This window comes from Pseudopodoces humilis, chromosome 9, assembly GCF_049639895.1.
Source record: "Pseudopodoces humilis isolate 2021_Gansu_Grassland_sample_001 chromosome 9, ASM4963989v1, whole genome shotgun sequence".
Taxonomy (NCBI): Eukaryota; Metazoa; Chordata; class Aves; order Passeriformes; family Paridae; genus Pseudopodoces; species Pseudopodoces humilis.
The window spans coordinates 28,818,220-29,336,210 of NC_142208.1; the positions used below are offsets into that span (position 1 = coordinate 28,818,220).

General features: G+C 36.8%; 1 protein-coding gene across 3 annotated transcripts; it reads left to right on the top strand.

The window, feature by feature from the left end:
- Window positions 1-38,298: 38,298 nt before the first annotated feature.
- On the top strand, window positions 38,299-468,152 carry ATRNL1 (attractin like 1). Of its 3 annotated transcripts, XM_005520769.3 has the most exons (29): window positions 38,299-39,206; window positions 77,432-77,515; window positions 79,473-79,586; window positions 80,062-80,190; window positions 83,263-83,471; window positions 93,182-93,356; window positions 94,473-94,560; window positions 105,397-105,652; window positions 111,628-111,811; window positions 115,733-115,887; window positions 124,889-124,973; window positions 126,593-126,801; window positions 128,975-129,093; window positions 134,541-134,673; window positions 135,907-136,088; window positions 144,623-144,836; window positions 145,512-145,700; window positions 150,301-150,519; window positions 154,993-155,130; window positions 172,288-172,381; window positions 198,786-198,838; window positions 219,283-219,377; window positions 220,013-220,091; window positions 221,278-221,435; window positions 256,665-256,726; window positions 271,374-271,452; window positions 357,983-358,090; window positions 419,258-419,372; window positions 466,943-468,152. In XM_005520769.3, the coding sequence occupies exons 1-29, from the start codon at window positions 38,923-38,925 to the stop codon at window positions 467,065-467,067; spliced, it is 4,134 nt and encodes a 1,377-aa protein (XP_005520826.1). In that variant the 5' UTR covers window positions 38,299-38,922; the 3' UTR covers window positions 467,068-468,152. The 3 variants fall into 3 exon arrangements, with proteins under 3 accessions (XP_005520826.1, XP_087915680.1, XP_087915681.1); XM_088059554.1 differs by lacking the exon at window positions 357,983-358,090; XM_088059555.1 differs by lacking the exons at window positions 419,258-419,372; window positions 466,943-468,152 and adding an exon at window positions 384,573-386,194.
- Window positions 468,153-517,991: the final 49,839 nt, after the last annotated feature.

Here is a 517,991-nt window from a genome sequence, read left to right on the forward strand (position 1 = left end):
GCTTTTTCTCGTTCTTATTGTGGTTTGGTTTATTCTTGGTTGTTTGCTTAGTTATGGCTGGCTCTTTTTCTTGGCACTTTAAAGGTATTTATACACAGAGCACTCTAAGGAGGCCTCATAGCCAAAATATTTGACATTACAAAGGGTGAGAGCTAAAATTCTTAGAGCTCAGCTTGGAGTTACATTAATGAAATCCACAGCTGATCATTTCTAAGGTCACATTGTGCAGGTTTATTTCTCTCTTCGTAGCCCGTGAGCAGTCTAGTTACAGACTACTGCTTTTATTTGGAAGGAAAAAAAATAAAAATAATTCCACACAGTTTCTTTGGAACTTTCATCTTTAAAAATATTTAATATTTATGCTATCAAACTGAAAGCTTCCTTAAGGTAATGACAACTGAAACAATTCAAAATACTCCTGCAAGAAGTGAGCTGTCAGCCTGGCGGTGTCACTTCCTGCCCATCCCCCTGCTCCTCTCTTGACTTATCTGCCTTGGAGCTTTTATCTCATATGAATCTCTCTCCTGCCTGTAAGGTTGTATATAATACTTTCTTTATGAAACAAAAGTTATTTGTAGGGAGGGTTTGGTGGGTTTTTTGCTAAAAAAATATCATTTATCTGAGCCACTCCACTGTTATGGTGTCAGCCTCAGAAGCAACATTTTTCCTTTATAATCATGTCCACTTAGATACACAGTAATGCATGTCCTTTCATTATTGTAATTATTTATGAGATATTACAGTATAGGAGGCTCAAACCTTGAGAAAAACCAAATTGTTGCTTTAATTAGTTTAATTAGTTACATCATTTCAGTGTGGTAAGATCCATAATAAGGGAAACTCAGTCTCAGAGTGTTCTGTTCCAGAATCAACAGCTTTTATAAATAAGTTTAAAGCTAAAGTAGATATTCATGCATCTACTGTCATTAACAGGGGTTTTTAATGCCTAAGTTATGAAATGGGTGTCACCTAAAGTAGTTTTTTAGTAGAGACTGATATCAGAGAAGGTACCTGCAGTTGGGAACTGTACCTGCAGAATTCTTTTTTTTCTCTTCAGATATTAAATATGTTGTCTGAGTTTGAGCAGTCAATTTATTTAGGTTGAATCTGGTGGTTTTATGCTGATTTATTTATCTACACTTAATGTTAACTGATGTAATGGACAGATTTATCATTGCTTTACACAAGTAGATAAACAAGTAGATACAGATACATACAATGAAAAGAACCACTAATGGATTAACACAATGTTTCATAATGAAAAATTATACACAAAACCCTGGATGCCCTGAAAGAAAATATTTAAGGCAAGAGATCAAAATAGTCCTTGGCTCTGCCAGGGTGTCCAGGTGCCAACAAGGCCAGCTTCACAGTAGCTGGGACAAAAGAGCACTGCAAACCAAGGTACAATGCGATCATTTCTAATGTTTGAATGAACCAGAGAAACTCTAGTTGGGCCTTAACTTCTGAGTGCTTCTTTTTTTCTTTTTGTTTTTTAGAATTTCAATCCTTTATTTGATAATCATGCCCAACTTCAGTGTGTTCCACAGAAACTGTTGACAAGACAGTGGAGTGAATACAAAGGCAGCTTGCAGTGTGTTTATAAATTCTGGGCACTAAGTGATGCTTCAGCTCCTGGAGCAGCGTTGCCAGTGGGGAGAGGTAAAGAGGTGTCTTCTATTTAAGAGTTTAAACCAATAGGCAGAGAAAGAGAGGAGATCTGAGGCCAGACAGCATGCCAGTCCTCTTCCCTTTATCAGCCTGCCCATCCCTCATCTCTAAAAGTTCACACTGAAGAACAAGCAAGGACTGAAGAGCCTTGATTTGTTTTGTAGCTGAGCAGTGTGCATGCAGGCAGGTGCTCAGGGGGGACCCTGAGAGTTTGGTCAGCCACAGGGAGGTGGTTCCACACAGGGGGCTGCAAATCTGAGAGCAGAATGAGATCTTGTTTCTTCAGTGACACGGGTGTACCTATTAACTCATAATAAAGAAAAAGAAAGAAAAGCTGAACCGATTCTACTCTGCAAAGAGAAAATGAAATGTAGATTATAAAATCTCGGAATCCTGCTGCTTCTGGGAAACCTAACATTTTGCCCAGTTCTACCATCATAAACTGCAACCTAAAGCAGGTACCTTTCCCAAACAGAGTACCTTTCCTTTTTTTTTCCTATAAATATTCACCAGTTAAGCCTCTTGTTGTTTTAAGGAAAAAGTGTTATTTTATTCTGTGTGGCTTTTATAGAACATAGTACTTAAAGTAGATTAAATCCAAATTTCCCTCTTTTTGTTATTTTAATGTTTTGTCAGGAAATGTTAATGCTCCTGTGCCACTGCTTCATGGTTTTTTCTGTTTCTACAGAGGTCAGAAAGAGCTACATTTCCTTCCATTTTTAGAACTTGCTTTTGCATCCCCTGTGTATTATATCAAATTATTGCATATAATTTTCATTCTTTTTTTTTGGCTTGTGCTCTTCCTGAAAGCAATGTTCTGTGCTGCACGTTGCTCTGTAATCTTCTTAAGTCATCATTTCACTTGCACTGTAAATAGAAATCCATTTGTGTAATTAATGATTTTGTTATTATAGGAACATTTTTTTTTCTTTAATTTAATTTCTCTTGTGCATAGCTGTCAAACATGCTATCTTTAGCCTAGAACTATCCAGCAGAGTGTGCTTAGGAGCCTGTTTCTGTTGGAGAAAAAGCTGAGGCTTTCAGCTACATTTTTGACCTGATGATTGTGAGGAAGACTGTTCTCAAAGTGGAAATCAAACAGCTGAGCAGCAGCATTTGTCCAAGTCAACATCTCTGAGGGAGCATGAACCTCCCAGACCCATTATTCCAATTCAGGAGTTCATCCCCAAATCTCATGCATAGATCAGCAATCTGTTAAGTCTCTTCTTACAAGTAGGGAAGTGCAAGATGCAAAGCTCGTGAGTGAGGGCAAGAAGTGCAGAGGGCATCAGTGACTGGCTCTTGGAAGAGAAAGGGAAGACATGGAAGAGACTGCAGAAAAGCAAAAGGTAATAATAGCAGATTTAAAAAGAAAAAATTAATTATGCTCAATGGGAGAATGCAGGAGTGGAAAACTCATGCCCCCAGGATGTGCTCAAAATTAAGCGAGTACCTCTGAATTCAGAGCTGTTTATGTTTGACTTTCACTCTTGTGTCAATCTTCTCCTGACAAGAGTGGATTTTGCTGCTGGCAAATGAGCCTGAAGCACCATCAGTTCTCATCGTGGCACATGGACTTTCTCCAAACATGGGATCTTTGTCTTTGGAAGAATAACTCTGCTGCTTAATAAGTGGAAACATGCACAGTCTACTTCAAGCTTTTTTCTGCTTTAGCCATATCTAAAGCAATCTAGAATATCCCTAAACTGAGGTGGGAAAAGATGAAAGTAATTCCAGCTTTACTCTAAAACTGTTCACTTTATAATAGGCTTTATTTCCAGCAAAATGGAAAAACTCTCCTTACTCCTTTTTAAATAGAAAAGTGGTTTCAGGAAATGCAATTTTTTGAATTCTCTGCTTGCTGTCAGGAAAACATATCTGTGGTTTTCTCTTGTGTTGGTCCCAGAACTGATTGAAATGCATGCATTTGTCAGTGCATTGATATTTAATTTCTTTAGAGTCCCCATATCTGAATTTGATATTTTGTATTAAAAAGGAATTACTCCCAACCCTTCATTATTATGAAAAACCAGAAACCGAGAGATGTCAGACACTGAGGTAACCATATTCTTTTATGACCCTGTCTTGCCCTTTATAAAAGCCAGCTTAAGTTGGTTAGAAATGCCTGTGATTGCTCATCTTTTCTAGTCATTGCTTCCTGCATACACATAGCAGAAGAAAAGTCTTGTGCCAAAGAAGATTAATGAAAATCTACATTACACTTCATTCAAAGCATCTGCCTGCTTTGGAAGTCATGCACTGGCACACATACTAATTAGAGCAGAACAAAATGTGCCTTTTTAAAATTCTTTTGGGGAAGAAATTGAAAACCAAGAAGCTATTTTCTTCCTAATTTTTTTAAATGGTCACACCAGCTGTGCACATTAAGTATCTCATATGCAATGTGTGTTTTGTAACTGAGATTTCTGCAGGGGTTAAATTAATAATTCTGCTTTCTCAGAAAAAGCACAACATAACAATCATCCTTGAAGAGGGAGAAATCTGCTTTTCTGATTTCTTAGAAAAGCGAAAATGATCACTAAAAATATATCTGCACCTTGAAAGAATGGCCTGATGCTCTGTGCACAGTGCTATGCACTGGCTGCTGACTAAAGGGGAAAACAGATGGTGTACAGTGACTAATTCTTACAGTGGGAATAAAGCACAGGTAATAGCATGCCTGTTAACAGAGAGAGCTGTTGAGGAATTTGCTGGAACTGTGGAATGAAGTGTGCAGTAATAAATGCTCATGCTGAAGAGATTTTCCTGCCTCGTGGCTGTGAAGGAACGGGCGAGGAGGAAAATCGATCCGTGAGAAAGCGAAGTTGTTCTCCAAGTGCAGGTGTTGAGCTGGGACAAACACTCCATGTCCCTTTGTGTGCCTGTTGGCTGCCTGTTTCTCTCAGTGTCAGGAGATAACCAGCCTGTTCCTGGCCATGGCTTTGCCCTCAGCCCAGGAAAATCCCTTTGCTGTAGGAACCAGGACCCAGGAGGTGCAGGTGAGTTGTTGCCATGGAGCATCACAGTCCACAAGGGGAAGTCAAAAGAGTTCCTTGGGATTTAGAAGATCACTCAGTTGTGCTGTCAGTTATGAGTCACCAAGATGTGATAGAGAAGGGGTGATTCACCCTAAACCAGGACAACAGCTTAACATTCAGGAAAAGATTTCAGAATTGACTACCAAATGTATATATTAAAAAAAACAACAAAAGGAACAAGCAGCCATTACCCCCCAAAATAATCCACAAAAACAAACCCACAAAAAAACCCATCAAACCCCCACCAAACCAACAAAAAAGTAGCATAAATGCACTTCCAGGTATCTACTCCCAGAAGATGGATGTGCTTGGAAGAAAGAAAACTTTACACATCTCTTCATCTAGCTTGCTACATGACAGAATAACATCCTTCAGTCTGTCAAGTTTTTGCCATCAAAAGGCCATGAAATTCAAAGAAATGTGTTCTTTATACATTATTCAGTGTAGCTTTCCAGTTGCATACTTTGTAAATAGTATTTTTAGGGGCTTTGAAATGATGAGAAGACAGGGGATGGCCAGTTTTCATTAGATTACTTTACAATTTTCAGCAGAACACAAAATAATTCTCTATAGAAAATGGGATAGTTCATGAGGAACACAATCACCCATTTTTCCTAAATGGGCTACAGAAAAAGACCCTTCTGTCAGTGAAATGTAGTTCAAGTGAAAAATCAGAGTACATTAGCTATGTGGCTCCAATTTTGTATGTAAATTGCCTTCCCACACCCTCTCAGTATTAGTGCTTTGGTGACAAGCAAAGAATGTAATTCTGTTTTGAGCTTTTTATCTGATGATAAGTCTCTGTTCTCACTGCTCCCTAACTTGTCACCACTGTGGTGAGATCAATTGCATCTTAAGTGCTTCAAGCCATAAGATATTTAGCATATATTCGTTAAAATTCTGTATTTTCTCCCATTAATATTTTTAAAGGAACTCCCTATGCTTTTGGGTTCCCCTTGGTGTTAAAGCTAATTTTCAAGGATTTGTTTCAAGAAATTGTTCAGAATATTTCCTTAACATTAATTTCTTTTGTCAAGGGGAGATTGTTGCTTTTCTTTGATTCTATTGAGCTTGAGTGCTCAAGGAGACATCCAGCAGACAGTTACACTTCAGTAAATTGGCCTGCAAGACTTTACATTGAAAAACTGGGATTGATTCCACCTCAAAAAATTCTAGGCATAGATATATGTCTTCAGCTTACTAAGCCTGGGCCCAGAAAATCAAAACCTGAGAGCTTGGAGTGCCCATTTTAGTGAAGTCAAGTCAGAGGAATGTTAATATTAGGCCATGATAGCCATGAAGGAACTGTGGGGAAGAGGAGTAAATGCCAGGGAATGTCAGAAAGCACTGGAGGCAGAACAGATCCCAACACTGGCTCGAGTGCTGATATGCAGCCACTTGCCCCAGGTACACTCTGGGTGGAAATGAGACATTTTTTAATGATTAGAAGACTTTGGCTTTGCAGATGGATTTGTAATGTCAGTGGCAGGAGGAAGCTGCCCCAGCAGACTCAGACTGGCTGGTACTCGATGGACCTTGGGGATGTTGGGTCCTTTCTCCTGCAGGTGCTGGCAGCCTGGGCTGAGGCTCAGCAGCCCTGCCCAGTCCTCACCCTCTGGAAGCTTTGGGTCTCATGTAACAGTCAAAATCAAAGCTTTGTGCTGGGGGAGGCAGGCCCTGAATGTTGGTAATGTGGTGTTTACAGAGTTCAGGTTCTGTCACAAACTGTCTGCTGTCTTGTGGAATAAAGGAGGAAAGAAGGGGAAAAAAATAAATTGTTTTTAAATAACTGCCAACACAAGGGTTTTAAAATTATGCTAAAGTAATTTATAGCTTCCTGCATCATATCTTCATTTCCTCAGCTGCCATTTCCCTCCAATACAAATAAGCTATCCCAGTAACCCTGCTGGTAACCAGCACTGTGGTGATACGTGATCAAAATATATTTAAGTCTAAGAAGAGAAACACCTGACTGACACATGTTCAGCTGTAAATTCAGTGTTTCTTTTAATGGTGCTCAAGCTTTGAAAGAAAGAAGCTGCTCTGAAGGGGAGGCTTGACAACAGCATCTTTGACTGCTGCATTGCTTGGCTGGGCTTGCAGGCAGCCATTCTTTCAGGATAAAAAATTAGATTTTATAGTGTATAGAGATACTTTTAAGGCTCTTTAGGGTGGAATTAGCCTCCCCCTCTTTTCCCCCAAATGTTGTCCTGTCATGAGACACAATGAAGTTTATGAACAAACAAGTACAGCATCAAAATGAAAACCAGTGCAAGGTCCAAAGAGTTGGAACGAGGCAGGAATTCCTTGGGTCAGACAAGAGGTGTGTGAGTGTAAGCAGGGGCTGCTTTATCACAGTGGTCTGCTTATATTCTGGGAATGGGCTGACAAAGGGTCTTCCTTCAGACCTGGAAAGCAGCGTCCTATCACAGGTACACCCTCAGAGCCAGAGTAGCAGGGCTTTGAACACTGATATTATCTTCTATATTAAACTCTCACACTACAGTGGAGAAAGGGACACAAGCAATACCACAAAAGTGGCTGATAGTAAGTGAGCAGCAAAAGCATTTAGTGGAACTAAGCCTGGCATGGACTGTAGATAATGCTAATAATGTGTATTAGGTTGTGCTCTTATCTCTGTCCTCTTTTTATTTTGATTGTTATAAACAAATTCCTAAAATTCTTATCACTTCATTGTCTCTTACACTGAGTATGTTATTAAGATGATCTCATACACTATTTATTCTTCCTGAGGTATTGAGATGCTTTGTTATACTGTTGAATCCCAGTTTTGAGATGATGGAGATATAAAAAAAAAAAAAAAATCTTTTTAAAAGGTTAAAAGGGAGGTTTGTTGTTGTGTTTTGTTATTGTTGTTTGTTTATTTGTTTGTTATTTACTTCTCCCTTTCACTTCCTTGTGGTTCCTGGAATGGGAACAGGCAGATGCCAAGTCCTAGGTAGTACTGGACATATTTCTCAATGTTTTAACTTGCATATCAAAAAACCTTGGGGCAACTGAGGTTTGGATCCCAAAGATTCCTTAGCATTGCCTAGGAGGAGCCACACACTTGATTTTAGAACACCCTGAATGTGCTGCAACAGCTCAGAAACAAATGCGTTAGCTAAAACCTGCTCCAATGTGTCAGGAAAAGAGAGATTGGAATTAGGCAGATCTGAAGAATTTAGGCCTGTAAACCTGCAGGAGGCTTCTTAGGATAACAAGTAAATCCAGATTTAAATATTTAAACTTCTAAGTATCAGAAAATGAATGTGTATATTTGAAGCCCTGTAAATCTGTTTATCAGCCTGTGTGTAAGGTGAGGCCAGGTGGGTTGTACCACCTGATTTACTCTGCACTTTAGCTGCAGTAGTTCACTTCTGTCAAAATCAGTGGCTGAACTTTACAAAAGTGTTTATTTACTTGTTTCATTTACTGATGCAAATTCATATAAAATATGAAATAAAAATTCTCCTTGCTGGAAAGGCAATCTGGGAGACCACAAAGGGTGCTCTCAGTTGCTGCATATTTAAGAAATGCTTGAAAAAGAAAAGTCTGTGGGATTTATTAAAGTATATGGTTTTATCTGTGAAATAACAGGAATATGTCAAGTTTGCTTGCTTAGGAAAGGCTGGGAACATAACAGTGGAAGCATTACCAGAGATGTGTCTCTGTGTTCCATATATAAATTGTATTTGGAGACAAGCAGCTCTGAGAGATCTCTTCTCTGGAAACACCATGTTTGGATGAATCACTGCTTTTTCTGGTGTCCTTTTGTGCATGCTGTGGACTTAAATAAAAATGAGCTGATCTGGCTTTGGCTAAGGGCAGAAGAGTGGTCATAAATATAATTCTACTCCAGAGATGGACAGTGCCCTACAGCTTCAAGTTTGGCCTCAAACTCTCACATTTCTTAGTTTGTAATGTGGAAGCAGGCAGCACAGGCCTAATTTATTATTTATTGGTTTGTTCTTGGGGTTTTGTTTTTTGTTTTGTTTTGTTTTTCATAATGGTCTTAATGCTACTGTAATGCTTAAAACAGAGAGAGAATTTGTTACCTCATAGTGCAGTCAAACAAATGCAATGACTGGGAAAGCCTAGTCCCTTCTGATTTAATAAAATGATGCTATATCTGGAACAAGGTAAAATTACTTCCTATTTATCCCCACCCCTGCTGAGACTAAAATTAACCTAGAGAGGTGCTTAAAGGCACCCACTAAGCCTTCATATTAATTAAACAGCTTTATAACATTTACTTTCCAGGAAAGCACCTTTTCTTTTATTTTCATTATTTCTTTTATTTGACACGGTATAAATGATACGTTCTGATAACTCTTATGTCACTAGTGATTTTCAGCATTTTTTGGGAAGCAGCTCCCACACTGTTCTTGGCTATATATATGTATATATATATCTCTTTTCATGAAAGTGGTGCTGGCAAAACATCCCCTGCCATCACAGGCACTGACAGCTGAGGCAGCCTAGAAATGCCAATTAATTTGGCCATTACAAATTCTATGCTAAATTTTGTCTCCTCTTTAGGGGTGTTGCAGGGATACAGTGGAAGAGGGGAAGAGGCTGGCAGAGGGAGGACATGACAAGGCACATGATAATTCAAGCATGGAAAAAGCATCCAACTAAACATAGGGATAAAATACACTGAAGATGATCGGTGGCATTTAATGTTGATTCTGTGCTTATATTTTAGTTTCTTTCAGTGTGACATTGTCTGAAGATCTCACAGATACCAAGGAGTACAGTCTTCCTGGAGCCTGAGTGGTAGAGAGGCACCAGAGGAGCAGGGAATAATAACCAGGTCTCCTGCTTCACAGTCCCATATTTACATTAACATTTTTTTTCTTCTTCTATTCGTATGTCACAGTGACATTGGTGCTGCTCTAAATGCATGAGAAAAAAATGAGATTTGTGACTGGAAGGTAAAGCTCAGCAGAAGATTGTACCAACATGGATAGGATGGATAAGGATCTGCACAGGTACAGAAACATTTTCAGGGATCTGGTTCCCCCTTTTTTCCATCCGAATTTAAATGGAATAGGCAAAACCTGGTTGTGTAAAGCTTTCAGTTTACTTTCTCTCTTTTTATATAGACCTGAAAATCACTGTTTTTCTTCCTTGATAAAGATGCTATAAATACTCATGTTTCCAGACATTTTGTTTCCTTTTCGTTTCCTTTGAGGCATTTCAGTAACACCCATGGCTGTGGATGTGCCTTTCACAGAAGCCTGAGGGGTGCACACACCTGTTCCTTGCATGGCCACATATTTCCTTATCTTTTCCTTTTCCTGCTTTTCTTCTCCCAAGTAAGCAAAAAGTAATTTAGTTTTATTTTATTTATTTTAAATTTATTGTTTACAACTGGCCCATTATTTATTACACTCGGTTCTTAAATCTATCAGAATTTTTTCTGAAAGTCTAATTTGCCTAAAGGCTGGACCCTATACTCACATTCCCTCAGCCAGTGCAAAGGCAGTGATAGATGTACTCTGTCACAGGGTGTGGTTGGGCAGGATCCAGGGAAGATTCCAGGTCAGCTGCAGAACCCCAGGACTGGGCAGTGAGGAGGAGCTGGCTGTCCATCCACCTGGGCTCACTCCAAGGGGCCATTCTGGGCCAGTATGTGATTGCAAGGGGGAAGCTTTATTGAAACCTGTAATCCTCAGGTGATTGCTGGTGCCAGCACAAGGAATCCCTTTCAGAATCAATGCTCTGCATTCCTAGAGGTAGCACAACCATCTGTGTATTCTTGGAATTTGGTCTCTGGAGCATGGCTGAAGCCTTCTGCATACAGGAAATAACAAGTCTGATTTAGGTGAGGAACCAGCAGAAACAGCCATTACTGATAAGGAGGTATTGCAAGCAAAGCCCAGGATCCTATGCCAGTTGGCATGCTGAATTATTGACCAGATTTTCATCAAAAGGACTTGGATCATTTTGAAAAGTGATGCAGGAACATGTACCCGAGTTGAGATATCTAATGATGTAAAGTTTTGTATTAAATAACTATTCAGCTGCAGTTACTGAGTCAGTCCTGCCCACCTTAAGCTCCTTTCCCAAGCTTGGAGCATTGTAAACATGGTGAAAAACACCACCTTCCTCTGTGTACCTTAAAAAAAATAAATTATTAGCTTTTTAGAAATGATGAACAGTTGAATTCACAGTAATTGTCTGTTACATCATAACTTGCATTTACGGATTCCCACCGTGATACAAAAGCTGAAAGTATTTTTCCTTCAGCTGGTTAATGTATTCAGAGTCTTTTAACTATGGCTGAAAGTGATGAAAACATGTCATCTTTTTGACATGTGTTCTCAACCAGGAACTCTTTACTTGTCTTTTGCAAGTACAATAGACTGTCTATAATAATACCTTAGCTCTAGCTGGGGTATTTTTGAAGCAGATGCTCATGTTAGTCATCAATTCTTGCACATATTAATATGCCTCAGATGCACCAGTATCTCACTGAAGGCAGTGGGGGTTTTTCCTGCATAGCTACATTCTGACATGAATTGGGGCTGCTTTATCCAGCCCCTTGTGTCGAAATCTGTGCCCAAGGCAGAATGTGAAATATTTCCAGAGAATGGAGCAGAAGGAAATTGAAATATTTATCTAAAGCATGTTTGTTGGTGGCAATCATGGTGCATTTGGGAATGGCTTTCGTATGAACTCCACTTTCCCTGGGCTGTGAAATTTGTTCTGGAGATTTAGTATATTTTTACCTTTTTATTTTTTTCTTAATGGAAAGAAACAACAACTTTTTAAAAAAAGTCTGGATGTGGCACTCGGTGCCATGGTCTAGTTCAGGTAGGGCTGGGTTGGACTCAATGATCTTGAAGGTCCCTTCCAACCCAGTGATTCTGTGACTTCTCAGATACTGCCATTTTGTGTATGATTTCAAACCCTCACATCACAATTTTATGGCTGTTCAGAAGTTCAGCTGGAGCACTGATAGATTTTAGAAATTACGACTTGTTTGGGGCACTGTATTGGCACTGAGAATGAGCAGAATATAAAGACAAATAGCAACAGAGGAATGCATGTACAGTAGCATGCAAAGTGTTCAATGCACAGAAGAAAACCACTTTTGGAAGACCATGTCTTTGAGGTTTGACAGCACCCACTTGTGCTCCTGTGGGCTGCCCCATCCTTTCCAGATTCTGCTGGAAAACAGCTGCCCTGTGACCCTGTTCTTCCAGCACTGCCCAGCAGCATCGTCAGAGCTGAGCTCCCTGGGCCATGGCAGCACAATCCTCCATCCAGTTTGGGCACAACACCTGTGTGCCCATTTGAAATGCCCTGGGTAGGTGAATTCTGAGATGGTGTTAGTGAAGTGCTGGCAATTGCCTAGAAAGAAAAGCTATTGCTGCAGTAAAGACAACTGCTTTTGAAGCAATTTTCTGGCCCACGCAGCTTCAGGTCAGTTTTGGTTATGGGCGGTCAAAGCTTAGCCTGTGTATTTTCAATTATTTGCTGAAAATAGTTCTGCATATGACGTCCTTGGAAGGGAATTAGTTTGGTTGCTGGATAGTAAAATGATTATTTCAGGTATTGTCACTTTATCCTTCTCCTGTCAGCACAGATTTACATATCTACAGAAAGAGCAGGGGAGAATTATGATTTCTAGAAACGTTTGCCTTCTAGCTGAAGCTGCAGTGAAATGATTAAATTCATCTTAAAATAGGGTTTTTCAGAAAGTAAGCTGACAGAATGGAGAGGGTTCACTACAGGGCTATGAAAATGATTCAAGGTTTGGAAAGCCTGCCACGTATTTAGAGGCTTAATTAGCTCACTCTTCTTTAAAAGAAAATTACCATGTGATCTGATCAGCCTACAAATACTTATTTTGTCATTCCTAGTGACAGCTCCTTTCTCTTTCTCACAAAAGCATAAAAATATCCAGCCAAACTACTCATGGCTTGAAAATAAGAAACAATATTTCTAATTAGATAGATAAACAGATAACTGTCCAACAGCAGAATGGATACTTGAAATCTTTGATTCAACACCATTGACTTCCTAGAAGGATGAAATTAGCTCCAACACAGCCTGATAAGGGCTAAAGGACACTCACCACCAAGGACATCCAAAAGATCAGTCTGAAGGAGGAGGTGAGATGACAACAATTACTTCTGCCCTTGTAATCTGTGACTGTGTGTAAGGGAGATGGATAGGTAGCAGAGAACAGAGCTTATTTGGAATAGATGCTATTTTACAGCCTACTAAAGACTTCAAGGCCAAAGTGAATACCATAATAATGGCAATTAAGGTAGAGCTGGCTATCTTTCCAGGTTAGGCTTTTGAGTTAATCATGCAAAGGTCATTACTAATGTCATTCAAGCACAGCAGACATGTAAAGCCACCTCTAAACCACCTCTGATTAAAATGAGTTGCAAATCTTATCTTTCTAACTAGTCAGTTAAAAGTCAATTATTTTTGTCAGCTGTACAGTTGTTCTCTTTTCTTTTTTTTAAGGAATGTCTGCTTCGGAATATAAGGCCCATTCCTACAGATCTAAAATATTTTACTGGAGTTTCAGGCATACAAACAGAATTTACTTGTAATTGTGTCAATTAAAAAATATGGTATTGCAGTAGGCAGGAAGACAGAGAGAAATAATCTTGGAAATCTGTTGCATAGAATGGGTAGATTGAATATGAAGTATAGCATAAAATGTGATTGTTTAAAAAGGAGGAAAATTATGCTTCTGTTTTGAAATACAAATCCTGCAATCTTGTTCATAGATTTGCTATCCACTATTCCAAGCAGCTTGCAAAATTCTTGATGCAAATAAATATTTTTTTCATCCCATGTGGAGAAGATATTCCTATTCAGATGCACGGAAAGAGTTTTAATTATTAAACCTTTCCTCTCTTAGAATGTACTCCCATTGCATAACGTTCTGTCCCTCAGTGGCCTTTTTCCTTCATGTTTTCTCCATAATTAGGAAGAAGGCACTGTTTGAGTCCGTGCTGGCAGAGCAGGACCTGTGTTGTCAGGGCTCGAGTCCTCTGCAAGGATCAGTCTCTGCTGTGCCTCTGCAAGGAACTCGCTGCCAATTATTTGCAGGGAAGAGCCACCTCACAGTAAACATCTCTCTCTTAGTGGTGACAGGCTTAGTTAGGAGGGTGAAATAATAAATCCTACAGAAACAGGGAGCTGACCAAATTATTGAAGGAGAAATCACTCCTACCAGGTGCTAAGAACTTTGGTGACAACACAAAAACCTCCAAGCCCCAGAATAAAAGTATTCTGCATTTTCAGAGCATTTCATGACATCAGGATGCAGAACAGATGTTTCTTAATTCTTCTAATGGTCCTGTGAAGCAGGTCAGCATTATCTCAGCTTTACAGACAGGCAAGGAGTACAGAGAGGTTGAATGATTTGTCTCGGTCCAGGGTATGAATCACTGTCAGAACCAGGAATAGGATTCAGCAGCGCTTGGGAGTACATGCACATGCTGAAACCACTCAACCACACTGTACCCATCACAAGAAATGGAAATTAATTTTTAATATTCCTGTTTCTAAAGTGAGATTTTGGATTTCAGAAAAATTAAATATTTATTTCATTATGTATGACTTCATAAGCCTGTAATTTATACCAGATAGATTTATTTGCTTTATTTCCCCATGATAATTAGATAATCCTTGTTGATCTAATGGGTTTGTGATTTTTAGTGATGTATCCATTTGCCCAAAGAAACAGCATTACTTGCTTCTTATGTACTTAAGAACAGACTTAAATGATATGCACATAAAATCTTATGGAGCTACAATATTAAAATGAAGGGGTTTTCCTTCTCCTAAATGCAGGTTAAATATACTAAATTAATTTGCAACCACTTCAGTTTTCTAAGCAAATTTAATCCTCTGATATTTATCAGGCTGGCAGCATCTCAGTCTTCTATGTACTTAAAATATTGAGTATTTAAACTGCTGATATGTTGCAGTGATACCAGCAAAGAGTTTCCAAACATTAATTAGTTTGTCTTTAGCAGGAAAAAACCCAGCCAGTGCCTCTAGCTGGATGGTGATTCAGCCCTGTGTGCAGGACAGTGACTGACACTGGGAGAGAGGAAATTCCAGACTAAGACAACTGCAAAGGAGAGGTTTTCCCTTAATCCCAGCTATCTGCTTTTGTTTCAGAACCTCCTCAATTACCTTACTGCTGTTACTATGCTACTGAAGTCTCTGCAGCCATGGTAGCACCATCAATGTTAAATCCAAAATTCTAGTCCTTTGCCCTGGCCAGCCTTGAAATTAATTTCTTTCCGTCACCTTTTTCTTAATTTTTTTTTTAAATCAAAAATATCCTTTCCCAGAGGCACAAGGCTCCTACTTTCCCTGTGCAGAAATTAGTCTCAATCTCCTTGCCCAACAAGTCAAAGACTTCTCCTATTTCACAGGCCAGTCTTGAATCCTTACCATTTTTTTCCTGTGTGAAAACCATATTAAACTACATCTTCTTTGTATAACTAGTATATAGGAAACTGTGGAAACTATGGCATTGAACATAGAAAACCTAAAGAGTATCCTGACCTTTTCCACAAATGAAGATTGCATTTTCAGCTAAAATGTAAAAAAAGACCAAGCATTATCATATTTTTCATTCCAGCATTATTATGTTCATGATAAATTTGGGGAATCCTGTGGGTGTATTCAGCCAGAAAGTCAAAAGTAGGGCCTTGAAGAGTATTTTTGAATAAATGTGTCCTTTAAAGGTTAAGTATGAAGGAGAGCATGTAACATTTTTGTTCAATTACACTAATGTTTTAAAGGCAGCATTACTGTCAAACCAAATAACATCTTAAGAAAAGACAAGGATTGAGGGAGGATGAAAGAGTGACCCAGAGGAATCTCTCTATAAATGTAGGAAAAAAAGACAACAGCAGAAAGAGTGAATGGAATAAATTGTGAATGGATATATTGGTTGTGATCCTGCTTTTTCTTTCTTCTTCTTTCTCTGTCATTCCCAAATTAGACTTCAGCCATCTGGGTGCACATGCCCTGCTCGCCAAATTTCTGCTTAGCCTCGCAAGGATCAGAACTAATTACCCAAGCAAGAGATTCTCATCTGTTCCCCTCCCTTGACCTCTCTTTGGTGCTCTGTTCCTCTCCAGACAGCCTGTGCACCCACAGAAGCCAGAATTTGGCCAGCGCTGGCAAAGGGATAAGAATTTAAAAGGGAGAAAAGAAATGCAGATGGCTGAGAACCACCTGTCAAGGCTTCCCAGGGTGCAGACAGATTAGTGATGCTATTTTGGTTGCAGTGGATGCAACACTCTCTTCCCCACACACTTGATGGAGACAAGTTTCTACTCCAGGGTGAGTGGTGAGAAATGTGGTTCCCCTTTTCTTTCACCTACGCCCTGGCACACAGGTGAGACACATTTAAAGCCAAAATGGGGCAATCAAGCTGTTTATGAAAGTCAGTATTTGCTCCATTTCACATGAACTTTCTCTTATGTTGGATATAATTTTTTTCCTTTGTCTTGTACTATGTATTAAGAGCCCTCCTATTGTGGCTGGTTTGACAGCCCTATCTTTCTTGTTTATAATACAATTTGACTGACAATAAGTCTGGGAACTGTGATTTGAACTCCTCATTGTGACTGGCCTGACAATAATCTCTTTCTCATTTATAGTGCCATTTGATTGACAATAAGTCAGGGGATTGGCAGCTGGTTAAGTTTTTTTTTTCCCCTGAACGTATATTTCTGGCTAAGACAAGACATCTTTTCCTAAATAGTTTGACAGATAATTTGTGCAAAATTCTAAAAGGGTGATATTCCTCAGCAATCTTATTAAAATAATGTTTTTCTTTGGCTTTGTACCAATTTAACTTTTAAGATGATAGTTTTCCTTCTTTCTCCTGTGCCAGTTGTGTGTCTATTTTTCATCACCATTATTAAAGCATTATAAAATTGCAGTTTATATGTTAGCAACTGTAACATGTGCTCTTGACAATTTTTCTTCTTAACAAGTAGAAAAGCTATTATCTGCTTTGCCAAATCAATGTAGATGTGCTACAGCTGGGTGTTTTGGGGAACTCTTTTCAGTGGTTCTGTTTGTGTATTGTTAATTCCAGGATATTCCAGTCACTTCCAGGATATATTCCTTATTTTTCTGGAGAAGGAATTCTGGCACTCGCTGTGCTGTTGATAGGTATCATCTCTAAAGAAATACTTTCTCTGACACTTGGCATGGCTCTGCCTTCCACTGGCTTTGAGTGAGCCTCAAAGCCAAAACCAGCACAGTTTGTGGTGATGTAATAACAAACAGTAGTTTGCAGTGACCTTCTTCAGAGCTTGGCTGGGAATCAATGCCAAAATGGCCCATGAAACACACCCTGGGCAGTAGAATAACAACCTGTCAGGCTGCCTAATGCGCCCGTGCCCTCCCTGCTAAGTCCGAAGGCAAGTGCGAGTGTGGATTAAAAACATCCTAAAGAGCATTTTTATTTAGAAAACAAAAAGAAGCCCCAAACCCACAAACACACATTTGCACATTACTGCTGCTGTGCAGTTTCAGTCTGATCATTAGGGGCTCTCAATTGGATATCCTTCATGAGAGCAGCCACTGTGGAGGGGGGTGGAAGGGCAAGGGAGAAGGGTTCATGGGCAGGAAATCAATAGCAGTGCAATTCCCAGGATGAGGCAGCAGATCCTGCAGCCACTTGTAAGTCCATTATTCACACCAGTTCCAGTGTCCATGGTTATAAAGAGAATATTTTTAATACCCCTGTAGCCTTACACAAGATAGATTTAATACAGCTACAGAGAAGGACTAGTTTATATTTTCTGCAGAGCACCCATGAATTTTTTAACTGGAGGGATATGATCTCTGAATAGTTTAAATGTCCCACTTTCACATGCAAATATTTTGTATAAAAATACTGGGGAGATTTTCTCTAGTCACTGAGTAAATATTCTGCTCAGAAATAGTTTCAAAATTCTTCATAAGGAGTCCAGTCAGCTACATTATTTAAATGTGCTTGAGGGACTGAACAAGCAAAAGCATAAATTGCACTTGAGCTACTAAAGAACAAAAAGTAGAATAGGTATGTTTGTGTCTGTGCTTCTTACTAAAGGATGAAAGTGTAAAGAAAAGCTTTAAATTGGTACTGGAAAAACATTATATTTTAGAATTCTGCAGCAAAAATATTCAGTAGAACAAGAAGCCTAAAATGAGAGCTAAAGGCACTAGGCCAGAGAATTGAAATGTAGAGTTTGCTCATGGTGGAGAGAAAAATATTTATTTCTTGTTTTCTATTACAAATAAATTTCTTTCTCATGCTGTAATCTCTTGCTGCTGTTTATCTCAACCTGTGACTTTACTTATTCCCTCTTCTCTTCTAAAAATCATGAAGCTGGTGGTGCATTTAATCAGCCTCTTTCCTAGATGGTGCCAAACAAGGGAGCATATTCCCATGAAACACTTGAGCTGGTGAATTCCCCCAGTTAAATACCACCATTTTAAACAAGGGAGATTAACACAATAAAAAAAAAAAAAATCAAAGGGAACAGAATTATATTTCAAAGCCACTCCAGGCTAACGTAGCACAGCGCTGAGCTCTGTGCTCACACAGAGAGCTGCTGGCCTCAGGCAGGCTAAATAAAACGTGTTTTACATCTGGATCAGAGTTAGAAAAATCTTAATATTGCTATCCTTGCTTGTTTTTCTTCCCCTGAACAAGTGGTGAGGAATACAGCAGCCACTGTTGCTGCAGTATGGCTTTCATAAAACAGAATGGCTGTGTTTTCTCACTCCACTTATGCCACTATTTGGCAATCAGGTAGGGATATTCACTGTAATTTTTTTAAATTAGCTGCTGGGGGGGCTGTTTGGGGTGCAGTAGGGCCAGCTGTGAGGTAGAAGCAGACAGTTATTCACCTTCCCAGATCCATTTAAAGTGGTTCCTACTCCACATGTAGGAGTTGAAACAGCTCTTTGTATGAGGTAGAAAACAGAGGCATCTCTGAACTCTTTTTTTCGTTCTGGGGGTGCCCTAAGCTATGCTTCCAGTAGTTGCTAAATTTTTAAAATGTTGTTAATTATGGATCCTCCCATTAAAAAGCAGAAAAATGGACCATTTTGTCCTCTGATGAACTATAATGGAAGACTTTAGTGCAGGAAAGAAAGATACAGGACCAAAATTGGAAGCTCTTAATTTTTGAATTATGAACTCTTTCCCAGATGACTGTACAAAAAAGGAAAAGGAAAATAACAGTTGTGGTTAGAGAGCAGAAGAAGAACATGGAAACCAGCTTCCCTGTTCAATGGGCTATTCCTAGGGAGTACTGCTTAAAGTAAGTATGCAAAGACATCAGCAAAATATGCTATATTTATTGTCTTCTCTCTGAGAAACTGCCAAACAGCTTCCTCTGATTTATTATAATTATTAACTTTTAGCTATTAAAGAGTATCACAGGTAAGAGTTATTTGTGGTTTTCCCCAATATTTTCAATTAGCATGTCCAAGTTACATGTCCATAGTTTTAAATGACAAGGAAATTCTTCTCTGTGTGAAAACCTTTCCTATCCTCCTTGTGTTACCTCAAATACACGTTCCTGCCTGCTTGTATTTTATCTCATATCATGCAGCCCAGACAGTGCAATACTTGGAAGACAGGTTTGTGGGTTTTTTTTTAATTGGTCACTACCACTTTTTGTACTAATTTTTCACTTTTAAGGGGGAAAAGAATGCAGCTAGGCAGAAGAGACAATTTTCACTATTTCCACCACTACTGGTAAAACACACTCGCAGTACATGATTGAGAAAATTGACTTTCAGCTCTGATAGGTTATAAATAGAAGGCATTGTCATTGTCTAGCAGTTCTCCTGCAAAGGAGAGTTAACTGAGTAGATTAATAAAATATTGGCATTAAAAAACCATTTTCAGTTAAATTTTAAAGTAGCTAATGAAATATTTCTCTGGCAGCCCTGTCAGTTTATGCTCCTGCTTGTTTTTTTTTGTGTTTGGTTGGTTTGGGTTTTTTTAAGTTAAAAAAAACCTTACCCCAAGCCCCAAATGCCTGAACTTGATGAGAGTGAGAGTGTCCTGTGCTTAGAGTTACAGATTTATTGAATGCTTTGGGTTGGAAGGGACCTTTAAATCAGACTCCAGCTGGTTCTTGGGGTTCAGTTCAGACGTGGTGTGGGGACAGTCACAGAGATGGGCATGGGAGATGGTTTGTCCAAACTGGCTCTGTTGTGGCTGCTGCACTGCCCTTCTGTGAATAAAGAGCAGAATGTAAAAATGGTCTGGGAGTTTGTTAATGCCCTTAATGAGGTACTGGCTTTATTTTATAAAAAGTACAGTCTGAGCCATATAAGGTCTGGTATTTCAGGAACAGATAATTTAAAATCTATGAGTAATTTACCACTCTAAAATCAGCCAAAACATCTCTGTTTGGATTTTAATTCTTCTCCAGCTAAGGGATGACAGCAATGAAGATTAAAGCTTTTTTTATTTCTCTTTATGATCTCAGCAAAGTGCAGATTTGAAGCACAGAAAAAGGTTGACCTTCATATTAACCTGAATTTCTTTTCCTGTTTCTTCTTGAACATATTTTATTCTCTTTATGCACAGTGGGGCTCTTTTTTCATGTGCTCTGCTGTTGAACAAAATGCCAAAAAGATGGAGTATGCACTTTTACATCAAAGAAATGATGAGACCGTGAAAACTCATTTCCCTTGTGACTTCTTAAATTGTTACTAAGGAATTGAATGTGTCTGTTTGAAACAATGTGCCCCTTTAAATTCTGTTTTCTTATTTGTCTTAAAACAGAAAACCAGAAAAACAGAAACAGTTTTCATTTAGATCGTGATCCAAAGGCCACTGAAGTTAAGAAAAGATTCTTAGTTACTGCAGCGAGTGGTAGGTCACATTTTTCAAGTATTTCACTATGTAAAACCCAGAACAGTTTTAGAAAGAATTGCTTATAGAGAGAGGAAAAAATTGCCTGGTGTATTTTGTTTATTCAGCTAGTTAAAAGTCTTACCTTCAGATGGGCAAGAACTAAGTGAATTCCCTTCTTACTGCACAGAATGGATTTGACAAGGACAAGAAAGGTCACGCTGTAGTTAAATTCAGAGAGCCAAACCAGGGAAAATATTGATTTACTTCAGTTTTTCTCATACATAAAGGTGATGTGAGGTAGAAGCAAACCCAGTAACAAAATTCACAACATAAACTCTGTTGGAGGAAAACCTTTTCCAGTGCTACACTATAGTTTTGGATAATCCCTCACTGCTGGGATGAATGATTTGTCACTGCTACAGTCCAGGAAGCTGCTAGAAATGCTCTTGATTGGAGTAAAAGGCATTGTAAAGCAATTAAGTTCTGACTATTAATAAAGCTCCCACAGGATTCATTAATTTTTAAAAGTAGACAAAGACTGCATTTAGTAGCTGTGGCACTGTGGCTATACTGAAATAGGGAAATATGCTGCACCATGTCCATGCTGCTGTAAATATTCCTTATAAGTTTCCAGAAAAAGGTTGTGAATTTCTAATTTAGAAAAGCATTTAAGCATATGATGAAATTTCTTTCATTTTGGCTGGATATAAATTAAACAAACAGCTAAGCCCTTTGCTTAATAAGGAGCAATTTGAATATCTGCTTATAGCCCAGGTTCAGATTTCATTGAAGTTTCCATTCCTCTGAATTGGAGCCATAATCCCCTGAATTGTTAGGGTATTTTCTGGATCTAGAATCCAAAAAATTTCACTTTTCTCCCAGACACAAAGCAGCCTTTTTAAAGATACCCGTAGTGCATTTCCACGTTGCTTTCCAAAGCTCCAGTCTTGTGCTCTCTTTAATTTACAGTTTATTTCTCACTCCCAAGACATGTAGTAATTTAAGCAGGTGATTTTACAGCTCCTCAAAACAGTGATTGCTTACTCTACTGGTTCAAAAGAAATGCAGTTCTGGAGAAGTTATAAACGTTCTCTGTGCAGGTCTCTACATCTGGAGGTGCTGAGCCACTCACACCCTCCCTCTTCCCCTTTCTGCACTCCTGTCACACTCACTCCCAGTTTCTGGTTGGTCAGACTCTATTTTATGCCTAGAAAGCATCACTCCCTGCTATGATCCCATGCTGGGATAGCACAACAATGGAAAAACACTGCTACCAGGAAAATGTGTTTAACTGTTTTCAAAATGCTGGAGCGAGCCAACAGTCTGTATCAAAGCCTTTGCAAAGGCATCAAGCCAGTTTCTCAGATTCCATTGTTTATAATCTCACTTGGGTTATTTCCCAACAACTTGGAAAATGTGTGACTGGTTTTGTATCTGAAAAGAGTTTGTCCAGTGCCAAAGTGAGAATATGGGTATTTACAAAACAAGGCTATCTAGCATGACGGGCAGTATTTAGGACTGATTAACTGAGTGGTTCTAGCAATTCTGCTACTGAAGATACAGCAACTATATTCTGAATTACATGGGGGCAGTGATCTGGGTTGTGGTTTGTTGGGTTTATTTTGTTCTTTTTCCTGGTAAGATAGTTCTGAGCCAAGTGGTTGAGCCAGGTTTTGTTCCAGATTACTGGTTCTGAATTTGTTAATGCAGCAGATGAAGGAATACGGGTTCAGAGAATCATGAAGAGGTAAGTGGGCAAATTTGCTCAGTGCTGCTGATTGCAGAGCTCCCTGTGCTTAGCATTTATTATCTGGTAGGTAGAGAGAAAAAGCCTAAATGTACAGGTAATTTGTTAAAAAGCCTTTCTCGTAAACTGCAATGAAAGTGGATATTTCATACTATTACTTAAAAGTCAGAATATTGTAACTTTGGTTTTGAATCCAAAGAAAGCAGGTACCCATTTTCAACACTGTTAGGTACTGCAGCCTTGATTCCAAAGGATGGAAGGTCACTGGCTTCAGGGTTCTTGGAAGCAGAAGAAAAGTAGTTTGGAAGGAAAAAATGAAACCATCAGAAGATCCAGTGTTCATTTTAAAACCAGTAGGTTGCATTTAAAATCCTACCTTGGTAGTTTTCTTTGGCCATTAGGAGCAAGTATATATCTAACAAGTTTATACCTTTAAAGCTAAGAAAAATTGACAGCTCCCACCTGTTGAAAACCTGCTATTCCAACAGATGAACTCTCCAGACTTCCAGGAGTAATTTCATTACAGGGGTTCTGCTGATATGCTTTTTTCTTTTAAAATAATGATGGTTTCCACCTGGTGAAATATTTGGCATCTTTTGGAATGTGTATTAACATAATAACATAACCACTGCATTGGGTTTGCTACCCACTTTGCGTCATCACTAATTTTTTTGGGTAAAATATTTTAGTAAATGTGGAGTGAGGTTTTTTTTTCAGGCTAAAAAATTACTTTAAAGAAGAGGGAAAAGATGAAATTGCTGCAGTGAGGTTGGTAAAAATTGTTCTGCTATTTACAAAGTGCACCAGTACCTTTTGATTAAAACTAAAAGTGAAAAATCCAACTCTAGCTTGAGAGTCTTAGAGACAAAATTCCTTTAGTGAGACAGAGAATGAAAAGAGACTCAGGTAGCACCTGTGAACTCCTGCAGAGTCTCAAAAATGTGCTGCTCTGGAAGAGGTGTTTCTAGCAGTGTAAGGCCATTTATCTGCAAACATTCCTTCCACCCACCTACTTAACTTAGCTGTTGTCTTTTGCTTCCACCTGGTCTAGTGGAAAGTGTCCCTGCCCATGGCAGGGGGTTTGGAACTTTTGGGATGATTTTTAAGGTCCCTCCCTGCCCTAAGAATTCCATGACTTCCTTTGGGACCTTCAATAGCATTTATTGTTTCCACATCTACTTAGCCATGCAGCTGAGAACAAGACCAATCCTTACTTTGCACAATGTTCACTAAAAAATAAAGGAGTTATTAGAGTCACTATATCCTGAATATCTTCACAAGAGGAGTATTTTCAAGAACTTTCCAAGATGACATCCTAAAAAATGCAACATCAGAGAGAACTGCAAGGTATTTGCATAGAAATGATCACAGTATTCCAAGGTGGCCTAATTTTTGTCTGTGTTTTAGGATGTTTATGAAAATTCCAGGGCTGATTACTATATTCATTTCATGAAAATAGTAGAAATGTACTGAGTCAGTGCATTAATCTCTTCAACCAGTCATAAGAAAATATTTTTCTCATTTATCCAATGGTAAAAATTATATTGCTCAATTTCTTAATCTTTAGTGCATGTAATAACACAGAAAAAGCACTGCAAAATGATTTCTGTCAAGGAAATTCCAGTCCACAGTAAAGCAGTGCACTTTGAAATAATGAAAAACATCTTTTGGGGCTATTCACAAAAGTAATACTTAGTGTGTTGATAAATGTTAAACTCTAAATAATGTTAGTTATGTGCTAGTAAATTATGCACACATATAAAAAGAGAGCATGCTCAGCAGCTGAGGAAGTTGTTATGACACTTAGGACATGTTATAACTCGAAAAGAATCTTTACCATGGTTGCATTTACCAGTGAAGAAATTTGAAAAAAAAAAAAAAAAAAGGACAAAGAAAAAGGAAAAGGAAAGTTAAATAATAATTAAATTTTGCCTTAGAATCTATTCCTTTTCAGAACAAAAGAATAACTGTCAAAGCAGGTTTTGGAACAGAGTTGTGAGAGATGTTAGAGACCAGTCAGAGGTCTAGAAAATATGATCTCTAAAGAAAGACTGTGAACTGGGACTCTTTTAGATTAAAAAAGAGAAAGCCAGGGCTAGGTGACCTCCCTTTCAGCTTCATATTTCTATGGAAATAAAAGGATCTGAAGGAGGGTCACTACATCCAAAGACATAATCCTATCTTTCAGGAAATAAAAATTGCTTCTGTATAAAAGTTGAACTATCACCTAACCTACAGACTTACATGAAGAAATAAGGGGAAATTAGTATCCTTTTACTCTCAGAACAAGCAGGAAAGCAACGTGCATGGGATGGCAAGATTTTGTTTATATTCAGGGGAATGGGGTTTTGATGAAGTTCTGGCTAGAATGATCTTTGTTGTTTTGCTGATATTTATTATAGAAATATTTAGCTAACAGATCAGATGATAGTTGGAAGTTTGTGGTATTAAAACAATAAATAAATAACTGTTTTTAAACTATTGGTGGTAGATGAGTTTACAAATATCATCACAAAGAGCACCTGGCCACCTCAACAGCTCCTGACAACTCAACTTTCTAGCAAGACTGCTCATCAATTATACACATGAAGTGTATTCCATCTGGCCATATACTTTTCACTGGGATAACAACTGGTGTTTTCATTTATGAAAATAATCTTTATAACTGGGAGAGGATTCTTAAAACCCATCAGATGAAAACCAGAGGAAAGTGAGCTCATTCAAACCTGGCATAAACAAATTGGGAAATTCTCTGCTCACTGTTCTCCAAACAGTCTGTGGTAACATTCAGGGGTCATTCTTTTGCTTTGCTTGCAGGAATGCACAGAGGTGCCTTGGCTTTTTGGGTGGCAGGGGGTTTTTCATACATGATGTTGTGAAAACAGGTAGGCAGAAGAGGGGGAGGATGAGTAGAAGAAAGGGTGTGTTGTAAAGGCTGTTTTAAGTTTTGAAATTAAGTGCAGATAAATGGAATTCTCTGACTTGCCCATATAGAAAACCAGTGGTAGAATTGAGCCTAGTACTCCAATCTCCTGTTTAGTGTTTATTCTCTGCCATGGTTTCTCAAAATCAATCCTGTTTATCTTCCTTGATTGTGTGTATATATTTAGGTTTCTACTGTGCTTTCCTTCTGTCCAGTGCAATGAAGAGATAACAGTAAAGGAGGTTTTAAATAGATGTTTTTTTCAGATTGTGTTTGCTTTTAGTTTATTCTTTTGAATCCAGCAGGAACAGTGAACATGTGAGATTGTTATTATTTTCAGTTTTTTAGATGAAGAAGCATTCCAAATCTTACTGGTTCTATTTCTGAGAGATTCTAGCAATGTGCTTCGTCCTCTGGACAGTTGCTGCAAAGAGGTGTATAAATCTGAGACATTTGTTCTTGTAATTTTTTTCCATTTTATTCTTGAGATTCTGCCTGGGAAGGCGTTGTTTTAAAAATTCATTATTATTTGATTGCAAGTTGGATGTCAGCCAACTAAATTTTTGAATTTGAAAGAAAATGCAGCATCAGCTTCTTTGGAACTATAATGGAATGAAACCCTCCAAGCACTCATTAAAAGGGCTTCTGACGTCTAGCAAAATTAGATGAGGTGTAAATCACTGAACTACCATATGTGGTTTGAGATGGAATATTTAATTCTGTAGAATCCAAACCCAAGGCTAAAGAGAAATTTAACTACACCAGCATAATATTTTGATGATGGAAGAAATAATACCATTTTAGATGTTTTATATTTGAAGTTCAATTAAAAAAATGTTTATTAAGGGAGTCTCCATTGATATCAACATTGTTATCTGGCATATAGGCAAATGCTTGAGGAATAGTACAGTAATGACTTTTCTCCACTGAAGAGTTTCTGATGGCTGTAAAAACATTACTGGAAAATTTTGATTGTAGAAGCATGATCATAATAATTATTTCTTCATTTAGCTTCCTCCAGGTAATTCTGTGCCCTTTGATGTAGCTCATATCAGGGTAAGTTAGCTATTGCTCCTCAGTCACTGAAGAATTGAGCTGGTTCCATTGTGGAGGTAGAAGGGATCAGGAGCTATGGAACAGTTTTGCCTTCAATCTAGCTTATATTCAAAATGCAGCTGAAAGGTGATAGCTTTTCCCCAATAACTATAACATTAATATTATAAGTAAATATTTCTATTAATGTTCTATCCATTAACCCTTGTTGGGACTGGGGCGTGTGTTAATGCCGTGCAAGTTTCAAAGGAAAAGTGCCTGGCCTGAAGTCTTTGTAAACAGACAGAAGGAAAGGGATGTGGGTGCATCACCTGAATAAATAAATACACAGAAGAGTGGGTCTCACTTTTTTACACATGAAGCAAGTTTGATTCTGATCTCTCATGACTTTATTTGAACTATGGTTTTGTGAGATTATATAGGGGTTTTATAAGTTTTTGTATTAATTTGTCAGGCTGTGACTCAGCCTTTAACTGCACTTTTGAGAATAAAGGTTAGACAGTGTTGTTTTATCATTATTATTCTCTAAATGCCTTTATGAAAGCAGACAAGAATTTATTTTGCATGAGGCAAAAGTGTGACTGCCCCAATATGAAAATGAGTTTAAATAGAAAAACACATTTGTTTTCTTGTTTATACTGCACATGAGAATGGAATACGTCTGTACAGAAATGTACTTCCTTGTGATGGGATGGATGAATAGACTTTGATTCCTCAAAGAGAACTATTTCTTTGTCTCTTCAATCCAGACAAGGTGAGACTTACAAATTATATTTTAGGGGGAATCACTTTGAAGGCAAGGGAGAAATCATGTGAGAAAACTGTCATTTGAGGAAATCTTGTGCATAGTTTCAAATTTCTTAAGAATAAAGACATTCTTCAGAAAAGGAATGAGCTTTGCAAGATTCAGGATGTGCAGCTCTGTGCTGAGGGAAGAGATTTGGTTCCTTCACATTGTTCTCTGGAGTGGGGAATTGGAGCAGTGGGAGTGTGTTGGGATCAAAGGATGGTTGGTAATTTATTTTGTGTCCTTTTCTACAGCTACTTTGATATCCAGTATAAGCTGAAATGAATAATGTTCATTTCTTGAGGAAAATATGGTGCATTTGAGAACCAGTGTTCAAATGAGCAATAATCCAGTCTGGCTTCCTTTGTGTTATCCAAAGCCAGCAGCGTCTTCAGCTTCAGAGATAAGGGTAGGAAGACTGCTTAATTTCAAAGGTTTTCACTTTTATCTTAGTCTTGGAAATCTGAATACTTTAATGGGTTTAGGTTTTTAATTTAATTCCAGGTTGCTCATAATTTCACCTTTCAGCTGGGCTGTAGAGATAATTCAATCATATTTCCCTTGACAAGCCATCTGAATTACACTTATATTTCTCTGCAGATGTGAAAATCAGCTGCCATAATAGAAAGTGTGACAGACTTTTGCCTTCCCGCCCCCTTTCTCCCTTAATTTAGGGACTGTTCTGGTCTTGTTTCATCATGCAGATATCCTCTGACACAGGCATGTGAGAGGAGACAGCCCTTGTATAATATGCAGTGTGGTGGTTTTTGCACAGACACAATGTCAAAAGTTTTGGAAGTAAAGCCAGAGAGCAGTCATTAGGCAAAGAAAACCGTCAAATTTGTGAAACAAGGACTTTTTTGAGATTTGGAGAGTGTAGGCTCTGTTTTTGCCCAGAGTTCAAGTAATGTACTCATCTGTTTACATACTTTTTCCCTTCCATAATTCTTTTGCAAAAAGTCTCCTAACTTTTCCAGGGCTACCCCCTTGCTCTCCACTACATAATCAGATCTTAACTTCTGATGCAAATACATGGACATGGAGGAGGATTCTCTACTCCGATTCTTGATCCCAAATTGGTGATCAAGAAAGAAAAAAAAGTGAAGTAGTAATTTCTTAAATGAATGTTCTTACTGTTAAACTTTACAAATTAATTTTGATTGTGAAATGTCTTCTCTTGGAGGTACCAAGAGAAAAGCTCAAGCTTTTCACAGGTTTGGCTGAATGCTTGCTAAAGACAATGTCACATTGCCATGCTCAGATGAGGTCTGTCTTTTCAATGTTCATCTTCTTTTTGAGGTCACTAAACATGAAGAAGTTTTTTATCTCCCAAATGGATTTCATCACCTCTGTTTTTATGCTGCCTCTGGAGGTGGAGACAGCACCAGCTGTCCAGCAGCTACATGAGGCTTTGCTGGATTTAGAATTCCTCAGGTGTGAATTGCTACTACCATTCCACAGAGAGGTTTGTGCATTCTCTCCTTTAGGAAGCTGACTGTACTGTCAGTATTTTCTTCTAGTTAAGAGGCAATGAGCCATCAAAGGCAAATAAAATAGTTTTCCCTTGAGGCCCTGGCTGAAATTCCTGTGTTTATTCTCTTTAATTCTAGACCATACAAGTTTGTGAAAGCTACCCTTTACATGATGCACTGTTGTTCTGCAGGTATAATTTTCTGACATTCCTCACAGAGATATGAGCATTATTTTTTCTCCAAAATACTCACAGGAATACTATCAGTTATTTATAAAATTGGCATTCATTTTATATTTGGCAGGTGTTCATAGCCAGCCTTGGTAATCAAAGAACCTTTTTATTCGAGGCATTATTGGTGCCTTGCCGAAGACAGTCCCTTTCAGCAAGGGAAACAATACCTGGATATTTCTACTTCATAAAGGCAGAGTCTGCAATAAGGTGTGTATGTAGGTGAAGTAAGGTGAACTAAAAAACAACAAAAATCCCAGAACAATTAAAAATTTTAAAAGTCTGCTACTTGTGTGAGTGTTGTGTGCACATTCATGTTCATCATCATTAGGATGAAACTTTATATTATGCCTTAAATTATAGTGGCTTTTCAGACAGTAAATTACATAGACAAAGTTTATTACAAAAAATATCTGTCAGTGTAATTAGACATTTGAATTAATTAAATGGATGGAAAGCAACTCAGACCAAATTAGGATTTTTCTCATCTTATTTTTTTGATAAATGACAAAGCAACCGTCCATAGGCTAGAAAATTAAGGGAAAGGCACAAAATACAGATATTTATATTGCAGTGTAAAAGAGCATTGTGAAGTAAGAATATTTTGCATTGAAGTTTTTTTTTTCCACAAGATTTTATTAAACCTTCTTTTTCTCAGGCTTTTTTATAGCCTGAAGCTGTTTGTCTTCATGGCATAAAACCACAATTTGTTGTTAGAGATATAACCCATCCTCAGTATTACTTTTCAGTGTGTGGCTCTCTTGATACTTATGCACAGGTAATAACTTTTTTTTAGGAGTGATGAAGCCACAGAAATTCTCTGTGAGACACAGTCGGAAATCGTATTTCATAACCTTGTTTTGAACATCGTTTTAATATTTAATATGACCACGTGTGACTCTGACAGATATACACTGTGATACATGGGATTAATTTCAGTGGGCCAGAATCACGTCTCATCCTGTAATGGCAGTGGACAGTTAAAGTCAGCATGACTGGGAAAGGCACCTGAGGAAATGAAACTCTACAATCTTTGCTTTGAGTTGTGAAATTCCTTTTAGAGGAATTCAAGAGCTACAGATCAGTATGAGATAGAGAATTTGGAGAGGCAAATGGGTCAAAAACGATTGACAAGGCATTGTAATGTGGCATAATTCTTGTGGAAAACAGCAGTCTTCTGATACAAGGCAATGTAGAAGTTACTATTATTTCCAGCACAGATCTGTCCCAATTGAACTGAATATGAATATCATCATGCCACTTGTGGCTCATTCTGTGCTGCAGCATTTTTGCATTTCATTCTGGCTTGCTTGTGCTATTTCTTTATACTTGCCATTATATATGTGTATTTTTCTATATTTTATGGTTTTCTTTTAGATTTTCAGATTGTTAAAGAATTCTTGATGCAATCATCTTAATTTTTGATGTACTTCTAATCTTTTCTCCATGTTAGAATAATTTGCTGTCCTGTCTTTATCTCTTACATTATTTTTTTCCTTATCACTGCTAGATACTTGTATTTCCCTGAGCTATTTGAAATCCATTACTCTTATTTTGTTAGTTGCAGTTCAAAGGAAGAATGGAAGACTTACCACTTTCATTATCTTCTTCTCTTGAATTAACTTCCACATTAAGACTTTCAACCACTTCCTCCTAAATAATTAGAATTAAATCTAAAACATCTACTTTCTGTGTAATTTCCTCCACTTTGTGAAATAAAAAAGCAGTCCCTAGCACATCTGAAGAACTGGACAGACAACTATGTCCTGCCTTAATTTCTTTTTCAAAGAGAGCCTCAGATATCTGTATTCTCATCCTACTGGGGAATGCATTCCCATTCCTATGAGTCCTGAGCTTTAGGTCCTTCCAGTTTCTTCCCCTTGGATATCTCCAGTAGCTTTGATATTGAAAGAGCCTTCTGATCAGAAAAAACCTTTGGTTTCAACCTGTCATTACATGCACTTTGTCTCTCCTATTTTTCAGCTGGTGTTGGACAGATATTTCCATCAGTGTCCAGAGTGCAAGTTCTTCGAGGAGCAGCTGGGGCTATTTAGCCTGGAGAAAAGGAGGCTCAAGGATGACCTTGTCACTCTCTGCAGCTCCCTGGCAGGAGGCTGGAGCCATATGGGGGTTCAGCCTCTTCTCCCAAGCAACCAGTGACAGAAGACAAAGCCTTACACTGCACCAGGTTGGCATGGGAAGAGTTTCATTACATGAAAGGTGATTAGACATTGGAATGGGCTGCTCAGAGAGGTGGAGTCACCAGCCCTGGAGGGGTTTAAGGAAAGACTGGACATGGCCATGGTCTGGGTCACAAGATGGTGTTGGGTCATAGGTTGGACTCGAAGATCTCTGAGGTTTTTCCACCCAAACTGATTCTGTGTTTCTGCTTGTGGATCTGTACTGCAGGTGTTTTTTGGCTCATTTTGCATTCTCCCTTTCTTGGAACCTTTTAAGTTCTCTCACTCTCTCCTGCCCTCCTTGGCTTTGGTCACACAGATTCTAAATCTATAACCTGAAAAGAGCAGGGAGAAAAGCCTGCAGGCTTTTTTCTCTGGAACCTTTTCAAAGTGGTCCAAAGCTTTGCTCGTGAGGAACAACTTGCCAGGCTGGTGAGGTGGTTTCCCTCTAGCAGTTAGTCCCAGGGAGAGCTACCCTCATGTCCACCTGTGCAGCCAGACCTGCCCATGGCACATCCTGAGCCTTTATCCCTGGCTGAGGGCATGGATCAGGTCAGCATCTCAACCCACAGCTTCTTCAGCCTCCCCCCTGCAGCACCACTAGTGCCCAGGTACACAAACAGGAGGTACCACACGCCTCTCTGCGCTCGTCTGTGGCAATAAACCTTGTTACTTCAGGGAAATAATGTAATTCTTAATAATTATTATTTCTACCATTATCTGAAGCTATGGAAATTAATGTCTTCAGCTAATTAAATAACTGCTTGTGTGCTTGACAAAGTGTTATATTTATGCAAGAGAGTAATTTCTTCACATTACTGAAAATAGTTGCATTGAATGAATACAATATGCCAGTTAGATTCTTGGCATATGAAGTCTATTTCAACATTAATACTGAGGGAAAATTTAATCTACTCAATTCTTTTTATGACATCTAGAAGACAAGACAGGGATCAATGCATGCGTAGCCTCTCATTTTTGCCAATTTTATGCAAATCAAATGGCAAAAAATGAGCATAATTTTGTTCCATTATTCCATTATGCCTACTACAATTATTGTTTCACTATCCTGGTTGCAGACTATTTGATGCACTTGTTTTTCCATTTTTTGCAAGTATCACTTTCCAAATTCTAATAGTACAACTGTTTAAGTATTGACTGAAAAAAAAAAAATAGACTTTTTTTAAAATACACAAAAGAAAAAAACCAGGAAAATTAAGTAGGGTCCAAAAGTAGCAACTGGAAAGGAGAAGGTAATTTCAGGAAAAGCAAATAATTTCATTGCAGTATTAAAAAACATATTGTAAAATCAAGTATTAAAGTATTAGAAGGTTGCCAAAGTAGCCATTATTAAAAGCTGGGTTTTTTAAAAAAAGAGGAGCAAGAAAACTACATGAGATTATTTTGAAGTAGAATCACTAAGACTAGGCAGCATTACTCTAAAGGAGATGAACTGAGATATTAAGATGAAAATTGAATTAATCAAAATAGTGATTACACTGCTGATTTAACAGTTACCCAACATTTTACTTTTTGGCTTGGTTGGTTTTTTTGGCTTTTGGTTTTTTTTGGTTTTTTTTTTCAAAAGAGATGAAATTTGTCAGCCTGACAACATGGAAAGAGAAGTCACACTTAAATAGCCTTGGAAGAAATTGGTATATGACTTACAAAGCTCCTGGGTAAAGTATAATGTGATGAGTAAGAACCAGTAAGCCACCAATAATAAATGCACTCTTTCTAAGCCTTGCAAAGAAAAAATAGTGGATAGGAAAAAATGGAGCAGACAGTTTATTTTTATTTTCAAAATCTTTTAGTAAGGCACTTTTTATTTATTTATTTATTTTTTTTTAATATCATTCAGCAAACTAGCCAGAAAAATGTGGAAACCTCTGCTAAATTCTGAAGAAAGGTTGTCCAGGTCAATGGAATTTCATTATCTTCCAATATTTTTTTCAGTATTTTATTGAATCTATGAATAAAAAGAACAAATACAGAAATAAAGGCTACGGTGGTATGAATCCCAAAGATCATGTCCTAATTTAGAAAAGAATGAGAGAAAATAACTCAAAGTAAATGCTTTCTCAGCTAGAAAAAGTCTAATAGTGGTGTCCCTCTGGGATCATTAAAGGGTATTGGATAAATTCAGTACGCCTCCTAATGATGTGTAAGAAAGGTTGAACTGTGAGATGGAGCTTTGCTGACAAGGAAAAAATGCCCTAGCTTAGTCAAGATTAACCAAGATTGTGAAAAACTCCAGAAGGAATAGCGGGGAAAATAAAAGGCAGCAGAATGAATGCAGAAAAAAACTCTGCAGAAGCGACATTTGCAGTGGGAAATGTCAGTGTAAGATGCATCAAGGTTTCAGCATGGCATACAATTACACATCTCTTCAGTAGATACTTCTAAAAACTTTGTATTTTAAAAAATAAGAGGTTCACATTAAGAGTCAGGATCAATGTCGGCATATTGGTTCTGTCATAGATGGAAATGCTATCAGATTATCTATTTAGATTTTAGCTTGTGTGCAGAAAGAATATAGAAAAATATAACACTATTTTATTACCTGGCTTGGTAGATTTTTATTTGAAAGCAGGAAGTTGTTTCAAGCAACAATGCTATTATCAGTGCTGATAGAACTTGGTGTGGTCTGGTCTCTGTTTTTCTGAAGGATCTTTCACCTTTAAATGGACCTGATGCCAAATTGTAATTTATCCTGTTATTCTTCATCCACAGTCTACAATTTAAAAATAAGAGTGCAAAAAATATCATTACTTTTTTTTCTTCGTGAAAAAAATCTGCAGAGGAATAAACATTCCAATAAAAGTCTGGCTCTTTCTTTGCAGGATAGATTTTACACCTCAGCTCATGCATATGCATAAAAAATACAGATTTGACTCTAAATTTTTCTCCACTTAAAAAATGGGGAAAAAAAATTGGAAAAAATAACATAAGCATTAATTTCCTCCTCTGTTGTTTTGTGGATGTTCCTGAGTTTGGTAACTTCCTACAGCACTTACAGTCTTTATTGTATGGGAGTTTACTTCTTGTAGATGATGGTAACAAATGTGACTAGTGTAGCAAAATACACACATGGGTGTTAGGAAAGGTAAGATTTTTCTATCAAGGTTTCACTTTAGAAGAGTGCCAGTGAATTTTCTGTGAATTTGATTTCTTTCTAAGTTTAGAAAAAAATAACTAGGCAAGGGAAGTCTTATATTTCTTTCTAAATATTGAAAAAATGAGTAGGCAAGGGGAGGCTTATACTTTTAATCTTATAAAATTGATACCTCCCAGGAGTTGACTTCCCAGATAAGACAATAGGAACAGAAAATTGTAACATGCATTATTCTGTAAGCACTGGAATCCGATAAGTAGAGACAAATTTCTTTTACCTCAGGAAAGAGACTGATGGTTTCCATTATATCAGAATTATTTTTTTTTTTTTTTTGGAGTGGCTCAGGTGGCTCAGTCTTTCTCAATGAAAAATTCACATGGGATTTATGAAAAAAAAAGCCTTTTGCTGTATTCTATACAAAGTGTTGGGTGCATACTTGGAAAGCAAAGGGGAAGGCTGCACTCGGGTTCCCTGTCGGGCTCAGAAGGAATCCTGTTCACTGGGAAGGCCGTGATGTGTTAAGCTGGAGCAGCTCTTGAAGCTATCAAATCACTCTGCAGCCATTACCTCCTCCACAGCTGTCTCCACGCCAGTTTCACCAATGTGTCATAAGGCCAAGGCAGCTCTATATATCCCTGTCCAGAAGCAGTGCAGAGCCTGGCCCTTTCTACTTAATGAGCCCAGTAATATCTGTCCCAAGGAGAAAGGAAAGGGCATAGGAAGCATTTGTTTCTCTTAATATCCTTGCAAAGAGGTCAAGCCCAATGGCACTCTTTTTTCTCCCTCTGCTCTTCAGCCACTTACATTGTTCTCAACAGAACTGCAAAACCACTGCACTGGATACTGTAAATAGTACCAAGCATCCTTAAGTGAGGGGGATGTCTGCAGCAAGGCTTCATTGATCTCAGCCTGTAGGAGAGGGCCAGCAGAGCAGGGAGGGTGCCTCTGTGTATGCATGGGGAGTAGGGAGGAGAGGATGGTCTCTGCTTTATTCTTGTCCTCAGAGTTTTGTAGAGATTCTGAGCAGCTGGAGAACTCTGTGTTTGGGGGCTGTTTTGCTTTATCTGTTCCGCTCTCTCACAACAGTACCCACAGAGACCTTTAAATACACTGTTTTACCAAATGAATGTGACTGTATCAGCATTTTCCTCCTTATATACAGGGGCTTAAGTTTTGATAGTAATAGCCTAAAAGCATTTACATTTTGTACTTACTCTATTTATTTTGCTTTCCTAGAACAATGGATATATTCTTGGATAGCTTTGTTCAATTAGCCTTCTACATCACTAGTTTGTAATCGCATTGTTTTTAATCAGTAACTTAAAACTTTTGATAACTTATTCAAATGCTTTTAAGTTCTAAATCTACCCAAGATGGTTCAGTACATTAGTTCTTTAAAAGTGTAAATGATTTCTGTGTCAAGAACTGAAAGGATGAAAGGTGTAAAATGTTACACTTGCAAGAAAAGTGGAACTTAAGGATATGCATGTAAAGATGAAAGGATTGACAGATCTGACTTCTCTCAGCCAGATTTGTTAACTTCATCTGACACCAAAAAAATGCCATCAACTCAGCACAGAAGAGAACCAATATTGGCATCTGTACATCATTCCTTTCCTAGTTATGAAATTTCTACTGCATTGCTGTGGCATACGGCAGCCAAAAGTTTTGCTTTCCTTCATTTTCATAGTGTGTTAGTTCTTAGCCAAGAATCAGTGGTGCAATGTTTCTTCCTTGATGCTTTAAATCTAGAAGCCTTTCCTGTTGTGTTTAGATTTTTATTTATGATTGTTTATGCAGTAAAAGTACTATCATGCTATTCTCTGTACCCCTTACAACCACCCTAGTCCTTTCCTGTTGGCCTATTTGGGTTGTTTAGTTTGGTTTTGCTTTTGTGCTTTTGAATAGAACTCTTGCCTGGTAAAGGATTGTTGAAATCTTAGCTTTGCTGTGAACAGTGATTTCAAAAGTTTTGAATGTTAATTTCGAACATTTTAAAAAACTTGTCTGATTTCTGTAGATCTGAAACAAAATCTTGCTTCAGTCTGAGAAAAAGATGTCTCAGATGACTTTATAACTTTTTTAGTTTGCTTAAAGGAATTGAGAAAGCGGAGAATGAAGTTATCTCCTTGTCATGGTAAGCAAAACTATTTCTTAAAGTGTTTCTGTATTAAAAAGTATTCTTGAACTGATTTTGTGTCTTGGTCTGTGATCTCCTTTTAACTGCATTTCTGGTCCCATAATAGTATTTAACAGAGGACAGTTGTTCAGCAGCCTTAATCACATGTAATATTGAACAATTAGCAGACTGTTCACAAAGGCTTCAGCCTCGGCTTTTTATCATAAAATATAAAGCAGTAACACAATTTCCCTTTCCTCTCTTTGCATGAACTCACCAATTCATTACCAAACACATACAGATGTCTAATAGCTAAGAAACATGTCTGATGCAGGACAATGAAATGATCTATCTCAGCTCTGCTAGGAAGACAATGTACTCCTGGACTGAGAGCAACTTGTGGACCTCCCTAAATCCTGTGGAATTAAACCGGGAAAATCACTTTTCATCTCTGTTTTCCCCACATACTCAGTGGAGATATTCCCTCCACCAAGACTGTAAACACCTTAAAGTGCAGACTCTTCTCTGTGATGTTTGTACTTTGTGTTTGACTTTTGACATCCTGATCTCGGTTGAACTTTTTTTTTTTTTTTTTTCACACAAAGCTCGAATGGATGCTGCTGGATGTTACTGCGTCCCTTACAGGAGTACTGATGGACTTTGGAAATCTGGGTGAACGTTTAATGGTGTGCTTGGGAAAACACACCATTGGTTTGGTTACAACACATTTGGTTAAGCCAAATACCAAACAAATTCCTATGGGCTTCAAGGGTAAAAACCTTAAGAATCTGGGGAGGGGTCGATTTGAATCTAATTCCAGACTAATGGAGCCACTTTGGACCTATCTATTTAGAGATGGTAGCAGGAAATGAAATTAAGTACCCTTTCTTCATCTGCTTGGAACAGAGACATCATGTCACAAAGTCCCAATTTCAGTGTTAGGAAAAAGTTTCTGAGGGTTTGACTGATCATGAAATGAAAGCAGGTTACAGTAGAGTAGGCTGTGGAAGGAACACTTGAAAAAAAAGAAGGACATTTTAGGCAACTTTAACACTAGGATTACTTTTGTTCTGCTCTGTTTACAAAGGCAGCAACTTTGCGACTTCTCATCATGCTGTAAGCAGGAGGCAACGTTTTGATTTGAACCTTAAAGCTGGAGGATGGTGTTGGGAAGGAAGATGTGTGCTAATTCCTTTACAAACAATTCGATGGGTGAAGGTATGGGTGTCTTTGACTTAACCTCTTTTGGAATGGGTCTTAATGCTTCTATTAACTTTTGGCAGCAGGTTTGTTGCAGAGCCTAGACAGCTTGGCTCCTGAAGCAGACAAGGGTCTGCACATGCCTGATTTTCTGACCTTTGGGTTAAAATGACAGGTTGAAGGGCAGATATGGGTTAGACGGTTCGGGAAGGCTGTACCTTCCTACTACGTCAGGCGATGGGGAAAGGAAAAGGGCGACATGCGGCCGGGAGTTTAGGATAAAAGGAGGCTGCGCCCTCTGAAACCTCTGGAGAGAAAACCCTGCGGGTGTGTGCCCCAGTGGCCTCTCTTCCTTTACTCGAATAAAGTTGCAGGACTCCTCTGTCTCCTTTATGGACACTGCCTTTTCACAGCGTGATTTTCCGTACAGAGTAAACCTTAGGAAGGTGAGGTTCCCTAAACAAACCGTGACATCTCTTATGCTACCAGCCGGGAGGAGTTCAAGGCAAACCGCCTCTGAACTTCGCAGGAGCTGAGGCGAACAGAGGAACCAAGGCAGCAGAGCGGGGAGCACCCGAGCCTCAGCCCGCTCTGCCTGGGGGTGCGGGGCCGCTCCCCGCCACGGAGCACGGCACGGGGCGGGCTCGTCTGGGGGTCCGGGCGGCGGGGGCTGCATTCCCGCTGCCGCCGCATTCCCGCTGCCGCTCCGGCTCCCCCGACTCCTGTTCTGGAAGCGTGGGCGGGAGAGGCGTTCGGGGGGGCGGTCACCCCGCCGGACCCCCCTCCCAGCGAGGGACGGATCCACGCGGGCCGAGGGGCGGGAGGCGGCTCCGAGCGGCGGTGACAATTAGCCTTTAAAAATGGCTGCTTGGAAGCTGTCAGCTGGGACGCGGAGGGGCTGCTAACCCTCCTCTCGCTGCCTCCCGCCTCCCTTCCCCGCAGGGCTAATAACGGAGCGGGGATAAGAGCTCTCCAGCCCTTTCCCCGCCCCGCCGGAGCGCGATGCCGTAGCGGCTCCGGGCCCGGCCGCCCTCACTTTCCCAGCTGGCTGCCTGGCGAGGGGACGGCGGCCCCCGCCTCCCGCGCTCCTCCTCGCCGCCGCTGCGTGTGTGCCGCGGGCACTGGGATACAAAGGAGAAGGGGGAGCCGCGGGATACATGCTCCAGGGAGGCGTGTGCGCGGCCGTGGGGGCATATCTGGCGAGGAGAAAACACAAGGTCAAGAGGCGCCTCTCCTCCTCCATGGAAGAAGACGGGAGCGATGAGCCCTGAGGAGGACGACGAGGAGAAGGGGCGGATGGCTACGGGCTGCCGCTGCCGGGCTTCCCCTCGGGAGTGACGGGGCGCGAAGGGCTGAAGGGGCCGGAGGAGGCAGCGCTGGGGTCGGGAGGGAGGAGAGGAAGGCGAGGAGGAAGCGGGGGGTTTGAATCTTCCCTGGCTGGATTATCTCCCCTCAGGGGAATCTGCTATCGCCGGCCGCGCCTCGGCCCGCGGCCCCCGCGGCCAAGATGGACCTGGGCAGCGGCGGCCGGAGAGCGGGAGCTGCCCCCGCGGGCCCGGCCGCCTGGAGACCTTTCCCCTCCGCTTGCTGCTGCTGCTTCGCCTCGCTCCTGGATGTGAACAGCTGGCTGCTCTTCTACGGCTTCCTCTACCTGGCCCTCTATGCCCAGGTGTCCCAGTCCAAGTCCTGCGACAAAATCTCCTGCTTCTCGGGTCATTGTGTCAACTCCACCTGCGTCTGCGACCAGGGCTGGGTGGGAGACCAGTGCCAACACTGCCAGGGCAGGTTCAAGTAAGTCTCTGCTTATTGCGATTTTTTTCTTCTTCTCATCCTTATATCCTTTTCCTCTCACTTTTACTTCTTTTTTGTTTTTTTTTTGTTTTTTTTTTTTCTTTTGTTTTGATCGTGCCTGCTATGATTTTGTTCGTGTGTGGTGGAAGTATTTGGCAGAAGTTATGGACGAAATAGGCTCCTGCAGGTCTTAAGAGCACTGGACACAGCTCCGGCTGACTTATCGCTGAAAATAGGCTGCTCCACTTCATGGGAGCTGAGAGACGGGGAGAAATCGGCCTAAAGCTGTGTCGCTGCTGTCCCTTCTGGAAGTGTCATGGAAATGACATGTGCACTTCATGGGGCTGCCCAGGGAGCAAAAATTAGTGGTGGATTTTAATGACTTCTTCCTTCGGAAGAGTGAAAGGTTTAGCTCCTTCCAGCTTTCCTTTCTTTCAATTGCTTGAGCTAAATGGGCATCAGTCAGTTTCATTCAGGACAACACGAGTGCAACTGAGTGAAATGTACATCTCTGGTGACAAGGTTTGCAGAAGAGAGTGGGACATATAAAACATTAACATATTTCTGCAAAGGAACGGGTACTCATTCAAGGTCTAACTACCTTCTCATTCGTAAAAGTCAGTGTGATACAGAGTCATTGATCAATGAGAAGGAAGCACACCCTGACACTTGCTTTTCTATATGGAGTGGGAAAGAAGACTTAATTTATAGGGCTGTCACTTTCCTTCCGCCCCCTTTGGTATCAGTGTAAAGACTGGCTGTGAAGAACACTGGTTGCTGTTATTTCGCTATATAATCTTAGACAGGTCATCTCATTTCATTCCCTGTAAAACGTCCCTTATGAGCAGGAGCTCCATTTATTAAGTATGTTGACATACATAACTGGAAAGTGTTCTAATATCTAACTAATAGCAATGCATTGGTGAGACTATGTCTTAGAGAAGTTGAAGTTTTTTTTTTCTTTGGAAACTACTTTTTATAGGTTAACTATCAATAACTGTCTGTTTTAAAATTGTGCTTAAATTCAGTTTTCTCTCTGGATCACTGAAATTAGGATGTATAATTTACATCTCGTTTAAACGTTTAATACGAGGTCATTCATTCCTAAATAAACAAAAAGTAAATCCAGTAACTTCTTAGCCTGGGAAGTTAAGGAGTAGTTGAAGTCAGTGTTGGCTGAAGTGATGTACACAGTGCAGAGAAAGAGCCAATTCACTGATATTTGGTGGATATTGCAGTAGTAAGATTATAACCTAGCTATAAGCTAATACAAGGTAAATATAATACATACTTTTTTGACTATGAACTTGATAATAAGGTTTTAAAGTTGGCCGTTTGTTGTTGCCTGTGTGTATTCCATGTTTGGGGTTTGTCCTGCTGTGGAACAATGGGCTAATTTCAGAGAGTGATGAGAGGAGGCCCAGGTGAATGTTTGTGTATGTGGATCTGCAGAGTTATTATTTCCTGGCTCTAAAGAGATTACTTGTATCCTTTGTCTTGGTGCCACTCATAACAGACCCTAATAGTGGCAGGACCAAAGCAAATGGTAATTTATTCAATTTCAAAGCTTGTTGTGAATGAGTATACTCTCTGAGTTGTTACTGGGCCGTTATCCCGTCCTTAAAGGTATTATCTTGCTTATCTTTCAAAACATCTAGGTTTCTTTAGCTCGGTTGTGTTTGTCAAGTGAGGAAGCACAGTGGTTACATTTTCCCTTCTGGTAGAAAGTTAATAATCCATCCCCACCTAGAGGAAGTTCTGTCTGAATGTTGGAAGGGCTCCTCTTCTGAGCCGAGCTAACACAGTCTTTAACTGAAGTACTGTTAGGGGTTTTGGTGAAATAGATTTTTCATTAACTCCTCTATGTTTTTTCATGCTTAGCTTTAGAAATGGCAGTGACTCTTACATTATGATTTTTCTCACTGGACTAAGTGTTGGAGACCTATTTTTTACTGACGACACTTTTCATAGCAGTGTCTTTGACAGCTCATCCTTAATCTTTATTCGTGGAAGCAAAGTGTACTCTGCACTGAAAATAAGCATTCCAAGATTTAAAGCTTTTCAAGCCTTGTGAACTGGGGATGGAGTGAAATATGTTAACCGTGTCTCACACTTTTGCAAGCAGCAGCTCGGAGCCGGTTGTATTTTGAATCCTGAAAATTCAGATGGGTGTGGAATGGGTAATGAGCTCCATGTATTTCCACCTGAAGAGCTGGAAAAGGAATGTTACTCTGCCTGATGGCTGGGTGACTGAACACCTTCCCGATCTCTGAGGCAACTCTTGGTTTCTCTTATTCCCGCGGAACATTTTGTTTCCATTTGGCTGCGAAGTTTCCTTTGTGCTTTACCCTTAAGTAGCCAGGGCTGGACTTTCGCAGCAGTGGTTTGACAAGTTCTGTCTGTTGTACATAATTTCTGCAGCAGTGGCCTCTGCCAGTGAGGATTATGGTGAGGATCGTTAGAGCTGCATTAGCTGCCAGTTCGGAGATTGTCGATACGATCTACAGAAATGTTAATAGAACCTTGGGTATTACTCTAAACATTTACAGGGTTTCCAAGTCGCAGCTGTTTGAAGTGCCTGCGTGTGTCCCTGTTACCCAAGATTTAAATTGAACTTTTAATGACCTAAGTTGGACATGTGTGAAACCTGTCACTACAGTATTTGAAAAAAAAAAACCCAGATTTTCAAGGGTAGGCTTAAAACACTTGAAAAGAAAAGGTTCTTTCTTTATTTTAATGTAAGTGTGGTATGGTTGTTTTTGCTCTGGGAATGAGGGACTTGCAAGTACCAGGCACATTGTGGTAGGAGGAGAAATACTCTGCCCGAGGGTGTCTTGGGACCATTAATTCTTGGGTAAGAGATGTGTAGTAGTATTTTTGGCTTTGTTTTATTTCTCTTCTAAACTGAGAAACAGTAACATAGCAGAGAGACATCAAAAATAATTGATCAGTCTTTGTAAGCAGGTGTCAAAATTAATTGACAATACTATGGTAACCTTGCCTTTTCCCTGTAGGAGAACAACTAAGTAAACTGCTTTGCAAATGTTCCTCTGCACAAATGAAATAAAGGTGGAGGGGGGTAAATAGGCAAAGAGACTCTCTAGCACCATTTTGCCATTTTGTTTCCCTTATTTACCAAGTTTTGAATTTACTCTTGTTATTGTGAATCCTGTGGTAGAGCATATAAAAATGCAGATGTTGCTATTCTTACTGCATTGCATTCACAATCATGTCAGTCACTTCTTAGAAAGATTTAGGCCTCATGCCTGCCTGGTGGTAAATTATTTTACTCTCTGTCCATACTGAATATCTGAATGCAGCTCTGACTTTCTGACTTACTTTCAACCTTTTTTTTTCCTTCCATCCCTTCACCTCTACTCTGAAATAATGCAAAGCCTTTTTAAAATCAAAATTAAAAAGGGAAATTTTGTCATAAAAAGAGAATGGAAAGAAATTTTGCCAGCTGAAAGATAAGAAAGCCAGTGGGTGAGCAGGTTCTATTTTTATAGCAGGGAGCTTCAAGCAGCACAGCTCCCAAGATATAAACTAAACCACAAGCATTAAAGGACAGCATACAGTTTTGTTTTGCTAGGTTGATTTATTAAAGAAGTGATGCTTTTAATGCTACATCTGCCATTCTTTCTTCCCCTCTTCTATGCCTTTGAGTTTGTTGGTCAGTTGCACTTTGCATGATGATAGGAGTTTGGGCAGAAGGGAGAGGGGAGGGCTGCCTAAATCAGTTATGGTATGAGACTCCAGGGAATTCAGGGACACAAACATTATGAATGGCCCAACTGCAGTAAAAACTGCTGTCACAGCTTCTTTGTAGTTAAATGTCAAAGTCAATAGTCTTGAGATACAGCAGTGCAGGAAAACAGGTTTCATTAGTTTTGCTACTTATAGAATGATTTCTTAGAAGAAAAAAAAAAAAATTCCTCCAGGTTGGAGCAAAAAGTTTTCCTTTTTCCAAAACGTGCTCTGCTTTGCCCTCGTTTGTGGAAGAGCATTTGAGAAAACTTTGTGCATGGAATTTATCTTCCTCTAAAGTTTTTGAGTACCTGAATGACTGGAAATACCCACTGTAATATGCTGCCTTTGAAAAATGAGGTTGTGTTTTCAGATGTTTATAGTTATTTATTTGATAGCCATGAGTGTGATGTGTAATGAAGCAGAACAGGACAGGTGAGCACCTTTGAGGACCTACACTTGAGTTAATCTGCTTTACCTAGTCGTGGATATGCAGTTGTTATGGAGAGAGTAAGAGCAAATGGATTTGTTTGATTATTAAACCTTGCCTCCAGATGTTCTTATTGTACTTCTAAATTACCTCCTGCATGCTCTCCTTAATTTCTAGAGCTCCTATAAAAGATTCTGCATTCTTCAAGGGCAAAACAATTTCCATGTGCAAGTACATTCACAGCTGAATGTTTGAAGAAAATCAAATTTTGTTATTCCAGGCAAAATCTTTATTTCTGTCTAAAACTCTGAATTCTGCTGTCTGCAGAATGACTCATGCAAGGAAAGTGTCCTTAAATTGCAGATTGTAAATGAATGATAATGTTGTGTAAGGAGAGATCTTAAGAAAAGTTCGCTTTAGCTGCAACCAGTTGAAGTTCAGAGTGCTGTGAAAGGGGGTGACTTTATCTTTCACACCTCTCTTTGATTGCATCTTGCTGGTTCTTATGTAAGCATTAATATTCCTGCTGAGAGTTGAACAGTATCAACAGGAACAGATCTCCCCACCTCCCAGCCAGTTTTTTTTAAGCTGGCTCAGTTTCCTCAAGTTACTTCACTTGCATAAGGCTTCTGCTGATCCAAAGGAGTTGGCAGCATCAGCAGGTGTAGATAGGGAAAAAAAATGTTACTTTTAGAATTGGTCCAGACTTAGTTTTCCAGAACTTTAATGTAAAACAACATTACCATTAAAATGCAGCTTCTGTTTCACAGGGTGAAATCCCTGAGTCATGCTATAAGTAGCAAAACTCATTGTCATCAGAGTGGCCTGTATCTGATCCAAGAAATAATTACTCTTATTGACATCAGTGCAACTGAGTGTGAGATTTTGCACCTGCAAATTGCCTTTTTACAACTCAGCATGTGAATGGTAATAAAACTAAACTTCTGGAAAAGCATCAGTGATTATGATTTTAGTGCTATCAAATGTGGTCTTTATTTAAGTTATTTTAGTTACAGTGCTCTGAAAAACTATTTTAATGTGATTTATTTTCTCTGTATTAAAATTTTAAAATACAGTTATGGCTTGTATTATAAAGATATTTTGAATTTCTAAAGAACAAATTTTTTTTGTAAATCTTGTTTTAAATGTAGAAACACGAGCCATAAAATCATATTAAATGCCTCCTAAGCTAAGCAATCTGCACTGAAAAGTGTTTTTTGAAAGGAAAGCAGTCTTTTTGCAAACTTAAAGAATTAATTTTATTGTAATGTATTTTTTGACTGCTTAATACTTGCTACATTAAATCTTTTATAGATTGGAAATGACCCTTAAAATCAGAGTCCAGCCACTGTCCTAACACTACCAATTTCATCAGTAACCATTGCAGTGATTTTTAAGGGTTTTATGGAGAAGACCAGAAATTAACTCTGATTACTTATTACCACTTGCCTTTTGCAGGCTGTAGGGTAACTCTGAATTAATTCCTGTATGAGTTGAACACATTCTGTAGAAAGCATCTGTACATGTCTGAAAACACTTCCACTGACTCAAAGCCCCTTACAGACTTTCAAATTCCATTCATTGGTTAGTTATCCTCACCATGTTCTATAACCAGGAGAACAAATGCAGAAACTTCTAATAGACAGATCTAATCTACCTTATTTTTTGCCTCTTAGTTACCCTTTTTTTATGTTTTGAGTCAGGCCCTCATTGTAAAACCTTTAGAAGTTGATGTCTTTGTTCCTTGTTGAGGTGGAGATATGGTCACCTTTTCCTCATTGAGATTGGAAAAGTTCCTTGAGTTGTCTCAACATAAACCAAAATTTTTCCTCCTTGACTACTCTCTTGGTTTACAGCCTATTACAAACACTATTTTATCAGTGTTTGTGAGCTGTGAGTGCCAGAACTAGATGCTTTTAGTAATAGTCCTGCTGATGGAATGTAGATGCAGAATAGCTTCTCCCCTGCTGCCTGGGGTCCTGCTGTGCAGTTGCAGGCAGTGCTTCTCAGCTTAGTGCTCTGCTGACATCTCAGACCATGATTTTCTACCTCTAAATCCTCTTGGAGTTGCTGCATCCTCACTACTGAGGCCCTGCTTTTCTCAAACTAGTCTGTGAACTGAACACTTCCTCCCCTGGTTGGAGTGACAGGTGGTTGTGGGGCTACAAACGTTTGGGTTTGGGATGGAGCAAGGCCCTTTTAAAAACACCCCTCTCCCCCCAAAGCAGTAGATAATTAACAAGGTACAGTGTCCCTTCTTTTGCGTAAATCTGAGACTGTCCATAGGAGTCAATCTGAAGGGGGCTGGTGGATTCTGAAGCCTGGTTTGTTTGCAGGGCTGGTGGATTCTGGAGCCTGGTTTGTTTGCAGGGCTGGTGGATTCTGGAGCCTGGTTTGTTTGCAGGGCTGGTGGATTCTGAAGCCTGGTTTGTTTGCAGGCTAAGCAGTTTGTTACTTATGCAAAGAAGTGTGGGAACAGATGGTTGATGACCCTGCCAACCCATCAGACAGCATCAAAGGCTGGTTGCCATTGCTATGGGTGTTTAAAAAGCTCAGTTATATCAATGCATGCTTAAGTTCATCCATAAATGATACATAAATAGCTGTACAGGTTATATCATTTAATACTTAGTATGTTTGAAGTTTAATTTGGCAAATAAATACACTGTGTTTCTCTTAGTTCCTTTAATCAAGGGGAAGGCATGAGGATCATATTTTGGAAGGCATTATCATAGTTCATGTCATGTTTTTAAAGTGCTTACGCACAGTTTTTGAGACCTCAGTCTATCACACTGTCCTAGAAATTGATTTAATTGTATCAAAATGTAGGTGGAAAAGGTAAGAGGTAAATATGAGATGTTACAGGAATACCCTTGGGATATTCCTACACATCCTAACAAATGCTGGTGGAAAAAACACCTCGTTTTGAAGCATCACTACATAAACAACAAAAATGCATTGGAAAACTCCTGCAGTACTGAAGAATAATTATCTGTCAGTGTCTATGAAATTTGTTATTAGCTGTATAGGCTTGGCTTAGAAAACATGCTTCAAAGTTCATGTAAGGAGAAATAAATGATGATGATGATACCTGAAAACGTGAGCACTCCAGTGAATTGCAGCTGCTAACAGTAATAAAATAAAACCAGTAAACTGTAAGCAAAGTAGATGCTTTAATGTGAGGTGAGTGAGCAGTGGGAATTTTCAAACCAGTTTTATAGGTTGTCCTTTAAATATTAAAAACCGAATGAGTGGACAAGCTGGTGCATTGATTTCAGAGCTCCACGAGGACCAAGACCTTAGCGAGAAATGATGGATCTAAGCTCAACACAGTTTGTTACTTAGTGTCCATTCCCAAGGTGCAAGACCTGCATTTGACTTTGAAGTTTGCTCAGTTCTTTAGACTTCTCAAAAATAATTTAGCCACCAGCTATAGAATGTTCCAGGGTAAGCATCTTAAACTCTGTTAATGCAATATAATTAAAGAAAAAATAAATAAAAAATTCCATGACACAATCTCTTCCAAAATTTAAAGCTTATGTTACTCATCTGTAAGAAATGGATTCTAGGATGTTTGAATCAGTGTTTTTATATTTCTTTGCTAAGGATGAAAATGGGCTGCTATCATCTCTGATGGCAAAATACCTACTCTGCTTATCCTAGTGGTATTTAAAATCAAGCTTGCTGTAGAATATTTCCAAGTTTTAAGCAGCACATATCTGATAAGCTTGAATTGGGCAGGGAGTTTTGAATCCAGGGTATTCTAGGATTGCCTGGCATGAGAACAAGTACTGAATTACTTAAAGATTGGATGCAGACACATAAAATGATCACACTCGATGTCTACATTTCCTTATGGATTTTTTCCATAATTTATGTGCTCTGGTGCTTCATCTGTAAAAAGGAAATAACACTTACTGTAAGCTAAAGGACTTGTAATAAACTAGATAAAATTTTAGAGATTGCATTTGTTCCTAGAATGTGATAAATACGAGGGCACGAAGCACTCCGGGACAGCTGAGTATCTCAATTAGGTGAGTAAAAATCACTTCCTCATTAGGTCAGATGAAGAAAAACCATGCAGTCTGTGTTATTGCAGAATAATATTCTCATATTATAGACTCACTGGAAAAAATTGTACATTGGCTGTCACTGATAAGATTTGGTTTCAGAAGTAAGACCCCCAAAGACCTAACCCCCAACCCTAGATTAAATATTACAAACAAAATACTAGGAAATGCTGCAGTACCTAATGGGTATTTTGTGGAGTTACTGCTTTACTTGTAGGAATACAGTGTTCTATATTAGTCATTGCATTACTATGCCAGTATCAAAGAATCACACATTCCTAATTTGTAGGTTGATGGCATTGATGTTATTATAAGTTGAGAATCTGAATTCAGTCTTTAAATGTAGATTTCTATTATAAACATGCATTTTATATGCATAAATTTTTGTTTGTTTCCATGTGTTTGAGTTTTCAGCCACTTCTCTGTTTTCTTTAAGGTTGATAACTTGCCTTCTGTGAAGAAATGGTTCATGTTGTAAATGTTGTGTAACTACTGGGATGCAGGAGATGGGACTGCAGAATGAACAGCAGTGCCACAGAAGGACCAGATTTTAGCTATGTCTGTTACCAGTTGTGGCAGTATAACATGAGCAGCAGTGATTTTGGTGAAAAGGCTGGGAGAAGAACTGGGATTAATAATGTCTTTAAATCTTCTGGTGAGCTTTGCAGAAACTTTGTTCAAGTTGTAAGCAAACCATGAGGCACTGTAGAACAAGAAGACAAATGGGCTTCATTGATTGCCACCCACAATCCTAGGACAAGGATAAATTAGTCAGAAAAATATCTTTCTAGTCATGCTGCAGTTTAAAATACTTTCCTTCTTATAATGGATAGAGGTGGCTAAAATATGGTGATCTTAATTTTCTTGTTAATTACTCTCAGCTTTCAAAACTCAAGAAGACTTGGATACATTCTGACTTCTATAAAGAATTATTTTGATAATTTCAGTTTTATTAGTAAAACTGAAATGCTCATTAATTCAGCTGTAGGGTAATTTGCACCCTTAATGGTTCTTTTTTATCTATAGAGTAAGAGTGTGTTTATGTAAATGTATGTATTTCCCACAAGGAAAACCCAAACACAGCTCACAGTCATCTTTGTGTGTGCAAGCCCAGTTGATGAAGATGCTTTGGAGGACTCCTATTAATCAAACCTTGATGTGCTACATTCAGGGTGTCCCAAAGCAGGTGTGGGGAGAGGGAAATGAGCAGTGAACGTTTCATGGGAAGCATCCCAGGGCTGCTGTAATGGAGCTGGGTGCTTTTCTCATTATCAGCAGATCTGTTTTGTTTGTGTCATGAGTCTTCTCCAGTAGGTAACTGAAACCAAAACCTTGGACGGGAGCTGGAAGGTAATCCTGAAAAATGGAAAATACTGCTTTTGAAAACACATGGATTTGCACTTGTGTACAAAGCTGTACTATCATATCAAGACAATTTTGTTAGAAAATATTTTTGCAGATGTTTTCAAGAACCTAATGCTGATGCAAGTATTAATATCAGAATATGTGTATTTAAAATCCACACCCTGTTCCCCCTCACCACCCTGGTGGTTTGAGTTCTGTAGCACTTTGTAGGAGCAAGCATCTATTTTAAATTAAAAATGGCACAATTTTTCTAGAATTCTTAACTTCTAAAGTGCTTGTACTATTTTAGCTTTTGCAGGGCTAAAACCCCCAATGTGTATCCAGGTAAGGAAGGACTTTCACCCATCTGTATCATACTCCACCTGGATATCTTATTTAAGCACTGGGTAGCTGCTTGTCACACTGGCCTTGGAAAACAGACACTTATTTTTTGAGCTGTTTTACTTGTAGGGAACCTCAAGTTGTGTGCTTGTCTATGGTAAAATAAGTGGCTGAATTTAAAGGGAAGCTTGGGAATAAATAAAATTTTCTGTAGGTCTGTATCAGTCCTCATTTTGGGAAGACTGAACTGTCTATAATTTGTATTTTTTTTTTTTCCCCCTGCAAATACACAATATAGTTTGAAGTTCTTTGTTTTCTGAGAGACTCCTACTGTGTAGCATAATTGGATACAAGACAGAATATTAAGTTTATTTTTCCTATATATATTCATAACTGAGGAGTTTCGTGATGGTATTTTTACATTGTCTGTTTCAAACACATACTGTAGGTCATTCAGTAAGTTTATAGGGGGGCCTCTGTGAGTGCAGGTATAAATACCAATATAGGTTAGAGGTTGATGGATACTTACAGAATTGATCATGAAAAGGTGGACCAGGACATGAAAGATGGAATGAGTTTATAACTGATCTCTGGTTTGTATTTTTTTAAAGTGGGTGGAGACAGGGAACAAGAAAGCCACAGCTTAGGATATTAACTTGACAAAAGGTGTTCATAAATAGCAATGTTGCTGGATTATTTTGTTTTCATTTTTATCTACATCCTTGAAGTGTACTTACTGTATCTGGGCTTTGTAGGCATTCAGAAATCTGTTCTCTAACACAAAACTCTGAAGTGCCAGACAGCTGAATGTATGCAGAATATTCCTTTAAAGTTAGATTTGGGTTTTCCAATTTAGATTGGCTGCATTTCTAAGCAGCAATTGGACTGAAAAGCCGAGCCAGTGCATGTTAGCTTTTCTTAGAATGATGAAAGCTTGCAGTGCTACACTGAAATGGAATTTGAGAACATCTGTCTCTGAATTTTTACTTTGAGTTGCCGTGAGAGTTTTGAGGTCATGCTCAATAAAGATCTTAAAAAGTCTTACCTGTTATTAATACAACCCCTGGTGGTTGATCAGTTCTTTTTCACACATCACCTGTAGCTCGTCATTCCCTATTTTTAATCATCCTGATAAATGTGTCCTTTTATTTCCATCTGCTAATGAAAACCAAAGCAGATGAAGCACAACCTTAGTCCTCACTTTTAAGTATACAGCAATTAATCTGGTTTTCTGTGATGATCCAGGAGAGCCCTGTGCAACGTGTGATCTTCTAGTTTGTGCTGTAACTTTGCAATCTACAACTTTCCCTGTTGCCTTTATGTAATTCACTGGTTGTGGATATAAATTACTGTGCTTCAAGGCTGGGAGAACGACAAAAATAAATATGCTCATTTTGGTGACTATGAGCATAGTCACACTTTAATTCTAATGGAAGAAATATTCTTCTTTGTTCTCATAATTATGCCACTGCAGGCCTAGATTTCAGTGTATCTTATCTCTTAGTCTGGGGCTACTTAAAGGCATAACTGTTAAAATACAACTACAGTATTTGATGAAAGACGTTTTCAGGCATCCCGTGTTTAGAATCTACAGTTTTTTAAGTAGCAGCAACTTTTGGGGTTTTCATCTCTATTAAATTCTCTATTTATTAATTTTTGTTTGTTTTTAACAGACCAGAAGTACTGAGGAGGCTGGCTGAGTTGATGTCACACTATAAGATAGGCTAATTCAGGAAGTATATGTATTCTGGTAACGTAGTTTAAATTATAGGATGCCTTTATTTTGTGTGTTTCTGCTTTTAAGAATTACTTTGATCACTCTTGTTGAATTCTGTCTTTGCATGTTACATTCTTTTTGGTAGGATGTATCTGCTTTGTAGTTAAGGTTCTTCTGGTCTAAAAGATCTTGTCATTGCTTCCACAGGAAAGTAGAAAATGCTGTAAAAAATCTGTATGGAAATGCCTGGGAGCATGCAAACCATGGCTCTGAAAGGAATTGTGACCTGAGGTTTAGCTGGTTTGTGTGTGGGGCTGCTGCAGTGCAGGAAAAGCTGCATTTTCTGATGAACACAGACATAACACGGTTCTTTTTGTGCACGTGCTCAACAGCAAAAGATGGTGATATAGTTCAGGGCATCTCTACACATGATTTCAGTGATAACTTGGGTTACAGACTGCATAAATCTGACCTAGTTCTTGCTGTGGACCTTAAAGATCTCGTTCCACCCCCACTTCCATGGGCAGAGATACTTCCCACTAGACCAGGTTACTCAGAGCTCTATCCAGCCTGGTCCTTAACACAGGATGGGCAGTCCACAACTTCTCTTGGCAACAATTGTCTGTGCTTAAGACTATCAGAAGGATATTTGTTTTCCCTAATGTGGAAATGTACTTAGTCTCAGTTTGCCTGTGTAGTTCTTCAGCTCTTCCATAGTTTTGTGTGCATGTGTGAGTTTTGACTCTTAAATTATTCACTCAAGCAGCAAAGAGAAAATGGCATAGTTATGTGTATGATGTCTGGAGATCAGAAATACTGTGTATGTGCTCATCTGATTAATCATGTTGAGGTTTTGGGAGGGAGAAATAGACTTCTTCAGAAAGTAATTTTCAGGAGCTGTGTGGATAATGAGCTTGGTTTAGAGGTTCCACATGCTTGCTAAAGTATTTTCTTGAGGCAGGATTTGAAAGACTTTCTGAGGGGGTCACTCTATGCAAAGTGAGGAGTGTTGTGGAAACACCTCAAATTTGAGGATGTACCACAAAATAAAATCTGGGGCTTCTAATTGATTCAGGATGGGAAAACATCTCTTGGTTTTGCAGAGATGTTAACTTTTATGAAGGCATACACAAGCATGGACTTAGCAGTAGTTGTAGGATAAAAAATTATTATAAATATTTTATTCATTACTTAATTATTAATAAGCTAGTTAATAATATTCTATAAAGAAGTAAAGTGACATTAAATTTATATTTCTCTATTAAATTAATATTTATGGTGCAAGAAGGAATTATAAGGCTGTTCATAATTTTGCACTTGAAAGTAGACTTCAGGCCTGACTTTCAATTGCTGTAATCTTAAATGGTTATATTTAATCTGTTTAGGATTTGTTCTTTAATATGAAGGAAAACTTCAGGAGGCTGATAAAATAAAATGGATAATCAGACTCCTAAAAATTGTGTGTATGACAATAGTGCATCCCTCATGTAAAGGTAGTGAAATGTTTGTTATCCTGCAGTTTTTTTAATATATGATGTGTGTGGGTGTACATATGTATATATATTGACTTATGTTTTAGAATGTTGAGTTACTTTACCTATTGTGCTTGATTTCAGTTTCTTTTAAAATTACAGCAAACAGAGTTAAAAAAATTCCCAGTGAAAGAATGTCACCAAGGATACCAGGGAAGAATGATGTTGATATCAGTGCTTGTGATACTTTGTGCCATATGCTTTTGGAGTTTGCGTGGCTGGATGCAATCAATCCTTTTAGAGAGGTCTTGAAATGATATAAAGAAGACTAAGTTGATGAAATAATCTCAGAATAAGTCAATGAAATTATTTTCACCTAATAAACTGTTGGGGATAGTATTTTTTGTTCTGGTACTTGTAGAATCAAGCTGTTAAGGTGTTGTCTCATGCTCAGAATGTCTTTATATTACAAACAGTTCTCCTCTGATTGAATTTCATTATGTTAGTATGGCACTCAGTGGTTATTTTCTCTTCTATCTGCTTTTAGTTAGGGTTGTGGTTTCACATACTTTGCTTGAGTTATAGATGTCTAAGGCCATGTTCTCCTTAAGCATGTTTTATCCATGTGAAGAAAGGGAAATGCTAGCTTTTGTTCAAGAATTCCCAATCCTCTTTTAAAATATTTTTAGCTTATCCTTGTCAGAGGATTCTTGAGAAAAAGAAGAGATATTATAATGACATCTCTGGGAGCCTTACTGTGTTTAGATGCAGAAGATAAATCAGAATACTGTGGAATGGGAACTTTAAAAGCAAAACATTAACTGGCCTGCAGTGTGACTGTTATTTTGGAGTAGTTTGGTTTTGAGTTTCTGCTAAAGAGCACAGAGAAATTGGTTAGGATGATTGTTTTTTGATGTAGAGCGATATGCTGAGAGGTAGGAGGAAAAAATTTGTTAAGTGTGGGGTTTTTTTTTTTTGTACAAGTAGTAAAAAATCTGGATATTTGAATCTGTAGCTGTTTAAGCCTGTTTCCATTGCTTCATCAAACTAATGCAGCATCTTATTAATTCTTTCCGTTTTCAATAAAAACCCCCAGTGTCTGCATTACTCAGTAGTGGTGTATTTGTCAGGAGTGTCTGAAGTTATTGGTGTCATGGGAGATACTTATTTCTCAGCCAGTATTTTCTGTTATTGGTACTAGACATACTTGATGTTGTAGGAATCGAGCGACAGTCTTTGTAAGTGTTCAGAAATGTTTTCAAAGTGCATTTTTTTCTGATTTAGGACCATGTCTGAAGCAGATTTCTGTTGCTTGTGTTGTGTGTACTGAATTTGCATGATTGTATGAGTAGAAAGGTCTTTTGTATTTGGTAATTTGGCAAATGCATCTGACCAAAAAGCATCAGCTGTTAAAGCCTCAAATCAGGAAGCTTTTAATTATAAGTAGAGGGGCATTTCTGATTGGAATGTGTGGTCACTGAACAACTTGCAAGGATTTCAAGTTTGTCTGTGTTGTGAAAACCAACAGCAATTCAAACAAGGCCAAAAGGGTAAAAAAGTGATGTTTATGAAGACCAACAGATTTGGTCAGCTTTCCTTTCTTATCTATAATTTTACACTTTGAATTCTGCTGTCTGTATTGTTGAACTGCCATCTTTAGCAGAAGGAGCCACTCAAGGGTTCTCATTCTGTTTGGAAGAGCACCATTGAGGGGGGTTGCTCTGTCCAGCTCAAAGGTTGAGGAAATGTCTTAGCAAGAGTCCTGTGGCTCTACACCAGCCAGCCTTTCAGAGTGATGGACTTTCCCTATCTGTGCCTCAGAAGAAGCTGTAGTTTGTTATTCTGGACCAAAAGCTTCAGGCAGGGTTTTCATGTGCTGGTTGTGTTTTGTTCTCATACACAACTGTGTTATTCTTTAAGCACTGCACAGACCAAGTTGCAGTGGCCTGCACTCACTTGTGAGTCTGCATTAAATTCTGTTGCAAAATAATGACCATCAAATTGATTTTTTTCTTTTTTGAAAGCTTTGGAGTGAGTATTTAGTGATTGTCCCTATTTAAAAGCTGCCCTGTGATAGGGAGTTTGAGAATTTAATTTCTATGAGAAATGCTCTAGAGGTTTTCTTACTGCATTTACAATAAATTTTATGCTCTCTTTTCCTGTATCTTTTTACTGCTCTATAAATCAGCAGAGAGGTTATGAATTTGCTTCATATTGCTGTGTTGCACATTTGTTGATGAAACAGCTTATTAGATCATAAATAGATGTAATTGCATAATCTAATGGGAGAGGGGAGGTGGATTGAAGAAGGGGAGAAAACATAAATAGCACTAGAAATTAACAGATAGGAAAGACAAAGTTTTCTTACTAAGCTATAAAAGCAATTGAGTACTTATGAAATGCAGAGCCAAATAATTATTTTGTTTACATTTTAACCTAAATAATAATTGTAAATGGCAATTTATAGATAAGGAAAAAAATGTATAAATTAAAGAAGACCTGGTAGTGCCCTTCATAGCATAGCTAAAACTTTATTGATCTAAAAAGGTCATCTTCTGTCTCAACTGCTGCAGTTTTGTGTTTTGAGCTGTGTCTTCCCCAGTGTTTGTGTGTGCAGAAATAAAATGCTTTGCTTTATGATTTAGATTTTTGTGAATCACTTGTGAATCTCATATAAGGACTCCTGCTCACCTCAGTTCTCTCCTTAATGTGAGGAAAAGAAACTGTGCAATAACACTTGAGCTCTATTTTAATTTCAGTTCCTCACAATTTAGGAGACTGAGAGTGTTCTTTAGATTATTTCTAACCTCTGATCCTGGAGCTAAGAGTTGTGTGTGTGTGTGTGCTGTATTTTTTTTTTTTTTAAATGAATGGAGTTCTGTGATAGTGGAATGTGCTCACTCTGGGTATGCTTTTGCAGGTATGAATCACCACACTACTGATGATGGTCTTTCACCACCAGTGCACTGGTATTTGAGCAAAACTATATATTTAATTAATGATGGAATTATTATTAGTAGTAAGTTTAACATAAAATTAATTATTTAAATTATTAATAGGAAAAATAAGTAGGATTTGTAAAATATGCTTCTAACTTATAGTGCTCCAGTTATCATCAAAGTTGTGGTAATTTCATTTTAATACTTTCTTCTCTAGATGAGTGTTGCAGTTGTCTGAAACTGCTAAACATTACAACGCTGAACAATGAGGTAAAGAGCTCTGCTCCTTATGGAGGAGGAAGCAGGGAGTTCTAATTAACAACAACAAGAACAAAAAAACCAAAAACAAAAAAAAAGAGAAAACTACCAGCACTGACAGTCAGCATTAAATACTAGAGCTGTGAAATTTGAATGAACATAATGTTTTATTATTTCTGTTATGGTTCAGCCTTCCTAGGACTTTATTTGGCCTTGCATTAGAAATTGCAAATAGTAATTTTTGTTGCATCTCTTGTTAGATAAATTAAAATTGAGTCCCCTGGTCTGTTAATTTATAGTTGTCATTTCTACAGTATTGTAATTTCCTGTTATCTAAATGTGAGCTTTTAAAATTGATATGAGCTTTTGCCTCAACTTCTGAATTTTTATTTTAACAGGAAACTTACTGATGATGTTCCTGAAGTATTGTAAATTTTTTTTCTATTTATTTTTTTTCTGGTTTTTTTTTCCATTTCGAGTGCTTTGATTTTTTTTTTTTTTCTAAGGACTTGCCTGCTTTCTCAACATTCTGGCAAATTGGGATTAATTAAGAAGGCGGGCAAGTTGGGATTAATTAAGAAGGCATGCTTGTAAAGCAGCAGGGATTTGTATGAGTTAAAGGTGAAGTCTTGCATATTAAAGCAAAAATTTTCCAAACCAGATAGGCCTGTATATACATGTGAGTGTATGTATCTACTTTTATATCTATGTATATAAAAATTTACTTTTAAAAATAGAATTATTCTTAAAATAGAATTATCCAGAGTCTGCATGAAGGTATAGAGGCTCGGTGCTGGTGGTTCTTTTACTTGAAGCAGCTACAGGATTACTGCAAACCTTCCCTTATCTGGGGATAGTGCCTCTAATCACTGTGCAGCTGAATGACAGTGGGAATGAGGAGGAGGAAGAGTTTCATCTTCTCCTTACGGGCTCATATTTTAATATAAAATCACTGCCAGAGCATTCCTGTGAGCTGTGCTCCCAGATTGCCTATCAGGATCTCTGAGGAGTTAGCTGGGTAGATTCATATGTCTGCAGAGACGTGACATCCAGCTTCATCCAAGCAATCACAGCCTTTTATGAAAGCCTGAAAGTGAGACTGCTGAAGAGTTCACAAGCTGCAATGTGGAAGAAAAATCAGGTTCATGTGAAGAATAGCTACCTCAGGACTGGACAGCAAAACTGAGCATTTTGATTTGCAATTTAGGTTTGAATACTGCTTTTACCCTTCTTCAGTCTGCAAGTTTCCATCATCTTCATTTCCCTCCAGATTTTTGTCTGATGTTACCAGACACAGGGATTGAAATTGCTGGCTGGTGACATCTCTGCAGAGGGTTAATCTCATTCCTATTTTTCCCTTTTCTGTTCTCCAGCCCTTGAAGGATTACCACCCTGGTCCACGTACACTATTTGAGAGGCAAAAGCATCAGTTGTTGATCTAAGAACTGTGGGAAAACATCAGATAATGCTTCTGGTTTTTTAATCATCATGTTCAAAGAAATTCTTGGCTACCTGTATGTGGGGTTCTCCATCATTATTCTCAGGGACATTTTTGTATGGGGGGGATATTTTACATTTGAAAAATAAATAAATAAAGGACAAAACACCAGCACAAACCCCTACAATCACCTCTGGCAGAACAATTTGAAACTTGAGCAGTTATCTCTTAGAAGCAGGCCTTTGTGTACATGATTTAGAGAATATTTATTAAAGTCTTTATGCCATACTCCCAAACTCTGGGGAGAGAAATGGCAGTATTATGTAATGAAAAATGCTATAAATGTATTCGAGCTTCTTGAATCTCACATTTGGGCACTGAAATGGGCTGCCCAGGGAGGTGGTGGAGTCATGGTCCCTGGAGGTGTTTATGGATGTGGCCCTCAGTGCCATGGTCTGGTGGACACGGTGGTGTTTGTCACAGGTTGGACTTGATGATCTCTGAGGTGCTTCTCATTGATACTGTGATTCTGTGAATTCTGACTGCCTGAATTTAGACTGTCACTGAATTTGTTCATGCAGTCTCCTTTATACATTTTTGTGTGCACAGCCACTTAGCCAGAAGAGCTGTTTTCTCCCCATTTCTTTTTTTTTTTGTCCTCTTTTTATGTAGAGTCATATTTTAACCTCAAATTTCATTATGCTGGGATAAGCAAGTGTCTTCTTATTAGACTCTTATTTCTTCTAGTCATTCAAATAGCATTCTCTGTTCCAGTTTAATCTTTCTTTTCTGTTTCCTGGATGTGGCTTTGCCTGGCTCTTGTGCTGTGATATTGTTTCTGCCTGCCTGCTTCTGGAATTCCCACATCTGGATCACTGCCTGATCTCTGGAAATCCCACACTGTAGGATCATTTTTCAAAAAGAAATGTGGCATAGAATCATTCTGTTGCTGTTTTAATTATCTCCCTTCTCCAGTGGACTGCTTAAAGTTATTCCCCTTGTTTCTAAGTGCATGACTTTTCAGACTAAATGACTAAATTTGCTGTGTTCTTAGTGCAGCATCACCATCACCTAGTTCTCTGCATGGGAGATATTAATCTCTAATAATATGAACAATTCCATGCCATCAATGAAATGCCCTAGCACATTTGTGCCATCATTGTTAGGTTTATTTTTAAGGCCAGTTTTTGACTGCCTTCATTATCCAGTGTTAATTCCCATATAGGGTTAAATTTTCTTCTTGTGCACAACCTGTTGGTTCCATTTCTATCCATTGTTACTTCCATTATGGTTCTCATATTAACTTGGTTTCCAGCTCTAAATGCACAGCTTATTATTGAGCCCTCTTATAGTGGTAATTTTCTTTATAGTTGCTTTATCAAAGATAGTGTGTGATATTAATAAATTTATGATGCATTTTATTATTCTTTCCCCTCACATCCATATTTTTAGATTAAACTATGAATATAGAATAATGAAAAGCTAGACTAATAGGTTCTATTAATTCTTTCCTTTTTTTGCATTAAATTTAGGTACAATATTTGCTGGAATATGACAAATGCTATAATTTAATAGATTTAATAAAGTGCCTGCCGCTTAACTTGCAAGTTAATGTATTGGTTCTTTTGTTTCCTTGGGCTTTTGTGTAGAGATTCTTGTCTCTGTTCTGGCAGGACAATAAGTTCTTCAAATTTTTTACTACTAAAAATGTAATATTATCCAACTCAATACACTTTGTTCCATGAGCTTCCTTGCTTTTGCAAGGTAATGCTTTACATCATCATCTTGAGTCAAAATCACTGAGCATTTTCTTTGTTTTGCACTGCTGTTTCTATTGCCTCACATTTCCTGATGTTTTTGCCATTTGTTTGACAAGTTTGTAGCCATATAAGCTAGTATATACTATGTAAGCTAGTATATATGACTACTATACGTAGTCATACAAGCATGTGATCTAACAAATTTCCTTAGCCCAGAACACTATTTTTTAAAAAAGATTTGAACCGGAACTTGTTGTTCAAGTACAATTAATGTTATACATTACAGCTCAGGTGTTTTGATTTTGTGGTTGATTGCCTTGTCATGTATGAATTTCTTACAAAGCTAAAGTGAAATTAGAATAGAAGGTAATGCTGACCAGCTTGCATATTATATTCACATTAACTCAGTTTGTTTTTTAAGATGTAATTAGATATTAAGTAATTTAAGACTTATTTAGAATTCTTGGTCACTTTAACCTCACTTAGAGGTTGGGCAATATTTTAATCCTGGCTTGAATTTCTACCTCAAAGTAACTTTCATGCTTTAAGGTAAATAGCAGAAGATTCATCCCCATTTCTTCACAAATTTCCACTATGTAGAAAATAAACTTAATTCTGCTGAATACAACTAGAATGCACTTGTTCTGTATTCCGTATTTACCTTCCATCAATTAACTTAATTATTAATTGCATTAAAAAACCCTATGAAATCCTTCAGTTTATGTGAATACTGACTGTCACTCAGAGCACATTCCAACTGACAATAACAAAGAAATAACTACTTCTAGTAAGTTTATGATCCCATGGCATGTATTTTATAAAGTAGTTTGTGAAGATGAATTATTTCTTTGCTTGTCTAGTTATTAAAGGCAGCAATTTAATCAGTGACTGATGTCCATATCAAATTACTTCTGGAGTGATAATGAGTATGTACAGCTGCTTTGATTTTTCTAGTATGTCCATACGGATACTCAAATTGATACCAGGACATAATACATGTATAGAATAGTCTTCCATCCTCTCTGTTCTCTTTTCTCTGCAGTAAAAAAGTATTCAGTGATGAAAAATTTAAATGAAAACATCTAAGACTTTAGGCTCATGTATCCTGGCTTAAGGTGTGCTAATTAGTTACTCTTGGTATCCAGGGTAATTATTCTATTTGCCCAGTATGAAAAGCTTTGGTGCTCTTCTGTGCTCAAGTAATGTTCTTATTGCTAAATACTTAACACACCTAGTACATCTGATTTAGCATCTCTGGTTGATATGGTGTCAAAATAAGCATTTTTCCTGTAATTGTATGGGGGAGGAAAGATTTATAATGAATTACAGGACTTGCAGCAAATCCTTCCCTGAGCACCAGCAGTGTTAATGTGGGAGAAGGTATTAAATCCTGTATGTATCCAATAGTCCTGCTCACAGGTACCTGATTTTTATGAACATCCCTCTCTTGAAAATATATGAGGGAAACAAAAATAAACTTTCATAATCCTTCCATATCCCAAGTTTCTTTAATGGTAAGTTTAATGGCTTTTCAAGAGTGATTCTTCTGTGTTCACTCACAACTAATTTAAAAAAACCAAAAAAACAGATATGCTTTGTAATCCAAAGAAAATGGAAGTTTTTATATCAGTGTACAGCTGAAATACAAACTAACTTATCACTTCTTTTGTGTTTTTCTGATGGTTTCAATCTTTATTTCTTGTCAAAAGCAAAGAGCTACAACATTACTGCAGAAATAACCCTTCATCCAGGCTTGTAAGGAGAAAATAAATGAGCTTTGGAGAGTTTTTAAAATTTACCGTTGAGGTATTTTGCATGCTTATTAACTGTGATTTAACTGTTTAAATTAGTTAAATTTTTATTTAACTGTTAAAATTAGTGGGTTTGTGGCCTTTTTTTTGGTGAGACTAAGTTGTATGTCACTTAGAGCTGTGCTTAGCAGGCAGCATTATGGACGATGATAGTGATGACTCATGTTTGGCTCAGCAGCAATGTCACTAAGAGTCCTAAGATGTCTGTCATTCTGATAGCTTTGTCTCATTTTAAAAGGGAAACCCCCAAGTAATACAGAGAAGACTAGGAGATTGTTATTATATTGTTTGTCTCCATGTGAAAGTTGACTTACTTCTGCTGAGTGCTTGAGCATGGGAAAAGCTGTTCCTGATAAGTGTGAAGTAAGTACAGAAACTAAAATTTTGAGCCCTGACAACATTTTGAATAGAGCATGATCTGAAAACAGCTGAATTAATTCTCATCAAATCTCTGTAGCTAAAGTATCTCTCCATGATCAGTTCATTGAAGTGTTAGCAGGACTGCTCATCTTTTTCCTGAGATGAGAGGGCTGGGCTGACTGTACCACATTGCTTTAATTAAGGAAAGTGACTTCCCTTTCTGGATCATTTTGGGGCCCATTTGTCTGATTATATAATTTTTTGTTTGTTTGTTTTGCTTGCAACAAGCTTCCCATGCAGAATTCCCTGTTAGAAATACCAGTTTTGTGTAGAGAATGCACAATATCCGTGTTAAATATTGCCATGTTAACTTGGATCAACAGCACCTGCAGAGCTCTGCAGGCTGTAAGTGATCTGTGCCATAACTGCTTGTCACAGCCCCAAAAAGGCAATACTTGAAGATTTCTGTAACCTTACTATATAGTTGAGTTAATTTTATAATTATTTTAGTCCTAACATTTTTTAGGAAGGCTTTGGTTTTGAAATGAGAAAAGCAAATACAGACATATGGTTGTGTGAGTCAACAGGTACTAGATGCTGTATTTGGCACCTCTTTCTGTGTTGATTCCTGCAGATCTTGGAGATGGGAACTTGTTGACCTCTATCTGTGCAACTGGGACATTCAGTGTTGACCTAAATTATAGCATTCATCTTCTATTAAGATTTTTATTATTTAATCTGTCTTTGATGTTCTTTAAAAAGAAGTCTTCAGGGTGTGGTTTGTATTTTATTCTTTTTTTTTATTCTGCCTTCACTGTTGTGTGGGTTCATTGAATGTTTTTTCTCTCTTGACTTTGATGGTACCAGTCTTTCTTAACTTGGGACTCTCAACTACTGTAACTGCTCCTCTGGTACCTAGTTGACTTCTTTTGCTTACTAAGGAGTAGAAAAACTTTTGAAACAACAACTCTTTATCCTTTTCAGCTGTCATTCTCAACTTGATTGCTAGTCTGCAAACTGTCTATTGCTTCTGATTTTAAAATGAATTCTTCTATTTTATTTCTTCACTTTTATTTCTTTAAATAATCTTGTTAATTCACTTTCTGAGACAATAAAACATTTTAAAAGGCTCTGGGACCCTAAAAGTCCAACAATTCACTAGGGTATTCAGCATTTCTTGCAGCTCTCTTAGATGTTATTAACATGGAGTCTTAGTATACTGTTTTCCCTGTAAATTAATCCAACTCTTGCATCTTTAAGGCTAAAAAAATATTTTTTATTGTTGTATGAGTCCACAGTTCAAGTGGCAAAAATCTGCAGACATAGGAAAAACTAGTCATTCAGATATTCTTTGTAAAAAAAGTCTTCTAGGGGCATCCTTTGTGGTGAATGCTGAGGAGATGGCTCCCTGATGAGTGATTACCATATCTCACCGACTGACTCAATTCATGTATAAGTTTTATTTTAAAATCAATGAGTGGAATACAACTCTATTCAATCTTATTCATAAGAGACATAGCTGTGCCTTCTGGTCTGGTCTATCACTAGGGACTGCTTAAAACTGTTAAATTCTTTTCATGCAGATACTTGTGCAAGGTAACCTTAGACCTAACAATATGTAGCCATCCTATTTTCTGATAGAATAGCAGGTGGCTACTCAGAGCTTCCATATGACTTATTCATATGTCCCAGTATTTGCTTGTGTCAAGACATTAAAGAGAGTTCTTTCCTGTTTTGAAACAGGTGGATGTCACTGACCTCATTTGGGATGTTGCCTTATCTAGTGTATGCAACAAATGTATCAATCTTTTATGCAGTGTGATGCTGGAAATCCAGAAAGATGAGTAGCACAGATCTGAATGGCTGTGCACAATAAAATTAAGAAGCAAAAAAAAAAAGGCAAAAAAAAAGAAAAAAGCTCAAATCTATCAGAATTACCTGGAAGGCTTACCAAAGGCATGTTTCCTTCCCTCCCCTGGCATGTATTGTCTGCTTGGTAGCTTAAGTTCACTTCTGGAGATGGATGCTTTCTCTCTTAAATATCTTTATTTGCAATTTAGCTACCCACTTAAGGGACAAGTCATTCAGCTTAATTTCCTCCAGTTTTCCCAGTTGTTACGTAAAGGATCCTCCTTCACTCTCCTGGCATGTGCAAAGTTAGTTTTGTGTTTACTCCACTCTTCTCTAATGAGTGATGAAAGCACTAATGAGCAGAATATGTGAAATTACAGCTTAAAAAGGTTGAAAGCCTTCCAAAGGGTTTCTGAAGCTGGGCTTTTCCCTGTCTTTCCTGTAATACCCAGTCCCTGTTATGTATCCCTGTTATGTACAAGAGGCAACTCTTGCAGATTTACACCAAAGCAACTTGGGCAAGGACTGTGTCCATTTTTATGCTTAGTAAAATTTTTAGATCCCATCAAGTTTTTGTAGTAGTACAGGGTATGTATTGAAATTCAAGAAATATGGGTAAATATTTCCTTAAAGCTCATTTATCAACTGAAAGCTTTTTAAAGCAGCCCTGTCAGTTTAAATTCCCTAAAAGTATCATATGTAAAATGATATACATGTGCTCTATAATCCTATCTTTAGTAAATGGATTTGCAGCCTAAGAACTTCTATGAATTGGAACACTCCGATCCTTGGGCTTATTCAAGAAAAAGCATTTTAAAATGTAAAGGGATTAAAAATTGTACTCCTAGTGATTTTGTAAGCAAAGATTTAGCTTATTTTTGAACCAAATGCAAAGGCTGACATTAGGCTGGCGGTTTCCAGTCTCAGGCTGAAGAAACCATCTCAGTCCTGTATATTCAGATAACTTTTAGAGCTGGTGTTTAAAAAGTAGCTATTTTATTAAGATAGATATTTTAGGGTGAGAAGGTGAGACAAAAATCACCCTGAACTGGAGTGTCTTGGTCAGGAGATGGATCCTGGTGATTGTCACTCCAGATGTGACTCCAAGCTCCCCAAGCTGGTGAGTGCTTGTTGATGGGAGGGTGCAGCCTCTGCTGTGCTGGCTACTTACAGCTGGCCAGGGCAGTGTGTTCACATTCCAGCTCCTGCCTGGCTTCCATTTTGGGCAGAAAACTCAAGGGAAAAGGGGCTCTGCTTCATTTTTGGTTAGCTGGGAGGTAGAGATGGTGCAAAACATCTTGTACAGATGTACCTCTGTACAAGAGTGTGCCGTGTTCTGCCTCTGTGGCTATTGGTGTTTCATACAGCCTGATCTGTATCTGGCACCTGTTTTGGGAGGGAATACATATGGTAAAGTATAGATGCAGGTGTGGATTTTATGAACAGCTGACAACAATGAGCCAATTCACAGATCAAAGTAAAACTCTTTCCACAAGTATATAATTCATGTATTTTATTTGGCTTAATTTATATAATCACTGGAACTAAGGTACCGCATGTTTTGATGAACGTGATTTTCCCTTTCAATTCTTCCCCTAAATGATTTATCAAAATAGCTATATTTATAAATCCTAAATCTTAAATTAAATCTTAAATTTTTCTCTTAAAGCAATGACTGAAGATTCCTAATTGTCTGGTTTGAAATGGTGTAAAATATGTAATTCTCTTCTCTTTGGAATTTCTATATTTTTTTTCTTTTTTTTTTTCTTTGAGAGCATATATCCAAAGAGTTGTGTTCTAGTTTATTTGCAATTTTAAATAAAAGCTAAATTTGGTCATGATTCTACAAGCTCTTTGACTCTTTTTAGGCTGATGGTAACCCTCAGCTTCCTTAGTGAAAAGCAAGCCCTGCTAGAATTAGTTTGAATTTTGCTTTAACTGTACTAGGTTCCAGTTTAATCACCTACTAAGAGTCCTGGGCACAATGCTGTCCTCAGAAAGCTGAGGTCAGGAGTGATTGAAGCTCAGATTAATGATTTAAGAGGACCTTCTGGCAACTAATCAAAGGCCAAAAAATGTTTGTTTTGACTGTGGGATGAAAGTTTAGAGATGTATCTAGAAGTATGTCCTGAAAACAGCTTTGATTCATTTTACAGCTGAATATACCAGACTATTAGCCTTTCTGCTCTTGAAGCTTACACCCCTCCTCCCTCAGCTCTTAATCTCTTCTGTTTTTAAGTATTGCTGAACAGATGCTTATGCAGGATAAGATCTAACAAAAGAGTATCAACAACCAGAAACTCTGTTAGAAACCGAGGTTCAGCTGTGGTCTTAGGTAAGGCAGATTTTTCCTGCAACAGAGAATGTTCTTTTGTCCATAACTTGCTCTTGTTTTGATTTCTGCCATCTTTGATTCTGGTAATACCTTGTTGTAGAAATAGTCACATGTTAGAAGAAGACTATTTATTGCAAAAGCGTTGAAAGCTTTTAAGGTCAGTGGAAAGTTTAAGGAAATTTGTTTCCTTTTCTGTGACTTGTTGCTGGTATTAAGCTGTTAATGTTGCAGGAATTTATCTCTAAAAACATTTTCTTTAAAAGAGAAATTATTTTTGTATTAATAAGTATAGAATCTGTTTTGATCATCCAACATTGATACGATGGAAACTTTAGAGCCATATGTTGTCTGAAGTAGCATAAATGCCAAATTCTATCTGCAAATCGAGAACTGAATAAAAGTAGTACTTAGACTTACGTTATTGGGTGGGGTTTCTTTTGATCTGGATTCTAAACCAGTTTTGAAATTCTTGATGAAAGCTGCTTTCAGACCATGTCAATAGCAGAGTCTCTCAAGGAATATTTGATGAGTTTTCTCCAATAAAAGTTAAGAATTTTTAAGAACCAGTTTGTGTGGTTTTCTAGGACTTAGAAGGAGAATTTGTTTTTTAGTTTCCATATCTCCTCACTTATTTTTACCTGTAGTAAAACTTTATGAAAAGCAAAACCAAGTATCCAAAACATTTAAAAACAAACAAGCAAAAATGGTTTGTTATGACTGAATTATTGATGATAGAAAAGGTTCTGCTTATGTCAATGCATGCCTGTTATTTGGAATAGTAGGCTGGAAAGGTACTCAAGGAACCATGCAGTAGAGCAGATAAGGTCATATAGGCAAAGAAAGTAAATTTTCTTTAAACAGGATTAGTTTTAATTGGCATCCTTGCAATAATCTTCCTTCAGCTGAGTAATATCCTTTCAGATGTCTGTCTCTTCCATATGTGAACTTCTTTCTGGATTTGCTATGTTTTCCATTTTTCTTTAAGCTGATCAAATAAGGCAATAATTACTCTCTATTTGTTGTATCTTTCAAAGGTCTTTTTGTAGGAATTCTACCATTGCCAGGAAATTTACTCTGCATTGACTGTTAGATGGCTTGCTGAATGAGGTGACCAGAGCCATTTAGATTTCTGGCTTGATACATTCCAAAAAACCAACTAAATTATAGTTGAAGCAGTGAAATACTGACAGGAATACTCGATGGCATGTTTGTAAACTGACATATTAAATAACAGAAGTATTTTTTGAATGCTTCTGTATTTGTCTATAGTTGCCAAGAGCTGGGAAGGTTTGTCCCACAGCATGGCCCGTGGAGGATATACTGCTCGTGCTCCTTTGGTATATGATTCATGGAACCTGAGAAGGAGCAGCACCCAACCAATCCATCCTTCTCACTCTTCCTGTCCATGCAGATGTGTTTAAACAATTCCCTGCTCTAGTACATTTGGCTACCTGAATCATCTCTTTTTCTCTAAACCTTAGGGCCACTGCTTTTTCCTGACCCTATTCCAGAGTGATTGGTTGCCTTCTCATTTCTTTTCCTCTACTTGTTTCCAACAGCCTCATTTACTGACTTTAGAATTCAGTGTATGGCCTTGTTGAATTCTGCTGGCTTTTGAGCACTATGCTGTGTACTGGTGTAATTTCTGTTTATACTGTCTTGGTGAGGAGTGTGTCCTTGTTTCCAATCCATTCTGCTTTATGTTTGACCTGAGTGGAAATAGATCAGCAGCAGCTTTGAGAACTTCCCCTAACAGAGGTTAGATCATCAGCCTCTGAGAGTCTGTTATCCTGGGAGCAATCATATGAATTCCTGCCCATCACTGATGGTCCTCTCACTGACAAGGCAGTCTGGCTGTGTGTCCTGCATGCTTTGCTCTGTCCTCGTAAGGATGGTGTGAAACAGGCCCATGGGGGCTCTGGGCTGGTAGGTGTGTGTTGCTGTTTATTCTGTTAGAGTGGGGCATTCCAAGCCATGTTTCCTGAATTGTATTCTCCTGGAGGGCAACAGTCCCGTGATAAATTTTCCTGTGTTCTGTTTCCCCATTCTTGAATTTCGCTAGAATTGCTAAAAACTTTTGTTTGTCATTTTAAACATGATGTCAATATTTATTTCATTCTGGTTTTGTATGAAGTACAGAACAAATTACAGGCCATAGATATCCTCCCACTGCCCCCCAGAAACCCCAAAACCATAAAACCAACCCAAGCAAGCAGAGGCACCCTCAAAGCCCTCTACCAATATATGGAATAGTTGATTCTGGGAAATTTGGAGCTGTCATAGTTAAAACTAAAAATATCCTAGTCTCTCTTTCTTATACCTCTTCATCCACTTCTAGAGGGAGTGTTGGAAGTTGCTAGCAGTGTTGTGACATACCCATAAATTATAAAGTCAAGCATAAAATGAGTGGAATGACACCTGCCATATGAGTAAAATGTATTCTGAAATGATGCTATTTTATGAATAGTAAAAATCTTTCATATCCCCAAACAAAAATGCTTTGTAATACCTTAGAGACATGAATGCCATTATTCCATTTCTTTACAACAAACAGAGGGATGTGCTTTGTATTTAAGGCAAATGTGTAATGCCCTGATAATTACTACAGCCAGAGAAGTTGAAAGTAAGTGATTATCTATATAATTATCTGAAAGACAGTACTTGAAATCTACTCAGTAACAGCCATTTGAATTTATTAATCAATTAAGTTTTAAAGGAACTATTATCTCTTCTTATCTCAACATTTGTACTGAGGTTGTGTTCAGAGACTGGGAACCTCTTATGAAGCTGTGTGTGTGCTGATGGAAAAGGGCAGAGAAGAAGAAAGAGTTGCTGGTTTGATTTTTATTGTTTTTAAAATATATATATATACACACATAAAAATGGATTTTAAAAAGTCTTGAGAAGTCTTATATTGGGATGCTATGAGAAAATTATACTTTTTTTTTTTTCCTTTGGAAGATATTTGCGTGTCAAATTTTACTGCAATTTTGTATTTTCAAAACTAATATAGCTTTTGGGAGCTGGTGCTTGCAGCCTTCTGGTATGGGGTAGTTTCCTGCCATGAGAATTCTGTGCTTAGCAGACATGAAATCTGATGGTTAGATACTAACCATCACTCTAAATGATTGAAAGGCAGAAATAGGTGCCTCTCGGTGAGCATGGAAACTTGATTTAAATAGTCAAGGAGAAATTTAGGAATTGGTGGCACACTGGATTTAGAGCATTTGCCTGTTACCTCAGGAAGCTTAAGTTAAAACCCTCAACTAGGTCACAAGTGAAAATGAGCTTTATGGTGATGTACAGTGAAAAATTGGCACAGTGCATTACCTTGTTGCCAAGTACCTCAGCCTGCCTGTAGGCTTTTTGCTCCACATTTTAAAATGCTGTAGCATGTTTGATTAATTATAGAAGTCTTATAAAACACATACATGTTTATGGCTCATTATATAAATATGTACATACATATGTTTAAAGTATATATACAAATGCATAAAAATTCATAAATAACTTTATCCTTCACTCATGTTAATCCATGTGATTAGATCCATACCTGTAGCCAATCTTACTTTAATGTAGAAACTACTGAGGTTGAATTCTATTTAAAGGTAAGGGAAGTAGGTGGAACAAGAGACTCCTTTGGCTTAACTGTGAGCTTCTGAGTCTGCTGAAATGAGAGCTGTAGCAGAGATGGAAAAGCAGAGAAATACCTGGTGAAGACTACAAGGGTGTGCAGAGATGCAGTCAGGAAAGCAGAAGCTCAGCTTAAATTGAAATTGACTGGAGGTATCAAAAGCTACAGAAAAATGTTCTTCAGATATGTAAACAGGCAGAAACAGAACACAGCATTTCCTGTGGTTAAACAGGAGAGGTGAATTAGTCACCAACAATGTGGAAAGACAGAGGTTCTCAGCACTTGGTTCACACCTCTCTCTGCTGGCACTGTTGAGCCCCAGGCCCTGGGAACAAAAAATCCAGGTTGATGCAAACAGAGACCCAATGTCAGGGAAGGAGTTGTTATGGGAACTATCACAGGAGCTTGACCCCTACAAATCAATAGGCCCTGATAAAATCCACCAGAGGCTGGTCAGAAAGCTGCTTCATGTTGTAAGGCTGCTCTCTGTAATCTTTGACACTGGGGGACGTTCCAGAAGCCTGGAAGAAAGCTCATGGCAACTCCATCTATAAAGAGGGCTGAAAGGAGGGTCCAGGAAATTATAGGGCCATCAATCTTTTGTTTTTGGGAAAGTTATGGAATTAATTCCCCGTGGGCTATCACAAATCAGATGAAGAACATGAGTGGGAAATGTCAGCAGAGATTCACCAAGGTCAAAATGTGCTTGAAGCACCTGATTGCTGTCTACAACAAAGTAACCTGCTTGTTGATGTGGGGTGAGACATCTACCTGAACTTCTCCGAGGCTTTGGATATGGTTCCCACACCCTCCTGATACAGAAATGGATGTGTTGGGGTCTAGACAAGGGATCTGTGCAGTGGGTGGAGAACTCTCTGCCTGGTCCTCTTGTAAACAGCTCCAGTCATGAGTGGGATCAATACTGGGCCCAACAAGTGGTGCTCTAAAAGATGGGATGAAGTGTTCCCTTAAAGAGTTTAGAGATGTTAACAGAATAATACATACAGAATATACACTTAACCATGTTACTTTAGAAAATGGAGGCTGCCTTGTGGAAAATAAAGCCTAGGAAAAAAATGAACTCTTGAATTTAAAGAAACCTAAAGTATAACTTTTTTTTTTGTTTGTTTTCAACAAGAGGCATAACAAGGATAATGTGTTACTCCTAGTGATCTTACAGTAACATAGGGGTGATCTTAAAGTAACACAATCTGTGAACATACAGAACTTTTCTAAAATAATAACAGTGTTAATGTGGTAGGAAAAAGTAAGTAATAGGATCACCTCAGTCTGGTGGAATGTGTTTTTTTGTGGTTTTGGTGGTTTTTTTTTTGTTTGTTTTTTTTGGGGGGGTGTTTTTCCTTTTGAATGAATTTCTTCATTAGCTTGGCAACATTTGGCCATAAAAATAACTCTTGGCTGAAGCAAATATTGTAAAATGTTAGAGCAATGTGGTGTCTCCTTGTTTCCTGGCAGATTCTTTTCTAATTCCTGTTTGCTTCTAATAGTAACTATCTGCATACATGAGAAAACTTTGGGATTACTGTTAATATTCTTCTGAATCAAGACTGAATTGTCAGAACGTTGAATATTTCAAACCTGTTTCTTTGAAAAAATGAGTAACTGTGACAGGAAACTGAGTGAAAGAAGTTCAGTCAGTGAATTGGGTAGATGGTCTGCCACTTACTCAGAACAGGAATTATTTTTATACAGCTTTTGACCTTTGGGATTTTATATCTGGAGTAGTGTTTACAGCCATACTTAGATGAGATGGTGATATGGAGTATTATGTTTTGTGTTTGTATCAAATGCCTGCTTGATTTTCTGTCAATTCTTAATTTTAAGCATGATGCGAGGCATATTTATAGGCAGAATTTTGGATGCCATCTATGAACTAGGCTGAACATTTCTAATAGAATATATGCTTGTCTCATATGATTTTGTCCAACCATGATATTAAAATAAGAAATATGAAATGTCTGTAGTGTTCCAGATAAGAGAGGTGAAGCTACATTTCTTTCACTTCATTTCTTTTCACTAAGTTTTTTCCAGCTCAGTGGAGGATATTGTGCTATTTGCAGTATCTTTTAAAGGGCACTGATCTCTAAGTTGAGTTGGAGGACCACTGCCACCTGGAAAATATTGGCAAGATTTGGACTGTTAATTGGTGTAGTGGTTCTGTAGAAAACATGGATTTTGCTGTTGAATTCTGTAGAGTGATTAAACTCCACTCAATTTTATAGGAAGTTCTCATAAATATTATGTGTAAATCCATCTGTGTAAAACTAAGTAGCATAAAAACTTCCTTTGTTGTTGACTTGTGAATGTTTGGGGGTGATATAGTTCTTAGTAGTGGAGTAGGTCTTTGCTTAGATTAAGGCAATCAACATTTGGATTGGTTTTTAAAGATAGTTATGACTTATACTCACATACTTTAAGGAACGTATATGCAAATAATATGAAGAAATAGCTGAAGACAAAAGTCAGGATGGCTTTTTTCAAGATCCATTCTATGTAGCTATACTTTCAGTAGTATTATTTTCTCTCTTTCTGTATGAAGCTTTTAAATGAAAATGCTCCAATCATTCGTGCAGTGGGAGAGATTACTGTGCCTGTTATTCACCTTATCTCTTGGACTCTATTCATCTATAATTCTGTGAATAATTTTTGTCAAAAAGGCTTGAAATGGATCACTCTGACATGTGCTTTTACTGGAAACTAAAGGGGAAAATTTCTTTACATGAAGGAAAAGTAGAAGGGTCTTTATACATCAGTACTTTCCTTTGGACTTAATATTTAGAACCATGAAGAGGAAGAAAACTTTGCTTTAGTGCCTCAGTGCTGGTGTCTGGCAACTGCTTAGTTTTAACCAACAAAAAATGGTGCCATGTTGTAATTTCTTGAACAACTTGCCTTATAGTATATAAAATTAATGCAACTGTCATGATGGAGACCATGGGTGCATGGGAGTTATAATTTTTGCTAGTACTGCCTTTGTGCTAGTGTTATGTTAGTGCTTTGTAATGTGAATGAATAATGAATATGAATACTCAGAAACTGTTGATGCAGTTGAGTAATAGAAAAAGGGCTGTTATAAAAAATGCAGGAGTCTTTTTTTTTGAAGGCCTTTATCATAAATGTATACAAATAGATTTTTTCCTTTTCTTGTGGAATTCATTGCTATTTAAGTAGGATTCCTCACTATACAGTGTGACCAGAAGTTACCATCTCTTAAGTAAATGCTTATATCAGAGAAAGAAAAAAAGATTTTCCTACTGAGCAAGTGATTATAAATGAAATTTTCCATGCAGCAATTTCCAGCTGATGTGAGCTGCATTGATCCCATATAATACTGCCTGATACTGGCAGAATTGGATTTGAATTTCTACACTTGAGCAGGCGTGATTAACCTCAGTAAGATGAACTAGAGTAATACTATTTAGTTCTTCCTGTGAAGGAAGTTGGCAATCTTGGGGGAATTACTGGTTGTACACAAATCAGCATAAATGCAGTTCTTCTACTACTTGCATTCAGGAGAGCTGGCCACATTATGTATGTTAAATAATTTCCGGTTGCTGTGCTGGTCAGACTACAGCTGGAGAAGTAGGTACCATTTTGAGGTGCAGATGACTTGGAAAAGTTCTAGAAGAAGGAAGTGTAGAAAATGACTCATGAGGATTGCTAGATTCAGTTGCTTTGTTTAGAAAAGGATGAAGGGAGATGATTGTAAAGGATGAGCAGAAAAAAAGGAAGAATGTTACCTGATTTTCAGATCTGCATTCAGGAAATATGTGAAAGTAAGAAAAAAAAGTGAATTAGACATTTGGAAATACTTTCTAATAATAAGTCATTACTGAAATAGATTGCCTAAGAAGATGGTAGACTTCTGTTGTTGGAATTATTAAGATGAGAGTAGACAAATAACTGTAAAAAAGATTTCAGTGTAGCTGCGGCATGTTGTGACTGAAATGGCAATTTAAGGAGTTTTTGGTAAAAAAAAGAGTCAAGTAGCACTTTGTGAGGAGGTAGAAGAAAATTCTTGAGTAGTTAATGTAGTATTTTCACATTTTATTTTAAAATAGAATAAATATTACATTTAAGATTATAATACTACTCTTATCTTCTCATCTGGTTTGTTTACCAGGTCTTTGTAAAACTGTGCCAATATTTCAAGTCACTTTGTAGATTCCCTCGAAGTCACACATTCAGATATCCTATTCTAAACGACCTGTCCTGGTCTGTATTCTGTTAATTTATATAATGTGCAGCCTAAGCAAGAGAACAGATTCAATTTCTGTAAGTGAAAATACATTGCATAAGATGTCATATAAGTTCAGACTTTGAAAACTATTATTTTAAAACTATAATTCTATGCAGAATCCTTTCAGTTTTTTTGGGGACTATTGCAAAAAAAGTGCTATAGAACAACAACCTTTTTCAGAAACAAAACACCTGCCAGAATAAACGTTAAATTAATGTTTTTCACCGTTTATATCCCAGATAATTTCGTTTGTTTTTTTTTTTAATGCAAGTATTAAGCTTCTTGAAATACAGGATATATCCTCATGGGGAAAAATTGTTTATGCATTCTAATCTTGACTTTACTTTTCTAGGATTTTTGGATTGTTTTGGAGCATGGTTTTGTTTAAAATAATTTAGGAAGATGAACTCAGAATGAACTGAATTAATCACTAGGGTTTGCACTTTGCAACAGGAACTGCTGCTTTGTCAATGAAAAAACGGAAACCCATTTAAGAGCCCGCCTGTGATTACTTGGCATGTGAGAAGTTGTCGTGAATGTCATTTGTGTTTCTAAATATAATTTCTTCTATTACTGCAAAGCAGTATGTAACAAGTAGAGGAGTGTGATTGGCATATGCAAATATTTCCTTAATGTATTAAATATTTATTCCTCTTGATAAGTCACTGAAGAAAAATTAGAGCTAGAGCATGTTCAGTATATCCTGTTTTCATATGTGAAAAAAAAAATAACCAACACCAAGTTACACAATAAATGTAAAACCACAGGAAAATCAAATGCAAATTCTTTGAATTTTTGTCAGGCGCTAGTCAATGCTTTATGCCTGGAAAGGAAAAATCTGCCTCTGTGGGTTTTTCAGAACATACTATTTTTTCAGATATTCTTTTGAAAAAAATACTGGAATAGCTTCTTGATCTGTCACTCAACATTGTGGTATGAGAAATGGCCTCTTGATCACTTCTGCATTTCGTTCTCGCTGATTCAGGCTTGTGCTGTCAGGTGGTCTGAATTTTTTTCCCCATCTTTATTAATATATTCAGCTGATCTCAGATCTGTGCAGTCTCTTTCCCTGCTGTAAATGTTAGGCACAAGGTCTCGGCTAGAAAGGTTGCTAGTACTTCTATTTATGAAGAACTTGATCTTGAAACTTTGAAGTGCAGTTATTGATTTTTATTTCTTTTCAATAAAACATTTTCATAAAAGATGAAAAGAAAATGGAGCAAAATTTTTCAGCAATGGAGAGAATAGCTCTTGACTGACACACTAGCACTGATACTGAGATGGATCCGTGAAGAAAATACTGTATATTCAGATACATCTGAAGTAGGAATTGCAAAGCAATCCAGAATTTCTTAAAATTATCAGTAGAAGTGTGACACTAAGTAATAAAGACATAAATGAATTTCTTCATTACTTTTTATTTAATAGTGAATATTTGTAATATTATGAATGTAGCATATGCTTTGTTTCTCCTAAAGAACTGATACAAATCAGACCTCTGTCCATCTACCAGCACTTTTGTGGATCTTCGTGTTCTGCTGATGACAGAAAATAGCCAATGACTTTTCTGGTTTAAATTAGTGGCCCTCTCTGAAAGATTTGGTGGTATTATTTTTTGCAGGAAGATACAGGAGAGATGACAAGACTGCATTTTTCACATATCTATAAATATTACAGCAGGAAAGGCCATTTTAATAACCTGATCTGACGTCTTATGTATTGCAGGGTGTAGATTTCATCTGACTACTCCTTCACTTTGCAGCAATAATTTCTGACTGAACTAGAATGTACTTTTTTTTCTTGAAATGCATCAGTCTTGGTTTAAAGTCTCTGTGGTGGTAAATATTGCCACGGTACATTTGAACTCAGCTGTATTTACCATTATTTTATAGCAGTGGTAAATATTCCAGGTGAATGTAGATATCCCTTTATTGCATGTTTTGGCTGCCCTTTGTTGGCTCTAGCCCTTGCATTTCTGGTGTATGTGTCTGCTAGGTTGTAGAGACACCTGTACAGGTGTGTCCCTGTGTAGTGTCACTCATCTTTCATGGAATCTGTTGCTGACTGATTGTCTTGGTGAGTGACTGATCTGTCACTGGTGTTTCTGAATGCCTTTAGACATGCAGCATCCTGACGTCTTTCTGTCATTTGGTAGATCTGTTTTACATTATGCTGAGATGGGAAATGTTCTCTTGGCATGCACCTCTTTGATTATAACCCTGCCAACTATGAAAAAATATTGTAGAAAATAGTATGAAAGCTGATGTGCAATTTCAAATGACAGGACAGAGCATCAGATACTCCCCTGAGTGTTCTGTTGGAGTCTGGGTGCAATAAACCCGTGGTGCCTGGGCAGGCCACACAAATTGTTCTGGCTTCCTCTCATCATTGGGGCTTTCTCAGTGGGGTGCAGTGCAGGCACCTCCGTGACTGAGTGCAGAGTCAGGATGACTCACCTGGATTGTGGTTATTTGACAGAATCACTGTTAGTCACAGAGGAAAACTGGTGATGAATACCTGGCTTTATATGAAAGAGAATATTGCCCTTGATTGGGCAAGGGATTGCCTGAAAGTGGTACTGCTTATCTTTGTGAATTATGGGATTTGGTAACACTTGGAAAGAAAAATAATACAGAAAAGTTCTTGGTATGACTCAAGAAACTTAAAGTAATTTCCATCTGTCTTGTTATGTATTTATTTTAAATAGAACTAGCCCTTATCTTACCATTTTCTACAAACATTATTGCAAAGTAATCTCATGTTCTTATTTATTTACTTTTTTTTTTTTCAACAAAGTGAAATGGCTGTTTCAAAGGCTATCTACTCTTCCAAAAGAAACTACTTATCAAAAAATTATCATCTTAGGAGACAAGGGAAATTGTTTGTACTTTACTGGTACCAAAGGGCTGATCTAATAAAAACAACTCTTGTAAGTCACCTCCATTGCACTATACAACTTCTAAGAGGGCAATGATCGTGACTGCAAATGAGTACTTTTAAGATTTCACACTTCTTCCAGGAAAATATATCTTCTTTGGATTCCTAAATAAGACTTTTCTTCTTTATATAAATCATAGGACAGCACTGAAATGATTTTGATTGCATGTATTACTGCCTTTTATTAATAAAAAACAACCACACAAAACAGACAAACAAAGCTTTTCTTTAGTGATGCCTATTCTTAATGATTCTCTTTCAACAATATAGTGAAAGAAATGAGCTTTTCTGAGGATGTATTTATATTTATTTGTTATTAAAGAGTGGAATGGTCTGTTTCCCCAGTGGAGTAGGGGCAGTGGAGATGTGTGTTAAGGCCTGAACATAATCATAAAGGATGCAGAAAATAGAATGGATTAGTGAAGATACAAAATGCTGAAGGTACCAGGCTCTTTCAGAAAGCTTTTATGTTAATAGATTATTGAATTTCATCTTCTGTTTTATTACTGCATAGATTAATACAAAGTAATATATATGAATGGATAGAAAAGGTTCCCTTTCTACACAAAGGGAATTTCTATACGTGATGAATATTGAGCTATTATCACTCAAAAAAATGTTACAGCAGATATTTCTGTTTCAAATGTCAGAATAGTAGTTATTGAAAGAGCAAATAAAACCTTAAATGGAAATAGAGAATAAAATGGAAATACTGTTGCTGCTGTACAGATTCATGGTTCACTTGCATCTTGAATACTATGCTGATCTCTCTTGCATCTCAGCAGGCTCTAGGAGAATACATAAGATTTATTAAAAGCAGTGAGCAAGGATTTCTCAGGTTGGAAAAGGGGCATAGGTGGGAAAGAAGGGAAATAAAACGCAGATCATTACATTTTGAGTGGTATAAAGCAGGAACTCAAAGGCACAGCTGTGGACTGGAAGTGTCCCTGAGCTGCAAGTCATTGAAAGTGGTGTAATGCTGTGTGGAAAATCTGCAGGGATTTACTCCTTCCTGGATAATCACTGGAGACCACTGTGCAGAGACAGGGTAGTGACTAGGAATAACAGAGCAGCAGGCTGACAGATGTGCTTATTCAAAGTTGTATCTTCATTTGTCCTGATCTAGGAGAGTTTTCATATGGCTGGTGTTGTCTAATTTCACAAGTAAGTTATAAGGCAATGGCAAAGCAAATAAGCAAAGCAAACCAAAATGCTCTTAAACAACCCCCCCCTTACATTGGCTTGGATCCATTTCGTGTGAAGGATAATTTAAATTATTTGGTACTGAACTAGAAAAAATACAAGTGAATGCCTGGGGGAAGAAAGCAAATCAATGATATAGAACAATCAGAATTCAAGTTTTTATGAGCACAAATAGCGTGATGAGAAATATGAAGAGAGACTTGACTGTTTTACCCTACCCCCAATTTTCTTTCCATCAAGAAAGATTCTATTGGCATGTTGATGATTCATTTACTGTTGTCTCTGGTTTATTACAGCCCTATTTTTCCTTTTGTAGGTTAACAGAACCTTCTGGATATTTAACAGATGGACCTATAAATTATAAATATAAAACTAAATGCACATGGTTAATTGAAGGATAGTAAGTATCTATTTTCATAGCTTAAATTTTCTGAACAGTTTGGTACTGTGTGTTCTAGAGATCAAAAGAACTCCTCACATAGAGACTGCATGAGGATACAATATGAACAGTTTTGTGTTTCGTTAGTTTGTTTTGGTTTTGTTTGAATTAAAAAAAAAAATGGTATTAGGATTTACAGGATTGCTTAGAGTTGGCCAAATTCCATTCCCACTCAAATTGCTGGCAAAAATTAGGCTGACATCGGTATTTGGCCAGTGCTGCAGGTCCTCAAAACCCACTGATAAATTTGTTGTGTATTTGAGTACCTTTAGATAAGTTCCAAAAGCAGTTACAGAATCCCTTTATTTAACTCATTACCTGACTTACCTTATTTAACTCATATTAGTGATAAATTAGGAATAGCCTCAAGTACAGAATGCTTATTCAGTTATGTTTCTCAAAAGTTACTGCTTCTATAAAGTGTTTTCTTTTGCATTCTACATTTGCTCATGTACTTAATTTTGAAATAGTTTTATGCCTACAGTTTAGATACCTCATGCCTGTTGCTAATTTTTCAGTTTATGCAGTACAGAAACGTACAGACATGTCTGAAGAAATAATGAGAGACATAAATTAGTGTGACTAAGTGTTGATGGCACAAATTGGTTACATTTCAGGAGGATTCCCCCCACCTCCCAGGATATGGGTCAGGATTTTGTTGACTCTAGTTCACACTTCTGCTAACATTCTAGAAGAAAATTAGCTCCTTCTGTATTTCCATGTTGCCATAATCTTAATTTACCTTGGATATCTGCTGTACTGCTGCAGTTCAGAAATGATGGGTCTGATCTAACTTTGGTCTGCATACATGCAGACAGTAATTTAAACAAAGCAGCAGTGAAATTACAGTGTTTGTAAAATCATTTAAATTTAATCTTTATTATCTAGAAGACCAGGCTATAGCTGAATATGTGTCTGAACTAGCTAGACTTGTCTTTTTACTCAGGCAGGCTAGCTGAGGAAAATTTGCACTGCACTAAAGTGGAAACATGCCTTTGCACTGTAGTCAAACTCTGCTTTGAAGCTGTTCCCCACTCCACTCCTCCTGTTCTCAGGAGATGGCAGAGTGGGCAGCTGGAGGAATCGATGTGCTGCACAGTCTGGGGAGGAGTAAAACAACCAGTGCCAAATGTCAGCCACAAGGAAGTCACATATGTGTATAATACTCTGTCTTAAAAAAATGAACAAAGAGCTCTTTCCAAAGGATCTGCCACAAAACCCCATGTTTTCCAAACTGACAAATTGCACTCAAGCCTGTCAGTGGTGAGGAGAACTACAAGAAAAGAATCATTATGTTTCATGGAAAAAATAAATATATATATATATAAGTAAAAATGTCTGGTAATCCTGAGATATGTGAAAATTCCCCTTTCAGAAAATTTACAGGTCTGTTTGGACCTCAGCCAAAGTCTGGTGACATTTCCCATGTGTTGGGAGAAGGGGGGAGGCAGGCACTTGCACTGATACTGGTTTCAATTTTAGATTTCTGTTTTAAGATTTTTATTTTCAGTAATTAGTGTAATACTGGAAAGATGATGTGCAGGTGATTTTTATCTTGAAAGATTCATTAAAGTTCATACCCCTGACATTGTAAAGTAAATTTAGTGTATTAAAATGAGATATTTTAATTGCTCTAAATTTGTTGTTCTGAACACGATAAAATCTGGTGAATCTAAGCCTCTTATTAACTTTAGGGATTATTAGCTATGGACTGAATATGTTATTTTTAAATTTTCTAAGATAAGGGGAAATATTTGCTTGCTCTGGCTTTTGTTATTTAACACATTGAAATATTTACTTACTACTCAAAAAAATGTTTTAACAGAGGTATATTGGCATGATCAATTCTATGTGAGTTCTTGATCTTATGATCTCAGTAATTCTGTAAATAATGTGTTACATCAATGCTCTTTTTCAGCCCAAATGCGATACTAAGATTAAGATTTAATCACTTTGCCACAGAATGTAGTTGGGACCATATGTATGTATATGATGGAGATTCAATATATGCACCTTTAATAGCTGTATTTAGGTGAGTGTATTTATTAATCTTTCTGTCCATGTAGTCATGTATGAACATTTTCAGTTATTGGGGAAAAAAGTAGCATTAGAGGCTTTAATGTTAACTAGATTGCTTTCTTATCTTAATATTATTGGGAACGTGTATGTAAAATTGTATTGGAATGCATTCCAAAATGTTACAGTTTTGGTTAGATAATCATAGCAGAAATCCATTATTTGACTACTTTCTGCTGACATTGTATGGAATGTTAATGCTTGTACACAGGCACTTTCCTGGAAGCCCCAACTTACCTTGCAGGCACATGGACAAGTTTTATATACCTTGTATACCTTTTTCTTTAAAAAAAAAAAGTTTTAAAATTATATTTATGACTCATCTTGTTTGTATAGTTAACCAGAAGAATATAGAACTCCCTCTTTCCTATTTTTTTCCCCTAAATGTGTCAAAGATTGCTTAAAAACATTTTTTTCCTTCTGTTTTCCAGTGGTCTAATAGTCCCTGAAGTGCGTGGAAATGAAACTGTTCCTGAAGTGGTTACTACATCTGGCTATGCATTGCTACACTTTTTTAGTGATGCTGCATATAACCTGACAGGTTTTAACATTTTTTATTCGTAAGTATTTTCATACTAAATGATTACCTTTGTTTTTTTCAATAGTGTAAGAGTCCTACTCAGTGGTGAGTGTCTAAAACCAGGAGGCTGGGCTTGTTATAAATTATGAAGGTGTGAGTTAGGGGAAAAAACTGCCTAGAGACAGAGTGTGGTTTTTTTGAGTGAAGTCACATGGCCATTCCCAGAGTATGCTTTTCCTGTGCCATATGGAACTAGAATGTATCCCCTCCAGTGTTTATCCAACACATATAGTTGTCATATGGACTAGAAGGGAGATTATATCTGCTGTCATATAAATTCCCTTCTCTTGAACTGGGATCATCTGTTGCTTGATTTTTCTTGCTGAATATACTATGGCTTTTGAAACCTTTCAAGCAATTCCACTTGGAATTTTTGTGCCAGCCACAAAGATTTTATTAAATTTCTTTTCCTCTTCTTGGGTATTTTCCCTCCCATTTCCATCTCAGTCTACTCTCTGCCTTCGTAGATCTTATCTGCACTATGTCTTTTGGTTTCTGTGATGGCAAAGTCTAATCTGATATGACCATGATTGCTTTTGTCCAGCCTTCTTTCCTGTGTCAGCAGCTCTGAAGATGCATCCAGCAGACCTGAGCCTTTTCCTTTTTATATGCACCATTTGTTTGCAACTTCTGTCTCACTTGGGATGTGCATGTGACACCTGCAACATCTCTTCATATTGCATACCTTGGTTCAAGAGGGAATTGCTTGCTCCTGTTGGACCTGTTCCTTCATGTGACAGTTTTTCCATGATTGAAGATATGTCTGTTCCTTTCTCTCAATCCCTGCAAATTCTGAAATAGCAGCTGTGGGATGTGGTGGCCAGCCCTGCATTTCTTGTGTTGAAATCCATGTAATATTTTTGTCATGTTCTTTATTAGTTAAAAATTCCTATTTGGGTTTCTGACCATAGCTTTGCTCTTGGCACAGTACTTTGTGCTTGGTACATTTACAGTACTTTTTCTTGGTACATTGTCTGTGGGAAGATTAGTGTTGTAATTTGCAGCAGATTGCCCACCTTTGACCAGATAATAAATAGCTATTCACAGTTTGGGAAATCTCACTATATATATTGCATTGGAAATGGCAGCCTAGAATTCTCAGTATTCTTAATTTTTGTCAGTTGACATCAGTAAAATGCAATCACCTGGCAGAGTTTCTATTGTAATTAGTTACATTTTTCAGTTATCCCTGAAGCTTTTATTACACTTTTTTAATTTGTCTTGGGAGCAAATGGCAATAAGATTTGGCATTCTTAAGAAATGAGTGTATGTGCATTCTTTCATTATTTTGTAATGTGTTGCATGCTGCATATCATTACCTAATCTTTTTTTGTAGATTTAAAATAAATGAAAAAACTTGCCAGTTTTTAATTCCATTACATATGTAACTCATGAAGAACTCTGTTCTTTTGTGTCTTTTATTGCAATGGATACTTTTAAAACATTTTTTTAATAAAACAACAGTAACATCTTAAAGCAGTACCTACAATTAATTTTTATGACTGCATTGACTTTGCTTCTGTCACTGGTCCATTGCACTCTGCTTCTGTTATCCTCTTCCATAATTTTTGACTTCATCTTGATGGACCACTTGTGTTCCTTTATTTTGGGGAAGACAGAAACACAGAATGTATGACTGAAGTTCAAGCAACTCCAGAACAGTTTGAGTAAATTTTCTGTTCCTTGGAGTCAGGCAACTTTCTTCCAATTCTGTGGATCCAGTTTTCTCATTTTGTTTGAATCCTTAATGAACCAGTTGGAGTGGGAAATGGTCTACTTTCCAGCTAATATCTCCTGATGGAAAACTTAACTTCACCCTCCTGCAGAACACTCCCAATGAGGTTGAGGGAGAGGTTCCTCACAGCTGTAGCATACAGCTGTTAATGTGTTACCAGGTAAAACTCTCAGGAGATTTGGAATGATGGTCAGATGTGGAATTTTTTATTTTAGCAGTGTAACAGAATCAGTCCTTTGAGAAGTGAGTCTCTAGAAGACAAAAACACGTCTCCTCACTGTCCTACCACAGCTACATCTTGCCAAAGGCCAGCCTTGAAAAATTCTTTGCTAACTTTTAACAGCTCTTTTTTCATTCAGTTAGAGCTTCATTCAGTAAGGAAGCCTGTGAACAGTATTCATCTCTCACATCTGCAGGGAGTGGTCTGTATTATCATCAGAGGTTTGTAGTAACGCTTTATTCTGAGTTTGCTCTGAGTCATCAAAAAAAGTTTCAAATCCTATTTGGACTTCTTCAGGCACGTACTCCCTGAGTTCATGGAAACTCTTGGACCCACATACTTCCATGTCCTCCATCTTCCCTCATTTCAAGGAGTTGCCTGCATTTCTGGAACCATTTTACTTAATTTTGCACTCCAGTTGCCTGTGATCTCAGTGTTTGGTAGGGTGTATCACAGAAATGCTAACTCTCAAAACAGTCACAAAGTTCTTCCAGCCTAGGCTCTCCTGTTTTTACATCATGGACTGCAGAGTTAAGGTGGCTCTTTTATTAAGGATTCAAAGCATGAAGTGCTACCTGTAAGTAGTTTCAGGATATTAGCCATCATGTATTTTTCCTTATTTGTTTTTCCCTCTTTGTTAGGCATACTGTTTACTGTATGGACCAAAGCTACTCAGGGGAACCCTTTAAGTGTATGCCTCTGGTGGAGAGTTTAAGCTCAATTACTTCCAGTGTGGTTGTTTCTAGAAATAACAAACATTTGAATGGACTGAGTGCTTATACTGGAATCCAGGAGAAAAATAGGTAGTGATCTGTCCAGGCAGGGCCTGTCCTTCTGCTTAATGTCAGTATTTGTTGCAGTGCAAGGTGTTCGTGATCCTGAGTGCATCACAGACTTTGTATGTAAGATTGGATCAACACCTTTTGACCTCGTTTGTCTGTAAAATCATCATTAAACTTGTGTTTTATCGGTACATAGAAATTTTTCATGGTAAAACATACTTTATCTAACAAATACTGCTGAGTGCTGTCAGATGAAACCATTGTCATCAGCTCATGTGTCATCATTTCCCTTATCTATGTATTTTTTTTTTTCAGAATTAACTCTTGCCCTAATAACTGCTCAGAGCATGGCAAGTGCACAACCAGTGTGTCTGTACCAAGCCGGGTATACTGTGAGTGTGACAAGTACTGGAAGGGAGAGGCCTGTGACATTCCCTACTGCAAAGCCAACTGTGGGAGTCCGGATCACGGCTACTGTGACCTGACAGGAGAGAAGCTCTGTGTTTGCAATGACAGCTGGCAAGGTAAGGCTTGCTTTTTTTAGTGTCTAGGTAATTTGATTTCCTCCCTTGCCCTCCTTATATGTCACATCATTGCATCATATTTTTAATGTTTCCTGAAGTAAAGTATCCACTGTTTGCTTTTTGTTGGGTATTACTTGTAGCAGCTTCTCAATGAAAAAGGAACTTTGTTATAATGGTACAAGGGTGTCTGTGGGGGCTAATGGGTGTACTGTAAGCATGTGTTGTAATTTTACTCCCAGTACTATAAATCATTGTTTTTCATTACAGATAAATTATTTAATATCCTAGATGTTTAATTCACTTACTATAATTATGCTAGATGCTTGTGGAATTTTTTTAATCGTTTACCACTTCTGTTACAAGTCTCAATTGGCTTAGCTTGCTATGCTTAGAAATTGCCATTCTCTTAACAGAAATATTAAAATCCCTCTGGATTACTTAGCTGATATGCCCTCTTCCCATGACTTTCTGCCTCTGTTCTGTTTTACTGCTGTTTCTTTTGGCATGTCAAAGGAAATGACTTTTTAACTCCTATTAGCTGTCACACCTATTACTCCACAGTCATGATGAGATCTAATACATTTCACTTCTTAATAATTAATGAGTTGTTCATTCAAAGGCAGTCAGTGCACCCACATAAGGGAAGTGGTTTAGCAATATAATCATTGAATGGGAATAGTGTAGACTTATTACTGACTCCTTTAAAATCTTCCAGGACTGTAGTGCACAAAAAGATCCTGAAGGCTTAATCTCTATCCAGAAGTTGTCAGTATTTACAGCAAAAGAAGCCCTTTTATTTGTGCATGGATCCCTTTGCACTTGCTGAGTGCAAAATGAGGAAATGTCACAAATCTTTGGAAGTGCTTTTTAGGCTCTACCTTCAGATACAGTGTTATGAACGTAATTAGAACTTTTAAGCACAAAATAAAATTCAAAATCTGACTACTGCTGCCAGTACCTTCCTTTCACTTAGCATTTCTGTAAATACTAGCTCCTCACTCTTTCCTACAGATCATGTAAAGATAATTTGCTTCATTGTTCCTTAGATTTTCACTGAATATACATAGATCTAATTTTTTTTTTAATTCTGTCATAGTTGAGCATTGATTTATTTATATTTATTTATATTTCTTGGTTTATTTATACCTGCATTCTCTAGTTTCTACACTGACACCATCTTTTCTGCAGATTATTTGCAATGCTGGAATCATAAATTTTTCTCATGCTGCCTGACAAATTTTTCTTGTGTTTGGTGATTCAGACCAAGTGGCTGAAGGGTCTTGGTTTGTATGCTTTAGGAGAGAATTTCATGTTTCATTTTTTATTACTATTTTCTTTTTATCTTCTTTTGAGTAACTTTAATGCCTGTATTATAAAAAAATAAAAATTATTGAAGTTCATTGATTTGGATGTATAATAACTAGAACCCCTGATTCAGAATAGAAATCCCAGAATTTATTTTACTGCATGGAGTTTTTATTTTGCAATGGTGACATCTTGTGGTTATTTTTGAAGGAGCAGCTCTGAAGAACATGAGACATTTGTGCAAAACAAGTATTCTGAGGAAGGAGAATCCTTTTGGGTAGTCTTTGGGAAAACTTGGAATAAACTTCTTTGAGTAAAAAGTAGGATCCTCTGATTATTAGATGTGTCTTGTGGAATTTAATACAAGCTTCTTGTAGATACTTGTAACTGGCTGCTGGTTGTACAAATACAGAATAAATCTTTGATAAAAACTTTTAGACTTTGAAGACAAATAATTGACACAATTTTTATTTTTAACAGACATTGCTTTTAACAAAACATGCACTAGTTAAAAGCATTGTTTTTCTAAAAATCGTGGTATTTTTAATAATGCTAGTAATCTTAAATATTTCTGAGGTGGCTGGTGTAAGAACAATGTATTTACAGAAAGTCTGGTTTATTTAAAATATTCACCCAACATAAGGGAGGCTGAACTTTTCCCAAAGGAGTATTTTCATGATGAGTTCTGGACCATATTACACTGTTCCTTTTGGCTAGTCGTGATGTTCTCTAACAGAATGTGTCAATGCCTGCTGATAAAATGCTGTGGATATAATTCAGGGAGGAAAAAAATATGCCTTAAAACTATTGACTTGCTCTCCCTTTCTTTACTAGGCACGTGTAAAAGAGAAATGGGGACATGGCTGAGACCAAAGTGGTGGCTCTTGCACAATCTGACCTATTTAAGAATTTTACAGGAAGATGCTTTTGCTGAATATTTGCAGCTAGAAGATTCTCTTTGATACCAGGAACACCATGTCTTGGATTGTTTCAGGCTATAAAGGAGCAGAGAGATTTCCAAACAGTTTAAAACTTCTGTGACAGGTGAAAAAAATTCAGGATGACTGGAAGAAACAGTTCCACATTTTTAAGAGGGTTAAGTGGACTGTCTTTGAAAATTCTGAAAGCATTGCTGACTCCTGGGTGTAGACAGGGGGAAAAAAAGGAGTTGAAGGCTCTCTTGAAGCTAAGAGAAACTTTACTTTGATACTTTGATCATTGAACATCAGCACTGGAAGAAAAAGGGGAATCTGTTAGAGAGGAATTACAGGGTGTGTTTAAATTAGACTTTAAGAGGATCAGTAGGGTACCTTCAAAACAAATGTGATCCTTCATGTTTATTGTGTTTTGGATTGCGTTGTGAGATGGTTTGGGAACAAAGGAAGTGCATTCCTTTTATAAGGAATTACACCAAAAATGGGCTCTAGGGTTGCACATAATGCACACCAGCCCCAAACAGACTGTTTAATCCAAAGTTAAAACTCCAATAAAATTTCTGGAACATGTATGGTTCCCCCTACAGAGCTGCTCCTAGCAGATAGAAATGTAGCACAAGACCAGATTCTGAAATTAAACTAATTAACTTTGAAATAAGTCCATTAGCAATTCAGGCAGCTTGAATTTTATAACATCTCTCTAGGGAAAAATGAGCCTTTCTGTAAGGAGAAGAGTCAACAATGAAAGTATAAAAGGAGCTATGACTACTGTGGTGTAAAATCAGTGTTTTGCTTGATTGGTACTATGGCATTTATTCTAACAACATCTTGAGTATGGCCAGAACAACTCTGCCAGTGCCTATCTCAGGTTATCCTGGAAGGACTCACTGGATTTGGGTTTGTTCCCAGTTTTCAGTGGAAGGCTTTGATGCCAAACTCTCTTGTTTGGCCTGCCTTATTCCCCAGTGCTGAGATTTAGTAAAGCTGTGCTTCTGCAGTGCTGGTTTATTGAAACTGCTGGGGAAGGTTTGAGATGGGGGCTCAGGCAGCAGCAGGTGAAATGCAGCACTGGGAAGAGCTTGTGCCAAATACTTGGAGGTCTGAAATCTGAGATTTTGGCCTGTTGTGCCTGGATGTTCTTGAACAGATAGCACACAAGTCTGTGTCTTCAGAGATGAGGACCTGTGATGTAACATTTGCTTTGGACAGAGCTGTTTTTGGAAGTGTCCTGGGTTGATTATGATGTTAAATTGTATCCCCATTCGTCCACCTAACCCAGACACAGGTTTTGTATTCTTAAAATTCCATCTCAGAGTAAAAGTGAGTGGAAAAGAAGCACCGAGTCTGTTATCAGAGACTGTACTTGCTCCCCCCGCATCGGGAGTTTTGACTACAGCACAGACAAACAAGATACAGATCGCCTTGGCTTTCCAACTAGCCGGAGCAGAGAGGTCTTCCTGGACTGTTTTCTTTCCCTTTTTTGAAACGAATCGAACCTGCTCTGGACTGGGGACTCGGGGGAGCACCGGGAGCTTGCACCCGTGGACTACCAGGAGCCCAGCCTGGGCAGCGGCATTTTCCAGCGCCAGAGGGACTGATAACAGAGCGAACACCTACAGGAAAGAAACCCTCTGAAGTTTGTCATCTCTTCTGAAGGGCGAGAGGTTTTGTAATGTGATATCATTCATTTTTGTGCTGGGTAGTGCTGTGCCTGTGAAATAAACAGGTTTTTTCCACTTCTCTCAGAGAAATCTCTTCCCGAACTGGTTGGGGGGTGGGAAAAAAGGGCCACGTGGGTTTGCTTCCCGGGGGGAGCCCCACTGGAGATTTTCTCCCAAATTTTGCCCTAAACCAGGACAGGAAGGAAAAAGAAAATAGAAGCAGGTTTCTTATAATTATTCTGCCCTGTGATAATGCCCTCTTTGTATCAATTTTGCTTTTCAGGTCATCTCCTGGACAAGTATCAGTTCAGAAAGGAGAAACTGCAGTTTTACAGTCTGGGAAATGTCCTTTTAAATATATGTGGATTTATACTGCATATACATATAAAGACACATATCCAAGGAATCTTTTTGTCCCCCAGTTTTAAGTTAAATTCCTATTTCTGTGCTCCATATTTGTAGTTTTTCTTTTTAAATGTTGATCATATACATGAGAGTTGTCTATGAAAAGTTTACATCTATAGAATAGATAGGAAGGAAATGTCTTGTAATGAATGGTTATTTCATATGTACTGGATATGTTCTTCAGATTTATCTTCAGCTGAAATTTAACCATTTGACAAGCTTCCTTGGAGGACTGTGCAATTTATAAACAGAATATAGCTGTCAGAATTAGAAATTTAGTGTGTGAAAATTGTGTGAGAAATATCAAGTGTCCTTACTGCAAGAGAGAGAACATCACAGGTAAATGAAGAGGCAGCTCCAGTTTTAAATACCTTTATAGTGTCACTTGACAATTAGTGAAAGTGAGTTAAGCAGAATTTATTTGATTTGTTTCTCTAAATGGCTGCATTAAAGGGGTTGATAATGCTCTCTATGTCTAATTAGAATGAAATTTAGGAAGGGAGTCCCCTGCTATTTGTGAGTTTTAATGAAAAATGTAATCCATTTAGAATAAATCTATGACCTAAATATTTATTTAAAAAGCATACACTTAAATGCAGTAAAATAGAACTTGATTAAAATAATGATCCCAAGCAATACTCTGTCCTCAACACAAGAAGTAGATAGTGCTGATCTCCCTGATAAGGTAAGATGCTAAATTTACTTTATTATCTGTAGCAGCTTCATTGAAGATTAGGAAGAAAGTGATTTATGCCGCTCAAAACTGTTAGCTTAATTTCAGCACTGTGTAGAGTTCTAGACCATAACATTAGGAAAGAAATAATGAAACATATATTGTGATTAATAACAAAAGAACTGAAATCTGAATTTATCACTGTAGTTTATACAAAGCTAGTCTGTAAGAAAATTGACGTGAAAATGTAGTATATTTTATCTGAACCTCAGCTTTTGATGACAGGAAATCATTGAAACTGAAGAGTGCAGTGCATACATAAGGAAACAGTAAGGGGAACTCAGCTGCTTCAGCGTGAAATGTGAGTGGGTGTGCTGAACATGTATGGAAAGGTATCAGTGCTCCTTAAAGGCTCATTTTGGGACTGATATTGTTACATCATTTTTGTAATCTACCTATAAGGCTGCTAATGAAATCCGGTAATACAAAGGTGGAAGGTACTTTAAATATGAAGGAGAACTAGAATATCCTGCAAAGAAAGTCTGCAAGTAATATGTGGGATTTAATTACTTCAGTATAAATTGTAAATTAATATGTTTAGAGACCAAGAGTGTTAAGAATTTATTTTATAGTCTAGGATTAAAATGTGGGAAGTGGCATGGGAGAAAACTTGCTTGTCTTATCTCAATTAGAACATGAAATTAACATTAATAATTTTACATACTCTGGAAACTCCAAAGTGCCAAGTGCACCGGTAGGATGATCAGTCAGAGAAATTTCATTTAAATATATGAAAATATTAGTAGTATGCTTCATGTTTTGTTAATACAGTTTCAGGAATACAAATAGGAGCAGACTCAGAGGGAGAACCATTAGGATGGACAGGGCTATAGAAGGCACTAACAGAGCATGGTTTGTTTAAACAAGAAAAATCAAGGCTGGGAGGGAAGAGTGTTGCTCTTTATAAACATTTGTGGAGTGTATAGACAGACCAGGTCTTTAACTACTGTTAGTGATAGCAACACTGGTAGAAGAAAAATTGGGATAAACTGGTCATCAATACATCATTTGTGAATTGGAAGGAATTAGAGTTTCCTCTAAGTTTTCTGGAAGTTGCTAGCAGAGATACTGGAGCTTGGTACCTTGCTGCCATTAGGATGGAGTCTCAGAATCTCTAGCCCAGTGGGTATTGACAGCTCCAGCTGATCTGAAAGTCCCTGCTTCTTTTAGAGAGTGAGAAGCAAAACCTGTTTTTGTTTAAGATGACAAATCTTGTGTGATGTCTGCCAGAGACTGTACTTGTTCTCAGCCATGGAAGACTAGGAAAGCTTTCCCTGCTTCCAGCAGACAATGCTGTGACACCTGGACTTATCTTCTGTGCCAGCCTTGCTGCTCTCAAGTGTGGGATCTGGAGCTGAGCAGTTCAAGGGTGCTGTGGAGCAGTGCCCCCACTCATGGCATGCCCTGCAGCCCTTCTGGCTCCCCTGCTCAGACCAGTCCTGCACATCTCCCGTGGCCTGATGGCCCTTGGATGATCCACTCCTCCTGCCTGAGTAGACCAAGGGGCCTAGTAACAGCACCCAGGGGCATTTCAAGAACAGCATCAGCTCGTGTGCATCAGGATTTGTGTTATTCCTGGAGCCCTGAGTCCTGGCACAGCTTGCTGCCCTGCTGCTTCAGCTGGACACCTCACCAGGATCTCTCTGTCTGGCATTGGGTCTCATTTTCAGCAAGACTGTTTGCAGGATGGGAGAAATAATTGCATCTAGTAGGGATATTGCAGAGCTGTGCAGGGGCAGTGTAGGGATACGTGGATAAACCTACGTTAGAATGCCTAGAACGAATGACTGAGCCATTCCAGCACAACTGGTCTGACTCTAGGACTGGTTTCAACCACTGAGCTGTGATGGTTGAAAAATTATATTAAAGTGTTAATTCTCAACTCAAATGATCAGACAAACAAAACCAGAATAAACAAAAAGTACTTATAAAGTCGCTTTGATTAGATTGTATGAAGAGCACTGTGAAATTTCTATTCAACACATCAGTACTTCTGGTTTTTTTCCTCCTGTGCTCCCAAAGGAAAAGATTTAGTTTGAAGACGGTAGATGATGTTTAGTCATTTAGCTGGAAATTGATCTTATGACTTAAACTACTGGAACAGATTGTTACTTTGGCTTTTCATGAAACTCCTCAATAAATAGAAATTAGATTCTTTCTTTTGTGTGGTGGGGATAAATCGCTTTTTTAAACCTACAGAATTTTTTCCTACCTTAGAGAATAAGGTAATTGACTTCCAGTTCAGGTTTATAAAGTTGTTTGCAGTTTTAAAAGCATTTTCCCCCCCTCCAGTGGATTGACTGACACATTAGGAAGATAAGAAAGCAGCTCAGGTTTAAATGAATGGAGAAAAATCATATTTGCATAAAACATAACAAAACATATTTTTCATTATCTTTCTTCTGCAGCTGTAGTGCTCTTTGTTGCACAGAAGGCACACATTTAGTGAATGTGATGTTTCTGAAGAGAATATGTGTTTTTGCTGAATAATAGTGTATGTATTCAAGTAGGAAAATCTAGAAATGATATTTGTAAGTCCTACATTTACCTTGTTTTTATAAAGCAATAGCCATACAAAATAATTTGCTTTTTAAGTGATGTTTTGGTAGAGGCCAATACTATTTTATTGTTTTGCATTTTTGCAGCTATGTATTCCATTTCTGTCCCGATTGATAAGTAACGTGGTCAGTCCTTGCCCGTGGCAGTGGGGTTGGAGCTAAATGATCTTTAAGGCTCTTTCCAGCCCCAAACTCCCAATGACTCCACGGCACAGCGATAATTCTGCTCTCCCTCTCACCTTTCCTGTCGTTCAGTTCTGACGAAGCACTGAGGCTGGAAGAGGGCTGTCTGCGACATTCTTTCCATCACCGATCTGTCTAAGACTTCTGCATTCTTAACTTAGTATGAGGCGGTTTTCTCGGGTTCATTTTATTGCAGTCGGTGCCGCAGGAATTCTGGCTTTGCTCGCCGCTCGCCACCAGGGGTCACTGCTGGCCGCGACATCGCGGTGTCCGGCGGCTCGGGGTGACAACCGGCTTCTGCTGGCCTGCAGGCACTGTTTCCATCATTTGAAGCTCTTCCCTGATCAAAGAATACCTAATCAGTTGTTTATTTTATAGCCTTTTTATATTCAAATTGTTTCCTCCAGTGATTTACCAAAATTATGATTTTGCTGAGGTTACAAATCTATTACAGTATCAATTATTAATGCTTAAGAAATAATATACTGAATTGTTCATACTCTTATTAGACCTCATTCAAATACCATTAATCTTTTCTGAGTAGAAGGTATAATGAACTATGGGAATTGAGTGTCTCCATCGTTTAGTGAATGGAGGTAATTTGGATACAAGTGGACATCATTCTTCTGTAGTGTACTAGGAAAAGTTAACATCTGGTTCTGTACACTTTGGATGCCTGGTTGTTGTGTATAGGAAGTAAATGTAACAAGTTGCCCCAAAAATTATAATAAGCACTGGAAAAACATAATCTCCCTGCACTCCCATTTCCCCAAGATAATATTTTAAAATTATTGTAAATTTGATGTACATTACTTATTTAGCTTATTTAGTAGACTTCAGCATCCCTCTCTTCTAAAATAATGTCTGGTCTCTCCTTGACACATGTAAATCTTTGCATCTGGAGCACTCTTTGGCCGGGGAGTATCCTTGCCAAAAGAGATCTGATACTTTTTATATGAAGAACTGTCTCTTCTTGTTTGCCTTGAACATGGCTTCTTCAAGCTGCATTTCAAAAAACTCAGCTCTTTATATTCAGAGACTGTGGACTCTTCAGATGCATCCTCTTTGTTACTTATTTTATAATTTATAGACATTTATAATTCACTTCCAAATTTTGTTTTTTCCAAGTGAAAAAGTCAGTAGTTCAAAGGAAATCAGTGATTTCTGTAACTGGAACATCCTTATTACTCTCCTGCAAACAGTCTTCAGCACCAATCTCTTCTTTTTCAGTAGGACACAGTTTTCTAAGGTTACACAAGATTTATGCAGTGGGATAACAGTATTCTTGATTCTGACATGATTCTTTATTTTGACCATTGCTGAGTGGTGATGTAATATTTTCATGAGCTATCCTGAGATGATCCTAAAATGTACCTTACTTAGTTTTCAATTTAACTATGTTGAATTTTGTGTATTGTTTTATTTGTGTTTTCCTCTTGAAAAGTGATGCAGAATGGCATTTGCAAAAGGCAAATTTTTACTTCTAAGATTTGGTATAGTATAATGCATATTGTAACTTAATTTACTGTAATATTATTTGCTTTGATATACACTTATTCTGGTTCAAATACAGTATAGCTTTTCTCCAAAGGTAACATACAGTGCTAAAAGTTTTAGACCTAAATGATAGGTCATTTAAAAATCTGATGCTTTGTGCCTGTCTTTCAATTTGTGACTTACAGTCTGTCTTCTGAGAAGAATGTGGAAATGCATTGTTATTATTTGAGCTAATCTAATGCTTTCAATTAGATTGACATCCCATGTTGTCAATTTTTTCATTGAGCATCTGTTAAACATAAAAGTGTACACCATATTTTATCAGAATGAGCAATCCTGACATCTGTAATTAAGCCTCCCCTGTTTCTGCTTTATTGGCTTTAACATCCCCGTCTAACAGATTGTACAAATTGCACATTTGTTTACAAAACAGGTCCAGATTGTTCTTTGAATGTCCCCTCCACGGAGTCTTACTGGATTCTGCCCAATGTGAAGCCCTTCAGCCCATCTGTGGGCCGTGCTTCCCACAAGGCTGTCCTGCATGGGAAGTTCATGTGGGTGATTGGTGGATACACCTTCAACTACAGCTCATTCCAGATGGTGTTGAAGTGAGTGATTTCTCCTTTGTCATGTCCTTTCTGATGGGGCTTAGGGAAAACAGATCCTACCAGGGAGGGAGCTTCTAATTTAGCTGAAAGGTTTATATCCCTTTCAGATTCTTTATTAATGGTCTTATTTTATGCCTGTAATTTTCTTATGATTATAGAAAGTGAAAATATGGGCAACATCAAACTGTGGGTGATATTTATATGTACTTCAGTTTGGTGAAAAACTGCAAAACATAAAGAGCTTTGTGGTGATAAAACAGTGAAAGAAATTCACTGCTGATACTTTCACACAGTATGTTTTGAATTTCATGTGCATTATCGATGTTAATTTATGGTTACAAGACATTTGTATTTAGTGCTTGCACTTTGCCTGCTGGTGCCATGCTAGTAGGGTCAGGAAGGTCATCTGTATTCCACTTTTTCATACTTAAGGCAGTTTGTATGTGTGTGTATTTGACCACCTACTGAAAACAAAGTTGAAGCAGCTGTAAACAGGACCCAGGTGATTTGGATGGGAACTTCATACGTAGAGGCCCTAAATGTGGCAAATGCAAGTGTTTGTATATATTTATTAGCATATTATTAGCATTTACTTCTCTTGCTGTTGTCTACCTGTTGCTTTCTTCCACACATTTGCAATCATCCAAAACAAATCCCATAATCATTTAGATTTTTCTTTTCTACCTTTGTCATTTATTTTTTACCTCTCTTATCTAATGCTGTGTATTAATTTATTAATTAAAATATAGGAGAAATTAAAATCAACCATACAGTGAAGAGGGTGCCCAACAGTAAATCTTCAGAGTAGTGCAAAAGCATTGGGGCATGAGCAGTTTGGTGGGGTGTGTTTTTTACATGACTGATAACAGAACAAGTCTTGTAATTTTTGTTAGTTACTCCCATTTTCTGAGATTGTTGATGGGTCCCTTACAGAGCTGCTCCTGTGCTGCTTGAGGAGTATTTAGTGCACTGTCAGAAGTCAGTGCACTGTTGTTCAAAGGATCGTGTTGCCCCACTAACAAATGGCCATGTCAGTTAGAGTTAGTTTGAACACACAAGCCCTTCTGTTTTCTCTACCGGTTGAAAATGTGGGTTTTTTTTCTATTTCTCTTCTAGCTACAATTTGGAAAGCAGTATATGGAATGTAGTGCCTGTATCCAAAGGGCCACTCCAGAGATATGGACACACTCTTGCTTTGTATCAGGTTTGGACTCTTCAGTGTTCTGTGTAGTAATTTATATGTGTGTGCTGTTAGTGATCTTAAAATGAGTCACTGTGAACAGAGACTTTTGAGGATAATTAAATTTCTAAATATTTTGTATTAATGTTTTTAAGTGACATTATTGCACGGTTTTTGGAACAGAGACTGTGCAATACTTCTCAATCACTTTGGCGACCATTAATCTTCCGAGCTAAACCTGCCAATAAAAGGCAGAGGTGTGTGTGTGAGATATAATGGGGCTTGTGGGCAGTGCTTTTGCTCACCAGGCACCATCCCCAGGGGCTGAACCCCACAGGCAGAGCCAACTGCTGGCAGCAGGGTCCTTTGGCAACACCACTGCCAGGCATGGGGACTGCTCAGGGAATCCAGGAGCACAAGGAGACAGGACTGGAGAGAGGGCTCCAACATAGCCTGAGGGGGCTGTCAGGGAGACAGAGGGTGACAGACTTGGTAAATGTGACAGAGAAATATGGAATTGGTGTCACAAATTTTCATTTGTTTGCATAAGGCACCCCCAGCAGGGTAGGACAAACAGGATTGTATCCAGTCAGACCAAAGTGTTCATCTCACCTGATAACACCTCTTGAATAATGGGTAACAGTGAATGCCTAGGGAAGAGTATAAGAAAAATGACAGGAACTTACAGAAGCTTCCTCAGAATACTGTCCTACTTTGCAGCTGGGATTTCATAAAATAGGATAGTACTTTTGTGGAAAAATTATGAATCCCTGTTGTTTGTTTATTTATTTATTTTCAATTTTTGGACCACGTATTTATTTTAAAATTGACATCATCCTGTCCATAAGAATTCCAGAATATTTTTTTAAGAAATAAAACCTTTTCAGAAACTGGTACTAGCTGGTTTAATTTTGATAGTCCCTACTTCTTACTCTCCATTTATTTCCTCATACTACTCATGATTTTCTGTAAGGCCATCTCACTCTCTACCATTTCTTTTTCATACTGAAAATTCCTTGTGTTTATAATAATCTTCTATAAGGAAGATATTTCATACCTTGAATAATGTTATATCATGGCCTTTAGCTCTTCTAATTCTGTTATATCCTTTAGAGAAAGGAGGAATCACAGTCTTTAGTGTGACTTCTTACCTCAGACATAGATGTTGTAGGGAATTCAGGGTCTAATTTATTTCCTAATAATTATTTAGGGTACTTTAGCTTTTTGAAAATGTGCTATTGTTTTTGAACTGGTAGTTTTACAGAACTGTCAGTTACATCCTCAGGGTCTCATTCTAGACAATTCAAAACCCATCCCCCCCATATGTTTAGATTTTAAATTGGTTTTTCGTGTAAGGTGTCTTTTCATCCTTATGCACATTAGCATTTATTTCCTCTTTAGTTTTTTTTCTTGCATTGCACATGCAGTATTAGGAGATTCTTCTGCAATTATTTGCATTTGACCATTGTCTCAGCTATTTTAAATAACATAGTATAGTCAAAAAGTATTGCTGTTTTTCCACTTATCCCATGCCAGCTTGTTTTTTAACATATTGAAGAAGCAAATCCCAGTTGTGCACTGTGGGACACCAGTAATGACCTTTATTCACTTAAGAAGTGACTATTTTTTACCCCAAACTTTACTTTATAGACTTAATTAGCCTTGTCTTGTTTCCTTTCCTTGTTCCAGAACATCTTAGCTCCTTTAGGGCACAAGGAATATTATCAAGCATCTTTTGGAAATTTCAGGTACATGTATCATCTGGACCTTTGATTTCTTCAGAAAAAGCCAATGCTGTATTTATTTGCAAGATGTAACTTAATTTTTTCAAAAATTCATAGAATTTTTCTTCATCTGTTTGTCTGTTTCACTTGCTGAATTCTGTCCTTTCTGCCCCTCCCTTACCAGTCCTTTGGGATGGACACATTTTTAAGCAGGAATTTATATACTACAGACAGGGGTTAGCTCTTTAATTTCTTCAGAGCTCATTCCAGGGACCTTATTTTGCCAGGTTAGGTGGTTTTTTTCCTACTGCAACTTTCTGTTTTTAGTTTTTCGTTATAGAAATACCTGTAAAGTCTACCATGAAGAATTCATGTTGGAAAGTTAACCTCATTTTATTGCTATGGCTTTCACTACTTAGAATACTCCTTCAGTCTGTTTGCAACACAAAGTATCTAAAAGTAAAGTGTATTGCTAATGCATTTGAAAAGTGATATCTTAGTACTTCATATATAAATTTTGAAGGCATCTCATTAAGGTGTTTCATTGCTTGCCTTGGTGTGGGTCTCTGTTTTAATCTGGTGGAGTTTCTGAACTTTGTTTTGAACTCTACTTTTTTCTTCTGGGTTTCCATTATCCTTCTGTTAAGTTAAATGTTTATTTATTTTGTTATTTGTAATGGAAATTTTTGTTTTCTTTTTCAAATAGGAAGCTTTCTTGTGATCTGAGCAAAAAATGTCTTATGAAGTCTTAGAATTCATTTTTTCACATTTTTCATATTTATATTTTAAAGATCTTACCCCTTTAGTTGTACATTTTAGTTCTTTTTACGTTTGGTCTTCTTTTATATAGTGAGTGCTTCCTCTAAGTTAAGAGGAATTGAAGGCATGGGCTGATATTTTGGTTTTGTCTTGTTTTTGTGGCATCTGTTGTTTTCACAGTGATGTTGAATCTATGTGTGGCGTGGTCAATATGGTAGAGGCGTTTTCACCAGTAATATAACTAGGTTTTGTGTATGCCCTAACATGAACTCAAAGAACTTGCTTTTCTTCCTGTCAGTTCCCTGATTCATTAATGTCTTATCTGTTCTTTGAAAGGTCGGATCTTTTTGACCATTGACTTTGATTATTACAGTTCTTGTAGAATGTGGACTTTTTTAGTCAAGAAACATTTGAGTAATGTATCATTTAGCAGTTCAGAATAAAGGCTTAAAATATAATGTAACCTTTTTATTTGACAGTGCTAATATTTTCTTGAGACATTCCAAACTAAAGGGTAACTGTTTTAGAAGCCCTTTCACCTGCAAATATTAAAATATGATTGCTCTGTGTTAATTCAGACGTCTCTTTGGATCTCAGTGAGGAAGTGCAACTCATGTTAATAATAATGAAAGCTGCAAGCGAAGGTATAGAGAAGAAGCTGTGGCTGTTGTTGCAGACATATGCTAATTAACAATTAGGATTCACTGATAATGAACCTATGTGAAATAATTAACTACTATGCTGCTTGTACTAGTGATTATGTCAAATGTCAGAAGTTACCCGGGCCAAAAGGAGCTCATCATGCAAGTCAAAGAAATTTCAAGGGGAAAAAGTATGCCCTTCTGGAATAAGTTCTTACATTAACTTGATAGGATAAAGTTCTGATGTTTTTCCTTTTAGATCTTCAGTCTCTTTAAAAAAAACAGAAAAAATAATTTAGAGTGAAGAGCAGTAGAACATAATACCTAGAGATGGCAGCTTTGAGCTGTGTTTTCAGCTCTGTACCAGTAATTGTGTAATGTTTCCTTTATGGTTTGGAAAAAAATATCCACAGAGAATAAATTAGATTAAGTTTTTGACTTGAGCTCCTGAGATTTCAAAGCCTAGTGCTAGGCTGGAGGGAGAGCACAGAGCCAGCGTTTCCTGATTGTGGTGCAAGGTAAATTGCAACTGTGTGATTGACTTTGTGGAGAATGAAGCAAGTTACTGAGCCCATTTCCCTCAGAAAGCTTCTTTGGTAAAAACTGAAGTACTGCTCTTTATTATGAAGGAACAAAGATCTGAGGACTCCCACTGGTGTATAGTTATAACAAATCCTCAAGACTTTTTATACATTTATAGAGGAGAAAGCATAAAAGATCTCTTGCTTTTAGACCAACTAAATTGTTAAATAATGTTCAGGCTGGTTATTGGAAAGGTCCTGTTTGGAAGTGGTTCTACTGCACCTCAGAAATTGAATGTAGTTTCTGGCACCTTGCTACTGAAAATATCAACATACATTGAAATAATTTATATAAGAAATAGGCTTATAAAGAGACTGGGGAAAATGTCTTGTGAGGTTTTTAGAGTAGGTACATACAGCTTTGATAAACACGACTGGGTAGGGAGTTAAATTCCAAAATACTATTCCCTGGAATTAAGGAGAAAGGGAATTGCCTGCAAGGTGTATATGTGGTCACTGCTGGGACTTTAATCAGTTAGTTTTTGATAGTATCACCAAAATTGGTTGAATTTGGCCTTGTAATTGAACTGGTGGTGCTGGTCCCAGGACAGTGGAAGGATGGCTGGGCTTTGAGGTTTGTTTCCTTTGAGTCTGGTGATAGACATGAAACAGGCAAGCTGATGTAGTAGTAACCATAAAGTACACAGACCATTTTATATATAGTCAAATTTAATTTAACTCATTTGAGTTTTATGTATGTTACTTCCACTTTTAAAACTTTATTAAGAAAGGGTAATTGTTTTGATTCTTTTTACAAATTAATTGGTATTGATGTTGACTCTGTATATATCTTCTATTATTTTTATTAGTCTCATCAAAAGCTAGTGTTAACAAAGCAAAAAAGAGTAAAAACTTTTCCTACTTTATTATGAGCAAGATAAAATCTTTCACCAGTTGGTTTATTGTTATACTTTTAATGCCTATTTGTGTTGGCTATTGTAGTACAATTTGAATAGCACTGGAAATATAAAAGTATTTTCTAACTATTCTATTAAGTAGCTATTGGTAGGTTGTACCAGCAATTTCTGTACTTTTATTGTTCTGTGACTTTGAATTATGTCTTATGCACAACTTGCTCTCTTATTCCGATTTGCAGACCTCAGAAGTGTGAGAAGTAGGTGAGATGAGCTGCCCTACACTTCTTGCATGTAGTCTTGAGAAAAGCCTATGAAGTGGCCCTCATTTGTCAAGAGATTGGTTCTCTATGTAGAAGTGTCATATTTTTCATTCCTTGTTTCAGTGTTATATTCCAATTGGTTTGAAAGTGAAGCCCTAGTAAGATCACCTTAATTAATACCTTTAAATAAACACAGCAACCACTGGAAAACTGCAAATAATGGAGAAACAAAGTGACAGCACTCTTGATTAGGTTGATCTCCTGATCAATGTGGTGCAGTATTGTCTTGACCCTGAATTTGGTCCTGTTGGGAACATAAAATAAAATGTTCCTCTCCTGTAACTTAGTCAGGTTCTTATTCAGAGAGTATATAGTCCCACAACAAACTAAGAATTAATAAATCAGGCTTCAGGAGGAAGAATTAATTGAAGACTGCTTTCCAGTCTGTCAGACCTGCTCTAATGGGAAGATTACTGGATCAAGTAGAAATGTAACTAATTTTTAATTTTGGTATAACACATAAAATATTCTTGGTACTGTTAACCATATTAAAGGAAATAACAGTTTGTGGAAAGGAAGAGGAAGTATTAGACAGTCCTTAAGCAGGTGGTACATGTTGAATGCAAAACAGGCTTGTGCTGGATAAATTATTGCCAGATAACATTTTATGAGAATTGTATTTTGCTTGGGGAAAAAAAAAATGATAATTTCTTTAATGGTGTACCGATTTGACTAAACTTTTAGAAATTTCGGGTAGAAGTACATTGAACAAAAATCCTAATAAATGTTATATAATTTCAATACCAAGGCATGGATAACAGTCTGGGGGAGAAAATATATTGATGATCTTGTTTCTAGAAAATAGAGAATGACTCTTCATGTAGTTTGTGAGTAGCATTTCTTTGGCCAATTCTTCAGGAACAGTTTAGATTTATATAAGAATTAAGGCAGAAAACTCATTTCTGAGAGAAAAACTTTTCTGTGTAGCCATGATATAGTTAAGAAATACAAAATGAAAATTGTGTGGTTATTTTAATGTGATTAACTTTCTTCCAATTCATTAGAAATGGATTATAAATGATGCCTTTGTTGCATTTTTTTAACACATTTTTTAGTGGTGTCTACCAGATAAGATTCTTTTGGAATGCAGGCAGGATTTGCATAAGAGTATGTCATTCCAAGGTACAGCCTGAGCAGCTAAGTATTGTTCCTTTAGGAAAAAGAAAAATTGTGAAGTCTGAGGAATAAAAATATGATAAGTTTTAGAAGTCTTGAATTACTGCACTTATATGAAATATAAAATCAACATTAGCACTGAGATAAGGTGTAGGGAAGAGAACATGGCCAAGGTCAATGGAACAAATGATTTTGGCTGTTAGTTCAGGGTTCAATGTGAAGTGTCTACAGGTGTTACTCTGCTCTGGTGTACAGTCTATTGATTGGGACTTAAGGGGCAAGTGAGTGCTCCTGGTCTTTTGGTGATCTTTTAAAATATCCTCCTTGATCTCTTTCATTTTCCCACACTGCAAAATGTGTCAAGGTTGCTTGAGCAATCTCTTCCTGTGTTGACCATTCTCAATGAGAAAAGAGAAATATTTATTCTTATATTTAAATTTAATTTCTTCTAATCCAAATTGTGTGCATCGTGTCTGGTTTATTTGCTGGATTACCTTGGGAAGAGTCTGGTTCCCTCTTTTAACCTCTCCCACCAGGCATTTAATTTTATTTGAATTAATTGGCTATTTAAAAAACATTGTCTCCAAAGATGATGATGGTATCAATAAGATGAAGAAATTAAGAGGAATGTTATGGCTGTAAATTGTATTGATTCTTCTGACATTCAGATTGTGACAGTTTACTTTTTATCCAATATTTGAGTTATTCCATTGGTCTTATTTTGTCCAGTCAAAAATGTGCATCTCATTCATTACTCTATAAGAGAAATCTTAGATCAAATGAATTTTTTCTTCTCTTGAGAAATGTGATTTAACTATTTTGTTCAAATCCTGGCTTTGGTCTTATCATTCCTGTCTTTTGCTGTCATCCCTGCCTCCTCCCTGACCAATATGCACACTCAAATATTTACAGTTCATATACCTTTTGTCGTCTTTTTTTGTCACTATGGTCCATCAAAATTTTCCACTGAAGTAGGTTTTTCAGGGAAAAAAACGTGATTTGAGAAAATGGAAACATTTATTGGAAAGGTTTGGTTCCACTGAAGCAAGCAGGAGCTGCACTGGCTGTTTTGTTGGCTTGGACCTGAACAGCTGCCAAGAAACCAGCTGATGTGATCTGTAGGGTGGGAATGTCATGATTGAGTGAGCTGTCGACCTGCTCTGTCTACAGGAAGAAATTTCTCATTTTTCTGGAATTCCCTACTGAGCAGGAACTCTCAAGTTCAATAAACAAATTACTTTTCTATACTTTAATTTGCATAAAGTAATAGTTATAGGAAATTTTGGTTTAAAAACCACAAGGTCTTTCAAGGTTCCCGTAACTTCTTAGAGAATGTTACTCATATGATGTAATATATCTAACGTGGCCAAGGTTAATTTACTGAGTAAATGCTTAACTTTTCTATCTCACACTGTAATTGAAGGTGTTGGTTTTGATACCTGATATCAGAACTTTAAAATACAAACGTGTTGGAGGCCTTGTATTTTCATGGTGTTTATCTACCTGTTTTATCTCCATGAAAAAATCTGCTTCTTGTCCTTTTCTCTCCTCTAGACTGAGTACAGTTTTTAAGATCTTTAATTTGGGCCAGATTCTTCACACTTTTCTTGCACTAATTTCACAAAGACTCTCAATTTTATATTTTTTCTTTCCTTTTCAAAAAATATATTATTTTACTTAGCAGTCCTGCTTGGTGTGCTATCTTATAAACAAATATCTACTATGCTTAATTCAGGTAAAGATCAGCAGTGTTTGTGAACTAGCATACTTTAAACTCTGTATCTTATGTGTTGTGTCTTCCAGAAAGCCTCAGCTTCAGCATATACCTTAATTTATATTTAGTATATAAGCAATTTATAAAGGTAATATAAAATTGATAAAGGGATTCCTTCTTTTCTGTTAAAATTTTTATGCTGCATAGGAATGTTTGCACTCGTATCGTTCCTACAATCCATTCCTGTAATGGCTTTCCAAATAAATGTCTATCTTCACATGCTTAGGAGGTTGGGTCTTGCCCTGTATGTGTGTAACTTTTTTTAAATTCCAGTTCTGTATTTCTTCCACTGACTTTGGTCTCAACTTGTTTTTCTCTGCGTTCAGCTGATCATCACTTACTTTTAAAGCATTTTTCACCAGTGCTAGGAGCTTCTTAATCTCAGAAATACCCCTTAGCAAATCTTAGTTAAATCCAGTTTTGTGGCTGATAAAGCAGTTGTCATGACCTTCTTGTCTTTTTCTCTGTGAATATTTTTGTGTACAGGATCTCTGTGTTACTTAAAAGATTGCTCCTCACAGAAGCACTCTTTTTATCTGAACTTGGAATCATTTAAGTAGAACTGTGAGGAGGACTTTGCTATTGTCAGCTGTCTGAGAAATCATTTCAAAGTTCATGCAGCTCTTTAGGTCACCTTTCTTTTTTCAAAGTGTCTTTCCTCAGTGTCAGAATTTTTTTTTCTTTCCAATAGTGTTGTACAGCCCCTGCAGCTCCCTAATTAGCTCTCTCTTTATGCCATAGTCAGTTATCAGCATTTAATAATAAATAAATAATTCACAATTTTAGCGATGTTGATTTGACTTTGGACATCTATGTGGTATTGTAAGGAATAAACCATATAGGATCCTTTCAAGAAGAATATTTGTTCAAGCCATTCCTTTTGGGTTAGTGCACATTCTTCTTCAGTTTTTGTGGGTCTTTACCAAGCTCTTTGAAATGTTTTATCTCCTAGGAAAAGAATGGGTTCAGATACATATCTCTCTAATCCTACTACAAATTCCTTCTGTGAACATCTTTTGTTCAAACACCACCAGTAGCACAGAGTATCCCTGCATAGGAATAATTTAAATTCCACATTGAGAAATGTTCACCTGCCTCAAATTAAATAAGTAGTTGAAAATTTTACAGAAGTTTCAAGTGTACTCTTGAAGAGATATTGGACAGTTTGGTCAGTCATTTGCTGACTAATCTCACTGGGTAATGAGGAGTCTTTCCTTACCGTTCTGGACTCTGTTCCTTACCATCAACCACAGCCTAAAGCCTTTGTTTTATTGGACTGAAAAGACTTGTCATTCACCCGTATTTGCAATGCCTGCTCATTCATAAAGAGTCAAGAGTTCATCTTTCTTGATGTGTACGATGATAATAACCTGAAATTTACATATCTATGTTTACAAATCCATCAAGTCCTTTTACAATGTCTGAAATTTCTGCATGATCGATGCAGAAACTTCTTTGGTAGTTTCCATATCTTCCAGACTCTTTTTCTGCATATTTCATGCCAAGTCAAACTTTGCCAAATGTACCAAACCTGCAGCTTATTTTTTTTTTTAAATTTAAACCTGGTAAGGCTGAGTTTAGGGTAAGCCCCAGAGTATCAATTGCAGAATCCTGACGACAACTGTCAGCTGTACAGCATGAAATGGGATGCAGAGTGTGTGGGGTGGTTATGTCCTAGCATAACTTCAGCAAAGACTGAGTATCAATCTCAGAACCAAAGGAAGTTTTTTCCATCCAGTATAAACTGTCCTTGAGCAAGTCTGGGAAGCCAACAATCTGGAATTTGTTCTGTGACTTTGCATACCTTGGCTTGCAAATCCAGATGAAGCAAAATTCCGTAGGATTTGCTTTCAGTCAATATTTAAGTAAATCACTCATTACTTAGCAGAACAGATGGCTCTGCTGTTTGAGGTGTGTGGTTTGTGATGGCTGGAATATCTGTTTTGCATTCCTTAAAAAGAACTCAAAGTACTCCCCTATGGGACTTGATTTTAGTAAATGTGCTCAAGAGGAGACAGCCGCATCCTGGGCCACATCAAAAGCGACACGACCAGCAGATTGAGGGAGGTGATTCTGCCCCTCTGCTCTGCTCTCATGGAGCCTTGTGTCCAGCTCTGGGACACCCAGCATATGAAGCACTGTTGGAGCAAGTCCTTAGGAAGGGCCACTGAGGCGATCAGATGTCTGAAGCACCTCTCCAAGAGGACAGGCTGGAAGAGTTGGGGTTGTTCAGCCTGGAGAAGGCTGTGGTGGCACCTTATAGAACCTTCCTGAACCTAAAGGGGCTCCAAGGGAGCTGGAGGATGATGTTTTACAAGGGCATGGAGTTCTAGGACAAGGGGAGATAGCTTAAATCTGTGTGAGGGTGTGGGGCCCTGGCACAGGGTACCAAGAGAAGTGGTGGCTGCCCCATCTGTGGAAGTGTCCAAGGTGAGGTTGGACAGCCTGGGAGAGTGGAAGATTGCTAGGAGCAACTGGGGATAGTGGAAGGTGCCCTGCCCATGGTAGTGGGGGTGGAAGATGATGATCTTTCAGGCACCTTCTAACCCAGATTATTCTATATACACATTGTCCCTTTTCTTTGGGTTCTGGTGACTGGATTTTCTCAGAACTTAAATTACTTTGCTCATAGGAGAGAATGTGATCTCTTATGCACGTGCTGAATGAAATCCCCGTAGACTGAGTGTGTGGAAAATCACATTTTAATTCTGTGAACTCTTTCTTAAGAAAACAATATCCTTTCTGTTTGGCTTTTTTAAAAATAGAATGCTGCAGTATGGATTATAGGAGCCATGTAATTAAAGGTTTTCTGGTTGAAATAATCTCTTTGAGATTCATTTTGGTGTCATTTTCATGGCTAGGTTTATTTTTCAGAGAAATAGACTCCTTATCATTGTTGGTGTAGTTTAAGTATCATTGTCTGGGATTAGCGTCTGATATTGAGCTGGTTAATGTAAGATTAAGTATGAAGATTTAAGTCAGATTGCTCAGTTATGAAATATTGCTCAGCAGAGGAGTATGCAGTTCAAATATTACCTTTCTGTAATCCATTATTTGTTTTCTCCTCTCCCCCTTCCCATTTTTACAGGAAGACATCTACATGTATGGAGGCAAAATTGAAACAAATTATGGCAATGTCACTGATGAACTGTGGGTTTTCAACATACCCAGTCAAACATGGAGTACCAGAATTCCTGCAGTCCTTGTCCATGGACAGCAATATGCTGTGGAAGGTCATTCAGCACACATAGTAGAGCTGGACAGCAGAGATGTGGTTATGATTGTAATTTTTGGCTATTCTTCCATATATGGTTACACAAGCATTGTGCAAGAATACTACATCAGTAAGTCACTTTCAAATCATTTTGATCATGTACTGATAGAAAAAGTGCTTTTTTTTTAAAGTGAAAAAAGATGATTTTTATTTTTTCAGAGAGAAAAATGTGTGTTTTCCAAAATAAATAAAGCCTTGCCTTTTATTCCTTCAAATTATGTACATAAGAGTTCTTGTCAAGTAATTGTGTTTCATGTGAATTTGGAGCACAGTGACTTTTTCCATTTTTGTACATGGTTGTGGTACCCTAAAGGGGGTAAAAATTGAAACCAGAAATTCCTCACCATGGTAATTGTGATGAAACATAGGTTTTAACACAGACTTGCTGGTTTTACCACACAATAGAAGAGCAAAGCCAACAATAATTTAGTTATTTTAAAGATTCTTTTGGTGTATTATTTTCATTCTGTTGTATGCTTTTTAAATGTAATAACTTAGTTCATCATTATATATTGGCTTCTCTCTTAAAGATATACATGTTGCTGTTAGAGGTAATAATTGAAAATGAACTCGAATTTTCTGTAAATAACCTACCATATCTGCCTGGGTTTCCCCTTGTGAACTGCAAGCTGTTCGTAGGGGTGATTTTAAATGCTAAAATTAAATAAACCAAGAGAAATCTTTTTATAATGTTCATGGTACAGCTAAGATGCTATTTCAGTGGAATAATATTGAAAATCTACACCTGATAAATTCTTAGGAATATTAATATGCCTACTAATTAAATTTATGGTCTTCTACTTCTGTTAAACTCGACAGGAAAAAAATAATTAATCTAAGTCTCTCAGTTATTTATGCAATTTTAGAAGGTGTAATACAAAATTTCAAAGTAATAACTACATGCTAAAGGGTAATAATTGTTTTTAATTGTTCCATTTAGCTTCTTTTTTTCCATGTATGCATATTTATAGAAACACTGTTTAAACAGGTTTATAGATTGGGGAAATCCCTTCAAAACTCAGATGGTTCTTATGCTCTCTGGCATTATCTCTCATGGCAGTGTCAAAATTATATAACAGTGTTGAAAAAGGATAAAAGTGAGTGGCAGTAAGAGGAAGAGCACCATAATGTGCTTTATTCACACTGAAAAAATTCCAATTTAACTGCATAAAATCTACTATAAAACTCTGGTCTTAGAGTGGTGTTTCACCACAGTATTCTAAGATTTGTTAAGCATTAAAGGCCATTTTTTGGAAAAACTTACTTCCATAAAGTTGTTTTTTTGACCTAGCAAAAATGATTTTTTTTTTTTTTCTGTGAAGGAAACAATATGTTCTAGCTTTCTTCATGCTTGTTCACCATAATGTCTGTTGGAAAACTTTAAATTATTTGCGTCTTCTCTTGGAACTTTAAATTATTTGCTTCTTCATATGCTGCTAATTTAATATGGAGTAGAAGTACCAATTTTATTCTCACCTATTATTGTTAGTTTAATTAGGAAGAAGGGAACATGATTTGTAGAGTAAAATTTTCTGCCTGGCTGATTTTATTGATGGCCTTATGGTTGAAATGGACAGCCTGTTCCTGTTTTAATTTTTTTTTTTTTGTGTTACAGCTAAGTTTGTGGAGGATTAATAAAACAGTGTATTTAAGCACATATAACATACAGAAATAAAGAAAAAACCTCAAACCTTCCCTACCATGGTGATAAGCTTGGAGTAAGAGAAGGCAGTTCTCTGTCAGTTACGCGTCAATTATTCTCAAGTTTTAATGTCTCCTTTTTGAGAGTATATTTTTGTCATGTTCTAGTGAGACATTTAGTTTATTAGAGAAAATGTGCTTCACTTGCATCAAATACAAAGGAAACTTGTACTAGCATAGGGCATTACTGTGGAAACCCATTGACTTCAGCAAGTCTCCTTATCTGATGAAGGATTCCTGGGGCTCGATGCGCTTTGCAGAACATAGTGTACATGAACCATTGCTGCCACAGACAATTCTCATGTTTCATTTCACCTCTCTGCATTTCCCTCCTTTCCCTCCCCTCGAAGTTATATGAATTTTGTGGTAAATTTTCCTGAATTCTGTGTTGGCCATGGCATTTATCTACAGTTTTGCAGCTGTAAGAACACATTTTTAACCATAAAGTTGAATTAAGAATGACCATTTCTTGGGAGGACTTTAGCAGTTCAGGATCCAAACTTAAAAGAAATAGGAAGTGGGAATTATTCCTGTGAACTCACCTGAATATGAAAGGAAACCTCATAAAAATAAGGGCTTCTGACATTATAAAAAGAAAAATAAAACCCCAATTTTTTCTTTCTCTGCTTGCTTTAAAAGCATATTACTTTAACATTTCAAATTGTACTGTTACTGTTTCTACATGTTATCAGTAATGGCTTTTAGTCCTAATAGTCCTAATGCAGGCTATTTCCCAAGCATTTGCCACATGCCCACTGAAAGAAAGAGACATAGAGGCAGTTTACCCTTCGGTTCATAGGAACTGAAACCTCTAGGATCCAGTTCTTTGATTCGCTTGGTACATGGACTTCTGGTGCTAAAGCCTTCTTTAGTTCCTGACACCGTGATTTGCATGGAGTCTGGGTTAAGATACACCTGAAGAGGTTTAAAATAACTGTGGAAATTGCTAGCTTTTCATGTAGGTATGTAGTTCTTATTAATAAAACATGCCAATCAAAGGTGTACCCGATCTCAAAATGTCTCTGGCATTGTCGGATTAGGGGAGAAAGTAATTTCTATCAGAGTAAAATAAATTCTGGAATAATTGGACAGGGTTTGCAGGCTGATTTTCACCATGCAAAGGCAAGGGAATTTATTCCAAAGGTGTGGTGGTTGCTGCAGGAAGAAAAGATTCCTGTTGTCCTTTCTTGCTGTGCCCAGACTTACAACTTCTGAGGAGCCAGTAAATCCTGATGTGGGAATTATGTGAATGATTTTACTAACTTGAACCATAAAGCTTTTCTGGGTTACTCCCCAGGGAAATTTATTTCCCTTTAGGTTAGCAATACCTCATAAACCTTTGAAGAATCTCAATGTGAGTCTCAAGGTGAATATAATAATTGTGTTTTGTTTTAGCTGAGGCTTATAAAGACTCCTTATATATTAAGAAACTTCTGAATAAGTCTTCCGTGATTTTATTTTATTTCTTTTACAAGACAGAGATTTCTTTGGATTAACATAATACCACTGTATTTTAGACTGATTTTTTTTTTTTTATGGCTTTAGGAGTAGGTTATAGATTGCTTTTGATTAAAAGTATTTATTTGAAATGCTGTAAAAAGGAATGTCCCCATGATGTAACGTGCCTACTCTTTTTTGTAAAAGTTAGCATAAGCTTCCAAGTTGCTTGTAAAATTTTCAAGTTTGTCACTGTGATAAAATGAAGGTGGCACACCAAGGTTCTTCTTGAACATTTTGTTCTTTTTACCTGATCTGTCTGAAGGTTGTATTATAAGGACAGATCAGACCAATGTATCTTATTTTTACACTGTATACTAGACTAGAAATTTAAATCTGGAAAAAAATTTTAAAAACTCCTATTTCATTATTTCTGGCTTGTTCATGAAGCTCTTTCTGCATTTGAGTTTTTTAGCTGTGTAGAATGTAGTTTCCCATGACTAATTTAGTCAGTCAGGTACTTCTTATATATATATTTCTATATTCTTATGATATAATGATAGAAAGAGGGGGATCTCTAACTGTGAGGAGGGGTATGTAAACACCTTCAATAAAAATCGAGTTTTTGTTAAAAAAAAAAGGTAGATGAAGATTCATATCAATAAACTGCTTCAAAAAGTCAGATCATATGCATAGTAGTGTCTTTAAATATAGACAGGGTTGTATTTTGTCTGAATAATACAATATTCAAGATGCTGAAGCATGAATGATATCTAAACTGTACATACACATTTCAGTATTTGAAATTCAGGCAACTCAGCTAAATTTTAGAACGTCAAGAAGGAGAAAAAACTGTAACACTGTTTTTGACTTTTATTTCAGAAAGATGTTGCTGAACCTCTTTTCTTGAATTTAGGTAGTTATTCATAGCACATTTTTTTTTTTTTATTCCAGAAAGAACAGGTTTCCATATTTCCACCCAAGTCATGTAAAGTGATGCAATATGCAATGTCACTGTGCCAGTGTTCTAAATGCTACACAGTCATAGACCCGTTTAGGTTGGAAAAGAGCTCAGGATCATCAAATACGACTATTGCTGCATAAACCACAATGCTTCATAAATGCCACATGAACCAGTCAGATAGAAATGCAAAATATTCTATTATGCATATTATCAACAGCATTGTTCCAATTTATGTGGAGAAATAGTTGTTTTCCCCTGAAAAGTATATGCCAATCTCTGGGACTGATCATTAAATAAATAAATGAAGATCCTGTTGGTAATAGAAAGGTGTATCTGCAGGCTGACTCCTCACCAGTTCTCTTACAGAAATTGTATCAAGTAAATCTATTCATTATCAAAGTAATATGTATGTAATATACAGTATATCAGTACAAATTTGATGTTTGTGTTCAGAATAGCATTTTTCATAGCTTGATAATGTCCAATGTGGAGATTGAAATAAAATACTGCTCATATTACACTACACACAACTAGTGTAAATATTCTGTGTCAGCTATAAATAGTGTATTGGACAAATACCAGCATTCATACACACAAAAAAAATCATCATAATTCTTCCTCAGAATCTATACTTTATAATTTGTTACTGAAAAAATGTAACTTATAGAGGCAGTGCCTGGAAACTATTTAAGGAAAGTATGACAGCAAAAGTAATAACTAAAAATCATGAGCCTCTTCATGAGAATCTGGAGAAAAAAGAGTTAATCTAAGATGCCTACATAATATGCAATAAAAGCTGGAATGGGATTTAAGCTAACTTGCAGAGGAAGCAAGGTGTGTGGTGTGTGCTAGCCTTGGATAACTAACTTTATAATGGTAGCCAGTTGAAATTAAGAATTGAGAATTGGCTCCATTTTGAATGACCTTGTCCAGACTCTGTTGTTCTGACAATATTCAAGAGGCTGGAAGTGAATTACTTCTTTAGTTTCTTGTCTGTAGCTCTGACTCCCAGTTATCACAGGCTCTTCTGTATAGGCTGCTTTGTGCAGGAAATACCTTCTGGCTGGCTCTTTTTGTGACTTACATTTGGGAAGATGGAGGGAAGGGAAAAAAGACATTTTGGGGCTACAGGAAAAGAGAACTCACTAAACAGCTGGGTTTTTTTGCTATGGAAAAATATTTTCCAGTTGTATTCTCTTCTTCAGTCGTAACCGCTATTGTGGCTGGTTTTATTTGGTGTCTCTGCAGTTATTAATCATGTGATGTAAAATGTGGATTTAAATGCCAATTTAATGAGCTGCTATCAAATTATTCTTTTGTGATTGTTCTGCGACTGAATGGGTATATTTGCAGTTAAACAACTAAGAAACAGTGATTGGAAATGGATTTCAGCTCAATAATTTTACGGTGACTCCCAAAGTGTCTGCCTGTATCCATAAACACTTAGATCTACCTTATGTTACGTGCTTCTCACGATTCAGTGCAGTTCAGTCCCTGCCAGGCTCCTCCAGACTCTCCATGACTGAGCACAGGTGTTCCTAATGAATCTGAAGGAGCTGGAGCACTGAATTCTCATCAGCCATCTCTGGCAAGAATTAATCATAACACCTGATTTCATATTTTCATAAAGCTTTGGGTCTTCTTTTTTTGTTTGTTTAGTGAGAGTGCTGAAGTCACATGTGGGAGAGCTTGAGAAACTGCCTGGCAGCTGTAACAATGATGTATTTGTGATTTGATTAAGAGTAGCAGATAATGGTCTGACATCATTATTTAATTGCAGGTATTTTGATACATTGGTATAAAACTGCTTAAAACAAATCCCAATAGTTATTGCTGTGTTTAGAGTTATAATGGAAATTATTTTATGACTTAAAACTTGTAGTTTAACTGTGATTTAGCAGTAGTAAGCCTTTAAATTATGTTTCTTGTAATGTCTCTTCAAGGGTCTAACTCTTGGCTGGTACCAGAAACAAAAGGAGCAATTGTTCAAGGTGGATATGGCCATACCAGTGTCTATGATGAACTGACAAAATCTATTTATGTCCATGGTGGATACAAAGCATTGCCTGGCAATAAATACGGACTGGTGGATGATCTTTACAGATATGAAGTTAATACTCGGACATGGTAAGTTGGATTTATGGATTTATTGATTTAGGAAACCAAGTTACAGGTTACTGAAGAAAACAGAAGTGTAGAGTAAGGTTGTAGCAAAGGCATGCAGGTACCTCTATATCCTTTTCACATTTCAGAGCAACGCGTTCTCTGCAACAAAATACAAGAATTGTGGTGAGGGACTAGACTTGAGTCAATGGATTAGTGGAGCTATTCACTGAAAGGATGGCAGGGTGGAATCTTGTGCATGTTCTACAAATTAGGAGAAGGTTTTCCCTTCCAGACACAACCACTGTGCAGAAATAGCTTATGTGAACTGTTTCCTTGTGGTGTGAACACACTGCTGGAGTACATTACAGTTACTCAAAGAAGAAGAAAACCCTAAGAACTGTGGAAGGTTATTTTTCAGAAAACTATCAGAAGTAAGAGAGAAAACCTCTTGTATTATGTAGGAATACTTAGTTATGAATTCTTTTGGTGTTTCTATTTCTATCAGTTCCTTCTTCCTCAAGTTTATTGTAACTTATGAAGGCTACTTGTATGTTATGTACAGAAAGTGGCCTTGAATGTGTTTTCTTACCTTTGAGATTTGAGATCAAGAACTATTTCTTTGAACATTTTATTCTTATGATTTAATATTTGTTTAGAGTACTAATGGCTTCACAGAACTTTCTCTCAGATGTTGGAAACACGGGTTTGATTTCACTGAGGTTCTTAAGACCATTAACTCATGGCATTTGGAAACATTAATACAAGATTTTTCTTTTTTTTCCTTTTAGTGTATTTATAAGTTCCTGGAATTTTAATGCTTTCTTTTCTATTTTTGGAACAAAGTGATATTCTTTCCTTTGATGGTCTGTTCAAGAATAAAATAATAATAATTACTGGAATGTTTTTATGCATTATACTTTTAAAAATGAATACAGAATACTTCGGTCAACTTTATAGTAATGTAGCATTCTCTGCAGCTTGTTGAGAACTCAAGTCTTTGTTTTGTGAGGTTTACACTGGGAGTGAATTTTATTATGGGACTGAAAATGGGCTCAGAGGATGGAGTAATGGCGTGTTGTAATAAAATCTGAATCTTTGTTTAATGTATCTGTTACACCTTATGATTAGCATTCAAAGGACTTAGTGAGGTAAAAAACTGAATGTGGCACTGGATAGGTGTGGTATGAGGAAGAGTTGGAATTTTGGTGGCGCTCTCATGCGCATGTCCATGCCATTTGCTGGTCTTCACTGTTTGTCTTTGGCACTCATTCCGTTTCTGTGGCTGATTTGGCAGAGGTTAGTAGGCTTCTGTAAAATGAGGTATGCAAATCTGATTACCTGTTCAACTCAGTTGCATGTAGGTTTTAATTTCTTAGTATCAGTTAAACAAGCTTTATGCTTCTTGGACTTTGAGGGGGCAATATTTTAATTCCTAGTGTGAACTGTATTCCTAAAGCACGATGGGGAATTACAGTATTGGTAATGCCTGCATTGCTTTGCATTACTGCCCTGCTGCTGCAGCTGGGGCACAATGTGGAGCTGGGCTTGGATAATGGCCTGAAGCAGTGGAAGCACCTGCTGGCTCCTGGGTATTTCTGTTACCATTACAGAGTCGTGCTGCTGCGTGCAGCACTTGGCACTGGCGTGTTTGCAGATACACGAGTATGTGCATAAATAATGGATTCAGGGGAAAGCCTGCTGAGACTCTCACAGAATTTGCGTGGGGTTGATCTATGTTGAAGAGCTCTCTAGATTTCCCTCATTAGTGATGCTAATGAATAGTGAAAATCATGGCCAAATTAACAAACTTACAGTTCTGCTGAATCTTGTGGAAAAGTTGCTGTTACTTGGATGGATGAAACTCAGCACACAATAAGCAAAGATTATAAGGAAAAAAAAACTCACACTCTCGTAGGGACCAGGAGTGGGGCAACAGTTGGGTCACAAGTAGGAAAGTGAGTAGGCCAAAAAAGAAAACCTGTGGAGACTTTTTATATCCACTGTGTAGAGGAGAGTCCTTAGTTTCCCCCAGAACAGTGTATGTCTCTTCAGGCCTTCAGTGATCAACACAACTATTTGTAGACAGCTGTGAGGCAGGATCATCAAAGCAGAGCCTAGTGTAAAGCAATTAGTGTAAATTAGGCAAGAGGGGCTGTAGAAAACTGCAGAAGCAAAAGACAGATAGGTATCTGCTGTCTGACTGGACAAAGATAACATGTTCTTAGGATATTATCATTCTTTAAAGTCACAGCAACAGAATTCCTCCGTTGCCAGTTGAAAATAACTTAGAAGTAATGTTTTGTTCTACTTCCATGTAATTCTGATTTTTCCGTATTGCTAATTGATGAGTTGAACCCAAATACTACATTTATCTGGGGGTACCATAAGTATCCTGTATCCAGCCAATTTGTGGTTAGAAAAACACACTTATGTGGTGCTCTGTTTTCAAAGTAGGTTAATCAGAAATACACAGGAGAAAAGCAAGTCGCTTAATAAGACCAAAAAAAAGGGGTCAAAAGCAGAAGCACATGGGAGGGTATGTAAGTGAATTGAAGGAATTGTCACATTTTTAAGCAATAAAAAGCTCATTTATTTTCATTAATTCTTTGATATTTCTTTTGATGTTACTTTCCAGGGCTAGGGGGGAATTTATTTCAATAATAATATGGGAATTCAGGTTTGATGCCTTCCTTTCAACTTCTTTAAACATGCAATCTTTTATCACTTAAAATATTTCAAGTTTGTTGATTGCTTTATGCTATTGTGTTAGAAAAATGAGATGTACTTTAAACTCTCTCCCTCAAACATGATGATGATGATGATGCAAAAATACTGAACAAATACTACGGGAGTGATTTAACAGAGACAGTATTATTTAATCATAAGGAAAGATTGTTGAGTCAGTTTGTTACAGGAAACAAATGACAAACAATTTAATTGTAGATTTGAGCAGTGTGTAGTAACGTAAATGAAAATCAGAGTCTAAACTCGTAAACTTAGATTACTCAGACAATGAAAGGTTGTTAGGAGAACGTAAAAGGTATTTTGTACTGGTGATCTAATCAGCTCTTCACAAACATGTCTACAGCTGGTCTGCTTAACTAATTCATCTAGCAAAACCCACAAATGGTTACTCTCTTCCTTGGTAAGATTTATTTGCTGGGGTTGAATCAAGTTTGTATTCTGTTCTTTCTACTGGTCCCACATCTGCCACTTTCAAACTGTGGCATTGATACTCTTGGCTACTGTTGGGGCTGGGCCATTGCTCTGGCACAACGCAGACCACACACACAGAGGCTAAAGTGAATAAAGAGAGAGACCAAAGCCTCAACTGTGCCTGGACTATTTTTATAGCACTGAAGTTCACTATGTTTGAGTTTACCAGTCTGAATAAGTTTATGAAGCAGTGCAAGTGTTTTTATCATACCTGGAATGCCTTCTGCCATTTCTTTTCCAGGTCTGGTGTTCAATTAATTAGGAAAAAAAAATGTTTTTCCTTTTGCAATATTTAGAATGGTCTAAAGATTATTTTAGCCTTCTAAAGAATTTTTTATTATGTTTATTGTGCAAAAACTAACATGGCTAAGGATATATAAGAATAGGAATTAATACTATGTATGAGTTTTCTTTCAGTTTTGAGTAAAATTTTCCATATCAGTAATCATTTCTGAAGAATGTAAACATATTAAAATGAATTTTGGGTATATTATCTGGAAAACTGTTTTATTTTAACTAGAAGAGTGATATTTTAAATAAATATATTTTTTTTTACAGTGAGAAAATGGATAATCCTAGAAACAATCTGATTCAATGTCATTGTATTTACTGAGTAATAGCTATAGTTTATTTTTCTTGTTTTGTGTTGATTTCATGTACAAATTTTCTTGATGCCCATATATAGTTTTTCACATGTTAATATGTATTTGTTCTTATGTTTTCTAGGACTATTTTGAAAGAGAGTGGCTTTGCAAGATACCTTCATTCAGCTGTCCTAATCAATGGAGCTATGCTCATTTTTGGTGGAAACACTCATAATGATACTTCCCTGAGCAATGGTGCAAAGTGTTTTTCTGCTGATTTTCTTGCATATGATATAGGTATGTATTGTACTGTTTTTTTTTCTCATTTTTACTTTTAAATACAGCAATTTTGCTTTCTCAAGTCCAGCTAATGTGATTCTTTAAAGTTTCAATCCCAATCACCTTAAAGTTATTTATAAATTTTACAGAGTTTTGTTCCATTTTGTCTGAAAGGTTTTGGTTTGTGGGGCTAGGCATAGCAGCATCCATGCCATTCACAAGGCCCTGGATATTTTTGTAGTATTTTGGCAACACACTTTTAAGGAAGACAAGCTCAAAAAAGGCTCTACATGGCAAGTGGTATTAAGGCTGAGTGAAACATGAGAAGCCTTTAGGAGATGATAAAAGGATGTGGTACATTTAATTTCAAAAGAGTGTGGCTGAGAGCAGAAAAGATTATTGTTTGTAAATATATGATAAGAATACAGTTTGGAGGAAAATTGTTTGATAAGACAAGGCTAGGTGGGTGTCAGCTTTCATTCTGGTGAGTGCTTCCAACCCTCTGAGCTACACTTATGGAAAAGCCTCCCTATAGGATTGTCAAGGCTATAAATAGAAGAGAATTTAATGAGTCCATAATCTTTTTCCTATCTTGTGCCAGTGCTGTTCTTACCATAAATAGTTATTCCCTTCCCTGATGTCCATATCCATATTTTATGCATAGGCTTTAAATAAAAACATATAGCTCATATTTGGGCTTTAAATATAATCATACAGCTCACAAATGGGCCAAAAAGCACAGTCACTTGTCCTGGGAGCCAAAAAATGGGCAATCTGTCAGAGCAGCCTGGACTCACGCATGCTCCTGGTGAGAACAGCCAGTGGATATTGCCTGGATCTGCTTTTGGCAAGTGTTTATCAGCTGCCTACAGTGGTAGAAGAGGCTGAGACATGTTCCTTCTTTTAGGACGAGTCAATGGCTCTTTATGGCAGTCACTGTGGATATCAATGCAATGTCTTTGCTTTAATACAAAAATAATGACTGATCTCAGTACATGGAACATATAGGGATTATTTCCTGCCAGTTTTAAGGGTTGTGCACATAATACCTTAGCAAAACAGTTGAATTTCTTATTTTATCCCTGTTTTGCATATTCCATAACTACTTATAGGCATCTGATGGTGTGAGCTTTTGATTTTGTTCTCATGTCAGTTTACATGTGGATTTAATTTTTAATGAAACAGAGCTCCTTTCTCATTTTGGAGCATAATGTTATTTATTAGTCTACATTTATTTGTAGAAGATACACTTAGAGATCAATAGTATGAGTCCTAAAATCTGAATTAATGTAACTTTCTGACTTTTACACACCTTTCATACACAGTTTATCATCCTTCATGAAAATGTTTTATACTTTTTTTCTCTTAAGTAGAACAATATTTTGGTTTGTCTAGTTGGTTATAATATTTAATTTGGTATTTGTATTCTCTTGCAAGTCACTTGGTATTTGTATTCTCTTGCAAGTCACATTCTCCATGTGTTATGAAACTGACAAAGTACAAAAGAAGCAGATGTAGTAATTACTCTTTCAATGTAGTAATTAATCTTAAAAACCGGAATATATGAAGATTGATTTGATTCAGACTTAATCTTCTGTAATATTCATTTCACCAACTTAGAAACAAATTTCACAGCACACATTAGATTAAGACATTTTTCAGAAAACTTGAAATATTTTATGAAAACTTAAATAATTATGCAATAGGTATATTTCAGAATCTTATTTACTTTGTATCATGAGTTTTTGAACAATGCTTGGAAGAAAAAATATACGATGCTATCAGAATCACATTTCCTAGATACCTTGCAAGTGATGGAGTGTTATGCCTTGTCTTGTAAAAAATGGGTGCTGTCTGGAAACCAGCTGAATCCTGGAGATAGAGCCTATGCTATTTATGTTCAAGTTGGGCTAGAGAGTACTTTTGATTATCTCTCTTATTATATGTGACATAATCCTCTGGATAGATTGCTTCAGCTTTTTATTACCCATGAAAACACTGTTTTTCATATTAATGTGGAATAACTGTTTGTGTGGCTTCATCTCAGTTAAGCTTAGCTTTTGAAAAGGTTGGTTTCTAATGCATTTTGGTAATCCACACTCCTCTAGTCCAGGCATAGAGAAAAGTATCTCCAGAGAGCAATTCATTTTACCAAATTTACGACAGAGGTACCTTTTCTGCACCCCCTGCTTTTCTGAATCACTGCTGTCTGAATTCTGAGCTTAGTCTATAACAAGTTTTAGACATTTAAATGTGCCATGAGCCAAAAGCTCAGTTCAGTAATTTGAAATGCCTACCACATGTTTGTTAAAGGTGAAGACACAGGGATGGGGAGATGTTCTAAAAACTGCTATGGTGCCATAATTCTCATAATTTTATATTGCTTGATGTATTTGCTTATATAGCAGTAAATATATGATGAGAAGACTCCTGCATTACAAGAAAGAGCTTTAGAAATCTGACTTTGGTATATTTCTGTTCTGCTTTGATATTTTACCACCAGGTTGCCCCTGGGTTGCTCTGGAATCCCCTTAAAGATCCATAGAGGGTCGTTCTTGTAGACATCAGATATTTTCCAACTGTGCTGTTATTGCTTCATCCATCTGAAAGAGGAACCTTGGCAATGGGGACAGTCTTGAATGCTGTGGTTGACCTGCAGTTTTCTAAATTATGTTGGTTATGGCTTTTCTTTACAAGGACCCCTGTATGCTTAAAACACTTCTGTTCCAATCAGATCTTAGAAAAGTAATTTAGATTATATTTTATGAGTATTCACATGCAAAATTTGCAGATAAAAATAGATTAATTGGACACACAGAATCAGAGTTTAAAACACATTCTAACTACTGAGACCAGTATTAAAATACAATTAAATAAAAAGGTTTTTTTTTAAAAGAGTAACGATATTTGTTTTAGTTTCTGGCTAAATGGTGCAGTTAGTAAATATATCTCTGCATGCCCAAGTTCCTTAAGTTTGAGTTTATGAAGTATTCAATCTCTGTCCCTTTGCTCCACATTTGACAGTTGCTAAAGTGTCTGGATACCCTTGATATGTACAGAGAATTATTGACAGGGAATCTTTATAAAAGCCAAACCTGAAATCCTGGGAACATGGCAGCTGTTTCTGTGCTTTTTCCTAGTGGTGGTGGGAGTTCTGCGTTGTTGGGATCTGTGGGAGAAGTGCAGTAACCCGTATGTTTACACTAATAATATACTCCACAATATTTCTTTTGTTACTATCTGTATTTCAGTTTATTATTATGGATTAAATAGTATGCAAGTTCAATTGCTTATGAAAGACAATATTGCATGTGAAGTATTAAGTTTCTTCCAGGGTATTGAAAGCAAGCTTAAAAACATTCTCCTTTTTGGAAAAAAAATTCAAAATTATCTCATGAGATTGACTTTAGTTCCATTTGTAATCAAACATATTGCTTGTGTTTTGTAATAAAATGAATTGTTTATTCATAAATTGTTTGCTTGTAAAGTAAATTGTTTCATCTCTAGTCTTTGCCATTAACAAAATGAAGTAGTTTAAATATCTGTAAATTTTTTTTCCAATATGAACACATCTATTTTTGCAGTTCTCCCTGTTTCTGGAGTTACAAATATATTATCAATGTGCCATCACAAAGAAAATGTAAAGCAGTGCCTGTGAAAGATTAAGTTTTATGCGTTCCTGAGCACTTAAGTTATAAATGCAGTTTTGGTGCAGTCTGTAACAGCAATTACCTCCTTATTGCTGTGCTATTAGAAGAGCAAAGCCATAATAATATAATACACTAATTGCTCCCTTTAATAGCAAAGCGTAAGGTTGTTGATTTCTTTGTATTGCTTGGGGAGTCACTGTTATGTGTATAGACTCTGTTGTAGATGTTAGTTCTATAGTTTAAATTCAATTCATGCTGTTTTGAACATACTTGCCATTGTGTTTTCCTGAGAGTAAGGAGATTTTTATTATCTGATTAAAGAAAAATATTTATGCAGTGTAGAAAGACTCAGAAAGTAAGTTTTCTGCTAGTTCATAACTTTCATGATGTTTTAGTTGTTTATGTTCAGTGTTTAGTCGTCCAGAGTTATAAATGAGAACCAGACAGAGTTATAATGGTGTCCATATGTTGTGAACCAGCATTACTTCTTTTACCAAAGAAAAAGGAACTTAGTCATTATTACAAATATGTAAAGGAAAATAGAAGCCTAAGCTGGCATTGGATACTGCACATAAGGCTGCACTGCAGTGTTGCAGAGTGTGATTGAGCAGAATAAATACATTGGCTTTTCAAATCTATTGAAATAGTTTGAAATTTAGAAATTATTTGATAAATGTAAGCAAAAAGTAGGTGGTTTCATATAGCTTCTCTTAAAACAAAGCTCTGAATGCAGTAAGAGGTTGTCACTAAATCAGGCTGCCACTGCCAAAATACAAATGTGATCCTAGTGGTGACATATGGAATATCTGTTGCCTCTTTTTTAAAGACTATCCTAACAACTTTTGCTTCCTATTTTTAACAATACTATTTTTTTCTAGTTTTTTTTCCCCCTGTTCAGTCACATTTTGGTGAGCCTAATCTTAGTTAAATTTTCTAAATCAAAATCTATGTTCAAGTATTCTACTGACACGACAAAGGTGGTTAGAAATTATTTGGTTGTTTCTGTTTTGGGTTTGTTTTTTTTTTTTTCAATGGAATCATACTGGGAAACCTTCCAGTAGTGTATGAATACTGTTGCAGCATTGAGAACTTCGCTATGAAGTGCCCAGGTCATCTTCTCTGATAACAGTAATGTAGTATTGCCAGTAGGTTGTAGATGAGATGAGTGGAGGCCTGACCTGTTGGATCGAGGGCTCTGGAGAGCAATACCTTGTGCAAAGTTCAAGTGGGGATTTTCTCTGCCAGCATCAGCTGGATTCTTCAAATCCAGTGCATTTCTGTGGTGTTTCATCACAGAAATGTGTGTGACTGGCGATTCACTCTCAGAGCCACTTCTGTATTATCGGGAAACCATTTAATCTACACCAGGGAGGAGGATGAAACTTCTTCTGTGAATGTTATAATGCGGTACAGCTTCTTCTTAAAGAAGCCTTAGTAATAGAAAGAAAAAAACCCTGTATTTCTCCTTGTACTTTTCAGTGGCTAAAAATTCTGCTAATCAGTTTGGAATGAATAGTATTGTTTGTTCATCTGCTTCATAGCTGGTTCTGTTAAAAGCAGAATGTGCTTCCATGTGCTATGTGCTGTACCTGGTTACAGATAGAAGAGATACAACTAATACTGTATCTTCCACTTGCTATCGGTATAATGCCTTGAGGGCATAACATTTTATGGAGGAAAATATTTTATTCTTTGTTGCACAGGGTTTATCATCATTATTAGACTTAGTATAATACACACAACACATAGCATTCTGTAATATTGATCAATCTTATTGTAAATCGTATTACATTTACCATTTGTTATTTTTTTTCTTGTAGTGGTACAGTGAAGTCTGGAAATTTGGATTCTTAGATGTGTTCAGTAGAAGTTTGAAGATGATTGGCAGGGATGAATTCTATTTGATTCTTTACTGAAAAACACCAGGAATCAGTTGGCTAGCTATCTGTATTTTGTATTAATCAACTGTACTGAGAAACTCACATCAGGAATTGAAAGCTGAGCAAAAGTATTATTCTTGCACAGTGCTCTGTTCAGTAGTCATTGAGAAGACTAGGAGCAGATAAGAGGGGATGCTATTTGTAATAAACTTCCCTTCCTCTCTTTTCTTGTACTCTATTGAAAGGACCTGCCAGTTTGAAAAATACCATCAGTAAGAAAGGAATTATTATATCTCCAGCCCTCAGGGATTCCTCATCTGAAAACCAGCCTTTATTATGGTTTTATGGTCTTCCTTTGGTGTTAAATTCCACTTTTTCTAAAATAAATTTCTAAGTACAGGAAAGACTATATATTTATGTTCATAATGTATATGTTTGTAAAAATAAGAAAATTAATGCCAGCATTTCCCAGGATCAGGTGAAAATTTAGTGTGAGTTTTAAAATCAGACGGAAATTTAGTGTGGGCTTCCTAAATTGTTTCCTTTATCATCAAAGGCACTCGAGCTCACACATGCTGTGTCTGTTATGTGCAGTGACTTAACAGCAGCAAGAACTAGATTTTGAAGTATAATAGTAAGATTTTGTTGGTCAATTGTTAAAATGCTTGATTTTTATAGGTTTTAAAATGGAAGTTTTAAAGGAAGTATTTTCTTGAATTAGAATTTGAATTAGTGCTTGGACTGTTGATCCCTTATTTCTAATAAATAATATTGCTCTCGGTCTGAGTTACTTTCATAAGTCAAACCCCCTGGAAGCGTCAAATGCCAGTATTATGGATGGATATGGGTAATACACAACTTCTGTATTTAATACTATCCCCAACTTCATCAGAAACTTATAAGTAGGTAGTTGGTGTCCTAGTGCTGTGATCTTTTTGGTTGAAACTGTTTTAGGAGTATCTCTCTGGCAGGTACATACTTTCACCACTCTATTTAAGTAGAGCAGATAAGAAAAAAACAATTGTGAGAGATTCAGTGTATTAATAATTCCATTGTGTTATGATAATATAATATTAATGATGATAGTGACAGAACAGAAGTTGTGACAGAAGTTGAAAAAGAAGTAAGAATTTTGGGATGCGTTGCTCCCATAAGACAGTGAATTAAACTTGCTATACTTCACACTGCTAATTCCATTGTGAGTCCAACACCTGATGTCAAAATTATTGCTGTTTGAACCATCTGCGTTACTCTGGTAATAATATGCTTTTAGTTTCTGTTTCCAGTTTCTAAAGAGGTGTCACTGATTTATTTATCAGATCCATGGTCTCACAGGGGCTGTCTTTATGGGCTCAGGCTGTGATTGGGTGGAAGCCCGAGCTGATTTAGCGGTGTTGCTGCCGTAGCTGTGCCATCCTATCCTCTCCTGTGTACTGAGTCCATCCTCATGTGACCGTGCGCTGAGGTGTTCCAGCGGGCTTTGCTAACAGGATGCTGACTGCACAAAGTGCTGCTGTCAATAATTTTCTGCTGTGAATAATTTTCTGCATTAGAAGTGCCAAAACAGCAGCACTGGCAGAGTTGAACTGTTCTGACAGTGGGAACGAGACCAGCCTGGAGGACAGTTTGTTCCTCCTGGATTTCCTAATATCCATTTCTGGTTTTTAAGCTGAGGAGTGAGTTTATGATCTGACTATTGAGAAATGTCTCTACCCAAATTAAGGTGCAAAAAACCATATGGCTAAGCCAGTAGCACAGATTTTATTTAACAGTAAATGTGAAAGAGAGAGAGATGGGGAAAAGCAGGGGGGATACAGGGGGAGTAACAAGACTGAGAGAGAGAGACAGATCTTTATTTGCCACAGTGGAAATTTTTGTCTGGATGCATTTCCCAGGATGTACTACCCTGACTTTGCCAGGCCCAGAGCCAGTCCCATTCTGTGCTTATCTTCAGGACAAAGTCCTTCTGTGATCCTAAAAGTGTTTGAGGCAATTGTGATCTCTTTAGTCTTTTATAGGAGGGAAGATGATTTTTTGGGGTTTTTTTTGAAATATGTGGTCTGATTGTGATATTTATTTATTTATTAACCATATTTGTAACTTGCATAAATCATTCCATATTTTAAGTACATCATATACCTTCTTTAGATGTGACTGTCATTGGGATCTTGCAGGTAAATGAACTCAGCATTATTATGTAAAACCTCTCTTGCATTAAGACTCTGGAAACAGGTTTCAGATGTGTTCTCGACAGTTTTGATGTCTGCCAGCAACCTTTTCTAATTGTTGATCTTTTTAGGACACTTCTCCTTGTGTTACTAACTCTGACTCTGCAGCTTCTACAGGCAGTACTCTCTCCACTTCTCTGTATTATGGAGAGTGTACTGAGCAAATACATTTTTTTTTTAAAAATTGTTTATTTTTTTTGTCTTTGTGTCCAAGTTGATGGCTTTGCCTCTGGCTTAAAATGAAGTGTCTATATATGTAAATAAAGCAATGCTTTTATTTGGAGTAAATTGGAGAGCCTTCTTTCCCTTCTACTCCTTTTCAGCTTTGGATGTAATCCTTATCCTTTGTGTGTATAGCAGATTTTTGCTTTTTTAATGAGAAAACTCTCATATTAGGGTTACAGTTTTCCTGAAAGTTTTCCATACCTGATTCCAAAACCCATAATGACAATAAATTCTAGGAATGTTTTACTTGCTCTTTCCCTAGTACTTTCCCTACTCCACTTTATAGGGATTTCCTTGAAGTTCCTATCTGTAGTTTCAGTCTGCTCCCTCTTTCTATTACTGTGGGATTTGAATATATGAAGTCCATGGTGTTTAAGTAGGAAATAATGAAGAAAGGACTAATTGTTCTCAAGAACTAAAACTAGTAAGGAAAGAAAAAATAAACAGCAGCAAAACCACTTTTGTGTACAGCAGTTCTAAAAGATATGTGCTTGAATAATTAATTTGACATGGAGATCCTGATACATCATTCCTCTCAAGTATGTGGAAAGTAATTAGAAGCATACTTAAATCAAGATACCAAAAGTAAGGCAATAATGAGATGGGTTGCACAGCTGAAAGAGTAATAGTTTATTTTAAAACACTTAAGAAAGAACTATGTTCACTACCATAGATATTCCATTAAATACTTATAAATTGAAAACCTTTAGCTAATTTGAGAGCAGGTAAACATGAGGGCAGTATTACTGATCCCTTGATCACAACGATGGCAGGGCTTGCTGCTGTGGGTGCTGAAACTGGCTGTGAAGGCAGACAACTGCACTTACAATAAAGTGGCTCTTCTATGAATGTCCTGTGGTCTTGATAAATGTTAGGATAGATCAGTGTTGCTGACAGGTTCTTTTAGCATCTACTCAAAAATGCATCTAAAAGGAGTAACCTGCTGATTAATCCTTGAGTAGTTAAAATATACTTCACCTGTATTTTGCTGAAAACTTCAAATTATTTGATATATGCCTGGTGTTTTGTCTTTCAGCTTGTGATGAATGGAAGGTTTTACCAAAACCTAATCTGCATCGTGATGTCAACAGATTTGGTCACACTGCTGTTGTCAGTAATGGGTAAATGAAGTATCTCTTAAACTTTCCTTGCCATTTTTCTGAAGGAAAAAACTGAAGCAGAAATCACACTTAAGTATGATAACAGAACTGATGTAACTTATTAAAATGGAAAGTAGTGCTCATCAGGTAATGAGTACAGCTAATCCCCAGTCTGCCAGGCTGTGGGATCTGTTCAGTGACATTTAGGTGAACATTCCAGTGTACTGAGGTGTTTTCCCACTATTGAGGACTACACTGAATTTGGTATTTGGTACCAAGGATAACCCTTACTTAGGCATGATGGGAGAAATCATTTCTCTTTGCAGTATGCTATAATTCTTCATTCTTCTACAATCATAAGATAACCATGTAACTAAAATTTGCTGGGAGAAAGGGAAGATTTTGATGATACTGATACAGTTATTATCTTTAACACCTGAAGGAGGGAAAGCCTGCCAGCAACTAGATGATATTAAGTTGGAAATCTTGTAGAAAACAGTAGTCAGGTTTAAAGAAACGTGTATTGTTTTACTTGTCTCAGCTTTTGTTTTGCTGGTTGCCAACTGGCCTAGTATCTGAAATTGCAGTACTATAGATAATTTTACCTCTTCTAGATTATTCATCACACTAATAAAGTCAGGACTTAAGTATTTGTGGGCAACTTAGGGATCCTCCATATAAGGATGCTCTATAGGTCAGAAATGAGGTAATGAATAATGCTACAAATAAGAGTGTGACTGCTTTTAACAAAAATAGAACTAAATTGTAAGTATGTACACAGAGCACTTGACATTAATCAATGAACAGATTTATTTATTAAGACAAAATTGCTTGGAGTTAATGAATTCAGCAACTGATATTTTTTCATTATGGTTTGTGTGTTTTATGCCATCTAAGCCATATCTGATACTTTGAGAACTGTCACTTTGTATGAATTACATTCAAAATGCTTTTTTTTTGTTTTTGATTTTTTTTCTTTTTAAAGAACCTAGTGGTATTTTTGGTAAAGTTTTTGGTACCAAAACAGTGACACTCTCCAGATTTCTGCTATTGGTAACTCTGTGATTAATTCTGTTTTAAGAGTATATCATACAACAGATATAGAGGTTTTCTATTACTATGAGACTACTTTCTATTGCTATTATTATCTGAGACTGTTCTTAGTTTTAATGAGAAGGGTGAGGACTCAGGTTTAGTCTTTTGGTTCCTGTGTCAGCAGCTACTGCACCAGAAATGTTACCAAAAATAAATATCTGTCTTGCCAATTGTTGCTACCAGTCTTGAAAAGAATGTTCTTGTTTTCTGAAGGCAAATATTTTATGCTCTGTTCTCAATATTTAACTTCAAAAATGAGTGCATTCTTCCAAAGCTCTTTGGTTTTTTTTCAGACAATTGGGATATGCCACTCCATAAGACATACAGCACAGGGAGCTTTCAGCAATTTTTTTTGTTACTGTCAACTTCCATGGAGAAATAAATTGAAAAAGTAATCAATAAAGGAACCACTGATAGAGTGTTTATTAGAGAAAGAATAAGATTTTTTTTTTAATAATACTATGTGGGTTTTTAATTGTATACCAGAAGAATATAAGAAAATGTGCCTACAATAACCATTGACTTTCCTTGCTTTTTCCCAATAGATCCATGTATATATTTGGGGGTTTTTCAAGTGTTCTATTGAATGACATCCTTGTGTACAAACCTCCCAACTGTGAAGCATTCAGAGATGAAGAGCTGTGCAAAAATGCTCGTCCAGGAATAAGGTGCCTGTGGAACAAGAAACATTGTGAATCTTGGGAATCTGCACATGCTAATAATATCCTTAGAGCAAAATGTCCCAAGAAAACAGGTAAGTGAATTAGAGTCAGGTTTGTAATACAATGTAGGAGATGGGGGTGGGCAACCCCCAAAGAAGTAATCACATGGAAATAGTGTCTGGAATGTTAAGAGTGTTCCCCCCTGAGAATACCCAGCGCAAGTGATATATAGACTATTTTTAAAAAATCGTTCAGTTGTGGAATTCTTTTGTATTTTACATGCAGAGAAGTAGATGCAAAAGGGCACAAATTTAAGGTGCTAAGGGAGAGCAGAGCAGCAGTCAGAGCACAGATGGACGCTGCAAGTGATACCTGGTGTTATGGGCATATGGCACTCCCATACCTCTGTGTACCAATAAAAGAGGAAAGCATCACTGCTTCAAGCAGATTGCTTGTGAAAAAGGAACATTTGTACAGAAGAATATAGTACAGGCACAGCTGGGAAAAAACCTGAGGCAAACAAGCCCTTTGCAGTATGTCAGATGGGTTCAAGTTTGTCATATGAATTTCTCTGTGGCATTGTGAAGGCTGTATTGTATGAAACAGCAATTTACTGTTATGAATAACTGTTCCAACCTATTCATAAGCATTTTGGCTTGTCACAAATAAATTGTTTGTGAAAGTGTTGTTCTTATATGTCACACGAACAGAATATTTATCCCTGCTACATGCACCTACTATTTTTTCTGTGCATCTTTCCTCTCAGCACAGTGTAAAATTGCTTCCCAAACTTTGTCTGTGTGCTGTGTGTACAAACTGCCATACAATTAAACTGCCAGTCTGTGTTTAATGTTCATTGAAAAGTTACTAGCACTGCTATTAATCAACACTTCAAGACATTTTATTTTTCTGATAGCTTTTACTTGTTTCTAGACTGGCTATAAAATCACAAACTCAGAAAAAAAGGTACATGATATAACAAAAACATTATCCAGGTACACTTTTCTGGAAAATGCCTTTTGAACCATTTCAGAGCTTCTAGAGATCTACAATTTAGAAAGTTTCATCTATATAGAAAAAGAAAAAAATCTTATGGCGTTAAATTCAAATGTAATACAGATAGAAGTGGATCCTATAAAAAACTGATCATAGCAACAGGTGTTTATAAAACCCAAACAGAACAAAGCACAGAAAGGCTGAAGGAAAATAAAAAAAGCAGTTTCTAAAGTACAGGTGCTGCAGTGGAAATAAAGCACAACTCGGCTTGGAAGAGATGGGCTCTATATAATTGCAGTTCCAGAAGAAGTTATGTGACCAGCACTGTTTCACTGCTATCAAATTCGTCCAGTTTCAGGTGGTAATTTTTTGCCAAAAGTCAATTTTTCATATATTCTTTTACATTATTTGACTCAGTTGTTACCTGGTTGAGAGTATCATCTGAGAAACAGCTGATGGTCAATACCAAAGGATACACAGAAATTTTAGTGGTTTTCAAAAGATCGATTCTTGGATGACAAGACTTCCCTGGCAAGAGAATCTTTTAAGCTTGCATGAACCTGAAACTAAAGGAGCCAAACCAAACATGATGAAATACAGTAATCAGTGTAAGAGATGGTACAAATTCTCCTATTTTGCAGCATGGTGACTTTTAAAACCTTTGCCACATTCAACAGAAGTAATAATTTGTGTCCTAAATGATTTTACATAACCTAAATTTTAGTCCATGTTGCATTATTAAGAATATAACATTGACTCTTTTTCAGATACTTTTTGTAGATGAAGGACAGAGTGTTAACTTACCAGTCATTCTTAGGTTCATAAATTAATTTAATAAGATTTAAAATGTACACATGTTGCTAATATCTTAGATTGCTTCATTTACTACTTTTATCTCATCTTTTTGCATAGCCATCTAATATTTATAGAAGCCTACATTTGAAGAGAACCTTTCTTCCATGTTAAAGGAGTGAAGAAAAAATAATTGAAAAAAGATCTTCATACTCTTAATTTTTGCATTGCTGTAAATCAGTGAATATTCCCTTAGTTGATATGAGAATTATGAACCTTCAACTATAAAAAAAATAAAGGAATTTTTAACAGAGTAAATCCTATTAACCGAATAGAATTAATTTCCTACAGTAACTTAAACCCTTATGAATGGCTAGAGTTCAAATGAAGGATGCAACAGAAAAAGCTCTGAGGAAGTGTTTAAAATGTGTCGTAATTCTCCTTCTGTGGGACGTTTGTGTTTGATTTGTGTGGCAGCTGCTGCCGACGACAGATGTTACCGCTACGCGGATTGCGCCAGCTGCACCGCCAACACCAACGGCTGCCAGTGGTGCGACGACAAGAAGTGCATTTCAGCAAACAGTAACTGTAGCATGGTGAGTCCTCACAAGTCTGAGTATGTCATCAGTACTTTTCCTTTTCTAGGTTTAGTAGAGTAGTAGCTGCTTGTTTTTGACATGGACTTGTTTGCCAGGTTTTTGAACTAAAAATGTTGCAGAAGGCAGAGCTGGACTGCAGCAAAAGAATCTATTTCAGGGTAAAACAAGTATTCTTCAGGGTTGTACTGCCTACTGTGTATTTCTTAATACTGTTATCCCCTAATTAATGACATTTGAAAAATCAAGGAGTTATTATTAACTTGGATTTCATGCATATGTGGTGTACAGTAGACAGGCAGAAACCATGGAATCCCATCAAGGGTACTGTTTGGCTTTTTCCCTTTCAAACAGGACCAGGCCAGTCTCATTAGTCATGCCCTTCTGATCATTGATCATCATAGAAATGGTTTTCTTTGTCATGGAGTCATCTCATTAAAGGAATATGAGCTTCTGTAACCGTGAGGTCCACTGGCTTGTGATGATTTGGTTCTGATCTTTTTAAGTACAAGCAATCAGATCACATAGATTCATGCAAGTTTATAGTTTCTTCTTTTTAATATTGCCTAGTGCCAAAAAGTTTTATACTTTATGTTGTTGTTCATCAGCTGCTGCATCTCTTGCTTTTTATTTGATTTTTGTCAAGCTTATAATAGTATTTCAGCTTTATAAATTTAGCCTCACACTTTTCAGCCGTCCACAGACACCTGGCTGTACTTGAGTTCAAAATCCTTTCTTTGCGCTTTCATTAGTAAAAGTATCTTGCTCTCTGGCTTGAACCTGATGCAAATCAATCTTGATCTCCAGACAAATTAAGGTGCGAGTTGGATTGACTGTGACTCAAGTCTTTCCTGTTCAGAGTGAGCACAGCCAGCTCTAATCACTGGCATTTGTAGCTAGTCACTACTAATAAAAGCAATGCAGACACAAATTCATCAGTAGCCACAGTTACAAGTCTGTCAGAGGGATTTCACATTCCAGGCACTAATGGTTAGTTTCCTTTGTGATCTTCAAGGGCCCTTCTTTTCCTGACACATCGTTCTTTATTAGGTGCTAATTTGCTAACCATGGTTTTCAGCTCCTGAGCAAGGAATAGTTGCTAAGGAGCAGACCATCTTCATTCCTAATAAATGATCCCTAATAAATGTGGAGCACTAGGTATTTTAGCACAAGCTGCTTGGTTCAGTGTCCTTCTTTGACAACCTTTCATGACTAAGATTGTCAGCTTAATTAGCAAACTACGCAGTCTGCTCTGTATAATTTCCTGTCTTTTAGTCAGAGTTTGAAGTGGATAGGAAAGGCTGTTAGTGTAGTTACTGAAGAACGGGGTAGCAAAAATTCATCAAAATGATTTCTGGAAAGAGGTGCTGTCATAAATGTAAGGTGCCTGTTGCAAAATTAGTCTACTGGCTGTGAGATGATGGAGGCAGAATTTTGCAGCTTCGATATAAGCCTACCAAAATAGCATCGACAGAATGGTAGCATGTGGAAAAAGAAATTGATCAGGCTCATTATCCATTTTCATAGACTGCTACTTCTGGACTAGGCCCACAAACGAAAATGTTGTGACAGCACTCTGATGGTAATATGGGATAACAAACTTGTAGACTTAGGAGCCTTTGCAGCTGTACAAAGGCCTTGATTTATCACTTAGCTCATAGGACTCCAGGTGAGTCAGACAATAATGCTTTAGAATCTGCTCATGGAAACTGGCCAGTTTACTAAAGATGTGCTGTCAACCAGTTTGGCATTGCCTCATGGTCATAGAGCAAATTTCATCTGCAAAGCAGTGGCTACTCTGCTGATTGGAAGGCTTGTAAAATACGAACATTTCCCTGAAATAACTCTAGTTGGACAGATGGATTTCATGAGTAGTGCTAATGCATTGATGATACACCTGTCTGTGCTCACCCTCTGATGTGAGCCAGCACATAACAGGACACTGTATTCCCCTACTGTGCAGACCCATGCATCATCAAGGTATAGATCATATAGACAATACTCATATCTGATGTCATTGCAAGCAGAGGCTTGGTTAATCTGGATCTGCTTAATATGTTTATGAAACTGTATTCACTCTCTATGTCTCTGCATAAAAGGCTTTATCTTGCTTCCTATGAAAATTATACTCCCCCTTACTGCCGATCCTGTTGTGCAAAACATTGACTATAATTTGTAATGTAAACAATTCTTTACAAAAAAAAGGGAGAAAAAAAAGAAAAGACTTTGTGGGAGAGATTAATTTCATTTTAGATTGCTGCACCTTTACAAAATGTCATTCAAAATGAAGTTTACTTTACTGAGAAAGAACAGAGAGAGATTGAATTTCCCGGTAAAAAAATTTACTTGGTCAATTCTGTTCAATTTCTAAAGAGATAAAAAGAATTGATGAAGTAGCCTTAAAGAGAGCCTTAGTATGTTGAGGCACAGCTGAATTGTTTTATTTCTCCTTCCACCCACTATTGCATTTTTGGTAATGTTGTCTTCAGAAGCTCCAAGGGGGGCATTTTCCTACAAGAGGGATGTGTTTCCTCTCTGACTGAAACCAGCCGCGCTCTTACTGCCAGGAGCAGTCTCTGAATTTCTTGTGTGTTGGTCTCCACACGTGCAACACAATAAAGCCTCAGTTGATGACAGTTACCTAAATACAGCCCAGATTGGTGTGTGATTTAACAGTGTTCTTTATCTGAGTGTGGCAACATAAAACAAACATTGTCAAATCCATGAAGGGGATGAGAAAGGGATACTACTGAGGAAATACTTTACTGAGGAATACATTACATTACATACTGAGGATACATTACTGAGGAAATGGGATACTAGAGGAGGCTTCTAAGAGACCTATAGTCAGACATCATTAAATATTTTTGCACAGTGCCTTAAAGATAAGAATCCTTGTTTTTTTGTAATGTTTGTATTGCTTCCAGAAAGCTCCTTCTTTCACAATGAGAGTTCTTGGATGACACACTAATACCAATAATAGTAATCATGGCAATCCTCCTACATTTGAGGAATTCAAAGAATAGACAAGAGGAAATATGTAAAGCAGTAGAAGGAAATATGAATTGAATCAAATTTATCTTGGAGGAAATAAAGAAAATTTATGAGTAAGAAGTACCCAGCAGCAAGTTTTTGGAGTAGCTTGAGGAAAATAATAGGAAATCTATAAATTAATAATTTACATTAATATTAGGCAAACTAGACAAGGTTATACTGTTAACCTGAAAAATTCAGGAGGACAAGAGAGGTACATAATTTAATAGCAATTTCGGAAATTCTAAAATAAACTGTTGTAGTATTTTTCATGCTCCAATAAATATTCAGAAAATCACTGCAGTTCGTAAGTCTGTCTATATACTACTATATCAGGATCAGTACTTAAAACTTATACTACTATATGAGGATCAGTGCTTAAAAAAAATCTAAGTAGATCAGACATGAGGCAGGCTTTATATATAACATGATTTACTCATGCTTTGGTGTGTAAACATTATAAATATCCTACAGCAATATGAAAGTTTTGTAACAGATGGACTGTCATCTTTCTGAATTTCATTGGGTTTGGTAGTTTAAGTTATAACCTTAATATTGTGTTAATATGAATTACCTATTGGATTCACATCTACATTGAACTAATGAGATTTTCAGGCAAGCAGTGTTTAAATTGGATTTAAGGGAAATAAATGCTGGGAATAAGGGAATACAACAAAGAACATTATTATAGAACAGTCACTAGTACTTTGAATTTTATTTTAAACATTAAATAACCAGAACACAACAAGCTTCATGATTAGAAAGTAATAGAACAAATATCTCAGCTTAGGTGGAAAATTGTAATCTGTATGTAATACCACTGAAGAGTATATAATTTAAAAAAGAAATATGAATGCTGAAGGGTATGTCAAAATGAAGTGTTAAAAGTGAGTATTAGTTGAGCTATTGTAAATGAGCAGATGGTGGTTACTTGTGCTCTAAAATTAATTTTAAAGCATCTCTCAGGCAGTTTTGTGAATATGTTTCATGACTGAGTGAAAATAAATGTGGGTTTGTACCAGAGATCTGGTTTTTTGTGCTTTACTGTTGTATGCATTTTTGGTCTAGATAGACACACTTGCTGGCATTGCCTTTGGCTGTTTTGTGTTGTGGTGTACCTGCCTGCACCCAGACCTTCTCTGGTCCTGTTTGCTTTACAACAGCCTTTCCTATTGAACAGAAAAAAGTAAGGACCACTTGAAATAAACTTACTCGTAGGCATCTTATCCAATAAAGGGAAAAAAATAAAATGAAATGCCTCAACAGTAGTGTTATTCAGCAGGAATGAAGCTGGTTCTGTGTGAGATTGTGAATTCACTTTCACAAATGCATTATTTCAGGCCTTTAAAAATACAGAAATAAAAGGAGACAGCTTTTCTCCTCCCTGCTCTATCACTGCCATATTCCATACCAACCACTGTGTAACTTATTGTCATACAGTCTCTTTATAAGTTGTTTAATCATACTCCAGGAGACGATTAGAAAGGAAAGCAACCAACATTGTCAATAAATCATGCATTTGCTATCCAAGTGCAATCCATTTTTGCTGCCATGTATTAATTTAATCTTTTGTTGTTTAAGAAAGACAAGACTTATTAGGGTTTGACAACAGGGACTCCCATAGGTCCCTTCCAGTCTCAACTGTTCTGTGAGTATAAAGCTGTCTTGCATTAGGACTTCCTTTTAATTATTACCTTGAAATTAAGTTGATAGAGAGAGCCTTATAGGTAAGCTGATGAATTGGCTGAAGATTTAGGGCAGTTCATTAAATAAAATATCGATACAATGCCTTAATTAAAAGCACTATGCAGTGGGAAGAAGGATTTGTATTCAAAATATCTAACTTGGAAGACCTCAGTTTTCAGGAAAAAAACAACAAACACCGACCAAACCAAATAAAAGCCCCCAGGTTTCCTTCAGTGTTTACTGCTTTTCTTGCATACTAAGGTACCAAAGGAATAAAATTGTCCCCGGTTTTGTCATGTGTGGAGCATATTCTTGCACCTTCAGTAATTAAAAATGTAATTATTTTGCACCTTGTGCCATTTTTATGTTCTGTTTGACTATTTTTCTTGCTTCAACCTGCATAGGATGAAATAATTTAGTGAAAGTATAACCCTAAACTATCTAAGAAATGAATATTGAGTTTAGTTTTTTAAACTCTTCCTGCTCTCTGTACAGGGAATTGGCCTCTTCAATTTGAGTCTCATAGCTGTGTAGAACAAGTGGGGTGATTTGTGCTCCAGTGTTGCATTCTGCATCTGACAAAGGATTCTAGATAAGGAGCTTAAATTCAGCCTAGCTTTTAGGTGGCCACAACTATCTGGGAGGGTCCACCTGCTCTTTATTTCAGTTTTGACTTCTGGTTTTTTAATAGAGGTATGCTTGAGGTGCTGCTTTGTCTATTTTTACAGTCAGTTAAAAACTACACGAAGTGTCACGTGAGGAATGAGCAGATCTGCAATAAACTGACGAGCTGCAAGAGCTGCTCCCTGCACCTGAACTGCCAGTGGGACCAGCGGCAGCAGGAGTGCCAGGCACTACCTGGTAAGAGAACGCCACAGCTGCTTTCAAAACCAAGTCAATCTCCTCTTCCTTGCCAGAGATTGTTTGTTCATGAGCAGACGTGGATTTGTGCTCGCTCCTCTTGCCTGTCTGTGCCTGTCCAGGTGAAGGCAGATGTGATTACAGCCCTGACTGGGGGATCAGTGCTACCTTTACTCGTTTTGGGGGAGATAATGCCATTAGTGAAGGCACAGTGATGCACTGCACAGGGCAGTGATGAGCCCTGAGTGCAGAGCTGAATGGCCATATTACTCTGGTGTGTACACTGACATTGGTGCTTTTTCTAGCTGGGGTTTTACTGTAAAACTTTAAATTCAATTATGCTTCAATTTTCCTGTGCAGATAGGGCCCAAGATCTAGTTTCTTGATTGTCTAATGTTGGTACTACTATGAAAGCAATGAATATTAAAATGCTCATATGAAATATTCTCAGAAGGTGACTGTTAACATTCTGAAATAGTATTTATTTTGTAATTTGCATTCATAGCTACATGTATGCAGTTAGATGTCAGAACCTTTTCCATTTGATCTTATGTCCAGATGAAGTTAATGAACACTTTTTTTTGCAGAGATGATTCATGAAATAACTTAATTTAGTCTCTGCAGTTCAAAACTGTATTTATGTAATCTTTGTAGATTTACTATAACTGTTGCTCTTACTTATCTTTTAATAGTTATCTGAGTCTGAGTAATCCTGTAAAATGTCAAAGAGAAATATTTTCTGAGATGTTATCTGAATTTTCTATCATTTGGATTGCATTAGTATTTAGGCAAATATAAATGTAAAGATATGATAAAACAAGGATGGTGTAAAGTTGTGATTTCTTAATTCCAGGACAGTTGTTATATTTTTAAATTTAAATAGCATTTAAGTAAAAGAAGTTGTTAAAACTATTATTTATGTACATAATCTAATCTTAATATTTAGTTGTGCTCAGTTCTGAATACAAGGAAGAAATAGGGGCATAAAAACATTATGCTGAAACTTAGCATTTATCATGGAATTATTTTTTAAGTTCCTGGAATTTTCTTTCCGTAACAATACACTATTTTATACAATGATACTTGGTATTTTAGAATTTATGTGATGTGAAAAGGGAAATTGAGTGTGGGATGTATTTTGATTTATGATCTCAGGAAGATAAAATTCAGACTCCTTTGGGTTTTTTAAAAGTTCTTTTCAAATCAGCTTTAATTGTATGCTTTTTGCACCAGCTCACCTGTGTGGAGAAAGATGGAATCACATTGGAGATGCCTGCCTCCACATCAATTCCAGTCGGGAAAGCTACGACAATGCCAAACTGTATTGCTACAATTTGAGTGGAAATCTTGCCTCATTAACAACCTCAAAAGAAGTAGAATTTGTTCTGGATGAAATACAGAAGTATACACTTCAGGTAACTTGAGGAGCTGTAATTGATGTTTATGTGAAACAAATTTGCTTTGAGAAATCCCTTCTAGGGTTTTGTCCAAAGAGAAGACAGTTTTTGTCTTCAAAGAAATGTGTTAAATGCTGCTAAAGACTGGTACAAGTCACGTGTAAGATATTAAGGAAATCTCATATTTAAAACAAATCACACAGCAGCTTCCAAGATTTCCCCTTTCCAGATTTAAATGCTAAAAGTTACTATTTACTTGGCAGAGAGTATTTGCTCAAGAGAATGGTTGGAACACTGATTTTGTGTCCTGGTTTTAGCTGGGATAGAGTTAATCCTGAAATTCAGCAGAGGCAAGGGCAGCGTCCAGCATAACCCCATGCACCAGTACAGATGTAACTTCTCCAGAAAAGCCAGTTTCCTCTGTAACTGCTTTGTGGGATCAAAGGGTCACAGGGAAGCTGCACTAGTATGTAAAACATGTAGCAATTCCCTGCACAGCAGTGCTGGAATTAGCTGGAGCTAATTAGCTTTCTCTAATAATGGTGGGGGGAGAGAGAGCTGAAAACTCTTCCATGCCTCTGGCAAATGCAGCAAGCTACCACCAGAGTATTCCTTAGAAAAAAATGATCCATATTAACAATCCATATATTGTTAACTGTGGGACAAGAGAAGGGAAGAGAAATTACTTGTCCCTGGGTGGTCAGGTTCAATTTTTCAGCAGTTAAATATTCAAATGCTTATTGCTGTGTTTAAACATCACTGGTTTAAGTATATGAAATGTAAGAATACTCAGAAATATGAAACCCAGCAGTGTACACTCAGATGGGATGTCTTTGCAGAATATGATTCTGATTTTTACAAACAAATCAGTTGTTCTTTGAAAGGGACATTTTTGGGAATGTGTATTTAGTTTTGTAGAACATGCAGCACTTTGTCAGTATAAAATCCTCAAATTCTTAAGTAGTTTAGGATTTTACAGTTACAGGAAAATGAAAGATAATTGTGGATAATAATTAAAGCTTATATCAAGCTAGTCTGTGATTTACAAAGTTGTTATGGTGAAGATGAATTGAGATCATTCAAAGGAAATAGCAGTTAAGAATTGCCTTTATGTTATTACTGATTCAGAGAGCAGGAGGTTAGGGACATATATTGTGGACAGAAATATTCTGTTATCCTTCTTAGCATTCTACAGCAAAATGCAGTTTCAAACATAGGTTATGAGTTAATGTTGAAAATGTAATTGAAACAAAAACAACAACAAAACGATATTGGCAGCATGATTGCTCTGGTTATTTATTTTACCACTTTTTTCCTTTTTGCTTTCCTTTCCCCTGATTCCTATTAAAATACTGCATAGGATGCTTTCCAATCTAATAATGTGTGATACGCTATTGATGTGACTGATTTTGCCTGACTGGCTTGAGGTGTAGATGAGAAATAGCTTTTTTTAGTGTTTGGAAGCAAGATTTTTCTTACATCTCAGAGCTTAGAACTTCTGCAAGATGACATCCTGCTAAGCATATCTTTATTTAAATGAAGTACATCCTGAGCCAATGTGGTGATGTAAATTTGAGATACCTCAAATACAGTTTAAGCGGTTGTAGACAAATGTATACACTTTTGAAAAATCTATCTTGGATTAAACAATCATTCAGCTGTCACAGCCTCTAATGAAATTCTGCCATGAATTATCCTGGTGTTTTCAGTGGCACTAAGTAAAAAAAAATAATTTTTTTCATTCCTATCTATCTGTCCAGCTACATTTACTCAGTGTGATACATCCCAAATGTGTTATCAGGTGTGACAGAGGCTCTTTAGAAACTCCTTGATCTTCTTTTGCCTGCCTTTCCCTCTCAAACTGCAATCATAATGATTTAAAGAGTGAGATTTCATTTTAGATGGCTTGTTTCTATAACAGGTGCTGGTGGGGAGTTCACAAATGGACTCAGAGCTGCTGTAAGGTGAACACCATGGTTTTAATCTCTATTATCTGCAGCAGAGTTTGACTTGGGTGGTTAATGTTGAAGGCTTTAAAATCTTTAGCCTGGGAAAGAAAAAAAGGTTTCAGTTTCACCTGAAAACAAAAAAACTTATCAGGATTAATGAATGTCTCAGAGCAGCATTTGGAAATAAGAATATGATTCTGACTTTATCTCTTTGTTATTTGGTATTCTTATGCTGAGAAAAGAAGAGTAACTTAGGTAGTTGTTGTGTACTTTAGAAACTGTCAAATAAACAGCCTGTAAATCAGTAACTCTACAGCCTGGAAGGCCTTCAGCATTCTGTCTTGTTAATGGAAACATCATGTGATTTTATAGATTGTTCTACATCAAGTCCTTCTTCTGGGACAAGTTTAGGACAATTTCTTTATTAAGTTTAGAATAATACATTGATGCTTTGGAAATCTTCACAGGGAAGGAGGTGCCATTTTCCCTGTGCCCTATCCAGACCTCACTGTGTATAAATAATTTCTCCTAATCCCAGTACTAAACTGGAGATCGATATGTTGCCTCTTTTTAAAGGATGAGGAGAAGGTTCATTTGGTACTAAAGAAAGGGACAAAACAAAGATCTGTGTGGTATGAACTCAAGACACTCTTGAATTTTCAGACATATTTTAAAATTATTTCCAACAGTTTAAAGTCTAGTTTGTATTGTTCATGAAAAATAAATTAAATTCTGTCAGAGAATGCCAAAATAAGCACAATGGATAGCCTGCAGATTCCCACACTCAAGAAGAATGACACTTAATATTTTTTTCTTATGTGCTTTTATTGACCTGGTAAGCAAAATATTATGAAAGGAAAGATTTGAATTTCTCTGAAAAATGGATTAAACAGCAATATGAGGTTAATTTACTGTTCCTGCTAATATTCAAATGTTGTATATTAATTTAAAAGTGCAATTAGCTCTCCTGGGAGTTTGCTTGCAGCTGTGGGATTTAACTAAAAATAATAATTTTCTTGTTAGCATGCAATAAATTCTGAGAAGATTTAGTTTTGGTGTAGTAAGCACAAAGAAAGAAGAGAATAGTTTTCCACAATGCCTTTCATTATATAAACTGTTTGCAACTTTTCCTTTGACTCACTGCTCACAAGGCTAAGCATCTTTTTATAAATTACACTTGAGTGTAGGTTGCAGTTAATTAGTGAGCTTTGCATAGCAATGTTATTCCTTGTTAGCTCAAAGTACTCTCTGAGGGCTCTGTGTTTCTGTGGTTTTATAATGTGTGTGATTGTGGTGAAGTTGACATCTACTCTTGGTTTCTGAATTACTCCCTTTAGAACAGTTTCTACCAGTTCCACTTTCCTATTGTGGTTTTAGAAATCTAATAGATTATTTTAGCACATTGTCTCTATTTTGCAGTTGTTGCATTGACTGTCCATTAGCTCACCTCTAGTTTAACTGTCTTCTTGCATTCAGGATTAGGGGAGCTCAACTCACTTTGGATGCCCAAGAATGCAAGTTTCCTCTTAAAATTGTCCTCTATAAAGAAGAAATTCCAAGAAGAGACCAAAATCCCACTGGAATGCTAGCTATAATCTCTGTAGATGGAAATTATATTTTTTTCACTTTGCCAGATTGTACATTTTTTTTAACCACTTGGACTATAGAAAAGTTTAAAAAGAGTAGAATTGGTGGTTCTCATGACCTAATGCATGGCTCCTGCTATTAATTGCATCCAGATTGCATCATATTTGTCTAATATGGTCCAGAGACACTTAAAACTCATAAATCTTGCTTCTACTGCTTAAAATGTGCCAGTCACTGGGTAAATATTTACAAAATATGGAATGTGCTGGTATCCGGCATAAACAGAATTGATGCAGTTAAGGAATGGAAAACCCAGCATTGTGTCTGCATAGAACACATTATTTCTCTTCACAGGGCTGCTGTTTTCAGGAAACAGTTTTTTTGTTCAGAATGGTGCAGAAGAGAGTCAAATTAGCTGCAAACCTTTCTCCAAATTGTGGATGTTGTGGAGATATGGGCACTGAGAAGCTGCAGTATTATCAAAGTTTAATTGTATCTTTCATCCTAGAGCAACAAATCAAGGAGTTAAAACAATTCCTGAGAAGTTTGTTGAATTTTGTTTAAATGAGACATTAGCATATTATAAACTTTCAGGACAAGTTGAAAATAAAAATAATTTAAATAAAGGTGGAGATAGTTTGTTTGTTTTTTTTTTTTTTTTGTTGAATGAGATATATACTTCCCCAGTAATTTGCATAATTAAGAAGCAGGGGAGATTTTTGGGCCTCTGTGGTAATTGGCTATTCAGTAAAGGTAGTCTTGCTCACTTCACTCATCTGCAAATTATTCAGCCCTCATTAGCTTAGTGCTGATTCAGCAGTAGTACCTGAAAAAATGTGTCATGAGTAGAAATGATCCCTTTCGCTTTAGATATCAAAGCAATTTAATCTGATTTAATTTCTCTGAGTAAACAGTGGATTTAACACCAACTATCAGCTTTCCAGTTAAGGTTACACAATTTTCTTTTCTAACATAGTTCCATAATTACTGTTTAAAAAGCAAATTAAAATTTCCTGATTCAGAATAAAAGAAGAGCATATTTTTGAAGTTATTAGTGATCAGTGTTTTATAGATTCCTGTTTTGGCTAAAGTTTGGCCTTATGTTCAGCTTAATAGGACTGTAGATGAGATTACAGAATGATGTTCTGTTGGTATGCATTGTATGATCACAATTTTGTTCCTCTTGTCAGATGAAAATAAAGCCTTACCCAGCAATTTTTCTCAGAATTTAATAATTCTGAAATATTTCCTAACTTAAAGGTTGATCTCTCATTTAAAAAAGGTTTTTTGGTGACTTATTTTTATTGTTATAAAAGATGGTTCTGTGAAAGCAGGTAAACCTGTTGACTAGATATATTTCAAGCACAAATATAAAGTTTCTAAGATGGGCTGTGGATTCTAAAAAATAGCCTAGAGTGATGTGGATGAGAGGACAAACATATTCTAGGGGTGATTCCAAATTTTAAATAGTGTAGTGGGATAAAACTATACAATACTTCTTAATATATATTTGCTTATGTTATCCATTGCAACATTAGTAAGGCTCATAACAAATTTTCCCCAAATGGATGTGAGCACCTGCTGTGTATTGCATTACTTTGGTTTTGGTTTTTTTTTAAATTTTTTTTTAACTGATTTTTAAACTTGCCTAGGATGCTCTTATGTGAGCTTGTTGAATTGTTGTTGATGTTGTTTTAAAATGAATTGTACACAATGTATCAAAGGAGTATTTATAGATATGCATATATAGGAAGAAAGAACAAGTCTTCAGAACTCTCTGAGGAGTAATGTTCTTCCCACTTATATGTTGAGTAAAGGTCACCTGAACTTCCAATAAATGAGATGATTTACACTGTATTTTTCACTCATCTGGTTTGTTAAAAAAGTTTTTCAAGAGGCCTGGGAGCTGGAATCTTGAATCAGCAAGTTCTGGTTCCAGAGAACTGGCAGTCTCATTTCCCTCCTGTCTGATCCTCTTCAGAAGCATCTTTGGCAAGATATTCAAAGTAAAGGAATCAGTTTTCTACATTAATTTTGCATTAAATGGAACAACCATAGAGTTCAAGTGAAGGATGTTCAAGTCCCATTATTTCTTAAGTCTGAAGAAGAAACTGGATTGCATTTTCAGCTCACACATTTGAAGTACCCTGGTTGTTTCAAATACCTTGAGATTCCCAGCTGTTCTGACTAAACCTTTCATCAGTTTGAGAGATAATTTATACTAGATTGATGCCTTTTTTTTTTTTGCTTTTTTTAAAGAAATTAGTTTGATAGCCACAGAGCCCTGGTGGCTGCAGAGGTCTCATGTGGAATTTCCTGAATGCACTTGTTGTGATTTGCTTTTTCCTGTTGGCTTCTGTGTAGTGCAGTGGCAATCATTTTTGGTGATAAACTTTGTTGATATCCACACACACTCTCTGCTATTGCCAGCAGTCTTCACCTGTGGCCCACCACATGATGGAATTGATGCCACATAATTGAATATGCATGTTAAGCACATCAGTGGAGCATTTGGGAGGCTTCACTTGGATAATCTGTGCTTGGCATCCTGACAGTATGGCCAAAGAGGCTTGAGTGGGCCTGCAAGGTCACTGCTTCGATGGTGTGACCTTGATAATGTGCTCATCAGCATTTGGGTCTGTATTTTGATGGTTTGTCCTAGCAAAGAGCCAGAGATGGTACATATGGAATTTGAGATGCCTGACATGATGACTATAAGCTGTCCAGATAGTCCAGCTATTAAGAATGATTATGACTGGGATATGTGTTGCTTTTGCTGGAAGCCTTTTGTTTCAGGGATGCTGCTTTTATCTCCTCTGGCTGCTTTGGCTTTCATGATTCTCTCTGGGACTTCGTCATCATTAAAGGGGTTCCAAGACAGTCTCCTACTCAAATGGAAGAATTTATTTCCAAATATCACTGCTGCACTCTCAGTTTTCATTATTGGCTCACATACTTTTTCACCATAGCTGGAATAGGATCCCTGTTTTTATATACTGATGCTGAGGCCAAATTATTTGGCAGTGCAATTAAAACAGTTGGTAATACGTTAAAGATTTTCTTGGCTGGAATCCCTGAATCCCAAATTAGGCATGTAGGGTTGGTTTATGTGTGTGTTTGTCAGCAGTTCATCCTGCCTAAGCCCCTGACATTATTCTCTATGTGCTTGGTGTGCACACTTAGCATCTACAGGGAGCTGTGTAGGTATCTAAGATTTTCTGGTCCATGTGGACCATGTACACAAACAGGAATCTAGTCAACTAAACAACAAATAAAACAACAGATAACAACAGATGTATTATCTACCATTTTCCAGATGCCCAAGTTCCACTTTTACTGCTTGTATAATGTTCTTTCTCGTATCCAGAACATGAGTCCTCACAGACACCTGGAAAGTTGCTCACCTGGGGTAGCAGTGGAGTTAGCAAGTAAATACAGAAGTAAAACACAAAGTGGGCAGTGGTAATTTTGCTGAATGTTCTTGTTGCTGTTCAAGAGTCTCCCAGAACACATTACTGCTTGTGGAATGGAACGTTTCTTAGTTATTTTCTGGTTTATTTAAGATTGTTCTTGTGTCCCTAAGTGTTAGTAGGTAAAGCAATTTTTGTTAGATCATGATCTTAACTGAGAGTACAGAAGCAGAAGAGAGCATAGGGAGTACATTTTAGAGAGGTCAGGAATACTGATTATCTACCTACTGATTCTTTGAAAAGGTATTTACCACTGGTATTTTTGAAACAAAATTAATAATCCTTCATATTTCAATTTGCTCTAACAAGGGGAAAAAAGAAGGAATTCTCTGTGTGTAGAATTAAGAGTACTGGAAGATTTTCTTTTCAGCTATGGGTTAAACCTGAGTGGCCAGAGAAAATATGAGATCAAAGGTGAAAGATCAGTGATAGAGAATGGCAGTAATTCTTTGTTCACTTGTGGAATACATATATCTTTAACCATGGCAGGTTCCCTTTAGGTGCATTACAGTATTCTACTTACCTTGTAAACACCCTTTACTTACCTTGTAAATGAAATCAGTTGTGAACCTAATTCACAATCAGCTCAATATCTCTATTTTAGAGCTGACAATCCTCTGCCTGGGCAGGGAGCTGGGTTTGGTATTCTGGCATCCACCTGCCACCGTGTACCTGTCACAGCCCCGTTGTCTCTCTGTATCTCTCTTCTGTGTGTTAAACTGGGCTTAATGAAAACTGCCTGCACAGAGATTACATGAGGAAATGTATTTGGTTTGAGTGTCTTTAGATTTTTACACTAATGGTGGCAAGTAGGGCATGTAATTTATCCTGGAACAAGTGCCTTTTTTCCTTAAAATCTACTTTTTCACTTTGTAAGTGTGTAAAGGTGGAATGATAAAAATCAGTAGAATTTGTGATGTAGTTTTACTGATACATTCTAAATATGTTTTAAAAATTTGTGCTTTTAGTTTTTTATAGGCTATGTTTTATAAATTATAAATCAATAATCAAAGTATATTCAATGTGTATTTAACAGCATTGGAAATGTAAATGTGCCACTTTTATCTCTGTCTTTGAATTGCCTAAAGTTGATCGGTATCAGCACTATGGACTTTAGAGGATGGAATACTTATCCTGAACTTTGACTTCTCTGAACTGCTGTTAATTTTCATGTATTTCATTATCCACAGTGGCCTAGCAATTAGTAATGATACAGTAGCCACTGGGAAAAAAAGCAAACAATTTCATTATGACCTGTATCCAGTAATAGAAATCATAATTATCTTTGAACAGAATGCAGTTTTTTAGTGGAAGAGAAGCATATAGGGAGTGGAGTTTTTGTTGGGGTTTTTGGGGATGTTCAGCAAGATAGAACAATTAATATAAAAACTGTGGACAGTGGTTGAGGAGATGATAAAGTGAGATAAGAACACGCTGAATTCTGATAATGTGAAGTTGTTGCTGCTGAGCTATTTTTTGAAACGTTTTATGAGGACAAAAAGCATTTGAAACAATTCTCTGCCATTTGTTTCATTTCCATCCATAGAAAATTTCACCCTGGGTGGGTTTGCGCAAGATCAACATCTCCTACTGGGGCTGGGATGACATGTCCCCTTTCACAAACACCACCCTGCAGTGGCTCCCTGGAGAGCCCAACGACTCTGGCTTCTGTGCCTACCTGGAGAGAGCAGAGGTGGCAGGGCTGAAGGCAAATCCCTGCACTGCCATGGCAGACGGCCTTGTGTGTGAAAAACCCGTCGGTAAGGAGCCTCTTACTCCCAGGAACTGATGCTGCGCTGAATAACAAGCTCTTTGGGCTTTCATTTGCCTAAGAGGGGTTTGGGGACAATTTGGATTAAATAATTACAAAAAGAGATTTTTTTTTTTAGTTTTTTGGAAATAGCTGTAATATATTAATATTCCTAATGTAGAAAATATTTTATTTCAGAATAAATTCACATGGCGTATTTTGCATTACACCAGAAATCTTATAGTTTGCCTCTAAATCAATAATAGTGAACGGTAACAGTAGTTGTAACCACATGTGGAGATATTCAGCAATGCAGTGTGTTCTTTCTGGTTGTTGCTGAACATTAGTGAATATCTTAAAATTGTAAAAGACTGACAAGTCCAAAATTCTGGTTTCTGTCTTTTAGGATTTTTTGTGTATAAAGTTTACTGTGGCAAACAGTCACTTGACTTTTCAAGTTAACATACATTAAAATAGATTCTGTGAGCTGTCATATGAGTCATGCTCAGTTTTGCGTATTAGATTTTGTAAAATATATACAGAAACATAACTTTGGATCAAAATATTTACAGCTAATTAAGGAAGCAACCGCTTCAACATGGATTTTTCTAATGGAACAAATGGTGAAAGGAAAAAAAGATTGAATTGTGTTCAAAATGATGAAATATTTGTGATCCTTTTCCAGTCAGTCCCAACCAGAATGCCAGGCCCTGCAAAAAGCCGTGCTCCCTGAGGACAACCTGTTCCAACTGCACCAGCAATGGCATGGAATGTATGTGGTGCAGCAGCACCAAACGATGTGTGGACTCCAATGCCTACATCATCTCCTTCCCATATGGGCAGTGTCTGGAGTGGCAAACTGCCACCTGCTCCCGTGAGTATCTTAGTGAATGTTCATCTCACTAAATGTGTTGTTAGATTTATTTGTCACTCAAAAGAGCTGGAGGGATTTGGCACATTTACTAGAGATGAAAAGATTTTCCAGTGAATGACCTTATATAGCTACTTAAAATGAGAAGTCAGTGCTGAGTATGCACTTCTTAGACAGATAAAATGCTGGCAGTTCTTTGATTATGAAATGTATTTAGTCTTTTGAAACCATGAAAAGTATATATTCCTTTCAGATAAAGAAATATTACCGTGATTGTTTGTATGATCAGTGTTATTGTGAGAAACAGTTGCCATGAGCTGGAACAAGATACTGTTAAAATTAGATAACCAATATGTAGAAATTAGACTTACACAATATCAAGTTACTAAGAAAAGGATGTGTGCTGATTTTTTAAAGGTTTCAATGTTCTGATTTGTCTTTTTCAGATTAAGGGTATGCCATTTTCCTAACATGGAAAGATAAACACAAAGTTTTAATGATGATAGTAGTAGTCTTGAGAATACTGTAGCACAAATGCAAAACAAATGATCTTTCTTAGATTCTTCTCCCTTGCAGATGGGGATTGTTAACCCTTGATCCCTAATAATTAACTCTTGCAGATTGTTCATCCTCTCTGTGGAAGTAGAAGGAATGCTATTAGGCCATCAGGCAGGGAGAGGAGGTACAGAAAACTTCTGTCCTGTGTGATCAGACTGGGTCAGGCTGCATTAATGTTCAAGGTTCCCATTTCATCCTTTGACAACAAGAGGCAAGTGATTTCTTCGTCAAGGAACAAAGTTACTCCCTGGAAGTCCCCTTTGGAAGTGCATTTCTCAGAGCTTGATGCAAGGTCTCTTCAGGAGAAGGAGCAATCTCCTCCAAGTACTTTTCAGTGTATCAGGCACAGCTGCTCCTTCCCAAGCTGGGAGTGACCAGAGTCAGCCTCGTGCAGTTCCAGCAGTTCCAGGATTTATTGGTGCCATGACTGATGTAGATGCTGGAGTGATCTGCCTTAGATTATTGTCTTAGTTGAGGTTTATTTAGGACAGTTCCTCAGTCACCATCGTTCAGAAGACTGGTTCTTAGAATTTTTCAGGATTTCTGAAGTGTACTTTTGGACTCCCCTTATTGCCCTACTCTGAGAGGGTTTTTCTGGATACTTTTGATTTCCTTTCTCTCTCCATAAGGGTCTTTTGATATCAAAACCTCTGGAATCTTGTATTTGTGGATATCTTCTGACAGGATTAATGATCTTGACAACAACAAACAACTTGCTTTCAGGATCATAATTAGATCATGATTCCATTTGATAGGCTAGGGATACAAATTTAAAAAACCCCAAAGAACACAAAAGGCAGTTACTTGCTTTCATCTAAGCCTCAGGAAAATACTAAGTAAAACAAGCTCTTGATGTATCTGAAAAGGAACCACTGATAAATTATAATCTCAAGAGAGAAAAAGAGAGCTGTAGGTACCAGGCCACTGCATATCCTGGTTAAAGGGAAATAACGCATAGGAAAGCTTTTCCTTCAGGCTAAATTGGCCAAGAGCCCATATTCCTCTTATTGAGGTTCCTTCTTCATCCTTAACAATCATAGAATGTAATGAATCAGGACCATGTTGAACTTTTCTGGTAAACTTTTTGGCTAAATTAGTAAATTTCAGGTATTAATCCAGGTTCTAGTGCCCAGGTTCAGTGTAATAGGTAATAGGAACACTTAATCTCTTGTCACTGCTTGGAATAATAATTCTGTAGTTATATAAAGGTTTCTCTCTCATAACCATTCACAGAACTTTTTTATTTTCCTCTCCTGTATAGGAATCAATTTTGTAAGTTATAAAATATTGATAGCGAGTTGTGGCAGAACATAAATAGATTGAAAATCTGGAGATAAAATTGACAGAATACCACATAAATGATGTTTACATTTTTGAACTAGCAGATATTATGTCAGCCTGAACTTTCAATTCAGTTTTTCTCTTTGTGTAGTGTTTGCACATCCAGTGATTCAATTTATTTGGGAAACATAAGAAATTGTTTTTAATTTGATTGTCATTTTTGTCAGGTCTGTAAAAGTTTATATTAAATAAGGCAAAAAGGATTTGCTATATACCAGTTCAACATTATGTAAAGGCAATTTTGTATGAAAATGTTCTTTCCATTCTACAAATTAGGAAAAAAAAGAGATTCTGTAGCTGTAAGCAGTTTTCCCAGTTTTATAGCATCAGATATTTTGCATTTAAACAAGAAAATGCATGTCCAAATGAAGCATGGTTCAGATATTATTTTAGTCTAAATGACTTGAAAATTTTATTAGGTAGATATATCATTATTGCTGCTGAAGTAATGAATTATTAAGTAGATTCCCTTATCAAGGGATACTTGAAGAACAGACTGGAACTATACCTTTAAAAAATCCTCCTTGTTTTTAAAAAATTATTTTTTATTTTGAATGAGTAATTTCTGAGCATTTGGATGTTTTGCTCTGAACAAATAAAAAAATTCAGACAAGTACATATGATTTAAAATACAAAAAAACTCCTGAGAACTTCACATTTATTTTCATAACTTGGAATTAAAGATGAGGAATGCTGTTTTATTGGTGACATATTGTCATTTTAATACCTACTTGCCAAAAACTTGCATTTCCACTCTTCCCTACATCTTCCATCCTTTATGACTTTTGATTGAATAGCTGACAGTTGAACAATCTTGGGCCACTTCTAGAATTTCAAAAAAACCAAAATTGCTGCTTGAATATCCCCTTCTTCCATCAACAATTGCTTCTCAGCTCTCTTCAGTTTTTCAGCTGAATGCCACTACAGATAATAGCTGAGGGTTTTCACTTTTGGTCCTGTTTTAGCCTCTGTAAAGATAGTGCAGCTGATACTTCAGGGCTTTATAAATAGCAGCATGAGTATAAATAGCAGCAGGAGATTTGTGTGGATTGTTTAGAGTGCATCTCTGAAAGGGCAAGCCAGCCAGTGCAGAATGATGGTCTGAATTTTTCTGCTGATCTTCTAACATATTCAAGAGCCCAAATTTGTATCATTCAGCTTCAGCTCTATGGTTTAAGACTGACTTTTCACGTTTGACAATTTGCAACAACAGTTGGCCTTTTCCTATCCCTGTTTTTTTCCATATTTGGGAAACTTGAAACATTTCCTCCTGTTTGGATTCTTCCAAGTCTTTTGAGGAGCTCTTGCTTCAGCTTTCTGTGCTGTTAAAATCCTTTTGACTCACTCAGACTCTTCACTACTTGTTTTCCTGATATCTGCAGGGAGTTTTAGACTGTGCAGTATTCTTTCTTTTTACAGCTTTCATTACTTTTAAACAATTTTAATAGCTGCTGAAGTCGGAGGAGCTAGCTTTATTCTGCTCTCAGTTAATTTACTTAGCAGTGAAATCATTCTGCTTTGTATTTCTTTTGTGGACCAGAGGATCCCAGGTGACTGTGAACATTGTTAGGATGCAGTGTCCTGGCTGCAGCTGAGCCAAATTGAGAGGTTACCCTCAGGTAGAAGCTATTTGACTGTCCTTCAAAATAACTCTATGAATCTTTAAATTTCTTATTTTTCAAAAGAAACTTAGCTAATTCTGGCTTCACAGCAGGGGCTTACGTTCATGTGTACTTTTAAAATTTAATTTAGAAAGCCTATAAAGTTAATGTGAGGAGAGACAGGGACCCACAGTGATCAATGTTTGAATGAGCCTGACGTTAATTTGATCCAGTGTTACAGCAGTAATTAAAAAACCTAAGATGTATCAAAAAATCTTAAAGAACTTGGGAACTTTAATGGTTTTCTTGGAGTTACTAAAATGTTAATTTCTTATTAATAAAAAATGACAGTAACTTCAGAATAGGAATTTTATTTGGTTCTAAACAGATTTGAAATATGAGGGAGACTGTTTAATGATTTTAAAGAACAGAGTATAAAAGATCTAAAGGGAGACTTGTATTTTAGAATCCAACTTAAAAAATGAAACCTGATTAACTGATGAGAACCTTAAGATATAGTTAATTTAAATGGGTCTGAATTATGACTTGTGGCTTGATGTGTGGTTTGCTAGCCTGTTTCAAAAGCTGTATGTTAGAAGACTAAGTCATATTTGTAGGCAAATACTCAGGTGACATCCAGGACTGCTTTGTGCCCAAAATAATTTTTGGTTTGAATTTGAATGATACTGTGTTTTTTTTATAGATATTATCACTCTTACTTGGTTTATTGACCTTGTATTGAACTCTAGAATTTTTCTGTTGGAAGGGGTGTTTATCTCAGTGAAATTAGTAATAAGTGCATCCTATGCTAAGAATAAGTAAAGAATATCTATTGTGTGTCTAATAAAGATGTGCAATATTCTTGTTTTGCCACATTACCTTTGTTGATTTTAGTTTCTATTGTGGTGTAAGAACCACCTGCTGTGTGTTTTGTGATCTTCAAGGAAGTCCAGCTTTTAATGAAAACTTGAGATAGTCTTACCAGTATTACTGATTTTTTTGTTTTTTAATTTGCACGAGGAAAAAGAAATGCTCCATCTCCTGTTGTAAAATCTAAACATCTTAAAAAACAATGCATTTATATTGTATTCTATTTACTAAAGCTCAAAACTGTTCTGGGCTGAGGACCTGTGGGCAGTGTTTGGAACAGCCAGGATGTGGATGGTGCAATGATCCCAGTAACACTGGCAAAGGACAGTGCTTGGAAGGCTCCTCCAGAGGCCCAATGAAGCCTGTCAGTGTCCACTCCAATGAAATGGTGCTTGATGCTACTCTTTGCCCAAAAGAAAAAAATTATGAGTGGTCTTTTATCCAATGTCCAGGTAAGGTTTGCTTCCATTCTTTCTTATACATGAAATAAGATTTTAAGCACATCAAAATAACGTAATTGTTCTAAGTAATGCAAATAGTATTTTCAAGGAAAACTCGGCTTTTACAAAATATTTCCTAAATGTAGAGTTTGTCTGTCCACTGAACACAAGTGTAGGCTGACACGTGAAATGCAGAGCAAGTAGTTTAGCCAAAATTGTCATTTATTTGTAGGTAAGTTTTTATCTACCATATCCCTCTACATTTAGAAATCAAAGTATATGAATTTTCTTCAGCTCTTGCTTTCTTCTGCCTTCTGTATCCATCAAAGAGTGGAACTGGGGAGAAATTATCCACAGAAGACTGATGGACACAAAACTTCCTCCTGCGCTTGCCAAGTCCAGCTGAATTTCAGAATGGGGGGCTGCCAAAACCTGAGCTGTGCTTCCAGCTGACCTTTTAGACACTCAGAGGGAATAGAAAATATGCTTGTGTAGCCTTAAAGAGAATCTCTGAAGTGTCAATTTAAGCCACACCAGTCTGATTATAGTATCTTAATTTTTGAGTTCATTGCAGAGTAAGGAAGCTATCAGGTGCTATAAGACAGTGAAAGCTGTGCTGGTGCAGCCTCCTGAGTGCAAATCCTCCAACCCTAACAGCAGTGTGGAAGCAGCACTGGAGGACTGCAGGCAAATGAAAAGCACACTGGGGACTTTGACAGCCTCCAGAAGTCATTTACAGTCGATAATAAAACTTGAAAGACAGCTTGAAAACTTTGGTGGTTTTTGTTCTGTTTTGTTTGGTTTTTTAAGAATAAATAGTGTAATTGTGCTAAAGTTACTTTTCCAGGAAATGTTCTACTGCTGATAATTTTGGAAGCTGGAGCTTCTGTAGGATCAGTACTTTTATGGGTAGACGCAGCTGTGTTTGCTTACGTCTTCTTTCTTTGTCAGTTTATTCTCTCTGCTGTCTATGCATATATATAGAGGGTTTTTTTTAAGTTTTAGAATAATGAAATGAAATATAAATCCCAGTGAACAGTGTTGCATATTTTCAGTTACAACCAAAGAAACTTTCAGCATCATCTAATACTACTTCCTGAACAAAGAAGCTTCTAGTACGTTTCTGGAAACAATAGAATGACATTCCATTATACAGAAATTTCATTACTTAGTCTATATATTGATAAGTGGATTTTTAACCCTTCAGTGCAATGCATAATTTCTGCCACCAGTGAAATTGTAATAGATAAATATATTGCTTGTCTAAACTGCTGTTTTTAATATTTATTCTTGATGGATAAAATTCATTTTATGTTCTTACCAAGAATTTACTTAAGTTCCACTTCAGTTTAACATTCCCTATACTTTATGAGTTTAAGAGCAAATACTACAGAAGCCATAGAATTAAAATTTCAATTGATGTGAAATTTCTTTTTGATCTGTTTTGGCTGGAGGTTTTGTTCCTAAGATTTTGTTTCCATTTCCATAGAATATTTTCTGTAATGAATTCTATTAACAGTTTATTCATTACACAACAATCATTTGATGTCCTTGAAACAAGATAGAATTAGACTAAGTCTATGTAAGCCTACTGAATAGTTTTCAGTTAGGATAAAAATATAAATAGATAGTTTATACCATGCAGTTGGAGATTATTCTGCCACATTGATGAATAGTTGGCTGAACCATTCATCTTTATTCAGGCATACACTTATTTTTCCTTGTAGTCCATATCCATCCTCCTTGTAGTGCCTCTGGGAAATTGTGCTGCTGATAAAAATTTTAAATTCCTTCTCATTTTCTGTTTGTTCAAAACTTTAAGATTAGTATTCATCAGGCAGTATAGAAAATGTTTATATTTGTGACTGGTCACTTTGAAATCAATAGGTTTCAAATAAGCTGTCATAGTATTTATTTTGATTGGAATACAATTTTATTTTCATCAGATTCTTCGTTTAACTGAACTGTCGTTATAAATAAAATTGCAAATAACATATATATAAAAAGAAAAGAAAAAATAGCTTTGACATTCATCTTGTGAAAAGAAAGGTTTAGCTAGAATGCAAGCCCAAGTTTTTCTTTAAAGTGTAAATTTCTCCTCTGAAAAGCAATGTGAGTAGATTGTAACTAGTGTGTTTAAAACTAGATGAAGTATTTTATACTAGATCCAGATTGTAATAAAGGCACCCTTTTCATAAATTTTCCTAGTTTTAACTATTTTCTTAGAACTATAATTACCAACAATTGTCAGCGTCATCAGCTATTTCAACACAGAGGTCAAAAGCAAATTAGTCATAAAATTGCATCTCTCCAGGGCAGCCTCACTGAGGATGCAGCTGAAGTACATTTTTGTGTGTGAGGAAAATGACTTTGTTGCTGCCAGTGATGTACATTAAAAGGACTTAAGGAAAAAAGAATTTTTGGACATTTAACTCCTAATTCTTACTTAATGGTTGTTACTGTGTCTCATTAATTTAATGACTTCTTAAATTATTTAATACTGATGTCTCCAGTTCGATTGCACTGAACCAACTTGGAGATTTATTGAACTTGCACTTCTGACTTTTTTCAATGAGATGCATATTTTTAGGGAAATCAGCAATTATATAATGTAATTTTTCTATGGTGTGTCATGTCAATTGTGGATTGCATTATTTATTATTGTATATATATATTTTAATTTGTTGTAAAATCTCTTCCATTTACTTTGCCTCAACAAAATGTAAGAATTCAGAGCTGTCATTTATGACCAGATAATATGACTTGCAGAAAACTAAAATTTCAAATTAAGGTTGCTTTCATCATCCTATATAACACAAAAATTCACAAATACGAAACTAAGCATTAGTAAGAATAGAAAATTTATAAATCAATGACCCACCAGTTAGATAATATTAATATTAAGCAATTGCCCTACACTATGATATAGTCTTAATTATGCAATCTTACTTTAATAGAACACCTCTTTAATGTACTCTCTGTTTTTACTTTTGGCTTAGTAGGCTGTATTCTTTTTTACATTTGCTTTAAGTAATTTAATGTGTAAAACATGTACACAAACCCCAAAATGGAGCTGCATCTCGTGGTACTTTTGTGGAGCTTTTCCTGAGAATGGCAACAAACTGCAAAAGAGGGAGACCCCACACAGGTGTCTAAAAGTCAAATATTCTTGGGGAAAAATAAGGCTTGTGATTTCTAGAGATTTAGTCAAGATAGTGAGGAAACCTAATGGTACAGAAATGTTTAATACTTGTTTGGAAGATTCTCTAGGCTTAGTTACAGAAGAAAGAAGAGATTGTCAACTTGGGAGGTTTTAATGGTTTATGAGCCATGTATGGCAATGGCTATAAATTTATTAAGTTACTAAATTATAAAACGGCTCTAAAAAGTTTTAAATCATGCAATGAGAATCCCTTTTCCCCTAGCCAAGACACCAATCACTGTGACATTTAAATTAAAAAATCCAAATTTTGTAAAAAATCCAATTTTACTGTGATGGCTGTCTTCTTCCAAGTCTTCCACCCACTTTGGCACGAGGAATTGACAGGTCTGACATGGTTTGACATTTGACAAGCTGCTGTAATTGACAGATTACTAATCTGCTGGGCACCATGAGCTCTGAAGCTCCACTCTATAGAGAGGTCATCCTTCAAAACCTGGCAGCAGGATCAATTATTCTGGGAAGATTCACATTGTGATTTTGCTTCAGGAGTGGTCAGTGCTTTCTGAGTTTTCCCAAAATGTGAAGCTCTGGAGTGGAGCTCTGCTGCAAGATCAGTGGTTTATAGTGGTGTTATTTGACAAAAAGCAATTTTATGGTCTCAAGTTCAGGTGTGAAAAAATGATGTCCATAGGAATCCAGTTTTTTTATTTACTTTCACCAAAATTGACTGTAGTGAGGAGGGACTGGAGCTGTTTAATCTGGTCCTGATGTGCTTAAAATTGCTTTGTATACCAAAGCTAATGAGGGTCAGGGCAATTAAAAATTAGATAATATTTAGTTAATTTACTTTGGAAGTTTTCTCTCCCCACTAGGTATGTTTAGCTGTGAGTTCATGTTCACCACAGTAAGCTTTCAAAGGCTTCACATTTGCATTGTAGGTATTGGGGTTTTTGTGGAGTCCCAGTTAGTGACTTACTACCTCTTCAAAGATTTCTGAAATACCTGGACAGCATTTTAAAGCTGTAAGAACTAATTCAATCACTCCAATGGCAAAAAAAAAGCAACCCTTTCTCATAAAACCCCCCTTAAAACTCGCATGTCACAGCACAGTCAGTTTTTGTGTGAATTCATGTTGTACTGCAATGCTGTTTTGAAGAGGTTCTGTGTCAAAATGCAAATATATTTATGCTGGCTATTAGTCAGGACTAAACTCCTCAGAATCACATTTTACTACAATTTTATATTATAGTATTTGTATCATAGAGATGATTTTGTTCCAAAGAGCAATTTAGTAATGAAGCTTTTAAAATATTTTATTCCAGCTTGTCAGTGTAATGGCCACAGCACCTGCATCAACAGCAATGTGTGTGACCAGTGTAAAAACCTAACAACAGGAAAGCAGTGTGAAACCTGCATGCCAGGATATTATGGAGATCCCACAAACGGAGGACAGTGTACAGGTAAGTTCTTCCACCAGAAGGAAGGATAAAAAATATCAAAATCACATTTTATGTAATGTGAATTTAAATGTTTTTAATGTAATGTGAAATTAACTTTTATTTAAAAGTTAGAAGTTTATTTTATAGTAGAGATGAGCTGATCAGCTAAACTAATGATTCAAAATCAGATTAATATATTTAAAGATAAACTCATTCAGACTCATTTTGCAATTGCTGCTCTCTCTGAAAGAGGAAGAAACTCCCTTGCTGGAGCAGCACCTCAAATGCAAAAATTAAACCAGGCAGTAACTGACAGAACCAGAGGACACAGTCTCAAGCTGTGCCAAGGGAAATATAGGTTGGATACTAGGAAAAAGTTTTTTACAGAAAGGGATAAAGCACTGGAATGGTCTGACCAGGGAGGTGGTGGAGTCACCATCCCTGGATGTGTTTAAAAAGAGGCTGGATGTGGCACTCAGTGCCATGGTCTGGGTGAGGTGTTAGGGCTGGGTTGGACTCAATGGCCTGAAGGTCTCTTCCAACCCCATGATTCTGTGAAATTATTTCAAAGAGATGTCACTAAATTCCGTATAAATAATCCTGTTAGAGGCAGTAGGAAGGTACTTATACATAAGTTCAGTATCTGCCAAAATGTCTGGTAACACTGATTTATAAATAAATATTATTTATAAAGATTATAAATATGTGGTGCTAGTGGAGAAATTACTCATTTAACGGATGAAAAAGTCTAACTCATGTATAGCTGAAACAAAAAGGTTTGGTATGCTGAGGGTGGCAAGGCACCCATACTTGTTCAGAGTTTATACAGCAGTTTTCAAACTGCTGCACTGGAGTGAAGGAGAGAATGAAGTCCAATACTCCAGATGGTTTTTGTATATTGCTATAGGGCTGCTTTTTAACTTCCATGGGTGGTTTTAAAGTCAACAAGAACTCCTTCCCTTAAAACTAAAGAGGAACATAATATGAAAACTCAATAAGGTTGACTTGGAATCCAGGAGGGTGCTGGAAAGTTTTTGTCCCACTTTTTCTTCTCCATTACTGATGTTTCTTTACCCAGAAATTTGCTTCTCAAGGAATATTTCTTCATTTAAAAGGTTTGTTGGTTCCTCAGCACTCTAATGTGCAGTAGGCAATGCATAAAGCTTCACATCCAGTAAACTCAAGCAAGATATGTAAAAATTGTGTTCAAGGGGATAGAAAGATTAATGTCTAGCCTTATTGACAATTGAACATTTTGCTGAGGCTTTATGATGCTTTAAATAATTCTTAATGGTTCAGTTTTTTTCCTGAGGCTGACAAAATGTTCTTTTGCTGTCTGTATCACCTTTATGGCAAAATGATGTATTCATACAGCTTTTATTCTTCAGGGATACATTAGCTATCAGCCAAATAAGCATTCCATCACCTTTTGTGAAATATGCGTGGTGCAATAATGGCTGAAATCAATTTATAAGACCAGTAAAATTATAAATTTTACAACTTGTTTTTTCAAACCTAGACTGTAAGAATGCATATTTTTATTGGTAGGCATGATTTTAACAGGAGATATTTTGACTAGAGAATGCTTTAAAAAATAAAAATGGTAATTATTTCAATGCTTTATCTGCTATGGTATGTTGTATTTTTAGTATAGAGCCCATAATAAATATGTTTACATCCTTGGGGTATTTTGAATGATGTAGTCACTATGAACTGTTGGATTTTCTACAATACCATGATTACTGTGATAGAGGTGCCCAAATTGTGGGCCAGGGATCTCTGCAGGAAAAAGTACCAGAGATCCATAGGTAAATCTAATCAGTGTTACTGGGATTTAAGAGGACTTTGGAACCATTACTGGGATCAGGGACAGTGCAAATATAAAGAAAGAAAGTAATGGTTCTGTTTCTTTTCTCCTTCCTTGAGCTAATGCTATTGCTAATGCAGAAAAAAATTAAAGATGGCTGGAAATTAAAACCATAATTAAAATAGAAACACAGAAAGAAAAATATGAGTTGAAGAAAGGGCAACCCAGTTAGAAGCTGAACTTAAGTGTGACTGAAATAAAGAGAAAGTAAGACAGGAAATTATATGAAAAAGCCAATCAAAGGACAAAAGAATGACAAGGAGCTAAAAAAATACCCAAACCAGTCATCTTTATACTTGCATCTTGTGTCACTTTGATGCTCCCAGCTGAGTTTCTGCCTGGGCCCCAGCAACTTTCCTTTTCCACTAAACCCAGCCTTTGGTTCCATGGCTGCCTGAGCACATGGTAAGTTTTCCCCTTGGAGCTCCTGAGTAATTACTTTGAGGATGCAGGTTGAAAACTTTTTAAAGGCATGACAAAATGGTAACTATAACTCTGAAAGTACATCTTTAATACTGCCATATTCTTCATGGATCGACTTGCTGTAGTTACAGGGACGTAGCTTGGTTTTGAATTGGAGGGCAGTCAAGCTGGGGACAGAGGTTGTGCTTGATCTCTGCAGTGGAGAGGTGAAGTTGTGTGCTCTGGGACAAAAACTGCAGGCTGTTTCTCTAGCACACTCATGACATAAAATAACTTTTTCCCAGTGTCGTGATGAGAGTACTTGTGCATTCAATACACATACTACGTTTTCTGCTGTCGTGATATATGTACATACAGGGAGAAACTGAGCTCTTAGTTTGACTGTTAGTGATACAGGCTAAAATTATTTGCAAGAAAACCTTCCTTTTTTATATAGGCTGAATTAGCCCTTGTTGTTCCTTAGATCCCTGATTTTGAAAGGAAGGAGGAGGATGTGCATACCAAGCCTTGTGGTCCTGGGAAAACTTTTATCTTTTTTCCTTAACTATGCCAGTTGCTTCCTAAATCCCTTCTGTTTATACTCCAAGGAGGTAGTTCAGAAAGCTCTAAAGAAATGACTGTCCACCTCAGAGTGATCAATTCTGTTCTGATCTTTGTCCAGGGATGGCAAATTCTGTTAAAATACAATTATTTTTTTCCACTCTGGTACTAATGGTGTCTTTACAACTGTCATCAGATAGCTGATACATTTCTAGTAGTATTGCGTATGTTATGCTATCGAATTACTATGGAATGAGTAATAGTTGTTACAGAAAAAAGATATAATTCAGATTTCAAAAGGTTTTGAACAGTTGTGATTAAAGAATGGGTAAAAAAATTGGCTTTTCTGGATTTTCACTCACTGTAATTGCTGACATTTCAATAGCTTTAAAACAGATCTAAGGACTTGCTTTGCATCCTGATATGATGCAGACTTAGTAAATGTGACAAATCTTGCAGAAGGACAAAGAAAAGATGGAGGCATAATAACAGGCTTCAAATGCATGAAGGGAAGCTGAAAAGAGAGGGAGATGATAAAGTGCCTTCCCCCATGCCCCCATTTTGGTTGAGGAGGAAGTAATGGGATTAGGTTGCAACAAGAAAGATTAAGGTGGAATACAAGGAAAAATTTTTACTGGTTAAACTGTGAAAGATTACCTAAATATTCTATGAAATGTGCATTATCACTTACACTATCCTTTTTAAATTTTCAAATGTCTCAGGCTTTGGAAACAGGTAGGGAACTAGCTGATTTTTCTTTAGTCCTAATATTCTGTACTGTCTTGGAGTCTGAGATCTAGAAAGCAGTGAGGTATTGAGTAAAGATAAAGTATTCTGATTATATAGGAAAAGGAGCTGTTTATAGCCATATGGATATGGATATTTACCATATTTTGGATCCTGAATGTTACTAAGTTGTATAGTGCTTGCTTTTGAATCTGTAGCATTTTGGTTACTGTGGAGTTAAAAAGCTTTCCATGGTATGCAGGTTTCCCCTGGAGCTGAGACTCTGGTTTATTTGTGTCAGAAGTGTGTGCGGTGTTTTGGTTGCTGATGGGCAATAGTTTGGCATTGGTCATATTTTGAAGAAATAATTACTGTTCCTTTTCTTGAAATAACCACACCTAATGCCAATAGTTCATTTAAATCCTGTCACTTGAAGTGTCTTTTCAATACAGAGAATGAGAGTTAGAGTTTGTATTCTTGGTGTAAAAATGAGCTTTACGTTCAGTTGTCCTAAGATGAGGCTTGCAGTAAAGATATATGTGCTCCTTCAGTTCTTTGTGACATTTCATTGTACAAATATATAGTTTGAATTATTTTATATTTGATTCATTGCTGCATTCTGTACAAAAATCAGTAATAAATTGCAGGGGTCTTTTATGATAAGGGAAGTTCTGTGACCATAATCTGTTAGTTATCTGCTCTTATACAAATTAAAATGGTTTCAGGTAGTCTCTGGTGTCAAAATAGTAGCCATAATAGTAAATTAAATTTATTTCTTACCTTAAATTATGAAATATTTTAAGTTGTACAAAAAGATTTGCATTCCTTCTTGGAAATAAATGGTGGTGCACAAATTAATAAGTCCAGACCCTGTACACATGCTTAAGATTTGTCAGCTAAACCCCTGGTGTAGCAAAGAAAGCATGAAGAGAGAGTACCACTCAAGTTACCAGGTAAAGTTACAGGATCCTTTTTAATAGTTATTTCAATGTGCAAGAAAATAAGAGGGAAGGTGGAGGTGAATTGGGAGCATGAGGGAATAGGGTGCTCCAGGAAGAGGCGGGTTTGGGTTTCCAGGTCAAGCAAATCCATGGGCAGTCCTTGGAGTGTTAATTCAGTGCTGTCAGCTTGTGCCAGAAATATTGAAGTCATCAAACCCTGTCTTGAACAGAATCAGGCACATTCTGTATTGTGGTAAAGATTAGATGAGAGAATCACAGCTCAGCCTTGTCTGTTCCTGGGACACCTGGGGAGCCTTTCAGTCTGAGGTGTTGAAGAGCTCGAAGGCAGATATTCCAAATCACTTTGATTAATTTTTTTCTAAATTTTGCTCAAGTCCTATTTAAGGGATGATTTTGAAGGCATGAAAATTAAAATTCAGTAATAGAAAATTCATTGTTGAATTGGATTTTGGAAATAAAGCAGCTTTGACTCTAGGTGTGGATGGGTCCTGAATTGCTGTCTTGGTGGTTTCTCTTGGCGTTTTGTTTTCTTCAGGGTCTTGCTCTGTTACGTGTTGTGTGTCTGGGAAATATGTAACTTTTAAATAGAAACTGTAGAAAAAAGTAGAGTTGTATGTGTACTACAGGCTGCACATAAAGTACCAAAAGAAAGCACTATGGGAGATTGCTTGGAGCAATTTTGTTTCATCTTTGTGATGTTTTTTAGTATTATTTTCAAACTTATTAATCATCTACTTGGTTGTCACTGTTAAAAAAATTGCTCTAGCTGCTTATCATCTTGTCATTTTCTTTATGCATGGTATTTTAAGAAATTATCCTTACAATTTCTGAGATGCCAGGTAAAAATTCTTTACAGTAACTAATGACACAGGCAATGAATGTATAATACATTTAATAATAATAAGATAACGTAAGCATTTTGCTGTATTGTCATTTTCTTTAATAAGGGGAGAATATTGCAGGCAGCATTCAGTTTTCCCAGAATTGTGCTGCCATTGTTGCTTCTACACAGAAAGAGACTCTGAGTCCCAGCACAGCAGGAACCGTTGTGTCTTAACTTGCACTGATTGTTTGCTAAGCAGCCCTAAAAGGCACCTGATGACCATCCTGTAAAAGCTTCCAACCACAGAGGCTTTGGGGTGATTTTTTTAAGCAACTCTGCAGCATTTCTCCTGCCTTTATAGATCTTTTCCTTTCTGTTATCACACATTGGACATTCGTAATAACAGAGGCAGCAGCTTCCCCCCACATTCGGTTTGTAATCATTGTTTGGGAAGATGAAGTTAATCTTTTACTGGTAACTGACTTTTTTACCAGATCTTCAAACCATTATCAAAAGCCAGTATATTTTTAGCAAATATACACCATGTGTGCATCACCTGTGTTTGTACACATATGTGCATACATCTACACATGCTGCTACTTGAATGCATTCCACACAAACTTTGACATCTAGACATGAGCCACCCAACTGGCATGTAACTACAGGAAATGTCTCAAGACATGAAAAAAAGTAAATCAGACAGGTATCAATAAAAGACTAAGTTGTCAGAGTTACTTTAAAGTACCTTAGGTGAAGGACTTTGGTGAAATTTAACCCAGCAGTAGATTAGTTGTATAGATACACATTAGTGATTATTCGTGTTGGTTAAAAGAATAAAAACTAAAACTTCTTAGTGGTGTGTTGACACCAAAGTTATGTCTGAAGGATGATCTTCCATGGTGTTCAAATCTTGCTGTTCAGAAAATGTGGTTATTCTGCTGAGTTACTGACAGCTGAGATGTGGGGTTTTGAGAGAAGAGGCCAAGGGTGCCACAAGCCATTACTTCAAGGGTCTGTGAAAGGGAAACATGAGAAAGATGTTAAACTCATCCAGGCAGAAGATTGACAATGGTCTCCTTGGATTTTAGGTTCTATTTAACTTTTAAAGGTGCCTAATGGGTGACTTCACAAATTGTTTTCTCTGGCACTTTTTTCTGTCCTTTTTACCTATTCAGCAGTGGTAACCTTCATAATGTGTTTTCATCATGGCCCTCCGTGGAGGAACTGATTCTGATTTCCTTCTTTTCTTCTCCAAAAGAAATACTGTTAAAAGCTGCCATGGGCACACTCAAGAACAGGCAGAGCTCTGTTCCTGTAGGGCACAAAGGACAATCAAAGTCTTAGATATTTTAAAAGATAATTCAATTTGATTACCTAAAAGTAATTGTGGGGTTCCTTAGATGGGCTGCCTGCACCAAAACCCACTCTAATGCACATACTTTTAAGTAATATGCATTCTGATTTTTTAGCAGCAAAAGCATCAATTTGAGTTTGGTTATCTATGGAAAAATAGAAGAAATGTGCTAAAGAAAACCAATTGGAATAGATCCCTGGAAAATTGGCCCTTAGAGCCCAGGGCAATGTAAACAGGATGCCTTTGCTCCCCACCCATATTCTTAGAATATAGTTACACATGTATAGATGAATATGTGCACGACATTTGTATGTGAGATTTTATGGACAGCAGATTACATAATTTCATGCATTACAGAAAGCAACCTGTCTTTCATAAAGGAAAAAGTTGATAACATGACAAGGAAAACAATTTTTTATTCATGTCTTTTTTTAACTAAAATTGTTGTGTATGTAGTTGATAGAAAGGTACCTGCTAATTTACATTTAGACTTATTTTTCAAGGTTTCAAAAAGTTTCTTAAGCAATGAGTGAACAGAGGGCAGCAGTCTTAATTTTTTACTTTAATACTATCTCTATTTAGCTTTAAAATTACCTGTAAGGATTGCATAGGGCACGTAGAGAAGCATCAAATATAAAGCATCCAAATATAAAATTTTATGACTTTATTTAAGACAGTAAACATAGAAATGGGATTGTTTCCTTAAGAATAATTTTATTTAGTAAATATCAAATATGCTGCCATTGTACTATGAATTTTGGTGTGAAAACACCTGTTGACTAACAGCTTCAGGAAGTGATGTATGATGCTATTTCAACAGGCAAAGTTAGGCGGGTGCTGTTGGCCTGAGAAATAGCTTTTTGGCGTCCAAAAAGGAGAGAGAAAACCTTGCATTTAGAACTTCATCAAGAGACAGCTGTAAACTTAGACTTTTTTTCTTTTACAACATATAGTTCTATTTCTAAAAGTTTTCTGCTCAAAAATCTTACGTTCTAGCACCATGAGTCCTGTTAAAGTCGGGCTAAGAATGAGGGCAAAGAGCTTTTAATGGACATCTGCTGGAAAAACCAGAAATGTAGGATGCATAAATATCCTTAATTAGCAGTTAAACATCAGCAAAAGCATTTACTTCTGCATCTTCCCAAAGCAGAACAAATGTTCAAACTGGAGTTTTGACTCTCTAAGACAGTATGAAATGGAAGCTTGGGATACAGAGGTTTTATATGGTTTTTCTACTTACCTGATTTAATGTCTAGTGTGTAGGGAATTATATTTGTGGATTTCACTGCTGCAAGAGCATGCATTTGGCATTCCATCATTAGCTGCCTAAGATTTACAGGAAATTTTGTATTAGGATAAATACTGTGTTCTAGAAGCCCTCTTTTCACAGTGACTAAGTATGAAATTAAAAAAATCAAAAGTATCTTTTAGTCCAGGCACCTTGAGGTTAGTCACAGGAAAAAAAGGATTTTCAGTGGATTGGATGCTTATGACACAAGACCACAGGAGTCTGTGTGAATAAGGACATTTATATAAAAGTAGGTAAATGTTGGAAATCAGTGGAAGAAAGAGTACAGTGTGCTTTTGTACTGCCTTCAGGTACTAGAATGTGGAACTAACTTAAAAAAAACCTGTTTGCTTGTACATTGGTTTATGAAACACAGTCTGTCACAAGTTCACAGCAAAACTCTGTGATAAGAAGCTCTAATTTAACATTATTCAGACAAAGAAAATCTCACATGCTAAATTCCAGAAGATAACGTGATTTTGTTTCTGCTGTACAAACAAAATATCCGAAGGTTTTGACAAATGAAGGGACTGTCAAGAAATCCCATTTTGCAGTAGTAGTGGTGTTTTGTTTTGTTTTCCTTAATTTATTTTTTTATGTTTCAGTATTGAATAGAGATGACACCAATGTCTCGGATTTTTTAAACAAAATACCTTATCACAGAATAAAAACACTTACTATTAACTAAAATGCTGGAATTGCTCTTAGTAGAAGGAAAAGGGCTTCTTGGTTCATATGAAACACAAAGAATAGAGATTCTAGCACAATAAGCTATTCAAGAAATGTTGTTGCTTTTTGCAGAGATTGTTAGAGTAGTCAGAATAAACACTCTTTTAGGAAGTTTTCCCCAAAGGTGACTTGAAAATTTATTTTCCTTCAATGAATGCTGTTTATGGAACGGTGGCCAAGGTAATCTGACCACTGAGGGAAGCCTGTGCTTGGGTTTAGTTATGAATTTAAATTAGTTTCATTTCTATCAGAATGTATTCAAAATTTGTCCTATGGTACTAAACCAGAAGGGGATTGCCATAGGAAAAACTTAGTTGAGGAAGTTGGAAAAACACAACTTTAAAAATTACTGTTCCAGTTTTTTTTTGACTGCCAAGCAAAATGTGCTAAGCAAACTTCTCAATACACTGTTAATTCTTGTGTACACATATAAATTTCTTTTTGATTTTTTTTTTTTTAAATTAGAGCTGTATTATAAAGTATGATTTCTAGCACAATTAATTGTAAGTTCAAACAAAAAACTCAAAGTAAAATTAGGAAACTTTTTATATACACATTTGTATTCCATAACCTACTTAGAATAATATTAAGTGAAAGACCTGGAGTTACACTTCAAGGAAAGTCATCATTGTCAATTTTTATGAGAAATGTCAATTTCTCATATGTCAATTTTTTTTATGAGAAAAAAAGAAGGAACTGTTGAATGTAACACGGTTAACCTCCAGAGAGAGATTATTTGCGTGGCCATGGGATTTTATAATATTATGACAGGATACCTGTTCAACATGTTTAACATTTTTGATGTTTTTTCCTTGACTGCATACAGAAGACACTTATAAACTTCCTGTCAAGTAAAACTGTTTTAATCTGCCTCTTGACTCTCTAAATTTGCATGTATGTGCTCATTGCAGAATGATCTGATTTCAGGAATAGTCAGCTTGGCAAAGCACTGGTTCAAGCATCACTTTAGGATTGCTGTTGGAACAATTGATTGTGGAGAACCACTGACTTTTTTTCCTTGCCTAAGAAAGTTTTCTTTCCATCCTTAAAAATCACAGTGTAATTGTGTATTTAAATCACTAGTCACCAATTTTATCAACTACTGTTTTGTTCCTTAAGCCTGATGGCTTTGCGTAAGTGTAGCTTCTCCATCCAGCCAAGTTGATTCTAATTTACTCAAGTGGAGTGGAACAAGGCAGCTTTTCTAAAAAGAAAAATGAAAAAAAACTTAAACTGTTTCTGAGGCCTACTATGCAACAAAAATATCTGGAACAGTAGAAAGAGTAGGAACAACTTGTACTGTCTTAATCTGTATAAGTAGCACATACGTGTATAGTTGCTTTTTGTGCTTGTTCAGCATCTTACCCTGAGAACTAAGAATTCAGGCATCCTTTAATTGATCACCACTTATAGCTTTTATAGATATTGAAGAGATACAGCAGTTTGATTTATATTATATTCCTTTATCTCTGTGCTTATTTAATCTACTTGCAATGATTAATGACAATTCTCCTGCTCTCACTGATGTTAGTGATCATGTCCTCCTTCATGCTCTTGTGGAGCACAGTTTCTGACAACGACGAACGAGTCACTCTGCATTCTTATTCTTGTGGTTTTTTTCAGGTTTACATGCTATAAATTTATTTTATGTGATAAGGAATATTTATAAAATGTATTTCTGATGTGCTGTCTGAGCTTTATATCAGTATGTTCACCTTTCTAATGAAATGTGTAAATCCATTGGTTTCCAAATGATGTTCCTAGAGGAGGTAAGCAGGGTATGATTTAGAAACTTTCAGCTGTCTAGAGATGTACTGATTTTGTCAGCCTCTGATAAAGAAACATATTTTACCTGTATTGAAGGAGATGTCAAGAGCTCATGTAGATGCTGTCTGGCTCGGGAGGCACCGGGGGCAGGCAGCTGCAAACTGAAGATGACATTTCCTTAAATCACTGCTACTTGATCCTCAAATAAACCTTTGACTAAAGCCAGTCTTCTCATCCCAAAATGCAATGGAAAAAGCAGAAATTTTGCTTGTTTATAATTTCTGCATCTCCCCTTCTATGTGTGTTTTAGATTGAAATGGTCACTCCTTTCCCTAAGGGGGCTTGGGAACTCCCCTTCAGCTGGTGAGAAAATAGATTTTGAGGCATCGTTCAGCCCATTTCTCAACTGATGGAGTGAAGAACCTCAAAAAAATTTGTCATGGCATTTCAGTTTGATTGCAGTTGATTCTGTCTTCATTCTCTGAGTGCTAAATGAAACACATTATAATGCCAGACCACATTAGTTATTTAAGGAAAGAAAAAGTCTCCTTTGCAATGGAATACATTAAGAATCAGTTGTATTTTGTACCTCCTAATAGCTAACAGAGAGAAATTATTTGGTGACTTCTTTAAATTTCATGACATTTTTGCCTGATAAATTGTGTAAGTAATTTCTTTTCTTTGGGCTTTTACTTTGAATGACCAAGTATACACAAATAGTTGCAATCACCAATTGTTGACTTCAGATGTTTTTCACCTTCGATTGGAATTTTCCTTTAAGGCTGCTATGAATAACTTTTGAATGCTTTTAAATAATTTTGCGTTTCATACTGCCTTACAATATTTTTATTTTTGTTTCTGTTTTGTGCTCTCTTTAGAGAGAATGGGGGGCAAATAAGTCTTTTGGTGGAAGAAGGTTTTTGACCAAAATTTCCAAAATAGTAGAGAAGCTACTGTCTTAAAAAAATTTAAAAAGACATAAAAACAACAACAACAACAATAACAACAACAAGAATAATAATAGTAGGTACTAGGCCTTTTATTCCCTGTAAAAGTCTTAAATACATCTCAGTATGAACATTAGACCATGAAGGCAACCAAAATCTTCACTTTATATTTTTGCTTTGAAAATAATTATCATGACTTAGTGTTTTAGTTTTTACTAAAGCTAGTAAGAGTTTCTCTATCTGACGTGAAATTATTTCTTTTTTAAGTGATTCTAGTTATCTCTTCTGTTTTCATGTGAGAAATCTCTTCACAGCTGAGAAAACTAAGATTTAGTTAAGGAATAATATTTTGAATCTTGTGAAAGGTCTGTTTAAATGCTTGGATATGTAAAAAACTGTCCCATACATCAGATGTAGAGTTCAGCTTTGAATTGAACTCTTAAAATCTGCAGGTTAACCCAGTCTAAAATTTGTAGGCTATTTAGTCCACTCAACTAACAACTAATATTATTATGTTTAGAAATGAAGTGAATAAGTGTAAGGAATGAAAAGGAAACTGATAAGTATGACATATTAAACTTATCTCCAAATATAGTATTCTTAATAATTTCACTTGGATTTTCTCAGTTTGCTATGTCCAAAACTAGTGTAAAAGTTTCAGTTTTTCAAACAGATTAACATGGAAAACATGAAATTGCTGCTACTGTACTTCATGAGTTCATGTGGCAGTGTTTTGGTGCAGCATGTTTTTTGGTATAAAAAGCATATTATTCCAACTGCAAGCTATAAAAATTCTGTACAGTGGCATGAGAGATTCAGGCACAGTGTTACTCTTGTTAATTGTTAAGATTCTGCTCAATTCCTAACAAGAAAAAAGATCCTGTCTTTCAGTGTTAATCTCGTGTGTTGCGTTTTCATTATCTACTTGTATTAAACAAAATTATGGTTTTCCAAGCTGTCTTTATACTGTTCCTTGTTGATGATTAAAGACAGCTTTACTGTGATTGCTTGAGAGGTATTTATTACAAATAAACAAAAGAAATCAGTTCACTTTTCAGGATGAATGATTTGAACAGAAGGAATGATGAAATACAAACACTGCAGAGCTATTTTACCAGAGCACAAATGGCTAAAGAACAAATGCAAGCCTTTAATTGATGAGGGTTGTCTTTAAGTTCAACCAATCTAAATCTTGATTTCTGCCACAGATAATCAGTCTGTTGGTTTCTGGGTTTAATAGGATAAATATCCCACTTTTGGAATGTATATTTAGTCCCCAAAGCTAAGGAGATGACACCTGTGATTTCCAGATTGCTTGACTGTTGCTTTTCAGGAAAAAGTAATTGCCTTGCCAGTGGTCTCATGATGGCAGTAGCTTTAGTTCAAGGTTGAGTGAAATTGCTGTGTTTTCCTATGACTTTGAGTTCCATATGTGAGTGACAGAAATCCAAGATACTTGCCTATTCATCTCTGTCTCACAGTTCTTAGCACTGTGTTAGTGCACCTGTGTTTTTTCTTTTCTCTGGTATTAGGCTACTATAAAATATAAATCACAAGGTAAAACAAGAAAGAGGAAAATAAGATTAGTTATAGATGTGTTAATATTTCTATTAATACTGATTTATTTTGGAGGATAATCATGTCACTATAAATTGACAGTTCCATTTCTGCATGTACAGCAGTATGTTGTAATAGCATCTTTTTTCCTTTTTCTTTTTTTTTTTTTGTTCTCCTGTTTTTAATGGTCATTGCTTCACAGAAGTTCTTTAGCTTAATTTCAATGCTACTCAATTAATGATATTGCAGAAGTGTTGTTGGCCTGTCTCAAAGGCTGAATGGGTGTATTTCCTATAAAAGCAACTGTTGAATGCAAAAAGGGTACCAGGGACTTCCAGCTAAATAAACATTTCTAGAGGATTAAGTGACTAGACAGTTTTGCAATATTAATAATGTAGAAAATGGTCTCTGTAGGGCAGTTGTCATCTGAATAGACTAATGGATTACATAGGTGAATATTTACAGGGAAACTGAGCATTAAAATGTTGAATCTAATAGAATTTTATACTCGCTATTTCTTTTTTACTCTAGTCTAAGAGAAACATTGTATCTCCTTTTGATATAACTTATGCCTTGAATGTTAGCAAAATTAACAAAGTAGCACACCTCAATATTTAATGGCATTGTCATAGTTTTCCTTTTAAAAAACATCAGCAAGGTGTCTTATAGTAATTATCTATGTGCAGCTATTGTTTAGCAACCTTTCATGTAAGCAAACGTATTTACTTTAAATCACTATCTGTAGTGAGCTCCATTTGAGAGCAAAAATGCTCTTGCAGCTGTATGTTTGAGATGGGGGCTAAGCAATAAGTGTTTTTAAATTCAATTGTTTAAAGCACTGCATGGAAATGGTGATGGGTATTTTTTTGTTGTCAGCATCAGCAAGAACATTTATATGCTGAGCTGGCAACTTGGAATCAATCATACTGTGGATTTATTATTTAATAAATTCTATAGGGCTGTGATTTTGCAGCATGGATTTGCTCTACTGGGTTGTATTGTTTTCATATAATCTTTCTGTTCCACTTAGAATCTGCATGTTGTACAAAAGAACATTTTGAGCTGCTGTTTCCCTAAAAATAGAGTAGGTATTGCAAGGCTGAGTTTTTTTCTTGTAGTTTTTAAAGCTCTAATGTCATAATTTCATTTAATGTGTAAAAAATAAAAAACCAGAGGTTTAAATCCTATCTTTAAAGCAGGTTTTTATTGTGAGCCATAGATTATTTATTTAAAATATTTAATTATTGGTAAAAAGCATGGTAATTAACTATTTAAAGTAACTGTTTAAACAAAAGCAGGTGTGCATGATGTAAACCCAAGCTGGAGATGAATGCACAGAATGGTATGGGAGGACTTGAAGTTGCTCTGAACTCACTGTTTCTGTCCAAGGACACAGCACAGTAGCCAGAATCATGGAACAATTTCATTTGGGAATAACCTGTCAGCTCACCCAGTCCAACCATTACCCCAGCACTGCCAAGCCCATCACTAACCCCCATCCCCAGGGGCCACATCCACACATCCTTTAAATCCCTCCAGGAGCAGTGAATACAGCACTTCCCTGGGCAGCCTGTTCCAGTTCTTGGCAGCCCTTTCAGTGAATGAACTGAAGTGCTGGCCTCAAAAATTAAGTATGGAAAATATAAATTGAATCTCTTTTCCTCATTTTTGCCAGCTGACAATGATTGATACAAAATATGATTTTAAAGCTGATTCCAAGACTTAGTCTATTTCTAGTAGCATTAGGCTGGGAAAGATCCTACCTTAGCTGCAGTTTTAACTGCATTCACTGAGAGTGGTTAAGCAGAAACAAATAGAAAATACTAAAGAAAATGTGTATAGAGGCATACAGAAATATTGGGGTGATGGAAGGGTGTCAGTCTTCTTCCAAATGTCCTACAATATTGTCCTGCTTCTGCTATTGCATTTCTTTGATCACATACACTCACATTTGGTTCAGTAACAGCAGTGATGGCTTATATGGTGTTTTTTTGGGTTACACCCCACATAGATCCACAGATTGGTAGGAATTCATTTTTAATCGCACACTTGCAAGCCTGAGATAATTAACTGCATATAAAAAGCATATTAAAATATGCTTATGTTGCTGTGAAACAAATTTTTTTCTAGATGAGATTTAAAAGGTGTAAATGCAAAGGTGTTGGGATTATCCAGGAACAATGAGATTAATAGGAACTTTCTGAATGAGAGTAATAAATGTTCATTGAAGTGCTGCTACTATATAATCACTTATGTTTTCCACTTTCACATTTGTGATCTGCCTCCTATTAAGTGAGCAATAATTGTGGGAGCAATCAATTAAGGTTAGTTGGCAATAGCTTTTATATTTGTCAAAACACTGACACCTTTTGGAATGTGCTTCAGAATTCACCCTTTTAGCTCCTTTATAACTTTTCTGCTGTCTTGTGGAGCATCACTGTTAAGAGCACTTAGATATAAGCAGAATAAGCTGCTAAGAATATATTCCTGTATTTTTCACTGAAAGCATTGCAAAGATTTACACAATTAAAATTAACTTTTGGAAAGAGGCTTTTCCAGGTTAAAGTGCCCAAATAATAATTCCATAAATGTAGAGTGGAAAACATGAATGGATTTGGGAAAACATAACTGATAATGCAGTGGCAGCACTTCAATGGACATTTATTGTAGAATGTCAAGAGAACAGCAGAATTACAAAATGCAGGATTTTGTGGTAACTGTAGGTATTTCTCAGAAGTGTTGTGTTATGAAACAGAAATACATCACACATCACTATGTGCTGCATAGAAATTTCTGGTGTTTCTTGTAGACAGATAAAATACCTGGCACCTCCTTAGTAAGAATTCTTCCTTGAGTTCAGCTGCCTATTTAATGAGCTCTGAGTGCTGAACAAACCATTGAAGTCCTGAAATGGACTTATTATTTCAATAATATCTTACATTTAATTAAGTTTTTACATTGTCTAGTACCTTTTCCTCTATTTGTCTTAGACTGTGGCAGAGAGGTGAGTGCGTATGGGATGGGACACTGTCAAAGAAGGATTTATTGTGTGCTATTCCTTATCAGTATAAGGGAAGTTTAAAACTCAGTCTGTGATAGGAATTCAATATGAGAATATAAAGTGGAGAGTAAATTTTTATCTTACACAGGTCACCACTTGGTACCATATCTGTTCCCAAGCAGGATCTCATATATTAAATTCTTTATCTTAGTCATAATTAAAACTTCAGTGAAAGTATAGTATGAACATCATGGTAAGTTCAGAGTTATTTTTGATTAAAGAAGGACTTTGAGTGTGGTGTGAATATTAGCAGGGAGTCATTCCATCGATGCAGGGATGTACTGACAAATTTACCAGGGAAAGATCAGTAAGTTTTGCACACTTGGTCAGGGATAAAAAATGGCTGCCTAAACAAGATAGTAATTCAAATAAATATGGAAAGGAAAAGGAAGAAGATATCTCAAGAACTGGGAAGAGGAAGATATTTTTGAGGTGAGAATCTGTCTGGCAACAAGAGTGGCAGTGAGCAGACCACTGTGGAGAGAATTACTTTGGCCTTAAAGTGGAATGGAGTGATGATGATGATGTTCCTGTGATTCCCCTTCAATTCAGATTTCAGGAGCTTTTCAAGTTGTCTGTTTCCTGCTTCTAGAAAATTCTTGTGGGCTACCTGTAGTGTTTACTCCATCTTTGTTCAAATGGTTTCAGAGATTTCTTTTTGTTCACTTTTGTCTTAAAAGCAAGAATTCCAATTATATTAGGTCTTTTACCAAACATCTGCAATAATACTTTAATTAGACTTTTCTAACTAAATGGATTTTTGTCATTGCTTTTGTCATTGGTCATGATTTCACCCTGTATAGCAAATTATGAATAATTTTCTGTATTGCACATTGAATGGTGGGTTTTAATGGCTTTTCTCAAACTGCTTTTACTTAAGGTGTAGAGGAGAGCCTCTAGTGACACTTGAATAGTTTTTAACTCTGCAGAAAATAAAGTAAGTGATATGCAAGTGAATTTTTCTGGAAAATATAAATGAAGTAGTAATAGGTAAATATTTCAATACAGCTTGTAGGAAATGTGTTTGGGATGAAGTATTAAAATTTATGAATATTCATTTAGTTATCAAGTAAAGTATGAAAAAAAGTGAAAAAAGTAAAGAGGAAATCTTACTTTTCCTTTTTGATTTTACAGCTTGCACATGCAGTGGACATGCAAATATCTGTCACATGCAAACAGGAAAGTGTTTCTGCACAACAAAGGGAATCAAAGGAGACCAATGTCAACTGTGAGTACAATTAAATGTAGCCTAAAGTTATTGCAATCCTTGATTAATGAATAATCACTTTTTTCCCCATTTCACATCCTTGTTTTCATACTGAGTTTTATGATTGACCTGCTAATGTTTTAGTGGTGGATATAGTGTTCCCTACATTTCTCAGGAAATTTCACTGTTACTTAGGCTTTTGTTAAATAATTACATCACAAATATTAGTAATCTTCTGAAGATGCTAAAGACATCTAAAAAATCCATTTTGTTTCCAAGAACAAACTGGAGGATAACCTCTATTTGTCTTCCTTTCTCTTAAGTTTTTAAAATATTACTGTAAGAAAAGAATAGACATGAGTTAGTAATTACATTCATTATATTTGTCAGTTATCTTGATGGGAATCTACAGTTATTCAAATTTTAGGGTTTTGGAACCTCGTTAAGTTGTTTTAGACATTTTCCCACATCATAAAATTGAGACTATAGAAATGTGTAGGCCTGTCATGGAAAGTCCTCTTTTTTTGCACTGGAATAGCTTTTTTTGTGTTTAGAGGAAGAGTTTGCACTTTCATAACAATTGGATTACTAAAAACAATCAAATACTGAAGTGGTAAAACTTATCAAGTAGGAGAAATAACACATTGAAGTTAACTGTGAGTAGCCTTATAGTTAAAGATGTTTCTTTCAGTCTGTTCTATCAGGTACACTGCATTATTTAATAGGAACCTTATTCATTTTGCAGTTATAATCATTCTAGTAATATTTGCCAACAAACTTAGCAGTGTTGTTTGGAACTGGGGAAAAGGCACTTGAATCCAGGTAACTCCTCCCCAGCAGGGAGAGGTGCCAGGTCCTTCTGCTCTGCCTGGCACAGCACATCCACTTACACTGGGATTGTGAATTTGTCTTTGATACACGCAATGATCTGGCTTGGATCCTACCCTTAACACTTCACTTGATTAATTGTAAAGAAACAAGAATTTCTGATGCAGAGGATCTGTGTATATCCGTGAGAAAGAGCTGTGCTGGCAGCTCTACTCTTCCCCTGCTACCTCTGGGATTTTGTGTCCAGCTAATTGAAGACTCTCAGGATGAGATGGGAAATCAAGATTATGACTAAATGGTGAAATTTTATCATGACAAAAGCTGGAATGATAATATCTTTAAGCTCTGAATTAAGTCTTCACTGAGAAGTCTTTTTTTCCCTTTTTTTTTGCCAAATTAATCAGTTCTAGGTGTTAATGAGTGATCTGATTACCAGCTACCAGCTATGGACTTGCATTCATGCCATTCTAACTATACAAAGGACAGGAAGAAAAATCTCCAACAATTTTTTTTCTCTGTCCATCCTAACACTGGAACCACAGAAAACAGTTTCTGTGCTGAAAATGCCAATTCTTTTACTGACTACTCTCCACATAAGGCACTCCTTTGCAGGCCTTCACCCCAGCCTGTTTTTCATGTATCTCTGTGGTTGTTGTTGTCCTTTGTCCTGTGTCTGTTTCATCACTGTTTTTTCCACTCTGATTTGGGACTTTTGTTTCAGATGATTGGTTGTGCTGCTCAGCTGTGTCAGTCAGCTGTCCTGAGTTTGTCTGTCCTGAAAGGTTCTTTTATTCCACTTACTGAACTAGAAAAGGTTTTCCTCATTGTGGACTTACCTGGTCAGAATTTACAGCAATTGCACAACACAGATGAAACAGAAATTGGAATTTTGACTTCTTAAGAGGAAACTTAAAATTGCAATTTTAGACTAAGAAATCCCTTTTTTAGTCACATGTAATACATTCCCCTTCTAGATTCATACACAAACCAAAGGTTTGTCCAGGGCAAGCTGTGGTGTTAAAACATTTGATAGTTTAAGTGTTGGGGTTTTTTTTGGTTTTTTTGTTTTTTTTTTATATAAAATCCAAAGCCATTTTCAATTTTATTTTATTTGGCTGTGATTTCAGATTGTGAGATTCACATCTGTTGGGTTCATAAGCACTCAAACAAATAACCACAGATTTTGAGTTGGAGGACATCATCAAATGATATGTTTAGAATTTGTCATTTTACTGTGATGCTTGGTTTGAGAGACTGATCCATTAATGTATGGAAGTTTCAATCAGATCTTGTTTAACTATTTCCTTTAGAACATTAGGAAATGAAGAACATGGAAAAAATTAAAAACAATCACTAATACATCACTGAATGCAGTCCCATACTCATTCTAAACTTCATATGAAGAAGATGAACTTGATTTATTTTGTATTATGCTTAAAAAAATAGAAAACTATTTCCTCTTTAAAAATCATTTGTACACTCACAACCTACCTTGAATGTATCATAAGATATATATGCAGTCATTATCTAGAAGTAAAGGAGAAATTTGAATCAGCTCAATGCTTTCCTTGTATTTATTACTTTATTATATTCTATATAAATCATCTAAATCTTGATTCAAATTGGGGATACTGTTCTCCATTGCTCTGGATGAATGTTTGGGGTTTTTTTTTGCTACTTACTAGTTAGGCTGTTGAGCAATCTCAGCAGCAAACCTACAACCTTGTGGTTTGCTAAAATAAGTATTTCAATGAAAATTCCAACCTCTGGCTGTTCAGTGAGAAAGTTAGATTTATATTTCTGTCAAGAATCCTATTGATTAAGAAGTCATAGCTGCAGGGCTCTATGTTATGTTACACACCATGCCTTGTGGGCAGAGTTTTTATGAAATCAGGGAAAATTTACAACACTTTTTCTTTTATTTTTCCATCCCTACCTTATCAACTCTGTGCTTTTATGGAAGATCTTATTTTATTTTTTATTTATTCATGTATTTTTTAGCATATCTATCTCCCAGTTTATTCATTTCTTAATTGTGCTTTTGGATGGCATGAAGCACAGTGTCATTTGAAATCAAAATTAGTTTTGTAAAGCAGCTTGGAGCACAGATTTGCATTTTGTTTTACAGTATTTCTTTAATGACACATGATCATATATTTTTCAAATGTTAGTATTTTTGCTTCTGTTAAGTTGGTAGTTTCAGTTGGTAAAAACCTTTAGTAGTCTTCTAATACTGAGGAAATTCCTGGAATGGTTTGATTATTCTAAGTAACTAGACTGTAAACATTAAAAACAGATACAAATTAAAATACTTGGATTCTTGGTTTTCCCCTTAGTTTTTTGAAAATGAAATATGTGATTGATAGTAACAGGAAAACCATGGTGACTTAAACCATATTTTTTGGAGAAAACTATTGCTTTGAGGCAGTTTTTAAATCTAATTTTTTCTAACATTTGATTACTAGCTGCTGATTTTATTTTCTCATAGAATTCTGTCAACAGAGGTTTTAAAAATTCCATATGTTTTGGTGTATCCATATGCAGGATTATACACAGGGAACTTTTCAGGGAATAGGCTTGTGGGAATGTGCAGAATATGTTAACGGGATGTTTCAAAGTTCAGATTTTGATACTAAATGAGAGAAATTTTGCTGCATGGATGCAAGGAAGAAAAATATGAAAAGGATGGGATCAAGTGAGTAATTAAATAATTCTTTAAGAGGTTTTAGTACATCTGAACTCTTGCAAGTGCAAGCCTTCCTTGGAGATGTGTCTGTAGGTTTTGTCATCACCATGTAAGAACTGGGCTAAAATTTGGCTTTAAAACTTCTGTACTGAAGAACTACTAGTTGGAAGGAAAATACTGGGGGAAAAGTATGATGTTAAATCTCACATTTCATAGTATATTTTATATAGTTGTAAGAAGGATAAATTCAAGATTATAAAATGTATTGCTCATTTCAGTTCTTATAGATGCCCACACCATTAATTTCTTAGACATACTTCTTCTGTAAAAGTGGAAGAAATACTATTTTATTTATAAAAAGATATGGTGTTTATTTGGTAAAAATCTTTCCTGTATGTAAGCTTTAAATAGCTATTTAATAATGTAAGGATCTGTGCATAAAAAATAAGCACTTATTGATAGTCTGCTATACATAAGATTTTAAAATATCCAGCCGTACTCCTCTGTATAATTTCCCTCCACAGAATGGTATAATTCCTCTTACCAGATGGAAAGGCAGGTTAAGATATACTGGGTTATGAGTTAAATTCACCATTCTATTGATATCACTGCAGCTTTATTAGCAGATAGCAGAGTAAATCTTTTCCCAATTTCCACACAGAGCTTCTCTTGCTGCTCTCCAGTAGGGCAAGAATTGGCAGCAATCATATAATGAATACACTTGATTTGAACTTCCTTTATCCGAGACACACACAGAAATCCCAAAACCAAATAGACCAAAAGGAATTCTTTTTTGCTGGAAATTTAATAAAAAAACCCCTTATTTTATTGAGAAACTTTCTTTTCCTGATTGAGGGTATAATACATTTAATACTGGTTACTATGGTGGTTGGTGGGTTTCTAAAGTAAAGTTAAAAAGTATAATATTTAGTGGTTTAAATTACTACAGGAACAGCATTTTGGTGTTTTTTCCTCCTGATTTCAACACTTTTCCCCCCTATTTCTATAATTTGATAATATTCCACCATTAGTTTTGCATATTTGGTGGTATTTGATAGGAGATGTTTTCTACCTGTTCATGCTGAGTCCAGCCCTTGAGTTTTCAGTTTAAGAGAAAACTTTGACATGCTAATGTATGTTACTCCATTACCTGTGATGATTGGAGGAGAATTACAGCAAAATCTGTCATGTAGCTGTTGGTGGGTTTAGCAACTGCCTCTCTTCCTATTTAACTGCCTGAAAATTTCATCTTGCCTCTGTAAGGACAGGTTCGTGCCCTCATCTGGTTCTCAAAGAGCTGGATCATTAGGTTTCTAAGGAGAACAATAAAATAAAACTCCTACTTCAACATTTATGAGTACATTTATGTTTTAAATGTACTCATTTACTGCTCTACATGTAGTAATTATTGTCAGATGTTTCAAGGATTTCAGATATTTTTTTCTTTTAATCCATGTTGCTAGCATCAATCATTTTTTTCTTAAATTGCAGCTTTCATTTAAGCAGTATGTCTAATACAAAACTTCAGAACATGACCCAAATGTACTCTAGTGCCTCAAACCCTCAGAAGGCACTTGAAACATTTGAGATCCAAAATTTGAAGAAAAGGAAAATGCAGGTTTTGGCAGTATTATATGTCACTCTTGGCCTTTCTGTTGATTTTTTTTGTTGTTGCTGTTGTTTTTGTTCTGCAGTAGGCTCAGTATATTCAGTATATTATATGGTATATTCAGTATATTATATGTAAAGTTCATGAGGCTCTCTGGGATCTTTCAGAGTTGCAGTCTCTCTGTAAGTGAAAGAACAGTTTTTGTAAGCATTATTACTTCCAAACATTACATTTTATTCAAGAAGTTGTCCAGTTTTGCAGAAAGAAAGAACTAGAGTTGGAATGTCATGTATCATTCCTAGAAGACAGTGCTCTCAGAGCAGAAGTGACAGTGAGTGGCTGAGGGAGAAGCTGCTGAGCACCTTGCAGAGAGCTTTTTACCTTGGGACTTGGTTGTGTTCTGTCCCCATGAAATATGCCTTTTATCTTTCTGAGTTCGGTACTAATTGTCTGGGAAGTGGGAAGCAGTATGGGAATGAGAGTTTCTCTTTCATGAGAATAAAGTAATTTTGCTTTGGCTTCTAAGTTAGGATCTTCCATAACTGACTGTATGCACATATATAGAAATGTTTTTTGGTTTGGCAAGTTCAGGAAAGGAGAATCCTCTCACCACTGGGCTTTAGTTGTTTTCTAAGATTTTTTTGTAGTCATGACTACCTCTTCAGGCTACCTCCAAAAATGATAAGTTCAGAGCAAAACAGGTATTTTTTACAATTGTAAAAAAAATTTTAAAAAACTGTAAAAATTTAAAAAAAAATTTAAAATTTTGCAATTGTGAAAAAAAAAATTGGCTAAAGAAGGAATGCAAGCATTGTCCTTGTCTCTTGTGCTCAATTTGTTTATATTTGTATGTGTGCTGGATAGAGATTTAATTAATACAGTTTTGGTTTCCTATTTGAAACATATATAATGCTGGATTTTCTTTCAAAAGAAGTGAATCTCTTGTTCTTAAAAATTGTTCCTCCAGTGCCGTGGCTGTGTCATTCAGTGACTGGCATTTGAATAATCTGTTTTGCTCAGTGCAGGTTATATCAGTGAAGCAGTGGAACAGGGCAGGCTGCCCAAGCCTTTCACAGATCCCATGCCAGTGTGACCTGTTTTGAATTCCAGTGCTCAAGCTCTATTTGTTGTAAGGCAAACCTCTTTATATAAAATGCTAGTAATTTTTGGTGCAAAGTGTCAATTGTCTAGGGATGTACAGTTAAGGTAATGCTTTTACGTGCTATTTTTATTAGAATAATAGCACAGCTGAAAAGAATAGATAAGTTTGCATATTCTTCATGTCTGAAAGAGACTCATAAAGACCTAAAGCTAAATATAGGAGGAAGACACTTATTCTGCCTTTAATCAGTTATGTACTGAGTTTGGACTGAGATGAGATTAGGAGTGGGAGTGATGCTGATGTTTACTCAAACAGGAAAAAGAGAAACAAGCATAGACTGTGCCACATGGAAGAGTTACTGGGAGGAAGAGAGAAAGGGAGGTTCTGACTGCCATAAAATTGCTTTATTATTGAGTCTGATTTTTTCTTACCCAGCAAAGTTGTAGCTTCAGTTTCTGTGCTTGTTTTTAGAAAGAAGGAGGTCAAAGGGCTTTGTGGATTGGGTGGCTTTACATCTTGCCTTGGGCTAGCTTTAAAGCAGAATTGCACATATCTGCGTAGTCAGTGGTTTGTCTTTGTCTCAGACAGGGTCAGAATAGATTGCAGAGACTTAAAATTTGAGGTTGTCTTTTTTAACCCCTGTTCAAGCAGTTGAAAATGATGGGGCTGTGCTGCATTGCATCTGTCAGGGTGTGCAATGGAGGCACCTGGGGATGCTTCTCTGTGGCCAGGACTGGAACTCAGGTAAGAGTTAGGGATGCTGAGTAATGTTAAGTCGCGTAAGCCAGAACTCAGCATGAACTCTTCTTGTAAAGTACCAGCCCAGTGGGGAGAGGTGTTTGCAGTTACACCATCTCCTGGCATTGCTGCCTTGAGAAAATGAAAAAGGAGACTGGAGAATTTCTTGTATGACAGCCAAGAGAGTGTTCAGATTCCAGAAAACACTTACTGGAGGCTGCTGACAGTGGAGGCAAACTTCTTTTCAATATATGGCTCTACCAGGCATTTGTCTTTCCTCACCTGCATGAGCCAAATACCCGCAACACTATAGTCTGTTCTTTCTGTCCAGATATAATGCTGGGGTCTCCACAAAACACAAATATATGCAGCTTGATTATCATGCTCACTAGGTTTGTTAACCATTAGAATTATATTCTTTTCTTTCAGTTGCTTTCAGTTCTGTTCTATTCTGTTGCTGGAGTTGGATTATGGATTGTCATTGTTCATTGGAGCTGTAATTAATCTCACAAATCAGAAATTGCCATGGGTAGGATCTGTGAATTACTCTGCAGACAGGGAGAAATAACACAGATTTCCAGCAGAGTATGAAGTTGGTTGACCCTACCGTTTTAGTTAAGGATAAGTCATTCACTTTATAGAAGGAAAAGAAAGTAACTGATGGCTTTTCTGGCTACTCATCCTGCTGTCATCAGAAAAAAAAACCCTTCAGCTGAGTTGTGACTGACAAAACAGATATTTCAGGGAGTTCTCTTCATAAAATTCTACTATATACTGCTTGGTTGTAACTGATTAAATTCAATGTATGCTGTGTTACAGTAACAACCCTTTGCATCATTATTATTATTGCTGGCTGCTGCTACTGCAGTGAGCTTTGGACAATTAACTATGGAGCAGAAGGGAGGAAAGTGATACTTCCTTTGTGGAAGGCAAATATTTAAGGAGATTAAAAAAAAAATAAATTGAGAGTAAACAGTCCTACAAAACTTTATGGAGGATAAACCTTTTCAAGGTGATCATCTTCCAGAAAACAAGCATTGCTTGTACAGTTTTTTATGGACTTGGTATCTAGAACAAAGAATTTGACATATTTTATTAGTTTTGCCTTCATGATGCACAAACATTGGTTAGTTTTAGTATATATAAAAATTTGAGGAATCAGTGGTGTCAGAGTGGTTTTAATTTTTTGGTGTTTCTTAGGGGATCCTGGTTACTATAAGAGATACAAATCATCTTTAAAAATGGCTTATCAAAGTGTTATGTATCATTGGTGGTCCTTTGTGCTGGAAAAGAGCTGAGGAGGAAAGCCAAAGCGTTTCTGACATGCCCCCAAAAGAGAGAAGGGAAATAGCTGAAAAGAAGGACTTAGAGCAGTATTGCTGTGCCCTTCATCAATGTCCTTTATTAAAAAAACCACACTTGTTTTTGCTGTATAAAACCATCAGTTTTCAGTTGTTTGCTTAGCAAGTAAGTTACTTGAAATAGTTTTCAATTTAGGGTAAGGTAAACCAGTCTATACTGATGGACTATTGGATTGCTACATCTGGAGATGTATTAATTGTTCCTGAACCTCTTTGTATAGCTTTTCCTTTCTTCTGTGGTTTCCACCAAGGATAAAATAGTTACTTAACCTTCTCTTGTAGAAGCAATTAAATATATCTAGTAAAAATATCTTTCCCTGAATCATTCATGGTACCACTGTAATGAGTATCTAGTAAGATTCTTCTACAGTATTTTATTAGAGAGAAAGGAGAATTGGTTCATTTTCCTTAACTGATTATCAGAACAAATGAAGTTTGGCTGGATGAAGTTTAGAGAGAATGGAGCTACATTGTAAAGAGAATTATGATTTAGTTACAGACATTGATTTCAGTACACAAAACTGGTATTTCATTATGTGCTGCTGGACTTCAACTACTCCGTACTAGAAACTCCACTTGTGAGAAAAACAAGTAAAAATTGTTGTGGGCCACAGATATATTGAGTTTTGAGACAGATAATGCAGTTCCTTCTCATTTGAAAGTGATCTGTAAAATTGAGATGATTTCAAAGGAACCCCAGCTGTTTCTGAAAATAGTATATTTTGCATGTTCATGTAAATTCTGACCTTTTTTGAAATTTGTGACAGGTAAGATTCTGTGGTGAGCTTATTAAATAGTATTGGCTGTTCCCCAAAATTCCCCTTTTCCATTTTAAATTTGGTTTGCTATTTTTTTTTTAAATAAAGCTGTATCTTCCTGAAATGACATCAATTAGTGAGGCACAAAGCATCACTTCTTAGTAAATGATGAATAGCACTTATTAGCACTTATGCCTTTTAAATGACTGAAAATATTTTTTCTGTTTTAATTTAAGGAAAAATCCTTTTAGATACAAATGAATGATTATTTGACCTGATCTATATTTAATATGTTTGAATATTATTAATATCCATCATTTTCTGAGATACTTGATTGAATGTAGTCTGAAGTTTATTAAAATGGATTTTTTGGAAAGCTATAAAATAACTTTGTAATTAAATCCAATGGGAAGTATATATAGGAATTACATCAGAATAGTTTTCTCTTGAATTATCAGGACACTATACAAATAAAATAAAGCATTAGGATATTGCATGTCAAAATAAATATTTCCCTTACTATTTTACTGTGTGGAAAATTCAAAATCTATATGGAATGGGAGGTGAGCTGGAATTTAACCAACACTTTTTTTCCGGAGTTGAACTGATATAACACCTCTATATATAAGGTGTATATATATATATATATATATATATATATATATATATATATATATATATATATATATAAGAGGCTATAATAAGCCTCTTGCACTCCAGGCTTTCTTTTTTTAGCTGGGCAGAGAAAATGTTCAAGGAGAATTTACAATAAAAATAGTTTTTCAGTAGAATCTGTATTAAGTTTGGCATTTAAAAAAGAATCAAATTGAATGATTTGAAGTTGATACTGATTTTACTGACAGTTAACTGAAAATATTAGCTATTGTAGAGTTTGTTTCCTGTTGAAAACCAGGTTTGGAGTACTACAGTGGGTGTTGAGTGGCTCTAAAATAGTTGTGTTGCTGTTGCTGCTTATTGCAGCAAACTGATGACGTAATTTTGATGAGGATTGAGCAAAGGCTGGAGTGCTCTGTGCTGTCAGGGCTTGTGCTATCCAAGTCAATACATTCTGGAAGACACACTTTTTATTTGAAAGGAAAGCAGTTTTCTAAGGTAGATCCATCCAAAGTACCCACATTTCCCTTATCAGTGCACAAGTTCAATGTATGTAGTAATCCAAACATTTAATTATTTTCAAATTGTGAATTTAAAAAAACAAGTTTTTTGAATCTCAAATTCTTCTCAGCAGATCTAAAATTCTTGTGATTTTTCAAAGCCACTGAAAATCCCTTCATTATTCTCAATTCTTAACTCAGATAAAATCGTATCCATTGTGCAGCCTAGAGCTGGGCTTATAATTCACATCTGATAGGCCATTAGTATGGTAATTTGTAATTGGTACAAGAGTTGTTAAAGTTGAAATAGACATCTGGTTTAATCAATTTGTCATTAAGGAAGTGCAAGTGTAGAGGTAGCAATGGGAAAAGAAAATACCAGTGTGAGAGCTCAGAGCACTATCAATACAAAGCTGAGTTTGGAATTGGAATAGTGTCTCTTTATCTTGCTTGATATGGATTGCTCAGTGCTCAACTTGCTCAAAATACCACACCCTGTTTTTATTTTAAAATCTATTTTCAAAACCTTACAAATAACTAAAAGAAATGAAGCTACATTGTGATGAAAACCCACTGATAGATATATCCATCAACTTCGGCTTGTGATATTCATATATTTTATTTACTGAGAAAGGGAAGAAAAGAATTTTTTATAGAGCAATAACGAAAGGCTAGGTCAGGTGGGTACTAAAGACACTATTTGATAGAAATCTCCTGGTGATGGAAAGATTGCTTTTCTTTTCCTCTTACGGTCTCTAATGATGAAATATGCCTCTTCCTACTGCCATTTTTCATTTTCTGTTTCCTCTTTCAGTCAATTGCATACCTTTACATATAGATGAAAATTTAGCTGGAATAGTTATATTTCTGGTTTCAAAGTTAGGATGTTTTGTTTCACATTGTGTGCCAGTTATTAGTTTCAAATTGCTTCAGTAGTTGCCAAGAGTATTAGAAGAATGCACACAAAAGATTAAAGCTATGCACAGACAGAACCAAGAAATGTGTTTTGGTATTAAGACATGGGAGTGAGAAATGCATTAGTCCTCATTTATTTTTCCATGAAGCTTCTGATAATTATGTAGACTGTGCACATCAATTATACAGCGCTAAATTGTGCTTAAAGATTCGTCATCCTGAGGAGCCTGAAACAAACCTGCATTCTGCTGCAGCTGCATGTGCAGACATCTGGCAGTCAAGCAGGTTTTCTTTTATATTGAATCATCTTTCCATCTCAACCCTTTTTGGGCACTTGTTGCAGGAGAGCCCACATTCCAATGCTTCCCCACCTCCCAAGTACAGGCAGTGCTAGAGAAGCTTTTTGTGCCACTCCTGCATGAATGATGGGTAACTGAAATGGAATATTAATTCCATTCTTGGAATAGTTGGGTGGATAAGGGGACTGCATGCAACATTTCAGAGTTGCTTAGAAAACTGTAGGTATGTGAGTTGTACTTTATTAACACAAGGGAAAATAGGAGGCTGTGAAAATTACACTGCTTCAGAAATGTGGGTGAGCTCCAATCCTTTATTTGGTCACTGAAATCTATTGTGATACCCTGTACTGATATTCTTCCTTGCTGAAGCTTTGTCTATTTAGGAGGAATATTTTTTTTTCCTGTTTAAAACTTGGGAGATGGACTACCTGGGATAATTAATCCTGCAGGCAGAACATATATAAGCACATGTGCCTGCATAAACATCCTTTTTTCTTTGCCTTCATTCTTAGCCTGCATTATCGTGTGAATGACATGAAATAATAAAAACTTGGAAAGACAGTAAGTTACAATAAACATTACTGAAAAGTATATGTAATGTTTTACCTCTTGTAATGCAAACTCACTACATTTGATACAGAAAGTAAATTCTCCATCACATGCAAGGTATTTTCAGGGAATGATAACAGATAAGGCAAGAAGAAATAATTTAGGACCAATTCTATCTGTATTCACCAGCTGAAGGATAAGAATATCTTAATATTAAAAATGCTTCCTTATTCTTTTCTTCTTCTGTACCGAATAATCAGCACTACAAAATATAAAATATAAATTAAGCTGCACAACCTTTGCATGCTTTGAGCTTTCTAATTCTTTTTCTTGTGGATGTATTGAAAAATAAGTGGTATTTATCAGCTGACTAGATAATGGGGCTGGGGAGCTTGATTACAAGGCCATAAATCAATCCAAGGACCTGATGATATGCTAAACTTCAGCAGTGGAGCCTGAGTGGCTTAGATTATCACTTCAGAAGGATCGACTTAAAGATGTAGTTCTCCATCTCTATCTATTATTTTTATATTACAAAAAAGGAATTTTTCAGCAATTTAAGAAAAGAACAAAGTACTAGAAGGCAAAGTAAAAACTTAGCTAGGAAAGCTGTTTTAAATAGTGTCAGGAGTCTGATTTAGAATCAAAGCAAACTTATAATCACATTTGAAAATTTGATCTGCCACAACACTTTTTTTTCCCAGTGTTGCACAGAGCAAAGATAAATTTAGGAATACTGGATTACAGCAGGAGGCCAAAGCAAGAGCAGTGAGATTGGCAAAGCAACATATGGAATGTGTCAAAAAGGGCTCATTGTCCTGGAAGAAAAGATTTTGGGCTGCTCACAGAGAAGTGATAAGAATTAAAGGGTAAAGGAACAGTCAGATAGGCTGAAAGAGATTTAATAAATCAGATTTCATAAAGAAGACTTAAAAAAAAATAAAATTGTCCTGGAAATGACTTCTTACAAGATCATAAGGAGATAAGGGCAGCAATTACTTTCTAACAGCTGCTACAAAATCTAATCTTGTTCTTCTTTAGGTCATTTTATCCTCTCTTACGTAGAGTCTTGATTTAATCACAGATTTGGCCCCTGATTCAGAGAAATATTTTAATACATGATAACAGTTTGCTCCTTAGGTTTAAGAGGGGATATTCCCTTGGTTTAGTGAGAATTGGGAACATAGAGTTTACTTTCATTTCCTTTGCTCTTGGGAGGCTAATTGTAAAATGTCACATATGGGATAGCAGCAAGAGTTTCACAAAACAAGTCCATAAGTTTTTTTCACTCCTGATACTTTGCTTCTCTTCATTCATTCATTTTACTTCTCTTTATTATGTTTTTAGGTGTTTTCTTTGCTTGGTAAAGAAAGGGGTTTTTTTTGAGGAAAGGTAAAGCTGAAGGTGACAAATAGTGATTGTAAGAAATGAAAAATAAATAAATCAATCCTTCATGTTGAACAGAAGGATTGCCTCCTTTGTATTTGTGAATAAAAGAAGATGTAGTAAAAAGATGAACAGCTCCACTGCTATTCAGTGCCAACCATGTGTAAGTTAAATAACTCTGAGGTCCATAAGTGGGAATTATGTAAATCCGTTATTGGTGAAAGTATTTTCTGTTTAGGAAAATGCATTTTTTGTTGGGTTGTACTTCAGGGTTTTTTTCTCATTTTATTTTCTGTTTTATTTATATCACCTGATGTGTGTAAAATTAAATGCATTACCCTGTTTTTAGGGTAGAAAAAGAAAAAAAGAACTTCAGAATATTTTTGTTTTCTTAATTCTCTTGTCTTTTTGTCATTGACTTTCATGAAGCCTTTCCTGTGTCATTACTCTATTGCTTTTGTTCTTACACTTTTGGAAAATAGCTAAATGTATGATTTAATAAGTGGTTTGACATTTGTCCTTCAGAAACTTTTATTGAAACTTTCTCTGCACTCAGTTTTTTAGAGTTTCATTGGCCAGTTTTTCCCTATCTACTCAAAGTTCTTAGAATATTTCTATGTGGTTAAAGTTCTGATGTCATTACAGGCTGTTTTTAGACTTGGTTGTTATGCCAGAGGAGATTGATTCTTTTAATTGAAATATTTGAACCCATGAATAAATACTCTGTATGTGTTCTCAGACTTTGACAATTTCTTCAGCTTAAGAATTTCTTGTGTCTTGTTTTTATTATGTTTGTATCAAATGAAATTTTCTGCAACAGGTGACATTTAAGTACTGGCCTTAAAATAAACTATGATGAATATTCAGCAAACAATACTTCTTTAACAGGGAAAAGAAAGAATGAAAGAAATGCTGACTAATGTAGCTTTTTTATAAACATGGTAGAAATTCTAATTGAATTATTCCAGTTATATACAAGCCTGGAAATAGAAAAGAAGCATTCAATAGTACAACAGAAATATTATTCTGATATATTCTCGGTGGATATATTGACCTTTATTTCAGATATAACCAGCTTTCTGTCTTTCTGAATAGTGTATCATATTTGATATTCTGCATGATCATAATACAATAAATTGTCATGCATTCTATTAGCACACTGTAATAAAAACCACCAGGTGACATTTTGTATATACATTGTTTTCTGCAAATTTAGCATTCATAGCTAAAATTTGTGAATATTCCTTACAGAAAGTTCTGCTTCCTGATTCCAGAATCCAAACCTGATTATCAAATTTTTCTTCTGTAGGGCAGTAGGTCACATGGTGCACATGTTGTTTTTAAAACAGAACATTTCACTATAGTTCTTGTTTGTTTCTTACTAGGTGTTTGTCAATTTAATATTTTGCCTTTTGAATGTGTGCTCATTCTTATGAATAATGTGAATATTATGAATCAACAAATTCAAGATTGCTTATAAAAAATTCTGCCATTTCAAAATTGATGTGGTGCTCAAGACACTTCTCTAAAGTGATTCCTGAAGTAGAACTTTGAAATCAGAGGGTCATTGCAGTTTTATTTTCTTTAAAAACAAAAATCCAGAAGAGAAACTTGGAATGATCGGCGAGTGAATTAATTGGATTTTTTTTTTTCCACTCTGATAGTCCCAAAAGAGGATTCACCTCAGAGTGCATCTCCCCACTGTACTTTCAGTTGATTTCTTTCTCTTATTTATGGAAAATGTAGCAAGTACTTTGTTTTTCTGACGTGATGACCATTTCACTCACCAGAATTCTTTTTCAATTGACATTAAACTATTTTGCATTTCTAGGTGATGGTTAATGTTGCAGATTATAGCATAACTTGTGCATAACTTAGAAACCTAGTCAGAAAACAAGTGAGAAGAAGAACCTTAGGAATATGAAAACAACCAAAGAAAGAATTGTATTTTAAATATTTAAAAAATCACTCTCTATTATGCAGAATATGTACATATAACTGACAAAAATGGTAACTGAATCCTCTTAAATACTAATTTTGATACGATCTCTCAGTTAAAAATATTTCATAATATAAAACCATTGGCTAAATTATTGGACTGAGAGAGTTTATTATTCTTTGACTTAAGCAAAATGACTGGGGACAGATTTTCATGCTGGCATGCAGAACAAATTTAATTCAAACTGAGATGAAAGGCGGTTAATGTAATTGTAGCCTATTATCCTGTGCAGGCTTGAGTTAAGAAGCAAACCAACAGACAGTCAGAAAATGATGGATAGAAAATAGAAACGCTCAAGGCTGGTGAAATAGAGACTTGTGAAGGGATTATGCCATAACTGTTCCCACGCAATCACTGCATCAGTAATGTCCCACCTCTTCTGTATGTTTGGATTAATAAACAGGATTTTTATATGCCTCCTGCATTCTCTTTATTTCTCTCTGATGTTAAAAAAGTCCTAGTTTAGCAAATTTCATTACTTCATAATCAAGATGGTTTTTTCCCCCCCCATTAATCTACCACCTTCATCATTCCTGGGGATGCCATAACCCATTCTGTTTCCTTTTCCTTCTAAGCATTTTTTTCCTTGTTATCGCACAAAGTGATAGGAAATGGGTTGGCCAAATATCTAGTTAGTCTTTGATCCTAAACCTAACAGACTAAGAATAACTGGTTTTTTTTGTGTTTTTTTTTTATTAGTGTATTTACTTAAAAAAATAATAAATTGTGAACTCTCAGGTTTTTTGAACTGTAAGAGTGTCTGTTTTTTTTGCATGGCCCTTTGGATATAAGACATTTTAGGTGATCAGATGGGATTTTGTAGGACTGTGTTCTGGCAGATTACCTGGTTTTTATTATTCCATTTCGTTTTTCAGTAGCAAAAAGTATTTTTGAATAACTACATCTTTTGCACTGCCATCTTTCAAAAATTGAAAAGACTGGTCTTGGTCTCCTCATAATACATACTGAAGGGTGCTAAGTTGTACTTTGAAGCATGTTAATTACAAAAATATTTCTATAGGTTTGTCACCCTTGACATAACCCAGAAAGCAAAGAAGGTACATTTTTTTCCTCTAAAGTGACTGATCATACCTAGTGTAATTCATGTGTCTGAGGTAATTCTAGCAATAACTAGTTCAGGCATCAAGTATGAATCTTACAAAATACAAGAGATCAATTACTGATCAGAAGTTCTACTAAAGCTGTTGTCTTATGGCCTCTTTGCTGAGGGATTGAGTCTTTGAGGTACATGGGATGGAATGATAAAATAGCTTTTAGAGGTGTGTAGGAGTTTGATTTCGCAGTCAGTCCTGGCTGGAATGCAGGATTTGTCTCATCCATTGTGAGTTGTATCACCGGAGCTCTTACAGTAGATAAAAAAAAATTTTTCTTTTCTCCTTTTGATATTATTTAGGATAAGATTTTGAGTATTTGAAAAGTGCTGTGTTCTGTGAATCGCCCTTTGGGAAGTCTTTGGGATAACCTAAAGACTCTGTTCAGTGCTGTATTCACACAGGAGCAAGCAGTGCTTTCTGTGGCAGTCCTGTGCAGCCTGCCCGTCAAACCCCATATAAACATCATGCATCAGGGCTGACAGAGCAAAACTCCTGCTAGGAAATACTTCACAGTCCCTTGCCATGAGGCTATAGTCTCATTTTGGTCAACTTTTTTTCCTTTTACAGCCATTCATTTTAAGTTTTCTTGTTTAGTGTCCAATAACTTTTCAAGGAGAGCTGGCCAAGACTGGAAGTGTTGACAATTACAGTATTGTTGCTGCAACACAGACAGTAACACTTATTTACACTTCTTTGGCACTTCATAAAGAAGTATCAGTATCATCTCTGCTCCAGGAAATTCATGAGGTTATGTGCTATAATGGGCTAATGGGGATTTGGGCTCTTTATAGGCAAGAGGCCAGGGAAAAGCAGATGTGTATGTCTGACTTGATCCTTTCTCCATCCACCCAGTCATTTTTCTGTGTTCTATTCTTAATAGCTATTTCTCTATCTCTTGGATTGATATCTTCTTTTAATAAAGTCAAATAAAAGATGGTGCAGGTTAGATGGGATTGATATCCTAGATATTAAAAAGGACTTAAAAAAAGTCAAAAAAATATGCCCATAATGGAATGAAGGCAGGTAATAACACATGAATTTGATAGAATGCTATGCAGGGGTGGGGTAAAGAAAGTTCTTTTAGGCAGGAGGAGAACTTATCAGAACAACATACTGTATAGATGTAAAGATATTTGAATGATCTGATGGACAAAAATATGGTATTAAAGACCTGCAGGTCAAGCAGGAATCTGCAAGTCTGGAAACTGCAACGCCTCTGTGTTTGCTTTCTAATAATTCCCTGAGAATTTCTGTTGGTGCCATAGGAAATAAGTGTGGGAAGTAAAAGTTCTGAATATCTCATCAGAAACACCTAAGTCACCCAGGAATAATGAAAGTTTCCTGAAAATGGTTGTAATGATTAGAGTTTTGGCTTCCTGAGGGTAAGAATGATAGCTTGCCAATTGCAGTATGTATTATACTTCAACATCTGGGGTATTTGTGCTTCATGTTTATAGTATAACTTGTCATTAGCAGTGTAGAAATTGTTCCAAGTAGAGTAATAATTCAGATGTGACTATTTTCTAAAATTCCCTGCTTACTGTATTGCTGACAGCCTGGAGAAAGCTATGATACATTTATTTATTTATACTTTGTCTTCATTTTCCATTCAGTATTCTTGAACGTCCACTTACCAGCAGCATTTGGCCATCACTGAGCTGCAATGTCCTCTCCAAAATGTATGATGTGCTTTGCTTCTGAATTGTCATTTTTGTCTTGGCTTAGTTAGAATTTCCCATATTTTTGGAAATATTAATTGCCATGTTGTGTTAAATTGTAGTCTTAAGTGACAAGAAAATGACCAAAGTTACCATACGTAATTTGGAGTAGAAAGACAAAAAGTAACTTGTCTGTCTTGGTACCATTTTCTGGAAATTATAGTGTCTGTATGGCATCCTGAAATACATATTTCTGAAATTGCCTTTTCCTTAAATTGCCTTGAAATTATAGTCCTATATAAATAGGGATTTTTGTTAAAAATCCCCAACACAACAAAAACAAACAAACAAAACCCATCCCAGAATCTTGAAAACAAAGCAGAATGAATGCAAACAGATTAGAACTTTATAGCACTCTGTAATACCACAGCTTTGAACTTTCTGCATTGAGATTGTAACTGAGTAGTTCTTTGCAATAATTTCCCTCAGAGACTGACCATAGATTAAATTCAACAGTAAGAAAATAGTCATATTATAAACCGTAGATTAAATTCAACAATAATAAAAGATTCATGTTATAATGCACATTCTTCAAAAACAAGTGATAAACTGTTTAATAGTTAAATCTACTTACAACAAACACACTTAGTAATAGTAAAATTTTACAATTCAGTAATGACTAATGAAAATGCAGTAAACCATTTGGGATTTAGTGTGTGTATAATATATTTCTTTTTCATGTGGTCTGCTTGATGAAGCCATTTGCGATGCATTTGCTCTGACTTTCAGGGCCTGTTAAAATATTTATTGTTCTGATATGCTGCCTCTCCTGCTCTTTTTGAGAAATGGTGTCTGAACAACAGCAATATACAAACACTCTTGGAAAATGCTAGAACAGACAGTGAATTGCTGCTCCCAGAGCACGTGGACAGGATTGTGTCCAGGTGGTTCTGGAATAGCTCCAGTGAGGGAAACTCCACAACCTCTCTATACAGCCTGTTCCAGGGCACAGTGACTTGCATATATTTATTTCATATGGTCTTTAAGAGCCCTTCCAAAACATTCTATGACTATTCTATTGTTGATATGAAGTTAGCATTTAATACATTTCATCAACATTTATCTTCTAAAAGGATTAAACATAGGTGAATTTTGTGAACTGTTCACTGGTTTTTGGAAAGTAAACATTTAGGAGTAGCTGCATTTCAGTTTAAGCAGTAGTAAGTTTTCATGGCTATTTTTTACCATTGCTTCTTATCTAATTCTTCCCTCTAAAAGGAAAGAAGTAGTTGAGAAACCCGTGCTAATGTTTCTTAGAGTTGTGGTTCAGTTCAGTGTAGAGTTAGCCTCTTATTTTGTCTTATGTGATTTTCTAACATTTACATTCTAAGGGCTGAAGTGTCTGATATAGCCCAAAATGTGAGACAAGAAATGTGGGTATTTCTCTTCCTTGACTTTGAAAGAACTGTGACTGATAAGAGGGAAGTTTGCTTTTCCAGGGTCCCCTTTTTGCATATATTCAAGCTTGTGCATCACTGCCAAAACCATGGCCATTTGTAGAGAAAGGAGTGCCACAGGTAAAGCCATGAACATGAGATTTTTCTTGTTCAGAGTAAGCAGCATTGAATCATTTGCATATAAAATCCATTTGGTGCCTTATTCATTAAGATTACCAGAGTTATCCAGCTATTCCAAGTGATGGCTGTAGGTCACTTTATTCTTGTACAGCAGAACTAAATATAATCCAGACTTTATTAGAAAACATTTTATATCTTAACCTTTTTTTTTTCCTCTTAATTATTTAATTTTATGCTAACTGACACCTCATTGAAACCTTATTTTGTCCTGAAGTGCAATGGATTTTGTGATTTGAAATACTATTACTTCAAAGAGTATGTGAGAACTCTATAATATTAATTATCCTTTATCTTGCAGGGAAGAAGGATTTGAATAGCATGAGGGGTCTGTAAATGGAAAACTTGCTTATGATGTTAGAATGTTTTACTTTTTTATTTTGGTGAGATCAGCCTAGACTAAAAAAAAAAAGTATTGCTGGCCTAGGCCTTTTTCATGAATTATGTGAGGAGGAGACAAATTGATCTACAGAAAAAACATTGTCTCAAGACATCGTTATATGCACTTACAAGAAAAAAAAAACAAATAAATCATTTCCCCACATTATTAAAAAGTTCTAACTGGAAACATAAATCCCAGTACCTTTTACCCTTTTAGGTTATCATTATCTTAAGAGGTAGGCTGATAATTCTTTATAGCTGAAGTTATCCATGACTGGAAGGATCTTGGCAGTGTGAGAAGTGAAAGTGTCCAATTTTTACATTAGAACCAAAGATGTGAGAGGTCTATCTATCTGAATATGCTGTAGCATTAATGGATAACATTGGGACAATATAGTACAGAGCACAATGTCAGTGCAGTCAAGCAGACCTTTATCTGTTAGAGGGGTAAATTTGCATTTATGGATTAGAAATTTGTGTATTTCACATATTTTACTTCAGCAAAATAAAGATTATATCACAGGATAAAAAATGCAATAATAATTAACAATTGAGCCTATTCTCTGAAAATCACAAAGAAATCATTAACATTGCTTACAATACCTCTTCTTCATTAAATATGTCATCTGAGCTCAGCTATTGTATCTGAATCTTAGCATTTGTGTGGCAGGGTGTTTCTGAATCTTTTAAACATGCTTGAACTCCCAAAACATGGTACTGGCTGATGTTATGTAGGTGCTGGTTGTGAGGTTACTCATTTTCCTCACTGCTGACAGTGTCTGTTGTGGGTGGTCAGAAGATGTCCCTGTTCTTGGGCATTTCTGTGCCAAAGGTATGGACACCTTTGTCCATATTTCACCTATGTCCATGTCCTTTTTATGGCAGGCCTGAATCAAGACCTAAGTCTTGATCACATCTAAGTGTGAATTGGGCTTTCAGGTATCAGATCCTCACTACTCTGGACCAGCTACAACCTCAGCTGTTCTTGGGTTATTGCTTTCTTCCACGAGTCATCACTCTTGAGCTGAAAATCAGCAGTTTCTGTGGCATCACTTCCAACATGTTATGAATTACAGCCAGTTCCATCTCTTGACTGTAGTTAAGCACATACCTCAGTTTATTTTCTCATTGCTGGAAATGTACTGTGAGAGTAGAAGAGATTTTAAGAAGAGATAACCAACAGGCAGGATAAAAAACTGTGTGTGAATCTGAATTAAATGTTCATCGACTGCCAGATAATTATCTGTAAAACCTGCACAACAGCATGGACATATTTTCAATGCTGAAGATGTAGTAATATACAGTAGTATGGAGTAATTCTTCATATCCACTTAGGATGCCACAGGGCTTACCATGGGACTAGAGAAGTCTTAGATTTAGTCTTATAAATACTGTTTGAACTTCAGTTACAAGGTGCCCCAAATAACCAGTTTTTTGTTATATGAATAGTATTTCACTATTCAAAACCCCAATAGCATCATACCACTGTTGGAACCAGGAAAGTAGAATAAAACCAAGAGCCAGTTGTGCAAGATCAGGAACCAGGGCAAAGGGATCAGAAGCAGCAATTGGTGATGGAGGACAGCAGGAGCAAGACCACTGGGTAGAAAGAGAACAGCATGAGGAGTAGACTAGGACAGAGGTGAGCAGGAGTCCTGGAAGTTATTCTGAGTCATCCAAAAGCTGGGGCAAGTAATCACTCCAGGACTAGGAATACTCTGCTAAAGCAGACTAATTTATTGTGAGGCTCTTGTAGACACAATGCTGGGAACCTGGGCAAAATCCCAAACCTGTTTATGACCAGCTATAGATCAGCCAGGTGACAGCTCTTCCCCAGAAACTGTGGAAGAGGTCTGTTAATTTGCAAGGAGAAAATATGAGGTAAGGGTCATAAATATCTATATTATATAATATGCTATAACTGTATAGTTGACAAGCCTTGGTCTGAGCCAGAACTAGATTGTCAGCAAGGAACCAGTTGAATAAAATAATATTGTCTGTAAGAGTGGGCTTCCCTGAGAATTAGGTATTAAAAGCAAACTCAGCTAAAAGAAAGTCCAGCTGTACTTAGGTTTGTTTTCCCCTCTTCCTCTTTTTTTGCTTCAGCTTTAATTGAAAGGAAAGATTTAACAATTAGTGGCAGCAGCAGAACTGCAGAAACTTCTACCTTCACCATGAAAGGCTGAATGAACTGTTTTAGGAAGGTTTCCATGTGATCAAATCACTTGTCTAGAAAGCTGTCAATCTAGGTTGGTGCAATATTGACAGTCTTCCTCAGGTGAGGAGCTTGAAGGTGTGCCCTTCCTTAAGGGACATACCAGTAATAACAATAAAATTAGGCATATAAAAATAGATATTCCCCTGCTGTCTGTTCCTTTGCTTTTTTAAACCTGCAAGGTACAGAGCACAAGAACATACACATTGCTAAGCTTCAACAATAGGTTGTTTGTAAACTCTGCCTTACAAAGAAGCCTTTCATTCATTAAAAAAAAATCAACCCAAATCTGGTAGTCTTACTGTAAACATGTACTCATCATTTACATACATTTATTATATTTAAAGAGAAAGTGAGAAATTATCTTGGTCAGAAATGTGAGAACAATTATTTTTTTAAATGCATTTGTCAATAACTTCTATGTTGAACTTCCAGAAAATCCAGGGAGATAAAAAGAAAGTGAAAGAAAATGGTTCAGTTTTGAAAGGATAATTGAGGGAGAAGTTGGGAAATAAGTGCTAATAGCAGGCCATCCAAAGGTCAGTGAGCTTGATGAATTGAATACTTTTGTATTGGAACAAACCATAGAACTTGTACGTAACCTAATAGGAGCCTTCCTCCATTTGTCCTTGTAAATGGGAGCTGTGTCTTTGGAGCCCTGCCAGAGTGGAACTGCTCATTCATTATGACCACTTAAAGCAAATGATCATGGCCCTATGGCACATAAAATAATGAGTGTAGCTCCCATTTCTCAGATATGAGGCATATATTATGCTTCACATATGGTCCAATGTGTGCTGGCTTTTGGAAAAGGTACAAAAATTACTACAATGAGTAAAGCTCATAAGGAAACAATTCAGCGAATAGGAAATTTTGTAATTGGAACCATAATCAGTGACTAATGCAGAGCAATATGTATGCTAATAAAATAGGAGAGGATTAAAAGACAAAACTAAATTTAATCAAAACCCAGCATACATGCTCGTGTGAATAATTTCAGATATATTCTTAATCCTATTAGTTTCATTTTTTCCCTCCACTGAAAACCAAGTGTTTAAGCAGTATCTTCCATTTGAATTAAAACAGGCTTCCATAACTAGTAAAAACTCCACCTCATGTTATTCCCGATATACATTATGGAAGTGTTCTGCATGAAAGGCCTGGCAACAAATGGTGTAATAAACCAACTGTTTTAATGAGAGGGCATAAAAAGAGCACAGATAACAGGTAAATCTCATGTCCCTTCAGTTACTGGGGTTCCTGTGTGCCTGCAGCACTGGATGAACCTGGATTTTCCCTCTGTGCTGTACAGGCACTGTCCATGGAGATTTCCTCCTCCCTCACATCCCGTGGTGCCTTTTATCCTGTGCCCAGGCAGAGCTGTGTGCCTGCTCCTGGCAGGCTGGGAGCTTCTCTGGGATAACATAACACCCACCAGGGCTGGCACAGGGCTGCCTCCTGCCCAGAATCACTCCCTCCTTCAGGACTTCCATGAGGCTCCCAGCACAGAGAGATAATATCTATGATAATGCATCAAAATGCTTTGCTGTGGTGTCATTCACTGTTCTTTTTTTGTTGTGCATATTTTATCATTCCATCGCACATGATGCTGAAACACCTGAAACAGCTGGAAAATTGCACTGCCATTTTCTTTTCAAGATTTTTGAAGGTCACTTCTGTAATTGTCAGGGAATTGCTAATTATTTGGATTTGAATGAATACTTATGAATACTTGTGTGTTGCAAAATATTTAGAACCTAGTAATTTTTGTATTAACCATTCTTTTGTATGTTCTTGGAAGTTGTGAAGCCTGTGTTATGTTAGATCGAGTTTATAGATATTTTTATTTAATGTATTTGGGTTTTTTCTATGCTATAAATAGAAATAAAAATGCAAGGAATGTATATGTGATGCTGGAAATCCCTGGGTTCTGGTACTTATTGATCCACGGGAGATGGTTTCATCTGATTAGGAGGGAAGCTGAATGGAGAAAGGAAGCTGTATGGAAACAGCTGTCTTTTTTCATTAAGATTTTCAAGATTAAAAAAACCCAAGAAAACCTTTACTCTCAGGGTCAAAGCACCACAGGTGAGTGCTGTGACTGGGCAAGAGTTCAGAGAGGAATTTTTTTATTTTCTCCCCATGGAAAAGTTATTGTTGTTGAGAGTTGGATATTGCTTTTCCATGTCATACTCAGGTCAGTGCCATTAGCAGTGAGCAGCAGGGGAAGTCTTTTGCCTTCTTCCTGAAACTCTAAATACAGGGTTTTTTTTTACATTTTTTACCTTCAGGTATAAAACCCCAGCATATTCTAAATACTGCCTACATTTAATCTACTTTGCATTTGAAACAATTCAAGAGAAAAAATAGTCCTCTTACAATAACCTCTATCATGTTATAATCATTTGCTACCTGATCCACTGCCTCATTTATGTGGCAATCTTATATACAAGAAAAGGGAAGGAATTCTTTTAAACCCTTGATTTGAAAATGGTCCCTTTCCCTTAGCTCTCTTTCAGAATTCCAAACCTAAAGGCCCTTTCACACATGAATATATATTTTATTGTTCAGTAGCAAGCTGTTCTTTGTAGAATGCTGTTAGTGTTTTGTGATGTTTAGAAAAAACCTGTGTCAGGCAGACCAATGTTATTGCTTGAGAGATTTTCTCCTTTCCAAGTACATCCAAGAGAGTTACTTCAGGATCAGACTCTCTTCTAAATTCTGTGGAAAGGACTGTAGGGAAGAGTGTCTTTGTAAAGAAGACCACAAATTGTGTTCTGCAGTTAGACTTGAAGCACTGGGGAATTTGTTTTCTTGGAGATTAATTATTAAAATTATTATATTAAAAAAATGTTGAATTTCTATATAGTTGACCCTGGAAAGAGCTCTCACTCTAATGTGGGAACAGGAGTGCACAAGGGCAGAGTCCAGAACATCTTTTTTCTACTTTTTCATTTTATTGCTACTGCTGATTATTTTCTTTATGGTATTGTAACTAAGGGTAAAGAAGATTCTCTGCTTATTTTTTAATAAAAATGAATATGTTAGCAATCACCAGTTAGAAACTATTAAGGAAACCAGCAGAAATACAAACATCAAAATATTTTAAATTCTGAAACTTGTTAAATGGTATGACATCCAAGTTAGAATGTATTTTTAATACCAATCGCAAATAAAATAACAGCAAAAATACCTCATTCCAAATTAAGTTTGTTAGAATAAAGTAATGAAAAGATAGTCCAAGATATTAAATGATTCAGATTACCTCTGGGAAAATATTTATATGAAATTTAATAGGCAGTGATTAGCTTTCTCTTTGTTTTGTATCTTTCTGTATATTTAAGAGAAAATTGTAATCTTGCTGGAGACTTCCATGAAATAGCCAAGGAAACCTAAAGCAGATTAATCCTTTTCTATTAAGATATTTGGCATTTTTAGAGTAATGTTATATAACTGAATTTGAACTGAATTTCTGTAGGCTATTTCATGTCTCTGAAAATAGCTATACATCTTATCAGTAAGAAAGCTGTTTCTCCAGCCCTTATCATGTACACATCTTGTCAGCAGCATCGGTACATCATATTCAGTTTGAATTTCACCTGCTGCCCTGGGTGGTCAGTGAAGAGCAGCAGTTGTCTCTGAAGTTCATGGAAGTTAAATAGCTGAGATGCTGCTGTGCCAGATCCAAACCAGGGAGGGAATCAGCTGTAACTGAGGGGACAGGGATAAGGAGATCCAGTCCTTGGGATGGCTGCCTGGCTCTGCTTTGCTCATTAGAGTGCAGAGACACCAGAGTTTCTACCCTGAGTCCTACAGCAGGCACCAACTTTAGGCAGGTGACTGAAGTTCTTTATTCAAGAGCCTGGTCAGTCTGGGTTTCTTATATGACAGAGAGGTGCCTCCAGAAAGTAGCACACCCTCATTAAGAACTATATTAAATACTTCTTATTTGCATGTATTTGTGTTGCTAGCACTGAAACTCATGCTATTTGAATAAATATTCTAGCTGTGTTTTTATTAAAGCTGTGCTGTGTTTAATGACAATGTTTGGTTTTGTCTTTTGTTTTCCCCCTGCAGCTGTGACTCTGAAAATAGGTATCTTGGAAATCCACTTAGGGGAACATGCTACTGTGAGTACTTGTATTTTTAATGCTACGTACTGAAATGTTGATTACATATTATATGATAATTTCATTTCCTTGAAAAAACAAAATATGTTCCTGGAGATTTTCCAAAATTGAGCACATTGATATTTAAAATTGAGCACATTGAAAAATAAAATGTCCTACTGGTCTTCTCTTTTTTTTTTTCCACAAGAATGCAAATTAAAGTCTACTAAGAGTTGATTCCTTACATCGAGCTTGGAGGGACTGACCAAGCCATGGGGTTATTGTCTGTATCTCATCATATGTGAATGAAAGGAATAGTGATTGCATCCATGCTTTAAAGATAGAATTTGTGATGGAGAAATGCAAATAGTATAAACAGCAGTATTCCCTGGGACATTCTGAGTGGTTCAGCCAGTCTGCCTCCCAGGGACATGAGACACAGCTGCTCTCCACAGTATCATAAAAGGAGGCTGTGTGTTGTCTCCATGTTCTTAATGTTGTAGAAAAGGTGCCTCTGGCAAATTTACTCTGAAGAATTGCAGTTTTGATAGTGAAGGACCTGAAGGGATGAGAATGCTTATTACCCATGTGCAGAAATCCCTTAGTGAGCTGTGCCAATTTTACTATGCCAATATCAAGTTCAATAGTAATTTTAATCATCATAAAAACAGATGGGATGTTGGAGAACACTGTTTTAACTTTTGTGACTTTTGCACGTACCTGCTCCGTGTCAGACAATTGGATCAATTTGTCTGTTGTTTCTAACATCATCCCTACTTCAAACTTGAATTTATACATAAAGACAGATGTCTGAACATACTTATAACCTCTCTTCTGATTTTTGGCCTTGTTTCTTAGCATTTCATTTTGCAACATACACAAAAGAGTTTATTTTAGAGTCTCTTTAAGGCATCATTTACCTAATAAAGGAATGTTTATTTTCTTTGCTAATCTCTTTCTTACCTTAAATGGTTTGCATCTGCAAGGTATGTTTTACAGAACAAAATAGTAAATTACATTCTATATTACAGATGCTGACATATCTCTAGGCCTAAAACATTTATTCCTCTTGCCAGCTATTAAAGAACATTGGTGTGGATTTTTGTATTTTTTTTTCCTCTCAGACACCATAAGTTTGAATGTAATATTTTAAGCTGGAACATAAATTTTAAATGTTGTAGATCAAGTTGAAAATACTTCCTAAAACTGTGTCTTAGAGATACTCCTGGTGAATAAATTCAATTCCATTTGTTGAGGGTTTTTTTTTGCATAAAAACGCATCTTACTTTAAAGCAGAAATATCAGCATTTAGAGGAATATTTTTTGTATCTATATAATAAATAATCTGTTTAGGTTTAGAGTAGGTACATGAGAAGTTCATACTTTGAAAACAGTGCTATATAGGCTATTTTGGATATGTGTGTCAACGTTTGTTTTGTCCTTTAAAAATAAATGTTATTAAATTTAAAAGATTGAAAAGAAATGACAGTAATGAGATTTGTAGACCTCAGGCACCTCCATGAAAACCTTATTTTTGTGCTATCATGTTGCAGGCTGGGTCTATAAATCATGTTGGAGACAAATGCTACTATATTCAAGATGCCCTTTCACCTTTAATTCACTACTGTTATTTCTCTTCTGTCAGATTTCAAAATATTTTAAAGATCTTGTTGATTTGAAATGATAAATTTTCTTTTAATACTTCCAGCCATTTAATACTTCCCATGTAAACAATTCTCAAAGTTATTTTATTGTAGTTATAAGGAGACTGCATAAATTATAATAGAATTTTATATTTCTGGTATTTGGTGGAGGATGCATTATAATGGGAAATAATCAGTTAATATGTGGATAACTGACTGACCTAAGATATCAATGACAGTTCCTTGTCAGCACAGTCCATTTCCTGCTAAATCATGCATTCAATAAAAGTACATATATAAACAGTATTAAGAGATGCTCCAATTTCTTATCTATATTCTAAAATACGGCTATACCATGTTTCAGTTTTGTACTAGACAGGCATTTGCATGGTATTTTTCCTGTGCTTTATTTCATTCCTCATTAAGAAACTTTTGCTTTAGACATTTAAAATGTTACTTTTCCTTGAAGTGCATTTTATACAACACAAGAATATTATTGCTCAGGAAGGGGGAAAAATAAATTATATGTATTTATGAGCAGTATAACATTGTGAGGAATAAAAATTCAAGGCACATCTGTTTCTATTACTTAGAATCAAAATCAGTATATGCAGGTAATCATTTGCTGTATGGTTAGAATTTTCTTCAGGAAAACTTTTAGTCATGTGCTTGAATTTAGCCATCTTCAAAATGACCAGTTTTAAGCATTTAAATTTTGTCCTTTTTTTCACTCGTGTAAATACTGCCCTAAATTGGAATGCTCTTCTAAGCAAAACTTCAGGATTTAATCCCAAGTGTCCGGATAATTCTTGTGTGATAATGGACGGCCTCAATTTCTCCTTAGCAGCAGCAGGATGCTTGCTGCATTCCTCAGCAGAAAGAAGAACTTTCTGCAGTTTGGGATGCTGTGAATATTCTCTGTAAAAGCTCAGCTGGTTTCATCTCCTCCAGCTCTCTGCCCATCTTACCTAGCTCTTGCCCAGTCCTCTGTCATTGCCATCCTCAAGCCTAGGAAGGGGGAACAGTCTGGTGCTGGTATTGGCATCAATGGACTGTTTCAGAGGGGAAATTAAAACAGTTTGCCACTGGGAGAGCACTGATTGTTTTGGTCTCTTCATTATTTGTTTCATTTCATATTGATGTAGGAGAGTAAACAGAATTTTAATGCTGCACATGGATGGTGGTGTGATTGAAGAAGTGATCTGAGCACAGATAAAAACACAGGAAGATTATGGATGGGTTTGGCTTGATTGAGAAGAATGAGATTTATACAGGAGGTAACATGCTGAAACATTGCAGGGACTTATGCTAAATACAGATGCCTTGCCAAAAGGATAAACAGAGAGAGCAGCAAAGCCATAAAATCCTATAGGGATCAGAGGAACAGTGTGTTAAACATCAGATTTCATTCTCAAATGGCATTTCCAAACATGGCAACACTGGACAAGAGTTGTTTGTCTGCTTTAAATTATGAAAACTTAATAGAAATAGAGTAAGACACGTGTAATGGGGCATGCAGTAGTGTATTATCCAGATTGTGTGAAAATCGTTCTACCTGGCTTTTTAAAATTATTTTAATATCATTCTTTGTGACTGAATTGTATTATTGAAAAACACAATGAGACAAACATTGAAAATGTTTGAAATTGAAAAACACAATTCTTTGAGAGCAAGAGAATGAGAGCAAGCCTCATAGATACAGAAATTAGAAAACTGCTGAATGGATAAGAATGTGTGAGCATGGTGATCTATCTGTTCTAGCACCCTGTTGTCAGGAGTGGCTGAACATGAATGTCAGGGGAAGAGTATAGCAAATGGACAAACATACAGCGGTAATTCTCTCTTTGCATTCAACAATTTGAAGCTTAGAACTTCATGAGAGGATTTCTTGAGCTAAAAGTCTTCAATATGCCATTAGGAATATCAGAGGAGACCTTGAAAGGTTCCTTATACAAAATAAAAACGATATTAATGCAAAAGAAAGCTTTGTGATTTTAGAAGCTACAGTTTTGTTTGCCCATGCAAATATCCTTGTTAGCTGAGGACAAATCTGCTTCTGTATTTCTGGTAGGGAGGCTCTGTATCCCTAGGCCTTTCTGTTGGGAGCCAATCTCACCATGAACGATCGGAAGCTGATTCAATCCATATAAATGAATCCTGAGTGGAGGCCAGAGATGGTTGTGCAGCTGACTTATGCATGTACACAAACCATAAATATAACATTTTGTCATGATGCATTTGTATTGGCTGTTGTTTTTGCTCAGTGGTGTCTGGGTCAGCGTGATGGATGGCAGCGACACCTCGATAGCAAGTGTGCATCCAAATGGCTGCATTAGTTCTTCACACATCAGCATTAGGAATACATTGCTGTCAGAGTCAGAGCTCCTGGGTGCAAGGGAACATGCAGGAAAACCAGATGGTTTTAGACAGATTGGGAGGAATCACTGGGACAAATGCCACTTCTGTGATCTTCACTTGGGTTGTATACAGACACGAAGCTTTAAATCATAAACGGAGAAGTGGTTAATCCAGTGTTCCAGAGAAAATGAAAGTTTAAATTTACAATTCATGATGTGTTACAATACAAGGTTTGAATTATAGGCATGCTAACAATCACTTGTTTTGAGAGGATGTGATACTTTCCGCCATAAACTTCTCTTAGATAACCATATTTCTAAGATCAAAAACTTTCCAAAATGTCTGACTTATTTACATTATTTTGAGTTCCAGTACAACATATCAAACAAGAATTACAACTTATTCTAATACTGCTACATGCAGAACCGTAAAAGCTTACAACAAATCAGTCCTGTGAGTGTAAATCACATTGTTTGCCTGCATATAGTTAGAATTTTCATCAGCTGAGCACTCAAGATTTGCCCATTTGTCCACTGAGAAAATTCCTAGCTAAGACAATGAATTTGAAAAAAATGCACTTGGATTTACATACCTTAGTTTTTTATTCCCTTTTATTGTTAAAAAAAAATATTTAGAAGCATTTTTGGATTATTTCTTGGTACCACCACTGACAGTGAAGAGAGGGAACAAATAACTTTTCCATTTGCTCCTGCAGATTGGTTGCTGTTTTAAAACAGGCAGTAAATAGTGAGTTACAGGGCAGCACACTTTGGGTGGGGAAACTTTCAGGCATTCCAGAATATTTCCTCAGCAATGCACAGCCAGAATGTAGTCACAATGTCATAAAATTGCAATAAATGAAACATTTTAATTGATCTAGTGCTCATCTTTTGGCTGGACACACAGTTTTGTGGGCCTGTGAACACAAAGAAAAATCAGGTGAAGTTTGCCTTTTGCATTTTATCTGTATCTAGATCTATATATCTGCATTATAGATCCAGTGTAACACTGTAGAGTTTCCCCTGCTGCAGAGCAGACCTGCTTTTAGAGATTAGAACCTGACCTTTGAGAAGGATTAGAGAACCTAAAACCTAAGAGGTCACAAGGAATGGGTCATTTGCGAAGAGAATTAAACCAGGGAGGGCCTGAATGACTTGCAGCTTTTTGTGGAATTAAAACCTATTTATTGATCATATGCCCCTGATCCAGATATTTGTTGGATTTATAGCCTTTAAAAAAGATGAGGCCTTAATATGTGTATAAAAAAAGGTTGAAAGAATGAATGTACATATTTTATTTTAAACCATGTTTCCTTCCAGAGCTCTTCTTAATTTTTCTCTTACTTTAGCATTTTATGACATTCAATTTGTGGATGGATTCACATAATGACTGAGCAGCCACTCTCAACTGTTCTTCTGGGATGAAACCTTCAAGGAAGGAAGGTGGTGGGCCCATCTGCAAAAGCCTGAAGGGTCAGGTGTACACATTCCACTGGCTCCTCTGAGTTTTCTACTCAGCCTTCTGGACGTTACAGGGATGAAATAGAAAGCCAGAGTGCACATTGCAAAGTTTAGTTTATATATAAAAAAACCCCAACATTATTACTAGCAGGAAAAAGGTAGTCAAAGAATTTTTTATTTTATTTTTTTAAAATTTTTAAAGGCTAAATTTTATTAGCTGCTCTTTTTGTACTTAAAGTAAACCACTGGAAAAATACATGATCTACTAAACATTTTGCAATGAATTTTTTGGGATTGACCTGAATAATTGGTTTATGGCTTTACTCTACCATTCTGAACTCTGAGCCATAAAATCATTACAGCTTATAAGACTATTGCTTCTTTCCTTGGTATAAACACAGACAGGATAGCAATAAGCAATTCCCTCAGTATGTCAGCAGCTCACAGAGATGAAGAATGATACTTTCATGTGCAAAATTGGTGAGAAACTATGAAATGTACATCCAGTAAAAACTCTCAAGATAATATCTGGTGTCTGTGCAGGGAGCTGGGGACAAAAAAGCAAATTTTGCTTCTGGCTGAAGAGCCCTGTAAGGATTCTAGTCCAGTTCTGAAGCTGCATTAGCCCCACTACTGCTGACACACCAGGATTTCAAAAAGGAAAAAGTAAAGTGCTAGTCCTTACCTATTCTTCATACAACTTCTTATAGTAAATATTTATTTTAATTTAAAACTTTTAAACCATATTGTTATGCACTGTATGCAGTGCCTGAAAAAAAACAAACCCTCAAGCATTTATTTCTTTTATCCGCTTTATTTAGCATTTGTATTACTTTCTAAAAATTAAGAAGTCTAATTACTTTTTCATATCTGGTCTTTGGACTAAAGTCTTAGTTAGTCCTGACTGTTTTTTTTTTTCTTTTCAGTAGTAGTAACTAGAAAGATGGTTTAATTATTAAATGTAGGTGATTCATGACAACTTCCAATGAAGTTTTAGAAATATCAGCTCAATATTGTCTCAGAGAAAAAGGGTAAGATAATACACTCTCACTTATGTTGTCAAAATGCAGTTTAGGCTTATTAGATGTATTGACATGGTCTGATAGTTCATCCTGCCTGTTTTTCTCATTATTGGAAAGTATTTTTTTTTCTTTCTTTTCTGTGCTTATTCATAGTCAAAGTTCTAATATAAGCCAATGTTTTAGTAACATTTGTTACTAGTGTTATAAGGTTATACATATGTATAATGTATAATGTTACAATTTAATAGAAAGGAGTATTAAAATTGTTTAAAGAACTCTCTTTAAATACTAAAAACATGCATGTTGATGCATTCAAGGAGTCAGGATATGACCTCTTTTATCAATAAAACTGTAAAAAAGAATTGTCAAGTAAAATGTGTACTAGAGGTAGCATAAAGCACTAGGTGGCAGACTTGTTATACGTAGAGAAAAATTAAACTCAAGAACACTCCAAGGAGAGTGTTTTAGAAGATAAATAGCAAGTAGCACTATAAGTAAAACTGTTAGCAGGGATTTTCCAGATATTTAAAAATTATGTTGAAACTTAAAGGGCATAAACAATAAATTTTAGCTCTTGAAAACATGTTTGCTTTAGCTGAGTTGGGAGATGTATACCAGCAGCCACCAGCTTCATTACTGATTGGAACAATTCATGTTTCCTTTTGGGACAACATTAATTTAAACTAAATACATATTGTAATTGTAAAACTGTCATGCTTGACTTAAAATAATGAGTTCCGCCAATTATATCTAACACTGATTGACTTTGATACAGACTGAGAAACTATATTATTTATAAATACAGTAACAGTAATGACTGGAATTGTCTTTTGAATATATGGACTTATATAAAAAAATTCTATTTAAAATAAAATCTTCTTAGTGTTTAAGGGGTTGAGTGGAACAGATTATAGTTTAAATCAGACAATTCTAGGATGGTTTGAGAAAAGATTAGCCTCAGCAAACCTACCAACTCAGAATTTATAAAGAGCAACAGACAAACACAGTTTTTGCCCTGAGCTAAAATAGCTGCACAAACCAACTGTCACCTTCCAGAGAATTAAAACAATAACCGCACCAAGAATCTGAAGCTTCTAATAAAGTATTATGATCTCACTCCAGGCTCTGTGTACTCATTTGCCAAAAGCTATGTTGGCTTGCAGCTTTGTTGGGTAGGCTAAAGAAATGGATTTGCTGTTAATTATTTTCAGCTTTTACTTTGAGTTGGAAAATTTTTCCATGTATGTATTTATTTCTCATTTTTGTAATTAATTTCTTTTTCATATGGTGGTCTTTCCTTGCTTAACCTTATAAGTCATACCTTATATTTGAAATGAAGATTATTTGCTTTCTCTGGTAGCTTTTACTTATATATTAATGAATTTACCAACTGGCATCCTCCTACTATTTAATACCTTTTGTCAAAGCAGACAAAGTCAATTTAGTGATTATTCATTTAGGTATGCTACCCTATCTCAAAGAAATAGGAGAAACTAACAGTGCTGAAACTAACTTTCTAACTGATGAAAAGAAGAAAAAACACACCTTATATTTCAGTGTGAATTAGAGGACTATTCCACAGGTGCCATAATTGTTTTTTATATTATGTTTATAATATTTTTCTTGCAATGTAATATGTAGCATTACAGTAAAATAGCTATTAATATAAAATATGAGTATTTATAGAACTTGATGAGGCAAGACTGGGTGAAACCTCATTCAGAAGACATCCTTTGCTTTGTGTAGGGGACCGTAGCCCATGCGTGAAGCAGAGTTTTAAATGAGAAGGAAACCAGTGCAAGTATCTACAAATACACAACATTTGATTTTGTTGCTACATTGAGCTTGGGTTCATAGGTATGGATACTTTCTGAATCCTTGTTCTGTGTATTCAGTGTGCTGTGTGTGTGTGAATCATGAACACTTCCCAGGGGACAGGAGCTGTCACTCCTCAGACACCTGGAGGCCTTGGAGCTCCCTGAGACGGAGCTGTAAGAAAGAAATGCCATAGGAAAGGATCCCTCAGAGTTCCTTGGCTTTACCTTCTGACAGTGGGGAAAAGAGCTGTGGAACTTTTGCAGTTACATTGCTTCCCATGCTGACTTCCCAGGGAAAAGAGAATTCTTGATCAGTAGGACTTCAAGGGAAGATCTATCGTGAAATCTTGAACCAGTTGAAAAGGAAAAAAAACACACCCTGACTTCAGTAAGTGGCTTGTGATATGTGGGAGATTTTGTGTTGGTTCCTTTTCGGACTTCTTGGTCAAACCAGTGCATTATTCCATGTCAGCTGGGCTGTTTTTCTCTGGTGGCAAACATGAAGCACTGGAGGATAGCTGAGTCTCTTCCATTAATGCAAATGTACTGTAGTGTGAGTTCCACTGTGCAGGCGTGGCTCCTGAACCACCTAATCCTGGCACACGTGTCTGGAAAGTCCAGAGAATACTCAGGGATGTTTGCAGCTTTACAATTAGTGCTATGAAGCCCTTACAGAATATTTGAGGGACTGTTGTAGGATCATTTAAGTAAATTGGGGGTCATTTCTATCTCAAGAGGATGATAAAACCTTGGGTTATATAAACTTGAGGAAAATGTAAACTAGGTTAAATGTGCACATTGTCAAATTCAACTGACTCGATAACTCAGCTGCATTTTAGCATATTTCAAAGTAGCCTGTGAGTCTTTGATATTAATTTATGGCCCCTTTTTCTTAGCTTGAATTGTGAATATTATTTTAAAATATGTTCCAGAAATATAACTCGTTGACAGGAAAGTGTAATTTGGAAGTCACTTGATATAAAGGGTGATGCTGACACAAAATGGAAAAGCAAACTGTGTGAGGTCAAAATGCAGCAGTGTATGCTACAAAATAGATACAATAGCAAATGAGACATTAAGGGAAAGTTGAAAAATGTATCTGTCAAAGAGTATGAAGATACACTGGTAAAGAAGCAATATATATGTATTTGATTTGTCTTTTTATGTTATGGGGAAATAAATGTACTTTACTGTGTTAGCCCCTTAAGGAAATGCCACGGCCATCAGAATAATTTTATAAAAATGACAAGCTATGCAAACTGTGGGAAGAAAAGTCTTAAAAGGGCAACAATATCGCTTTTTTTCCATCGATGATACGAGAATTTTTAGATTTCTACTTCTATCGAGTAGAAATACGTGCTGCTTCTGTACATTTTTTTGAAAATGTGGCCAGACAGATTTTAAGGTGTTAGAGCCTTTCCTGGTGCTAGGCAAATGAAAGAGAACATGGAGAGGTCATTGCTAGAATGAACAACAAAATAAATGGTGAAATAAAAGATGGAGAAAAATGGAAACATTCTGAGGAAGGCAGTGTATGACCACGTCATGCGACTGTGTCACTTCATGTCTGTTGGCAAGGATTGCCTACCACAGTCTCTGGTCTGGGAAGGTCAGCTGTAGATGATATGAACAATCACTGCTTTTCAAATACCAAGAACAAACAGACTGTCAGTATTTGCAACAGTTTGCTGTTCCTTTTTACATGCTAATTCAATTCTCAGAGAATCTGTGTCAAAAAGTTTGTGCTTGATATCTATCAATGAGTAATGGTATGTCTCAATTGGTCTGTATTAAGCTAATACTTTGGAAAAAACCAACCAAAGCAATAAAAGAAGAGATTTATTCTATTTGCACATTTTGCTTCGCAGTAATTTCTTTCCATGGCCAAATTAAAAAAAAAAAAAAAAAAAAAAATGAAAGTTATGAATAATGAAAGCACAGCTGTATTTAGTTCCTGGTTTATAGAAGAAAAAAAACACTAGAAAAATATAATATTTCTTTTAATGTCTGGCAGCTGTTTTAGGTGGAAATTGAGTTTTCCAAGTCACTTTCAGAAAGGAATCAGTGAGCCCTGCCATGGTGGCCAATGTTTCCTCTCTGAGGCGAAGAATAAATCTCCTCTGAAGGATGGGTGGCTGCACTGGGGTTGAAGAAAACAGCCTTTGGGTCTCCATTTTTCCTTCCTCCCATATTTCAATTTGCTTATTTTAACCAAACTGTTTATTATTTTATGTACCTGACTGCCAGTCCTACAAATCAAATTTGTAGCAAGTGGGGGAATATTTATTTTTTCTGGAGTTTTTGACTCTGTATTTTATTCCATACTAGGGTTGAGGTATTTCCTCCTATCTGTTTTAAAGGCTGTGTAAAATGGATTAGGCAATAATACAGATATGTAATTTCAGTTTTTAGTATTTAGAATTTTAATATTCTATCAATATTTTTTGCTGAATTGGCACTCACTTTTTAGCATATGAGCAATGTTATTATTGAGTGAGAATGTTAGTATCAAAATCAAGAGAATTTACTCTAAAAATACCTAATGGTGTTTTAAGGGAAAAAGTGCTTGTGTTCTTCTTTTCAAAGTTGTAGTGCAACAGTTTTTCTGCTGCATGGAGATGTAGCATATTATATTTATTACAGTGCAAGTACTTGTTGTACTTTGTGACTTTCAGACAGAGGACACTGCTCAGTGAGGTATATGACGTAATTTCTGTCAATTTTCCTGTATGAAGTGAAATTTCTCTGGTCTGGATTCATTAGGTATGAAAGATTTTACTTCTCAGAACGAACAATTTAACATGGTTTGAGAAACAGGATAGAAGACAGAGAAGTGGAAACATCTCAACTTTAAGTTACGTTGTACAGTTTGTACAAGTCATGGGGAGACGAGAAACATGGGGTGTGTTCTGATGTTTGGTTTGTGTGGATTTAGGGTTTCTTAAGCAGAGTTCAACTAAGTAATGAGAAAAGGGAAGGAAGAGATTTTTGAAAATGTTGGGATATTGCAGCACCTATTTATCTGTGTATATTTATAGACAATTTGTAAAGTGCTTGTTCTGTCTCCTCAGAAGGCCTGAGTAACAAGAGGTTGCCTCTTTAATTGTCAAGATTTGTGTTTGGTTATTTGAGAAACAGGATAAAAGCTCTGCTGATAAAGATGTAGAAGTTATTGTCTGATTAACTTTTGACTCTTCCCAGTTTATAGCAAAGCTTGAACATGTCCATGTATAAAAGCATAAACAATTTTAAAAATGCTTATGTACTTCTACCATGCCCATATTTTTGGCATTGATCCATGTATAAATAGAAGCTTTTCAAAAAATTATTTCTGAAAGGAAATGTAGTAGATTTTTAGGGATTATACAATAAACTGAAAGTTATGAGAGGAAGATTTAAAAATAACATGAAAATCTGACTGCTTTGATTTACTACTTTCCTAGACAAGAAACATCCCTCTCTGGCAATAATACATGAAGTCAAACAATAATTTAACATTGTTGTTTCTTAGAAGTGCCACTTCTGTTGTCAGAACAAGCAGATCAGAGATCTCTTCAGTCTGGAGAGACTATGTAACGAAAGCAATAAATTAGAATCAGGTTAGTGAGTATTGATACTGGTATATTAAAAAACACTGCATGTTAGAGTTGTAATATTAATATGAGTGTTACAAAGGTGGTGATGAATTTAGATCACTATGAAAAAAAAAAAACCCATGGAGAGAGAAATTTTAATTTCTTCCATGGTAATTTTAATGATTTTTTTTTTTATTGGCTTTTTATTTGTATTTTTTCCTACTCTTTCCCACTCTTCTAATACTTTTTGAATACTTCAAGAGTTAAGGGATTACAAAGACTGTCCAGTGTGACAAAACAAAATTACATTTATTGAGCACTCCTGTCAAGTCAATATGTAATGTCAAGTAATAGCACACTTTTGACAAGACTGTGCTCTGAGTTCTGAAATGTTCCATCATTGGAGACACCTAGGCCTTTTCCTACAACTGGTGTTTAGATACGCTCTGATTGGTGCACTCACTTTTCTTTGTTGCTGCTTCTTTTGCTAATATTTTGCTCCTAATTCCCTAGCCATTGCTTTCTGCACTTTGTGCTCTTGAGCAGAGCTGGGAAAGGGTCTGCAGCTGTTCACAGTAAACCCATCAGTTGTTACAGCGTTTTCAGTAAAGAGTGTAATGAAATATCTAGGAAAAATAATGATACTTGGCTGTGGTCTGGGGTTTAAAAACTTTAAGAGCATCATCTTGAGATTGCATGCTTAAAAAGCCTCAGGTAACTCTATTGGTACCTCAGTTTTTACATCTCAGCCACAAGTCCAGCCTTGTTTACCATGACATTGTCATACCTACACTCTTACTTCTGTGCTAGTTATGGCGAGATACATCTCCCCTAACCACCCTTGTAAAACTTGTGTTCACTTAATTAACCTTCTAGGTCTTTCTGTTTTCAGTAAAGAAATCAAGACTTACCCTTCTGAACACAGTGCATTTCTGTCATCCACAGAAAGTTTTAGTCAATTCAGAGTGGGCTGAGACAATTAGCAAAATTTAGCTGAATAAAATTCTAATACAGGTCAGATTTTTCTGGCCCTCCCTTAGGATCAAAACTGACAACTTTTCAGACCTTTCCAAATAGCAGCTGAGAATTTCATAAGATAAAAGATTTCTATTTAAAATAAAACTTAGTTATCCAATTTGCTGATTATGACACTAATCCCTCTGTCTTTTTGTGGGCTTTGTAGCCCAGTACATTTCTCTGAAGTGCAGTAAAAGAAGCAACGTCTTGCTATTGCTGTATGTTTTTAAAGACTTTGAACTTATGTGAAATTCATTTTTGCATGATCTTTCTTGAAATGGAAAAAGGCATATAAATAGTAAGTGCTGGGGTATTTTGAAGCTCATTGCTCTCTGATCACATTTAATAAATTGCAAGTTTTTAGTAAAGACTTCACAGTAAATGACTTTTTGTTTTATCGCAATGGACAAGTAATGTCAGACACCAACATATTCAATATAACAATGACAATGAGGCAGTGGATTGCTGCTAGATGCAGATGACAGAGGAATGAATCAGGCAGCTGCTCTGAAAGTTCAAAATAATTATCCTGACTGAAAATAGGTCTGGTGGTAACCCCCAACTTTGATGTAATACAAGGAGAATTTCATTTGGTCACAAATGAATATGATTTATAGCATTTGAAAATGGTATTTGGTTTCAAAAGCAGCATTTGTACTGATAGAGAGGAATATGAATAGTTCTGTTCTCAACAAAGTCTTGCTGGAAATAGAGACCAATCACTAGAACAAGGAGGAGAGAGACTAACTGCCTGTGCAATGAAGAGGTGAGAGTATGCATTTTAGAATCAGCATGAATAGACAGATCCTTAAATAGAAAAGTGTGGGAAGACTGTGACAAGTCTGAAGTTGCAGTCATGATGGAGGTTCTTACGACTTTAAGTGATTTCAAGAAATAAAATTAGAACAGCACTAGATTTTTGAGGGGTTTATTCACAAAACAGAAGTTATTAGTTATCAGAAAAAAAAAGTGAAAAATACCCACTTTAGTCAGTGATTGAATAAAGATCATGTGATTGTCACCTAATATTTATAAAATGGGATAATTAGGTTGTAGCTGAGAATGAGACTATGTTGTAGGTGGGTGGGTCTAGTTTCATGCTCTCTGTAAATCCGGTTGATACACATTGCAGCACTTTTGGCTTAGACCTTTTGCTAAACTTAAACTTTTGGAGCTAAGATGAATGGACATTTCTCAGAAATTCTGTGTATGTATAAAACTGGTTTGCCATTTTGTTCAGCTTTAAAAATGTGTGTTAAGAAACTGCATGAGAGGAGCCGTGGTAGAATGGCCATTGACCAAATTTAGAAAAGCCGTGAATGTGTCCAGTTACAAATTTTCTTGCTTCCTTTTTGGGAGCCCAGGTTCATTCTTTCCTCTTGCTGACAGATGCAGTGAACTGGGATGCTCTCTTGGAATGATTTGTTAAAAGATAGCTCAGAAGTAAAGTGGTTCTCTAGAATTTAATCCAGCCTGATTCTTAAATTGCTTAATAAACCCCCTTTATTGAAATATGCTGCATAGGCAGTGGGTGCAGGAGGGTGGAAGAATGAAGGTTGCTGTCACAATAGTTTTTTATTTGCTTCTTTATTAGAGAGTGATTGCACAGTTTTAAATAATATTGCTATATACCAGCTCCCAAGGAACTTTCACTCCACAGTGCGCTGAATGAATTTGTAGGGAACGAATCAGTGATAGTGTAATGGAAAGCTGAATGTGTGTTCCTCTCCTGTTTCATTGTAAAAGTGGAAAGAATTACAATGAATGATGGAAGGAGCTGCCAAACAGCAATATTCATATGTATTGTTATATAATTCAAAGTATTATGAAAAATCAAAGTCCAGGCATTTCAAATTGGCTGCTCATTTTTAATAGATGGTTTTGTCCTTGGTCTCTTTGTTTCATTTCCCATCCTATAAAATGGCACTCATAATGCCTTTTCATCTTCAGTAATGTTGTAACAAATTCATTAACTTTTGTGAAGAACTTAGAAAGTTATAGTGATGAATCCTAAAGAAAGCCACATTAGAAATTAATTCCATCTTTAGAAGAGGGCTTGTGTAGCATGTAGTAAATGAGGCATGGGCCCAACACCGAGTACTGAACATGGAACAAAGTGTTGAATAGCTGCCCATTAGGGGAGCACTCACCCAAAAATAATTTACAGGCACCCTTGATTTGTAGTGATTGATTTTACAGTCTTAATACTCCCCTGTAACATACCTTTTCATATATAAATTTATCACTAATTTATACTAAACATATTCAATTTAATTACCTTTTTTCAAGTAATTACCATTGTAATTATATTTTCTCACAGAGTTGTAGAGGTGCTCTAGAAATACTGAAGAACTTCTGCCTGGCCTTTGTTCTTCTGGGAATATATTGTCATTTTAATAATCAGAGTTTTCTTCCAATACCCAAGTTTGAGTATGGGAATTAGTCTGTTCCTTTATGGATATGAGTACAAAACTTTCATATTAAGCCATATTATCTTTATCAGAAGTCATTGACCTTTATTAATGAAACTGAGAGGTTTCTTGAAAATTAACAGCAATACTAGTGTTAAAGGATTGCTTTGAAATTTATTTTCCTCATTTCATTAAACATCTTTCTTCAGCTAATTATTGTTATGTTCTCACACATGCTCATTACTGGCATTTTGAATTGATTTTAATGACTCCTTTTGACTGTAAAAGCAGTCAAGGGTTTTGAAAAAATCAAAATAGAGATGTGAAAAATCTCAATAACCATAAGTCGTTGTAATATTTGACCATTGACGATGTCAGGATTGTATTGTGGTCCTATCTCCCAGCACTTTTTTTTTTCCTAGTTTAATCAATGTTTTCTAAGATAAAGTGAAAAAAAAATTCCTGGAACCAGACTCCTGGCTAAAAAATAGCCAGCTTCTGGATTCCAAATACTGTGTTGTGTGTTGGGGAATTAAGATCTGAGCTGTGGGCTCTGGGTTTGTGGAGAGGTTTCTGTGTCCTCACAAACTTTTCCCATGGAAATTTATATATAAAAGTTCAGGGAGTTTATAGATTATAGTGTAGAATCTAGCTCTTTAAATTCTGTCTGGCTGCTGCTGCTTGAGTCACCTGCTTGAGTAAATTTGTTGTGTCTCTGTCTTAATAAACAGAAACAGGAAAAGTAAGTCTCATTTGTTATGTAAAGAGTAAAATTACTTATGGTGGCTTCATAGAGGTTTAAAGTAGAAATAAACCCACATGGAGTAGAATCTTAGGCTTCTCCAAATTCCTGATTGTAAATATACACAACATTCTATATCAACAGGATATATATTTTAAGTAGCTATTTCTACATTTAGTTATTATTTATATATAATAATAATATAATAATAATAAAATATTATATATTTTGGCTACTTATACATTTAATTGTTCAGAACAGATCGTAGTCTTAGAACTGACTTTCAGTTTAAATTTTGGCCTGCTTTTGAGGCTAAACTCTCTAGTTTGAATGACACTATGAACTGGGAAATATGGTGTGATACTCTGTGTAACTGCTTAGTTTATGTGCACTTATGATGCATTGGCATATATTATGTTCAGGAGGATGTTTGGCAGTAGGAAGGAAAGCTGTTCTGCCTGCTTCAGTCTGTAGAAGGTGGAGCTTTCTGGATGAGAGGGAGGTGATATTTTCCCTGGGAGCTGCTGAATATATGTGGGGGAAGAGTCTCCTAAGTTACAGAATGAAAGAGATTGAGAGAGTGAGGAAGGATAGTGAGACAGCAGCAGGGTGCAATGGGTAGAGTCTTCTTTACAATCCCTTTTAATTTCTACTCTGAATTTCTTCTTAAATTACTTCTACTAATTTATATTCTAATAAAATCTAGCTTTAGAGACTTTCAGAGATTTGGAATCTTCACCTTAAGAACAGGTCCATACAAATCCTCCTTGAAGTTTTGTGAACCTTTATCTAACCTATGAAATTTCTTCAGCAAACTTCTGCAGTCCTCAGAAAGATGGGGAGGAATGTTTGCTCAGCTCTTTGACTTGCACCTGAGTTCATTTGTGCTTTTGAATCACATAACCGCACTTAGGCACTGCTGTCTGCTTCATTCAAGTCACACACACCTTAGGTACCTTCCCTGAATTAGAATTGTCTCTGAAGAGATGAGCGTTTCTGCTTTACAGCACCCAGGCCGTGGCCAAGGTAGAGATTTAATGATTTGTCCTGTGGCAGGTCTCTGTGGAATTAAAGACCGTAATTTGTGTTTGTTAGTGCTGCTTCTGAACAGTTTAGAGAAGATCTTCACTTCTCAGTTTGTAGGACTGTCTTGTGTAATTTAGAGATCCTTTGGCAACTCTGAAGACTCCCAAGGCGAGTTCTTGTGTTGACTCTCAGAGCTGCTCTTGAGGCTGTGTTGTTCCAGGCTTTTGAGTGCTACAGAGGAGATAATGTGTGGGATTTCCTACTGAACTTTGCTGCTGTTAATGAAGTATTGAATTAATCAACAATTAAATAATAGAGTAATTAATAACAACAAAAAAATGGGATATCTTTGGTAGAAAAGGCTCTACACATAACAAACTCCTGCTGTTTTTCACAATTTACTGTCAACTGTATTGTATGTAAGAATGCACTAAGAAAAACTGGAATTAATTTTCTGATTTGTTACAGATGGTAAATTTATGAAGAACTGTGTAGTTTAATTTCTTTTATAAGTGTAGACTTTTCCTGCATTCCTTGAAAAATCAGTTCATACTTTGTTGGCTTTTAACAAGTAAATTATAAATTTTAAAAAGCGAGAACAAACAACTAAACAACAGCACCACTACCACCAAACCCTAGGGAAAAAAAACAAAAAAAAGAACTCATATTGTTTTAAAAGTAAATTACTTTGATTTTTTTTTAAACTCGTATGCAAAAGAGTTGTTCATTTATGACTGGGAGACAAGAGTCCTATGTCCATTCCCAGTGTTATTTTATGATGGGATATTATCTGTATTCGACTGCTGTTTTTTTGTCTGATACTCTGTATCTCTGACAGGACACAGTCTGGGCTTAGAAGAAGACTGTGACATACATAAATGGTAATTCTCCATATCTTATGAGCAAATCAATGATACCTGGTCAATGACAGCTTGTCAATGCTGCTTCTTGTGTGTTGTAGCCCTTGCTGTAGCCAGAGCTTCTGTAGGAGTGCTTTCTGTGGTGCTGGTCTGTCACATCTTCACAATAAATCTGTTTGCAAAGATTCGTACTGAAGCAGTCATCTGTAGTTTGAGGAGCTCCAGGTTGACCAGATCAGAAGAGGACCTATCTATACATTATTCCTAACATTTTTGCCTGTCAACTCATGATTATTAAAGGGTTTATTAATCCATTTAATAGGGGTCAATCTTGACTTGCCATTTTTTCCTGTCCTGTTGCCTTTAAATATGTTCTGGTACCATGGCCATCTTATTGTTAAGCATGGAGATATGGCACGATAGAGTCAATGAGATTTATTAATTGGATTTGCATAACTATAGAAGTATAGAGTAGTATTAATAAATAAATGGGACATTTTAATTTCATATTTAGTCATATTTTGCCTTCATAAGCATGCAGGCACCTGGTCAAAATTCATTAGCTAAGACATGTAGATCAGCTTATTTGAATAACAGAACTGTGGTAGCTAATAATAGAGAAAGTGAACTTCTCACTTTTGAATGTCATGGTAATTCCTTTCATGTAACTCCTTTGTGGCTTCCTTCACACTCAGGATATTCTGTAGTTCTATGAACCTTTATTGTCTACTTTTCCTTCCACACTCACTATAAAAAAAAAAAAAATCCAAAAAATGCCTGAACAAACCAAACCAAAACAATTTTCTTTAACTATCAAGACAATATATTTTTTTCTCTTTCTGTGTCAGCCTTCCCATTGGATACAACAGTATGTGTTTTTTCAGATGATGTGTTGCTGCAGAAAAGGTGATTGTCAGCAGTAAGCAAACTATTGAATCCGACAAAAAGCTGACACAGCTTTTCTTCTGCTTTGACTTAATCTTTGACTCTCTTTGTATTTCCTGATTTTGTTTTTATGATCACATATTTTTTATTTGTAACACAGTTTGTGTGGTTTTGTAACTAGAAGAATGTCAGCAGGCCAGGGATCAAAATAATGCTCTACAATTATTCCCTAGGTTGTAGCCCAGAGATGTTGCCGTATTTTAACTTGCATAAAATAATTATCAGAATCATGTACTCTTATAAGTCACCTCCTTATTTCCTTTGAGAGGGGGAAAAATAGAAGCTTTTGATCCCTGTAGAACTGTAATGGTAGAAGATTTAGAAGATTTGTTCTGTTGGATCTGAATATATCTGCCCATGTAACAGAGCATTCAAGATGCATCCACCACACCCACCTCTGGTTCACAACTGTGTTGCACAGGGATGATTTATCTCCTATCACAATTTACATCTCTGAAGGATCTGCTGATTCTTAACTCTCTGCACTGGACGTTTCCTGCTGGGATTCTTGATGGCTCCCTCTATAAATTGCAACAACAGTAATTACTGGTGACCTTTTATTTTTCTTACATTTTGGAGGTGCTGGAAACCTGCTTCATCCTGATGAGTCTGCTTGTGAAAGTCTGCTTTTCTGCTTTGCAGAAAAGTTCCTTTTCAGTCATTCCTCGAGCCGTGACCCAAGCAAGGGTTAATCTTGTTCCTCTGGCTTTGGGAACACAACAGATAGCCCAAGACTTATGTCTTCTGACTTGTCCCAGTCATTTTCTGCTCCTTCCAGGAAGGGCTGGCCATGGGTTGTATCATCTGAAGGTGGCTGTTTCTCTGTCTGCACCTCTGCCAGCCCAGCAGATTGTCAGTGAGCAGTGACGAGAGCAGCGTGTGGGAGCTGCCTGGCAGGCTCTGCTCCATTCATAGGGTGAAAGAAAAATGTCTAGCACAAAAGCCAATGGGGAGTAAAATGTAATTTCTTTTTTGAACAATACTAAACAACCCCTTGTTTCCCTTGTATGAAAAAATTTATATCACTTAACAAAATGTCTTAAAATTCTGTCAATTTAGAAAGGAAATGCTTGATGGTCACATAATTTCTCTTCAAAGTTCCGTTGTGCCATGTAGTTATTAACAATCTTATTTACTACAATAAATAAGCGTTCATACTGTATAATTTTAGTGCAGATGCAACTTTTTCCAAATTTTTTAAACTTAGTAATTGAATAATTATTTTAAAGTGAAATTAGGAAACTGGTAATGCTCTAACAACACTTAATACTCTATTTTGGAATAATTATTTCACAAAGAATGGCTATTCAAGTTATGTCTAAACACTGCTCTGACTCCATGATAGAATTGGTTTCTTAATTTATTTATTTTTGCTCAATTTTATTTTTTCGGTTAAGTAAATTGAATTTTTAATTGTTTCAAGACTTTATAGTGCAAACACTTCAACAGTGAAACATGTGTGAATAATTCTGACTTGTGGATTTCTCCCTGACTTTTAAAATCAATAAGAAGGGTAAACCTTTAGGTACTTGCATAATATAGAACTATACACTTTATTGCATTATTTTAAATTTTTGTTTTGCCTACAGACAGCCTTTTGATTGATTATCAGTTTACCTTCAGCTTATTACAAGAGGACGATCGTCATCACACTGCCATAAACTTTATAGCAAATCCAGAACAGGTAAGAAAATATTAATAATTTTAGTTAAGTTTTAGAGACTCAGAATTAAGATTTCCATTGTGTTTGGCATTGATTAAAGGTTTTCAACGTGTCTATAAGCTTTTAGAGATAGTTCATGTTTTTTTGAGAACTGCAAAATTAGTACAGTGCCTTCATTGAGAACTCTTTCTACATGGTAGATTCCTTCAACTTAATCTATACTCTGAAAAATTATCAGTTTGTTTATTTTATTGTTGTTCCCATGAATAGCAAGTTTTAGTATCTTGCTGAGATGAATTGAAGGGGTGTACCCTTCTGCCAAGAAAACATTTTTAGGTGAGGAAAGTAATTTTTGGCTTGTGATCAGAATGTAGGCATTTGCCATATATTTTTTTTCATTAATTTTATGAAGACAATTATTTTGCTATACTTAAGACAATCTACAAGCATAACTGGTGTAGTTATATGTTCAATTTTACCCTGTTCTTACCAAAGCAAAAGAGAGAATTGCCTTTGGCAGTGAATCATTACCGTTTATGTTTAAAATGAAAACTGGAAGATGATTAAAAAGCTGTATTCGGTTCTGTGCAATGGAGTTACATGCAATACATTCTGATATGTTTTGTTAACTTCCTTTTTTCTTTTTTTTCCCCTAGTCTAATAAAAATTTGGATATATCAATTAATGCATCAAACAACTTTAACCTCAATATTACGTGGTCTGTTGGTTCTACAGGTGAGAGTGAATTTTGGTATGATGAGTTTTTCCCCAAACGATTTCATGATCCTTTGAGCTGTTTTAACCTGATTGTCTCTTTGTTGCTAATTTTGATAATAAAACTTTGCCAAATGTGTTCTTTTGCCATTATCATTATACTGTTATTAATTATATTATTTAATCCTCAGATGATAATTTGCAATCTGAATAAAGCTTCATTAATATGTTGACTTTCTCTCCTATTCAATTAAAATTACTTTGGTAGGAAAAGCTTGTAGCGTATTTAAGTTTTTAAAATGACAGTGTTATGAAATGCTGTGATTTTAATTAAGATAAATTACTTCCTTAACTACTGCAGAGACTGAGATTTTATTTCTTTGTTTCAGTGTTCAAGCTAAAAATTTAATTATTAACCTTTACGTTGATATCAAACAATAAAGTTCTTCTGTGTATGCTGATAAAAGGAACTGCTTATCTATATTTTCCTCCAGCTTTGAACCACATTACTTTTCTTTGTTTTAATTTAGACAGTTTTTTTGAATTGGTTCTATTGACTTTCTGAAAACACATCCAAGGAGAGGCATGATGCTTAAAATGAAATAATTTTTAAAAAAATCTTTTTAAAGAAGGTTCAGAGTTTGTCTTAAACTCATTAATTTCTTCAGCAATGCATTTCTGAAGTACTTTACTGTACCATAGCTAGTAAATGCTGTTTATTCCTTTATTTTAACTTAGCTTAGTCACTTATTTGCAAAAACTGATAAATGTTTATTACTAGTTACATTACTAACACTTTCATGAACAATTAAAATTTGACAGCAAAAATGTAAGATGTAGGCAAATTCCCTTTCAGGTTTTATTGAGCTGTTTATTGAAATGAAACATAAATTATGGAGAAAAAGCGCATTATCTGTTAAGCTGACCATAATAACTATCTTATAAAATTCATGTTACTTCTGTCACGTTTCCAATTTATATACAATTTTTTGACACCAAAGTAATAATTTCTGTGAATTCTCTGTATGTATATTAAATATACTTAATGTGCCACATAAACTATAATAAGGGGTTCTTTTAGAGGGAAGACACCAAAAGCAATTAAGGATTTATGTTTCTTATGCAAATTTACTTTGGCATCTTTAATGATGATTAATATTTTTCTCAAATATATATATTTACACCTGATCTTGTAAATTTTTTTTAGCTGGAACAATATCAGGAGAAGAGATTCCTGTTGTTTCCAAGGTTAATATTAAGGAATATAGAGACAGCTTCTCCTGTGAAAAATTTAACTTTCGAAGCAACCCAAACATCACTTTCTATGTCTATGTCAGCAATTTTTCCTGGCCAATCAAAATACAGGTTAGTGACTGCTTTGTGCTTTTAGAGATGTTTTTATTTCAGCTTTACTTTGAATTTAATGATTCCACTCATACAGAAAGTATATACAAACAGAGTTATTTGCATGCTGTGTTTTCTATGTATAATTATTCTATTATGATGGCAATCATAGTATGATTTTAAGGCTGGGCTGGACAGGGCTTTGAGCAGCATGGCCTAGTGGGAGATGCTGGTGCCCATGGCAGGGGAGTTGAAATGAGGTGATCTTTAAGGTCCCTTCCAGCCCAAACCATTCCATGATTCTGTGCTTTTAGTAGTGAGTCACACTTTAGGCTGTCAATTTTAAAATCTGAATTTAAATTGTTGAACTACGTGTTTAATTGTAATATAACTTCAGCATTTAGATGTAAACACAGGACATGGTACACAAATCTGTGGGCACCTGGGTATTTGAATGTAATCCTTTGTTAATGATTAGCTTTTAAAGCCCCTGATTTTTTTAAATGTTGAGTGACTGTATCAGATTGCAATACCACAGACGTCAGTTTAGACTAAGTATAGTTTATTAGAATTTATGTTCTTCTTTGACTTCATTGGAATCAATTTCATTTGGTATTTTCTGGAGCACTGAGATACTGTGCAGTAGCACACTCAAAAAAACAATGCAATCATGATTCCTCCCTGGCCTGTGAAGTTCCAGCAATATTTATTCTGATGATTACTGTGGCTGCACTTGTGAACACAGCATCCCCTGCATCAATGAAGGAGATTCTTAAGTGCATGAATGGTTTTTGACTATGACTCCCTTACAGAATTAAGTCTTAAAAATTAAATTGCTAAAATGATAATAAAATTTCATAATTCCTGATGATTTACTTCAGAAACAAGTGCAAGCTGAAAATATTTTGCAGTTAACCATACAAACACGCTACAAAATTTCCATTTTAGTGGGAAAAAGCTTCCACATTTTTGTAAAATACAGAACCTAAATTTATATCTCTGTATATAAAAATATATTTAAATATATATAGGAATATAAATAAAAATATAAATACAAAAGCATGTTACAAAATATATGTATACATAAAGTGTCCTGGATTAAAGCATTTGTTTTCTGAGTAAACTGTCAGAGAAATGTTTTTGTTGTGTTATGTAAAGCTAGAGTTGTCTTCATAATACCTGATCAGTGACTGTAAATATGTGCTTATGGTGTTGAAGGATGAATTTATGCAGCTTGCTAACATTCTTGAATGTACTAATTTATTAAAAAACCCAAACAAACCCTTGAAGACTAGCTGCTTGTTTTTACTCTTCATATTAGGGGTGTTTTTTACACTCTCTCCCACTTCCCAAGGATTGAACAACTTCATCTGCCAAATAGGCTTAAACAAATCCATGGAGTAATTTCAGGTGTAAAGGCATTACCCTCTCTCACCTTTACAGCTGCAAGGTGGCTGTATTGCCGTTGTAAGACAAACATTATTAAGGTGATGCATTCCTGAGACGTGCAGCTCTGTGGCACATGCTGGCAGATCTCAGCTCCTTCTTGTGCTGTTTCCACAGCAGCTTAACACCCTGGTGAAGGGAATCCCTGATCATTGCTTACATCCTCCCTCTTTGTTTTTTGTTTTTTAAATCAGAATTTTCATTGTCTGCCATGCTTACAGGGTTGGGATTTTCTTTATTTCTTTTTGAGGTATATTGATATGTATCAGTCTAGACAGTTCTGCCTCAGAGGAGGTGGTGCTTGACTATTACATAGTCTTATTCCATCCAGAAATTAAGTTACTCAATTTTATGCACCAAGAAAGGAAAGCTAAGGTCCTATTGGGTAAACTGTTTAAGGATTTTAATTTTCTTCTCTTTATTTTCCATCCTAAATGAACAGGTTTTTATTTAGCTCTCAGCCTTTTCTGTGCTGTAATTTCTTTTCAAGAAAATTCCTGAAGTTAACATTGCCCCTATAGGTTTCTTGTTTTTGGTGCTCTAGCATTAGATAACATCTTCAAATTAAAAATGGAATAGGGAGCTTTTCAGAGAAAACAAATTTTGTTTTATATGCTAACTTTATAATTCTGCATGTAGTATTCTGCATATACTTTTAAAAGTATATGAAACCTTCTAATACTTAGGTTTAAGAGCAGGAAATCATGGTTCATTCCAATCCAGAGGCTGAAGTTTCCAAGGTCAGTACTAAATCAGGTCTGATAGTTACAATCTTCTCCATCTTCATAGCAACATACCAGATTTCACCTTCATAACAGGCAAAAGTGGTTGATATTTGTCTATTTGCACTGCAGTCCTTTTCACTGAAATAGCCACACTGCATTAGCCATACCACGCTGGGAAAAACCTGGTATTTTGTGTTAACTCACTGCTGAAGGCCGTATTTAATCCTGCTAGACCTAAGGAAATTATTATGGCTTCCCTGACAGGTATTCTGTTCATTTAATAAGTAAGGTAACAACAAGAAGTTTGACACATGCGTTTTACACAATGCTTTTGTAGAAGACTAAGTACTCCAGCACACTGAGCATTTTTCAAGTACAGTCTGAGTACCAGTCCTCCTGTATTTCCATTATTCATCACAACTTGTTGAGAATACATTATATAAAACATGAGTTCCAAAGGAGGCAGAACTAGTGACCTTACCTCCTTTTAAACTGGTATTTGAAGCTGTGTTATTGATGTTATTACCAATGGTGTTATTGGTATGCATTTCAGCCCTCTGCTCTTGTGCCTCCTGATATGCTGGAGCTGAGATTTCTGGGATTTTTCATTGGGAGGATTTGGGTATTGGAGTTACTGCTCTTTTCTTTTTCTATAGAAAAAGAAGCAGCCCTCCTCATTATACAAGACATTTAGGTTCAGTTTCTGTTAAGGTCATCTATATTCTCTCTGGTTTTGCATTAATTTATCTCCAAGATTTTCATGACTATAAGGAAAAACTGTCCATCCCAGCAGGTGATTGTTTATTGGGATCAATGGCTCACAGCTGCTTCCTCAGGTAGTTTTATTATTCATGTTACCTATTCAGCAAGCTTGGATTTTTTTTCTAAAATGTTAATAAATTAGCCAATGTTAATAAAGCCACCCTGGTGGCTCTACAACAAAATATCTTCTTAAGAAATATGATTTCTTTGCCTTGAAAAATGGATATGTCATGATCGGTGTCAATAAAAATAGTTCTTTAAGGTGTACTGGTCTGTGATAGGCAGTGACCCATTTTATTGTTGTCACTGGTGATCCTAATCACCTCAGAATACAAATTCTTCAGCACTGGATAGCAGTGAATTACTTGCCAAGCATAGAAAGTATATAGGAAATTCTCAGTTTCTTTCAGCTGTACTGCTGCTGTCTTTATTGAAATGTACTGCAGGTTCCCATCAGCCAACACCCTTCTGCCCATGGGCACACAGCCTGGTGATCTCTGCAGCCCCTGGGGGAAAATGCTGCATTTTAATTTCCTCATGCTAAAGGCATCCTATTTAGCTGTAAAATCTCTTCTTCCTTGAGGCAAGAGGCAGAAATGTGACATAGCTGCATAGGGGTCATTAGAAAGGTGGTGTTGTGGGACATCTTCAGCTTAGAGCTGTTTCCACAATAGATCTACTGTCTATTGACCTGGCTGTAAAATGGGCAGGGGCCAGTTTTCCCTCAGGAAATGTATTAGGGCACACAAATGCTGGATATTTCCCTGCTGAATTACTGTAACAGCTTACACTACACCTTTTGTCCATTTCCTGTAATTCAGAGTTGCTGATGAATAAGGATGGATTAAGGCCCTTAAACTTAACTTGCCAAACTTTCGTAAACAACAGTAGCTTATGCATCTTTTCAGAGGAAATCTGTATAAATTACATTTGTTACGGGTGTTAATACAAGTGTCTCAAGTATGAGGATGTGATTTTTCATCCCAACTTCCATTTGACTGTCTTTGACAGCCCCAAAACTTTAGGTGTGTTGTGTCTTATATATCAGTTAAACAGGACTATATCACAGAATGTTCTGGCCTTAAAATAGGCTAGATTTCTGAACAGAATATATGACAAAGCCCCATAACTTGTTTCTGCTCATTTTTATTTTATTTTGAGAGTCAGTGCAATTCAGACTCCACTGGTAATGGAGTTTGAAGGCTGTAACATTTATTGAAAAGCAGTAACTCAGCCTGTAGCCAGCACCTCAAATAGTGGTCAATGGTCCCTGAAGTAGTAAGCAGTCATAAAGCTTGGGCTTCTGACAGCTATGCAAATATTAATAACAGCAGTCACAACATGTTCTTCAGTCTCAGGAAACTAATTTTATGGCAAGGGATTTTTGTTATTTAAGCTGGTAACAGATGTATTTTCTTTTTTTCCATCATTTGCTCCCATATTCTGGAGAGCAGTGACTGCATATGAAAAAGCAAATACCCTTAAAATGCTGTCCTGGCTATGGGGCTGATGGCTGTCCCTAAGGACAGCAGTAACATTCCTGCTTCAGGATCAGCTGCATTCCTGCACCTATATCTCTTTATAACTGTCAAACTTGTGAGTCTCATCTCAACTTGTGCCTGAGCAGCAGAATTTTCTACCACTTTTAAAGCTGAATCTGAGATAATAACTGTCCTACTAGTTATTTCCTTTCTTCCCTGAAGTGTAAATGAAAGATTCACAAGTGTCTGAGTTTTAATTGGGAGGGTCAGTTTAAATTGTAACGTTCAGCCTCAGCAGCAAAGCACTGTCTGGCAAAATTATGTTTGTGTTTAATGAAAAAAAAAAAAAATCTTGTTATACATTTTTGAACATAGCATAGTTAAAGTAACATGTTTCCACAGCATAAAACAATTACTGTTGCAGTGAAGTTAGACAGGGTGTTGGTATTCATGTAGAATGCCCTAATGTGTTTGAAAAAGTTTTAATATTTTTAAGCAAGCCTACTTGGAGTTCTGGGGTTTTTTTCTGCACTGTGGTTTCTGACGAAAACTGTCTTTGGTGCCCTGTATTGGTTTGTACACCAGAACAGAATAATGAATTATGGTGAAGATTTACATTTTGTTTGTAAGTAGCACAATAAATAATCAAAACTACTTCATATATAAATCTTCAAGTGACTTTTTTTTTTTTAAAGCTGAAACTAGTGTTCCTTCAGTTTACTGGCTCCTGTTTCAGAATTGATTTTTTTCCCTCTTAATAGCCTGTGTGTAGCAACTGAAGGAGGAGTGTAATGTAAATCAAGAAGCATATCTACCCTTGTAATAGAATTTACTGTGTAGTATAATTTATTTCTGCTTTTTTGTTATTGTTTTGGACTTCATTTGAATTTTTAACATTCATGAGTGACTTACATGCTGTAAAAGCTGCAAGAAGTAAAATTTGTCAGTCACTGCCATTAGAAATTACAACAGTATCACAGCCCTAATAAATAAATTAACAAATAAAGATCAGATCTTTTTGGGTTTTAAGGCCTTCCTGAATTTTGCTGAGATGATGATTGTGGACCCTTTGCTTGGAAAATGTGTATTTATCCGCATGTAGCTTTGTTTGTAGCTATGCCACCAGTGATTGCTTGCCTAAATTTAATCCCTATGATTTATGGTGAACAATTCAATTTCTAAGTGCCTTAATAGTTTTCATAGAGGCTGCTGAGTAACTGCATATAGCAATGTATGGAGACACTATAATTCCTGAAACACTAAACAGGTATTGATGATGAAGTGGATGCATTAACTTCCAAAACTACTTCAATGTTTTCTTACAGTAAATGTAAAATCCCTGTTTAAAATAGGTTTGAAAGTAGTATACCAAAACAAAAACCTGGGAAAACCATTGAAATAATTTAGTGAAAATTCTGCAAGGAGCAGGAAATTCTGTCAGAACAGAAAAAACAACAGGAATAGAAGCAACCTGCAGTACAGGGTGGATTTGTTTATAGATGACCGAGGAATAGCCTGAAATGGACATATATGTGTAATTTCATTTTTCAGTAGGGATGATAATATTGATCATTAAGAAAAGTCAGGATTAATAAATAATAGTAGTAATAATAATAATAATAATAATAATAGTCAGAGAAAAATAGAATCATTCTGGTTGGAAAAGGCCTCTAAGATCATTTGGTCCAACCTTTAACCTTACACTGCCAAGTCCAGCACTAAACCACATCCCCAACTGTCACATCTACACATCTTTTAAATGCTGCCAGGGGTGGTGATTCCACCATTGCCCTGGGCAGCCTGTGCCAATGCTTGACAGCCCTTTCTGTGAAGACATTTTTCCCAATATCCAATCTAAACATCCCCATTTTCAACTTGATGCCGTTTTCACTCATCCTCCACTTTGCTGTGAAAATTATGCTCAACGGAGCTGGATGCAAAAGTTATGTTTAATGTGCTCACATTTTGCATCAGGTCCTATCAATCCTGGACTCTGAAAAAAGAGAAATTTCCTCCAAAAGCAGGAGGGTGAGAACATGGGACAAGAAGTGCAAATGCAAGTTCCCATCTTAATGTTAAGAAGGAAGTGATCCAAATAACAAGAGATTTAGTAAATTAAATCTATTTAGTAAACTAGTGCTTCGGAAGAGATTTTGAAGGAAGATTGTGTATCTATAGTGTTTAGTATTCTGTCAGCTTTTATGTGTTGGATATAGGCATTAAATTATACAGGGAATTAGAATGAAAGAATATATATCTAAAGAAACTGGGATCTCAATAACAGATCACAAGGCTGCTCAGGATACATTTGTGCTTCAATATTCTGTCAAAGTGGCTGATCTAATCACCTTTCTACTCATAGCATTTAGGTTGTTAGACAACAAAAAATCTGGAAATTCAGGTTTATATCTTTCATGGTATTGGTTTTTATATATGAATAAAATGTATTAAATGGAATTTTTGCTTTATACTTATTTTTAGGGAAAAAAACCTCTTCTACGGAGAAATTAAAAATTATTTTCTAATTTAATTCAGGACAGCAGCATGAAAGTAAAATTTCATTTCCTTCAGTGCTAGTATCTAAAGCTGAACTCAGTTCTGGTTTTGAACACATTAAATACCATTGTTAAAATTCTCAGTCATAGTTACATTATTACAGGTATGTCTGTTACATGTACAATTATTGCATTTTAGAAAGTACTTGAAAATTACTACCCAAATGGGGACTGCTACAGTAATTATGGTTACTTTTTTCTTTCTTAGGCAATCAAATATAATAACAGAAACCTACTGGTTCTTGGCTTGGAAAATGGGCCATCTATAATATCTATAATTTATTTTCTTGTAATTGTAAGGTCAGTTGTATGGAGAATAAATACCAAGGCTGTATAATATGCCCCAAAGGCTTGATGTGCTCAAATCCAGTACAGCATTTTCCAAAATGCTTCCCATGAATCCTAAAGTATTGCTAAAATGAGGAGGTGTTTCCTGATTATTAGATTATACCTTTTTTGCTTTAAATAATGCTAAAACAGTTAACTTTTGTCTTGAAATGTACCAGAACGAAGTTTCCATCCTTATCGTGCCAACTTCCACACCACTCCAATAAGTGTAAATATTCTATTCATTATTTTTCCTGGTACATTTCTTTGTTCCAATCACCTTAGGAAAGGCCTAATATGAGCCACCAGAATAGCTGTAAATATTTAACATTGCTGATGTATTTCTGAGAAAGCAGAAGCCCCCTTAATAGTTCAGCTGATGATTTAAGGGAACCAAAATACATAATTAAGAGATAATTAGTCCTCAGTGATGCATAGTTTTAATTGGTGTATAATTTGAATGTCTGTGATAAGAACTCATGTAACTGATGTGCCACTTGTGTAGGGCTTTCTTTTCCAGGCATCATCTACTGGTGGTTATATAGCACAATAGAGATGTATAGATATGGTATTTGCTAATAAAAATTATCTCCCTATGATGATTAGCAAGTAGATATTGATGTTTTCACCCTGTAATCTCCATTTCTCTTACATACTTACTGAAGTAAATTCTAGTTAGAAAATTTAGAATGCATTAAATTTTTTTTTGCTTCCAGATAGCTTATGTTTCTTCAAGACTTTTGATTAGCTATAGAAAAATAAATCAATTATTCATCTTGGGATTTGAGGTGGGAACTTATTGTGGGTTTAGAAACCTTTTGTTCAATAACAAGAAAAAATCACTTTGAAATATTAAGATTCTCCCTGAAGAAAACATCTATGTCTTGTTGAACTGGAGAAGCCTATAAAGGTCATACACAGTGGCTTCAGAATTATTTGAAAGTAAATGTTTGGCTCATAGGGGATCAGAATGGAAATAGGAAATTGGTGGGAGAGAATAGGTATTTTCAAACTATTTATCATGACTGTCAGAAGGATTAATACAACCTTAGTTTGATCAGGATTTTATAGAAAAATGTGGGCACTGTATGAGATTTCTGTTTCTTATAGCTTTGTTTAAATTTCGTATTTCTGCTAAATCCATGTTTTTCAACATTTCATAGTAAACAAAATAGTGGCCAAAAATCAATTAAAAAACTTCAGTACAGGGGGTTTGTGAGGAAGAATTCTCTAGAGGCCCAGATCTGCTGAGCAGTGATGATAATGATGACGATGATGATGCAATTTTAAAAAAAATCACTTGAATTCTTTATTATCAGGAAGCTAATTTAATGTATTTTGAAGAACACCAAAAGAAAACCCATGAACTGCTTGTTCTCTGTTAGACAAACATATTTAGTGCCTTCAGGGAGACAGGACAAACAATTATCACACACAGCCAGATAAGCATATTGAGCAAAAGGGTAAAGAGCTTGCTGGTCATCTGCTTTTAAAATCTGGTTTTAAGTACATTAGCTACTTGTCATTACTTTTTCATGTAAGCACTTGATTTCATTGCTGCCTAGGTGTTACATCTCATAGATGATAAATCCAGAAGGGTCTGCTTTGGTCATATAATTTGAAATGAGACATAAACTAAAGCATAGGCTTTCATAAATGAATTGCAGTTTGAACTAGATATACTAGAAAAAAAAACCCAAATCGCTCTTGGCCTTAATATTTCTATAAAGGGGATTTCTATAAAAGGGATTTCTATAAAGGGAAACTTGACTTCTGTTACATAGTTCTGACTGACAATTATTGCCACTGTTCAAAAATATTTGATTCATGATAAGTGTACCTTTCCAAGGGCTACTCTTGAGATATAATTTTGTGCTAGAAAGGAGAGCTTCCTCCTGTAAAGGATGTGATATTGTTGCTAATACCATATACTCTATCACCTTTTTTTTGGCTTTTCTCTGAACCCTCCAATGTTTCAGTATCCCTTGGGAGCTGTGGGTGCCAGAACTGGGTGTGCTTTTCGAAGTGTGATTGTATCTGTTTTGGATGCAGAGTTAATGGTGTACTTGAGGAGGCAGAAAAGGGGTTTTTCAGCAGCTCCCCCATGGACACACTGTGCTGCTGAGGGAAGCAGAGCAGCCTTAGTTCCATCATTCCTACTCTTTCTTTTTGTGACTCCCATCCAACATTTTTTGCTGCATCCAATATTTTCCTCTATACACCCAGGAGTACCACAGCTCCTTCATCACAGCACTGAGAATTTAATGATTATCTACCACAACTCCCAATGTTTTTCAATGTCACTAAGTCCAGAATAACATCCTTGAGAATGATCTTCATTCTTTGATTCCACATTTATACTACCAAATCCAGTTTTACTACTCTTACCTTTCCCTTATCCTCCTATACACATGGCTTTGTAAGTGACCTATTATTTTCACTTTCTTTCCTCAGCATGCCAAATCAAAGCATATTAATGATGATATTGTTTTATTGCAAGTTATTGACAGAAGCTTTAAATAGCACTAGAAAATGAAGATCTAAGAATCTTGCTGTGCCTTGCATTAGAAACAAATTTGTATAAACATGAAACACTATTTACAATTACATTTTACATTAGTTAAATGTTTAATAAGTGCCGTGCTGAATTTTTATTCTAGTGTCTCAAAGTGGAGGTTTTGTCGGAAGGATTAATACAGTCTCTTCACATGTAGAAACAGGAAAATATCCAGAATTTCTGTAAGTTCTGTTAATCATGTTACTGTGGATGCCTTAGGAATAGGTTAGGAGATGCAGACATGGAGTGCAGCAGTCTCCTGTGAAAACATGTAAGAACTGCTTGTTGTAGGATACTTGTTTGGAGTACTTATAGTCTTAAAGCTGATAAAATGAATTTTTAGACCAACATGCTCTACAGAAATTTCTATTCTAGTAATACATTATTATTTATCTTATGTGATTTTTATTCATCGTTCTCATCTTTCACTGCTAGCTTTTCATTAACATCCCTCACAAAAACGGAGGAAGATGAATCTTGTGTCTTTCTCTCCTTCCATTTTTGTTTCACAATGTCCTCGTTTTACTTACTTGTCTTTTCTTTTTTATTATTATTCCTTACAGTGACAAGAAAAATACACAAGACTGACATTATTACAGATTGCAGTCTTGTTAAAATTGCCATATTAACTATGAGGCCAGGTAGTGAAAACCTATTCAAGCTGTCAGATATTCTCAAATGAGTGAAATAAAAGCTGTTTGTATGTGTGTAGAATCATCATTTGTCTCCTAATACCATCTTAGTGCAGGCTTTGAATTGTTTTCATTTAAGGTAATTTTGGTTTTGTTCTGTTCTCAGTGGTAGGGTCTGAGAAATTCTCTGCTGCTTACATGTGAGAGGTTTGCAGAAATGACTAATTTTCACAGATAAAAGTTTGTTTTTAGTTATCTCTAGGGGAAGTGTCAGAATTTCTGACTCTGGGAAACAGAACAGTTTATAGATGAACCTCTCAAGGTCTCGGGTCCAGCTCTCTGCTCAGATCAGGGCAAACTTCAAAGTGAGGTCTGATTGCTCAGACCCTTATCTAGAAATTTTTTTTCCCCTGCATTTGTTGAAGGTTCTGTCCATTGTATCTAATCCTCTTTCTGTCCACCTCTGAGAAGACTTTGGGTCCATTTTCTCTACAACTTACCCATCCTTTCTTTGCCCTCCCTTTAAAACATTCAAAGTTAATGACTTCTCTGTATAGTAAAATGTGAGTTCCATGAATTTGCAGAAGACATTCAGATCAATACCAGGAATTTAGTGCAATTCACTGCATTCTCCTTGAGAGTCCCTCCAGCCCCCAGGCTTTAAAAATAATGAAAATAGTTATAAATTTGAGACAATTGTTTTAAATAATACCTTGTGTAATATAAATGCAAGACAGTTTCTTTTGGTATTTATTCAGCTGTTGGGCATTTTGACCCAAACATTTATATCTGCTTTTGTAAAGAAAAAATATTACTTAAATGGTATGTGGATAGTCTCCCTTTTTTCCCCCTTTTTGGTATGATTTCTTGAATATACAATCCTGGGTTGAAAATTTGACTGTGCTTGTGTGTCCAGACTAGAGACTGGAAAGAGCAAGGATAGAGTACATCTCTTAATGGTTCAACCCAATTATCTTAGAGGTGTTTTCCAACCTAAAAGGCTTCATGAATATTATTCAGTAGTAGCAAGGATAAAAAGGGGGGAAGAGTGTAAAACTGCATTTAAACTGAAATATAAAGGTAGAGATATACAATTTTTTATTGCTGCTGTTAGACTTTGTAGTGGAGGAGGTGAGATGTCATTGGAGAAAGCATTCATGAACTGTTCATTCAGAGGATGAAAATGAACTTTTTGGCTGTGCTTTCTCATTGGGGATGCATTATTGTTCCACTCCTAAGCCTGAACCTGGTGTAAATGTGTCACTGCATCCATGCCAAAATGAAGGCATTCAGTGACATTTGGAAGTCCTTTAGTCAGCTTTTCAGTGAGGATTCAGCAGCAGACGTGCCTCAGTCACAGATGTATCAACACTCTTGTGGTTAAGACCCATGTGCACCAGTAAGAATAGATTTTTCCTTTTCTCTTACCCTCTCTTTAGGCATTAGAAAAGGCAAAAAGCTATTTAATTTACATCATAACTGTATTAACTACTGTAAGCTGATAATGCTTTTTTTGTAGAGTGATTACATTGTTGTTTTTATTTTTTTTTAAATTAATAGCACTTCATTTATATTCTGTGGGCATTAACTGCAAAACTTGATTTGTTTTGAAAATCTTTTTTAGCTGTATTCATCTGTGGTAAGGCAAGTGGTGGGAAGGAAAAATCAATTGCAGCTGTATTATTTGCAAAGTAATCAATTCACTTCTCCATTCTAACGAGAAGAGGCATCCTGAGGAGCTGGGAAAATTACACTAATCTGATGTGTTTGGATCTTCGTTTCATTGTAAGGACTGATACTCATCTCCTTACATCCACCTCCTTTGAATTTTATTTAAAGTTCACATAGATAAGGCATACTTGAACACATCTTGAACGTGGATATAACCACTCTGTTCTTTTGACAGTACCTTGTCTTTTTTGGTCTTATTTTGGCTTCTCTTTAATTCAGTTTCTGTAGTCATTATTTGGACCTGACCGTATCTAAAATTATGTGTTTAAAGTAATTTATGAAAAGGAAGGAAACAGTAACTTCTCAGTCCTTGGTTTTCATGCATATTATTCTAAATATTATTCTATCCAAGATTTCATTCCATTATTAATATTTTCATTAAAATAAATTTTACTTGTTTTTATCAACTCTTGATGTAATCAGTAATTTACAAAAAGGAAAGGTCTATAAAGTTTATGGGCTGGGCTTCAAGTCTTGCCAATACACATGGAACAATTAAGTGTTTTAATGACACAGTATCTATATAGGCTCGGAGCTTACAGTAATCTTTTCCATTATCAGGATAAGTTAAACCTGAAATCATGTAAGCAAATATTTTCATAAGCTCCTCTATCTGTTTTAAAATAACATTTTAATAATTTAACATTTTAATAATAATCATTTCCTCATGATTTGAACTTAAAATAATTTCACAATTCCTTTTTTTTCCCGTATATAATCATTCTGTTCAGACACATTTGTTTTTGTGCAAACATTGTCTATGACATCAGTAGCTCTTCATTCTTCCTGGTGTATATTCCCTTTTTTGTATTTATACATGGCAATCCTATTCCCTGTCAGCCTTTTAGCTGGCAAAGGAAGCTCTTTGTGTTTGTCTGTTCTTTGTGTTTAAGATTCATTTTCTGTTCCCCTCCTGGCCACCCTAATGGCTCTTCACCTTCCGCTTGAGTCTTTCAGCAGAATGACAGCGCAGGGCACAGTTATTAGTCTGTCAAAACATCCTTTTGCAGTTAGAAGATTAAATTGCACAGTACCATTGTTATCATTACAATTTTGGTTACTCCATTAAGATGTCTCACATTCCATTTGTATTTTTCTTTATGCTTGGCTGGTGTGGTTGGAGGAAGTTGCTTTAGCTCTGTTTATTCTACACCTGTTATAGCCTAATGGAAAACAGGACTTCTGTTTAAATAATAATAAAAATAATAATACATTCTCATAACAATTTAACTTGAAATAATAAACTGATTTTGTTTGAGGTGACAAATTGGAATTATATTCTAGTATCATAGAATTTTATCAGTTAAGGAAACCAATGAAATCAGAGTGCCTAATTGCATTTTGTTGATGCTTTGTCATAGGAGTACCAATGTGAATTTATACTCCTTAGTTTGCAAATACTCTATAAGATCATTAACTGGCCTTTCATTTGTGGGATTTTTTTGCATGGTTTATCATTCACAGTGATAAATTGCATGATATCATAATGTTGAACTAACAATTTCTGTTTAGGTCCACTTGCATGCTGTCTCCATTATCACAAATACTGAGTTACTGCAGTGGCATTCACTATGTGCAAAATAAGTTGTATGTGAATTTTTATTTTTCTAAAATAACCTATTCTTAAATTCTTGCTTATATTTTTTAAACTGTTTTGTTTGGGTTCTTTTGTGATATTTAAACATCACCTTTGTTTAACTCCAGTCAGTGTGGTGTAATGAAGCAAATTGTGGTGGAAGGGATTTTTTATTTTGCTATTTTTAGTTTAAACTGATAATTATGGAAGATAAAGTTGTGACAATTTAGTAACAATGTGATATTAGGTGTGCTTAGGTTAATTGTGTTTTTTATCAGAACGACTTAAAGGAAAATGCTACATCATTGCAATGACATTTCCAGGGTTTCTAAAGGGAAAGATTTAGTTGTTACTAATTGTATACAATGCTAATGCTATGGTTTTAAAAGGCTTTTTAAACCTACAACATAGCATAAGAAAGTTATTTAAATGATCAGACTAAATAATATTATACTGTAAAAATTCTACTGCTAAGCTGACACCTCTTGTATTAGCAGCGTTCAGACAGGAACTTGGGATACAAAGAGAACAAAATGAAAGGCCTACAAAGTCATAAACCAGGATTAGTTGTGATGAAGAACAGTGTTTTAAATAAAATTTTTAAAGGAGTCCTTTTGCTCTATTCAGCTTTTCCTGGTTTTAACTTGAGAGTTCAGAACATAGTAAAAATTGTGAAGAGGTTTAGGAAAAATGACTTAAGACAATACTGAAGTGAGTTCACTTGTTAAGAAGACTTAAGGGTGATGCTGCAGCTCAGGTTGTTTGAGTGATGATGGGGGAAGGAGAAAGACAAAGGGAGCAAGGAGAACAAACAGGACGTAATATCAGTTGGAGATAGTTTAGACAAGCTGAAAGGAAAGGTGACACAGACAGTTTCTAAAATCTCTGAAACTGGACATTTTAAACAAAGGAATTATATAAGCACCTCTCTGGACAGATTTGATTCCCCTTTGGGGAAGCAGATATCTCCCATCTGCTGTACCTGATGTGCTGTTGTTATGTTTTGCATGATACAATTTTCTTTTTCCAATACTTGATGACTTTTTTCCTTTCTGATGTGAGCAATTTCCAATAACAAAAGTGAAGTGAAACCACTCTTGACATCTTACTAAATAATTGAAATAATCCTTTTTATGATATGACACATAGGTGTCCTACAAGCCATCCCAAAGAATTATGGAGGGAAAACAGTAGTGGCCATGAAGAGTGTTTACAATTATCTCTGACATTGTTATGAAGAAGCAATAATTGACAGTTTAAAAAAAACATTTCATAGAAGCAGTGATTACTACAAAGCAGCTAATAGGCTTCAGAAAAGGAGGATTAAACTTGTCCATTTTCAGCTTTGTAAGTTTTCTGTGAACAGTTTAAAAACAAATGAAGTTGGTCTCTTACCAATTGACTCTTCTTTCACTGCCAGTTTGTTGACACTTAGAGCCCTTTGCTCCACAAGGAACGAGAATACAATTGGTCTAGTACATGGTCTTTAATTGAATTGACTATTTTGCCCTGCTGCTCAGGGAATTAATAAATTGCTACAACCTTCTGTTCTGAAACTTAGTGGGGGGTTTTTGTCTTTTGTCTTAGGAATAGAAAGAAAGTATGAAAGAATAGCATTCAGAAGTGGTTAGAGATATCACTGAATTTGTTTTGACTAATTATATTATTGCAGTCTTAATTCTGTGAAATATTTTAGAAATTAATCAGTGGTTACTGTCATTTCTTTTTTTGGTTTAATCATGCAGATGAAATAAACATTCATATTCAATATGCCACTTGCAGTAGAATATAATTGAGTGTTTCGAACTTTCAGTAGCAAAGTTATTCCTTTTATCTGAAAATATTGCTAAGGAGAATCTTGACCATTTAATGTGAACATTAATACATTAATGTTTCTGTAAAAGGTAGTTGACCTGCAGACACAAAATGAATGACATTTTGTTTTCAAACAGATTAAAGGAAATTCCCAAAGTTGTTATTTAATCAAGAAATTATGACAGGAGTAAATTTTTTTTACAACCAAATCAATATTTTTGTTGATAATTACTAATGTGCTGCCCCCTTTCTCTTCTTCACAAATATGTTTCCCACTTACCAGATTCTGTAAGTCACAGATCATAACTGCATAGCATTTTTAGGTCATCTGGATGTTTGGGCACTAATTTTCTGAGAGGTTGGGGCATCTGGGTACTCTGAATGACTTTTGTGATATCAGCCTATATTTATCTTTGATTTTATTTTATATCCTGTTACGAATGGATTCTTTACAGCTATTATAAAGCAGTGGAGAAAATTCAAGGGGTTGCTCTGCTGACATACACTGGAGAAGTGCAAAGGGATCACCTTAATTTGTTTCATACAATCATCAGATGAGTTTTGGAGAGCTCTTGGGTTTGTGTGTCCTCTGATGCTGAATCCATGGCAGGTTGTACTGGGGAATCTAGTGCCACACTGCCAAATTTGTATACAAACCTATTTTTATAATTTTGAAAATAATGAAAAATATGAAAATTATTTTTTAGTTATTAATGAAAACCTTATACAAGTCAGCATAAAAACATGATTTAGTAAGTGATGGAAAGAAACCTATTCTCAAAGAAGAGAAGCTATGTTATAATGCTGAAAGTGAAGGAATAGCTTTAATTACTTTTCTCAGTTTCTTATGTTTTTTTTCCCCCTATTATGATGTCTGTAAGTAGATGCAAGTAAACTTGCATCTGTCTTTGCATGAAATAAACATATTTTTCAGCAAATTTTAAAATGGGTATGTAATCTGAGGAAAACTGCCCTTGTGCTTTTATTAAGGCACCAGACATTTTGGGGAGTTAACTGGCAAATTTCCAGCTGCTGCAAGGGGTAAGATTTGATTAACCTCTGACCAGACATAAGTGTGTCCATCAGGATATACAAACGTGGTGTTAAACTGTTTCATCATGCCTTGAAAATCTTTGCTTCCCTGGGCTTTTACTGTGCTCTGAGAAGATAAGGATGTTGTTGAATGAGACTCAGAATTGCACACTAGAACTCAAAAGAGAAACAAAAGCTCTCAGGTTAAAGCTAAGAGGTTTCAAGAGGAAAACTAGAGTGGAGACTCCTTCAGGTCATACATTGAGGTTGGTCTCGTCCTGGAATGACTAATGGCAGAAAAGGAAAGACATGGAAATATGTAGAAAAAAAATATTATGAGGGTTGATAAGAAGTATGATCATTTATTGATTGCAGTTTTTATAATTGAAATATCTTAGAAGTCAAATTAATTTCAATTATTAAACTTATATATTGGTGAAACTCAGTTTTGGGATTAGTAAAAGTGCAGCTGTGAGGAAAATGTGTAATAAGCAAAAGAGTGCTGTGTTTCTACTAAATGTGACTTTCAAACAGAACGTTCTTTTTCTTATGTCCTTGTCTATTTTGGTTTTCATGTATGTTGACAGTTTTGCTGCCTAACAGTGTAAACTGTTTCTCTGTTTCATCCTTTTTTTTGCAAAGGTAGCTGATATGAAATGCATATAAAATACCTTGTGAAGAGCCTTGAACTGACCCAAAATTTGTTGAGATCAAAATCAGAGATAGTATTACTTTTGTATAACTGAGTGTAGTATATTAAAAAATGTATGGTAGGATTTTAAATCCTGATTAGTGCTCTAATTTTATTTTTGTTTCAGTTGCTCCAAGTGTAAGACATTTGTACCATTGGGCTCCATCTTGTAAAGTAATCAGTAATCACCTCATGGTCATCAAGGAAATTTTCAAAGCAAAGCTTAATCACTTAAAATTCCATGCTCTAATTCCAGATTTCTGTAATAATGTGGTCCCATATTTATGTACGCATTTATTCTCCCAGTGAAGCATTCCAATATTCCGAAACAGGAAGAAAAAAGGAATTTTGTGTCTTCATCAGTCATCTTGCCTTCCAAAACAAAAGCCTCTTTAATCTTCTGGGCAGCAGTTGTAGATGTTTAGTGTAAAAAAACATCATTTTTGATTATTTTTTTTCCCTTTGAATAATCCCTTGTCTGTACAAACAGAATATTTGTAATAGCTCTGGTTTGAGCATCATTGTACTGTGTGTAGTTATATATCTACTTTTTTTTAGTCTGAAGTTACATGCAAAGATCTCCTCAAGAAAAAAAGTAGACTTGCTATTCTTTTCCTGCTGTCAAATAAGTCTTTTTCTCTTCCTACCCCATCAATAGTCTCATTTCCAACCATTTTCTTTAGAGTTTCCCTTTCACAGAAGCAAAGGACGTTAAACCTGAACATTTTTTTAGTATAATTCCACTGATAAGCAAAGTTGTCCTTCCTGTCCTGAATCAAAACTGTAAATAGTCAAGGAAAGGAAATAATTTCCTCTTTCTCAGCTGTTTTCTCTGTTAGGAATCCAAGCTGCCTTTCAGCAGCTGCTGTTCTGGGTGGTGCCCATCGTGTCAGCAGCGCTGCTCTGCGGGGTGGTGCCAGGTACAGCATCCAGAGCATCTGCTGGTTTGGCTTCTGCTGGAGCAGCACTGGAATGTTGGTTTTGTCTCTCCCCCTTAACTTCCAAAGGGCTTTTAAAATAATATTTTCTAAGTTTTAGTAGAAATTCTTTCACTTGGGAAATGTGTAATGCAAGCCTTTTAACTCAGCTTTCAAAAGCATTATTGTATGTTTATGTATAAAATCTGGCTTTAGCATTACTGATCTTCTGTTAATTTAGGGTAATTTCTTCCTGTCTCTTATGTATTTTGTTTTCAAACCCATGTCATTGACTACTAAGTCAAGTCATTCATTCATGTCTCAATTAAAACAAATTCTTCCTGTGGTTGGGGGCTCTGATGAGTAGCCTGAGTATTGCATATTGATTGCTCACAAATCACTTTATATGTGAACTCCTTAGTTTTGCTTTGTGATGCTACAGAAAGTATATTATCTTTTATAAAGGCTTGCTTGCAGTTAATAGAAAAAAATGGTATATGGAATTATTATTCTTTTTATTCTCTCAAGAAAAAAGATAGGTGATGTTTGTTCAGTTAGGAAAAACTAAACTGTATGGATTTATGAAGCTTATAGGACATTTTGAGGCATTTTCAGAAAATGCTTATCTGCTGACCTTGTATGAGACATGTCTGCTAGAAAAATTAGATTCATATGACACTAAAAATTATAGATTTAAAACTATTTTTCCTCATAACACAACCATAAAAATTGGCTGCAAAATACCATCAGTTTTCTGCAGTAGGAATTTAGTAATCCTCCTTTCACCAGAACCAGATTTCATGTAGTTACAAAACTGATTTAATGTAAGCCTGAACTAATTTTTCACAAGGACTGTGTCAGTATTCGAATAACTTGTTCACCAATATTAAACCTGTTTTATTTAATACCTTTCCCTTGCCTGTTCTATTGTACTAGAAATAAAATATGTCAGGAAATTGGTGGTAGTCATAGGAAGATAATAAATTGAGAAGAGATAAACTGAGTGGCATATACAGATATCTCAATTTGAATATGGCCTGGTGGGTACAATTTCCTGATGCCATTTACTTTTCATTTATATATGTAAGTATATATATTTATATAAATATATAAGGAGTATATATGTATGTTCCTTTACATAATTATTCCCATACATTTCCATATTCCCTTCTCTATACAAGTCAGAATTACTTCAGTGTCAGAGCAGTAGATTGTAACAGTTCTATTTATCCAAAAGTTGAATTAAATCTGTCCATTTGGGTTTTTCCTATGGAACACTTTGTTAGTGAAATCATCATTTGTGGAAAAGCATTAGGGGGTTTAATGCGCTCATCTGGATGTGGGACAGCAAGTTTTTAGTTGGCACAAAACCAGGAGGAGGATGAGCTGTGCCAAGGGGCTGTGCTGCCATCCAGGAGGACCTGGAGGGGCTGGGGGAATGGGCTGGCAGGAACCTCGTGGAGCTCAGTAAAGGGAACTGCAAAGTCCTGCAGGCAGGCAGGAAAAGCCACGAGCCAGCAACACGCTCAGGGGACAAAGGTGACCTGGGCTGAGTTAGGCATGGTGTTGCCAGCAGGTCAAGGGAGGTGGCCCCAGGGACAGAACTTATAATGTAGCTTGACTGGTTTCATGGTGGTTTTAAATTTTTTAGTGAATATTGCAGCATAAAATTCCAACTAAATTGCCAGATTAATTATTTTAGTCGACCTTTGTAGCTTTAGTGTAAGTATAGCCATGAAATTAGCAAATTGCAGTTACTGATAGCTTTATCCTGATTTTTATCATTCTTTTATTTGTGAAAATGTGTTAAGTACAGCTTCTCATAGATTAGCTTTTACTGCTTACCTGCCTTAAAGTAAAGACCAGTAAGTACAACATAGTGAAAGTAGGGAAAAAACCAGGTGACATTTTGGTGTGTGTTTGCATGGTTCTTTACAGTGTCCTTTCATTGTGCTTTCACTCAGTACTGGAAGATCTCAAAAGCAAAAAGATCAGAGAACTCTGTAAGGTCTCAGAGTGATAATCACATGATAAAAAGACCTGAATTTCGAACATAAGTACCCTCCTCTTCTGAAGAACAGCAGTCGTAGCCATATCTTTCATAAGGATAAACCCATGCCAGTATGGCCTGGTGTATAAATTATGAGTACATTTCTAGCTCAGTTTGTTTGCAAAGGGAGAATTATTTTGAATTCTAGAAATTTATGATATAGAGTTAATTGGCATGGATAGCAGGTTTAATTTTATTGTCATTTGCTTGTATGGTTCCTAATATTGGTCAGTTCTGCCTTTGGGGGAAAAAAGCAAACCAAACCCTCCCCCCTCCCCCCAAATCTACTGTAGCTTAAATATTAGTAACTTAAGAAACTTAAATACTTTATATTCTTATGCAATAGTCTACTAATCAACATTTATATATCACAGCTAAAATTAAATTAAATTAGATTGAAACTAAATTACAAGGTCCTGAGTAAATTTGATTTGGTAATTTACTACTGACTCAATCTGCAACTGATGTCATAATTTAGATTTGCCTCTTATGTGAGAATGATGCCAAGAATTATTCTTCCCTTTGCAGTTTCAATTTGTGAGTGTGAAGAATAATGATCATGTTTGAAGTAAAAAACTAGTAACTGGCCAGATGTTAATAATGAATTTGTAAAGATGCCATTTCAGGTCTGTCAGCTCTTCTTTTCTTGAACTTGAGAGATAAAGCTGGGACTCCGGGACTCTCAAGAATGCTCAGACTAAGAGATATCTCATGGTTTGTTTCCATAAAACAGACAGGATTCAGGACGAAGGAGAAATGTTGCAGATGTCATATTTAGCTGTATTTATAATTACTGGCTTTTTGTGCATTAAATGCTGCCTTGAGAGCTTTAAGGAATTTTTAGTTTTTGACCACTGACCTGTTTATCATTTATCACCCTAAATTCTGACAGCTGGCTTACTTCCAGAATGTGTGGGAAATAACTTTTATAGCAGGTATTTCAGGATGAGGTCCATATCAACTTCTTTTTCCCTTTTAGTTAGCTTTCAAAATGTATATTTCATTTTTTGAGTTCTAGAAAGGGATGGTTTGACATGATTTCCTACTCTCAGATATAAATCAGGAGACTGTTTTATTACATAATAGCATAGCTTGCATAAATGCACTCCGTTTATGAAACCTCTTACATATTTAGAGAAATTTCATAATATGCCACATTACTGTGAGTTGTTCTTCCCAGCTGGAACAACGGCCTTGGGCATGAAGCCACACAGTTGGGCAAAATAATGGCATCATTTTATAGCTTGATAATGGCACCATTAGCACAAGATATTATCATATCACCTTTTTATGGATACTTATACTTTAAACCAAGCTCTGTTATATGACATAAGTGCAGCATTGGAACAGGCTTCAAAAAATAAAGGTGCAATTTTTCTTTCAACAAGTTAAATATTGTAACATTTATGTAGCTATTATCTTTATTCTTTATAAAACAGCGAGCTTCTCCTTTGGATGTCTAATAGAAAAGCCAGCAATTTTGCATCTGAAATACGTACTCAGGTGTAAGGTGTTTCTTGACCCATCAAGTGAGACTTTTCCTCCCAAACAGATGGATGAGAGCTCCACTGGTCAAATTGACGCAGTTTCTCATTCTTCCAGTCTGATAGAGCTGCTGGTGCTTTGGAGATTATACAAAGTGCAGGTTCAAAAAGTTAATTTTGAGTGTTCCAGAACTCAGATTTTTAACTCTAGTCTCAGTTTGTAATTGTTGAGCTGCTTACAGGCTGCAGCCTCATCTTTGAATTCAGGCCTTGCTCCTCAAAGCACATCTCCAATTGCAATTAAAATGTGCAAGACCTACTCTCTCAGACGATTGGGTTTTTTGACAGTCCAATCCACAGCCATAAAGATTTCTGAGAGTTTTTCTGCTCTTTAGTAGATCACTTTTGCCTATGGATGAACTACAAATACTTTGACGTCATAATATTCAGTAGGATAAAAATCTGAAACTGGGAATATCAGTTATCTCTATGGAAAACACATTTGGGTATTTTAAGGAGTGTGCTGTGCAACTTTATTGCAATTTCTTCAATTATTCTTCTCATCTGTTCAAAGTTTGGGTCCCAAACAATAGATGAATTGTTGCTGAATTACTTGAAATTTGTCAGGCAGTTTGAGTTTTAAGTAGGAAACACACTTATGTGAAATTATGTTGCAGGAATTATGGAAAATCATTAAGATTTTCCCTTGATTTGAGAGCTTCGATTGCCTTTCACTTCAACTGGAATTCTTACATTTCAAACCCAACATCTTTAAGAAGTGTTCAGATGAAATATTGGTATAATGACTTCGCCCAGGAAACAGACCAAAACCTATCAACCTTCAATAAAGAAGAAGATGACCTGAAATTGCACTTGAGTTCTGGTATTTTTGATTCCTATCAGGCTTATATAGCACAAGAAATATTTGGTGACCTTGAAAAGTCACTAAAATCTATAGATAGAATTTTAGTAGATAAGGTGTAAAGGAAAATAAGGAGAATTTCTTCATTTCATAGGAAAAAAAGCATCAGGAATGTTTATGGTACAGACTTGATTGACTATTGAGATGTTTTCATCCTTGGCATTGAGATTTTTCATCGCAATAAAAAAAAAGTTAATTAATAGTCAAAAATGTACAAGTCAATAACATAAATATTATAGCAGACAGCAGTTTGTATTTTATATACTTCTTAGTGGAAAGGTATACTAAGATTTTTTTTGGTAATACATTAATTAAACTTCAATTTCAGAAGACTTAAAATCTCTCAGTTGATTAATTTTGGAAGAATATTAAGCAGATTTGAACAGCTGCTTTTGTTTTTTTTAAGACCAAGATTGGAAATGTAGCAATTAATAATGAATAAACTTTTTTTTTTCTTTTTATTTAAAGTTCATTTAAAAACTGTAATAACTGTATTGTATTATTCCACACAGTGGTTGAGGCTGGAAGGAACCTCTTGAAGATGAAATGAATGATGTTGTCCAAAGATGGAGTCATTGAGTAGATAACACTTCCCAGTGCAATTCTTCAGAGCAATAATGAAAAAGCAGAGAAATGCTCTTCTCAAACTATAAACATTAAACTGCTGCTCCTGTAATAGCTTGTTGCAGTAAATATATAGGTTATATTACTTCAAAGTATTTGTCATCATTACCAGAATCAGGGAATTTCTCTTGGGAACTTTTGGTGTAGAGTACTTTGAGTGTCTGTCAGCTTCTGTCAAAATACCACCTGGTAACTTTTTTTCTTCTCTTGTGACATAAACAGACATTTGCAAGATGTATTTATGCTTTACAATTAAGAAAAAGCGTAATACTCTCTGGTACAATACATGGAGAAGGTCAAGTTTCACTTGAACTAGATAGTATTTGTTGTTTCAATGAAGTACTTTTAGCATGGATGTCTCTGCACTTGCCAGCCTTGGAAAAATGGAGAGGAAATGAAATCCTTCAGAAATCCTTTTTCTATCTTTTCTTCTGTTAATGACAGAGAGGCCTAATAACCCATACTAACAACCATGAGAAGGGAAATAATCATGCTTATTCATGAAATCACAGAGTAATTGGAGTTGGAAAGGACCATCTGGAGATTGTCTGACCCCTCAAAGCAGGGTCAGCTGGAGCAAGTTGTCCAGGGCTTTGTTGAGTCAGGTTTTGAATCTCTCTGAGGAGTGAGAATCAATACCCAACCTGTCTCAGCAGCCAGCTCCAGTCTTCGATCCTCCTTGCAGTACAAAAGTATTTCTTATGGTGAAATTAAATTTCCTGTCTTTCAATTTGAATGGATTTAGGTTGTAGTTTAAAAATACAGTTGGTACTTAAGCCACTTTTAACTTAGTGTTTTAAAAACAAAAAATAAAATTGGGAATTATTTCTATTTTTTTTTGCAGTATAGAACATCTCATTTGTGGAAATCACTTGTAACCCCTGAATATGGTCGTGTGTTTTTGTTGTACTATTTCCCACCAGGCTAAGTCAAGATTTCAGTAAACAACATAAATCAGCATTAAACCCACTACAGATGCATAAAATAATTGCAAAAACCCCTTACTTGCAGCTAGAAACTAAATTAAGCGTTCTTTCTCAGGAATAATAACTATACAAATCTCTATTTTTTCATATGAATGTTCTTGTCTCAGTGAAAACCGTGAGTGTGCTCTCATTTGGAAAAAGGGATGTTGGAATTGTCTGGGGAATTTCTGTAATCATTGAGGAGAAAAAACAACCCTTCTTTTTGAGTATAGTCAGTGCATTTAGTTGAAGACATCTATCTGCTGTATTTTTGTCCCAGAAAACGTACTGAAAATCTTTCCTGGAATACTCTGAGGATATTTCTTACAAATGACTGTTGGCAAGATAGATACCTTTAAAATCTTTAAGTGAGAAGTTCACCCTGCAGGGAGTAAAGAGTATGATTTTAATTTCTTAACTTTACTTTTTCAATACCTTCCTGCACTTGGAGCCAGGTAGTCTGAATTGTCATTTCAAGTATTTGTTCCTCTGTGCCCTGCTCATAGCTCTCTTAAAAAAGCCTGGTCAGGCTTATAGAGTGAAATAATTGGAGTTTGTCAAATATGATGATTTTGTAGGAAAAATTTTCAAGAAAATTGCATTGTTTTAGTTTCTGAAACTTCACAGAAAAAAATATTTCGGGGACCGGGTTCTCACTTACTTTTTGTTTTGTTTTTAAGCAGAAGCTTTTCCCATTTTTCAAATTCTAGGAAAGTAATTTTTCCTTTAAAGGTTCATCAACACTGTTTTATGTTTTTTTGGGCCAGCTCAGCCAGTTTTTGAAAACTGGTAGCTATGGGAGAAAACAGTGACCTCAAATTTCCCAGCTCTCTGCAGAACCCCCATATTTTGTTCTGAAATTTTGTTTAAAATGATTGTGCATAATTGATACATTTATAGGTAATTTCTTCTGTTTCCTTCTGTGATGTCTGATAACGTGGGCACTTTTTGATGTCTTTCCCTCAGCTGGTGTATTTTGGGATCATCTCGCTTCTTCTCTTATTAAAAATCTTGTGGACTCTGTTTTTAAATTCAATCTTTGCACCCACAACTGTCCACTCAGAACACGCAGAGCTACATTCTGTAGCTTTGATTTTTTAGGCACCAAAGTTTTGTTAGAAGATTTCCTCAAATTTACCAGATTGCACTTTGGGAAACGTTTCCTTAGTTAGAAGAAGAAATCATTTTTCTGAGGCATAGAGGAAGGCTGGAAGATACCTTATACCTAGTACCTAGTAGACTTACTCTTCCAAATAAGTTTCTTACTTATTGCCTTACTCCCCTGCCATATGGATTCAGAACAGTAAATGAGGTGTTTCAGAATTCCAAAGTAAACATCTGTGTAACATAAACTAAGTTTATCTTTCTTGAATGTGGGTTTTTTGCGTGCAGGATCTTTGCCCTGACTCATACACTTGTTTTGTCAGAAGATGATATTCACTATTTACAGATCAAATTCATCTATGCAGACACATCCTCTCTCTTTCTACTCAAATTAAAAAATCTTGATAGCTGAACAATAACCCCCAAAAACAGATCTTAACATTTCTGCCCAGAGTTGGTGTGAAGTATTCGACATGAGGAAGGAAAAGGCACAGCCCATGTCTTGACAGAGTGCAGGCCGGCATCATAATTATGTAGGGTATTTTTGTTTTTCTCTCTGAAGGCATGAAGTGCTCTAGCTGCAAATTTTTTTTTTTTCTTTGGATTTTGATTTTGTTAAAGCTGTTCAACAGATAAATGATTTTTGTGGATTTGCACAAGCCTGATTAAACAATTAGAGCTTCTGGAAAATATAGTGGGGAATCCAGTTTTTAAAAAGTGAGACTAAAAAGTACACTCAGCACTGGCAACTTTAAATATTTGTTTTCTTTTCAACAATAGGGCCTTTATGAATTCAAACAAATCTGACTGCGGTTCCTTGCTGCTTGTCCATGAGCTTGTTCTGAGCTTTGCAGTAGCCTGCAGATCACAGTTCTAGGTGATACATTCATCCATAACACTCTTATTTCTACATTTCAGTTATTAAAGTTTCGGTACAAATGCTGTAGTTCCATGGGATGACTGTTTGACTGTTGCCAGTTCCTAGCAGTGTAGTCCAGCATGTCATTGCCAAAAAGGCAGCACGGTCCTGTTTATTGGAAGAGTTTCAGCTGCTCTCCAGTTCTACATTGCTCTGAGTCTTCTTGAAACCCAGTTACTCATCCACCTTTCCCAACCTAATCCCTGCAAGTTGTTATAAAGGTTTCTGCCATTTCCATTACACATTTCTCTGCACTTTTGTACAAATACTCTTCTGAGTGTGACAGCATATCCTCAGTGATATGTCAGTGATCCGTCACCCTGACTCTACAGAATGTACTATGAGGGTGAGTGAAGTCTCAAGCTGACAGTTGTATCTGCTTTTTTTTTTTCAAATTGATTACAGCTTGCACTATAATAGAATTTCAAGTGAATGTTAAAGTTAAATGAGAGTAAAATTAACATAACAAAATTGAATCACAATTTATTCTGCTAATCCTCACAATTTAATTTTAATTTATTTTGTAAAAGTCTCAGTTCTCATTTTCTGCATTTTGATCACCTCTTCAAGGGAAAACATACAACTCATTTTCTTGCTTATATGTTATATAGTCTCTTTCTTGGTATGCTGGGTGTTTTTTAGGTTAGTCAACTACTTCCCATTTATTTGAAGGAATTAATATTTTCACATTTGTGTGGTCTCTTCTTTCAGCAGAAAATCTGTTAGAATATTCTTACCCCTTGGATAGATAAGTGAACATCACCCCTTACATCAAACCTCCACACTTCTCTGTCAGTGGAATAAGCATTCAATAAAAAGAGCCTAATTTGTCTGAGTTTTTTCTTCATACCTTTTTATGTTGGCTCTTCTAAATGATATCGGTTATTATGTGTCCTCTTCATTCTCATGCACATGTAAACCACTCCCTTATCCTTCTTTGCAGACTTTGGTTTTCTTTTCTATGAGATGTGTATCTTCAGTAAAAGATTTAAATAATAATAAAGCAGAAGAACATTTTCTCTGTAGAGTTTAATGAGATTTTGGTGTCTTCCATTGTCATCATTTCACAATGATGATCAAAATGATTCACTTGGGTACACACAGTCTTGAAAACGCCTACCTGACTTCTCTTTTGGCTAGTCTTTCATGAGAGGCTGGACTAAGTATTTCAATTTCTTGTCTTAGCATTCTGCTCTGGAATCCTGGTTTCTCTGATGCCAAAAAGAAGTCAGTAGGTATTTACCACTGATAGTAATGCAATCAGTACCCACCTGTGGAGAAAAAAGTGAGACTTGAAAATATTTTCTGTGTGTTCTATCACAGTGGTCTTCATAGGATGAACAAAATTCAAGTATTTGTGCTGTGAATAACTGTTGGAATGCAGATTCCTTCCTCTTTTCAGAAGTAATTGCATCAAATATGGTCACAATGACTTCTACGCTCATTGTAGCAGTGCTATGTACATCAAGGAATTAGAGCCTCTGTCTTCTGTGGCCTTATCAAAAGGTGAGGAGGAGAACGAGAAAATACATCAATGAATTTCTGACTGAGAAAGCTGCTTTTTGGTTGTTTTAGACATTAGAGAGGGGAATCACCAAGCACCACACAAAAGATCAGAAAGTGTAATTTCTACAAAGTGGTATTATATGCATAAATCTTCTGAAAGACAGATACCTCTGGGATACTGTAGGCCACAGACTCCTGTGTAATCCATTACCCATGCCGATATAAACCTTTGATTTGTGGGTTTAAACCTGAGGCTGAGTAACCTCATAAATATGCTAATCCACCGTAATCAAGAAAAGTGCCATTGCAAATACAAAATTTTTATTCCACAGCTCTAACAGCTTTATAGCATGCTCTACATTTATAACAATAAACTTTGGGAAATTACTCTCTTCATGTTTAAGAAAATGCTTTGCCCTTTTCTTGTCATCTCACAATGGGTTTTACATACATTATTTTGAATGGCATGATCTTTATGCAAAATTCAGGGCATGTTTTGCCTTCTCTAACCACGTATTTGATTTCTAAAATGAACAAAACATTGCATAAATTTTAAAAATTCAGCTTTTGTAGCCTTATAAAAATTTTATTATCATTTTTATTAGGCTGGAGACCAGACAGTTGGTTAACTGGTAGATTGTCTAGCAAAACCAGCTCTTACTGTAGATGTAAAAAATAAATTTGAAAAAAAATCTTATCATTTTAGCAGCACATTTTCCATCTCCGTTATATATGTTTCTACACATACACATAGGCCTTAATGTTAAATGCCGTGGCCATGATATTAAGTTCTGCAGTCATTCAAATAGCTCCATATAAAGTTATTAATTTATTTAGGAAAGGTGAAAAATATCTTGTATGAAAGATTTTTTTCTGTTTATAAACTTCAGAATACAAGCAGAAGTGGAATCTGCACCTTGGGAGATTCCAATTGAACATTAGAAAAAATTCAATATGTTAGCAATGGTGCGTTGAAACAAATTTTCTAGACTGGCCATGGAATGTTCACTCTTGGAGGTTGACAAAACTTACCTGGAAAAGGCATTGTTGGCCTGATCTGGTGCTGCCAGTAGCCCGGAGGGAAGTTGAATAACCTCAGTTTGTGATGTTCCTCCCCATCCCCCTTTCTGTGACTCTGTGATGATAAGAGCACATTCCAAAACAGGTGCAGCTTTCCTAATGAGAAACTCCTTAATTTATCAAGTCATAATAAGATGTCAGAAAAAGTCATACCAAGAAAGCTGAAACCTGGGGTTGAAAAGAAAATTCAATTCTAGCAAGTGACAAAAATGGCTTTTCCTTAATGTAGCTTGACAAACAAAACCATATCGTCATGCAATGCTTCTCTTTGTAGTAGAGTTTAATCATTCAACTCTGCCTGACAAATTCTCTCACTTCATTCCCTTCACTTCTGTTTCTAATTTTTCTTCCTGTCCATTTAATCTAGGCAGGCTTTTAAAAACCAGAGTTTTGAAAGATGTTGTCTAGAAATCTGCTGTTTCACACAGTTTGCAGGAGAAGTCAATCCTGCAAAGATTTATGTCTAAAATCACTTTTCAGTACTATAGGTTTTTGTGCCAATTACTTTTAATCTTTTTTTTTTTTAATTTGATTTTGAAACATGTCATTTGTCTCTTCTCTGTCTTTTAATTTTCTTTCATTCTTCCATTGACTTTAATATTCAATATTTCAATTTCTTAATAATGTCCATATGAATCATTATGAAAATGCTTTGCACACTGAATAAAACTGTAAGTTAAATAACAGTTCCCTCCCCCAGATTCTCTCCTTCACTTCCTGGAGTTTTTTTTTAATGTTGGGTTTTTCTGTGTGGTATATGTTCGTATGTATACACAGGCACAAAATTGAATAAAGAAGTGGAATATGCGTATTAAATTTAATAGATAAAGTGCCTATTAGGTAGGGAAAAAAAAAGTTCTGCTGTTATAACCTTATTGAGGAGTGTCTTTCATCTTACTTGAATACAAAACCAGATTGTCTTTCAGCCTCTCATGACTCTGAATAGTGGAAATAATATCCTGTAATTATTACATTTTTTGAGAAATGGAGGGGTGGATATTTGGATAATATAATGTGTGCCAGCATGAGAGACAGGGCTGCAGCATGCAGAGATAATCTGTGGAAGCTGTTTATCAAATCTTGATGTGAAGTCTGAATTTCTTTGTTATCTTTCATTTTCTATTTATGTTATCAGTATGAAAGTTTTGTTATCACTAAATCTTATCTGTGAGGACTGTTTGTCAGCATCAGACTGAATTCTTTGCAGCCGTTAACACAGCAGAAGGAAGCAGGATTCTGCTAGCAGCCACTTAGCTTCATGTTGCTTCTCAGATCTTTTAAGCCCAGAAAAAAAATATTTCTTTTGCCTATTTTATCATTACACTGTTTTACAGAAATACCCAGTGAGTACTTACAAACCATGGGAGAAATTTATCTCACCTAAAATTATTTATAGTCTGAGTTTGACATTAGGTCTATAGTTTAAACTAATCACAGAGTCCCAGTGTTGTTAGTGGAGAGAAATGGCAGCTCCATAGGGTGATTCCTCACAATTTATGAGAGTTTTCCACATCTATTTTAGAGTCACTCCCCTAAGAAGTGCCTTTCTATCTGCTGATTATTATAAGCTAGCTGACTAATTTAGACTAGGTTCACACATGGCATGAGATCGGATATACTCCACATGGCAAAATTAGGTACATTTCAAATTTTGTTTTTCAAGTTCTAGGAAAGCCAATATATGGAATAAATGTGTGGCACTTTTAGCCTCCAATAGTTTAATGTTTCTCTTATTTAGACAGATGTAATTTGTTGGTAATCTTGTCCTTTCCTTACCATGTTCCTGTGGAATTTCTGTTTTCCAAAGGAAAGGAAAATATATTTTGTGCTTTGTCAGTTAAATATTTCTACTGGGAAACTGACAATTTGCTTCCATCCACCTCTCACTTTTGCAGGCCTGTCTTCATAGTTAAAGTCGAATGTGAAAGAAGAGTCAGAATCATTTTTGCTCTCTCTAAAGTTATCCCAAGATATAATTGTACTTATAATTGTATTTATATTTAAACAAAAAAATCAGAACTTTTCCTTTGTAAATACTGATTATTCAGTAGTCATGTATTCACTGAGTTTGGAGATATCCATAGGTACCATTCCCCATCCCCAAATTATTGTGTAATCCATAGTAATGTCTTTAAAACAGTTTAAACTTGGGTCTCTGCAGTCGTGTTTCTGCAGAGTAGACATCTAAACTTCACTTTGTACAATGAAACGTAATGTGAGAATTTATGTGTTTAAATCTTTCAGCATTCTCATTCCATATGATCACAGTGTGTAATCTTTTACATTTTCCTTATAAAAAAAGTTATACACAAAAATACAGCCACCTACACAAGTAATTTCCTCAGCTGACTCTCATTTTTTTCTGAAGTTGCCTCAGCCAGAAAGTGTCCCTCAAGAAAATATGAAATATAATGGACACCAAAATATGTCAGCCTTTATGTTCAGTCAGTATCCATTTCTCCTGATTCAGTACATACCTAGCACCGGTGTGGGAGTGTGTAATAGTTTTATCCAAGAAGAAATTAGATTATGTTTTTGATGATACTGAAGGAAGTAATAATTCTGCAGGGTTTAAGTCTGCATAATCAACACAGTCCAGGCAGTTTAGTTTGGGTTATGTCTGACTTTATTGCATTATGTTTCCAGGTTTAATAATTAGACCTTCTATCAGAGTTTTGCAATGTATTTATTTTAGTTTCTCTTATTTGTTCATTTTTAATTTGTTAACGGTGGAAGATGGAAAAATTGTATTAACGGAAGTATTTGTTCATATTGAGAGGCTGAGCAGATAGGAGTTTGCTTTAGTGGGTATGTCATGAAATGGAGCACAGATTACAATTACTTTTTGTGTTCATTATTTGAATATATGAAACGTTTTCATGGATTAGGTTCCTTTTTTGTGCAAATGTGCATTTTTGATTTAGTGCCTAGTTTTCCTTTTCCCCAATTGGTGTCATTACAATTGTGGAGATGGCTTCTTGACACTTATATTTTTAAACTAAAAGTTTAAAAGTTGTAAGGGCACACTTTCTATTTCCATATGAAAGTTGTGCCTGAGTTAGACTTTCAAGATTGTCTCATTTTTATAGTGGAACAGATCTTGACCTATTGTTCTGTAGGACTCTATTCCTGCTGCATGTTATAGTCAAGGTAAAGATGAACTGGAGCAATGGGAAAAATGAATCCATTCCTGCAGACATTAACTTCTGAGGGCTGGAAAAATCAGTGTTCAGAAGTTCCTCTTTCAACAGACCTATTCTATTCAGCATTATTCACTGTAAAGTGCATTTCCTACATCATGTCCATAACCAAAACATGAAAAGTTAAGAAGTACCATGCATTGAAATGTTGATTGCAGTGCAGCCTTGTGTCGGTGCTCTCTGGCATATTCTGCTGCTTATCTGACTTTTGAATCCTTAGTTGCTGTAGAGGATTTGCCAGCAGTCACAATGCCCTGTCTTCCAATTTGGCCATGTATTGCTAAAACAGTTTGTTTGCTTGCTTTTTTAAAAACTATATATTTCAAAGACTTTAATGTGCCAGAGAAAAAAGATATACATGTCTGTTGGAAGAATCCCCACAGTTCATTTTTCACTCATCAGCCTTTTCTTCATAGGCTTTTCTCTCTAAATTTCTCTCTAAAGACATTCAGCTGGAGCACTGAATGTGTGTGTGTATATATATACATATACATATACATATATATATATATATATATGTAAACTCCACATTTGACATTGAATTATTTTCATTCTGTCACAGTTTTCTGCATTTAATCTGTTGTATATTGGGGTTACTTTGATCTGAGGGAATACAATTGCAGTTCACAACAACAACAGTAATGATAATAATAACAATAAGTCATAGAGGTTTTTCTTTACTATAAGAATTATGTTCCACACAACACTTCGTTCTGTTCTGTAAGAAAGGATAGAAAGGATATTTATCTTCTTCCTTATTTATAAGAGAAGACAGAGATAATGTTTGTGGGATCCACAAGCTTTTTAGATGTTTTGGGGAAACTGAAAATTATTGAGGTGTGATACAAATTAACAAAGGAGATACTTGTTTCCAATATCTTTAAGTCCAATATGAAAACCTTGGGTTGAAAGAACTTTTCTTTTCTTGTCTCTCATCTATATAGGCACAAGCAAAAAGACAGTTACATTCATATCTATGTGAAACCCCAATGGAAATAAATCTTTTTAATTGTATTATGGTTCTTTGTATCAGCCCTAGGTTCATGACATTTACTTGCTTCTTTGTGGTCTACTTATGATTAAAATATGTATTCTTTTTGTTAATGTTCCATGTTGAAATTAGTCAAAGATGCATGATACTGTGAAGAAAATAATGAAGTTCATCTTTTAAACATGAACTCTAATGTAATTATTAGAAGATACTTGATTAAAATTGGAAATTACTTTTGGGATGAAACTTTCTGTCTAACTGTGTTTCTGCTTTAAAGTACGAGTACTTTCAGGAAAATTCCATACAACCAACCAAGGAAGTCTCACAGACAGATGTTCTTCCATAAATTCACAGACATGGACTCCAGCAGTAGAACATTGCACTTATCTTGAGTAGATGATTAGATTAATAGAAGCTGGAAAATATGGAATCATTCCTTTTGTGTGCAAAAACTTTTTATTCCTGAGCTTTAGACTTTGCAGATAATTTAATTATTGATAATGATGTAAAATCATTGAAATGTTGTTAATCTGCTTACTCCATTTTTGTTGTGTGCTGGAAGAGAGAAATAGAGGTGCTATAGTTTCTTAAAAAAACTTGAGGTGACTTTCCTGGTGTGATTGTGATCAGACTGCAGGGTTTGATTGAAGACTGGATTTGTTTCTAGACTCACAGAGGCTGTTAAGGGATTCTGACACCTTGAATGAAAACAATTGTAGTAATGCAAAATCTAAATGCTCCTTCAATAAAGAGCATTTCAACAGGTCACAAAAGTGAACTCTATCAAAGCTGAATTTTTTTGTCCTTGTGCTAGTTCATCACCTAAAGTGTATGGTACTTGTGAAAAACATTCTGGAAACACCAGGAGTGAATTTGAATACTAAACAGTATTTGAAGTAAATCCAGACAGCATTTAAATAAATATGAAAAATGAATTTAGAAAGCTTTCATTTCTGTTCAAGGTGTACTTAAACAATTGTTTGTGCTTGGAATGCGCTTTATACTGGGACAAAGAAGTCCTCTGGTCCTTTCTCAGATGTTATCTTTTAGGTAATTGATCTATGTTTAGCTGTGTTTGGCTGGCACAAGGCCATTATTATCACCATTGTTACTGAAGCTTACATTATAGCTTTGGCCTAAAATTAAAAAAAAAAAAAAATAAAAAAAAAAAATTATTGAGTATCATGAATTATCATTTCAAAAGTTTACAAGTAAGCTATGAAAGGGATTCAGAGTACTTTGGGGTAATTACTAGTCCAGATCAGATCTTAAATGCAAAAAGATTCTAAACCAAACAATTATTTGAAAAGAGTGTAAATATAGTTAGATAGACACTTTGTATAATTCAAAATAGAAGATTCTCTGTATCTTTAGTTTGATAATTATAGTCGGAAAAACTGAGCAAGACGGGGACTTATGGATATTTGTAGATATGACATAAATATTAAGTGCTGTTCTTAACATTAGCAAAAAGTACTTTACAAAAATAATTATAGTCCGTACTGCATGCAAGTGTGAATGTCTCTATGTATATGCTGTCTTAGAGATAATTCTTAAATTTTCACAAAAATTACAGCAAGGAGCTGAACTAATGCATGTTCTGGTGAGGCTGTAAAAATGTAGCCCAAAAGAATATTTATTACTTTGTCTTTAAAGTAATTTCTTTGAAACTGTTTTATTATGCACCAGATTTATCTTTTTTAAAAATTGAATTAACATATGCATTAATTTTGGTATTATACAATTAAAATATTTTAAATGCATTAATTTTAAGCACTATATGTTGTTTGTCTTCTCTAAAAGCATGCTTCAGTGTTATTAAAATGAAAGATGGTGTTGGTCAAAACGGTTGACTATAAACAAGACAATTTATAACAATATGATTTCTTAATATTTTTCATACTGTTTTAATTGTTGATTAAGTGGATATTTCTATTAATTTTTGTTTAAGTGAAAGTATTATCTTCCGTTGTTTGTATTTTGATACCTGCAAGGATATGGGAATTAGCTGCTCATCTCACTTTATCATAAATGTAGGTGTGTGCAGACTAGACTGAAATTACACTTGAAAGTAATCATCCATGGAGCCATAAAGCCCTCACCTAAAAAGAGCTGTTGAGTCTGAAAATATTGTAATTTACTTCTATTTTATTTGCAGATTGCCTTCTCACAGCACAATACTATCATGGATCTGGTGCAGTTCTTTGTCACCTTCTTCAGGTAAATTGCTTTTTTTGTCTTCTGACTGAAATCCTGATGACTCTTTACCATGAAACCAGTGTCTTAACCAGCTTCTGAATCTTTAGAAATGCCTGAAAGGCCTTCAAACTGTGCTCCCTAATTTGCAGTGTCCAGACCAATTAAAGGCAGCTGCTGGAACCTTGCATTATAGAATTGTGTGTTTCATATTCAATGGTACAGTCTTCAAACTGCCTAAAGATTAGCTGGGTTTGTACCATATATTACAGTGATTAAGAAGAGCCAGCTAAACTCAACTAATTCATGTGTATGATTTCTCTATAAACACTTCTACTTAAAATGATGGCTCTGTTCAATGGCTTGTTATTTTTAATAAAGCACTGCACATCACTACTAATGTTTCCATGGGTTAGAGATTAATTGTGAAAGGCAGTAGCTGATGCCTGAGATTTGATTCTGGAAGGAGTGCAGGGATGGGATTGAACTGCAAATAGGCAGCTGTTCTAGAATGTGAACAAAACTCCACTGAAACACTTCTTAAAAGTTCAGCTATCTTATAAAATGTCACAAACTTGCATACACATGGATTAGTTACAGTGCTTTGAAATCTTGCTATGAAGATATTTCCCAATAACCATGAAGCGTACACAAAATGTGAACAGTGTCAGACAGGTATGTTCATCAGACTTTCTGTATTTCTAGAACCAACATGACTCTATTTCACAAGTTCACAGCATGGCTTCTCTGTTGACTTTAATCCCTGTGCTCTGAGGAACTGTACCTAAAGACTCAGACTCTTAAATATTGTGAATGGACTAAATTCTGTTTATTGCTGTTGCCAAAAAGGGCACAGAAATGAACAGACCCTGAAGTTTTCTGTGCCCAGGGCATTGACTAATGGAGAGAAGGTTAGTAGGTGATATAAAATATCTTCTCCTCATTCACCACAAACAAAGCAATAAAATGCTGATTGCCTAAAGGTCAGTCTAGTGGTGTTTTGGGTGTTTGATTTTTGGGTGGGTTTTTTTTGTGTTTTGGGGTTTTTTTCTGGTTTTTTCATAGGGAGACAGCAAGCTCTAAAACTTATGATGATTATGCTAAGGTTTAGATTACAAACCCATATAGAAGAAAACAAAGCCTGTCCAAGTACAACAGACCAGAGGGAGCCTGTGACAAATAGCAGAGGTGAACTTAGAGCAGTTTGTTCCATCTCAGGATACGTGGCATTGTCTCTCCCAGTGCGAAGCTCTGTCTCATTCAGCTGGTTCTGGGTAAATGCACAGGTAGGATGTCAGCAGTTTGTAGACAAAAAGAATGATTTTAATAAGGGTTTAGGTTTGTTTCTTGTTTTGTGTGGGTTTAGGTTTGTCTGTTTGTGGGGTTTGGTTTTGTTTACTGAATGGGAGGGAGGTACACTGTGACTGTGGCAAATCACAGTGGTAACAGTAATAACCCAGGCTATATTTACTAAGATTATAGATAGAGAAAATTATTGTCTTTAAAGACAATTTGAATATGCTTGATAACAAAACATATTTTGTGATAAACCTGCATTTGCATTTCTCCCATCCAGTATTATACTTCTGTTTCTGAGGATGTGGCAAAATGCTGTTCTCCCTGCCTGGCCAAAGCAGCAAATAGACCCATTTGACAATAACAGCTATTCAACAACCAGGCAAAAATATAGCTTAAAACTGTTCCTTTATAGGTTTTGTGTTCCAGACTGAAAGATGACATGAATATTTTACTGCTTGAATCAGAAACATCAAAACAGGCATTAACTGTCCTGATGTATCAAGATGAACTGTTTTGAAAGTATTGTTCTGTAAGGACTTTATTTAAAACTATACATAATGAGGCACAAAATCTATTACTAGCTTTGCAATTACTGCTTGATTTACCAAGATACTGATATTGTATGTCCTAGAACAAAAAAGTTCAAGGATAAGATAAAGAGAAGTTATATTGAAAAAAAGAGGCAGGATATTACTGAAACTGGAGTGCTTTAGACCATGATATGCATTGTTAAAAACCCCTACCCTATTTAATGTCATTCTTTTTCTACTGGAAGGTTTTGTTGCAGCTACTCAGGTTCAGTGACCTTTTCTCTAAGAATAAAATAAAAAGAATAAAAATGCAATGTAAGAGTAGTAAGAGATTCCAAACTGTCTTACAGAGAGTGTGGCATCTCTGTTGCTGTGCTCAGTGCCCTGAGGACTTTTAGCTATCACACAAATGGAGAAGTTTGTGACTTTTTTTCTTCCCACCTTCTTTAAAGAAGTACAGATCTCATTGGAAAAATTCACAGGCAGCAAATGTGAATGATCTTTCTTACATGGAAGAAATGCAGTATGCACAATTAAAAAAAGTACATTTCTGTATTACCTTTATCATTAAACCCCAAAATATCCTAATGTTTGGCACATTTTTTTTTGTTTCAAACTCTAAGGGATAAAGAAATATTCAGTGTTTTCAAGTCTTAGATGAATATATGGATTTAGCTAAGTAGGTATGAAGACATTTTAAACATTTCATAAGGGTATAGAAGTAGGTTTAGTTTCTGAAAATACTATTTACTTCTTTAGATCACATCTAACATCCATGAAAGTTGATTGTTCAATATTTTTTAGTTTTTATTATCTATGATTTGAATAAATCCTAAATGGAGAGCTAAGAAACACTTGATTTTTATACCTGCTTTTAAATAAAATCATAACAGTGTAACAGAATTTATAACAGTACTCAAGCAATTCCCAGATAATTATTTGTATTAAGAATCTGAAGCATAAGTTCTGGTAAGAAATGTGGTTAAATCTCATAATCAAAAACCAGGCAAGCATGAAATTGGTGCAGATGACAAAGGTTAGCTGTTAATATACTCATGATAGGAAATGATAAGCAAGTGCTACAGCCAGAATTATGTTTTTAAAGCCTTTTTCAAATGCATGGTACCAACTACTAACTCATCAGGCATGTTCTCTGAGCTCCCAGAACTATTACTTCCCTTGCCTCTGCTACTTTGAGTGAAGCTGACTGACTTAATAGAATATTTTAGTCACTTTTGTGACATATCTTCATGTTGTCATAAATTACAGAATCTCCTGGTTTTAATAAGTAAAGCACTGTTAAACAATATGGACTCTTTGAAAGTTTAAAAATCCTTCTTTTTCATGTGCTTTAAGAAATTCCATGAAAAATGATGGTCATTAAAGATCAGGGGTACATTCTTTCTGTTAAATCTGTGAGCAGTATAAGTGAGAGAAAACAATATTCAAAATACACCCAGTGCTTATTGCAGAAAGAAGGGATGGATATTTTGGTACAGGTGAGCATGGGCTACAACAGGAATTGCAGCAGATGCTGAAGAACCAGATTTGTTAACTCCACCTGTAGGACTGTGTGCTAGAATCTCTGAGCAGTCCCTTCAGTTGTGTTCCCTGCACTGGGAGGGGGTGGCAGTGTCCGAGCTCCTGAGAGCTGCAGTGCTTGAATCCAGCGCCCTGGGGGTGAATTTGCAATGGGAGAGCTCCTGCTCTTTACCAGCATCCTTTGGTCTGTATCCCTGCCTTCCTGTTTTGTTTCTGGTAAAATGAAGGATGGTAAATTAGTGCTGGATTTTGGTGTGCTTATTTTTACGAGGTCGAATATTGATTTCCGTGAGCAAGACAAAACACAGCGTGTCGGGATCAGATCACAATCCATGGCTGGGATCTCAGAAAATCCAGAACTCTTATAAATTTAATTAGAGTATTTTACAGTAATATGAAAATCAAGTTATCTCAGAAAAAGGGATTTTACTTTTTGGGTTGAATGAAATTGATTTTTACTTAGTGATGCATTTAAAGTTTTCACCTCACTTAGAAGCACAGAGCTGTTTGACTTCCACTGGGAAAAGCACATCTCTACTGTGATGGGCAATTAAAGTTGGGCTTTCCTTAAATATTTGTTTTGAATTGTTGAATATAGCTTTGTGTCTTCTGCACTCTGAATCATACAGAAACTTTGTCATCACTGTGGAGTTATTTGGTGTGCTCATATTTCTGGAGAAGGCAGCCACTTGTTACTGGCCTGCAGGCAAAGGAGATTGCCCAGTACTGCTGGATCAGTTGCTCTTCAAAACAAGGGATGAGTCACTTAATCAGTGAACAGAGCTGTTTTCCATTATTTTCTTTCTGGTTTTAATCCTTCTGTTTGTCCTTTGAGTCATTTGAAAGCGTGTGTGAGTGCACTAATGCTCACCATATTTTGATTTCAGCAGACACTGTTCCTCAAAACACAAAATAGATACCAGATATCTTCAGATATCTGAGCATGACCCATGTACCTGCTTGGTATAAACCAGGTGTGGGGCTCTTCTTAAAGTCAGTGCATTTAAAGTTTGAAAGTCTCGCTTCCTTTATGTATCAAATACAGCGAGAGGTGTTCATTGTGCCTTCTGAAGCTCTGGCATTTTCTCCTTTCAGGGGTGTGTCTCTCTACAGCTACATTGGATTTTGTATCCTAAGAAGCATCACAGATAATTCATACAATGTTTATGTTTTGATGCCCTACATTTTGTATTGTATTTTCTTAAATCCAGTTTGATGTTTTCTTAGACTTCAGCAGCGTTGGTGCTCACACCAATTTCTCTTCTGACTGCTTAAACTGGTCACTTTTTTATTTAAATAAAAATAATCAATTTAAATCATCATTTAAATTCCAAGGAGAAGGAATTCAGTCTTCTTATGAAATGTACCAGTTGCAAAGTTAACTCCGGGAGTTTGCTCCCAGATGTAAGGAATACAGTGAAGGGGGGTGAAAACTGATGAAGGAAAACAATAACAAAAAAATAAAGGAAGTAAGAAATATTAATGTTTTCCTTTAGGCAGTAGTGTCATTGTCCATTACAGCGGGTGACAAGCAGCTTTGTCAAGCCCCGTGCCCGCCTGTCTCTGCAGGCGCGGTCGGTGTGACGGGCTGGGCTCTGAGTGACAGCCAAGAAATGAGCAATCTCCTCATGGCAGGGCAGAAATATCCCAGGTCCCTGTGCTCAGCTCTAATAAATCACAGAAAGAGAGAAAAGACAGTGCTAGACCGAGCGCTATGCTGTGAATTTCATATGTCCGAAAATATTAAATCTGATTATTCCTTTTTTAGAAAGGACATCTTAATTCAAAGGAACTCATCTTCTGTATTGGAATATTAATGCAAATATTCCAGTAAAACTTGCTGGTACCAAATGAAGCATTTAGTGTGGGAGGTTTTGTGGTCTTTCTAATTTATCTATTGGAATCCAAGGTAGAAGAGGCTGTGTTTTGCCAATAAGAAGCAAAATCATTGAAATTCAATGGTAGACTCCAAAAGCCACACTAAAAATTACATAGTTATATTATCTATTTGAATATAATAATAATAATAATAATAATAATAAAATAATAATAATCTGAATTTTTTATCTGAATTTAATCTTCATATGTGGCCCAATCATGTTCTATATCATAGTTAGCTTTCTATGTTTTCAATAATTTTTTTGGTGATATTTTAGGAAAACACTTAATCACTTGGAAAATTATATTTCTTTCTTACTATGTTTTCAGTCCTTTTTGGTTGAAAAATCTAATATCTGATATTTCTGATATTTCTAATATCAGGTTGAGGGGAATCAGAGGCTTTGTATTCTTTACAAAGAATATCAGTATATGTACTGATATTATCTATCAGTACAATTACAGAATTTTTAGTGTTCTTCTTGAATGATGCTTCTTTGACCTGGAAATCTAAAAAATCATTGCTTTGGAAATTTTGGAAAATTTAATGTTAACAGGACTTTTAATAAAGAAAGTTATGACTTTTTTACACCTACTCCTTTGAGCGTATTTGCCTGTTTGGAAAAAATTTTGGAAATGTTACAGATTGAAGGGAAAAGTTTTTTGGAATGTGTTAAATTTCTTTCTATCATGCTAACCAATGCTGACACGGTAGGGTGACTTTCTAAACAGATTTCATATTTCTGTGATGCATTATTAAAGAATAATAGCTGCACTAGAGAGAGCAGTGAAAAATAAGAATGAGTGAAAATATTGAAAAATATTGAAAAAATATTCTTGAAATAATGCGAATCTCTTGGTTTGGAATTGCTTAAATTAAGCATTGGTGGCAATTCTTCTTCCCTAATTTCACTAGCTGACAGTAATTAAAATAAATGAGTCTTTCTCTTCCCCCCTCCCCTTAATTTTAATCCTAAATTAACATAAATCACGAAGACCATTGCAAAAAAGCGAAAGTGAAAGCATAACTATTTTTTAATTGAAGCAATATACAGTTTAGAATTATTCTAAAAAGCTACTGCAGAAAATGTTAAATTCTGTATTTCATAATTTGTCCAAAATTTCAGTGGACAAATATATATAAATTTTATGTGTACTTTTTTACATGTAATATTACTTATTGAGAGGAAATATAGAGTATCTCACCCATGAAGGGCAAACCCATAAAATTATATGAAATATGAAAGTCTTCTCCATGACTAAAAGAAACATAATCACACTTCATGGGTGTGATGTTCTGTGTATTCTGTGGAGATTAATTTCATTTTCCATGAGGTTAAATCGCTTTGATTGTAAATCTTTTTTATTTGTTGCCTGAAAGAGGAAAGGAGGAACTTCAGAGGGTTGAAGTTCACATCTTGAGCTTTATAGTGTAATATATTTCAGAGTCTTTTTACGTGGTTCACTTTAGGCTGATATAGGATTGGCAGATTAAATGGGAATGTTGGTCTCTCAATAGCATCTTGGTACGCTGAATCCATTTTCTCTTTTTAGTTAAATATAAAGGCTGTTTGTATCATTGATCATTCATTCATACTTCACTATAGCAGCTTGTGGTATATTGAACATAAAACCACAGCTTTGTGGATATATGCATGAATTATGTATGTAGGAAAATAGAAGTCTAAAAAATGTATGTGTGCTTTTTTATAGTTATTTTTAATAACTATTTTATTGAATAAAGTTATTTAATGCTTCCCTCCATCCTCTATAACATTGTGGCACATGTGCATAATGAAAAAAATACCAGTACCTTTTTTCATAATAATTTTTCTGCTAATTACAAATTCTCTGTTCAAACATTTCTTTCTTCTTTACTTTCAAGAAGACTTTTGATGTTTCATTACACAGGAAAGACCAATAAACCCAGGCTTTGCAGAGGCTGTTGTCAGAGATGATTTTAAACTGTTAGAGGAGTTTATGCCTTGGGAGAGGAAGGATTAAGTTGGTTTTCTGTGTTCAATATATATTAATAAATTAGCACAAAAATAGTAGCTATTCTAACTAATAAATTAATACATATTATATTTATATTTCATTGCTACTGCTTACTTTAAAATAAAGTTCATATAAAATGCAGTTGATGCCATTGATACTTCAATCTCCCTGTTTCCCATTATGCATTCAGAGCCTAAATTGTGAAGCTTTATTAATACCATTGTCGAAGCCTTGGTTTATAATTTTATTTATATTTGCTCTTCTGACTCAACAAAATTATTTTCATGATGTTTCTAATCGTTATTTTTAATGTGCTGCTCTGGTGACTTACAGCATTCTTTTGGTAGTATGATGGTTTTTTAACCATGACAAAGTAATACAAATCTTATGTGGATATTCTTTCCCATGCATTCTTACCAAATACAGTGTTGAGCCTGGAAGGACCAGACTAGAAAGCAGATATATATTTTTTATTAACTCTTAATCTGTTTTGTATAAGTTTGGTAGTTGTGGACATGCGAGAAGAGAATTTTAAGGGCCGTTATGTGACTTTCATGAGACACTTTATGCAAGAGTTATTCATAGGGATATATGGATTTTCAGGGCTGCATCAAAAAATAACGTTTTAATCAGTCATCTGGATAAGAAGAATTATGCGTGTAATTAGTTTCAAATGAACTTGAAACTTGTTGCTTAACTTGTGTGAATTCCATTTGAGACACAAATAAATACAAATTTGCATTTAAATGATTTTTGGTAATACTTTGAGTTTTAAATACCATCATAGATACTTTACCTCATATTCAGGCATTTCTTCAACTTTGCAGTTTGGAAAGTAAGAACTGAGTGTCTGAACTCTCTGTGTGGCTTTTGGATTACAGGGCTTACATTTTCCTTGGGTTCCTTTAATTCAGAAAGAAACTGTGGGGGAAAAGAATGGAATGTAGATGTAGGCTGCTGGGAAAAGCCCTGTGGTATTTAAGGTTGTGCAACAATGACATTTTGTAACTGAAGAGGGAAAGATTGCAGCTCTTGGCTAATCATGTCCAGAAAAGGGAGTTTTGGGAGCCAGTGCATGGAGCTGCTGGTGCTGGTGGTATCATCATGACAAGGAGGAACAGGAAAAGGACATTCCTGAATCACCTGAATGGTGATGCTGGCTTTGTTGGCAGTGCCTTTCACTGGCTGTGCCAGCCAGAGCTCTCCCTGAGCAGGAATTCAGCACTCCTGGCTGAAATGTCTTGATTTCACAGCCAGGATTTATTTCCCTGACCCCACACACTGCGTTACCATGAACTGCAATTTGCATATCCTACTTCCTTGCTAGCCAAGACTACTGTTCCCTAAGTCTTTACACGTTTCAATTTGGAATTGAAGCACTTCATTCCTGAAATTGTTCTGAATTACTAATCACTGAAATAGTCCTACTTATAATGATGTTTATAAAACTTTGTGACTGCAGCAACTTATTTAATCATTAAAATTTTTTTAAAACATTTTACTGCTGTCATACATGTCAGACTTCTAATATTATGTTTACAATTCTTTGTGCTTCAGATAATCCTGTTGAAATCTTTGGAGCTGCTTGTCATGTGTATACCAGTTAACACAAGGATGGCTGAACCCAGCACATCATAATCATAAACACAATGTTCTTGTCAAGTACAATGAGAGAAATCAATTGCTGTGACAATAATTGCTATTTGAAGTCATGGTGTTCGAAAAATAATTGTTCAATTATTTTTATTTTGGAATTGTGCTTGCTTTATAAAATATCAATTAAAATGGACTCTATTTGCCAATAAAAAGATAGTAAATAATGTGTTGGGAAAGCAGTTCTTAGAAAAACAATTAATGTGATCTGTTAGGAAACTTTTGCAGTACTACCTTGAAAATATTAACTTAGCTATGAGACTTGTTTTCTTTGCATATATCCACATTAAAAAGTGTTTTTGTCATCAGTTTGTTTGACTGAATATTTTAAATTGTTGTTCATGTTAGTACTAGAGGAGAAGCAATAGAGTGTGGGGTCACTCTTTAGATTGCTAATTAGGGAACTGTACATTTTTGTGCCCTTGTCAAAGAAAGATCAACAGGCAGGAGGTTTGTGGATACAGAGGGATATTTAATTACTGTCTCAGCACAGCAAGACTCAAGTGATTGAGCAATAACTGCCTCGATGGCCCAACTCCTAAGTTCAAAAAAAGACTTTGGAGGAGCCTTTAAAATATGTGCAAATATATAGATGTGGGCAGTAAATGAGTCTGCTATGCCCCTAACAAACTTGATGAAAGGAAATTTGGGAGCTTCTGTCTCTGTTGGTGAGCAGAGGGAAGTAACAGATCTTCACTTGGGCAAGATGGTGCTGAGGACCTGACATCCTCACTGAATGCATTTGTTTTGTCTTTGATCTAGCTCTAGTTTAGTGCCATGGACTGACAGCTGCTTTGGGTCTGGAGTGAACACTGCACATCTTCTAATTGAGCTCCAGGGCTGGTCCACAGGGGTTTGTTCAAAAGCCCATTCCAGATCTACACTAGGCCAGCAATGCAGGAATTCCCCTTGGAACACAAGGATGGATCTGTCACCTGTTGGAGCATGGGGTCAGGATGATGGCACCTGCTGGGACAGTCCTGACACCCTGTGCTGGCCCAGCTGTGCTGCTCCCAGGGTGGGCCCAAGCAGGGATGCTGCCCCACGCTCAGCTGTGGGGTGCTGCTGTACCTTGTCCTGTAAGAAGAGTAAATGTGATGGCTGCTCAAAGTAGAATCTCACTTCATTTTTCATTTTAGTAGATTTAAAAATATACTAGATGCAAATTTTGAAAAACTATAGTTTTGAAAAAGTGTTTGCTTTCATCTGTTTGTGGAAATTCATTTTCAATTGTGCAAATTACAGTCTTAAGTAAAATCATGGAAGCAACAGTTCTCTTTGTATGTTAAATAATCAGATAATGAGAAAAGAAATAACGAAGGATGACACTTTTCTTGTTCTGTTTACCTTCCATTTACAGTATTGATTCTTAAAATATTTATGCTTAGTTCATGAAACAGTTCCTTTTACATCCCTGCAAAAATAAGTAAATTGTTTCACTTTAACAAAAGTATTACTTTGATATCATGTGTAATTTATAGGCATTAATACATACTGCAAAAATTCTGTAGTGTACTTATAATGCATTCATAGAGCTTAAGGCACAAATGTGTCATTAATTCATCTAGTCTAAACATGCTGATCATTACATTTCACAGATTTTCCCCTCTATTTATCCATGCAATTTAAGTTTCTTTAAGGATAGCTAGAGATTTTATTTCAGTTTGCCCATACCAAGCAGCAGCACATCCACTAATTCCCCTAACACTTTTTAGTTTGCCGCCTCAAGAAACACAGAGAAACTAATTTCTGAGTTATGAAAAACACTTTCATTTCCTCCGCCAGGTCTGCACTAAATATGTTTAAATGTGACCTCTAGAAGTCAAAAATTTGCTCTGTAGCTTGCAAAAATAGTTATGCAGGCAGTAATTATTCTTTGCAATTTCCCTTCTCTTTCTTCTATTAAATCAATATTTCTGTTTTCATACGACCCAGAGCCCTTCTGGGAAGAGCATCTGCACAGCTCAGACATCCATGCTAGCCATGGTGTTCTCTTGCAGCCTTTCCTTGGTCACTTCCCTCCGCTGTGTTGGACTCAAACTCTGTTCAAGACTTCTTTTTCTGCAGTTAATCTCTTCTCCAATTGTTTATTGTCTCCAAAATCATGCTAAAACAATAACTTCCAATCAATCTGTAATCTGGGCAACTGGTGAGGAATTGCTCGTTTTCAAGCATGCTTTTTTAGTGTTTCCTCCTGTTTTGTTCCACATGGTTTGAAGGGGAGACTGCAAAACTGTATCCTTCTGGCACTTGATTTTTTTCTTCTGGAGAGTGCAAAATCTGGATAATGCTTGGGCTGCTGTGGTTTTAGGAGTGTCTTAGTATGGCAGTTGTCTTATTGGGAAGATTTACATTGCTAAGTGCAGAAAGTCATTCACTCTGTACTCTGGGTTAGCATTTCATAGCCCATGTGCTTTGCAAAGGCATTTATCCATATATCTGTTTATTTGGGTGTCACTCAGAGTCTCAACTGGAGAGTCAGAGATGGTGGACATAATCTATGATCATGTGAATTAACTGTAGGCAAGTTGCCATTTGATCTTTTGATCTTTCCCACAGATTTTAAATATTTTTTTTGTGATTTTTCTCTGTATTCTCTCCATGTTTTCCAATCTCCTTTCAGAAAATGTTAGTGGCAGATCTTAAAGAACAAGTCCAATAATATCTGTTTTGGCAGTACCTTGTCGAGTGATAAATTCATCTCTCAAGTGCTGCTTTCTATTGTGCACCTGAGTATTTAGGGTAGTTTTAACCCTTTTTCTTTCAGCATCCCAGCTGTAATTCATACTGAATTGTCATTCACACTGGTCTCTAAACTGGTTTGGGAATTGCTTCATTCCAAGGGGAAAATAAATCCTTTGCACTGTAAATGAGGCCTGACTTCCTTGTTCTCATAAATACAACTTAGCAGTGACTGTGTATTTAAAAAAAAAATCATCTAAATATTGACCATTGTACAGTCTCTTGAACCTCTGTGCCATTAACCATTTTCAACCACTTTTGTCTTTGTGTCATGCATAGACCTCTCAGCTATTACATATTTGTCCCATCAGAATTTAGTGGATCTGATCTGATACTTGGGAGCTTTGCAACTCATCTAGAAGCTCCCCTTTCTGATGTTGGTGCCCTTCTGACAGTTTCTTTTTTATCTGCCTGATGGCAAATTTTTAATTCATTTAATTTGCCCTGCGGTTTCTTTTTTATATCTCTGGCACAAGGAGGAGATAAGAAGTATAACAGGGGACTGGAGAGCATCCACCTACACCCATCCTTCTGGTTTTTTACATTTTTTGCCTGTGATGTTAATGTCTGTATTATGGCTCCCTTCAACTCCCTATTGTTTCATAGCCAAAGTGAACTTCTATAATTTCATTCCCCTGGCCAAGCGGTCTGCTTTCCTTTGTACCTTCTAAACTCAGCTTAGATTTTTAGAGATAAACTGATGGTTGCTTCAAGGTACAGGCACACTATAGATTTATGCACTGACATCCCACTGCTTTCTGGTTTGTTCTTTATTCCTTTTCTAATCTCTTTTAACATCCTATTTTCTGTTTTGACTGCTACTAAACATTCAGTTGATATGTTCAAAGAACTATCTGCAATGACTTTAAGATCATTTTCTTGAGTGGTAATTGCTAATTTAGAACCTATCATTGTGTATTTGTAGTTAGTTGTGGTGTTTTTTTATTTTTTTCTTGTGCACATTGCCTTCAGTTCATTGTCACTGAATTTCATTCTCTTATTTTATTGCCAAGTCACTCTGTATTGTGAGATCCTTTGCAGTCAGCCTTAATTTTAATTGCCCTACATAAACCAAGGATGTTATCTCACCACAGCCTGGAACTAGGTTAATTTCACAAAATCTATTTTCCATGTACTTTTTCTCTTCTTTAGCATAGATTTTGGGGTTTTTTCCCCTTCTATTTAAATTTAACACCTACCAAAAAAAAAAAAAAAAAAGAATAAAATAAAATATTTAATTGCCAAGAAAAGATTGTACAAAAGTCACATTATCAATGCTGTAACTTCCAATGGTTTATAGTATTTTATGGGTGTGACTTTGAGACACTCATTTCTGATTTTAGCTTTGCAAGTGATTGATGTTTTGAATGATGACAAGAAAATTCAGTGTGTGAACCACTCCACTGATGTACAGAACACAGAATTCATTTGTCTGAAGTCTTTCAGCCAGAACTCTGAATATTTTCTCTTCTACTAATTTAAGAGAACTGTTCAAGAAATTAATAAATGTGAAGGACAGAATTTTCTAAGGGTAGAGATTCTGTTCCTGATCATAATAAATCAGTCACAGAGTGCAAGGCTCCCTTAGTTTCTTGTGTCCAGTTCCCTTGCATGTATTAACCTTTTCTAAATTCCAGGAGCACTGAGTTAATAATTGCAAACAGAGTTGATGTTGTTTCCCTAATTTAGTGGGTTTTGGAAGGAAGAAAAGAGTGAGATGGCTTTCCTTTCCTTCATGCACAGCATCCCAATCTATGGCACCACGTCAGTACCCTGATGTTGCCCCAAAGCATCTGTTGCAGGTACCAGCTGAACAGTGCAGTGGAAACATTTCTGGGAAATACTGTTTATAAGTACTTCTTGACTTAAAAATCTTAAAATATATTGCTGCAAAAATGGATTTATTCTGATGGTCAGTGGGGTTTTTTTTTGTTTTGCTCTTCCCTAGACACCAAATATAAATTTATAGTCACTTGTACTTGCTTTTACAGGGAGATGTTGGTGTTATTTTGCACTTATGCACAGTACTCCTCTGAACTATACTACTTCCAGAAATTTTGGTATTTCCTGTATTAAAGAATATATTTAGAAGCTTTTTGGCAGAATAAAATTGTGGATGCCTAGTAATTCCATAGTTAGTGTTGTATTAATTGAAACCACTGTGTACAGCAAAAGTGCCAACATTTGTGAAAGTTCTTCACACAATTAGTAAATCCACATAATTATATTAAACAACTCTCTAAAAATTTGAAAGATCTTCTGAGTAATTACAAGTGCCAGCTTTAGAATCCTTTTGTTAGTATCCAGAAATACACTAAAAGAGTTTGAGAGTTCAATGATCTTTCTACCAAAATACTTTATGGATTAAATGTTACAATACAAAGATATTGAAGCAAGAGAGAAGGTATATGCTCTGATTGTGCACTGCAGCTGTTCAATTTTCTTTTTTTTTTCTTCTTCTGTTGTGTCTTTGGAACTGTAATGTGGTGATGCCCTTGGAGATGTTTTCCCTGGGCAATTAACCATAGAAATACTCAATAAGATAACACAGGCCTATTGTCATGTGCTAACCCAGTTCCTCAAACTAATTATGCTCCCTGTGTAGTTACCCTTCTTGCAAACCCAGGAAATTACTCAGAATTTACAAAGTGAAAGAAATACAAATTGCTATAATTTATTTATTTTTTGCTGTACTTCACCCTCTTTTTCCATGTACTAAAGGCAGAACATGCAGTGCTTATTTGTTGAGACTGTTGTGGGAATGTGGATGGCTGTACTGGAACTTATCCCAGGCTAATGGAAACAGTGGTAACATTTCCAGGAGAAAACCAGAGCATGTGATGTGCATTTGCTTTTGATTTTGAATGTGGATGGTTGACTCTTTGTAATTCTGGTGGAGTTTAGTTTTCCCCACTTTTTGGGGTTTATTTTTCCATGCTAGAATGCCTTTTTTTTTTTTACCTTTGATACCCTAAAAACATGAGCTTTTCACAAGTTACAATTATTATTTTTTTCTTTTGTAATTGCAGTTGTTTCTTATCCTTACTGCTGGTAGCTGCTGTCGTTTGGAAAATCAAACAAACCTGTTGGGCTTCTCGACGGAGAGAGGTATCAATAACTTTAAGATTATTGTAGTACCTTTGTCTTTCAGAAAAAGTTGGGGACTTTGATGAATAGTTACTCCTCCCATTTCTCCTGTATATGCAATTTAAATGCCCATTTTATACCCTTGACTTTTTTATGCTGAAGAAGAAAACTTCATTTCTTTCTCCTGTCAAAAATTAAAGGAATTACAGCGCTAGGCTGCAGAAACATAGATTTTCCTTATGGTGGCCTTTTTAGAATATATAGAATAGAATTGAATAGAGTATTTCAGTTGATAGGATCCTACAAAGAATTATTTAGCCTGACCACTTCAGGGCTGACCAAAGGTTAAACCATATTATTAAGAGTATTGTCCAAATAAATAAATAATAATTTCTTATACACTAACAAGCTTGGACAGTGACACCTTGCTAGGAAGTCTGTTCCAGGGTTTAACCACCTTCTTTGTAATTAAATTTGTAAATAAATGTTTCCTAATATCCAACCTCCCCTCAAAGGAGCTAAATTCTCTACTAGAATCTGTACTTTTATCATTAAACCTGTAGCACAATTAAAATCTTCAGTAAATATTCATAAAATCACCTTATTCTTTCGTGGTCTAAATTACAGCTATATTGAAAAATCTGGCCCAAATCTTTGTTTTTACCTGCCTAACAATTCATTACACTTAAATGAGGTTAAACTTATGTTATGTATGCTACATGTGTATGATTGTATACTGATAGTTGTGATATTTCATTTTGGTCTCATAAATGAGATCTAAAATTTGTAGACAGTGATGTTTTCCTTCCTTGGAGCTTCTAATCATGATGATTTTTGGAAAAAGCACTTGCTTAATGTCCCATAATCTTGATTTTTATTTTTTTTTTTAAAGACAAGCTTTGGTCTACTTCATGATTTTTTTCTTAGTATACGGGCACCACTCATGTTTAAATATATTTTTCTTTTTACTGTAGATCTACAGTGAATTTATATTTGCTTTAAAAGTGCCAGGTAACTAGCACTTTCCATTTTTCTCCACTGAAGTAATAATGTACTAATGCCAAGGTTTAGCTTGAACTGGTGCTACAAAGGAAAATGTATATGGAAAATGTGCTTGTTTCCTTCTGGTATTTTTGGTTTTTTTTATTCATATGAACATTGTTAAGAATCTTCTAAGGGCAAATTCTCATCTGTTTCTTACTACTTGCAAAATATAGATGAAAGTTAATTTAAGCTGCAATATTCAACTTAATAATATTTCATTTAAATTTGTCTCAGTACTTCGATAGTTCTGTGCAAAACTTTGTTGTGATGAAATGTAGTAGTTCAGTGATTTAATTTCCCATGTAAATGAGGTTGGTTTATTGATATTTTTAAGAAGAAATACAAATGTACCCATTTCCAGATCTAGGTCTGCTCTGTTTTCTGTGATTGTTCTCCTAGATTTTTGAAATGTAATATTTTTTATGTGGTCTTTAGACATCATTTGATAAAGAAAAGATTCTCATACAAAAAGTTCCTGAAGTTTTCCAAGACTTATTTTCCTAATGTCATCAAAAGTACTTCTAAGACTGTATGAAAGCTCAAATAAGCTGTTTGATTAATGCAACATGAATGTGAATCAGCTTCTTCAGTAGAGCAAAAGGAACAACATACTTGGCAACTAGGTTGGAACTCAGAGCTCCATGGTTGGTTCTGAATCTTGGCTTTCCTTGAGTATAATGAGAGAAACTTGGTTTTCTCTCGTAATAGAGTACAGTAGCTTTATGAATTGTAAGTGCTGAAAGAAATCTCCTTTCTTTTCAATCTGCTCTTGACCACCAGCTGTAGTTCATGTCAAATACAAGTTTTTGATAACATTCCATACCGTATTTTCCTTTAATCTAGCTAGAAAACTTCTTATTATAATCAACATATTTTATAAGATTTTACAATTAAGTGTTGCAAATAAATTGTATGAGTAACACACAGAGACAATATACTTTTCAAAAGATTCTGAAGTATCTACTTTAGAGCCCATTTGGCAGATGAGCTTTTCATCTCTTTCATCCTTCTTTAAAGACAGGAATGTTTGGCTCTTTAGATGTTACCTTCAATATAGACCTAAACTACAGTAATAGAAATAAAACAAGAACACAAACAAATACAGAAAAGTGTGCTGTTAAAAGCTGTGCATCCTTTTATTGTTCCTCCTGATGTTTTTTCCCCTGAAGGAGGAGGAACATTACCATCCAGTTCTTGTCATCTTTTAGTAATGAATTTTATCAGGCTCTTGAGGTAAGCCAGTAATTTTTTCAAGATTTGTAGAGCCCTGTGTAGCTGAAAGTTCAGAACTTTGTCCTCTTTTGCTTTCTGACTTTAATGCTTGGCTAAATTGGAATGGTATTGATTCCAAATTGAACACAGCACGGCCTCAATCCTGTACAAGGCAGGAGCAAGTTGTTTGCATTGGGAAGAAGGAATGTCTCAGTTTTCCCACTAATTTAGAAATTTTCTCTCCATTTTCTTTCCTAATTCATTGCTCATTCAGCAATCCCACTGCTCAGAGCACTGCCCAAATCTTGCTGAGCAGTTTGAAATTAGGCTCTATCGCATGTACATGTAAAAAACTGTTACATTGTGTATATATGAAAATGGATAAATGTCTTCCAAAATACTTTAACTGATGTTTGTCTACACTGAATTTAACTTCCTTTGCCCATATCTATTGGTCTTTCAATTGATTTAGCTGAAATATTTTTTCCCTAAGTTAAGACCTCGAGCTTTGGAATTTTGTTTTGCTCATAACAAAATTTTGGTTCATATTTTTTTCATACCTACATAACTCTCTTTTAAGATATATTTTATCTCAGGTTTTTGTAATCTATATTTATCCTTTAACTCCTGGATGAGCTTCTCTTCTTCTCTCCTGCCTTCTGAGAGGGCAAGGGACAGCAGATAGACTGTCTTACCTTATACCATCAAAGTTATTCACCTTCTGCATCGAGGAAAAATGGAAAGTATCATTCTTTTATTTTATAGTTCCAAAAAGATCAATGAAACTTTGAGCAGGAGAATATGAACAGCCTCCTGCCTGACATCCCTTGACACTTTCCCCCACCCATCCCTCCCATGGATTTGTGACATTTTAAAAAAGGTTTTTAGGAAGGGCTGAAGTAAGATAGTGGAATATTGCTCATCTCAGGAAGCTTGTTCCTTGAAAAGAATAATGCAGAATATGATGAGAGGATTTCCAAAGCATAATTCTCATGGCAGTATCTTGATAAAAAACCCCAGTGTCCAAAGAAAACCAAAAACAAAACAGAAGGAATTTGGAACATTTGTGACAGAGCAAGATAACATTTACAGGTAAGCATGGAAATTTCTGCAGGTGTAGAAAAAGGGAAAGATATATTTGTTTATCAGATAAAGTAGTCCCTGAATATTGCAAGATTTAGGAAAAGCAAAGCATTTTTTAGAATAGTACTACACTGTGTTAAAAGATCAGATATGTATTCTAGGTTTTAATCCCTCATCCTCCTTTTTACTCCAAAGACTCACAAATCTTTCTACTAGCACCTTTCTCTGTAAAATTCAACTTTTTAGTTCACTGGATGAAAAAACAAAAGCTGTTATTTTCTCCCAAATGATTTGTTAGGCCTTTTGCATTTTATATCCTGAATTCACACAAGAGCCCATCCATGAAGCTCCAAGCTGACTGTTTCCCTCCTTTATACAAGAAAAGATGTATCACCCAGATTTGCCAAATAAGAAATATGAAGAGAATATTATTTGTTTTCTCTGCATGTTTCATATCTAAAGTATTCCTTCAGTCCTCTGCTCCTAATAGGTACAAAACAATCTGTTCATAGATCATTTTACTGAAAACTTGATAGGTTACCTGCCGGATTTCTAATGGCTCAAATGTTTTGTCTCATTAACTTCTTCTGATTGAAAGGCATCACACTGAAGATAGAATCTGCATCCAAAAGATTTTTTTAATAGTGGGTTGAACTTTTCTTTTTGCTGACAAGATTACACTGAGGTCACTAACAAACTCACACAGATGGGGTTATAAACCACACAGCTTCTAGTTGAGTTATTTTAGCAAAATATTTGCCCTTCCTAAGGTAAACCAGTTGCTGCTCAGATACCTTTTGTACCCTTGGTCCCATCAGATGTTTTAGAGAATTGTTACCTATAATCCAAATGCCTGTAGTCACTGATGTTTATAAAAGTATCTTCTCCCCTCCACTCAGACACACAAAATACACGTGCCAATGTGCCATGTATTGTTATCTAGAATTACAGAAATATAGAATTGTTTGAGTTGGGAAGGGCCTTTAAAGTTCATTCAGTCCCACCCTCCTGAAGGGAGCAACTTCAACCAGAACTGCTGCTCAGAGCCTCATCCAGCTTGAACTTGAATGTTCCCAGGCATGGAGGTTTCACCACCCTGATTGTAAAAATATTTTTCCCTTTATCTGGTCTGAAATATACATTTGTGTATATTGGATCAGTCAATTAGTTAAAATAGATTTTTACTTTTTCTTCAATGAAAATTGCTTTTTTATACATTAATTACACACTTTGAAGAGAGTGCACATTTTGAAAGATGACTTAGATTGTTATTTCCTCACGTAATACACTATAAAGCTCTTGAGCAATGAGGAAGTAATGCATGATTGCATTTTTAGGTAAAAATGCTTGAAAAAGCATGGATTGTGTGTGTAAAGTGCTTGCCTAACTTTAAAGGTTAATACCATTTATATATAGCATCTCATTATACAGTCAGCTGTGCACCATTTGCCTTTCTGAAAGAACAGCAAATACAAACATAAAAACATGGAATTGTAGAAAATACTTGCTTTATACAGTCTGTGGATGCCACTCAACTTATTGCTTCTTTTTATTAAATAAGCTTATGTTTGTTTAAAAAAACCCTCCATCTTCCTAGCCTTGATTTTATTATCAAGGTAGTTTTATTCTCTCAAATATTCAAAAATTCTTGCAAATAGACAAATGAAACTGAAATAGACTACTTGTTAATAGCAGTAACAATTCATGTAATAGCTTTAGGCTCATTTCTATGGTAACTCTAATAAGAACAAAGAAGTTCAGTTATGTTGATAGCACTAATGAATGTAGAGAGTATGTGCATTCCAGCTCGAGGTTTTTTGCTTTCTGTTCAAATGACAATACTTTAAAGTATTCCTTTTAGAAAAGATGGTAATAGCTTTTGTGTATATGATATTGCTTATGGAATGCAGCACATTTACTTTAGCAATACTAAAACACAGACAATATGGTGTGTTCTTGAACAACAGCTTTTGAAGGAAAAAAAGCAATACTGTGTGTTTCAGGGTGAGCAAGGAACCAACAACAGCAGATGTAAGGAAACTAAGAAATACTAACATGGATAATTAAAGTACCCCAATGTGTAATAGTATTCATGTGTGTAGGTGTCTACAGGATTATATAGTTTATGTTTAAAAGTTGTTCAGCTCACAGATAATTTTTCTTTTTTGCTATCTTCTTCTCTGTTGCTTAGCAAATATCTTACACATCTGTATGTAGTTACTCATAGGCTGTGTGAGTAATCCTACTGAAGTCAAAGGAGCTATTCATAGGACCAGAATCTCAACTTGTTATATTGCTCAGGCTCTTCTGAAATCAATAGAGCTATGACTGCTTATTTCAACTGTGGATCTAGTTTTACTGAGGATAACTGGGGCATTTATTTTAGGCTGACGTTTTCTGCATTCTCTCCAACCTAAAATTTAGGTTCCTCTCTGAATGAACCTTTCAAGCAATATGCCTGGTTAGCTGCCACTAGATCTTGTCTCAGGACTCCCTCTGCAGTCAGTATAAAAGGCACTTCCAAATGACAATTCATCCCACCCAATTTTCAGTGTTCACTTTTTATACTCTGATACTTGTGGGGACCTGACTTCTTGTTAACAATACAAATAACCCATGGAGACAAATCTCCCATACTGAGAGTTATTATTCACTTTCTTTGCTTTAGTTTTGTAAAACTGAGATTGTATTTATAATGCTGTCAACTCATAAAAGTAAGCATCTGATTAATTCTTATATTAGTAATGCTCACAACATGCTTGTTCTCTGTAAAGAGAAGTATTAAATGGTACCAGTGACAGACTCAATATTATATTGAAAAAATTTATGTTGGGAAGTTGTAATTAAGCAAAGCTGATGCAAAGTATTTGTGAGAGCTTGCTAACAGATCTGTTTCTTTATTCCACAAAAATTCAGAAGGTAAAGAAGATAACAGACAACAACAACAGATTTAAAAATAAATTGGTGAGCTCTTTATTAAAAAGAATAAGTTAGGAAAAGGAAACTAAGTAGGTGTTTTAATTGTATGTACTTATGACCAAGGGAAGAAAATTGTTCACTTTTCTTAACATAATAACCAAAGTTCCTTCTTACATTTGCATAGTGGAGTTAGCCTGAAGATTCCCAAAAGGCAATAATCAAAATAAATTAGTTTAATTTCATGTGATTCCTGGGATATGCATAGAAAGGAAACTTGGATGTAGTTTTTACTGCTGATAACAGTACTTTAAAATTAATAGTTGTGATATTCTGTTCAGTAGAATTTATTATCAAAATTGAGCTTTCTAAATAAGAATATAAAATGCTTCTGGAGATAATTCTAATTTTGTAATGGTGATATTAGGTTCTACTCTCTGGTTAACTCTTGCAAGTGTACTGGGGATAAGTTTTCAAGCTAACAGGAAGGTAAAATTAAGGTTGTTTTAGAGAAAGAGGGAACTGGCCCAAATGAAAAAGATTGCCTGAGGCAAGTGGCCACTTGGCAGAGCCTGAGGGTGCTTTGAGCTCCATGGTCTGAGAGTTTTCCATGGGACTGGTTGTAAACATAAGAGCATTAGCAGAATTTTTAGCAAACTACCTGTTCAGAAAAAAGCAGCAATGAGAAAGGCAGTCCTTACTGGGACCCTGGGAAGAAGGCAGATAACTTCTTTAGAATTATTGACAAGAAAAATAATTTGAATTGGTTTCCACAATACAAAAGGAATGAGGATGGTGGATGTGTTCTTTGTAAATAAAGAGGATTGCACCAAAACAGATGATTCATTTCTGTCTCCTACCAAAAACAAAAGAGCAGGTGTTGCATATTGGCCCAAAGTGGTGAGACACTTCTTCGTGTTTGTATTTCCTCTGTCTTTGCAGCATATTTTTTTGTCCCCTATTAAAACACAAACAAACCTTCAATTTCTCAAAGCCCTGTAAGAAAAGACTGAATTTAGCTGCTAACAACAGAAGTGTTGCAAGAACTCTGATATGAACAGAGAATGGAAGGGTTTGACAATTTACAGCAAGAGGTCTTCAAGGGAAAAATGTGAATACTCCTCCGTAGATACTCCATAGTTTTCTCAGAGTTTCCAGAAATTTTAGTTGCACTGGGTGGACAACTTTGGCCTAGGTGAGTCACCTGCAGCAGGAGAAGCATAAAAGAAACTAAATCTGGACTGTCCTTCCTCCAAAGGGCAGGGGAATAACTCAAAGTCCGAGCCTGGAAGACGTAGTTCCTCTCTATTGCTCTGCTCTTCCTTTCTACCTAAAGTTTTGTTTATTTACAGTTGAATGCTAATCATGTATTCTAAAAATTACATTAAATCATGCAAACAATAATTTTCATTGCTTTTAGTTTGTGGAACATTTACTGCTGCTTCCACAAACATCCGTTTCCTTGCAAATATGTGACTTTTTTTTTCAGAGCTGATTTTCAGGTACATTTATGTATGTGTGCAATTGAGTAGCAGTAAGGTGGGATTCATATAATTCCTGAACATCTTCCAACGTGTTTGCATGTCACTTTGCCCAGTATGGATAGTACCTGCCATCTAAAATAAGCACATTGACTTTTTTATCTCTTAGTGTTGATAATTTTCAGAATAATTGTTTTTTTCTTAAAAAATTTTGAAGGCACTGAAGTTTCTCCTTTGTGGATGACCCCCTGCTAAAGTTAGAGCTTTAATAATCAATGCAAAGCAGATGCAAAGATCAATGCAGCTGGAAATTAAATAACTTCACCAACTTATTTTTCAGTGCCTGCACTATTAATTGGTTTACTCTGTCAGCAGAATGTGTTCACTGCTGTGAGTGTCAGTGTTGTTGCTATCAAAAAATTCCATGGGGGGCCTTCTCTACTCTCGGTAGATATTTGTACACACAAACATTCCTTGGGGTCATCCCTCTTGAGCAAACACTGGCTGTGCAATTCATCTGGGCACCTTCAAGGCTTCTTCCCCTTCTCTGGATAGAAGGAAATAATAGCAGGGTCATGGTGACAGAATTTGCATAGTATACTTATTTCTGGGGGAACCTGCCAACACCTGTGAAATGTTAGGTTGGAAAAAAAAAAGCCAGAAAGTTCCCCCCCCCCCCCCCAAAAAAAAAAAGCCAAACCCAAACAAACAAAAAAAAACCCCAAACCAACAACAAAACCAAAAAACACACAATCAAATAGAGCTTTTAAAAAAACCCCATGGGTGTATGACACAGCCTACAAAAAGGTAGAGTAGTTATTCTTTTTCAAGGATCTAATAATACAATGTTTATCATTCCTGGAGCTATATTTTTTATTGCTCCAGCAGTTCATAAAAAATAATTGAGAGTTAGTATGACCTGATATAAACCAAGCTCATTACATTTTTTTCAACAGATAATTAATAATTAACATATAACCCTTGGCTTTCCTTTTATCTTCAAGTATTGACAGAAGTCGCATAAAAACATACTATGTGTGGAAAAAAATGCTTTGAAATGCAAAGCTTAATTAAAATTAATGTAATGTTATTTTAGTCCAGTTGTATAGTAGCAAAAGTACTATAGGGAATATGAATATTTGAATAGTTGATTATTTTTATCCATGCCATTCAATTTTTACACAAGTAAATTTTGGAAGACAGAATATTGTTTGATATTTCGTTTGGGATTCATTGGGTTGAGTGCACCATGGCAGTTAAATTGTGACATCAGCAAATTAGCCCAGACTGCTTTGGCAGTCAATTGACCCACATGCAATTAGCAAAACTGAAACCACAATGAATCCTGTAGCTTGAGCCTTGTTATGTTTTTTTTTTCTGCTTCACATACATTTTGAAAATCCCAGTTAATTAGACTTCTCATAGGCTTAAATAGCTGTAGCTTCTTAGCCTTTTGTATTTGTGCAGCCACGGTCAGGAGTACTGAGAGAGGCAGAGAAATACAATACCCCAGTCGGGAAAAGTTTGGGTTTGAATGTCAGTTGTTTCCTTTCTGGTGTTGTAGGTGCCTTTTTGAAAATTGCTTCACTGCCTGGGCCATCAGTTCCTCACCAGTAGCACAAAACAGTCGTACAGGTTGTGGTGATGCACTTTTCATTACAGACTCTGGTGGTATTAATTGGGAGAGTCTGCTCTGATGACTGTTCTGCTTTTATTCTGCAGCAACCCTTTGTCCCTAGGCAATTTATTTAGGTTTCTGTTTATTTTGGCAGGAAAAAGGAGTGAAATGGACACTAAATCTTTATCCTTATTTTTTTCTGGGTGAAGCAATGCAAACATGTGAAATACAGTGTGTTACTTTAATGTGTTATATTTAATACATATTTCAATATTTGCTAAAATGCATTATGAAAGTATGAAATATCTTCCATGTATTTAATTTTCATCTTAATTAACATCAGTCACCCATTTCTTAGGGTTTTATGCTTTCTGAATACGTTAATGATGCACAGTACTGATTCCACACTGCTTTTTGCCTACCATAATAATTTTTGGCTTCACAAAGTTAAGGACTAATATTTTACAGAACAGTGGGAACATGCATGTTATAAAAATACTGTATCCCTGCACTTGTGATCCATGTGCAAGTATCAAGCACACCACATTTTGACTTAATACCTTAACAGCATCCAGTAATAGTATTCATTATATAATATTACATAAGTTATATATATATTAAGTATTCCAGTACAATATAATGAACTTGTCTCTTTCCACATTCACATGGAAAGCAAGTCCATGTTGTTAATATTGTTAATGACTAAATCACCCATGCACAAAATGTCCACCTCTGATGAGAGCATCCAGTGTCCTGTCAGCTTACAGAAAATGATGGACATAAATCATCTCAGTGGAAAGGGAGGAAAAGAGGAGCCAGAGAATTAGTCAGTGAGTTCCCAGAAACATCCATCAACAAAAACTAAGCTGTTTGTAATCTATGAAAAAAAATAGATTGAAAGCCTAGATGTTTTCTTTACTAACCAAATCACACAAAAAGAATATGCATTTCTTCCAAGGTAGGGTAAAAGTCGTTTCGATTGGAGGAGAAAGCATCTGGTGCTTGTACAGCTGGCCATTATAAAGACCATAAGACTACAAAAAGTCTATCACAGGATACTTTATAAAGGGAAGGCAAAGAAGCATTGTCATGGTAGCTGTGAGGTGGGTGCAGAACTGGCCAAAATGCCATAATCAGCTGTTCATTATCAGTGAAATGAGGGATTAACTCTGTGTGGACTGTAGTTACCTGCATTAGCCCCTTCAAAGCTTTGTCCTAGCTCCAGAACTCATTTTTTAAAGTTTTTTAATACCTAAGTCATGCAATTGGAGATTACATCTATTAAATTTGCATATGAGGAGCTGGGTCAGGAGTGTGTTGCAAGCAGGATCAGGCTTCAAAACAACCTTTATCCATACTGGTGAAAGCAAGTTTTTACCTGGTAGAAATAATCATCTTTACAGAAACAGCACGAAGAAAAAGCTGACTGTGCTACAATTTCTCAGAGCTGATCAATGGCTTAGAAAAGTTCACAAGCTGAATATAAGTCAACAGCAATCTAGTTACCGAAAAAGGAATGTATTTCTGGCTTGCATATGAAACTCAAAGACATCTAATTCTTGACCTTTACTGAATATGGCCTTAACTGGACATCATGGACAGTTCAGACACAACAGTTCAAAAACTCTGTGGAACATTTGGAAATGTTCAGAGGAAAGAAGTGGGGAAGTGTGTCTGTTTATAGTTGCATAGCATAAAAGATCATGGAGAGATGTGATAACAGCCTTGAAGATGGGCAATGGAATAATGCATTTATCTGAATCTGTTGTAGGAAGGATGAGAAGCGGAGTGCTCATGTTGCAGCAAAGAGCATTCAAGTGATACAATGAAAATTAATAAATTATAATGATATTGGTAGTGTAGTTCTGCAGTAGATAATCTCTGACATTCCAGGCACTTTGTCAGTCTAAGCCTTTAGGAGAGGGGTGGGAAAATACAAGACAGAAATTAGAAGACCTGGGTATGCCTTTGTAGGGTGCTGGAGAGTCCCTTGGCAGTCTCTGTAGGTCTCTTTTAACCTTACCATCTTATGTTTTAAAAAGCCCACGTGAAATCAGAGTATTTTGTAAATTCCAGGAGCATTTTGTTTGCTGTGGAATCACAGAATGGGTTGGTTTGGGAGGGATCTCTAAGGATCATCTCAGAGTTCAACTCCTGCTGCCATGGGCAGGCACAACTTCCACTGCAGCAGGGTGCTCCAAGCCCTGTCCAGCTTGGCCTTGAGCACTTCCAGGGATGAGACATCCAGAATTTCTCTAAGACTAATGCTATATGATATGATATTGCAGCACCAAAAATCCAAACTAGGGCTCTAATAGCACCTGCACTTCCTCATTAAAGACTATTTTAAAATCTACATTAATTTGATATTTATACTTTCATTGCAAAATTATGTCCCAAATGGCAATAAAGGCAAGTAATTATCCAGATATTCCAACTTATTTTTTTGCATTAAAAAGGCTTTTAGGGAGCAGCTTTCTTCTTTACAAATCTCATATGCATAAATGCAGCCTTTGAAGTTACTGATGTCATGTACCATGGTTAAACTTTACAAAATTCCAGATATTAGAAAATTAGGGTTAAAAATAGCCCCTTACCTTTCATGCCATTGAAGTTCATATCCATGAAGTCCATCCAAGTGACTGAGTCACCCTGTGGATTGATTATTTTTTTTTCATTTTTGACTTTTCATTTCATGATTTGGGCTGGATTATTTGTTCTGCACCTGACATCCCTCTCACTGTGCAATTCTACTGGTTTTCCTGTACAAGTGGCAGGCTAGGCAAGACAGTTTATTTGAATTAAAAATTGAAAACCACACATAGATGAGAAATTGAGCAACTTTTCTGTTCTTGTGCTTTTTTTTTTTTTTGGTTTGGTTGGGTTGTTTTAGTTTTCTTTAATACATATTTTTGCAATTATTCTGATTTTTCTTTAACTGAACCGGTCTCACCAGTATTTTAAAATATACATTTTTGTAACAGCATTGTTCAGCACATATGAAATTCTTATGAAAGGTTTTGTGCTGTGTGTTTGTGAGTGATTCTTCTTGCTTTCCTGTATCCTATGACAGATGATATCTATCCTACAGATGGAAAATATATTTTCACTACTTTCAGAATGGCTTGTGGTTTTCTGACATGAAGCTAACATAATTTAAACATGCTTTCTTCCCTTTTATAATGAACAATGGACAATATAACCTTTGGCTTTCCTTTTATCTTGAATCACTGCTAGAAAATTGCATAAAATCGTAAAATTTGAGCAAAAAAAATCTCTCAAATGCAAAATTTTAATTAAAATTAATATTGTGTTAATTTAGCTTGTTATTGTTAATTTAGTCACTTGTGTTCCTGAAATACAATGCTTGGGATATCACCAGTATTTGAACATGCTATTAGTTTTTCCATGTTGTTTTTCACTAAAAAATAGTTTAGGGTAAAATATTTGAATCAAGCACAGTGTGATGAAAAAGCTAAATTCTAACTTTATTTAATTACTTTAAATTCTTTGATCAATTGGAATGCATGCAAATGGAAAATGAATAAAACACCTACAATTGGTTTTTTTCCAGGTTTTTTTGTATATCTACTTACAAGGCTGCTATTAACTGGACATAATACTATGGTAAAGAAGCTATTACCAAACATTTTTTTTTGACAAAGATATTTCTCTTTAGGCTGAAAAAATCTCACTTTTAGTGTAAGGTAAGCAGCTTCATTTAGATTAAACTTCTTATATTTTGGATAGAAGAAGCAAGTAAATATATAATTCTAACATAAAGAAATAAGGTGATTTAGCTGGATTGCAAGCAAAATAGGATATGAAGAAATGTAGTCTATCATCTCAACAGTAAATAAATTTTTCTAGTAGTTGATACAGTCAAAAATTCCCTGTCAACCCACATAAAATTCACATTCATAGTTAAGACTTACAAAGGAGAGTTTATATCCCTCTATTTTGCTAGCATCCTGCTCAGGTCAGACTGACATTATTTTGAAAAGTTTCTGCTATCTTTGGGAGATCTTCCTCTAATCCATATATTTTGCAGATGCTATTTCTGCTACCAAGCTGAACATTGTATTCACTTTTTCATTGCATCCCAATTCTTACACTCTGTAAGTGCCCATTTACTGCTCAATCCTCCAGCATCCCAGTACACAGATCCTTAGTTTATGGGTCTCCTTACTCCAAGAGAAAGGAAATATTGTTTGTTTATGGGGGGGGGGTTTAAATTCCTTTCTTTTCCTGTTTGATTGTTACCAACATGAGCAGCAGGATATATATGTCTAAAAATCCTGTCTTTGTTTTTCTCCCCACAATGGAGGGAGGCCTCAGGCAACCAGCTGTCATGCAGCACTTTCATACTGCTTGCTCAGTGTCCTCCAGGTGGGAAAGTAGTGTAAGTGTTTACAAAATGTTTCTCTGATCAGAGATTCAGCTTCTTGTAGGCTTAGTCCCCCAGTGGGACTTGGCCCTCTGTTATCAGTTTTGGAAGCACTGAATTTCAAAAGCAGCATTCACTGGACTGCTCTGCACCAGTTGAAGTGGGTACATAACGCTGAAATCTGTCAAATGTTATTGGTGTTTCTAGGAAATCAATTGGGTTGTTTTTGTTTTTTTCCATTTCATTGACTTGTTCACACATTTGTTTGTGTATAAAAACTTTTTCCTGATTTACTCAGGGCATTATTTTCCCCAGAGCTGATGTTAAGAGCTAGTTTTACCGACTCATCAGTGCCCTCTCATTACTGTTTTCAAAAAATAAGATGCAATAAATTTTTCAGAATATAGGTAAGCAGTCACTGAAGAAAGCATAATTGTTTCCAGTGAGGTCTGCCTTGTGGGATGAGCCTGTAACATCACAAACAGAAAGCATGTGCCTTTCTCTAGGTCACTGTAATACCATGGCCCAAATGGGTAACAAGGAAATGAGGAACATGCAGGCATAACTGCCTACATTTAATGCTGTTTTTGTATGTTCTAGGAGGCAGACTAAAATTTTAAATAGATAAAATTGCAAGAAGGGGAATCCTACTGCAGCTGTTACTGGATTTCCCATTGATTTAGTGGGGTTAAAGCTTTGCCCTTTACAATTATTTGAGTTGCTCTGATCTAGATAGTGCCCCATCAATAAATTGTATATAAGACTTCCAGCACTTGAAAAATTTGAGATGCGCAAGTGCCACAATACAGTTCAGTGTGCTCTGTGACTTCATATTGCAGCTGTTCTGTACCTGCCTCTGCTGTGCTTTGCATCAGGTGGGTGTGATTGCTTTGAAGAATCCAACACAGTTTATGCAGTTCACACCATTCACAAATACTTAAGCAGGGAAAGAAAAACCCCACAATCTAAAAATAAAAAAAATTATTTTTGGAGGGCAAATAGCTATTTTTTTAATTGTCTTTTGTTTATGATTGTCTTTGATTTTCACACCTCAAAGTGCCATAAAATCAGCTTTTGATCTTGATACATTCTTAAAACAATCTGGCAATTAAGTGAACAAAGCGAAAAGGTAGGAAAGTAAAATTGTTTATGAAAGATAGTGAATCAAATTATAAGTAGGGCTTTTTTGTCTGATTATATTAGAGTAATGTTTTAGCTCAACAAAATTGCAGAGTGACACCTCCCCCGCCCCATGCTCACATTAAAGTTTCTCAAGTGGTGCTTATGTGCTTTTGATAATAACGAACAAAGTTCTGGAGTTCTGGAGAGTTTCATTCCCATTTTAGCTGTTGAGCATATTTAATACCTCTCATTAACGTACTTTACAGTTTCTTCTTCAAGATAAATGTTTGTTGAATCCTAAGTGAAGGTGCCTTTGATGTTGAATGGCTGCTGTGTGTGATAACAAGGGAGTAACTCGTGCAAATTTGAGTGCAGTCGTGTCTTGCAGCAGGTCATTGTTCTGTGTGTGTGAGGCCAGCATACTTAGTGCCACTCTCTGAAGGGATTCTATAGCTTTATACACTGGGACCCACTGGTTAGATAAGGAAAAATACATCCTCCTGATGTCTTAGGGAGTTTGTAATCATAATTCTATTCAAAATGGAAACTCATCCTTAATGGAGTGGGGCTCTGTTTGGTTTTTATCTTTTAATAGAAATAACATAATGCTGAAACCCCAGGTTTTTTTGAGAATTGCACGTCTTTCCATGATATTGGTATAAAATGTCATTCTCCCAGAAGAAATAATTCTCTAGAAATACTGCTTTATTTGTATCATCATGCTGTAAGAACACTACTTTTGTGTTTAGCTGTAATTCAGTTCTGCTTATTATTTTGTTACACAAGTATTCAAATTCACTCTCTAACTGCCACTTTTTCAGAAAGCTTCCAGAGATTAGCTATGACAAAGCTTTTTCATGAGGAGCCTATCCAAGTAAATGACAAACTTTTACAGCTGTATTCATTTTCTTATACTCTTAGTCTCTGTCAGAAATATGGGAAGAGATTCTAATAAGCATATTTAATTAATCTTATATCTTTCTTTCCTTGTCCTCCTGATTTTGATTGTATAGCTGTTATCTTTGATTTTTCCCCTGTTCTCATTCCCTCTCCCATCAGATACATCTGTTTCTCCTTTCTGTTATTCATCATTAGTTATCTTTTCTATTTTGCTAGTACTTGAATATGCTCTTATGAAACACATCTCAGCTGTGTTGTGTTTTTGTTAAAATTGGCACTTCTAAAAGGCCTCTGCCTTTTGGCTGTTATGCTTGAACTCAATTGTCAGAATGATTTCTTTAGATTGATGACTCTTTAGAAAAAGCACTGCCTTTGCCTGAGTGCATTGCTGGTACACAATAATCATGAAAGATTAAACTGCTCCTTGACTGTCAAAATCACCATACAACAGGTTTAAGAGGACAAAAGGGATGGTGCAACTTGGTGTAATGAAGAAGAGAGGATGCAGTAGCACAATATTGTTGGCTTCTTCCAGGAGAGCACTTGCCTCAGTACCCAGGATCAGTGCAGGAAGGGCAGTGGGAAACTAAGGACTCTTGACCTCCTTAAATTTGGACTTGAGTACTTATGGCTCTCCTTATTGACAGGGATCAAACTAAAGGTTGAATATGACCACAAGGAATAACATTTCCATATTTCATTTATCCTACACAGTTGGGCAAGCCATGGTTTATAATCCAGTCAAGGGGAGGGAATAAAAGGAAGTTCAAACAAGTTGCAATAGAAGGAGATTTACATCATGTGGGTGTGAAACTTATTTTATTACTGGTATGAATGACTTAAAAGCATACACCATCAAAAAAGGCACCAGCCATCTGTCAGTGCACTGGTAGAGGATTATACCTGTAATTTTCCAGAAGCAGCTCTTTTGCTGGAAGCTTTTGGAATAAAGGAAGTAACTATTCAGATCCCCAGATGCTTATTCATGTCTGACTTTTTTTATTTTTAATTTCAAAATATCTACAAGCTGCATTTTATTAATGCTTTTAATTTTAAAAGTTGTCTCCTCATTAGAAGTACACATACAGTGGAATGTGAAGCAAAGCAGAAATTGAAGAAGAAAACTATAATACATGGATTAAATAAGAAAGCATCAAGTTGCAGCTTATTAAAATGAATTTCAGTAATAGCTAGCAAGATTGTTTCTTTCAAGTCAATGCATTTTCTGGAGGAGTACAGGTGAATGGGAAAATGCAGGAAATTTTCATGCCATCATTTTGTTTGATGTTAAGGGTGAATTAATAGTTTGTTCCTTACATACTCTTCCCACTATTATTTGCTTCTGCAGCTTAAGCCACTTGAATGTATAAATGTATGTGCCACTGCTGGCTCTCAGTGTCTGTCCTACACACAGAAAGTGGCTGTTTGCAAAAGAAAGGGGTAGCTGGGGCTGGCAGGAGGTTTGCATTGCCCTCTGGAGTAGCAGACCTTTGCACTGAGGTCAGAAATTTGATTTAGATACCTAAAATTCCCATAGGGATTCCCCTGTAATATAGAAAGTAGCATAAACTGAGAGCAATATCTGATGCGAGTTTCTCACCCTAACTGCTTACCCTTGTATCTCTGTATATGCATTTATGGCTAAGCCAAAAGCTAAAAAACACCCAAACAATCCCCCACCCACAACCCCTCACCCCCAAAAAAGACACCACAAAGAGTGGACTGAAGAACTGAAAAAAATACCAATAAACACTCATGACCTTCAGCTTGTGTCCCTGTGGGAGAAGCTCCTGAAATTTGGTTCTTGGGAAGATTCCTTGGCTCTGTTAGTTGTCAAGGTAAACGAACTACAATGTTCACTCTTTTATACCTTCACCCTTAAAACTTTCCCTGTTCCATAGGTTCATGTGCTTTTCTTAGAAGAGATTATTAATATCCCAACCTAGGCTGCATCCTGAATTTAATATCGAGTTTGATTCCATTTCACTGCATATTGTATCCAATAAATGTTCAATAGCTTGGGAGAGAGTCAGCTCCCCTTTCAAATTAGATTTTAAACTTGCCATTTGCTACTTTAACTCTATTAATATTTTTTCATCTTTTGTGTGTTTTCTTATCCTTTTAAAATGAATTTTGGGAGTGCAAGTCTGAAACCCAACTTTATGTCAGGGGAGTAAGCTCTGTGGCAAATTCTGCCACTGCAGAATAATTTTATTCAACAGTAGAACTAAAAATACCTCAGTAGTCTTCATAGGTAAATATTTTCTTTTTACATCTGTAACCCTACACACTCTCCATATTTTATGTAATTGGTATGATTTATATATTAAATTTCATTGTAGATTCCACATAAAAAGGAGCACTGATACTGTTTTAAGTGGAAATTTTTTTTTTTTTATCTTTGAGAACCTGTATCTGGAAATTCAGAACATTTCTACAATGCACCTTGGAAATCTATTTTTGTTTTTTCACAGCATGGCATTTTTAACAAAGTGCAAATGAAAATTACTAGTGCAGAAGGCATTTTAATACCTGATGCAATATTTTGTGCTGCTCTGAATTGCTTTTGGCAGGTATTTGTTCTGATTTTAAAACATTAGAATGAAATTATTAATATTTATCAGATATTTTGAAACATTTAGATGTTTTGAGGCTCTTAAGATTTTATGTTCAATATTAATTGGTATTTTTCTTTCAATACAGAGAAATTGACTTAACCAGTGTCACATAATATTTTGGATCATGTCCTTTAGAAATTAATAATTTTGGATACACAATCTTTAAACCTTCAGAAATTGTCATCACTGATAACTGAACAGTTGCTTACCCTTAAAATGGGATATACCAAAGGCAGCTAAGATATTTGGCCACAGTTCCCAGTGAATTTGCTTTGCATGCAGTGTTCCTGTCCCTTTGTTCAGTTTTTCTAATCAACTGCCTACAATTGTAGCAAGTTTATTTGAGGATTTATGTATAGTAATTTGGTCCAAAATTAATTACGTGAAATTTATGAAGTCCTGGTAATTTCAGGGAGAGTTGAATCCGCCCTTTTATCTGGACTGATGTCCTCATCACCTTTCACATCCATACCACACATACTTTAGATGGCACCACTGTAAGAGCAACACACTGACATAATTGCAAATGATTGTGTTATTCATTGTTAGGCAGGATGGGACCTGCTGCAGTGCTCTGTGTGCCTTCATTGAAGTGGAATGAAATGTCATCATCTGGGTCTCATAAAGCATACCTCAGTAAGAGGGCTGGGAATAACAACTGTTCTTCCTGATATAAAAATAGCTCATGGTTTTAGGGTTTTGGGGTGTGGTGGTGGGTTTTTTTTTTCCTTTCAGGTGGGTAGAAAGGCACAAATGCTTGGTGCCCTTGCTACAAAGCTAACAAAGCATTATATTGCCACTTGGCCATCTGTTGGGATAAAATGATTGCTGTTTTCAATGATGCTACACTGATACTTTCCCCCCGCCCCCCCCCCCCCCCCAACTTGTGATTTACTCTTCAGGCATTGTACAGGGGGGCATTTTTTTCCAGTGTACTATAGGTGAAAACTTGCTGAAATTTGTGTGCTTGTGGCTAAATACCCACTTTACTTGTTTGCTCACAGAGGGTGACAGGTCTATTTTATATATTGTTGAATCCTCACAGAGGCAGCTACCATTTTTTGCTCAGTTTTATGTCAAGCAAAGCCACACAGTTGTTTTTCCCATGAATCAGATTGTGTTCACTCACAGCCAATTCTCTCAGGTGTTCTCTCACCTTTCCTCTGTCCCTCTCCACCTGCCATATGCTAATGTGGCTGTGCCTGTGCTGCTGTTCTTTTTAGTGGCCATAGCAGATACTCAGGTAACCTTACTTGCATCAGAATGACTCTGCAATTTGTTTAATTTTTAATTAGTATTGTCATAAACGTGAATAATTGCCTTTCATTTATGCATAGCACATTTCACGTATTTTGAGGCAGAACAGCTTGCAGTACCTCTTGTTTTTAGAGACATACACAGGATAGAGACACAGTATGTTAGCTTATCCTTTAATGTTGTTTCAGATCAGGAAAAAACAAGGATTAATATATCACTGTAAATCTGTATATCTTATGCTGAGTATATTGCTTTTCCTGTTTTCAATAGCTGTGGTAATCAAAACAGACTTTAAACATGCAAAAAGTACAAGATTATGATGAAGATTTTACCAAAGATTGTCAAAATTCTGTAAGCAAAGCCAGTGCTTCCTCCTACTACCCATGAAGAGAAAATACTGCAAATGGTCTATGCAGGAATTAAGTTCACTTTGTTTGCAGTTCTGAGCTCCTTTGTTTTTTGAGGATTATACAAAGTGAACATATGTGGAATACTGCTACCAGCTTGCATTCTTTGATAAATCCAGACAGGCAGAAGAACGCTGGTGGCAGAAAGGGTAGTATAAGGGTGTTTCTTATGGTTAAAACAAAATCTGCAAATTCTAGCCTTTTTGAGGTACCAGCGTTAGCGAGATTAGAACACAAATTATTGGATGAATGTGTTAAATATCAAAGTTAATGCCAAATGTACTTGGCAATAAATTAAAGGTTTCTGTTCTGTGATTTCCATGGATTTTCTGTAGTATACAGATGTAGCAGAAAGACAAGCAGAGAGATTTCCATTCATAATTAGGGTCAAAAAGTGGTCTTTTACCAAGAAACATCTGATTTGCATTGAAAGGCTTTTCTTATGGCAGCAGAGTGTTGCAGCTGTCCTGTAGCCTCCTGCAGCACAGCGGTGACAGGGGTCAGGCTCTGCCAGCACGGACCTTTGCTGCTGTGCAGACGTGAGCTGGTGTCACTGCACTGCCTGTCAGTGCCTCTCTCCAACTTCAGGGGGCTTCCTGTCACTCTGAGTGACCAGCTCTGGACTGCTCTGACTGCTGAGCTGAGAGAGAACTATGAGCACTTCAAGGAATATTGACTAACTTGTGTCTTCAGGGAGCCTTCTAACAAATTTTTGACTAGGGAAACAGGGTGATCTTTCTCTGTCCTCTGTAGCCTCCTAAAATTTTTAAGCTGTGGATAAATGTCACAATTACTGGGGAAAAAAACAAAAAAAGAGGAATAGCAAAGATCATGAGCTTCAACAAATATGAGGAAAATAAGTGGCTGTTTAGAGGACTAAACCCATCCTATTTCTCTCATTGAGGGAGGGACCAGGACACAACAACAGGTGCTGTATTTGGCAGGAACCAACAAAGCACTCCATGCAGAGCTGTAATAACCCATCCCTGACACAGCAGGAATCACAAAGAGAGCCCAGGAGAATCTGATATCCTTATGAGTGAAGGAAAATGAAGTGTCAGGGGACAAAACCCACAAATCAAAATTTCATTAAATCTGCTTGAATGTAATTTATGTGTTACACATTTTATTCTGTCCAAGTAGCAGAATCTTAATCATGTGGATATTGTGACTTTTGATAGAATAGATATTCCAGAAAGTGACAGAGCAGGCTTTCTTTCCAGATTTCTTCCCAGTATGTCTTACAACATGCATGGCAATGACTAAAGTGTTTATAGGTTTTTCACTTCCAGTAAGTAGGACTTGGAATGGGACAGATTCTTTTGGTTTTTTTAACAGAGGTACTTTCCATTTGTATGAACAAAAGTTCTTAATCTGTTTTTAATGGAAATGCATGCTAATAATTTCATTTTTTCACAATGGAGACATCATAATCTGGTTTCCTCTGGGGCTTCAGATGCTGTGGGTTGATCCTAGCCTGCATCTCCTTGGTGGTCTGGGTAGTCCTTTGCTGAAAGGCATTGTCAGCATCAAAGCCATCGCAGAGAGTTTATCTTGCTACTGTGTTTTCCTTGCATACATCAAGGTTTTAGGACATCCTCTTGCTTATTCATCTGGGACATCCCTTATTTCTCTGAAAGATCAGAAGGAATCTGGAATTAAATCAAACTGCTGAGTAAACTGGCATAATATACTTTTAAAACTTTTAAGTTTCTATGTAAATTCCTCAGGGTCTATTATAAAAATATTGTATAGAACCTGTCATTAATTTCACTTGTTCTTTTTTAATACTCATGTGATTTGACAGATTTGTCTCTATAAAACTTTTGGACTAAATGTTCTATTGAATCTTGCTTCCATAAAATATTTTAACAATGATTCAATAGATTCATTTTCTTTTCTAGCTGAAAAACATAACCTACACAAGAAAATATTTGAACATGATATCTAAGACTATATACAAGCCTTGTAAATAATTTATAATTTTGTAATAGGAAGTATGCAAACATAAAATTATGCCACCTTCAGCTCAATTTTACCTTTAGGAATAAGCACTTGTGAGAAAACATCCAATTTTAACTTGGCTAACTTTCCATGTCACTAGCAAAGAACCATAGGAAAAAGCCACAGTATTCACATTTGTGTTATCAAATATTGTTTGCTAAAAAGAGAATAGTAACAACCTTCAGCCCAAAGTAGAGCTGAAAATCAAAGTGTGAGCGTATTCCTACAGTTGTTATTTGACGTCTGAGGCTTAGTGTTGCTGACATCTGGAATATTTCTCAATGTGTTTCTATAATGTGTTTCTCTCTGTCTCTCTGTTATTGATCATGCATCCATTTGCCATGCAGTCAGATTTTCCTAAATGTTTGGAGCCTCAGTTTTATTCTCTTCCTCTCTTACTGCAGCTATTTTGCATTTGTTAAAATTTTCCTCAACAGTGGAAAAGAGTCGAAAGTTCAAGAACAGACCAAAGACAACAAGTACCAAATGGAATTGTTGCACATGGAAAGTATATCTGTCATGGTTAATATGGATTTAAGGGAGATTAAATCTGTGCTGCTTCTCTTTTACCAGATCTTCAAGATAACAGTTGAGCAATATTGGCACAGGTTGACAGAGATGCTTCATATCTGCCTACACAAGTGGTGTAGAGGATAAACAAGCATATTTCAGTCCAGTGGGGGTAGAAAAAGGAAATTTTACTATTCAGTGAACAATTCCTGTCTTTTTGTGTTGTTGGAATATTGACCTCTTTCACTGAGGAATCCTTTCATCGACTTCTGTGGATTTAGATTGTCTTGGGTTTCCTTTGAAGTCAATGTTATGGGAGACACCCATCTGCCACTGTTTATTTTTTACTAAAGAGATTGTATAGCAATTTAAAAAATTTTAGCCCTTTGGTACATCAGTAAAAATTTACATTGTATTCACCTGCTCCTTTAAATTTGTAACAACATTAGACTCCATATCCTAATTATTAGTATAATCTTACTAGTATCTTAGTATCCACAGTGAGTATACAAAAGCATGCTTATAGCACTTGGAGTAATACAGTTTTCTATTTATAGTTTGGTTTATTCCTGTTAGGAAATATTCTCTGTTCCAATGGCAAGTATAATTTACTTCATATCTTGCAAACATGCAAAGTAGCTTCGTTTAATAAAAAAATTGCAAGGTTTAGTTTGTTTTATTATGTTTAGTTTTAAATTTCTCTGAAAGTTTGGGGTAGATTTTGCTTACTCTGCTACTTAGGGTTTTTTTGCCATCCCATTGCTGAAATCTCTTGGGCCAGATAATCTACAAAAGCCCAGCAGCATAGCTACTGTGATAATAAACACATAGATTCCCAAGTCAGATTTTAAGTTACTGTGACACACTCTGCTCTTGAATAAATGTTTTTATTTAAAATGTGTAATTTGTACTGAAGTCTTTTATAACTGAATCACTGAATAATCATAAGACAAGGCCCTGAACTAGCAATCGAAAGGTCAGGGGAACGTGGTCAATAATTATGTGATCATGTTGAGACTTGGGGCAGCAGGCTTTCTCTGTTGCCACAGTTTATCAGGGTTTTTCCTGCGATGGGCAGAATTGCAGCTGGCACAGCCTGTGTGTTAGATCTCTGTCAGGAAACCTTAGCAGAGAAATGAGCTCCAAGAATGTGAAACACAGCACACAGGGAGTCAAACCAAATGAGTTCAGCTTGACCATTGTTGGGTTGGAAGTGTGGGCTGCAGCACCCTCAAGAACAGCTCTGAATTGCAAAGAGCCCGATTGTTAAATGATTACAATCGTTTACTGCCGTAGGCCATAAAAATTAAAAAGATCTAAGTGTTTCTTTCAGACAGAGATGCAGAGACTAATTTTACATGAATGCATACCCTAACAAGATTAGCTGGCTTATTCAGGCATATGAATTGCACTTCTGTTCCTCGTGTTAAACAAGCTTGTATCATCAGAGCTACTTGGAGCTTCATCAAAGTCTCAAGCAGGCCTCTACTTCCACTCCATGTTTTGCTCTTGTTTCACTTCTCTAACCTTAGATCCCTGAGGTTGTCCCTGTTTTCATACTGACCTTTCTCTTAGTCCTCAGCTTCAATTCTTCATTTTCCATGCTTATTTTTCTCTATTTTTGACACATTATTCTCCTAACAACTCTGTGTAATGCAGAATGATGTCATAGTTTAGAAACACTGTGCCAGTGAAGGAATGGAAATGATCCATTTTTAACAGCATTTTCTGTGTTGCAGCACGTGCTACAGTCCTACAACCTCAGTGGTGCCATTAGGGTAGCCACTGTTTCTGCAACTAACCAAGAATTCTTTTCCTGTCATGGAATTAAAGATTTATTTTATACAGTGGCTGATCTATTCATAGTGAAACATCAGAAATTACTAGATTACTGAAAAAATATATATATATATATATATAAAATCAATCCTTCTGAGATTTCTTTAGCTTCTAAGAGCAAAACCACTGTGCTTCTTTATGTGTTATGAAGTAGTCTTACTGAAAAAAAAACACATTAAAAGCAGTAATACCTTTGTAATTTTAGGTGGATTAAAAATTCTGTAATATATTGCGGGTCAATTTTTTTAAGGGGCCAAAAAGAATTTTTGTTTTGAACAAATTTGATTTTTCTTCTTCCTTAATTTTAACTTTTTCCATTTTTAACACACCTTTGAATTCAGGACTAGTATATATTATGCATCATCTCACAGGCATTGAAAAGTTCATGTTTTTTAATGTGTTTTGAAAACACCTGTTCACTTAATAAATCAATTTAAAAAAACCCCTTAGATCAGTAACTATATAGGTAACTAGTATTTTTGACACTCCTTCCTTGTCACTTTGTACTCTTATCAATTTGCACATACTTTTAGCAGTAGCAATAACAGTCATGAATGTGGATTTTTGTTTCCAGAACCTAAAAAAGCTTTCTCTGTACCAGTTGCTTTACACAGGGCATGTAAACCTTTACTTGTGTAAATCTGTGCATGTGGATGTGCATGTATGCCCACATGTGCTTTTTTCCTGTTTTGAAATCGTCTGAGTGAGAAATGATTTCTCATTTCCTTTCCACATTCTTTTGGAAAAATTAAAAATAATTTGCTTATATTATTTGAAACTTCATGGACTTTAGATACAAAGGAAAGAATAATAAAGCTTTCCCCAATTTTAATAAAAACATTCATAGGAGAGAAATTTTCTATATTACATATTGATAACAATTACTAATAATATTTATAATGCATAATATGATATTATTCTTGCATTAGGTTCATTTGGTTGCATTTAATTGCATTCCTTTGAATATAAGTTGAAATCTTGAATAGCTTGGAAACTTCCTGATCTTTTGGCCTGTTTTTATTATTATTATTGACACAGTTCCTCCTTTGTTACTTGGCCAGACTTCAAAAAAATTGAAACTTAAATTAAAAGAAACTTAAAGGAGGAAGCAAAGTAGTCCAGGAAAACATACAGGGGGGAAATAAGTAAGGTAAAAAAATATACAAAGGTATTGGAAACAGCATTAAAAATAGTAATAAAAAAGGAGCACAGCAACATCAAGCCATGGAATCATTTAGGTTGGAAAAAGCCTGTTAAGCTGGTGCTTCCAAGTCCACCATTGAACATCACCCACCAGTCACTGTAGACCCACCTCAGCAAAATCACTTGATTTTGAGATGAGGTCTGGCTCCATGGCAGGTAACAGGTGAGATGAAGTTCACATTTTTGTGGATTGCTTTGTGTTTGTTTTTTTTTTTTTAATCCATGAAATCGGCAAAGCAAAATTTTTACTGACTTTAACACTGAGGTTTTTATGTATGAGGATCTGCATATCCAAGCAGTAAAAGTTGTCTCTTATGAAGAGACAGCTGGTAAAACAGACTATGAGCAGTTCCAAATCCCTGTTAGCCATAGCAGCACTCCAATCTCAGGATCACACAGCCACATGCCAGGGCTGCCGATGTTTGCTTTGAACTCAGGTATTCCAATTTTAGTCTAGGTAACAATCCTGTAGTACTCCTGCCTTCAGAAAGGGAAGGCATTTTCTGCACAGCAGAACAGGGTTTCAGATATGGCTTCAGGGACAAAGTGATTGCAAAAATCTGTTATCTTGACTAGAATGAAAGTGCTGTTTGTTCTTCAGCTGTGGGAGGAGGATTGGAAGGTGTGGCATAGGAGACAGTGCAAGCCAAATGCTGAGCATATGAAGGAAAATAAGTGCAAGGGGAGGTTTAAAACCCTATTTTCTTCAAGTTTCTCTATATTACAATGATTGAGTTCCTATATACTGTTTGTCTTGTGTAAAAATGTATGGGCACATAAGTGACTGAAGCTAGAACCTCCAAAGCTTGGAAGGCAGCCTGGATGGGGCAATGATAAGCGACACGTCTTATTAGTTTTGGTGTAGCTGACTTGGGTCTACAGATTTAAGACTGATTTATTTTCTTTTCATGAAGCTGCACTCTACTATTAACACCTTGCAGAATAAAACACGTCTCTGAATCTTTTTTTTCCAGACTTCAGCAAATGCCTTATTACAGCATTTGAAAGAAATTAAGCATTTTGTTCCCTTATGTTGCCTGTTGTGGCACATTTAGATAGCCATCTGAAGGCCAGATTTTCAACAAACAAATATGCTAAAAGTGTACAGAAATATCTAGACATTTTATGAAATAAGTATCATGAAGAGGGTCTGTTAAGGGGAGTGGTATCCAACTGTGTGGAAATAATTTCTGTTTAGTAGGACAATGGCATTTGCTAATTAACTGCTGTAAATTCCCTTTATGTTTGGCTGTCTATTTATTTGCTTGGTAACATAAAGGCAACCACATTGAAAGTTCTGAATAGCCAGCTGGCTGCTTTTCAAATGTACAGCCTTTGAAATTGATTTGAAACTCCTTTGTGCAGTAAAACAAATATAAATTGTTGATGTACTGATGACACTGCACAAACTGCATTTTTGTGAAAGAGCAGAAACAATTATTTTTCCTTCCACAAAATGAATCACCGGGATGTAAGCAGAATCTTTTCTGGCTGGACTAGAAACCTTAGATTAGCCAGGGTTTATTCCAAGCGTGACATTTGTGATTCACATTTTTTGTGAGCTGATTCATCTTGTTTCTCATACATTCAATTATATCAACAATTTAGTGATGGGTTTCTAATTCTTATAATTAATGTAGAACACAGTTGTCTTGAAGTGTATTGCTTGTATTGAGAGATGCTTGAGTGGATGAAGAAGTCTCAGTTTTGGAAGCTGGAGTGTGTGCACTCTCAGAGGGCTCAGATGAGGAAGTGCAATGATGTGATTAAGCACTGTCCACTCTGGCCAGCTAAGGCCACATTTTATTACTGTTGCATGTTAAAAAGAGTCTGTTACCATTAGTTAGTCTATAGTTCATTAACTGTTGGACTTATTATTATTATTATTCTTCCGTCCTGAGGTTATGTTGTTAGATATGACCTACCTCTTTTATTTTTATTTTTTTTTTTTTAGTCCTGACACTCCAGGTTATTAGTAAGTTAGGAATTGGGAGTGAAATCCTCCTTTGTGCAGAATGTTGTTATAGCCTTTTCTGTGTCTCTTTTGTCCTCAAATCCTGTGCAAGGTGGTTTTGGTATGCTAAGTTAGATGAGTTAACCCATGTCTTCAAACCACAGAGTTGCTGCCTTGTGATTTTCATTAAGGAGAGCTACCAAAATATTTACCTGTATAAATTCACCCAATTTCCATACTGCTGACCTACAGTTATGTGAAAATCTTGGCTATTAACTTCAAAACTAACTGGGGCACGTCTGTATTACTTGGATGAGCTGTACCCTTGATTGTTTGTAACTGTTCTGTAGTGGTTGTACACATCTTCATTTCTAATCTATGTCTTTTGACATCTTGACACTCTGAGGACACTTCAGCTCTCCATCCCAGCACAGAGGCCATTTCCTTCTTTTTAAAGACAGGGTGGCAAGAGACTAGTTTGATGTTGACCTCATCCTTAGAGTGGCAAAATGTATTTCTTATTTGGCATTGAGATAATGCAGACAATGATGTTTGACTTAAACTGAAGCCTGTAAAACTTCTGAACATGCAGCAATCCTTTATATGAAATGTGAAGCATCATTTTTAAGGTACCTCCAGCTGACATGTATTACAACAGCCATGCTGCATAATGCAAATTGTGATAGAGCAAATTCCCTCAAAGGTACAGTACATTAGGCAGTCAAACACACATCTTGGCTCTCTCACATTCATTGGACTCTCAGGGATATCACTGCTGAACTTGCTTCAGCACTAATGTTTTGTGGCATGTGAAGGACAGGGATAATCTCTCTCAGTTACTCTGGTCCACACACAGCCTTTATTAGAACTCTAGGCATGCAAATAAAGGTATGGATATGCTTTGCTGAACTGGGAACACAGAAGAGGAGGAAAAGCTGTTTTAGCTCATTCTGTGTCATCCTTCAGCTGACTGAAATGAGTTAAGAGAGCCTTGCAGTCCTGTACAGTTTTCTGGCTGTCACTCAGGTGGGTAAAGGAGAAAGGAAAGAAAGACTAAACTTCTCTGTGATTGCCTGCAGTCAGGAGGAGACAGTGGAAAAGGGACCTTCTGAGAGATCTAATCTTGCAGTGCTGTATGACTTTTTTTGTCTCACCTCAAGTAATTGTGCACATTCCTGACACCTGCATCCTAGGGGAGGATACATAGAGCTAAGGAGGCTGAAGAATTATTTATGTTAACTGTCACTCATAAAGACAATGGCTAATTTGACCTCACTGGACTAGGCTGATTGTCTCTTATCATGTATATAAACACATAATTGAGAAACAGTTTTTCATTCCAAGTATGGTTAAGGTCTACTTGGAAAGGAAGAAAGGTTGGAAGAGAGAAAATAGAAGTTTGTTTAGCAGAAGCCTTCTGCTATTTATTTACATACCATATGCTTCCTAATGCACATTTGCACTGGGTGATTTTATTTGGATAGACAACTGAAACATCAAAAAAGTAACAACAGTTTTTGCACAGTGAGAGGTTTCTATTGCAGCAGCTTTCCATCCACTGCAAAGTTCACTTCTCAGCTGAGCAGTTTTGAATGCAATACAAAGTGAGAAAGCTGGCACTTAGTTTCATTGTCACAATATTGAAAATCACCACAATTCATAGCTATGCTCATTTTCCTTCCTTTAAAACAGTTCCATAGCTTCCAATATTGCATTTTAGCTTAGTGTCCTGAAAAATACATTTATGCAAATATTCTGTCTGCTGACTGTCAGTAATTGTTTCTGGGCCCGGCTGCCTACTGCAACTGTATTACTCAGGTACAATGTCCAAAAGTTCACTATTTCTACCAAGAGGTTGTAACTTTCTCCTCACAGAGGATGGAAGCCCATATTTGTGAGAGAAAAGCCAGTAGAGCTGAATATTGAGCTGTTCTGTCCCCTAAGCATCCTCCTAGTCAGGGACATGTCACCCAAACCTGGCTGCAGCACGTGCTGTTTGTCCAGCTGAAGTGGCAGGGAACACAGGAGGGAGGAGAAGGGATTATCCAGGGAGTTATTTGGGATATAGAGTGAAGCTTAGGGTTATGTGAGGGGCCTTAAAGGGTGAGTGTGTAGAGATTTTAGAAGACCTGTGGATTTGAGGAAGGCTTATGAGTGATGAAGCTGTAGGGTTAGGGAAGAATTGAGAAAAAAAAATCTTCTGGCTTATTTTTCCTCTCTCCTGCTTCCACTTCTCTTTCTCTGTGAGTTGCAAGCAAGAGAGTTTCTGTACTTGTGCCTAAGAATGTGGGACTTTATGATACAGGAATGAAGGGATCTAAACCCCTAACACTTGTCTTGTTCCCAAAAGCATTCAGATTTATATTGTACCCACAGAAATGGATGGATTCATAGTTTGCAAATATGCTTTGTGTTTCTTTGAAAACACTGGAAATCAATGTTCACTTGAGCATAAAAATATTAAGAAGGAAGTATTTAAAAAGAACCATAGATTAGTTGTACTGGGGATTTTTTTGTGTGAAAAAGGACAAGCTAGATGGATGGCCTGAAGTGACAGGGAAAGATGCAAAGCCTTATACAGTAACATAATTAAATCATTAACAGATTTTTCTCAGTTCTAAATGGATCCATGATTAATTTAATTTTCCTGAAGTGGGGCTCAGGTCTTCAAAAGATGTCAAAGCAGATCTTTGATACCCATTAAACCTACATAAAGAAATACTGCTTTGCAAATGTTTGCCACTCCAGTTTTCAATGCTGCTTGTCAGCTGAAAATTAGCAACACTCACAAAAGCAGTTGCTAATTCAGCATCTCTGGAGCTTCCTAAATGCACATTCAAGTGAAGAACCTGATTTTTTTTTTTTAATCTTTTTCCATATACGTTAATATGTTTTTCCTTGCGTCATGTAGGAAGACTCTTGACTGGTACAAAAGAGAACTCTCTGTACTGCTATCTAAGTGCCTTAAGTACAATTTCATAAATGAGGAAAGTTTGTTCTGAGTGGCTAAGTGAATAAAACTTGGAACTGCTGTGCTGGAAATTGAGTTTGTAATGCGAGTGTTGCCAGCAGTGAACAATGTGAAATCCAAACTTTCTGCTTTGTAGGGCAAGAGAAATGAGATCTCTTCAACATGAAGGGCTCGATGTGGACAGAGCAATCAATAGCAGTCAGCAGCAATGCTGAGAGGAGAACTCCTGTCCTCCCACCAGAGGACTCCTGTCTTCCAAGCCACAGGGATGACAGTAATAGCTGCTGTTCCTGTTTCCAGAGATGATGTTGTGTCTCTGATGAAAAACTATTTAGCAGGGGCTTGGAACATTTTCAGGCTTCAATTCAACAAAATATTGACAAATATATTTTAGACTCATCATTCTGCAACAAAGCACATCATAGCAATCCCTGTGTACTGCTGGAATGCCTGTTCAGAAATGCAGTCACTCTGCCACCTTAGGGAGAAATACGTTCTATCTGATTAAAATAAACATTCTTTGCAATAACAGCAATAATTATGGATACATTAATTAGCTGATTATATAAGTTGAATTCTATAAATTTCATTAATATGCACACTTGCATTATGTGACTCAAAAGCTCAGGATGTTTCATACATATTTCTTATTCAGACACATTAAAATTATTACTCTTTCCCTCATGATAAAGAGGTTTACAGTAATTTGAATCAAATTACCTATTATATAACAATGCATTTTGCAGGAGGTTAGAATGCTTTTCAGAAATTTATATCTATGTGATAAAATTGGCATTCCCAGAAATGGTTTATATATTGTTCCAATGGTGGTGATAAAATTAAGGGGTTTTAAAATATTTCTTTGGGAAGATTAACATATTTTTTTCTTTTAGCAGGGGCTAGAAATATGGATTTATTTCACTTTCCTGTGCTGTGCAATCCTGGTGTGTACAGCTGTACAGTTTTTCCAAAAGACCAGACTCAGGTGGCTCATGGCACCCACTGGGATTGTAGGTGCACAAAGGAAACAGAGTTTCTAGTGTGGTTTCCTCCAAAGATAATTTAGTGCATCCAAACTTTTCTGTAGCCAAAGACAGGAGGGGACTGTCGGGATGAACTTCAGAACCAGGCTACTGTGTTTGACCAGTGCAAATGGAATTTTATGTGTCCCCCTCTTTGTGCTCTGCCAATTCCCTTCTGCTCAGCTCCTATAGAAATTTGTGCAACACTTCCTAAGTATTTATTCACAATTGCACCTACAGTGAAGAGTCTTGGGTTTGATATCTGTGCCTGTTTTGACCCAGAAATTATTTATGAGATAAATTTCATTTCAGCTTTGTGGTTTTCACCGCTGCTGTAGCATTTAATTAAATAGTAATAAGAAAAATCAATACATACCAAGTTCTTTGTAGCAAGATATAGCAGCTTTTGTATTCTACAGTGTCATTTTTCATATTCAGAATCATTTCACTGTGAAAAAAATGCTATAGATAGGTGACAACAAAATTCTTGTTAATCTTCCCTTTTAGATAAAAACATAAAAAGAGATCTTTATTTAAAATCTGTTTTATAGGAGGTTTGAGCATATGCCTAATAAAATTCTTCCTGGATTGCTATCCTATATGCTTAGATTTAGATCGCAAGGAATGTGTCCTGAAGTTATAAACCCTCTGAAACAGGGAAATAAAAGGATATCTAACAGATCATTAAGTACAGGGGTACTATCAAGCATAGCTTTAATGCCACAGAGATGTCGCCTTTTAGAAAGTTTCAGTGCACAGTGATATGAGTTTTAAGTGTGGTAGTTAAGTGTTTGTAACACATATATGGTCAGACTTAAAGAAAAGAAAAATCTTGGGAATTTTTTTCACCCCTATTTTGAGTGAAATACAGCCCCAAAATGCAAGAAATAAACCTTGAAAATAAACATTACATCTTTATTCAATGTAAAAGCTAAAAAATTAAATGAAGAAGTTCTCAGAGAGCTACTGTTAAGTATTTAAAGTTAGGATGTTGAATTTTTGAGAAATCTCAGAAGAAAAAAATTACCTTATTTTTGCCATAAAAAGGGAGCTACGTTCATTTTGGTTCCATAACCCTCTCTGAAGACCTCTTGAGTGGAAGAAGCACTCAGAAATGTAAACCAAGAACACACAATGCTAACTGCAGCTTTCCAGTGAACCTCAGGTCACCTGTCATCTCTGTCAAACTCCATTTTCCACTGCACTGAAGTGAGTAAAACAAGTGGTCACGATAAAAATGCCTTTAATATGGCAGTTTCAAGTGTCATTAACCTCTGTTCCATCTGCTTAAGGAGAATATGGCCATCTAATTGCTAAAAATGTTGTTACACACAGAGCAGTCAAGCATATAGATTTATCATATGGAGTCTGAAAAAAAACAGCTCCCTTGATGTTCTACTGCTGTTTGTGGAATTTGTGTGAATTCACTCAACATGTGAATTGTATGTTCATCATTTAGGGTTTAATTCATATGAAAAAGATGAACAAGCAATGGAAAATTGGAGTGTTTAACAGTCTGGTAGGTAGCTCTTTGACTCTTGTTGACTCAAGGATTAACTTTTCTTTAGGAACTTTTAAGCCATAAGAGTCAAAGCCCTTTAAGCATTAGTAGGTATCATATTTTTTAATATGAAGACAGAGATGTTACAGTAATACATCACCACATACAGGAAGTTGGAGTAAAGGTCTGAGTGCTATCTACTTACTGTTTCCATTTCTCTGTAAACACATTTTTACCTCTAATCCTCCTCCATTCTCTTACTGTTCTGCTCTTCACTTCTTGCCACTTTAATCTACCCCTGTTTTTTCAGCTTGTTGGATCCTGAGCACTTTTGATAAGCCTGTGTTAGGAATTTTAAGTTTAGCATTAAGAACTTTTAAGAAAAGGAAAGGTCTTAGAGAAGAGTCAGGACTGACTTTGTCAGCTACCTCTAATGTACACTTGATTTATTTGTCTCTCTGCTACTTTATTATTAATTCTCTCCCTACTCAGTTTGCTAAGGAGTAAGGAAGGTCTAGTGAAAAACTGGAAAAGGAAGGCAAAACCCATGAAATTCTGTGGATGTGCAGGGAACTTAAGATGAAGCATTCCTAATAAATATCCCTTTAGACATTGCTTTTGCTGAAGACATTAAATGAACCATCCCATTTCTTTTTCGTGCGTCCAGATCAGAATTATACATAGCTATAAGTAAAAATGCCTCATGCCCCAAATAGTATGAAATGTTCCATCAACATACTCTGTTCTGCTGGCTGGAAATGTTCATAAGTTAATAAAATTGAACAGATTTGCTTCAAAGGTGAGATGTTTTGACATTCTTGGCAAGGTCAGTAAGCCAGATTGGAGTTTCGAGTGTTTGAATGTGGCTTCCCTTAGTAGAAAGCCAAAAAGCAGAATTGGAACTTTCAGGAAATGAATCTTTTAAATGCCTTCTAATCAAAGGAACAACCTAAGCAGTTAAATAATTTTCCCTTTTTTGTTTTTTTTTTTGACCACACACACATTCATAAAATATAAGCAAAGGCATCCCAGAAGAATTTTTTTTTGAAAAAGTTCTGAGTAAAATCAACTAAATGAAGTATCAAATGTAATAATTTGGCAGAATGTTTAGTATAATATAAATTGCAGGAAAACATTTGAGGTAAGATGGAAAAGAAGTTTTTGTGGTGATATACGTACTCCCTGGGATTAAACATTTTTTTAATCAAAATATTTAAAAGTAATAAATCTAATAATATAATTAGCTGATAGTATTAAACCAAGCTGTTTCTGATTCTGCAAAAACTGGCTACAGCAGAGACATACCCATAATTGCTATAGCTTCTGAATAATTTGTTTGTGACTGTAGCTCCATACAAACAAAAATGTATTTAGAAAAAAATCATTAAAAAGCATAAATAGAAGCCTTTTGAATGCTCATTTCTCACTTCATAATGATTAAAAATTTGGGTTGTTCCAGCATGCTGGTTTATTGCATAGCTGTATTAAAAACTTATGTTTCTGGAATAAAACTGTGGTTTAGTAACCCTTTTTAGAAATAAATATGATTTTTTATGAAGGAAAATCTCTATATTTCATCATGCAAGTACAGCAGCAGCTTTTAAGAAAGCATTGAGTTCAACAGATGTGTGTAGCATGTACCTGTGAGAAAAGTTGTAATGTCTAAGATTTTAAAGTTATTTTGGAAAATATCAGAATATTTCTTTGGGTGAAGTATCCTTCTCTTGAGCTACAAAGGAGTAGATGTCTGTAAATCTCAGAGCATTTATATTTGAACAGAGTGATTGAACTTACAGCACTGTCTGCTTTGAATGAAATGCACACTCATCACAATAATTAAAGAGGAATTGTAAGCTGAAGTGAGCACTGGTGGGAAGATACAGTTCTTCTTTTTGTACTTGTCATCTATATGAGATGCAGTACTTGAATGAAATTTTCCATTTTGAAATGAATATTTAATTAAATTACTTTAGAAATACTTATGGTTAATGAGAAATCTCCATTTGCCAAAAGTGTACTCTTGGAATACTTTTGTGACATTCCAAGCTTGAATCCTCATATGCAAGTATTATGCAAACATTATTGCTTTGGCAAGTGACCTTTACCATGGTTTGCTTTTTAATTGAGCAAGGACATTGAATTTTCTAGATTTTTAGGGGTTTGTTGGTTTGTTTAGCAATGGTTTCTATGACAATGTTACGCATAAGACACGAAGACTAATTGCTGACTGTAAAAGCATCTGCAATTGTAACTGGTGTTTTTCAGCATTTTAAAATGTCAGGAAATGAGACATTTAAATTTTTTTTTAAAATTTATTTGTTAGCATTTCCTGAAATATGTTTGCAGTGGATGGCAGCTCATCTTTTCCAGTAAATGTGAGAAGTGTGATTGTGTCCAGCTTTTCTTTTCCAGCTGTCACTAGCGGAGTGTCATAATATTTAGAGATACACTCTATACCTGTCAGAGTTTGTTACAGTTCAGTGATGCATGATGAAGTGTGAGGGACACAGTCTTCCTACACTACTCACGGTATAAATGCAGTGATTATACTTCACAATGACTCCTTGCTCAAGGTTGGGACAAAGAAGCTCATCTGAGATGCTCAAGAACTCACGTACTAATTGCTGAGTTTTAGAATTCAGGGCAAATTTCTTTAATATGCCTATAATTCGATGGAAAGATTCCTGTGTGTTTATGAGAAATGCAACAAACTTTTGTAACAAGTACAATTTTTCCATGCAAATTCTTTCAAAATGAATTGATTTAATCATCTGAAATTATTTCCTTGCTCAAATCCTTTGAAATGAAATATGATAGCAATAAGCTTTTGCTATTTTACCTGAGGATTAGTCCTGCTGGTATTTGAAGATATAACTAAAAAGGTACCTCTGACTAATACTTATTCTGGTAATTTTTATAACACCTTGAAAAAGATTAAAACTTGCTTGCTAAGGGATTATTATAAGCATATAAAAATAATATACACCTAACTCATTAGCCTTATTCTTCTGTTTTGCTAAAATATGCAATTTTAAGGCTTTAACACCTCAGGTGCTCTTGGCTTATTTTTTGAATGCCATTTAAATGCATGCTAGTGGGAGTTATTCCATTGGAATATTTGCATGTGCTACTTTTCCAGTTGCTAATTATCTAATAAAAAATACTTGCTAATTTACAGATGTTTTCTGTTGCTGCACTATTGTCCTGAACCTTTCTTTCTCCTACACTCTTCCCTTGAAATCATAGGGCCATAAAGGAGGTTTGACTAATTGCATTACTAATGGCATATTGAAATGTTTAGATCCTTCAAAAGGCTTTTTTTTTAGTTATTTTTTTCATCCAAACAAATACATAAAATAAAATCTCAATTTTCTGCTAAAAACCTACAACTCAGCAAACTTGAGCAACGTTTTCTTTTTTTAAAAAAATGTTCAAATCACACAATAGAAAAATTCCTTCGCACAGAACAGTTTCAAGTAGGAAGGAGTTTTGGAATTGTGAAAGTTGTTGCAAAAAGGATACCTTTAAATGACAATTTGAGTGAAAAGGTTTTGTGCATTTTGTGGAGAGTACACACCTTGGACAAACTCTTCCACCAAGCTCCTGGGTAAGATCTCTCCAAACCTGCAGATGAATCAGTGTAGCAGATTTCCTGTGCAGCTGGGCTGAGGTGGCTGAGATCCTCTGAGTAGACTGTCTACTACTGAGCATCCCACTCGCTTCCAAGTGTTAAAATTCATGGCATTTCTTGGGGGAATGAGGTGGTGTGACTCTCATGAGTTTTAGTCATCATCTGTCTCCTGTCTTGTATTGCAAGACAGTATTGTATTGTACTGCAAGATTTGAGAGGAAGATACCGTGGTTTTCTCACTGTTTTGGGGTAGGGTTTACTCTGGTTTGGGTTTTTTTGCAGGGGGGAGGTTTTTTGGCTGTGTGGTTTTGGGATCTGTTCGTTTGTGGGTGTTTGTTTGTTTGTTGTTGCTTTTGTTTTCTTTACTGTACTGAGTATAAAAGAGAAGTGAGGCCAGACTGAAATATGCTATATAGTCCAGTACATCTGTTTAGTTTAAAAAGAGCTTACCTGAGACTCATAAAACCAGCAGCCAGTTTGGTCAGTTCGTTTTCTGGGCACTCACATGGGACAGGAACAGGGAAATGTGTCCTTGCTACAGGTTTTAACTTCTCTTATATCACTTTAACCTCCAGGGCAATGATGTGTAGGAGACCAGAACTTTAGCTTCCAGAAAAGGCTCCCTTCACAGATTTGAATGAAAAAATAATAGCTATTTCTTTCTTATGTAACAGAAAAAAGCCTGGATGCCTTTGAAAGGCCTTTTGAAAAGGTCATAAAATGAGGTGATTTTGGTGTACTTTTGCTTTTGGCTGTAATGTAGGTTAGTTCACCCACACATCAATTGATATTGCTATCAGAAGTTTCTGAATAACTTAAAAATATGGTACAGAAATTACAAAAATTGTTTTCAGGTGGACATTTTGCTGAAGAATTGAGAACTGCTTTAAGCCGTTAAAACTATACACTTATCCTCAGAATTTGTCTTTATTGAAAAGCAGCCCAACGTCCATTATTCATTCTGCTTTTTAACATTAAGACAGAAAATCCTGAAGAGCTACAAAGGTATAAACTGAAGGTGTGTAATATTAGGCTTGAAACTTAAAGTCCTATGGTAAAGTGTGCAATAATTTAGAGAAAGCATCCACTGCATACATTCTTTCAAATTTTGTTACATTCCATTAATCAATTTATCATGTCTGCTCCTTTCCTTAAATACTTAACTGAAATATTTTTGGCTGGATAATTGTAAAGGGATCAACAGAAGAGAAACAAGAATTTGTCTGAGGTTTGAAAAAGTGCTTATACAGAGGCTGAAGATCTCAATGTAGTTGACAGAATGAAGGTTAAGGTGAGCTGGTTAAAGTTTATCTCATCTTTAGAGAGAAAATTGCTAGCTCTAAGTTGAGTTCTTTAATGTAGCAGGAAATGGTATAGCAAAATCACATAAAGAGAAATGGAATTTCTCAAAGGTTTCAGGGGTTCTCTATCACTAAATAAATGTTGTGTGGTTGATGCATAAACTACTGGGGGCAATTCTTTAAGGTATGTTACGGATCAAGTCAGACTGGATCATCCTAATGGCTCCTTGGTGAGCCATAGGTTTGGTCCTTCTGTGGGCATTGAAATGTCACCTCCTCCAAAAGCGTGCATCATTCTTCTTTTATGCACATACCGATCTACTCTTGCATTTTTCTAGTTTATGAGATCTGATGTGTCTGATCATGAGGTAGGACAGCAGCTGACAGGTCTCTATTACAGTTGTCATAGCTTACTTGAAAATAATTGCATGTGCAAATAACTACAATCAGTTTGTATATCTTCTACTATGTTTCTAATCAGTACAGGCAGGTATTTTTCTGTTTTTCGGCATTATTGTACCACATTATAACATATTTTACTTCAAACATCACACATCTTTACAGTCCCATAGCTAAGGAAAATATTGAAACACATTAACAGTAGGTTGTCATTAGTTTGAGTTGGTCTCCTTCCATGAGTGAGCTATGTATTGGCTGCCAGGCTGTGTGTGGAACAATTTCATTTTCACAGGTGTAGCATAAACCCCGTCATGCAATGACAATTACTGAGACCTGTATCACATAAAATGTACTTCAATTTTTTTCTCCTTCTGCAGTGTTTAGGAACAACTCAAACCCCTTCAGCACTTGGAGATTTACACTGAAATTATTGCCACCAAATTGTTTTTTTTAAGCATAGATTGCAAATCTTTTAAAGCATTTATTTGAATTTGTGTCATATGCTGCAATTAACTTGCCATTACTTGCAGCTGCCCTTTCCAGTGAAAGGATTAGAAGATAGGAATTTATAATCGGGGAACCTCAACACAGCTGTCAGAAAAGACTTGGGATCAGTAAAAGTAGTCTCAAGGGACAACTTGAAAGGCAGATTTGAACTGTGAACTTCTGTGTCAAAATTTTGATTGCCAAGGACCCTTCTAGGTCACACAACAAGGATAATGAGAACTACAGATTTAAATGCTCTCCGACAAAAGTTTATTATAACTGCACAGAGAAATAGCCCAAATATGTCACAGTAGATTCATGGTTATTACTGAAACAATGCATTAATGTTGGCAGTCACTTGAAATATGGTATGTATATAATAGTTTCATTTAGTATCACTTAAAGGTCTCTATTGCAAAGAGGTATGACCTGTCACTGATGTATGCTGCTATAACAAAATATGAGTTTTACCTTTCCTTTGACAAATTTCAGATCACTCATCTACCGCACAAAATGAGAGGAATGTAGGATAAGTTATAAAGAATTTAATTTGGCTTTGTGCTGTGTGTTTCTTATTTTAGAAATTTAGGTGATTTTCCCCAAAATAAAGAAGATGAAGAAGAATCAGGAGATTAGGTATCATTCTTATAATAATTTAGAAAAACAACCCTTTGCCTATAGTGAAAAAAGAAAGTAGCTTGAAAGTTCCTTGGGTTTTAACCCACTCTTTTGTGATGGCCGAAGATATTTCATTTGAAATAACATTCCCAGATGTATATGTAGTTCATTCTGAAATTCATAATTCTGAAAAGTTGTGTGCCAAAATAAATATATAATAAGAGAGTGTCTGTCTCTGCCATAGAAATGACAGAAACTGTAAGAAATTATGGCTTTTCTGAAGGATTGTAGATGTTGTCTTCTCTAGTTCCTGTCTGCTGTTACCTTTGGAAAGAATCAATGTTTATGTTGCTGTTGAGGTGTTGTGACGTGGTTTTCAAACTGACTTTCATGTCATGCCATGGGGATTGGGAAGACAGTGCATGTCACCAGCTTTCAATAGGAATATGGAGAACAAGATTAGTGCCTTCATCTAGTGCAGTAAATAACTTTGCTACAGCAGCTGATGCTAGGAAGATTTGAGTTTGTATTTTACCATCAATTGATACCTCTGAGGTGACAGCAATGATTTCAAGAATTCTATTTCTGCAATTTTTAAATCACTGCAGAAATGAAATAAAGAAACACCGTGGAACTTCTTGGGAAAAAAAACCCAGACAACTAAAAATCTTGCTTTACACTTAAAAGAGCAGCTGCAATTTATTCTGATAGTGAAATCTATCAAGTTTGAGATTTTATTTCTAAAATGTGTTCAAAAATGTAGCCCTACTGAGGAGACCGTATTGACTGTGTAATTCAGGATGCAACAAAACAATGAAAGAAGAGTTTAATAATGTGGAACTGATTGGTTTGGACATTCGTATACCTCTGTGAGTATTGTTTAATTGTCCATGAGATTGAGTTGTTAAATAAGCAGACCAATACAAACTGAGTAACACAGGAAAGAAAACTAATATGAGATCACAAAAATAATTTTGTTTCTAATACATAGTTCTTAATTATAGTGTTCTACACTCAATGCTGTATGCTTGAAAGCTTACAGTTCACATCTGTGTTGAAGGAAGCAAAATTAATGTTATTTGTCAATACTTTAAATTTCACTTGGGTACACACAATATGAGATTGAATTTTAAGACATGGAACAATTAAAAGATTACTTGGTTGACACTATAGGTATGCCTGAAAGGTGTAATAGAGAAAAGTTTAACTTAAATTTTTAATCTTATTTACAGAGTGAGTTCCTGAGAATCAGATGACCACATCAGGAATGCACACACTATTGATTCTTCATTTAAGGATGATGGTCTGTCTTTCAGATATATCTGTTCTTTCTGGTCCAGCTGTGCCAGTGGAAAGGTTACAATCCTGTTTCTAATCCAGCTGCTCCTCATTGCAGTCTGTTGGGGGTTACCCTGCTCCCAGTTGTGCTGAGTGGGTTGCCAGGGCTCACTTAGCTCGTTTCACTCAGAATCATCTGGGCTTGCAAAGCACTGTTTAAGTCAGTGAGGCTAAGGTGGGGCTAATTATTTTTGGCTAAGAGGGGTCAGTTGACCGAGGTGGCTTTCACCAAGGAAAAAGTAAGTGGCTGCTACCTTTAAGCTGTCATTACTTGTTTATTCCACCTGACTCCTCAAGATGCCTCTGGGCAGCAGCTGTTGTTGTGCTGCGGGGAGACTTCTTTAAACTGTGCTGGCACTGACCAACCTCCCATATCCCCATGAGAAGATTAGTAGCTATGAGGGTGTTCCACAAAGTGTTTGTGCAGTGGTGTACATGTGGTCTGGGCAGGTGATGGGAACAGTGGTTGTTGTTCATCTGCAAGGTTGGACAGCAAGTGGGGAAAAAAAAATATAAATCATTCTTGGTTTGCTTCCATCTGTTTACATGTAAATTACATGAGTTGGGGAGATGGAAATGAGGACATTTCATTTATCTTGCTTCTCACTGTTTTGCAGTCAGCATTTTCTTAAAGACTCTTTTTTCTTAGGAAGGCTATGTAACTTTGAAATTTACATTTTGTAATTTAGGCTATATTAGGGGCAAACTGTTGGATGGTTGTGAGAAAAATGTCTAAAAAGTAGTTCACTACGAAACATTTTTGTATTAGTTGGTCCTTCACTGAATAGTGAAGGGAAGCAAGTGTAAAAGAGAATGAACTTCAGCTGAGTATCACCTGAGCATTAAAAAAGTGTTCCCCTGGGACCAATGTTGACTAAGTTTTAGAAACAGATTTCTAAATAGCTGATTTGATGAAATGTTCTCTACTTCACTGTTTCATGGTGAGCTGGGTATGATACTAGAGGAGCTACACAGTATTTTGGATTTATGATAACTGATGTGGGATGTCTGCTGTAAAAGTGAATTATTTCATATAAATAAACACTCAAAAATTTCTTCACGAGTGTCCCTTTGTAGGCTAACATAAACTATAAGTAATTTAATTTGTTAATCATGAAAGCAGCTGTCTCATCAAATCACTGCATTTTGAATTCTGCCAGTGTTAACAAGCAATGAAAATGCTTTTCAAGTAGAAACTGCAGGATTCTAAGTTAACAGAAAGACATCTATGGTTTTCACCAAGCAGGATCTGACTCATTAGCATTTCACCAATGCACTGTAAAAGATAAATGGGTTCTTAGAGCTAGCAGAGAGCACTGGATGTGTTGGCACTGATATTTGTGGGAATGAAAAGTCAGAATGAGTTTGGGTTCCGTGGTGCACAACTCAGATTAATTATGTGAGTTTACTTTGACAAAATATGAGATGCTGGGGAAAAATTTTACTGTGAGGAGTTTGTTCTCTGTGCCCTCTTTGGGACTGTTGGATGTGATGGGTGGTGCTGTAATCACTCTGAAACCTCAGGACACATTTGAATTGAATTACATTGCAAAGCTATAAAATAAAATTAGTTGCATTAAAAATAATTATTTAAAATTCAGTAAAGTCAAAAATGACAGCTGTTAATGTTTCAGCTGTTAGAATGAGTTCATTAAGTTATCAAAATCAGGCATATGTATTTTGCATAAATCAGGTAAAACTGTGAATTCAAAAATGTTAATATAATTTTCTGACAGAAAAGTATTATGGAGTATAAGTAATTACATTCATAATAAAATGTGGTATTCAGGAAGGCCTTTTATGGGACAGATTTTTTTCTCTGCTTTCCACCCTTAGACACTGTCACAGGTTTTCAGCTTTTCCCTACCTGTTTGTTGGTGTTGATTTTGGCTGAGAGAGGGCAAAATATTCTCATGTACCAGGAGAGTGAGTTATAAGCTGCACTGAATTTACTCTACAAGAGGATGCTCCCCTCATACTTCTCTTGGTAACCACTAACAGCCACACTTTAAAACGCTGCCAGGGCTCCAGAGGATCCTTGATATTGATCTTATCTGAGGGAAACGTCTGCTGCCTTGGTCTTGATCTTCCTCAAGTATTGTACACTCCAAAAGTGGAAATTTTGTTCTGCCTAGTGACATGTAGGTTTAATAGAAGCAAAGAAAATCAGAATCTCTTAGTAAAGGAATATTACAGCAATACAGTAACAAAGTCAAGAGGGATATGTATTAAGATTTCTGTAAGATTATGTATTGTCTCCTGGATAGAGATTTGAGACTCTCTTGGCACACCTGTCTGGAAAGAAAGTTGTGTGAAAGAGAAAAGAAAGTGGAATTTGTAACAGACAAGTGAAGTAAGTGACCATTTTGTTTTGTGAAATAATCTACAATTAGAGAAGAGTCATCATGACATGAAAGACTCGTGGCACTCTGCCACTGGTGTACTGCTGAGCACAGGTGCTAAAGAGAGAGTTTAATGCAGACCCATATGTTAAAAGACCTCAAAAGACTCAAGGAACCTTGTTCCAAAGCTAAGAACTCCTGCATGTAGGTTGCTCAAGCTCCTACATAATTTATGTCCTTTATATTGGTGTTAAGATAGTCTTTTATAATCTGATCATACATTTCAAGTTTTTTTCTCAGGAAAAAGAAAAATTTATAATATTCGTTTCCCCCTTGACAAAATTCTAGTTTATCTCTGAGGTATTAAAGTACAGGATCCTCTTTTACTATAAAGAACAGTCAGGTTGTTTCTAATGTGCAGGTAAAATGTCTATTTATAATTCTTAGGAAAAAGAATACATTTTATCTGAACTGTATGCATTCTTGGAAAAAATTCACTTTGAAGTGTTAAATGTGGAAAAAATTATCTTAATTAAAATTTGATGAAATTATGGGGACTAAAAAACTATTTCCTTGAAATAAGAAAAATCAAGTGATCATACATCATTTTGCATTGTGAAAATGTACAGTTAGAGACTGTAACTGACCACTCAGAGGATATGAGATCAAGGGTTTTTACATTATGAAGGAAAATGGTTGAGTGCTTACTTTTTAATATAATGTTTTTTAACTTCACTTTCATTTGTGAAAGCAACTTACTAAAAATGCCACAATTAAATTCTTTAGTTGCAGAGTTACTTTTGCATACAGTGACTATCTATCACTTTAATCAAGTATACACATATCAGTTTGGATAATTTATCTGCAAAATTAACAAAATACCTTGTATTTCCAGTTTATGAAGCAATTGCTTCATAATGTGTTATGAGACTAGAAAATATCAAATTCTGATGCAGACCAATAATGTAAGAAAGCTGAATCAAATTTGCAAGTTGTGATATGATTAATCTATTTTAGTGCTTGTGGACTCATCCACTTTTAAGAAGGCTGAACCCATTTCAGGCTGACACTTGAAAATCCAAATATAGCATTAGAGTAAATTATTAAATCCCAAAAGGAAATGAGATGAGGTAGACAAGAATTTGGCTGCTAGTCTGTCCCTTCCTCAAAGGGGACAATGTGAAGACTGAAGAGTGGAATTTTGGGGTGATTTGTTGGCTTGCAGATTTCTGTCAGTACAGAATTCTTTGGAAGGTGTCACACCATCCCTGTGCCTTCATTAATGAGAGCCCATCAACTCTTCCATCCAGAAGGAATAATCTTGCCAAATTACCTTGCACAGATCCTGCAGTGGGCTTTCTGGTAATGTGCCAGATACTAATTTTTCTTGCTGAATAGTAATTTTCTTTCTGTAATTCTCAGCACCATATAAAATACTGTTATTAAAACTACTTTAAAGGTTTATAGACCATTTTAAGAAGTTTTGTTTGAACACAAGAATTCTGTTAGGATTCAGAAGAGGGCTAACCCTAAGATATCAAAGATCTCAGGAAACTGTAACTTCATCAGTAATAGATTTCATTGAAATTACTGGATTGACAGATAACATTCCAGAGGGAGATTAACATCTTTTCATAATAGCCATGGAAGTGGTTTCTTTGTCTGTTTCTCTAGCTCCTGTTGACATCTGTGGATATCTGCAGTTTGGTCTCGGTGGGAAAAGACAAAATTAGTGACCATTTGTAAGATGTGTGAATGTGTAGTTATGCTGGGGTATTGTGGACAATATTTCCCAGATTACGTATCCATTTCTCAGTGAAGTCTGTGTTGACTCCCACCTGTGGCAGAAGAGTTCATTTCCCTGGTGCCCAGAACGTCTGTTCCTGTTGATTGTCTGAGCAGCTGAATTAATTTGGTGTCTGTGGGTGAGGAACATTTTAGTGCCTTACTGGAACAGAGAACCAGAGCATTTCTGGCAAGGAAGAACTCTGCAGCTTTTGTGAAAACACAAGGCCATGAGCTAGGAGCAGGTTCTTCCCTCTGGGATCAAACCCTGCTGTGCTGGAGTGTGGGGCTGTATCAGGGACCACCTGGAATGCCAGCTGACCTTATGGATTAGGCCCTGCTGTTTACTTTTTGGGAGCAATGTAGCTCTTGTGGTTCCTTGCTATGGTAAATTATTTGGCCAGAAAACAAAAACCAAACAAAAATAAATATGGGAAAAAAAAACAAACCAAAAGATGAGGGAGAGGGAGGAAGTGGTGGGATACCTTGGTTTTTGGTCCCAAACTGGAGACCAGTGCTCCAGGTGCAGTACCACAAAGTATATGCTAGTCTTCCTGAAATAGGAAAATAATACTTCTTGGTAGAATTTTCTTTAATGGTGACTGTTTGTTGTAAATGTTAAAAGGCAAAATAAAATTATGCAACATTTAGGAATTGTACCTCAGCCAAAGTGGCTTACATTCATTTGAAACATCATCTGTCTCTGTAATTAGAATACTTACAGTTAACAGGGACCTGGCCCAAACTATTTGGTTTTGGACTGTGTTCTGTTTAAGCATCTGCCCTTGAGTTATTTTTTTTAAATTTCTCAGTATGTTCTAGCTGTGGTCTGCATATTTAATTCCTCTTGCATATTTTGATACCATTATGGATGTGTGATGGTTTCAAACTAAAAAAAACGTTGGTATTTTCTGTGTGGATAGAATATAGATCTATAATATTTTCCACCATGAGAAAATCTTTCTTATTGTTTTTTTATTCCCCAAAATTTGTATTTATAAAAAAAAATTGAAAACCTTTAGGATGTGGGTGAAAGAGTTCCATTTTTACCTCAGTGACTTTCTATGGTAAAAAAAAATCCATTAGAAAAATGGGAAATTCTGTGACAGTATGAGCAATAACTATTATGTTAGAATAGTATAAAATTGTACTAATTTTGTTATTTTAAGGTATAAGCATTCTAGTTCAGTTACAGTATTTTAAAGGCATGTGTTGGGACTAGTTAAATATTTTTGCCTAATGTTTTGTGAATTATTTTACTGATATCTCCATTTGTGTTCTTACTGATGAAGAGATGCAGAAATTCTAGTTTAGAATATTGAAATATTTAAAGACATTGAGATAGTTGTCACTTGAGGAGCTTTTCTGGATATCAGTCTCTCAAAATCAAAGTAATATGGAAATGTTTACAGAATTTCAAATCCAGAAGTTGAAAAAAAAAATCAATATTTTTAATGTTAATTAATAAATAGAGGGGAAATTTCCAGTACTTTTAGGTTTCATTTTGGATTTCCTCTCACTCTTCAGAGGTAAGAAGGAAAAGAGAAAAATCTTTAAAGAATAGAGCACTGGTGATGTCAGTTGAGGAACTCTGATAGAAAATTGAGATAAGACACTTGATCTTGTGCCATATGTAACTGTAACATCACTATAGTGTGTGCCTAGATCTACATCTGTGTGTATATATTTATCATACAAAAGAGGATCTTTTTTTTTTTTTACTCCATGAAAGTTACAAGATCATATAGAGATTAAGTAAGAATTTTGTATGTGTCACTTTTCAGTCCAGTATCTCAAACTTCTGCACAAAAATGAGAGCTGCCATTCCAGTTAGAGCTGGAGAGAATAAGGTCTGGGGTGTTAATTCCACACTGCAGTTCACAGGTTCGGTCTGGGCAGAGAGAGGGGGTAAAAACCTGCCTCTCTTATTTCCCCTGCACTGTCAGCTCTGACAAATGCCATTTAGTGTTTTCCTGTTACTAGGTCACAGCTAATGACACCTGAAATGTATGTGTGAAGTGAAAGTGTGAAAAATGCTTAATAGCTGTTTTGTCAGGGAAAAGTTATGCATAAAACCACTTTGTACTTTTTATTGGAACAATTCAGCTATTAAAGCATATTTAACAATTCCAATTTTTTGATGCGTGGTATGCTGTAATTACCATCAATTTTTATTATTTTTGGCTAATGATCATTGCTGTGCTCAGAGGACTTCACCTAGACAGGTTTTTCCATTTCATGCAGTGCAGAAGCAGTTTTTTAGCTCCTCTAGCAGTGCTTATGTTCAATCCACCATATTAAGCAGCGACCTATTAACTGGATGGTTCAAAGGCTTAACAATACATGAGTTTGGATTTAGATTGGCTTGCACTGTCCTAGAAGTTAAGCTCAGTCATTTAGAGCTCCTAGAAATCATCCTGGAACAGTGAATTTAATTGACCACTGGTTAGTAAGAAAATAGTATGTAGAAAATCTTATTATTGAGTACCCTTAAACCCAGTGGAGTTACTGCCCCACACTAAGAAATCCTTAGCCATATCACATTTTAGATCCAGTCATCAAGATTGGCTTGCTAATTCATATTCTTCTGACAGAACTGAGTGACTGATATGAAATATTTAACATTTTCCTGAATCATCATCTTTTGCATAAAATAAATTAAGTGGGTTTTCATTTTATCAGTATCATGTTTGACCACTTCATTGCTTTTGCCTTCCTTATGTAGGAATGACAGCGGTGAAAGGCATTTTAGAGAAAATGAATATACTTGTAGGGTACTTAAAAATGTTACAGTTCTTTCTGATCTTGGTACTCTTTGTACCAAGTGAACAACATGCTGTGTTAGGCACAGCTCAGTAGTGGAAACAATATATCAGCAAAATATTCATCCGGCTTTCCTTGGCCTTGGGTGGCCCTGGGGACTCCCGGGGTTCTTTTGTCGGTAATGGGTCTCCATAAGTGGATCTGGTCTTCAGATTCCCAAAGGATGATTTTGTCCCCCGTGCCTGCTTATCCAGATGAAGTCTGGGACTTTCAGGAGCTTTGTCATTGTCTGGCTTGTAACTAAAGGATGTGCTCTTGGCCGTGCTCCAAGATAATCCATTCAGTTGCTTCATGTCCTGTAGCCTGGGGATGAGGAGAAGGTGACTCCACCAAATAATGAAGACTCTATTCTTATTGGCTGGATGGCAGTTCTGTACAATAATAAAATAAAGCAATTAATGTGTCTTAATTATAGTCCTCTTTGAAAATCCATTGCCTTAGCATATTTTTCCAATAATGTGCAACTAAAAAAACAAACTCAGAAAATACACAGATGCAACTTTGTTAATAATTCATATACACATTTTAAGTACAGTTTGGATAAGGTACAAAAACAGAGGAAGTACTGAGCCCTTTTTTTTCTTCTTTTCAATGACTTGGTTATATTTTTTTCAAAGATTCTTTTTTTCACACTGTATTGCTTTGAGGATCATGAAGACCACCATCACCTGTCTTCAGATTACACTGGAAAATTCCTTTTTATTCTTTTTAATTGCAACTAACTTGTCATTAGTAAAACTAGCAAAGCTTTTGAAAGGTGGGAGCAGATACCTTCCCTAAGTTTGTGATAGCCAGTTATCTTTCTGTTCAGAAGAGATTTTAGGAAGCCTTAGTATTTGGCATTTCATTTAATTTCATAAATCAGAAAGCAAGTAATTGTCGACTTCCATTCTTTTTCTTCCAGAAATGAGGGGGAAAAAAAAGTAAATGATTTAAAAGCAATTAGCTCTATGCATATTGTCCTGGCAAACAATTCTATCCCTTTCCTATGTAAATTTTGAGGCAAGCATGATTTATCTGTCTCATTGATATGAAACAGGGGAAAACCAAGGCTGCCCTTCTAAACTGGTGTAGGTTGCTTTCCATTCTAATTTTATTGTTATAGAAAAATAAGACAATTACAAAATCAGTTTTAGTCAATAACAGAGTAATAGCGTCCTAAAATGATATTATTATTTATTCATGCTAAGTTAAATATAACTGTAACATGAAATAAAGGATTATCTGTTTTGGATATAATTTCATCATAAGGCCTTTGAAGGTCATTTGGACTACACAACTAATTAATGTTTTATTTCCAGCCTTCCTTAATTATTCTTGCCAGATGGTCCTTTATTTGTGTTATTGCTTAGAGTTTCCAGCTGAGGTTGTTTGATTGTTGAAGAAAAATATGTGATGGCACCATAAGATAACTGTAATTGAATTGTTAGGTATGTTAGAACATTCAAACCTTCTGTCCCTGCTTTAGCCACATCTGGGAAATAAGTTTGTTAACAAAGTGCTTTGGCACCTCTTTGAATACTTGATGTGAAATATGAAAATGTTTAGACCAAGCTCAATTAGCATAAAAGCCTGTAGAAATAGAACTCTGGTAGCTTCTCATTCATTTATGAATTACAAAATCTTCTGGGTAAAATGCACAAATGGGTAAATTACCAGGTGGTTGGTTTTGTTTAGGCTTTTGTTTGGTGGTGTTTGTTAGCATGTGACTTCCTTTTCTCACATCTAGACAATATTGCTTTTGTGTTTATAACAAAAGAGTAAATAAAAAAAGACAAAATAATGTGATGAAAACATAGTAACAGTCATAATGTTTGGATATTCAGTTGACTTTGGTAAATAACATCTCAGGAGTGCTCGTTTCTAACAGGGTTGGGTACAACACTGGCAGATGCCAGATTTGAGATCAGGAATGTAAATACAGCATTTGCAGCAAACTTTTTTTTTAATCAGTCATCAACATTGTTTGCATTGTGCTAGTAAATAAGTATCAGACTTGTTCTTTGAAAGTCCCATGGTGCCAGGTTCTACATAGCAACAAATCAACATGCATGTTCTAAAAAGGCAGAGGAAATGAGAGGAAAAATGGTGCATGATAGTACACAAATGCACAATTTAGTTCCAAGTACTTGCTTCATCTCTTCTCTCTCTTTTCAACATTATTTTTCTGTAATCTTTGCAAGGATCACTTTTGGGTAATGGAGATGAGTTTACAGAAGATATTGAATATGTTTTACAGATATGTGTGTCAGGGGTAGCTTGGAAGAAAGAAAGGTATTTGTGTGGGAAATTGATTAATGGCTGAATAAGAAAGGTATTGACATGAAAGTTCAAGATCATGAGGAAAATCGGCTTATCTGGAAAGTGAAAAGTGAGATGTATCTTTGTTTCATTCATAACTGTGTCCTTCAAGACACCTGGGTAAAATGTTCTGTTAAAAAAAGGTAAATCGACTACAAATCAGAAATAGCAAGAAAAAGCCTACCATAACAATGGATAAGAACTTGTTGAATAAGAATAGGTTAGAGGTTACTTTCCTCAGTTGTTTTCTTTTTTTCTGTATTTACTAGCATATCAGAAAACGCTCTGGAAGAAAACTATCATTCTTAGCTCCCGGTGTTGAAAATAGGGATGTGCTACACCAAGTTTCACCAATCTAGCACAGCATTTAGAAATACTGGTAAATTTTTGTGCCGCCTCTTGCTACTGGAGTATGTGTTTAGCAGCACAGTGTGTCTCCTTGGCAAATCCTCCCTTATTTGAGGAGTTTAGCTGAACAACACAGAAATCCTCTCCCCCTCAGCCAGTATCAGAGATGTGTGTTCTTGGCCTCCGAGTGCTCTGAACGCAAAACTCTTCAGATGTTGGGGGAGATGGGAAGCAGCTGCTGCCTTTCAGAGCACAAATGTAGGGCTTTCAGAGCACCCTGCCACAGGGCAGGATGGAGCCCGACAATGGAGCCCACAACACAATACAGATGCATCGAATTGGGGCTCTGCCCAATGGTGTCTGCTGCTTCCTCTGTAATTCAAGTGTTTTGTGCTTTAACTCGTTCCGTTGTTAAAATGTTATAAATATGCATTTTTCTGAATTGCTGCTGTGAAAAATGGGACCCTGGAGCTGGTGGTAACATCTCTGTGGCAGTGGTGGAGGGAGTGGGCACTTCTGTCAGCTGCGGGAGATCTGCCCATTCATATTTAAATCCAGTCCTTGTGCCAGAACAGAAGGCAGACTGTGCACAAGCTCATCTTCTCCTGTGCTAGGCATGCACATCTCTGAGCCACCAACAAATGAGACATGTGAATTTCTATAAGGACCAGTTAAACCCACCAGAAATTGCTTCTAGCACCAAAATAAGTAAAAGAAGGAAGACTACCAGGGGGATTTAATCTTAGTAATTTTAAACTCTTTTCAATTTTAGCTTTCTTCTTTTTATTAGTTCAGTTTCTCTGCTTTCCACTTCACTCCCTTACTGTACAAACCAAACTACCCAAACACTATTGCATGGTATTTTTAAATAAAACTTTTGGGATGGTATATGAACTTTCACTCTCTTTCCCTCTTTTTATCTGGTGTTGCAAAATGATAAATTGAGGCCGATGCCCCCAAGTTCCATAAGATGCCTTGTCATTCATGTACTGAACTCTGCAGCTTTACAGACAGACTTTTCCAAAGTCTCCCAAGAGGTTCTGCGTTTTGCTGTTTCCACTCAGTACTGCAGGAAGGAGGGTGGCCAGCTGGAAAGAGAGTCAAACCATAACAAGAGTGAGCTGACCTCTGACTCCAGGATCTGTGTGAATGGGAGGTTGGTCCTGGACAGTCTCTTACCACAGCAGGATATCGCAGTGTGCAATGCCAGCATGAAATTACTAATTATCCTGCTTTTTAACTTCAGGATATGCTGCTGACTGTGTATTTTCATAAAGGCACAGTAGTACAACAGAGATACTTGCAGAAAGAGGTATTATCTTGCCATTGTGACATTAAATTGTATCAAACCAATTTAACAGTCTTTTGTAACACTTATTTTAATACTTCTGCCTTTTATAGGGATTTATAAAAATGCTGTACAGAAAAAAAAGTCTCCAAGCAATAGATTAAGTGGGTTTTTTAACCTTATTGTGTAAACCTCTAAATTCTTTGACATTACATACGGTTTTTCATGGTGCAGAAGATCAATATTAGTGTTTCTTCTTGCCCACAATGCAAGATGTATTACTCAAGGTACATGACATAGTACCTCACCAGAGTACCCACTGAGATTTGTAGGTGGTGATGGGTTACAACTGTTTTTTCCTGGAGGCTAAAATTGCCTAAATCTTGGCTCTCACTGTGCTGTTTTTTCCTTCATTATATATTTAAGAGGGTCAAATCATTCATCATTCTCAATTACTGGGATATAATTCACTGCATGCAATGTGAGCTACAGACCAGATGCCTGGAAATTCCTGCACTGACCAATAATCTTAGGTCCCAGTACACATTCTGTTTTTAATACAACAGTAACATGTTTGTTTCCTATTGAATTATTGGCAGAAGATGCATCCCGGATCAAAGCTTCATCAGGCAGGTGGTTCTTAGAATGGGACACAATCAGGGAGACTCAGAGCAATATAAACATTCTGATCTCTGTTCCTTTTAACAGCCCATAAAATGCCAATAACATTTAAAAGGAATAACTTGATTTTATTAAAGGGCAGGATCTGTCATGGGAACTTGAGGCTGCAAGGTGTTTAAATGAATGTGGACTGGAAGTCCTGCCCTCTACTATTACAGGGACTAGGGTAGAAGGTGCTTTCATTTTACAAGTGTTGCAGTTTGTCTGTGTTCTCCTCTGCTGTTGTGGCATAAAATAATGTATTCTTCATGGTTTCATGCAGTAAATTCATTAGATCTAAGGTACAGACATCGCACAAAATTCAAAACAATCTCTGTGTGAACAGCCTGTTGTAGTTTTGAATTTTTTTATTTGCTGTACCTTCACGTATTTTTGTGCCAAATCTTGAATCATTGTAGCAAATATGAGGTACTAAAGGAGTTTAAAGGCTGAGGTTTTCTTCTGACAATAAAGTCTCAATATCTGGGATTCTCAATGGTCAATATTCACAGAATTTTTGGTTTTAAGTATGAATCTGTAGCATCAACTTGGTTTGTGTATGACAGAGAATTTAAACAGAAGAGTTTCTGAAGAGCTAAGAGGGAAGGTGCTCTGTTGGGTAAGGCCTCAACTTAAGCACTGTTAAGTTTTGGGCCCCACATTTCTAAAAACACATTGAGGTGCTGGAACATGTCCAGAGAAGGGCAATGGAGCTGGGGAAGGGTCTGGAGCTCAAATCTGAGGAGTGGTTGAGGGAGCTGGGTGTGTTTAGCTGGGAGAACAGGATGCTCAGGGAAGCCTTATTGCTCTCTGCAGCTTCCAGAGAGGAGGGTGGGGTGAGGCAGGGTTTGGGTTTTTTTTGCCGTGTCTCAAGTGAAGGGATGAGAGGAAATGGCCTTAAGTTGCAGCAGGAAAGGTTCAGGTTAGATATTATGATATTTTTTTCTCATGGGATGAGCAGTCGGACATTGAGATAAGTAGCCCAGGGAAGTGGTGGAGTCACTGTCTCTGGAAGTGTTCAAGATGTGTCTGGATGTTGGGGGTGTGGTTTAGGGATAATTATGGCAGTGCTGGGTTCATATTTGGATTAAATGATCTTGAAGATCTCATCCACCCTTGATGATTCTGTGATAAGATTGTGATGGTGTGGGAATCGATACTGCTCATTCAGCTCAGCACACCAGTGACCTTGTTAGCCCAGGTTTCTGGAAAACAGTGTCAGAGATGCATTTCAAGGGTTGATGGGAAAGTTTCAACGGGTGAAGTTTTTGGGTAGCCTAAGGGATAGTGTAGGGGAAGGTGCAAATGGTCTTCTCATTTCAGAAAGCAGCATTAATGATTTAGTACCCATAATGATAACATATGAAAAGAGCTAGACAGGAGAGAAGAAATTACAAGGGATTTTGAAATTGAAGGTAAGTAAAATGTATTTGAAATGGTAGGGAAACGGAGAAACCAGGTGTTAAGTAAAAGGTGATATGATCAAAGTGATGACAAGATAATGATCTCTCTAGAAATGCCTTGAATAGGTGTAAGTGGGCCAGGATTGCATTTGTTAAGGCAGGTGAGAGAGCTGCAGTGGTCGAGTTAAAAGCTGCTCACCACATTAGTGAGAAACAGAATCCTGAGAGTTACTGGATGTGCTCACACAGTTCTGTGGTTGTGTTTTAATCTGTGCTGTTGATATTTGCAAAGCTAGAACTCAGCTCAACTATTTGTTCCAGTCATTTTTAATTACTGTTCTGTGAAATACTGAAATTGTCAATTTTGTTGCTGTTCATTGACACTCCTAGAAACAGAGAAGAAATTTATTCAGGTCAGCCCAAGTGATTTTTTTTTTCTCTTGGATTCTCACTTTTATAAGCTATCAGGGGAAATTAAATGCCAAGTTTAACATGACATGTATTTTTAATAAAAGCAAAGAAAACTTGAAAATGAAAAATTGGAATCTTACACTTCAGTGCAATTCACTGTCTAGAAGAGGATTTTTTATTAAGTCATGTGCCTTTTTTAATTTTTAAGACTGATGCATGAGTAAGATAGATAGAAAGCCACAATTAGAATTATTTCTCTGTCTTATCTGGAGCAGCATGCTCTGATTACTAAGTTACTACTTTCTGGAGCATCGCAACCTCTGAGCCTATCTTGTTAGTGGTTCTCACTGAGGGTAAATCTTATCTGGATCAAATAACAGCAAATGATGACTACTGCCCTTAGCAGCAGGCAGTCGTGCAAAGTTCCTTTTTCTTTTTTTTTTTTTTTGCCAAATAATAATTTAATTATAGATATGAATTGGAATAGCTTAAAGAGAAGAGAGAGTGAAATCTCAAGCTAGCTCAAATATAAAGAAAAAAAATATCAAAAAGTAACTGGGAAAGTTATGGGGTGATTGTACCAGCAGGTTTCTTTGTGCTTTGTTGTGTTTTTAAACCTACAATTGGTGATGGCTGAGAGGCTCCTCTAGAAGTTCATGTAGAACAGGAGCTGGATTCAGGTGTTTTGACTTGGCCTGTAGAGAAATTTTCCTTTTCATGTAAAATATAAAGGAAATACATACGCTTTTTAAAGAGGCTTCTATGGCCAGTTTTGTGAACGTGAAGGAGTCTGGTGTAGTTAGTTTCCATATATGAGGAAAATTCAATTAAACAGAAATGGAAGAACTTAGGTAACTTTTGAACATGACAGTATGTCATGTGACATTTTGGCTCAATGTCTAGTTTCCACTTGTCCCATAAAGGTGATTATTTGCAGACAGCCCTTGTTCCCTCTGGTCTGTATCATTTCTGTCACAGGAGTGTGGTGCTTTGACTTTATTTAGTTTAAGTGAAGAAGGTGTGGAACATCACAGCTTTTCCCTGTCCTCCTGCTGCAGACTCTGCACGTTTTTCTGTCTCAGCTACTCTACAGGTTTAAATATTTCCAAGTGTCTACAGGAAACTTGATGATGTAAATGCTATCAGGACTGAATAGTGATGATTTAGGAAAAATGAAGTCCAATTCATATAGTGAAGTGAGATATCAAAAAAACCCAAATCCTCAGTTTTTGGTTGCTTAATCAATACCTTTCCCAAGTCATTCTCTCTTTTCTCCCCCATTAGTGGAAGATCATGTGGTTTGTAAAAAACAGAAATTCTTTTATAGTGTCTGCTTGTGGTCAAAAAGAAATCAAATACCTAAGACTCCACTGGGCTGGGAGATGTAGAGAGTAAGAATTAATCTAATTGAATAAGTACTTCAAGTTTTCTTTGGGAAAGATGTGATGAATTCAGCTGAGGGTTGTTTTTTCTAAATACTGTTTAATGGAAATCAAACTGTTTTATGTTAATATCTGTAATATTGAAATTAACTTTGAACATTACCCTGATCTAATGTTACATTTAGCTGTTAAATTTAACCTGAGATTTGATGGAGAATATAAGAAGTATTAAAGCAATGTTAACTCAATTTCCAGATCTTTGTTAGTCTTCAGTTATCAGGGGTTCCTGATTATTCTTAAATACCAGTTGTCACTTGCTTAAAATAATTTCATGTCACATATAAAATAATTCTGCATGATTATTTCAAAGGTTTGGCAGCATGCATTAAGTATACTTAATGCATTAAAACTTATACTATTCTCTTATAATTTTAATTATAATTTTAATTATAATTCTTATTATTTTTAATAATTTCATTTATAAGAGAATAGTATAAGTTTTGCACTTAAACTGAGAAAAGATACAATTATATTTGCAATGAATAATAAGAGTTTTGCTTCTCAATTTGAAAATGAATTATGTGCATTTCAATGTTACTTGTATTTGCTTTAAGACTTTTGAGGAAATTTATGATGATGTCTATAATAATGAATAATCACTTTATATAAATACACATAAAATTCCTTAAAGTATTGTAATTAAACATTTAAAGGTACACATTTTCTGCTCAATCTTTTGTATATCACATGGATAGAGTAATTAATGAATGAGGAAGTTGATAATTGAATCATATGATCCTTATCTGAAGCTTTATAAGTTGTAGCCTTACGTACTAGATACTCCAAACATTCTCTTCCTAAAGCAGTGATGTTTATACCATTGTGTTTTGAGCTATCCTTAACATGAATTTTCTGAGATCTGGAAGAACTGAGGTCCTTAACATTGTTCAGCTACTCACCTCTTCCTAGAGGAGGGAGGTATCTCCTACTGCACCAGTGTTCAGATTAAACTTTTCATCTTCTGTAACAAGTAAAGAGATACTGTGGCTATGGAAGAAGTAGATATGGAATGTATTCTCTTCAGGAAATTGTCAAGGAAAGCTGGAGGAGGCAGCAGCTACATTGCAAGAGAGGATCACAGTCTTGAAAAATTGGAGAAATATGTAATAATGCTGAAGTGTAGTGAATATTAAACTGATTTGGATACAAAAGGTAAGATGGGGAGGCACAGAAAGCGAGATCTGTATTGACAAATAAGGCTTCTCCCACTTCTTCCAATCTGCTTAATTTGAGCCATGTTTCATTAGACCCCTATGTTAACTTCGGAGTTCTTTGGATTGCAGTTCAAAGTTCAATCTGGTTTTAGGGAATCCAGAGAACAATATTACATGAAATACCTTCCATGGTGATTTTTTTTAATAATCCATGACTGTATATCAGATGTCCTTAGAAAAACAGGGTCATCAATCCATATCTTGCTGTTCTGAAGCAGTGACCTATCCAGGAGACATAACCATAATATTTGTTCTTTGTATTATCTCGCCATGGTCCAGACTGGGTTACAACATTTTCTGTAAACGAACATGCTTAGCTTCTCTTTAAAATTTTATGAATAATTTTGAACATCCTTAGTTTCTCTTTGAGATTTTAAGGATAATTTTGACAGGATTTTCTTTCCTCCCCCCTCAAAGGTCTAGTGGAACCTATCATATACAAAATATGATGTTGCTGGGAAAGAGAGCATACAGTGTAGACTCCACTGCCTTCAGTGTGCTGATGACCTGAGGCTCTGGGATTTATTTTCATTAAACTTTATCAGTAAAAATTCTCCTTTGTCTCTGCCTTCATGGTGTCTGTGAAAATGCATTTGATGACAATGAGCTGGTTAATGCACTGTCTAGGAAAGGCAGGCATTGCTTGTTTGGGAACTTGAGATCCATCCTTATCTGTAAGGATCTTCATGAAAGATTCCGTTTGTTCTCTGATTAGAGATCTAATAGGCTTCGTGGACAAGAGTGGAGTTTTGACATGCTTTTGGGTAGTTATCTAAAGCTTTTACACTGGAATTTGTGCTTTTCCACACCAATACAAGTTTGTGCAGCTACTCCTTGAAGCTGCAGGGACCTTTTCCTTTTCCCTGAGGCCAGAGGGACCTCAGTTATTGCTGCACAGACAGAGTGCAAGCAGGTGGCTGTCACACAGGTTAAGGTGGTGTTTGACACGAGCCTTCACACAGCCTCTGGCCTTTCCAGGCTTTTTTCTACTTTGTAGGAGTACAGGGTCTGCAGTGGATCCTTAATTCTTGTATGATTTTGGTCCGGTTATCTACACATCTTTTTGTAGCCTGTTGTTCCTCCTGGCTCTACTTTAATTGTCTTTGTTGTGGCAAGGCCATGTTCTCAGTGGAAGAATGGTGATCTTCTAAGACATAAATCACAATCTGTCTCTCCTAAAGACAAGGCTGCTCTTTCCCATTAACTCCTACATAAAAGGCTGTTTCTTCTTTAATATTTTGTGTGTATTTCCCTCAGGAAAACAGTTTGTAGTAGACCTGGATGTTGTAGGTTTTTTGTAAATGGTCTTTGTCTCATATTTTACTACAACAATTTTTAATAAAGTTTTAAGATACATTTTACTTGCTTTGCTCTGTCAGCAGAATAGCCAGGAGGCATCCAGGTTTATCTCACAGAAAGTAAATAAAATCCAAAACTATGCAGGTAATTTGTGCTATGATTTTTAGTGATGTTCTGAAGTGACATGAAATCAACATTTCCTAACTGGACATCACAGCCTTTTTATTCCTCTAGAACCAATTCTATTTCAATGAGCAGAATATCTCCAAATATACACTTCAGTTGCAGTTGCAGCAGGCCCAAATCTGCTCACATTGTAAAGTGAGATGAGTAATTTGGCCTTAACTAAGTCAGCCATGGCAACAAATCATTGGATCATATTATATTAATTTTTTTCTTCCGTGTAGTGTCTTGGGCTCTCCCTTTCCATGACCCACCTGTGCTGCCAGTGGCTGTTTGTTGCTCCTATTAAGAATAGACTTTCCTTTAGATTTTTTTTTTAAATTTTACTTTTAAAGTACAAATCCCAGGTCAAGATGTAGATATTATCAAGCACAGAAGATTAAGTTTCAGGCTTTACAGTCCATATAATTTAAACTTTCATGGAGTTAAAAACTTCAATACAAGTGTACTTCTTTATACTATACAAAATACTTCTATACAGCACTGAGGATGTGCTCTGCAGCATGGAAAGGAGTTACTGGGAGGATAACAGTTTGCATTCCCAGTTCCTGCAGACCTCTGGTTGCATTATGCACACATGGAGAAAATAGAAAGCAAGAAGATAATACAGGATGCACTTATTTTAGCAGCTACCACCCAGTTCCTACCTGCTTTTTGTAATATTTAGATATTTGAAGGATTATTGGAATTATACTGTGTTTTATTGTAAGGTTGTAGAATCTTCAGCTACTGGAATTTATCAGAAAAGGAGGAGATCTGTTTTGTTCCCATCCATGTATCTTGGAAGGGATGGGCAGTCTCAGGAATGTATACAAAATAGAGATTGATCTTTAGACAAATAATTGTCTTATTTCACTATGATGAAAGAGACAACTTTAAGATAGAAATAAGGGCAAGAAGAGGTGTGTGTGAACTATCATGCTGTCATTTAATTTAGTGTAGTCAAATATTAACTGTTGAATGAAAACTGACACAGCATAGATTTATCAGGTGAGGCAGCAAAGTACATCACAGATTACTTCTTTGAAGCTAATGGAGTTTTCTTCATGTATACTTTTGTATTAAAGTATTTAATTTTAAATGACCTGCATTTCTGTGCTAGTCTTGCTCTTCTGCCACCAGGTTTGCAAGATATCAACATTTTCTCTAGAATTAGTCAACAATTAGTTTTATCAAAGTAAATATTTAAAAAGTATTTACTTTTTTAGAATTACTAAACTTTATTTTCAAATAAACATGTAAGATTTGAATATTTATTTTAATGCTTAGTTTTGTAATTGATTTGTAAACATTTAACAATACTATTTGATAAAAATACCTGGTAGCACCTAATTTCAGTACAACACATCACTGTTTGTGCTATTACTTGGTCTGGAATTCTGTGAGGTAATATACTTCTGGAAATAAGATTGCACTTGTGTTCATGTTAATTACAATTATTTTCTTTTCTGTTTGATTCCTAGAATTTTTAGTTTTGATTGCAATTAGCTCAAGGCCAGCCCTGCAGTGCCTTGGCTTCTGACTAAATCAGGCATCACAGATAATGTACCAACCTCTACATGATCCTAATTTTCTGAAGTTAGGCACCGAAACTCCTCATGCAGCAAATCTGAGAGATGAACATGTGCCCCCATAATGAGTAGATGAGTGGGGAGTAAGGTTTAACTGTGAATAGAGATAGCCAAAAGGAAGTGCTGTGCAGAGTTTAATCCTATTGCTGCCACACCTGTTTACCAGATAATTTTATAAGAGTTAGAAAGTGCAAGCTGCAGTAAAAGTATTTTTTAAATACTATACAAATAATTTGTTTAATAAACAGGATCACTATAATCTGCAATAATTCCTCTCTTGGCATAGCAATCATTAATTACAGAATTCTTTGTGATTTTATAGGAATATCAGGAAAAGTTTTAAATTAGTTAATAAAATGTCTGATCTGAAAAGTTTCTTTTGTCATTAAAATTACTTCCATTTAAACCATGCCTTTGAGAAATGCCTCTGCAAGGTTTCTAGCTTAATGAAATAGCTGAGAAGATATCTGGCTGTTTACTTTGGAAACCGGAATGTACATTTTTATTTAATCTCTCTGTAACTACGAAAAGAAATTATCCAGACAAGATAAGTTTCTGGAATATTTGCAAGCATGGTACCTACTGATACAAAGTGTGCTGAAAGGGAAGTTTCTGTCAATTTTCACAGCCTGATTTAAAACAAAACCCTGCATTTATTGTTTTGCCCTTCAGTGAGGGACTTTTTCATTAGGCAGTGAAGCTAAGAGCCTAATATTATACATTTATCTGTGAAAATTAAATTTAACACACACATTTGCCTAATATATAACAGAGCATAAAATGACGAAAAAATGCAAACAGATGTTTTTCTTCTCTGTTGTGTATAGCCATGCACATGCTTAGTGGTAGTGAGGCTTGCTGGTTTACATTGTTCCTCTGTGTCTGCAGAAGTCTGGGGAATGATCACTGGCACTTGCATTCAAGCAAAGAGACGAAATTTTGACTAGAATTCCCATTTTATGTACATTTATGATGTTTTCATAGTATCTACAATTATTCTACTGTAAGAAAAATCAGAGTTTCTTCTGAACAGTCCCCAGGCACAGTGTATATTAAATATACTATTCTAGCTACAGTGTACATTGGTGCTTTCATGACTCAGTTCTGGTAACTGCCAACCTGTTGTCCATTTACCAACAGTGATGCTTGATGCTGTGATATTCACCTGTTTTCCATTATTTATACCTATATTGGGAGCTCTTTCAGGCAAGACTTGTTTTTTACTTCTGTGGCTGTAATACACTCGGTGCTGAGGAAATGAAATCGGGCTTTTTAAGTGGTACTTAAAGGTGCTGCCATTACAATGCTGTGCCTCACTAGGGATGTTTTACTTTGTGGACATTTGATATTCAGAATTGCACTTCAACTGGTGTTTTCATTATTTTCACTCATAAAAGCTTTGCTAATCAGACAGACATGATTTTGTAATAATTGCCCTTAAAATGAGGACTGATTGATTTTTTTAAAAAAATAAAATTAATGTTTGAACTTTTTTTCTTGACTATGAAATGTGAATGCCTTTTTCTATTTTAGTTGAAAAAAAAAGATGGGACAAACTACTTGAAATAAGTCATCTGTCCTTGCAAAGATGTTTGACAGCTGTATATAACCAGATACAGATTTGCTTTGTGAGTCAGATCTTCTGCAGGAGTGTGGCCCAATAAAAATGGGCTATTTCAGCCTTTCTTTTTTAGCACTACTCACATGCAGCAGTATCATTGGCAGGCCTAACATTTTTGTAATTCCATGAACTCGATGTATTGAGTGTGAGTAAGCCCTAGGACACAGAACTCATTTGTTTTCCTTGTCTTAAATTTACCCAGTGATCTGACCAGTGAGCTGGTGACCAACTAAGACAGTAAAAGATTTGGAATTTTTGTGTGATCAGAGCATGTATTTCAAAGGAAAATGCGTGGCCCACCATCTCCTGCTAGCTCATTCAAGTGAGAAATGCTACTGCATGTGATTGTTAGCAACTGAGGATAACACAATGCTGCTTTGTTCAGGGTGGGAACACATGCCCCATGTAAATGCATAAAACAAACCATGCTGATTGTTTAGCAAGACTTAAACGTGCAGAAATTGTTATGTGGCTCCAAAATGCATCACAGGCATTCACCAATGTGGTGTTTTGTCACCTTTACTCATCAAAATACTTCATTTTGCTTTGTAAAGAAATGTAATTGGCTGCTGTCCTGCTGGTGGGTGGAAATGCATCCTGTAGCTGCTTCTGAAGCTGAGGAAGGATTTCCTTAAAAGTAGCTTATTATAATAAAATGTTAGAAAACTGTCAGGTACATACAATTGGATGATATTCCAGATGGTAAACAAAACCAAAACACAAGATAGAAAAAGAAGTTACTATTTGTTGAAAAGACTTTTTTCTTTCACTTTTTATTTCCAGGTAAATCCTGACTGACAATCAATTCCAAAGCCCATGGAGTATTTAATAATAATAACTAGGTATTTAACCGTAATAACCAGAGCTCATAGGTTACCCTGATGATATATATCTTTACACTGCTCTTCTCATCTCATAAATGTCTCTTATTTAGCAGAATGACAAGAATTGCTGCTGACAGTACATTATTTTAGAACTTTTAAACACTCTAGTGTTGGCTTTAGAAGATCTGAAGTAAGTGACTAACGTTGCTTTTGTAGCTGCATTTCACCTGTTGCTATCTTATATTTTAAGGCTGAGGTTCTTTTTTAATAATTAGTTTTTTAAATCTGCTGCATAGCTTAGTTGGAAAAGATACCCTTTCCTTTTGTTTATGTAGCTTATGGCTTCATGTTACCATCAGTTTTTAAATAAGATCGTGTAATTTTTTTTTTTTTAATCTGGGGGTTTGTAGGAGTATAAATGTGATTTAAAAAATCTTCATGCTAGGAATGACATTTTACATTTCATTTAATCTCATTTGTTATATTAAAGTATTAGAAAACTCTCATAACTTTTACCAGTGTGGACCTATTCAGTTTGTATATGGTAATGAAGAGTCATGACATAGGTTTGCAGTGATGTTTTGGCTGGGTTTTTTTTTTTTTTAAGTAAATTGTACCATCCCTTAGTATCAGAATTTCAGGTTGTAATTCAATGGATAAATTTAAACAAGTTGAGTTGGCAGGGACCCACAAGGATCCCTGAGTCCAGCTCCTGGCCCTGCACAGCACCATCCCCAAGAATCACCACTTGCCTGATATGTAATGTCTGCCACTTACGATGTTCTATGTGTCATAAAGTAAATCTTGTGCATAGCTGTGTTTCATTCATTCTTCTGATGGCTTTATTTCAGTCGTTGTTCATGAATTCATCAAGACTTTAACGTTTTCCTCAGAGCTGGTTGGTGCAGTACTATTTATATAGTCCTATAGTGTAATTTTAGCTCACTAAATAACTTTCCCTCAGGCAAGTATGATCAAAGTGCTTTGTGCCTTTAGTTATTGTCAGCAACCAGGACAGTTGCTACTGGAGTCTTTGGTAAGGGATGATTTATGATGTTTTGCTGGAAGCCACACAGGGTATCTTTGTCTCTTGAGATGTGGGGAACTCCCTCATCACTTAAGACAATTTCTAAGTCTCATACTTTATTAGCACCTGCATGTATTCACTCTGTATCACTATCTGCAGTTAAGTATCATGACAAAAGCTCTTTGTGTTTTTCTATTTTTCCCCTAATTGTTTGTTCTAATAAACTAACTTTTGGTGTGAAAAATGAACAAGAAGATTCAAAAGTTAATGAGTCTAAAGAAACATCTGTTAGAAGGACTTTCATTACCATACATTTCCAGGGAAATGAGAACATAAGGCAAGACAGCTGATGAAGAGCCTGTTTGGCTTTAGCAAATGAATAATGTGGGCCAGGACAGAGGATCAGCTTTTCAGTCGAATCCTAATAAGCAATGCATTGTTTTTGGCAGTTAACCCCAGATGCTAAGCTGATGTCAACTGCATTGTTCTGTCCTTTTCTCATGCCAATGTAATATGTTCATCCTGGCAGGATCCACTTTTGCTGTTATTTTTTCAAGGCACCATACCCAGTACGCTTTCTCCAGTGGGCTTAGACCTGTCCCATGTCTAGAATCTAAAACGATTTCCAGTCTAAACTTAAACCTCTTAAATCAACTTTATGCCATGCTGTAAGTTCTGGTGAATAGGGAAAGAAAAGGTGGTGTCTTCTGTATTTAAAAAAAAAGACATCTCAGGTTTTTTTGCATAATGTATCTTTTTATTTCCCCCTTTCTCCCTTTATGAAACTATTAAAAAGTTAAAGCTGCGTTTTGTACAAGGGTTTATAGGCACACAAAATGAGCTTTTATACGACCGGCACTCAGGTGAAAAAATAAATGCAACAATACTTTTCACACAGTGAAACTTAAAGCACTTATTAATCAGTCAGGCCCAGTTTTACTGTTCTGCAGCCAGTACTTGTATTCTGACATGACAAACAACATATAATGAAATAAACATATGTAATTATAACTTCAGACTCCTGAAGTTCTCATTGATGTTCATCCTCCATTACAGCACTGATTGACTTAAACAACTCTTTATTACCATAGAGATGCTAAGTTTATGAAAATTAGTCAAATACTTTTTAAATCACAGACTAGACATGTCATGAGAAGTTTGATAGAACCAATACAAACAAGTTTAAAACCTGAACACTTTGAAGGGAGGTTGTGGTGTGGTTTTGAATCAATCTGCTCATGGGGAGGTGAGGAGGAATGGTGTCTATAAAACAATTTTTTTCCATAATTTGGAATAAAGGGACGCTTAAAGTGATATCTTGGAAATTTCACAGCATTTCAAAACATAAAGCCAGTGCCTACGTAAATTTGCTTTATCTCTTTTGACTGTAGCTGGTTCTATAAAGTGGAAGGTTGATGGGAGATGGAGAAAAATGTGCCAAAGAAGGGGATACTAGAAAAATATCAGTGTATGGCAGCCCAATGTTATCTGCAATCATGCCTCTGGTTTGGAAAGCAGCAGAATACGGATCCTTTCCTGTATCAACTAAAAGCTGTTGGTGTGTTGTGGTGTTCCTCACTGCCTGATGCCTCCCCCAGGTCTCACAGCTGTCCTGATCTACTCCAACCTTGAATTCCAGCCTCAAACAGCTTCCTTATATCTTGGTCCTGAGCAGAAATATTTGTCTTCTGCTAAACATATGATGTGTTTCTTTTGTTGTCATTGGATAAAGAAAAATAATTCCCATTTGTTTGAAAATTGGTTTAGCATAACCTGGCTCAGTGCTTATAATTTCTTTATGATCTGCCTGATCCATTTTGCTTCACTTTCAGAACTGAATACATTCCTTTAATATTAGAGGCATAAAACTCAGTTTCCAGGACTGTGCACAGCAATTAAAATGGGAGTTTTCAGGACAATTATTTCTTGATATTTTTCTGCTCTGCTGAATAATAGACTCAGATGATATCACCCAGTGGTGGTGTTAGCGCTCTGCATGTTCATTTTCACTTACATATAATTATTAAATCTAAAAGTAATTTTAAAGATGAATCTCAAAACTAGTGTATGATCATGCTGAAAAAACGGTTGGTTATTAATACTTTTTGGTACTAGATCCAATTCTTCTTTCATAGTTTTAAAAATAGCTATTACTTCTTTAATTCCTGAATTTCTGTTTTCTCTCTTTTGTTCAAAGGATTACTTAATGGGAATAGCGATCATGTTTACTCCTTCTTAATTACTGATTGATTAATCTTGAGGATATATTTTAATGAGTTTAAAGAAATGTTGGTGTCTACCATGAAGAAGCAGAAGCAGACCATTAATGTTTTCATTTAAGAGTTATTTTTGAAACTGAAATTTCAAATTCTGATTAAATACTTTTGAAATTCAATTTAATGAGTTGCAAGGTTTCTGTAGATGCATTTTCCTTTCTGTAGTAGTTATTCATTTGGGAATCTGGTCATTGGCTTATAGCAGAGTCCAAATTCAGTGTTATATTTAAAATTCAATATTGATGAATTCTTGTTTAGTTCTATCAGTACAATAAATACATTTGGGTAATGGCTACCATCACACTTTATTATAAAATAACATCTACCCAGTGTTTTCAATAAATTATATAAACATAGTGTGTCAGTATGTGGAACTTGTGATGATGTATTTTGCCGGAGTACAATCTTAGAAAATTAGCTGATACAGGGATAGTTCATTGTATTTTGAATTTCAAGATGTCCTTTAACAGGCAGCAGATAAAGATCTTGGGAAGGCAAAGGGAAATGAATCAATATTTCTGCTCTTGGAAAAGAACAGAGACAACACCAGATTTCTTTTTTACCAACCCAGAACCTTCAGGGATACTCTGGGTCCAGAAAATAGCAGTTGAGCAGTAATGGTAATGACTGCTTCTGTTATAGTTTGGAGTAAAATTAGTTTTGCAGTTATAGAAAAAAACATTTCTTTTAATGGATGTTAGTAATTTACAGTCTGTTGTCTGTGTGTGGGGGTTTTGTTTGGTTGCATTTTTTTTTTATCCTGATAAAACCTTTTTTTGGTAGTAAATTGGAATTCTCTTATAAATAGACATTATTCCATTGAGGTTAGTGGTTCGGGAATTTATACCTAAAGAGATTTTCATCCTCTTTACTGTCACTTTATAGCAATGTTCAGTGTATCTGGTAATGGTGTTTTCTGAAGGCTGGCTGAAAATTGTAATAGGAGCTGCATTATATAGCTAAATGCTTCTTTCTTTTTTTTTTTTCTTTTTTTTTTTTATGCCTGAATGCCTCATTCAGATTATCTCTTTTTCTTCATCAAAAATTAAAAATTGTAATATAAACTCTCTGGACCATAAACCCCTCTTTCCTCTGTTTGCACAAGAGCTAATGCAGAGAAGTCCTGGCTCATGACTTTTAGGCAATAAACTGTGTATAAAAATAATAATACAATTAAATTCAACTTTAGAGCAAATAGATGATGTTCAGTCAACATCTGTGAGGAGGGGCTTTGTTAACAGACATGTTAGGTGAAATGGAAGTTACTTTCATTTCATTAGAACTGTGTTTCTCTTGCCTTCACACTTTGCTTCCCATTTTGCTACTGCTGTTGAGTCAAAGCTAATGAAAAAGAACAAATGATAATATACAGTGGAGATCAGCAGAAATTGTAATCATTAAGCTTTGCCAAAATAAAAAGTACTGACCTATTATTGGAGCCTTAGTCTATTCCTTTTTCTGGTGCCTGCCTTTGTATTAGTACACCAGTTTTTGAAAAGTAGGAGGAAGATGCTGATTTTTATGTTACTTTTACAAATATTTACTGTTTATTTATTTTTTTTTAAATTTGCAAAGATGTGAATGAGGAATGACTCTGTAGTTTATTAATTGTCCTTTACTGGTATTTGAATTACTACATTTCCAACAATTACTCTAGAGTCTGTCTAAATAAATAAATATTCATTGTCCCTCCCACAAAATGAACGGTACAAGGGCACACCATCCAGGTTACTGTTATTAAAGTTCTTCACACAACACCATAATGTGAATGGAATTCCAGTATTTCTCCCTTTTCAACTTGTTCCTCAACAACTTGGGGGCATCCGCAACTTCATGGCAGAGTTCACACCCATTCCCAAAGTGAAGGCAGATGCAGATTAATCTTTTTCTTAAAGTTAGGGTTTGAACCAGTCCCCTGCTTTTGTGTAACGTGTCCTAAAATAAGGAGGCCTTAAATTTGACTGCATCTCTTTTGCCTACTAATGCTTGGTATAGCACTGTCCCTTGATAAGCACGTGTGCACTGTGCTTAATTCAGTGTCTTAAAGCATTGTTGGGTATCAGAAGATTCTTATTTCTTGGTTGCATATAAAAACTGTCATTTTTTCATCCCTGCAAGCAGTGAATTCTGCCATATAAGCCTTTATTTGTTGTTTTGCTGTGGCAGTCTCAGTCTTGCTAGGAACACAGAGGATGCTGTTAGAAGGTGGGATCATCCACTGAGACCTCCCTCCATTAGGAATTTGCTGGTGGTAATTCACAGGATGGAAAAACTCAGATTCTGAACCACTGGCTCAGAGATAATCAGCAGGCAGATCAAAAACTTGCAGAATAAATTGGAGAAGAGCAGCAGTATGCTGAGCTGTTATCAAAAGCCACGGACCCTGAGTAAATGTTTCACAGGATAATGTCAGAGGCAGGGATTGTGTCACGTTTAAGAACATGTCCCAGCTGGTTTCTTTGTTCTGTGAGTGCTGGATTTTAAATGCTTATCGTTTCTTAAAGAATTTGCTATAAAAATCGGTGAGGAGATTTTTACTTGTCCCATGATATTATGTTTGCCTTTTATTGAACGTATGCAGGGAAAGTAGGACTAGCTTGTCTTCCCTATTTGCATAGGAATCCTTCTGTGCTTGTGCTAGTTGTAGGTTCATATCTGTGGCAATAAATTATTACCCAAGGTCCTTTTTCTTCAGCTAAATTCCTTTTTAGCCCTTTTTCTGGCTTTACACTTTGTGCTACTTTAATATAAAGACATCTATCTGTACATGTACATTTAGTCTTAATTTATCTTAGCATTCTTTTAAAATCCACTTAGTTTTTGCCCCACACCTAGGGAAAAAACAGATTAAATTTCCTAAAATCTTATTTTCACTGGAGAGTTAGTGCTCTGTGTGTATTTCTCTATGCATTGAGGAATATTTACTACTGTGGTATGGCCTGCATATTAATCCTGGAGAAATCTTGCCATTCTAGAAATCATCTGTATATTTTCAGGGTTTTATTTTCTGTTTGAGCATTATCCGCGAAGAAGAAAATATTACGATTTTCATAATACATAGATATTTTCTCCCAGTAGTTGCAGGAAAAGAAAGGGAAACTTTAACATTTCTTTTTTTGCTTATCAATCCATTCTTATGAAGGTGACTAAATCTATGTTTTTGTTCTGAGTACACCGCCGGCACGGCCCAACAGGCAGCTCCCAAGTGAGATCAAACAAAGGATGCTCTTCTTGTTGTCTCCATCCCTAAACTGAGGGAATATTTGCTGAACCAACCCAAATAGTGCAGCACTACTGAGTGCACAGCTTGGACTCCTTGTACCATCCTTCAGGGCCTGAAGCTGTGCCAGGGAATGTTAGGTTGGATATTGGGAGAAGCTTCTTCACCCAGAGTGTGGCTGAGCACTGGAATACCTCCCCAGGGAAGTGCTCACAGCCCCTGGGCTGCCTGAGCTCAAGGACAGTTTGGAAAACAGGCACATGGAGGGATCCTTGGGGCTGTGCTGTGCAGGGTCAGGAGTTAGACAGTAGGATCAAAAACATCCTTGGGGCTGTGCTGTGCAGGGTCAGGAATTCGACTCAGTGGTCTTTGCTGGTCTCTTCCAACTTGGGCCATCCTGTGATGCCGAGGGCACTGTCAGGAGGTGGAGGTGTGAAGGAGCGCAGAAAGAGGCATTCCTGCACCATTTCTGAAGGAAAGAGCAAAACCATCCCAAATCTGCCCCTTCTGAGGGAGGAGCCATCATGGCAGAAGCCCAAGTTCCTCTGTTATCTGTAAGGAAGGGAGGGCAGGAGGGACAGCTGGAGGGGCAGTGGAAAGGGCTCCTGCCCCTCGAGTTCCCCATGGTGCAGGGCAGTGCTTGGGTTCCTTCCTGCAGCCTGCTCCATCAGGGGTGTTAGCTGAGCTCCTGCTACCTATGGATTCTGGTACATACATTATTAAATATGTTTTAAATCGTCTGTTATAGTGCTGGGCAGCTGAGAAATAACCTTGTAAACATTTTCCATTCCTTTTTTTATTTGTTATTGCTTTTGTTTTGCAGGAACATTCTCGTGGTTATAATCTTTCTTGCGATGTTAGGGGTTTTTTATTAATTTTTCTATAATTTCTCTTCTTCGTAGCATTCCCCAGTGATTGGATTCACAGTAGTGTGTTGTAATAAAAATGTGCAATATTGTACAGATCAGTATGTGCAGTTTTCATTGATGATAATAACAATGAATTAATAATTCTTCTATTTCTCTAGCTCCCTAGATTTGAAATATTTAAAAATATTTTAAGTGTGCTCTTTGGATAGATTGTAAATATTTTTTTAACGTAGCATGAAATACATCCAGAACATATAAGCATAAATGTTTTCTAGTTTAATATTAAAATGGAGATAAAAATAAGCCTCACAGAACTATACAACAGAACTGAATTAAATCCCCAAAGCAAGCATGATCAGACAGAAGGGCGAAATGTCAGACCTGGTGTAACCCACTTCATTATGCCTCGTTTTCACAGTGCTCACACAACAGTGGATGATCTTAAACATGGTAATTGAATAATTATGACTCAGGATGTTCTGCCTTAGGGCGTAGTTTCTGCTTTTCCTGATGTGGCAAATAATGTACCGTGTCATTTTGCATTAGGAAACACAGCAGCCAAGCTCTGTGCACTGGTACAATTGTCTGCAGCACCAAGCTAAAGCACAGCCCTCCAAAACCACCTCTGTGGAAATCCAGATATTTAAAGGGATTTATGCTAAGTCTGGTTGATGTCTGCAAAGTTTTACATTATTGTAAAACCTTGGGGTTTTTTAGCAGAAGTAATAATATGCCCACAAGTAATGCCCAGTTGTTTGAGGAGTTTGTGGCAACTTGGTGTGCAGGTTGGTTTGTTAATGTGGCTAAAAATTGGACCTTTTATTAGAAATTGTATGAAACTATTAAAAAAGCTTGCTGTATTGAGCTACATGGGTATGTGTGTATATGTATACATTTTCTTGAATTTCTCTCTGCCATTTCTCTCAAATGAATTTTCTTTGAGAAATGTGGCTGAAATGGATGGCCCACATTAGGGTGGTAGACTTTGCTCTTTGAAAAGTAAATATATCTTATATCCAAGTGGTGTTAGAAGTCCTTTTTGTGTATAGTAAACTGCAGGTCCAGCCTCTCGTTTTCTTCATCACAGTTTGATTCTTGTGCACTGCTGGTGAGCTTGCCAGAGGCAGCTGAGGTGATGTGAAATGAGTTTGCTTCTGGACAAAGAGTGCCCCAGGAGAGAAGAATAAAAGAGCTGCTTTGTGCAGCTGAGTCACAACTACCAGTGTGCAGTTTGTATGTTAAAGGGCCAAAGTATTGTCTGGAAATAAAATATTAGCAAAAAAATCCCAGAGTTAATTCAGTAAACTGTGTATCATACCTCATCTTGGCCATGTCTTACTTCACACAATTCAGTTTTTCTTATTTTCTGCATAACAATTCATGTAATTCTTTGATGTACAGTAGGATCAGAAACATTTCTGAATGACCTCAAGCTATGTATAGAATTAGTAAAATCCTTGAAATTATGGCAATGATCCCTGCACTAAATGTTTCTCATTATTTGTTACTAAAACTAAATAGCATATTTTTCTTTCCAAAAATACTACGTTATCTAAGTGTCAGCTTTTTATGAGAAATGAGATATTTCAGGGAAACTTCCCAATGAGTGGGCGGAAAATGGGATTATTTTGGTTTGGGCCAGGTGAACACTGATCTCTGAAATGTTCAGAAGGTGCTGCAATTCCAGGTAGCTCTCTGTTGTGTATTTTGACACTTTTTTCAGAGGAGGAAACTGGCTTATTGGTCTCTTGGCTTCTCCAGCAGTCTGTAGCCAACATGATTCTTGAGTTCACTTTCCAGCTGTATTAAAAAGTCCTCTTCACTCAGCTGTGAAAGCCTAATATGCATTGGAATTAAATAGAATACATGAAATTTTGGGCACCTATATGTATGTAAATTATTTGCATTCATTCTGTGTAAGCCTTACTTTGACTTGCTAAAAAAAAGTCATGTTTTATATGTTCAAACTAGCTTAGTATCTGAAACAACCTACTGTACACCGTGGGAAAGAATAATGTCAATATCCTGCCATCCTTTCCTACCTGTAGTTGCAGTAAATTCTGATGTAATTATTGCATGTGCTGGAGTGGCTGCTTAAATAACTGTATTCAATATACATTTTACATTAGATGGAATACAAAGAATTTTTATTATTTTAGTTACTCCAAATCAAGCTATTTAGATATGCAATATAGGATGAAAATGTAAGGGATGCATTTTTATCCTGTGAGATTTAACTGTGTTTTATCCACTCCTAAATACTGTAGAATGGTCCTTTATGCAAATCCCTCTAACTAGTTAAATATTTTGTCATGTTAATGCTCAAGAGAGAGGGAATCGAACTGTAGAGTAAAATCCACTCATCTCTGTGTTGTCTATGTATGACTGAAGGCAAAAATATTTTCAGACACAGAACTTGAAACATATCAGAAAACAAAGCAGAATTTCTCATTTAATGAGTGCTAAACAAGGGGGATTTTTCATTGACAAGGTATGGAAAGCCATTCTGGTTTAGCATAACTTGGACCTTGTCAGTCTGAGTGGTGTCAACTCTTTTTCTGTGTGGTTCACGCTGTGTTTCCAGTTTTCTGAAAACTGTGGAGGACCTGATTAGGGAAGGACCTGATCTCTGCTGTGTATGTAAGTGGTTTGGAATGCAGGGTCTTAATAATAATAATTGAGATACTCAGCTGCAGTAAGCCTTGATTCATTGAATGTAAATGAAGAAAAGAGGAGTAAGTAGCTCAAGCTGTGTTTCAGTATCTGTGAATTCCAATGGCTTTTTCTCTTTTCTCTAGACTAATTCAGGTACAAATCATTAATTTCTGAGTATTAACTGTATAACCTGTACTTTTGTAATCAAGCCAGAGTTTTAAAAATAAAACCATATTTTTAAATGTGTAAACATTAAAAAAAAAATTATCAGAAATAGTGAATTTTCATAAAGGGACCTATTTTATTTTCAGTATAGGAAGAGATATGACTGACAAGAAGACAATTTAGAGTGTATATTTTGGAAATTTGGACTCCAATACCAACTGATAAATTAAGAGAAAAACATAGTCCCAAATTGTTTTAATTGGTATATTCATTGTATATCTAAGATGTTGGTACAGGCTAAGGGAGGATTTTTGAATATGACAGGTGCCAATTGCAAAGAAAATAATTTGATAAACCACAATTCTCATATATTGATTTTTTTAAAGCACCTTTTATTGCACTTGCATTTAAAAAAAAATGTTTAAGAACTGTTGACATCTTTTGCCTTTAAAGTTTCAGAAAATTAGGTCAAAATTTCCCTCTATCAAAAACTGAGAAACTCAAAAATGACTTTTGCCTGTAGGACAGGAATGAAAGCACGTTATTTTAAAGGCCAGTGAAATATAACTGCAAGCAAACTTTTACTGTTGAAATCATAAGATTCATTCATCAGAATTCAAATGGAAGGGAATCAAAATGCTGATAAATTAGAAAACAAGGCAAATATTCAATTCCTCTTTAAAAATTATTCATTTTCTAATAAGGCTGTATTCTTTCAATCAATAATTTGTAGGTGCAAGGGGTATCCCTGTATGAACCCAAATTTATTAGTGATGTTTGCCCATCTTTTGAGTTTAAGCACGGACAAAGCAGTAAATGTCAAACATCCACTTAACAGTTCTTATATAGAGTGGGTTTTTTTATTTGAATCATGGATGTGGCAATTGTAACTTAATACTGAAAACGTAAATTGTCAGAAAACAAAAATATGAGAACTTTTTCTAATTCCTCTGAGTATTCATAAAATGTTGAAGAAATTACCTGTGGGGATAATATGATTCTTTGCATTTTGAACCAGGTAGAACTTTGAAAAAATTTTAATATAATCAATCATCAAAAATACCCAAATTGTTTGGAGCTACTTACCCAGGTAAAAGTAGCTCCTGTGTACTGACCCTCTAAAATGACCATATAGGACCATGAAGGACAAGATGTGGTTGAAGTAGCCTGTGTCTGTGTATATTTTTAATTTGGTAACAGTTTAATAATCCACTGAGTGGGACCGTTCAGTTGACCTTTGCCTGTCATCAAGGTGCCTTTGCTGCTGGATTTTCACGTTGTTGTCTCCTAATACAAATGATAGGGGTGCACATAAGCAAAATCACAGCTGATGCTGGTCTTTCAGAACTGTATCCCAGCACTGCCAAGCTGTCTTCCTCTTTATAGACTGGATTTTCCATGTTACTATGAAGTATGAGTGTAAGGAATGGTTATATTGAGCAATCAAAACAAGATTTCCTACTGGATGAGAAGCTCCAAACCCCTCCTAACCTGGTGGAGGAAAAACATCCTTCTCCTCTCCTGATGGCCCTAGCTGAGGGTTTGGGACACATTAGCAGTGTACAACATCCCCAGTGCCAAATCTGAATAGTTTGTGTTAAGTGTTGAACACTGGTGGAGAAAGTTCTGCACAAGTGCAGGGGAGCTGCAATGGGGGCATTATCCTGTAGTATATTCCTGTAGCACCTTTAATGGCTTCTGTAGTCCACCTCTTTTATGTGTGGCAGGGAAGGATCAGAGAATCCTTTCAGGTCCATCACATCGCACCACTGCTCTTGTACTTCACACCTTTGTGGTCTTTCAGCTCACCTTCACTGACAGGAGCCTGATCTTTGCTTCACAGAAAGGAGCTGCCTCCTCTGCAGTGTCCCAAGCTTCCCTGCTGTAGTTTGGCATTTTGAACCTTTGCTGGAGCTAATATTGAGTGGGTTCCTTACCTAGATGAAAATAGAGAAGGTTTGCTGGTCCTTAGTTAGATGGGAGAGAGGATATAAATGTTTCCCTGCAGAGGTAAATATCATCTTGAATTCACAGTCTATTTAAATGACAAAGTTCACGTAATCAAGAAATATCTCTTTCCCTGTTAATAATCAACCAACCACCACAGCCCCAAGTAAGAAAATCAAAACTCATATTGAAGGGTTTGAGCATTACATTTTAGAATACTTCCCTCAATTCCAAGTAAGTAGGGAAAATTAATTAGCCAAATCATCATCATGCTCTTTTTATGGAGCTCCTGAGGGCAAGTCCTTGCTTTGCATTCACTGTGATAAATATGGATCTGCTGAAGAAAATCATTCAGATGTGTGGCACCTTTAACTCATAGATAATATCTTTAGTTTCTTTTGTCTCCCAATTAAGGATGTTACTGGCTTTTTTTCTTGGTAAATAAATTTCAATTAATCAAATTCCAGCTGTCTTGCATATTATGGTGGTGTGAATTTGAAAGCATTTAGCAGATGCCCATATAAAAAACTGTTAACACATAGCAGGTTCCCTGACATTTTAAACCTAAATCCAGCTGGAAACAATAGCAGAAAACAAGTCCACATTTTTGAAAAATTTAGGGTTCTCTCTAATGCAGGTGAAAGATTCCTATGCAGAAAGGGACATACTGTTGCAGAACATAAAAATGTCTGATGTTTTCAGTTTTGTAAGAGGAATGTCATGAATATATTGTGTTGTATTCATTTACTCTTTATACAAACTGTGTCAGACTGCATATGAAAATGAGCCAATTAAGATTCCAGGTAAAAGATAATACTGTCTCAAGTTTTTGCTCTAACTAATCACTGCTAATATCATGTGAGTTTCTAAAAAGTAACAGTCAGAAATTCTGATAATTTATTTGTCCCTAAGCATTTTAACCTGATACAATTATTTTAAAAATCCCTTTAAGACTGCCATAAAAATCCTATTAGTGGTTCACTACTTAAAATCCTACCAGCAAAGTCAAGCTTGGGGAAGAAGTAAAGGAATGGGACAGATGACCTTGACTTGCCTAAAGCTTTCAGTATTTAATTTGGAAATGGGCCATATGAGAAGGAAAGCAGGTAAAAATGATATGCACATAATTCCAGTGTGCACGGAGACTGTGTGAAAACATACTTTTGGAAGTCCCTCGTTCTGATGAAGTAATCATTGCAATATATGCATTTTAAAATTCTTACTTTCATTTTCCTGTGTTAAAAAAAGGAAGGGTTTTAGGAGAAAAGAAAAACTGAATGCTGTGTGGAAAAGTGTCTTTTTGTTCTTTTTGTTTCTTTCTCAGGATTTACTGTGTGTAGAAACAGTAAAGCTGGTTTTTCATCCTTGTGCAAATTCCCCACTATGCAGTGCTAACACGAGGCCCGTTTTCTGTTTGAATCTGTCTAAGCCTCTAAACAGCAATTTAAATGATGAACAGTGCTTGTGATCACATCCATAGCAAAGGGATGAATTCTTAATATAAAATGTTTTGTGAAGTTACATCTGTGTAAGGTCCTTCAGTGCTTCCCTCTGCGTCACTGTGATTTAAGTTATTGCACTGTCAGTGTCTTCAAATAACCATGGCAAATTCAAATTTAAAATCTGTCAGTTGGAAGGCAAATTCTAACAATTTACTGATAGTGATTTTACTTTAAGGTAGCTAGCCTATGTCCTAACCACATACACTTACAATAGCATTCCACTAGTCTACTCATCTATTTTAAGGATTTAACTGCAAAGGTAAATCATTGTGTAAGGAGGATGTATACAGAGCAGGGTCTGTAGAACAACAGTGACTGCAGAACTGCTAAAAATATGTTGAGTACATTGCTTCCTTAAGTGAGGGTGAGGGTTGTTGGATCAAAGCAAATGAAAGAAACTAAACGTGGCTGGAGTGTTTGACCCAGCTGAAGTGGCTGCTCAGACAAGCCTTCCTTTCCTGTGACACAAAAGTGCTGCACTTCCCTCTGACTGTGTCATTGCCACAGTCCTGTACTTGGCTGTCCTCTCTGTTGTAAATTAAAATAGATGAAAGCTGTCGAGCCAAGCCTGTGATAGAGACTAATTTGATGTGATATAATTGATGAACCCTAAATCGTCCCACTTCTCTCTCTTGAAACAGTCTGACTGGAGCTCAAAGTGCCAGGGTGCTTTGATTTACACTCTGTCACTTTTACATGGAAAGTCTCAGTGTAGCAGCAGTGAGGGATTTACTTCTTCACACATTTCTAATCTGTAGAGTATGCACACACACAGACTGGTGCAATCCCTTGGAGGGACAGTACTGGGAAAGTAAGATTTCCTTGTTTGTGGCTGGTTTGTGCACAAAATTATTAAGATAAATAGAATTGTAACCTGACTGCTGCTACACATATTGCCAAGGTAGTCTCTTGGAATTAGTGTTGCACTTCTTATTTCAGAACTGAATTTTAAACTTCTTGGTGTAGTTAATGTTTGAAAACCCTCTATTTCTGAAATTCTGATATAGTTGAAATATTTTAGGAGATTAGACAGGTTCTCACCCCTTTAGCTTTCTAGGTAGCAATTCAACTCTTAAAATAATTCTGCATAGAAATGTTACAAGTTTCAGACTTTCTACAGTAAGCAGTTTCTTGATTTTTGTACTTTCCTGTTCAAGATATTTGAACTCAGAGCAAACTGTCTTGTTCCTTGGTTTCTTTCAAAGGTAAGGGATGCTCAGTGGCCTTGATTTCTTAGTTCTCTAGCAGGATTAGAAAGCTTTTCCATCACTTTTACTGTTCAAGTATTCCTGAGAAACCCTCATTAAAAGTGTAGCATCTCACATCTTCTAAATCAGTTGTTTCAAACAGAAGCAACATGAGCAGAGGAGAGCTGCTTTAGTTCACATTATTACTCTGATCAAACAGCAGAACTGCATCAGTTCCAGAGCCTCTTGCTCCTCTGCACAACATGAGCCGGCTGTGCCCCTGTGCCAAATTCTGGCTGACCTGAATGTACCACGTATGGTGAGCAAATCTGTGAAGTCTGGAATATTTCTTTGGCTAGCACCCAGATTTCAGATGGGTATCCTAGTTTTATGTTGATTAGCCAAACCCCCTTCTCACTGAAAATGCCAAGTGGATGGGATTTGTTATAAGGAATTCCTGTACATTTGGAGTGACCAGACTTTTTTCTGATCTTGGCTATAACTTAAAACTATGTCTTTACTAATGATTTGTAATTGAATAGCTGATGTGAAAAATACTGGGTATTAAAACTTCTACTGGATGCAGTGGTTGAGCTAAAAATGAGGCTCATTTTTAATGAAAAGGGAGATAAAAACCTTGTAACACTGGGTCAAAAATTGTCAGGATTGTATAGGAGGCCTTTACTCTCCCAAGACAGTAACACCAGGTACTGCAGCATGACCATTCAGCTCCTTACACTGGGGATTCACGTGGCTCAGGGCATTTCCATCCTGAAACAGGCAGGAACACTGGTCAAGGTATTTCTTTTTGGTTCCCTTTGCAAGGCAGTGACAAAGATGGTTAATCGACAAAATACTCGGAAGATTAAAGCTTGAAAGCATTTAAAGGCATCAGTCAGTCATGGTACATCACCAGTTTAACTTCCTTAATGGTAATATCATTTGTGCTTTGAGGAGCTTCTAAAAGGATCACTTTAGGATAGTTCTATGACTGTCAGTGGTGCTGCACTTAAAAAGTTTAATTTACATTGTCACTTTATCAGTGTACCAGTAATCTCAAATAATAGATGGTTTTAAAGAATTAGAGGTAATGATAAAGGCAAAATACACCTTTGCTGATGTACAGCCTGGTTTTCCGATTCAGTATTATTATTTCTCTTCTTTTACAATTTTTGTATGTGTTATGACTTCATTAAAAAATAAAGAAAAATAAATATAAGCCTTGAGTTCAATGTCAGAAAGAAAATCTGGATATTTTGATCACCTGAAGTGACTATGGGGCCTGGGATCCAGGTACATTTCAGACTCTTCAGCTTTTTATAAGTTGGCCTAGCTCCAATTCAGTCATTATAATTTGGACTGCAACTTTTCACATCAGTTCACAGAAGAAACAAATCCAGTGTCTACCCTTTTTTGTCATCTAGGTTAAAAAATGCATTGACATTGTTTGCAAATTAAAATATACATGTCCTGCACTTTAGCTTCTCTTTGAAGTAATAGTACGTAAACTGCTTTTTTTCTGACTTTCTCTGGCTAGGAAATATTCTCTTTTAAAAAGTTGCTTTAGTTAGGGCCTCTTAAAAAAAGTTCTCAAGTACCTACAGTGAAAATGGGGTACAAAATCAAGCAGTAAAGTAGAAAAATGGGTAGGAGAATACTTGCTAAATACTTTCAGATTTCAAAACCTAGTTAAATTTATTTTAGACTATGTAGAGAATTGACTAAACACATCCATGATTCCAGAGCCTTTCTGGGTTCCAAGATTTCAGGTCTGACAAGACGTAATTCCTATCTAAGAAAAGAAGAGGGCAAAAGAAAGTCTGGGAAATTAGGCACCAGCCAATTTACCATTTATTCTTTGGAAAGTATTGGGATAAACCATTTTTACATAATTTATAGGAATGTAGGAAAAAAAAAAAGAAGTGAGGCATTTAATGCTATTTTTTTTGAAGCATAAATTGCATCAAGACAAACCCAATTTCTTGATACAACAGATTAACAGACCTTTTAGAAAAATAGGAAGTGAATGTCACAGTGTATTCTTGGAGCTGTTGGATATAAGCTTTTCATTTTAATAAGGGGAAGGTGCATTGAGTGGGCTTCTGCTGGGATCTGATTCTGGTGTTGATTTAAGACACAGAAGGGAGCACTGAAGATGGGAGCAAGAGTGGTGAGATAACATTTACATACCCATGTTTGTTTACAGTTGAGAAGGTTGAAGGAAAACTTCAGATTTATAAAGAACTCCTGTAAAGCACACAAGAGTTTTGGGGGAGATTTCTCCTCACTTGTAGACAGAGAATGGTCTCTACTGCAGACAGTACAAGAAACAATTGGCTTAAATTTCAGCATGGAAATTTAATTTGGGTGCTCTGGACTTCAGGACTGTGGAATCTCCACCACTGTGGCTTTTTTAAAAAGCATGCATCTGCCAGAAGAATTATGATCCCATTGCCCTTGTGTAGGACCAAGGCACAGGGGTGGACCAAGTTATCTCATGGGATACCACTTAAACCCAGTTTCCTTTATCAGAACATGTTTATCATCTTTAAAGCAATTTGAATTACTTTAGGAAGAGCTGGGAATTACCAACTTGACATCTGTTGTTTAAGATAAGTAACTAAAGCTGGTTTTTAACAGTTATGATAATGATGGATAATATTCACGGTGTCTCATGTCAAAAGGACGTAGCTTAACAATGTTGCTAGGAAGGGCTGAGATTTTATTATTTGGAGGAAGTTTCCCACTGTGACTATTTCACTCATAAAAATGGTAGTTATGTTTTTAAGTTGTTCTTTAGAAGAAGACATTTTGGAATCATTATTCATGTGGCACCATTGTAGATGACTGAGTTCTAAGGGATAGTCTGCACCATACAATACTTGATTCTGCTTCATATTCTGAAATAATTTTAAGACATATTTTAATATATTCACTTATAAATAACTGTCCTTAGGCAAATACAGAATGTCTCCTGTGTAAACATTTCAAAGTCTACAATTAGTTGATCTGTCTCTTCTCTGTACACAGAATTACTTTGCAGAACAAACATTTTTCAAAACTTTCTGTCAGCTGAAAATGGCTCTGATAGCTAACAGCCAAAGATTCAACAGTTTGCTGAAAGGATTTTTTAAACCCACTCGACTGGGGATGAGAGCACAATTCTGGGATTAGCAAGGCATGCTGAAGATCTTTAGGAACCTTTAAAACGTTTGTGGTTACAGATCTGTGTAAATGTGCAACGTGGATTCATCGGGATCCAAGTGAAAGAGATAATAGGATTAGGTCTTGTTTAGCATTTCTTAAATTTTAAAGCAAGAAATTGAATTTTGTGTTTATTATTGATTCTTAGCACCCAGAAAAATCTCCCCATGCCAAAATATTCTTTAGGGAAAAAAATATGAAGGATCAAACACAACTTTGTTTTGAAATGAGCCCCCATAAATGACTGGCAAATGAACATCATCCAGGGTGCCACTTCCAGCGTTCTAGAGATGGGAATTCTGTTCCAGTATCAAAAAGTTCCAAAAGCTGAAGTCACAGCAGATTCACATTTTGCTCTTTGCTTGCTAATGTGCAATACATTAAATATCTGTTCCTTGGATCTAGCAACAAAATGACCTTTTCAGGGCTCATCTTTTTTTCTCATTTTTGATTTGTTCAAGGGAAATTGCAGACGACTGGTATTTGGTTTCCAAAAGGGATACATAAAAACTTGACCTTTTGGAACTGTTATTTTTTGGGGATGTGTACACTGTATTTTAAGTATGTCTTAGCTGTTGTTTGCTGGACTATGTCTAGTTTAAATAACCCTTTATTTTATTCAGTATAAAGCTAGGACAAAAAGTATAAATCCTCTCATTTTTTTCCCATGACAGACCTTTGCACACGCCTGAGAGCACCTTTTCTTCAGGCAATTTTAAAAGAAAGTGACATGGAATAGGCCCTGGTATCTCAGGAAGTTTCCACAGACTCGATTTTGCAGTGCAAATAGCACGTTATACTATGTCCATCATTGTAATATCTCATTGCCTACCTGAATGCACTCTTGTGTCAGGGCACTTTGCACTTAGCAGGGTGGGAAATGAGGCGGAGGGAAATGATTGTTTAGGAAGTTCATGATGGAGGGAATGACTGAGTTCAGATTGTCTGACTGCTGTCAGAACTATGGTTATTCCTGCTGCTTGGTTTCCTATGCCAGCTTTTATCCATCTCTTAAAATCACTGTACCTCATGCAGTCATGGAATGGTAGGCTTATTTCACCTAAAACCCAACAAAAAAGTTTAATGACTGTGATCTGCCTTTCCAGTGAAAGCAGCTGATTCGGAAATTAACCAAGTCAAATAGTTTATTCAACATGTAAATGAGAAATTTCTCTCCCTTCCAGCCATATAAATAGCCAATTTCATCTGAAGAGATTTTCAGCACCAGAGTTACAATGAGAAAATTTACAGAGAAAGCAAGCTTTGTCTTGTGCAAATTAAAGTGAATAATCAGAGCTTCATTAAAATATCACTATGTATAACTCAGTTTGAAAATGAGAACTTAAGATTTGGGAAGAAAATTAAATTGTGTTTCTAACTAAAATATCTGTGATCCATTCAGATGTGTTTAAGTCCATGTAAGTTACTTCTGTTGATTGGATATAGCAGTAAGAACCCTCAAGAATATTCAGTGAATGGGTGAATTGCATTGTTTAGAGAGGCTCTGATTTTGCAGGGCTGTCCATTTATGTACAACCTTAATTTTTTTAAGCCTTGGAGCTTGTCAAATGCAGTGTGATCAGAAATTCGTCAGTGCTACTCTCCGTGAAGTTTTGACATTTTTTCTCCTCGCAAATACTTTTCCTATAAAACTCAGATTTAATGCATGGCATTGTTAACGCTTCTGTTGTAGCCTTTGGATGTTACTCACATCAGCAGTTGACAGTACAGAAGCAGCAAAGGAGGTGACCAAGTTGTAGCTGCAGACAAGTCAGAGCTGCAAGATGAATAAGCAGAACAGGAATTTCAAATTAGACATTTGGAAAATCCTTGTCACTAGGAGACTGTGCAGCACTGAACTAGACAGCAGTTTTCCAAGAGTTACGGAATTACCATTATCCTGGTTTTCAATATTCACCTTGACAAAGTCATCCATGTCCTGGTACCACATTGATAGTGATGTGATCTAGGAAGAAAACCAAACCCATCTAAGATGTGAGGGAAGGAAAACTAGAAAACCTAGGCAGTTGTTAAAATAATGGACAGTTTTTCACCTGCCATACCCTTATTTCTGGAACAGTGTACTGAGACTTCCTGGCTCCGTTTGGCAGCCAGAAGTCTCCTGAACATTTTTTCTGGTGTTTTCCACCTCTTACTCATACCTCAGTGTCCAGCTGCCCCGTGACCCTGGGCATGCACACTGCTCAGTGCACCCTTTAGGGCACACTCCAGGTACCTTTGGTTGCCCGTGGGCTACAGGAGCTCATTAGAGGTGCCAAACAGCAACAGAAAGATCTTTCAAAGGATTGCTCTGTTCATCCTATTATGGCACTAAAATGGCCTCATCCTTTTCAGCTCTCCTAATCTATCAGTCTCTCAAGAATGTCTGCTACAGTATAACAAAGAGAAAGCACACCTGTCCTAGTTCCTAACAACTCATGCACTTTATTAGATTTTTTCCAATTAGGGCTTTTCCAGGGCAGTTACGCTGGAAGGTGAACAGGGTAGAAAAGCAGTGCTAGTCAGAACAGTATCCAATTCCACATAAGAGATCAAGTATTAAAGAAAATAAAAAAGAAGAAACTAGAAAGAACAAAATGATAACATTTCCTAAAATACAAAAGACTTGAAACATGTCAGCCTGAGTTTGCTGAAATATTGTATTCTGTTAATGTTAGCTCACTGTAATATGTATTTTGCATTGAGTGTTTTATTGTACATGAATACAATATAGGCATTAAAATATTTTGAAAGCGATGTTATCAACCAAGAGAAAAAAAATATCAAAACATTTCTACTTAAATAAGAACTTTGGAACAAATAAATTTCTTTATTTATAGCACTTACAAGATGCCATGGAACATTTTAATTTACTCCAAACTGCATTGATCAGAGGAGGAGTATCCCCCATGAGAATTTTTTTGATCAATGGTAAAATTGCATTGCATCCCCAGGCAACCGCTTTCTTGAGTTAAACTTCTAGATGGGAAAGCAGTTCCCATTTCAAAATCCTTGTTTCACTAGGACCCCAAAACTCAAAATTATCATAATCTATGGGCTAGGATGTCTACATGTTCATGCAGAATTAGCTGAAATGTATATTTCCATTATAGGGAAATAATTATGCAAAAATGGTTGGATTTTGAAGAAATGTTTTAGAATTGTGTTGAGTGAGAAATTGACTCAATTTGTAGTGTCCTAGCATCTTACTGTTCTTCTCTGAAGACAGCTATAGTTCTATACTTTATATGAAAAACTCTGTGGTCAGATATAAATTATTACATTGGAATTGCTGCAAAATAATAGAGATGCCTAAAAAAATTAATCTTGTCAATAATCTTGTATGTTATGAGATTTAAAATTATGGTAAAACTTGAAATTGGTTGTCTGCTCAGTCAAATAAATGTTCTTTGAATTTCTCAGCCCTATGCTGAGAAAATTATATATTTGATTTCCCATACTTTAAAGCAAATTTTAGAGATGTGACTGCATTCTGAATGCTATAGATTAAATTTGTGATAAAATATTCAAATATTACATGTTAATGCTATCTGTTTATCTGATGTCTCCAAGTGAATATCCCTAATTACTGGAGAAGTGTGTTTGGCTTTATTTTTTTTTTTTTTGTAATTTTTTTTAATTCAGTAATTTTTTTAGGCTTGCATATATAAAAGTAACAGCATTGTAGTTTCACTTTCCACTATCGCCTGTTTATTCTGCCTCAGTTGTGATGAAATCTGTGGGGGAATTCTGTTGTTGGTGGGTTTTATTTTTTAATCTCTTTGCTGAGAAGGCAAGGAAGAACTTTTTCACTCTTCTCATGAAACACATGTTTGGAGAGTTTCCATGTTCCTTGCCCTGTGGGTGAGGTAGAGGAATTCCCCATCGCTGGAAGCTCTGGAACTCTGTCCCAGTATTGGTACATGGACAGTTGCAGATGGTGGGAGGCAGTGACCCTTTCCAGCCACAAAACTGATTTTAAACATCATAATATCTTTCCTGTATTTCCCCTCATTGCATCTTCTTTTTCCTTTCCTGCACCTTGCAGAGTGTTTTAAAACGATGAAGGGAAAGCAGCAGTGTTTTGAGTAAAGCACTTTGATGTGCAAGTGCTCAGCTGCCAAAACCAGCAGTGCTTTATGGGCAACCAAACGTTTTAAAGTTTTCATTCTTGCTTACAGAGCTAATTAAGAATCTTTTTAGCACTCTTTTCGAATGGCAGACTTTTAAAATTATAGTGATATTCCTGTGAATGAAAAGGTTTTCCTGAACGTCTGACCAGGAGGAGGGCAAAACCTACTGGACTTAAAAAACAGAGAACATATCAAATATACATTTCCTTATAATTTGCATTAAATAAATCTTTTAAATAGTAGAATGTGCATTTGGAGCATAGATTGTTCTGATTGTTTAAGTGTTTGCCCCAAGCAATTCTATTTGTTTAAAACAGTGTTTGGTTACCCATTATAAAGTAAACACTTGCCAATAGCTCTGCAGACTTAAAATACTGTAATGAGTTCCATGTGGCAGGACTGTTCTAATAACAGTGTTTTCTTTAATTTTTGTTATTTTAAGAGGAACAGGAGGTGCATATTGTAATTTTAAGTTGTAGTGACTCAGTATTTTATACTTAAAGTTTTTGTGATCTTTGCTAGGTTGTTGGTAGGATAGGAGGATCATAGTAGCTCTTTCCAGCTTTAAAATCTATTAGCAAATTGTATTGAGGCAAATCAATGCTGATGTAAATCCTAGACAGAGACCACCAGTTCCATTTTGAGGTAAAGGGTTAAAAACATAATTCTTAACCATTCATACTTGGCTCTTATTTATTCTCAATATAAAACATGCAGTTTTACCCACAGCCATATTGATTGCCCTCTTGGTGTGATATACTTGGGAGCCCATTTGTGCAGGTGCTTGCTGACAAACACTGCATGGCTGTAAAATCCAGGCCTTGGGAATGCACTGGCCGTGCAGTGAGAGGCAACTGTTCCCTTCTGATTTTAACGTTACAAGCGTGCCTTTAAATTTCTATAGACAGTCTTAAAATGCAAGTCGAGGCAATATGCATAAGGAGGGTTACAAAATGAGTTCGTTGCTTTGTAACAGATCTTAAATCAACAGTGTTTATTAGTAAGCTGCCAGCAAATATTTGCTTGCATACCTTTTATTATTTCAAAGGTTTTTATGAACAGTATGTCACAGTGCTACTGTCATTTACATTCAGACACCACTTTCTAATGCTTTAAGCTTTCCAGAGATAACAGGGAGAAAAACGTTAAGAAAATGAAACAAATATTTTCTAATAAATCATTTTTGCAAGCATTTTGTCTCTCCAAGATGCTGTGACACCCTGTTCAGCTGAAGGAACACACCACTTGAATTGCACGACTCATTCACCTTTAATATTTAATAATGCTTTCATTAGTTGCACTGAACCAGTGGAGTAAGATCTGTAATATCTACTGCTGGTCATCATTTTTATTCATTGTGGTTTAATAAGCATTATAATTACAGACTGAGGAAGAAATATGAGTTAACTTTGTGGTTTTGCTTGGGACTTCTGTGCACACTGGTATGGTTGGAAAGGATTATACAAGCTCTGTGAGCATAGCTGAGTGTATTCTAATACACTGGTGCAGAGCTCCCAATCCTGACACATTATTCTTCATATGAAAGTAACTGCAGGAAAGATCCTGCATAAAATTGAGTCCTGACACTCTTAACTCCATCTGACATAGTTGTGAAATATGAAAGTTTGAAGGCCAAGTGGGCTTGTGTTTGGCAGGTGTTCTAATGCATGCATTATCAATGGAATTAGACTTCAACTATTTTACTAACCATTTCCTATATTTGCTTGCAACTTACACAAATAGCAAAGTTATTTAGAGAAAACAGTCAGTTAGAGAAGCTTTCATTTGGAAAGTTTGTCAGAGTTCAAGCTAAAAGGCCTTTTGTAGGCATCATAACCTGTGCTCGTTTCTCAAGTAAATATAGATGGTGATGATTATGATTTAGTATAACTTTCTCACTTCGATGTCACAAATATGACTGTGTGCATGTTGTTTGCATTCTCATGTTTTAATGGGAGGAATAGTAGGGCAGACTGATATCTGGTGCATTTTTTAACATTTTGTTAAAACATCATTTTTTCCTCATCAGCAACTTATGCGGGAGCGACAGCAGATGGCCAGCCGCCCCTTTGCTTCTGTCGATGTAGCACTGGAAGTAGGAGCTGAGCAAACAGACTTTCTACGAGGGCCATTAGAGGTAGGAACAGTGGTGCTGACAAGGGACCATTGTGATTTGCATATTTATATTGCCAGTCTCATCTGCATCTGCTTCTGAAACCAAGCAGCATCTGATTACCTGGAGCTGACAACTCTCAGCTACGTGTGTTTTGTCATTTCCAAGGCACGGAGTTTTAATCTCATGACATAAGCTGTACCAAAAGCCACCGGAGAATCTGTTAGCCTGGGCTGGGGTGACAGTCAGCTCACCTGGCAGTCCTGTTGTGATGGATGTGAGCTGAAGGAATGCAGGACTCGGGCATTAAGGAGACAGCAAATGTCATGCTCAGTCCTTCAAGTACACAGTGCCATCTAGTTAACATCTATCTTAATTAGCAGAGATTACAACAAACAGGCAAACTAACTAAAGCACCTTAGAGTCAAAATTCAGTGTGGTGTACACAGAGGTTTAAAGCACACAGACTGTACTGCATGGTTTTGTTTGTAGGAGAATGACTACGTTTCTACATTCTTTTATTGCAATTGCAGTACATTGGAAAAGAACTAGTAATTTGCAAAGCAATATGATATTGGAATGGTGTAATAATGCATGAAATGGATTCTAGAAGTTTCACCTGAAAATAGAGGGAAAATTACAATATGTGAATAATAATGAATATCTAATCTAGGTTCAGCTTTTGAGAGATGATCCTCTACTCCTTTAACTTCATTTACAATATTGTGTTTACAGTTATTACTTCACCTGTTTATGGTGGGACCTGGGAATGAGGTGTGCTAGCTCTGAAGTCTTTCAAGATTGTACTCTTCATTACTGCCAATTCTTAAATTCAAAGCTTCTCTTTTCTCAATAACCAGTCTCAATTGAAGATTAAATACAATCTATCAAACCTCCAAGGCTCATGGAGAATGAGCAATGTGTAAAACAAAAGAATAACAGACAGGAAAAGATTCAGCTCTTGAGTACTTACCAAAGTGAGGTGCCCTGTCCTGCTACTGTACAGAAAGTCATCCCAATTGTTCTTACTGTCACAATTTAAATATTTGGAATAGATGGTGAGTAAAAATAACGTATCTCTCTGAAGAAGCTGTGTCATTTTCTGGCCTAATACTAGACCCCTCACATTCTTCACCAAAATCACCTTACTTCTGTCTCCTCTTATCTTGGAACAGAAGACCTCTCCAGCTCTCAAGCTGAGGACACATTACACTGCAGTTAAAAGTTAATTTTTTTTTTGCAATGTGATTTCATTGTCTCTGCACTGGTATCTGAGAAGATTTTTTTCTGTTTTCTTTTCAAATGGAGGCAGAGAGTAGAAGATGAGGCATCCAAACTCTTATTTTGTACATACTGATTATTTAATTAAACTTTAGAAGTAAACATCACAAGTTAATTACCACATTTTCTTTCTCATGTCTTTTATTTAGCTCTAAAAGAGGTAGATCCTAAAATATTTTAATTATATTTTACAGTTTTTATCACCTTCTTTTTTTCCTAGCCAATCATTTTCTAGCAATTGTTTAGAATTCAGCATCCATAGTGGTTTTTTCCTAATTAATACATAGTTATACACAGAATATACTCCATTCAGAATTATAATATACTGATATGTATCTGAAAAAAGCATTGTGCTGAGGAATGAATGAATGAATGTGATTCAAGGATTGATTGTCCTTTGGTATATATTCTGTAAAAATGAAGGAGCTATATTAAGCTTCTGTGTGAAAGGACACTAAAAGTTTTAGTTGCCATTCTGTTCTTCATTTTCTGCTCTTTTGGACTGAGAGGAATCCAGGTCACACAATGCTTAAGAACAGAATGACATGAAATAGCTGTAAACATAATTTTATTGTATTAATTTAGAAGTTGTAAACGACTTTAATAATTTTGTTATATCTGATGCCCATTGGGAGGGTTAACACTAGAGACGTTTTATGAAAAAATGAGAATATACAGTAACTTCAAAATGTTCAGCTGGCATTGCAGAGATCTTGCTCTGATATACCAGAGGTTCCAGTTTTGATGAGGGTGCACTGCATTCCCTCTCCTCACACTTTTATTGACATCGTGTGTTACTCGCCGGTACTTTGGACATTGTTGTTATACTTCTATTGATGTTGTAATAACTCCGACACTTCCAGTGACACCACATTGATCCGTGGGCCCTTTGGGCACTGTGTAATGTCACTGAACTCTTCCAGACACTGCTGCAAGTCTCCATTCAGCTGCACAGCAAAGCTGCTGTTCATTAATGTCACCTGCCTCACGTGGTGGTGGTTTTGTTCAAGTGGTGTTCTGCATTAATGCCGATGCTCTGCTACGTGGCAGTATTCATATGACTGCACGTGGTGATGCCACGATGCTGTATGGTTAACAGCTATATTTTACATTTATTTGTAAATATCCATAGCAGCTGTTTCACTGTAGAGGTTTAGTTTGCAGTAGTAAGGCACTTTTTACCCAGTGCTCAGAAAAGATAAAAAAACAACCCAAGAGTATAAATACTTAAAATGGTTGCTTAGTTCAGATACAGTACAACTGATAATATTTGGGTCTATTTCCAGTTAGCAGCAATTTGAAAGAGATTAAAATAAAATCCTGAAAATGCTACAGAGGAGAATTGAACCTCGGTTATTTTGGAGTCTCTATCAATCAGTCTTTCCTAATGTTTTGCCTACAAAAAGACAGTATCTCGATATTAACTCCTTCAAAGGACTTTAATCTGAATCTGCATCATGTTCTTCTTCTTCCCTGCTGTCTGAGTGGGTTTTTAGGCATTGGCAATAGCCTTTGTTCTTGCCCATTTAAATAACTTTATTTCTCAGTTTTTACCTCCTCAGGCCGCCTTTTACATGAGCAAGTCTCATCTTGTTATCTCTTCTGTCGTGTCGGCTTTGTAACAATTCTTAAATTTTTACTGTTGGTTTAAACTTAACCCAAAAGAGAGCAGACTTAGTTTTTCCCTTGCCCTCCTTCTCTCCTGAATCACACCAACCACTGCCTTGCTAATGATACTGATAGGATGTCAGTGTCCCAATTCCAAATGTACCAAGCAATACCCACTCCTGTTGTGCCATGATATTCATGATATTAATGATATTTAACCCATGCTAGTCCTAATCTGCATCTTCATTTGCTTCTGTAATGGTTTCCATTGCACTCCTTGGAGCTGATGGAGTCTGGGTGAGCCTTTACAAGGAAGGTGAGGCTGGAGGCAGGACAGCCCTCGCTCCCTCCTGGGGAGAACAAGAGCAATCTAAAGTTACTGTGGTGGAGGAGGAGAAGTCTGGAAGGCAGAGAGACCCTCTGGATCCCAAGGGGGGAACAGGTCTGTGCAGCTCTGGGGAAGTCACTGGTGACCCAGGGGAAGGTAAAAGGAGACAGAATTCCCAAGGGCCTCTTGTCAGCAGTAGCACATAGCACAGGCTGTTAAGGGCAGAGCCAGAAAACAGCAGAAGCACCCTGTCCAGAGAGTTTGAGACTATTAGCTATTTTGTGATACCACCATAATTTTTTCCAGAATCATAGAAAAAATCAAAGTAGCATCATAGATCAATAGATACTCGTTACTGAGCTTCTTGGCACTCAGTGCCCTCAGTGTTAAAATGTTTTTTATTCCTTTCATTTCTTTGTTCCAGACGTCTCAGCCATTTCCAGACTTGGCTGCTTTTTGCTTCTCAGTATATACCAAAAGCTAAATCATGTAGGCTATCTTAATATTATAAACCTCCTTTGGGCAAAATTTTTTTTTTCCCTAAAATGTAAATCACTTTTGAAGAGTTCATTCTACTGTGCTGCTGACAGTCCCTTCAGTTAATTTATATATTAATTGAGAAGTAAAACAATTTTTTTCCCTCTTTGCCTAATTTCTGGGGTGGTTTTTTTTGGTTCTTTTTCTTTTTTTGAATGGGGACAGATTATTTGTTTAGGTAAGATCAGACAGATACTGCTGTAAATGCTTCATATCTGGTCATGCTAAGATGGAACAGCAGCATCTACTGTGCTTTATCTGCTGGAGTAAAAATGGGTGTGTTATTGCCTGCAGAATATCCAAGTGCAGGTTTAATGCTGGGATGATCATCCACTTGGTAAATTTATGGTATTACTTGTATTTTTTTTTATATTGAAGTTATTTCATAATTGTTTCTGCAGAAAAGCACACAATAGATCTTTCAGTCATTTTCCCATTAAAACTGCATTTCCACTAGAGTTGTCATAGATATTTGACCATCCTCTGCTTCTGATAAGGTACGATGATGTAAAAAAATTTGAATTTCGAATAAAATCTGTGTTTATTTCTCTAGAAAATAATCTCTCATGAGTAATATTTATGATGCATTAAAAAAGTTTTGAATTTCAGGCACTTTTGATAAGTATGCAGCAAATATTTGCCATTATTTGTCATTTATTTGAGTAAATAATTGGAAGGTGTGCACTGACACAAGCAGCTATCATTTTCTACAAAGAATGGCTGCTGGAAATTGCAGTGACTTGTCAAGACACATTAAAATCCTGTAGTAGAGATTTGTGGAGTTTAAGTAATTGTAGTACATATTAGTAAGTTGTGCTGCTGGCTTCTCTTTCCAATAAAGAATTTTTAGCTCGGTTTACAAATAAATCTAGTTAAGGTGGGTTCATTTTCTTATATAATTTAACTAAATTAGAGAGTAATTTTTGAAAATGCAGCCTACTGTATTTTGAACAAAATTAACCTTGTTGCCTACTTCATCAGCATTACACCTGCATTGTGTTGATGACATAATGTCTAATGCCAAGGAACAGGCTCTTCCCAGCTCCTTGGTACAGATCATCAGCTTTCCTCTTGGTATGCTCAGTTTCTAATATTAGAGTATCACAGGATAGTTCCACTGCCCTTGCTAAAAAGTAGTAATTTATTTCAGATAATGGTGAAATTATCTCTTGAATGGGCACCTTGTTTCCAGTGACCATAAAGGCAATATGTATTTGGCAACAGGAACTATCAAAGACCATTATATTTGCACTTCTTGCTTACTCAAAAGTCATGTCACAGTCCTGAGCTGCTCACTGCAGCTCAAGTGGGACCAGAGGAGAGAGAATCTAGATGAGAACAATGTGAGCAGAGACTTAGAAAATATGACTACAATGAAAAGTCAGGGAAATTGGAGTAGGCTATTTAAAGGAGTCCGAATAATAGCTTGCAAATATGCAAAAGGTTAACAGCAATCAGGAGGGCAAAATCTTCCTTGCGTGCACTGCAGGTGGCAAAGGTGTAATGGACTTAAATTGTAGTAGGGAAGGTTTAGGAAGGTATCAAGAAAAGCTTCTCATAATAAAGCTGAATCAGTGAAAGCAATTGCCTGGGGAGGTGATGGAATTTCTTTTATTGGAAGCTTTTTAGAGCAGGATGGACAAACATTTCTCCGGTACCGTAGCTGCATTAGATACCTCCTTTCAGCTCTGTCTTTATTATTATTCAGATTGTTCCCTAGCTCTTCCTTCTCCAGACTCTGAAAATGTTCCATTTGTGTTGTTTGAATATCTTAATTACCTTCACTGCAATGTTAGTTTTCAGGGACTGAAGATTTATGACCCTTCTTTTCACTTTTGCTGTTTTATTCATTGACTTACATCCCCAGTTTTCTTGCAAGATCAGAAACTGTTAAGTCATCTCTGACCCCAGCCTCTCCCTGACTGTAGGTCTTCCAAACATTATCTCCATCTTTTTTGGAATAGCTTCAATAGCTCCTTGAAGTCTGTAATGATGATGTAATTATTTTTCTGTCTTAACAAGTGCATTGCCATTTTTATAGTCATTCAAAATCCATGCATCCTAGACTCCTAGATCTCAGAGAAATGTAGTCAGATGTCATACCTGACACAGAAGAGGAGAATCTGTATTGGATCTCATTTTCTGCTTTTCTGTATTGCTCAAAGATCATGTTAAATTTGCTGTCCACTGCCTCAAGAACTCCATTATCTTGTGCTGCACTTCAGCCTTGATGGCTCAGTGCCTTCTCTGCCCACTCCCTCAGTACTGTTCATCCAGAAAACTTACTCCTGAGCTATTGAGTCACTTTATGTTAAACCCTTCTTTACAGTATTTTTTCTTCTTTGTAAATGATTGCTTCACATTTCATGTGTTTTTTGTGATATTATGTGCAAGGGATGTTATATCACCAAAATTCACATCTGGTGGTTCTTCCACTAGAGAAAAGCATTTACCCCAAAGCAGCGTTGTTTGGTTTGCACCACCTCCTTCCTCACATGAAGTTTCTAATGAAATAAGATGTTTTGATTTCACACTGTTTTGCTCCTCATTCAGTGGTTATGCACAACAGGGTCGCTCTGCCCAGTTAAATATTTTTACATTTGCGTAAGATTTTTGCTGCTTCACTTAAAATGTATGTCTAGAAATGTGTGAGTGTTCTGAGCCTATGATTCAGAACAAATAGCTGCTCATGCATACTGGTCACATCTATAATTTTTGTATGTGTTGTGTATACTAAATTAATGTAAAATGTATAGATGTTCAGTTTGTTGCACAGAATTACTTTAGTAATATTTTAAGATTCCTGAGTAGTATTTTTCTTTCTTGGCATATGGGAAAGCTAAAAATAATCTGAGAAATGCTGCCTGGAGTAAGCCACTTTTTTTTTCATACAGACCATATTTGTGTGTGTGTTTATTCCTAAAATATACACTAACACCTCAAAACATGTTGATATTTTGCTTGAGTCCTTAACTTAAAGTTTTTAAAAATCCTATATCAGTTCTAAAGTGTACCCAGTCTCCAAATGCGCAAAAAAAAAATAGTTTTAATCCTTATGTTCTTTCCTCTCCTTCCTTATTTCTGTCCTCATGGGCAAACAGGTGTTGTGAGAATACCTTGGACATGATGTATAGGAGATTTGTCTAGATGAAGGTTGATGTCCTAATATTCCACCCTACCAAGAGAGTAAAGCCTTTGGTTATTAAGTAACTCATGAGCTGTAGGATCTGTAAATTCACAATTAGCTCTGAGAACCTGATTTTGTGTAGGTTTTTTGATAAAAATGTATCGTTCCACTTCACAAAATATATTTGGCACATGTGCTGCATAATCAGATGACTACAGAAATTGTTAGGATTGAAATATATGATTTGTGTTGAACAAAATTGCAAAGAAATTTCATGCTCAATTGGAGGAATTTTGGCTTACCAGCAAAGTGTTGGTGTTTCAGTGGTATTGGCATGCTGTGAATAGACCTCTTAAATCAATGTATTATGCGTAATTGCAAATCCAAAGTATCAAAGTAATTATTCTGAATGTTTTCAAGCAGAAGTGTTTATATGTGTCTGTAAATGTTATGAATAATGACACTGTACCTTTTAATAAATTCAATTTTTTGCAACATCTTATTTCATGAAGTAGACAGGCACAAAATTCAGCAAATACGAAGCAATATTTATATACTTATATTTATAAGTACCCTTTGGATTTTTCTTGGTCATGGAAATCTTGCCATTGGATATGAAATCCATCTCAATGAGATATTTCCAGAATTATTTAAACTGAACATACAAAAGCATGGAAATAGTTCTGCTATCAAAATAACTAAAAAGCACATAGATGGGAATATTTCTCTGTTTACTGGACCTTTCTGTACACCTGATTTGCACATGCCATTTTTTGCTCTTTGTAGTTGTGTGTGTTTTCTGAGTACCTCTTTTGGTTTTAGATCAGAAGTTATTTCTTATTTTATAAAGTAGGGCATTTCTATCTTTAAAAGGAAAGAGGAGAAGAAGTAGCTACAGAATCTATAGCCTTTCATCAGCCATTTCCCATGTTTCCAGGTAGAACTGGGTACTGCTGTGTGTCACTATGTGCCCTCTTAAAATGTTTGTCCCCATGTTTTTTATCAGCTCAAAGACTGTAAAACAATATTGTTCATTAGTGTGAAGCAGTAAAGTTTTTAACATATAGGTAAGAAATAAAATTTTCCCTTTTTTCATCTTGGGTATTTATTAATCTTACTAGATTTTTATTTAAAGTAAAATTTTGCTTTTCTGAGTGTCATTCCTTGTACTATATCCTTGGCAAAATGACCTTCTCCCTATCTTTATTATCCAGCTTTCAGTAAGAGACTGGAAAGTTTATAGAGGTACTTGCTGTCAGCTTCCTGTCTCAACTGTTTAGGACTTTCAAAATGATGTACAAATATTGAACCAGCTGGAGTTAATAAACAGTTATTCTTTTCTAGAAACAACTTATTTGTTATTAAAGGAAAAGTCACTGGGCTTTTGGAAAAGTAGGCAGGCAGGTTTTTTTCTATTGAGAAAAATTTCAAGTTGTAGGAATCAGAAGGAATAAAATATACCCTTCTGAACATGTTTAAATGTCATTTTATGTGCAGAAAAGAGCATTATCCAATGACTCACAAACATAATTTGTTTTGCAACACCAAGCACACAAGTGCAGGACGATCTTTGAGATCACCACTAAATATACCAAGAGTCACTGACATGACTTTGGCAGTGAGATCCAGTGAGATCATTTCCCTCTGGGCATATGGATGCTGTAAAGTGTGTCTTTCTTGGTCGTTTATTTTTCGTTAAGGAAATTGTGAAATTATATATTTTAAAAAAAGAAAAATATTGCCGCTTTTTTATAAATTAAGTTAAACAAACATAAAAAATAATCTCCAAAGCCAACTCTGGTGTTCTTCTCTGTACTTCAGTCATTGATCATGAATGTTATTTGAATTACATTCTCCCATCACTCACTTGTTGAACTCAAGGTAGTGTTGCACCAGGTCCTAATGCAGCAAGATATAGATCTGCCAGTGTACCATTAAAAGGAAAGTAGTGAAACATTCAATGTTCTACTTACTCTGATGGTTTATTGAGGAATAGTGGATTTTTGTGTATGGTTAAATACAGAGTAATTGCAGAAATACACTTTCTTTTACATTGAAAAAATTTTTAGTTTTCTCATTTCCTACTATAATTAAATGGTAGAAGTGCTACAATCTGAATATTTAATTTTCTTTTTCTCCAGAATAGTTTGAGCATCTCTTTTTATTCTATTAGGACACTTTCATGGACAATATTCATTGAAATGGCAGCAAAGTGCAGCATCTTTTGATCTAGCAACAGTTTATAACCAGTTTGCAACTACTTTGCAAGATAAATAGCTAAGGAAGTACTTAAACTAATCAAGATGTCTTTCTCATTAGTGACTTTTAATTCTGTGAAGATGTAATAGCTCAAGGTGAAAGGGAAGTAGGGAGCTGTGTAGGTTCACATGCATACAGCCATTGGCTTCCACAGCTGGAAGTGGCAGAAATCCAGTGCATTTAGCATGTGATGTCGTGCTTTGGGTTTGGTTTTTTCACACATACATTTGGTCTTGAATTTATGTGAGAGGGCAAAGTCAGAGAAACTTGCCTAGCATTTGGGATAAAGGATAGGGGGGTTTGTGAAAGTCTGCCGACCAGCTAATTCTTCAGCAACATCATTGACCTAATCCAAAAAACTTACATATCCTGTAATACTTGGAATTGGCTTTGTTCCAAAAATTTCTACTGTGCAAGTTGAGGGAAAAAAATAGATAAAGATTTGATTACAGACTTTAGGCAGTGTTTTAGATATGCTGTCTTAGCCACTGAGTATCTTGAGGATAAGGTCTGAAACCTTTAATTTATATTCTTTAGAAAGCCAGCACAGAAAGCAAAGGGGAGAGCAGATGTTTTTGCAGCAATCTCTGTAATAGCCCTTGCTGCTGAGGTGTGCTCTATTACTCCCCTTCAGACAGTTTTTCAAAGGACTTAAAATGTCCAAGTGTATCATAGAACTGAAGCTGCCATTAGGAGGTGACAGTAGTGCAATCAACTCATTATGTGGGGCAACAATTTTAAATCAGCTGGGAAAGTCAGAAAGTATTATTCAGAAGTGCTTAGGGAGAAAGCATTATTCAGAAGTGGTTAATGAGAGCTGGGATTGAAGGAGAAATTCAAAAGCTCTTCTCTACAATGGGTTATAATTGCTTGCTACATATGTGTAATTGCAGGTTCTTCCACATGCTTCCTCCTGCTCACCTGTCTTGTCCATCTTTAACTAACCAGCTTTTCTCCAGTAGGCAGATCTTCTCCAAGCACCATTCTCTTCTAACATTATGATCATTAAGTTTGTTACAAGGTGAGCACTTCTGGCAGAGAAATGCAGTTATTTGTTAGCTGAGTATTTGTGGCACTAGAAATCATCTTCTCATCAGCTGTTTTAGAGACTTCACATTAATAGGGCCAAGGAACTGATCCTTGTTAGGAGAGCTCATGTTAAGCTGAAATTCAATATTTTCACTTACTGAATTTGGATTAGACAGTGAATCTAATCTTTAGAAAATAGCATTCATCACGCACAATAGACTCATAGATAATGTAGGTTGGAATGAACCTTCTGTACTCATACATCAATCAAAGGGATTGGGGATGAGCCAAACCTTTGAGCAGGGTTAAGTCTGAGCTCTAGTTCAGCAGTATCCTTCTAATCAACATCTCTTTGTTTCAACTCTTCCAACAGATAAACCATATTCAATGACAATCTTTGTGACATGTTAACTTGTAGTTGTAAATAATGTAATGCACATCCTAGTCTTTCAAGCATGTTCACATGCAGTGCTGTCCTTTGGAGTAAAATTCAGAACAAACAACTTTATAGTTGGTTGCACTATGACAGAATTTACAAACAGAACTACTTGTGTGATTGTTGTATCTGTTTTTTTGGAGAAAACCCAAATGTGATATAAAACAGCTTTTGAAATTGGAAGAGTGGCTATCTTGGCAAGTGAATCCACAGTGTTGTATGCAAATACCTGAACCTACAAACTGAGAAACTGTCCTCTGTGACCTGATGTTCCTAATGCAGCTACTGATCTACTTCTATAGATATTTTAATCCACAATGAATGTGACAGTGAAGTTATTAAGTGTTGGTATTGGTACCCTGTTCTATAGCTGGAAATGTCAGTTAAGACAGCACATTAATAATTATGAGGTACATAGTGAATCTTTTAAAATTTGTATTCAGAAATTCCCTGTCACTAATTTAATGCAATCATAAGCAACTTGAAGTCAATGTGACACAAGAAATGATACTCAAATGTCTCATCTCTAATGAATGACAGTAATTAGCCATATTTCAAGGAAAAGATAATATATCACAGATAAGGAAGTTCATATTTCATAAAGTGCCCATTATCAGAGACGTAGGGCCAAATGAACTCTCATGTTACATTCCTATATAAGCTATTCTGTCAGAGAATATAATATTAGAATGATCATTCTAAAGTAAGTTCTAAGATGGAGAAAACTTTTGAAAATTGATGGCTTTAGTGAACAGTCAACAGTAGTATTTATTTTTATAAGGATGAATGAAATACTCATGGGAATTAAAGGCAGTTTGGCTCACCTCTGGTCATCCCCACATGTGACTCAGTGACAGCTTTGTCTTTTTAAAAAGGCTAAAAATAAAACAATTGTTCTCAATTTAAGATCTTTTAGTATGTAAAAGTCCTTTGCTGCTTATAAAGTGGAGCATGCAGCATCACTGACCCTGTGATATGGGAGCCTTGGAAATGATCTAAGGAAAGGGAATGAGGCTTCCCAGACTGAGAGGAGGTCCAGATCTTTCTCTTCCATGTTACAGTTGTCTGAGGTTCAATAGGATGTAGCCAATTGATATCAGAATTTAAATAATCTCAATCTCTAAAACTGGGAGTATCAGGTAAATAAAAATGTTACAGTTTATCCACCCTATGTAAAAGGGTGGAAAGTTGTGAAATGGTGATCAGTAGAGTGAGTAAAAGCTGTGACAATCCAAATCCTGCCCATTGCAGGAGCTGCAGTAAGACAGAGACAACTGCTGGAGAGCAGCAGAAAGGGGAACCTCAGTGTACCCACCCTCTATGCAAAGTGTTCCCACGGGACCAGAAAACGTGTGTAAGATGGGAGAGTGAGAAAAGTGGTGCATGTTGGAGGGGATGGATCCCAAGAAGGCTGTGGGGCAGCTTTTGTTCCAGTGCTGGGGTCCTGCACAGAGGTGAGGAGTAATACAGATGAAGTCTATGGCTACAGGGGCCTGTCAGCTTGAAAAAGGTGGACACAAACCAGGTTGTGCTGCTTTGGGTAGGAGTGAGGCATCCTCTCATCTTAAAGCACAATGATGGCTCATTCATAGAAAAAAACAAAATGCAACCCTCTTTAATTTCACACGTGAAAATGTAACTCTCAGTTTATGATTTTGGATTCAAACTCTAGATTAAAAAGCAGAATTGGTGCATACCTGGCTATGTTCAAGAGCATCTTACTGAAAACAGTCAGTCAAGCCTATGATTTCTGCATGTCATGCTTTAACTATTGTTTGCTAGGAATCTCACACTTAAGTGGAATAAAGAGGGAAGAATATCAATGCTTCCAACATTCTGAAATCTCTTAAAGTTTTTAAGACTTTGTTACTGACTCTGAGAAGAAAACTCAACTTTTTAAAGTATTTTTCAATCTGTTTGCATAAAGATGATCTGTAGAGTCTTCTGTAGAAATAAGGGTTTCTTATAAAAATTAATGCATGAAATTTAGTTTCCTCATAAATTGCAATGGTGTTTAAACAGACATTGTGTTTGAAAAGATATGTAACTTTTCTTCAGCCGTTGAAATGGAGTCATAGGTATTTCTACAGGTGACAGATTCAGATTCAGAGTAGCAATTTGGAAGGAATAAAAGATATTCTGTGGAGTGGAACAAATATTTCTGTTGTATGAATACTATCTGAAGCATCCCACTCTTGCGTGTGCATGTTCAGAGAAAATTAACACCATTACATTTCATGTTTCCTTCCTTATAATGTCAAGCTGAGTTAATCACTGTTCTAAGGGTGTGGCTTCAAAAGTGTTTGAAATGCTTGCAATGCTCCAGATTGTCTGAAGTGTCATAGTTAACAAAGTGAGGTTATTCCAGTATTATCTAAGAGTAATTTCTATAAATTGAGAAGTGTCTGTGGGGTATGGAGCCAGGCTCCCTGAAGTATGAATGTGCTTTTACGGATTGATAGCTTTGTATAATTTAAGTAGTAAAATGTGTACAATGCAGACAAGAACCTTTGAGGGAAAGCAAATATGACAGTATTTCAGTAGCCTTGTAGCTATTTAAAACATTCCATTGTAAATGATGTTTATTTCATGTTTAGGTTTAGAAATGCTTCTTATGTATTAGAAGATATCCATCCCACTTTACACACAGAAAAACTGACAGAGAAAAATTGGAAACAAGCCCAGGTTTTTTTTTGCTCCTTTTCCAGTGACCTACTCATAAGTGACAGTATTTATATTGGTCCTTTCCATCTAGATATGGCTTTCAGCATAAGAGAGGCAATAAAATATAACCCAGTAATTACTGCAGCTTTTCCTAAACGTACAAGGCTTAACTAGAGCCCCCATTCAGAAATATGTTGTCAATTTAAAAACACAAAGTGTTGGGATAAATTTCTCCCAGAAGATTTTGCTATTGTAATGTCTATTGCTGTAGTAATCCATTTTTAGATGCTTGACTCAGAACTGAATCCAGAGCCATGTGTGGAGCAGAGCCAACAGGAAGTACAGAAAAGGGATGCCTCTTCAAAAGTATCTCAAACATGGCAGAAAGCTGATTCTGTCAAATCAGGATTTACATCTAAAAATGATCTCCTGGAGTTGTGCTCATGCTTCTGCTCTCACAAACAGAGAGGGGGCTGCTCATTTCTACTTTGTGCAGTAGTCCAGTGCCTCAGACAGTCACTGAAAAGAAGAAATGGGTGTTCCAGGCTGTCATCAGCCAGCAGTGAGACAATCATTTCTGTGACCTGAATGTGAGGCTGTAGGGTGTTCTTGTCATTTTCTGCCATAACTGTGACTCTGCTATTGTAGAGAAAAGGGTTCTTGAACTCAACAAATTTGGTGGAAAAATGCCCTGTGACCTCGGCTGCTGTCCTGGAGGACAGAAGATGGGGATGGCTTTTATAGTCTCTGCACTGAGTGATGTCCAAGTCTTAAATCCAGTTATACTGAAGTAATGCGTAGTTCATGAATTGCCCTTCAACTCAGAACCAAAAACTTTGTCTTTCTCTAGAAATATAATGAAAATAGGTTACAAAACTGTACTTTGACCAGGTGTAATTCTAGATTTTTCATTGTTCCATAGAAAACTTCAGCAGAAGGATGTTTACTTTTGTTTTCCTGCATGTTCTTCTGTAAGAGATAAACACTGAAGTCATTAACTCTATTTAGACTGCAGTAAATTCTGAATGTGTGGAAGTTCCTTTGTGTACCAACAGGAATTTATTTGGTTTTGGACTTAGGTATCAGTAAAATAACCTAGTAATCAGTAAAATAACCTAGTATCAGTAAAATAACCTAAAAAAAAAAAATAAGTTGTTTGCTTTTTGGTTTTTGTTATTGTTGGGGCTTTTTTGTTTGTGTGTTTTTTGAGGTTTTTTGAGGGGGAAGGGAAGAAGAGTAGAGGAGCAAGCACCAGAGTTATCTCACATCTTCAGTCAGATTGCCCCTTTTGGATCTAGTCTTCCAGTGGTTAATACTTTTCACCTGTTTTTTATGGTCTGTTTAAAATCATGCCTTAACTTGAGCTGTGATAAATTTAAGAGCCACTTAAAGTTGTCTTGCCTTCATCCATTACGAGTCTCAGAGTCTTCAGCTTTTATTGGTACTTGTAGATTTTGATTTAATAGTCTTTTAAAAGTTGTTCAGTAAAGCAAATACAGTTCTTGACACTTCAAAGCATATTTCCAGGCCACAGTTTGTTCTGGAGCTCTTCTCTGAATGCACTACAGTTCTCCATTTTCTGTCCCATCGGTGTGGCCCGGTACTGGTACCAAAGGTTGAAATCTGAGAGTTGATCATAAACTGGTGTGGTTTTGTTAATGCTTCATTCTTGGTAAGGTTCTGGTCAAAAATGATCATAATTTTACAAATGCTGTGTAAATGCATCCCTGCACTTGTCTGCTGCTGTGTCCCAGTTCCCCCTTAAGAATGAATGCATTCTGTGTTTAGGTTGGACCTTGCTTTCAGCTGTATTGTGATGCACAGTTTCATACAGATCAGTGTTATTTATAATCTGAAAGCTTTAGTAGAAAGACTTTATTCCCATGTAATGATTCAAGTAATGGGTTGTATGTGCTTGAGTATCAGTTGTTATAGGATGGCAATAGGAATATTAGCTGTCACTTCATCACAAATACAATTTGTTATAACCTGCCTGTATTTTGATCTATATTCCTACTTGGATCAGTCAGTTCTGGTGCTGAACTGAAAGTAAGATCCACTCATAGGTTTCAGTCATGTGCTAATGCCTTGCAACCTTGAAATACGACCCTTTATGTTCTGTCGTAATTGCAAATTTTTGTAGTTCTAATTTTGTAGCAGTTTAACTAATGAAGGATGAACATATTTCTTCACAGAAAATTTCTTCAAAACAATTTCAAAACTGAAGCATTAAGTAGTTTTTACTAAGTTCTCAACATACTGAGGAGGTGGGGAGTACATTTTAAAACTATTAAACTATTATCTTGATTTACTGAATATTGATAATTTTCTTTTAACCTCTTTTGTGTGTTTATAATAAATTTATAAACTCTTAACTGAGCCTCCTGCTAGAAGGAAAATGTCAAATACCATATTTTCCCCTGCCTTTCAGCTATCAAACTCTTGCTGGCAGGTGGGAATAACCATTTGATTCATGTCAGCACAGATTTGTGAGGTGTTAGCTTGGGTAATGATACTAAATCAAATCTCTGATTACCTCCTCATTTGTGTCGCTGTAGCTGTGAATCTGGAAAATCAATTTAATGTTCTTGGGGAAGGAAATATCAGACTACTAGAAAAGAAGAGTTCTGAGTTGAAGTAAAATGTCATGGTATTAGTCTGACTTGAAGCTAGGGTTAGAATACTTCCTCACTTATAAAGAGGTTTTGAGTGATATCTAATAAACAGTGGTGCTGCTCTAGTGCTGGTTATGTGCTGTTCAATTTTTAACTAGGTTGGTCAACATCTCTGTTCAGCCTGCAGCATCTTCACAGTGGAAGCTCAGTCTGTAGCTCTAGGACAGGCTTAGTCCATGGATTATTTTTTCCTAGCAGAAATGATTTATGGAAGCTCCCATAAGGAGAAAAGTCATGAGGCGAAGCACAGACGGCTTTTCATCCTGTAAGAGACAAGATAGGAAGTAAGAGCCTGACCTATTTTTGAGATTGCATTTCAAAGCTTTTGCTGTTGGACTTTTTATTTTGTTAAAATAATTTATGTTACTAAAGGGAAGTTGAAAGGGCTTTCTAAATATTTTAGTTTATTCCTGCATGTTTGCAAGTGTGGTTGATCTTCTTGAAGTCACAGATTACAGAAGAGTGTTAATACAGTAGTTATTTTGAAATGTAAAGTGATCTGCTTTGGCTAACAAGCGTGCTGCACACTCAGGTGAGGTACCTGCAGTAAGTGCATGAAACTGGGAGGAGCCTTTACACTCAGTAGGGTTTGACAGCTGTGAATAGAAGGTGCTGGGCTCTGTCACATACCTATTGCAGGTGTGCTGGAACACTGATTCACTTCAGTGCCTCGTTTGCAAAGCAAAGAAAAAAAGACTGACAGTATTTAGAGTTGCAGGAATGTCTATTTACAGGCATGGACTGACATGGTTCCTGGATGTAAAGCTTTATGCAGATTAATAAACTCTTACATTATTATGCTATCTCACTTTTTCATTTTAGTGTAACTGCATGTTTTTACTCAGGCATTGTAACTGAAGTTCAGTGACTGCTGAAAACCTGGAAGGGGAAGGTCTTTTCATAAGAGTATTAAATTGTTTCTAGCTGACAGCTTCATCAGAGCCGTTAAGAAATTGATATTTTGCATCTTTTGTCAAGGGCTCCAGATAGACTGCTTTTTGCTTAACTTTCCTTGTTCCCAGATCCCATCAAATACTCTAGAAGAGTTCAGAGAGAAGGCACAGGAAGCACAGGGTGAGCTAAACCCATCCCGTGGCCCAAACCAGAGGACTTTTGTGTCCTTTCAGTCTGCTGTAAAACATCTCTGCATTTTCTTCTTCTGCATCTGGACATCAAACTGTCCAGATGTGCTGAAGTGTATTAAGTACCACCACAGAGTGTTTGGCTGAGTCAGCCAGAAGCAACAGAGGACACTGCATCCATCCCAGTGTTATTAAAAGCATAGACCCAAGTCTAGTACTGCAGCAGTAGGCAGGCATTTGTAATGAAACATGGTGGGAAAAATAGGGGTGTCTGGATGGTGAATAATATCACTAAATATTTTCCGAGTAGTCAATGGCAAAATTGGGTTACAGTCTGCTTTAAATTATTTACAGAAGAATTTAAATTTGCAAACTTATTACAGCAAGCTGCTGCTTTTAACAACACTCAAGTTCTTGAAAATTCAATGCTAAAATGAGTTATTACAAGTGAGTTAGCTGTCTGAAATTAAATTAGCTGATAAACAATCCATTTCTCTGTGGTAAATTGGCATTCATGACAACTAGTTCTAGTATGCACCTGAACCCATTATTCTTGGCACTTCATAAAGTTGCAATTGATAGCAATTTGTATTGACAGACTCTTATTGAATATAATTCTCAACAGAAACTAGCTAATCAATTAATTAATCCTAGTGTTAGTCAAGTTTGTTTTTATGTTGCTCCATCATTCAGAAAATTAACTGTTAACATTGTTTACAATTAATATAACTTAAACACTTTCATTTTCATTGGCTGAATTACTGAGCTTAGACTAATTAAGTAAGCATTATAGCTTTCTGAATTACTAGCAAAACTGAAAATTATGCATGCTAAATTGAAAAACACACAACAAAAACTGATTCTATAATACATATCATTATGCAGGATTTCAAAACAGAATGTTTAGTCTTGCATGTCCTCTTGAAAGCTGCTTGGCTAAATGTGAAAAGTCCTAGCCTCTTCTGAAGAGACTTGAGGGACTAATCATCAGCAATATTATGATGAGAAGCACCATCAAATCACGTTCTTCTAAGGCTATCTAATAACTATTTGCATCTTCCCTCACATTTAAATCAGGCTTTCTTGGAATTCAGTATTGCAAAGGAGCAAATCCACCCCACTGCCAGATCATTATGGACAGATGCTCTAAGAATGTGACTGCAGTGGCTGCAGAGAATGCCAGGATTGATCAGCTTGGAGCAGCCTTGGAGTCAAAGGGGCTTCCCTGGAGAGCGAGGGTCTGCTCACCTGCCTCTGACTGCAGCAACACAACCTACATTAACTATTTTGATTTGTGTTGACAAGAAGTTAATTGCATAATATTACACCCTTAAATTCCATCAGATGAGCTCTTGTCTTATTCAATGTGAGTCCTGGCCCAGAGCCCTACTTTGCCCATGTAAACACAGCATTCCTCTTGCAAATCAGGAGAATGGCCCTGACCACATTCACATGAATAAAAGCCTTTCTTTCATGGAAAGAAGTAGAACTTGCTGCTTCTAAGAGAGGTTTAAAAACTAATATTAGTCTTGAGTAGGTGGCAGTCTGGAGGGCTATGTTTTATTTAGGTACATTAGTAGCATTTGTGTATGGTTCTGTTCACCTCTGGTTTTCTTCAGCAATTTGTAATGAGTGTCCTGGTTTTGAAAGCTTTTTCAAATATTCTAATGTATGTATGATGTATGATGTGTGGTGGGTACCTCTTTACTTGGTCACTGAATAACTGAATACTGTGCAAGAGTTTAAACAGTGAAATAAGATCATTTTCATCTTATGAGTCATGGTTTCAAGGAGGTGGATAGCATACAAAAGTCATCTAAATGCCTGCTTGCTTCTTGTGGAACTGTCTGGAGAAGAAGCTGGAAGGAAACCTGAGTTTTGTATGTGAGCAAGATGTGCTGTGATAGTTGAGCTGCCTCAGAAGGAATATCCCTAATGTTTTTTCCTTAATGTTGCTTCCTTACCTTAGAAACAATCAGGGATTCTCTCAAAATCACTCCCATTGTCTCCAAATTACTGTCTGCTAGATTGAGCCTGAGAGATGTTGGACACATCTCTTTGATGTAGTAATATAATATTAAGGTAGAGGATTTTTTATTTTTCTAGTAGATATTTTAATCTAAATCAGAATCTGACCTGTGGGGATGAAGGAAGCCTAACATGAAATGCTACAAAATTTCTGCTGCATACTTTTTTCAGACCTCTTTTAGCACAGGAGAGCTAAGATGTGATAAATCAGTTTAGATACCAAAGAACTTGATTGGGATACTCAATTTTACTATAATAGCCTAATCTAAAATACTCAGTCCTTTTCAGCTGCTCTATCCTCTTTCAAAATTGCTCCTAACAAGGACAATCTCTAAAAATGGGGCATTTGAGACAAGTTAATGGCGCTATAGCTACTCAGGATAACCATTACCTAAGAGTAGCATTGGCTGCCTAAGCACAAGGCTGGATACAATGTAGTATCAAAGGTGTTCTCTGGCAGCTTGGAGAGACTTGAAAGGAAATAGGTATTTACCATTTGGGGAGATGTGCAGTTAGACAAAACCACAGGTTTAAAATAACCCACAACTTCAATGTTGAAAAAAATGCAAAGTGGAAGAGAGGTTAACCTAGTTTTCAAGTTCCCTTCTGCTTAGATTTTACATCAAGTTAAACTCCAGGAATTGGGATTTATTTGTTCTGGCTTACTTTCACTTTCAACATCAATTATTTGATATTTTTATCAATGCTTATTCCACTTAGTTTGTTCAAAAACAATCTCACTACACTGATTCCCTCACCTCTCAAAATATTTCATGCAATTAAATACTTGCCTTTAAGTTACCAAGTGTGATGGAATAGTGCTGTATTTAAATATGTACCCTGCATAGCTTGCTGTGGAAGCTTGACTTGCCTTATTGATAAATTTGATTTCAGTGTTTAGTATGACCATTAGCAATTTCTCTGTGAAAAGTTAACACGAGAAAGGAGATAAAGTCAGGCTTTTTAGTATGTCAAGGGAAATAGGTTTCTCTACTAAACCAGAAAGAAAAATGAAAATATTTTTAATTTAGTCCATTTCTGTTCTTCGTCAACAATCTAATCACTTCAATATTTTACTGAATCTGCTGTTCTTATTGGAAGGGAGGGGGAATGTATCTGAGTATGGATAGACAGGGGTAAACTGACTGAAGTTTTGTTGGAAGTTATGCTTGGTTTTGCTTTTTGTTGTTGTTTTTAAAGAACACCACCCCTGCCCCTGCCAAGACCCCAGACTTTCTAGCCTGAACTTGAGAAATCAAATGCTGTCAACTTCTGTTGCCCTTCCAGTAGATCACCTAACCCAAGTCCAGCCTGACAGGGAGAAGGCATGTCCATGAGATGTTCTTTGGCACAATTTTGTCCATCTTTAACTGTTGCCAAGTCTCAATTCTGCTTTGGGAGAGGAAGCAGCAGTATTGGAATATCTTTTCTAGTCTCTTTCATCCTGGCAAGGAGACACAGTTGACTCCATTAGTGATAGACATTAGAACACTGTGTGCTTTTTACTTCAGAAGCTTTTGGCCTTCAAGGTTGCATATTTACTTCTAATTAATTAAGAAAAATTGAAAGAATCAGGAAAAGCCATATATATTGCATGGAGAGATGATATCATAAGTTATTGTGTCTTTTATTTACTAGGGTATTTGGACTACATGTACAAAGACACAAAGCTTGCTGCCATTTATCATTCACTGCCAAATTAGTCTCTGCAAATAAAGCAACTGGGGGAAAGCACTTGATGAAGAATCCAGCTAAAAGTGACTTCTCTAGGGAAAAAAATAATTATTTACTGCTAACAAAGATGGTTTTTTGGTTCCTAATTGTGGCTCAAGTTCTGTGATGCACAGCATCACAAATGGCAAATGTACCTCCTGAAATGTTGGCACTGGGAGCAATCAGCCTGGGAGAAGGTATGGAATAAAAATAACATTGAGAGCAGTAGATTATCTTAATGAAAGCATATGCAGTCATAAGGAAAGTTAGGTCTTCTACTTTGAATTAAATTAGTGCTTGCAAGGCTACTGACCCCCTACTAAGTGAAAATGTTCTGCCTTCTATGTGATGTCCCCATTCCTGAGCAGACCTGCCACTTCAGGATGAAAGGATAGGTGGGTACCTTAAAGTTTGCAACACCTTCCTTAGCTTCATCACCTTGTTTTATTTAATGTTCTATATTTAAGCCAGAACAGAATCTGACTCCAAATTTTCACCTGATTTAAATGAAGAATGGTTTCTTCCCACTCCAAGAGTGCTATATAAGCACCAACATTTTCAAGCAATAACATTCTCAAAGTATAGAACTACTTTCTTCCTTTATGTTGTGTTATCTGACCTTTCATTGGCATGCCAGTTTAATTAATGCTGCATAATTGCATCCCACTGCTGACAAAAAGCTGCAATGTTGTTTGCTTTTGTTAGTCAGGGCCAATTATCTGTAAAGTCACCCTTTTGAATTTTCTACAATCAATCATCACCAGTGTATGTTAAAAAAAAAAAGCTATTTCATCAAAAGGTGGATTTCTCTCACCCCACACACAGTTGTGTGCATAAATACAGCAGTGTCCTTTCTGTCATCTTTTTTTTTTTTTTACCTCAAGTAAGTGATGATTGACAAAGACTCACTGTAGTAGGATATTGAGTCTTCCCAGAGAAATTGTTCTCTCTGAATTTGAGATTTGAAACTACCACTAGGTGAGCTTCTTTTAATTAATGTATTTCTTAACGGGAAAAAAAAATGTGTTGATACAAGAACTTGAAGTTTAGAGGGGACCCCCTGAAGGTCCAAGTTTCTCTCTGGGCCACAGAACTGCAGTGAATTTTTGTCCCTCTCTGCATATACCAACTCTCATTTTTGATGGAAACCTGAATTTCTTCTGGCTGTCAAGATTTAACTTTATCTTCAAACTAATACATAAAGCCTTTTCACTCAAGAAACAATGAGCAATTTCTAGTCTAAAAAGCTTCATGCAAGATAAGGAAAAAGTATTCTATCTATTACATAGTTTACCTGTAAACTGTTATTCTTTACAGATCTTGACAGATTTTGACTTATTGAATTTGTTTCATTTACATTCAATTTTTTTAAACAACCCAGAATTTTATTTAAGTGGATAAATAATTGCAACTGTAATATTGTTGAGATCATTACTAGCTGTACATCTGTATAAGATTTGGCAGCTTTTCCCCTTTAAAGACAACATTTCTCTTTATTCTTTTCAGTGTTATCTGTTTAAAGATAAAGAGCTGAAAAGAAAAGGCTACAGATAAAGGAAAACTTGGACTTTTGAAAAGTTGAGCATTGTTAGAAGTGGCTGATATCTTAGAAGTGGTATTTTAAAAATAAGTCTATATCTATGTTTTGTGCAGGGCAAAACAGAGAATGCCTTAAAGTACAGCAGCAGAAATGTTAGATCTTAATGAAAGTGTTGGAAAGACTTCTACCATCACTGTCAGTCTGTCTGTGACCTGCTCAGATTCTAAGCAGAGCAATGATCACAATTGATCATCTGTCCTTGAAATGAATACAGTAAATCCAGGCATGGGATGTGATCTAGTGAGGGAATGTGGTACTTTTGTTCTTCTCAAATAAAAGTGAGCAATATAATCTGACTACAAGTAAGATCTATAACCCCCAGCAGAAGAACACATCAAACCTTTTTATGGCTAGTACAGTTAATTGGACTGTTCTAAAAATCTGTATATCAATCAACAGGCAAGGCTATCCTTTAGCAACATAATAAGTGGTGAGAAGTGTAAGGTTGGGTATCTGATCCTCTGTAAAACATTTGTGGGCTCCTTACCCACTGAAAAAAAATCTTCATGTAAGTTTGTTTAAGCAACAGAGTGCTGGAGTGTTTAAATTACTCATCTCATGGGAGCAGTAAGAGGACTCCCATTATCAGCCTGTTTGCAAAACTGCTTGCATGCTTTCCTTCATTTCCTCTTCCTACACCTTTCTAACACTTGGGTGGATGTTGCATGTGCGCTTGTGAGCCACGGGGTGAGTGCAGAGGGCAGGAGGGTGTCTGGCAGTTCAGTAACACAAACTGTGCAAAAAAGGTTGCTCTGTGGTGCTGTGACATCTCGTGAAACAGTTATCAAAGCCTCTGCTGCTCTTAACCAAATATGACAATAGGCAAATGTCCCAATGCTGAAAAGGCTGGAGTCAAAGCAGGGCCTTAAAGCGGGTCAATTATTTCAATTATCTGGAACTCATGATGAAAAACAGCAGCAGCCTTCAGGAAATAAGCAATAGTCTGGCAACTGTTTGATCAGTTATGACAGTCGCTGCCAAATATCATGTCCCATCAGGTTTTTGCAAAGGGAAAGCTTGGAACAGGTGGAATATTTTAGTTACCTCTGCTCCATCACAGCACAGTTCTCAGGAGATCCAACAGGCCACCAATTGCTTTAGTATGACATCACTGGCAAATATCACAAGGTAGTAAGTAATCACAGGATGGGCAGAGGGGGAGTGCAGGGAGCAGATGGATTGCTTCAATTATTTGGGCCCCTTGATGAAAAAGAACTTCAACTGCCATCAGCAATAACTGCACTGCTAGCTATGACATAATTTTAAAATCTGGTGTGGTTTAAGTATTTCAACAGCTGTAAAGCTCAGATTTGTCTTAGCACTGGCTTGACCCACAGCTTCCTCCAGTGCTGATGAGGGGAACACTGAGAAAATTGTTGGTCAGTGCTTTCAAGTACTTCACGGTATTTCACAGTTTGTTTTTACACTGCAGAGACACTGACCCAGCACAAAGCTTGTTGTTGGCACCTTTTGATTTTATTGTTTTTCAGGAGTCAGCTGGGGAAATCGAAGGACTCTTTCATATCAGTGCCAGGACAGAAACCAACAGCTTAGATCTAGTTATGAATAAATTTAGAATGGCCTCAGCATCCAAAAAATTATCCTTACTTGTGAGTTCTACTAGGTACAAGATCTGATAGGCCTGAAATTTGTTGCAAAAAAATTATTTAAGTGCTCTCTTAAATAACTCTCATTTTGCCTTCAGTCTTTCTTCAGCCTGTTGCTAACACAGTCTACTTTAATTTCTCTTTTTATGTTTATTTTGATGCTAAAACAAGCTTATGATTTTTGGTTTTACAATAAGATATGTGGTACCTTATATCACTATCCGCTTTCAGTTGGAAGATTCTTTTATTGACTCTGGTGCGCAGAAATCTAGTTTACACATTAAAAGCTAAAGAACAAAGGGCACTAAAGAATTAATAAACTTTGAACAAAGGGAGTTGTTTTTGCAAACCAAATCCCATTTGAGTTTTATTAGATTCAAAATCTGATATCTATTTTGGTTGAGCCTTGAAGGCAGAATAGAGTCAATAGGGAGCTTCTGTTTGAGCTAAAATGACTTGTTAACATCTTTCAAAAATTTAATGTTATAAAATATTTGATTTCTAAACCCTTCAGTGCCTTTAAATTCACCCCAGCACCTTTTTCCTCCCCATCATCTTGCTTTAACATAATGAGGGGTATTGATTACATTCCATTCAAAGAAAAAGTAATCATCATAAATATCCTTTATCTGACCTGTCTATTTCCAATTGCAGGGGAAATGGCTTCTAGTTTGAGATCAAGAAATTCCTTTTGATAGGAACAAATATCTCAAACTGATGCATAATTTTGTGCTTTTTCTCAATTTTCTACTGGTTTGAAATCTGCAAAGTACCAAACACTTTTCACTGCTGGTCATTCCCATCCAAAATTGTCTAGAAGTTACTGAGATAACCTTCCTGCCTGCTTTTGCATCTTTAGTGTAATGAGTGGCATTTTAATAGCATTCAAGTGGTCACTGCTTGAGATCAGCTTTTCTTTTTTTTCTTCCCTTCCTTTAATATTCTGACCAAACAGTGTTAACTCAGAATAATTCAAAATCAGGTATAGATTTGAGCTTTTACACAGTCTGCTCTTCTGTTCAGATCAGGTCTGTGTCTCCCTCTGTGAGTCAGAATGCTAATAGTTACACAGCTGCCTTGAAAATTGAAGATTTTAAAATATTATGGTTGAATTATACTTTTTCTCACTTGTGATTCACTTATCTAAGACAGGAACATGTTTCATGCTTTTCTTGCAACCATCAAAACTTAAAATTTGCTTTGGAGTGAGTTTTTTTATGGAAGTCCTTCAGAAGTTATACAGATACAGTAGTCATAAAATTAATTATTTCAAGTCTTGTAAAGAAATAGTGAAAACTGAAAGCACTGCTTTTGAGGAGAAAGTTTTGTGTTGTTTTGTTTATTTTTTTTAAAAATATGCTGAAGATTGTCTCTCCTCTCTAACTAGTCCTCTAGTTAGGTCTTTAGATTGTTAGAACAAGGCACAATTGACCCTTTATTCTAGAAACAGTTCATGACTGAGTCTGGCAGGGTGGTCCAATAGCAGAAGCTTGGTAATATCCAAAAAAGAAGAAATAAAACTGAAGTTACAGTGGCTTTAGGTGAAAGCGGGATAGGAAGAGAGCTGAAGAATAAAAAATAATAAAGCAAAGAACTGGAGGTGACTGTGAGGAATTAGGCTGAGAAGGGTCCTGAGATCCCAAATGGGCAGAAAGAGTCTGGAGACCAAAACAGAGCTGTGAGTGATGCAGAGAGGAAGGCCAAGACTAAAATCTTAAAGGGTCTTATGGAATTGAAAAGAAGAGTAGCAGGGAGAGGCTACCTAAAGAGAAAAACAAGAGAAGCTATTTGGACAGAAGGAAAAAGAAAGGGGTAAATAGATGACTGTAGGAAAATATTTTTTTTAAAAAAGGACAGAAATCATTGGAAAACTTCATATATATATATGAAAATAATTTAGAGGAAATGTGAGCTAGATGATGTGGAATAACAGTGGACAGGTTAAAGAATGGTATTTGTTTGAAACCAAGACTACCTTTTTTATTTTAGACAATCACAAGTTACAATTGCAGGGGTGTTTGCTTTGTGTTCCATGGCATTATCATGCCCCATTAAATAACTGCCTTGTTTCCTCCCAGAGAAAATTTTGCTTCTCCCTACACCAGTAAAGCAATTTAAGTGGTACAGAACCTCCTCGTGTTCCAGAGTTTTACATTCAAAGTACTTTGTACTTGTGTAATATACTGATAGGATCTTATATCACAATTCTTATCTCTGTAGAAATACTGTCCCAGGAAAGCTAACAGGCAGTCTTTTTAAACAGCTGTCAGGACAGGGGAAAAATATTGTGTTTATATGTGTGGTTTTCCAGAAAGCCTGTTTCACCTTGGGAATGTTTAGCTAGACAGTTGACCAAAACTAAACCTCCAAAAACCAGAGAAAAATGTTTCAGTGTGCTGTGGTTTTAATTGAAATATCTCTACATCCATTTTTCACCTTCGACACAATGCTCTCATACAGTGGTCCTAGAGATAAAGCCATTGAAGATTGTATTTGAAGGAATGAAGATAGTTTTTATTGGTGTTCTTTTAGGATCGGCCACAAGGACTGACTAATGCTCCCAAAGAAATACGTTTGGATGAAGATGACTGAACATGCAGATCCAAAGGCCTTTTAGGATATGGTGAACCTTTGGCCTTGGATGAAGAATGTTCTTGGATGAAAGAACTCCAGCTGAAAGACTTTGTCTTTGCCTTTTGCCTTGCAAAGATATGAAAGACAGAAAGGAAGCAAAGATTTGCAGCTGAATTCTTGCAGGGTGCAGTTAAGTGGCTGGCACTGGCACGCGGCCAGCCTGCCTCAGTACTGTGGAATGTCACGTGCTTGTACCCCTTACCAGTTTCCTGGGACTGCCCAAAAGCCTCACACACATTTATATATTTTTCTGCTTTCTGTTTGCAAGTTATATTAGCAAATTTTAATTACATAGTTTCTGCAATGATGTTAGCACCTCTGGGGTTTGTGTATGTCATGTGTAGCTCTAAAACGCAGAAAATACTTATTTATGCTTGGTTCATCAGATTATACCATGCTTGTACCTGCAACTGAACAGGCAGTTAACTAATAATCTTAGCTTTTCTTCATGGCTAATGACTTGCCTAAGTTTAAAATGGCAAGAGTTCAGTACCTGAGTCAATGAGCTGACATTCACAATGTGGTCAGCCACGGCTGCCTGGGCATTCAAACAGATTTCTTCCTTGAACCTCTGTGTTAAGTCAATAGAAGGATATCTTTGTACATTCAATACTTGAAACTTGATTATACATTTAATTATTTCACCTCTTGAAGTGTCCTTATTTTCACTTTATAATAAATTGCAGCTCTGTTAGACCAGTTATGTTTAATATCTCAGAATGACTTGAAGCACAGTGTTTGCTAAGGTTGACCTTCAAAGTGTGTCTGTATAAAGACACATTGCCTAACCACGTTGGTTACCTAAGTAATTCTGCTAAAGTGTAAAAAAACAATTACTGCATATAGAGAAATACAGTACCAAAGTTAAAGGGCTCACTTTGCCTTTGTCTCTCCTTGAATCAATCCATGTGGAGAGAGGTTTCATGATTTTCACTGTCCTGGGTAGTTATCTGCTGTTGTCATACCAAACCCAACATCACAGTAAATTTTGTGCCATCTGGGCTTGCTTGGTAGGTCTGCAAGAATTTTCAGTATCTCTGTTCTAAGTGTTACCCCAAGCCCATGTAGTCACCACAATTCTCAGAGGACAGACCTGAACTGAAACTCTTTCATCAAAAAGTGCATCCTCTTCCATGGTAGCTTAGTTGAGCCTAGACTTCCCAGATAAGGACATATTAATTCTCCTAAATATGCTCTGCCACTTAAAGTTTTTCTTCATCAGCTATTTTTTCCTTTCCCTCCCAGCTGGTCTAGCTTTAGAAATGCTGTTCTAGAAGATGTTTTTAGCCAAGGAGATTTTCCATACGATGATAGGGATAAATGCCTCTTAAAAACCATTTGCTTTTTACCTGAGGAACTGGGGAACAACAACCTGTCTTCAACTGGTGGCTTTGCTTGCTTTTCTCCTTGTGTCTCTTTCTCTCCCTCTCTTACCTGGCCTTAACTGTTCATACAAATTGTGCATGGCTACTGGAAATGTCAGCTACTGCAGGATCTCTGTGCAGGGCTGATTAATACGAAATAATTCCTGCTGAGGTTTATGTGTGTGTGTTTATGTCTGCAAATTGTTAACCTGAGCTGCTACCAAGTTGTAAAAATGCACTGAGACTATTGGAATGTGTGTATTTATAAAGAAAGCTAGAATGTGAGATCTCTAGGTGCTGGACAGTTGAACTCCATTGTTTATCATTGGTTATTAATGTACTGATGCTGTTTTGTTACCAACCAAATAAAAGAAACTCTTACCAATGCTTTGCTACTGAGTAGTGTGTATGGCAAAGAGGACCAGGGTATTTTCAAATACCAGAAGAAATGTCTGGTTTGACCAAAGCAATGTGTTTTCACAGTGATCATGCTCAAAACCAAGTCAGTCATGGATAAGCTTAAAATATCTCTGTGAATTTAACTTCTCCTGTCCATTTGCCACAATTAAAATTGTGAAGCATTTCTGATTTCGAACATTTCATCTATGTCAGATAATTTTTTTGTGTGGCTCTGCAGCTTTTCCTGAGATTGAGGCTTCCTCTGTTTATGGGCCAGCAGGGGAGTATTTGCTCTGTTTATAGAGCTATTTTCTATGTGGTTACAGTGAACACTTCGCTGAAGATCCCGAAGCAGAGAAGTTTTCTGCTCAGGTATGTGGCTTTCAGTCCAGCTTAGTGCTTTGTTCTTCTTATGCTGGAGCTACCATGCTCTGTTAAAGATGTGTTGCTGCTCCCAAGAGGTGAATAACAGTCAGAATTAGACCACAAGATGTTTTCTTTCTCATGTGCTTTCCAGATAATCCTCATATCCACTTTTTTCACCTTGTTTTATGCATCATTCGTACTGTTGTGTTGTCAAAACGGTGTTGTGTGCTCATCTCCTTGGTCACTTGTGTAGCTTTGTCTCACTTGGACAGAAATTCCCATGCTTATTTACTACTACTCTACATTTTTAAGAATACTGTAAATCCATGATATAATTCTGAAGGAACATTAGAAAGAGAATACCTAGATAATTTTGCATGTGAGGATTTCCCCTTGTATTTCCTGTTTGGTGGAGATCCTTAGAAGTTCTTTACTTCAATCAGCTCTGATAAGTCTATCTTCACATAGAAGGGACATGAGAAAAAGTCTTCTATTACATCCTCTTCTCTTTTTTAAAAAAAAATTGTTTTGTTTTGTTTGTTTATAGGGAGCAGGTACGTAAAGAATCTCCTTTTTGACTTCCTTTAAATCTGAACTTCTGCGTTTGACTCTTGGTTAGGAGATGATGCAATATGAGACTTACACATCTTTTATCTAAAAACATTGAGCCAACCTTAAATTTATATGGGGACTTTCTTTTTGTTCCTTTTTTTTTTTTTTCTGTTTGCTTTTGTTTCTCAAAGAAAAGCATAAGGGGTGACATATCTACTGAACACAGAGTAGATGTTTGGTATTGGAGATTCATTCATCATGAAGACAAAACATAACAAGATCTTGAAGCTGAGCCTGAAAGTCAGAGAATTTGATCAGGAAAGATGATGCACATTTTCAGAAGCCAAAGTATTTTATTATTGGAATACATCATTCAGGGAATATGATAGATTTTCCATTAGTGGAAGTCTTTGATCAAAACTGCATATCTTTCTAAAAGAGAAGCTGCCTCAAGAGTGAGCAGCTGAGCCTGATTCAGAAATTATTGAATGAAGGAGATTTGCCCTTTTCTTTATGCGGGATGAGTCAGATATGGGTACCATAATACCAACAAGTAGTAGTAGTTATTGTGTAAAAGTAAGATTTGACTTTTTCTACAGAGGTGGCACTTGGAAAAAAAAATTAAAATAGAGCCTAAAGCAACTGCACCTTGTGCTGCTGGCATCAGAGGATGTGTATGACAAATGGTGAAGTTAATTTTAAGGGCAACCTTGTGTGCATGTGATCTCAGTAATGTCTGATGAAGCAGACAGATGCCTTTGTGTAGGGAGAAGACTTGGATAAAATTTACAACAGCTTTTGCCTTCACAAGTCAGAATTGTGTGTTAACAGGGTGATGTTACTGTGAAATTTCTTTTTTTGGTGGCTGAAACAGTTACTCAGAAAGACTTGGGGGCTCCATGTCCTTTTCAGGCTGAAGGGTTTAACTGTGTCAGGAGAGGGACACAGCATTCATGACAATATCTGTGTTGTGGGTATGACACAGTCCCTCACTTGGCGCTGGGGCACTGTAGTTGCCAGTGGTCAGAAGCACAGCGTGAGAAAAAATCCTGGCAGACTGGAAATTAGGGCACCAACCTCTGCTGGCAAGCAGAGAGTAAGAGATTTTGCTTCTGGAACTATTTTTTTTAGGGGAGGTTTATTTTGAGGTTTTTTGTTGTTTTTTTTCTTTTGTTTCAGTATTTGGTGTGGAGGAAGTTGCTCCCCAGGCTTGGGCTGTGCTTTTTTCCAAAGTGACAGCTGAGGCCTACATCTGTGGCACCCATACTCCAAAAAAAGGCTAAATTGCCTGGATTTCAGCTGGATATGTTCACTGGATTCCCACTAAGTAGAATTCTGCTATCACATGATGCCTTAATGCTGGACAGAGCACTTTTGCAAATTATGGCTTTAAATTAGCCAAATTACAGAATCAATCTTGCAAACTGAGATGTCTTATGGATGTTGTGTGCAGTCATGGCCTTCCCATTGTAGCATCTTATTCTCCATAGTTCTTGTTACTGGACATAGTTAATGAGAATCTTTTCATACTACAGAGCCACCCTCATAAATTAGGCTATTTTCAAATTGTTGTGTTTTTTACAGGTATCTTCATATAATTTCCAGTTGTTTTCCACAATTTCAGAGATGGTCTAGAGGTGTTTTTCTGCTCTGGGTAGTAATTCTTTTTTGTTCCTGGAGGTATGTGATGGTCACTAATCTCCCAGATCTTACTTATCTTGTATCTGGCCTTTTTTTTTTATTATTATTTTTATTTTTATTTTTTTTCTTTCTCTTCTGTGTGTTTGTGTGTCTGACCTGTGCAAAGACAACTAAAACTGGAAAAGTCTTGCAACAATCAACCCTCTTTTGTCTTTCTGGAACAGAAAGCCTTTTCGGGCTTCAGAGATGAAGTTAGTATATTATAGGCTTTCCCTTAGGCCTCTCCTATGATTTAATTAATTAATGATTTAATTAATCCTCATTTAATTAATATCTTTGAGTTCATCTTTTAAGCAGTGCTGTTACTTACCTCACATCTCTTTAGCTTCACTTTTACAGCCTCAGTATTTAGAGAAGAGATATCAGAGAATTTACCAGGTTATAACTTTATTTGTAATTATCTCTTGTCCTACTAGATCTCTTTTCCTTCTTGGGGAAGCTGTAACCTGCTTTTCCTGTGTTTATTTTTATTTTGGAAGTCTGTTACTGTAAATGTGATCACATTAGGAACTTTTATTGATTCATGTTTGATACTCCTTCTGACAGGAGCAGCCACTATGCTTTCATGAGCTGCCATTGCTACGAGATGTGGGAGGAAGGGGAGAGAGGGAAAGAGCAAGAGGACCTGCAGGGGATAATTTTCCTTTGGGAGTTAGGGAAAGATTTTCCTTTATCACATTAACAGGTGTGTTTTGAGAGCCTGAGAGAGGCGGTTTGCTCCTGGAGAGTTTCTGCAGGTAAAGCATGAACAGTGAAAGGCTTTTGACACCAGGACCAAACACAGCAGCTCTGCTGGTCTCGTTTTTCCTTCCTTCTGTTGTCCCACGTGGTCCTGGCATGTCACAGCCAGCTTTGAAGGCAGAGCCTTTTAGGGCATATGAGACCAGGCTGCAGTTCTGGAATTGGTCTGTAATTCTTCTTTGTGTGCTGAGCTTCGTAAGAAGCCATGCTCCCTCCTCGTTATTGAAATGTCACATTTTGACACTTCTCCTTTGTATGAACTTTTCGTATTCTCTTGCTCTTCAACAATGCTTCAAAAATCCTTAAGGTCCCTTCCAACCCCTTAACATTCTGTGAATTCTTAGCTATGGTAAAATATGTGCTTCAGAGCCTTACAGCTGACTTCATGTTGTTCCTTCCAAGCAAGAAGGGTAAAGTGTAGCTTTTAAAAGAGCAGAAGTCAGACTTGAATATTGATTTTTTTAATTCCCCCAGGTACAGTTAGTGTTACCTGGAAGCTTTGTATGGGGCCTTGGAGGGCACTATGAAGTTAACATGCAAATTTGGGGAAAGCATGTGTCCACATAAATTCTATCCCAACTTTTCCATGGAAGTTTTTACCCAATTTTCAGGAATTGCTCTAGCAATTTAAGCATTACTTTTGAGTATTCTGAGGTGAGATGCCAGAGGAAGACCTTGTGTTATTTTATGCCTTAACTTTTATCTTAGTTTCTGCATAGCAGGATTTTTATAGACGTGAGTATGAAAACAAGTTGTGAAGTGCTTTAATAACCATGACTTAGCAGATGTTGCTTTTCTCCCCTCAAGAAAACCATCTTCAAAATTCATTGTTCAGACTGAAATGCAAACATTTTTGTTACTCTTATTTTTTCCCATTTTTCTCCTTCATCCTCTCACCCCCACCTCACCCCCCAAGATTTCATTGCCTTCTCACAAGAATATTTACTTTGTGAAAGTATCCTCATGAAGAGAGGCTAGAAGTGGTAGTCAAGTGATCGGCTTCATTTTGTTCCAAGTCATACACAATTTAGTTTTCAGATAACACAAGAAAAACCCCAAACAAGCCCAAAATGCAATATAAGTTGTCAAAAAGCTGACACTCTAAATACCAGAAAATATTAACATCTATTGTCAAGAAAAATACAAAGTATGAATCACTCCATCTCCGTGACACATTTCAAAACTGCTACACACAGCACAAACTATAGTGTTTGATGCTATCAGAGATAATAGTACTTGAGAGTTTCTCTCTGAGCACCCAGCCTTGCTACTAAAATGGTTCAATTGTCTTGGCATACACTCTAGAGCTGCAGAAAAAAAATTACAAAGATTTTCTGAGGTCATCTTTGCTAAAAATGAAAGCTGATAAAGAATTATTGTTAATAAATTCATCAGAGGGGGGATAGTTTCATGGGTTTTGTATTACATTCTTATTGTAAAACAAAAGTTATATCTACTTTTAAAATATTGATTTATTTTCTTGCTACCTTGCAGACCATTTCTAATCTGATATGCCCTTTCTTATCATTTCAGTTATGTCCTACACAATCCTGTATTTTAATTCCTTCTGTTGTCAGGCTCCTGATAGGCACATCAGGAATGATTCCTGTGCTCAGCAGCCATGTCAGTCCTAAACTGAGGAGTCAGAAATATGTCAAGGAAGGCTAAAATATAAAATTCTTGCCTGTCTCAAAAACTTACGAGGCATTTTCCTCCTTTAGCAAGGCCATCACCTTTGATTTTTCTTGCATTGCCCCGAGCTGGGAGTCTCCTGTGCTTTGAGCAGGGGCAGAAACAGCTTCAGGGACAACTGGAGGAGATAAAAGTCTTTCTCTAAGTGTCCCCTTGCAGTCAGAACCTTGTTTCAGTTCCAGGGAGAGGAGTGAGAGAAAGGTATCCAGAGTGGTTCCTCCCACTCTGTGTTCCTATATATTCTGGAACAGAACAGTTCTATTTGGCAATACTAAAGGAAAAAAAAAAAATTAGTTGTAAAGATCTGTGTGGGGAAACCGCTGTTATTTCCAGGGAAAACTATGCAAAAGAGAAATAAGCACAACACTGGAAATTTTAAATTATATAGGGGGGTGGTGGGAGGAGATTTGTTTATTTTCCTTGAACTCTGTCAGGCTCGGTGCTGTGATCTCTGGGATTTAACTTGCAAAAAAAAAAAAAAAAAGAAAAATCCTCATTTTGGTGTGTATTTGGGGTTTTTTATGTGGTGTTTGTGGTTAGGTTTTTTGGGGATTATTTTAGGGTATTTTTGATGGAGTTTTTGTGCTTTGGTGTTTGTTTTTTTTTTTCCAAGGGGGATGTGTTGTTTGACTTGTTTTGTTAAAGGAAAAAAAAATCACAATTCATTTTACCTCTAGGGAAATTCAGACATAGTAGTAGGGAAAGCATTGTGACATTAATCCTATATTTATGCTATTTATTATTCATATAGAAGAAAGAAATGTAATTTCTAGTTTTAGCGCTGACTTTTACCCTAACTGCAGGTGTACAGTTCCTGCCTCTGCAATGAAAAGTTAGACAGAAGAATCTCTGGGAAGGGTGGTTGTAAAATCCCTGTGGTTACTAAATGTTGAAATGGAGCAGGTAGCAAGAGGGAGGAGAGGGTATACAACATCATAAGGCCTGTTATAAATATGTTATCCTACCTGAAAATAAGAGAAATTATTTGTAAATCAGAAGAGAGAACACAGATCCTTACCTAGGTTGCCTGGCATACATCTTTGAGGATGGAAGGGTAATTGTAAAAGCACTTTCAAAATAGAAGGGCATGCTTCCTATGTCTCTGGTGTTAACTGCAGTATTAAAAAACACAAAAAAGTTTTATAAATTATGTTCTGTTTAGATTGTTTTCATTATTACAATGTCCCAATTGCCTCCAGCTGTTCATTAAGGAGTGCAAATAGTGTGCAACTTGTTCTTTTGACCCTGCAGATGTAAAGCCTCTGTAAAAGGATGGCAAGGAACTGATTCTGTTCAGTTTTGCATTTTCACCATCAGGATTGCATCCCTTTTATCCAGTCTGCCTGTACAGAATTCTAGGAGTCAAGGGACCTCCAAGGGCCATTAGAGACAGAATTACAAAGAGCCCAGCTGAGTGTGCAATTACTACAAAGCCTTTTTTCTTAAACTGGTTAACTTGAAGACATTTGGTGTGGGTATAATTAAAGTAGAATGGGAGGCAATACAATTATTTTTTCTGGTTTTAGAAAGAGGGGTCTGATGAGAGATTACTTTTGTCCAGTAAGATCTACTTTAGTTCCTTTCTTTAGTGAAAGAGCAGAGGATGGTGCTACAATTAAATCCAGAGACATTAAAAGGCCAAATCCCACTTTTTTTAAGGAGGAAAAATGCATATTGGATGTGATGGTGCAATACAGTAAAATAACTTCCAGAGACAATTAATGTAAGTACTGCTGTTGGAGAGAGGTGAATGATGTAGGTTGAAAATTATGGTTGAGAATGTGCAATCTGCAACAAGGCAGTGCTAAAGAACATTAAAGTGGCCCGTTGATATGGTCTGATTTCTACCATGACTTTATGTTATTTTTAAAACTTCTTTTTGGCAGAAGGCAAGGTTGTGCAAAGTGCTGATGATATAAGCAGCGTGTTGGATGATATAGCCTGAAAATGAATACACTAAAAAGTTTTCAAATCAAATGCAGTTGTGTCCAGGAGGAAGCAATTTGCATCAGAAGTGTTCTGTAGCTTGCTGCACTGGCTTGGCAGCCCACACTCCCTCTGCTCTGTGTTATCTCATTATCATTATTATTTGGGAGCCAGAGTCAAACACTTACATTGGGTAATAGTTATGACTACTTGACACAATGTCAGTAAAATGCATTTTTTAATGTAATTAGAATTTTGACAGGAAAGAGAGGAAGAGGCAGAAAATGAGAAATTAGTTATTTCCTGTACCTCTGTCATTGCACACATTAAGCTTCACTGGTGCATTTTGCATGATCTCATGGCAGCCCCTTCACAGTAGCCTGATCACTGTCAGATTTAAAGACAGGATGAGCCAAACAAGGGATGATGAGTTAGAAATGTTGCTGGTTAAAACAGTAGACCTTTTAGACTTTCTAAATCACATGAGGTCTGAGACAGAATACTGTAATTCTGATCTTGCTGGGGATCTGGGGTTTTGAAAATAGAAATTTTAAATAAAACTTCCCTAAATTCTCAGGTACAAATTTGCACTCGTTATCCTGGACTCTCTGTAGAACAACAGTGAAACTTTATTATCAAAGGAAGTCAGTGCAATTCGTATAAGGATTTAGGTTCATAGTAAAATAAAGTGTGTTGTGTTTCTTCCTTTCCTCTTTCAGAAAAAAAGAGGTCATTTTCTCCTTTAAAAGAAAGATTAATTCTTAAAGTCTTTAATATGGAGGTCAGATTTCAGAGGTCAATGATCTCTGCATACAGGCAGACATCTGCTACCAGACCTCCGTCTGGGACAGATACTGGTGAGGTTAATGTCACTAGGACAAAAATAAAAGAAAAAAAATCTAGTTTTTCCTGTGTCATCTTGGAAAGAGCCATTCATTAAGAAGTGGCGTGTCTGCTTATAAGAATCAAATAATAAATAAGGTTTTCAGCTAAGTACATTTATTCAGCATTACTCACGGCACTGTCTAAATCTTCTCATAGGATTTTAAAAAATCAGATAAATGTATCAATTCTTTCTCTTCTTGCTCTTTCATATCTTTTTCTCTGCATAATTTGATAAACTGTTATTCTCAATTTGGATTGAGTTATACAATTGCAATTCCAAGTGAAATCAGAATTCCCAAGGGACAAATGTGTGGTAAGAAGAGTCCTTACCCTGACATGTTTATTTTGTAGTTGATCAGAAGTGGGGAAGGAAATGGAAACACGCAGAGGTGATGTTACTTAACAGGGGTCACAGAACAAGTAAGTGGCAGAGCAGAGATTTCTCCCAGCAAGATTTCCTGAGATGATCCAATCATGTGGGGTTGAACTCAGCAGCCTGGGATCTCTCCCTCTGCTTCAGGTAGAAATCTGATAAAAGAAAACAAGTCTGCTCAGAACAAAGCACTGACTCAGACTGAGTAAATAAGAGTGCATTCCCTCTCTTGTTTCTCTGTTCCTCCATTTTTCTTTTTCTTTTTCTTTGTAAGAGTCACATATTGCTTCCAGATATAGAATTGCTCCAATCATATTTTAAGTTCCAAAATGATTATGATAGGTTATTTCTAATTCTTGACTGGCACCTCTTGGGATTTGAAGTACTTAATAATAGCCTTATGATACCACTGCCACCTTAGTTATCTTCTAAGATCACTGAAATTAGTATAAAACCCTTCCCTGTTCTTTCCTCCCAGGCTTTTGGCAAAGGTTGTACCAAATTACAACTAATATTATAGTACCCTTTTTGTGTGGTCCTTCCCCAAGTTTGAATCACAAAAAAAAATCCACTTAATTTGCATATTTTATTGGAAGCTGAAATTGAACCTGGATTTTGATAGCAAGTACTTTGGTCAATATTGCATCTTGCTAATGATCTCTCTGTTCAAGTGTGTGCTTTGTTCTTTGAGCTAATGCTGCAATCAATATGTGTGAACTTGTCCATTATCTATTTGTACTGTATTATTCAAACTTAAATGCTGGGTTCTCTCTGCTAATCTAAACACAACTCAGTAACCCTGCACTGTTCAGTAATCTCCTTTTCCTAACTCATGTCACTCTCTTTTAATCAGATAGTCTGATTCACCCTCTTCCTCTGACATTTCAAATCCCTGGCAGCGTGCTATGTTTAGACAGTGTCATGGCATTTTCTGCTGATGACGATAGAAACGTGTGGGTTTTTTGGTGTCTCATGTTAACAGATGTGTATGGCTAGATAGTAATCAGGTTAATTAGAATGAAGTGAAATAAATCTCAGCTTGAAAGGATCGTATTCCACTGGAGCTGCTGTTGTGGCAGATACAGCAGGTGAAGGGTTGAAAAGTCTCTGAAATGTGGGTTGTGCCGACCTAAAGCGCAGCATTTCATCTCCCAGCTGACAGCAGCCCAGGCTTCAAACAAAACCAAGCTGCTTTTCTGGTTAGTCATAGCTCTTCGTACACTGGGGAAAAATCATGCTTAAGACTGCAGTGACTCAATCCAGAAAGTTTTGCTTGGACTTGCCCCTTCATGTAGTGATTTCTGCAAACATATTGATCTGGTCACCCTAAATCCATCAAACCTTAATAAAGTATGGATGCTACTAATCAGGTGATGAGTACAGATTTGTCCTACTTAAGAAGGTAGTGCAATATTGAAACACACTATTCCCTGAATTCTTACACCCTATTCTCCCAAAAGAACGTTTTTTAAAAAAATGAGGGGAAAAGTTCAATAGCTGTAGTGTTTTTTTCCAAATGCTAAAAATTGCCCTTATCACTTGTTCAAAGATTAAGCCTATAGTGATGAAAAAGACTTGGGGAAAAAAATAAATTTTATTTTTTCAGTGTTCTTACAAGATTTACCAGTAAAATTTATATGGTTGATAATATTAATGGTATGAAATACATGGGGAAAGGAGTAAGATTAAGAAATGTACACATTTTGAAAAAATGTACAAGTATATAAAATGAGCCAGGTTGGATGTTTGATGAAACATCAAACATATGGTGACAGTTTCTGCCACTGGTTATTTTATAAAGCAGGGAACTGCAGAGAAGCATCTGTTACCACAGTTTTCAAACAGAGGGACTGTGTATATCTTTTGATGTATCCTGTATTAGAACAGCACTCTCAGAAGGGTCACTGGGACTCACAAAAGTACTCCATGGAACTTTTTGTATAGATTTCACTTTGCACACCAAGAATCATGCATTTTTAAATAAGTGGACTCTCCTCTGGGCATGGAGGTTATGGAACAATTCTGTGGAATTGCTGTAAGATGTAATATATATATATTTATATATATGGTCTGTGTTCACATGAGACTTTGATGTGAGAGAAACAGTAGCTAATGCATGCTCAAGTCAATGGCAACTCATTTTTATAGCTGTTGCCAGAGGTGCTTATGTGTGTATGTGGATGGTAAAGGAAAATATATGTTGTGACTGGAAATGACCATCTACTAGAGCACAACTGTTATCAAGGATCCAAAAGCCTCTCTGATTTCTCTTACAAAGCTCCATCTTTTTGCCTGTTCATTATATGTGTGTTACTTATTTTTTTTTTTTTTTAATTAATTGCTTTCAGTCAGAAAGTGAAGTAAATTAGCAGGTATTTGCACCATAGGTAGAACAAAGCATCTGCACAACTCTATGGAAACCCCTCAACAAAATTACTGAAACTTCCTAGCACTGCACTGACATAAGTACACCATCCAACAGACATAACTGACAGCTCTATAATTTTACTTTCCAACATAATGTTCTTGGAACCTCATAAAAATTCAAATTGAATTCTTGCTAACAAATCCACAGTGCTATATGTAGTTATATTCTCAATTGCCAGCGAGAATTTCCTTTTGAGGCCGATTTCAAAGTAGATGGAAAGAGGGTCAAATATCATTTAATCTTGATAAATTGTCAAAAAAAAATAGGAAAATTGTCATTATAAATTGGATAGATACATTTCATGCTGTACTTTGAAATTCTTACTTGTTGTCTCAAGATCAGTGATCTGCAAGTCACTGGAAAATGTGTTGAGTAGAGATTCTTATACTGGTGGAAGCAAATGAAAACCCAGTAATATTTCATAATAGTGACATAAGGGGGGAATAATTAACTGTATCTTGTCATATGGGAATACCTTATAATCTAACCAGAAACCAAACATAATCATATTAATCTATATGAGATGTTTATAAGCTGTCAGAAATTAAGTCATAGGAGAATAATACTACTTCATAAATCAGTAAATGAGATCAGTTAAATAAAGTGCTAAGATTTTTGTAAGGGCACATGGAATACACTGTGCTCTTTCTTGGCTTGCACCTTATTTTTTTTTAATCCCCCTTTTAGGATTTTTCTTTACTGCTTGAATGTTTAGAAGGAGGAATATATAAAATGTAGAATTTATGAGAGCTTCTGACATTTATGGTATTTTTGATTAACACTTTTATTAGTCTTGTCTGAAATATAATTCATTATTTCAGCTTTTCTTTGTAGTTCTCTAAAAAGCTGCCATGATCATCAAATAGATCAGGGCATGTAATAAAAGCCATACTGCTGGTAGTAGAACATACTGTCATATAACCATTAAGACTGTTCTAAGAGCCAAAATGTTGGAACTGAAAGTATTTTTAATGACTTGAAATTGCTTGAAGTGCTTTCTCTGAGTTGAAGGGTGCTGATTTATTTATCTAGTGTACTTACCTAAATTAATTTGGATAGAACTACTTTGGTTTTAATCCTCTTACAAGTGAAATTTATGGTAATATTTTTTGATGGCATATTATATAATGTCTGAAGGAAAGAGTTAAATAGTACTGGGCTGAGCATTGTCATTAAATAAGAAAATGTGAACAAACTGTCTGAAAAAGTGTTAAGGAGTGCATCTTACCTGGATTACAGTAATAATTTTCAGAAGTGACCTAGCAGGAAATGCAAATGTCAGTGCTATCTTGTCTCAATCTACTTTTAATTAGTGTTTTAGCACAGCGAGTCAGTAACTCAAGTACATAAGCAGCTGTTTCAAGTAATTGTGTATCATATACAGGTGAAATTGTTCCAACTTCCTCTTTCTTTAGCACACTTACTGAGAGGAAGATTTTATGATTTCAGAAAGAGATCTCTCTTCATTTCTCCACATTCTCTTCTAACGTCCCAGGCCAATGAAACTTTCCAGTTCTTGTGCCACTTGCAGCTGAAGGTTATTATGGCAGGCTGTGCCTAATTTATTCCCCTACTTCAATGTGTCAGCATTATACAATCTCTGCTGGAACAGCAGGACCTGGGAACTGCAGAAAACTGAACAATGCCACAGAGTTCTGGAGGTATGTGGTGAGTTTCCCTTGCTCTGAGCAAATAGTGAGAGGAATCACTTTGGCCTCCTGGTTTTCTTCGTTGGTAGAGTTGAGGGGTTTTTTAGATCAAGGAAGATAAAGAGCTGATATATTAAAAAGTCTCTCCCTGGTAGGGAAGTAGTGGTTATTTTTCCTGCGACAGACCTAGTCTTCCAGAGAAAACTGAGACAAGATGCTTAAGAGGTTGGAGATATATATCCTGCTTACATAAAATTGAACTCGCCAGCCTGTTAATCACATACTCTGTAGGAAAAGAATGATTTCCCAGAAAAGCCATATATTTTATTAAACTGACTAATGTATTTCTGAAATGAAAAACCAGGCCAGCTTTCAGGGGAAACAAGACCTCTCAAAATCTGAAAAAAGAAATTACAGTCTTCCGGTTAAAGGCAGGTCATAAACAAGTTTGATTAGTAGAACATAAATGGTTGGTTTTGGTGAAACTAGCTCCTATGAGCAAAAATGCAGACTAGCTAAGGAATGAGCAGTTCTTTTCTTCCATATAAAGTAATTTACAGTGATTTTTACACTAAAGTACCACCAGCAGAAATGGGGTGCCATAGCATGTGCTGCCGAGAGGGGTATATTAACCTCCAAACTAGAATTCAACACTGGCATTAAAATAGGTTTTCAAAAGTATCCAAAGGCCCTTAGGGCCTGAATATGTTTGGCAGGGAAGAGGGGAACTGAAGCTCAGGTGCAGTAGAGCAAAAGTGTCTGTTAGAAAAAATAGAATTCATTTAAGGGCCTTGTTTACTGTGCTATTTGAAGAATTCAGTGTATCTACTGCTCAGTAAAAGAGCTTTTTCATTGAAGACAATAAGCTAAAAGGCACTATAAATTATGAGATTTACTGATGCACAACATGATTGTTTGTACCCACTTGAGGAGAAGAAAAGAGAAGGGGGGTAACTGTCCTCATATGTGGAAAGCAGCAGCAAATCTGGAAAGCAGTCCTTCAGCACTCAACCCTTCTCATAGTCACTCACATTGTGTGTAGGCAAGTTGATGGAATAGATTTTAAACCTCGACAAGAAAACTTGTTCATAATACAATTCTATTTGTTGCTTTGGGTTTCTATTCAGTGGTTTAGAGGTTGTTGGCATTTGTGGGTTTTTTTGATTTAAGGTAGTAGTTAACAAAACTTGGATGCTGGCTAGTCCTAACCTTTGTTCTTTATTGTTATGAGTAGTCTTTAATCCCCCTTTTTTTTTTCCCTTGTTGCCATGAACTCTGCTCTGGTGTAGTTTGTTCAGTGTGGTGTGTGTGGCTGCCTGGAAGAGTGGCAGCCGCCTGGGCTGTGTTTGCACGGGGGTTCAGCGCAGACCCCTGGTTGCTGCGGGAATGGGCAGATGGAGGTGCCAGAGACAGGGCTGGGCACGGGCTCCTGCTTCCTTGGGACAAAAAGCCCCCAAGGCCCTGTGGCTGAGGAAGAGGAGCACAAGCTGGCAGCTCTTTCTGAGCAGGAGAAATGCTCCAAAGCCAGTGCTGCTTCGGTGGCAAGTGCAGGGGGTTTGCCTCGCACCTGCCGCACAGTCCCTTGCCAGTAATTTTACTCCTCTGAGGAAATGAAGAGGAAATTGCTCCTGTGAGGAAATGAGGAATGCTTTCTCTGCAGCACCAAAGCTTTCCCCTTCCCAAGGTGTAAGATGTGACACTGAGGGCAAGGCTCAGCCTCTGAAGGCAGAGCACAGCACACATCACTTGCTGTGTAGCTTTGAACAATCATGGCAAGCTCCTCTCGTGACACAAGTATCTTGTTTGGAGTATAAAAGCAGATATGAGAGCAAAACAACCTAAATATTTACTGTTAAGTCAAAGGTGAATTCTAGTCCATCTATAATAAGCAATTTAATTTAATCTGTCATAAAATCCTATCTTTTATGGCATTTCTCTTTCCTTGGCATTGCTTTTCAGTTAGAGGCTCCTGTCCATCAATTTGCCTGAGTGAAGAGGGGACTCAGTTCCTTCATAGGATACAAACTGATATGTTTACAAGTATTCTCTGAAATGTACATATTCACAGATGAAATTCATCAATATTTCTTACTTCCTCTTGCATTTATAACACCAGTTGTTCCCCACCTTTAAACATGCCATAAGCTTTTTATATATTTAATTCCATTCAGAATCTAAAAAATATTTGACATAGCTGTGGAACCGATTATTGTCCTCATTTCCAAAAAAATCACTTTAATAATAGCCTGTTCACTTTTAAGAAAAGGCTCACTTTAAAGGAATAGGCTTGTTATAACCTAAGTTTATGTGCATTTTTCCCAGCATGCTACCTACTGACTTAACATTCAATACCAACTGCAACTATAATTATGCTGTAAGATCTTCAGGTATCGGGAACACTTAAAAGTTTCTCACACCAGTGAATTTTAAGCTTTGCTAACTACTGTACGTTGTCAACAAAATCAGTAGTGCACCTTCTTTTTTTATTAATTGCAGGGAAATTATCTGCATATGGGAGAATTCTGCATAAAGGAGAATTACCCAGCTCTTAGACAACAATAACATAACTTTGGTATGTTTTGAAGGAGTTCACTCATTCAAAGGAAATGGTCAAGAGCTGTTTGGGCTTTTTTTCACTTTGAGATTTTTTTGAAAAATTTCTTAAAGGAAAGATATATCTTAATACTTAAATTTTGTAGAATGACTGATGAAGTTGGAACTTCATTTCAAAAAGCACTAGGGTTTGTTTGACTCTGTATTTTTAGTATCCAGAGTTACTGAACCAGACTTTACTTAATTAATAACTATAGGATGTGAGGCAGTTCCAGTGCTGCTTTTTCTATTAACTTGCAATTTCCTCTAGGAAATGAATAAACTGGGGGTTGTGGGGGAGGGGGAGGCATGGCTGCTGAGAATAAATGTGGCACCACCGTACATTGCCAAATTCATTTGAACAAGTTAAAAACCATGGGTTATGAATTGAGTAAGTTCAGTTCTGCAGCTCATGGAACACGTTTTGTAGGGAGCACAAAAGCAGAATTTCCAAGATGAATAAGGACTGAGATTAGAATAGCCAAGAGGTCATTTGTAAATGTTCATTGAAAGAGTACTCCCATATTAAAATTCACTTGGTAGTTTATCAGTATTAAAGCCACATGTACATACAATGTTGAGACATTTAAAATTTCAATTATAATTCACTTTTTTTTCAGTGTAAACCCTATTGTTTTTATTGAATTTGTATTTTGTCACTGAAAGCAGCATCTGGAATGCTCCAGGTGATAACAATTTTGTAAGGCTTGGGCTAGACAAGAGTTACCTTTGTTTGGAGCTGAAAATTTTCCAGGGAAGTGTAAAAATGCTGGAGCCTGTGGCTATTTCCTGAAAGTTGTGTTAGATCTGGAGGGGCTGAACCTTTCCAAACATTTTCCACATGGCTGAAGAAGGACAATACTTGGTGCTATTTAATGAATAACTTAGCCACAGTTTTACCCATTAAATTCAGGATACTGATGTTTTTATTCTGTGTTTTAAATGCTTTAATTTCAGGAGGCTATAACTTATTTATAAGAAGTTTTGTAGTTAAGTCATTTGATTGTAGGGATTCTTAATTGAAATATCTTGTTTTCAATGATTAGTCGTTAAGAATATCACTAAAGCAGTGATGATATGTATTTCACCACCTCAAACACTGTAAAATTTTCTGGTTTTCTCAAATACTTCAGGATATACATTTCTTCATAGTGTTGATAATTTTCAGTATATTTGAATAGAAGAGACCATACTTCTGTTCCTATACGAACACCTATTGAATGTGTACAGTGAGTTTTCCACAAATGCTACTTATTGTCTATTATTTATAGTGCACATTCAGTAAATATGATTGTTGAAACCAAAGGAATTAGGCAGCTATCAGAAATAAGATTTAAGATTATATTAATCTCACATTTGCTCCAGTAGTTAATTGAATGCTATTGCAATCCTGTTCTGCAAACCCCCACCTACAAAATAAGTTGTTTTTATCTATGTGTAAACACAAGGCAATAAGAATCTTCCATGGTATAAACCACAGTGTGAGTCTCAGTGTAGTTTCTCATTTAACCTGTGCTCTTTGAGGAATCATCCCTGCTCCCCATTTTTTGTTATTAGACACTTAGGGTCAGTGCCTGTGTTTATAACATCATAGGTTCATCAGTATGTGGATGCCACTTTAACACATTTCTCTTTTGTTTCATTTAAGCTGTGTATAAGTATCTAGTCGTGTACCTGAAATTATTCCTTGTTCTTGATTAACATGTGCTCGTGAGTTCATCTGAGTGTGTCTTGTTATTAAGCTGCTTTATTAAACTCACCTTTTAATTTCCTGAGTTAATTAAAGATTTCTGTTATTTTTACAATCTCCCTGGTTGTGTGATGGCAAGTGGAGTATGTTTTACTTTTTGCTTTCTTGCAATTTATCATGCTGTCAATGGAGCTGTTGAACTTTTACTTTCTGTTTAGGTATTAGTAATGAGTGACTGAAACAAATGATGTTATAATAGCTAACATGTATTTGTAAATGATACTAAAGTGCTATCTTTATTTCAAGCTGAGCATAGACATTGAAAAAAAAGTGACATTCCATCATTTTAGTCTTTGTCAAGAATACAGTATAATAGTGTTGGTTTAAATCTAATTTTCCTTAGTCATAAAGAGCTAACTTCATTTTTTTATGGCTGTTCTTGTAATAAGTAATTACATATATTTTAGTTTACATCATATTTCTGTGTTCTTCTTTTATTATGGGCCAGTGGAAGAGCATCCCTTACTCCCAGCTTTTTGGGCTGTGTGATGCGGCTTCTTAAAATTTTGGATACTTGGAGTTTTTAGAGAAATCATTGAAACCAAATGTAGACAAAAAAAAATAAAAAAAACCATATAATCATTTAGTCTTAATTCTTCAAAATTGAAAAAAGAAAAATTAAGCATGTAAAAATCTTTCCCAAATCATTTTGTGCTGCAGAGATGTTGATGGTGAAGGCTTTGGATGCCTGTGTGCCCTGGAAGTTACAGAACCCTGGTACCAAAACCCAAGGAACTAGAAATACATACTGTGTAAAATCCTTCTTATTTATCAAATGCAACCCAGACAGGAAAATATTGAATTTTTGATGAAAAATATAAATGAAATTATAAAATCTGAGAATTTTACAGTTCTTTATTTTTCAGCCTAATCCTGTTCCATGTGCTCTGGGTCACTGCTTGAGAAGGATCCCACTGTGGTCCCTTTCAACTTGGCCCATTCTGTGATTATGCAGTTGAATTAACAGAAAGTGGTTTTATATTCAAGGATTTTTTTTTAAAAAAAAGCTTCTCTACGAGGAAAAATTTCAGATTTCTAAATTACGTTTTTTTCTTAAATGTATCATGCATTTAGAGTGGGTAATTTTGTGATGTCATTTAGTTCTATGCTTTCTTCAGCAGGACTTGCATAAGCTGTGACATTCAGGAATAATGTGGCCTTCCTAAAGTGATATTCATTGAATGTTTTCATCTTTTCTGTGTGTGTGAGCAAGAGTTTGGGAGGACTTGCATTACTCACAAATGAGCAATATATGAGTTATAGATCACACCAAACAATCAATAAAAGCTCTGTAGATCACATTGCCATACATTATGCATATGGTACATGTTTCACAGCAGAAAAAAATGGAAATTAGAGACTGTGGTATGGGTTTACTTCTTGTATTCTTATATTATAAAGCAAATTCCTTCATTCTTATCAGCCTAAACATAAAGACCTGAAGGTGTATCTTAGTGGAATGCTGTGAATCTCCCAATTTAGGTTTTTAATTAAAACCTTTTAATTTCCAGCTCCTAGGACCATTAGGTAGGAGGCCCAAAAGTGCTCACTGGTGCTAAGTGAAATATCAAGTGTATATACCATGGGCTTTTAGATAGGCTCCAGATCTTTAAAACTGAGAAGTGCCTTGATGTTTAGAGCTGGGAAAAACTGTTACCAAAGATATTGAAGTATCTTTAAAATCAGTCTATGTCTCCCAAAGAGGAGGTTTTTTTGTCCTCCACGTTTGGAACAGGTGAACAGAGGTGCAGTGGGTTATATCTGACACAAAGCTGTGATGATGGTCTGGGGCAGGTACAGGAGAGTTAATTTAATCATCTGCATGTACATGGTAATGGGAAGGAAAGACGTGATAGATGCAATACTGAAGAGCTCTGGTAACATGTTTTTAGATGATTTTATGAGTTTACTTTCAGAGGAATCTGGAAAATTGCAAAGACAAGATGTCTCATGTTACACAATCTGTTGCAATCAATATGAAATGGATGTGCTGTAACAAATCTGGATCTGGAGGGAGATCACTGAATCAGAGCAACATAGAGCTGCAGAAAAATGTTAGATCCCTGATTTGTGCCTCTGATTTCTCCCTTCATAATTTTTTTGTTTTCAGCCTTTGGTGATTAGCAAGTTCATTTTATGTCTTTATTTTCTTTTCAACTAATAACGATCCTTCTCAGCTCCTAAAAACTATGTAATCGGGACCTAATTAGATACAAGTGCCATTCATAAAACAGTTCTATCAATTGGAGAATTAAAGACAAAATAAAGTTCTTTGAACATGAGAGTCACAATGATCCCTTGCTGAAATGTTGATGGAAAGCATAAAACAGTACCACTGAAATACTAAATCAAAATGAGTATCTGCCTCTAAAGTCATGTGTGCCAAGTTACGTGGATTCTGTCATGCTTCCTGCTCAACAGGACATGCTGTGGAAAAGCAGCCACTTGCATGTGTTTTGTGCAAATGGTCCAGTATTTGTGGTCATCACACAAAATCCTTTTAGGTGTGGATTAACAGCAATGTAGGTAATACCTGTAATTTATAGTAAGGTACTGAACAGAAGAGGGAAGGATGAGAAATAGATATGACGGCAGGTCTGGAAGTGCCTCAGAGTAGCTGTAATCCCTTCCATGTGATTGAGTGGCACCCTTGATGGGCTTCTGTGTGGTAAAAATGAATAATGCCTCCTGACACACGTCAGTGAGTTATCTGCTTGTAAGAACAGAGAAGATGGTTTCCTTTTGTGCTAGAAATTGCTCCTAAGCATGGACAATAACAGTGTCTGTCTCTGTCACGGCTATGAGCAGCCCATAAGAAAAGAGCTACAGGGTGTGCATCAAGTCTTTGTGAGCAGATGTGGTCCATAACAGCATGTTGGGAATGGGATAGATATAAATATAGAGTGCTTTAAGTATATAATGCCAAATATATTATAAGATAAAAGGCTGCCCTTATTGCACTGGCACGTGAAGTATCCATGTGCTCCCTAGGAGGTTGTGAGAGACCAGATTTATCAGGGAGCTTAGTTACCCTTCCTGAAGCTGGTGAGAGACTCCTGTGATCACTGCAGAGTATACAGAGTGCTACAGCATGAGGCCAGGGAGATGTGAGCTTTGAAAACAGTTTTAAAGGAGACTGATATTGATTAAAAAATCAAAAATATGAAAGAATTTTCTAATGGCCCATTGGTGTTCTGGAAAACCAGGATCTTGGGAAATGCGCAGAATAATGTGCCTTTATTTCTGAGTGAAGGGGAAACCCCTCTTTTTTTATCTGTGGAAGTAATTTTCTTTTAAAAGACTGTCTCTCATGACTTTCATAATAGGAAATGTATGGTCTTCTCTATCCTGGCCTCTTACAGCTCTGGATTACACAACTCTTAGTGCTGCTAAAGCACCTGACACCTCCTGGGAGCAACAGACACCTGCAATTTTTAAAGGTTTCTCATAATAACAATGACTCAATTAGAGAGAATTCGGTGATCTGCAATCTCGACTGTGAGTCACTTGTCTTTTTCCAATTACTTTCTGTATACTGAGAGAAGTCAAATATTTACAGCAGGGCTGAGAGGTAGCAGGGGGCCCTCACCAGCCTTTGCTACCTCACAAGAAATGCCTGAGCCCTGTTATTGGGCAAGGGTTTGTTTACAGATGGTTAATTAGGGACCTAACTGAATCTTTTAGAAGGACAGATGCAAGTTGATTAACGTCTATATCATCTACATGAGTAGCCTGTAATAAGAAGGCTCTTACAAGAAAAAATAAAGTGATATATCCAATTAAAATCTTCAGCTTGCTCAGCAGTTCACAGAAAATTAGGAAACTCTAATGAACAAAAGCAGACAAGCTGGAGGAAAATTATAACTATACAAAGAGGCCTTTCATGTGAACATTAAAAAAATGTTTTAAATATATATAAAGAAAATATAAAGATAAACCTCAGTGTTATAAAGATTGAATGGGTGAAATGTTAATGATCCAAATTAAGTCCGTCATTATGTATATGTACAGATATTTCTCATCACTGCAGATTGCCCAAAGGTAATTTTTTTTTTCTTAAATGAAGAAAAATATTAATCTGTGTTTTAAATTTCATTACTTATGGTAAATTCATAGAAGTTTGAATAAGGACAAAACCAATTGGAATGTGAAGGGCAAAGATTGCTTGAGCAAAGAGTGTTAGCTGATAAACAGACCAAAAAAGATAGTGTTTGGAATTGCAAATTTCTACACTAGGTGATTCTGCAAAAACAAGGACTTTACAACAATCAGAACTGGAAGTCATCCAGAAATGTCACAGCAGAAAATCAGGGACAGGGAAACTGGAGAGGGTAGAAACCATTCTGGCAATTTATGATCAAAGAGAACTAAAAGACATCTATTAAATTCTTAAATATATTGATGGCTCTAGAACCTTTTAGTGCAACTCATTTCAATAGACATTTGGGGAATTATGAGAAATTGCTCTGTCTGGGACTGAGGAGGTTTTCAAGAAGATTTTTCATTCAAGGTCTTTGATGTAGCTTTTATTATGCTTAAATTTTTCCTCCAACATCATATTCCAGAGATTTCTGATAGCAGAGTAAGAAATAATGACAGGTTTTTTTGTAGGTAGCCTACCTGCACAGATGTACAATTCCATATGTTTGGGGAAAGTCAGCTTAAGTCAATGTGGCCTTAAATGGAGCTTACTCAATTAAGCTGGGAAGTAGGAGGCAGTTGGATTTCTTGCGTGGCTGTTCTGATCCCTCGAGTGCCCCTGTGCAGAGGATTTGGCTTTGGCCACGTTAGGCCCAGCCATCCATAATTCCTCCTCCATGGAGAAAGCACAACCTACTTCACAGACACAAAATCTTTTAAGATGCTCTGGGTATCCATAGATAGCTGAGAGTGAAAAGACAGTTTGTGTGTTCTCTGGACCCTTAACCTTCCTGTAACCACTGTATTTAACTGCAGCATTTCCCTCTCTGGACATTGGTCCATCAGGACATGTGTCATGACTTTACTGCATTCTCTGCATTCTGTCCCACACAGTCACTTCCAAATTGTAGCTCTATCTTCATAAAACATGCCTGCTTTGTCTGTGACCTTTCTCCAGAATATCTTATGCCAGACATTTCTCAAGCTTTAAAACCTTTTATGAATATTTTTAATTTTATTATTATTATCTTCAGCACACCATTGCAAGAGAACAAATCACCACAACTAAAACTCTTTAGGTGGCTCTTTAGTTGTGCTCTTTTTGCTTAATGTTTTCCTGCTCTGGTGTGTTATAATAGATGCCACTGGCACACACAGTCCCATACTTCTGTATATTCTTATGGAAATCTAATTGTGCTCTGATTGCATCGCTGTATTTTAAAACAGATTTGTTTTACAATAATGAAAAGCAGGAATCCTTAATGTTACCTGAGTCAAGGCCAAGTTTTAAATTAGATTGTAAGCCCTGGATGGAATGGGTATTAGGAGAAAAATGTAATTGTCACGCATCTCAAAGATAACTGAGAAGTTTCTGAAAGATTTGGGTAAAATTGTCCTATTTGAACAGAAAAACAGCATAAGAAGTTAGAGGAGACTATGAGCACATGGAAATAAGTTGAGGATTAAAATGGCTTTGTAATTTTAATTGTAGTAATCAGAAGTTGTGACCATACCTGTCTTGAACATACCTATGTTGTGAAATATTAGTATCATTTTATCCTTTATAAGGATTTCTCTGTAAAAGGAGACAGAAAGGCCTCAGACAAAAAATATTCAGTGTCCACATGGTACAATCATTCTGTAAGAAAATTCCTTCTAATTTCCTTTCATAGCCTTAAGTACAGTGTTCTTTTCCCGGTGTTCTAAGAAGCCAGCTGCCACTTCTTGAACTCTGTTTGCAGTTTGCCCTGTTCCCCATCGATGGAAGCTGAATTGTAACAAGGGGGAGAGGTGGTTAAAATCCCAAGCACAGGTGTGGAACTTCACCTGCCCCTTCCCACTGGCACAGGCCATGGTGCTCCCAGGTCACAGTGGCATCTGAGCCCTCTCCCTGGGGATGCACTCAGAGCCAGGGATCCTGCTGAAGCCTCTCTGTCCTCACTGGAGCTGGGATCCAGAATTTCACTCTCCCAGTGTGATCAACAAAGAGAGCAGCAAGTCTGAAGCTTGTGGTTATGACATGAGGGGCCACTGAGAGATGCCTTCTGGGTGATGCACAGGCTTCACAAAGTCTACTAAGAATGAAGAATGGTTTAATTGCTAAAGAGGCTGGGGCTGGCATTTGGTAACCACTGCTGGTTTTGTGCTGCTGATCTAACCACAGGAATTAGCAGTGGGTTCCTGTTTTTCACTGTTGCTGAACAGGGAAACACTGATTTGAGTGGCTGCCCACAGGAGTGGGGAAATGAAAGAGACAGGGGTTTAGTGCTGAATGGGTACAGTGTGTGTCGTTTTATGGATGGCTGGTACTGTGATACGGTCTCTTCTGACCTACAGAAACCCTGTCTTGTGGTTACTATTGAAAACAAAAAACCAGAAAGAAAATGTGCGCAGTTGAAAACTTACCGTGGGATGCAGACTTAATGCAGAGCACTGTAGTTACAGCCCAGGGTAATAAAGAAGTGTTTGTTTGGAATATTTTACAAAGCTTGGTTTCTATAGTAACAATCATCACGAATACTTTCAGCTTCAGAAATAACATCTGCTTGGTGACTGATCTCAAATCACAACCCTTGCTGAAGTAAATAAGTTCCTGATCCTTCTGCTTATTGTTAGCCAGTGGCATTTGATACAGAGCAGTTTTTCCATAGGACTGGGAAAGGTGTTGGGAAGGGCTGGGAAAATGGAAGAGGAATCAGAAAATGATGGTAAAATGTGTTATCTGCTGCTTTATCCTTTAGTCATTGCTAAAATAAATCAGAGTTTACATAGAGACCAAAAGTAAATGTGTTATGCCCTTCTGTTGACTGATGTACCGGACAAACATTGCTCTGCTTTAGTCTTGTCAGTGATTTAAACTTTATGCATAAACTTAGGGGAAGAGAAATCATTTGGTTAGATATGAAAAATGTATTGACAGAGTGAAAATCTTAATGGAATGCAAGGCTCTGAAGGAAACACCAATGAAAAGTTCACAAATTTGTGAATTTTCAGTGAAAATTTCAAAAAGTTGGTCAGTCTGCTGTGAAAATGGTATTTCTTTTGAAGATACAATGCTAAAATCATCATCACTGTTGCTAAATTTTGCAATGTAAAATTTAAAATAAGAACATTTTCTTATTTTAGCAAAATAAATAATTTAATGCAATAAGGATTGGGACATTCAAATTTAATGTGAATAATGATTTTTGGTGGTGGTCACTGAATACCACATTAATGAAGAGAATAATAAATATATGACATAATTAGAAGTTCTGCTGTGCCATAGGAAAAGTGACTGGAACAGAAGAGTGAGTTGAGCTGGGCTATATTTCCATAGCACTCATTTTCAGTTAGCAATGCCCAAGAGTGTAAGCAGGCTTGGAATATGGTAACAAAAAACCCCAAACAAACAACCCCCCCCAAAAAAAACCCAACAAAAAACCCCCAACAAAACAAAAATAAAACAAACAAAAAAAAACCCCAAAAAAACAACAAAAAAACCCACAAAAGCCAAAAAAAAGACCCACTTACTTTCCATTCACGTGAGGTTCACCAAATACTTTACACTGTAGATCTATACTGGCTTAGTAAAAATTATACAGGTTTTGTAATATTTTAAAGGAACAGCCTTTTTTCTTTATTTTTTATAGTAAAAAAAATCTGTCTCTTTAAAAAAAAAGTTTTCCATCAGATATGTTGAGCTAACATGAGTAACATAATAAATAGTTTCATTCATGCAAGTAATCATGTTTGCTTTAATGCAAAGTTTCTCCAAGCACTAATTCTCATGTGTCTAATTATTTGTCAGATTAGATCCTGTAGCTTCCATTTTTTGGGTGCATTTTTAGTGATATTCTGAATATGAGCACAGTAAGTACTAACAATCTTGGTGGGGAGCATCTTAGAAAGCAACATTAAGTGATAATACTTTAGCTCGAGTTTTTTTGCAGGTTTTTTCAAGGACACTATTAATAAATGAATAACAGTGTTAGATTTGCAGCTGGTGTAAATCAAAATAGTTCTGCTGCTGTTTGAGTGCTGCGCTGATTTAAGCAGCCGATATTTAGGATTTGAATTAATTCATAAGATTAGAGTGAAAAACTACTCAATTATGTTTTCAAATTGGTGAGTGCTCAGAGAGATGGAGGTCCTCAGGAGAGGAAAGTGAGACACATTTGAAACACCTTAGACAAGGTCTGGTTTGCGCTGCCACACTCCTGCCAGCCTGCTCTCTCCCTTTTCCCCTCGCTGGCAGCAGCCACTGCCAAAGCAGTTTAACACATGCTGCTGCTCCCACCACACAACACAGCAGATCCAGGCTGCCTTTTGCTGCCATCTCATACCTTTTCCTTGGATTGCAGAAATCTTTTATTTCTCCTTGCTCTTCCTGCTGCCGGAGCAGCTATGATCGGATCCACAGCATCCACATGCAGTCACTGGGATGAAAACTACAGGCTTTCAAATCTTAAATAGGGATCATTTGTTTCAGAATGGTTTTGGCTCTGGTGTACACACTTTTACAGCTGTCCTTGGGCCATGGCAAGGACAATGAAAATAAAAGCTATGTCATGCTTTCAGACGTTTGTTCATGTCCTCCCTACATTCCCTAGTCTGTGATCTGTGTAAGTTGTCATGATAGAAAGTAATTTGTTATTCTGGTGCCATTAACATTTTTTTCTTGCATTAAGAATATTGCCAAGTTTGCACTTTAATCCCTTCTGCTGACAGCTAGTTTTCACAATGTCTTGATTTAGTTCTCTTTTTTATTATTATGATTCCAGGTAGAAATGTTTTAATTTATCATTCACTAGGCATCCTGCATGTGGCCAGGAGGTTAAAAAAGAACTTGAAAAGGCATTGCTGAGGAAAAGTTCAGAAACACTGTGTTTTGGATGACATACAGGGTACTATATTTTCTTTACAATTTTGCAAGAAATGCAAAATACAGCATAATCCTTTCAGGACACTTGCCTTTCCTAACCCTCACGTTTGGCATAGATCTCCTAAATGATGATCAAACCTTATCTTTTATGACTCTAGGGTGCTGCAGAGCCAGAGGAATAAGGTCTCTGCAGTCACAAGAGGTAACTGTTAGTCAGAACTTTTGCCTTCTGTCTGAGTTCATTGTCACAATGACAGATGGAAACTTTATGATCCCCCTGAGCAAAGGACAGCCCTTCTGGACTCCTCATGGACATTTCAAAAGCTTGCAGCTGGTTCAGTTTGCTTGTTCCCCATGAAAGTAACTTGTTCTGTGCTCACACTTAGCCCTGCCTATTAGCCACACTGTCAGCCTGCAAGAGAGGCAGAATTAAAATTGTGCCTTGTACTTCAACTTTCCCAACCCTGGACAGTTTAGTAGTGTCTCTAAGGGGACCGTGTCCTCTTCTACAGGCAGTCTAGGGTAAGGTTAACCCATTGTGACATATGGGAGTGACTCTCTGCTCTGAAGTGATCAGCCCAAGCTCTAACAGTGATGGACTGTCAGTCATTCATCCCCAGGGAAATGAGTTTTCATAGATGAGTCTTTAAGGCTGAATTGTAAAGGAATAATAGAATTCTCTACTTCTCATTTCTAATCCTTGGAGATCCAGCAGATATGGCCATCTGGGAAACAAATGCCCATTAGCATCACTTCACTGCACAGCACCACTTTGACTTACAGGATGGCAGTCAGAAGAATTTACAGGAAGGTACCTGGGGATACGTGGTTCCTGTATGTGCCACAGACACAGAGTCTCAGGTGCTTCTCCCAGCAGGATCTACCTGGATGCTGCCAAGATAAATTTCTGTTCACAAACTGGACGCTGTCACTGCCAGCCTTTAATCAGACTCATAGAGCTTAATAGGGGAATATTCTGGAAGCTCTAGGGGATATCTCTGGCAGTAATCCAATACGACTACCACACACACAATCCACTCTGAGTTATGTTCAATATTTTCCATATTAACCTGGAATTACCCTCATTAATGGGCAAGATGTAATAGTAAAGTAAAACCAAGTTTATTTAACAGTGTGAAGACACAGGGAACTGCATATATGGGTGCACAGATAAAGAAATGAAATCAATGTTCCTTGCAGCCACCTGATGTTTTAACTTAGCTTCAATGTCTTGTGCTCTGGTCAGCCACTCGTGAAAATCAAGAAAATTCCAGGATGGTGCACATTGATGTCACAGTTCAGGAAAAGCAACATCGAGGCAGTAGGACAAAAGCTGAATAGCAAACCCGATAAGGAGTTCTTTCTGGCAGCCCCATTGAAAATAAATGCATCTGCAGGTGTTTCTTGTAGCTTGGTATTAATAAATCAGTTATAATCAGAATATCAATTCATAACTCTCTTGCTAATGAAATGCTACATGCCATAGTATTAGGTTTTGAAATGAAGTCTCTTACTTGATTGACTGAGAGTAACTTTGTTGCAAATAAACATAGTTCTTATAATAAAAATATTACTCTTCTGAGCATAAACACTTTAAGAATAATATATAAATTTAAGATCAGTACAGAACTAACAACCATATTCGACTCAGAAAAGACTGCATGAAAGAATGCAGTCTGTCATTGTTAGAGCTGAGACAGAGAAGCAGGACAATAAGTCGAAGGATAACTATGCAGTTCGTGCACTGGTGCCATAATAACAGCTTGGTAATCATAATGTTTTCTATTTATTGTTCATTTCCACTGTTTTTCTTATGGAAAATATTGTTCCAATATAGCCTGAGATTTCCATTTCTGTTTTGAAACTAGGAAATTAATGATTTGTGTTCTGCAAAAACAGTGGGGCAGAATTACAATGGAAAGATAATTTGCTGTTAAAAAAGTAATGAGAAATGTTAGTGTAATTTTGGCTGGGTTGCCTTTTATTATCAATAAACCCATTGATCTCAGCTTTATTAGACATGATAGAAGTTTTCAGGGAAAACCTTTTCATTTTGAAGGGCTAGTAGTGCTGGTAGAATCCTCTCAGTAAATTGATTTAGCTGGAACACTGTCACAAAAGCAAGGCAGTTGCTTCATGTCCCTTTCAGTAGAGGTAGAAGAATTATGAGATACAAAAGAAAGTTCCCCAGCTTTTGCTGCTGCTGGTAATGTGGTTGTGCACCTCCCATAGGTTAGTGGGACCTCATTAGCCAAAACTAGAAATCACTTAGAAATCCTCAGGCAAAAAAAGGTGCAGTGTAGAAGCTCAAAGTGCTGATGGCACTCGGGCTCTGGGCCATTCTTGCAGGTTTAAATGAGGTGAAGCTTTCCACTCACTAATTGCAAGAGAGGAATTTTAAGTGATGTATTAAATGAAAGTCTTCAGTAGATGCTCAGAATTTCTGGAGTCATATGAAGAACTTGTGTTTCCCCTACCAGCCACAAGCAATGTTCAGTACCTCAGCAGCCCCAGCCAACTGGCATCAGTGGAATTCTGTGATTTTGAGAGGGTGAATTTTCTTTTCTTTCTTAGCACTGCTGAGAAGTCTGTTGTTACTGCACTGAAGATGGTCAGAACAATCACAGCATTTGACAGGTCATCTTTAATTTTGGGTCAGAGAATTTCACTTCAAACATGCATTTAGTAAAGGCAGAACATGGTAACCAGCATTCATCCTCTCACCATAAAAAACAGAGTTAATCTCTGCTTTCAACTGTGTTTTAAAAGAAGGGGGCCACAACTACAATGTAAAAACCTAATTTGATAAGAATGTTTTGGGAACAGCTACCTTGATCAAGCTCTACATCCAGGGCAGCTGCAGGAATGCCAGTGAATCCTGAGCAGGCATTGAAGAGACCAAAATGTGCATGGTGCTTTCAAATCTTGGGAAATTTTTAATACTAATAGTAAGACTTACAGGTTTTTGAGGCTTTTGAATTTGCCTTTAGGCATCTTAATTTGACCAAAAGCCAACCTGGGAACTCAAGCCCATTTTGGAATCTGAGACTTGTGTATCTCAAATAAATCAAGTAACTCAGAAAATAACAAAAGAATTTAGGAAAAGCACGAGAAGCGGAGAGCAAATGAAGATGTGAATACTTGTAATGTAACAGTGTGAATTTTATGTTTTCTCCTTTTCTGTATCTCTTAGAGGACACAGTCTCTTTTTTTTCTTTTTTTTCTTTTTTTTTTTTTTTCCTTTCCTCTTAAGTCTTGCACATTAAAAATCCAGAAAAGCAGCTGTTTACATTCTGAGTCTGGTCCTAATCCTGTTGCAACAACAGATATGATTGTTTATTTGCCAAGGTATCTAGCTTAGTTTACTTGGAATTCACCAGATTAATGCTGTTTTAATAATATGATTAAAAACTAAGTTTAAATTGACATAATTAATTAATACAATAAAAAGTATAATTCAAGCTGTTTTTTAAGAAGAACTGAAGTTTTACTTATAATGAATTCTTGTAAGTGCTACTAAGACCATTTTACTTAGGAAACATTAAGTGATTAATGCATAGCTGTTTGCATTTTAATACTTGATTTATAGATCAGATCTGTATTTGTTCACACTGTCAAACTTTATTCTGTTCTTGTCAAAATACTTATTGCTTCTGACAGGTGTAACATGCTCACATTAATCCTTAATTCCTTGATTCAATTTTCTAATTGCTTTTTTGGCATGAGTTTGGAGCCATTTAGTCTTATGTGAAGTATTTGTCTTATGGTATAATAATGCACTTCTAAAAATTGGATGCAGCTAACTTAGAATGTTGAAGAAAATATATAGAGGGATAGTACTGAAAATCAAAAGTTTTATAGTGCTTGGGAGGGGCACCACTTCTTGGAATACAGACAGAACCAAAACACTTTGTACTTTTCATCTTCCCGTATTCACAGTATTAAATATTTTCATAGATACAGATTTGTGCTGAAGTTTCAGTGCATTTTGCCCAAGGAGATGCTGAGCACTTAGAGCAGCCCCATGAGCACTCCCTGAGTCATTGTTCTGCTCTTCTCACCTCTTCAGGCCACTGCTCTCTGCTGCCCATCCCACCCACCAAGGGGGTCAGGATCCACTTCCCAGCTTCTCCTTGGTGTGCACTCTTAAAGCTCAGCAACCCTTTTATTCCCAAACAGACAAATCAATAATGCAAGATTTGCAGGGGGTTTTGATGCTTAAATAAATACACTCACCTCTTCTGCTACTTTCTTTTATAAAGCATGAATGTGGCATACACTGCCATGTTTTTCTGCCACCAATGTAATACTGTCTTCTGTCCTGTGAAGGAAGAAAAATAAGTCAGCCTAAGTCTATTTCTTACAGAAACAGATCCAAAAGAATCTTCCCAAAGCTTGGTATTTCCTCATAAACTCACCAGGCAGCTGAACTTTGGCTTTTTAGGACTTTCAGGAAAACACTGGGAGAATGTAGAACCTTTTCTCTAACAAAAATCTAGGAACCTGTGAAAATGACTCCTGATATATATTTTCTATGAATGCATGAATACACACTTAAATTGTGGATAAAACTTTATCATTTTCTTTTTTTTTGCCTGATTTAATCTCTACCCTCTCCACTTATTTCTTCTTTCTATGTCCTCTGGGTGGCTCTTCTTTTTTCCCTATCAATAATTATAATAATATATGCTCTTTGATCCTTTTATTCCTTCATAGTTTTCTGCCACTGTCTTTTTCACCTTCCCAGCTGACACACCTTTATCTGTCACAATGTGTCTAAAAAAGGGAATATAGGAGTAAAAGTTTATCAGAGAAGTGTTTGTTTATTATGTCTTCCACTGATAAAGTTGTATTAATCTGTGATTGTCATTTGAGGTTTTGGCAAAAAATGTAAGTCACTTTCTGTACAAGGGGAAAAGGAAAAAAAAGATAATTCTAGCAAGTAAATCATGGTACCTTACTGCTTTGGGCAAACAAACTTGTGCCTTATCTCTTCCAAAAAAACAGTGGAAAATGCATGATAAATTGCACATTTCAGAGAACATGTTATGTCCCTTTGAAATAACTTTGATTCATGGTTATGTATTTATCTTTAAACAACTGACAAACCTTAGGCTATCTGAATTATTATCATTTGCTCTATGCTACTGTGTTATTTTGCTAGGGAACCTGAATGATGTGAGGTAAGATAAGACATCTTGCTTTTGCAGTCATAATTTTTTTTATAAAGAATAAATAAACACAAAATTCTGAGTGTATTTTATTTTTGGATGAAGTCCTTTCAAAGAGTATTTCTCAGAAATAATTCCTTCCAACTGTGTTTTGAAGAGCATTAGTATATACTTCAAACAGAGGGATGGGGCCTGTTGATCAAAGGGTTTATATTACACAGGAAAACAAAATAGCATCATTTGGATTTATAAGAAAGTAATCACCAAATTAGAAGTCATGGTGGTAAATTTGTTCCTTTCAGTTGTGTGTCTGCATAAAGTGTTCTGAATTACATTTTAAAATGAAGATTTCATTTTCTCTCTGTTTGTTCAAGTACAAGATGTAAAAACAAATGTTTTGTTTGATTTGCTGTTGTGACAAGTCAGGAATATTGACTTAAATGCTCTATTGCTTGCATTAGTAACACCAGCTGGAGCTTTTAGGGTTTTAGTTTTCTGTTTCGTCATTTGGTAAAGGTTTTGGTGAATGTAAGTTGTCATTCCCTATGGCATGGCAATTTTAAATTAGATGTCATTGTTTAGCCAAGTTCTTTAATGCTGTCGCTTTAAATGAATCTACAGAAATACCTTTTAAATATGACCATGAAGTTAAAAAAAACCTAAAAATAGTATATTTATCTATTTTTTCACTGAGCAGTAATAAATTTTGGTTACTTGGAGGTAGAAAAATAGAAAATTATTATTGCTTTACATGATGAAAGTGCCTTTGTTTTCCTTATATCAAGTACTTTGCAGTATATTTAACTTCTCTAAACTATCATTTTTTTCCTTAGAATAGTGCAATCAGTTGACATTTATGTATACATTGCATTTTTTATGTAAATAGAAAGTTTTCTGGCTTTGAATTTTGAATCAAAATGTCGAACTCATATTTTGCCTTGGAACATGACAGACATTCAGAAAATTTACAAACAGAAAAAGAAATAAAAGCTTATGCTGATTTTGTCCTAATGTTTTTAGAAATATCTTTAGTGCTTGACTAAATGTTTAAGCTCTCAAAAGTGAAATGCCTATCTCTGAGTGAACACAAAATTTGGAAACATGGAAATGTGGATACACTGTAAAATTTCATCTTAAAAACTTATTATTCTATGCCTTTGTGGACTGCTTTGCTTTTTTCCTCAGCTCCTCCTGTCCTTGGTAAATCAAAACCAATATGGTTGCAACCATTCATTTGAAAGCTAATTGCAAATTATGTATACAGTTAATGAGAGTTTGGTAATGGCACAAATCCCCTGCCATCAACACCACTGCTATCATAGCTTTATATAAGATAAAGCAAGGTGATTATCACACAGGTAACATTTTCAGAGAGTTTCTAAGCATATATAAATATAATAGCACTGCACCTATTTTTTGCATGTGCAAAAGGAATCAGGAAGATTCTCGAAGAAATAATTTCCTTAGCAGGACAGACATAAAGAAGGCAGAATTCCTGGTCTGGAGATCTCAAGAGGGATTGACTGTTTTAGGTATTGGTATATAATATAGATTTTCTCTCATTTCATAGTTTTGCATTAGGCAGGCTAGATAATGGATGCTCTTGAAGCAGAATTCTTTCACGTGGATACTTCTTAATAGAGATGGGGAAGTTAGCTACTCTCAGATACCAATGTGTGTATTGAAAGGTTTTGCTGTTTTCTAAGCTTTAGTTTGATATTACTACATTTAGCAAGCTCTGAAATTCAGTAAAATTTTGTTGTCTTTATGATGATTTATTTTTTTCCTTTGGTTAGATCTGCAGCATGGGCTGTCAGATCCCATTTTTTAAGTCGATTAACATGGTTCGGACAATCTGTTTGAATGCAGAGGGCTAATCAGGGAAAAATATCTTCCCACTGTTACACTGTGCCTTAAAAGAGACTAAAGATGCACAAGTGGAAATGGAATGGAAATCTCAAAGGTTAACCTGGGTGTCTTCCTTTTACAGGGTGCTCCTAAGCCGATTGCCATCGAGCCGTGCTCAGGAAACAGAGCCGCCGTCCTGACGGTGTTTTTGTGTCTGCCCAGGGGAGCGTCAGGAGTTCCTCCACCCGGGCAGTCAGGTAAGGCTGCTGTGCTGGGTCTTGTGGCTCTCTCCTCTGCACCCTTTGCCTGGGCAAAATCACCCTCACAGATCCCAAATAATGGCACAGCAGATGGATACGAGGAGCTGCTCGGTCAAGCTGATGTTAAGTTTAGCCCCAGTGTTTCATTTTTCTTGGGAATTTGGTGTCGTGCCCAAATAAAAAGCCCAGTGATTAAGCCACATTTCATTAGGACTTCCTGAGGCAATACCTGTGTGTGTCAATATGCTCCAACATTGTCTCTCAGGGAAAAAAAAATCATATGCAGCCACTTCCATGGTTTCAGTTCAAGCTGTTGTAAATGAGGCTGTACAGGGAATACCGGTGAGTATTTTCACTTCAGGGTAAAATTTAGTACAGTCTAGTTTGCACCATAAATCCCAACACTTTGCTGTCTGGGACTCAATTAAAATACTGGTATTTCCCAGAATGCCTGTCAGATAAAACCTGGAATTGTGTGAGTGAATGCTTCTGTAGGGAGGTGTTCACTTTGGAAGTGATCCCAGCCCAATTTAAAGTAGCCCTTGCATTATCTGGAAGCACTTCTTGTGGTGACCTACCTTCTGTGCTAGATCATTGTACAAAAAACCTTCTCATAAAACACTTCCCAAACAGGAGGTTCCTACCTGCCCCTTTAAAACCCTTTAAATAACTGCCTACAATGATGTGATGTGAAAGAGCCATGACAAGAAAGTGCAGACAGTAATGTGGCACTGCACATGTGACCAGTTTACTCATTCAGAATTCACTGGAGCTGGAGCCAAAATGAACACCTTTGTAAGAAATAGTAGACTGCATGGTATGTGCCCAAAATGCAGGAATAAACCAGAAAACATGCTTTCAGGCTAACTTTTATCATTAAGAGCCAAAAAAAGATATCCTTTTAACCTTCAAAAATCCATTTAAGAGATTAAAAAGTATTGAGTAATGATGAGGGCAAACTCAGTTGACTTATGTTGGAAATAAGCTCAGCTGGGTGTTCTTCTTTTGGCCTGATCACTATCTGTTATTTATTTGGGAGTTTTAGTTCATTTTTTGAGGGCGAGGGGTGTTATATTTTTTTCCCTCTGAGTTCTGAGATGAGGGCTTAGTTCTTAAAATGCTGTTTATAGCTTGGAATACCATTTTTGGAAGTGCTATGAAAATAAAAGTATTACTGATGCTTTGTCAAATACATTTCCTGGAAGGAATATATAAGTGTAAGTGCTCTGAAGAGAGCAATGAGAGAGGAAGGATGTTTAGCTTATTCCCTGTTCATGTTTGAAGGAAATGAAAAAGAAATGAAAGTGTTTATAGTCTTGCTACAAGAAAAAACATTATGAATGGAAATTAAAAGTAATTGTTGAAATTGAAGCTTAAAATGTTTTTGGAGGAAGTTTTTTTGTTGCTTTCAAATTTACTTATGATGTATATCTTGACAGTAAAATTGTATTCATTTAGCTTCTTCATAATCAGCTTCTATTTATCATATAAAGGAGTCTTTGAAAAGTAATTGCTGATCTTTGCTGTGTATAAAGCACAGACAGTATACATGTTTTGAAACAGGACTTGGGTTCAGCAACACATCTGATGTGTCATCCTGCATGTTCCTCAGCCTGTGAAAGAATACACCTCTTTTTTAAACATCTTTTGTCCTCCTGTTACGTTCTGTCTTCTCATTGCTTTACCTTCCACCAGCTTTGCAGGCATATGTTTGGAATGCTATAATGCTGTTCTTCCATTTGTTATTACGGTACCTGTTAGCCACTTAGTGTTTCAATATATATAAATTATTTAGTCCTACAACTTTCACTTTGTTCAGGGCCAGAAGCAAATAGAAATGCTTGAGGTGTTCAGCCATGCTGGTTCAACCATTAGAGTGTATTATATTATGTGGCTATAATCATTTTTTCTTGTTCATGATGAGTTTTGGTACTCATGGATTGCTCTATGTGACCATGCCTAAGGCCAGGCTGGAGCAAGTTTTATTATGCAAGTTTGTTGGCACACCTGGAACTCTGCTAATTTGCTCCATTCCTGTCCTGCAGCATCCTGGGCTGCCTGGGAGCAGATGCTGTGAACACTGCCAAGTTTTTGGAAATGGTGTGAAAACTTTGAGCAGCACACTCGTTCTCTATGCAGTCGGTTTCCCTTATGACTTAAGTTAGACAAAACGAATGATATTGAGGTGGAAGTCATGTGTTCAGTAATTATGTCTTGCCAAGTAATATTAGAATCTTCTATTACTTGCACACAGCCATTTTCCAGCTCGTTGGGATCATTCTAGGATAGAACTGACAGTGTGTCAAGCATCTTTGTTTAAATGATCCATCAATGATACTCGTTCCCTGTTCACATTGAGAGAGTGTGGGATTCATTCCTTCTATACCTACATCCCAAACATAAGATGGGAATGCCTGTATTTTTATTATCCTGCGCTTTCTCCAAAACTGAGGAAGCAAATTCTTTACATAAATAACTAACCTATGCTCCACTGGAGTTCTTAGTTGTATACCTAATTTTTTTAAGCTCTGAATTTGAGTTTTACTTTTCTGAGTTTTACATTAACAAATATTTTGTTGAAAAATGTCTCTGAATATTAAAAAAAACCCACAAACAAACAACCCAACAAACCAGGAAATAAATGAAACCCTACTGTAAAGGTTACTCTTTGTGCAGCATATGTTCTATACTTCACCTTTACTGACAGCTGGAAGAAAAGTTGAAGCTACAGATGGTGGGCTTTGGCCAAAGGCTATGCATGGCAAAAATCTTCTCTAGGAGAGACCATATGTCCCAGTGCAGATCTGTGTGTTCTCTCCTTCCTGCAGAAAATACAACTTTACAGACTTTCAACAACATTGTAAACAGTTAAACTGCTTAAAATTAGTCTGTGATTTAAGATCGATTATATACAGATCATAGATCATAGACTGATCATGTAGGTTTGGTCAAAATATTGATAGAATTTAATTTATTACAAAACAAACCCAAAACACTAGTCATTGGGATTCATTTTTAAAAAGAGTTTTTTTCAATGAAGCAGCTATTTGCAGAATTAAATATCCTGAAAGTCTGGAAAGTCACAAAATGTTGCCATCATGGTAGGTTAGGTGTTTCACAGCAGACCTTACATTTTCTTTCAGGTGTAAGCTAACAATTCAATTATTCTTCTCTGAAGTAACTGATTTTAAGTGAAAGAAATTAGAGACAAAGCATAAATTAGAATGATCAATGCAAAACATTAAGTTAAATTTCTCAGTTTGCATTGACTGATAGAACGTGTGCTTTCTTTATTCTTCAATTATCTTGTTCACTGCATTGTACCTGTGTAATCAGAAAAAAATTAGATGGTCCAACAAAAATAGCAATTGTCTGTAGGGTTCACATGTCTATCAGTACAAATGCATCAGTGTAGTGGATATGTGACTTACAAGTTTTATGATACATTGGAAGCTAGAGATCATCTTTTATTGCTGTAGTGCCTGACCCCATGATTTAAATAGCTTAAACTCCTCTTAATATCAATGCAGATCTAATAATGAGAGCAGCTGCAACCAGTTCTCTAGAAAGAACTAAATTACACATCGCAAAGGGGATTGAACAAAACAAGTTAGACCAGAAAGAAAAGGATAATATATAACTTAATGCAGAAAAAGGTGCCTATGAATTATCAGCATTGGAAGACTCAAGGTCTTCATACAGCTCTGCTGATATATTGGGAAATACAGAAAGAATAGCTTGCTAATGTGATAAATTCTGTTAAAAGAACTGTGACCATGTCATCATTACTACTAAAGCCAACTAAATCCCATGCTCTGAGGTATTGAGTACATTGTACGTATTGAGTACAATAAGTTTATAAAAGAATGTTTGCATCTTTTTGGGATAAGGCCACTTTGTGCTGTAAAGCACAGAGAGAAATGAGAATATGAAACCATTTCAAAATAATTCAGAATCAAGGGGCATAATTTCAGGTTATTTTACTTTCACACAGCAGCACTTACCTATCTACCAAGAGGGCAAGTGCTAGAGCACCCAGTAGAGGAAATTCCCTATTGAGGCTGTGAGCTGAATGTTCTCTGCAGGTATGCACAGATGAGTCTCTCTGTTAAACCTCAGCAGATCTTTAACACCTCCATGGCTGTGACTGGATGAAGTGAATCTAACTTAGTCCATAAAATAACTTGGAAATTAAATGGAAGCTGAAATGGAAGACTGCATGCAATATTCTGTTGTTATAAGTACAAATTAGGATGGCAGGCCTCTGAACAATGCTATCTGAGAGCTCCTGTCTGATATCCTTGACTCAAAAGAGAATTTTGTGTAATTCTGGCCGCACTAACTGTGATGTTCAATCCTACTTAATCAGCAAGCTACAGTAGGATCACAGAATCAATAAAACTACCATGCCATCTGCCTTCCCTGTCCTCACCATCATAATGAATAATGACTCATTAAGTGTTCTACAAGACAATTAGCTCTGGTTGAAAACAGTAACAAGGCTTTCTTGATTATATTTATAATTTTCTCTGATTAAAATACAAGAAACCTAATGCATATCATAAGAGGTACATTTACATAAATATGAATTAACTAATAATTTTTATAGAGTATTATATTTAATTATATTGCTCAATTTTTCTGACCCTTGGAAACAAAACCATAGCTTCTGGCTTTTCATTTGTAGAATGGCTTCATATGTGTACCTATCTCAGTGTGCAGAACTGGTTGCAGACATACTCTGGGGCATGTAAATCTCATGAATTTCTACCTGCTGCAAGCACATTCCTTTGTGCAGATCTTTCATGCTTGCAAAATAACCCAATAAAGTCACTAGTGCTACAAGGATGAAAATAAATATTCCTTTAGAAAAATATAAGTGAAAGATGTAGCAGAAAATACACTGTCATTAAGACAGACAGAGAAGGGTTGAATGTCTGCTTTAGTGAAGAAAAACAATGAATACAGAAGGTGGGGAGAAAAAAAGAGAGAGTAGACATAGAAATGGGAAGATATTCACTGGTGATTAATATTTAGATTCCTAAACATCTAAAAAAGAAACCTAAAATTGATATTGCAAAAGGAAAAAAGAACTCTGAAAAATGATAGATGTCTAGATAAGAACAAACATAATTCTGCATTCTGTTTTCCCAGCTGGCTTATCAGGCCCTACAAAGTAGTGTCCTACTTTTTATTTAAGCAACTATATCTGTGCACCATCCTGTTCTGTCTTCTGTAGCAATCCACTTCTCTAGATTGAATATTGTCTCACCTTTATAATTTTGGAAACAGAATATTGGCTTGTTTTCATTATTTGCTGTTTTATTGACATTGATTCACCAAGGTATATTTTATACTTGTAATCTAACAGTACTGTTTAGGTAGGATAAAGTGGCATGTAAATAGAGAAAACATTATAAAAACTGAGCAAAACTAACTACACAACACCCCTAGAAGAGACACCTCCCCCCCATCATGAATAGGAAGGCTTATCAAATAATGAAATATCAAAACAAAAAAGTCTCAGTTCTCTTATTTCCTCTGAAGTCCCAACTGGAAATAAGTGAAACTCCGTATTACACAAAAACAGTGAAAAATGTCAAGAACTTGTGTTAAAATGCAGGGGTGAGTCAGACATTTTATTTATTATGCAAAGATGCACAGTCATGTTCATTTGACCAGAAGCTCTACATTATAAAAGACTCAGCAGGGAACAGAAATATTTGAGTTTCCTTTTACTGTTTAGACTGTGTGAAGACTGGGTTTAATCTTTCTCTGTAACCTAAGGCATGACTAGAGCATTTTGTATAGAAATGTAATTTTGGTAATTGTGTTGAAGGATACTCCATATTAGTTACCAACATGATGCCAGTTAAAAGCTGAAAAAATTAGAAAACATTTACATTGTGGGAGAAAATCAAAATGGTCTTTGTAACAGTTTTAATGACTACATCTAAACCTAAAATTTTAATTAGTATGTTAAGCAGTTTCTTCAACTTACTGACACTGAGAGACAGTAAAATCCAGGGCTCTTTTCAGTTAGCTGGAGATGCTTAACAAAATAGCTCTAAGACTTGGTGTAAACTAAAATCATCTATTCCCAAGATCATTTTACTGAAGGAGGTGCTTCCTTTTGAGCAGTAAGGCCTATTTTTGGAGTGACTATTTTCTGCCTAATTCCATCCTTCTGCATTGCATCAAATGAGGGAGCAGACTGTGTTTATAGTAGTGACACTGTGAAAAGAACACAGTGGTAAGTGGCAGATGGTGCTGATGATTACTTAAAAAATATTTATGGCAATAGCAAAAACAAAGTAGATAATAAGACCTGCTAGCCACTGCCACCCCTTCTCCATCCCAAACCCAGAGCAGTTACTTCTGCAATGTGGAGGGTAAAGTCTACTTGAAAAGTACAGGAGTTCTTAGCACAGAAAGCTTTGTAAGTGATGAAGAATGAGGTATTGATTTTGTCTGCTCTTTTACAGAATTTTAGGTGGTTCTGTAATGAATTAGCTTTTACATCATTCTAGCCATAGAAACTTGATTCCTTTAAATTCTGAAGAATATACTTGGAAAGGACATAAACATTTTAATATGAAGAACATGCAGTATAATGTTAGCAATGTGTCTTCCACACATCTTGGCAAAAGTAACTTATTGATTGGACAGTAAAACCTGCATGCTGTGGAGCCATCAGCAAAAAAATGTAAAAAGAGAAGGAAAAAAAGTAAAGAGAGAACAGGAGAATAGAGGAGGTGGAGATGGTTGTTTTACAATTTTATCACTGGATTTGCTGCCCTAGAGGGACTCAATAAAATGAGACATATTAATAAAAACTGTTAAGTACTGTGAACATTTCTTTGACAACTAGTTATTCATTTTTCACTCCAAAACTGTCACTGTTTCTCCAGAGTATTAGAAATACTTTTTTCTTTTGGGGTTTTTGCAAGCTTTACTTGCATAAAGGCAGCTGAAAGAATGTCTGAAGAGGATGTAAAATTCTGAGCACTGAAGTGTAAGTGCAGCCATGTCCATCTCTTCCCCCGTGTTGGGAACCTATTGCCAGGTTGCATTCAGGTGACAATTTGGTGGTTTCCTGTCCCCTGTTCTTATGGGAATGGAGAAACAATGATAAATGCTCATGAGCCAAAGCTTCTGGCCACATACAGATGCACTAGAATCCAAACCTTCAGATCAAAGGCTCTAACCTGGAAAGAAATACTATTCCTCTACCACACATGCCTGCTCACCATCAGCTGCAGTACTTGGGGCTCTGCTATTTTCATCCATCACCTACAGCGTTTTAACACAGCAATCAGATCTTGTCTCCACTTTGATTTTGCCAAGGCAAATGAGATCTGCTCTAAACCTGTTCTTCAGTCTTCTGAACACCTTTGTAGTGCTTTGTCCCGGTTTTAGCCTCAGTTCATCTCTTTTTACCTTGCATGACCAGGTTTGTACTCAAAGTGCCATGTGAAGGCCCATCTGGCATTGCCCAATGGCATTAACATTTTGTTGCTGTATTCCTTTTAAGATTTAATTTTTAAAAACATTTTCCCCATTTCCAACTTGATATTTCTGCAGCCAACTTATTTTCTTCCTTGAACTGTAAACTTTTAGAGGATAACTTTCTGTTTGTTTCCAAAATAAGTGGCTTGGAATTTTGCTGTTCAATCTGAGTATATTTATACTCCTTAAGTTCTTGGGGTCATGCATCTCTTTCTGGATTATATTCTAAGCCTTCTCTGTAGTGATGATGTTTGCCATGATTGAATTTAACTACATTAAGGCCAAGTTCTTTAATGAAAACAAAAATGAACTGTAAAAAGTATGACTCTTGTTTCCATGTTATACCTTCACCAGCCTTCTTTCTCTTCAAAACTATTTTTTGTTTTCTCTCCTTCATGCCATTATTCACTCTCCATAACTCCTCTAGCTTCTTTTGATAATTTATCTGTTGGTAAATTCTCATAAGATTTCGGAAATCTAGAAAATGTTCTGCATGTCTTCCCCAGAAAATCATCTAGCTTATTGTAGAAAAGTATCAGGGGATTCTGGCACAATCTTTGGTGAAATGTTGTTGCATTTTGACCTGCTTTCCATTTACCTGCCCTTAATTATTCCTTCTTGCAAAGTACCTCATAGCAGAGCCTGATTAATAGATTGCTAAATAGCTGAATATTTTTCCTTGAATCTAGACAATATTTAGTTTGAAAGAAACAGCTGTTACTGTTCTCAATTTGTATGCATCTGACATGACAGATTATTAAATTTCCCTGTTACCAGCCTTTGTTTTCTGATATTCTTAGAGAATTAGTCTTCTGATTACCCTAATGTCATTCCATAAAACTTCTGTTTCTTCTGTTTCCATATCCTCATTCCATTATCCATATTGATGGTCTTTGATAAACATTATCTCCCTCCTTGAAAACCTCCAAATTCGCTCCTGGGACAATATCTAGAAAATACCTGATGTCTGCTTCATTCTTTCTACGTAATGACTGTGTTTTGGTCTCTTAGTTATATACAGTGAAAATCCTTGGCTGTTTTTTTACTAAACCTTTGTAAGGTCTAACTCATCTAGACTTTTGACAATTCTTATTTGGCTCTTACATATCTTTGCCTGCAAACGACAGCCTACTTTGTTGCTTGATGCTTTTTAGCCATTTTCATAGGCTTTTGGAATTTAAAAAGCTGTAAACTTTAGGTCTTCAAATTTGATCATCTCCCAGGCAGAGCCTTAGGCCCTTTGCAAGGTTAAGCTTTCCCTGGTTGAAAGAAATCACAGTGTGCTTTTCTTCTTCTGACATGAATGATACAGACATCGACAAAGGAGAGAAAAAGAAAGAAAAATTATAAAGGCAACTAACAAACATGGGAAGTTCTCACTTCAGACTTTTGCTGAGAGAGGTTCTACAATACTTATATGGTTTTTAATGGAAATATCATGGGAAAAAAATCTTTTAATAGCATGATTTATTTTACACAAGCAGAGACATTGATGATCAGATAATGCTGTAAATCGTGTTCTCCTCCTAGCACAAAGACACAGGCAGCAGTGGGGCCCATGTGCTTGTACACCTCAACCTAACAGAGCACCATTTAAATTTTGTGCTGTTAAACTTTGAGGATTCAACAGATGTCTAGTTAGAGGTGCAAAATTAAGTCAAGTGAGCAAATCCCAGTGAAAGTGACACACTGTATGATAAGTGCCCTTCCTGTGAAACTGGTGGTCTGGTTTTGTATTCAGTCAACACATACTATGTAGAGCAGATGGCTTACAGCTAAATTAGAACCATAAACCTTTCAAAGTTAAAGTTATAGATGAATTAAATCTTTCAGCAGGGGTCCCATCACCTATTTCTCCTGACTCTAACATTGAATCCCTGGAAAAGCAGATTGACTTCTGCTGATTAAAGAAAAACAATCTTCAACTAAAAAAGAATTACATTGAGATCTGTCCTGATTCTTCATCCTGGCATCATGGAAAGTTTCATTCATTACTGGGACAATGCAATAATCTACCTTGCTGTGTTTATTTTATCACACTCTTGGAGTAAGATGCTTCTACTGCCTATTTTTGGGACAAAGCTGTCCAAAATTATACAGAGACCAATCAGATTTATCATTCTTTGGCATTTGATGGCATCCATCTGTTTATTTACAAAACTGCTAAAGACTTATTGAGTTACTAGACTACAGAGAAAATAAATTGAGTTATCATATGTAGTTAAATTCCATCCTTGCATCTGCTGTCTTTACAGCCTGTATGGTGTTTTCTGAAATTACACTGGCTTGCAGACCCAGGCTTCAGGAATACATTTACTTCACAGCCTTTTTATGCCATTTCAAGGGAATTTCTAATGCATGAGCAATTTGTGGTTCAGGAAAATGTTGACAGAAGAATGTCAGGGCTTTCTGTTGTTAGCAGTTTAAAAGCATGATAGGAACGTTTCTTACTTAAAAGTATCTCTTAAAAGTTGGGAGCTACTCAATTTCTGGAATAATTTGATCTAACCCCTTTCAATCAATATTGCACAACTATTGTAGAAGGCTTTAAAGCTTATGGGCACAAATATACTAATATTATTAGTAAGTATAAAACACTTTTAAGATGAGGGATGGGAAATGAACTCTCATGCTCTGTGTATTCAATTATTGTTGTAAGTACAAATGAAAATAAATAAGGTTTAAAGTTCAAATCTTTCCGTCAGTAAAACTGAATAGCAAAATGAGGAAATACATCTTAAAGGGATACTTTAGTTCCTGTAGCAAGTGTGAGTTTGCAGCAGTGAACTCAATTATAGCCCACATCCTTTCTGTTTGTGGATGTGCTGCTCTGTAACAATAAAATCACTGGAAATGTCCTTTTGAAGGAACTAGTCTGAACCCAGCAAAGATATTAACTCTGAGCACTCACAGGTAGCTGAGAGCTCTGTGTCACCTTTGTGTTAATCTGGTCACAATTGTTAGAGGAGGGTTCTTGCTTGATGTGACAAATCTCTTACTGTGGTAAATTCCCAGCTTCGCTTATTTGTGTGCCTTGAATTCAAGTTCTGCTTCATCATTTTGGAACTGAGAGGTCTAGGGAATATATTCCAGAGAGAGCCACGTGTCAGCTCCTGTCCTGTAGGGATACAGCAGATCCAGGTCAGTGCTGCCTGTCCAAGCCCAGGGCTGAGCTCTGCATCTCCTTGAACCATCCTTTGGCATCCAAGTATGGCACTGTGCCTACACACAGCACCAGCTAAATGGTGCATCCTGATGACTAAGTCTTGGTGGGACATGAAACGTGGAACAGCGTGGAAACCACCAAATGCTGTTTTGGGAATGGTTTGGAGCCTAGCAAGGGTGTCAGAACTTGGACAGCCTGGTGAATCATGCCTGACTGCAGAGCTACTTCAAAAATTCCTGCAGGATGCACTACTCTGTGCTAGCACTAGATGGGTGGGTTTCTCTCATATCACATCTGCAATTCTGTAGGTTAAAAAAATAATAATGATAATAACAACAACAAGGTTGGAAAAAGGTTGGAAGTTGATTTTTCTGCTCTTTCTTACAAACTAAAGCAAATATTAAGGGCTGAAGAAACAATGAGAAGGAAAAGTGTTGGGCATAAAAAATGAAAAGAATTATTAAAAAATTATTGGAAAGAATTACTAAAAATTATTAAGAATTATTAAAAATTATTTAAAAATAATTCCAAACTAAAAATCCAAGGGTCAGTTAAATCTATTTAAAAATATAGTATGGGATAAAACTAGGTTTCTGTGAATGTTATGTGACCTGGCAAGTGAGTCACACACTAAACTGCATATATTTTTCATACTGGAGAAAATGAACTTGAAAATGACTGATAGCTAGTTAATATGGGAAAATGGCAGACAAAATAATCCATCCAAAAGAGGAACATTTTAAACTAGTACCTGTATGTGAATCACTTCTAAAAGAATCCCTCTTTATAAAACTACCCTTCCTAAAATGTTTGGGTCTGAAATAATATAGCATTAACTGCATCCTCCAAATTGCTAAGCAGGAAGTATGGATCTGAACAGTGGCTGAAAAAGACTCTTGTCACTTTAAGTCTTTCATGTCAAGAAAGTTGTCCTGAGTGCTCAAAACATGCTAGGGTGTAGGGGAAAAAATCAAAAAGAAAATGACAATGGCAAACTATATTTAGGGGTGAGAGTGACTCAACATGAAATGATCAAGTAAAGTTTAGAATGACAATGTATCTATCTATCTTCATTTGTACTATTTATATATATTTATTACTTATAATTCACGATTCACTGATGCACAGTCTGAAGTGTCTTCTATCAAGTTCTCAGTGTCCTCAGCTTCTTTTGAGTGCATCTGACTATAAGTGGGACGTAAAATATCTGGTGCCTTGCCACAGGGCAAACCCTGGAAGGCAGAATAGTTGGATTGCAGTGATCAAAGGGTAACCTTCCTTATCCTCGCCCTCTGACAGTGATACAGTAGCATGAAACCCATAACTGCAGTTCAAGGCTTTCAGACTTGTCCCTGGGAGGATCATTTAGGGCACTTTTCCAGGTACAAAACTGCTTCAGGCTTGTGTTGTCCATTCCCCCACAACCTTTCCCCTTCTTGAGTGTTTGCAGCTGTAGCTGCCTCTCACACAACAGTGGGTTCAGCAGAACTTGCTCCGTGGTGAAACGGTTTCACTGACTGGAGGTGGAAGTTTTAGGCGGCTGATTGTAGTTAATCATATCAAAAAGTAAGAAAATTCTCGTGCATCTACTGGAATTTGTACCCAGAGCAGATTTTAGCTCTTGCTCTGCTAACCAGATTCCCATGTGTTTGTGGATATGTGGTCTTTCTCTGTGCTCTCTGTAAAATGGGAATGATACTTTGAGGATGTTGTGGGAATAAATGAAAAACGTTTGAGTTGTTCTCAGATTCATTGTTGTCAGTGTAATAGAAAAAAATCCAAGCAATAGTTCATAGCATGGTTTAGTGCCTAATACCATTCATTAATTTCCAGATCCCTGCATTGCTTCAGCAGAAATGTTTGAGTCAAGGATAAGGACTCTTCTTCACTATTTGTTGATGAAATTTCAGATCAGTATCTAAATATATAAGATACTCTGTTGTTCTGTTTTGTTTTGTTGGGTTTCTTTTCTCTGGGAAGAGCACATTAATCTTTTACTCTTTCTGCAGACAAATGATTCCTGTCAAATATACTCATGCAGGAATCTTTATCCACAATAGAGAAAAACTGATTAGTCATCATGAAGGAATAGATAAAGAATCTGTGATAGCACATTGCAGCTGGGAGTACACAATGAAGTTTTTGTAGAGATATTTTGTTTACCTGAAAATGTATCAATATGCAAAAGGCATAACAAGTTACACTACAAACTATTACAGCATAACACATTAAATTCAAGAATAGTTTGCATCTTTTCTCAGGGAAGCAAGAAAAGATTGGTACTCTTAAAGTAAAAAATTATTTAAGTATAAATGTGAACTTCAGATGAAATTTTCTTCACAATTTCTGGAGATTGTAATTACTAAATTTAAAATTTGAATGCTGAAGAAATAGCCTTTGAATAAAATCTATTTGCATTTGTATATGTAGAGGATGGAAATAATGGGGAGTTGTTTTTTAGAAAACAGCAAACCATGGCTGGCAGCACAGGGAGCTGTGTCAGAGCATTGTTCTGACTGACATGGGAGAAGAATTATATGTAGCTTTAAATGGTGCCTTAGATAAAAATGAAAATCTATGATTTAATTTACTGTTTTCTGATGATTTAAGAATATATGCTTGGAATAATTTAGAGTAGAGAAAGCTCTAATTTATGTGAAACAGTGCATTAAAAGCAGTTACTCATCCACCTAAGAAACATTATCAGCTACTCATCAGCTTCAATTCAGAACACAATCTGAAGAATAGCCTGGAAAAGGCATCAGATTTCTTCTGCTTTTTAAAGACCTTGGCAATGCAAGATACTGAGTGTGACAAATGCAGTTAGGTATAAATTACCACTCTTCTTGCAGCTACTGCAGCTCAAGGTCCCACTTCCCTCCACTGAAATGCACAGAGTTCCACCTTGGTTTGTACTGGAGGAAATCTGGAATGCTATTACAGAACACTCTGCAAGCTCCCATTATTTTCAACAGGAGTGATGCCAAGCTCCTTTCAAAGTTGATTACAGAATCATAAAAAAAATAAGGCTGGAAAGGACTTTTAGAGATCATTTACTCCCATCTCCCCTGTTCATGGCAGTATCAGCTGCATGTAAACTATTTCTGGCAGATGTTTGTCTAACCTGTTCATAAAAGCATACAAAAATGGACTTTCTGCTTCTTACCTAGGATATTTTTTTCACCCATGTATTCCTGTTAGAAAATCTTTCCTAATGGTTAACCTAAATTTCCTCTGCTATGGTTTAAGCCCATTGCTTTTTATCATGCCCAAAATGAGCATAGAAGAAGATTATTTCCTTCCTTCCATTTCACTGCAGACATCTATATTTTTCTGTTTACACTCTATCACCTTTCTGTATATCAAAATAATCCCAGTTCATCTAAACTGGTCAAGGTCATGTTTTCTAGACCTGGTTGCTTTGTATTAGTCCCCTAAATTATGCCTATGCAGAGACAGGTACAGCAGGAGGGTAGAATACTGAGGGTGGAGGGTGAAAAAGAGTATTTTACAAGAAAATGTTGCTGAAATTACACCAATCATTCAGCAGCTTTTTTTCTTTTTTTTTTTAGAGTACCACCTTATCTTTCAGTTGCTCTTTATATATGCACAATACCCATCCTTCCTACACTGTTAATTACTGCTGTCTGCTATATTCAAAGGCTGGCATGCCTAAAGTGAGAGGTGTGTGACATGGGACACTAATTCTGAACTTGGGCAGTATGCAGGATCTGCAGAGTAAATCAAAATCAAAAAATCTGTAGGAAAATCAAAGATGTGGTTGATTCAGATTTTCTCCTTCCCAAATCTTAATTTTACTAAGTGACTTGACACTGAAACCAGAAAGCTTACTCCACACTTCTTCTAAGTTTGGCTATTTTTAGGATTTTCTGCGGAGATCTTGGCCCTGAGCTTTAATTCCTTCTTCCCACACACATGCCCATCTCTTTCCATCCACAGTGGAGTCAATGATTCACGTCTGGTACACTCAGCCAGCGGGGATCTGTTATTTCTTCCTGTAGGGTTGTGGCACTTTGTAGCAAGGTGCAATGAAAATTCCTTTTAATGAAGAGAAATTTGTCTTAGGAAACAAGTGTGGCTTGCATCCCAGCAGAAGTGGTGTGTGGCAATTTAGGGTTTGTGATGTATGTTTTGCTTACAAGGATGCACAATTAATTCATGAGGGAATTTGTAAATTATTCAAGTTATCCTTACCTGTGGGATAAATATTGTCCCCTAAAAAGCTCATGTAACTTTATAATCTGATAATTTATTCTGTCAGGGTAAACTAAGAAATTCTGTAGTCAACTTTCACTACTTGTTATTGGGCAGCTAGAGATTTATTCAAATGCTGTTTCTCTGATATTATGCTTCACTGATGCTTTTTCTGATTCTTCTCCATTGATCAAAAGTAATTTTTAGAAAGCACAATTCTCCTGCATCTTCTCATCATAAATTATTGGTTTTTTCTTAGATGGTAGATACATGAAAATATTCTGGATAGTTAAACAAACAATCAGAATCATGTCAAGCATTTAAGATTCAGTTTTTTCCACTGGATACAGCATTTAGTTTTACCATCTTCAGCATAGGTAATTTTTCTACACTTATGGGAGGCCACTTTGCACTTCTGGCCTGTCACAGACCCTATGAAAAGTTCAAGACGTGCAGGATTTTATATCCCAAATGAGACAAATTGGTACAGCAGGATTAAAGTGTGAAGGTTGTAACAATCAACAGCCACAACCACAGTCACTGTCCCACTCTGAATGTGCAGCCCAGCTCCCAGGGAGAGTTTACATCAGCTGATAGCACAGACATCCTGACACAAAGCTCAGGGAAGAGGCAGCTCCATCCTTTGTACCAGAGCAATTACACTCTCTAATCCCACTCAACAGCTCTGAGGGGCACTGGGCAGCAATTCCCCCTATTAGATCCTACCCAAAATGTCCAAACATGGACAAACTAACAAATGCTAGTTTGGAAGCATGGAAATGCTGATCTGGAGTGTCTGGCTGATGGGTGCACAAAGTCTGGAGCTGTCACTTAGCCATCAAGCTGGACATTGATGCAAGGACAGTCATTTTCTAGGAGGTACAGTCAAAATATTTCACTTCAGCAAGTGCCCTTCTTCCATGTCATTACATTCCATGTATTCTGTGCTTTTATATCCTCAAATGTTCCAAGTGTATTTATTTGTGTAGATACATAAAGGTGCAACTTGAACACCTGAGTTCAGCAGAGTGAATTTACAATCGACAAAGGACAGAAATTCCCAGCTACCAATAAAATCATATACATTACAGATTCTAGTTCTCAGTCCTGGGAGTCCTTAAATTAATGCAAGTTTATCCAAATGAAAAGGGCTGTTCTCTGATCAAATCAGTGCTTTCAGTAGATGAAAAATGTCTAGACACCTGAAAATTATGAAATTAGTTCCCAAGCTCATCTTCTAAACACACTTTATGGGTGTACTTGTGAGTGGATTTTTAACCTATTTCAGGTGTTCTAGTGAAAGCTGATGTCCCTTCAGTCACATCTCCTGTAGCTGACTAAGAGATGGAACATAGTTATGAGACCAGTGGTACAAAATGGTACAAAAATAACATAAATGAAAGCTGAGCATGGACACTGTCAATAAATTAATAACAATTACAAAGCAATCGTGATTGAAAATATTAATTCCAATCAAAAGATCTTTGCTCACCAGTTGCAGTGCAGCCTGTATGAACAGTTAAAGTGTTCATACTGATAGAAATTTTTAGCTTTCTTTTTCAGAAGTGAAAATATTGTGCTAAGGCCGCACTGAAATCTATGGATACACCACCAGATCCTATTCCATGTGAGGAATCACATCACTACAGTGATACCAGTGCCATTAAGATAGAAAGGTCTTAGAAAAGTCTCAAGAAACCTCATAAAATAAATTCTTTCTGTCTGTTCCTCCTGGTGTTTGTTCCATGTTTTCAATACATCCTTTTTATCCCAGTACCTGGCTGGGTGACTTTGTACAATATTGCTTGGGTACTTTTGATAGAAGTCATTTTTACCTTCTCCTCTTCAAATTTCCCTGCCTAATCTCAGTAGCCTCTGTATGCATTTTCTTCTACACTTTGAAAAGCAAAAGCTGAGACATGTCCCCAAATTATTTTCCTTTTGATACCAAATTTCACACTTGAATTTTAATGCTGCATTTCTTGCTCCAGGAGCTGAAGCTTTGTTTACTCAGCTGAGCAGTGGCAGGACTGGTGCAGTTTTCCCAGCAGGGCTCACTGTTCCTTAGTGTTCCTAGAGAAAACACTAGCAAATGTGGAAGTTGGTGAGGGCTGTTGTGGTTCTTGTAATATATTTTCTATTAGATTGAAATGAAAAAAATGCCACATCCATTTCAGAGAGCACCAAGCTCATAATCAGATGGTAATGATCTGTAGATGAAGAGGAGATCCGTGTCCAAGCACGTAACTTCCTTTGTACTTGTGAGATTGAACAGACCATGATTTCAAGTTATGGGCTCTTAACTGTTGGTTGGCTTTGTTTTCCTTTTGGTATTATTTATATCTTCTGGATTGCAATGCAAAGGACTCATTGAAAAATCAGTAGTGAATAAAAGCTTCAACTTCAGATCAGTAGTTGTAAGCATTCTCCAAAGTATAGGGAAGAGGAGGGAATATTGATTTCTCAAGAAATCAACTATTAGGAAATGAAACAACTTTGAAAAGGTGGGGATATTACCTTATTGGCAATGGTTCATGAAGTACATTCTGATCTTGGCCCTTGGATGCCACTTATACCATCTTCCTACAAGCTGGAATGCTGTTTTGCCAGAGCTTGAAAAGGAAGCATTTTTTCCTGTTCAAAACATTTTCAGCATTTCAAGCCAAACAATTTGTGTGGAGGAATAGATCTCTATTTAAAGAAATAAGAGCAGACTATTCATTATCTGGAATCCTACTTTAGCATGTTCTTTGTTTTGGAAGCAAGGCTATGAATTGTACTCGTTTTATGACCTGACCAGCCATGAATGAAAGAGCTGGCTGATTTTGGCTCCATAGTTACGTGCCTTTCTTGTAAACTCTGACTGAGCATGCTGTAATAAGCTTTTCTGGTTCCAGACTGGTGAGGTTGAAATGGAAAGAAACAAACCTGATTGAAGTTGCAGGTCTGCTTGTAGCTTGTTTCATTCTAGATACAGTTGGAGCCAATTTTATTTCCTATTAGTCAAGATTAAAAAAAGCCTCCAGTCTCACATACACCGACTCCACAAAGACAGATACGGTACAGTTTGATTTCCTGGATCTCTCCTTGATTCAGTGAGAGGGGTTGACAGATGTGGCTGGAAAGAAAAATACCCCATTTAAAGGTTGAGATGCTGAAACAGGATCAAATTGTTAGAGCAGACAGCTTTTTTAACTGTTTTGTTTGTGGTTGCCCATGAGTGTAGCAATGCATTCAAAAGTAGTAGGTTGTTATGTTTTTTATTTTCAAATTCAATGTGATGGTTGTTTTGAGAAATATTTAATTGGAGAGAAACTTCTGATGCTGTCCTGCACTCACAAATATTTTTCAAGCTAATGTCTCTCCTATTTCTTAACAACAAAACCAGAAGCATAAATGGAAAATGAAGTCAAGCTTAACAAAATGTACCATTCCTTTATGAGCAGATTTAATTGTTCATTGTCTGCATATAGAGTGGTGTGCTGATATGACAGCACAGAATATTCTGACTTCTCCCAGACTCTTAGGACACTTCGAGGTGTGATTATGGAAAGTAACATTCAAGAGATTGTGCAACTTCTGTGTGACATATTACTTGAAAATGACAAGAAAATGACTGCTCCTCTGAGGAGGTAGATTATGCTGCATGTAAACACATGGGAAAATGTAATTTACTACATTTTGCTTGTGGAAGCAGTTATTTTTATTATTTAAATGGAAAGACAAGATTCTTACAGTTACTTGGTATTAGTGAGTTAGCTGTTCTTCCCACATATTCAGCTTTCCTTTGCATAGAACATGCATTTTTTGAGAACATGATAGAAAATGCAGCCCTAAAAAATAAGTTATGAAGTTCTAAGAGTTCTTAAGCAGATGTTTTAGAAATTATCTCCACATCACAGTGCCATTTCTTCTATGTTTTTTGCTACCCCCAAAATAACTTGTTATCTTTTAGAAATGTTGAGACATTTAAGTGTATTTTAAATCTGTTTCTATGTGCATGTGTGAGCAAAAAAAATCATGTTTTTTGTCAGCTGAATATAATGCAGTTGGGAACTCTCTCTTTAGAAAGCTCAAATCTGTAGAAATGGTGCTGTTTAAGAAAATCAGTGTTTTTTTTCAAATTTACCAACAAATCCTACCCCAGTGTCATTCAATGATGTATCACTGTGATGCATCATTAAATATTGAGCATTATATAAGTGCTGCAGGATTTAGTTTTGTTCACTATACATAAAGACTTGTGTAACTTGGCCAATAAGTTTCCACACTGTGAAGAAAGGATAGAAGTGCTCTGTGATGTTGGTCTTTTAAATAGGAGTTGGGTGGAAATGAAGAAATTGGAGATATGCAACATTACAATTTACAGACTTGAGAGAAATGCTCAGAATAAGTGTTCAGAAACTCCTTGGCTGTGAACTTTGCTGATCTGAACCTGCTGTGGGAATTATCCCTGTTATTTAAAATGTAAGATCTAGTTCATTTATACCTAAATTCTGTTTGCTTAGCTACCAAGCAGATGTTTATTTTCTGATACTATTAATGATTCAGTCAGGCTGTGTATCAGGCATTATTACCTATACATAAAGTTGTCTGTGTCTGCAGCTATTTCAAGCAATTAACAACTTTAAATGTAACCACTATCATATGGCTATTTTGTCCTATTTATAAGCTTGTTTTTGAAGTATTTCTGTAGTTAGATACAAAACATATATTCAGACAAACTTAGGTCTGTCTGCTAAGTTTCGCAGCACAGTGAAATGAAAGATTTTTGTGGAAAAATATGTTTACATTCAAAAGCAATTTCTAACACTTCTGTTGTTTACAGCACAGTTTTAAATCAGGTCAAGCAAAAAAAAAACCCAAACCCATGAACTGAAGAAGTGCATTTCTTTGTTCCCTGAGTTCAGCCCAGTTTGGTGGATCCATAAACTGTAGGACATTACAATTTTCTTTCTTTTAGTTGCATTTAATAGGAAAAATTGGCAGCAGACCAAAATAATAGCTGAGCTCCAAATCAGTTTTAAGGATTCAGGCTGCTAACCTGAGCAGCTGCACTGTGAGGTGTTGGTGCTGCTGGAGCAGTGAGGAAAGAGGAGGAGCAGTCAAGGTTCTGCTCCTCAGCCACTCCTTCCAGACCTGTCACAGAGCATTATCCCTTTGCTACATCTGGGAGGCCATAGAAAAGATAACTTTCACCCATGGGATTATTGCTGACAATTCATATATTTGGTCCTGAACATAAAGGACCAAACACTGATCTAACATTGAGGAGTTGTATGATGCAGCTGATTTGTCCAATATCAAGCAGTAGGGCCCTGGGGAGAACACTGCATTGAGCTAGCAATCCTTGGAAGTCTATTCATTAAAGCAAACAAAAACAGGGTGGAGGGGGGAGAGAATTTTTTCTAGGGTTATTTTAAGGGGAAATAAACTAGAAAGCCAAATTTTTGCAAGTAATGGTTTGCCAGATTTGACTTATTCCCTTCCCCTGGGTGAGTGCATGGTGATACAGCCTTCAGTAGTGTGATACTGTTGTGTGTTTCTGCAGAACACCTGCAACATTCATTGCACAGGCTGGACCATAAGAAAGGACAAAATTATGTTTGAACAAACAGCTGCAGTGTTTGAATGTTTGCTCTTGCCACTCACACATATTGTAAGGTTTTCTTAATGTGGATGCTGTTGGATGCACATTTAAGTGTGGGGGATGTGTGTGTGCAAAAACATGCATGTACACCTGGAACTGAGGAAATGAGGAGCTTTCTGTTGCAGCACAAAAAGAACTATCAATTTCCCAGAAGAAGAATGCTGTAGGGCCAGTTTAAACATTTTAGTGCTGTAGATGTATGACTTTAAGCCCTGGGAAAAAGCTGGCTGAATATGTCATAGACATGATTTGTCTTTGGATGATAGCAGCATCTCTCATAAAGCACTCCACTCAATCTGTGGCATGATATTAGTGGTGAATGCGGAGAATTCTCTTTTCCAGTAGCTTGAGGTATACTTATATGAATCTAGCTGCTGAGTGACATGGTAAATAAAATCCAGAGGAAAAATGATACACAGTTAAAGATGTATTTTAGTGACAGGCAATGCAGCAGCAAAGGCAAACAGAGATCTAATCCTGCATTAGTACGTGAAAATAAGAGGAAACAAATGCCTTCAAGAACTAATGATCCCTTGAATCTTTTATCTGTTATCACAAATTAGGCTGGGAAAGATCTATTTCATGGAAAATAACTGTTCTGCTCCATCTTTTACTATATCTTGTATATTCCCCTCCTTAGGACTCCCACTTAAGAAGTGCATGTTAGGAGTAGAATCTTTCCATTTGGAGAAGAGTGTATCAATGCACATACTAACAGTGTGGAGGTCTGTGTAGGTACTGCCTTTTACCATCTGCATTGTTTAAGCCACATTTTCTCTTATCTTTCTGACACTAATTCTAGCACCAGAATTACATTAGTCCCCACAGTGGATCTTCATTTCTGACAGTAGATTTCTGAGAAAATGAAAAATCATCCAGTCATTTCTCTCTAATTAGTTGTGTCTCTAAATACCTAATTATCACTGGGAACAAATTGCACACTACAAAGATAATATTATGGAGAGCTGTTAATCTGTTAAGATGCTGCTTTTGAGTTTTGTACAGTCAATGCAGCTGTTAAAACAGAATTTTTGCCACCTGGATATATCATTACCATTTTATTGTAAAATTCAGAAATAAGTGACGGGAAACCAGAGGATTGGAGTTGACTTCTTTAAGCATTGTGCTTGTCAGATAAAGAAATGTATCCTTATGTCCTTCATAATCTACTCTTTTCCATACTTTGAGCTACTTTTGAATTCTTAAAAGGTGAGTCTATGGCAGCACTAAAAATTAAATGTTCTTTCAGGATTATTTGGTTTGTTAATAGCTTGGTTTGCATTGTCCACATATACATGGCAAGGTAGAATAACACAGTAGATTCATGGAGTTTTTAGCCAAATGCAATCTGCATAGAAATTGCACGTTTCTGTAGAATACTTGACAATTATGCTTAGGTGGCTTAACTGTAATTAACGTGTAATGTGCACTTTGGCTAGAAAAGAGAAATTACCAGGTACTTACCTCGTGATTATTTCAGCATGCTTTGCGCAGTTATGGTTTGTGGCCATAATAGTGCAGAGTGCTGAGTACTCTCAGCTCATTCTGAAGTCCATTGGTGCTGAGTATCTCCAGAACCTCCTAGATGAGGTCCTGAATCCCTGGGAAATATGCAGTGACTGTATGTAAAGCATAATTTATAGCTGATGCCTGCATAGAAGTAATGCCACTGCTTGTTAATGATATCATCAAAAACTCCCAGGTCAAGGACATTCCTGATCACTAGAGTGTTAAAGCTTTATTTGTAGTTAAACCTCCCTTTCGAGCTGAAGTTTTGGATTTTCTTATATTCCTTTTTCCTCTTTTCATAGCAATTCTTCAGGCTAAAAGATTTTAAAGGTGACGTGAACTAGAGCGATTTCAGTCTTAGAGGTAAATGCAGCTGTACACACATTATGTTTTTGTATTGATCTGCTAATGTAAAACCTATAAAAATGTGGACTGATAATAAGCTGAGAGTTCTAATTAGCAGTCATCATGCTGCCACCTCTTCTATGTAATCAAATCAGCAAAAATCCTGACAATATGAAAGAGAGGTGCTTGAAGAAATCTGTTAGTAATTTCATAGGAATACAGCTAAAATTTATGCCCTATTTTACTTTCATGCAAAAGTTAATTAAACTAATCAGCACTTCAAGAACCACAAGAGAAATCCTGTCCCAAATTCTGTATACAGACAGCCTTGAAATGGGAATGAGGACATAACCACGCTGTGTCCCTTGCCAGAATCTGCAGGGACCTGTGAGGGTGCTGTGAGCATAGTGACCTTCCCCTGTTGTGTTGGTCAGTCCCAGTGGACTCAGATTCTGCATCCATGGAGCCTTGGAAATGTTGTAGGATTCATCATTTGCTGTATCCAGAGACAAATGTGTGATGATTTGGTTTCCTCTGGGATCTGCCCACACTGCTTTCTTAGCCCTGACATCCCCCTTCAGAGAACAGAGTGATTGTGAGCATTCTTTGCACTGGTGTGGGGATTTAGAGGAACCTGAGGAGCTAGGCTTGGAATCTGAGCTGGCCAGAGGTGGACAGAAACCAGTGCATGAGCTGGAGCAGAGAGCAGGACCCCAGGCAAGGCTGAGGCTGTTCCTTCCTGAGGTTCTTATCCCAGAGGGTGGTTGGGCACTGGGACGGTCTCCCAAGGGAGAGGGGTGACAGCACCAAGCCTGACAGAACAAAAAGAGCATTTGGACAATGCTCATGGGAACATGGTGTGACTCTTGGGGGTGTGCAGGGCCAGGAGTTGGACTCAATGATCCTGTGGGTGCCCTCCAACTCAGCATATTGGGTGATTCTTGAATGAGCTGTGGGTCACAGCACAGTAAAACACACCAGAAGCCCATGATGCCTTAAACACCAGAGAAGCTGTGAGTGAGCATCTCCTTGCACCCAAGTTGGCTTCAAGGGAACTGGTTTCAAACTCCAACTTTTTCTGGTAAAAAAGAGAAACAGAAGTTCTGGGCCTGCTTATTTTAGAGAAGCCAAGACAAATTAAGAAGAGCCCCAGTATCTAAAGCACACAATGCAATAGTTTTGACAAGTTTTATTCAGAGAAGACATTATTTAGCTAAAAGCCACAAGTGTGAGCTAGATTGAAAAACAAGAGAAACATGAAGGCTGTTTTTCAATGATGACCAAATGGACCAGTATTGCTGAGTAATTCAGTTTTGGTGGAATTTGATTCCCCTGTGTTGTGATGTCTGCAAGGCAGCGTCTGTTTCCGGCACTCCAGCTGGGTTATTTGTTAGAATGTTTACTATTTTGTGGGTTGTTTTTTTTTCTAATGCTGGGAAGCCTTAATCATGGGTCAAGCCTGCATTGTTTTAGGCACTAAATGAACTCAGAACAAAGAGGCTGTTCTGCTGCCACAGAGTTTATAATCTAAGTATAAAACAAGAGACAACAGATGGGTCTAGACAGACGGGGGAGCATAAGGAAACAATGTGACAGTACTGGGCAGCCAAAAAGTCAGTGTTGAAGGGAAAGCAGCAGGCCAGCTATGAGTTTTCTATAAGCAGCATATCAAAGACAGGATCTGAAATGAGATAATTAAGGCAGCTTTGCAGATGGCTGTAGGGAACTCCTCCTAAGAATGAGGCAGTTTGGTGGGGAAGGGCTTTGGAAGTGAAGACAAACGTTATGTGTTTTAGGGCACAGAAAGTGGGAAATAAAGCAGAAAACACTCAGATAATGGTGATATCATCAAAAATATTAGATATGTACGTGGGGTTTTTTGCAGCAGCATTCTGTATAGGTAGGAGTGAGCTAAAGCTGAGTCCCTTTGATCCACTTTGTGAGTGAGGAAGAATGTGAAGAACACTCCTTCCTCTCATCCTCTCTGAAGGACTTCTCCCTCATTGTATCAGCAGACACTTCTTGGCCATGGAGAATTTGATGAGATTCACTTTTGAGCACATAAAATACTTTGTTTGGGCATAAAGGCTGCAAAACACTTCTGAACTCCCAGAATTCAAAGACTACTGAAACAGAAGCCTTGATTTGGAAGTCAAATAATTTTTTTTATCAAACAGAACAGAAAAATAATCACAAGACCATGTTTGATTGCACTGGACAGTTGGTAAACAACTTGACAGCAGCTTCATCTTATGGTTACATTAGCTATTATTTTATATGGCAGTTGTATTTGGCAAATTACAATTTCCCTTTGAAAATGATCCTTGGAAAATAATACATGACATTTTAAAGTACCGTGGTCCATATATGCAAATTAATAAATGCAAGATAACTACATACAGCTAGATGGTGTTAACTGAGTTAAAAGAGCCTTTAGTCTCATATCTCTCATTTTAGTATTTCAGTATCCCATTGCTTTATTAATACAGTTTTCTGTATTTAAAATGAAAATTGCTTCCAAAAATCATATAAGCATTGTTTGCTTTCAATTTCTGTGCAGTACATAAAGAAGATAAGAGCACTGAGTATCTCTTAAAAAAATGAAATCCCTCCATATCGCACCCTTCTCCCATTAAGATGTATAACATGAACCCAAAAAGCATCTTTTAAAATAGTTTTATAACTGAAATGGGATTTTAGTTTAGCTTAATTTGTGAATTGCCAGAAGCAAGAATTATCCTTAATGCTGTGTATATAAGGCTGCTCCCACAGCTGCTCTTAAGCAATTCTATATCAAAATAACCAGGAGCTGTCTCACATTCATCCAGAAGTTAGGTTTTTAATCTGAATTAATCTAAGTTTCCTTGCGAGTCAACAGAGAGAATGAAACACTTGGACAGGACATCTTGTTCTTTTCTATTACATGAGTTTGAAATAAAATTATCTTTTAAATCTGACTCTTGAGCTATCTCTGTTGCTCTTCTACAGAGGGAGCCTAGATGATTAGCTTAGTCTCCTCACCTTACTCTAGGCAGCTGGAGTTGGAGGAGATTAAAAACAACCTTTGAAACTGAGCTGAACTGGCTTTTATTTCAGGCTGTCAAAGGTAGCACGGTGCTGCAGTTCACAGACATATCTCTGCTCAGCAAGCCTGGGGAGAATGAGAGTGTGCAGGGCCAGGACAGAATAGCTGCATCAGTTAACCTGGCAGCTTCACAGCTCCAAGGCTGTCCAGGTTAGCAGTGACCACGAGCTGTAACAGGAAATCACCTTGAGGAGCTCTGATGTTTGCTGTGAGGTAACCCCAATGTCGTGTATTGAGTGCTGTGTTAATAATTAATAGTCTCACATGCTGTGATTCTGACATAAAGTAGAGGCTTTATTTAAAAGAGCAGTGTTTTTTTTTTTGCGTGACTGGACTGTTCTCATATCAACCTCTTTAATTCAGCCATGAGGTCTTCACCTGAGCAGCCAAAACATCTTCTGTGCTTGGGGTTACTGCTGACTCTGCAGCGTGGCAGCATCTCTTGTGCTGCAAAGATCAGATCTGGGGAGTGCAGAATGAGAACTTGCAGGAGTCTTTCTTCAGCTGTAACAATTCTCAGAGCTGTTTGCCAGATGCAGATGCATTTGATCGAGTGCAGCGATCATGATTCTGTCTCACCTGCTCCCATCTATAATCTGCTGTGTAACTTTCTCTGTTAAAAGTTCTGGTGGCCCTGCTGTTTGAAAGACTTTTTATAGAGTTCTCAGAGACTGTAAAAGAAGCCTTTTTCATAAATCATATTTTTTAAAGTGCTGCTCTGAGTGATTTGACATTTTTTCAAAAGTAAGATAAAAGTTTATGTACTTGGAAATTATGTCCCTAAGAAGTATGCACTTTATACTTTATTTATTTTGATAGCTTATGTTATGATAAATTTGATAGATCCTGAAAGACACTGACAGCTTTAAAGATACAGCAAATAAACTTTTGTTAGTGGTGAAAATGTGCCCCATAATGATCAGATGCCTTTATCTATGCAAAGACATTGTATTGGCCTTATGACATTTTTCTTTTTCAAAATTTTTGTTGTGTGTTTTTGACCAGTGTTACATAATTCCAGAAAAGAAATGTTTCACAGAGTGGAAGGAAGGTCAGAAAGCTTTGGGGCACAAATTCTCTGGGATTATAATCCTTAAAGAAAAGAGGTGAAAGACAGCAATGATACATTTTCTTATCAAAGTTTAGTCCATATATATATGTGTTTATGTAATTCTAATACCAACATATGGTAAGTAATGTCAATTGGACTTGCATAATTTGCCAGCCAGGCAGAAAGAGGACCAGAACCCCAGTTAGCCAAATTTTTGATTAAGCCATTGCATGTGGAAGAGACTATTCATTAACACCAGCTGAAGATATGACACACAGCTCTTCTGAAGACTTCAACATTACCTTTCAAAATAAAATATGTTTCCTCATAATCAAACAAATTTGGAGAGCAGTGTGGAAATTCATTGAGTTGAAAATATGAAGTAATCTGTAATGCTATTTAAGATAGTATCAATGCAGTGGATTTTTAAGCTAGAAAAAATTTGAATTGCAATTACCAGGTAGAAAAGCTTGAACACATGTGTTGAGTTTCTGGCAGCCTTCAACCAGTTTGATTGGTGGATTACAAGGTGTGAGCAAGACCAACACAAAAGTCTTGTGCATGTACTGAGGTGCAGTACAAGCAGAACTGCAGTGTAGAGATAAGAGACAACTTAAACTCCTGCCAAGCAGTTCTGCTGGTTTTGTTCTATTTACACTGATCCCGCAGTCAGTGCACGCAAGGATTTTTCTTTGTCTTGAGAAGGACCAATAATTCTGAAATTTCATGAGGATAATACTGTGATTTTTACTGAAGCAGGAACCCCTTCACTGCAAGCAGAGTTCAAGCAGTTGTTACTGTCATTGTTTCACAGAATGACATAAAGTGCTTGTTTACAGACATATTTTTAAACTGAGGGGAGATTTGAGTGTTTTATAGCTGTAAAAATCTTTGCAATTCTGTCAGAGCATGTCTACATGTGCAGTGCCTCACTAACATCTCCTTTCCTCATCCATTCTGTATCACAAGTATCTCTCCTCCCCTTCCTACCAAATGTCAGAATACATTTACTCTGTCTGTATCCCCTTGACAATAAAAACAGTAGCAAACTTGAGGGTTTTGTCTGAGGATATAATTTAATTACCTTTATTAGTAATATTTTTGAATAAATTTTCCCTACAACAGTATTTGATTTTTAACGTCTTTTCTAGGTGTCTTACTCTCAAAGAAAGCTTTAATACCAACCCAGTGGAAAATCGCTGCCACGTAGATAAGAATTATTGAATTTATTTTTTCTTGAGATGGTGGATAATGTACCATGGTGAATTTATGGTCTGCCACAGTGTGCAGTCAAGAAGCATCTCATTTTGGTTATGAAAGGAACCCTCTATGAATCTGTGAGTTTAAGGCAGGCAGAGAAACCTGTCCTTTGCAAAGACTTCTCCTTGGAAAATGCTCTGGCAGAAGAGCTGCCTTGGTGCAGTCCTGCAGTGATGGGGACACTGCTGAGCTCTGCTCAGAGCCCTCCCTGGGCAGAGACCATTTCTGAATAACCTAAGGTTTGGTCTCCCCTGCTCCTGCCCCAATACAAAGGTTTCTCCTGGGTAGTTCATGAACTATTTGCATTTAGCTATATCCTTTAACAATGTACTATGAAGAACATCTGTTATTTGTAGAGAAATCACCTTTTTTCCCTTGTGTTTAGATGTACTTTTACAGTGATTTCTACTTTTAGTTTTTTCATGCTCTGAAATGAAGTGTGGCCAAACAGTATATGTGAAATTATCCTAATGCTAAATGCTGAAGTGTTTATAGTTGGTAAACCTAAGTATACTGTATAATTAAAACAATTATTTAATCAAAAGATGCTTTCTTAAACTACTTTGCAATTAGTGCTATTGAAATAGTTCTATTATTTTCCATGCATTTAATTTCTGTTTTGGTCTCTCCAAAGCACATTTTTTTGTAGAAGGCAAAACAACTTTACATCTATAATTATAGTTTAAACAATTTGGGTATGCATGATCAGATTAAAAGACTAAAGTAAATCTTCCTACAATGGGGCCAAAACACAGGAGACTATACTGTGGTGGATAACTCTAAGGTTATGAGCCTATGGGTTTGTTTACAATATTTCTTAGTTTCAGGGATGTTGTGTCACTGTATATTCCCAGGGAGCTGAAAAAAGGATTTCCCACTGCTGACACATACTTTGCAAGTGTTTGCTGAATAGCACAGAGTGGGTTTATATATTGTAGCAGTAATGGATCTCTGGTTATGGGTTTGTTTGTAATATTGATTTCCCGTCAGTCAGATTTTATAAAGAGCTTCACATCCTTGTCGTGCATCTCTGGTGTAGATGCTACAGGTATTAGCCTCAGATTGTGAAAGAGACCTGCAAAGAGAACATTTGTGTGCACAGTTGCATTAAGGCTGATAGCAAATTGGTGTGAAGCAATGTCTGCTCTGTTTGAGAGCCTTTCTGCAGTTCTGGTGTTCAGTGTCCTGAAACCTGTGGGCACATCTTTTCTTTCCACAAATATTTTTGTGGAAGACAGCCTTGGTGAAAGAAAAAAAATCACATGAAGCTCCTAAGGTGCTCCTATTAGATGCTTCTTTTAAGGGATTGAGCCTTCCCCATTGACAGGATGAGTCTCTGTAAAGTTCTAGTCTGGACACCTGAGCAGAAATTGAAGTGTGCAGTGGGTACATTGATGTGATGTGATGGTAGGCATGGGTGTGGATACCTTAGGAAAAGCTTTGCAATGTCAGGAATATTTTGGAAATCAAGAGGGGAAAGTCTGAGAACTGGGAAATCTACAGAGACCTGTCCTTTCCTTCAGTGCTGAAAACCCAATTCTCTTTCACGTTTGGCCTGGCAGGTTGGGGCTGGTGTTACCCTGGGACAGCTCCACAGGGCACTGAGCTCAGTGTGGAGCTTCTCTGGATCTATCATATCCCTCCCAGGGAAGGCTGGGAATGATCTACCAACGATGAGTGGAGACAGCAGAAGTTGTGCACCAAAGTCCAGTGATCCTTCTGTACTGGAGACAGCAGAACCCCAAAGAGCTCTTGTACAAACATATACAAAGCCTTGTACATCCATAATTCACAGCTCAGTGCAAGGCTTCAAAATGAAATCAAGAAAGATTAGTCACGCAGAAAACGTCTAAAGCATAATTTCATTATGGCAGAGAGAACCACAGTGCCTGACTATATGTTCACTGGTTCCTGTGCTGGCTCTGTACACTCCTGGCATGAGAGCAGCTGAACACTGCTTTTTTCACAGCAGAACACTCAGTAAGGTAAGGGACCTCAGAAAGGCTGCAGTCCTGAATGTGTTTTTATTTTAAACAAGAACTACAAATTTTTATTTTATTTTTTTTTTACATCTTTTGATGTATTTAAACTTTTCTCCATAATTTTAAACCTAGGAAGGCCTATTGTAGGCAATACATTTTCTGCTTCCTTTTACCCTGTCTTTTGTTCATACTTAAGTTTCAAACATTGGGTTTGTCCATATTAAGAGACAAGGTTCATCAGGCCTAATTACACACAGGTTTCAGCTCATCAGTAGGAGTATTAGAAAATTTTGTTGCAGTGGAAACACGCAACTGAATTTCTTCAAAGTTTTTGTTACTGAAATTCAAGTAGATGATCTGAAAAAATGTGATATTTACAGCTTCATTTCAGATGGGATTTGTGTTGGTTCTTTACAGACTGACAAACCCAAAATACTTAGATAATTTGATGATTTCAGTTTTGTTTTTTTTCATCTAGCAGCTTGTTTCATTTGCAAAAATTACTTTATTTACTAGACAGTGAAGAAATCCATATTTTCAGATAATTTGTTTTTGTAACTGCTCACACCTATGTGTGTTCCTTCCAGTGCCTTTCTGTCATGTTGGTTTTTCTGACAAACTGACTCCAACTTCTTTGTCTTTCAAGGTTGTCTGCTTGATTCCTTATTTTCATAGAGTTTAAGGTTAAGATTGTTAATCTGCCTACTCTGGTGATTTGTTTATCAGAGTTCCTTTAAGCTCCTGTCCTTTAGATTTTCTGAGAGCAGGCTTTTGACATGTTTGTTAAACCTGTCTTGCTGAAAAGGTGAAAGAGCCTTTTTAGCACATGATCTTTCCTTCCTCAGAACTTCTTATATGTAATCAAATCCTTTCCTCTTCCGTGAGAATAACATGGAGAGCCTTTCTGAACCCATTGCCTTGATTTTGGTATATCCCACATTGTTGTCCTAGGCATGTTACTTCATATTTTGTTCCAGTGGCAAAGCAACTTGTAAGAAAATGAAAACGTAAGAGATTCTTCTTTTTTCTGTGGGTGCCATCCTCACCACTGACTGTTCTGTTGTGCCTACCCCTGTCACTGCCACATTTTCCCATAAATGGCAAGACTGAAAAATACCTGTAAAAAACCTATTCAATAACAATTCCTGTGACAACTGCTGATGTTTATTTTCTCCTTTAATCTCTTCTATAGCAGTCCCATTGAATCCAAACATTTCATGTAATCTCTGCATATTATTGTAAATGTGTTACTAATGTGATTGCTCCTATCCTTTCTTAACACTTCTGTCAAAGGGCAGTTGAGCCCACTTGGAGCCTTGATTCCTCTTTGGACAGGCCTCTCTGCTGATTTTTCACATTTTGACAGGAACCCTTCCACATTTGGATGTCTCAGCTAAGTACCTAAAGTCAGGTGGGATGAATTTGAGATCTCCATCCCCATCACAAAAACCCAATCTACCTTGATCTGATGGATTTCTCTAATTTAAGCAATCTGTTCCCACACTGTAATGTACTTCTCTCAATTTTCACTTCTTAATGTTCTCTCCCTACCTCTCCCACTTCCGTCTCTGCAATTTATCTCATCTCAGTCTATTCCCCTGTTGCCCCATGCACTGCCCCTTTTTTCCCAGCACTGTTTGCTTCATTTATCCTTCCTATACCCATTTCATCTCTTGTTCCCTTGAATATTTTGGTTTTCCATTGGGATAAAGCATATTCTTGTGTTTTTAGAGTCCTGTAAACATTGATATATCTGCATATATTTTTTTCTTAATTATCACATTGCAAATGTTTCAGTTTCAAATAATATTATGTCTAATTCTACTATGGTGTTGTTCAGTTTATTTCTATTTCAGTAATGCTGTAGAGCAGTTTGTTGGGTAGAAAGCTTTCTACTATAATTGGGTAACAAATTATTATTTTCTTCTTGTGTTCAGTGAACTGGTTTTGCAGATCTTTCAGCTCAATTCATTATGATCAAATGGAGAAGCATTTGTTTCAATAAGATTTTAATCTCTAGGACTATCTTTTGCATCAGTGACTTTTCATTGTTAATTGCTTTCTTGTCCCCCATTAAGGTGTTCTTGCAACTGCTTCATCCAAACTAAGCTCCTTTTCCACACACACTGTTTGAAAAGACTCTTTTCAACTTTTTAGGTGAAATAACCATTGTTGCTTTCTTAATCCATCACTATGGCTTTTGTGTATCATCCTCCCTTGATAATGACAAAAACTGCATAAAATCACCTCTGCAAGGAATTTTAGAAAATGTCCTAAATTTCTCCCTGCATACATCAGAATGGAAGAGATCATTTTATTATTTCATAGCACCAATTAAGATCACCAGGGCACCTAGTATGTGCTGGATGTTTGTGAGTGAATTACCATTAATATTAATGATTTGACAGCACATGCACTGACTGGAGTACACCCCTGATGTCTCAGAGTCATTGTACCAAGAAGGTTTTTTTATTACAAGTTCTCTGAACCTGTTGCTACTTTAAACCCCATAAAGGGCATAAAAAAGAAAGACTTCAAGCTACAATTTTAAATATGTAAAGAAAAAATTTACATGCTGAAATAACAAAAGCAGGAGATGAGTTCAAGTGGTTCTCTCCCTTTTCAAAAATCAATTGCTTGTGAATTTATTATTTTAACACAGCTGACAGACCATACAGAAGGAATTCAGTAATGAAGAGCATTTGGGGGTTTGACAGGTCTTGGCTGAAATGAAGTCCTTTGAGACCAGCACTTGGAGGCAGAGGTGAAAGTAAAAATTGGTTTACCTGAAGATCTCTGTATGTGGAATCTAAATTTTCAAGGGAGACTGCCTGCCAGCATCAGGGCTTATCTTTTGACATATCCAAACTGAAGTCTATCAAAGTCTGGAAACTTCCTGACTTTTCATTGTAATGTCTGTACATGTCATTTTCTACACTTTGCACGTATGCTAAAAGTTCCCTGGAAATTTTGTGCTAATTCAAGTAACTGATTTTTTTGAATTTTGTGGCCTACTCATGTATTAAGTTTCAAAATAATTTAGCCCAGTTCTCTCTGTCAAAAAGAAACCCCAAGCAATCCAAACCAGTTGATTAATACAGTATTATTGCTCCACAGATCTATGAAGTGTTTATATTGCCAGATTTTAATACCGAGCAGTGTCTTTTTTTCTTGTGTTAGAACTGCAAGGCCAGTGTAGATAGGAGTAAAGCAGATGGTGTTCTTTCTTACACACCATTACTGGAGCCATTCACAAAGGGCTGCTTGGTGACAGCTGTGAAACAGGGTGCCAGAAATATCACCTGAAGCCTCTGAGCTACACAGCGTAACTAAGAGCTGGTAGTGATTTGCAGGACTTTCATTGCTTAGTCCATTATTGCATAAAAGTCCAGCTAAATTTGCATGTTTGGCCCGAATTTATAAGTCTGTGAGTTAAGGAGGTCTGAGAATATGTTTCTGTTCCCATGAACATTTAAGTGCAGTGCAAAGGTGTTTGCACGCTCTGTGGTGCAGTTCTCACACGTTACACACAAGGCAGTGAAGCTGTGTCCCTGATGGAGGTTTCAGGGAGATGGGTGAGTAACAGGAACAGCAATTACACCCAAAAAGAAAATGAAAACCGTCATGCTCTTCTGAAGAGCCTTTCTATCCACGCACACGATAATATCTAACATACATAAAGCACATTTCCCTGTGATTTTAAATATTATTCTGAAGTGCATCTAACCTAGCAGTTGAAATCTGTGCAGGAAAATTGGCTGTGCTCTAGGAACTTGTGCCCAGCACTCAGAGCATGCACAGAATTACATAATTCAAAAGTAAACCTTTCTTGGAGTCATGCTCATATATATCTTTGGAGACCAGATTACTAGTTATATAATTATTTACATGTTCAGTATTTACTGTCTGAAAAAATTCAGCCCTGTGTTCTCAGGGCAATGAAGGCAGAGCCAAGCCCTGAAGCTCTCAGAGCTGAGTCACTTTAGATGGCACAGTGATGCACCATATTCATCCTGAACTGTGCAGACCAGGAGATATTGCTTGCATTTGAAAATATTGGCAACAAAGTGTGTTGACTCTCATGTGCTCTCTGGAATGCTCTGTGCTAAACTTTGAAAACATAAAATGTAAGAAAAATATGATAATATGAAAAAAATCCATAACCTCCTGTCAGACATTGCAATTGCTTGAGTATTCAGCAGGAGTTAAAGATGGATAAAAAGTACAAGGTATAAACCATAGCAATGAGAAGCAGATGAGCTGCATTCAAGAGCTGCATTCAAGACTAATAGATTCTTCATGAAAATGCTGTGACATTTATTTTCTATATTAAAAATTCAAATGCAAGTGTTTAGTATGTCTCATACATATCAGCTCTTTCTGTAATTCTGGGACTGGCACAGTTTTGCCTTTAGTCATTTGGGTATTGCTTTTCCATCCACTTTGATCACATTGTGCTTCTGGAATATTCCCACCAGTTATCCTAAGAGCTGTGATAACTGAATCTTGTTTCATCTGTCCTAGAAACTGAAATATAATGAAGGAGAGTCTCAAATAAAACTGCAGAGGAGGAAGCCACCATCCCTACCCCCTCAAATGTTTGTTAGCACCTTTAATATAAATATTTGTATTAATGAGAATCTAACCAACCATCTCAAAAATTATGGCATAAATATATGTACAATAATCATGCAGTATCTTTTCTTTCCTACACAAAAGAAAGCATTTATCATTCTGGTAACACAAGGGACGGAAAACAATGCCAATTCCCAAACAAAACCTTTCATGATTTAATATTGTTGTTTTGTCCCCTTAGATCCTAGAATGATAAATATTGTTCTTCCTGTTGTCAGCATCAGAAGCACTTTCATATGTGGAATAAAGGCTCATTCATTATAATCATACTGTTTTTTTTCCAGGTTGCTTTTTTCAATCTGGTTCAGAATACATCACTCCAGTGATCGTGTACCAGCTTTTTTGTGGTTATTCCAGTGCTCCACGGGTACCTGTGATGCTACCAGTTTGATTTCTGTTTGTGGCTGGGCTTTTTTATCATTACTATTCTCAAGGTTTTAGAGTCTTCACTGTGTCTGAGACTTCATTACACTGAGAGGTGTAAAAACATGTACCTAATCCAGCTTGGACATACAAGTGTCCATGGAGTGTGATCCTCTGGGAAGCCACAGGCAAAGCCTGTTTGTTTGGTCTCTATGGTTTTCCATGAAGGAGGAGGGAGCCTATGGACAGCCCTGTGAAGGGTATGGCCCTTCCCTCTAAGGCTTTCAAGTATTTTCTGTGCTATTTGCTCTTGAGAAGAAGCTGAGGGGTCATTGCCTGTGATGTTTGTGCAGAACATAGGAGTCATTCCAGGTGAAATGTCTGTTGCTCCATCCTCATCCCAGCCAGCCAACAGCCCATTCTGGTTTTGTCTCGTGTTGCAGTGTTTCAATAACTCAAAACATATCTCAATTTCAAAATGTGTTTTTTGCAAATCGTGTCAGTACTCTAAATAGACTTACATTATCTCCAGCCAGGAATACACAAAGGTTAAGCACGTTTCGTTTTAAGGAAAGCTGTTGGCTATGGTGTGATACCACCCCATCTCTCATTCAGTGGTGGCTTTAGGAAACACAGCCCATTGCACTAAACCTAGGCAAACTATCTAATTACTATATTAGCATGTATTAGTTAATTTGCATGTAGCACTTTGGAGATCACAAGCTCAATATTTTAATACAGTTTCTCTTCCCTGGACACATCTCTTGTCTTCATTTTTAAACCATCATGAAAAGGTCACTAAACATTGATTTTTGTAAATGAAAGCTCTAAAATAGGACTTGAAAGAGCTAATGTTTGGGGGGAGGGAAAAAAGTGTGAAAATTCAATTTGTTTAAGTCAGACCATGAATTTTGGTGCTCAGACTTCTCCTACCGAGCTTTAGATCTCTTAAGAGTCTCAGAAATTGCATGCCTCACTCTGGAGGCTGTTTGTTCTTGCAAGAGGCTCCTGGCTCTACCTCCCTCCCCTTGAAACCCATCCCAGTGGATCTGGAGAGGATTTAAACCCCACTGCCTCAGCTTCTGTGGATATTTAGCAGCTCCATGCAGATCTTACACTGGCACAAAGGATAGCTGTATCCTTGAGGCCACCCTAGTGAGGAAAACACATTTTTGTCCCTTTTGCAGTGTGAGTAGAGAAAGCACAGTTAAACAGATCAAAGATGAGAAATGTGCATTAGTTAGCACACAGTTTTTAAAATCTTGAATGTAAATATTCCTCTTAAAACACAAGTGGGACTCAAATAATGAAATAAGGCTGGCTGCATTTAGATTGTTCACAATCTATTTCATTGCTCTTAAAGAAATAATCAGGTCATAGTTCAAATGTGAACATCTATTTTTTATCTCTCTGCAAATAATGGCTGTGTGTATCTTTCTTAGAAAATAATTGACCACTAAAATGAGAAGTCATGAGAAGGACAAATAATATAAATTATTTTTAGGATGCTTGCAACTTTTTAAACTACCATACCACCTTCCTACACTAGTACAATTCAAAGAGATGAAAGAAATTAGAAAGGAATTAAAGAAGCTTAGAAGCTAACATCAGATTCACAGAGAAAATTCCTGACTATTGGAAGTCTATATACTAAATACTTTGTAAAGACAGTTAAATAGTGTGTTGACTGAAGCTCAACAGAAAAAAAAAGCAGCAAAAATAACAATGGAAAATAAAGGGCTGTTTAGAGGGAAGGCATTGGAAAGTAGTGTTGGAAAAGCCGGAAATCTTATATATTTCTCTTTTTGTATTGTCCAGACCAGACAGAAGAAACAAAAATCAACTTTTTTGATTTGACACACCTGGACACAAACCTTACAGAGGTTTATATGAATCCCTCTTGAGTCTGGCTCTTCCCCTTCTGGGGGATAATACCTTTTAATTCTGAACTTCACACATCATCAAGTCCCATTCCCACCAGAGCTTTTGTTTTCCTCTCACCGTTTAAGATAGATGTCATAAAATGTGGTGTCCCAACTTTTAGAAAAAAGGTGGTTTTCTGTTTTCATTCTTTGCACCCAAAATTACAGCAGGCTCCTAATGAATCAATCCTAAGCATGAACCATGATTTTCATTGTTACCTTTTTTCCTATTCCTTATGAAAATCAATGTTTCCTTATGGCTTCTTCAAAGTCTTGAGTGTATGGTATCTATTGGTATTGCTTTATAGTTTTATATTGCACCTTTATAACTTAGGATAATTATTTATAGTTGCAAATCATACTGCAGTAGTCTGTAGGACAGAATGGTGTATTTGACAGCAAAGGGAGAGCAGATTCATGGTTTATTTTATTATTATTTTATAGGAGGCACTTCAGGGGCTATGGAAGAAAGTTTCTCGAATTGTGGCAGTTCTCAGAATTTGGGAAGTATGAAACAGATTACATTCAAAACACTCTTGGATCATTATCACTGTATATATAGCCATTGAAGACTAATTGAAATATAGAAAATCAGGAAATAAGAGAACTAAAACTAAGTTTTTCACATGTGATCAAAAAGCATATGGGAAAAAATAGTGGGGAGAAAAAGGTCAGCAGTTAAATAGCAAATAGAGGCCTCAATGCAATTTCTGCTTTTAAAAAACAGATGGGAGATTTAGCACAATGGCAGTGAGGGAGCTCTAATGTCCTGCTGAAGGTTTGTTTCTCCTTCATCACATAATAAAAGCTTTTTTGAAAATGCTTAAATGAACACTAGCTCTTAATCACATCCTGGAAATACAAAGACAGCAGGATGCTTTGTACAGCACAGCCATTTTTGATGAAAATATGGGAACAATGCACAGAATTGCTCTGAATTTTGCCTGTTGTCTAAAAGAACCATCCTGACATTGGAAAACTCCAAGCTCAACGTATCTCTTACCAAATCTTGTCCATGGTTTCATTTCAGCCATTTCTTACACAAATATTGATGAGAATGGGCTGCTGTAACTCTTTAGTAACTCTTAGCAGTAACTCTTTAGCGTCAGAAAGTGTATTTTCATTGAGTGCACCTTCAGGGAGCAGACATTGTTGGGAAATGGACTTTGTGAGATCTTCTTGAGTATCTTTCACTTGGTTTCTGCCTTTTTTTTTCCACATCCATTTAACAGCACAAGTCCTGTTCAACAGGCCATGAGTTAGAGTTCTTATTTTGCTGTATTAAAAGGAGGCATGCAAATCAGGCTGAGATTTATGCCAAATCAGATCCTGAGAGGAATATTTCATAGCTTCTGTATCTCTGAAGGATGTTGATCCTAAAAGGAGAAATGTGGAATCTGAATTTGGTGTGCCAAGAGAATCTTTCTCATTTTTTTCCCACAGGCATTTAGAGAAATGTTTTAAATGGCAAAAGTTACAGTTTGGTAATCCTTTTTTACAAGAATTGTTGGGGTTTTGGTATTGTGGTTGGTTTTTTTCAAAGAATTTATTGATTTAATGAGCAAATGAGACAATGAGTGCTGTTTGTTGGATTGTGAGTACACATAGAGGTAGGTGGCAAGCTGTGACTATGGACTACCAGTTTTCCAGTTCTTTCTCTCTAAACTAGGACACATGCCTAGGACATATAATATAATATATTTCCATTGATATGCAGCCATTGTATTACTATCTCTCAGTTTCAGGCATTTGCTGTATCTGAATGTGTCACACAAGCAGAAACAGTGCTCTTCTACTATCATTTTACTGATATTTATCTATACTGACTGCTCAGGACCAAGTAAGTGTATGTAATGAAGTGTTTAAAATGGAAACCTATTTCCATACAGTTTGACAGGTCTAAGTGTATAATTTTGCCTGTTATAGTCAGAACATGGTGTTTTCAATGTAAAATAGAAGATTCAGTAAAGAATAATTGAGTAGCTGTGTAGCTTACTTGTCTATGCTGGAGTCCCATTCAGAATTATTCTCTTTCAGTGCAGACCATAATTGTGGTAGGGCTATTTGTACAAAATCTTTGGGGGTTAAAATGGTTCTTTAATGGTGTGAGCTTTTCAGCCTTTTACCAAAAATCAATTTTCTATACAAGTTGAAGCTAGATTTGCTGATGGAGCCACCCTAATACTGACAGCAGAGCATTTGTGACTTTATCTTCCTTTTTTTCTTTTTCTTTTTTCATTATTGTCAAGCCTTAATATTTCTGAAGCTACAAATACCCTGGTTAGAGATCCTGAGGACCCTGAAGTTGTCACTTTAGTGATATTCAAAATATGGTTCAATATTCTCAGCACACTTTCAGTCCCATTGACTTAATTCTGTGTTACCTTCCCAAGATTGTTTGTTTTGTCACAGTGACTCCTGGCCATGTAGCTGGGGGTGTTCTAAATGTCGAATTGGGCATCAGCAGAATACTGAAAAACTGGCATTACTATTTGGCCAGAACCAAATTAGTATCAAAACACTGGTTAGAGTGATGATATATTGCACCAGTATGTTGGAAATGGGAAACAAGCCCAATACTTTGTAAACCTTTGAAAGCAAAACTTTAAAATGAGAATTCTATATGAAAAAGCACTGCAGATATCATGCCTACTGATGATTAAGCTGAAATCCTATTGAATTTCTGGTGAACTAAAATTATTTCTTTGCATGAACCTATTCAATGCTTTCTGGTTTAAATAAAATCTTTCACTAGGGAAAAAAAACCTGGCACCTGCAACACAAAGGGTGCAAGAGAGAGAAAAAGGATCGTAGAGGATTATTGTTCTAATCTTCTTCCTTAAAAGTAAATGGTAATGTATGTAGTATTGTTTTATCTCCAGCATGGGCAGAATTGGCCCCTTTTGGGCCCTTAAGCCTATTGTCTTTAAGGTGGTGTGTTTTGTCTTGAGGAGGAGAGTAGTAAAGCTGCAAGTCTGACAGTATATGTTATCACCCAGATGGAACATTAGGGAGGTATTCATAAAAACTGAATTTCACCTGGTGAGGTTTATCACCCCAGATTTCCTCTAAAGACAGAAAGAGATCTGCTTTAAATCACCCCCTGCCAGAAAGGTGCCCCTTGAGGGAAGCAAACCCCAGTGACTACTGCTGCTTTTTCTCCTTCTGAGTGTTCTCCTGATTGCTCATTTGTGCTCCACCCTGCTCTGTTTCCCAGATTCTCACACAGGGATATTCACACACACACAGAGATATTCTGATTATTGAATTGCATGGAGTATAATTGGCCCTGTAATGCTGGCCAATCACACTCTGTTTATATGGATGATAAATCTCTGTCCCACAGGTGTTCATCCCTCTGATGATGTATGGCAAGGCTTTAACTTTCATCACAGTGGTTAAAGCATCCAATTGCATGAATGGGTTTGGGTAAAAAGCTTTTAAAATGTTGTAACTCAAGCTCACAACTTTTTATGGCTTTCATCTCTTCATTTTGCTCCGATTTGCATCCATGATCCAAGTAAAAAGAGTTTGCTGAAGATAGAGACAAGGAGTAAAATGCTATACAAGCAACCTTGAGTGTGTCAGGCTGGAGGAGCCTTTTGCAATCCAGATGTGTCTAATTACTATAGAGGGGTTCATAAACCAGCCCCACCTGGGCCATAACTGTGATACTGACTTCTAAAAAAAACAATTATGATTTTGTTTGTATTAAACCAGGTATTGCTTAAAAGTAAGTGAAAATAGAGCTTCTTCAGTATTCCAAGTAGACTTTTTTTCTCTTCTACAGAAATAGGTTTACAAGACCAAATTAGATTCTGGCATGATTAATGCATCTCACCAAATTCTTGCAGAGTAGCAAATTAGTTTATAGTGATTTTCTTGAAAACAAATTAAACGGCTGCACAACATCACAAGAATAGAGATGTTTCACATAACATATGGATAAATGATTCAATGGAAGTGAGATGTAATCAAACTGAAAATGTAATCCAAATGTTTCAAATATTACTGTCCATTGTAGAAAAAATGTGTAATTACTTGCATTTTAATGCATTATGTGTAATATACAGTGGCGGAGCAGCAAGGAATTAATCTGTATGAGACTTGCAGATATTTTAAACAGATTATTCGTTTTTAGGTGTTTTTATTATCATTCTGTTAAAAACCATATGACAAGAAGGTCTGGCCTCAGGTTGCACCAGGGGAGGTTTAGATTAGGAAAAACTTCTTCACCAAAATGGTTGTCAGGCCCTGGAACAGGCAGGCCAGGAAGTGGTGAAATCACCATTGCTGGAGGTGTTTAAAATACATGTGTATGTGGCACTCAGGGACATGTTTTATCCATGGACTTTGCAGTCTTAGTGGTTGCACCACCATGATTTTAAGGGTCTTTTCCAACCTAAACAATTTAATGGTTCTATGGTTCTTGTATTTCAGGAGGGCTTGAGTTAAGAAAAGAGGGTGGTGAGAAAAAAATCTTCAGTTAATCACTGTTAGATTTCCCCATTCCATTACTGTAGTGTCCCCAGCTCCCCACTGGCTCCACTTCACCATTTGAAGCATCCCAGAGTGCGTTGTCAGCTTCCCCTTGTCCATTTCCAGAGAGGCCAAACGACCTGTGCTTTCTAAAGTCACTGGCAGGCTGGATAGTTGAAAGGCACCAGATGTTGTATAGACCTGGATTTCAGACCAAACTATGGATATCTCACTCTGAAAGGGAAGGAGAACTGCCTAACCGCATTAAAAGAAAAAAAAAATCACTACTGGCCTCATGGAATACAAATATTTCACACAAATATGTAGGGCCATTTCCTTTTCACAATGAGAAAATTTGGGAAAGGCTGAATGAACATTTCTTCAAGGAGCCTTTATTGTATAGTCTGCATTTCCCACAAACTGACAGCAGGTAATTTATAGGTCTGTTCTGAGAATAAGAATTTCTTAGTCCCTTATAGATAGCCCTTATTTCTAAATAGCAAAGGTGTAATAAAAAGGAACATGACATCTTCTCTCTACTAGTGTGTGCCTATTTAATTCCACACTACTGTTATTTAGTTTATTATTGTTATGGTTTAAGTTCTGTCTTGTATTTTACTTATTTAATTAAGTTATATGCAAAAGAAAAGGAAAACATACCTCCTGACCTCTTGGCTGTCTTCCCATCTTGCAAAAATGATCACTGGAAAAAAAATGATGGGGTTACTTACCCAAAGTAATTTCCTAGTTAGTTTAGTTTGTTTAATATATCTTTCCGAAAGTAAGAGCGGTGTCAACTTAAAATACACATTCATGCACCAAGCAGGAAGAGGAGCCCATAAAAAGACTGTGAATTTGAGGTGCTGTCAGCTTTTCCTTTTAAAAATAATCTAATTCAAATAAAAAAAACATTCAATATGACAGGCTATGAAGACACTTATTGTTCTTGGCAGATGCTTATGATTATTTTTCTCTGTGACTAAGTCTGCGATCTCTGGATACTGTCTAGGCACACCTGCCAGATCAGGAAATTCAGATACACATGAAGGATTTGACTATTTTCTGACTTTGAAATGAACTTAGATCTGTTGTGTTCTTCTAGCCATATACAGTCTTGAACTTCAGATGACTCTTAATTTTTTCTCCTGGAAAGTACTCAAGTATCAGGTCTGTACTAGCTTAGGAGGGGGCTCTATGCATCACATTTTTGAATACCAAATTTTGTTCTGGTTCTGTTTTCTGTGCCTTTTGGATATCTCCCAACATGACTGGATGTGTAGCAGAGGAGTATGCAGCACAAGGAACAGGCTGGCCTTTTCAGCCATGAAAATTAAGCCTGAGTTGGTCTGCTTGGAGACAGTTTGGTTGAAAACATGGGAACAACCAGAAAATTGTGAAACTATTGCTAAACTAAATTGAATATGACTATTTCTAGCACAGTATCTCATAGAAAGTAAGAGGTTTTTTCCATGGGTACTCAGAAACACTGCCTAGTAACAATATTCTAGAATTTTATGTTCCTTCTAGAATGTTATATTCCCCCACTATTATAGACATTATAATCAACGTATTTTTTTCTGTGAAGAGTAAATGTGTGCATTCCATAAATGTTATGGTGAATGTGATCTGTTTCTTCAAATTAAGAAGTAGGTAATACAAAACTTCATTATTAACTGTGGGGAGTTGTATATAATTTTTGTGTGTATATATATAATTTTTACATAATGGCATATTTATGTTACATTATTACATAATTTTGTATATATATGCATATACCATGAGTTCACACAATATTCATTGTGTACTTATCAAACAATATTTTTATAGACTTAAAATACTGATAAATGGCAGAATTCATTAAAATTCCCTACATTATAACTGGTAATTTTATTGATGAATATGAAAACGCCTTCATTGGCCTCACTGTGTGCTATGGTGACTTTGATGGGGCACCACAGTCTGTGATTCTCATCACTTAGTGTATCTTCAAACAGCTCAGATCCATTTCTACAGCTTCCCATGGGCAATATTTTCTTCCACAATGGCAATACTTTGAGTAAGAGATCCTTTGTGATAAAAGGAGTCTGTCCACTATGAGGTGAGCATGTACAGTAATGCCAGTCTGTAAAAAATCAACAGATGGAAGGAACACAAAACTTGTGGACACTGAAGGGTGAACCTGTGACTTCAATGATATAGTGTTAACCCAGTCTTTTCTGTTTAAGTCTCTCTGTATGGCAGCTGGCATTTTATTTTTGTTGCTTAAAGTCACCTTAAACAATGACTATAATTTTGGTTAAAATGCCAAACAAATCTAATTGATCTACCTGACTTATAGTTATTTTATTGTCTCCAGGTTTCTGAATGTTCTGATTCTGCATAACAATGATGTGTAGAAATTTAATCAAATGAAGACATCTATCCAAATGTTATATCTGAATAATGCATATTTAAATTGAAAGGAAACATTTCCAGTTCCCTGCCTAAGCACAAATCTGAGGTCATTCTTTGTACCCTTACTTTTAACAAAAGAGATAGTGAGAATTCCATTAATTTCTCATTAAAATGAACAATAGAGGAAGAAAAAAAAGGTTTAAATATGCACACCATCATGTAAGACTAATTTTTTCAATGTGGGGTTTTTTTTTTCTACTTTTAGAGATAGTGTAGCCTTACATCAGTTCACGTGTAGTTGTATACAATCAGAAGAAAAATGTTTAAACATCCCAGCATGGGTATTTCCATTTAAATCTGATTACAGTGAAATAAAACTGTAGCTATTAAAGGTTTAGAAGAACTACAAATACAAGCAGTAAAAGAAGACAGTTAGTAAATGAGGTAGTAAAACATTTCAGCAGGGCAAACAGTTTATAGCACTCAGCCTTCCTGTAGCAGACTGTGCTCTTCACCACAGACCCGTGCACTGTTCCCCGAGCTGCACTTAAACCTGCAATTAACCTTTCACGCCTAATGAAGCTGTTTTGCTGCAAAATTAAAATATATAGTACTGCCTGTTTTTACAGAGACTGGGAGGAGAGCATCTCAGAATGAATGACTTTTTCAGATGCTCTTGTTTGAATGCAGGATTAAAGGGCTGTTTGTACATAAACTGTGAATGCACTTTTCAAGATAATCTCATTTGATTTGCTGTATTTTATCCTTCCACTTATTAATAGTTTGGCACTACTGTAAAAAAAATTTAAAAGGAAAAAATTCACACCCCAGTAATTTTATGATTAGAGACTTCCTGAAAATAAACTGTTACCATTTAACTTCCATTAGGAAAGACAATAGTTCTGCTAAAGATAACCAAGTTCATATTGCTTCCTCTGGTGTTCTCCTCGTTGTGGGTGCAATTATCTCTTACAAAAATATACTTTCCACTTACAATTTGACTGGGCTCACTTCTTAATGACTTATGCATACATATCCTTAAAACAAGCTAGAGGTTGTTTGAGCTGCATAGAACTAGGTCAGGTTATTTCTATAACATTTAGAAAACAAAATAAATTTAAAAATAGGGCTGGTTCTGCAACTAAGATTGATTTTACAGAAATTACAGGTGACCTGTTGAGTCTCCATGTGGGATCCTTACTGATTTCTCTGTTCCTTTCTGCCATGCTGCTCAACAGTCAGAATCAACCAGAGACCATGCAATGATTTGGGAAATACCAGTTTGGATGTTAGGCAGGATATTTAAACAGCAGCATCCAGAGAAGGCAGGTGAATGGAATAACTTAGGAGTTGAGGTAACACATCTAGAGCACTTACAATTTACAGTTCCAACTTCAATGACTGTAAATGTATTCATATTTGTTATTTAGATAAAAAACCTGTAAAATCAAGGGAATGTTTTGGTTTTAGTTGGGGTTTTTTTAATGAATATTTAAGCCACAGCATTTTCTTCTGTTTTATTTTGATGTAAATTCTCCCTGCTCGAAGTGTCTGTGCACAAGCTTGACTTGGTAAATGAAATTCCTTTAGACTGCCAGTCTGAAATAATGAATTGTTCCCCCAGTTAATTGTATTGCTTTGATAACAAGGAACTATGCTGGGCGTAGAAAACATAATAAATGAATGTCATCAGATGATTTTTGTGGCGTTTTGACAAATGATCTTCTGTAGTGACCTGATTTTAATGGAATTCAATCAACATGCCAGTACCCCCCAGTATGCAGTGCAAGACCTAAGGATTCCTTTTTGTTACTTGTTATATTAAGTGAGGTTCGCTTAAAACATCCAAATATATTTTACAATAGCTTATTAAATTAAAAAATCTGCTTAATAATAATACTCCCTCTGTTCAGCAGAGTCCCTAAGCCTAGCTGTTGAAGATGGGATGACGTGGAAGCAATCATCAAAATGTTATTTAGGTTTTATCCCTGAATTTGCTAGCACCAGATACTGTGATACCAGATACTTAAACTTTAAAAGTGCCTCAAAGATTTCAGCAATTTAATTTGTCAAAGTCCAATTTTAAGCATCACTGGCTCATGCCAGGAAATATTTGTGTATGTGAGAAAAAACAACTTGATTAATCTTGGCTCCTACATATCCTGAAATGTATCAATGATAATTGTACTTAGCGTTTTACAGTATCCTGCATTTTTTAAAAGCTGGATGCACATTAATCAATTCTTGCAACTTTTTTTGTGGCTTAAGAAAGGTAATGTTACCAGTGTGCAATAACAGATTTTTCAGGATACTGGAAACCTGAACTGAATCTGACCATATATCTTATATTATGAAGGAAGATTGTAGCAACACTTGTTAGTGAAAAACAATTTTTGCACAGTTTCTTAGCAGATAAGTGCTGTAATGAGGGATTGCATGAAAAGTATTGCAAAAATTGGATTCTGTGTAATAGATAAATTGATATTGGCTTGAGATAAGAAATTAAAAGTGCCTGTTAAACATGGTGAAAAGTATTTTCAAAAGTTTACTTAGAGAGTGGCTGTGTTATTGGGTTGGAGAATTAAATGTTTTGGGCAGTGTTGAGAACCAGCACCATCCTTACCTACGTTTTGGGCAGATGTAAAAGTGTTTTTTGTGGTTTGTTTGCAGTAGAAGATAAAAATGATGTGAATACTCCTAATCCATTTGATTGGAGTATCACCTGTGTGAATTTGAAAGCCCAGAACTACCGTGCATTAAGTGTGCTGTTAATCACAGCATTTTAGAAGTCACTCATTTCTAGAAAGGATGCAGTAGAAAGCAAATGGGAGAGGAAACTTCTTGAAATACTAGCTTCTTAGGTCTAGAAGGGAAGGTGACTGAGGAGTGGCTGAGGTCTCTCGGTCTGCTCAGCCTGGAGGAGACTGAGGGGAGATCTCACTGCAGTTACAACTTATGAGGAGAAGAGCAGGGGCAGACACTGATCTCTGTTCTGTGGTCATCAGTGACAGGACCCGAGGAAACAGCCTGAAGTTGTGTCAGGAGAGGTTTAGGTTGGATATCAGAAAAAAAATCTTCATTTAGAAGGTGGTTGGTGATGGAACAGGCTCCCCAGGGCCATGGTCACAGCACAGAGTTCAAGGATGTGGACAATGCACGTGGTGGGATTTTTGGTATTGTCCTGTTCAGGGCCAGAAACAGCACTTGATGAGCCTTGTGGGTCTTTTCCAACTCAGAATCTTCTGTGTTTCTATGATTCTTAAGCACGCTGGTCTATGCCTTTGCCAATACCCTGTTGAGATTACAACAGGTCATGAAATAACAACAAATTAACCAGAATCTAAACCAGAAGACTTTTGGTGAGTTGAAAATCTTTAGCATTTACCCAGGCCATCATGGTTCACTGCTTGTCATCTGTGTCACTGATCTGTGCTTTCTAGAAATTTATTTTCATATCTTTTTGTGGTTAATATTAACCTCTGAATATTCATCAATTAAAGAAGCAGATATAGATAGATAGATATAGATATACATATTTTTTTCTTTTCTTTTGCAAAGGCAAGTATTCAGGAGTACAATGTTATCCTTACTGCAGTTTCTGTTCCTCTCTGATTTTCTGATTTGATGGTTTTATCAATTTCTAAATGCAATGCACATACATTTATAATGAGGAAATTCATGTCAGAAAGCTTCTGGTCCTCATAACCAGGAAAATGGTGATAAAGAGAGGTCATGATAAGATCACACAGCAGATCAATTAGAGACACAAATGGAACTTATTTCCAGTCTGGTGTCTTACCTGCGTTTTTTCCTTCCACTGTTTTTTCGCTGTCTCCAAGTAGCATTGAAGAAAGTGAGAACTTGTTACCTGACTTTGAAATAAAACTGGTCACTTCTGGGAAAGCACATAAACTTGGCTTGAAAGAAACCATCACGCTGCTCTGGAACTCTTCTCAGGAAAGCTGAGCATTAAATTTTGTTTTTCCTTTATTTATCTTACAGGTCTTGCAATTGCAAGTGCTCTGATAGACATTTCACAACAGAAGCCTGCGGACTGTAAAGATAAGAGTTCAGGAGTCAGAAATCGAAAACATCACCTTTCAACACGTCAAGGAACTTGTGTCTGAGAGTCAAGAACTACAATTGTATATTCTGTAATGTTTTCTTTTTAAATGGCTTCCATTGAAAGCTAAACTACAGCCTCAGTTTTTATGGAGGCAAATCTATGAATGAACACATGAGGTCCTGTGCTCTGTTGTAGTCACACAGCCTGCTATCCCCCAAAGCAGAACAAACTTGTGGTAGGTATGGGTATGCCTGAAGAGCTTTAATAAAAAGAGTGGATCCTGGTATCAACAAAATACAAGATAAAATACTGAGTATTCTTAATCCTGAACATATCAGAGCAGGGAAGATCCTTGGATAGAACTAGGAAAAGTTTTACTTTTTTTTTGTAACGTAGAAGCAATTGGTATCATTGAAAACTGAGCAAATTCCAAGAAACTAAAGGAAATTTTTGTATAGCTTAACATAACACTGGGAATTGTACAGTTTTTTCCTTGTAATTGGCTTTAAGATTTCTTTCCAGCAAGCAGAAACTAAAGAGAATAATTTGGATTTAGGTGGTTTTTTTATCATTGCCCAGAAGAGATAGTCATCTTTTGAATTCAGCAAAGGTGTATCCCAAAAACACCACATGTAATATTTGAAAGATAATTCTGTTAAATACTAAGGCTTGAGAATTTAATGATTATTTTTCTTCACACTGCAAAAACCTCATAAATATAATTTGTGCTGCAGAAGAGTGATGGGTGGGCTTTCTTTTCTGTATCTCAGAGTTTGTCCTGAGTTAGGGATATTTACAGAGAGGGTCCTCCATGCCACCTAAATGATCAGCAGAATCAATTGAGCATGGAAAAGCTGCTTTACAGTATTTTTTCCCAAGAGAGTCTCCAAGACTGCAAATCTAAGGAGAGTTGAACATGCTGTTATTCAACCTGCTCCCGTTTCAATATTGAAATTTTCTAGTATCTATATATTGTCCTGAGCTGTAAGCAGAAGAAATTAATTCCAGACAGCACTTTGGCTCTTGTTTTTATAATAAAATATGGATATTTTTTTCCTCACAACTGCAGAATTTCATCTCATTGTCACTTTAGCACCTGTTAAGGAATTACCCTATATAAATAAATAAAAATGTTTAAAAATCCAATTTGCTTCCAACATTAGTTGTCAAATCCCACAACCAGTATGGAACCTCACACAATCAGTACTCAACAAAAAAATGCAATGAAAGAATTTCCTTTGTGAAGGACTTTAGTCTTTTGGGGGCTCAGTAACCACAACAGATAACCTGGCACCCAGATTTAATGACCTTCAGTCTTTTTATTTACAAAAATTCATGAACATAGAAGAGACTAAGAGAATGCTGAGGGGCAGGTAGCAGATGTGTCATATTCTCATTTATGCATTGCACACTGACAGAGTGTAATATGAAACCAGTAGTTTTGTACAAGCTTGTTGAAAGTATCGTTTCTCAACTCCAAATTCGCCACCATCCTAGTACAGGAGAGTGATACAGAGGTCTAAATGTCTCATGTAATGATAGGCTTTTGGTAAATATGAAAGATATAAAAAGATAATTGATGTTTACTACTATATCTGTATTTTTTATGTTCTTTTTATTTCAGAAAGATGATGACATTTTACTGTTTATAGTTGACTGCATAGTTACTTGCATGCCATGGTGGTGCAGTAGCAGTAATAAAGCCCTGTTGTGAGTTGTGTTTATTTCCTAAAGCCATTCATACATAGAAGTACTCAGCTTAATTTGGATGAGGACTAAATGTAAAAATAATTATTAAAAAGGAACAATTGTACAGTATGTAGTTATATCTTATGCAGGAGTATTAGGTTGCATCTAACCATGACTGCTCTATTGTTTTGATAAATTATGCACTTATGAATTATGGTATAATTATTTCTTATACTGGCATGATTGTTTCAGTATTTTCATATCTTAAAATAAGATTATTATCTTAAGATAATGCCATCACAATCTTGTGACTTTTATTGCCTATTCTGACCTCATATAACTTAAAACTTTAAAAATTCATTTTTAAAGGTTCTGTTGGGAACTTTGAACCAGTGCTACTTAGCCTAGTGAAAAAATTGTCCTTTGAAAACAACCCTTTCTGCCAGATTTAAAGTTAATCTGTTCAAGTGAATATAAACTGATGGGACTGCTTTATGTGATGCATACACTTAGGAAAAAGAAAGAGCCACTTGTCTGGAATATATTCCAAACTCTCAACCTAAGCATTTCACATAAGAAATATACAGTGTGTGTTTTGTGAATGTACTGGAAGCCACATCCACAGAAAGAGCATCCAGTCCTGTGGGAGAGTTTTATCTGCACTCACTCATACAGGATTACTCTGTATCTCAACCAGAGTTTGAAAAATACTTGAAAATCAGGTATGAGTTTTAAAGGGATTAAAATATTTTATTGCAACACTGAAGATAGGCCAAGAGTGATCAGCCATTTTACTGTTTTCAGGTAAAAAATGTTACTTTGCTGTACAAGAAAAGCATGTTTGTCATGGGATCATTCAGCATTTCCCTTCATTCTAAGAATTTTTTTTTCTGAAGTTATCTTTCTTCTCCCAGGATCCCTGATTGCATGCAAATTAGTAAATTCATATAATAATGAAGTAAATAAAAATACTTATGTAATGGCCACACATAAAAACAAGGAGTTTGCAAACACATCTTATACCAAAACTTTCTTTTTGGAAGGTATAAATAGCATAAATGTCTGATAACTACATTTTGTTAGTTGTTGACAAGTGCAAACTTTTTGGTAACGACCACTGTACATCAGATGAGATGTTTTATGAACAGTCCCATTATGATTGTGTCAAGAAAAGGCCATATTCTTTTTTAAACTCTGTTCTCCAATTTAACTTTGGAATCCTTTCTTAGAGTCAGAAAATGTTGAATGGCCTGTTTTAATGTGATTTATATTGGATGGAAAATAAACGAGTAAGTGCTGTTCTGGTAAGTAAAGCCCCAGTGAAGTTCTGATTGTCAGGATTCAACCTCCCCCTCCTCAGTTCGTGGATTCTGCTGAGGGAAATCCAGCAGCTACGAATTACTGTTCCAAATATGAGATAGCCTGTCCATGGTACCATGGGCTTAGTACTCCATTTCCTCTTTGTATTTCTGTATTTATATAAAATTCTGAAAATACTTAAATCGAATTTGCACACTTCAGAATATTTGCTTCCATTCATTACATTCCTATGAAATGTAATGAAATGTTTGTTCAACTGTACAAAAAAAAATTAAAAAAGGTTATCGGTATGTTACCACTATTAAAATTATTTAATAAAAAAGGTCAAATTTTTGACACATTAAGCTATGAATATACCATTAAGAAACATTCAAATTCATCTGATTTGAGGATTTTCATAGCTGACTGCTCTTTTTATACATAGAGTTTCCTCTCATCTTCCAAATGGAAAACATTTTGACAAGTTCAGATTGGAACGTGGAATTTGTTATGTGTAAAATCTGCAACAATAATTATTTTCTAAATAATTTAATGAAGAGGTTGGAATCCTGATAGTAAGAATTTTAGTTTGGGATCACTTTAACAGATGTTCAATCTTCATGCATAATAACTTTCCTAGTATTAATATAAATTATAAAATCATTATGTACCTAATTTCATTACCAGTTTTTTAAAAAGCATCTGAAAGATTTCTTGACAATAAAGAAAAATTCTCTGTTAAAGGTAATTTACAATCCCTCTTTTTTATAAGCAAAGTTGTCCTGTTCAGAATGTTTGACGTTACTGGGGAAAATTAAATAAATTAACTATTTTTTCCACTCTCTAAGGTGCAGCATTACCTGAAAAACTGTAGTTTGCTGATACTTATCTCAGTATAAAGTATGGAATATCCAAGGCTATTTTAGGTGCTTATAACAAATAATAACAAGCCTGGTGCTGTCTGCAGGTGGCCCAAATTTCCCATGCTGTCTTCAGTTGTATTTCCTCATTAAATACTAACAACAAAGGACAAAAATGGCAAAAAAAAAAAAGCCCTTGTAGAGTCTGAGCTTGTATAACTCAGGGCCATACATATGTTGTTTCATCTTTTCCTTATTTAATGCAATTTTACTTTCATAAGGATTGTTTATGTTTCTATGTGACTGCCTATAATGCCACATGTGGACATTTCCATGGCTGCAGGTATTTTGATTTGGAAAATCATTGTCTTGTACATAGAGTTGGAACTATAGTGGCTCCCAGAAATTTATTGTGAGGCTGAAAAGGGACTCATATTACCCCAGGCTTGGTCATGTATGCTGAAACTTAAAGTTTGTGTCTTGAAACATTTCCGTGCCCTTGCTGATAATGTTAAAAAATGCCTTTTTCAAAAATGAGAAAGCAAGGGTAGGAGTGATGGGAAAACCAAACAATTATTTTTAAAGCATATGTGTGTGTGGGCCTATATCTATCTATATATCTATATATCTATATATCTGTATAAAATAGATTACATCACTGGTTTAAAAGCTAATCTAAATCAGAACATTCACTCAGTTTTCTCATATTCTTATATATTATGTTGAATAATATGAAGGCTAACTCAGTGACATTTTATGTACATAACAGCCATTTCTACAGAAATAAAATCTTAAATGTGTTTGTCCTGAGTGAGGGTGTAGAAGTGTGCTTGAAACACTGTACAGAAAATGTTATCAACTATCAGTTGTTATCAATTATTATCGATTGGGTATCAGTATTTTCAGCATTTCCAAGACTGAGTGCAGAAGGAGAGGCATCTCCTTTCCTTTGGTACCCTTCCTTTTCTAGCATGTTTTCCTGTAGCAGTTCTTACATGCTAAGATCAGAGTTAATAATACAGGAAGAATATGAATTTTAACAGAATTGCTACTCAACAGTAACTGTTTCTCTTTCTATGATATTATCAAAATAATGCTTGGCTATGATATTTTCCAATTTTAGCAAATGCCTTTTTCTAAAAGACCTTTCATTAGACAAGAAGCAAGAAAAAAGTAAGATGGAGCTCTTCAAATACACTTCAAGACCTGAAAAATACCAGAAACATCTTATTCTACTGAGGGTCTGGGTCCTTTTAACAATTATTCTAAGGTCAGTATTTATAAAAAATAATTTTTATCATATGATTTTTTTAGGGATTAACATGAAGTAATTTTTTTTTATGTGGAGTCCTGATGGTCTCTTAAGACATTCAGTTATAAAATATAACTGAGAATAAATAAATATAGTTTTGGAACATATTGTTTAGGATAACCAGCATGGATGTTTTCATGAAAGAGCTCTACACAAATCGCTTCCTAAAGCTTCCTCTCAGACATGAAATTTGTCAGTATTCCTGCAAGTCTCCTCTTCCCCATCCCTTCCCAAAGCACTAAGAGACAAATGATCGGGTACAAAAAAATCTTTTAAATATATTTAAATATAATATATATGTATATTAAATATAAATACAGGTAATTTTGTTTCTTCTAAATAGATGGTGAAAATATGGCCAAAAAAAGTTTCCTAAGTGAATATTTAGGTGGGATAAAATTAACCTTACTAATGACATGGGAATATTTGAGATTAATTGATTAGTTAATGTACAGAGAGTACTCAGAGCTCTTTACTGATCTAAAAATAACAGTCACTGTAAGAGTGCTGAGTATATTTTAGTTACTAAGTTATTTAGTATCAGGTTGTTTTCATAGTGCCAGCTGATAGTTTTTTATACCACAGCTTGAGACACAATTTTAAAAAAAACAACAGCCAAACCAAATTATTTGCTGGCAGATATTCAAACTCTGTGGCTTTTCATATAACAGTGATCACAGAATTTGCTCTTGATTCTGCTTATCGATGTCATTTTCCTTTTCTTAGTAAATGTTTTACTAGTAGATTCAATTTACTGGTATTTTTTATTATTTGGGTTTAGTAGATGTCTGATTTTATATTATTTATTTGTTTTTCTTCTTCGAGTAGGAACTTTTCATTCAGCACCTTCTGCTTCATTCTCAGTTGCCCAGACCATTGGATCCCAAAAGTGCTCCACTATTTTGTCCACTGCAGTCTGAAAATGTCAATGAATGTAACATTTTAACCATGTTAAGGAATATCAAGGATAATGCATTTCCATGCCTTAATCCCTCATTTATATTAAATGGGCCAGGGATTTTACACCTTCTTCATGCTCCATCTTCTTAATTGCAAATTGTGGCTATGCCCGTTAAAAAATGTCTTACGGAGTTATAAATTCCTCCAATGTGGCTCAAAGGCCACAATACAGCGTTGTAAGATTCCTTAAAATCTAGAAGTGTGTATATTCATTCTGACTATAGTGTTATATATCTTCTGATATATCATGATTATTTAATATTTGGGAGAATTATTTTTCCAGAATCCAAGTTGGCGTTACTGAAATGTTCCTGCTTTATTAAAAAACAAACAAACAAACAAAAACCCCATAAAAACACCCCCCCAAGAAACGTAAACCCTTCTGAGAAAGCTTTGTAGGCTTTCAGAAAAACACAGGAACTCTTTCCACTGGCTTTTATATTGCATTTCTGAAAATCACCTTCCATGGCTCTGAAATATTTTTCAGCTATCTGAAATCAACAGATTTATTCTGTACAGCCTTTGGCTTTGTTTACCTCCTTCTGCTTTTAATAATTTAATGGCAACCCTGTCAACACATGGTGCCAAATTCTTCCCAAAGGCTTCTAATTGCCTCTTGGATCCCTTCAGAACTGAGCTCCACAAGCAGCCCAGGTCCATCCCTTTGTAACTTTCTTCTTAGAAAAGAAAAGAATTTCATTGTTCATCAGATAATGCTCTTTCCTCCAGGTGAAGATTCTGCTTTCTTCTCAGCATTAATGTTCCTTTTTTTGCCCCATCCTCTCCACATGCCCTTCAAATGTTCTGAAGTGGCTTTGTCTCTTGGCATTTTCTTTTGATTCAATCTCATCATGAACCTGATCCAGGTTCTGAAGGCATACAGTCCTTGCCACATCCTGATCCTGATTCCTTTCCAAAATCTTTAATCTTTCCTCTTGGGAGTATACTGTTGGTTTCTTCAGCAGATCTTCTAAAGCATCTCCAGTCATCTTACACTTACCATCATCTGCACACTTCATATAGAAATCCTCCTAAGCTTCAAACCTGTCCTTAGTTGCTACTCAGAGCTGCTCAGAATGTGTAAGTTTTGCTTGTAGCACACATGTTTGTCTCTGCTGGGTAAAGGCTGTCCTCTTTAGAGACATTTACAGTTTTAATATCCAGCCAGCTGTTCCCGTTTTTGGGGCTTTCCTTGTTCCATATGCACTCAAAATGTTCCATGACCTCAGGGTCCACCCTTTCCTTAGACCTCTCTATTATCTGCCTTCCCAAGATTTAGTCAAGCATTTTCTAAGAATTTGTTCTTCTTTATGAAGAAAAGGCCTTGAATTCCAAGAAATATTGCTTTAATATGACCCCACTCCTTTAGCCTGCCCAGGTTTTCACAGTCAGCAGAGCTTTAAGAGTCAAATGTATGTCCAAGGTATTGTTTTATGCCAAGGTCCAAGCAACTCTACCCAGAGCTGGTGTGCTAACTCATTGCCTAATTTCTGTGATGCAATAGATCTGGGGGTTGTTTTCTGCAATATTTGGAGGGTTAGAGGAGAAAGTTTGAGAAATCTAAATATTTTAAGCCAATGATTCATGTTACTATAAAGGTGTTCTTTTATTACTTAACCATATTGCTGTTTCATAGGGTTTGCCTCTTACTGTGCTTCTCCCAGTCCCATAAAAATGAAAACATACAACTTCATGTTCTCTTCATGACTAAGACACCGAAATTGCTAATGGTAGACTACGTTACAGTTTAGTTTATTTAATAAACGAATCCATTTTTCAAAAGAGGCCTTTAAAATTGTGCAGCTGTATAGTAGCTCAGAATTGAAGTACTCACAAGTTGCCATTTACCTTGTTCAACCTTCTGTTACAACAAACTGCCTTTTTAATAAGAATTACCAACCCAAAAGGAGTGCTTTGAGGCCTGGGTGGCTTTTGCCTGCTTTGCAAGACCTTGCTTTCATGGCAAACCACATAGGATTGCAAGTGTTTCTTTATTTGTGTTCCTGTGACAGTGCAGTGCACAAGCAATAGTTTTGCTGTCTGGGAAAAAAAAATAAACTTGTTTAGTTTATAGTCTCTAGAAATGAAGGCCAACAGGAAAGGCATCAGTAGATGTACCCATTAAGATTATAACTTCAACAACAAAACCAGTATCACTAAATTCTAAATAAGTAAAAGTTAAACCAGGGAACAACAGGATATTCAGCTTTCTGGTTCCTCCCTTGGCTGTTAGGAGTGTGATATACAAGGTCTTTTTCACGGGAGAAGAGACAAAATGAAGTGCTTATCTAACTCATATTTACTCCAAATGGTACATTTGTGCTCGCACACTAACACATGAACATAAAAATATATATGGATCTCACCTATAGAAGTATTAGTTTGGCTCAGGGTCAGTGGCCTTGCTTGCAAATATGTAAAATATGTAAAGTGCAGCCTCTTCTAGAGGCTTCAGGAGTTTTCCAACTTTCTAGTATTACACTGAATAGCTAAAAGGGGGTTGTGCTTTATGAGTGGATACTATCCTTACCAGGGAGAAGAATGAGCCCCAGTGAAATCTCTGAGACCTTCAGGCTTCCAGTTAAAAGGAAATTTCATGGCTATGCACTGAGAAGAGATCAAGCAAAGTGGTTTTAGCGTAAGTGGCTGAATGTGCCACCCCTGCCCCTCGGGTTCTAGACTTCTAAGGGCAGGATGTGATATTTAGATCAAGTTCTTTGATTTTAAAATTGCCCATCTGAGGTATCCATATCAGCAAAAAAGCCAGTGTAAAACCCAGAGTAATGGCACAGATTTATAGAAACTGTGGGCAAGCCTAAACCTTTCCTGTGCTGTAAGGACTTGTTTTTTAAATTTATTACTATGGTGTTTATATTTACTGGAACCATCTTGTTATGCCAGCTGCAAATATATTCCATTACATCAGGGTTTTGTTCCCCTTTGCTTTTTGTTTTCCCTTTGACTGTGAGGATACCCTTACACAGCATCAGTAGTAGGGTACGAATCTCTCCAGCTAGCTCTAGGTGAGTTAGTCTGGGTACCAGAAGGCACAGCTGCCTCAGCACTGTCCTGCACCCCTGCTAATAGCTAACTGCTCTGCAGAGCTAATTAGCTCCATGGGAGAGCACAGGAGCCTGGCACTGGGACAAGCCAGCTTGTTCCCAGTGAGCTCAGGTAGCTCTGCACAGCATTTAATTTTCTGGTCCAGTTTTGAGGTTAGTAACACTTGCTGGATTAACCTTAGTGCCAAAGCAATGTAAATAACAGCCCCACTCCAGGAGTGCACTCAGTGCCATTGAGTGACATTTTCCTGCAGGATTTCTTCTATGAGCTGGTGAAGCAAAACAAATGTTAAGAAATTCATATTAGTAAGTATACTGTGCCCTTAAAAAAGTCAGTTACTCCTCCTCCTCTTGGCTGGCACTAACTGACCTGAGCCATAGCTTAAAAAAATAGCAATCAGAAGAACTGTGTAGCAAAGAGCAGGTGACCAAGGCATAGCAAATAATCCTTAGATTCCTTTTGAGCTAGCTTCTATGTTTTTTGGGGGGTTTTGCCTCTTTTCCCTGCTGTTTCAAAGTGCATGGTTACCTTCAGCACCTCCATGTCTGACACTTTCTTTAGGTGCTTCTGAGTAAAGCTCTCCTGCTCCAGCTCCCACATTACTTCAATTTGTATCAATAACAAACAGCTTTCATTCTTTCCCAGTCAATGTTGGAATATGCAAAGCAAATCAAAACTTGTGGTCAACATAATAAATGGAAACATCTATCTCTTGCAGTCAGCCATTCCCTCACTGTTTTTTCTCCACTTTAGATAAACAATCTACAATGTGTTTACTGAGGCTTGTACTGATATCCCTCCATGGTACAGGCAAGTCTACTTTTATTCCAGCAGACACAGAGAATAAGCCCACGGTGCACAGTGCGTGCAAACCCCTTTGAAACCCAAGATTATTTGTTCTCTGACTGTTCTAAGGTAATTAAGGAGCATTGCATGTTTCTCAATTAATGATTCCTCATTCAGCTGGGGATCTTTGATGCTAATTTGTTTTAATCAGGACAGAGACTGCTAAAAAACTAAACAATTCAGTGAAGAGGAACTAGGAATTTTTAATCAAGTGGAAAAGATCTAAATGCTATGAGGGACACATCCATCATAAGTTTTCACTTCTTGTTCATTTTACTTTGTTCTTTCAGGTCTCATAAAATGTTGCGTTAATCAATGCAGGAAAGTTTGTGAATATGAAGAATGCATGGTGGTTTTTTCTTCATCTGACGTGAGCATTTGTGGAAAAATGAGGAGCTGAAACAAGAGTCATGATGTTAAGACACATTCACCATGGTTCTTTAGTTATGCACTGAAGTACAGTTTTCTGTTTTGTCAAACATTATATAGGAAGTTGCCAATCACTGTGGTCTTAATATGCTGGGGAGTCACTGGAAAGAAATACTGGTTTTGTGGGGGATTGGATGCTCTCCATTTAAATGTTAATTTTAAAATTATTTTGGTATCTCACTACATGCATACATTGGGTAAAATAATCTACTGCAAGCTTCTGCCCATGGAATTAGTATTTCAAATGCTGCAGCTCATGCTACATGAAATCACATGGTTTCTGAGGAGACCATGTATATGCTTGATAAAATAATGTTTTATTCCTAAGTACAAATATTTATTTATAGCTTTGAGGCAAAAGCGCTTCACAGTTCTGTCTCCTCCAGCTGCTTTACCACGATAGACTTGGTGTCTTCCATCATGGAAATGCCAAGAGGATTCTTCTCCTATGGCTTCAGCAGAGTGGAGGTGCTCCCAAGCCTGGACTTCCAGGAATCTTTAGCCATGTGACACAGTTAAAGCCATGAAGGACACTTCAATCCAAAAAGTACGTCGTCCTGAAAAAGCAGTATTTTAGCAATGGTTCAAGTAAAAGTAAATTGTAGGTGCTAAGAAATTTCCACATCAGGAGAGGCACTTAATGGCTTTGAGGCTTTTAGTGCTGGGAAACATTTTCAGATTACTGATTCTTATGTGACCTCCAGCATCTTCCCTATCACTGCTCTTAATGCATGAAACCTGCATTGGACTGGTACCTACCTTCTTACTACCTGTCTACTAAGCTTTAAACACTGACAAAAATAGGCAGAGAGAGAAGAAATCTAACTGGCTTCCCTGCAGTCCTTTCTTTATGGCTGTGAATAGTGTGTTTATTTTGTAGTTGAAAAGTCAAACAGAAAAGTCCTTCTAATAAATTCCTAATGACTATCTTAAGGGTGAACTGTAATTAAGTAGTTTTTAAGTAGTTTAATAGCAGCAGGGGTTTGTTTGCTTGTTTGTTTGGGGTTTTTCTTCCAAGCAAGCTTAAGTATATAACAGTTAAAAGTAGAATTCTATATGTTAAATGATTCCCATAGAAATGGAAGCACAGCCACCTAAGAGCTGCCTTATGAAGATGGCTTTTTTCACCAGAAGCTGTCTGTACACTGTGAAACATAGTTCAGATGTTTGAACTTATGCTAATTGAAAGATCAACATTTTTCTTTCCTCAGTGAATACCCTGCTCTTTTAGTCTTCGAGATGGCTCTCCCATGTGCAAAAAATGAGCTGTAATTATGCCCAGCTCCAGGCAATCTCAGGATCTAAAATATCCTGCCAACCAGTGTGTTCTCAATCTGCCTTGTTAGTTCACAAAATTGTGCATGTGTCTTTGCTACAGTCTCAAACCTGATAATGTCACATCATTGGGACAGGAAATGTTCTCTGATCTTATCTGAAGTGACACTTGCAATTTCAAGTTCTAGCTTGATGAGATCACGTCAGGGCTCCACATAAGTGTGATCCTTCCTGATTTGCAATTGTATCTGTTTTGAATGGTCTTTACACTGTTCAAGCAAAAACATATGATAATGCATTTTGTCAGATGCAAGGATAATGAAAGAGTGATTTTATGTTTCCCCTTTTAGAAAATCCAATTCATGTGACTATACTCAGTCAGTTTTCTTAACAGTTCCACCCCATCTGCCTAATTCTGTTTGCACCTGGAAGCCCTAGTACCTACAAAATGTGAGTGTGTCAAGGTAGTTCTCCCCCTTCATAAAACAGATGAGACTTATTACCTTTAAATCTTCATTACTTCCATGAAGCCCTGGGCTATAAAATGGTTTGCACATGCTGGAGTTGTTAAAACATATATTATGCCTTAAGCGAAAATATTTAAAGTAGTAAAAGCTTGTAAAATTGAAGAATACTTAAATACTTACATCACGTTATTGGCAATAAGAACCTCTGTAATATTTAAGAGCAGGAGACTCTCAAGTCATATTTCAAATGTTTTTATTCATTATACTGATTTTCTTTAGATGAACATTGTATGGGAAGGAAAGAGCTGTTACAAATGCTCTATTTCCCCTTTTGCATAGCTATGCCCCTTATATCTAACCTGTTAAGACTTCTAGAGTCTGAACAAAACTATGGTGTTAAGGTACAAAGGCTTAGATCTTCAGTCCCCGTTTAAAATGCATTATGACAGGTCCTACATCAATGCAGATGACTAAGACAAAGAGCAAGTTGTGACCTCTCTTGTAACAGTACCATGGGAGCAGATTGATTTGTCTGGACTGTGGCATGTGGATCATTGTAACAAGCAAGACCGACCACAGCTATTTGGATAAACTGCTGCTAAGCCAAAAAGGGAAATAATGTTTATTTGTCCATTTAAAGTGATGAAAATAGAAGGCAATAAGAATCCAGGGTATTTGACTTTCTTGGATAATAAGATAAGACTCAGCCTGAAAGGCTAGAGGAGTGGAAATAGAGGAGTTTCTTGGCAAGCAGTTCTGAAATCCATACAAAACCTCTGGCAATTATTTTTTTAACTGATTATTCTTCCTAAATAGTTGTGTCCAAGCCAGAAGAAACACAGTTTCTAAGAGTTATTCTGATATCACAATAATTGTATCCCTCCTACTACAAGATTAGATAAATATACAGTTTTGTTGTATATCACATAATGATATATGGCCCAGATACATCACTAAAAATTAAACCTAAAGTGTTGCATTTGGACTGACTAATCCTGGACAAATGCTATTTCTTTGATAATGAAGGCAAGCCCCAGATGCATTGTATTGTAAGGGAAGTGACAGTTCTGCCAAAACCCTGCATAACTTGCAAGATGCAGGCTCATGTGAGATTACTGTGTGCTGTGCTGTCTAAGAAAGGACAGAATTAGGTTATTGTGATGCTACCATATATGTTAGGCCATTCCTGAGCTGAGAGATGCATGTGTGGTGCTGCCTCTGTGCATCCCTTCCAGAGTGAAAACACTCTCCAAGTTTTGCTTGTATTTTGGGGTCAAAGTAGGCAGATGCCTCTCTCAACCCAATAAATAGGATTTTAAAAGTTTTTTTAACCGACTATTACCATGTCACCTTTATCACAGAGCTACTCAGATTAATGCATTTGAAGGAGGAAGCTGTCTTGCATTATTTCTAAGGGACTGGATTTCTTCTAGCTGCACAATGTGGTTTTGTCTTTATTCCCAGGGTGATATTCAAACTTTATGACTGCATAGTCTAAAATGTTATTAGATGGCAACAATAGCTTGCAATCCATTGCCTGGTCAGCTGGATTTTTATTGTTTAAAACAGCTTAACCTTTCCATTTTATGGAGTATATAGAGCTCATTCCAAACCATTTTATGCTTTGGCTGAAAGATGTATTTAGTAGATGGACTTCAAAATACTGTGGTTGAAAATATGCATCCTATTGTAGTAAACTGTTCTTGGCCTAATGCTAGTTATTCTTTAGCACTAATCTGGAAGAAAATACAAAATCTCTGCTAGTAAATACTGCAGGTGACATAAAAATTAGTGGAGTGGTAAATAATGACAGAAGAGATCATTTCTGGATTTGCATCATTTCATAAGGTGAGCTCACCTGAACAATATGCACTTTAATACGGATAAATACAAAGTCATATGCCTGGGAACAAAAAAATTCCAGTCACATGTACAGAATAGCAGAAAAGTACCCTTGAAATACTGTGATAGTGATGAAGATTTAGAGTTTGTGATAGGTAGTGTCTGAATGTGAGCTCCCTGTGCAATATAATGGCTGAGAGAAAAACATTAGCTTTGAATGGGTAAGCAGTGAATGTCAAGCAGGAGAGAGATGAGTTCATGGCATGACTGAGATAATTGCTAGCATTCTCTGTCCAGATCTTGTTTGCTCACATGAAGAAAAAACCTGAAGTAAAAAAAAAAAAAAAAAAAGATAAAAGGTTCAGAAAGGAACAAAGGAATGGTTCTAAGCCTATGGAAAAAAAAATCCCAATAACCTGTGATTTAAGAAAATTAATCTATCCAATTTATCTAAGAGTGGTTTAATAGGTGAATTGACACCAGTCTTCAATATCTACATTAAATACCTGTTTCACAATTCTGAATATGTCTGAACACATCACTAAAAGGATTAACAGTATTGTAGATGGAAGCTGGAGCTAAACAAATACAGACTTTTAAAAAACACTGTGTTTTAAAATTCAGGGTAATTGATTACCAGAACAATTTATCTAGTATCAGAATGTATTTTCCCCCTCTGAATATCTTTTTGAAAAATGTAGTATTGTTTAAACAGAAGTTAATTTAAAATAGATTATCGTAATGATCCCTTTGGTTTTACAATCCATTAAAGAGACATAACAAATCTCCAAATATGACCCAGAATGCAGATTTTTGTTTGAAGAAGAAAATGTTTACAAAATGAAAGACCTATAGGAATATGTGTTTCATTCAATTTTAAATCTCCAAGAGAAGTGTTTAAAAGAACCAAGAAACCTCTAGTGAGAGCTGCAACACAAATATTATGTATCAGAATTTAAAAGGGAAAACAGAGGAGCAGTGACATGAGTTTCTGCTAACTGTCTAAGCTGTCCCAAAATGCTGAAGGAAACAAACTGGGATGGCATGGCTCTAAAAACTGAATGTAGTAATAGCATAATTATTGGCATATTGCTTATAATAAGTCTTGTTTATAGTCCTTTTTAACTTGCCACTGCCTTTCTCTTTTCACTGAAATGTATCCTAGATTGTGAAATAAAACCATAGCCATTAGATAAAAGAGTTTTGCTGAGACTTTTTTGAAATATTGGTATAACTGCTCTATATTTCTGTGGCCTGTCATGGGAAAGAAATGAAGAAAAATATTAGAGAGCCATTAGAAAATGTTTGACTCTCTGGTACTGCCCTGTACTAAGTCATGCGAAAGAACACAAGGTAAAAGATATTAGCATGGTAATGACACCAGGAAGGGTCAAAGGATGAAGGAGTAATGAGAACAGACATGTCAGGAGGATGAATAGGTGTGGTCATTAATTTTAGTTGAAGAGCAAAATGTAGATTCTGGCAAGATTTAGAGGACAAGTAGAGGCTGAATATGATGCAATAGCTATAGGACAGACAAGAGTAGGACACATTTGGATAAGGCAAGAGAGAAGAGAAACACTCTTCCTGCATATAGCATTTACTCTTTTTTACAGGGTAACAGCTCATTCTGCTCCAGGGTGAGCTCAGGGACAGGAAAGGAAAGAGAGCTGCCAAAAGGCAGAATGCTTTTATCTGCCAGGTATAGCTTTTCAAAAACTGCTCACCTCAGTTGGTTCAGGGTAGTGTCAGCTTCAGAGCAAAGGATGCTAAATGCAATGACTGAACTGCTTGTGAAGCAGTGTACTTAAGTACAGATACTCGTGAAAGATAAATTTCCCAACCTCGAGAACAGAAGCAGCAATGAGAGGGTGTTCATCATTTCATAGCTCTCCTTTGCTTTAGAGCCACGATTAGCACTGCTCAGTAACGAGAGTGTACATAAATCAGGGGTGAGGATCTCAGCAGGGTGCCGTCACAGCAGCCCTGGGATCCTGGTGATGGTTTATGGCATTATGTGTGATACTCACTCAATCACTCCTCTGGCTGAATACCTACAGGAATGGAGTAATCCTAGAAATGCAGTGAATGAGAGAATATATGTATGTGTGTTTTAATGGCAAGGTCACGAGCACTGATGTAATGGCAATAACTATCCAAACATCTTTGACATTCTGATCAAAGACACCCAAAAGCAAAGAGTTCAGTTACTTAGTTTAAGCTCCCACATTTCAATTAACGTTCAAAGAAATCTTTCCTTCTAGGCTGAACTGAAATGAGTTATTGATGTAATTGTACCACTCAGGAGAAAAAAAACTTTAAATACTAGTTTTACCAACTTATACTAGGAACTTCTCAATATCTCATTAAATGCTTTTTCTTGTTCTGTTTGCCAGGGCCTCAGTTCAGCAAAAACATTAAAGTATTTGAGGTAAGTTAGTCTATTCAATGAAACACACAGTTTCATACTTACCCATATGTCCCATTGACATTAAGCACATACTTAAAGTTAAGCACACAATTAAAGGCTTAGCTGAACTGGAGACTAAGCTCTTTATAAAAGAAGTTAGTTGCAAAGAGAAAATGAGCGAGGGTGCATTTCTACTTACTTGTGCTTTACAGCTAGATCTGTGTTTAAAGAGAATAGTGTCTAGAAAGAAAAAATTAATCCTAATTCCTCTCTCAGGAGTCTCTAGACAGAGCCAGCTGCAAAGGAAGATTGATTGGAAAATCAGGACTAGCACATCAAGGACCATCTATTCCAGTCACGCAGTTACTGTAGACAGCAACGTTGCCTAACCCTCGTTAACTCCTCTTGGGGTACAGTGGCCACATGGATACAGAACTGAGGAACCACTCACTGGCTGCCTGGGCCAAAATGAACTCCTTGGGAGCATTTTATAGAGGCCTGTATTTCTGGAAAAAAATGTCACAGTATTGTGAAATCAGGAAGCTAAAACTATGTAAAATACATCCCTTTAGATTGTGAAACCTTTAGCTAACTTTCATCTTGTATGGCTCTCTCACTTCTCAGGGTTCTTACTCAGAATTAGATGTGCTACAGAGCCATCACCATGCTATGACAGCAAAGTTCATAATTTAGAGCATTAAACTCTGGTTGCCATGCTTGAAAAGTGTTTGGAAGAGATGATAATTTTCCTTTTTTGAACTGTCAGACACTTTTCTCCTAAATTCCCTAAATCACAGATTGATATCTAAGTGCATGCCTGTTATCTTTAGACCTCACACCATTCTCATAACCATTTATGATTACTGTTATTAATTTTTGTCACAAATCGCAGTTTCAGTTCCATATCACCTACAAGTCCTTTTTCTTGCAATAAATGGCATTACTTGCGTATGCTTACCTCATTCAATAAACAAAATATTCCAAGAGAATCTTTATGCTACAGTTGGATTCAGATAAATAGTCTTTTCAGCACTGCTGTGAGTACAAGTGACATTTTTGAACCAAAACTTAATAGAGAATGACTGAAATAGCTGACTCCTGATTTTTTGTGGAGATAAAATGAAACTTCAGTCTTCAGACAGTCCTATCATTGATTTTAGTCTTTTATCTCGCATGAAAACATCCCCCTCAAAAATCATTTAGCTGTGGGTTTAGCAAAAACAGAAAGCAGATTTTTGTCTGTTTTCAAGCTACCCCAGTAATACAGTTATCTGACTTTATTATGGCATACAGATGCTGGATGGAGAGTAAACCTTTTCTAAGCTCACTTAACCCATTTCTTACCCTAACAGGAAGAAATATATTTAGAATGTATCCTTGGCAGGTCACACAGAAAGAACTCAGTGCTGGGAACAAAACAGATGACCAAAAAAATTGTGAATGGAATAATATGTGGAATGAGGTGCCTGCCAGCCCATAGTTTGATATTCTGGATTCCCACAAGTTTGTGCATTGACTGTGCAACCTTCAGCAATCAGCCTTGAGAGAACATGTATGGTGCTTGATGCCAGACATGAAATCCTTGGAGTGTGGAACATGCAGATTTCCCATGCGTTTATCTCAGCCTTCTTCTCTACCAGGGAAGAGCACCTTCCAGAAAAGCTGAAGACTAGTGTTGAGAAAGAGTGTGGGAAGTCAGAGACCTGAGCTACAGCAAGATGATGTGGACAATGCCAGGTAGCCTCTGCTTGCTGCATGAGCTTGCAGGTCTGCCCCTGAATGGCTCCACCTGCAGCAGTGGAGCTTCAACATGCAGACTTTGCAGGTGCCTAGTTTCAGGAATGTAAGGAGAACTGAGCCATGGAATGAATTTGTGGGTGCTTGGCACGATAATGGGAGCAGGATCAAACTTCTCTTTTGTTCAAGATGAACACAGAAAAAGGGGGAAGAAAGCAAATGTGCTCATGAGTGCACAGTGAAGCCTGAAGTAAGTGCACTGGATGAGGAAGGGAATCTATTTGCATTGTTTAGCTGTGTGTGGTTGTGTATGTCTAGTAATTGGGAAATTGGGATGTCTTTCCTTAAGAGCTAGTTAAATGAAAGGCAGCAGCTGCAGAAAGAATGTGTGCAGAGAATTGAAGAGGAGGAGGGTAGAGGTTGGGTTTTCCAGTGCTCTGTGGAGCGAGGTGAGAAACTGCTGCTCTTTGTTTAAATGTCTGATCCCACTGTGGAAATTTTTACTGCCATTAAAAATGCAGTAGGGACTGGATTTAATTTCCTAGTTACTGAAGAGGAGAAAACCCCGACTCTATTGGAAACAATGGTAATAAGATGATAGCTCAGGATACTGCATTTCTGTGGTAAGGTCTTGAGCCTCAAAGATGCTGAGTGAAATTTATACAGTGGGATCTATAAGGAAACAGATTGGAAGAGGTCAAATATTCCATGGTGACCTTTGCTGTCACCACAAATTAGGTGGTGCCTTTGAGTATCACTCAGCTGTACACACCCAGTGTGTACAGCTCACTGTTTTCCCAGAGCTGCACTAGTGCCAGCTGATAGTCTTGGCATATTTGCCTGTTTGTTAAAGGTAAAAGGTTGAAGAAGCCAACTTTTGTTTTCATTTCAATAGAAGTTTGATTGTACACCCATTGCTAATTGTAGCACTGTTCTTTTGCTGTCTCCATGCACGCATCTCTTGCAAACCTCTGCTTGCTGCAGCTCTCGTCACATTGCCCAGCAGCTGGTGCTGGGAACAAAGAGGCTCACTGAGCACTGCTTGGTGCTCAACACTGCTCTGGGAGCTGGAGCTGAGAGAACCACAAGATGATTCAGTGTTTGTTGATCCCCCACACGCAAGTGCTTGGTGTTCTGTCCCGAGCATGAACCCCAGCATTCAGAGCTGCAGATACCCCATATAAAGCACCAGGACAGCTGCTGGGTGTAGCTTTGAAGTGCTACAGCACCATGGGTTCAGGGAATTGCTTTAAATTACCTGTGAATGATCTTCATGTCTCCATGACATATATCCATATTCCTTGTTTATCCCCTGTACCTGCAGAGTGTGAGGACAGGGACCAGTGAGAGAGCAGAGCAAACTGCTCCTTCTCACTTTGCTGAGCACAGGCTGCTTCTGACTTCCCCATGCCATTTTGTTTAATTTTGGGTATTTTTCTCCTCCTCTAACCCCCTAAAAAAGAAGTTACTGAAGAGCTCTTAATCCCGGGGGCAGGGCATCCTGCTCAGTGTTTTGCTGCAGCCCATGTTTTCCTGGTGCAGAAAAGCCTGTGTGCAGCCTGAGCTGTGCCTGGTACCTGGCAGATCTCAGAGCTGCACAGTGCTGAGATCATCCTGGAGATGCCAAAGTAACAGGCAGGCAGTGTGGGTCTCTGGCAGCCAATACATAACACCAAAAGTGGTAGGGGGAGACTGTATGTAAAAGAAAATCATATGTAAAATTTAATATGGGGTGCTGTTTGGTTTGTTGTTTGTTTGTTTTTTTAAGATAGATATGCAGTTTCCATGGACACACATTTTTATCTTAATGTATGTTTCCTTTTATTAAATATGCATAACCAGGCTTGCTCAGGATGTGAAATCTGGTGTTTGATTTTCTTTACATTTTCTCTAGGGAATTACTAATAGGCAAGCAGATTTCTGGAGACATTTAGGACAGTTTTGCCTTCCTGCTATCAGATGTTTCAAGCCTGAGGAAGCCAGCCAGATACAGGAAAAAGACAAAGAATATGGAGAAGGTAAACTGCTGCATGAAGTGTGAACACCTCATCTTCCCTTAACACAGCCCATTTTACCACTGGATCCATCTTTTCTTTCAACAGCCTTTCCCACCGCTTAGTCCTCTTCTTGTTTTGCCTCTTTTCTTAGCCTGGTTAGCAGCAAAGTCATTGCTGATAAAATCTGACTGGCATGGAAGGTGTTGGCTGTGGGACTTGAGGACTGGAGGCTGAGTCATGAACAGGTGTGTTAAGCAGAAAAGCTTCAGTGTTTAAGAGGGGAGGAGCTGGGAGCATGTTTTGGTTGTTTTATTTTGGATATATCTTGCTTTAGAAGAAGAACCTCTCAACAGAGATCTGCTTCTCCAGATGGCCTGGGAGGCATGGTAGTGTCTTACTGAAGTGTCAGGCTTTAGGAAGCCTGAGCAGTGAGTTACACTGAATTTAGAGAAAAAAGGTATTTGTATAGGCAGGGGGTGGTGTGGAGCCTATTTTTGAGTTTAGGCAGTTAAGGGCTTTTTCTTTTGGCTTGCTGATGGAATGAGAATGAGAAGGAATTAGAGATGGCTCTTCACTGAAGTCTTCCTTCTGTTTCCCAGTCAGGACACAAGCTCAGAGTTCATGGGTATTTTACCTTATTTTAAGAAGCAAAAGAAAAAAGAAAGAAAAAGAAAAAAAGCAGCAGATAATTTCTTTAAATTAATTTCTTCTTTGATTTTCAGGAACAAGAACTGGTACCAAATTCAGCAAGTGTATTAAAAACCATTGCTGCCACATTGTTCTGTGTCCAGGTCTCTATCTGGTCATCTGGTTCAGAGTCATACCTCTTTTTACATTATTGCAGCCTTTTGGAATCAGGGAACACACATTTCTCTGTCAGGTTTAATGGTGAGAACATTGTCACTATCTCAGTGATGTGCCATTTAGAAGAGAGTTGAAAGATTCAGAATTATTCTATCAATGTCACTTTTTCCATTGAAAAGGGAGAGTATAGGGCAGGTTCCCCACAAATGTCATCACTTACATCTGCTTATAGTGCAGTCTTCCACCTGAAAGCTCTCATGGTGTTTTTATCCATTAACTCCTTTTTCATCAGTACTATTTTAGATTATCTTTGGACACTGTATTGAGCAGCAAACTATGAAAGCTAAGAGGCAGAGCAAAGGACAGGTGGCACAGAGGTTGCTGCAGGAGGTGACTCATTTGGCATTTTATTCTGATCAGATTACTACATTTAATAATGGGCATTGGAATCTGATGTTTTCTGTCACTTCCCATGGCAGACAGGAGGACAGGTGGAGGGAGAGAAACTTTTGTACAAAGCTCTGAAGTGCAGCAGGGCATGAAAGATTTGTTGTCATTCTTTTGTATTGTTATACACTGGAAAATATAAATTAATTGCTGTCTAACACAGGCATATGATTTCTTGGCTGTGAGTAGGAGGCAGCTGACACTGAGCTTGGTGCATGTTCCTTCATGAGAGTGGACAGTGACTGAGTTATGTGAGACCCTGGTGAACCTCAGTTCTTTCTCTCTCATACAGCAAGTACAGGACCTGGTGAAACTCTGGTCTGACCTGGTGTGCCTTAAAGTCCTGTTATTAACCAGTTTCTTCATACCTGAATGTGAGTCAGGCAGTTCCTCAACAAGGCAGAAATGGATTCTGTGTGGTGAAACCTTGGATTCCTTATCCTGGTGCTACTGATGAGTGTGAAAAGAACTTGGATATGTTTTATGCCTGTATCTGTCTAGGTAAAGACACACACCTGCCTCAGGGAGCTCACTTTATGCACCGTCCCCTTACCTTCACTCTCCTGCTGTCATGCAAGAGGCAGGGAATCACAATCAGCAATTAACACTGTTGCACTAAAGGGCCTTTAGAAGGGGTTTTTTACCTGAAGCCTCTCCAGTGATGATGATTTCCAGCAGGGCTGGCGATAACCTGCTGCAGAAGGATGAGGCGTTGCTTCCATCAGCGCAGCTCGCCGAAGCACCTGCAGTCGGTGCCGGCACATTTTGGAGTTGTTTTCCACACCAATCTCCTTTGGCAGGGCAGGGTGGGAGCGAGCTGCATTGCTTCAGGCTTGCAGGCAGGGTAACACGTGTTCCCATGGCAGACAGGGATCTGTAGCAAAGACCCTGCTCTAAGAAGGGGGTCTGCGCTCTGCAGCTGCCAGGGCTGCGTGTGATTAGTCAGCCCTAATGCTGAGCTCTGCAGATTAATGTGTTCCTCTTCCCCCATTAGATCCCTTCTCCACGAGGCAGTCTATCTCTTGCATCAGTAATGACCAGCTGCAGAGCCTCAGGGTTTTCTCTAGCTACTTTTAACTGATCTAGAACTTATTTTTTCCATGCTCTGCCTTTTCCTTGATTGGTAAATTCCCCAATGTCTTTAATCAAGCTGTGTTGAGCCTAGCAGTTCTGGCAAGTTTTCTTTTGTTTTAATAAAAGGTGAGTTTGCTCCCCAGGCAGATTCTGCCAGCTCAATTTCAACTATTGCACATTGGTCTTAAAAAAAAAAAGGGGGCCTCCCATCTCAAAACCACAGTCAATACAATATCCTGGGTGAACTCCTGCAACCTGCCCGTTCCCCTTCAGAGGAAAAAGGGACTTTTCTCTCCCATTTCACTGAGCTCAGTGTTTTGCTGAGTGCATTCTTCATTCACAGCTTCAGGCTAATGGACTCCAAGGGTTTAGTTGTGTGGCTGCTGTTCAGCCCAGCCACAGATCTCAGATGACCACTTGGGCTCTCCAGAAATGTCCTTACTTAATATTACTTAAACCTGCCAAGCCAAAGATAGGCATTCCTGAGATCTCCCTGCCTCATTTCTCAGCCTCTCCCTTTTTCAGGCATTTAATAAAAACTGGGAGAAATGTTTCAAGTAAACAGACTTTGGAAAAATTCACTGAAGAGGGAGACCAGAGCTTGATATGAGTTTGGTCAGGTGAGTGGATTTTGTTGGCAGATTTTTTTGTAAGTAGTATTTCAACCTCTTCTTCACCTGTTACCTTTGCAACAGCTGGTTATGGAACTAGACCAGGTGAGAAGAATCCCAGATTACTCAGAGAAACTGAGAAGTCATAACCCTGCAGCTTGTCCTGGTATTCCCTCTAGAATATGGTGTTCCTTCTGACAAGATTGGTTTTAAAAACCTTTTTCAGATTTTATATGGTTTGTGTTTTTTAAGCTTCCAGCTAACAGTAAGATTAGAAAATTCAAAGGTAAGGCTAATTATTGGGAATAGTTCCAAAATTTAGACACTGGAAGTGTGAAAACTGCTATTAAAATCATCTCTGTAATTCATCTAGCCCTATATAAATTGAAGTAATAAGTCAGATGAATGCAATGTAGGGCTGTTTCAGGCAGAAGAAATCAAAATTGAAATATTGAACCAAATGATGTGAGAAATCATAAAAATGTACAAAATGCAATCATTTATTTAGTTCCATGCCTTCTGCATTGAGGAAGTGGACCTCAGTAAAAATTAATTAAGTGGGTCTGCATGAAACTGTTGGGTCAAAGGTAACAAAACTATCTACAGCTCTTTTGAGAGTCCTGGCTCAAGGTTGTTTTTTTTACTCAGACGGAACCATCAGGAAATTTGACCTGAATTCAGGAATAGCTTCTGGACAAGAGAAAATGCATTTCTTGGTGAGTTTATTGTTGACTGAAAAAAATATGTTTAGCCTGTACCACAGCAATATAAATAGCTTTTATCTCCATTACAAACAGTCTTATTTTATCTATCAGTGATGTACTTTAAATCTCATATTTCCATTACAAACAGGTTTATTTTACCAGTCACTTACTTTAAATCTTGTAGTAGAGTTCTGCCAACTTTAATTTTCTTTATGGGCAGATGCAGAACAAAGAAAAATAGGTGCTATATACTCCACGTTCACTATCAGTGAAGTAGTGGGCTCAGCAAGATTCCCTTCCCTGCCAGACTCTGTACAGAACAGAAAGAGAGGGAGATAGTGGAGTGATTCCTGAGGCTTTCTAGTCATGGAGGAGGGAGAACTGGAATCAAAATGCTGGCTTGGGAAGCTGTGCAAACAGCGAGTGAGGCAGAGAGGAGCTCGTGCCCCAGCCACCGTGCAGGGCTCCAGCAGCTCCCTCTGCACGGGCCCCCGGTTACACAAATGTCATTAGCTTTAGGACTTTTATGTCTGCACAAATAAACCTCTCAGGCCCAGATCAGGAAATTATTGCACTTGCTTTCTGAGCAGAACAAAGCTTAGTGCAGTGATGAAGCTACACACTTAGCATTGAAGACATGAATGTATGAAGTCAATTATAAAAGGGAAGCTCTGTGGTGCGCAAATAATTGGTACAAGTACAGTGGTTTTTCTGTGTGGAATATATCCTTGGTGTATTGCTGCAGCCTTCCAACACAACCAGAGCAAAGTGACTGATTGGAGAGAATAAACACACCTTAAAAGCTAAGGGGGAATGGACAAAGATGGAAAGTTAGGAGTTAGCAGTGGGGTAGATGCTAATTAAAATTTTGAAAGTCCCAACTATCTATTTCTATGCTTTGGGAAGTTCTTTTGAGTTTTGAGTTCTTTTAAGTACAGCCAGAATTCAAAATGCTCTGAGTCATTAATGGCTGCGATGATCATTAGTGCTGGGCACCCAGTGAGTGTTAGAAGCAAATAAAGACATTTTATGTTCAGAACTATTTACAATATTAATTGAAATAGAGCAAAGTGAGTGGAAATGATGACCAAATAAAACACAAGAGAGAGGTTGTTAAGTCAGGGTTTTGGTGGTACTGCAGTGCTTCAGTGAGGCTACTGCAAGTGTGCAGGTTGCTGTGGAGTTGCTGCATCACTTTTTCAGTGGCTGGAAAGTGACCCCAGCAGGAAAGGTCTTGGAGGTGCTGGTCAACAGCAGCTGAGCATGAGCTCAGGTGGCCAAAGAGGCCAATGGCTCCTGGCCTGTATCAAGGATAGTGTGGCCAGCAGGAGCAGGGAAGTGATTCTTCCCCTGTGCTCAGCACTGCTGAGGCTGCACCTGGAATCCTGTGTCCAGTTCTGGCCCCTCAGTTCAGGAAGGAGATTCAGGTGCTGGAGCAAGTCCAGGGAAAGGCAACAAAACTGGGGAAGGATCTAGAGTCAGTCATATGAGAGGTGGCTGAGGGAGCTGGAAGTGTTCATGATAGATAAAGGATGCTCAGGGGTGAACTGATCCCTCTCTATGACACCTGCCCAAAAGGAGGTTGTAGAAATGTGGGGGTTGGTCTCTTCTGCCAGGCAACCAGCAGCAGGATGAGAGGACACAGTCTGCACCAGGGAAGGTTCAGCTGGGACGTCAGGAAGAATTTCTTCACTGAAAGTGGGGTTAAGCATTGGAACAAGCTGCCCATGTAGGTGGTGCTGTCACCATCCATGGATATTTTCAATAAATAGCTAGATATGGCACTTAGAGCTACAGTTTTGTTGGTGTGGTGGTGTTCAGCCAAAGGCTGGACTCCATGATCTTGGAGGTCTTTTCCAACCACAGTGATTGATTCTGTAATTCTATGATTGTATGCCTTCTCCACAATGCAGCTTTGTAGGAGGCAATACCCAAGATTTCTCCTTGTAAAATTTCAAGGGTATGAAATGCAGGAAAAGTCACATAAACTACAATAACACCATGACCTCAAATCTTCGAGCTGGCTGATCTAATTTAATCTCTTAGGCCACAATGAATTCAGGGTATACACACCCTGTCAGAGAACAAGTTTTTTCAAAAGCCTTGTGTGTCTGATTCCTCTCAATAACTCTCCTCATCCAAGTAGTCCAAAGCATCCTCCTCATCTTTTCATGTGCCTCTTGAGTGCCTGATTTCCCTCTCATCGGCCACCAAGTTAAAAGGGCTGAAGATAAGCAGGTCCTTGAGGGCACTTCAGATGCTGAAATTTTCCTGGTAGGAATGCTTGTCAGGCAGCACCAGAACTGGCCAGGACAGTGCTCCAGCTCCTCTTGGGAGCTGCTGTGGTGGATGTGGCCCTGCAGAGATCCCTGTTGGCTCAAGAGGAGGAGGAGGAGCAGGCTATTCCGTGGAGGATATCCTGAATAATTGAACTGAGGGCTCCCCTGGTGAGTCATTCATTGGGTTTAACATTTGGGATGGAGGATTTCTACAGCTGGATGTGATCCTGGGAATGTTTTGGTGCTAAACAGTGCTTGATCACAGCTATATCCAGACAGTGTAAGTGCTGCATCCCGTGTCCCATCTGTCATTTGTTGCAATTGCAGGCTCATTTTAAAACTGTTGAAACCCCGAGAAGGCTCCTGCTTCAAGCAGCAGAGGAACACAAGAAGTGGTTAAACAGTGTCCAGTATCCCGTTTAAAGAGGATTCTGTGTCTAAATGCTAGGCAGCCTTTTCCATGGCCATTTAGGATAGAAGTGTGGCTAGCACAATGCAGACAAGAAATTAAGTCAATATTTAAAATATTCAAATGACATTTCAAAGGAATTCAAGCAGCTGATATAGTCACTTGCACAGTGGATCCATCTGGCAAGTCATTAAAAGTCTGGAGAAAAGTGGAAATGGGAACTGAATAACAAGATGGTACACATTTTTTAGAGTAGGAGAATTATCAGCCCATTATCTGACTGGGTTTTCCTCTCTTCCTCCTTCCTCGTTTTCAGGGTTTATAATTTTGTCCACTCTCACAGCCTTAAGGGGATATGGTGGAGTCTTTGCTATGTCTTGGTTTTGTTTTTTTGTGTTTCATTCCTTCCTTCCTTCCTCTCCTTCCTTCCTGTAATGATGGGAGGGGAAAGTTCTATCCTATTTAGGAAGGAGGTGCTGGAGTTTGAATGGCTGAAATGACATTTCCTATGTCATTTTTGGCCATCTCCTCTTCAGTGGAGCGTGGTGACCTTGGAGGAGCCCCTGGGTTAGTTCCTATCACAACTGATTTCTTCTCTTCAGGAGCAGAACCTGGGCAGGCTGTGGAGCTCTGGGAAGCTCTCCTGGCTCATGAGTAGCACAGCAGGATTTGGCCCATTTTTTGTCTTCCTCTGGTGTTTCTACAATGTAAGAAACATTATTCTCCGAGCTGCTCTGAATCTGTGGAGTTAAGAAGATGTTGCAAACAAAAGTCTTATTATTTCCCTGTACAGCATGGAAGTAACACTTAACATCCAGTTGCCAGAGAACAAAGTTCTTCCTCAGGAATAATGGACAATGGAGAAGCCAAAAATACAATTAAAAACTAGTTGGCAATATACCATATTTTTACTTTGTCTCAAGCCTTCATCCTATGATTGCCTTGATAAAGGTGTAGAGCACAGAATAAAATGATGGAATGGGAAAGGAGCATAGATCATTTTTTTTCCAGTTCTATATCATTGCTGTGTAGAGAGGATGTTTCTGCCAGGGGACATGTTCATCATTTCTCAAGTTTTGTGTCAGTCTTCTGAAGAAGATATCTGTTGATCATGCTCAGATTTATCTAGGGAGTATATCTATCTCAGCAGAGAGAAAAATAATTCATTCTTTAGATCTGCCAGTCAAAGCAAACATCTGTCCTTATAGTGAGGAAAAATGATAGAATCCATATCCATATCCTCTTTGACAAGTTATCCTCAAGGAAGGCATGAGTCTCACTGCTAGAGTGTTCTGTGGGAGAAATAGGTGGTATGCAACAGGAACAAGAGTCAACCTTCCTAAACCAAAGACTATTTATCCCTACAGTTTCTAATTTACACTCTGCCTTACTGCTGGGAGAATTTTACACCACCCCCAGAAAACCCTCAACCCGTTTTTTGTGCTCATTACTGTTCAGGTTAAAAGAAATTGTTTCTCGATGAAAGATGCCTCACAAGCTGCATGAGAGGACAGACTGCAAGGAGACACTTTGTGACTTTGAGTGCCAGCCACAAACTTTGGACTTCCCAATCTTATCAAGATGTTCAGGACAATAGAGTGTCTCTAAAAAGTCAGGCCTTGAAGTAAGAGAACAAAGCCTATCATGCCAAGTGGCAAAACACAGGAGCAAAGGAATAGCGGCTGAGGGGGAGAAAAATAAAATGAACTATCATCAGGTTGTCAGGTTTACAGTTTTATGATTTGTACAAGCTTAATAGAGTTTAATAGAGTGGAAATCCATACCTTTGAAGCTGCTGTTGGAATGCATACTGCCTGATGGGGTTAATTGGGGAAGGCTTGAATTCTGTGAAGTCGTAATAGTGCCACTTAAGTGGGTAAAATATGTATTCATTTTCATGCTGACAAAACAATTAAAGCAGTAGCTCATGGCTGTACTCATACACTATCTGCTGCATATTCTGTTATGCAACTTTAGTGTGTTTTCTTTATCCTCCCTGTGTGTTGGTGCTGTCAAACCACCCCTCTCCCACTTTTCTGGTCTTTTTGTAAATGGAGACACCATTTTCCTCTCCTTCCCCTCTCCCTTCAGCATTGCCTTCTGTTCCTCCCTGTCTCTCACCACAGACTGTGTGGAGTGTGCTATGTTTTGGAGTCCTTGTTCTGGGAGACAAGTAGCAACACCTGCTCATAAAGCTCTGGAATGCCCTTTGCCAAAGCTTTTCGGATGTCATATCTACCACTGGTGGCTTTGAAAGTTTACACCAATTTGAGACAGAGCTATTGATGCAAAAACCTTTATTACAGGAGGAAATTTTAAACTTGAGAGACATGGGAACAACTATGGCTATAATATTTTTTGGAGGAAGGAAGAGGCTTTTATTATTTTTCTCAGCTGACAGTTTCAGTTTTGACTTGTTTTCTCCTTATTGGGCCAATTCTGTTAATGCCTCCTTAGGATATACTGTAACTCTTAAGGCTCCCTAGCTATGTAGTCGTATTCAGCCTTTTGAAAACAACAACACATCCTTAAGGGCTCTTAAGTACACTAGTGATAATGTTAACTGAAGCAGCCAGAGATCTTTCCTTTCTTGGCTAAAATATTTCTGCAGGACAGTGCCACAGCCTTGGCTATATTCCATCAGTCTCATCTTCCCTGGCTCACTGTCATGGCTTGCTAGTCTGGAACAAAGCTCTCAGATATGTTGCAAGAAATAAAAAAAACTTAGAGAGTTAATGACCACAGTCAGAACTAGTAATATCAAGCAACTCCAAGTTAAAGGAACATGTGGCAGATCTTCACACTGGGCTCCCTTTGTGACTCTTTGATCCTGCGCAGCTGTAGAACAATTCAGAGTAGTAACACCTGCTGTAAAACAGCTCAGCGACTGTGCTAATTGCTTAACTGAGGAAAAACAGCATTAAATAACATGAGGGTGACCACAATGTTTCTGCCTTCAATCACTCAACAAGAGATCAAACACCAAGATCTGCTGCTGAAACACGATGAGAAGGAACAGGAGACTTGTGCTGCACTTAGAGCTTGAGTCTCAGCTAATACCCCAGGGGAAGAATTTGAACATAACTTAAAGGTATTTTGGGTGTTTTGGGACCATCTTTCCTGTGTTTCTACCAGTGCATATTCTGATGGATGTGTCTGGGGGCTGGAAGGAAGGAAGCAAGTGTCTGCAAAACCCTAAATGAACATCAGCCAACCCCAAGTTTCTGAGGAAGGAGCGTCAGTGAGGAGCTGTAAAATCAGCTTTTTACAGATGGGACAAAACCTCTGGCCAGGAGCTTTCTGGGTAACAGCTCCCACCCTGCTGTAAGAAGCCTTTAGGCAAAGAGATCTGTAAACATTTTTGCCTGAGAAACAGAATGGTGGGTACTGAACTGAACTACATTGAAAAGTGTGATGGGCGCCTATGGATGTGGATATTTATTGTCCAAAACAGAGACCATTTTTTATTATGAAATTAAGGTAGGTTTAAACTAATGGAATGGGATGTTACTATTTGCTATTTGCAGATCTGAAGCAGGCAGTTTTTGTCACCCTCAGACACTGCAGGTGTTTTCACTGTAAAGATCTGGGAGATGCAAGAAGATGGAGACTAATTTGCAGGTCTTACCTAAAATAGTCATGTATTTTAAGCATTCCTTCCAGTGTGAGACAGTGATAAATCAGAAATCCCTGCCCTGGCAAGGCTTGTTAGTAAATCTGATATGCAGTTAGCTGACAACTCTGATGCATGGGGTTTCAAACCTGCTCTTTGGAAGCCCTGACTTCTGCCCACCTCCCACCTCACTGGGAGGAAGTATATCCATCAAATTTTACATGGGATAGCTCATATTGCTATCTGGATGATAGGAGCAACATTTTCTGCATTAGAAACTCTCAACAGATTATGTCTTGAGGATTGAGAGAGGGAGATTAAGTCTGAATAAATATCCTGTGTTATTCATATTTAATCATTTTATTTAGACATTGTCTAATCAGTCAAAGCAAGAACTGTTACTGACATACAGGTTTCATAAAAATACGTACTAAACTAAAGCACTAAGCCTTGTCCCTTTATATTCATGTTGAGCCTGTAAACATAACAAACTGACTTAGAAATAGAAACTGATGGCTGTAATGAAAGAGCCATGTTACCAAGGAATGGCAAACAGGAAATTTGGACAGATCTGCACTGCTGAAGGAATGGGGAAGGAGAAATTGTCCTGTGAGTACCTTGGTCTGGTAAGGATATCTTTATCACCCTATTTGCTTCTGAGTTTGGGACAGATTACAGGTGTGAAGCCTATCTGCCCACGTATACACATTTTAATATCACCACCTTAGAGTCTTTACCCCAACCCCTCTGTAAATACCAATAGGCTGGAGGGAAAGGGGAAAGCAGCGGGGGAGAGGGGATGGTTTTGGAGAGACTAAAATGTTACTGTTTTTCTTGGTACAGAACTACAATACTTGGCAAAAGGCTGGGAAGCAGCATCTGAGGGAGAGAGGGAGGAAGGAAACAGGGAAGATGAGCTGAGAGGGGGGACAGAGATGGTGATTTGAAAATTCCTGGAAGAGACAGAGCAGATATATTGCCCATGTGCTGTAAGTAAAGTGAGCCACAACCAGTTCGGCTGAGGTGAGCTGGCATGTGCTTTCACAATGAAATTTGGCTCCTCCTTCACATGAAATATTCTCTGGTTGCTGCCCCATCATTTAACTGCGTGGCATTCTACTTAGGACACGGCAAGCTGTTCTCTACCTTTAGAGACAGCGAGTACGTGGAGCAATATCTTGAATGTTTTCATTGTAGCAGAGAATAGGAAACCTCTCCACTGCAAGCATTAGCAATGCAATTTCATAACTATCTGTTCAGACAGTGCACAGGAGCTTGAAAAACATCTTGAGACACTTTATTCCCTCTGGGAAATGCCATCCTAGAATATGTTAATCTGACGAATATGCAAAAGGCTGTCCCCTATTGGTGAACCATGAAGAAAACCACCTCCTTTTTTTCTGGGTTTGTGAGATGTGCTCCTCCCTGCCAAGAGTGGGGCAATCCTTACCCTCCCATCAAACCAGACAGCTGAAAAGTATGGAGACATTGTGCTGCCTCCTTCGACTTGCAATGTGAATTTGACATTATCTGTACCACCTTTGACAATGCACTTGAAATTAATCAGAGGAGAAATGTCTTATTTGATTATATTTGACCATGAACATTGATCAGTTGCATGCAATTTTGACTTCAGATCTGCATGTCCAAAGTCCTTTCTAAAAAGGGCAAAATATTACCCAGAGATACACAGGAGCTTGTATTATCTGAGCCTCTGAAAAGATGCTCACAGGGGAAATGAATGTACATCTGGGAAATTAAAAATCATTTGTTATGAAACTCTCAGTGAGAGATGGACAGTATCAGAAGAGAGATCCCCAAGACATCGATCCTTTGCCCATTCTTTTTTCATTGCAGCTGTGTTAGCTCTTCTTACTTTCATATGCTTGCATTCATTTCTGGCAGATTAGAAATTTTGCCAGACCTCTGAGGAGACCATGGCAAGACCCACTGTTCCTCAGTATCTCGAGGCACAGGAGGCATCTGACTTCCCTATCTGTAGTCTAAAAAACCCATGGAGAATACATAGTTCTCTATAGAGCCTCTTTTTCAGGCTTCCTTTCTGCCACAGGGGAGTTGCTGTGGCCTCAGGTACAGTGATAATTTGGCACCCTTAGGGCAGCTTAGTCAGAGGATTTATCAGACAGATTCAGGGTCGGGTGAGCCAAGAGCTCTACACAGTACACTGCTTGAGGGCTTTGCTTTGGATGTTTTCTGTGTCCTAGGTTGGAATTCCCACCAAGAATGTTGTTAGAAGTTCTCCACAGGCCTTGTTGCTGCAAACCATCACATCCCTCTCAGTGATGGCCATGTCTGGTCTGTGACTGGACCAGAGCCTCAGATTTAGCTGCCTCCAAAAGCTCTGGAGCTTTCATGCACCAAAACTTCTCCACAAACTGAAGCAGCAGAGAACTGCCCTGTTTTACTGAATGAAGCACTTCTGTTAAGGAGCACTTTGTAGGATGCTATTGGAAATCTTTCTACTGTTATTACTTGTATCTTTAAATGGGTAGAGATCATCACTTGCCAGTTCTGGCTCTTCATCCCCCTCTGTTTCTTGGGCTAGGGTAGACCTCCCAGATTTGGTCTATCCCATGATGCTCAGATAGTCCAGCACTTTTCACTGATGACAATAATTTAAATTAGGATAAAAAAAAATATAAAGGCAGAGAAGAGATGCTCATTATTGCTAGTAGGAGGATAGTGCTCTGATGTCTGCTCTAGTCTGGAGCTTGTGGTAACTTACACTGCTCAGCTGCATGGAATCTGTGAACTTGAACAGCACACAGGCTCAGGCAACTCCTCTTCTAAGAGTCAGGATTGCCATAGTCCCCACTCCTCCCAGAGACCTCAGTGTACTGAGGCAGATTTGCATGTCCTGACAGGTTTTCCTTGACTGTCTTTCAGATCCATCATTCCTTTGTAATAAAGGGCAATAGCTTTTCCTACCTCTCCTACCTGTAACTTTCCTGCTCTTCAGACACCCAAAGGGTCTTGGACGGCAATTCCTGGAGGGATTAAAGTGTCTCAAGCTGTTTTTCAGTAGGTTGACTTTTTTTGGTTTTGGTTTGTTTGGTTTCTTTTTTTTTTTTTTGGAACCTGAGAAGGAATTAATATTTTACAAAAATGACTGGGTGGGTGGAGGGGGGAGCCTGAATACAAAATTCACTTGTTGGTTGGGATTCTGAGGTGGGAGTAAAGGAAGAAAGCATTGCAGGGAGTGTTTTCAAGCTCTTAAGACCATGTTTTTCCAAGTGCTGTTCTTAAGCATAAGACTTTTAATAATAAGAACACAGTAGGGTAATATAAATGACACAAAAGGCACTCTCATTGCAAAGCCGAGCAGTTTGTGGTTTAGTGGATTTTTATGATAAAAGAGACAAAAGGAATAAAAGTGTTTTCCTCCTCAAAAGCTACCATGCCTATAACATCTTTTGCTAATGTAAAGAATTCAGCCTCCCTCCCTCCTGAGTTATGTTCTCACCCAATTAAGTCCTGTAGGCTATTGACAACTTGTTCCATGTCACTAAACTTGGTTTGCTGCCCTGTTACAGAAATTACAATGCACTGCTTCTTAAATGGTTTTAGTGTTTACAAGTGGCAGAGGAGAGGGCGTTCTGCAGACCCTCAGCCTCCTACCTGGGATCTTCATTCTATCCTTCATCTTTCTCTTTGTTTTCCCTTCCATCTTGTTCAGCAGCAGCAGGGCTTAGCTACCAACAGGAAGAGATTCAGTTTTCTTTTGTATCGTAGCAAAACAACCTTCATTGCTGTTGTTTGCCTTTTATTCTTTTTGCCAATTTGCCCTAGGCAGGCTGGAGGTGAGGAGCTCTGAAGTGTGCAAATTTGCCACAAAGATACACAGGGAGAGGTTTGTGTCTGTGAACACACGGAGAGGGGAATGAAACTGTGGGGGAACAGTAACCAGCATCCCTTAACATGAAATCAGCCTGTGAAACCTTGATGGAGAGAAAGAAATCCTTTTCTGTGCAGAACACTAAGAGCCTGATGCTAGTCCAAATAATGAAATCCTCTCAAAGTAGACCCATAGATAAGCTGTGCAAGCAGTGTTAATGCCAACTATCATTTCAGCTGCAGCCCACCAGCTGGTGCAGGCTATTTGTAAATCTGAGTGCACTGTGGAAAGCGAGGCGGTGTCCCCCCATTAGCAGTTCAGTCGCCTTCTCACACAAGAGTATGGAATCCAAATTACTGACTTCATGCCTTTTTCAACAGAAGCAGTAGGAGCAGAGGCTGCCACAACTTCAAAAAGCTGAACTGTTTAGTTGTGTTGGCAACTAAAGCATGGCAAAATCTAAGGATGAAACCACAAGGCTTTAAGGGGAATATATGACCTTAATCCCACTAGGGGACTTTGTAGTAATTTCCCCTCTCTCACAGTCCACGTGAAAGGCTTGAGTGGGTATCTGGTACAGTTTCTGTGAGCCACTCATGAAATTAGGGGGGAGGCCTCAAATAACTGTTTAGGAGCTCTGTCATTATGTATTTTTGATATATTAAAGAGGAAATTATAAAACTTCCAGGGTTTTTTCCCTGTTTAGATTTATATGCTTCTTGCTGAATGAGTTTTTCCAGCACAAGGAGATTCCCATCTTTTGGCACCACAGTAGTTTTGGGCACAGCTCTGCTCTCTGGACAGAAAGTCCAAGGCAGTCTGCAGCCCTTGAGTCACCAGGATGTACCACAGCACTGGCAGCAGAACACCTTCTCTCTCTGTCCAGCTGTTGGATCCATTCCTGATCACACATCTGGCACAATAACCCGTGGCTCTGTCAAAGTGTACGCACAAAGAGCGAGCTGTACCTTGCTGCGTGGCTCTAGGCCAACCCACTCTGCAGCACGAGACAAAATGCCTAATACAGTATTACCTTGGTCTTCTTTTCATTTCTCTGATTAAAAGCAAACCTTTGTCTCTGCTGGATGCATTTGTTATCACTAGTTCATTGGCTAGTGCATTTACAGCTGGTTTTAGCCTCCATTTAAAATGCAGGGAGTTTAAGCATTACGTGTGCAATACAGCAGGATAAATAAAGACATACTTGAGCAAACATATATTTAGTAATTTATTTTTCTACCAGCAGTTTTAGAGAGCTGTGGGGTTTGTGATTTTTTTTTTTTTTTTATTTTTTCAAATCTAATCCATTCAGTCAGCGGTCTCAAGAGTAAAAGCTTCTGCCTCAGCTTGGGGTTGATGCTTGGTCGAGCCTTAAAGCTTCATGGTTTTTTGACAATGCACTAAGTCTGAAGCTTTGATGTCTGAGGCTGCTGCCTGCACAGTGTAAATCATATTTTAAAGTTTATTGGTACAAAGGGTGCCTTTCCTCAGACATACACATGTGCATCCACACACAGCACTTTTCCACTTTTTTTAGCTACCTACAAGTTTCTGTAGGATTAGAGGATTCCTTCTGTTACTATTCCCACATGGATTTTGCCATCTCTAATTGAAAGCTCGCAGTATATGTGGGCTAAGGCAATACATACTTGTCCTTGGCAGCGCTGATTGTGGGTCAAAAGAGAAATGAAAATGTTTTTCTCTCTCCATTACTGTAGCTGCTGTACCTGATTCCCTTTGACTGTGCTTAAAAGCTGTTGCTGAGGCCGGTGGGATTAAGTGAAGGACAGACCTGATGTACAGAGACCAAACAGTGACTTTTGGTGAGTGGATACAAACCAGACCACCTTTCATGGGTCTCTGAGGAGCTTGTTTTTTGCTTGGCACAGTGGCTGTGCAGGTCCTTTGGCTGCTGTGTTTACTGCTCCCCCTCTGGCTGGGCCTGAGGAGATGTGTGAGCCACCCTCCTGAAGTGTAGAGTGCCTCTAGTTGGGGAAGTCGAGTCTGTCTTTCACAGGCTGGTGGAGCACACCAGGGCATGGGATTAGCAGGATTAGCAGGATCAGTGTCTGAGTTGTAGCTGTTCAAAGCTTTCTCCAGCGTACAGATGACTGCTGGCAGGAAGGAGACGTGGCTCCCTGTGGGAAGGGCAGGACACTGACTAAGCACTCATTCTTCTGTTTCAATCATTCTCTGTTCCCAAATGTGCTTTATACAAGGAGTACAGAGTACAGTTTGCACGTGTGCCTTTGTGCCAGATGTAAACTTTCTAATAAGCTATTCAAGCCAGTGGCACTGGTGATTGCTTTTGTATATCTCCTGCTTTCCATCCACACAACTGAGAGCACACAAAGAGGCTGTGCAGACTAAAACCTGCGCTGAATTTATTTACACAAAGTTGTAAATCAAAAAGCAGCACACAACAAAATTCAGCACACTGAGTACTGAGGGTGACATATGTTGTTATTCAGTTCAATGTCTTTGGAGGAGACATTAGAGGGATGGTAACATCAGGGAGAGAAAATACGGAAGATGGCTGGAAGTGTGAGTTTCTTGTGACAGAACGGTTCAAATCACATCAACTTGTTTTAGAGCCCAAGAGCCCTCAGAAACATGAGGCCAGGACTCTGAAGAGCTGACTGAGTAGAACTTCATTCCCAGTAGAAGTAAAAGACTCTTAGTGTAATAAAAAATTAAATCTAATCCAACATCACCTGCAGTTATGAAGGATAATACAGAAAATCTGCTGTTCCAGGTATTATTTGTGGTGTGGCACTAAGGAATGTAATACCTGTCAGTGAGACTTATGCTCTTAAATACCCATCAGTACTTTAAAAAAAAATCCTCACTGGCCCCCTCAACCATTGCAGTTTCCACTCCCAATGTCACCTGGAATCTTTTGAACCTACAGGGAATGCCCAGAAGTTCTTATGGCAAGAAATAAAGCAGAGGATCTCTCTTCTCCTGTTATTTTCAACAAAACTCTTTATCAGTCATTCTTTAAAGAGCTGAAATACTCTCTCAAACCTACTGTCTGTAGTTGTCACCTAGAGTAAAAAGCCAAGTATTCAGCCTTTTCTCTCTTTCTTCAGAGTAGCTGCAGAGAGCTCAAGGAGAAGTATATTGAAATACATTAGTAGCACAGAAAACCTCCTCCACCTACTCTATCATCTCTGTACTTTTCCTCCAGCTTCTATTTATCACCTATGTATAGATTCTCTGAATGAACAAAATTCTTCAAGAATCCATGATTCAGGCTGTAGGGCCAGGAGGTAACTGGGGGAAGGAAAGAAATGGCAGGTAAAATGTAATTAATTGTCCGTGCACTGCTTTCCCTCAGCCATCTATACAGCTCTTTCCTTTGGAAGTGGAAATGCCTTGGTATAAAGGTCAAGGTATTAGTGTGCTGGGCAGGATTCAGACAACCTTTTTTCAATTTCTGCTATTGACTCCCTGTATGACCTGAGGTAGGTCCCTCATTTCTCTCCGTCTTAGATCTCTATCTGTAAAATAAGGGTAAATGTATTTCTTTTCCTTTTTCTAGTCTATTTGTCAGCTCTTTAAGCCTTGGTGTTAGGTGTGGATGCAAACACACCCACACCTATGGCTCTCAAAGAATGATGACAGGAGTACAAATATGTAAGACCGTACCTGAGCTTCAAAATCTGCACAGTATATCTGCTCTCTGTTACTGATTGTTTTTCTTATTTGTATTCTTCTTTAGCCATTGAAATCTTTGATCTTAAACAGCAAAGTAGCTATGAGCCTATTGGTGTAGAGCAGGAATTTGTGATAATCTTAAACCACTTTCAGACCACTGAAGATGGAAAGAAGGCAGGTTCACTTGCAACTGGAGCTTTGGGTAAGGAGTTTCTTTAGGAAAGTCTTGCTGGCCAGTGTTTACAACAAGGCACAGGGATCACAGGCTGATCTGGCATTGCACTCTTGTCATCCTCAAAGGTACTGTAAGAAAATGCAGCAGAAAAGGGTATGCTATTTAAATTTACAGCAGTAGCAGCAGCAAAATGTTTTAATGTCCCCACGAACCAGCTTCTTAATATCCTGCTAATGCCGCTTCTCTCACACCCCTGCTGTAAGCAAGAGGAGCAACCAGAGAGACGCAGATTTCCACAGCAAAGCTGGCCAAGGACGTGTTTTCCCCCGGCCAGATCCCACCTCCTTCTTGCAGTTCATCACCCCTCAGCTGTGTTGATACAAGAGGTTATTATTAACATTATTTTCAGATGGTTCACTTGAGGAATCTAGGCCAGGGCTCAGCCCCACAGTCCTGGTGGCACAAGCGAGGCGTGTCGGCCGTGGGGCTGGGATGGGATGGGATGTGCAGCTGGGAGCAGGGACTCGTGAGGCTGGGCTTGCTGTGTGCCAGGGAGCAGTGCAGTCACCCAGCTCTCACTGCTGTCCTGCATGGCAATGAGTGTGTGTGCTTTCCTAGGGAGCTGGGTGCACAGTGAGCTCCTGAGGTTATTCATGGCACAGCATTCCCTGGGAGAATGTGCTAATTCGAATGTTCCTCTCACAGTATGTAGGAGCTGGAGTCAGTGCTGGGAAATATAAAACTTGTGACACGCTGTGATAATGGGGGCATTTAACACAGACCATTGAGAAATCATCACCAGGGGAATCAAACAAGAAAAACTTATGAGGTGACTTTCCATAGGTTTTTATTTTCCTTTTGTTCTTCTTTATAGGGTGAATGAATGGGGATGGTGGCTCAATTTCTGGCTCGTAAAACATAATTTTAACGGTGATCTCACTAAAACACTGTTGAACCTCATTTTGCCCAAGTTGACTTCTTGTCAAAAGTTTGACTTTTGCAAATTGACTTCAATCTGCATGCTTGTGGAGAAGCTTATGCTAGGTAGAAGCAGAGCATTTATTGTCTCCAGATGGCAGCTGCTTTGATATATAAAGGTCACATCATTTTAGATCCATTTTTTTTGTATCCATAGACAAACTGGTTGAGATTTGGGGCTGCTTGGAATCAGAATGAATGGATAATGAATAATGGAACCTCAGTTTCCATGCAGGAAAAGTAGTCTGTGAGCTACTAAGAGTACACTTATGGATCAACAAATTGGCCAATGCCAGCAAGCACTTTTTTAATCAGGGAAAAAAAAATGCATAACTGCTATAAAAATTACCATCAGAGGGAGGAAGGAAGTAACTTCACAAGAAGAATACTGATAAATGTGTTCTTCCCAACAAAAATTGTAGAGATAAGCCCATTAACTGCCTTCTGTTTCTGCTTTTCTTTGTATTAATTTTCTCTTTCTTAGTTGAAAATTTAGGAGAACATTTAACCTCTTGCAAATTATGTAGAATTTTATGCCTATTTGTCTAGTTCCTTCCATTAGAAAGGATAGAAAGAACTTTCGGCACTTATGTCATTAATCCTGGGCTTCTAGGCTTGATTCGACTATTGTGAATAGAATAACTTCCAGAATCTATTTGAAAATGTACATATCCATGATTTTTTTGAGCAGAAAAATTGCTCAGCTTTCTGACAAATGGTGTGCATAACATCCAGCTTCAATCTCACAGGTGGAACGTGGGGACTTAAAGTGACAGAATCAAAGCCCAGGAGAAAAGAGCAGAACAAGGTTGGATTCTCAGAACTGACTAATGATAAGAGCAGCCTAGAAAGAGATCTGGCTTTCAGCTAGCTTTGAATGTCTAACCTCTGAAGATTTAGAAGCATTTAATGTGTCTCAAACCTGAGCCAAAATTATCTTCAGTCTGAAGTTTGCTCATTGACTGTTCTCTTCTCTCTGGGCTGGTGACTTCATTTGTCCCCCAGGTCCTTTAACAATGCATTTCCCTATCGTGCCTGTGGTCCTTTCATCTCGCCTCATTTCCTGAGAGTGCCAAACTACTTGGAATTCCTTTCTTTTTCCTAATTTGAGAGTTCAAAGTATGGATTTGTAGCAAATTATTCCTGATGAGTGGTTTCATTAAAAGAACAGAAGGGAAATTGTTCTAAAAACTTTCAATGTTGAAAAGGGGAGGGATAATGAAATAAAGTACAGCCTCACACAACACTGAAAACTCCACAGAGCTGTAATGCATTGTTTTCTGTAGAGTTAAGTTGATGGTTTGGACATGCTGCTACACCTTTTCTTTGCTGAAATTAAGATGAGCTCCACTATTAAACAGAGTGCCCTTCCCTTCCCACAGCGGGGATTTTCCAGCATGGGAACAACAGTTCACTACAAATGGGACAATTTCTCCACAAAGATCATAGACACAGAGCCAGAATTTTAGTGCATCTCAAGCCTAAGAGATTCATTAAGAGATGATAAGAAAATGCAATGTTTTCATGCATGTTGAGTTGAACAGTTTTATACCCAAGATAACTGGGGAATTGTAGCTGTACACCAATCAATAAACAGAGTGGGACTTCCTCAGCCTGTGATGCCATCAGCTATTGTCTTGATGAAGGACACATAGTCTTGTGAAGATTTTCAAATTATTATTTAGACAGGGTCAGATTAATTCTACTGTGTCAAGAAGGTAAGACTAAACTGGGTGTATAAAGCTTAGAAGAGAGAACCTATCTGTCACTGGGTCAGACTCTCAGAGGGCTGTTAATAATGGATTTTCATGAGTTAACCTTTTAACTTGTCCGTTTCAAAATGGTGTCACATAACAGGAGTTATGATAATTTTCCTGAAGTAGTTGCAGTGCACACCAAAGAGAGTTGTGCTCTTTGTTTGGACTATCATTTTAGAGCACACTTTAACTGCATCCTCTGTAGGACATAGCCACTCTGGGAATCTTTTAGAGACACAATTCACAGCAGACAAAACTCTTTTGTGTAGTCATGCAAAGTGAAATAAAACAAGGTAAGACTGAAGGCGCCAGTCGACTTTAAATGTATCTGAATTCTTTCTCCCAGGAGAAGGCAAGAAGGCAGTGGCTCTAATCTTGCTGTGGCTTGTACAACACTTACAACACTGATTAACACTTGTTCACGTTCTGCCTGATTTCAGTGGAAATTCAATGGGGCTTCTGGGAATTCTGAAACCCTCAGATGAGGAATTCATGGAGGGTTACCTGCTACAAGGAAAAGACAGCTAGCTCAGGCAGCATTGCTTCAGCACAGAAACACAACATGGCCCAGCCTGGCTTTGGCTGCAGCCCTGTGGTTTGTACTCCTCTGAAGGGCACAGTATGAATCTGAACCCTCTGGGGCCTGATCTCTGGGTTTCCCACATTTTTCAGATGTCTTCAAGAAATGGGAATTAGTCAATGGAGGCAGCACGAGCTCAGCACCCCAGCCCAGCAGTGTTTTCCACCAAGAACCTGGGCAGAGCTGAGGTGTTTTCCCATCTAACCCTGGAGAATGATACACTTCAGGTTGGAGACCGGTGCCCTTCTGCTCCAGGGAGATTTTCCAGCCTATGAAAGTGCTTAATGAGCTCTGGAGCCCAGGAAGAAGGTGCTCACTGAATTAAATCATCTTTGGGACTATGCAGTGTGGAGTGTAAATACTGTACATCACCATCTGAGAGGCTGGCTTCTAACTTCAATTTAATCCCTATTTAGACTGCTTGAATCTTTATGTTCTCATCCATAAAATGGATTTAACAGCATTTTCCTGCCTTTCAAGGCAGCTGGGTAAGCACACAAAGATATGTGCCTTAGCACTAATGAGCTCTTATGAGTACTGTAAATGAGAATCATCTAGATTAAAATGATACAGGGGCTTTTCTTTATTTTGCTGAAAATAACTCAATCTCTAAGGTCACTTATAAGGTGGGTTTTTTTTCCAGTGGAAACTTTTATGATTTGTGTAGGAAAGAATGAGACCAGAATCCATCAAATGTAAAGGTGCATGTATAAATATGCATAGAGCAGTCCAACATTTTCACCCTGAGGAACTACTGTATAAAATATTTTATTGTATTTTATTTTGTTTTATTTAATATACTATTTTTTTCACAGCAAATGTGTCTAGTAGAGTCAGCTGCACTGCAGACAGCCCTGATGCCTCAGATTGCTTTCTTTGGGCTTTGGATTCCAAAAGTGATAGAGCAATTCCACAGAAAGGAAAGGTTTTATGAGAGGAAAAAAAAATTAAAATCTGCATTTCATATACAAATTATTTAATCCAAACTCACCAATTATTACACTATGGCATGTGCTTGTAGACTTTGACTGGTATGAAACATGGCCACATCTACATTTTGGACAGAATATATTTGTTATACAGACAGGGCAAGCATGAGTTTGAGCTGCACACGTAAGAGCAGAGGTGCAGAGGAGCCATCCTCTTACACCTGCTTTTTCTTTTGCCCTTACTCATGTGTATCCCTTGCCATGTTTGTGTCTGATGAAAGGAATCCCTTTCTCATTTGTGGCAGGATCAGAAAGCCCTAACATCAAGAAAGAGAGCAGCGGCAGGGTGTAAAATGACTTGAACTTTAAATTGCTACTCAGGCTTAAATCCAATGGACTTCATTGCTTGAAATCAGAAAATAAACATAGTACTCTCTTTTCTTGGGTTGGTTTTTGTTTGTTTGTTTTGTTTTGTTCTGGGTTTTGTTGTTGTTTTGTTGATTTGGGTTTTGTTTGGTCTTTTTTCCTCAGGTGCTTGAAATAAGATCCTTTGGAGTATCCTCTGCTATTTATCACAAAAACAGCTGCAGAGCTGAAACATGAGATGTAGAAGGCAAAATGAATAAAGATTGTCATCCTTTCTAGTTTGTCTCTTCCTGCAGGATTTCTGAGGTTCCCTTGCAGAGATACCAATCTTGTGTGATTACAGTGAGCATGATTCTGTCTGGATGCTTAGCACCAATTTCCAAGCTGAAGACTATCATTTTGTTGTGTATGATTTATAAAGTTCCTGCTAGGCCTAAAGCTTGCTTCAGGAGAGATCACTGTTGAATATTTGAGCTGAACCTGTCTCATTCCACTTAACAACCCACTTTATCAGCACAGTGTCCACAGTAATGCTGAACACACTTCCCAACAGGGTATATTTCAACTGTTCCATTACTTCATCATCAGACTGGTCCTCCTTGTTGGTAAATCCCTTCTTAAGCCTTGGACTGAGTGCACCAGCTGACAAGAGGGTCAGGGTTTCCTGCCTGCAGCTGAATGTTGTTTCACCACCAGCATTTCACTCTGAAAACTTTGGACTGTTCTCAGTTTTCCAAGTCAGCAACTGGATCATATTTATTTAGAGCTGGCTGTGCAAATGTATTGATTTGTAGTCTGCTATTGTTTTGTGCCTTGTATTTATGTGGCTCTAATGGACTGAAAGTGTTTCAAAACTGAAGGGGATTAAAATATAGAGCTTTTTCTCTGGGTAAGTGTAGGGAATATTATAACTTGAAATCTGTTCTAAAATGTGATTTTACAGCATTTATATACTGTTATTTTAAAGCTAGAGATACTTTGCCATCCAGTAATTGAGTACAGAGCCATGAAAATAGAAAGGAATGAAGGTACAGAGAAGAAACAATGAAGCTGGCAACACAAACCCTTGTCAAATGTGAGGAATGAGCTTTGAAACAAGCTCTGACTTTGCCTCAGCACCACTTGCTTGGTCGAATAATCTCACCCCCCCAGCCAGATGTCACCATATGGCCGGTGACAACTTTCAATTAAAGGCCTATGGTGTTTATCATCTCCTTTTACATTTGGATAAAAAGCAGTCCTGTGACCTGCCCATTGCACCCAAGAGGATTGTGCTCCTTCTTTAAAAGATGTGCATGCCAAGACTCACTCCCATCCTTGGTGCTGTAAATTTCCAAGCCCACTTTTAGTGTTTTGAACCTTTGTTCAGCCATTGCCAGCTCTGAAAACTGGACTGAGCCTGCATCTCCAGCAGTCCCTGGGTACTGAGGGTGCGTTTTGGAGAAGCTTAGGGCTCAGCTCTTGACAGTGCTGAAAATGTCACCGTGCAGTTGGTCTGAGCCTCACAGCTGCCTTGGCTGCCCACTTCTGCAAGGGCCATTTTCAGAGCAAGGCCCCACAGATGGGAATGTTGTGTCATGTGTCCCGAGTACAGAGCAAGGAGCCCACTGCACTGTGACAGCACCAGCCACATTTAACAAGGAGTCCTGGCACCCTTCACAAATGAGGGACAGATTTAATGATCCAATCAGCTTCTCATCCTTGAGACTGTGTAATGATTACCCAACAGATCTGGTTATAGGAGTTACTATGTGTTTTAAGCTAACTTTTGTGCATCGCTGGGCTTTCCCAGTAATCCTATACAGTATCCAAGGCACCATTCAGTATCTTCTTGCAAATTCCTGCAAAGCAATTACTGTCTTTTCTACATATTCAGAAATTGTCAGTTTCAGGTGCAATTAAAGTAAAATTGCTTTCAGTAGGTACTTGGCTATGATGACTTTTGCTGGTCATAATTCTCTCTATGCTATGTTGTTTCTTCAGATAAAAATTATATTTCTCTTGTGCCCTGGAATCTCAAGCTCATTTTTGACCCAAAGTATCCTCAGAGAGTTGTAAAACTAAGATGTTATAACTGCACATTACCTAGTAATGAACATTGTGAGAGTCAGGCCAGGAAGATGAAGACAAGAGGTATGAATTAATGTTTTAATAATCTTCCTCAGATCAGTACAAGTCATACAGGCAAGGATCCCAGTAACTGCTGGTGAGCAGTGCAGCTGCTCCAGTATGGTCGGATATTGCTGAGTAACTCTCCAAGGAGATGGTGCTCAGTGTCTGCAGAGACAGATGGTCACCCAGCCACCAACAGAGACTTGACCTTGTCCCAGCATGCTGGTGCCACTGTGTACTTTGGACAGAACTGCTGTTCACAGTGCCACAGCTTTTGCTGGAGGCATAGGAGCTCATTCATTTATTTTTACTTCCATTTAATCCTAGGCTATGCAAGACATCCTTTTGTACTGATCCAGGGCATCCACCATTTTTATAATGGAAAGCAAAGACCTGCTCCATTTCAGACTAACACAAGATTTGAGTTGAAACACAGCTGTGAATCATGCCACTTGGTTCTACAGGGGGCTAGGACAGGGAGCTGGTGGAAGCAGCATCTCTCACTGCACCATGCTGGTGTTCCTTCCCCAGTACAAGAGCCAACCAATATGAGACATTTTGCAGACCTGCACAGTGCCAGCCTTCCCACACATCCATGTGTGCTGCCAGTCATGATCTCCATGGCTGAAACAACCAGAGCAGTGTCTCGTTCTTGCATTTTAGAATACAAAGAATTTCCAATGACAGTGCAAAGACTGTGTTTCATCATCCCACAGCAGAAACACCAAACACTACAGAGCTATATCCTAGAGAAATAGGTTTAATAAATTAAGAGGCTGTCTCCTGGCACTGTGCAAGGTCTTGGACTTGCCTGAATCATTCCTTGAACACAGCTTTTCTTGGGGAAAAATACCTTGTCTGGTTTTAAAGATTTTGTTCAGTGGTGGAGAACACAGTACAAATCTTGTTTACTTGTTCCCATGTTTACTTACATTCTCTGTTAAAACTACAACACTTTTCTATGCTGAACTGGTCTAGATTTAACAGCCAGCCAGCCTTGTTAAAGCTTTGTCTATGGATGGAAAAGTTTCTATTTATTTTCTAATTTTCTGTTCCTTGTTAGGTTCCCACAGTCAGTGTTCATGACAGTACACAGTGGGTTTGTGATGAGATTGCACTGTTAGGGATGTACTATTCGCCATGCTTTTCACAGACACTTAGTGTCACCCTTTTGGCTCTTCTTGGAACCATCTCCAATTTTTCAGCACCAGTTTGATAAGATTTACTGAAAAAGGACAGCACAGACCCAGATGGCTTCCCACCCAGTGCATTCAAAAGCGGCAGCACTTCCATGTGTGTTACTATAAATACAGCAACAAACACTTAGAATGATTTAATCTTATATTTTTAAGTACCTAACTGCTGTGAGATGGGTGCAATGCCACAAAAGTAGTGCTCAGAAAAGCCAGCGTGCCTGAGTTGACCCTATTCCTCCATTTGGTTGGTCCAGCAAATATGGTTCAGTACAACAGTCATTTGCAGTGACTGTACCAGATGCAGCTTCCTCAGATATCAGTAAACCAAAAAATTTGGAACGGGGGAAATTAGTAGAGAAACTGTTATCAATGCAAGCTCTTTTATTTTATTTAATATACCTTCCTGATCTTTTCTGGGTTCAGAGCTACCTTCCAGTTCGTCAGTCACCATTAGTCCAGCTCCTGGTTGTTGGGTGTTTAAAAAAGTCAGTTAGCCAATAAAAACCTGCGCCAAGCTCCGAACGAGCATCTGGCTGTGGTTGTTTGGCTGTGTCTGTGAGTAATGCCAAGCTGCAGGAAAGCCAAGCAGTATTCAGACATCAGTTTTTGGAAATGGGATTTGTTGTGTTATTTATCTTCTGTATTAACGGAGAGGGCCTGGCTTTTGTTTTTTAACCTTGTTGTTTCAATGCCAGAAGAGTAGAAATATAACCCAAGTTAAAACAATAGCTCTTAAAAGATGTAATATTTTCTTTCATCCCCTGTTTAGTAAGCAGCCTTGGCAGTGTCATTTCATTTAAAGAACTGCAAAGTCACAAGGTCCAGAAATACAGTAATTCCAGGAATGACAAAGAAAAAATGACCTGCTTTGTCTTTTTATTGACTATAACTGTGGTGAAAAAGGCCATTCTGCATCCTCAGCCATAACTAGTTAATTACTTTCTGTTGTTTTTTGTAGATGTTTCTAACCAACATTAAGTAAAATGTACATTGTGGAACAAACCATCCATACAGTATATGCCATAATTACTGTTTAGCAATTTCACACTAGCAAAAATTTATTAAAACTTCACGACTCATTAATAGTAAGTGATCATAATCGCTTAATAGAAAAGGAAACTCAGCTAATGATAGAAGTGCTGATTAATGTTTTTGACCTTAAGACAGGAAGTCAAGTGAAATTAATGTCATTGGGTGTTGAAAGTTAAGCTATTGTCAAGTGTAGATAGCCTCTAATCAAAAGAGAAATCCCACAGCTTCACAAATTTTGTTTTTCATGAGAAAACTATTGCTTTTCTATACTCCGTGGCTTTTTAAAAAATCTCCCTGTCACATTTCAAGTAACAAGATTGACCCATTTATTACAAAAGTCAGTTAAAAAAGGAAGATATATATATATATATATATATATATATATATATATATATATAGTCATTTCAGGAGGCGATCTTACAGAAATACTTAACATGCTGGCCACACTTAACCAAGCAGCATTATATGTAGCTATTTATTTTTGGTAAACAGCATTCCTTTTATGAGCTCAGTTTAAACATTTTTGAAGAGAATAACAGCCCAGCTGACCAGTCAGTTGCCTCATCACACATCAGATGCCTGGGCAGCACTGGAGTTGACAGGACCACTGTCCTTGCAGCCAGCTGTGTGCCTGGAAAGCATCAGCCTCAGCTTTGCATCTGCCTGCTTCTGATGCCCACTGGGGCTCCTGCAAGTGGTGGCATTTGGGCTGCAGCAGGCACTGGACTGCACCAGGAGGTCTTGTGGCCAACCTCAGGCCAGATTAATGTGGCAGCAGCACATCTGTGCAAGGGTCCCAATCCCTGAGGTAACTCAGGTACTGGGTCATAAATGGAGATGACTTCTACTTCAGCTGTAAATATTTCTTATGTGTGCTCTTTTTTAATTTCTTTGAAATCAGACATTACTTGAAAGCAGAATCTCCAGGACATACTTGTTCTGGAGCCACAGCTCAGTGTGTACCATTTCAAGATGAAGGGTATGGAGCCTAATCCAGCCTCACTGAAAAGGTCAAATGGAGATGCCTGAGCCTTTCACCTGAGAAGGCAAACTGCTTTGTAGATGTTAACTCAGGTTGTGAGCACTGTAAAACTCAGTTTGAATAACCTTCTCCAGATTATTCAACAGCTCCCATGACGGGCAGAGAGGGAGGGACAGTTTCTTCCAAGTATGAGCAGAAATCTGGCTATGTGTTAGTGAGCTTTATGTTCATTTGACATCAGTCAAAGTCACAGAGGGAAGGACAATCCCTTTCTAATAATGTCACTCAATATTTAGCCTACATGCATTTGTATTAATAATAAAGCCCTCAGGCAGTGAGTTATGTACAGCCATTGATCTGCTCAAAACAGCACTGAAGTATTGACAAATACTGTTTTGGAGACAAATAAAAGCTAAATTGTATTTATATCCACCAGATTCTGACCTCTGACAAACAAGCAAACGGAACTGCGCAGCCAGGTTAATGCTGCCTTTGAGCCTCTCAAACCAGAAAAATGCCAGCAGTGGATTGGTAAATGCAGATTTATTTTTAGATTTTTGTTTTTATAATTTATATCTCTGTGTGTAGTTTGTGGGAGACTTTCCAACTGCTTCTCTTGGAGATTTTTGTGTTAACATCTCTTTTGAAAGCAGGAGCGATGTAGCACACTTGCAAACCTGGAGATAAATACCATCTGTTTAGTTAACCTCACTGAGAATATTGCTGGAATGTTGTTATTTTTTAAAAACATATATACAAGAGCAATTCAGAGACTTGAATTGCAGGTCCTTCCAAAGCAATTGACTACAAGACTTTATTTTATAATGCTACGAAAGATAAATGTATTTTTATTAAAGACTCTGTAAACTATACTTTCTACTTCAGAGCAAAAGATTTTCTAGCATCCTCTTTGGGAGAAAAAAAAAAGCCAACAACAACCAATCCAAAAAGCTTTCTGCACAATTACTATTGAGCAACATTTCCCAGTCCCTATTTTGGCTTTTTCCTCTCTGCTGCTCTGCTGTTTTCTGTAATTAATACAGATAAAAAATTTTGGCGGTGCAGAATTAGGGGGTGTAATTTGTATTCAGGGCCAAAAAAGACATGCATCTCACCAAAACAACTGAGTTTATTGTTACCAAAAATTGTTTCAGGAAATCATACTTCTGTCTCTCAGAACACAAACCAGAACTCAGCATGAAGCAGACAATAACAGAGACAGGGTTTTTTGCCAACACGCATGAGCAGTACAAGTGTCAGGGCAGGCTGATTGCTTGGGCAGAGTGTTTTGGAGAGCTCTAGGAGCAGGCCTGGAAAATGGTTAGGATCACCTTTCAAAAGCCCATTCCTGTGCAGTTTAGTACTCTGATTTGATGGCACACTGGAAATGCATCTCCAAGAAAACTCCAAGTGGGAAAGTGTCAAATTTGCCCACGCTAACCTGTCCATCTTTGTCCATGCCTGCTTTGAAAAAAGCCAAGCCATTCATCTGCTTACCAGGGTGTCATTTAAAATGTCTCTGCACAAACCAACCTATTTAACTGAAATTATTCTGTAAATGCCATGTGAAGTAGATAACCCCACTTATCCAGGCATCACTAGACCTTACCAAAGGTAAGGAAGTCAGCCAAAGTGTGCTGAGCACTGTTTTACACATGGCAGCCAGGTCAATGAAGAGAGAACTGTTTCTTCATGAGGATGCTGGTGTCCTCCATCATGACAAGAGATGGATGCTGTGAGGCATCATTCTTTATTAACTGCATAACCTCTACATGTGGAAGAAGGTTAATGTGATACAATGGCTCATGTTTGTGCACCTTGTAGGCAGTCCCTTGGTACCAACTTGCCCAGCCTTTGTCCAGGAAAAGTAGCCCTAACTGCAGTGATCTCTCAGCCCACAGGGAAATTGCCAAAGGCAGCCTACATGTGAGCAGTAACAATAAAAAGCAAAATCCCTGCCAACCCTAAATCAACAAAACACAACCTAAAAATCAAACCCACAGACGAGGCACACTGAAGAATCCATCTGGTCATGCCTAGTTGGCTGCTTAGTGATGTCAAACACAGCTTGGTTTCATCTGTCCCAGGAGAGGCTGCTCAGCACGTCTGTCATGGAGCTGCACCTCTTGAGTGGAGGCTTCACTGCTGTTCCTCCACCCTCATCCTCCTCTTTCACAGCACTGGAGCTGTGGCAGCGCAGAGAATGAGGGAAAAGCAGAAGGAAAGTCCAATGCTAACTCATACTGGCAAACATTTTGATTGATTTTGTGCACCACATTCTCCAAACACGTATTTGAAATGGTTAAACGTTTGGAAGATGGCACAGCAGAAGCTGAAGAACCTGGAGCACTTTATGCACAGGACATGATAGCAGCAGAATGACTCCTAAATCCAAGCAACCTCAATAGCTGGCCCAGGAACCCAAGCTGGGTGCTGGATACTGCCAAACAGAATGTGTTGCCTTCCCCTCCCACCTCCTGAAGCACAGATCATCTGGGTAGAAAACGATGCCAGGACAGTTAAACATCTCCTACTTGCATCACCCCTGCAACTCTAGACCCTCCTGGAACTGCCAAAACACTATGATGATTTAGCTGGAAAAGTGTTTTCAGCCCTAATAGAGCAGACCTTTAACCTTAGATTTTGTGCATCTCTACAGCTCCCATCTCTCCTTCTCACACCCTGCCCCCAAACCTTGCTTTTCTCTCTGAGCAACAGCAACTGAAACTGGTCTGAAAATGGTGGGAGGCTCTGGCCCTTTGCTGAGCAGCAGCTTTTTCACGGGTGAGTGTGATTGCTCTTTGCTCATAATATATTCATTTGTTAAATCTCAGTTTGAATATGAGTAAATGCTGAAATCATTTCTCCTGGTTTCCAGTCACCAACAGGAGGAGAGGCATCCTGAAAGCTTGTTTATCCACCTTCCCTTTCCTCTCCCAGCACACTCTGCATTTCCAAAAATATCCTCCTGCAAGCGCTTTTGTCTTGAAAGCCTCTGCAGCTCTTCTGGCATTGTGTGAAAACAGGAGTGAGCCCTTTCTTTGTGGCCTGGCAGGATGAAGGGGTGGGATGGGTGTGGAGGCGTCTGTGCGTGCCAGAGAGTGAACAAGCATGAATAGGGCCAGCTGGCCACTCTCGTGCCCGTCTTTCCATCATTTCCATCTGATACTGCCTGCTCATTGTAATTTTGCAGGCCACTAACACAAAAAGACTAGGGAGCAAGCATATGAACAGA

Excerpts from the sequence above, each read along its gene's own strand:
- ATRNL1 (XM_005520769.3), top strand. The coding sequence starts at position 38,923 with ATGGACCTGGGCAGCGGCGGCCGGAGAGCGGGAGCTGCCCCCGCGGGC. Across the intron at positions 79,587-80,061 it reads CCTTTAATAGCTGTATTTAG|TGGTCTAATAGTCCCTGAAG; the intron begins GTGAGTGTATTT and ends TCTGTTTTCCAG. Across the intron at positions 145,701-150,300 it reads GCAAACTGCCACCTGCTCCC|CTCAAAACTGTTCTGGGCTG; the intron begins GTGAGTATCTTA and ends TATTTACTAAAG.